We start from the raw sequence: 576,716 nt of genomic DNA, 5'->3' as shown, positions 1-576,716 counted from the left end.
CAACTACACCATCTGGGAAAAAGAGTTGCTGGCTATCAAAGCTGCATTCGAGGCTTGGCGACACCATCTTGAGGGGCCCAACATCAGGTGGAGGTCCAACGGACCATCGGAATCTCGAGCACCTCACCACAGCTCGGAAGTTGAACCAGCGGCAGATCCGGTGGTCGTTGTTTTTGCCCGGTTCAACTTCCGCGTGACCTACATTCCCAGCGGTCACAACCGGAGGCGGATGCCCTGTCCCAAGCCAGAGTACCTCTGCGCCAAGACCCCTTCCTCCACAGACAGTGCTGCCGGCAGAAGCCTTGGCCGCAGCACGGGTACCAGTGGACTTGCGGGCCCAGGTGCGAGAGGCGCAGCGCCAGGATGCCTGGTCGCAGCAAAGGAGAGTGGAGGTGGGCCCCACGTCTCCTTGGACCTTGGAGGAGGACTTACTCAAGTTTCGGGGGCGATTATATGTGCCCACAGGACCACTCCGAGCCCTCATCATGACCCAGTGCCACGACAACCCTGCAGCAGGACATTTTGGGTTCTTCAAGACCCTCCACCTGGTGACACGGACCTTTTGGTGGTCCCGAGTGCGGCATGATGTACATGCCTACGTGACATCCTGCGTACCGTGCCAGCAAGCCAAGGCCGCCACGGGGGCCCCTCCCGGGCTTCTCCAGCCCTTGCCGACACCCAACAGGCCCTGGGGGGCGATCTCCATGGACTTCCTGACGGACCTGCCGCCGTCCTCTGGGTTCACCATGGTGCTGGTGGTGGTGGACATGCTCACCAAGATGGCACACTTCATCCCATGCCGCGGACTGCCCACAGCCGCAAAAACGGCCCGTCTCTTTCTGCAGCACATCTTCTGCCTCCATGGTCTACCGGACAGGGTGATTTCAGACCGTGGAGTTCAGTTCACAGCTCGCTTCTGGATGAGCCTGATGGCCGCGTTGGAGGTGCAGGTGTGTCTGTCGTCATCGCACCATCCGGAGACCGACGGGGGAACAGAGAAGGTAATCGGTATCCTGGAACAGTATCTCCGTTGCTTCATCAACCAGCAACAGGACAACTGGGCCGATTACCTGTCCCTGGCGGAGTTTGCTTTTAACAACTCTCAGCACACCTCTACTCAGATGACCCCGTTCTTTGCCAATGTGGGGTACCATCCGCGGCTCTTCCCTCTGGCACCACCGGATTCTCCTGTTCCTGAAACGCAGACCTTCCTGACGGAATTACATGCGGTCCAACAGTTGGTACGTCAGCAGCTGGATCGGGCAAAGGAGGACTACAAACGATCCGCCGACCGTTCCCAACGGGCAACGCCCCCGCTGGCAGTTGGAGACCAGGTGTGGCTCTCCACCAAACACCTCCCGTCCGACCGCCTAGTAAAGAAGTTGGACCACCGATTCATCGGCCCATTCCCTGTCGAGGCAGTCATCAACCCGGTAGCCTACCGACTGACCCTGCCACGATCCATGCGGATCCACCCCGTCTTTCACCGGTCCCTTCTGGTTCCTGAGGCCACACCGAGTCCCCTTCGGTGCCCAACAGCACCCATCACTGTCGCCGAGGATGGGTTGGAGGAATACGAAGTCCACAGCGTACGAGACTCCCGCTGGCTGAAGGGTCGTTTCCAATATTTGATCGCGTGGAAGGGATACGGGACTGATTTCTCCTGGGTAGATGCCTCCGACATTCATGCCCCTGACCTGGTGCAGGCCTTCCATGAGCAGAACCCAGCCCGACCACATCCCGATCGTCAGCCCCGGGGGAAGGGCCCTGCGGTGAGGGATAGTGTTGTGACCCAGGTTCCTTGACCCGGACTCCTGGACTCAGATGATTCAGAAAGTGAGGGAGAAGACCTGGCAAGCCCTGCTTCTCTTGAGCCCTTTCCCTCCCTGGCACCCACTCAAAGGGAGGAGGAGGGGCCGGCAAGACCTGATTCCCTGGAGCCTTCTTCTGATTTGGCAACGCCCCAAGAACAGTTTTGGAGTGATGCAAGGCTGCGCAGGCATGACCGGCGTGCGCAGCAGAAGCAGTGTTGGGATAAAGCCAAGTCATAATTGTCATGCAGTGACATCTGCAGAGACTATAAATAGGAGGCGGGACTTCCTGGTTTTTTGTCTTGGACAAAGCAATGAATTGGCGCGGGCAAACTGTATCAATGGAGGGAAGAATATATTTGTGAGTAATTCTGGCCTTATCTATAATTTCCTCGTTATCTCCAGAAACTTGGCAGGCCCGTGGGTAGAGGTGGCCAGGACATATATCTATGTAAATAAAAGGAGAAAAGAAGGCCTCTGACTGACTCTTTGCTGGGAGTATTGGGGGGAGGGAAACAGAACACAAATAGGATGAGACTATTGCCTTACACAATATAAGCCGCCCTGAGTCTTCGGAGCCCGGTGGTAGCAGGGTCTGTGTCAAAGGTAAGCACAGCAGTCCCCTCCCCACTGCCCTTTAGCCAAGCGTGGCAGGCCCGGAGTGAATCTCTTACTTACCTTCTCAGGTCAGACAAGTAGTGACTGGGAGTGGAGTAAATCAGATCTCTGGCAAAGCGAGGATTGCAGTTCTCTTCTCTGGCAAAGCAAGGATTGCAGTTCTCTTCTCTTCTCCGGAAAAGTGAGGAGTGAGTGGTAGTCTCTTTTCTTCTCAGGTGAGATGAGGAGTAACTGGGAAGGGTCAGGCTATGGGCAGGGCCAACCATGTGAGCAGTGTGAGTCTCTTCTCTTCTCAAGCCATATAAGGAGTGACTGGGACACTAGGACTAGGGGGATGAGATCAGCAGAAAAACTGCTGAAAAACTTAACTACTGGTCAGTGTGACAGGGAGCTGCAGGAGAGGGGTAAAAGTGCTGCATGTGGCTCCAGAGCCACGGGTTGCCGACACCCTGTCTAGTTGTTCTGACATGCAGTGCCCTATAGTGTCGTTCTGAGAGTAGAAATTGAAACTGTTTATGTCCAGGATGCGAGGGATCTGTAGATATTTTCACAGCCCTCTTTCTGGCTTGTGCAATATACAGGTCCTCAACAGAAGGCAGATTGGTAGCAATTGTTTTTTCTGCAGTTCTAATTATCCATTGAAGTCTGTATTTGTCTTGATTGGTTGCAGAGCCAAACCAGACAGTTATAGAGGTGCAGATGACAGACTCAATAATTCCTCTGTAGAATTGTATCAGCAGCTCGTTGGGCAGCCTGAGTTTTCTGAATTGGCACAGGAAGAACATTCTTTGTTCTGCTTTTTTATGATATATTTGATGTTAGGTGTCCATTTTAAGACTTGAGATACAATAGAACCTAGAAACTTGAAGGTTTCTACTGTTGCTACTGTATTGTCTAGTATTGTGAGTGGTGGTAGTGTCAGAGGACTTCTCCTAAAATCTACCATCATTTCTACAGTTTTGTGTGAGTTCAGTTCAAGGCTGCTTTGGCCACACCACAAGGCTAGTTGTTCAATCTCCTGACTGTATGCAGATTCATTGTTGTCTTGAATGAAACCAATCACTGTTGTATCATCTGCAAACTTCAGTACTTTAACGGAGGGATCCTTTGAGATGCAGATATTGGTATAGAGAGAGAAGAGAAGGGGAGAGAGCACACCCCCTGGAGGGCCCCTGTGCTAATTGTACAGGTATCTGATGTGATTCTGCCTAGCTTAGGCTCTGCGCATGCGCAAGATGGCGGCTCGCTAGGTGAACGGAGCCGCCGACGGGATGATCGACGCGGGATGGCATCGTCCAGACGGCTAGCCGAGCCGCCTATACCCCCCGGCCCGTTTTATCAGCTTCTCGGCAGCCGTGGGAGAGGTCTGCGGGCCTTTCCGGTGTCACGGCTGCCGAGAACGAGGCCGGGTGAGGAGAGTGTAACGCGGCCATTCCCTGGGCGCGTGGTGCGAGGTGAGGCCGCTGCCATGGATCATAGGCTTGTCGGCCCATCATGGCCTGTGGACTGTGACTGCTGTGACTGCTGAGCACTGGACTACCTCGGGTATGTTTACCTCCCCCCAGCCTGGTCTTTTCGGGATGAAGGGGGTTGAGAGTTTACCGGCTTTCCCACTGCCTTCCCTGCATGGAGGTGCTCTGAGGAGGTTTCTACCCCACTTATGCCGTATTTGGGATCTACGGCCTATTACATCTTACCGGCCCTCCTCAGAGGTGCCTGGCCCGGTTTCTGGGAAAGGCCCTGGATCTGAGGAGTGGCCAGGCCTTTGGACTAACTCTGAATCTGAGGAGCGGCCAGGCCTTTGGACTAACTTTGAATGTGGGGCTTGCCTGGAGGATCTTCATCTTTGAACCATCTTAATGGAGGGAATTGGCGTGGTGATTATTGGAGGTGTCCCGGCCTTTGTGGGCCGGTTTCTTCCACTATTATTGGTGCACTGTCATCTGCACTTACATGGCCTTTTGGGATCTTTGGCCAGGACTGTTCTTTGGAACTATGGTGGAAGGGACTTGGAGACCGATCTGAGATCTGCCGGAGGACGTACCCAAGAACAGCTGTAGACACTGCCGAGGGTGATAGAAGACCCACCCACCCACCTCGTTTTCCCCATGGATTTTAGGACTGGGCTATTTTTTCCATCTTTCCATCTTTAGCCTATTTATCAACATATATCAGCCACCATCTGACAATGGGTATCCATGTGAAGAAGAACTATGGACTAATACCTTGCCATCCCGGACAATTATCATCTCCCGGCGACTGCTATCCCCTAGCGAAATATTATTCTCACGATTCGCCTATGTTATTCGGTACAGGAACTCTTGCGCCTGCGAGATGCCCCCGCCTCGCAGGAATGGCCCGTTTTATTACCAAGGGCCGGCCTCAATGACGGATTTTGGGATCCACAGAGGTGGCATGTGAAGAGGAAGAGCCTTTGGGGGTTTTTAGATAGGGCATTTTTAAGGGGTGGGAGGGGTAGGACGGGTGTTGGGGGAAACCCGCCGGGTGGGGTATCAGTTCCTGCGCATGCTCGTGGTGGTGAGTTAATAGGTCCGAGGGCTACGGGGGGAGTTCAGGTTCCATTGGTGGAGGGTGGTGCTATTTGCACGGTATGGGGGAGGGGCAGATTTGGCAGAAGCGGGGGCTCGGATCGTGTTAAGGGGGCGTGCGCTCGATGCTTGCAGGCGATCGCGCGCCCCGAGCCCCCAGACTTCTCCCGTTCCCCGGATGGTCAAGACCCTCAGAGCCTGGGCCTTCGGCTGATGTTGTGTAATGCACGGTCCGTGGCCAATAAGGCCCCCCTAATTTACGACCTTATTCAGGGGGGTGCCGCGGACTTTATAGGCATTATGGAGACCTGGTTGGGCGCAGAAGGGGCGTGCCCCTGGTACAGATGTGCCTGCCAGGTTTCCGTGCATTCCATCAGCCGAGAGCCCAGGGTAGGGGTGGGGGGGTGGCGGTTGTGATTAGAGAGAGTCTGGAGCCGAGGGAGACCACTGTACCTCAGATTGCCGGGTGTGAATCCCTCCTTGTGAAGTGGGGCCATAGATGTCAGATGGGCTTGCTGGTCGCGTACCTGGCTCCTTGCTACGTGACAGCTGCCCTACCCGAGCTCCTGGAGGTGCTTGTTGGGGTGGCAGTTGAGACCCCCAGACTTTTAGTCATGGGGGACTTTAACTTGCCATCTTCCGGCTCGTCATCGACAGCAGCTCGGGAGTTCACGGCTTCCATGACGGCCTTGGACCTGACTCAAGTAGTGGATGGCCCTACCCACATTGGGGGTGGTACACTCGATCTGATTTTTGTCTCTGGTCAGTGGTTGAGAGATCTGGACTTAAAGGAAATAGTCATCGAACCTTTGTCATGGTCAGATCACTCTCTCCTTCGCCTGGACTTTCTGACCACCATTCAACACCGCAGGGACACGGAGCCGATGCGTTGGTTCCGTCCCAGGCGCCTGATGGACCCAGAGAGGTTCCGGACGGAGCTTGGGCCATTCCCTGAGGGTCTGGCTCACGGCACGTCTGAGGAACTGGTTGCGGCCTGGGAGTGGGCCGTGGCGGGGGCCTTAGATCGTGTCGTGCCTTTGCGGCCTCTGACCCGGCGCAGGTCCCAACCGGCTCCTTGGTTCTCCGAGGAGCTGAGAGGGATGAAGCGCCGGAGAAGACGCCTAGAGAGCTCTTGGAGGTCTAGCCGTTCAGAGGCTGATCGGACACTAGTGAAGTCCTATACTAGGACTTACCTAGTGGCATTGAGGGAAGCGAGGCATTGCTACACCTCCTCCCTCATTGCGTCGGCAGATAACTGCCCAGCCGCCCTGTTTCGGGTGACTCGTTCCCTCCTTCACCAGGGGGAGCGAGATGACCCGCTGCAGGGACGTGCTGAGGAGTTTAATGGTTATCTATACGATAAAATCGTTCAGCTTCGGGATGGGTTGGACCAAAATTGCGGTGACTCAGGTGAGGCGCCCGAGGGTGGTCTTGGTGACATTGTCTGGGATGAGTTTGACCCTGTGGCTCCCGAGGACATGGACAGGTTGTTGGGTAGGTTGAATGCCACCACGTGTTTACTGGACCCGTGCCCCTCCTGGCTGGTGCTGGCCACCCAGGAGGTGACACGAGGCTGGCTCAAGCGATTCGACCGCTTCTTTGGTGGAGGTGTCTTCCGGCCGCCTTGAAAGAGGCAGTGGTGAGGCCCCTCCTTAAGAAGCCTTCCTGGACCCGGCTGTTTTAGGTAATTACCGTCCGGTCTCAACCGCCGGCGGCGAAGGTTGTAGAAATATGGTGGCATATCAGTTTCCTTACACCTGGATGAAACCGTCTATCTAGACCCGTTCCAGTCCGGTTTTCGGCCCGGTTACAGCACGGAGACGGCTTTGGTCGCGTTGGTGGATGATCTCTGGAGGGCCAGGGATAGGGGTTGTTCCTCTGCCCTGGTCCTATTAGACCTCTCAGCGGCTTTTGATACCATCGACCATGGTATCCTGCTGCACCGGTTGGAGGGATTGGGAGTGGGAGGCACCGTCTATCGGTGGTTCTCCTCCTATCTCTCCGACCGATCGCAGTCGGTGTTGACAGGGGGGCAGAGGTCGGCCCCGAGGCGCCTCACTTGTGGGGTGCCGCAGGGGTCGATCCTCTCGCCCCTTCTGTTCAACATCTATATGAAGCCGCTGGGTGAAATCATCAGTGGTTTCGGCGTGAGGTACCAGCTGTATGCGGATGACACCCAGCTGTACTTTTCCACGCCGGACCACCCCAACGAAGCCATCGAAGTGCTGTCCCGGTGTCTGGAGGCCGTACGGGTCTGGATGGGGAGAAACAGGCTCAAGCTCAATCCCTCCAAGACAGAGTGGCTGTGGATGCCGGCATCCCGGTACAGTCAGCTAAATCCGCGGCTGACCATCGGTGGCAAGTCATTGGCCCCGATGGAGAGGGTGCGCAACTTAGGCGTCCTCCTGGATGAACGGCTGTCTCTAGAAGATCATTTGACAGCCGTCTCCAGGAGAGCATTCTACCAGGTTTGCCTGGTGCGCCAGTTGCGCCCCTTTCTGGACCGGGATGCCCTATGCACGGTCACTCACGCACTCGTGACGTCTCGCCTGGATTACTGCAATGCTCTCTACATGGGGCTCCCCTTGAAGGGCATCCGGAGGCTACAGTTAGTCCAGAATGCGGCTGCGCGGGTGATAGAGGGAGCCCCTCGTGGCTCCCGCATAACACCCATCCTGCGCAGACTGCACTGGCTACCTGTGGCCTTCCGGGTGCGCTTCAAGGTTTTGGTGACCACCTTTAAAGCACTCCATGGCATAGGGCCGGGTTATCTACGGGACCGCCTACTGCTACCGAATACCTCTCACCGACCCGTGCGCTCTCATAGAGAGGGACTCCTCAGGGTGCCGTCAGCGAGGTAATGTCGTCTGGCGACGCCCAGGGGAAGGGCCTTCTCTGGGGGGGCTCCCACCCTCTGGAACGAGCTACCCCCAGGACTTCGTCAGTTTCCGGACCTTCGGACCTTCCGCCGCGAGCTTAAAACATACTTATTTAATTGCGCAGGACTGAGCTAGATTTTAATTTACGGTTTTTAAATTGGGTTTTATTTTCATATTTTTAATTTAGGCTTTTAGAATAAGTTTTTTAACTGTTTTTAGATTGTATTTACCTGTTTTTTAAATGCCTGTAAACCGCCCTGAGTCCTTTGGGAGATAGGGCGGTATATAAATTTAAACAATAAATAAATAAAAATAAATAGCTTCACTTGCTACTTCCTGTCTCAAAAAGCTTATGATCCACTTTCAAGTCTGGTCAGGCACAACTAATTGATTTAGCTTAGCTAGAAGAATATCTGGAATGATTGTATTGAATGATGATGGCTTCAATGGCTGAAGTCTACAAAAAGGATCCTTGCATAAGTCTTTGGAGATTCAAGATTTTGTAGGATGTAGTGCAGAGCCATATTGACAGCATCATCTGCCAATCTATTTGCTCAGTAGGCAAATTGCAAGGGGTCTAACAGTGGAACCATGATGGTTTTCAGATCACTAGCCTTTCAAAGGTTTTCATAACTACGGATGTCAGAGCAACCAGTCTGTAGTCATTCAGTTCCTTGATGGAAGGTTTCTTCGGCACTGGGATGATAGTAGAATTTTTGAAGCAAGAAGGAACATACCACATCTCTAGTGATTTATTAAAGATGCAGGTACAAATGGGGGCCAACTGGTTAGCACAAACTTTCAAGCAAGAAGAAGTTATCTTTTTTTTTATGCAAAAAGTTTTACAAAAAATTTTTTTCCCCTTTCCCCTAGCCCCCCTCCCCTCTCCCTTCACAAACCCCCCTCCCCCCTGACTTCCTGGAACAAACACAAGGTATAGTTAAAAATAAAAAAAACATATGCTAAAAAAAATTTTCCCCAAAAAACTATTATACCAATTTTCCCTCTCTAGCTCTGACTTCCTCCTTACATGACCAAAATCCTTAAAAAAAATAAAGAATTAACAGTAATAAAATATATAAATCAATAAAGAAGATTAATCCTAAAGTATTTAAAACCAGCTAATGCATAAAAATCCAATTCAATTCAGAAAATATCTCCCTTATAGTTTTTATAACCATATAATTTTTCCCCAAAATCTTTCTTACATAAGATCTTTCGAGAATATTCTATTTACAATTCAGTACAACCCATTATATAATTTCAATACAAGAAATTACAGTATCTATTCAACTTTAGTCCTTCCTCCTCAAAATCCAATATAATTCCAAATATTTAGTCTTTTATGATAGATGTGAAACATATAATCAACCCATTTCTTCCAGATTTTTCTCACATATAGCCTTTCAGGAACGCTAATATTTTTATCTGTTAATATTTCAAAAAAAGCTTCTTTCAAGGATAATACTTTTATCTCTTGTCATTTTTTTTGATACATTAGTCTCTGTCTTTCCTTCATTACTCCTTTTAAAAAGTCAATCACAATATTTCCTAATAGTTCCTTATGTCCAACAACCCACAAGTTACTGCCATATATTCCATCAGTCCGGAAAGAGAACTCTTGGAAAGCATTAATCCTATGAATCTTTCCGGTTCGGAAGACAGCCTCTTGTAACACAGATTCAGGCATTTCATCTAAACTTTTTTAAAAAAACCTCTTTACATCATCTTGTTTATTCACAATCAAATCTTCATTTTTATCTGTTTTTGCTTGCACCTCCATTCCATATTCCAAGTACTGATTACACTGGTTAATTTCCTCCAAGCTCTCATCCAAAACGTCCCCATTTTTTATCAATTCGTATTTTTGAATAATTAAATACATTCTTTCTATATAATCCTGTATAAAGTCATGAATCCATTCTTCTGAAAGAACCTCCATGGCAAAGTTCTTGCTGAGAATCCCCTTATGAAATACTTAAACAAACTAATATAATCCAACAGTCCACAGTCCAGCACAATAAGATAAAGTCTCCATTCACTTTCACTTTCTCAGCAAGTAAACACGATTTTTCCTTTAAGTATAGGAGAGCTCAATTCGTTACAATCCACAAATAATGTTTCCTAGCTTCTTAGTTACGCAGCTTGCTCCTTTCCACTTTACTTCACTTTACTTTCATTTCCTCTCAAACTCCATTTTAAACAATCAGTTAAAGCAAGGGAAAAAAAGTTTCTCTTTTTAAAAGGTGGAAGTCAGGAAATCAAAAATACTTGCAATCCAATAATTGTTCACTCGTGCTTCTCCCGTCTGCATATAGAAATCCACAAAAAGAAATCAATTGAACAGAGGTGGACACCTTCCTCTTTTCCTGCTTTTGCAGGAGCACGCTGAAGACCGGAGATTAAAGCAGGATTCAATGGGATTCAACCCTTCAGGACTCTGCATAACAAAAACAAAGCCCCTTGGGGAGTCTACCACTCCCCCCCCCCTGCTGCTCTATTCTCTCTCTTTCAACCAGAGAGGGAAATTGAAGCTGGGAACAGCTGTTCTTCGCTGTTTTCACTGGCTTTTACGATATCCAGTGCGGAGTGCCTTAATTAGGCACCCAGCGAGAAAGGTGGCCCCGACTGGAAGTCTAGAAGAAGTTATCTTGTCTGGGCCTCGTGCTTTTCTAGGTTTTTGTTTGTAAAATAAGCCATGCACATCATTTTCTGTAATTACCAGAGATGGGGGGGCCCAAAGGTGTTAAGTTCTGGAAGTAACGAGGCTGGAGACCAGGGTAGTGACAACAGCTCTTTAATATAGGGTGAACCCAGCAACAGGCTGGGGGAAAAACCTCTCCTTTTATACAGTTCTGCTGGAGGCTTCGTCCAATCAGCAACGTGCTGATTTCCCGCTCAAATATTTAAAGGTACAACTGTTAATACATAACACTCCTCCCCTCCCAGAAAACACTTTGTCTCTATTTACATATTTATTTACATGTTATTTTTCGACGTAGTCACGCAAATAACCTGGGCGTCTCCTAGTTCTTTCTGACCTCGCGGTTCAGTTCTGGTGGTGTTTGAGCTGGTCGGAGGGGCTGTTTTCTCCTCCCAGCTCTTTCTCTGGGCCATCGGGCCCGGATTATTGGCCGACTTTTTCTTGGCCATCCGCCTTGGATTAATTTTGAATTTTCCTGCTGCTTCCCTCGGGACCTGATGGCGTCGCTGGAACTCTGGGACCTCAGCTAAGTCTTGCGCCTCCCGGTCATTGTCAGCTGTGGATTCAAAGTGGTATTGGTCATCACCTGTCTCTATTGGTTTGGTTTGGTCAGTTATTCGTTTCTTAACTGATCTATGTGGCGCCGCCACACTCGGTTGTCTGGTAGCTCTACCACGACGATTTTGGGCCTGTTATCTTTGTTACTTGTCCTGCGACCCAACTCGGGCCGTCCCCATAGTTTCGGGCCCACACCCGGTCGCCTATGTTCATTTCCTTGTCTTTTCTAGTTCCCCTTGTAACCCTCGGTGTGTAATGGGGTTCAAGCGGTCAAGTGGGCACGGAGTTTCCGTCCCATCAGCAATTCGCTGGGCTTTTCCAGTGGCTGTGCTTGGGGTTCTGTGTTGGACGGCTAGGAAAAAGTCTATTTTGTTTGCCAGTCACCTGGCTTGAGCCTGACAATGCCTCCTTAGCGCCCGGACGGAACGCTCTGCAAGGCCATTCGACGCAGGGTGGAAAGGCGCAGAGAGGGCATGTCGGATGCCTTCCTCTGCCAGGTACTCTTCAAACTGGGCTGCCGTGAATTGGGGCCCATTGTCGGACACCAGAGTGTCCGGCAACCCGTGAGTTGCGAATAGGTGGCGCAGGGTTGCGATTACTGCTTCGGCCGTGGTGGACTTCATGAGTATGATCTCCAACCATTTGGAAAATGCGTCCACCACCACTAAGAACGTTTGGCCATGAAAGGGGCCAGCAAAGTCAATGTGGATTCTTGACCAAGGCCCTTGGGGCTTTTCCCATTCTCTGACTGGGGCTGTTGGGGGTAGAGGTCTGGACTCTTGGCAAGCTTGGCATTTCCCTACCCTCTCAGCAATCTCTGCGTCCATGAGTGGCCACCATACATAGCTTCTAGCTAACCCCTTCATCCTTACGATGCCTGGGTGACCCTCGTGGAGGAGGTCCAATACCTTTCCCCTTAACTTAACAGGAATTATTACACGATCACCCCATAACAGGCACCCCCCTTGAGCCGAGAGCTCATCTCGTTTCTTAACAAATTCTTTGAACCGTTCGCCCGGCGCAGCGGGCCACCCTCTCTGTACCCAACCGAGTACAGTCCTTAACACAATGTCCCGGTATGATGCCCGAGCCACTTCCTTCGATGTGACTGGGCCAGAGTCCAACGAGTCAATAAGGAGGATGGGCGTCCCCGGAGTGGGGTCTTCGGTCGCCCCTGGTAGTGGGCATCGGCTTAACGCGTCTGCATGCCCCACTTCTTTTCCTGGTCGATGCTGCAGCTTGTACGAATAAGCGGCTAAGAATATAGTCCATCGGGTCAAGCGTGGCGAAAGTGCCACAGGCGTTGGGCGGTCGCCAGCCAGTAATCCTAGTAGCGGTCTGTGGTCAGTCACGATTTCAAAATTCCGCCCAAAGACATACTCGTGGAATTTTTTGACCCCTGATACAATGGCTAGTGCTTCTTTGTCTAATTGACTGTAGTTCCTCTCTGGGGAGGACATCGTTCTAGAGTAGAACGCTATAGGGGCTTCTGTGCCATTTGAAGTCTATGGCTGAGTACAGCCCCCACCCCATAAGGGGATGCATCGCAAACCAGCACTAGGGGTAGTGAGTCGTGATATTGGATGAGCAGGCTATCACTTGAGAGCAGGTTCTTTACTGCTTCAAAAGCCCTATTTTCTGACTTTCCCCAAGACCAAACAGTATTTTTCCTAAGAGCCTATGCAGCGGTTCCATAGAACGGTTGCTTTGTTCTTTAAAAGACCGAAAAATTAACCAATCCCAGGAATGCCTGCAGCTCTGCTTTGTTTTTGGGCGCTGGAGCCTTCCTAATTGCCTTAACCTTGCTCTCAGTAGGGTGAATTCCTTTCTTGTCTATCCGGTAGCCCAAGAAATCGACCGATTCGACCCCTATCTGGCATTTATTTGTCTTGACTTTTAACCGCTGTCCGGAAAATGCTCAAGACCTTTCTTAACCGCTCCCCAATTCCTCCATGTTTTCCCTGAAATTAGGACATCATCAAGTAGGGAACTACCCTGGGAGCCCTGCAGTAGTCGCTCCATCAGGTTTTGGAACAGCCCTGGTGCCACACTAACCCCAAATTGCAATCGGGTGCACTTGAAGGCCCCCTGTGCGTCACAATCGTTTGGGCTTGACTGTGCGGGCGTCTACTGGCAATTGTTGGTAGGCTTGGGCCAAGTCTAACTTTGCAAAGACTTGCCTTGCCCCAAAGAGTGCAATAAGTGTTGCACCACGGAACCGGCACGCGCTTTTCTGTAAGGCTTTGTTAAGCGTCGCCTTGTAGTCAGCGCAAATTCTAATTGACCCGTCCGGTTTGATGGGGTGACGATTGGCGTCTCCCACTTTGCGTGATCGACTGGCACCAAAATCCCTGATTTATGAGCTTGTCCAGCTCCTTATCGATTTTTGGTTTTAGGGCAAAGGACTCTCCTCGCCTTAAGCCTAATGGGGGCTACCTGGGGTCTAAGTTGAAGGAAATAGGGGTCCCCTTGTACTTGCCCAGGCAGTCCTTGAAGACATCTTGAACTCGTTAAAGAGAATGTCTTTCAAATTGCAGTCACTTCTGTAGGTGCCAGTCACTCCCATGCCCAGGGCACGAAACCAGTCTAGTCCCAACAGACTGGGCAGAGTTCCTTCGACGATCGTGATGGGCAGGGTCTTCTTGTGAGGGCCGTACTCGACTCGGACGGAGGTGGTCCCTCGTACAGGGATGCGATTCCCTTGGTAGTCGTGGACTCGTAGTCGTTGTGCTTGCAGGTGGCGCTTGACGGACGGCAGCGACCGCCAAAGTGTCCCAGGACATGATGGTGATCGCTGATCCCGTGTCTACTTCAAGCCGGCACCGACTCCCTCTATTTTTGGCCTGGTGAAGATCTTCTTCTCCACTTTGGTGGTGACCTATGACCACAGTTGTTTGGTTGGAATCCGCGCCTTTTTTGTTTGAGCCAATCGCGGGTCGCCTTGCCGATTCCGCGCTCTGATTGGCCGATTTGAATTTTCGGCGGGAAGGTTGGGCCGCTCGACAAACTTGAGCTAAGTGCCCTTTCTTCCCACACCGCCGACAAGTCGCATCTTTAAATCTGCAGCGTTGGCGCTGGTGTTGACCCCCGCAGCTTCCGCATTCGTCTCGGTCCCCTTTGTCGCGTTTTTCGGTGCGGCAGACCCCTTCCTCGTCTTCACCGTCGGATTCGGTCTGAACCTCCTCCTGGTGCACCGGGGTTGCCTTCACGCTCGCCTTTTGTGGAACCGGTTTCTGTAGCGTCTCTGCCGCTTGGGATGACATTTCATGTGCTCTGGCTTCGTCCAGGCGTTGGCCAGCGTTAGGTTGCTCTTTGCTAGCAGCCGTCGCCGTAAGCGGATGTCTTTGACCCCTCGGATGAGTTGCTCGAGGAGCACCTCGTCTAGGTCACAGTATCCGCAGTCCTTGGGCGCTCTTCTCAGGGCGGCCATGTAGTCACCGATGGACTCGCCCTCCATCTGCCTTCGCTCCCGAATTCAAACCGCCGCGTATTTGGGCGGCGTTGGTGCGAAATGGTTCCTTAGCAAAGTCTGTAAAGTTGGCCACGACACCGACTGCAGCGTTGGCTCTGCCAGGGCTTCCGCGATGTCGATGACCTCCGGACCGCAGTGGCTTAAGAAATAAGCCCTTTTCGGTTGTCTGGAACTCCGTGCAGTTCGTTGGCTTCTAGGAAACTTTCGAAGCGGGTCATATCGTCCCCATTTCTCCTTAGCCGGGTCGAACGGTGCGGGTGGAGTGTAACTGGCCATCTCGCCTTTTCTGCCCTGGATTTGCTGGGTTCGGTTCTATCGTGCTTCAGCTCGGTTCTGGTTCTCCTCAGCCTCGAGATCCCACCTTCGTCGCCAATGTTAAGTTCTGGAAGTAACGAGGCTGGAGACCAGGGTAGTGACAACAGCTCTTTAATATAGGGTGAACCCAGCAACAGGCTGGGGGAAAAACCTCTCCTTTTATACAGTTCTGCTGGAGGCTTCGTCCAATCAGCAACGTGCTGATTTCCCGCTCAAATATTTAAAGGTACAACTGTTAATACATAACAAAAGGGATGGTGTCAGTTCTCTTTTTTTTAATTTTTATTTGAACACATTAAAACATGACAAACATATGACATATCTATCTATCTATCTATCTATCTATCTATCTATCTATCTATCTATCTATCTATCTATCTATCTTTCATCTATCTATTTCTTATCAGCTATTCAGAGCGGTCCTTTCTTACTATACATACATATTTTAATCCTATCTTATTTTACTTTTATGATCTATCTTCCTTTATTTCATCTACATTCTACCCTATTATTCAGTTTTCTTATCTTTCCTATTTTCCAACCATTCATACCTTATAATATTCTGTATCTTCTTTTTCTTTGAATTCTTTTGTGAGTTTATCCATTTCAGTGCATTCTAGAATTTTCTTAATTAAATCTTCCTCTGCTGGTGGGTTCTTTTTTCCCCAATTTTGTGCATATGCTATACATGCTACGGTTAATATGTGTAGTATTAAGTATTGTATATCATTTGTGTGGTTTTCTGTTGGATCCCTAATATGAATTGTTCTGGCTCTCCCTTTATTGATTTCTGTATTATCTCTTCTAACTATTTTTTAATTTTAGCCCAAAATTGTTTTGCCACTGGACATGTCCACCAGAGATGGTAATATGTTCCATAGTTACTCTTACACTTCCAACATTTCGGTGAGTTACTAGGGAACATCTTTGCTATTCTAGCTGGTGGAAGATGCCAACATTTTCATTTGGTTTTTCTTGTATGCTGTCAAAATAGTCCATTTCATATTTGTTCTCCACATCTTTTCCCACTTCTCTAATTCTACTGTATGGTTAAAGTTTCTTGCCCATTTAATCATCGTTTCCTTCACTATTTCCTCTTCCATTTTATACCGTAACAGGAAATTATATGTTTACTAATTAATTTTTGGTCCTTCCCATATACTATTTTATCCAATTCATTTTGCTCCAATTGTATCTGATTAGTTTTTGTATCTTCTATGTATTTTGATCTAATTTGGAAGTATGTCCACCATTCGACTTCCCTATTCAAATCTTGCTCCAATTCTTGTTTTGTTTTTAATTTTCCCAATTTATTTGATATGTCCCTGTACCTAATTATTTTAGCCTAGTCTATTAAATTTGGATGTGTTCGTGTTTTGTTGGGGGAAATCCAAGATGGTATATTTGTATAATGTTGTTTTTTTAATTTTATTCCAAATTAATAATAATGAATTCCTAATTATGTGTCTCCTAAAATACCCATGATTTTTGTACTTTTCACCCACAAGAATGCATGCCATCCTATCTGTAGGTCCCAATTCCATCCATTCCTTTAATCATGTCAGGCATGCTGCTTGGTAATAAATTTCCCAATCCGGTAGGGCTACTCCCCCCCCCCATCTTTAGTATCCTGTAGGATTGTTAGTCTAATTCTAGGCTTTCTTCCTTGCCATATAAATTTTGAGGTAAATCTATTTAATAAGTCAAAATATTTTTTTTCAATTCTTATTGGTATAACCTGAAAAAAGAACAGGATTTTGGGCGAGATATTCATTTTTATTGCTGCCACTCTTCCCATCCATGAAATTTGTAAGGTCTTCCCATTTTCCAAATCTTTTCCAATTTGCAGTATTAATTTGTCATAGTTATCTTTTTTGATTGAGGAGCCTCTTGCTGTTAGCCAAATCCCTAGATATCTTTTTTTTTTGTTACTGAATGTTCATGTTATTTTCTAATTCTGTCTCTTGTTTTTTTGTGAGGTTTTTTGTTAGTAATTTGGATTTCGTCCTACTGATTTTTAAACCTGCCACTGTGCCGAATTCTTCTATTTTTTAAAATCAATTTGGGGCCTTATTTTAAAAGTTCCTCAATAATAAAAACCATATCATCTGTGAAAGCTTGCAGTTTATACTCCTCATTTTTTATTTTCAGTCTTTTTATCTCCCAATGTTCCCTATTTTTTTTTAAGAGTGGCTCCAATGATAGTATAAAGAGAAGTGGGGAAAGTGGGCATCCTTGTCTTACACCTTTTGTTATTTCAAATCTATCTGTTGTGTCTTGATTAATAATCACACTTGCAGTTTGCTTTGAATATATTTTTTCAATCATTTTTTCAAATTTGGATCCGAATTCCACTTTTTTAATTTGTTGTATCATGAATTTCCAATTCAAATTATCAAAAGCTTTTTGGGGATCAAGGAAAACCAGTAAAGCTTATTTCTCTGGGTGTACTTCATAATACTCTAATATGTCAATTATGGTCCCGGTATTATTTTTGATTTGTCGACCAGGCAGGAAACCATTTTGATCTGGATGTAAATATTTATCTAAAATTGTTTTTAACCTTTCAGCAATAATTGACATATATATTTTATAGTCAGAATTCAATAAAGAGATAGGCCTGTAGTTTTATACTAATTGGTGGTCTGTGTCTTCCTTAGGTATAAGTGTAATTAATACTTCTGTCCATGTTTGGGATATATTTGCATTCTGTAATGCTTCATTGAATACTTCCAGCATTAATCCTCCTATTTGTTTTTGAATACTCCTATATAGTTCAATTGGTATTCCATCTGGGCCCAGTGTTTTATTGTTTTTTTGTCTTTTTATTGCAATTCCAAATTCAGTTTCAGAGATTGGTCGGTTTAATACTTCTTTCTGTTCTTCCATCAATTTGCATACATTAATTTCCTCTAAATAATTTTGGATTTCTGCTTCTATCATTTCTTCCTGTGTTCATAATTTTGAAAAGAAAAAAGAAAGTATATACTATTCATTTCTTTTCTTCTTTTTTTGTATTGAATTTTCCCTTCTTCATCTTTCAAATGTTGAATTGTTCTTTTATCTTTTTTAATTTGTATGCTAACCATCTGCTCACCTTGTTTGCATGCTCAAAATAATTTTGTTTGGCCATCTTTATTTTCAGTGCCACTTCCTCTTGAATTAATTTATGTTTAATTATTCTCCTTTCCTGTTTTATTTTTTTTTATTTTAGGGATCTTTTGCAGCTCTTCTGCTTTTTTAAGCTCTTCCTGTGGTTTGTTTTGGTGGGACTTTTTCCCTTTTCTTTTTTCTTTTTCTTTTTTGTTGTTGTTGTCATATATGCAATTGTCACCCCTCTAATATATGCTTTTAATGTATCCCAAAGATTTTGGATCGACGTATCTTCTTTTTTTATTTATACTTAAAAAGATCTCTAATTCTTTTTCCAATAATTTCTTATATTCTTTCTCTTTACATATATTTTGGTTTAAGCTCCATCTTTTATATCTTTTTGTCCTTTCCAATAGATGATTATCAGATTATGGTCAGCCCAATCATTTGTTCCTTTTTCTATTTCTATTTGCAATTGTGTTGTCATCCAGGCCATGTCAATCCTGGACCATGATTGATGGGGATGGGAATAGTATGTATATTGCCTTTCTCCTTTGTGGATTTTCTTAACCTTAGTTCTAATGCCATGTTAAAGAATTATTTAGGCAATATTTCCTTCTTTTTTAAATTTTTCTTATTGCTACAGTAATCTTTTTTACTATCAACTATAGCGTTATAGTCTCCTATAATACATACATTTTCTATTTCTTGTTCTGATTTTATCGTGCAATTTTTTGTAGTATTCCTGTTGATTTTTATTTTGAGCATATATAACTACTAATAAGATTCATTTATATTCCATGTCTAACTTTTTCATTAAAGTTCTCCTCTCGTCATCTGCATACACTAATTCTGAATTTATTTTTTCTTCTATATACACTGCTATTCCTCTTTTTTTCTGTTGTGATAAAGGTACATATAGCCTTCCTAATTTCTTATTTTCCAATAGTTTTTGGAATCCTTTTTTATATGGACCTCTTGCAAACAAATCACATTCATATCTAGTTTTTTTAATTTTGAAAATATTTGTGTTCTTTTTTTCTGTGCATTTAAACGGTTAATGTTCACTGAAAATAGGGATAATGTCTCTTCCATATTCTACTGTATTTGTTTCTTGGTGTTTCTTGTTCCATTTTTTCCTGTTTTTTTAGCCAAATCTCAAGCTAACATGGCAAGATAAACCATCTACTATACATGGATGACTTAAAAATGTATGGGAAAAGCCCCACTGAACTTAAATCAATACTCAACACAGTTCAACTGCTCAGTAGCAACATCAAAATGAACTTTGGACTTGAAAAAAGGTGCTATATTATCCATGCAGCAAGGAAAAATGAAAAAAAATAGAAGGAATAGAACTGGGAAATGGAAACATAGTAGAAGCATTAGCAAAGGATGATGGCTACAATTACCTAGGCATATTGGAAGCAGATAACATCTTGAATGGAAAAATTGAAGAGCCAAAGCAAAAGGAATACATCAGGAGGGTCTGTTAAATATTAAAATCAAAGCTGAATGCTGGAAACATAATTAAAGGCATTAATACATGGGCAGTTCCAGTGATACACTACTCAGCTGGAATCATCAACTGGACTTTGGCTGAACTAGAAAACTTGGACCGGAAAACGCACAAACTTTTGAATATGTACCACCCATGAAGTGACATCAACAGGTTGTGTCAGGTATGCCTCCTTTCAATACTCAAGAAAGAAAAACCCCAACTCCATTGTTGTTAGAGAAAGGTACTTTTATTGAGTATGAACTGAAAGCAAACAAAATGAAAGCAAGCTCTGAGGTATTTGGCGCAGAATACACATATAAGAAATATGCCTCAAGCCCTCCTCCCTGTAGTCCAGTCAGTCTTGTCCAACCCATGTCCCTCCTAGGTGGTATGTGAGGTGCATCTTCAGATGGTTTCATCCCTCTGGCATGCTTGGGCCATTAACCTTAACTGTTATCAGCCCACCTTCCAACTGCTGAATACATTCAAAGAAGCCTCTTCATTTTAAAGTTTCATTTCTCTTCCAGCACTGCTTTCCTCCCCCCCTCCCCCCGTTACCATGACAGCCATAGCAAGCTAGGTAATAAAAGCCTAAATCAGCAGACAGTATAAAGTAATAAACTTGTAGCCAGCGGAGGGTGACAGGTTGTACCTGCCAAGAAAAATAGGGGGCAGAGGGCTATTGCAAATCCACCAAACTGTGGAAGAAGAAAAACGAAGTTTGAATGATTATGTGAACCAAGTACAGAAAAATTGCTGCAGGCTGTGAAAATGGACAACATTATAAAAATAACAGAAACAAAGGCAGAAATAAGGAAAAACAGCTGGATGACAGATTAAATAGATTGAAAACAAAAGCTTTGCATGGACAGCACATGAAAAACATTGAAGGAAAATATGATGACAACTTTACATGGGCCTAGTTTAAGATGAGAACCATCAAGAAAGAAACGGAAGGTTTAATACTCGCTGCTCAAGAACAAGCACTACAAACTAATGCCATGAAAGCAAAGATACAAAAATTCACCAACAATCCAAATTGCTGACTTTGCAACAACAAAGTCAAAACTGTTTCACATTTAATATGTGAATGCAGCAAAATTGCACAAACTGATTACAAAGCTAGACATGACCGAGTTGCTAAATTAATCCACTGGTCATTATGTAAAAAATATGACTTTCCTATATTCAAAAAGTCATGGGAACATAAAGTGAAAAAAGTTATAGAAAATGAGAAGGTGAAGATCTTGTGGTACTTTTGAATACAGACGAATCGTCACTTGGAATACAACATGCCAGATATCACAGTTGTGGAAAACCGAAACGTAAAATTTATTGACATCACGTTACCAGAAGATCAGGGGTGGGTTCTAAATTTTTTTACTACCAGTTCTGTGGGTGTGGCTTGTTTGGTGGGTGTGGCTTTGTGGTCATGTGACTGGGTGGGTGTGGCCAACTTGATGTCCCTCATGTCAAAGGTTAGGGTGCCTGGCCTCTCCTTGCCTCAAAGGTCTCAACGAGATACAATTTCCCTGTCTATTTATATATGCCATATATGTACATAAATATTACATAGTATAGAATGTGTATAGGCACACAAAAAATACATTATCTACTATATACATACACTGTATGTGTATGTACACACACCCACCCACACACACACACCTCTTCTAAAACTATACACATTCAACCTCACTTACTTCATTTGGAAAAAAACACCCAGAGTCCACTTTCTGCCACACATTTAACAATAACTTCTGTACATTTAGAACATTACACACACCTTCAGATGTTCTTCCCTAACTTGCACATGACTGTTAGAGCCAGAAGAGATCATGGATTGAGTAAAATATGGTGAAACTCACTTAAAACGCTCTTGCTTATCAACCAAAATTTTGGACTCAATTCTGGTCATACGTCAAGGACTATCTCTGCCTTCCTCTGCATGGCAGAGTAGTAGTTGTCCTAGTAGACTCCTTCTCCTTTCTGGCAATTTTCTTCTCTGTTAGAGGCACCAAAATAATCCAGACTATGCAAGGTTTCCTGCTGGATCAGGGGGTTGGACTAGATAGCCTCTAAAGTCCCTTCCAGCCCTAGATTGCTGTCCTGTTTCACAGCGTCTTCTGAAGCCACGTCTAGTGCCAGGGTTTGTGGTCCTTCCTTCCTCTTCTCTCTCTCTCTGTCTCTCCTTCCTTCCTCTTTCTTTCTTTCTTTCTTTCTCTCTCTCTCTCTCTCTCTCTCCCTCGCTTCCCTTCCTCCTGAAATGCCAGCAAAACCCACCACTTTGCTCGTAAAGTGGTCTAGGGGAGGGGTCTCCAATCTTGCCAACTTTTAGTCTTGTGGACTTCAACTCCCAGAGTTCCTCAGCCAGCAAAGCTCTCTCTCCCACATTGTTTCTCAGCCTGAACAACAAAGCCAGCCACCTCCCCACTGACCTTTGGTTTCCGTAGCCCTCTGGGTCATTTGATCCAGCCAACAGCCCCTCTGACTGCCGCTGTGCCCCGTTTGCTGGAATTTCACCCAAGAGCCAAGAACCGGGGAAGGCAGCCCCATTCCCCACCAGCGAAAGAAAGAAAGAAAGAAAGAAAGAAAAAAAGAAAGAAAGAAAGAAAGAAAGAAAGACCTTAGTACAGCACTCGGTGGCTGGGTAACTCTGGTGCCCAAAGGGCTGCATCAACCGCCCCTCTGAGACTCCTTTCATCTGCTTTGGGGGCTGATTTCACAGCAAGGACCCACACACACACACACTTTTGAAATGTCAGAAGGCTGTCTCTCAGGGTGGCACAGTCCAGAAAACCACCCAGCCCCCAAAGCACACAAGCGCAGACAAATAACCTTGGGAAGGGAGCAGGTGTGCTAAGGCCTCCCACAAAAAATTGCTGGAGCCTGTCAGGAGAAGGAAGGACAAGCAGGAGGGCGCTGGTGGGGGAGGGCACTGTCCGGCCAGGTCAAGTGCAGGACCAGGTATTAAAGGAGGAGCCATCTGCGGTTGAAAGAGAATCGCGGGGGGGATCAAATCCCACCCCACCACGCTTCCCTTTTACCTTTAACGCACCCCGCTTCCCTCCCTAAACTTCGGGAGGCGGCGTCCTCCACACCACAAAGCCCTTGAAGCAGCTGCAGGAGAGGGAAAAGAAAAAAAAAAGTCTCAGCCTTTGAAACCTCTCGAAGGAGGCCTCTGTGTGTGTGTGTTTGGCGGCACTGAAGGGAGCCATGCAAAGGGAGCCCGCTGAGTAATCACGCTGACTGTGATCGGCCCCTTGTCTTCCCCTTGTCTTCTGCTGTCAACAGAAGTAGGAGAGGAAAAGGCAGTTGCTTTGCCGAGCATTTCTCCATGTTTCCATCTCAAGTCAGCCAACCACACTGGAAACACGGAGAAACACTCGGCGAAGCAACTGCCTTTTCCTCTCCGACTTCTGTTGGCAGAGAGAAGGAAGAGGCAGAGGTAGGGGCAGCAGTGGAAGGCAAGGGGCCAATTGCAGCCAGCATGGTTACCAGCGGGCTCCCTTCACATGGCTCCCTTCAGCGCCACCAAACACACACACACACACAGAGGCCTCCTTCGAGAGGCTTCAGAGGCCGAGGGAAGTGGAGTGGGTGCGGGTGGCAAGTTGGCCATGGGGACACGTGGAAGGCAGAGAAACATGGCTATGGGCTGCGGGGAAGGGAGAAAGGGAGGCAGGCTGGGATGGTGGGGGAGGGCAGGGGCAGCTAGTAGGCTGTGATTCACAGCTTACCTGGCAGGCAGATCAGGGCTACTCGGTTGGGGTGCAGTGCTTCAGGCAGGCAAGCTGCAAGCAAGGACCCACACAGTGTAAGTGAAGTGACTGGGTGGAGGGGGCGGAGCTTGGGGCAGCTGGGCCAAGTGAGCGGAACTGGTTCAAGGGCATGGCCAGCCAGCAATTACTAGCTGTTCTACAAACCAGCCCAAATTACTGCTACCGGTCCTCCTGAACCGGTGACAACCGGTAGCAACCCACCACTGCAGGAGATACCAGAGTTGAAGAAAAAGAACTGGAAAAAATCATAAAATATTGTGACCTGGCCATCGAAACTACATGGCTATGGATGAAACATGTAATAGTAATACCCATTGTCACCGGGGCACTTGGTACCATGTCCAAGAATTTTATAAGATACATCAACAAATTGCACCTTCCTGCAATAACACCAGCAGAACTGGAAAAAACTGCACAACTTGGAACATCGTACATCTTAGAAGATATTTGGTTGATACCTAGGATGCTGGCAGCAACCTCTATGCAGGGATGAAATGCTCCCGGATTGGACAGGATAACGCGATCCGGTAGCGATGGCGGCTGCTGGTTCAGAGGACCGGTAGCAAAAATCCCTGGCCCTCCCTGTCTCTGCTGAGCCGCACCATCTGCAGAGGCTTTTTTTTTTACTTTTAAAAGCCGGTTTTGCTTCAGCCGAAACAGGCCTTTAAAAGTAAAAAAAAGCTTTTGAGGATCCCGTCCCTCAGCTGAGATCGGCAGCCTTTAAACTTAAAAATTAAAATTAAAATTAAAGGCTACTCTGGGGATCTCACCTGAGTTCCTCATCAGCAGAACCTTAAAAACTCCTTTTAAAAGAGTCTAAGCCACTTACCTGATAACTGATCGACCTCATGGCTCTGCTCACAGCCCGAAAGCCCCAGTTTCGCTTTTAGCACAAGACAGAACTAATCTAAACTTAGCTAATCTATTTCACCACTGAGTGATTAATGCTGTCTGGCTGAGGAACTCTGGGAATTGAAGTCCACAATAAAATAAAATAAAATAATAAAATAAAATATTTGTGCAGCTTTCTGAGATTTGGTGTGTTTCTGTAGTGTTTCACTCTAATTACACAAACACACAAAATCTCAGAAAGCTGTATGTGGTATTTTGTGTGTGTGTGTGTGTGTGTGAGTTGTGTGTGTGTAAAGTGTGAAAGTTGGTTTTTGAGTTTTTTGTGGCTGTGTGAAGTGTGAAGTGCAGCTGCTTTTACATTGTGTGTGAGTCAGTTGTGTTGTGTTGTGTTGTTTTGTGTGTGTGTAAAGTGTGAAAGTTGGTTTTTGAGCTTTTTGTGGCTGTGTGAAGTGTGAAATGCAGCTGCTTTTACATGTGTGTGAGTCTGTTGTGTTGTGTTGTGTTGTGTGTAAAGTGTGAAAGTTGGTTTTGGTACCTCATTGTTTTTTATACTTTGTTTATTATTTTTATTATTTATTGTTATTGGTCATGCCTGACCACCAAGCCACGCCCACCAATTAAGCCACGCCCACAGAACCGGTAGGGACAATTTTTAGATTTCACCCCTGACTCAATGGTATTTGTGATGCATTTTTGAATGTTCAGTTGACTGAGTTTCATGCTTAATGAATAAAGTAAATAATAATAGGAATTACAAATGCCATTTCATCTTGACAGTCCTCCTGGATGTAAAATGCATTTAAGACTTTTATGCAGTTGATTTTCACTTCATGTCCAGACAATATTTATAGGGTTGCATATATACTGTCCTTAAAAATGGCTACCAGTTTATAAAGACAGGCTTATTACATGTGCTTTTCTTTTGGGGATATGATTTTTAAAATGTTTGATATAGCCAACTATGAAGAAAGAAATTCCCTAAACTGTCATGGAAAAATTAATTCTGGCTTATTAAACCAGAGCTAAAATTTTCAAGCAAACCATACAGTTAGGACAGACCAAATAATTAGAAGAATGTTTATATATAGCTTGTCTGTTGAAAGACGTTAAATCAGGATACAGGAAGATAGAAAACTCTTGAAAAAGCCAAATGGTTGGATGAAGTTTTCTAGTCTTGGAACAGACTTTGGAGTAGGAGCATTTTAATAAACAACTGTATTAAAACCCTAACTTTTAGAGAAGAAGTCGACAAGAGAGAAGAGCTGTTTAAAACTGAACACTGCCCACATAGAAAATAAGCTAAATTTGCAACTCTCCAAAAAATGTAATCCCAAATAAAAAAGTGGGCAGAAAACAAATATTCATAAATGGCAGAACTAAAGGATTCTATGTTTTCCCAGCCAAATTCAAAAGTTATTTCCCTGCTTTGTTACTTTAATTTAAAAATTAAAGAAACCATCCTTTCTTTCAATTCTAAATAGTCTATAAAATATTAAAATATCCAGTTAAAGTAGATAGACAATGCTCTTTGTTTATTTTTAAATTTATACCATGCTTTTTGCTCAGGAGTCAAGTCAGCATATGTTACTTATAATGTTACATTAGGTCTCTATATCGAAACAATACAATGTAGCAAGATTCATATCAATAAGAAAACCAGTGGCAGACCTGATACTCCTCCTATTTTTCCTGCAGTTGCAATTCTGTGAAATTGGGCAATGACAATTCATCCAGTGAGCTTTTGCAGCTGAGAGAAACTCTTCCTGGTACAAGTTCAGAACAATAGCAATAGCGCTTAGATTTCACAGTACTTTATAGCCCTCTCTAATGTTGTAGAAAGGTGAGACTCGAGCCAGCTCTTCAGGTAAGGGAAGGTTTATTGTGCAGGTTCAGAAAGCAAAGCAGTGCAAAGGGTCTGAACCCCGAAGGGAGTATCATGAGACATATTTATACCCTTACTATACGTATACATTTCCTGAGCTAACATAGTTCCATATATGGTTATATTCTATATATCCTTATTTTAGCAACTGGAAAAGTACCAGACAGTTGTGACAGTTACGTGTGGAGAAAAAAACAGGATATGGCTCTCTTGGTCAGCATCTTCAGGGTGGGACAGGAAACATCTTGCTAATATAGCAGTTTTTTTCCTAACTGTAGTCTAGGACCACTTCACTAAGAGGTTTACAGAATCAGCAATTGGCCCCAGCAATCTGGGTCCTTATTTTAATGACCTAAGAAAGATGGAAGGCTAAGTCAAACTTGAGCTGAAGAGAATCAAACTCCTGGAAATTGGCAGAATTAGCTTGCAATATTACATTCTAACCATTGCACCACCATGGCAATAACCATCACATGGCATGGCTGGCACTATACATAGTCTTTTCTTTCACACTTATCTGTTTCACAAAATGTAAAAATAGTACTAAATTGAATATGTGTTTTTCATCAATAATACCATAAAGCCACTTACTAAAATAAATACTCATTTTTGTTCCTTTGCTTATGAAGAAAGTGAAAGGAGAACGCAGAGTAGGCTATACTAAGGACTTTTCTACCCTTCTTACAAAAGTAAGAAGTAAATGAATGACAGCTTCAACCAGGCTGAGTATCAGCACTATTCCCTTTCAGATCTAGTGTAAGGACCAGCTTCTTCCACCACCCCCTTCCAAGAAAGTACGAACCATTGAGAACTTTGTGTTTCAAAAGGAGCCTTTTAGTGAAAGGGATGAAAAGCAAGTGAAAACTCAAAGCAGGCTCTGGGGTCCCTCAGGGCATGCTGTTCAGGATAAAGGAAATTAGGAACCCCCTCCTCACTGTCTGATGTGGATCCTGACCAATCCGCTGGTGTTAAGATGAATTGTACCAGCCTCTCTGAGAGACAGATAAAAAGAGTTTCTCAGGGTCGTTTTACAATCCACTGATTCCTCCCCTCCCCTTTCATTTCCCAAGGTGTGAGAATTCTCCAGGCATTCCTGGAGCCAAGCAATGGTTATACATCAGGTTAAAGTGTATACAAAGAGGACCAGGCAGGAAATAGGATACTTAGGACACATAGGAAAAAGAACTAAATATGACAACTCCAAATCCCTCCCCCACTTCTTCCACGAAGAATGGCAGATACACAGATCTAACATTTAGTCTATGTAGACCAAAAAATGAAGCGCTTGGAATCTGTATTTGTAGAATTGAAAGTACCACTTGAAGTGTTGAAGGAAATCTCCTTTGTGAACACATACATCAAAACTGTCAGTTATTTAATTAAATAATTAAACACATCCCTTTCACAGTGTAGCGACAAAATATTGAGATAAAATCCATACTCATCTTTTGATGTTTCCTCTTCTCCCATTAGCCACCATAAGTATTTTATTCTTACTAGGAATATATAAAGCTAAGCTAAGATCCAAGAATAATTTGGTTTTAAACATGTATATTAGCTGATTTAGAATCTGAGCCTATGCCTTTAATTTGAGCAATGATAGTGATAAAAGCCATTTTCCTGATGGAAATCACCTTCATAATGTTCATGTTAAACACATTAGAATACAAGAAGCTTCACAATACAGGCAAACATGCTTTGCTCTTGTAGAGAATCTTTCCTCACATAAAATGCTTCCAAGAAGAGAGGTATCAGTATGAGGAAAACACCAAATATATTTCCTCTATTGCTGTATCAAGTCAGAACCGGTGTTGTCTTGAAGCTTTTGTTTTGAGTGTTTTTGCTTTTTAAAATTCAAATCATGAATCTCTTCTGACCAGTATAAACAAACTAAGTATCTCATATTTCATGTTGCAAATAGCAGTTTTCTTAATAATTTGATTTTTTTGCTTTTGAAGGTATTAAGCTACTTAAAGAAGATGAAGAGAGTGTGATTGTTGAAGATGAAGAAAAGGAGACAGAAACATCACCATTTTAGATTCCAGCCACATTGTCATGGTTTTGTAAATAACACACTACAAAGTCTTAATGAAAAGGAATAAACTCCATGCAGCATTTTTTTAAAATATTGCTGCTAAGATATTGTTCATTAAATATGGATGTGGCTCATGTTTTTTCTATGCTATTATGTCTTTTCCATCAAAACAAACTTCGGTGTGTTGTTAATATTTAAAGTAATTAAAAGCAAAATCTACTGGCCAACCAGAAATTTTGGTAAGCATTAGAAAACAGACTAAAATACATTAGTATTATATCCAGTCTCTCACTCTCAGTCCTTTTTATACACAATCATGGATTTATTTTGCCATATTTCAGAACTGTTTTGTAACAGAGTAAAAAGGGTGTTGGTCCTATTTGATACACTCCTTCTCAGGGTGCGGGGAAGATCATCCAGGAATGCTTCTCTGCTTGGAAACCAAGTTAGTTTTGGCCATGCCTCTGTTGCCTGGGTCCTCCCCAGTTTGAAGCATCGGCGCAGCAATGCTGAGGTTCACAACCTGCAAAAACATGAATCCCTCCTAGACTATGGACAGATACCAGGGTGGGGCAGAAAGATCTTCTCCGCACCATGAGAAGAAGCTTATCACATAGGACCAACACTCTTCCTTCTCCATTGTGTCAGGGAAGATCATCCAGGAATGGGACTTACCAAAGCAGGTCAGTCATAGGGGAGGGAGTACTCTGGTCCAAAGTCTCCACTCCACACGAGGCCACCAAAGGACTTACCTGCCCACCGCTATCACAGTCAAAGGAGAGGTGAAACGGCTCTACCAACATCCCCAACAGAGTACCATGCGTCATATGCCACCAACGAGTCCACATGGTTAGTGGCAGGGAAGGGAAGCATGAAGTCACAAACAGGTCTGAAGGACTCATGCAAGGCTATGCCTGCTCAACTGCAACCTCCCATAGGAGATGGGCCATAGTGCCCCTTGGAGTATACCTGGAAACAAGAAGGAAGAACCCCGACTCCCAAAAGGAGGAGGAGGGTTCTGTCAGGCAATATGGCGGAACTCCCAATCAGCCAAGGTGGCTAGGCCGCTTGGAGGGACAGATGAGGATGTGGCAAAAGGTTGGCAGAAGCAGCCTTGTTCCCTGTGGTCTCAGAAACAACCCATGGAGATAAGGAGAGAGCTACTGGAAACCCGATCAGGCAGGTTGTAGTCCTGTCAGGCCCATCCTACTGAGGAAACAGTCAGTTACAGGAACCTGTGGCTGAATGGATGACTAGAAGGAGACCAACCCCCATCAGGGCATACTGAGCAGGGACCATAGAAGGCCATATGAACAGACTTCTTCTTCTTCTTCTTCTTCTTCTTCTTCTTCTTCTTCTTCTTCTTCTTCTTCTTCTTCTTCTTCTTCTTATTATTATTATTATTATTATTATTATTATTATTATTATTATTATTATTATTATTATTATTATTATTATTAAATTTCTATACTGCCCTTCTCCCGAAGGACTCAGGGCGGTTTCCAGCCAGGTAAAAACACAATAAAACATACAATATACAATCAATATACAGTTAAAAAAACCATTAAAAAACCTATTCAATTTGGCCCATAAATTAAAATAAACACTAAACCCCTAAAAACCATAAAAACCCCATTAAAATTACTAATCATTTTATGCCAGCCCTGCACAGAAGAATAAATATATCTTCAGCTCGCGGCGAAAGGTCTGGAGGTCAGGAAGCTGTTGAAGTCCTGGGGGAAGCTCATTCCAGAGGGTAGGTGCCTCCACAGAGAAGGCTCTCCCCCTGGGGGTAGCCAGCCGACATTGTCTGGCTGATGGCACCCTGAGGAGGCCCTCTCTATGGAAGCACACAGGTCGATGGGAGGCAAACGGTAGCAGCAGGTGGTCCCGTAAATACCCCAGTCCTAAGCCATGGAGTGCTTTAAAGGTGGTAAACAACACCTTGAATTGCACCCGGAAGACCACAGGTAGCCAATGCAGCTTGTGCAGGAGCGGTGTTATATGGGAGCCACGAGTAGCTCCCTTTATCACTCATGCAGCTGCATTCTGGACCAGCTGGAGCCCCATGTAGAGTCAAGGGGAGCCCCATGTAGAGAGCATTGCAGTAGTCCAGGCGAGAAGTGACAAGGGTACCAGTGCAGGACAGTCGCTGGGGATAGGAGACCTAACCTCCAAGCAACCCTGTGGTTATCAGATGCCTGTCCTATGCAGAGGTTGGTGCAGAGAACCCTAGAAAGCCATAAACCCCAAAGCCAGCATGCTGGTAAGGCCCAAGCTGGATTCCCCGGTGAAGGTTGTCTGGACACCTGCCAGAGGGATGGCATTCCTAAATCCTTGGTGACCAGAAGTACCCAGAAGGGAAAAACCTCAGCACATGACCCACTGGCAGCACCGGGCAGACAGTCTGAACTGCATGATCCAAATGGACCAGGAGCCCAGAGAGGCAGAAGGGAGGCAGAAGGGCTGTTCAGGGCCCAGAAGCACTGGGCCCTGAATGGGAGACCACACTTCCTTAGCTGCTTCAGTGGCTGACCTGCAAATAAACTGGTAGCTGACCCTACCAGCTACCAGGACCCTACCTGACCCTACCAGTCAGTTTTGCACTGGATCAGGACCGGGTCCTGACAGTAAACAGTAAGTGCTGGTGGAGGGACCGAAGAGAGCCACAGTAACCGGCCCCCTGATTTGGTAGCATCAGACCAGCTATGCAAGGTATGTCAGACCTGTCCATCCCAGGGAACTAAGGGCTCTCCCCCTCCCCCGAGAACCAGGGAGTCAGAGCACTGGATGAGGGCAGATCCAGAGGATGTGTCAGTCATACACAGAGTTCTGGAATCCTTCAGTTCCTGGTCCGCTGTGAGGTTGGTCAAGATTGCCTCTAGGTAACAGGACAGGAGATGTCCACCTGTCCAGCCAATGGTCCACCTGTCCAGCATAAGGGAACACTGGGGTTAATGGAGCCATGAAATGACTCCTGGTGGAATAGTTGGGAACAGCATCCTCAGAACTACAGTTGCCCCTGCCTAGGGAATTCCAGCCTTAAAGGCAAGGCTTTCCCACCCGATAATAATAATAATAATAATAATAATAATAATAATAATAATAATAATAATAATAATAATAATAATAATAATAATAATAATAATAATAATTTAATTTTTATACCGCCCTTCTCCCGAAGGACTCAGGGCAGTGAACAGCCAGATAAAAAACAGTACAATACACTAAAATAAAATAAAATCACTGTTTAAAAAACTTATTAAATATGGCCTATAAATTAAAATATAAAATACATAATATTATACATTATAATATATTATATTATATAATATATTATATAATAATATAATACATAAGATTATGAACAAACAGAAGGCCCACTGCAGCGTACTGTTCATAAAGCATGTCTCAGAATGGTTGCAAAACAGGAAGCTGGCAAGTCTTCCCTGGGGAAGAGATACTACGCCAGCAAAGGTTCCCCAGATAACCCCCAAATGGGAAATTCACATGGGAAATTCGACTACCTGCCATGCTCAGTGAGATGCCTATGGATGGAGTCCTATGAATGGATTGTGATCTGTATTGTGCCAGGAGGCCAGAGGACAACTGTAGACTCGGGTAGTGCCTTAATGGCAGTGCCTAAGGTGAATAGGGAAGGTTACCAATGACCACATAGACCACAGGAGTGATGAAGAGATGTCAACTACCACATTGTTGTATCGATGTGTTGGCCTTCCCAAGGGTGAAGGAACACCCAAAACCTATCCTGACTCCTTGCAGGTATTCCACAGTCCTCCAAGATCACGAGAACCCTGAATAGGGGAAGGATCCCCAATCTTCTCGGCCTCTAGGTGCATATGACAGCAATCCCCTGTAATGCCAACCTCCACTTATCATGTATAAGTGTGGCAGCGGGTGCCAATGGACACAGCAAACTGTCAGTTAGCAAGCTCGACAAAGGGTCAAGACCCCTAGCCCGATGTGGTCTCCTATCATGAGGGAGGTGATGATTTCAAACATCAAAACTGCTGCTCAACAGCCATCTAGGCCGGAGGATCACTTAAGGGAGGCTGAAATCCAGCGCTCCTCTGGGTCCTAAAAAACCATCCTCGAGTAAAGGAAGGTGAAGAATGACAGGGTTGGCTGCACCAGGCAGGAATGGCTTCACCACTGATCTTCATGCCAATCCTGACCATTCAAGCAAGTTCTGCAAGAAAGGGTAAGGGAGAACTCCTAAAGGGAGTCCCTGGCCAACCTCCACTTATCATGTAACTCAGTGGTGGGTTGCTACTGGTTCTGACTGGTTCTTAAGAACCACTGGCAAAAATCTGGCCAGTTTTGCAGAACCGGTAACGATGCCCAGCTGGTTTTAAAAGGCTCCTCTGGTGACCTCAGCTGAGTTCCTCATCACCAGAACCTTTAAAAAACATTTTTTCTACAAGCTCTTCAGCTGAAGAGCTTGTAGAAAAAATCCTTTAAAGAGATTCTGGGCTGCCATGAGGCCAGCCTCATGGGATCGTCAGAGGAGTCTTTTAAAATCTTTTTTTCTTTTGGCAATCCCAGATGAATTTCCTGATCCTCACAGGGATCACCCATACCCACCCAATCGCCCCCTTCCCCACTTACCTATGATTGCTGCTCATTTTGGGCTCGCAAAGCCATGGCTTCTGCAATTAGTTGCATCAGCTAGCAACTGATTCTGCCTGCCTGCAATCCATCTCATCGATAAGCAACTGAATCTGCCTGCCTCAATTGGGTAAGTAAACTATTAAAAAATAGTTAATTGGGTTTCTTCTAAGGAGTTGGGTTTTTAGACAGCAATTAAAAGTTAAGGAAGTTTAACAGGTGGCATTTACCCCTGACAAGAATTGCTAGAATGTTCAAGGACAAATCTGAAAAATGTTGGAAGTGTCAGCAGACGCCTGGATCATACTACCACATGTGGTGGACGTGTGTTGAAGCGAAAAGATACTGGACTAAAATACACACATGGCTGGAAAAAATGATCAAAAACATATTGATTTTAAGCCAGAAGTCTTTCTGTTGGGAATTATACCTGAGATATACACTAGAGATATAAAATATTTGATTGTGAGTATTATTACAGCAGCTAGGATTGTGTATGCTAAAAATTGGAAAAATGAAAAATGAGAAGTTACCTTTGCAAGATGAAATAATTAGAAAAATGATGGAATGTGCGGAGATGAGTAAATTAACATTTGAAACTAGAGAGCAAGAAGATAAGCAATACTATAAAATATGTGATTTATTTTATCATTGGTTAGATGGAAAAATATGTTAGAAAAGATAATATAAGATATATGTATGAAAGAGATGTTTATTTTGTGAATGCAAAAGAAGACATGTTAATGCAGCCTATTATTAACAGCAACTGCTTGCAATATTGCAGGTTCAAGTCCCACCAGGCCCAAGGTTGACTCAGCCTTCCATCCTTTATAAGGTAGGTAAAATGAGGACCCAGATTGTTGGGGGGCAATAAGTTGACTTTGTATATAGTATACAAATGGATGAAGACTATTGCTTGACATAGTGTAAGCCGCCCTGAGTCTTCGGAGAAGGGCGGGATATAAATGCAAAAAAAAAAAAAAAAAACACCCATGCAGCACGTTGTAAATTGTTTCTATTGATTTGATACTTATTTTTTCCTGTTAAAATAAATTTTAAAAAAATCAAAAAAAAAAGTTAAGGAAGTTTTAAATTTAGCTGCTTTATCTAAAACAGGGGTCTCCAACCTTAGTAACTTTAAGGCTTGTGGACTTCAACTCCCAGAATTCCTCAGCCAGCTTTCCTGGCTGAGGAACTCTGGGAGTTGAAGTCCACAAACCTTAAAGTTACTAAGGTTGGAGACCCCTGATCTAAAAAATATGAATAAAATAAAATAATAAAATAAAATATTTGTGCAGCTTTCTGAGATTTGGTGTGTTTCTGTAGAGTTTTACTCTAACTACACAAACACACAAAATCTCACAAAGTTGTATGTGGCATTTTGTGTGTGCATGTGTGAGTCAGTTGTATCGTATTGTGTTGTGTGTTTGTAAAGTGTGAAAGTTGGTTTTTGAGCTTTTTTTGGCTGTGTGAAGTTCCTGCTTGTTGCAGAGGCCATTTTGGGTGAAGTGCAGCTGCTTTCACACTGTGTGTGAGTCAGTTGCATTGTGTTGTGTTGTGTTATGTTGTGGGTGTGGGTGTAAAGTGTGAAAGTTGGTTTTTGAGCTTTTTGTGGCTGTGTGAGGTTCCTGCTTGTTGCAGGGACCACTTTGGGTGAAGTGCAGCTGCTTCTACATTGTGTATGAGTCAGTTGTGTTGCATTGTGTGGGTGTAAAGTGTGAAAGTTGGTTTCTGGTACCTCTTATTGTTTTATATACTTTGTTTATTATTTTTATTATTTATTGTTATTGGCCATGCCCACCCAGCCACATGACTGCCAAGCCACTCTCACCCAGCCATATGACTGCCAAGCCACTCTCACCCAGTCACATGACCAAGCCATGCCCAGTGTCACATGTCCATCAAGCCATGCTCACAAAATAAGCCATACCCACAGAACCAGTAGTAAAAAAATTTAGAACCCACCCCTGATGTAACTGTTGCCAGCCTTTGTCAAAGACAGGACCAAGGACTAACTGCCACCCAGCAGTGATTAGCACACTGGAGGGATGCCACACTACAGTGGCATCTGTACCAGGAAGGCATGATTTCATCTCTGCCCACCAGTCAAGACCAGGTCAAACACTTCCCTGAGAAGGCTGGAACCCCTAAGGGTTCACCGGCCCACTGTTACTTATCATTCACTGATGCCAGCTATTGTTGAAGCCAGGGCAGAGGACTGGTCATCACCTAGGAAGCGTTTGATATGGCGGCCATGTGTGCCACATTCAGCTTCAGCTGAAATTCAGTGGCAGGTACTACATACCACTTCACTGTGCTTTAGCACTGTACAGTTTAGGCAACTGTAAGCCATGTACCGAGTCAGCATATTGCCCCTGAACAATCTGGATCCCCATTCAGCTGACTTCAGAAGGATGAAAGGCTGGGTCCATGTCGAGCCCTATCAGAACTCAAATTCTGGCAGTGGGCATACTAAACTGGCAATATATCATTACAACTACTGTGTCACCCTAGCTCTAGAGCACACCCAGGTATGCCCTAAAGAAGGCACATCTGCCTTCCTGTCCTCCATGGTAAGATTGCCCTTAATATCTGTGGACAAGGGGCAAGGGGAGGGGAGGCTGAAGTCAGCACCGGTGCTGGCAGTATAGCAGCAAAATCCTCCGCTACAGTATGCAGCCCCAATTCAGAACCAGGGAATGGAAGGTTACCCCTTTGGGTTGCCCCCTGTCCTGTATCAGATTGAGAAGTGGTTAGGTGACTAAGGAACCTCAATCTGGCAGTCAGTCCCGAAACCACATATTGGCAACGCTTATGGACTCTGGAGAGGAGCCTGGAAGGCTGGTTCTGGTTCCAGACTGTTCGTGGCCAAGGCCCTGGCAGTAATACCAAGGCCCAGCCATTATCTTAGATAACATGAGAGTGTGCACAATTCCTGTTTAGGAATCCCACTGACTTGGGAGAGCACTGTAAAAAAACTTAGTGGTTGCCAAGAGTGCCCTATGCAACTAGGCATAGCTCTCCAAAAATAGTGTATTGTAGCCCTGTAATTTCCCCATGTGCAATAGCCAGAGAAATTATAATTTTTGCTGTCTGTTCCTATCCTGGCACTGCTCCTCCTCTGGGATGGTCCCACCACTCTGTGAGGAGAAGATAGCGCAGATGGAACCAGGTCTCCCTTGAGGGAGTAGGTCCTCTGCATCAGACATGGACAAACAGAAATCTGCAGGTTAAAGGAGACCAGAGCTGTCAAATGTATCTGCCATCTGTGAAAGGCTTGCTGTTTGGCACTACCTGGAGGCCAGGTGCGATGACAGACAGGTTGGAATCCACCACTTGATAAAGTTTCACATTAGAAAGTGACAGCTTTTCCCTGATGAATTTTCTGAGTTTCTGTCACCCTAGATGCCCTTGCTAGTCCCACAATCAATGATGGGAAGACTCCTGATGGATGGCAGAGGTTCTGCCAACAGATGTCTATGACACAGGGCAGACTGGCTAAGGCTAGGCCTAACCTACTCCCATGATCAACACTTGTCTTTATGCTGCCTGTCAATAGTGCAAAGGACAGCTATTACCCTTCTCCAGCTGTAGCCAGACAGATTGGCTCACAAGGAGCAACTGCCATCTATGTTCAAATGATGATAAGCCACTGGAGACAAGGCAGACTGGCTCGAAATGGGCTCTCCTGTTGTGGCTGTCATGGAACTTGGCACTTCCACTGACTTTCCTCGTGATGTAAGGCAGACTGGCTGTCATTTTGGCAACAGTGGATTTCCCGCCATTCTTAGAGTTGAATAGTGGGATTGTAAAAATGGAATTATAAAAAAGGAATTATTTGAGGAAGAAAGTTGGAATGAATTTGAAATGGAAATTAGGTTTACTTAAAAAAGGGGTTATAAAAATAAATGTGAAGAATTGTATTGTTTCTGGTAAAATTGTAAAAAAGGGCATATGGTAAAATGAAAAACAAGCAACACAAATTTCAGAGGGGCCCTCTTTCCTGTTTTTCCATTGGATATGTATTTTTAACATGATAATTTGTTTCTGGAAATACAGGGCACATAATTATAATTAAGTTATTGATTTTTGTATAAAAATGAACGTTGAGTTTGGGCAATGAAGAGGCAGGAGACAACAGTTCTTTAGTTTATTGTGAGAACCCAGCAAAGACAACAAGCAAACAGCTCTCTTTATATAGTCTTTTGGCTGAGGCATGAGCCAATCAGGAATGTGCTTTTTTCCCGCCCAAATTTCCCTCCAGAAATTCAAATACATTACACTCCTCCCCTCCCAGAAAACACAGCCAACTATTTACATATTATTTACAAACATAATCACGCAGATAGACAGGGCGTCTCCTAATTCTTTCTGACCTGCACAATTCATTCCCTGGAGGGGAGTCGAGCTGGTCGGAGGGACTATCTGTTCCTCCCAGCTCCTCCCTTTGGCCCTCCGGCCCTGGATTATTAGCAGAGTCATCCCTGCTGTCTTCTGGAGGAATCGTGTGGCGTCGCTGAACTTCGTCATTTTCAGATAAGTCCTCCGATCGCCTCGGGCTTGAGCTAGCTGTTAGCGTAAACATTTGGTAGTCAGGGCCTAGTTGTTTGGACTCAATATCAGTTTTTATTCTTTTTCGTATCTGGTCTATGTGCCGTTTCCAGACCCTGCCATCCCCCATGTCTACTAGGTATGATTTGGGACCTGTTATCCCTAGAATTGTTCCCCCCAACCACAAGGGACCTTTGCTGTAATTGCGTGCCCACACAAGGTCACCGTTGGCAAATACTCTTGTTTTGTCCCTTGTTATTGGATACCCATCAGGGGAGTATGTTGGGTTTAGTCTATCTAAGGGGCATCGGAGCCTTCTCCCCATTAATAGTTCCGCTGGACTGCGGCCGGTGGCTACGCAGGGTGTCCCATGTTGCATGGCTAGGAAAGTGTCAATTTTGGCTTGCCAATCTCCTGGACTAATTCTTGACAGTGCCTCCTTGGCACTGCGCACAAAACATTCTGCAAGGCCATTGCTAGCCAGATGGAAAGGCGCCGAGAGGGCATGGCGGATGCCCATCTCAGCCAAGTACCCCTCGAACTGAGTGGCCGTGAATTGCGGCCCGTTGTCTGACACTAAAGTGTCTGGCAACCCGTGTGTCACAAACAGTTGCCGTAAAACTCTTATCACAGCTTCTGCTGTTGTGGTTTTCATTAAGATTATCTCCAACCACTTGGAGTAGGCATCTACAACAATTAAGAAGGTTTGCCCGTGAAAAGGCCCCGCAAAATCTATGTGGATTCTTGACCAAGGTCCCTGGGGCTTCTCCCATTCCCTTACTGGAGCTGTAGGGGGTAATGGTCTCGAGTCCTGGCAAGCCTGGCATTTTCCTACCCAGTCGCTAATGTCTTTGTCCATCTGGGGCCACCACACATAACTCTTTGCTAAACCTTTCATCCTAACAATTCCAGGATGTCCCACATGTAACAATTCTAATACATTTTCTCTTCTGTAATGGAATAACCACTCTATCACCCCATAATAAACAACCCCCTTGCACAGACAATTCCAAACGCTTTTTGGTAAATTCTTTAAACTGTTCTGTAAACGGGCCATCTCCTCTGCATCCAGCCAATTACAGTGCGGACAATAATGTCTCTGTAAGATGCCTTAGCCACTTCAGCAGAAGTGACAGGGCCAGAGTCCAAAGAGTCAATTAATAAAATCAGTGTTCCCGGGGTTGGGTCTTGAATCGTGTCTGGCAAAGGACACCTGCTTAAAGCGTCCGCATGTCCCAAGTCTTTGCTTGGTCGGTGGGTCAAATGGTAAGGATATGCTGCCAGGAATATAGTCCAATGGGTCAGTCTGGGAGACAGTGCAATTGGTGTCGGACGGTCACCCACCAAGAGACCCAACAACGGCGATGGTCCGTGATGATTTCAAACCGCCTTCCAAACAAATACTCATGAAATATTTTCACACCCGAGACTATTGCTAATGCTTCTCTATCTAATTGACTATAGTTCCTTTCTGCTCCCGATAAAGTGTGGGAAAAGTAAGCAATTGGGGCTTCTGTCCCATTTGGTAACTTGTGGCTGAGGACAGCCCCTACTCCATAGGGTGAAGCATCGCATACCAATAGTAGGGGCAAGGTTTCATTATATTGGATTAGCAGACTGTCACTAGACAGCAGCTTCTTAACAGCTTCAAAAGCCGCTGCTTCAATCTTGCCCCAAGTCCACGCGGAGTTTTTTGCTAGCAGTCTGTGTAGTGGTTCAGCCACGGTTGCCTTATCTTTCAAAAAGACTGCATAAAAGTTTAAGACTCCCAAAAATGCTTGTAACTCTGCTTTGTTTTTTGGAAGTGGGGCCTTCCTAATCACTCACACCTTGCTTTCTGTTGGATGAATGCCTTCTTTATCTATACGATATCCCAAAAATTCAACTGATTCCACTCCTATTTGGCATTTATTGAGCTTGACCTTAAGTCCTGCAGCTCTAAAAATTTCCAGAACCCTTCACAAATTGTCCCTTAATTCCCTTAAATCACTTGCTGATACCAATACATCATCAAAATAGGGAACTACTCCAGATAGACCCTGCAAGAGTCATTCCATGAGGTTCTGAAATAACCCCAAATTGGAGTCTGGTGCATTTAAAAGCGCCCCTATGAGTGACAATTGTTTGTGCTTCATCTATCTCGTTATCAACAGGCAACTGTTGATAAGCCTGAGCCAAATCAAGTTTGGCAAAGATTTGTCCCAGTCCTAATGAGTCTAGCAGGTGTTGAACAATGGGGACTGAGTATGCACTTTTCTGCAATGCTTTGTTAAGCGTTGCTTTGTAATCAGCACAAATACGGACAGATCTGTCTGGCTTGACGGGGGTCACTATTGGTGTCTCCCACTTTGCGTGGTCGACTGGGACTAGAATGTCCTGTTTGACTAATTTGTCTAGCTGTTTATCAATTTTGGGTTTTAGGGCAAACGGAACCCTCCTAGCCTTCAGTCTAATCGGGACTACTTGTGGGTCTAAGTTAAACGAAATGGGAGTCCCCACATACTTGCCCAGGCTGTCCTGGAATAAGTCCTCAAATTCCTGCAGCAGTTCCTCCTTTAGGTCGCCTCTGACACTGTGAACTCCGGTTGTGCCCATTCAAAGGGCCCGGAACCAGTCGAGACCTAGCAAGCTGGGCAAGCTTCCATCGACTATGGTGATCGGTAGAGACTTGGTGAATTGTCCATACTTGACTCGAACTGTGGTGGTGCCTCAGACAGGGATCCGGTTACCCTGGTAGTCTTGTACCCTCAGCTTCTGAGGCTGCAGTTGGCGCTTTGCGGTGCTTGGGAGATTCTTGGTGATCATATCCCAGGACATGATTGTAATTGATGACCCGGTATCCATTTTACACGATACTCCTTCTATGCAGATCCTTGTGGATATTTTTTTCTCCAGTCGTGTCGAGGCGTGGCCCACTCATACAGTTGTATGGTTTGACTTTGCACCTTTTTTGAATGGCCCAATAGCTGGCTGTCTCACAGAGCTGGGGTTTTGCTGATAGGCCGGTTTGAATTCAGTTCTGAATTTTTGGCGGCATGGCTGAGTAGTGCGACAAACTTGTGCCAGGTGTCCTTTCTTGTCACATCTTCGACAAATGGCATCTTTAAAACGGCAGGTCTGTCGCTGGTGTTGGCCTCTGCAACTCACACACTCATCACGGTCGCCTCTTTCCGGTTTCCCGGTTTGGAAAACCGCTTCCTCACTTTCGCCTTCCCATTCAGCCTGGATTTCCTCGCTGTGGACTGGTGTCGCTTTAGTTGGGGAGTTCAGCGCATTTGGCTTTTGCAAGGTTTCAGCCGCTTTGGTGGACATCTCGTGTGCCCTAGCCTCATCCAGGGCTATCGTTAGGGTCAGATTGTTTTTTGAGAGTAGTTGCCTCTGCAGTCGGATGTCCCTAACCCTGCAAATGAGTTGTTCTAATAGAGAATCTTCTAAATCCCTATATTCACAGTGGGTCGCGGCTTTTCTCAGTGCGGCCATATAGACGCTGATACCCTCGCGTTGGATTCTCTGCCTCAGTTCAAACCTTTGCACAAACTTCGATGGCACCGGGGCGTAGTGCGCTCGGAGTGTTGTCTGGAGCACAGGCCATGGCACTGACCGAACAGGTGTTGGTTCCGACAGCAATTTGGCGGTATCAAAGACTTCTGGTCCTCAGTGGCTCAGGAAGTATGCGCGCTTCTGATTGTCCGATACCCCTTACAGTTCATTCTCACTCAGAGCGAGCCATGTATGACCCCCATTTCTCTTTGTCTGGGTCAAATGGCACTGGCAGTGTATAGTTAGACATTTCTACGTATCCACCGTCAAAACTGGCTGGGTTTTAAACTAAGTTCTCTCCTTCAGCTCTTTTTAGTCTCGCTGCCCTCAATATCCCACCTTCATCGCCAATGTTGAGTTTGGGCAATGAAGAGGCAGGAGACAGTCTTTGGTGACAACAGCTCTTTAGTTTATTGTGAAAACCCAGCAAAGACAACAAACAAACAGCTCTCTTTATATAGTCTTTTGGCTGAGGCACCAGCCAATCAGGAACGTGCTTTTTTCCCACCCAAATTTCTCTCCAGAAATTCAAAGACATTACAATGAATTTTGTATAAAATTCCACCCTCACCCTACTCCCATCCTGGCCAACCAACTAGGGGTCTAAGAGAATTTGCCACACCCAACTCACCATGCCCATGTTGCTATAGCCAACTCCTCATGGCTAACTCATTACTGTCAACTTGCCATGGCCATCTTGCCACAGGACAACTTACTGCAGGACAAAAATTACACTAATATCAAAGAAATTGTGGAATAGAATCATTAAAGAAGGGATGCAAAAAGAGTGATAGAATAAAATGTGAATGGCAAAAAGTAAAATATTTTTATTTATTTTAAATAATTAAATAGAATTGTTACATTGTCCTGCAGCGAATTGTCCCATGGTGGAAGAAGAGAAGAGAAAGGAGAGGAGAGGAGAGGAGAGAGCTGAAGGGACCATGGAGGTCTTCTAGTCCAGCCCCCTTTTATATTGACCATATACATTCTGGAAGGGTTTTATCTTTGGGCATGTGAATTTCTGTAGAATGTAGTGATCTTTCACATATAGTGCAACTCCACCTCTTCTTTTTGTAAATCTGTTTCTTTTGAACAATTCGTTTCCATCCATCAGTACATTTCAGTCATGAGTTTTGTCTCAACAGGTTTCTGTAATGGCAACTATGTCATATCTGCCTTTGTGTAATATTGCTTCTATACATATATATATGTGTGTGTGTGTGTGTGTGTGTGTGTGTGTGTGTGTGTGCTTAGTGAACAGTGTAGTCAGTTTGTTTCTACCTCTATTATCCAGCCATTGATAAAATAAGTCCCATGTTTGAAAATATTCTGTGTCTTCTTTTTCTTTTATCTTCAGTGTTAGTCTATCCATTTCTGCACACTCTAATTTTTTTAAATTATTTCTTCTTCTATAGGTGTTTCCTCATTTTTTCAGCATTGTGCAAATACAATTCTTGCTGGCTGTCAAAACATGTAATATGAAATATACATTTCCTTTATGATATTTTTCTGGTATTATACCTAACAAAAACCATTCTGGCTTATAGTTGCTGCCTTAAATTTTTTTCTAACTACATATGCACTTATGTCGAAAAAATTTTTTGTTTTTGAACATGTTTATCATATGTGATAATATGTGCCTGAAGTTTGATTACATTTCCAACATTTGGTGGACATGTTTTTAAACATTTTGGCCAATCTTGCTGGTGGTAAGTGCCACCTATAGAACATTTTATACAGATTTTCCTTGCCATTGTCAGTTTGTAATTTCCTTCCCAAAGCCTTACCCAATTATCTAATTCTGTATATCCAAAAAAAAATTCCCAAACTATCATTGTCTCTTTCACCTGTTCATCCTGCATTTTTACATTTAATAGAAAATTATATAATTTCTTAATTAATTTTTCATCCATTCCTAACAGCATTTGATGTATGATAAGTCTTAACATCTTTCTCATATCTTGATTGCATTTGTGGCCACCACGATAAACCAGCCTTCTGTTCCTGTAATTTTTGTTTCATTTTTAGTTTCCCTTCCACATTTAAGATATATTTAAATGTTAAAATTTTCTCCAGATTTACTAGATTTGGGTGAACAAATGCTTCCATTGTTGAAAGCCATCATGGTATTTTCATATAAATTTTTGCTTTCACCTTTTCCCATACTAAAAACAGAGCATTCCTTACATAATGTCTTTGAAAATATCTATGAATTTTGTTTTTACTATATCATAAAAAAGCATGCCATCTTAACTGGAGATCATGATCTTCTAAATACAAGTAATCTGAGAGAATGACTGAGAGTTATCCATTTTTTCACCCATATTAATAAATATGCTTGGTAATATAGCTTCCAATCTGGTAGCCCAAATCCCCCATTGTTTTTGGATTCTCGCAACATTTTCAGTCTTATTCTAGCTTTTTTCCCTTGCCAAATTTCAAAATTATTGTATTTAGCTCATCAAAATATTTTTCTCTATTTATAGGAATTTTTTGAAAAAAGAGTTTTGGTAAAATATACATTTTTATAATTGCTATTCTTCTTACCATTAATAATTGCAAATTTTTCCATTTCTCCAAATCCAATTTTATTTAATGTAGTAGCCTTATATAGTTATCTTCTTTTATTGTTTCACATCTTGCTGTTAAATATACTCTCAAATATTTAACTTTCTTAATTATCTGAAGATCTGTCTTTTTTATCAGTTCATTTTCTTTATCTGTTTTTAATTATTATTTTGGTTGTTTATTTATTTATTTTCATTCCCACCACTTCCCGATACTCTTCTATTCTCTTCATTAATTTGGAGCTGGTTCCCAGTGGTTCTTCTAGAATGAATATCAAATCATTCACAAATGCTTGTAGTTTTGTTTTTTTTTAATTTCCATACCTTTTATTTCTAAGTCTTACCTAATATTCCTGTTTAACACTTCCAATGTTATTATAAATAGCAATGGAGATAATGGACACTCTTGTCTTGTGCCTTTTTTAATACTAAAGTTCTCTGTAAAATCTCCATTAACTATTACTTTTGCTGCTTGTCTATAGAGAGTATTGGCAACCTGCAGCTCCAGAGCTGCATGTGACTCTTTCGCCCCTCTCCTGGAGCTCCCTATCACACTGACAGGTAGTTAAGTTTTATAGCAGTAGTCCTGGCTGATCTCATTTCACTGGCTGGTTCCCCCCATTGACCCAGTCACTCCTTGCATGGCTTGAGAAAAGAAGAGACTCGCTTCCCTCCCAGTCACTCCTCACGTGGTTGGTCCCACTTATTGCCCCGCCCCAGCCTGTCACTCTTCATCTCACCTGAGAAGGGAAGAGACTCCCAGTCACTCCTCATTTAACTGGAGAAGAGAAGAGAACTGCAATCCTCGCTTCACCAGCTCATGGCCTGCCCAGTGCTATGAGACTTTTGGCTCATGACCTGCCTGATGCATCATGGCTTCTGGCTCATGGCCTGCCCAATTCCATTTCCTGCTTCAGTCTGTCTGGCAATGAGAATCCTCACCTCCAGTGATGGAGATAAAAAGAGAGGGAGATGGGGGGGAGGGGGAGAGAAAGGGAGGGAGAGAGATACCAGTTGTGAATCCCACCACTGGTCACAACCACCAATTTGCGACACCCGCCAGCACATGATTTATTGAGCCTTTTTACCCTTGGTAGGCCAACCATGGATAAATGCAAGAAAATAAAAGTATCAGAAGAAAACAGAATGTTTAATGGTGTGTGGGCACAGTCATTAGCTTTCACTGCTGACAAGACTGGTTTACCAGTATGTTTAATATGTGGTGAGAAAATGGCAAACAACAAAAAATGGAATGTTGCAAGTCATTTCCAGAATAAACACTCAGCCTTTGCTAAAAAAATATCCAGGAGATGAGAGGAAAACAGCCATTTCAAGAACTGATGTGGGAACAAAAATCATTTCAAGAAGTGGATGAAGTCAGCAAATTCAACTACATGAATTGTTTGGGTTTTTTGGATTTTTTAAAATTTTATACATAAACAAACACATAATACATCAGTCATTCCTTTCATGGGCCATCTCGGTGTTTTCTCCATATCTTCATCTTTTTGTTGCTTCTTCTATCTTTATTCACACTTAATCTATAACAACATTTCTTGAAAAATACACTATTCTAATTATACCATTCTCTTACATAACTATTAATTAGTCTATCTATATCTCTTTTCAATAGTAAAATTGATCCATATCTTAAAATATTCTTAAAATGTACTTGCCATGTCACCAAGATCCCCTCAGGTATTAACCACCTGGAACTCACTCCTTTTGATATTAAATTTTTTGTTAAGAAATGATATTTTCTCCTCAGATCTCTGACTCTTCTAGGTATTTGTCTCAGTATCACAATTTTTTTATCTTTCTATTTCAATGCTGTATTTCTTGCTGCTTGTAATATCTCCATTTTCAATGCTTTCTTTGTAAATCTTACATGTACTTCTCTTGGTAGTTTATTTCTCAGTGCATATCTTGTATATCTTGGTAGCTTATTTCTCAGTGCATATCCTGCATATCTCTGAAAGCTTTATCAGTCTCGTTTAATATCTTTTCCTTAGGTTGTTCCAGGACTTCTATTAGTATCTCAGCAATCACCTCTGGTAAATTTTCTCCTTTTTCTTCCTCTATATTTTGAAATCTTAGATAAAAATCAGAGCAGTCCATTTTCAATGAAATATTTTTTTCTTGAAATTTATCAAATGATATGAGTTTTTCTTCTAATTCCTTGACTTTCTTTTCTGTCATTTCAACTTTTTCTTCTACTTTTTGGATTCTCTCTACATTTTTCCCAATCATTTAATTCATTTCTTTCAAGTCCTATTTCAGATCATCATGAAGCAATTGCATCAAATTTTTTAATTCCATCATCTCCAAAGTTTTCTGTGCTTCTGTCGATGAAGGGCTTACTTTTGAATGTAGATGTGCTGTAAATTTCTTCATTCTTTAGAAAAAACTTTATAATCCACTTATGGTTTATTTATAATCCAAATATCTAATCTTCCCCAATGGTTGGAGTACTAAAAATTAAAGATCGTAAAGATAAAATATATAAAAAAGAAAGAAAAATAAAAAAATCTCAATCAACCATCTCCCCCAAAAAATCAAAAATCCATATAGCCAAAAAGAAAAGGAAGAAAAATAATTAATCCAAAAAATAAGAAAATAAAAATCCTAAAATGCAAAAAGAAATAAAAAAGAAAAAAAAAGAAAAAGCTTTCTTCTGTCTCTTCTTGTCTGAATCCAAATTCTTGCCAGTCCAGCTTTTTTCAATCCAATGGAAATAGAATGTATTAAACAAAAATTCCAAAGAAAAAGAAAAAACAAAACGCAAAGCTTTTACTTTACTTTTACTTATCCACCAGCAAAGCTCAAAACACAAGTATTCACAAACAAGTAAATAAAAAGCTACATGCAAGGATAAAAGATAATAAAAAACTAAAAACCAAAAATAAAATTCAAAGTCCAATCTTCTCTCTTGCACATCTGTTTTCTTATCATCCAACCAAAATGTCAAGGTCAGCCTTAGTTAAAATTTCTTTAAAACCAAAGTCCTTTTCCTTCTGCCACTAGATGGCACTGCAGGCTTTCTTATTCAGTAAAGCACAGTACTTTCCCTTCAAGTTTCAGTTTATTACAGCCATAGACCAGAACAAATAAAATTCAGTAAATATACAATTAAAAATTCAAGAATAAAATAATACATATCAGATAAAATCTATGATAAAAACCAGTTATCTGTTATGTAACTTAAAATTAAAATACTACTGACATCAATCATGTATAATACCATTCCTATAATTAAAATACATGATCTCAACCAATAGGGTCCCTTCCTAATTTACATGCATGGAGAACCGTCAAGTATGTGAGTAAATGTATTTTTCCCATAACTGTTATATATATCTCCAAAAAGTTGGCATCAGTTGGCATCTATAATTCGGTAACCAATTTTTTTCTTGTGGACATTACAGCGATGCAAAATTTTGCCACCGCACGTGTAGCAGCCGGATTTGAGCCTTGAAGGAGAAAGTATGCATAAAAGTCGTCTGTCCTCTCTGGCAATCTCACTAGTAAGGAGAGAGTATATATTGACCTACATACTCTGTATAACTCACAGTACAATAAGACATGTGAGATTTCTTCGACTTCTCCTTTACCACATATACATACCCATTCTGCTATTGGTGTTTTCTTATACCTACCCTGGAGAAGTGCTGAGGGGAGAATATTAAATCTGGCTCTGAAGAAAGCTATTCTTTGTTTTGGGGAGATCAGATCATTCAGATATCCTGCTGATTCCCACACACCCTGTTCCTACTGTGGAAAGACAACCTGTTTAATTCTTCTTGGAACTCCATTGTCATCAATTACCTCATTCTATCAATTACCACTTGCTTTGCTTTGTCAAAGCCTAGGGACTTAAGAATATCAGTGAGAGCCCATAAGAGCCCAGCTTGTGATCTATCGCCTGTTTCCAGGGGGAGGGGAAGTTGTCTATCAGCACTAGCGGGGACAGTCTCTCTGGAAAGAAATGAATCTTTAGCCAATAGATGATCATCATCTTCCAGGCTCTTACCTGAATTTGGGGCATACCTGTCTCAATTCTTAAATGGGCATTTGGAGTTCCTTTGGGTGCAGCTAAGATGGTTCACAGGAATTTGGTTTGTATAGTTTCTAGCACATTTTTCTTTGCAAGAATTCCTGCCTGTGCCCCATAAAGAATCTGCGCCAATGTTTTGGCCTCAAAAACTTTTAAGGCAGCAGGTATTAACTGATCTCCGCCCATATAAAAGAAGTGTTTAATTGCATTTGAGGACCTATTGGCTGCTTGCAATGTCTGCTCCAGGAGTGCCTTCCATGTCCCTTGTGAGTGGAAGACCACCCCCAGATATTTAAATGTTCTAACCTGTTCCAATCTGTGTCCTTCAATTTTCCAAGAGTATTGTCTTGGTCTTTTAGCAAAAACTAAAATTTTTGATTTATCAAAATTAAGGACCAACTTATTCTGTCTACAGAAGCCAAATGTTACCCTAATTGCTCTCTTCAATCCTATGGGAGTTTAATAATAGTGTTGTGTACAGTCCTATTGGGGGAAAACTCTGGTGGGAAAACTTTCAAATCTAATCGGCCAGTGCCTCAGCCAGGTGAGGATAAAAGGGGCACCTTTACCAGTGCCCCTTGCTGAAGTCTCACACTAAATAAAAGAGCTGTTGTCACTAGCTTGGTCTTGTGCCTTTTCCATTGACCGATCTAACCAATAGCCTCGTCGGCATACAGAAGAATCAGGATTTTGTGTTGTTCTATATTAGGAGGGTGTAGATCCGGATTCTGTAAAAGATCAATTAGGGGGTTAATATAAAAGTTAAAAAGGGAGGACAGGATGCAGCCCTGCCCTACCCCTTTTTGAACCCTTACTGGGCCGGTTAAAATCCCTTGAGGATTACCCCTCACTTTCAAGGTGGAATTGGCACACAATTTTTGTATGAGAAAGAGGAGGCATTTATCAGTTGTAGTGCATTTTAGTTTCTCCCATAAGGTGTTCCTGGATAATGAATCAAAGGCCTGCTTAAAATCAAGGAGGCCATGTAGAGAGAAGATTTTTTTTTGTTCGTATATTTTTGCACTAAATAGTGGAGTATCAGAATATGATCCACCGTAGATCTTCCTTCTCTAAAACTGGCTTGTTCATCCTTGATTATTCCCCCTGAGATTAGCCAATCCTGAAGTTTATAGTTTAGGTGTTTAGCATACAATTTACTAATTGTCAACACTTCCTTGATTGAGGGTGTTGTCCCTACCACCTTGAAAGAGGCGGTGGTGAGGCCCCTCCTCAAGAAGCCCTCCCTGGACCCAGCTGTTTTAGCTAACTATCGTCCTGTCTCCAACCTTCGTTTTGCGGCGAAGGTTGTTGAGAGTGTGGTGGCACGACAGCTCCCCCAGTACCTGGATGAAACTGTCTATCTAGACCCGTTCCAGTATGGTTTCAGGCCTGGGTACAGCACGGAGATGGCTTTGGTCGCGTTGGTAGATGATCTCTGGAGGGCTCGGGACAGGGGTTGTTCCTCTGCCCTGGTCCTATTAGATCTTTCAGTGGCTTTCGATACCATCAACCATGGTATCTTGCTGTGGCAGTTGAAGGGTTTAGGAGTAAGGGGCACCATTCTTCGGTGGTTCTCCTCCTATCTGTCTGACCGGTCGCAGACGGTGTTGGCAGGAGGGCTGAGATCGGCCGCAAGGCACTTCATGTGCGGGGTGCCACAGGGGTCGGTTCTCTCACCTCTCCTGTTCAACATCTATATGAAGCCGCTGTGTGAGATCATTCGTGGTTTTGGGGTGCAATACCATCTGTATGCTGATGATACTCAGCTGTACATTTCCACCCCTAACCACCCCAACGAAGCTGTTGAAGTGATGTCCCGGTGTCTGGAGGCCGTGCGGGTTTGGATGGGGAAGAACAGGCTTCAACTCAACCCTTCCAAGACTGAGTGGCTGTGGATGCCGGCATCCTGGTACAGCCAGCTGAGGCCATCGCTGACTGTTGGGGGTGAGTTATTGGCCCCTATGGAGAGGGTTCGCAACTTAGGCGTCCTCCTGGATGGACGGTTGTCTTTTGAAGAGCATATGACGACCATCGCCAGGGGAGCTTTTTATCAGGTACGCCTGATACGCCAGTTGCGCCCCTTCCTAAACCGGGATTCCCTATGCACGGTCACTCATGCCCTCGTCACTTCCCACCTGGACTACTGTAATGCTCTCTACATGGGGCTCCCCTTGAAGAGCACCCGGAGGCTCCAGTTGGTCCAGAATGCAGCTGCGCGGGTAATAGAGGGAGCGACTCGAGGCTCCCATATAATACCTCTCCTGCACAAGCTGCACTGGCTTCCTGTGGTCTTCTGGGTGCAATTCAAGGTGTTGGTTACCACTTTTAAAGCGCTCCATGGCATAGGACCGGGTTATTTACAGACCGCCTGCTGCCACCAATAGCCTCCCATTGACTTATGCGGTCCCATAGGGAGGGCATCCTCAGGGTGCCGTTAGTCAAACGATGTCGACTGGCGACCCCCAGAGGGAGGGCCTTCTCTGTGGGGGCACCTGCCCTCTGGAATGAGCTGCCTCCAGGTATAAGACAACTCCCTGACCTCCGGACCTTCTGTCACGAGTTGAAGACGTTTTTGTTTAGCCATGCAGGGCTGGCTTAAAGTGATAGTAATTTTAATAGGGGTTTATTATTGTTTTAAAGTCTTATTTCAGCCAAATTGAATCAGTTTTTTAACAGGTTTTTAAATTTTTGGGTTATATGTATATTGTGTTTTTATCTGGCTGTAAACCGCCCTGAGTCCTTCGGGAGAAGGGCGGTATAGAAATTATATTATTATTATTATTATTATTATTATTATTATTATTATTATTATTATTATTATTATTATTATTATTATTATTATTATTATTATCATTATTATCATTATTATTATTATTATTATTATTATTATTAATTAATTTATTTTTTATTTATTTTATTAGATTTTTATACCACCCTTCTCCCAAAGGACTCAGGGCGGTATACAGCCAAATAATAAAAAGTCACAATATACACATTAAAAATAAAACTAAGACCAAGCATATTACAGGAATGGCTGAAATTAAAACAATTTAAAACCCTAAAATTTATAAATAGTCCCAATTAAAAAATTTAATAAAACTTTTAAGCCAGTCCCACTTGAATAAATAGGTGCGTTTTCAGCTCACGGCGAAAAGTCCGAAGATCAGGCACTTGACGTAAACCAGGGGGAAGTTCGTTCCAAAGCATAGGAGCTCCAACAGAGAAGGCCCTACCCCTGGGGGCCGCCAGCCGACATTGTTTGGCGGACGGCACCCTAAGAAGGCCCTCTCTGTGTGAGCGTACAGGTTGGTGGGAGATATAAGGTAACAGATAATAATAATAATAACAACAACACACAGTAAACTAATGGGTCTATAATTACCAGTATCATTTATTTCTATTACCCTTTTTATAGCTTGGTATAATAATTGCTAATCCCCAATCTCTTGGCATGTGTCCCGTTTTATCTATATATGTAAACAATGATGATAAAAGTGGTGCCCACCAACAGGTGTTATTTTTGATTATTTCTGGGAGGACATTATCAGCACCTGGTGCCTTATTAGCCTTAAGGGGTCTGATCAATCGGGCTATCTCTTCTGGTGTAACAGGGAGCCAATAAGCAGTCTGGTCTAAACTAATTTGGCTCTCCTTAGTTACACAGTCAGGGTCTGTATATAAATCTCTAAAATATTCTTTCTAGGCCTGAATCGGTACCTGATTACTTGGGTGTAAAGGGGATTTCCCCAATCCTCTAGTGATGTACCAAAAAAGGGATGTATTTTTGTCTTGACTGAAGCAATTAATCTCTGCCAAGATTCCTTCAAAGCTGCACTTTTCTTTTAGAAAGGTCTTATATTGTGCCTTCAACTGCTTTAATAAGTGAGTGTGATCCTCAGAAGGTCATTTTTACTTCTTCTATACTCCTTATTATATATCCTTTTTAAATGGATGCAATCTCTATCGAACCATTTTTTGTTCTTTAAAACTGGCTTTTTGGAGTGAGCTAGCGTTCTGTTAGTAAGAACCGATTTCAAATTTGAGATTAAAATTTCAAACTCCTCTAAGTATGGTCCTTCAAACTCATTACTTAGTAGAGATGAAAACAATTCTATGATTTCAGGGACCGACATCCATTTAGTAACTTCCTTTGCATTTTCCTCAGTCCATTTAATTTTTACCTGGTTATTTTGGCTCCCTAACCTGGGTAAATAGATTGAGCCAACCATTAGTAATTTCTGGTGTAGTGTAAGGCTAAGTGAATCGTGGTCATTTTCCAGATGTGAGTCTACCTCCATCTTCTGCAAGAACTTCAGGAGGTCGTATGATATTATCCAGTAATCAACTGTGGATTTTCTTCCTGCTCCCCGATAAGTGTAGTCTGTTGGGTAGTCATCCCAAGTGGAGCCATTCAGGATACAAAGGTCCAAGCGTACTGTCAGTTGTCTTACACACAATCGTGCCCAGTTTGCCTTAGTGTCTTTAAATTGTCTGGGATGCAAGGGTTCTCCTGGTTCATTCTCATCGTAATGGATCTTTTTTTTTACAACAGTTTTTTATTTTTAACAAACAAACATATATAAAATCATCATCAATCCAAATACATTGTGTCAATGGGTTGATTCCCAATCCTATGTGCCCATTCCCAATCCTATGTGCCCAATTAATTTATCTAAACTTACATTTTATCAGTATGATATGTATCTCAACTATAATCAAATAATTCTAATTAATTATCACATTCAATTTCTCCCTTAAAATCAACTTTCCAAATTAATATTACACATCTTCAAATCCATTCCCTAATAACAATTATATAGTTTAAACATTTCCCTATATTCTAACCTTTCTTAATTCCTTTTAACATAATTCCCCTTCTAACCATTGATAAAAGAGATCCGATATCTTATAGAATTGTTTATCCTCTTGTTCTCTAATTTCTAGTCAATTTACTCATTTCTGCGCACTCCATCATTTTCCTAATAATTTCATCTTGCAATGGTAATTTTTCAGTTTTCCAATTTTTAGCAAACACAATCCTTGCTGCTGTCAAAACATTTACAATCAAGTATCTCAATTCTCTACTATATGTTTTGGCTATGACTCCCAATAAGGCAATAAGGGCGGAGGGAAGCCGCAGCAACACGGATGTGCAATCTGGAAACTCCAGAATCACCACCAAAATCTTCTCATCAGGAAGGTCCGATATGGATCACACTGTCCCGAAGAGACAGTGATTATTTAGGAGACACTATGTAGACCCCAGGGATATCGCAAGATCCCTGGATTGTCCAGAGAAAGTCCTTTTTTCTGGTGAAGAAGAACGGCCATAGTGCTGCTAAAGCTGGGGCACTCCAAAACGGAAGGAAGGAAGTAAAAGTGTCGGTGGGTTGAGAAACTTTTTTTTTGCCTGTAAAAATTCTTAGAAATCCCTCTGGACATTTGAAAATAATAATAAAATAAGAATAAAAGAGAACTGAGCGGCGGATTAAGCTTTTTGAAGGAAATTCACTTTCCCTTTTTCTTTTGAAAAATCTCGGATTCTTTGAAATAGCCAATTATGGCAGAACTGCCTTGTTAAGGTTAAATGAGACTGGATGAGACTGATATTTGTTGATTTCTCTTTTGGAGTTTAAAATAGTATTATTCTGATTGGATCTTTTGGAATTTTTTTCTTTTTAAACAAGTTTGTTGCTGTTGTAATGAATTTAAACTACTTTCTTTTCGCATCTTTCTTTTTTTTGTTTTTTGTTTTTTGTTTTTTAGAGAGAAAGAGCAGGAGATAGGGAAAGACTATACGACACTGCCACCTAGTGGCATTGGATATAAAAAAAATTTCTCTCTCTCTGCTTTTGGCTTTCTCTAGAAAGACTGTTACTGTGGATCCCCCAAGGACTTCTAACTAGCAACAAAGATAGCGAGTGAGAGCACTAAAGATACTTTGGAAACTTGTTTACACAGGTGCTCTCCTGGATGCTATTAATTTAAGGACTGAAAAGGGAAGAGGAAAGAGGAAAGCTTTTGAATATATTGTAGTGACTTTAAATGAGGGCTACAAAAAAATTTTTTTTCTCTCCCTCCCTCTCTAGTGATTTGGAAATATAGATTATCCTTTCTTTCTTTTTTTTCCATTTTGTTCAATATTTTTCTTTTCTTTTTTCTCTTTTCTTTTTGGGACTAATTTGATTTGTGGATTAAGACATATAAGAGTCTGAAGAAATTTGTTTGAATATTAAATACTTTTTATACTTTTATTTTTTTGTTCTACAGCTGGCTTTTTCTCTGGCATACGCCAGAGGCCTGTTTATAGACTATGCAAGGGAGAAAAATGCTAAGAAAAGACAAGCTTATAAATTGCTAGAAAACACCCGTAAGAAGTTAGAGAAAAACCTACAGAAATCTCCAGAGGAAAGAGACGTCAAAATGAAAATGGAACTAATTAAACATAAAATGGCCTTAATTGAAAAAGAAGAATTAGCACAAAAAATTAGAGGGGTGAAACAAAATTATTTTGAAAATGCTAATAAACCAGGTAGATGGCTTGCATATAAGTTGAAGAAGGAGAAAGAGTCCCGACAAATAATTGGATTAATGGATGATCAAGGCCAGGTTCAACACACAAATACAGAGAAGAGAAAAACCGTACAAAATTATTATATGGAACTATATGACCAGGAAAACATACATGAGGAAAATGTGAATCAATATCTGCAAAAAGCAAAGTTACCTCGCATTTCTAGAGACATAGAAATGATGTTGGAAGGGAATATAACAATGATGGAATTGACTGAAGCACTTAAAAAACAAAAAAATGGGAAAACACCGGGCCCGGACGGGTTACCAGTAGAATACTACAAAACATTTTAGAGCTCACTGAGTCTCCCACTATTGGAAGTTATGAATGAAGTAATGGTAAACAGGCAAATACCAGAGATGTGGACAGAGGCATACATTACACTTATCCCAAAAGAGGACACTGATTTACAACAAATTAAGAACTATAGACCCATATCCTTACTAAATGCGGATTATAAAATTTTTGCTTCAATATTGGCAGAAAGTCTTAAGAGATATTTAAATGATTTTATACACTCAGACCAGAATGGCTTTTTGCCAAGAAGACATATCAGAGACAATATGAGAATAATTTTGGATACTTTAGAATACTATGAAGCCCATCCTGAAAAACAGATGGCTTTGATTTTCCTTAATGCACAGAAAGCTTTCGACAATGTGAATTGGCATTTTATGATATTACAGTTGGAACAGATGGGTTTTGGTAATAAGTTTATTAAGATGATAGAAGCTGTTTATCATAAACAAACAGCTAAAATAATGATGAATGGAGAGTTGACGGAAAAGATACATATAAAAAAGGGTACAAGGCAAGGCTGCCCGTTATCACCTTTGCTGTTTGTACTAACACTGGAAGTACTAAATAGAAATATTAGAGAGGAAGAAGGAATAAAGGGTATGAAAATTCAAAAGGAAGAATATAAGTTGCAAGCATTCATAGATGACTTGGTCTTTATTATTGAAGACTCATTAGAATCTATAAATATATTGATTGACAAGATAGGAGAGTATGGGAAAGTAGCAGGTTTGAAAATAAATAAAGATAAAACAAAGATTTTAACAAAAAATATGTTACTAAAACACAAAGTTGAATTGTGGAAAGAACAGAGATGCAGATTACTAATAAGGTTAAGTATTTGGGGATTTATTTGACGGCAAGATGTAGTACGCTGAAAGAAAATAATTATTTTAAACTTAAGCAGCAGATAGTGTCAGATTTGGCAAAATGGGGAAATTTTCAATTATCGTTGATTGGAAGAATATCAACTATTAAGATGAATGTATTACCTAGAATTTTATATCTGTTTCAAACAATCCCAATTAAATTGGGGAAAGGATATTTTGAAGATTTGAATAAAATAATGTTGAAATATATATGGCAAGGTAAAAAAGCAAGGATAAAACTTAAACTGCTCCAAGATGTGAGAGTAAGAGGAGGGTTTCGATTGCTCAGTTGGGAATTATATTATCAAGCAGCTAGTTTAATGTGGATCAAGGAATGGGTAATTTTAAGAAATAATAGAATATTGACTTTGGAAGGACATGATTTGCTGTTGGGATGGCATGCTTTTTTATGGTATGAGGAAGCTAAAATTCAGGGCTATTTTAGAAGACACTCTATAAGAGAGGCATTATTGGCAAACTGGGAAAACCTGGTAGAACTGGGAAAAGATTTAAAAAAGCCAATATTTAAAAAATCCAGTTTGGGTATCAACTATCGAGGCTTTTTCATATTCAAAAAATATTCAGGAAAGAACAAATTGTGAACAATAAAAGAATTAGAAACACAAGATATAAAAATGAATTGGTTTTCCTATTTGCAAATACACTCCAGACATGATAAAGATTCAAAAACAGAGGGATTTTATAACAATATGACTAACTTAGATAAAATATTAACAAGTAATAATTAGGAAATTATATCGATATCTATTAGAATTTAAATTAGAAGAAGAGCAAGTTAAAGAGACGATGATTGCTTGGGGGTAAAATTTTGGACATGGGATTGATTTGGAGGTATGGCAAAAACTTTGGACTCAAAACTACAAAATGACAATGTCTACCCCATACAAAGAGAATTTATATAAGATGTTTTATAGATGGCATTTACCCCGGACAAGAATAGCTAAAATGTTTAAGAACAAATCTGGAAAATGTTGGAAGTGAACCAGATTCCTGGTTCATACTACCATATCTGGTGGACATGTGTAGAGGCTAAAAGATATTGGTTTAAAATCCACACATGGTTGGAAAAGATGATAAAGAAACATATCATAATGGATCTTAAATTGTTTAAATAGTGCGTGATCATTTGGGCCCATCCTAGCATTTAAGTCCTCCCCAATAATTATTGCTGCTGTTGGATATTTATCTAAGCAGCCCAAAATAAAATCTTCTATGCCATCCCAAATCTTGTTAATCAAATTATTCTTATTGAGTGGGGGAATGTAGATATTAAAAAGCAAAATCTCGGACTTCCGGTTGGCTCTGCTGCATCGAAGATGGTCCCATGGATCGTCTGCCTCGGGATCGCGTTTAGAACCGTTTGGACAGCGTAAATCAGTTGTCCAATGGTTTGAATTCCTTCCCCTCAGGAAAAGAGGGGAAGGAGAGCAGCCAGGCATGGGTAGAGTTCCCTTAGAGCCCCAGGAACAAAGCCTGGGGCTCAAAAGGTGACAGCTCCCCAGAATGCTTGACAAGCTTCGGACCCAAAGCACTTCTGCTTAAGCAGAACAAGACCCTGCATCCACCTCTGTGCTTAATACTTGTTTCAAGATGATTTCAATGCAAACAGAGCGAAAACAGGAGTTCTGGCAACTGTAACTGCAAGTATCAAATTGTAATTTTGTTTCTACAAAGTTTCCTTCAGAATCAACATAAGAAGAATAAAGATGGTGTTTTCACTGTAACAGAGCATGAAAGTGAAAGGTAACTGCTTGTTAAAGCTGTTATCGCTCTCAATGTCTCTGCGCTGCTGGATTTATACTGAACTGAAACTTTAAAATCATGTGAATGGATTTTTAATGCAGATGGAACAAAAGCAGGAGTGCTGGCAGTTATTTGTAAAGAAATTCTAACTCCCTAATCAGAAGATACTTTGTTGGAAAGATCGGAGACGAAGAAAGGAAATGGTGCTTTGTTCTTTGAAAAACGAAAGTTAAGGAAGTGTTTGTTAAACCAGTTGGTGTTGAAGCTACACGAAGTAGATAAGAAGAGATTAAGTAAATGAAATGTACAAGAACTGATTTATTTTTTATTATAGTGTTCAAGGGGAGAAGATATATTGATTTTTTCTATTTTCTTTTTATTTCTCTTTGCCATTTGGCATATTATAGCATAACAGGAAATGGCTTTTAAGCAAACAAAGCCAAATGTTATCAAGGAATGTAAAATTTCTTTAGTTCAAATACATAAGGTAAAAGAAGATCTTAAGGAATATTTAAGGGCTTTCTTAAAGGAACTTTTGGAGGGTCAAATTTCTGTAATAGATCAAAAATTTAATGAAATGGAAAAAGAAATACTGGATTTTAAAGATATGGTGGAAATTCAGAATAAGGATTTGGAAAGTGTAATGGATGCATTTAAACTCTTAGCAGGTTATATTATTCAGATGAATGGAAGAATGGAAGAACTTAATCAAGTTAATTTGGATTTGGAAAGGAAAATTGAGGAGGTTCAAATGAATCAAGTTAATTTGAATTTAGAAAACAAAATAGAGGGAATACAGGTTAAGGTGGATAGGGCAGATGAAGAAAGGGTTATATTACAATATGGGTTCATGGAGTATGCCGTAAGGGTGAGAGGATTGAAGGAATGTAAGCAGGATAATTTAAAAAAGATTTTTATACAGGCTTTTGCACAGATAACTGGAAAGAATCCAGAAGATTTTAAAGTTAATATTTAAAAAAATTATCGTGTTAACTCCTGGCTGGCTAGACAGAGGCAATTACGAAGAGATGTGATTTATTTTACAACTAAGAAGATTAGGTATGGAATCTTACAAGCATTTTATAAAAATAAATTTCAAATACTAGGACAAGATATAATAATGATGAAGGAAATTCCTCCTAAAATGTTAAGAAAGAGAAAAGAATTTGCCTTTTTAGTGGATAAACTTAAGAAATATCAGATACAGTTTAGATGGGATGTTCCAGCTGGTTTAACGGTGAATTATAAAGGAAGAAAGTATCGTCTTAGTACAGTTCTTAAAGCAAGAGATTTTTATATTAATGTATTAAAGGCTGGAAATCCTTTGTTGTTAGAAGCTAAGTTGATTGGTGTCGAGATGGCAAAAAAAATGGGATAAGGATATAATATAAATACAAGATAAGGGGAGGGGAGGAGAAATATTGGAGAAAACAGGGGAATTAAAAGAACAAGGAGAAATTCGTGTAGCTTCTAAATTAAAGGGTGTTTCCATTTATGGGAAAGGATAAAAAAAATTTTTTGAATACAATAAAAGAAGAAAGTTAGAATGATAATTTAAAGATTGGAGATATGATTGTGATGATGTTGTTTATATACGGTTTTGTTAATAATTGATTTATTTTGGATATAAGTTGGAGATGTAATTTTAGTAATATTATTTGATTAATTAAGAGTGAGAGATATAACTGGAATTTTATTGTTAAGAAAAGTAACTGGTTAAGGATTTAGAAAATGCTTATTAACTTAAATGTTGGAGTTATATATGTCGAGATTGTTTAGAAAATGTCTGGAATACAGTGTTGGAAATATGGGAATGAACTGGAGTTAAATGTTAGCTTTAAATAAATTAAAAGGATGGTGTTTATTTGATGGACATACAAATATGGACTATAAGGTATATTTTCTAATTGATTTTTGATCTCCAAACACATCTTAGAAAGCAAACATGGATTACAAGGAATATTGAAGAATAACTCTTGATGGTGTAATATCGGAAGTTGAAATACCGCTTATTGTTGAAGAATGAATAGTAAAATTTATGAACTTAGATGGCAACATGAAAATATCATATTTGAAGGATGGCTTATGCAAGATATTTACAGGAATGGAGAAGATAGACTGATATTTAAAAATTGGACTGAAAGACTAAAAAGTTAAATAGTTTATGAATGGAAAGACTGCAAACTGCATTGCTGTAATCTTTTCTTTGTTTTTTATGGAAAAGGGGAGTTAAGGGTTCAGAGAGGGGTGGGAGCTTTTGGATGATTAGTGTATTTTAGTTTGTGATTGTTGACATTATACCTTGTATTTGCTCTGGGAAGTCTGGGGGGGAGGGAGTGGGGGGGAGGGAAGGGGGAGGGGAAAGGGTTAGGGTGGGAGGGGGGGATGTAAGGGGGAAAATTTTGTAAAACTTTTTTAATAAAAAGCAAAATCTCCACCTGTTTAAATAAGAGTAGGGTAGTCACAACCCATGGCTGCAGAGGTGGTAGTGATACACATTTAAATTGCAAGGATGTATTTACTAATGTTGCAATACCCCCTTTAGCTCTCCCCCCCCACCTTACTTGGGACAGTTGGAATAGAGTTAACCCAATACCCATCTAACTGTATCTCTATGGCAGCCCAGGTTTCCTGTAAGAAGAGAATGTCAAATTGTGCTATATAGTCAAAAAAAAGTTGGTCTTTTGATGGAACAGTCCAACCCGCTATATTCCAGGTTATGATGGAGAGGGGATCCTCTTTTGCAGCTCATCAGGAGATCTGATTTATACAATAGGAAGTTGTATGGTTCTTGCAATGGCTTGAGGTGTCATCTTGCATGAAATCGGCCTTCTCTGAAAGGAGGGTTGCCCCTTCTAAATTCTCTGTTGACTCATGGTAAAACTGTTCAGGGTAAGAAGATTTAGCACCTGCTATCAAGGCTTGCCAATTCACTGCCTCTTCTCTAGGTGTAGAGCAGGGGGTTATTTGGTTGTGTTCCATTTGTCTTTGAGCTGATGACGCTGATGTGGGTCCTCTCTCAATTTCTTGATACGTTGCTAAAGGTATCATAGGATAATCACATAAGGATGCTAACAACTCCTTCTCTACTTGGGCCTCCAATGGCCCCTGTGGGTCTTGGGTTCTGTTTTCCATGATTTCATATTCATGCAAATCCTTGCCCCCTGAGGGAGAAGTAAGAGGCTCAATTATAGGGGAAACCAGGTGAATTAGAGATTCAGCTGTGCTGATTATGTCCAACAGAGATTTCTTTAAATTTTCTAATTTGAATAGGATGTTATCTTGTTCTTTCCTTGGGAGAATGCCAAAAGCATTAATGAGACCGGTTTCTATGCTGTTTACATCTTCCCTGGACAAGACTGGCTTACTCCCACTTTCTTTCTCTCTCTTTCCAAGGTTGAGAATGTGGAAGAGACAGCAACTTTGGGAGCTCGTGTGTTAACAATTAAGGGTTTAACCCTTTCCTCACAGAAAACTCTGATAGGAAAAATTTGAAAAGAGGCTAGATGTGCCTTCATCTTGAATAACATTAGTGAAATGGTTGGCTTTTTGAAAGATAGAAGTGTCCACTTCCAATTTGGGGCCTCAGGAAGCCACTCCACAGCACGGAGCTCAGTCTGCCCCTGGTGACAGTGTAGAAGCTGGCTTGGGGAAATTAGTATAGCACTCTTGGTAATCCAGCATCCATGATTATTTCTATTCATATGAATTCTAAGTGCAACCTGATGTAGTGAGTGATATGATTGTTGTAATTGTAGGGGAGAAGCTTTACTGTCTTCCAGTGAAACTCCTCCTCCTCTTGGTGCCTTGTCTGAAAAAGGACTATTTTTCTGTGTGGGCTGCCACTTTTTGGCAGACTCTCGAGCTGTTTCCCTGGGTCTTTGCTCTCCTTCCTCCTCCCTATCCTGAGTATGTGGTCCACCCAAGTCTGTTGTATGGACTTTAGTGTGGGTGCCTATAGACCGATGTTTTGCTTGCAGAAAAGCAGCTATATCTTTTTTCAATGTCACTAAGTCATTGTCAGCCTCCGCTTTAATTTAGTGTATTTCTCCTACTAGATTATCTGACTATTTTATTACCTTGTTAAAAGTTTGCTCTACTGATTGTCTTACATGCTTTATGGAGAAGGGGGGGAGGTTTTCACTGTTCCCAGCGTCAGCTGACATTGTATGTGGGGGAGAGAGGAAATGCCATTTTCAAAACCACAGGTTTGAATTGTGTTGGCGCGTGAATGTAACGGCAGCTGCTGATTCCACATTCCATTCAGAAGATTGACAGAGGGAGAATATCGGAAGTGAAACTACACGTGGCTGAGGAGAAAGAAGACATCGGACTATTACTGTATGACCTCTAGTAGGGGGAGGGTTCAGGAGAGAATATGACCCTGGGGTTTTGATTTACTTCCAGTTCCAGCTTTGCTTCCACCGCATCCAGACTTGTATGATATAAATTACCAAATTCTTCAACATGATGAAGTTGGGTTTTTATTTTCTCAAACACTGATCTGGGGCAGGCTGACATTAAGCTGGAACTCAACCAAAATCAGTCATCCCGGATCACAACCGAGGGGACTGAAAACTTTTTTTTTTTCCCTTAACGATGTCAGAGCACGAATGCGAACCTAATGAGGAGCAGCTGGCAGACATCTCATCCCAGGACTATCATAGAGGAGTTGATAACAAATCTTTTCTGGGGAGAAAGCCAACCTCATAAGATGAGCTAGAGGAGACAGGAGCAGCCTTGGCAGCCACAACGGACCCTCCCAAATACTCAGAAATTTCTACAGAGTGGCTGGGGACACTGAAAAAACTACATAAGAAACTCTCTGCTTGGCAACAGGAGGAGCAAATTAAGGATAACTTACAAATTGCAGAAGCCGTCAGACTGTATCGTGAGGCAAAAGAGCGACAGAGAGACCGTGAAAGGTATGAAGACCCCACCCAAAACCCCTGGGGGGAGAGGGAGGATGTGGAAACAGAAATTTTGATGGCCACCGGGGAAACACCATACAGCAGAAATATTCAGGAAGAACGAGAGCCTGTGCTGCGTTCTCCAGGGGCCACAGATCTGGGTAGGGGTCAGGGGACCCCCACTGCACAAACGCTACCTTACAGAAAAAAAAACCTAAAATTCCCCAAATTCCCAGAAAGTTTGATGGAGACCCTAAAGAAATAGGCTTATTCCAGGCTATAGTGGATAGCCACATGCAAGAATGGGGCGAGGATTATTTGTCAGAAGCCTCTAAAGGCTTCTTTTGTGGCGAAGGTTGTAGAGAGTATGGTGGCATATCAGTTTCCCTTACACCTGGATGAAACTGTCTATCTAGACCCGTTCCAGTCCGGTTTCCGGCCCAGTTACAGCACGGAGACGGCTTTGGTCGCGTTGGTGGATGATCTCTGGAGGGCCAGGGATAGGGGTTGTTCCTCTGCCCTGGTCCTATTAGACCTCTCAGCGGCTTTTGATACCATCGACCATGGTATCCTGCTGCGCCGGTTGGAGGGATTGGGAGTGGGAGGCACCGTTTATCGGTGGTTCTCCTCCTATCTCTCCGATCGGTCGCAGACGGTGTTGACAGGAGGGCAGAGGTCGGCCCCGAGGCGCCTCACTTGTGGGGTGCCGCAGGGATCGATCCTCTCGCCCCTTCTGTTCAACAGCTATATGAAGCCGCGGGGTGAGATCATCAGTGGTTTCGGTGTGAGGTACCAGCTGTACGCGGATGACACCCAGCTGTACTTTTCCACACCAGACCACCCCAATGAAGCTATCGAAGTGCTGTCCCGGTGTCTGGAAGCCGTACAGGTCTGGATGGGGAGAAACAGGCTCAAGCTCAATCCCTCCAAGACAGAGTGGCTGTGGATGCCAGCATCCCGGTACAGTCAGCTGAGTCCGCGGCTGACTGTCGGTGGCGAGTCATTGGCCCCGATGGAGAGGGTGCGCAACTTAGGCATCCTCCTGGATGAACGGCTGTCTCTGGAAGATCATTTGACGGCCGTCTCCAGGAGAGCGTTCTACCAGGTTCGCCTGGTGTGCCAGTTGCGCCCCTTTCTAGACCGGGATGCCCTATGCACGGTCACTCACGCCCTCGTGACGTCTCGCCTGGATTACTGCAATGCTCTCTACATGGGGCTCCCCTTGAAGGGCATCCGGAGGCTGCAGTTAGTCCAGAATGCGGCTGCGCGGGTGATAGAGGGAGCCCCTCGTGGCTCCCGCATGACACCTATCCTGCGCAGACTGCACTGGCTACCTGTGGCCTTCCGGGTGCGCTTCAAGGTTTTGGTAACCACCTTTAAAGCGCTCCATGGCATAGGGCCGGGTTACTTACGGGACCGCCTACTGCTACCGAATACCTCTCACCGACCCGTGCGCTCTCACAGAGAGGGACTCCTCAGGGTGCCATCAGCGAGGCAATGTCGTCTGGCGACGCCCAGGAAAAGGGCCTTCTCTGTGGGGGCTCCCACCCTCTGGAACGAACTACCCCCAGGACTTCGTCAACTTCCGGACCTCCGGACCTTCCGCCGCGAGCTTAAAACACACTTATTTATTTGCGCAGGACTGAATTAGATTTTAAATTTATGGGTTTTAAATGGGTTTTATTTTTATATTGTTTTAAATATTCGGCTTTTAGAATAAGTTTTTTAATTGTTTTTACTCTGTATTTATGTGTTTTTATGTGCCTGTTAACCGCCCTGAGTCCTTCGGGAGATAGGGCAGTATACAAATACGATAAATAAATAAATAAATAAATAAATAAATAAATAAATAAATAAATAAATAAATAAATAAAGTGAGAAGCGTGACTCAAGTCTTAAGTGGTAGGGCGGCTTCCTGGTACGTGACCTTGTACCAAGAGGATTCCCCTTTCCTGAGGAACTACCACCATTTTATGGCAGCCCTGAGAATGAGATTTGAGGACCCCTTGGCAGAACAAAAGGCCAAGATTCGCATGATGTCCATCAGACAAGGGAGGAGACCAGTGACTGACTACAACCAAGAGTTCAGCGATCTGGCACCTCTCATGAGAGGGTGGTCGGAAGTGGCTCTTTTGGATTTATACAAAGACGGCCTAAATGGAGATCTATATAAATTGTGTAGAGCCCGAGCATCCCCCACTACCCTGCATGGCTGGTACACCCTGGCAGCAGAAATGGAGATAGACCTCGCCAAGGACCACCTGCGAAGTGATACTAGTTGGAGGCAAGCCCCAACTCAGTTCCTGAGGGAACCGACCAGAGATTCTGTTGCAGTGAAAAGTGGGAAGAAGAAACCCACGGGCTGTTTTAGATGTGGAAAAGAAGGCCACCGAGCCACTGATTGTCGTGCGAAGCTGCCGCCAAAGGCGACCCCTAGTGGCAAAAACCCAACGGCGCAGGTGGAACCAAAATCGCGAGAGGTCGCAAAGTGGGGAGCGGATGATGCCAAGAATGTTCCTCCCATCGAGGAGGAATTTGGCACTCCTACCGGATCATATACACCAAGCCATCTTCGGAATCGGACGAGGATCTCCTGGTGAGATGGAAAAGGGGGCCCCTTACCGTTCCAGTACAACTGCACGTCCCATCTTCAGGAATGCAAGGGGAAATGCTAGCCCTCTTAGACTCTGGGAGTACCCGATGCATCTTAAGCCCCGAGGTGGTAGAGAAAATGGAACTAAGACTAAAAACATTGAGCAGGCCCATAGCCTTCTGCCAGCTAGATGGATCGGTAGCGGGGGGGGCAGCCCACTTTGTGACAGAACCCATAGAGATGACCATAGAAGACCATAAAGAAATCATAAACTTCATAGTGGCCCCAGGGATGGACCAGCCTCTCGTACTGGGTCTCTCATGATTCCGAAAATGGAAAATGGAGAACAGGGGTGGTGCGACTCCGCACAAAGGCACAAAAGGAAGAGAAGATAGTTTTAAAAACCCCTGACCCCAATCGCCCTGAGAAACTGGGGGCGATGGTTGAACGGCTAGAGGGGGAGGAAAAAATTCCTAAAGAGTACTGGGACCTATGAGAGGTTTTTAGTGAAAAGGCCTCTGACGTGCTGCCTCCCCATAGGCCCATAGACTGTGTGATAGACATTCTACCAGGAGTGAAACTCCCGAAACCGAAATCCTACCCCATGACCCAGAAAGAATTGGAGGAATTACGGAACTTCATAGATAAAAATTTACAACAAGGGTTCATTCAACCGGCTAGGCCTCGGGTTGCAGCCCCAGTCATGTTCCGGGAAAAGAAAGATGGCACCTTCCGCTTGATAGTTGACTATAGAAACCTGAACTGTGTGTGCGTGGAAAATGTATACCCCATGCCTCTTATGAAAGACATGCTCGCCCACTTGGGCAAAGGAAAGTTCTTTACTAAACTGGACTTACGAGAAGCGTATTACAGAGTACGCATAAAAGAAGGGGATGAATGGAAAACGGCGTTCAATTGTCCCCTTGGTTGCTTTCAATTCCGAGTCTTACCATTTGGGTTGCAAGGGGCCCCAGCAGTTTTCATGCAGCTAATAAATGAAGTTCTCCATGAACAGTTGTTTAAAGGAGTTCTTGTTTATCTTCATGACATACTTATCTACACTGAAACCATGGAGGAGCATGTGAAGCTAGTAAGAGCAGTACTTAAAAAACTACTGGCCGCAGAACTTTATGCAAAATTATCAAAATGTGAATTCCATCAATCAAAAATCGACTATCTGGGATACCGTATTTCCTCTGATGGCTTGGAGATGGACCCTGCCAAAGTCCAAGCAGTACTAGAGTGGGCACCTCCTCGCACCCGCAAACAGTTACAAAGCTTTCTGGGTTTTGCTAATTTTTATCGTCAGTTCATTCCCTCATTTGCTGACATTGCCCTACCAATCACCAATCTCCTCAAAACAAAAGGTAATATTAAACCCAAACCATCCTTACCACTAGAGTGGTCAATGGAGTGTCAGGCCGCTTTTGAGAAGTTGAAGCGATTGTTTGCCGCCGAGCCGGTCCTCAAGCACCCCGACATGGAATCCCCATTCGTAGTTCAAGCAGATGCTAGCGATGTAGCAGTCGGAGCAGTTTTACTCCAAAACAATGCTAAAGGTGAACTACAACCATGTGCTTACACATCTCGTAAACTCACTGAAACAGAGCAGAGATGGGCCATCTTGGAAAAAGAGGCTTTTGCAGTACACTGGGCCCTCCAAACATGGAGACAATTCTTGGAGGGGGCCAAACACCCTTTTGAAGTATGGACTGATCATAAAAACTTAGAAGCCCTAAAAGCTCCCAGAAAACTATCACCAAAGCAAGCTCGATGGGCCCAATACTTTAACCGTTTTAATTTTTCCTTGCGATACATTCCTGGGGGTAAGAACTTCCTTGCGGACGCCTTTCCCGTTTACCTCAGTACAACAGTACTCGCAAGGAAGTACCACGACCTATACTCCCAGTACAACAATTATCAGCCCAGGCAATTACTCGTACCCAAACACACACCGATCCAACGTTACCAGAAGATCTCACCAATCTGCTCAAGGAGGCCTTAACCAAGGATGACTGGTTCTTAGCCCATTCACACGAGTGCAGTCTTCGCGATGGATTAGCTTGGGTAGGAGCAAAGTTGTACATCCCTGCATCTCTGAGGGAGGTCATACTTCTACGTTGTCATGATGCTAAAATGGCTGGCCATTTTGGATTCATCAAAACCTTACACCTCCTGAAAAGACAGTTTTGGTGGCCAGGTCTTAAGAAGGACATTGAATCCTATATAGCAAGCTGCCCGATTTGTGCATCAGCTAAAAGACCACCTGGTCTGGTTTGCTGCAAACAGTAGCCAGGCCGAAAGCTCCATGGAAAGAAATATCCATGGATTTCATAGTGGAATTACCTGAAAGTGGAGGGGATACAGTAATATGGGTAGTTACTGACCTGTTCTCCAAACAAGTGCACTTCATCCCATGTTCCAAAATTCCTTCTTCAAAAACTTTGGCAAAACTGTTTGTCCAACACATCTACAGACTCCATGGAGTTCCTAAACGGATAATCTCAGACCGGGGGGTGCAATTCACTTCGAAGTTTTGGAAATAATTTTTGCAGCTGATAGGCTCCACCCAAGGCTTAAGCTCCTCCCATCATCCTCAAACTAATGGCGGCTGTGAATGCTCGAACTCAGTACTGGAACAATACTTACGATGTTACATTAACTATCAACAAGATAATTGGGCAGACTTATTACCATTTGCGGAAGTAGCTTACAATAATTCTGTTCATAGCAGCACTGGATTCACCCCATTTAAAATTGCCTCTGGTCAAGAATTTGTCCCCATTCCCGAACTCCCTGAACAAAAACCATTGATTCCGTCCCTGGCTGAATGGATAGAACAATTGCAAAGTACATGAAAGATTACACGAAAAGCAATTGATGATGCTCATCACTCACACAAAAAACAAGCAGATAAAAAGAGAGCTCCTGAGAAAAAGTTCCAAGTAGGAGATAAAGTTTTCTTATCTACTAAATATTTACAAACAACTCAAAAATCTAAAAAACTTGGACCAAAATATATGGGCCCATTCCCCATCGTGAAAATCATAAATCCGGTAACGGTCCAACTGGAACTACCTAAATCTCTCAAAAGAATTCACCCAGTTTTCCACGTTAGTTTGCTCAAACCTGAGCACACATCCCCCTTTAGACCAAATCCTACTAAGCCCTGTACCTATCCTCATCAACGGGGAAGAACATTTTGAAATTAAAGAAATTCTAGACTCTAGAAAACATAGAAATAAAATCCAATATCTGATAGCATGGAAACACTTCCCTCTATCGCAAGCTGAATGGGTCAACAAAGAAGATATGCAGGCCCCCAAAAAACTGGCACTATTTTATAACAAATATCCTGATAAACCCTAACTTTCCTTTTTCTTTTCCAGGACTAACGTCCTTCTTTCGAAGGAGGGCCGAATGTCAGCCTCCGCTTTAATTTAGTGTATTTCTCCTACTAGATTATCTGACTATTTTATTACCTTGTTAAAAGTTTGCTCTACTGATTGTCTTACATGCTTTATGGAGAAGGGGGGGGAGGTTTTCGCTGTTCCCAGCGTCGGCTGACATTGTATGTGGGGGAGAGGGGAAATGCCATTTTCAAACCCACAAGTTTGAATTGTGTTGGCGCGTGAATGTAACGGCAGCTGCTGATTCCACATTCCATTCAGAAGATTGACAGAGGGAGAATATCGGAAGTGAAACTACACGTGGCTGAGAAGAAAGAAGACATTGGACTATTACTGTATGACCTCTAGTAGGGGGAGGGTTCAGGAGAGAATATGACCCTGGGGTTTTGATTTACTTCCAGTTCCAGCTTTGCTTCCACCGCATCCAGACTTGTATGATATAAATTACCAAATTCTTCAACATGATGAAGTTGGGTTTTTATTTTCTCAAACACTGATCTGGGGCAGGCTGACATTCATGTTGGATGGTTATTAGTTGCTCAAATATTGAAACCACCATTTGTGCTATAAGAAGGCATTGCTTTGCCATAAACTCTATTGTATTCTCCCATGGTAAGCTCTCCACACTCTGGATTAGTTTGTTGTTAAACTTTTTAGACTTTATCTCGGTCTCCATATGAGCTGGAGCTGGACTTGTTGATTGTGAAAACAGCTGGCTGTTATTTTGCTCCCTTCCCCCCAGATAAGGAAAGTCTAGTATCTGCTGTTTTGTCAAATCTCTTTGCCGGTCCCCTTCTAACCTCTCCAGCTTGTTGGGAATGGAGGGGGGAAGGATATTTTTACTTACAAGACTCTGTCAGCAAAATGCTCGTCAATTTTTGGTTGTTTTGCATTCTTCATTGGTGGGAGAGATCCCAGGCTGGTGCCTTGGCGCTTCTTTCTTTTCTCCATGCCTTTTTATTTCTCCTCAGCCAAGAACTTGTCTGTGTTGTGGTCTATGATGATATCGTCTCCCAAAAAAAATTATTTAAATAAAAAGGTTCCAGTGGGTATACTAAATTTTTATTATTATTATTATTATTATTATTATTATTATTATTATTATTATTATTATTATTATTATTATTATTATTATTATTATTATTATTATTACAATTTCTATACCACCCTTCTCCCAAAGGACTCAGGGCAGTTTACAGCCAACTAAGAACAACAAATACAAAAATTAAAAACAGATTTAAAAGAATTAATTTAGATAGGCTGAAAATACTAAAAACTACTAAAATCCCCATTAAAACTATTAGGCCAGTCCTGCATGATGGAATAAAAGAGTCTTCAATTTATGCTGGAAGGCCTGGAGGTCAGGGAGTTGGCCTATCACTGGGGGTAGCTCGTTCCAGAGGGCTGGAGCCCTCACAGAGAAGGTCCTCCTCCTGGGGGTTGCCAGTCGACATTGTCTGGCCGACGGCACCCTGAAGAGACCCTCTCTGTGGGAGCGCACTGGTTGATGGGAGGCCACCGGTACCAGGAGACGGTCCCGTAAGTAACCCGGTCCTAAGCCATGGAGTGCTTTAAAGGTGAGAACCAACACCTTGAATTGCACCCGGAAGGCAACTGGAAGCCAGTGCAGCCTGCGCAGGATAGGTGTTATATGGGAGCTTCGAGCCGCTCCCTCAATCACCCGCGCGGCCACATTCTGGACCAGTTGTAGCCTCTGGGTACTCTGCAAGGGGAGTCCCATGTAGAGAGCGTTGCAGTCCAGGCGGGAAGGTACGTGGGCGTGAGTGACTGTGCATAGGGAATCCCGGTCCAAGAAGGGACGTAACTGGTGTATCAGGCGTACCTGATAAAAAGCTCCTCTGGCGACGGCTGTCATATGTTCTTCTAACGACAGCCGTGCATCCAGAAGGACGCTTAGATTACGAACCTTCTCCTCCCACAGTCAGCAATGGCCTCAGCTGATTGTATCAGGATGCCAGCATCCACAGCCACTCGGTCTTGGCTGGATTGAGCTGGAGCCTGTTTTTCCCCATCCTGACCTGTACGGCCTCCAGGCACTGGGACATCACTTCGACGGTGAAAGGAGAGCTGCTGCAAAAATGCTCCAGCAGCAGCAGCCCCACCCTCCTTCTTTTCAAGTAGTAAAATTGAAACTTTTTAAAGGTTAAAAGTTAAAAATGCAAAATAAAAATACAAAAAAATATAGAGAGTAAAAAAGAGAACAAAGTTAAAAAGTTAAAAATTGATTTAAAAGTAGAAAGAATGTTTTAAAAAAAGAATAAAATTAGAGAATAAAAAGCAGAGCAAAGCTCAAAGCTGCTGCTCACTCCAGCCATTTTGAATCGCCAGTCCTTGCCTCCAGAAATTCAGACTGTTATGTCTATTTAAATCCCTCCTTTTAATATTACAAGTGGATTCTTCAGCAAAATGTTGCAGTCCTCTTTGAGCCTGCTCTATTCTATTTTCACCCCCACCAGTACTTTCCGTATTTTCACAGTCTTTAATTAAAAATGTTCAAAGTTTCCTTTTGTTAATTACCACCATTCCATCAGATTTGAAATAGAATGGGATTCAATCTCCATCAATTAGCTAATCCAAATTCTTATTTCTTTTTTTTAAAAAAGTTCCCCAACTTCTCTTTTCTCAATAGAAAAAAAAGCTTTTACTTTTGTTCTCCTCACCACCAAATTACCAGATGTGAGAGCAAATACACACCCACTCTTACTCCTCACTCTCAGCTAGTCTTTTTCACCCTATTCTTTTACAGATCGGTTTGAAGGGAAACTGTTTCCTCAAAAAATCAAAGTCTTTCTCACCTCGATGTCACACGTTGCCTCCTTTCTTCCTCTTCCATTGCAGCTGCCCGAGCTTTCTAGCAACTTCTATGGTTGCTTTCCCCACTGCCCAGTTTGAGAAGCTTCTTCTTATCTAGCCGGGGAGTTTGTGATCTCCCTGTGCTGGTCAGTTCATGCTCCTCTTGTTTGTCATCCTTACAGGATGACTTAGGTCACTTGGGACTCCCAGACAATGGAGATATCAATGGATCTTCAAGAGGACTCAAAGAACCCATCATATCGCTGCGACGCTGGCCATGCCTCCCTCAACTACATATGCTAGTTTTGTGGCTGCCCAGGAAATAGTCAGGCATAGGAAGCTGTTCACAGATGGAGAATATATGAAAGAATCTTTTCTTAAGATTTCAGAACATCTATTCTCGGACTTAAAAAGCAAGCATGAAATTGTTCAGAAAATCAGAGATATACCTCTCTCTGCGAAGACTGTCAAAGACAGAACCATAAAAATGGCAGAAAACATCACCAGACAGCAAATTAAAGACATCAATTCAGCTGTGGCATATTCAGTCACCTGTGATGAGTCTAAAGACAAAGGTCATATTGAACAAATAGCACTCTTCTGCCAATATGTGAACTGTGCTGGGCCACAGGAAGAAATGATTGAGTTGATACCACTAAAGGGCCAAACACAGGGAGAGGACATCTGTGAGACTGTCTTGGATTATCTAAGAACCAAACAAATAAAAACCACCCACCTGGTGTCAGTGGCTACTGATGGGGCACTGAGTATGACAGGAGTGATGAAAGGCTTTGTGGCTTTATTGCAGAAGTCACTGGGTAGAAAAACTGCTGATATTTCACTGCATCCTGCACCAAGAGCAGGGGTGAAATCTAGATTTTTTTGCCACCGGTTCTGTGGGCATGGCTTTGTGGGCATGTGACTGGGTGGGCGTGGCCAACATGACATCACTCATGTCTGTCTGTATGTCTTTCTTTCTTTCTTTCCTTCTATCTTTCTTTCTCTCTCTCTCTCTCTCTCTCTCTCTCCCCCCCCCTCACCTGATCTGAGCAGCAGCTGCTGTGGGAGAAGAAAGAAAGTGTTCCCTGTCATGGGCTGGATGCAGGCAGCAGGACCCAAGGTGGAGGGGAAGGCAAGGGGTCTGGGGAATCGCTGGGAAGCCCCCATGGAAGGCAGTCAAGCATGGCAGGGCTTCAGGGAAGGAAGTAAGCTGCCCTCTGCTTTACCACACCATCTCTTCCTCCTTGTCAGCAGCATCCATTTGGCTAATCTCCCTGCAAACTCAGCCGCTTCCACACCTCCACATGCTTCCTTTCCTCCCCCCCCCCCACGACCTCCCCACACCTGCACAGCTTCTGTTTTTGCAGTAAGGCAGCCATGGGAATCACCAACCCATCGGCGGGCACCAAAAGCCCAGGAGGGGAAAGCTGCACTTACAAGGTCCTCTCTTCTTTATGGAGCTTGACTTTGCGGACTCTTCTCTTCTCTGCCCACTCTTAATGCCGCCAATGCCAATGCTGCTGGGAAATTGGCTGGATGTGGCTGAATGAGGCGTGCTGTCCTGCCATACTTACTAGAAAATGCAGCTTTCCCCTCCTTAGCTCCTGGTGCCCGTCGATGGATTGGCAATTCCCGTGGCTGCCTTACTGCAAAAACAGATGCTGTGCAGGGGTGGAGTGGTCGTGGGGGGAAGGAAAGGAAGCATGCGAAGGTGTGGAAGCATCAGCCAAGTTTGCAGGGAGATTGGCCGAGTAGATGCTGCTGGCAAGGAGGAAGAGATTGAATGGTAAAGGGGGGGCAGCTTACTCCCTTCCCCGAAGCCTTGCCATGCTTGACTGCCTTCCGGGGGGCTTCCACGTGCCTGCCTTTGCAAGCTGGCCACCAGGATGCTGGGAAGGCAGCGTGGAAGGCAGGCAAGCATAGCAGGACTGCGGGCTGTGGATCGGTTCGGGGGCATGGCCAACCAGCCATTGCTCCCGGTTCAGCAAACCAGCCCCAGTCTTCGCTACCTACTCACCCGATCTGGTCTGATCCGGTAGCATTTCACACCGACCAAGAGACATTGTGTGCCCAAACATTCCCTCCAGAATGCACAGAAGTAATGAATGTTGTCATTCAGATTGTCAATACGATAATGGTAAAAGCTTTAAATCACCATCAGTTCTGTTTGCTGAGGTGGAAAGCACATATTCTGATCTCCTTCTGCACAACAAAATCCAGTGGCTGTCCACAGGGGAGGTGTTGAAACACTTTGCTATGTGTCTGGAAGAGTGAAAACTTTCCTGGGCAGAAAAGCCTGACTTTTCCTGAGGGTGGCTACGCTTCATGGTAGATATGACAACGTGCACATGCTGGAGGAGGTTTTGGCATTTGAGGGCAGGTTGACAGTGTTTGCCAGAGATTTAGAGAGACTACACTGTCTCGCTTCCCCTCTTTGAGAGAGATCAAAGCAGCTTATTATAAACCTCTAACATTGACAAGCTTAAAATACCTTGTAGATATTTATAAACTTCTGCTGGTAATCCATCTGGTCCTGGAGTCTAATTATTTTTTTGCCTCTTTATCGCTTCTGTCAGCTCCATCATCGATATTTTTCATTTAACATATTTTTAATATTTTCAGACACTTTTGGTAATTTAGCTTTTTTCAAATATTGTATTATCTTTTCTTCTGAATTTTTTTCTTTATCATATAATTTTTCATAAAATTCTTGAATTATTTTCTTTTTAATCTTATTTCAAAATTGTAAGTTTCCTTTCATGTCTTGTAGTTTACTTACCATTTTTTTCTCTTTTCCCTTTTTCAGTTTATAGGCTAGCCACCTTCCCAGTTTATTAACATTTTTTAAAAAGTTTTGTTTTGCTCTTCTAATTTGCACCAGTCCTTCCTTTTCTATTAAGCTCAGTTTATCTTTTATTATTTCCATTCATTTTTTAAAAAAAATTCTTTTGTGGATCTCTTTGAAGCACCAGTTCAAGTTTTTTAAATTCTTCCCTTAATGTCGTTTTATGTTGCTTTTCTTTCTTGTTGTTTCTTGCTATATAGGTTATAGCTAATCCCCTAATATGTGCTTTGGCTATATCTCATACGTTTTGCAATGATGTCTCTTCTTTCTTATTTTCTTTGAAGAAGAATTCTTTTGCTGTTGTTTATATAAATTCTTTCTCTTTTAATATAGTGTCCATCTTGGCTTTTTCTTTTCTCCTTTCCAAATTACTTTTATTGGGTTGTGGTCAGCCCAAATATTGGTTTCTATCTCAATTTCTTGCAAATTGGTTCTTAATTCAGGTGACATCCATATCATACCAATTCTGGACCAATATTTATCTCAATTTGAATAAAATGTGTATTGATTTTTTGGGGGGTTCATTTCTCTCCACATATCCTGTATACAGGTTTCCTCTATCATTTAAAAAAAAAAGCCTTAGGAAGTATCTTTCCTTCCTTTTTCCCTGTCTTACCATTCCTATAGTCTAATATTGCATCTACAATTGCATTAAAGTTTTCTACAACACAAATATTTTGATACTCCATTTCTAATATCTTCTTATATAATTTTTTGTAGAATTCATCTTGCTTTTTATTTGGTCCATATATTGCTATTAAAAGTATCTTTTTTTGGTTCATCACTATTTCTACCATTCCACCACCTTCCTTCTTCATCTGCATATATTTGTTTGGAGTTTATCTTTTCCTTAATGTGTAGATCTACCCCTTTTCTTTTGCTATGCTGATTAAAAATATAATTTCCCAATTTTGGGACATTCGAGTAATTTACAGTGTTCTTTTTTTATATGAGTTTCTTGCAAGCAAATTATATCTAATTTTCACTTTTGTAATCATGTAAAAATCCTTTTTATGGGGGAATTCAGTCCTTTTATATTTATTGACAACATTTCCTTTTCCCTCTCCATCTCTTTTACTTATACATAGGTTTTATTCTCCTAGTTGTTCTTGTGTGTTTCTATTCTTTTGCCCTTGCTCCTTCTTGTTTTATCCTTTCTATTTCACCGTCTTTTCATCATATATTTCTCTCTTCTGCTGTTGATTCCTCATGCCCTTTATATTCCTCTTCAGTTCTCTTCTTGTTTCTCTTGTTTCTTTTCCCTCAGTTGTTGCAATATGGCTCTCATAAAATTCTATTGCCTTATCTATCTAATCTAATCTGTATCTTTTGCCATCCCAGTTGACTAAAATTCCCTCTGTGATCAACCATCTGAAGTTAACCTCTTTTAATTAGTTTAATGGTCAGAAATTTATATTGTTTCCATATTGTAATGTATTTGAACTTTAGGAGGGAAGTTTGGGCGGGAACAAGCACGTTGCTAATTGGCTGATGCCTCAGCCAAAATACTATTTAAAGAGGGGTTTTTACCTGTTGGTTTTTGCTGGGATCACAATAAACCAAAGAGCTGTTGTCACTTGTATCGTCTCCTGCCTCTTCATTGCCCGAACTTAACATTGGCGACGAAGGTGGGATGTTGAGGCAGTGAGACTAGGAAAAGAGCTGAAGGAGTAACGGATTCTCAAACCCAGCCAGTATCAAGAGCGGATACATAGCGATGTCTAGCTATATGCCACCAGCGCCATTTGACCCAGCCAAGGAGAAATGGGGGTCGTACATGGCTCGTTTCGAGTGTTTCCTCGAAGCGAATGAACTGCAAGGAGTCTCGGATAATCAGAAGCGCGCTTACTTCCGGAGCCACTGTGGACCAGAAGTTTTCGATACCGCCGAATCGCTGTCGGAACCAACGCCGGTACAGTCGGTGCCATGGCAAACGCTACAAACGACACTACGAGCACACTATGCTCCGGTGCCATCAAAGTTTGTTCAACGTTTCGTGTTGAGGCAGAGGGTTCAGCAAGAGGGCGAATCGATAAGCGTGTACATGGCCACATAAAGGAAAGCCGCGAACCACTGTGAGTACAGAGACTTGGAGGACTCCTTACTAGAACAACTCATTTGTGGGATCAGGGACATCCGACTACAGAGGCGGCTGCTGTCCAAAAGCAACCTAACCCTGGCAATAGCCCTGGATGAGGCCAGGGCACATGAGATGTCCACCAAAGCGGTGGAAACCTTACAAAAGCCGAACACACTGAATGCTGGGGCGAAAACAACGCCAGTCCACAGCGAAGAAATCCAGGCCGAATCGGAGGGTGAAGAAGAGGAAGAGGTTTTCCACACCAGGAGGCCGGAGAGAGGCGACCGGGACGAGTGCGTGAGCTGCGTAGGCCAACACCAACGACAAAATGGCAGGTTCAAGGATGCAATTTGCCGGCGGTGTGAAAAGAAAGGACACATAGCTCAGGCCTGCTGAGCCCCTCAACATTCCTGCCCAAAATTCAAACCGGCAAATCAGCAGAGCGCTGGATCAACGAAACGGCCAGGGATTGGTCCGTTCAAAAGAGGCGCGAAGTTGAATCAGACCACTATAAGGGTGGGCCACGCATCGACGCAACTAGAAAAGAAAATATTCACCAGGACACACATCGAAGGAGTGCCATGTAAAATGGAGGTGGATACCGGCTCATCAATCACGATTATGTCTTGGGACACCATCGCGAGGGACCTGCCAGACGTCGCGAAACGCCAGCTGCAAACCCAAAAGCTGAGAGTGCAAGACTACCAGGGAAACCGAATCCCTGTCCGAGGAGTCACGTCCGTCAGAGTGAAATATGGACACTTCAAGAAAACCCTGCCGATCACCATCATAGATGGAAACCTACCCAGTTTGCTAGGCCTGGACTGGTTCAGAACCTTGGGCATGGAAGTAACCGGGGTTCACAGTAACAGAGTCAACCTGAAGGATGAACTGCTGAAAGAGTTTGAGGACGTCTTCCAAGACTGCCTGGGCAATTACGTGGGAACCCCCATCTCATTTAATTTGGATCCCCAGGTTGTCCCCATTAGGTTAAAGGCTAGGAGGGTCCCATTCGCCCTTAAGCCCAAGATTGACAGGGAACTAGACAAACTAGTAAACCAGGGAATACTAGTCCCCGTCGACCATGCAAAATGGGAGACACCAATAGTGACCCCAGTCAAACCGGACGGATCAGTCCGGATTTGCGCTGATTATAAGGCAACGCTTAACAAGCCTTGCAAAAGAGTGCATACCCCGTTCCCGTAGTGCAACATCTGTTGCACTCGTTAGGACAAGGACAGGTTTTCGCCAAACTCGATCTGGCTCAAGCCTACCAATAATTACCAGTAGACAATGGCACAGCCGAGGCACAGACGATTGTAACACATCGAGGTGCCTTTAAATGCACTCGACTTCAGTTTGGAGTCAGTGTAGCCCCCAGGTTATTCCAAAACCTAATGGAACGTTTACTACAGTGTCTACCAGGAGTTGTGCCATATTTCGACGACGTACTAGTATCAGCAGAGAACTTAGATGAGTTAGGGGTCAAACTGCGGAAGGTCTTGGGCATTTTCAGGTCTGCGGGGCTTAAGGCTAAACTCAACAAATGCCAGATAGGAGTTGAATCTGTAGAATTCCTGGGATACCGGATAGACAGAGAAGGCATCCACCCAACTGAGAGCAAAGTGCGAGCCATTAGAAAGGCTCTGGCTCCAAAAAATAAGACTGAGCTACAGGCATTTTTAGGGCTTGTAAACTTCTATGCGGTTTTCTTACGAAATAAGGCAACAGTAGCCCAACCGCTTCATAAACTGCTAGCGAAAAAAGCTGTTTGGACGTGGGAAAAGGTTGAGGCTAGAGCATTCGAGGGCGTTAAGAATCTTTTGTCCAGCGATAGCTTCCTCATCCAGTACAATGGGACATTACCACTAGTACTAGTTTGTGATGTATCACCCTACGGGGTAGGGGCTGTTCTTAGCCATAGGTTACCGAACGGATCAGAAGCCCCTATAGCATATTTTTTCCGCACGATGTCCGCAGTGGAAAGAAACTACAGCCAGCTAGACAGGGAAGCCCTGGCCATAGTTTCTGGGGTTAAAAAATTCCACGAGTACCTATTTGGGTGGCATTTCGAAATAGTCACGGACCACAAACCATTATTGGGATTCTTGGCGGGGGACCGTCCAACACCAGGTGCATTATCACCCAGGCTGACCCGTTGGACTATTTTCCTGGCAGCATACTCGTACAAATTGTCCCACCACCCAGGCAACGATTTAGGACATGCGGATGCTCTAAGTAGATGCCCCCTACCAGAGACTATCGAAGACCCGACCCCAGGGATGCCCGTCTTACTAATTGACTCTTTGGACTCTGGCCCAGTCACATCTACGGAAGTGACTAGGGCATCTTACAAAGACGTTGTCATAAGGACTGTGATCGGTTGGGTGCAGAGGGGATGGCCCGCTGCACTGGGGGATCGGTTCAAAGACTTTGCAAAAAAACGTTCGGAACTGTCGGTTCAAGGGGGTTGTCTGTTATGGGGGGATAGAGTGGTTATTCCGGAAAAATTAAGAGGGCATGTGTTGGAACTGTTGCATGTGGGCCACCCGGGGATTGTGAGGATGAAAAGCCTAGCGAGGAGTTATGTGTGGTGGCCACAAATGGATAAAGACATTAGCGACAGGGTAGGGAAATGCCAAGCCTGCCAAGAGTCAAGGCCACTACCCCCAACAGCCCCCATAAGGGATTGGGAGAAACCCCAAGGTCCTTGGTCCAGAATCCATATATATTTTGCCGGGCCATTCCATGGGCAGACCTTTTTAATTGTGGTAGATGCCTACTCAAAGTGGTTAGAAATTTTGCTCATGAAAACCACAACAGCAGAAGCCGTAATCACAGTATTGAGGCATCTCTTTGTAACACACGGGTTGCCCAACACTCTAGTGTCCGACAATGGCCCGCAATTCACGGCTACCCAGTTTGAGGGATACTTAGCGGAAGAGGGCATCCGACATGTCCTCTCGGTGCCTTTCCACCCGGCAACGAACGGACTTGCAGAACGTTTCATTCGCAGCGCCAAGGAAGCGCTATCTAGAATAAGCCCAGGAGATTGGCAAGCTAAAATTGATACTTTCTTGGCGGTACAACATAGAACCCCCTGTGTGACCACCGGCTGCAGCCCATCAGAATTATTAATGGGTAGGAAGCTCAGGTGCCCCTTAGATCGGTTAAACCCAACATACTCCCCGGATGGGTACCAAGGGATAAAGGAAAAAACCAGAGCAATGACAGCAGGTGACCCAGTATGGGCACATAACTATAGTGAAGGCCCAGCGTGGCTAAAAGGAACAATTATAGGAGTAACCAGACCGAAATCATATGTAGTGGACATGGGGGATGGCCGAGTGTGGAGACGTCACATAGATCAATTACGGAAAAGGGTACAATCCAGAAACCAAACAGCCAGACCCTGACTACCCAATATTTGAACCAACAGCTAACTCAAACCCGAGGCGAGCGGAGGACTTATCTGAGTTTGAAGAAGTCCAGCGACGCCAACCGGCTCCTCCTGTGCTGACCAATTGGCCCCCATCTTCACCCATATTTTCAATAAATCACTAGAGATGTGCTATGTTCCTTCTTGCTTCAAACGCTCTACCATCATCCCAGTGCCGAAGAAGCCCACCATCAAGGAACTAAATGACTACAGACCAGTTGCTCTAACATCTGTAGTCATGAAAACCTTTGAAAGGCTAGTGCTTTCCTACCTGAAAACCATCACGAATCCGCTTTTAGACCCCTTGCAATTTGCATACCGAGCAAATAGATCAACAGATGATGCTGTTAATATGGCTCTGCACTACATCCTACAACATCTTGAGTCTCCAAAGACCTATGCAAGGGTCCTTTTTGTAGACTTTAGTTCAGCATTCAATACCATCATTCCAGACATTCTTCTAACTAAGCTAAACCAGCTACAGGTACCGGAACAGACTTGTAAGTGGATCACAAGCTTCCTAACAAACAGGAAGCAGCAGGTGAAGCTAAGCAAGATCACATCAAATACCTGTACAATTAGCAGGGCCCCCAAGGCTGTGTGCTCTCCCACTTCTCTTCTCTCTGTATACCAATGACTGCATCTCCAATGATCCATTTGTTAAGCTATTGAAGTTCGTAGATGACACAACAGTGATTGGTCTCATTCGAGACAATGACGAATCCGCATATAGACGTGAGGTCGAACGACTAGCCTTGTGGTGCAACCAAAACAATCTGGAACTGAACACACTCAAAACCGTAGAAATGGTGGTAGATTTTAGGAAAAACCCTTCCATACTTCCACCTCTCACAATACTTGACAACACAGTATCAACAGTAGAAACCTTCAAATTTCTGGGTTCTATCATATCGCAAGATCTCAAATGGACAGCTAACATCAAAAACATCATTAAAAAAGGACAACAAAGAATGTTCTTTCTGCGCCAACTCAGTAAGCTCAAACTGCCCAAGGAGCTGCTGATCCAGTTCTACAGAGGAATTATTGAGTCTGTCATTTGCACCTCTATAACTGTCTGGTTTGGTTCTGCAACCCAACAAGAAAAACACAGACTTCAGAGGATAATTAGAACTGCAGAAAAAATAATTGCTACCAACTTGCCTTCCATTGAGGACCTGTATACTGCACGAATCAAGAAGAGAGCCGTGAAAATATTTGCAGATCCCTCGCATCCTGGACATAAACTGTTTCAACTCCTACCCTCAAAACGACGCTATAGAGCACTGCACACCAGAACAACTAGACACAAGAACAGTTTTTTCCCGAAGGCCATCACTCTGCTAAACAAATAATTCCCTCAACACTGTCAGACTATTTACTGAATCTGCACTATTATTAATAGTTTCATAGTTCCCATCACCAATCTCTTTCCACTTATGACTGTATGACTATAACTTGTTGCTGGCAATCCTTATGATTTATATTGATATATTGATCATCAATTGTGTTGTAAATGTTGTACCTTGATGAACGTATCTTTTCTTTTATGTACACTGAGAGCATATGCACCAAGACAAATTCCTTGTGTGTCCAATCACACTTGGCCAATAAAATTCTATTCTATTCTATTCTATTCTGAAGACAGCGGGGACAAACGCTGCCAATAATCCAGGGCCGGATGGCCCAGAGAAGGAGCTGGGAGGAACAAACAGTCCCTCCAACCAGCTCGACTCACTCCCAGAGAATGAATTGCGCAGGTCAGAAAGAGTTAGGAGATGCCCTGTCTACCTGCATGACTACGTGGAAAAATAACATGCAAATTCCATGTAAATAGTGGTACAATGCGTTCTGGGAGGGGAGGAGTGTAATGTATTTGAACTTTAGGAGGGAAGTTTGGGCGGGAGCAAGCACGTTGCTGATTGGCTGATGCCTCAGCCAAAATACTATTTAAAGAGGGGGTTTTGCCTGTTGGTTTTTGCTGGGATCACAATAACAAACTGATAACAAAAAGCTGTTGTCACTTGTATCGTCTCCTGCCTCTTCATTGCCCAAACTTAACACATATATCTCTGACTCTCCTAGAGGGAATTTCCTTCCCTCTATATTGTAATGGGTTGTCTCTTACCCTTCTCAGTATTTCATCTCTTACTGATTTTTTCACAAATCTCACATGTATCTCCCTAGGGACCTTGTTTCCTTGTATAGCTTGAGTTTATTCTAAATATTTCATCTATTCCCCACCCCCATCTCTTGCTTCCCTATCTCTAAGGCACCTGCTAACAACTCTATAATCAAATCTCGAAGATCTTCTTTATCCTTATATATATTCGGAAATCTTAAGAAATGTGCCAGCTTTTCCATTTCCAGCATTATAACTGTCTCCACCAGGTTTTTATTTGCCTGTGTCAAAGTTTGATTTATTTCTTCCATTTTTTTTCCTGTTTCTTCTGATTTGTCCTCTATTTTCTGGATTCTTTGTTCATTTTTTGTTATCATCTGCTTAAAGTTTTCTAATCTTACATCCATATTGTGGATCTGTTCCTTCATCTCGTCCCAGTTGCCTTTCACCTCATTATGGTTTTTTCTTGTTTTTTCTTTGTGTGAAGTAATAGCTGAATTGATTGTAGTACAGATTGTATTTCTTTTTGAAAAAAAATTTTTTCTTGTTGTAGCATTACTTCTATTGATCTCTGATTTGATGGGCTAGATGCTACTGACATTAGTCTGGAAGACGCTGCATCTCCTAATTGTTGTTTGCATTTTTCTTTTTCCCCCCAACACTTGCTACCTCATTGTTTTATTTGTTTCCTTGGGATTTATGATTGGTTTTGTGTTCTAGAGATTCCAAAGACTGGTACCCCCCCCCCCCCCAATTTTAATTGAAAGCCCTTTTGATGACTTGGGCCAGTCTTTTTCCAAATACATTTTTCCCTGTTTCCATGATGTGCAGCCCATCCCTTGCCAAGATTCCTTCTTGTAGGTAATGCAGTCCATGATCCAGGAAACCAAAGTTTTCTTGGTGACACCAACCCTTTAGCCAGTGGTTTATTTTTAGAATTCTTTTTTCCCTCAATGGGTGTTGACCTTTCTTTGGGAATACTGATGAGAACACTCCTAGCTCTTTTATTGCCTAGTTACTTATAATATCTCAATATTGTACTCAGCTGCATCCTTGATTTTTGCTCCAGGGAGACAACATACATCCCTAGATTGTATGTCTGGTCTGCAAATGGTTGGTTCTGTTCCTTTGAGAATAGAATCTCCTATCACTAACACTCACTTTTTTTCCTCCTTTTTTTCAGGGATGTAGCCTGGGGTACTTTTCTGTTTATCTCAAGTGTGTTGATGTGACTTTATAAGGGATATTTGATGATGTCTCTTTTCTAGATGTTTGCATGTTTTCTTTGAGGGGGGATTGTGGGTCTGCATATTTTCACCTAGGGGGAGAAATCAATTGGTCAATTTTAATGGAGCTGCTTCTGGTTGGGTTAGATTAGGCAGCAAGGGTTTGTTAGATGTATGCTGCTTTTTTTCTTTGATTATTGTGCTTCCCTCTATGTGTGACATACCATATTTTTTGGAGTATAAGACGCACCAGAGTATAAGCACCTTAGTTTTTGGGGAAGAAAATAAGAAAAAAGCTGATTGGCAGGTGGATTAGCCTCCCAGAATACTCCCAATCAACTGTTCCCAGAGGTGAATTTTATTCATTTATTTATTTATTTATTTATTATTTAGATTTTTATACCACCCTTCTCCCGAAGGACTCAGGGCGGTGTACAGCCAGAATAAAAACAGTACAATATACAAATTAAGACAAAAGTTAAAATAACATATTCTATAAATGGCCGAAAATTTAAAACCGTCAAATTTTACCCATAAAATTCATAAAAATACCCCAATTAAAATTATTAAAATTCAAAAAGTTTAAAAATTAAGCCAGTCCCGCTTGGATAAACAAGTGCATTTTCAATTCATGGTGAAAGGTCCGAAGGTCAGGTAATTGATGCAAACCAGGGGGAAGTTCGTTCCAGAGGGTAGGTGCTCCGACAGAGAAGGCCCTTCCCCTGGGGGCCGCCAGCCGACATTGCTTGGTGGACGGCACCCTGAGAAGACCCTCTCTGTGTGAGCATACGGGTCGGTGGGAGGCATAAGGTAACAGCAGGCGGTCCTGTAAGTACCCGGGCCCTAAGCCATGGAGCGCTTTAAAGGTGGTAACCAACACCTTGAAGCGCACCCGAAAGACCACAGGTAGCCAGTGCAGACTGCGCAGGAGCGGTGTTATACAGGAGCAACGTGTGGCTCCCTCAATCACCCGCACAGCTGCATTCTGAACTAACTGAAGCCTCCGAGTGCACTTCAGGGGTAGCCCCACGTAGAGAGCATTGCAATAATCCAGACGAGAAGTGACAAGAGCGTGAGTGACCGTGCATAAGGCATCCCGGTCAAGGAAGGGGTGCAACTGGTGAACCAGGCGGACCTGGTAAAAAGCTCTCCTGGAGACGGCCGCCAAATGGTCTTCAAACGACAGCTGTCCATCCAGGAGAACACCCAAGTTGCGGACCCTTTCTGTTGGGGCCAATGACTCGCCCCCAACAGTCAGCTGCGGTTGCAGCTGACTGTACCGGGGTGCCGGCATCCACAGCCATTCCGTCTTGGAGGGATTGAGCTTGAGTCTGTTTCTCCCCATCCAGACCCGTACGGCTTCCAGGCACCAGGATAGCACTTCGACAGCTTTGCTGGGGTGGCCCAGGGTGGAAAAGTACAGCTGCGTATCGTCAGCGTACAGCTGGTAACTCACCCTGAAGCCACTGATGACCTCGCCCAATGGCTTCATATAGATGTTGAACAGGAGAGGCGAGAGAATTGACCCCTGAGGCACCCCACAAGTAAGGCGCCTTGCGATCGATCTCTGCCCCCCTGTCAACACCGTCTGCGACCGGTTGGAGAGATAGGAGGAGAACCACCGATAAACGGGGCCTCCCACTCCCAAACTCTCCAACCGGTGCAGCAGGATACCATGGTCGATGGTATCAAAAGCTGCTGTGAGATCTAACAGGACCAGGGCAGAGGAACAACCCCTATCCCTGGCCCTCCAGAGGTCATCCACCAACACGACCAAAGCTGTCTCCGTACTATATCCGGACCGGAAGCTGGACTGGAATGGGTCTAGATAGACAGCTTCATCCAGGTACTGGGGAAGCTGCCATGCCACCACACTCTCTACAACCTTCGCCACAAAGCAAAGGTTGGAGACTGGACGATAATTTCCCAAAATAGCTGGGTCCAGGGAAGGCTTCTTGAGGAATTTTAGCAACTAGTTCCTTGGTTGTGTGCTCTGTGCCTTGTTTTTTTTGCCTCTGAAACTCCATTTCAGAAAAAACTTTTTTCTGCCTCTGAAAACCTCCAAAACAGAGCTTCAGAAAAAAAGGCTCTGAAGCTCTGTTTGGGGGCTTCTTTTCTGAAGCTCTGTTTGGGGGCTTCTTTTCTGAAGTTTCATTTCTGATGCTTTTTTCAGCCTCTGAAACCTCCATTTGAGAAGCTGGGTGGGACTACATTCGGAGTATAAGACACATCAAGATTTTTACCCTCTTTTTTGGGGAAAAAAGATGTGTCTTATACTCCAAAAAATATGGTACCTTCATTTGTCTTCCTTCAAGGGTTTATCAGCAGGGTCAAATCCTCTGGGAGTTGCCTCTTCATTATTTGGATATAGCTTTCTTGCGTAAGTTGGAGTTGGCTTTAGATTCCTTACTTTTCCTCTAGTAGTTCAATACTTGTATAATTTGGGTGTTCTTTGGGCATAAACGCACAGATGGAACATATATTGCATACAGCAATAGTAACAATCCCTGTTCCATGAGTTTGTTTCTTTTTGCTGGTTCTTTTAAAGATAAAAATTAGGTAAAAGTAGAGATTTTATCTCAATATATGCTTGAAGAAAGAGAAAAAAATAGTTTTAAAATGTTTCATTTTGGTTGTTCATTTAAGGATGTGGAAGATATTGCCACAGTTTTCCAGAAGAAAAATTTAAATTAATAGTTTAAAAATGTACTAGTTCTTTTAAAGTTTTCAAAATTTAAAAGTTTTAAGGTTTAAAAATCTAAAATTTGAAAATCCCTTTTTTGGTTGGTGGATGTGCTTTGTTCTCAACCTTGTTTCTTTTCTTTTTTTTTAAATATACTTTATTGAACTTTTATTACATTAAAAACATAAGAAAAAGAAAAGAAAAAAATTATATCACTTGAACTTTAGATGATCTTCTATAATAATTAATTGGGGTAATTTACAGAGCTTTAAATTCCTGTTAATTCATGTTTCTTCTTTATGCAAATAAAGCAAACCTGGAAATTATTTTTTCTGTTAGAATCTAGCAAAAATCTGTTATTTTCCTGTCTTCCTTGGCTTCTCATCCTTCTGAGAACAAAGCACATCCACCAACCAAAAAAGGGATTTTCAAATCCCTTTTGAAGCTCCTACAGTACATAATACATTGATTGTATTTATATTATCCCTGAAAAATTCCTGTTGTATCCGGATCCACAAGAATAGAATGTATTTTAATAAATGTATTGAATTAATAGTCTTCTTAGACATTGTTTAATGGGCATAGGTTAAAATGGACAAACAGTTCATATTGAAAAAACGTAATCAACACTAATCTAATTAATCAGTTATTTCTATGATTTTTTAAATGTATTTTCACGTTTTCAATTTTTCAAACTGAATCACTTTATTTAGAGAGGAGGAGGAGGAGGGAGGAGGAGAGGAGGACAAAGTGATGGCAATAGAATAGAATAAAATAGAATTTTTATTGGCCAAGTGTGATTGGACACACAAGGAATTTGTCTTGGTGCATATGCTCTCAGTGTACATAAAAGAAAAGATACGTTCATCAAGGTACAACATTTACAACACAGTTGATGGTCAGTATATCAATATAAATCATAAGGATTGCCAGCAACAAGTTACAGTCATACAGTCATACAGTCATAAGTGGAAAGAGATTGGTGATGGGTGTTAAGTTTGGGCAGTAACGAGGCAGGAGACCAGGGTAGTGACAACAGCTCTTTAATATATGATGAACCCAGCAACCGGGCTGGGGAAAAACCTCTCCTTAAATACAGTTTAGCCGGCGGCTTCAACCAATCAGCAACGTGCTTGTTTCCCGCCAAAATATTTAAAGATACATTACACTCCTTCCCTCCCAGAAAACACTTTACCAATATTTACATGATATTTACATATTATTTTTCAACGTAATCACGCAAATAGACTGGGCGTCTCCTGACTCTTTCGGACCTGCGCAATTCATTCCCTGGGAGTGGGTCGAGCTGAGCGGAGGGGCTGTTTGCTCCTCTCAGCTCCTCCTCTAGGCCATCCGGCCCTGGATTATTTGCCGAGTCGTCCCTGCTGTTTTCTAATGGAACCTGTTGGCGTCGCTGGACCTCCTGGAACTCAGATAAGTCCTGCGATTTCCCCGGGTTTGAGTCAGCTGTGGATTCAAACATTGTATAGTCAGGGCCTGTTTCGTCTAATTCGGATTGTTCGGCTATGCGTTTTCTTATTTGGTCTATGTGGCGCCTCCATACCCGGCCGTCTTTTATCTCCACCAAGTATGATTTTGGACCTGTTACGTTTAGGATTTTTCCTGCTACCCATGTCGGACCTTCACCATAGTTGTGTGCCCACACTCGGTCGCCTATGTCCATTCCTCTTGTTTTTTCGAGTCCCCCCTTGTAACCCTCCGGTGTATAGTTTGGATTTAAACGGTCTAGTGGGCACCTGAGCTTTCGGCCCATTAATAATTCTGCTGGGCTTCTGCCGGTTGTGACACAGGGGGTTCTGTGTTGGACGGCCAGGAAAACATCGATTTTTGTTTGCCAGTCGCCTGGCTTGAGTCTGGACAATGCCTCTTTTGCGCTCCGGACGAAACGCTCTGCAAGGCCATTTGTCGCAGGGTGGAAAGGCGCCAAGAGGGCATGCCGGATGCCCTCTTCTGCCAAGTACTCCTCAAACTGGGTTGCCGTGAATTGCGGGCCGTTATCGGATACTAACATGTCGGGCAACCCATGGGTTACAAATAGGTGTCGTAGGACTGAGATCACGGCCTCGGCTGTCATGGATCTCATGAGAATGATTTCCAGCCATTTGGAGTAGGCATCGACTACTACCAGAAAGGTTTGGCCGTGGAAGGGGCCGGCAAAGTCAATGTGGATTCTAGACCAGGGCCCTTGGGGTTTCTCCCATTCCCGAACCGGGGCCGTTGGGGGTAGCGGTCTGGACTCCTGGCAGGCCTGGCATTTCCCTACCCTTTCAGCAATTTCCGAGTCCATTAAAGGCCACCACACATAGCTTCTCGCTAGACCCTTCATCCTCACGATCCCTGGGTGACCCTCGTGGAGGAGATCCAACACCCTTTTCCTCAATTTCTCTGGGATCACCACTCGATCCCCCCATAGCAGGCACCCCCCTTGAGCCGAAAGTTCCCCACGTTTCTTTACAAACTCTTTAAAACGCTCGCCCGGCGCAGCGGGCCACCCTCTTTGTACCCAACCAAGTACAGTTCTTAAAATAATGTCCCGGTATGACGCCCGAGCCACCTCCTTAGACGTGACTGGGCCAGAGTCCAGAGAGTCAATTAACAGTATGGGCGTCCCCGGAGTGGGGTCCTCGATCGCCCCTGGCAGTGGGCATCTGCTTAACGCGTCCGCATGCCCCAACTCTTTTCTGGCCGATGCCGCAGTTTATAGGAGTAGGCGGCTAAAAGATAGTCCATCGGGTCAATCGGTGCGCCACAGGCGTTGGGCGATGTGCCAGCCAGTAACCCTAACAGTGGTCTATGGTCTGTAACAATTTCAAAGTCTCTACCAAAACGATTCGTGAAACTTTTACCCTGATACTATAGCTAGAGCTTCCTTATCCAACTGACTATAGTTCCTCTCGAGGACATCGTTCTGGAGTAGAAGGCTATTGGGGCTTCTGTGCCATTTGGAAGCCTGTGGCTGAGCACAGCACCCACCCGTAAGGGAAGCATCGCAAACTAATACCAATGGCATTGTGCTATGATACTGGATCAGTAAGCTATCGCTCGAGAGTAGGTTTTACTGCTTGAGCCCTCGCTTCCGTCTTTCCCCAAGACCAAACAGTATTCTTTCCCAGTAACTTATGTAGCGGCAGCAGTTGCCTTATTTTTCAAAAGACGTAAAGTTCACTAGACCCAGGAATGCCTGTAGCTCTGTTTTGTTTTTGGGCGCTGGAGCCTTTCTTATTGCCTTGACCTTGCTCTCAGTGGGGTGGATTCCTTCCTTGTCTATTCTGTAGCCCAAGAACTCTCTGATTCTACCCCTATTTGGCATTTGTTCACTTTAACCTTTAGACCGGCTGACGGAAAATGCCCAAAACTTTTCTCAAACGCTCCCCAATTCTTCTAAATTTTGCTGATACCAATACATCATCAAAATAGGGACTACCCCGGAGCCCTTGCAGAAGTCGCTCCATTAAATTTTGAAATAGACCAGGTGCCACACTCATCCCAAACTGTAACGGGTACACTTGAAAGCACCTCTGTGAGTCACAATTGTCTGGGCTTCGCTGTGTTGGCGTCTACAGGCAGTTGTTGATAGGCTTGGGCCAAATCTAATTTGGCAAAACGTGCCCTTGCCCCAGCGAGTGCAGCAAATGTTGCACCACGGGACCGGTGGCGCTTTTTGCAAGGCTTTGTTTAACGTTGCCTTGTAGTCAGCGCAGATTCTAACTGACCCATCTGGTTTCACTGGGGTGACGATTGGCGTCTCCCACTTTGCGTGATCGACTGGCACTAGTATCCCCTGACTGATGAGTTTGTCTATCTCCCTGTCAATCTTGGGTTTAAGGGCAAAAGGGACCCTCCTTGCTTTTAACCGTATGGGGGCTACCTGGGGGTCTAAATTGAAAGAAATAGGGGTCCCCTTGTACTTGCCCAGGCAGTCCTTGAAAACATCTTCAAATTCGTCCATGAGTGTGTTAAAGTCATTTCTGTAGATGCCAGTCACTCCCATGCCCAACGCACGGAACCAGTCTAGTCCCAACAAACTTGGCAGGGTCCCTTCGACTATCGTGATGGGCAGGGTCTTCTTGTGTGGTCCGTACTCGACGCGGACGGAGGTTGTCCCTCGAACAGGGATGCGATTCCCTTGGTAGTCTTGAACTCTTAGCTGCTGTGTTTGCAGTTTGCGTTTGGCGATTTTCGGCAAAGCTTTCGCAAAAGTGTCCCAGGACATGATTGTGATCGCTGACCCTGTGTCCACTTCCAGTCGGCATGGCACTCCTTCGATTTTCGGTTTTGTGAAGATTTTCTTCTCTACGCGGGTTTCTGCACGACCCACTATCACGGTCGTTCGATTTGACTTCGCGCCCTTTTTGTTTTGACCAATCACGGGTCGCCTTGCCGATCCCGCGCTCTGATTGGTTGGTTTGAATTTTCGGCGGGAAGGTTGGGGTGCTCGACAGACTTGAGCCAGGTGCCCCTTCTTCTCGCACCGCCGACATGTAGCGTCCTTGAACTTGCATTGTTGACGCTGGTGTTGCCCTCCGCAACTTCCGCATTCATCCCGGTCTTCTTTGCTCATTCTCCCGGTGTGGAAAACTCCTTCCTCATCCTCGCCGTCTGATTCGGTCTGGATTTCTTCGTTGTGGACCGGGGTTGATTTCGCGCTCGCCATTGGTGTGAGCGGCTTTTGTAGGGTTTCCGCTGCTTGGGTGGACATCTCATGAGCTCTGGCTTCGTCCAGAGCGTTTGCCAGCGTTAGATTGCTTTTTGATAGCAGCCGCCTCCGCAAACGAATGTCTCTAACCCCACGGATGAGTTGCTCTAACAGTTCCTCATCCAAATCTCGGTACCCACAATCCTTGGAGGCTTTCCTCAGGGCGGCCATGTATTCGCTGATGGATTCGCCCTCTTGCTGTCTGCGCTCTCCAAATTCAAAACGCCGTACATATTTGGACGGTGTTGGCGCGAAATGGTTCTTCAATAGATTCTGCAGCGTTTGCCACGATACCGATTGTACCGGCGTTGGCTCTGCCAGGGCTTCTGCGATGTCGATGACCTCGGGACCGCAGTGGCTCAGGAAATATGCCCTTTTTCTGTTATCTGGAACTCCTTGCAGTTCGTTCGCCTCGAGGAAGCTCTCGAAACGGGTCATGTACGTTCCCCATTTCTCCTTGGATGGGTCAAACGGCGCGGGCGGTGTGTAGCTGGCCATCTCTGCGTTTCCGCCCTGAATTTGCTGGGTTCGGTTCTTTCGTGCGTTCAGCTCGTTCCTGGTGCTTTTAGCCTCGAGATCCCACCTTCGTCGCCAGTGTTAAGTTTGGGCAGTAACGAGGCAGGAGACCAGGGTAGTGACAACAGCTCTTTAATATATGATGAACCCAGCAACCGGGCTGGGGAAAAACCTCTCCTTAAATACAGTTTAGCCGGCGGCTTCAACCAATCAGCAACGTGCTTGTTTCCCGCCAAAATATTTAAAGATACATTACAATGGGAACTATGAGAAGATTAATAGTAGTGCAGATTCAGTAAATAGTTTGACAGTGTTGATTGAATTATTTGTTTAGCAGAGTGATGGCCATCGGGAAAAAACTGTTCTTGTGTCTAGTTGTTCTAGTGTGCAGTGCTCTATAGCGTTGTTTTGAGGGTAGGAGTTGAAACAGTTTATATCCAGGATGCGAGGGGTCTGTAAATATTTTCACGGCCCTCTTCTTTCTTCGTGCAGTATACAGGTCCTCAATGGAAGGCAGATTGGTAGCAATTATTTTTTCTGCAGTTCTAATTATCCTCTGAAATCTGTGTTTGTCTTATTGGGTTGCAGAACGGAACCAGACAGTTATGGAGGTGCAAATGACAGACTCAATAATTCCTCTGTAGAACTGAATCAGCAGCTCCTTGGGCAGTTTGAGCTTACTGAGTTGGCGCAGAAAGAACATTCTTTGTTGTCCTTTTTTAATGATGTTTTTGATGTTAGCTGTCCATTTTAGATCTTGAGATATGATAGAACCTAGAAATTTAAAGGTTTCTATTGTTGATACTGTGTTGTCTAGTATTGTGAGAGGTGGAAATATGGAAGGGTTTCTCCTAAAGTCTACCACCATTTCTACGGTTTTGAGTGTGTTCAGTTCCAGATTGTTTTGGTTGCACCACAAGGCTAGTCGTTCGACCTCTCGTCTATATGCGGATTCGTCATTGTCTCGAATGAGACCAATCACTGTTGTGTCATCTGCGAACTTCAGTAGCTTAACAGATGGATCGTTGGAGATGCAGTCATTGGTATACAGAGAGGAGAGAAATGGGGAGAGCACACAGCCTTGGGGGGGCCCTGTGCTAATTGTACAGGTATTTGATGTGATCTTGCTTAGCTTCACCTGCTGCTTCCTGTTTGTTAGGAAGCTTGTGAGCCACTTACAAGTCTGTTCCGGTACCTGTAGCTGGTTTAGCTTAGTTAGAAGAATGTCTGGAATGATGGTATTGAATGCTGAACTAAAGTCTACAAAAAGGACCCTTGCATAGGTCTTTGGAGACTCAAGATGTTGTAGGATGTAGTGCAGAGCAACACGTAGATAATTAGCGATTTGGTCTGTAACTCTGTTTTGTCTTTTGCTCTGTTGCTTTTGCATAAGAGTGTTAACTAAGTTGTCTTTTCTGCCTTTGTTCCTAAGGCATAAATATGCAGGGCACTCTGACTACCTGTCTACCTTCCAAATAGAATTGATGTGCTCACAGTTTGGTTTTTCCCCTCCAGCTTGCATTTCCATGAATAAACCTTTGTGTTAAAGTTATAAACCTGCTTCAATATTCCTTGCTCAGGGTAGATTCCAACTCTCTAAAACCTCATACAAATACAAAATTGTTCCAATTATTTTGGTAACTTAATTGCAGCTTTAATATTATGCATGAACACAGGCAATGATATATAAATCTTTAACTTAGATCAATGAAAAAAACTTTCTGACTTTTCAAATCAAAATTAAAGCTTGCAAGAAGTTTGATTTTCCCACCCCACCCCAGAAATTCATGATCTTACATACTTTTACATACATAGTTTTATTTTTAGACTGTTGTTAAAACTAATGTTTGATTTCTCCTATTTTCTGTTTCCAGAAAATTAAGACACATGTTCAGGTTCATAACTTAAGGGATTATTAAATATATAACGAATATTGCAGTTGATAAATGTATTCTTAATCACAATGCCTAAAATAAACAGTTAAATAACAAATTATGGTAGTGTTTATTTTAACTGAGCACTAGGTGGTAGTGTTGCTTTGGTAAAATTAATAGCACTCTGCTATTCTACCAGATACCCTAACAAAAATAATTGTCCTATATCCTAACATAAAGACTTGCTTCCAAAGCCTAAATGTAGAAACCCTATCATCTGGAATAAATAAATAAATGGTGATAGGAAAAAGGGTAGATCTACACATTAAATTCATTTGAAAGAATATTTTATTTTATTTTATTTTATTTTATTTTATTTTATACAAACATTTATGCAAATAACCTAATGACACAAGCAACACATTGTTAAAATATATTTTCTCATTGAGTTGCAAAATTCTTAGAAAAAACCACATCGCTCCCCACTATACTACCAGAAAGACAAGTCTTTGTGTGACATAAGTTGGTAAAGCAATCTGTAAACTACCAAACCAGATAAAGCAGGAAAGTATTTTCAACATATTATCCAAATATATTTATATGCCTATGATGTGCTGAATTTCAATGCCCAGATGTTATACACATAACTCATTAAACAAATAAAATGTCCTATCATTTAGCAGATTGAAGTAGCTACCTCAGGTACAGATAATTCTCAATTTACCCCAATTCATTTGATGACCATTCAAAGTTACAGCGGCACTGGAAAAAGTGAGTTATGACCATTTTTCACACTTACAACCAGTGCAGCATCCCCATGATCACATGATTAAAATTCAGATGTTTGCGACTGATTCATAGTTATGACAGTTTCACTGTCCCAGAGCCATGGGATCACCTTTTGTAACCTTCTGACAAACAAAGTCAATGGGGAAGCCAAGTTCACTTAACAATTGTGTTACTAACTTAACAACTGAGATGATTATTTAACAACTCTGGCAAGAAAGGTCATAAAATGGGGCAAAACTCACTTAACAAATGTATTACTTAGCAACAGAAATTTTGAGCTCAGCTGTGGACACAAGTTGAGGACTATCTGTACCTAGTTAAAATGGAAAGAAAGGGAAGCCAACAGGCACTTTTATACTGAATATTGCAAGACTCTTATGGATAGCCATTTGAACTCTCTGAAAGATTTGCTTATCCCTCATCTTTTTTCTCATCCAAATTCAAAACTAAAATTGCCCTGCAGGAAAAGGAGAGCAGGTAACATTCACCAACGTTTACAAACAAATAAACTTAAGCAGTGATCAAATTAATGGTTTTCTAATTCTATTGAATGCATAGTGTGATTAAATATAATATTCAGAAAAATGTTATCACAAAGACATTGGCCTAAAGAAAAGAATTCTTCATTTTACTCTACATGTGTTCTCTTCTATTCTCTAATTCTATGTAGTGTAGAGTAATGTAGTTAAGATACTATGATTAAAATGGGGAGACTGATACTCAAGCCCCCACTTAGCCATGGAAATCCACTGAATGACTCTGCCCACCAACATACTTCACAGGATTGTAGGGGTAGAATGCATGGAGATCTCATGAAAGTCACCTTGAACTCTTAGAGGAAAGGTGGGAAATAAATCAAGCAAATAAATAAACCAAATATACTCATACACTCAAATCAGAAAGAGACAAAGTACAGGACTGAAATGAAGATAGAATTCAAAAGGAGTGCCTTCTTTTCAAGAAAAATAATATTTGCATAGATGTCTAGATGTTTTGAAGCTACATATATGAAAACTAGTAATGGTGTAGTGTGAAGACATGTGTTAGATCGAAGCTTGGAGACTAGTCCTTCTTAGGCACAGAAGTTGACTGATTAACTTGGGTTACTCACTTTTTCTTAACTATACACTGCAGTTAAAAAAACTACCTACCAATCTATGTCTAACCACCATGGTAGTTATGAGATGATGATGATCATCATTATCCTGCACTGCTTCATGTAATCTCACTCCCAATATCAAAACCCTCCATAAATGTAATTCAAATACTCTCATCAAACATTACACGTTGGTATAGTAGACCATGCCATTTATCTATTAGGAGACAGAAAGCAGAAACAGTCAATCTGCAAATAGTCATGAACATATATGCAAATTCTCAGTCTTCTATGTAGACATAGAAGAGAATTTTCTGCTGCTGCATCTGATGAACCAGGGAGAATGTATCTAAGTAGAATGCTTCCATTATATTTGTTTAATTGCATACTTGCTTGTTGGCTGAATAATCTGCATAACTTTCAAAGTCTCCTTCATTAATAAGTAGAAACCTGGCCTATTTCCTGTTCCAATGCTCAGAGATATGCTGAATCTTCTTCATTCTGCCCCTCTGATCCAGCAGTTTGTATTTCACCAAATAGTCCTCAGTTTTCTTGTGGAAAGGTGGAAAGGTAGTATTTGCAGAGGCAAAATTAGATTCCTTGGCTTGATGTATTGGAGGTTTGATAACTAGATAGAAGATAAAAACAGAAGTAACAGAGATAAATCAGCTGCTGAGTCATATTAACCTGTTATACTATTCTTTAGCCATATTGTAGACCATACATGAGAAAGTAATAACCAGGTATTTAAATATACTGAACAAAAGAAGGAAAATGAGGACAAAACAGTATACAAATGGAGAAAAGTTTAGGTGTAATTACTTATCTTAGAATATTTCTAAATTTACAATTCTAACACAACTAAATAGCATATTATTTATGCTATTATTTATTAAAATATTATTTATTTTAATAATTCTGTCAGGCATGCCTCCGTTCAAAACCCAAGAAAGAAAACCTCCAACTCCATGTTTATAGAAAAAGGTACTTTTACTGAAATCACGTTACAATGGCAGCTGATAGCAAGCAAGCATTAGAGGCAGAGGCTGACATTCAGCCCTCCTAGAGAAAAGACGTTAGTACTAGAAAATAAAATAAAGTAAAATAGACAACATAGAAATATTCTAGCACCCCCAAGCAGTTAATAACATACATAAACTATTACCCGATCCTATGGCTTCTCTGGATATTTCCTGTGAAACAATTGTATATGTTTTGGGGCTCTAACTTCCTGCTCATTCACCCATTCAGAATAAGAGTGGGGAAAGTGTTTCCATGCCACCAGATACTGCACTTTACCTCTACACCTTCGAGAGTCAAGGATTACTTTGACCTCAAAATGTTGTTCTCCTTCAATGAGGAGAGGCACCAGAGGGTTTTTTTGATTTGGACGAATTGGGGAAGTTTGTACAGGTTTCAGCAAGCTAACATGGAACACCAGGTGAATTCTCCAGTGGGTTTTTGGTAACTCTAACTGTACTGTGACCAGGTTTACTAACCGCACAAGGGGGAAAGAGCCTACATATTTGGGTCCCAGTTTTTTCAATTTCTGGGTAGTTTGCAAGTACTTAGTAGAAAGGAAAATCTTATCCCCCACCTGGTATTCTTTTGGGATGGCCTGTTTCTTATCAGCCTGCTTTTTATGAGCTTTGTGGAATAACCCGGGTGGCTTCCCAGATGGCCTTTTTGCTAAAGCACATATAGGACAACTGGTGACATATGCTTCTATGTCTTTCTTTAGGGAGGGCCACCAGAATTGTCGTTTAACTAAATGTAAAGTCTTCACAAATCCAAAATTTGTGCCCTGCAACTTTTGCATCATGAGATTATTGTAACACCACTCCCATTAGGCTGGCAGAAACATACAACTTCGCTCTAACCCACGCGAGACCATCACAAGCAGTACATTCATTTCTGTGGGAGGCAAACCACTCATCTGTTTTTAGTGCATCCCTTAATTGCTCACTCAGCCCAGTGGGTATGATTGGTTCTCCCCTTGTTTGGGCCCTAGTGACTACAACACTAATTGTCTTGAAGGCATAACTGGCCAGATGATTTCCGGTCGTGCATTGTTATATTAAGGCAACCTTGAGAGGGCATCAGCCATAAAATTCTTTCCTCTCAGGAGGTAGCACAGGGTGAAATTAAAGTGATTGAAATGTTGGGCCCACTGACTTGTTTGGGTGACAACTTTCACGGGGTTTTTAAGGCCTCTAAGTTCTTACGACCTGTCCACACTTCAAAAGGGTGCTTCGCCCGTTCAAGGAAATGCCTCCAAGTTAACAATGCCCAATGGACTGCAAAAACTACTTTCTCCCAAATTGCCCATTTCTGTTCAGTCTTGGACAATTTATGGGAGATGTAGGCACAGGGCTGTAGGGACCCATCAGCATTAGCTTGAAGTAGCACCGTCCCAACTGCCACATCACTGGATTGGCCTGGACAATGAAAGGAGCTTACATGTCGGGGTGTTTCAAAACTGGCTCAGCAGTGAACAGCCATTTCAGTTTCTCAAAAGCTGCCTGATGCTCCATATTCCATTTGAGCTACCTACTAGGTTTTGGCTTGGCCTCCCCCTTCGTTTTCAGAAGGTTGGTAATAGGTAAGGCAATTTGTGCAGATGAGGGGATAAACTGCTGATAAAAGTTTGCAAACCCCAAGAAACTCTGTAGCTGCTTACAGGTGCATGGGGGTGCCCACTTTAGGACTGCCCGGACCTTCTCCAGGTCCATTTCTATCCCCTCATTTGAGATGCAGTATCCCAGTCAATCTTGCTTTGATGGAATTCATACTTCGATAGTTTATCATACATTTCAGCCACTCTGAGCTTTTTCAGAACTGACCGCACCAATTTCACGTGTTCCTCCATGGTCTCGGTGTAAATGAGACTGTCATCTAGGTAAACTAGGATCCTCTTGTAGAGGTGCTTATGCAGTACCTCATTAATTGATTGCATGAACACTACCCTTGCAGTCCAAAAGGGAGCACCCTAAACTGGAAGCAACCCAGGGGGAAATTGAAAGCAGTGTTCCATTCATTGCCTTCCTTTATCTGGATTCTGTAGTATGCCTCCCACAAATCCAGTTTAGTAAAAATCTTCCCCTTCGCCAGGTGAGCTAACATGTCTTTTATTAGGGGCAGCAGGGACACATTTTCTACACAACTTGCATTCAAGTTCCGGTAATCAACAGACAAGCAAAGAGAGCCATCCTTCTCCCAGAACAAAAACAGAGCCGTGACTCAGGGCCTCGCTGCTTGGAGGAAGCCCTGACTCAGGTTTTTGTTGATAAAATTCCGTAGCTCTTCCAACTCGCGAAGGGTCATCAAGTAGATCTTTGGTTTAGGGAGCTTCACCCCCGGAAGAATCTCAATAAGCAGTCTGTGGATCGGTGAGGTGGCAGTACATCTGATGCCTTTTCACTGAACACCTCCCTGAGGTCCCAATATTCCTTAGGGATGTTCTCCTCCCCAGGGAGCGTTCACATGCCACCACCGCCAGCTCCTTTGAAGTTTTAGCTGTGCAAGAATGTCCATCTCCTTCCACTCATGGGTGGTGGGAGGAGCAAATGCACAACCATCCCTTCCTCCAATTCACCTGGGGGTTCCATTTCTGTAGCCAAGGCAGTTCCAGCAAGAGAGATCTTTCTATTCCAGGGGCTATGATGAAACTCAAAGTCTCTTGGTGATCCTCCCTCTGCATCTCAACAGGTTCATAACATGGGTGAGTCCCCCCCCCAACTATTGACCCATCCAACTGGCAGAATGCGATGCAACTTTCATTGTTTTTAGTCTCAATCCCATCTTGTCTACTATCTCAGGGCTGAATGCACACCTCGTGCATCCAGAATCTAGGAAAGTTAGCATCTTCCCCCGATGGTACCCCATTGACTTTCCAAGGGGTCATCATTGGTGTCGGTTTTGGTGTCATTGTCCTTTGTAATGGTCAGACCCACCTCCCCCAGGCCTGGGGAAGTGAACTCAACAACTTCCACCCCTTTCAGGGCCGTTGTTGTGGCTCCAGCCCCTGAACCTGGCCCCATGCCCAAAAGTGCCTTGGAGCCTGGCCTGCTACCAGGAAGTGACTTGGACAGTGAGGAGGAAGGGCCATCAGGACTTACCTCAGAAGCCTCCCTGGCTCAGCTCCAGGAGCCAGAAGCAGGCCAGGTGGAAGATCTAATGAGGCTTCCATCCCCTGACTCCCCCCCCCAAGCCACACCTGCAGACCCAGCTGACAACAATCAGGCATGGTTGAATCCTAGGTTTTGTAGGCAGGAGAGAAGGGAACAACAGAAGCAGGGGAGGGGCAGGCCTAGGAAGTACTGAGTCATGGAGCCACACCCCACAGGATATAAAAGGCAGCAAGAGCTGGTGTGTCTCTTTGTATCAGGCAAATCCACTGATTGACTAGAGCTGAAGGCCGTGACTCACCAGCGTCTTGGCAGCTAACGAGGGCTCTTGGCAGATGCTGGCTCTTTTGCTGCCAGAGCTGATAAGAGCCGGCTAATTAAGGTGAGGTGAGGAGGTGAGGAGGTCAGAATAGCCATCTTGCGACACTTGGCTGGGGGCTTTTCGGCTTTCTTTCCTCTAGCAGGGGTCAGCTGGGAGCCAATTTTGGAGAAGCAATCGGCCACCTGGTTCCCTTCTTTCCCACATCTGAAGCAGGCAGTGGATTTAGGCTTTGCAGTTGCATCCCCTTTGGACACTCTGGGGCTTTCTCTTGGAGGAGTGAGGGAAGGCCTGTTCCAATTCTGACCCCCGTGGTAGTGATCCCTGGCCAGGTCAATCTCCATGTCGCCGGCCATCACATACTAGCACTGCAAATCTTGGGGAGGCCCCTGGGAGCAGCAAGCCATGTAGATTTCTTCCTTGAGGCCATCTTATAACACTCCATCAACGCCATCTGGGACCACCTCCTCATGTGGCGCACCAACCCATGGAACTCTTGGATGTACTCTGCCACCGATATCCGGCCTTGAGTGATAGACTTCATCCTGTTTCTAGCTCTTTGTTCGGCTAGGGGGTTTTCAAACCATTCTCTAAGGGCCGCTATAAACTGGTCATAATTTCTCAGCAGGGGGAATTGTCATCATGGAGGACCACCCACCATTCAGCAGCTATCCCCTCAAGGGCCATGGTGATGCATCGCACATGGGCAGCTTCTGATGGGAAATCCTCTCCATACTCTTCCATGTAATTCCACACTTGAAATAAAAAAAATCCCAACACCATGGGATTCCCCCACCCCGTATTTTACTGTCAGCAGTGAAAGTTTTAGAATTTGATGCCTATGGGCTCCTGCCCCCCTCGCCAGGGAGCCCTGGGCTACATCATCTGCCTGAGCCCCAGCAGCCGGCTCTCTCTTTGACTGACTTTGGGTATTTCTTCTATGCTTGCCAGAGCCCCTGCTCACCCTCTTGGGTCTTCAATCTCTTCCCTGGTCGGCCCCTCATACCTTTCGCGGGCTTTATGACTCTCCAGAGCCTCTTTCAGGAGCTGCACAGCTTAAGTCAGCAGGAGGTCTTCTTTGTTCTCTTCCTGCCAAGCCATCTCTCCACACCAGAATCTGGTAACTGTCACCCCTGAGAGGATTTCCTTCAGAAGGTCCATCCTGCCAACGCCCAGTGACCACTTAGCTCTGGCTGTCTTTTCTTCAAGCTGCAATTCTGACATCCACTCTGAAACTTCTTTGCAGTGGCTGGATTGAGGGGGAATTGATCCACAGCCCCCATGTCTTCCTGGTCACTGCCTTGGTCAGACATTTTTTGCTCAGCCCCAATGGTAGAGATTTCTCCAGGATGGCTGGTAAAGCACACCTTGCTTAATGTCAGGTGTGCCTCCGTTCAAAACCCAAGAAAGAAAAACCCCAACTCCATGTTTATAGAGAAAGGTACTTTTACTGAGTATGAACTGAATGCAACAAAAGAAAAGCAAGGTCTGAGGCAATAGATGTGAAAATTAGATATTGAAAGCAATCCCAAATCCCTCCCCCCAAGGAACCAGGTTCAGTGTCCAATCCACATCTCCCCAAGGTGTCATGTGGGGCTCTTCTTCAAATGAGCCCCATCTCTCTGACATGCTGAACAGTTCCTCCCCATCCATATACCAGCAAAGCCTCCCCCTCCCATTACAATGGCAGCCGATAGCAAGCAAGGATTATAGGCAGAGGCTGACAAATTCTTAATAATTTGCACTGAACATATAACGCCAAAAAAGGAAAAAGCACATCATTCCAGTCCTATTCTCTCAGACTTGGAAAGCAGCCAATGGCAAACATTGTCACAAAAAATGCAGACACTTGTTCAGACAGTCACCAGGAATCAAGGCTGACTTAAACCCCACCCCAACAGCCACATACAACTAAAAGTTAAGTAAGATTGTAAAAAAAAAAACTAGTTTTCCTGTTTTTCCCTCCGTTTCTCCCTTCTCAATAATTTTGTCTCATTTTGTTTTGTCTTTAGTAAAACTGTAAACCAGGATTAGTCTTTTTTTCTTTCTTTTTTTTAGTAAAACTGTAAACCTGGGTTAGTTTTTTTTTTCTCCTCCTACTGAGAACCCTGAGATTTGGGACCTACCTGAAATATTCCTGCATAATATATAACTGCATAATAGAGAATAAAATATATGAAATAAATAAGTAAATAAATACAAAAACTAGCAACACCAAAGTCTATTTGGAGAAGTGATGTTCATATTTAACAATATTTTTTTTAAAAAAATCCTAATTAGCTGTAAAAGAAAGGATAAATGCAATATGATCGGGTACCAAGAGGTTTACTGCTATGTATATTTTGTGAAATTCAGTGGAGCATATGATCAGCTGCCAGAACACAAGTATTTCATGTATTAATGAAACCCAGGCATCTTTCTCACTAAAATCTGCCACCTCAAAACATTCACTGTGATCAATTAGCTACTTTAAACTGGCATACAACATTATATGTTGCTCTTCTCCCCCACCCCCTCTGTGAGTTTAGCTCTACAAAAAATTAGGGAACCTATAGAACAGTGATGGATAACCTTTTTGCTGTTGCATGCCAAAAGTGGGGGAGCACAGGGGGGTCATGCACGCATGTGCCCACACCCATAATTCAATGCGCCCTGCCCCCCATGCATGCGCACATGACACACACACACCCCCGCTTTTCGCACACGATGGCCCGGTTGGCCCTGTAGGCCCATTTTTCACCCTCCCAGGCTCCAGAGGGTTTCTTAGAGCCTGGGGAGGGTGAAAACAACCTTCCCATCCCCCCGGAGGCCCTCCAGCGGCCAGAAACAGCCCATTTCCCAACTTCCGGTGGGCCTGGAGGGCCCGAAAATCAGCTGGCTGGCACCCGCATGCGTACTGGAGCTGAGCTAGGGCAATGCTCGTGTGCCCACAGATATGGCTCCGCGTGCCATCTGTAGCATGTGTGCCATAGGTTTGCCATCATGGCTATAGGACAGCCACATGAAGGATAATGAAGAAAATGAAAAGTTACAACAAACTGGTGTTGGTCAGACTGAAAGGATTGTGATTGTTTTAGGAGCAGGTTCTAGCTATCCTAATGGCCTCCAAAAGCTAGTGTAGGCAGCCTTATACCACTTTCTCTGTGCCCCAAACCATCTCTCCCATTTTTCTTGCCAAAACTTGGCTGGCAGGAAAAGCAGAAAGTGAAGCAGAGGGAGCAGTTCTTTGAAATTACTGTTGCACCAAAAAGACTGATTTTCTCTCCTAGAAGGGAAAGCTTCAATCATAATTATTTATTATTTAAATTATTATATATTATATTATATATATATATATATATATATATATATATATATATATATATATATATATATATATATATATATATATATATATATATATATATATATATATATATATATATATATATATTATTATATTATTATATATTATACAATTATTTCTTCTAATTGCTGTTTATGTCCCACCACAAGCCTGTGTAAACAAGGCATTACGAACTCTAGCTGACCAAATCATGGAGGCTGAAGCCAAACACCCTGATTCACTGGCCATTGTTTTGGGAGATCTAAACAAGGCAAACTTAAGGAAAGAACTACCAAAATACTTTCAGCATGTCAATTGTCCCACCAGAGGCAAGAATACTCTAGACCACTGCTACACAACACTAAAAGATGCCTATCGGTCTTTACCACGTGCAGCTGTAGGACACTCTGATCATTGCATGATTCACCTTGTACCTGCTTACAGGCAAAGACTTAAAGCCATAAAACCAATAATTAAATCAGTGAAAACCTGGACGGAGGAATGAGAATTAAAGCTACAGGCATGTTTTGACTGCACTGATTGGAATATTTTTAAAGATACCTCTGCAGACCTGGATGAACTCACAGATACTGTAACATCATATGTCAGCTTCTGTGAAGACCTATGTGTACCTACAAGGAACTTGCGAATACACAGTAATAACAAACCTTGGTTTACACCTAAACTTAAGCAGCTCGACATTCCAAGAGGAAGCCTACAGAAAAGGTGATAAAATGCTGTACAATCAGGCCAGAAATGCACTAACAAGGGAGATAAGAGCAGCAAAAGAAGCTACTCTGAAAAGCTAAAGAATCAATTTTCAGCAAATGAACCAGCAAACATGTGGAAAACTCTTAAAAATATCACCGGCTATGGCAAACCTCCTTCCCAGGCTGAAGGTAATCAACAACTGGCAGATGACCTGAATGAGTTTTACTGCAGGTTTGAAAGGAAACTACAGCCACCTATCTCCACAACCCCATCTCAGACACACCAACAACAGCCAAGCCTCCTACAACTGACCCCATTTCATTGGGTTCACAACCCCTAGTGATCACAGAAAAGGAAGTGCAGGACCTATTTCACAGACAAAAGCCAGGAAAAGCTCCAGGCCCAGACAAGATAACTCCTTCTTGCTTAAAAGTCTGTGCTGACCAATTGGCCCCCATCTTCACCCATATTTTCAATAAATCACTAGAGATGTGCTATGTTCCTTCTTGCTTCAAACGCTCTACCATCATCACAGTGCCGAAGAAGCCCACCATCAAGGAACTGAATGACTACAGACCAGTTGCTCTAACATCTGTAGTCATGAAAACCTTTGAAAGGCTAGTGCTTTCCTACCTGAAAACCATCACGAATCCGCTCTTAGACCCCTTGCAATTTGCATACCGAGCAAATAGATCAACAGATGATGCTGTTAATATGGCTCTGCACTACATCCTACAACATCTTGAGTCTCCAAAGACCTATGCAAGGGTCCTTTTTGTAGACTTTAGTTCAGCATTCAATACCATCATTCCAGACATTCTTCTAACTAAGCTAAACCAGCTAAACCAGCTACAGGTACCGGAACAGACTTGTAAGTGGATCACAAGCTTCCTAACAAACAGGAAGCAGCAGGTGAAGCTAAGCAAGATCACATCAAATACCTGTACAATTAGCACAGGGGCCCCCCAAGGTTGTGTGCTCTCCCCACTTCTCTTCTCTCTGTATACCAATGACTGCATCTCCAATGATCCATTTGTTAAGCTACTGAAGTTCGCAGATGACACAACAGTGATTGGTCTCATTCGAGACAATGACGAATCCGCATATAGACGAGAGGTCGAACGACTAGCCTTGTGGTGCAACCAAAACAATCTGGAACTGAACACACTCAAAACCGTAGAAATGGTGGTAGACTTTCGGAAAAACCCTTCCATACTTCCACCTCTCACAATACTTGACAACACAGTATCAACAGTAGAAACCTTCAAATTTCTGGGTTCTATCATATCGCAAGATCTCAAATGGACAGCTAACATCAAAAACATCATTAAAAAGGACAACAAAGAATGTTCTTTCTGCCAACTCAGTAAGCTCAAACTGCCCAAGGAGCTGCTGATCCAATTCTACAGAGGAATTATTGAGTCTGTCATTTGCACCTCTATAACTGTCTGGTTCGGTTCTGCAACCCAACAAGAAAAACACAGACTTCAGAGGATAATTAGAACTGCAGAAAAAATAATTGCTACCAACTGCCTTCCATTGAGGACCTGTATACTGCACGAATCAAGAAGAGGGCCGTGAAAATATTTGCAGATCCCTCGCATCCTGGACATAAACTGTTTCAACTCCTACCCTCAAAACGACGCTATAGAGCACTGCACACCAGAACAACTAGACACAAGAACAGTTTTTTCCCGAAGGCCATCACTCTGCTAAACAAATAATTCCCTCAACACTGTCAGACTATTTACTGAATCTGCACTACTATTAATAGTTTCATAGTTCCCATCACCAATCTCTTTCCACTTATGACTGTATGACTATAACTTGTTGCTGGCAATCCTTATGATTTATATTGATATATTGATCATCAATTGTGTTGTAAATGTTGTACCTTGATGAACGTATCTTTTCTTTTATGTACACTGAGAGCATATGCACCAAGACAAATTCCTTGTGTGTCCAATCACACTTGGCCAATAAAATTCTATTCTATTCTATTCTATTCTATTCTATTCTATTCTATTCTATTCTATTCTATTCTATTCTATAACAATACAAGAGCTAACAATAGATTTAAACTCAATGTTAACCGTTTCAATCTTGATTGCAGAAAATATGACTTCTGTAACAGAGTTATTAATACCTGGAACACACTAGCTGACTCTGTGGTCTCTTCTCAAAATCCCCAAAGCTTTAACCAAAAACACTCTACTATTGACCTCACCCCATTCCTAAGTGGTCTATAAGGGGCGTGCATAAGAGCATAAAACATGCCTACCGTTCCTGTCCTATTGATTCCTTTCATTATATCCAATTAATATAATTACATACTTATGCTCATTTACATGCTTATATATTATATAGTTATTTTCATGCTTATGCTTATATATACTGTTGTGACAAAATAAATAAATAAATAAAATAAAAAATAAATAAAGGGGCTTTTCTGTTTCAGGCCTCTGATCTCTGTGGGATCAGAGAGCTGGCAATTAAAAGATGTTCTGCCATAGTTCCTTCTTCATCTCAAGTACCAGCAGCATCAAGGTTAGAGAAAAGTACCTTGATCTTTTTGTAACCATCCCACTGGCACCAAAAATGTCCATGTCTCCTCATGGATGGTTCATTTAATCAAATGGTTCGAGCAAACAGAAAAGTTTTTGTATGCTAGACAGCAATCTTTTCCCCCTGTGACATAAGAGTTATAGACATTTTATACATATGTTTGAGTTGATTTTATATATTGTTTGACACATACAATAAAAAGCCATCTCTGAAATTTAGATGCTATAGCACTTAATATAATGGCAGAAAAACAGTTATTGCAGGATTGTTGGTAAGTACATGTATTATTCTACATAGATAATTATAAAACGTAAGGAAAAAAAATCACTTGTAGATTCACATAAAGTGCTATGTCTTGAATCAAGGTTTGACTTTTAGTTGAAAATAAAGTGAAATTACCAGAAACAGATACAGATTACATATCTAATTGTTTTAAAAAGAAAAATGTCTGTAATTTGTATTTTTAAATTTGATTAAATGCAGTTTCTATTTAAAGCATTCAATAGTCTTCCTTCAAAGCAATATGAATCCTTCCCTTGTAAATATATCTGTCACTGACTATTTCCATTCTCCCTCTATCCCATTTTTAGAGAAAAAGAAGTAAAAATAACCTTTTAAAAAATTTTCCATGGTAATTCCCTGCAGTTCTCTAACACCCAGTTGTGCAGGAAACTTTCTGTAGATCATAGTTTGAGGATGTTTTGAAGTAATTCTACTTTGTTTCAAGATTTAGTATGTCCAATTAGATTTGGAGTACGCAGCTTTTATTTTTAGTCACCTTGAATCTTTGTGGACAAAGCAGATGAAGAACTTGTCCTTTATATAGCTCAGAGCTTATTTTTCTGGGTGGGCACAGTTCTTCAGACCTATCAAAACTCTTCCAGAAATAGTAGAGACTGACTACTGTTCAATGTAATCTCATGTCAACCAGACCAAATTTGAAACAAGATAACTTATTTCACACTGTTATGTAAATACTTCAGCTTTGGGTCTCCCCTTCTAATTCTCAGCTTGACTCCATAAATGGGGAATTTAGAATATTTAATTCAGCAAACTACAACATGAGAAGCTACAAGACTACAAATCTTGATCAGGGCAAAGCAATAGATGCAATCTACATAGACTTCTGTAAAGCTTTTGACTCTGTTGTACATGATAAACTTCTCCTAAAACTAAAATCTTACGGCATTTCAGGACCCCTCCACAATTGGATAACAGCTTTCCTGTCAAACAGACAACAAGTGGTCAAAATTGGCAATGCAAAGATCAAAAAATAGGTGTTAAGCAAACTGAGGATAATTTGTTAAAACAAATGAGAGATCAAGGCCAACAGCATATTAAGAGGTTGTATAATGTATTAGTAGAAATAGACTCAGAAACTGAATTGGTTAAGGATTGTATGATTAAGTGGGCACAAAATTTTCAGCAACCAATAATGTTGGGAACTTGGGAAAGAATTTGGGTGAGGAATGTTAAATTTACACAAGCGCAAAATATGAGAGAAAATTTTTATAAGATGTTTTATAGATGGCATTTAGACCCCAAAAAATTGTCATGTATGTATCCTAATGTACAGGCTAAATGTTGGAGATGCGATTGTGAAGATGTCACTTATTACCATATATGGTGGACTTGTAAAAAAGTTAAAGCATTTTGGATTAAAGTATGATGGATCATGCAGAATATTTTGAAAAAGAAGATTAAGTTTACCCCGCAGTTCTTTCTACTAGGAATAATTATGGATTGTACAGCTATAGAGACTAAATTGATTTTGAACTTAATAACAGCATAAGACTTTTGATTGCTCAATATTGGAAGAAAGAAGAATTACCTACAATTGAAGAATGGACACTCAAAGTATCAAATCTGGCAGAAATGGCAAAAATCTCTGCTTACTTGAAAGACTATACACAAGAAAAATATATTTTAGAATGGAAAATGTGGATTGATTATATTCAAAATAAGTATCGGATAAAAAAATATTGAATAGCATATGAGTAAATTTAGGAAATATTTTGTATTAGATATATTTCTGAAGGAGAGGGGAATTGAGAGTGTGATTAAGTGTGGAGTGACTAGAGATTATAATTTAGGAATTATTTTAGATTATGATTGTTAGTTTTGATACCCTGCATTTTGTTCTGGGAAGTCGGGGTGGGGGGTGGGGGTTAAGGGGGAGGGGAATTGGGGAGTTGAGGCTAGAGATGGAGTGATGGTTAATGTACAGGGATTATTGAAGATGTATAAATGTAATTAATGTAGGGTCGGGTCTGCCCAGTTACCATTTTAGAATGGTGGGGAGGGAGAAAAGAAAGAGTAGGAGGTAGGAAAGAGGAGAAGAGGAAGGAAGAGGGGTAGAAGAGGGAGAAAGAAGGTGTAGGGTGGAGGGAGGAGAGGATGTAGATAAGAGAAGGAGAGGAAGGTTAGGAAAGTAAAAGAAGGTAGAAGAGGGAAGAGTGTTAAAAAAGGGGGTGGTGACTAGGCAAGCCCGACTAATTGTATATAACTGTACATTGAATGAGTTGTTTGACATGATTGTAAAAATAAAACTTTTTTATGAAAAAAAAAATTGGCAATGCACTATCAAATCCTGTTCTTGTCAAAAGTGGTGTTCCCCAAGGCAGCGTTCTTGTACCAACACCCTTCATATTATACATTAATGATCTCTATGACCATATCACAAGTAATTGTGTTCTCTTTGCTGACGATGTCAAACTATTTAACACCACTAACAATACAACTACCTTTCAAAAAGACCTTGACTTTGTATCTGAATGGTCTAAAACTTGGCAATTCCAAATCTCAACCAGCAAATGCTCAGTCTTACATATTGGAAAAAAGAACCTAAACACTAAGTGTTAAGTTCTGGAAGTAACGAGGCTGGAGACCAGGGTCGTGACAACAGCTCTTTAATATAGGGTGAACCCAGCAACAGGCTGGGGGAAAAACCTCTCCTTTTATACAGTTCTACTGGTGGCTTCGTCCAATCAGCAACGTGCTGATTTCCCGCTCAAATATTTAAAGGTACAGACAAGAATACATAACACTCCTCCCCTCCCAGAAAACACTTTGCCTCTATTTACATTTATTTACATGTTATTTTTCGACGTAGTCACGCAAATAACCTGGGCGTCTCCTAGTTCTTTCAGACCTGCGCGGTTCAGTTCTGGGTGGTGTTTTGAGCTGTTCGGAGGGTCTGTTTTCTCCTCCCAGCTCTTTCTCTAGGCCGTCGGGCCCTGGATTATTTACAGATTCTTTTTCTTGGCCATCCGGCCCTGGATTACTTTTGTAATTTTCCCTGTCGTTTCCCTCGGGAACCTGATGGCGTCGCTGGACCTCCGGGACCTCAGCTAAGTCTTGCGCCTCCCCCGGGTCATGGTCAGCTGTGGGTTCAAATAAGGAGGGGTCATAATTTGTTTCCTGTGGCTTAATTTGTTCAGTTATTCGTCTCCTTATCTGATCTATGTGACGCCTCCATACTCTGTTATCTTGTAATTCGACCAAGTACGACTTTGGGCCAGTTGTTTTTATTATTTGCCCCGCGAGCCAACTTGGGCCGTCCCCGTAGTTGCGGGCCCACACTCGGTCGCCTATGTCCAATTCCCTTGTTTTGTCTATTTCCCCTTGTAACCCTCTGGTGTGTAATGGGGACTCAAGTGGTCAAGTGGGCACGGAGTTTCCGTCCCATCAGTAATTCGGCTGGGCTTCTGCCAGTAGCCGTGCTTGGGGTTCTGTGCTGAGCGGCCAGAAAGAAGTCTATCTTTGTTTGCCAGTCACCTGGCTTGAGCCTGGACAATGCCTCCTTAGCGCTCGGACGGAGCGCTCTGCAAACCATTCGGCGCAGGGTGGAAAGGCGCAGAGAGGGCATGTCGGATGCCCTCCTCTGCCAAGTATTCTTCGAACTGGGCTGCCGTGAATTGCGGCCCGTTGTCGGACACCAGAGTGTCAGGCAACCCGTGGGTTGCGAATAAGTGGCGCAGGGCTGCGATTACTGCCTCGGCCGTAGTGGATTTCATGAGTATGATCTCTAACCATTTAGAGAATGCGTCGACAACCACTAGGAAAGTTTGGCCATGGAAAGGGCCAGCAAAATCAATGTGTATTCTAGACCAGGGCCCTTGGGGTTTTTCCCATTCCCTGACTGGGGCCGTTGGAGGTAGGGGTCTGGACTCTTGGCAAGCCTGGCATTTCCCTACCCTCTCAGCAATCTCTGAATCCATGAGTGGCCACCACACATAGCTTCTTGCTAGCCCCTTCATTCGGACGATCCCTGGGTGGCCCTCGTGGAGGAGGTCCAGTACCTTTTCCCTTAATTTGTCGGGGATTACCACCCGATCACCCCATAACAGGCACCCCCCTTGAGCCGAGAGTCATCCCTTTTTTTAACAAACTCCTTAAAGCGTTCGCCCGGCGCAGCGGGCCACCCTCTTTGTACCCAACCGAGTACAGTCCTTAACATAATGTCGGTATGATGCCGAGCCACTTCCTTAGATGTGACTGGGCCAGAGTCAAGAGTCAATAAGCAGGATAGGCGTCCCGGCGTGGGGTCTTGATGGCCCCTGGCAGTGGGCATCTGCTTAACGCGTCTGCATGCCCCACTTCTTTCCTGGTCGATGCTGCAGCTTGTGCGAATAAGCGGCTAAGAAAATAGTCCATCGGGTCAAGCGTGGCGAAAGTGCCACAGGCGTTGGGCGGTCGCCAGCCAGTATCCTAGTAGCGGTCTGTGGTCAGTCACGATTTCAAAATCCGCCCAAAGACATATTCGTGGAATTTTTAACCCCTGACACAATGGCTAATGCTTCTTTATCTAATTGGCTGTAGTTCCTCTCTGGGAGGACATCGTTCTAGAGTAAAAGCTATAGGGGCTTCTGTGCCGTTTGGAAGTCTATGGCTGAGTACAGCCCCCACCCCATAAGGGGAGGCATCGCAAACCAGCACTAGGGGCAATGAGTTGTGATATTGGATAAGCAGGCTGTCACTTGAGAGCAGGTTCTTTACTGCTTCGAAAGCCCTATTTTCCGACTTTCCCCAAGACCAAACAGTATTTTTTCCTAAAAGCCTATGCAGCCGTTCGCAGCAGTCGCTTTGTTCTTTAAAAAGACCGCGTAAAAATTCACTAACCCCAGGAATGCCTGCAGCTCTGCTTTGTTTTTGGGCGCTGGAGCCTCTCTAATTGCCTTGACCTTGCTCTCAGTAGGGTGAATTCCTTTCTTGTCTATCCGGTAGCCCAAGAATTCGACGGATTCGACCCCTATCTGGCATTTGTTTACCTTGACTTTTAATCCGGCTGTCCGGAAAATGCCCAAAACCTTTCTTAAACGCTCCCCCAATTCCTCTATGTTTTCCCCTGAAATTAGGACATCATCGAAGTAGGGAACTACCCCTGGGAGCCCCTGCAGAAGACGTTCCATTAGGTTTTGGAACAGCCCTGGTGCCACACTCACCCCAAATTGCAATCGAGTGCACTTGAAGGCCCCCCTGTGCGTTACAATCGTTTGGGCTTCGGCTGTGCGGGCGTCTACGGGCAGTTGTTGGTAGGCTTGGGCCAAGTCTAACTTTGCAAAGACTTGCCCTCGCCCCAAAGAGTGCAGTAAGTGTTGCACCACGGGAACCGGGTAAGCGCTTTTCTGTAAGGCTTTGTTAAGTGTCGCCTTGTAGTCAGCGCAAATTCTAATTGACCCGTCTGGTTTTATTGGGGTGACGATTGGCGTCTCCCACTTTGCGTGATCGACTGGCACCAAAATCCCCTGATTAATGAGCTTATCTAGCTCCTTATCGATTTTTGGTTTTAGGGCAAAAGGGACTCTCCTCGCCTTAAGCCTAATGGGAGCTACCTGGGGGTCTAAGTTGAAGGAAATAGGGGTCCCCTTGTACTTGCCCAGGCAGTCCTTGAAGACATCTTCGAACTCGTTAAAGAGAATGTCTTTCAGGTTACAGTCACTTCTGTAGATGCCAGTCACTCCCATGCCCAGGGCACGAAACCAGTCTAGTCCCAACAGACTGGGCAGGGTCCCTTCAACGATCGTGATGGGCAGGGTCTTCTTATGTGGTCCGTGCTCGACACGGACGGAGGTGGTCCCTCGAACAGGGATGCGATTCCCCTGGTAGTCATGGATTCGCAGCCGTTGTGCTTGCAGGTGGCGCTTGCGACTGACGGCAGTGACCGCCAAAGTGTCCCAGGACATGATGGTGATCGCTGATCCCGTGTCTACTTCGAGCCGGCACCGTACTCCCTCTATTTTGGTCTGGTGAAGATCTTCTTCTCCACTCGGGTCTGCCTTGACCTATGACCACAGTCGTTTGGTTTGAATCCGCGCCTTTTTGTTTGAGCCAATCGCGGTCGCCTTGCCGATTCCGCGCTCTGATTGGCCGATTTGAATTTTCGGCGGGAAGGTTGGGCCGCTCGACAAACTTGAGCTAGGTGCCCCTTCTTTCCGCACCGCCGACATGTCGCGTCCTTAAATTTGCAGCGTTGGTGCTGGTGTTGACCACCGCAGCTTCCGCTTTTCGTCTCGGTCCCCTTTTTCGCGTTTCTCGGTTCTGCAGACCCCTTCCTCATCTTCACCGTCGGATTCGGTCTGAACCTCCTCCTGGTGCACTGGGGTTGTCTTCGCGCTTGCCTTAAGTGGGACCGGCTTTTGCAGTGTCTCCGCCACTTGGGTGGACATTTCATGTGCTCTGGCTTCGTCCAGAGCGTTGGCCAGCGTCAGGTTGCTCTTTGCTAGCAGCCGTCGCCGCAAACGGATGTCTCGGGCCCCTCGGATGGGTTGCTCGAGAGCACCTCGTCTGGTCGCGGTATCCGCAGTCCTTGGGCGCTTTCTTAGGGCGGCCATGTAGTCACCGATGGATTCGCCCTCCATCTGCCTTCGCTCTCCAAATTCAAACCGCCTCACGTATTTGGACGGCGTTGGCGCGAAGTGGTTCCTTAGTAAAGTCTGTAGAGTTGGCCACGACACCGATTGTAGCGGCGTTGGCTCTGCCAGGGCTTCTGCGATATCAATGACCTCCGGACCGCAGTGACTTAAGAAATAAGCCCTTTTCCGGTTATCTGGAACTCCTTGCAGTTCGTTGGCTTCTAGAAAGCTTTCGAAACGGGTCATATACGTTCCCCATTTCTCTTTAGCCGGGTCAAACGGTGCGGGCGGAGTGTAACTGGCCATCTCCGCTTTTCTGCCCTGTGTTTGCTGGGTTCGGGTCTATCGTGCTTCAGCTCGGTTCTGGTTCTCCTTAGCCTCGAGATCCCACCTTCGTCGCCAGTGTTAAGTTCTGGAAGTAACAAGGCTGGAGACCAGGGTCGTGACAACAGCTCTTTAATATAGGGTGAACCCAGCAACAGGCTGGGGGAAAAACCTCTCCTTTTATACAGTTCTACTGGTGGCTTCGTCCAATCAGCAACGTGCTGATTTCCCGCTCAAATATTTAAAGGTACAGACAAGAATACATAACACTAAGTACAAGCTTGATGGACATTACCTTACAGATAACCCCCACCCTGTTAAAGACCTTGGAGTTTTCATATCCAATGATCTAAGTGCCAAAGCCCACTGCAACTACATCGCAAAAAAGGCTCTAAGAGTTGTAAACCTAATCTTGCGTAGCTTCTTCTCCAAAAACACTACACTACTAACCAGAGCACATAAAACATTTGCTAGACCAATTCTTGAATACAGCTCAACTGTCTGAAACCCATACCACATTCCTGACATCAATACAATTGAACATGTCCAGAAATATTTTACATAAAGAGTTTTCCACTCCTCCGAATACAACAAAATACCTTATGCCACCAGACTTGAAATCCTGGGTTTAGAAAATTTAGAACTATGCCGCCTTCGACATGACCTGAGTTTAACTCATAGAATCATCTATTACAATGTCCTTCCTGTCAAAGACTACTTCAGCTTCAATTGCAACAATACACGAGCACACAACAGATTTAAGCTTAATGTTAACTGCTCCAATCTTGATTGCAGAAAATATGACTTCAGTAACAGAGTTGTTAATGCCTGGAATAAACTACCTGACTCTGTGGTCTCTTCCCAAAATCCCAAAAGCTTCAACCAAAAACTGTCTACTATTGACCTCACCCCATTTCTAAGAGGTCTGTAAGGGGCGTGCATAAGAGCACAAGCGTGCCTACCGTTCCTGTCCTATTGTTTCCTTTCGTTATATCCAATTAATATAGTTATTACATACTCATACTTATATATATGCTTATACACTGTATAATTATTTCATGTTTATGCTTATATATACTGGCTGACAAAATAAAATTAAATAAAATAAAAGCTGAGAAGGAGAGGACAGCAGGTTGCTATGCCAGTGGCAGGAGGAGTTCAAGATCCAAAACAGCTTTTAATATATTTTCCATACCCTTGACCCAATATGAATTTTAGGTAAGTTATTTTATAAATGTTTTCATGTATATTGATCTCAAAATTTTGATACCCACATAGAAAGAAATACAATCACAAATACGTTTATGTAAAAATTGGTATGGTAGACCTTTATAAGAAAACAATATGACAGAAAAGAAAAAACCAAGTGTGCATATTTTTCGGAATATTAAGAAACTTTAAGAAACAAAAAATATACTTTTTCAAAGTCAGTGATTATTTTCTAGAAAATTTTATTTAAACTTTGTTGACTTTGATTCCATAAGTCAGCTGATTACTGTTGCTGGTTTTTGAATTCAGGTGATCTAGGGGCAAAAATAAATATTAATACAAGTACACATATGAAACATTGAAGCTAGCATACAAAAAAAATGTATATTAGCTAAATTATCTCTCTGTGCCTCTCTATTGCTCTGTCTCTCTTTCTCTGCATCAGCATCAGGTTGTTTTTATTTTGCTTTTCTGGTTTTTTAAAAGAAATTTGTAATGTTTATATTCACCCTTTGCCCCCCAAAATTTTTAAAATGCTCTTAAAAATTATTTTCTTGTAAGACCCTTCAGGAAGTTTTATAGTAATAAAATATATCGAATAAATAATAGCAACACAGAAGATAAATTATGTGGGCCATGAAATTCTATGAAGTTCTATTTTGGAGCCAGTGCTATTAAGTTACTGATGAATAATCTATACTTGTGGTTAAATGGTAGCACAATATATGAAATAATTTATAATTAAAATGAACAGACAAAAATTGTGAAGAACTTCAAAGGATATTCAGTCTGAGGATATTAAAATAATTCCAGGTAGATTGGGGCAACTGTTGTGGTCAGCCTGCAGAGCTGGCAGTGGAGTCGGACAATGAGGAGGCTGGGGAGGAACATGGGCCAGTCCTGGAGTCTGGGGAAGGCTGGGATGAGAGCTCTGCGTTGGAGGCAGAGATGGGACCAGGGCCATTTGGGAGTGATGCGTAGACTCCAGAGCCCCCAGAGTCCGACAGCAGGGAGGCAGAGGAACAGGAGGAGCCTGTTCCTAATGCACGCATGCGCAGAGCTGCCAGAAGGCAAGAGCAGCTAAAGCAAAAGGGACAACTCGGGAGTAAGGCCAGGAGATGATTGGTCCCTCCCATAAGGCTTAAAAGAGAAACAAAGGCACTTGGGCCTTTTGCAGGGAAGCAACATTGCTAACTCTGTTTCCAGGCAGCATCTCTTGTTTCTGAACTCCATGGGGCTTTGCCAAGGCCTTTGGCAGGGTGTCGAAGAAGATAAAGTTTGGTGATTATCCCAAAAACTTTTTCCAAAGGACTTTTTTTGCAACTAATTGGGACTCAGCTGGGAATGAATGTAATTCATGTTACAGTAAAATAGGTTTTTTTGGGACTAATTGTACATTGTAATGACTCAGTAAGCCTAGGTCACAACAGTAACTCCCTATTAAAAGAATACTATAAGCTTAAATCTCTAAGGATTAAAATTAATCTTATTTTTTTATTTATATTTATATTAAGATACCATATAAATGAATCATGAAGGCTAAAAGTTTACCAACCTGGAGCTTTTTAGTTGAAAATGTATTCATTTTTTTCAAAATGCTTCCCAAGCTGTTGGCAGGCATGTGGATATGATAATGCACTTTTCTGAACAAGTTTTTACTTTTCTGGAAGAAAGAATATCATACAAAAGGATGTCAATTGTAAAGAGATGCATTAAAAAAAAGAATAAATACTGAAGCAGAAAATAGCCCCCTCTAAAGCTACTATTTATACTAGACAGTGCTTTTAGAGCAACTCTGCACTGGAGTAGAATACTTGTATGCTATTAACTGTACCTTAATTTAAAAATTGCTTCTGGCATATGGCATAACACTGATCTTCATAAGACACCCCTTGATCTGGTGCCGGAGAACTTATTTTCATTCATGTCCACGAGTACTTGATGATATAACAGTTTGTGAAGACTCCAAGTGGCAGGGGGAAAATATCCTTGGATCCTTAGGGCTTGATTGCTGGATTGTCTGGAAGAAACATCTGTTGAACTTTGTGCTACCTAAGCAAACCTCACTGTCTGCCATAATGGCCATAATACAGAGTTTAGTTTTGAGAAATTTACAAGAACATCAGAGTATGTTAGCAAATCCTCGCAGAACTACATGATGCTTATGACAACAGTGCTATATTTATATCTGATTCTACTAAAAATTGAACAAGAAAGAAATTTATAGTTTTATTCAACATCTGGTACTTACTTCATGGCCATCTTGTCCCATCTTGTCTTCTTAAAGATACTACAGATACCATCATATTAAGGAACTTTCAACTGAAATTAAATTACATTCTATATCTATAAAAATGGGATTGCTGCAATTAATTGTGACAATGGTTTTATCTGCACTGCCCAGTTGTCCTATCCATAGAAGAGGGTTGGCAATAATTGCTGCAGGACTGAAACAGATAGTATTGCCTTCCATAATTTCTCCACTCATTGTGAAAATGATTTCAGGGCATGTTTTTCCCCCTCCACTTTTGAAATACACTTTCCATCATTAAGTTGGTTTAAACATTCTTGGCTAATATTACTCATTCAGTTTGCCATTAACTCAAGTTTAGTATACTCTCTAATTCCTTTTAGTACTACACTGACCATGAATGTTGTAACATTAAATTGGCCTTTTAAATAGATGTTTTCTGGTTTGAAGGAAAAGGAAGTCTTTCCCTGAACAAATATTTTGTTCAGGGAAATTTTTTGATTGCAGAAAATATGACTTCAGTAACAGAGTTGTTAATGCTTGGAATAAACTACCTGACTCTGTGGTCTCTTCCCAAAATGCTCAAAGCTTCAACCAAAAACTGTCTACTATTGACCTCACCCAGTGATGGGATTCAAATAATTTAAAAACTGGTTCTCTGTCCTAATGATTTCTTCCAAAAACCAGTTCACCAAACTGCTCAGAAAGTTAACAACCAGTTCTCCCGAAGTGGTGCGAACTGGCTGAATCCCACCACTGACCTCACCCCATTTCAAAGAGGTGTGTAAGAGGCGTGCATAAGAGCACAAGCGTGCCTACCGTTCCTGTTCTATTGTTTCCTTTCGTTATATCCAATTAATATAGTTATTACATACTCATACTTATATATATGTTTATATATTGTATAATTCTTTCATGCTTATGCTTATGTATACTGTGTGACAAAATAAATAAATAAATAACTAAAACAAGATGGGACATTCAAAAATGTAAAAATAACTAAAAATAAAAGTTTCCTGGCTGAAACTAATTCTTCCTTGAGCTTCTTACGTTACTCTATGATTTTTTTAATGTCCATTAAAACATGAACTTATTAAAAATAGGAATCTGAGGAAAAATGGAATTTAAAAAATACATTTCTACCTGGTTTCAAACTCAGAACCTTCTGTTTACAAGACAGACATTTAAATCCTTGTGCTACTGCAACATCCACAATAAAAGAACTTCTTAAAGACATGAAAAAACAACCAGATAATAAGACATTTTTAACAGTTCCTTGTTAAGCCTGTTTGTCTGTGCATGTTCATGCTTTAAATTTGTATCTATAAAATTGATTATCTATATGTGCATGTACATATAGTTTATTGTAGTAGTTGAGGCACCAGGCTAGAGACAGAGAGAACATGAATTTTAGTGCTGCCTAGAACAAAGCCATCTGGGTGACCTAGGGCCAAGCACTGTCTCTGCCCTAGGAAGGAGGCAATAGCAAGCCATTTCTGAAATCTTGCACTTGTCAGAAATCAATGTTGACTTGAAAGTGTGTATACATGCACTTCTGGCAGAGCTCCCACCTTTGAAGGCAGGAAAACTTCTACCTCCCATACAGACCTTCCACAGTTCAAGGCTTAGAGTGCTTTCTAAGCCAGAAGAACACCCACCCACCTCCAGATAGGGGGAGACTTTGGAAGTCAACTCTTTTGCTCCCTTGGGAAGCCAGGTGCTCTCAGACTGCTTCTTGAAGAATCTTCCTGGCTGGAAGAGTCCCTGGCTGGGGAGGGGCAACCAAGCAAGTTCACTGTGGAAGAATCAGCCATTTTTAACAGAAAATAAAAGGTTCCACCTCTTTTTAGACACTAGTTTTTTGTTGTTGTTTTTGTTGTTGTTGTTGTTTTTGGCATATTTACCTTTCATGCTGAAAGAGGCTATCAGTAGTTGTAGCTTGCTATTTCCTTTTTTTGTGGAATTATTGTCATTTTTGAGGCTTTGTGGTTTAAGATGGTGAGAGGGAGGAGCTGAGATATCTGAGTCAGACTAAGAAGCCTGATATAATCTGAAACTAAAGCAATGTGAAAACTATGTGAAAGCAAAACTATTTCTGAAATTATTTTTGTACTTTTTGGCTTAAATCTAATGTTCTTTATATCATTAGCTGACTCAATAGACTTGCTTTTTGGAGCTCAAATAAGAACTCTCTGTATGAAGTACGGAGATTGCTGCAAGGGGTGTGTGTAAATAATTAAAAACAAAATTATTTACACACACCCCTTGCAGCAATCTCCGTACTTCATACAGAGAGTTCTTATTTGAGCTCCAAACAGCTTCTGATTGGTCTTTTATGGTCATCTGTCATATAGCTCTGAAATTTTTTTTGAGGCCTTTTTATATAATAGTGCTGATTCATCACAAGATGGAGCCAAAAGACCATATTATTGCTAACTCTTTTAAAGTACATATTAATCTTATTAAATCCGGTGTAATATAGTTTCCAAGCCTATAACCCTGAAACTTTTAACTTTAAACCTATTTTTTTTAAAAAAAATATTTTTTAAATATTTTTAAATCCAAAAGAATAACAATGAGGAAGAAGACAGAGAAATTAGAATGATTATCAGATACAGAACTTTTAAAGCCATTTATGGATGAGTACATGTCGTGCTCAGCAAACTGGTTGTTACACTAGTTGAATCCCACTACTGCTGATAACTGCCTTTGAGATATCAGAAGCCATTAAAAAAAAAGAGATCAGGGAAACCCCCAGGCCCACATGGTCTCACAAGCCAATATTATACTGTATATTTTGGAGTATAAGACGCACCGGAGTATAAGATGCAACTTAGTTTTTGTGCTTTTTATTCCCTGCTTGGGGATAAAAAACAGCTTCTAAAGCACATCTGAGAGGGAGCAGCAATGAGAAAAGCAGGCAAAGCACGGAGATCGCTTCACTCGCTAGCGCCTTGTTAGGGCTGAACAAAAGCTTCAAAAAAGCTAAATTTGGAGTATAAGATGCACCCAAATTTTCAGCCTCTTTTGGGGGTGGGGGGAGAGTGCGTCTTATACTCCAAAAAATATGGTAAGTGCTTTGAGGATAAACTTCGACCACTAAAGGACATAATGAATGATATACTACAGGGGAAAAATATACATCAAACATGAAAAGAAGCCAACATTGTGTGGCTCCCAAAGGAGGGTCAAGATGTTACAAAGACAAAGAATTATAGACCAATGTCATTATTAAACAAGGATTACAAATGTTTTGCTGCCATTCTGGCAGAAAGACTAAAGAAGATTTTACAGGTATATACACATGAAGATCAAGCAGGCTTTCTGCCAAAAAGACAGCTAAGAGATAATGTAAAGACTGTTTTAGATATTATTATTAATATAAAATTAAGCATCGTTTCTTTTCTTTTTTTAAATATAAATTTTATTGAACTTTAACAATTAAACAATTTTCATGACTGTGACCATTTACATATCATCCCATTAGTATTCTCCTATACGCTATATAATTTTACTAAATTATATTACTAATTCTCATTTGAATTTCTAATTCTTACTAATTCTACTGTTATTTCCCCTTTTTTCCTATTTTTGACCCAATTATACCATTTCTCACATATTACATAAAAATCCATCCTTTCAGTTCAAGTGTCATTTTGTCTGTCTCAGCACAACCCAATATTTTTCTAATTATTAACTCTTCAGAGGGTGTATTTGAGCTTCTCCAACATTGGGTAAATGCCAGTCTTGCCACCGTTGTCATATGTAAAATAATTTTAAAATTTTTTTTAATATTTTGTTTTCATCATTCCTAGAAAAAACAGCTCTTGTGCATATTCTATCTGGAAGCCTGTTACTTCCTGTATCCAACTACGTATTTTCACCCAAAAAGAAAAACAAAAAACTAAGCAATGTTTCTTTAAAGAGCAGCTTTCTGTGATCCCCCCCCCCATCTTTACAAACGTGGAGGAGATTCTAACACAGGAAGAAGCACTTTCCCTGGAGCCATGGATTACCATAAAAACCAAACAGCAGAAGTGGAGAAAGAGAGGTAAACGAGTGGGAGTTCTAATCAAACTAAGAAATAAGAGAAATAAAACTCCTCTGCCTTCAATTTTCCTAACCAATGTACGTTCACTTGCTAATAAAATGGATGAAATACTCCTCTTAAACAGATACAATTCTGATTTTTACAATTCAGCAGTCCTATGCTTCTCTGAAACCTGGTTAAATGAATCAATTGAAGATAGCAGCCTGCATATCCCAGGGTTTCAGATTGAACAATCAGACAGAATTACAGAAACATCTGGTAAAAAGAAGGGAGGAGGCTTATGCTTATATATCAACAACAGCTGGTCTCAGGATTTAACTATAATATACAAATTCTGTGACGAAAGCCTAGAGACATTAGTTATCAACTACAAACCATACTATTTGCCTCATGAATTTTCCTCATTTCTTCTAATTGTTGTTTATGTCCCAACACAAGCCTGTGTAAACAAGGCATTACGAACTCTAGCTGACCAAATCATGGAGGCTGAAGCCAAATACCCCGAATCACTGGCCATTATTTTGGGAGATCTAAACAAGGCAAACTTAAGGAAAGAGCTACCAAAATACTTTCAGTGTGTCAGTTGTCCCACTAGAGCCAAGAATACTTTAGACCATTGCTACACAACACTAAAAGATGCTTATCGGATTTTACCATGAGCAGCTGTAGGACACTCTGATCATTGCATGATTCACCTTGTACCTGCTTTCAAGCAAAGACGTAAAACCACAAAACCAACAATTAAATCAATGAAGACCTGGACTGAGGAGGCAAAATTAAAGCTACAGGCTTGCTTTGACTGCATTGATTGGAATATTTTTGAAGATAACTCTGCAGACCTGAATAAACTCACAGATACTGTGACATCATATGTCAACTTCTGTGAAGACCTATGTGTACCGACAAGGAACTTGCAAATATACAGTAACAACAAATCTTGGTTCACAGTTAAACTTAAGCAGCTATGTAGTTCCAAAGAGGAAGCCTACAGAAAAAGTGATAAAATGCTGTACAATCAGGTAGAAATGTATTAACAAGGGAGATCAGAGCAGCAAAAAGAGGCTACTCTGAAAAGATAAAGAATCAGTTCTCAACAAATGAACCAGCAAACATGTGGAAAACTCTTAAAAATATCACCGGCTATGGCAAACTTCCTTCCCAGGCTGAAGGAAATCAACAACTGGCAAATGACCTGAAGTGTTTTACTGCAGGTTTGAAAGGAAACTACAGCCATCTATCTCCACAACCCCCATCACAGACACAGCAACAACAGCCAAGTCTTCTAACAACTGACACCATCCTATTGGGTTCACAACCCCTAGTGATCACAGAAAAGGAAATGCAAGACCTATTTCACAGACAAAAGCCAGAAAAAGCCTCAGGCCCAGACAAGATAATTCCTTTTTGCTTAACAGTCTGTGCTGACCAATTGGCCCCCATCTTCACCCATATCTTCAGTAAATCACTAGAGATGTGCTATGTTCCTTCTTGCTTCAAATGCTCTACCATCATCCCAGTGCCGAAGAAGCCCACCATCAAGGACTGAATGACTACAGACCAGTTGCTCTAACATCTATAGTAATGAAAACCTTTGAAAGGCTAGTGCTGTCCCACTTGAAAACCATCACAGATCTGCTGATAGACCCCTTGCAATTTGCATACCGAGCAAATAGATCAACAGATGATGCTGTTAACATGGCTCTGCACTACATCCTACAACATCTTGAGTCTCCAAAGACCTATGCTTTGTAGACTTTAGTTCAGCATTCAATACCATCATCCCAGACACTCTTCTAACTAAGCTAAACCAGCTACAGGTACCGGAACAGACTTGTAAGTGGATCACAAGCTTCCTAACAAACAGGAACCAGCAGGTGAAGCTAAGCAGGATCACATCAGATACCTGTACAATTAGCATAGGGGCCCCCCAAGGCTGTGTGCTCTCCCCACTTCTCTTTGTATACCAATGACTGCATCTCCAACAATCCATCTGTTAAATTACTGAAGTTCACAGATGACACAACAGTGATCGGTCTCATTCGAGACAATGATGAATCCGCATTCAGATGGGAGGTCGAACGTCTAGCCTCATGGTGCGACCGAAACAATCTGGAACTGAACACACCCAAAACCATAGAAATGGTGGTAGACTTTAGGAGAAAACCCTCCATACTTCCACCTCTCACAATACTAGATAACACAGTATCAACAGTAGAAACCTTCAAATTTCTAGGTTCTACCATATCGCTAATAATAATAAAATGGACAGCTAATATCAAAAACGTCATAAAAAAAGCACAACAAAGGGACTTCCTGTTTGGCACCGTAGGTGATGGCGGTGATCTTTATGATCACCAACCTCTGGATTATGTGGAATCACTAGGACAGCTTAAATCTGCCGTCCAGTGGTTCGAAAAAACCCTTCTTCGGGAGAAGAAGAGGAGGTGAGCTGCAGGGTAGAGGTAGAACTTCCCTAAAACCCATGAAAAAAAAAGGGATTTGAAGGGTTAAGTTCCTTCCAGCAACCCGAAGTGCTCCAGATCCGAGGATTTTTCTGTTCTGGCAGAATCAATCACCATGACCAAACGCCGAGATTTATTTTGGACAATAAAGGATTATACCAGACAGAACGAATGTGGGAGAACTTTATGCAAGTAGCCAAGCCAATTCCCCATTACTTTGTAACAAGCTTGAAAATAGCAAGAAAATGGTGGCGAATTGTTAACAAGCTAATGAGTGGAAAGCGAAAATGACAGAACTTTTATTGCTTGCCGTCTGCCGCTGGTAAATTGCATGTTATTTGCTTTAACTCCTTGCTGCCTGCAGATAGAATCTAGGGGAGATTTTTAAATATTTTTAAATATATTTAAAATATTTTTAAATATTGCTTTAAAAGACTGTGTTTTTTAGAGGTTAAGATCAGGGTGCCGTCAGCTAGACAGTGCCGTCTGGCGACGCCCAGGGGAAGGGCCTTCTCTGTGGGGGCTCCCACCCTCTGGAACGAACTCCCCCCAGGACTCCGCCAGCTTCCAGACCTCCGAACCTTCCGTCGCGAGCTTAAAACACACCTATTTATCTCATGCTGACTGGACTAGTTTTTAAATTTTCTAATTTTAAATTTTAAATTTTATAGGGGTTTTAATTGGTTTTAATATCTATATTATTTTAATAATCAGGCTTTTTGAATATGTTTTCTTAATGGTTTTCTTAATTTGTATATATATGCTGTTTTATTTGCCTGTGAACCGCCCTGAGTCCTTCGGGAGATAGGGCGGTATATAAATTTGAATAAATAAATAAATAAATAAATAAAAAAATTTAAAGTGAATATTAAGTTGGAAATAAATAAATAAATAAATAAACAATTTTATAAAAGATGGCAGCCAAACAATTAAAGTCTACTGTAACAAAGGGCTCTGGAATCTCATCAGCTGGTGCCTCTCCAGCTCATACAGCAGAGACTAGAACATTGAACTTAGTGGCATTACAAGAGAACTTGAAGGACTTTATACAAGAAAAAGTTAAAGTAATAATTGATGAGATGTCTGAAATGAAAGAGCAGATATTAGAAATTCAAGTGGGAAATAAAGAAGTTAAAGAAGGATTTGTAATTGCAGTACAAAGTTTGGCAACAAATGTGATTTTATTAGAAGAGGAAGTTGAGGAAATCAAGCAATTAAACTCAAAATTAGAAAATAAAATGGATGAATTTCAAAGTAAAATGGAAAAAACAGATGATGAAATAGTTTTGATACAATACAGAAATATGGAATTTGCTTTAAGAATCCACGGCTTAAAAGAGAATAGAGAAGAGAACTTAAGGGAATTTTTTTCTGAAGCATTTGCTGAGATATTAGCAGTCCGTCCAGCAGATGTGGCTTATCAAATTGATAAAATATATCGTGTGAATTCTTGGATAGCAAGGCAAAAAAAGTTGCCAAGGGATGTTGTTATTTATTTTACAAATAGAACAGTGAGAAATCAGATTCTGCAAGCCTCATATAAGGGGGAGAAGATTCAGGTTGTTGGTCAAGATATTTTAATATTAAAGGAAATTCCACCAAAAATGTTAAGGGCTAGGAAGGAATTTGCTTAAAAAATGCCAGATTGAATATAGATGGGATATTCCAACTGGTATAATAGTATATTATGCAGGGAAAGTACACCATCTCAATACAGTTGGAAAAGCAAGAGAATTTTATGTTGAGGCATTAAAAGTTGGAAGTCTTCCCCCATTGGAAGCTAGAAGAAGGGAGGCTGAAGTGAAGGAAAGAGAAGTGAAGCAGGTACAAGAACAGATTGTGATGGAAGAAGATTTACTACAAGTGTTGGAAATACCTATGACGGGTTCAGATTCAAAGGAACAAAGGCTGACAAGAGCTGCTGCTAAATGCAAGGAACAAGAGATGAAGGTACAACAACAATTGGCAACTACTACAACGGAAACAGTGGGAGGAGCAAGGCCTAAAGCAAAATGTGATCTGCGGCTGGTGTTCCAAAAGTTTCCTTTGGCCGATAATGGCAATTAAACTATTATCTTGGAATGTTAATGGCTTGAATTCACCACAGAAGAGAAGGAAAGTATTTCATTATTTGAAACAATGTAAAAATGACATTATCTGTTTACAAGAAACATATATTAGATCTTTAGACCAGAAATATTTGATAAACTCAAAATTGGGAGTACATTTTGTTGCCTCCTCTTTGGGGGGAAAAAAAACGGTTTAGTTATATATATAAAGAAGGATATATCAGCAAAATTAATTGAGGTGGATAAGCAAGGAAGATATATTGCTATTGAACTTTTGTTGGAGGGAAAGAAGACATTAACAGGAGTTTATGCTCCAAATCAACAACAAGAATTTTTTTTCAAGTTTTTACATAAAAGAATAGTATTTTGGGATTATAAATCATATATACTAATGGGTGATTGGAATGGTGTGTTGGATACTCAAAAAGACAAAAAAAGTTTAAGGAAGATTTCAAGCCGGGTGAAATTACCAAAGGCTTTTTTTGAAATGATGGAGGACTTGGAATTAAGAGATATTTGGAGAGAACATAATACAGAAGAGAGGGATTTTACCTTCTTTTCTGACAGGCATCAATCATTTTTGAGGATTGATTTTATTTTGATTTTTAATGATTTGTTCAAGAACTCTATCTGATCATAGTCTGGTTTAGATTGAATTTGATCGGGAAAAGGAGGCTAGGAGATCATGGAAGTTGAATGAGAATTTGTTTAAATATGAACAAAATGTAAATGAATGTAAAAAGCAAATGAAAGAATTTTTTATTATGAATATGAAAAAAGAGACATCTATAGAGATGATTTGGGACACTAGCAAGGCTTATATGAGAGGAAATCTTATACAAATGAATATTAAATACAAAAATAAATTGCAGAAAAAGAAAAAGGAATTGGAAGAGGAAATTAAAAAGAAAGAGCAGTTATTGATAAATAGCCCAGGAAATAGTAAAATAAAAGAATCAATAAATATATTAAGAGGTCAGTTTAACATGTTGATGGCAGATCAAGTAGCAATTAATTTACAATATGTAAAACATAATACGTTCAATAATGCCAACAAGCAAGGAAGATGGCTTGCCTATTTAATAAGGAAAAAACAGAAATCACGAACGATTGATAAAATAGAATATAGGGGCAAGGAAGTTTATCAAAAGAATTTGATTAAAAAAGCGTTTTTAGAGTATTATAGTAAGTTATATACTAGGGATATGATTGATGATACAGAGATAGAAAGATATTTACAACAACAAAATATTTGTGAGCTTACAGAAAATCAAAGAGAAGAATTGAATCAATTAATTACTTCAGAGGAAAATTTGTTAGCAATTAAGCAACTTAAAATTGGTAAAGCACCAGGTACAGATGGTTTAACAGCTATTTATTATAAAAATTTACAAAATGAGATGGTTGAACCACTTAAAGAGTTATTTAATAAAATTCAAATGGGAGGGGATGTTCCCCCTTCATGGAGGACAGCTTTTATTTCGTTAATACCGAAGGAAGATCGAGATGGTATTAAAGCAGAGAATTATAGGCCTATATCACTTTTAAATACTGATTACAAGATATTTGCCAAGATACTTGCTAATAGATTAATGCCAGTGATGAATCAAATAATTCATAGATCAATCAGGATTTATTAAGGGTAGGCAGATCAGATATAATGTGAGGCAAATTGTAAATTTACTTGAATATTTGGAACGAAACAACCAAGTCTCAGCGACACTCTTTTTTCTGGATGCTGAAAAAGCTTTTGACAGATTGGATTGGCAGTTTTTGTTTAAAGTAATAGAAAAAATGCGATTTGGGGATTATTTTATCCATGCAATTAAAGCAATATATCAGAAGCAAACAGCACAAATAATAGTAAATGGTGGGTTAACAGAAACTTTTAAAATTGGAAAAGGGTCGAGACAGGGATGCCCCCTGTCTCCATTACTTTTTATTTTAACTTTAGAAATTCTTTTGAATAAAATACATGGTTCCGATCGAATAAAGGGAATTAGAGTTAAACATCAAGATTATAGATTAAGAGCTTTTGCAGATGACTTGGTTGTTACTGTATCTCAACCAATATACTCAGCTACTGGTTTAAAAGAAATAATTGGTCAGTATGGTAAAGTATCTGGATTTAAGGTGAATCAGCAAAAGACAAAGATGATACTAAAAATATGAATATACAACAAAAAGAAGAGTTAGAAAGAACTACGGGTTTTGAAATCGTTAAAAAGGTTAAATATTTAGGAAAATATATTACAGCCTCAAATGTCAAACTATACAAAAATAATTATGAGGTATTGTGGCAGAAGATATGGAAAGAAATGGAGAATTGGAAGAAGTTACAACTATCCTTGCTGGGAAGAATAGCAGCTATAAAAATGAATGTTTTGCCCAGGTTTCTATTTTTGTTTCAAATGATACCGGTACTTAAGAATGATATCAAATTACAGGTATGGCAAAAGGAGGTTAATAACTTTGTATGGATGGGCAAAAAACCAAGAATAAAATTAAAAATAATGCAGGACACAAGGGAAAGGGGGTGTGTCTTAAAATGCCTAATTTAAAATTGTATTATGAAGCAGTTGTCTTATCATTAATTACTGATTGGATTAATTTAACTGAGGAAAGAGTTTTGAATATAGAAGGTTATGGTTTGTTATATGGGTGGCATGCCTATTTATTATATGATAAGAAAGTAGATAAAATATTTAAAAATAATATAATTAGAAATGCATTATTGAGGGTGTGGAGGAAATATCAATATAAATTAGATGGAAAGATTCCAATATGGGCAATCCCGAGACAAATGATAGAAAATATAAATATATATCAAAAGATGGAGGTAGTTACTCCTTTGTTTGGAAAAGGGGGAATTACAATTAAAATCCAGAGAAAAAATGGGGGAAGAAGGGAAAAATTATACATGGTTTCAATATGGACAATTACAAGCTAGATGGAAACTAGATCAAAAAATAGGTATTAAGCAAACTGAGGATAATTTGTTAAAACAAATGAGAGATCAAGGTCAACAGCATATTAAGAGGTTGTATAATGTATTAGTAGAAATAGACTCAGAGACTGAATTGGTTAAGGATTGTATGATTAAATGGGTACAAAATTTTCAGCAACCAATAATGTTGGAAACTTGGGAAAGAATTTGGGTGAGGAATGTTAAATTTACACAAGCGCAAAATATGAGACAAAATTTTTATAAGATGTTTTATAGATAGCGTTTAGACCCCAAAAAGTTGTCATGTATGTATCCTAATATACAGGCTAAATGTTGGAGATGTGATTGTGAAGATACCACTTATTACCATATATGGTGGACATGTAAAAAAGTTAAAGCATTTTGGATTAAAGTATGGTAGATCATGCAAAACATTTTGAAAAAGAAGATTAAGTTTACCCCACAGTTCCTTCTACTAGGGATAATTATGGATTGTACAGCTATAGAGACTAAATTGATTTTGAACTTAATAACAGCCATGAGACTTTTGATTGCTCAATATTGGAAGAAAGAAGAATTACCTACAATTGAAGAATGGACACTCAAAGTATCAAATCTGGCAGAAATGGCAAAAATTTCTGCTTACTTGAAAGACTATACACAAGAAAAATATATTTTAGAATGAAAAATGTGGATTGATTATATTCAAAATAAGTATCAGATAAAAAAATATTGAATAGCATATGAGTAAATTTAGGATATATTTTGTATTAGATATATTTCTGAAGGAGAGGGGAATTGAGAGTGTGATTATGTGTGGAGTGACTAGAGATTATAATTTAGGATTTATTTTGGATTATGATTGTTAGTTTTGATACCCTGCATTTTGTTCTGGGAAGTTGGGGGTGGGGGGTGGGGGGTAAGGGGTAAGGGAATTGGGGGTTGAGGGTAGTAGATGGTTAATGTACAGGGATTATTGAAGATGTATAAATATAATTAATGTAGGGTCGGGTCTGCCCAGTTACCATTTTAGAATGGTGGGAAGGGAGAAAAGAGGAGAGAGTAGGAGGTAGGAAAGAGGAGAAGAGGGGTAGAAGAGGGAGAAGAGGAGGGAAGAGGGGTAGAAGCGGGAGAAGGAAGGTGTAGGGTGGAGGGAGGAGAGGATGTAGATAAGAGAAGGGGAGGAAGGTCTGGAAAGTAGAAGAAGGTAGAAGAGGGAAGAGAGTTAAAAGGAGGGGGTGGTGACTGGGCAAGCCCGACTAATTGTATATGACTGTACATTGGATGAGCTGTTGGATATGATTGTAAAAATAAAACTTTTTTATAAAAAAAAAAAAGCACAACAAAGAATGTTCTTTCTGAGCCAACTCAGAAAGCTCAAACTGCCCAAGGAGCTGCTGATACAGTTCTACAGAGGAATTATTAAGTCTGTCATCTGCACCTCTATAACTGTCCGGTTTGATTCTGCAACCCAACAAAACAGACAGAGACTTCAGGGGATAATTAAAACTGCAGAAAAAACAATTGCTACCAACCTGCCTTCCATTGAGGATCTATATACTGCAGGAATCAAAAAGAGAGCTGTGAAAATATTTACAGATCCTTCACATCCTGGACATAAACTCTTTCAACTCCTACCCTCAAAATGACACTATAAAGCAGTGCATACCAGAACAACTAGACACAAAAACAGTTTTTTCCCAAATGCCATCACTCTGCTAAACAAATAATTCCCTTAACACTGTCAAACTATTTATTAAATCTGCACTACTATTAATCTTCTCATTGTTCCCATCACCCATCTCCTTCCACTTATGACTGTAACTTTGTTGCTTGTATCCTTATGATTTATACTGATATTGATTGTTTCCTGATTGCTTATTTGTAGCATATGACTATCATTAAGTGTTGTATCATTAAGTGTTAAATTTCTACCCTCTGACTATCATTAAGTATTATAAGTGTTGTACCTTGATGAAGGTATCTTTTCTTTTATGTACACTGAGAGCATATGCACGAAGACAAATTCCTTGTGTGTCCAATCACTCTTGGCCAATAAAAATTCTATTCTAAAATTCTATTCTATTGAATATTTACAATATCATAATGAAAAACAAGCTGCCTTAATATTTTTATATGCAGAGAAGGCCTTCGACAATGTAAATTGGACCTTTATGTTTATGGTGCTGAAAGAAATGGATTTGGAGATTATTTTATCCAAGGAATTAAAGCAATCTACATGTCACAGAATGCAAATATTGTCATAAATGGTGATCTAACTAACTCATTTGAAATTCAAAAGGTACAAAACAAGGATCCCCTCTGTTGTTTATTTTATTATTGGAAGTTCTGAATAGATGTATCAGACAAGATGATAAAATAAGACATACAAATATTAAGAAAGAAGTTAATAAATTGAGGGCATTTGCTGATGATCTGGTTATACCAATTTCTGACAAGAGAACTAATAAAACATGATGTAAACTTTAGATGGCTAATAACTGAGGGAATATTGGTGACTTGGATGGAAAAAAGACAAAGATTAGATACAATAGAGAAAGCAGAACAATTCTATTATCAGCACTGTGCAGCATATGAGGAAGAAGAGAGAAGGGAGGAAATAGATGGCAAAAAACTAGAGGAAGCGATAGCAGAGGGAATCATACAACATGAAGAAACCAAAACAGAGCAAAAAGAGAGAAGGGAACAAGAAGAAGCAAGACAGAAAGAACAGAGAGAAATAAGATCAATTAGAACAACAAAACCTATCTATAAGTAAACAATGGAAGAGGAAACAAAACTGTTATCAATCAACATAAATGGATTGAACTCATCATTATCTTAACATCATCTATGAAAAGAAAAAGGATTTTAATAAATTAGAAAAGTTAAAACTAGATTTAATCTGTCTCCAAGAGATTAAAACACAATACAGTAAACTATTAGAGTTCCCCAAATTGGGAAACTATATTTCATTAGCACACAGCAAAAGAAAAGGGTGGTGGTTCTATATATTAAAGAAACAATAAAGGATAGATAAAGGTCCTGCCTCTACTCCCCAATCAAGAAAGTACGGACTCTAGGCCAGACAACAGAAAGAAAGACTAGAGGAAATAACAGGATTTGAAATTGTAAAGAAGGTTAAGTACTTAGGGGTTTATATTACATCGTCAAATGTGAAATTGTATAAGAATAACTATGAGGTTTTATGGCAAAAAGTTCAGAAGGAGTTGATTGTTTGGAAAAAATTGCAATTATCTTTGCTGGGGAGAATTGCTGCTATTAAAATGAATGTTTTACCTAGATTTTTATTCCTCTTTCAGATGATACCAATAATTAAGAAAGATAAGAATCTTGAGGAATGACAGAAGGGAATTAACAAATTCATATGGGAAGGTAAAAAAGCTAGGGTTAAAATGAAAATAATTCAAGATTCTCGGGAAAGGGGAGGTTTAAAAATGCCTAATTTTAAATTATATTATGAAGCAGCTGCTCTCTCTGCAATAAGTGATTGGCTTAATTTAACAGAGGACAGAATTTTGAATATAGAAGGTTATGATTTGCTATATGGATGGCATGCATATTTAATTTATGACAAAAAGTGGATAAGGCCTTTAAAATCATGTGCTAAGAAATGCCCTTCTGTGTTTGGAAAAATACTCTTATAAACTAAATTATAAGGTTCCTATATGGGCAAGTCCTAGACATACAATAGAAAATATAAATATAGAACAGAATCAGGAAATGATTACATATAAAGATCTTTGTATACTGAAAGAGGTAATTTGCAGTTAAAATCTCTGCAAGTATTAAGAGAGGAAGGGAAAATTATACTTGGTTTCAATATGAGCAACTACGTGCTAGATGGAAGGGAGATCAGAAAATTGGTATAGAGCAGAACGAGGGAAATTTGGTAAAGCAAATTAGAAATCAGTCTCAGGAGCATATAAAGAGATTGTATAATGTGTTACTTGAAATAGATTCTGAAAGGGACTTGGTAAAGGACTGTATGATAAAGTGGGCACAAAATTTTCAGGAGCCAATATTATTGGAAACTTGGGAAAAAATTTGGGTTAGAAATGTTAAATTCACGCAGGCACAGAATCTGAGGGAAAATTTTTATAAAATGTTTTATAGATGGCATCTAGATCCTAAAAAATTATCGTGTATGTATCCAGATATGCAAGCAAAATGTTGGAGATGTAATTGTGATGATGCTACATATTTTCACATTTGGTGGACTTGTAAGGACATAAAGGCCTTTTGGATAAAAATTTGGTGGATTTTACAAAATGTTCTGAAAAGAAGATAAAGTTCCTGCATAATTTTTCTTGTTGGGAATTATTACGGATTGTACAGTAATTGAGACTAAATTGATTTTAAATCTAATAACAGCAGCAAGATTACTAATAGGACAATACTGGAAGAAAAAGAAGTACCTACAATAGAAGAATGGATATTGAAGTTGCCAATTTAGCTGAGATGGCGAAGATATCAGCCTTTTTGAAAGACAATACGCAAGAAAGATACTTAAAGGAATGGAAAAAATGGATTGACTATATTCAACGTAGATATCAGATTAAGAGTTATCAGACTGTTTTTGAATGATTATGATGTATTATTCTTAATTGTTTTTGGGGGAAGTTAGGAATTGATGATTGTAGGGGTATAATTAAGTTGGGATGAAAATTTTTTAGCATATGTTTGTTTTATTTTTAACTATACCTTGTGCCCATTCCGGAAAGTCGGGGGGGGAGGGGGGTTGTGAAGGGAGGGGAGAGGAGGGGGGGAAAGGGGAAAAAAATTTTTGTAAAACTTTTTGAATAAAAAAAAAAAAAAAGTACGGACTCTTGAGGCAGCAGCATTTCAAAAGGAACCTTTTATAATATAATAATATAATATAACAACAAAGTTGGAAGGGACCTTGGAGGCCTTCTAGTCCAACCCCCTGCCCAAGCAGGAAACCCTACACCATCTCAGTCAGATGGTTATCCAACATTTTCTTAAAAATTTCCAGTATTGGAGCATTTACAACTTCTGCAGGCAAGTCGTTCCACTTATTAATTGTTCTAACTGTCAGGAAATTTCTCCTTAGTTCTAAGTTGCTTCTTTCCTTGATCAGTTTCCACCCATTGCTTCTTGTTCTACCCTCCGGTGCTTTGGAGAACAGCTCGACTCTCTCTTCTTTGTGGCAACCCCTGAGATATTGGAACACTGCTATCATGTCTCCCCTAGTCCTTCTTTTTATTAAACTAGACATACCCAGTTCCTGCAACCGTTCTTCATATATTTTAGCCTCCAGTCCCCTAATCATCTTTGTTGCTCTTCTCTGCACTCTTTCTAGAGTCTCAACATCTTTTTTACATCGTGGCGACCAAAACTGGATGCAATATTCCAAGTGTGGCCTTACCAAGGCATTATAAAGTGGCACTAACACTTCACGTGATCTTGATTCTATCCCTCTGTTTATGCAGCCCAGAACTGTGTTGATTTATAAAATTGTGTTTTATTGAAAGGAAGTGATTGCAAGAAAAAAGCAAAGCAGATTCTAAGATCATCTTAGGCAATTCTGTTAGGATAAAGGAATTAGAAATCCCTTCCCTCAGACCGATGTTGAATGAGCCAATCCACAGGTGTGAAGATGTTATGAAGATGGTCATCCTGGGAAAGAGATAAGGGACTGTTTCCAGGCGCTTCTTTCAGGAGGCTTCAGAATTGAGACAAAACAGATGGCCTTCCCCCCTTACACATTCCTGAAAGGTAAATTCATATTTCACTCCCGGGGGTGGGGGTCTCCCTCTCCAGTTGTGGTACTCTAGGCTGGCCAGGAATGATTAAAAGGGCTGGTGAGGTGCACGGTGGGTTCATCTGGATGGCTACTACACCCCCACCCCGGCCGTGTCTGTTTCACCTGCTGGTGCTGGATCTGGACCGGTAGTCCGGGCCTCCTGGCTGCTCTTGCTGCCTCTCCCCCTCTCTAGTGTCAATCTAATTCCTCCCTGGTTCTGGTTTTTAAGAGCCTCCATCAGGAACTGCATAACATTTTTCTTTAGGCAGTCATCTCCACCCGGTTCTTCGATTGGCTCTTCCTGGTTGGAAAGGGCTTCCAGCTCACATTTCCTTTCTTTCTCTCTCTCTCTCTTGATAGGGCATCAGCTAGTAGATTCTTTCCTGCGGGATGTATTTCAGCTTGAATTTATTTATATATATACTTTATTGAACTTTTTTACATTAAAAGCATAGAAAAAAGGAAAAAGAAAAGATTATATCACTTAACAGCTATTTGTGGTGTTTTTCTTCTAACAATAATCCGTGCAATAATTACAAACATTAAATTGTACATATTTGTGTTCTTATTTTATCTATTGATTATACTTAGTAACTAAATATTCCTGTCTATCTCCTTTCCATCCATCCATACCGCCGTTCCCATATACCATAAAATACTGATATCTCTTTATCTTTCAAACTCAGAGTTAGTTTGTCCATTTCTGCACAATTCATGATCTTTTGTATAATAAGTCTCTCTGTGGGCACACATGGCTGTTTCCAACATTGAGCAAAGGCCATCCTAGCAGCAGTTAATATATGTAGTATTAAATATTTTATACTCTTCACGTATTTTTTTTTAAATCCCCAATAAAAAGAGTTCGGGTTCTAGATCCAATTATTCATTCGTGATTTCTTGTTCACTTTTTAATTTTTAACCAATATTTATGGGATTCGGGGCAGGACCACCACATATGGTAATATGTTCCCTCTTTATTTTTACATTTCCAGCATATGAGAAACATTTTGGGATATATTTTTGCTAGTCTCAAAGGAGGTAGGTGCCGCCTGTAGAACATTTTATATGCATTTTCTTTGTATGCTGCTGATTTTGTTAGTTTATAATTTTTGTTCCATATTTTCTCCCAATCTGATAAATTTATATTATATCCAATATTTTGACCCCATCCAATCATACATCCTTTCACTACTTCTTCTTCCAATTCTACTTCTAGCAAATATTTATAAATTTGGGTAATATTTTTTTTGGTCTGGCCCTAGTAAAATTTTATCTAATTGTTGTAGTTTAAGATATATTCCTTATTCTTTTATATCTTGTTTGTATCGATTTTGTAACTGAAGATAGGCCCACCAGTCAACCCGTAGTCCTTGTTCTTGGAGGTCCTGTAGTGTTTTTAATTTCCCATGAATATCTAATAGATCTTCGTATTTTAGAATTTTATTCAAATCTAAATAATTTGGGTGAATCATCGCTTTCATTGTGGATAGCCAAATTGGGATTTTTATATAGTGTTTCTTTTTAACTTTAATCCAATTGTTTATTAGGGAATCAAATGTCTGTGGAAATACTGTTGTTTTGTGTGGCCTGTTTCCCACAGGAAGGCATGCCATCCTCTCTGTAGGTCATGGCCTTCTATAGCTAGTATTCTTTTATTCTTTAAATTGATCCAATCTTTTAACCAAACTAGTGTTGCTGCACTATAATATAGTTCCCAATTTGGTAATCCAAATCCTCCTCTGCTCTTCATATCTTGTAGATATTTCATTTTTATTCTAGGTTTTTTCCCCTGCCAAATAAATTTTCCAATTGTTTTATTAAGGTCATTAAAAAAGGTCTTTTCTAATTTGACTGGAACAGTCTGAAACAAATATAGGAATTTTAGTAGTATAGACATCTTTATGGCTGCTATTCTTCTTAATAGTGACAGCTGCATCTTCAGCCACAATTCTAAATCTTTTTTTGTTTCTTGTAATAATTTGTTGTAATTATTCTCTTTTATCGCTTTGCAATGCGCTGTCAACCATATCCCTAAGTATTTGATTTTTCTTGTTGTTTGAAGTTCAAGTGATCTTTCCAATTCTATTATTTGTGGTTCTGTTAAATTTTTTGGTAGAAGTTTCGATTTCTGTCTATTAATTTTCAGTCCTGCTATAGTTCCATATCTTTCTAATTCCTTAATTAGTGCTTGTCCTCTCTCTAGTGGTTCTTCAATAATAAAAGCCAAATCATCTGCAAATGTTTGCAATTTATATTCTTCACTTCTGATTTTCAATCCTTTTATTTCTGGAATTTGTCTAATTCGTTCTAATAATATTTCTAATGAAAGTGTAAAGAGCAGAGGGGATAGGGGGCAGCCTTGTCAAACTCCTTTCTCTATATTTAAAGTTTGGGTATTTTCTCCATTGATTATAATTTTTGCTTTTTGTATTGAATATTGCTGTTATGATATTCTCAAATTTGGTGCCAAAGTTCATATCATACACTTGTTGAATCATAAATTGCCAATTGAGATTGTCAAATGCTTTTTGGGCATCCAAGAAAACAAGGGCTACTTGTTTCTCTGGGTGAGCTTCATGGTATTCTAAACTATCCATTATTATTCTTAAATTGTTTCTAATTTGTCTGTCTGGGAGGAATCCATTTTGGTCTGGACGTATATAATCATTCAAAATTTTCTTTAGTCTGTTGGCGATAATAGTAGCAAATATTTTATAATCTACATTTAACAGAGAGGTTATAATTTTGTATCAGCCTAGCATCCGTATCCTCCTTCGGGATTAGCAAAATTAGTGTTTCCCTCCATGCATTTTAGCTGACGTTAATACCTCATTAAATAAATCAACCATTATTGGTCCTATTTGTTCTTCTATTGTCTTATAGAATTCTGCTGGAAAACCATCAGGGCCTGGTGTTTTATTACTTTTCTGGGATCTAATTGCTTGATTTAAGTCCATCATAGTTATATCCTTAGTCAGCATTTCTTTCAATTCATCTTTTATTTCTCGAGTTCTTTTTCCCCTTAGATGGTTCCTAATCTGATCCTCATCTATTTTTTCTTCCTTATAGAGATCTTCAAAATATTTATGTGCAATCTCTTTTTTTTTTTCTATTGTATATTGGTTTTCTCCATTTTCATCTTGTAATTGGTAGATGATTCTTTTCTCTCTCTCTTTTTCTGAGTTTATAAGAGAGCCATCTTCCTGGTTTATTTGCTTGTTCAAAATGTATTTGTTTGGTTGCTTTCAGATTTCTGACCAGTTCTTCCTGCTCAACTAAATTGAGTTTGTGTTTACAGAGAATCAGTTGTTCTTGTAGTTGGGGGTTTAATGGGTTAGCCTGTAGATTAGTCTCTGATTTTTTGATTGTTTGAAGTAGATTATTTTGTTGGGCATATTTTTCTTTTTTTTTCTTTTCTTGCTTTCTTTTCTTTTCTTTTTTCTTTTGCAGTAAAGGATATTATAACTCCCCGAATCACAGCTTTCATAGTATCCCATAGGTTTTGGGTCGATGTATATTGATTATTATTTTCTTTAAAATAAAAATTTAGTTCTTAATTTTCTTAGTAAATTCCTCATCTTTCAATAATTGAGTATTTAGTGTCCATCTTCTCCTTGGTTTTTTTCCCCTTCCAGCTAATTTTAAGCGGGTTGTGGTCTCCCCATGAATTCAGTAAGATTTCTACTTCTGCCACTTCTTCTACTAGGTCTCCACTCATCCATGCCATATCAATGCGTGACCAAGATTTATGGGGGTTTGAATAAAAGGTGAATTGTCTTCTTTCTGGATTTAGTGTTCTCCATATATCTATTAAATTTAATTCTTTAGTCATTTCTACAAATATTTTTGGTAATTCTCTTTTTTCCCTGCTTTCTTATTCCCCCCATTGTAGTCTTTTTGATAGTCTGATATCGCATTGAAATTGCCTATAATGCAAATGTTTTCCTTTTCTAATTCAATAATTTTGTCATATAGGGCTTTGTAAAATTCACTTTGATTGTCGTTGGGGGCATAAATTACCACTAATAGGATTTTTTAAAATTTATCTGTATTTCTATTGCCAAAATTCTTCCTTTAGGGTCTTCAAATATTAAATTTGCCTCTATCTCTTCCTTAATGTACACTGCTATTTCTTTCTTTTTCTCCTGATCTGCAGAAGCCGTAAACAGCATCCCTAATTTGGGGCAATTTAAATATTTTTCATCAGTTTTTAGAATATGTGTTTCCTGTAAGCATATAATATCTACATTTTGTTTTATTAAATTTGCAAAAATCCTTTTCCTTTTTTCGTTGAATTTAGTCCATTTATATTGATGGATAAGAGTTTCACTTCCTTTTCCATAGCCCTAGTTATCTTTCGCTTTTTGTCTTCTGATTGCTCTTATATCCCTTTCTGTTTGTTGTTGATTAGTATCTATTACTTTTTGTTCTTTGTTGGTCTTGTCTTCTTTGGGGGTTTAGATTTAAATCTTCTTTGCTACTTTGGTCTTCTGACCCCACCAGTTGTTCAAAAAAAATCCTGAGCTTTTTCAAGCGTATCTATTTTAATTGTCCTTTCCTCCCAAGTAACCAACATCCCTTCTGGAATCAGCCATCGAAATAGAATATTTCGTTTATTCAACTGCTTAGCCAGAAATTCATAATCCTTTCTCTGCTCTCTCACTGTTCTTGGGATTTGCTTGAGAATCTCAATTTCTTTACCTTTATGTGTTATTATTTCTTCTCTGGATATTTTGTATATACAGTATATGATACAAAATATGGCGGTTGATACCCCCAGACTTATGGTCATGGGGGATTTCAACCTGCCATTGACCGGTGAAGCATCTGTTGCGGCTTGGGAGTTCATGGCTTCCATGACAGCCTTGGACCTGACCCAATTAGTTGATGGTCCCATGCACATTGGGGGAAAAATGCTGGACTTGATTTTTGTCTCTGGACAGTGGCTGAATGATCTTGTATTAGGGGATTTAGTTATTCAACCCTTGTAATGGTCTGATCATTCTCTCCTTCGGCTGGACTTTCGAACCGCCAACCCACACCACAGCGAGATGGAACTGACTCGCTGGTTCCATCCCAGGAGCCTGATGGACCCAGAGAGGTTTCTGACGGAGCTTGGGCCATTTCCTGAGGATCTGGCTCATGGCTCGGATGAGGAACTTGTCGCCACCTGGGAAAGGGCGGCGGCAGGGGCCTTAGACCGTGTCGTGCCTTTGTGGCCTCTGACCCGGCACTGATCTCGACCAACCCCTTGGTACTCTGAGGAGCTGAGAGAGATGAAGCACCGGAAAAGATGCTTAGAGAGTGTCTGGAGGACCAGCCATTCTTAATCAGATCGAACACTAGTAAGGTCTTATATTCAGACCTATCTAGTGGCGATAAGAACGGCGAAATGTGAATATTTCGCCGCCCTTATTGCATCAGTAGATAATTGCCCAGCTGCTCTGTTTAGGGTGACCCGCTCCCTTCTTGCTCAGGGAGCCAGGGAAGATCCCTTGCAGGGACGTGCTGAGGACTTGGAAAATGATCTGCACGATAAAGTCGCTCAGATCCAGGACGGGCTGGACGCAGTTTGGGTAGATCCATATGGGATGACGGAGGCAGATCTTGGAGATGCTTTCTGGGATAGGTTTGACACTGTGGTTACATGGACAGGATACTGGGGAGGCTGAACGCAACCACATGTTTATTGGACCCGTGTCTCTCCTGGTTGGTGCTGGCCACACAGGAGGTTACACGAGGTTGGCTCCAGGGAATTGTTAATGCTTCTTTGAGAGAGGGTGTCTTCCCTACTGCCCTGAAAGAGGCAGTGGTGAGGCCCCTCCTCAAGAAGCCTTCCCTGGACCCAACTGTTTTAGAAAATTATCGTCCAGTCTCCAACCTTCGCTTTGTGGCAAAGGTTGTTGAGAGTGTGGTGGCGTATCAGCTTCCTCAGTACCTGGATGAAACTGTCTATCTAGATCCATGCCAGTTCGGTTTCCGGCCTGGGTACAGCACGATGGCATTGGTCACACTGGTTGATGATCTTTGGAAGGTCCGGGACAGGGGTTGTTCCTCTGCCCTGGTCCTATTAGACTTCTCAGCGGCTTTTGATACCATCGACCATGGTATCTTGCTGCGACGGCTGGTGGGGTTAGGAGTGGGGGGCACCGTTTTTCGGTGGTTCTCCTCCTTCCTCTCTGACCGATTACAGACGGTGTTGGCGGGGGGCAGAGATCGACCACGAGGCGCCTCTTATGTGGGGTGCCACAGGGGTCATCTCTCTCGCCCCTCTTGTTCAACATCTATATGAAGCCGCTGGGTGAGATCATCCGTGGTTCCGGGGTGAGGTGTCATCTGTATCCTGATGACACGCAGCTATACATTTCCACCCCAAACCACCCCAGCGAAGCCATTGAAGTGATGTCCCAGTGCCTGGAGGCTGTACGGGTCTGGATGGGGAAAAACAGGCTCCAGATCAACCCAGCCAAGACCGAGTGGCTATGGATGCCGGCATCCCGGTACAATCAGCTGAGGCCATCGCTGACTGTAGGGGGCGAGACTTTGGGCCCCATGGAGAGGGTTCGTAATCTAGGCGTCCTTCTGGATGCACAGCTGTCGTTAGAAGAACATATGACAGCCGTCGCCAGAGGAGCTTTTTATCAGATTCGCATGATACGCCAGTTACATCCCTTCTTGGACCAGGATTCCCTATGCACAGTCACTCATGCCCTCATCACTTCCCGCCTGGATTACTGCAATGCTCTCTACATGGGGCTCCCCTTGAAGAGTACCCGGAGGCTTCAACTGGTCCAGAATGCGGCCGCGCGGGTGATTGAGGGAGCGGTTTGAAGCTCCCATATAACACCTATCCTGCGCAGGCTGCACTGGCTTCCAGTTGCCTTCCAGATGCAATTCAAGGTGTTGGTTATCACCTTTAAAGCGTCCATGGCTTAGGCCCGGGTTACTTACGGGACCGTCTGCTGCTACCAGTGGCCTCCCATCGACCAGTGCGCTCCCACAGAGAGGGTCTCCTCAGGGTGCCGTCGGCCAGACAATGTCGACTGGCAACCCCCAGGAGAAGGACCTTCTCTGTGAGGGCTCCAGCCCTCTGGAACGAGCTACCCCCAGGGATACGCCAACTCCCTGACCTCTGGGCCTTCGGCGTGAGTTGAGGACTTTTTTATTTCATCGTGCAGGACTGGCCTAATAGTTTTTTAATGGGGTTTTTTAGTAGTTTTTAGAATTTTCAGCCTATTTAAATTGATCTTTTAAATTTGTTTTTAATGTTTATATCTGTTGTTCTTAGCTGGCTGTAAACCGCCCTGAGTCCTTCGGGAGAAGGGCGGTATAGAAATTGAAATAATAAATGAATGAATGAATGAATGAATGAATGAATGAATGAACGAACGAACGAACAAACAAACAAACAAACAAACAAACAAACAAACAAATAAATAAATAAATAAATAAATAAATAAATAAATATCTCACACTTTCCTTCTTGTAAATCGAATGTGGACCTCTTTTGGGAGTTAGTTTCTTCTCCCATAATTCATGCTGACCCTGCAAACGTCGTCCTTCTCCTTTAACATTTCCTCCTTGTCTCTATCTAATGCTTCAGCTAAGATTTCTGCCATCACTAATTCCAAATCTTCATCTTTTTCTTGTACTACATTTTGAAATCTTAAATATGACACAGCCTTATCCACCTCTATGAAGGTCAGAGAGTCTCCCATTTCTTTGCTCACCATTTTTATTTGTTAGTCCATCTTTTCTAGTTCCTTCTCTGTTTGTTCCATTCTTTTCTCTACATCCTTTATTGTATGTTCATTCTTCTCTAATGCTTGTTGGATTGATCCTATTTTTTCATCGAGTTTCGATATGTCTGATCTCATTTCCAGTTTAAATTTCCCCATTTCCTCTTTCAGTTCATTAATATCTGCTCTTGTCGCTAAATGGTTCTTTACCATTATTTCCTGGAGTTTTGTCATTGATTCTCTTCAGTTTTGCCAGTACTCTTCAACATCTTCATCAATGACTTGGACGAGGGGATAGATGCAGAACTCATCAAATTTACAGATGACACCAAGCTGGCAGGAATAGCCAACACTCCAGAAGATAGGCTCAAGATACAGAAAGATCTTGACAGACTTGAACATTGGGCACTATCTAACAAAATGAAATTCAGCAGTGAAAAAAGTAAGGTTCTACATTTAGGTGAAAAAAACAAAATGCACAGGTACCAGATATGTGGTACCTTGCTCAATAGTAGTAATTGTGAGAGGGATCTTGGAGTCCTAGTGGACAAGCATTTAGATATGAGCCAGCAGTGTGCAGCAGCTGCCAAAAAAGCCAACACAGTTGTGGGCTGCATAAACAGAGGGATAGAATCAAGATCACGTGAAGTGTTAATACCACTTTATAATGCCTTGGTAAGGCCACACTTGGAATATTGCATTCAGTTTTGGTCACCATGATGTAAAAAGGATGTTGAGACTTTAGAAAGAGTGCAGAGAAGAGCAACAAAGATGATTAGGGGACTGGAGGCTAAAACATATGAAGAACGGTTGCAGGAACTCGGTATGCCTAGTTTAATGAAAAGAAGGACTAGGGGAGACATGATAGCAGTGTTCCAATATCTCAGGGGTTGCCACAAAGAAGAGGGAGTCAAACTATTCTCCAATGCACCTGGGGGTAGAACAAGAAGCAATGGGTGGAAACTAATCAAGGAGAGAAGCAACCTAGAACTAAGGAGAAATTTCCTGACAGTTAGAACAATTAATCAGTGGAACAACTTGCCTGCAGAAGTTGTAAATGCTCCAACACTGGAAATTTTTAAGAAAATTTTGGATACCCATTTGTCTGAAATGGTGTAGGGTTTCCTGTCTGGGCAGGGGGTTGTACTAGAAGACCTCCAAGGTTCCTTCCAACTCTGATATTATTATTGTTGTTGTTGTTGTTGTTGTTGTAGCTACAGATAGCGAGATTTGAATATTAATATTGGAAGCAGTATTTTGTTCCTCGGCTTTCAGCATTCCCTATTTTGTTTTTTGTGTTATTGCTGAAGGTGTTGTTGCTGAGGGTATTAGAGGTAGTGTGATTTTCTTTCCTGCCTTAGTTAATGTGATGTTTGTGGAAGTCATCTCTTCTAGTATCTCTTTCTGCTTTTTAAGGATATTGTACACGTTATCCCAAATTGGCATTAAACACCTTCAAATTCTTTACTTTGAAAGTTCATTATTAGTATAATTTAGTGCCTACTATAAACTTTTGTGTTATTATATTACTTGTATAGAACTTGATGTTCACATCAGTATTCAGGAATCGTAGAATGCATAACTAGAGGGTTGAGGTACCTAACTATAAATATCTATATGAAACTCTTTTTTTTTCCAAATCTATAACTAGTTATAACAGTAGCTTATAGTTTGAGTTATAAATATAAATCTTAACAAGTATTATATATAAATATTAATATATTAATCAAAGTATCTAGTAATCTATAAATCTGAGTTATAAATCGGTATATATATGATTATATATATATATATATATATATATATATATATATATATATATATATATATATATATATATATATATATATCTTTAGTTATTGGGTTTTCTCCGCGTAAAATTGGAAGTGTCTTGGCGGCGTTTGAAATCTCATTCGTCATCTTCAGGCTTCAACCGTGCTTCTGGGAAGCAAGAAGCACGAAGCTGAAGCCTGAAGATGACGAATGAGATTTCGTCGAAACGTCGCCAAGATACTTCCAATTTTACGCGGGAGAAAACCCGAATAACCAAAGACCTACATACAAACACCCGCGAAAACCTCAGAAAACAAATATATATATATATATATATATATATAGTTGAAAAAATTGCAAAAAACAAAGAGCAGAAACAAACATGACAGGAGTATCTATAAGATAATTTACGTAACACTTTCAGTCAATTAATATATAATGTATAAATTAGAATATTTAGCTATAATCAATTCCTTGGCTGGGTTAATTAGCCTTCTAACAAGTAAATTAATGGTTTAAGTGGATTAAATAATGATAGTGATTTCCAAAAAGCATTCAAATCATTATATCCAGTAGAAAAAGAGAAAAGGAAAGGGAAAAAATATCAGTTGGCAGATTCAATAAACAAAAGTAGACAAAAAGTAAAAGAGTCACCAATTCATCAGTTTCTTATTTCTTATTAATGCTTTAGTCTCTCAAAAGTTCCCATCAACTCAGTCTTCCTTATTATGCTGATAAGTTGCTGAGTAATGCTCTTTGCTATGGTCGCTCTCCATTTCCGTTACTTCAGCTGCTTCTAATGAAAAAATAAAACAAAAACAAAAGCTCACAGCCTCGTAACTAATGTTCAATTCTCAGTTTTTTCAAAGTTCAAAGTTTAAAGTCTAAAATTCAATGTTCAAATGTTCAAAAGGTATCCCAGATTACTATCTTTTCCTATTTTGTTTGTTAAACTGTCCTGCCTTTTTCAGGCTATCAATCGCTCCCAGTCAATTTCCGCTCTTTCTCACCAGCTTCCTAGCTGCCTTCTCGGGTTACAATCAATCAATCTTCACAATGAAGTGCAAACCTTTTTTTTTTTTGGTTAATCTTCTGTTACACAAATTCTTTAGCACTGACCTCTCCTTGCTCCTCACCACAAGCTGTCAATAATCTTGCTTCTCACTTTGTTGGCTGTCAGACTACGGAGCCGGCATTAAAAAAAATGCCAGCTTTTTGCTTGCTGGGCTCCACGGGGTTTTTCTTCGTCGTGTTGATGATTACCTGTCACCAAACTGCTCCTCGAATCTCTCCACTTAAACACGCTACAGGCTTCATGTACTCTTTTCAGGTTTTGCTCCAGCACCAAAAAAGAGGGATGAAGAGCAGAGTTAAATCCTCAAAACCTCTCTTTGTCTGAGCCTCACCAACCAGAAGTCTTCAGCTTGAATTTAAACTGCCTGAAGTACTGTGCCCATCAGATTTATTTGGGACATAGTTTCCTGGATTTTTTTTAGAGCTTCGAGGTTTTTATGATCAGTCCAGACCTCGAAGGGCAGTTTACCCCCTTCTAAAAAATGCCTCCAGGAGAGGAGAGCCCAGCAGACTGCGTAGGCTTCTATTTCCCAAATAGCCCATCCCCTTTCAGTCTTTTTTATTTATTTATTTACATTTATATCCCGCCCTTCTCCGAAGACTCAGGGCGGCTTACAGTGTATAAGGCAATAGTCTCATTCTATTTGTATATTTACAAAGTCAACTTATTGCCCCCCCCCCAACAATCTGGGTCCTCATTTTACCTACCTTATAAAGGATGGAAGGCTGAGTCAACCTTGGGCCGGGCTTGAACCTGCAGTAATTGCAGGCTGCTGTGTTCTAATAACAGGCTTCTTACCAGCCTGAGCTACCACGGCCCCTTGGTAAGTCTTGGTGAGCTTCTTGGACATGTAGGCACAGAGTAGGAGCTGTCCTTATGGGTCTTTCTCTAGGAGCATCCAGGACAGCTCTGCTTGGATGATGAACTGTCATTTTGAGTCTGGGTATTGGAGAATTGGCTCCTCAGCAAAGAGCCATTTTAATTTTTTGAAGGCTCTTTGATAGTCCATTGACCAGGTAAGTGGTTGGTTTGGCCATGGTGCCACAGGAGGAGGCCCCGTTTTTAACAGTTCTGTTAGGGGCAGGGCGACTTCTGCGGAGGCTGGTATAAATTGTCGGTAGAAGTTTGTGAACCCCAGAAAGCTTTGAAGCTGTTTGCGGGTGCATGGGGGCTGCCACTCTAGCACCACTTTCACTTTTCCATTCCTCTATTCAGTAGCCTAGATAATCTAGGGAGGTTTCATGGAATTCACATTTTGATAGCTTTGCATAGAATTTTGCAGTGAGTTTTTTCAGCACTTGTTGCACTGCTTTACATGCTCCTTGAGAGCTTCTCTGAATATGAGAATGTTTCTCGGGTAAACTAGGACCCCTTTGTATAGGTGCTCATGCAGCACTTCATTAATTAATTGCATGAAGACTGCTGAGGCCCCCTGCAGATCAAACAGCATGACTTTGAATTGGAAGCTGCCAATCAGGCAGTTAAAGGCTGTCTTCCACTCATGTCCTTCTCTGATTCTTATGTGATAGTAGGCTTCTCTCAAGTCCAGTTTGGTGAACACTTTGCCTTGGCTAAGTGACTTAGCATGTCCTTCATGAAGAGGAGGTGGTAAATGTTCATTCATGGCATTAATTCCATGGAAATCAATGCAAAGCCTCATCCCCCTATCTTTTTTTAAAAAAATAGTACTGGGTCTGCCACTCTGGATTTTGTGGGTTGGATGAAGCCCCGTGTTAGGTTGGCATCTCAGTTTTTCCATTTCTTTGGTAGTCATCTTTGACTGGGGCAGCTTGGCTTCTGGCACAAGTTTGTTTGAACATTCTGTTGTATGGTAAAGGAGGGGGAGGCAGTTTCAATCTTTCTCACTAAAGATTCCTGATAGGCCTCAGTACTTTTTTGGAACCTGCGGGCTGCCGGGCAGTCCATCTGTGGCGGGGGCTGTGGCTTTGGGTTCGCTGATATCATTGGGGTTTGTGGCATTTTTTCATAGAATGCAAAAATAGTATTGTAATATATATTTTTTAATTTCAACATAAGTACAATTTACAAATATAATAAATAAAAAAAATTATGTATAGTATTATTTTATTCTTTGGCATATTTCTCATTTGAGTGAATTTTTTTTAATAGATTGCTGTCGTTTAAAAGGTCATGAAATTTTTCACAAGAATTTGTTAAATTATATTTCACACATAAAATGGCTTTCAAAGTCTCAACACTTAATTTTTCTGATGTCCACACTTTATTTACCGTAGAAAAAACACGTTCAGTCGCAGCATTAGTTCCTGGTAAGGACAGCGTGTATTTCACAATTTTTAGTGCATTATTGTATGGAACATGGTTTGTTTCAAAATGATGAAATATTTCTAACCATTTGTTCTCTATTGTGATTTTTGCTGATGCCCAAGGTTTAACCTTTTCCTTATCAATATATTTTTTTAATAATGATACCTCATTAAAAAGATCATTTTCAGAAATATTACTATATGGGAAATTTTGAGTAATATGATCAAATGATTTTTGCACATCATTCCAATTAAGTTCTTGTTTTAATGTAATCCAATGAAAATGTTCAATATCATTGTAATGTACCGTCCACTCTTCTAAATAATCTATGCAGTTACTATAGAACTTTTTGACGTGATTCATGATATCTGCACGATTTATTTCACCTTGTTCTTCTAGCTGGCTTATACTATTATGGATAGTTAATGGAAGAAAATTATTTTCTAACCGCTCTTGACACTGAAATTTTAAATTATTAACTTCATTTGCTACTTCAATTACCGAAATTTTGTCACCTTCAATAAGTTTTATAGCATTTTGAAAAAGAGCTGCTTGATTGTGTACAAACTCTAGCCAAATTTTTGAAGATTCTTTTTCAATAAAATCTTCTAACATTCTAGGACATTTATCCTGTGATAGTAAGATTTCAAAGGATCGTATATTTTCAAAATTCTTCTGGTTAGCTGGCAAAAGAGCTAAGCAGCGCGTTTTACTGTATCCAAGTATTTTCTGATATTCGACTTCCGCAGTTTCACAAAATTCTTTAAGCATTTCAACGCACACAATGTATATATAGAAATAAGAATATATTTTAATAACAATATTTTCCACATCTATGGGCAACAAGTCAGCAGCTGTTTGAATGGCGTTACGTATTATGTGCACTGTACAACCAACACCAATAATGTTTTGATTAAGGTTTTTGTTTAATTTATAAAAAATATTATTTGTACCTCTTCTCACTTTTCCTCCAAAATTTGCATTTGTGTAGTCTGCACAATATACAATCATTTTATGTTTTAAATTGTTTTTTTCCAAAATATTAATAAAGGAACTGAAAATTATTTCAGAAGTTTCGCCGGGCAAAGAAACGAAATCTAAAATTCTAATTTTTATTCCAGTTTCTGAATCAAAAAATCTAATAATGGTTTGAAATAACTTTATATCCTTATGATTAGATACGTCAGAATATATGGATATAAAATTAATTTTTTCTAGATTTTTGTTTAATTCTGAAAATGCATACGGGCCATCTTTACTGTGCTGCCATAAAGAGGCCAATAGTCCCAACTACCCCATACTGCCCCATACAACCTATCCTGTCCCATAGGGCGACACCCCGCTGTGCATCAGACGGTCTCCTACTCCCATTATTCTTACCTTGCTCACGATATTCTGCTGCAGGCCTGCAGGGATCCAATGATACCTCTCACTGCAGTGGCAGTAACTGTCATTCTTCCCCTCAGGAGTGGGCAGTTCTGGGGCGGCCAGGATCCCCCTACTGTAGCTATTGCTGCTGTGGTTATAGCCGGGGCTAGTGGTGAGCCCCCTGGGTGTTACCTGCGGTGGGAACTTGGTCCAGGTGCTCTGCCCATCTGTCCCCTTGCACCAAGAGATGGGCTGCACCAAGAGGAAACTGTCCGAGAACTGGCTGAAGCCGATGAAAAGCGCTGGGATCCATGTGAGGAAAATGAGGGTTTTCTGGTGCCCACTGCCCAGCCCCCCAGGAAGAGCAGCACGGAGCCATCGTAATCCAGAAGGAGGGGGCTGAAGGACCTGGAGGGAGGCGTGGGAAGAGGCAGGCTTTAGATCTCCGCTGAGAGACCTCCTGCAGGGGGTGCGGCCGGAGCTGCAGTGGCAGGGTCCGCCTCCCCAGCAGGCAGAGAGCTGTTTTCTTCGGGGAGGGGGCGGTCCCCTCCGCCACCCTCCTCTTGGCCCCGGTCAATCGCCATCCAGCAGGAGGAGGAGGAGGAGGAGAGCATAGAGGGGAGCCGGGGAGGTGGTGCCCGGGGCACGATCCGCGGTTTTGTAAGCCGGCCGGGCAGATGGACGGAAGGTTTGCCTGCGGGATCCTTGGCTAAGTCGTGCATAGGTGTTAACAGCTCTTAGATGTGGCGAGATCCCGGGGGACCTGAGGGTCACCCGCCCGCCCACCTTCACTTTGCCTTGCTTCCCAAGCCAGGCCGCCTCGGCCGCCACACCCAGAGCTCCCCCTTTTTTCCACGTTGCCCTTAAAAACCTTCTTGCCTCTCTTTTGCTGCACCCACTTCTTCCCAGACACGCGGGTGCTGTTTCTTCCACCGCCAATTGCCTGCTGGCCCGACCAGCCCGCCGGGTCTATATGGCCACGGGACCTTAAAAGGGCTCCTTTTCAGGAATTAGTTGGGTTTTTGGGAGCCTTAAAATGCACCCTCACCCATTTCACTCTGGCGCCTCCGCAGGAAGTCTCAATCGGGGCTTTTTTAGAACACCACGGGATGTGGGACAAATTTTTAAAAAGTGGGACTGTCCCGCCACAAGCGGGACATCTGGTCATTCTAGTCTAATGACAAAAGACCTGGAGGAAAATTTGGAACTTTGTTGCTATATATGTTGAGAGCAGCAAGACTATTGTATACATAAAAATGGAAGGACACTTCAATTCTTAACATGGATGAATGGTTGCAGAAATTGATGAAGTTGGCTGAAATGGCTAAAATGATAAATGGTAAAAATGACTGCCATATTTTTTGGAGTATAAAACGCACCGGAGTGTAAGATGCAACTTAGCTTTTGGGGAGGAAAAGAAAAAAGCTGATGGGCAGGTGGATTGGCCTCCCGGAATACCCCAATCAGCTGTTCTCAGAGGTGAATTTTAGAGGTTCCTTGGTTGTGAGCTCTGTGCCTTGGTGTTTTTTTTTTGGCTTTTTTTTCTGCCTCTGAAACTCCATTTCAGAAAAAACCTTTTTCTGCCTCTGAAAGCCTCAGGAAAAAAGCCTCTGAAGATCCGTTTGGGAGCTTCTTTTCTGAAGCTCTGTTTGGGAGCTCCTTTTCTGAAGCTCTGTTTGGGGCTTTTTTTCTAAGCTCCATTTAGGGCTTTTTTTCTGAAGCTCCATTTGGGGCTTTGTTTCTGAAGCTCTGTTTCTGATGCTTTTTTCAGCCTCTGAAACCTCTGTTTGAGAAGCTGGGCGGGGCTACATTTGGAGCATAAGATGCACCCAGATTTTCACCCTCTTTTTGGGGGGGAGAGATGCATCATATACTCCGAAAGATACAGCCATTAAAGAAAAGAATATAAATACTTTTGTTTCCATATGGAGACCACTTCTGAACTTTGTGCTTGAAGTTATGAAGCTCCCACAACTTCTGAAGGTAACCTGTTCTATTGTTGATTGTTGTCACTGTCAGAAAATTTCTCCTTCTTTCTAGGTTGAATCTCTCCTTGATCAGTTTCCATCCATTATTTCTTGTCTGGCCTTCAGGTGCCTTGGAAAATAGCTTGACCATTCCTCTCTGTGGCAGCCCCTCAAATATTGGAACACTGCTATCATGTCTCCCCTGATACTTATCTTCACTAAATTAGCCATGCCCAGTTCCTGTAACCGTTCTTCATATGTTTTAGTCTCCAGTCCCCTAATCATCTTGGTTGCTCTTTTCTGAACTTTTTCTAGAGTCTCAACATCTTTTTCATAGTGTGGTGACCAAAACTGGATGCAGTATTCTAGGTGTGGTCTTACTAAGGTTTTATAGAGTGATATTAGGGCCTCACTCGATCTTGATTGTATCCCTCTGTTAACGCAATTTAAGATTGGATTGGGTTTTTTGGCTGCTGCCACACACTACTAGCTCATATTTAACTGGTTGTCCACTAAGACTCCAAGATCCCTCTCACAGTTATAATGTATGTCACTGACTTGATGGCATATAATCAAAATCAAAATCACACACTCTTTCTTATATACAAAAGCCTATTTATCCAGGAAGAATTGTCCATAAGAAAAGGGAAATAATTGGTCATTGCTTTCTTGAAGATAAAAATGGTTAGAGTTAGGGTTAGAAGTAGGATTAGAATTAGGGTTGGGTTAGGGTTAGATGGATAGGGACAATAGCAGGGAAACTGTCCAGTGGAAAGCCTGCAGTCCAGGCTGAATACCATGCAAGTTGTGTGAACACAGGACTTAAATGTTAAGTCCTAGTATATACTATATCTAAGAATAACCCAGGTCAATAAACAAAACTTTACATTTCAGTAAACCTACATAAAATGTATGCTCCAAATTGCAGCTAAAGCTATGAGAAATAGAGTTTACATAATTCATTCCAGTGAGAAACCACTGAGAAACCAGATAAAATTTATTTATTTTAAATCCTAGCTAATTGTGCACAAGATTGCAATCTTCTATAGCATTTTTCCATCTATATACTGTAATCTCACTTCATCCACTGGAATTTACATGCAGGTAAATACCATTACCACTATAGTCATAACTGATTTTATTACAAGTTAATTGCCATGGAATATGTTTACATTAAACCTTTGTTAATTTGACAGAAGCGTTAGATTAGAAATTTAGGACTTTGTCATATTTCACTATATTCTGAATTACACTGAGTAACATGGAGAATTCAATATAAAATGGGCTTAATGTTTTATTGTTGTTTAATCATGTCTATATTATATAGTAAGCTTTAAAATAAACAGAAAATTAACAGAAAGCAAAAGCATACAGATAAAAACATAGAATTTCTGAAAGAGTATAGAATAACAGAAGGAAACAAATGATTCAAAGTAAAAGTTCCCTCGAGCTGAACTTCATACAACAATGCAGTTCTGCTCGTCTGAAAACTAGAGCCATCCATGGCTCTGGTATGTGTTATTTTCAAGAGTTGTCATTAAATAAAATAAAACTTTCAAACCATGTATTTAAATGCATAATGTCTCCAGTTACACAAATTTAAGTTAAACAAATAATTTCTCTGAAGCACTTTTATTATTGGATACATTTCAAATTATTAAGAAATCCTTCATAGTATTAGAAAAAGTACAAAAAGAATATCTGAAGCTCAAATTTTCCAAAGAATGAATATCAGATCATTCTGTATGATCTAATATCTTAAATGAGCCTTGTTATTTATATATATAAAAGCAAAATATCACTCATGCATCATCACAAAATCTCCAAAACCATAAACCCAGAAACTTGAAATCTGCCACATATGTTCCTCTTGGCTTCTAGATGCTCACTAAGAAAGAATTTTTCAAAATGACCATCATTAATTCATATTTCCTATATTATTATCAACATGCTCTGTTGCTAAGGAGTTCTACTTCCCCTCCCCCCCCGAAAAGAAATCTGTTCCAAATGCAAAACACAAATAGAGAAGAGGAGTTTCAGTTTTACTTTCACAGCAGCACGCAGCTTTATGTTGAGCTAAGCCACGGCTGAGCTACATTGAGCTAAGAATAGTTGAGCTAAGCCACAGCCAGGCTCCTTCCTGCTCACACAGCAAATACTGTATCACTTTCCAAACAGCCCTCTGATGCTAAGGAGTTCTACTCCCACCCCCACTCCCGGAAAAGAAATCTCTTCCATGCTCTGCGTGCCCATTAGTCTTAACGACCTGGGTAATGGGCTGTGCTGCAACATCCTGAGCTCTAGTACTGTGGCATCCTGAGCACTGTGCTGCAACATCCTGGGCAGATGGCTCTGATGAGCACCCCGGGCTCTGGCCTGGCTCCGAGTCTGAGGTCCAGTCATGTGTTCATAGCGTGTGTCAGCTTGCTTTGCGTGGGGATCGGAGGGGGGTGCAGCAGTTGATGATGCCACCATGGTCTGGCTTCTGGATGGTGGTTGTATTTCGTCTATGGGAACGAATCTGGTGAGGATGATTGGTGGTGGCGTCATGTGTTATCCTGGGTCTGGTGTCAATTTTCGTGGCTGCCCAGGATACACTGCTAGGACCACACCCACACAGGATGCTACGAAACAGCCAACTAATCTGCAAACATCAACTATATCAACCAATTAAGATGTAACAACACAGCAAACCAACTGCTTACAGCAACAAAGCCAGCAATCCACACCTCCCCACCAGTATTTATAGAGAAACGGCAGCTCCGACCACACTTTGCTCGCACAAGCACAAAGCCATAAGCACCAGCCTGAAGATAACGAGTGGGACCTCATTGAAATGTTGCCAAGAAACTCTCAACCTTACACAGGAAAAGACCGAAATATGCCAAGACTTGCATATCTATACCTGTGAAAACCTATGAGAATATATATATATATATATGTATATGTATATGTATATGTATATGTATATGTATATGTATATGTATATGTATGTATGTATATGTATATGTATATGTATATGTTTTCTGAGGTTTTCACAGGTGTTTGTATGTAGGTCTTTGGTTTTTCGGGTTTTCTCCAAAACTGAACATATAATAAGAGAATAATTATGGAAGCCATTGAAATAGAGAAACATCCCCACAATATGAACAAATGGGATGACACCTCCCACCTACCAGACATCTGGAAATCAGCCTTGGTCAACAAATGAGCCCCAGCCACGAAAATTGACCTTGGACCCAGGACAACACACAGCGCCACCACCAATCATCCTCACCAGATTCAAACCCGAACCCATCCCACAGACGAAACACAACCACCATCCAGAAACCAGACCATGTTGACACCACTGGCTGCTGCACCCCCCTCCGATCCCCACACAAAGCAGGCTGACACACATCAGGAACACATGACAGGACCTCGGACTCAGAGCCAAACCAGGGCCCAGGATGCTGCATCACAGCCATCTGCTCAAGACATCAAATCACAGAACTTCAGAGGCCACAACACCAAAGCTCAGGAACAAAAGACCAATTTGGTTCCTTCAAAATCAATTTCATGTCCTGTGGTTTTAAGGTGCTGGAAAAGAGAGGAGGTTTTTTCTTCTTTTCTGACTGCGTTTTTGTGTTCTGCGATGCATGCATTTATTCTCCTATTAGTTTGTCCAATGTATGTGGCTGGGCAGATTTTGCATGGTATTTCATAGACTCCTTAATTTTCCAGATGGATCTTGTCTTTGTCTGTGCAGAAGGCTGTCTTGATGTTGAGTTTATGGAGAATTTTGCTGATTTTATCTGTGGTGCCTTTGATGTACGGGAGGAGGGTTATGCCATTGTCTTGTTCTGTGTCTTGGTTCTTGGGCGGTGTCTCCCTTTGGATTAGGCTGGTAATTGTGTTTCTTTGGTATCCATTGGAGATTAATACGTTTGTGAGAGTGTGTAATTCAGTTTTCAGGTGGTCTTTGTCGGTCCTGGAGATGAGAGTCTTGGCTACGGAGTTGATCTGTGCAGGGTGGTGATGTGATTGTGTGTTTAAGTAGCAGTTGGTGTGTGTTTTTTTCTGGTAGGTGGTGTGTCCTAGGGAGCCATTGGGTTTTTTGTAGATTAGGACTTCCAGAAAGGGGAGTTGGTTGTTAGCTTCTATTTCCATAGTGCATTGTATTTTGGGGTGTAGGCTGTTGAGATGTGTAATGAAGTTGTCCAGTTTCTCCTTTCCATGTGGCCAAATTACGAAAGTGTCATCTATGTATCTAAGCCAGAGTTTGGGTTTGAGTACAGATTTATCTAAAGGGTTGGTTTCAAAATATTCCAGGTATATGTTTGCGATGATGGGTGAGAGGGGTGATCTCATGGGTGCTCCTTCTATCTGTTTGTATCTTTGTCCATTATGGATGAAGTATGTGTTGGTTAGGCAGTGTTTGGGGGGGGGTTGTATTTGTTTGGATAGCTGTCAAGGCTTCTTTAATAAGCACTTTGGTGAAGAGGGATATGACATCGAAGCTCACAAGTAGGTTGCTGGGTTGTAGGTTTTGTTTCTTTATTGTTTCTATGAAGTGGAATGAGTTTTGTACGTGTGAGGTGATGGATTCTGCATAGGGCTGAAGTTGTTTGGCAAGGAATTTGGCAAGGTTTTGTAGAGGTGAGCCTATGGAGCTGACTATGGGTCTGAGTGGTGTTCCTTCTTTGTGCATCTTGGGGAGACCATAAAGCTGGGGGCATCTGGATGATATCTCTCTGGGGATGATTTTTTGCTGGGAAGCACGAAGCCGAAGACACAAGCCTGAAGATGATTAGTGAGACCTCGTCAAAACTTCACCAAGATACTCTCAACCTTACATGGGAAAAGACCCAAAAATGCCAAGATTTACATACCTATACCCGTGAAAACCTACAAATATGTGTGTGTGTGTGTGTGTGTGTGTGTATTGTGTGTGTGTTTGTGTGTGTGTGTGAAAATGCATATTTAAAAGGTGATTTGTTCATCCTAACCAAAGAGCAGATACTCTACCGCGTCTCAGCACAGTTACTGCTGTTTTCTAACAACACAAATGAAATAGCTTGACTCTTGCAATCCAGCTCCTTTCCCAGACAGTAGGACCCAGACTCTCAATCTTTAATTCATGTTATTCAGCAAAAATTATTACATATTTTTTAAATGGCATATGTTACAGGTTCATGACTAAGCCTGTTGGGGTAGTGGTTAAGGCATTGGGCACATACATACTGTATATATATCTCAATTTAGATATTATACACACACACATACTCACACATTCGTATAGCTGAACACACTATTTACACACTCATATAGCTGAATAGGCATTCAAATACAGTTGGAGCCACTAACCTGGCAAAGCTAGCTGATCTGTGCAATTAGGAATAAATGCCGGTTTCGTAAGTTGTTTTGAACCTTTAAGAATAAAAACAAATGAGTTATTGCTATGCCTTCTACAGACAATTATTTGGTTACATGTCAATATATTTATATTTATTTCCTCTCCACTGCTACAACAACAGATGAAAAAGACAAATTGCTGATTTGTCACAGTAGCTAACATGATTAAGATGACATGATCTGGGCTGCAAAATACTGGATGACCACTAGATTCCTATCATCTTGTAGGTTATTTCACTAGTTCTATTTCTACTTTCAGATGATTTCAAATATCATCTGAAAGCACTACCATAATGTAGGGAAAGCAATGCTTTGCGCTATGCTTTCCTATCTGTCCTAGAAATCAGTGAAGGATGTGACAGCTTTAATCACTTTTCTTTCCAGATGGCGGGGAAGGGAAAAGGGAGCATGAGACCCAGAACAAGACTTTTATTGGCTGAAGAAGAATTCCACGGAAACTAGGCTCTACAGTGTAATTGTCCTGGCATTCCACTTACCATAAAACAAAAGTAAAAAGCAGAATAACATATATACTATTTTAAACCGTGCTAGTGTTATACAATAGTTTCTGACCATCATATTCTAATATGTCAACTTATCTATCATTCTAATACTTACATTCCTATATCGATATTAAAAATAATATTTCTTTCCATATCTACCTAACTTGATTCTTTCGCATTCGCAATTCCAACAAAAACTCCTTGTGTTTCTAACAATTGATAGAATCTATTCCATGTTAAATAATATTCTGTATCTCCTTTATCTTCTATTTTTAGCATTAATCTATCCATTTCTGCACAATCTAGTATCTTCCTTATAGTCTCATCTTGTTTTCATTCTTCCACTGCTGTTGCATATACAATTCTTGCTGCAGTCAAGATATGTAACATTAGATAAATTGTCCCTTTGTCATAGCCATCTGATATAATGCCTAATAAAAACAATTCTGGCTTAAAATCTATATGTTGTCTGATCATTTTTCTAATCACATATGGATTTGTGTCAAAAATTTCCTTGCCTTTATGAAAGTCCACCACATGTGGTAATATGTGCCAGGCAGTGGTGGGATTCAGCCAGTTCGCACCACTTCGGGAGAACCGGTTGTTAACTTTCTGAGCAGTTTGTTGAACTGGTTGTTGGAAGAAATCATTAGGGCAGAGAACCGGTTGTTAAAATATTTGAATCCCACCACTGGTGCCAGGTATTTGTTTACATTTTCAACAGTTTGGGGACATATTGCCACATTTTAGCCAATCTTGCCAGGCAGATGCCACCTATAGAACATTTTAAAGAGATTTTCCTTATATGATGTGGCCATTGTCAGTTTCCGGTTTCTATCTCAAAGCTTTTACCACTTATCCAAATCTATAGTATATCTAAAGTTTTTGGCCCATACTATCATTGTGTCTTTAACTTGTTCCTCTTCCATTTTATAATTTAATAGATAATTGTATAATATCCTTATCAATTTGTCATCAGTCCCCACTAATATCTTGTCCAATGTTGTTAGTTCTCTATAAAAAGATGTTTAACATTTTTCACATAATAGGATTGTATCTGCAGGTACGACCACCACTCTAATTTTAGGTTTTTTAGTTCTAATCTGGTTTTCAATTCACCATTCTTGTTTAATATTTAAATGGGTGTATCACTGCTTCTAAGGTGGAGACCCAGATTGCCATTTCCCTATAGTTTTGTTGTTTAATTTTGTCCCACACTGATAACAGTGCATTTCTTACATAATTTGTTTGAAAATATCGATGTACCATCCGTGTTTCTCCATACCAGAGAAACACATGCCACCCTAGTTGAAGGTCATGACCATCCAATAATAATAGTATTCTATGCCTCAAAGTTATCCACTCTTTCACCCATATGAGTGCAGCTGCTTGGTAATACAATTCCCAGTCTGGCAGACCAAAACCTCTTTTCCCTTTTGATTTCAGTTTTATTCTCCATTTTCGTCCTTGCCAAATGAATTTTAACATTATTTTATTGAATTCATCAAAATATTTTTACTCTAGTTTTATTGGTATTGTTTGAAATTTAAAAAAAGTATCTTCAGCAGTATGTTCATCTTTATTGTGGCTATTCTACCCATCATAGAAAGTTGCAAGCTTTTCCATTTCTCCATATCCAGCTTAATTTGATGCATTAATTTTGTATAATTGTCCTCTTCAGTTGTTGTACATCTTGCTGTTAGATAGATTTCTAAGTATTTCATTTTTTTCACTATTTGGATATTCATTTACTTTATTAATTCATCCCTCTGTTTGTTTGAAGATTTTTAACTATCATTTTGTTTTTTTCCTTATTTATTTTTAATCCAGCAAACTCTCCATATTCCTCTAATTTCTCTATTCGTCTCAGGCATGATTCTAATGGTTCCTCTAAAGTGAAAACTAAGTCATCTGTGAATGTTTGTAGTTTGTACTTTTCTCTCTTGATTTCCATTCCTTTGCTTTGCTCATCTTGCCTGATATTTCTGGTTAGTACTTCCAGTGTTAAGATAAATAACAATGGAGATAATGGACAGCCTTACTTTTTTGTATTGAAAAGTTTTCAATTACCTTGCCATTCACAATCACTTTGGCTTTCTGGTTTGTATATATTGCCTTAAACATATTTATAAATTTATTTCCAAAATCCATATGTCTTACTTGGTATAACATAAATTGCCAGTTCACATTGTCAAATGCCTTTTGCGTATCTAGAAACAACAGCGTCAATTGCTTTTCACTATGTGCTTCATAGTATTCCAATGTATCTAATATTACTCTCATATTATTTTTGCTACTATTGTGGCGAATATTTTATAGTCAGCATTTTAGAATAGAATAGAATTATTTATTGGCCAAGTGTAATTGGACACACAAGGAATTTGTCTTTGGTGCGTATGTTCTCAGTGTACATAAAAAAACAAGATATATTCGTCAAGAATCATAAGGTACAACACTTAATGATAGTCATAGGGTACAAATAAGCAATCAAGTCATACTAGGAAATGATCAATATCAATATAAATTATAAGGATACAAGCAACAAAGTTATAGTCATGCTGTTATAAGTGGGAGGAGATGGGTGATAGGAAGGATGAGAAGACTAATAGTAATAGTAATGCAGCCTTAGTGAATAGTTTGACAGTGTTGAGGGAATTATTTGTTTAGCAGAGTGATGGTGTTCAAGAAAAAACTGTTCTTATGTCTAGTTGTTTTGGTATGCAGTGCTCTATAGCATTGTTTTGAGGGCAGGAGTTGAAACATTTTATGTCCAAGATGTGAGGGGTCTGTAAATACTTTCACAGCCCTCTTTTTGACCCATGCAGTATACAGGTCTTCAATGTAATTGTTTTTTCTGAAGTTCTAATTATCTTCTGAAGTCTATGTCTGTCTTGTTGGGTTGCAGAACCAAACCAGACAGTTACAGAGGTGCAGATGACAGACTCAATAATTACACTGTAGAACTGTATCAGCAGCTTCTTGGGCAATACATACAAAACATTTGCTAGACCAATTCTCGATTACAGCTCACCTGTCTGGAACCCACATTTCATTTTGGATATTAATACAATTGAGCGTGTCCAGAAATATTTTACAAGAGGAGTCCTCCTCTGATCACAACAAAATAACTTATGCCACCAGATTTGAAATTCTGGATTTAGAAAATTTAGAACTATGCCGTCTTTGGCATGATCTGAGCATGACTCATAAAATCATCTGCTAAAATGTCCTTCCTATTGAAGACTACTTCAGCTTCAACCACAACAATACACAAGCACACAATAGATTCAAACTTAAAGTGAACCACTCCAGTCTTGATTGTAGAAAATATGACTTCAGTAACAGAGTTATTAATGCCTGGAATGCACTACCTGACTCCGTGGTCTCATCCCAAAATCCTCAGAACTTTAACCAAAGACTGTCTACTGTTGACCTCATCTAAGAGGTCTGTAAAGGGCATGCATAAGAGCACCAATGTGCCTACCATTCCTGTCCTAATGTTCACTTTGGTTGTATTCAATTTGTGTGGTTATTTCATGCTTATACTAATATATATTGTTGTGTTTGACAAAATAAATAAATAAATAAATAAAATAAATAAAAATAAAATTTGAGTTTCCTGAGTTGGCGCAGAAAGAACATTTTTTGTCCTCCTTTTAGACCATTCTTTTTGTAAACCACAATGATGTCTTATATGCAATTAGAAGAGATCATCATCATCATCATCATCACCACCACCACCATTATCCCAGGATAAAAAGAAGGAATTTGTAATCCAAGCGGGACAGCTATACTTGTCCTTAACATTCTACTTTATCTGTCCAATAGTATTATGAGTTCATCAACAGTGTTTATAATCCACAGGGACTGTTATATCGCCAACCTCCAATACCTCAGTATTCCAAAGAGATGGAGACAGGCAGCACTTTAGTCCACATTATTTGTAATCCACCACAAGTCAGCCAAGGTTATAGGTTATAAGATATCCAGGAAAAGAGAAAGGAAAAAAAAAGGAATGGGTATTCATCACTTCCACAATCCTTCAGTTTTATATCCTCTTTGCTCGGTAGATGTCCTCCTTGCTCCTTTCTTCTCTTCTCATAGTAGTTTATGAGAAGAGTCAGTGCAAGGAGGAGGAGACATTTTACTTTCCCTATTTTACACACAAAGTCCAGTAAAGTGCATCCAGTCTTTTCTTAAAAATCTCCAGTGATGAAGCAACCACATCTCCTAAAGGCAAGCTGTTCCACTGGTTAATTGTCCTTATTGTTAGGAAGTTTCTCCTCAATTCCAGGTTGCTTTCTCTCCTTGATTAGTTTCCATCCATTGTTTCTTGTCCTGCCCTCTAGTGCTATGGAAAATAAATTGATTCCCTCCTCTTTGTGGTAGCCTCTCAAATACTGGATTACTGCTATCATGTTCCCCTTAGTCCTTCTTTTCTGTAGACTAGCCAAACCCAAATCCTGCAACCATTTTTCATTTGTTTTAATTTCAAGGCCTTTAATCATCTTAATTGCTTTTCTTTGCACTTTTTCCAAAGTCTCAACATTTTTTGTGTAATGTGGTGACCAAAACTGGATGCAGTATTCTAGATGTGATGTTACTAAGGCTTTATAAAGTTGTACTAATACTTCACGTGATTTTGATTCTATGCCTCTTTTTATACAACCAAGGATTGTATTAGCTTTTTAGCTGCTACCACACACTGCTGACTCATGTTTAAATGATCGTCCATTAAGACTCCAAAATCCCTCTCACAGTTACTGTTTTTGAGCCAGGTTTTGCCTAATCTGTACTTGTACCTTTGGGGTTTCCTGCCCAGGTGTAAAACCTTACTTTCCTCCACATTAAATTTTATTTTATTATGAGCCATGGTGGCACAGTGGTTAGAGTGCATTGCTGCAGGCTATTTCGGCTGACTGCCAGCTGCCTGCAATTTGGCAATTCAAATCTCATCAGGCTCAAAGTAAACTCAGCCTTCCATCCTTCCAAGGTGGGCAAAATGAGAACCCAGATTGTTGGGGATAATATGCTGGCTCTGTAAACTGCTTAGAGAGGGTTGTAAAGCACTGTAAAGTGGTATATAAGTCTAAGTTTTATTGCTATTTTGTTGGATAGGGCCTGTTGTACAAGTCTGTCGAGAGCTTTTTGGATCCTGAGTTTGTCTTCTTGGAGTGTTGGCTATTCCTGCCAGCTTAGTGTCATCTGCAAATTTGATGATTTCCCCTTCTATTGCTTCATCTAAGCCATTTAAGAAAATATTGACAATTACTGGGCCTAAGACAGAATCTTGCAATACCTCTCTGCTTACTTCCCTCCAGGTAGATGTAGTACCATCATTGAATACAGTTTGTCAGCAGTTACAAATCCATCTGGTGATGATGATGCTGTCTATCCCACATTTTTCTTGCTTACCAAGAAGTAGATTGTGGTCTACTTTATCAAATGCCTTGCTGAAGTCTAAATAGATAGCATTTTGCTTGTCTACTAATTTAGTCACTTTGTCAAAGAATGAAATAAGATTGGTTTGGCACGATCTGTTTTAACAAACCCATGCTGGCTACTAGCTTTGTTTTTAGATATTCGTAGATCTGTTTTAAAAATTATTTTTTCCAGTACCTTTCCAAGTATTGATGTTAGGCTGATTGGTCTGTAGTTTCCTGGGTCTCTTTTTTTCCCCTTTTTCCTTTTTTTTTAGATGGGAACCAAATCAGGTCTTTTCCAATTCTCTGCTAGTTCCCCAATTCCTCAAGATTTTTTAAAGATATGATGCAAATGGTTCTGAGATAACATCTGCCAGCTCTTTCAGAACTCTAGTATTTAATCCATCAGGTCCAGATGATTTATATTCATCAAGGCCAAACAGGTGTTCTCTTATCATTTTCTTGCTTATTTTAATTTTAGTTTCTAGTCTATTACATTTATGTTTTTGGTAGATTGGGCTATAGTTTCTTTTTGTGTGAAGACTGATGCAAAGAATGACTTAAGCAGCTCTGCTTTCTCTCTATTGCCTGCTACTTCTTTACCATCTTCTCTCTTTGGTGGACCAACTGTTTCTTTGACTTTTTTCTTGTTATTTATATATTGAAATAATTTTTTTTTATTATCTTTGACTTTAGTTGCAAATCTTTGTTCATTCTGATACTTTGCTTTCCTGAATTGATATTTTGTTTGCATCTGTTGTCGACTCCTGTTTTAATGAGTATAGTTGAACTGAATTAAATCAAGATGGGATATCTTTGCATTGTACTTTAAGAGACAGATAAATACAGATAAATCTAGACAGGAGATATTTTATTTTTTATTTTATTTTATTTAGTTTGTCAAACATGCATCAATTGTGTTGTAAATGTTGTACCTTGATGAACGTATCTTTTCTTTTATGTACACTGAGAGCATATGCACTAAGACAAATTCCTTGTGTGTCCAATCACACTTGGCCAATAAAAATTCTATTCTATTCTATTCTATTCTATTCTATTCTATTCTATTCTATTCTATTCTATTCTATTCTATTCTATTCTATTCTATTCTATAACAGATATAAGTATAAACATGGACATGAGCACATGAAATGAGTACAAATAAATGGGGATAGTAGGACAGGGAGGTAGATCACTGGTGCACTTACGCACACCCCTTTACAGACCTCTTAGGAATGATGTGAGGTCCATGGTAGACAGTTTGAGGTTAAAGCTATGAGGGTTTGAGGAAGTAGCAATGGAGTCAGGTAGAGCATTCCAGGCATTGACCACTCTATTGCTGAAGTTGTATTTTCTGCATTCGAGTTTGGAATTTGTATCTATTGTTGCCTGTGTATTATTGTGGTTGAAACTGAAGTAGTCGTTGACAGGTAAGATGTTGTAGCAGACAATTTTTGTGTACTGTGCTTAGGTCAGACCATAGGCGACATAGTTCAAGGTTGTCCAAGCCCAAAATTTCAAGCCTGGTGGAATAAGGTATTCTATTGTGGCATAAGGTATTCTATTGTGAGCATAAGGTATTCTATTGTGAGCAGAGAGTGGAGTATTTGTGAAATACCCCTGGACCCGCTCGATTGTATTAATGTCTAATATACAGTGTGGATTCCAGGCAGGTGAGCTGTATTTGAAGATTGATCTGATAAAGGTTTTGTATGTCCTAGTTAGCAGTACAGTGTTACCAGAGAAAAAGCTTCATATAATTAGGTTAACAACTCTTAATGCCTTTTTGGCAATGCTGTTACAGTGAGCTCTGGGGCTTAGATCTTTTGAGATGAGTACTCCTAGATCCTTGACAGAGTAAGGGTCATCTATGAGGTCATATTCTCCCAGCTTGTATTTGGTGTTCTGATTTTTTTTGCCAATGTGTAAGACAGAGCATTTGTTAGTTGAGATTTGGAGTTGCCAATTGTTCGACCATTCTGACACATAGTCAAGGTTGCTTTGTAGGGCAGCAGTATTGTCAGTGATGTTAAATAGTTTTATGTCATCAGCAAAGAGGATGCAGCTGCTTATAATATTATCACAAAGGTCATTTATATAAAGCAGAAAGAGTGTGGGTCCTAATATGCTGCCTTGGGGGACACCACTGTTAATTGGTGCAGGGTTTGATAGAGCACTCCCTATTTTGACTGCTTGTTGTCTATTCAACAGGAATGTGGGTATCCACTTATGCAGGGATCCGAAAATGCCCTCAGAGTTTAGTTTTAACAGTAGTTTATCGTGTACCACTGAATCAAAGGCTTTGCAGAAGTCTGTATAAATTGCATCTATTGCTTTACTCTGGTCGAGTTGTGTGGTCAAAATGTTTCTGTGGTGCAGGAGTTGCAGATTACAGGACAAAATTTTCCTGAAACCAAACTGCTTATTAGGGAGCAGGTTGTTTGTCTCTAAGAGGTGGGTGATGGATTGGTTTAGGATTGATTCCATGACTTTACAGGTGATGCAACACAGTGAGATTGGTTGGTAATTTTCAACTAGGCTGGGGTCTCCCTTTTTGAAGATAGGAATGATGTGGCTAATGACCACAGGTCAGGCAAGGAGCTGGTTCTGAAAGATACCTCATAGATAGTGCTTAGAGGTTCAGCTATGGCAGTGGAAAGCTATTTCAGGAAGTAAGCACATAATCCATCAGGGCCAATAGATAGAGATGGCTTTATCAATATGTAGCAGATCGTTGTAATTAGTTTCTCAATATTTTTTTAAATGTACTTAAAAAGCAGAACAATGCAAACTTGAAGAAAATGGTTTCTAGGATTTTTCTCATTCCATGAAAGTTTAGATTTTACTGCTACTAATAACATGAGAAGAAGTCATCGTAGTAAAATTTAGGGAAAGGTTTCTAGACTGGCTCTCTTTTCCTTTTAAAGATCCTTTTCATTCTCCCAATGTTTTTACTCCCAAATCCTCAGAATCAAGTTCAAGGTCACCAATGTTCATCCACACTATTCTATACCTAAAACATAGAGATAGAAATAGTTAATCATTGCACCCTTCAGTAGACCAGTAGAAATATATTAAAATAAAAAGAAATCCAAGCACCAGCACAAGCCCCTTTATTCTCTTCTGTTTTGTTTTGTCCAGCCACTCTGACAGCCAAGACATCATTCCTGAGCATGTTTATTTAAGCAGCAGAAATTATAGGATGAAGTGATTGCAACTAAATCATTCCAAGGAGGAAGGATAGTCCAGGAATCAGGAAAAAAGATGAGATAAGGTTTCCCTGTTAATCCATACTAGTTCAGCTGCCAATCTCTGAAGAGCTCTTCCATGGTCATGGAAAACTGGATTCATTTTGGTAAAAATAAGATTATCCAGCTGCTGCCAGTATCATAAGATCATGTGGGTATAGAGCAGGGGTGAAATCTAAAAATTTTCCCTACCAGTTCTGTGGGCGTGGCTTAATTGGTGGGCGTGGTTTGGTGGTCAGATGGCTTGGTGGACGTGGCCAATAACAATAAATAATAAAAATGATAAACAAAGTATAAAAAACAATAAGAGGTACCAAAAACCAACTTTCACACTTTACACACACACAACACAACTGACTCACACACAATGTAAAAGCAGCTGCACTTCACACTTCACATAGCCACAAAAAGCTCAAAAACCAACTTTCACACTTTACACACACACAACACAACTGACTCACACACAGTGTAAAAACAGCTGCACTTCACACTTCACATAGCCACAAAAAGCTCAAAAACCAACTTGCACACTTTACACACATACAACAAAACACAACACAACTGACTCACACATAATGTAAAAGCAGCTGCACTTCACACTTCACATAGCCACAAAAAGCTCAAAAACCAACTTGCACACTTTACACACATACAACAAAACACAACACAACTGACTCACACATAATGTAAAAGCAGCTGCACTTCACACTTCACATAGCCACAAAAAGCTCAAAAACCAACTTGCACACTTTACACACACACAACACAACACAACACAACTGACTCACACACACACACAATATGCCACATACAGCTTTCTGAGATTTTTTGTGTTTGTGTAGTTAGAGTGAAACACTACAGAAGCACACCAAATCTCAGAAAGCTGCACAAATATTTTATTTTATTTTATTTTATTGTGGACTTCAAATCCCAGAGTTCCTCAGCAAAGCCAGCCAGTTGATCACCAAGGAAATAGATTAGCTGAGCGATTTATGCTGTCTGACTGAAAGTGAAACTAGAGCTTTTGGGCTGGAAAGAGAGCCATGCGTTCATCAGTAATCAGGTAAGTGCCTTAAAATCTCTACTTTTACTTGTAGAAAACAAGTTTTCTACAAGTAAAAGTACAAGTAAGGTTCTGCTGTTTTTTACTTTTAAAGGCCTGTTTCAGCTGAAGCAAAACCGGCTTTTAAAAGTAAAAAAAACAAACCTCTGCAGATGGTGCGGCTCAGCAGAGCCAGGGAGGGCGGGGCCAGGGATTTTTGCTACCGGTCCTCCGAACCAGCCGCCGCCATCGCTACCGGATCGCGCGATCCCCTCCAATCCGGTAGCATTTCACCCCTGGTATAGAGCCAATCTGGGAGCACTACTAACACCATGGTGAGATGTGTCTTAAATCCGGTTACAACACTGATGGACATGCTAAGCACTACTTTCTTAAATATAAATAAACAGAGTTGGGATTCAATGTAAATGAAGATTTCCTTGCTTTTATTTTGTAATAACATGAACATACAAGAATATACTTACAGAAAAACCAAAAAGCTGCAAAACTAATTTATCTATATAGAGACGACATTGTTAGGTTCGGGCAATGAAGAGGCAGGAGACCAACGAGTGGCAACAGCTCTTTAGTTTATTGTGACCCAGCAAAAGACAACCGGCAAAAACCCCTCTTTAAATACTCTTTTGGCTGAGGCTTCAACCAATCAGCAACGTGCAATTTTCCCGCCCAAAATTCCCTCTCGAAGTTCAAAATACATTACACTCCTTCCCTCCCAGAACGCTTTGTACCTCTATTTACATAATATCTACATGCTATCTCTCTACGTAGTCACGCAGGTAGACAGGGCGTCTCCTAACTCTTTCTGACCTGCGCAGTTCATTTTCTGGGAGAGAGTCGAGCTGGTCGGAGGGACTGTTTGTTCCTCCCCGCTCCTCCTCTAGGCCGTCCGGCCCTGGATTATTGGCTGAATCGTTCCTGTTGCCTTCAGGAGGAACCGGTTGGCGTCGCTGGACTTCATCGGAATCAGATAAGTCCTCCGCTCGCCTCGGGTTTGAGTCAGCTGCAGATTCAAACAATTGGTAGTCAGGGCCTGGTTGTTTGGTTTCTAATTTGTTTGGTATACGTTTTCTTAGCTGGTCTATGTGGCGTTTCCATACCCGGCCATCCTCCATGTCTACTACGTATGATTTGGGTCCGGTTATGCCCAAAATTTCCCCTTTTAACCATGTTGGGCCCTCGCTATAGTTGTGTGCCCATACTAGGTCACCCACTGTCATTTCCCTGGTTTTTCCTTGAATACCCTTGTACCCGTCTGGGGTATAAGTTGGGTTTAGTCGGTCTAGCGGGCACCTGAGTTTCCTGCCCATTAAAAGTTCTGCTGGGCTGCGGCCAGTTGTTACACAAGGGGTCCTATGCTGGACGGCCAGGAAAGTGTCTATTTTCATTTGCCAGTCGCCTGGACTTATCCTAGATAGCGCTTCCTTGGTGCTCCGAACGAAACGTTCTGCAAGTCCGTTCGTCGCCGGGTAGAAAGGCTGATTCCCTCTCCAGCTAGATACCCCTCAAACTGATTTGCTGTGAATTGCGGGCCGTTGTCAGAGACTAGGGTGTCGGGCAGGCCGTGTGTTACAAATAGATGCCTTAGGACTGTGATTACTGCTTTGGCCGTTGTGCTTTTCATGAGGATTATTTCCAACCATTTTGAGTAGGCATCTACCACAATTAAAAAGGTCTGCCCATGGAACGGCCCCGCAAAATCTATGTGAATCCTGGACCAAGGCCCCTGGGGTTTCTCCCACTCTCTAACTGGGGCTGTAGGGGGTAGCGACCTCGATTCTTGGCAGGATTGGCATTTCCCTACCCTGTCGCTGATGTCCTTATCCATTAAGGGCCACCATACATAACTCCTCGCTAAACTCTTCATCCGCACAATCCCTGGGTGGCCCTCATGCAACAGTTCCAACACATTTTCGCGTAATTTTTCTGGGATAACTACCCTATCCCCCCATAACAGACACCCCCCTTGAACAGACAGTTCTGGTTGTTTTTTCGCAAAGTCTTTGAAACGCTCGCCCGGCGCAGCAGGCCAACCCCTTTGCACCCAACCGATCACAGTCCGAATTGTAATGTCTCTATACGATGCCCTAGCCACCTGCTTGGATGTGACTGGGCCAGAGTCCAAAGAGTCAATTAGTAAGACGGGTGTCCCCGGGGTGGGGTCCTCAATTGACTCTGGTAGAGGGCATCTGCTCAGAGCATCCGCATGCCCTAAGTCTTTTCCTGGGCGGTAGAGCAATTTGTAGGAGTATGCTGCTAGGAAAATAGTCCATCGGGTCAGCCTGTGAGAAAGTGCCATGGGCGTAGGGCGGTCACCCGCTAAAAGCCCTAGAAGGGGTCTGTGGTCCATGACTATCTCGAAATTTCGTCCGAATAAGTATTTGTGAAATTTCTTAACCCCGGAGACTATGGCCAACGCTTCCCTATCTAACTGGCTGTAGTTCCTTTCCGCAGAGGACATAGTCCGGGAATAATACGCTATAGGGGCTTCTGTTCCATTCGGTAACCTGTGGCTAAGCACTGCCCCCACCCCATATGGTGAAGCGTCGCAAACTAGTACTAGTGGCAACGTGCCATTGTACTGGATGAGGAGGCTATCGCTGGACAAAAGATTTTTTACTCCTTCAAATGCCCTAGCCTCTTCTTTTCCCCATGACCACACAGCTTTCTTTGCTAGCAACTTATGTAGCGGCTCGGCTACTGTTGCTTTATTCTTCAAGAATACCGCATAGAAATTAACAAGCCCCAAGAATGCCTGTAATTCTGTTTTATTTTGGGGGGCTGGGGCCTTTCTAATGGCCCGTACCTTGCTCTCCGTGGGGTGGATCCCTTCCCTGTCTATCCTGTATCCTAGGAATTCTACAGATTTCACCCCAATATGGCATTTGTTGAGCTTAACCTTAAGCCCCGCTGACCTAAAAATGCCCAACACCTTCCTTAGTTTTACCCCGAGTTCCTCTAAGTTTTCAGCTGATACCAATACATCGTCGAAGTATGGTACCACTCCTGGTATGCCCTGTAATAATCGCTCCATTAGGTTCTGGAAAAGCCCTGGGGCCACGCTAACTCCGAACTGGAGTCGCGTACATTTGAAAGCCCCACGGTGCGTGACGATTGTCTGCGCCTCAGCTGTGCTGCTATCTACAGGTAGCTGCTGGTAGGCTTGGGCCAAATCGAGTTTGGCGAAGACCTGCCCTTGCCCTAAAGAGTGTAACAGATGTTGCACCACTGGAACGGGGTATGCACTTTTCTGCAACGCTTTGTTAAGCGTTGCTTTGTAGTCAGCGCAAATTCGGACCGAACCGTCCGGTTTGACTGGGGTTACTATGGGTGTCTCCCATTTTGCATGGTCGACGGGGACTAATATTCCCTGGCTTACTAACTTGTCCAATTCTTGGTCAATTTTAGGTTTTAGGGCGAATGGGACCCTCCTAGCCTTTAACCGGATAGGGGCAACTTGGGGGTCGAGGTTGAAAGAAATAGGGGTCCCCATGTACTTGCCCAGGCAATCCTTGAATACGTCCTCAAACTCCTTCAGTAGTTCGTCTCTGAGGATGACGTCGCTCCTGTGGACCCCGGTCACTCCCATACCCAAAGCTCGGAACCAGTCCAACCCTAGCAAACTCGGTAGAGTTCCATTTACTATGGTGATCGGCAGGGTCTTTGTGAATTGTCCATATTTGACTTGGACGGCTGTAGCTCCTCGAACAGGGATCCGATTCCCCTGGTAGTCCTGCACCCTCAGCTTCTGGGTTTGTAGCTGACGTTTAGTGATCGCTGGCAAGTCTCTCACGATGGTGTCCCAGGACATAATTGTGATTGACGACCCAGTGTCTACTTCCATGGGACACGGCACCCCTTCAATGTAGACTTGGGTAAATATCTTCTTCTCTAGTCGTGTCGATGCGTGGCCCACTCTCACAGTGGTCTGGTTTAACTTCGCGCCCTTTTTAAATGGACCAATCCCTGGCCGCTTCGCTATTCCCGCGCTCTGATTGGTCGGTTTGAATTTTTGGCGGGAAGGTTGGGGGGCTCGGCATGCCCGAGCTATGTGTCCTTTTTTTTCACACTGCTGACAAACCACATCCTTGAATCTGCAGTTTTGCCGTTGGTGTTGCCCCCCACAACTCACACATTCGTCCCGGTCACCTCTCTCCAGCCTCCCGGTGTGGAACACCTCTTCCTCTTCCTCACCTTCCGATTCGGCCTGGACTTCCTCACTGTGGACCGGTGTAGTCTTTGTCCCGGCACCTTGCGCGTTTGGCTTTTGCAAGGTCTCCGCCGCCTTGGTGGACATGTCATGAGCTCTGGCTTCATCCAGGGCTATCGCTAGAGTCAGGTTGCTTTTAGACAGCAGCCGCCTTTGTAGTCTGATGTCTCTGACCCCACAAATGAGCTGTTCGAGTAAGGAGTCCTCCAAATCTCTGTACTCGCAGTGGTTTGCGGCTTTCCTCAATGTGGTCATGTACACACTTATTGATTCGCCTTCTCGCTGTACCCGTTGCCTCAATTCGAACCGTTGGATGAACTTTGAGGGTACCGGTGCGTAGTGCGCTCGAAGTGTTGTTTGTAGTGTCTGCCACGGTACCGATTCTACCGGCGTTGGTTCTGAGAGTGACTCCGCCGTATCGAAGACCTCTGGACCGCAGTGGCTCAGGAAGTATGCTCACTTCCGATTGTCCGAGACTCCCTGTAGTTTGTTCGCTTCGAGGAAACACTCGAAACGAGCCATGTACGATCCCCATTTTTCCTTGGCTGGGTCGAATGGCGCTGGCGGCGTGTAGCTAGACATCGCTATTTTCCGCCTTCGCAAACTGGCTGGGTTAAGGAATTCCTGGTTCCTTCAGTTCTTTCTTTTGATCTCACTGCCCTAACATCCCACCTTCGTCGCCAATGTTAGGTTCGGGCAATGAAGAGGCAGGAGACCAACGAGTGGCAACAGCTCTTTAGTTTATTGTGACCCAGCAAAAGACAACCGGCAAAAACCCCTCATTAAATACTCTTTTGGCTGAGGCTTCAACCAATCAGCAACGTGCAATTTTCCCGCCCAAAATTCCCTCTCGAAGTTCAAAATACATTACAGACATGCTTCTTCTTCACAGTTTAAAAAAGATACAATAAATTTTTTTTTCTAAAAAAAATACTCTTGAAAATATACATTGCTGCATATCTACAAGCCACTTATATTTTGAGCCAAAATAAGAACAAGCCAAGGATGTTAACTTAGGAAACTTAGAGTTCTCCTCCTTCTTTTAGCAACGAATTAAAATGAACTTTGTCTTTTTGGATGTTCATAATCCCCTCCCAAACATTTTTATTTGGAAAATTATTGTAGATGACAAGCATCCACATTTTCTTAAGACATGATCACTTTACAAGTATAAATATGTCAGATCAGCCTTGTCCAATCTTATGCTACAGAAGCTTTGGAATCATAACTCCCAAATTCCTGATCAATATATGCCAATTTCATGTTAGCTAGAAATCTAGATGTTAATCTAAAATATCAGTGTCAGATTGGAAAAGGTCAAGTAAAATATTTCTTGTATACAATAATTAGGAATAATTATAATAAGCACATATCAGAAACCAAGTGTATCGTATACTCAGTTTTTGTTACATATATAAAATCTGGAAAATGGCCCCGAGATATCCATTGTATATTCTAGCTAATATGAAACAAAATGCTAGTATGTATTTGGATTTTTCTTGATGCCAACCTAAGGTGCAAAATAGTTTATGAGAATAGAGTACTTAGATTCAATTCATTTCTCTATTTCCTTGACAAAAGGTTATTGAGTCAATTTATTTTAAGTGCTATTATAGTAATCTTAGGATAAGCATTAGATAATACAAGGGGGGAAAGTATGCCTAGTTTTATAAAATAATATAACAATCATATTGCAAATTTCTACTGAAATGATGCCTCAGTCATTGTTTCCATGCTATTATATTAGATAGCATTATGGAAGAATGGCATCTGAATGTAAGGACTTCAGGAGAACTTAGTACAGAATTAGTTTTTCAAAATCATTAACTATATATTTCTGGGAAATTTGAAAGTAGGAAATGAAAGCAAATTTCTTTTCTTTTTGACTACCAATATATGATTTTGAATGAGCAGGGAAAAGTAGCAATGAGTACATACCCATTGTCAGACAAATTGTTCAGGAATCTGGCTGAGCAGCTATACTAATAGCTATCATTATATTGTGTGGAAGTAGATTCTCTATTTAAATTACATATTGTGTTGTGTCTGTCCTGAAAGATGGACAACATGTAAATAACATGCAATATGTTGTTACACAGAATAAAGTGTTAGAATTAATGGCAAAATTTACAGAATTTTTTGCAAATGTTATCCTACTCAAACATCTAGCTGGTTAGGCTTTTCTATAATAACTGCTGAAGGCTACATTCCCCACCCCCCAAATATCATACATCAGAAATTCTAATTCCTCAAATGTAATATAATAGGATTGATTAAATTTAAGCATTGCCTAACTTTAAATTGATCCTGAATGTGTACAATGAAACCAAATAAAACATTAAAAAAATTTCGAAAAGGCATTTTAAAAAGCAAAAAACATGATGATCAGCTGCTTAACCACACTCAATTCCCCAACAAATCTGATGGGGGAGGGGAGTCCAACCACCCTAATGTAAAATTTGGAAGAAAAATGATTTTCCAAAATGCCTTCATGTGGGAGCCACATGAAAATCTAGAGGACAGGTTCCATGACAGAGAATTTTTATTTCCGGTGTAGCAATTATTTAATTGAAGGAATTCAATTGCAAAACATTTTAGCTCACACTTTCTGGACAGGCAACACAAGAGATAGGTAAGCAGACCTTATGCCATTTAAGGCTTTATTCAGTGGTGGGATTCAAATAATTTAACTACTGGTTCTCTGCCCTAATGATTTTTTCCAACAACCACTTCACCAAACTGCTCAGAAAGTTAACAACCGGTTCTCCCGAAGTGGTGCGAACTAGCTGAATCCCACCATTAGTTTTATTCATGCAGACTGTACTTTGGATTAAAAACAGACACCATCAAAAAAACTTTTTTATACCAAATGACACAGATCTTTGATATGAGCCACAATTTGCTAAAACTACAGTTTTTATAGTCTTGACTATTAGAAAAACAAATACAGTGGTTGCAACTTTACTTGCTAAGCAGCTTGGAGCAGGCAATGGTGCTTTCCATCAATCTGATTGATAGGATGGTTCTTGACATTTTCCCAATTATACAAAGGTGTATGTATAATTTAATTTGCTTGGTATCTTTTTCAGCAGAAAAAAAAATCACAAAAATCTGATAAATTTTCATCAAAGCTTGGTTTTATAAAAATTGTCCAGTGCTGCCAAATGCATAGTAAGATCAGTTTGAATCAGAAATCTATTGTTATCACAGTGAAGATTCTGAAAATGACTTCCAAAAACCAGGGAATTGCATAGCCAATAGTAGTGGTTTTATTTTATACCTCCTTTACAGCCAGAACTGAAAAGAAACAGATCAGACTGACTAAAACCTGAAAACTCTAAGGCTCATAAACTATTAAATTAGGGCACATCTGCTGACAGGGCAATTTATCTTCATGGCTGAAATCAAGGCATTAGGATAAAATTTGAAGGTTAATCTGAAAATAAATCAGGATGCTTCGTACTTCTCAAAATCTCACAAATGTCCTACTAATAGACCCATATTTCGCTCTGTATAAGACATATGCTGAAAAACAATACTAAGAGAGAAAAAGAATCCTGATAGTCAGAATGAGGGTTTCTGCCTTTCTCCTGGATATAACTCATAATTATTTTGGTTAAAACAAGGGTAAACTCCTGACATGTTAATCAGAATCGTGTTAAACAGCCAGACCAACTATACTATATATATTTTTAAGTAGGCAAGCACTGATTTAGTACAGTAGGCACTGTATGTTGGTAATTCTTGCAAAAGCCAGCTTAAAATCTGTATGCAAACAAACACAGCTGCAGCATATATAATACCTTCCTTAAGGAACAGCATTCATAAAACTAAATGTTAAGGAACTAGATTATATTACTGGATAATTTTTAAAGCTTCTAAAGCTTCCATTTGTTCATGAAGCAGTCATTCTCATTTATTGTTCAAGTGACAATACAGATAGAAATACACATTTGAAATGCTTTTAGATCCTTTCATTCCAACAAATACAGAACTTGAAAGAAGAAACAGCTATGTTGTTGGAATGCAAAGCTATGTGTTTCAGAATGTTGGAGTGAGAAGTCTAAAAAAGATATTTTAGAATTTCCATTTTCTATTTTATAAATAACGATGATGATGATGATGATGATGATGATGATGATGATGATGATGATGATGATGATGATGATGATGATGGTTCATCACACAGTCAGGCAGATGTAAAGACTGGATTTGACATTTCTATCCACCTACTGAATCCTTCTCAAGGACCTGGGATAGGGAAATATTGATGTTTGATGGTGTTAAAGATATCATTGTAGTATGTAAGCTGTTCCAAGTAAAGCTTGGAACAATTGACTGTGGTAAATTTGACAACTCTAATGGTGTTCAAGTGATGCTCCAATTATTTTGGGAATGAATGAAAATTTTAGCCCTAGGTATTTTTTTTTCCTTATATAGTAAAATTTGAAATAAAGTTGACTTCAAATGAGAAGAAAAGAATGATATATTTTGGAGAAGTTTCACTGTAGTACAAGGTATACATCAAGTTTTCAATCCATTATTTGTGTGGTAGCCATACAATGCTACTTTGTCCAGTGTTTTCTGTATATTGGTATTTTAATTCTGAGTTAGTGTGGTGTAGTGGCTAAGGCACCAGTCTACAATCTGTAGACCAAGAGTTCTAGTCCCTCCTTAGGCATAAAGACAGCTGGATAACCTTGGAGTAGTCACTTTCAGCCCTAGGAAGGAGGCAGTGGCAAACTACTCCTGAAATCTTGCCAAGAAAATAAGAAGTCAACACTGATTCAGAGATAATTGTGCACAAATGCACAACACATTTCAGTTCTACCCCTTGCCATGTTTAAGGCAATTCCTGCCTTTCTGAATTGTCTTCTAAATTGTATTGTAGATGAATATAATGAAAAAAATTAACCTAAAAGTAAATGTATCAAACTCAACACATATTTTGTGAAGATATAATGTGTAAAGAAACTTTAATTACTCCAATGTGGAGCAGTGATCATCCCTCTAAACAAAATATTTCATTTACTTGGGACTTAATATTGCTTAAAGAATCTCATTAGAGTATTTCAAACCCTAAATTGTAGTTTACAACCCTAAAATGTACAAAATATTAAATAAGAAAGAGACAGAGGCCAACAATTGCCTTTTGTATAAATAGACTAAGCTATATGTGCAAAAGTTGCAAACTGCAGAACTAGGTAGCCTGAACATTTAAAGTGTACCTTAGCATAGAATTTTGACTATCAAACTTTTTTTTTAGTATTAAATGCAATGAGGAGTTTCTTTCTAACTATAGATCCTGTCCATTGTTTACAGAGAAATGCATCCAGAGAAACTGAAATTCTACTGCCACTTATTTGGGAATAAGCCCCATAAAATTGAATAAGACTTTTTTAAATTGGATTGAACAATTTAAAAAGTTTGCACATTTAGGTTATGCAACATTTCAGACACAAAGATGTCTCACAATAACACACAATAACTGTCCTCAACTCTTAAAATGGCTGCATTTTTTCTTGTGATCATATGGATGCCCTCTGCAGACACAACTATCCAGGCGAACACTTTAATAAGTTCCAGAGAGGTGGCATGTGCATGCCCTCTGAAGCACCATTTTGCCTTTGGACCCTACTGTCCATATGTGTGCATTACCTAGTAGAACTATTTGTGATTGCCATTTCAAAACCAATAGAACAGCTATTAGCTAAGTTAAAAATGGGCCCAATTGTTAGCATACTTAATGTGAAGAGTCCTTGGGTTTTGTGTTAAAAATACACATGTATTATTTTTCATTTCATAGAGGAGAAAATAATGTCCCAAATTGGTTGAGTGATATTTGCAATTAATCTGAATTCTGTTCAAAATCCTAATGGTAGCAAATTTATATATTTTGCTTCCAGAAGATGCTAGGTTGACATCAGCCAATCAAAATGAATTTTAAGTAATATTTTCCTTCTCCAGAAATACACCACTGATGGGGTAGATAAGGACTGTATTTGTTTAAGATTAAGATTTCATTTTTAACGCTTAAAAGGGCTAACACATTCAGAAGCACACTACGTTCATTAAAGGATGCAGTCTTCTGGAAATTGATTCCTGCCAATTGTTCTGTTCTGAAATTTGTTGGCTATAGGTCTGTTCCTCGGGAAAGTGCAGAATGAAGCTGGCTTATTGTGAATTGCCAGTCCCTAAACCAAACTTCTGGGGTTTTCCTTTACTTCATATCTGCTATTTAAACTCAGTATTCTGCTCCTGTTTTCCACCTGCTAGAAGCACAGAGCACAGTAAAATTACGTTTTCACAAACTATTGTGTGACAGTATCATTTTATATCCTTATCTTTCAAATACCCATAAAATATAGGACCATATCACAATATTATTTCCATACTGAGAAGTGGAAGCAAGGCTAAAAGATTCTTGCACAAAACTAGACAGTGAATTCTGGGCAGACAAATTCTGTTAAACATGGAGGAATGCTCACATGCCAGCACACATACAATATGAAATTAATTTTATAAATAAAAATTACTTTTACTATGAAAAAAATGATTTGCTCTAGGCCAGTGATGGCAAACCTTTTTGGCATTGTGTACCAAAAGTCTGAGCGCATGAGTGCTGTCACAGTCCCATGTGCCGGCACCCATAATGCAATGTACACCATTTGCGCATGTGCACACAATGTCCCCCTATGCTTCCCCCAGCATGCGCCCCCGCCACTTTTTCCAAGAGGGCTGGTGTGCCTCTTACTAAAGGACAACTAGGTACCAGCCCATTCCCTGGTGAGACAGTCGTTCCGCAGCTGGAGCATGGCACTGACGAGATGACCACGCTCTCGACACCGCCAGGGAAGCTCCGAATGCATGGCTTGCCTGGGCTTCTTCCTGCTGGGAGCCACTGTTTCCTGGCTGATGGCTGTGCCCTCAGCACCACCAGGGAAGCTCGGAACGCACAGCTTGCCTGGCTCCTTCCTGCTGGGAGCTGCCATTCCCCAGCTGATGGCCACACTCTTGGCCCCACCAGGGAAGCTCTGAATGCATAGCTTTCCTGGGCTCTTTCCCACTGGAAGCTACAGGCCAAGCAGGAGGGAACGGGGACTGGTTGTGCCCTCTACCGCCTAAGTGGAAAGCCTAAAGAGGGTCATCCCAGATGCATGTGCTGCCCTTGGCACTTCCCGAACACCTGCCTGCTGCCACTGCCACCGTGCCTTGCCTGCTTCCCCAGCTGCTCTTCTCTAAGTGAGCACTTGGCGGCCGGGAAAACCAGGAGCTGACACTTTTGCCCTGTCCAGCACCACAGCTCTGCTCAGATCAAGTTTATGGAAATCATGTGGCAGACCTTGAAACTTCAGGAGGGAACTGGCTGTGAGACTGGGAAGCAGCCTTTGGCAGAGCCAGCCTGATCGGCTTTTGAAAAGAGAGGGGATTTTCCCTTCTTCCACCCCACTTGTGGGCTATGGGGTTTCAGGTGGCTCTAGAGCTGGAATTTGCTTGGCTAATGATCGGGCAACTCCAAAGCTTTGTGCTAAACATGTTGTTCTCTTGCCCACCTTTTCTCCCCATTTAAAAGGGCCATGCTTGTAGGGGGCAGAGATCTGACTAAAGAGCTGTGTTTGCAAAGAACAGGGATGTGGAAACCAGGAACAAATCCTCCTCCCCAGCTTATCTTGCACTGCTCCCTTAGGAGCAACCACCAGGATCCCCACTCCACATGTTTTGGCACCCCACCTGTTGCTGGCCTTAGTGTGCATATGCGCACCAGAAACCAGACCAGCTGGCTGGTGCGCATGCACACTCTGGAAACAGGAAGATCATCTTCCTGGAATGCACATGCACAATGGGCAGCTGCTCTTCCAGTTTCCAGCCTGCTGATGCATATGAAACCCAGCTGGCCAGCACACCAGAACCCGGAAGAGCAACGGGCGATGGCTCCGAGTACCCGAAGAAATGGCTCTGTGTGGTACTTCTGGCACGTGTGCTATAGGTTTGCCATCACGGCTCTAGGCCAATTGGAATTGCTTTTAATTCAAAATGGATATATAATCTCTGGCCTCCCAAAGTCATCTTATAGGGAAGATAGAGCAGCATAAAGATTTAATAAATAATAATAAATTAAAATAAATATGGAGTTCAGATGATCGTATTATATTTTTTTCTGAAACCAGAATGAAAAAGAAAGTCATATGTTTTTTAACCTGAGCTTTAGTGAAAAATATTTATAACAACAAATCACTTTATCAAAAAATGTATAAGGGTCTAGCAAGAGAAATTGGTGAGTGTGATCAGATAGAAGAATTCCATAAAATGACTGGTGTTACTTTGAGTATAATATGACAATTCTGTCAAACAGTTTGAAAATCAAATAGGTTTGCACTCCTATCCATATTACCACTGAAATACATACCAGAATCATACAGTAAATCATTATCCTAGCCATAATTTCATAGTTATGTATTTCTGAACTATCATGTCCCTTTTTTAAGGATCATTGTGCAGTACAAGTAAGTCTTTGACCATGATGGAGCCCGCGTAAACCAATGTGGCCGGCCCAATTTTACAATCTTTTTGTGACAGTTGTTAAGTAATCATCATGGTCATTAAGTGAATGCTACAGTAATTAAGTATACCCAGTGCTTGCTATGAGGTACTTTTGCCAAAGACAAAAGTAAACACCAGGTTTGGCAAAGCCATCATAAATTGTGATCATGGGACACTGCAAACAGCTGTAAATATGGGCAACTTGCTGAGTGCCCAAAGTACAGTCATGTGACCACAGGGGAGCAGCCATCAGAACTTCAGTGGCCACTTTCCTCGCTGGGCACCGAAATAAGGCGCTCCGCACTGAATTTCGTAAAAGCTGGCGAAACAGCAAAAAACAGCTGTTCACCGGCTTCAATTTCTCTCCCTGGGAGAAAGGGAGAGGATAGAGCGGCGGGAGAGTGGTAGATCTCCCCAGGGGCTTGGCTTTGTTAAGCAGAGCCCCGGAGGGTTGAGTCCCACTGAAACCCTGATGAGCTCCGATCTTCAGCGCGCTCCTGCAAAAGCAGGAAAAAAAGAAAGTGTCCATCTCTGCTTAATTGATTTTTCTTTGTGGATTTCTGTATGCAGATGGAATGAGCGCGAGTGAACAACTACTGGATTGCAAGTATTTTTGACTTCCTGACTTCTACCTTTTAAAAAGAGAATTTTTTTTTCTTTTTTGCTTTAACTGACTGTTTAAAATGGCATCTGAGAGGAAGTGAAAGTGAACTGAAGTGAAAGTGGAAGCAGGCTGTGTAACTAAGAAGCTAAGAAACGTTACTTGTGGATTGTAACGAATTGAGCTCTCCTATATTTAAAGGGGAAAAGAGAAGTTTTTAAACTTAAATTTTGTGACTTTAAAAATTGAAATGGCTACTAAACCACCTAAGACTGCTGGCAGAAGGGGATCTTCAGTAGCTTTGGAAGATTTGATTAAAGAGCAAGGGAAAGTGTTTGAAGAGAGGTTTAAGGAGATGATGGATAATAATGAGAAAATAAGAGAAGAAATAAAAGAAAATAGTAAAAAGATAGAAGATATTTTAATGGCTTTTCAAGGTTTGGCAAATAGACTGGAGGGGTTGGAGGAGGAGGTGCAAGAAATAGTCCAGTCAAACCAGCAATTAGAAAATAAAATGGGAGGAATGCAAATAAAATTGGTCAAAAATGAAGATCATGTGGTGGTGATGCAGTACAGGATGATGGAAGGAACTCTGAGAATTCAGGGATTACAGGAAGAAAAAGGTGAAGATTTTTTTAAAATTCTATCAAAAGCTCTGGCTGAATTTATTGAACTTGATCCACAAGAGGTTGCTTATCAAACTGATAAAATTTATAGAGTTAATTCCTGGATTGCTAGGGAGAAGAAACTTCCTAGAGATATTGTGGTTTACTTTTTGAAAAGGACAGTGAGAAATCAGATTTTGCAAGTTGCATATCAGAAAAAGTTGAGAATAGCAGACCAGGAGCTGAAGGTTTTGAAAGAGATTCCTCCCAAGATGCTAAGGGATAGGAAAGACTTTATATTTTTTACACAAGAACTTAAAAAGTACCAAATTCAATTTAGTTGGGAAGTTCCAGTTAGTTTGACAGTGTATTATCAAGGAAGAAGATATTGTATTGATACTGTGCTTAAGGCCAAAGATTTTTTTTCTACTATGCTGAAAGTTGAAATAGAAGTAATAGAAAAAAGAAATCAAGAGACCCAAATGGGTGTGGAAGCTGAGGTGATTCCAGTGATGTTACCATCTGAGGAACAATCATAAGAACAAAGAGTGACGAGGGGAGCCCTCAAGCGTAAAGAAAAGGAGCAACAAACTCAAAGTAAAGGTCAGGATTCTGCTACAGAAGTGGTGGGAGGAGCAAGGCCGAAGATACGGGAGGAGGATCTTCAGCTGATTGTTCAAAAGCTTCAGGAGGCCAGTAATGGCAAATAAAATTCTGACTTTGAATGTTAATGGTTTGAATTCAGCTCAGAAGAGAAGAAAAATATTTCATTATTTGAAACAATTTAGAAATGATGTGATTTGCCTACAAGAAACACATATTAGTCCAGAATGCGGCTGCGCGGGTGATAGATGGAGCCCCTCGTGGCTCCCGTATAACACCTATCCTGCGCGGTCTGCACTGGCTACCTGTGGCTTTCCGGGTGCGCTTCAAGGTTTTGGTGACCACCTTTAAAGCGCTCCATGGCATAGGGCCGGGTTATTTACGGGACCGCCTACTGCGACCAGATACCTCTCACCGACCCGTGCGCTCTCACAGAGAGGGACTCCTCAGGGTGCCGTCAGCTAGGCAGTGTCGTCTGGCGACGCCCAGGGGAAGGGCCTTCTCTGTGGGGGCTCCCGCCCTCTGGAACGAACTCCCCCCAGGACTCCGTCAACTTCCGGACCTTCGAACCTTCCGTCGCGAGCTCAAGACTCATTTATTCATCTGTGCAGGACTGGCTTAGTTTTTTAGATTTTAAATTTAGAGGGGTTTTTAAATTGATTTTAATATCTATATTTTTTACTTTTAATTAATTGGGCAGTAGAATAAGTTTTTTAATGATTGTTTTAATTTGTATATTGATGTTTTTATATGCCTGTGAACCGCCCTGAGTCCTTTGGGAGATAGGGCGGTATATAAATTCAAACAATAAATAAATAAATAAATAAATATTAAATCATCAGATCAAAAATACTTAATAAACTCAAAATTAGGTAAACATTTTGTTGCTTCAGCTTTGGACAAGAAAAATGGTATAGTGGTACATTTGAGAAAAGATATACCAGCCAAGTTAATAGAGGCAGATACTTACGGAAGATATATTGCCATTGAACTTATATTAGAAACAAAAAAGATTCTTTTGCTTGGCATATATGCACCCAATAAGCAACAGGAAAAATACTACAGAATGTTGTATGACAAGTTGATTCTATGGGATTATAGATCATATATTATATTAGGAGATTGGAATGGAGTAATTGATACACGAAAGGACAAGAGAATTTCCTCTAAAAAGATACCTGCACATGCAAAGCTCCCTAAATCTTTCTTTGAGATGATAGAAGATTTTGAGTTGAGAGATGTATGGAGATTGCGGAACCTGGAGGAAAGAGACTATATTTTTTTTCTGATAGGCATCAATCTTTTTCACGTATTGATTTTATATTAACTTCTAATGATTTGCTTTCTAGGGTAAAAAAAATTAAGATATTTTCAAGATGTTTATCTGATCATAGCCCTGTTTGGATGGAACTGCAATATGAAAAAGAAAGCAGAAGAACATGGAGATTAAATGAAAATTTGTTTAGATATCAGGATAATGTAAATCAATGTAAAAAGCAGATGAAAGAATTTTTTGATTATAATTTGAATAAGGGAACATCGTTAGAAATGGTTTGGGACGCCAGTAAGGCGTTTATGAGAGGTATATTAATATATATTAATAATAGACAGAAATAAGCAACAAAGACAGCGTAAGTATCTAGAAGAGGAAATTTATAAGAAACAACAATTATGAATACATAATCCATATGACCAAAAACTTAAGGATGCAATAAAGATATTACAGAGTCAATTTAATATGATAATGGCTGACCAAGTGGCAACAAATATACAATATGCTAAACATAATATCTTTTGTAATGCAAATAGACCTGGTAGGTGGTTAGCATATACTTTAAGGAAAAAACAAAAACAACGTATTATAGAAAAAATAGAATATAAAGGTAAAGAGAGATATCAACAGGATATAATTAAGAAAGCTTTCTTAGAATATTATACAAATTTATATACTAAAGATAAAATATTGAATATGGATATTGATAATTATTTGAAAGATTATAAGGTTAAAAGTTTAACTTTAGAACAAAGGGAAGAATTGAATTGGCCTATAACTTCTGAAGAAATTATTTTGGTAATTAAACAATTAAAAATGGGGAAAACTCCTGGTACGGATGGGCTTACAGTAAGTTATTATAGGAATTTACAGGATGAGATGTTAGGTCCACTTAAGGAATTATTTAATCAGATACAATTAGGAGGGGGAATTCCCCCTTCATGGAGAACTTCTTTTATTTCATTAATACCAAAAGAGGAACAGGATTGTTCTAAACCTGGGAATTATAGGCCAATCTCACTTTTAAATAATGATTATAAGATTTTTGTTAAAATAATAGCAAACAGATTAATGTTAGTTTTTCAACAAAGAATTCATACTGATCAATCTGGATTTATAAAAGGGAGACAGATGAGGAATAATGTTAGGCAGATTGTTAACTTATTGGAATATTTAGAAAAGAAAAATTTTATTCCAGCAGCATTTATCTTTTTGGATGCAGAGAAAGCTTTTGATCGATTGCATTGGGATTTTTTATTTAAATTAATAGAAAAAATGCAATTTGGAGATGGTTTTGTAAGAATAATTAGGGCAATTTATGGAGAGCAAACAGCCCAGATAATAATTAATGGTAGCTTAACAGAAGCTTTTAAGATTGCGAAAGGAACAAGACAGGGATGTCCTTTATCACCATTATTGTTTATTTTAACTCTGGAACCATTATTGGATAAAATACGAGAATCAAAGGAGACAGAGGGGATTAAAGTTAGACAACATGAATATAAACTGAGAGCTTTTGCAGATGACTTGGTGATGACTTTAACAAATCCTATAAATTCAAATATATCTCTGTTGGAAATAATTGATCGATATGGAAAGGTTTCAGGGTTTAAGGTAAATCAGAATAAAACAAAAGTGATAATAAAAATATGACCAGACAACAGAAAGAAAAATTAGAGGAAATAACAGGATTTGAGATTATAAAAAAGGTTAAATGTTTAGGGGTTTACACCATCAAATGTGAAATTGTATAAGAATAATTATGAGGTGTTATGGCAAAAAGTTCAGAAGGACCTGATGGTCGGGAAAAAATTGCAGTTATCATTGTTAGGGAGAATAGTTGCTATTAAAATGAACGTTTTACCTAGATTTTTATTCCTCTTTCAGATGATACCAATAATTAAGAAAGATAAAAATTTGGAGGAATGGCAGACTGGAATTAATAAATTTATATGGGAAGGTAAAAAATAATTCAAGACTCACAGGAAAGGGGAGGCTTAAAAATGCCTAATTTTAAATTATACTATGAAGCAGTTGCTCTCTCTGCAATAAGTGATTGGTTTAATCTAATGGAGGAAAGAATTTTGAATATAGAAGGTTATGATTTATTATATGGATGGCATGCATATTTAATTTATGATAAAAAGGTGGATAAGGCTTTTAAGAATCATGTGTTAAGAATTGCTCTCTTGCGTGTCTGGAAGAAATATTTTTCTAAATTAAATTATAAGGTTCCTATGTGGGCAAGTCCTAGACATACAATACAGAATATAAATTTAGAACAGAATCAGGAAATGATTACATATAAAGATCTTTTATATACTGAAAGAGGTAGTTTGCAATTAAAATCCTTGCACGTATTAAAGAAAGAAGGGAAAAATTATACTTGGTTTCAATACGGGCAACTACGGACTAGATGGAAGGAAGATCAGAAAATTGGTATAGTCCAGAATGAGGAAAATTTGGTAAAGCAAATTAGAAATCAATCTCAGAAGTATATAAAGATATTGTATAATGTGTTACTTGAAATAGATTCTGAAAGGGATTTGGTAAAGGACTGTATGATAAAGTGGGCACAAAATTTTCAGGAGTCAAAATTATTGGAAACTTGGGAAAAATTTGGGTTAGAAATGTTAAATTTACGCAGGCACAGAATTTAAGGGAAAATTTTTATAAAATATTTTATAGATGGCATTTAGATCCTAAGAAACTATCGTGTATGAATCGAGATATGCAAGCAAAATGTTGGAGATGTAATTGTGATGACGCTACATATTTTCATATTTGGTGGACTTATAAGAATATTAAAGCTTTTTGGATAAGAATTTGGTGGATTCTACAAAATGTTCTGAAAAAGAAGATAAAGTTCCTGCCGCAATTTTTTCTGATGGGAATTATCACGGACTGTACAGTTATTGAGACTAAACTGATTTTAAATCTAATAACAGCGGCAAGATTACTGATAGGGCAGTATTGGAAGAAAAAAGAAGTACCCACAATAGAAGAATGGATATTGAAAGTTGCCAATTTGGCTGAGATGGCAAAAATCTCAGCCTTTTTGAAAGACAATACGCAAGAAAGATACTTAAATGAATGGAAAAAATGGATTGACTATATCCAAAACAGATTTCAGACTAAGAGTTATCAGACTGCCTTTGAATGATTAGGATGTATTATTTCTGATTGTTTTGGGGGAGGTTAGGAATTGATGAGAAGTGTAGGAGTATAATTGAGTTAGGAGGGAAATTTTTTTAGCATATGTTTGTTTTATTTTTAACTATACCTTGTGTTTGTTCCAGGAAGTCGGGGGAGGGAGGGGGGTTTGTGAAGGGGGGGGAAAGCTTTGTAAAACTTTTTCAATTAAAAAAAAAAGAACTTCAGAACTGGTTCATAAGCACCTTTGGGTCTACCATAACTTCAGATGGTCACTAAGTGACCAGTTACAATTGATGGACTATGTCTAGCTATTTATTAGAGGGCAGTGTCTTGGTTACACTAATGCAAAAGGAAAAAAGATGAGTGCTTATTTTGAGAATTCTATTAATCTACTAGCAAAGATTTATGTCAGCTCTGGAATATATATCTGGAATATATAAAATGAATATGAAGGAACAATTGTCTTTGTGATAAAAGGTGACTAGTAGTTGTGCTGCATCATTTGGAAACCTTAGATGCCAAGATGAGGCTTCCCACCTGCCCTTGCTTATGATTATGAGGCAAACAGGTGAGCCAAACCTGTTAAATCTGACTGATATAAAATTGGTATTGCATTCTCTTTGATACACAGTATTGGCCATTTCAGTTTCCTTAGCTCATTTACAAACAGAAGGCTATTGCACAAATATAAATAGAAAAATTCAGCTTTCTAAGAATATTACTTGGACATGTTCAGGAGTGTCTACAAGGGGGTGAAAAGGTCAATTGTGATTGCATAATTGAAACTCTGCTCCTTTTTTTACATGCATCACACATGTGCCACCTCTAAAGAACGGCAGGGTTTCAATTTCAAGATTTAATCTGCCATTTTTACTTTTTTGACAGTTCCCTGAGAATACCCTAGATTTAGGAGTTAAACTCAATTTGAAGGAGACATTATCATTTTTAGTGTTATTCAAATCAATTAAAAGGCCAGGTATAACATTTAAAAAGAAAATAAAAGAATGAGTTGTTTAGAAGACAAGCAGATAGCACATTCACTACTGGTTTCAGATACATTCTTTCATCAATAAATGCCAAAAAACAAAATGATGAACCAAATGAATGGTATTCAAAATAGAACCCAAATATCAAGCAAATGAAATCTATAGGCTTTTTAAAAAATACTATAAAGTTGTACAGGAATTCAATAATTCACTTATTGACAAAATAGTCAGATTTCTTTTTGTAAAAAAACAAAACAAAACCCATTGCTCATAATGATAGATAGTTCAGTGCCTCTTCTCTTTTTTTCTCCTTTCTTTGGTCATTAAAATAACAATGGTTTTCAAGGCTTTTTTCCATGAAGGCATTAGTTCTCTGCTTCATCACATCAGAATATTGTTCGCAAGCTGGCATGTGACCATCACATCTGCTTGTTCTGAAAGTCCCCAAAAAGTAGTTATTTTGCTAGAGGGAATTCATTTATTTTAAAAGACTCAAATAAATGAAAACCTTAAGTGGAAAAAAATCTTGTAAGATATGCCCACCTCCCATTAATGGCAAAGTTGCTAGTGGGAGGCAGAAGCTGAGGCTTGGAAAGCTGCATAAGGCCCTTCAGAAATTGGCCTTTGTGGAGGGAGTAGGAGGTGAAGATGAATTAAATTGATGAAAGAAACTTGCAATCCCTTTTTTATTACATATATGTTTTGTTTTGTTTTTTACTCTTCTGTGTCTGGAAAAAAAGAGAGAGAGAAAGAGAAAGAAAGTTGTCAATGTTCCTCCCTACTATCCAATAAATGTAAAAAAGAAAAAAAGTAAAAAAGTAGCACACTGTGCTACTGCTTAGAGCAAATTCCTCCCAGAGTGCTCAGTTCTGTCAAAGGAGCTATAAGCATGGTTTCCAGAAATACTTACAAAACTTTGGAAAAGAGCTTTCCCAACATGAAAGTTAAGATTGAGCATATTCACAGAGTTTCTGTATGTAGGGCAGAGTCAGGAGGAAGGGAACTGAGTAGTGTAGATGATACGGTAACTAATAGCTGCCAGTGGACCCTAATTAAAAATGTGTTGCCACTTGTTGTTCTTTTGTCTTTTGGAATACATTATATTTGGCACTTTGTTCCTGCTATTAAAATAAAAACAATAACCTAAACGATTGTTAAGGTTGCCAATAATTTGATCCATGCTTGGTTTTTTCATTATGCCCCTACTAGTTCAAAGTTACACAGGTAACTTACGCAGGTATATAAAAAGCTGACTTATTACCACATTAGACTATCCTCATCTTGCCCAATGTTATCTCCTGGATTTGAAAAAGAAGCTTCCCTATTCCTATTAACTGAATCTAATCTAATCCTTCAGCAAAGATGATATATGATTGAAGCACAATGCTTCCTTAAAAATTAGACAAGGAGAAATTTCAGGTATTCCCTTGAGGAACAAATTCTGTATCTTTTTGTATCTTTTTGTAACAAAAGGATTGACCTTGGAAGCTGCATCAGACACACAGTTGTACTAAACAAGATAACATTCCTCATGGTTATTGCCATAACTTCTTATAACTTGATGTTCTGTGGCTGTGTTGGGCTGTATCCCTAGCTTTGATTACATTAAGTGGTGGTTACAGTCAGTACGTGTACACGTACAGGAATTTGCTTCCTTTTTGAACAGGTTTGCCTTATTGTGAAAGTATCTTTGCTTTTTTCTGGTATTACGCTTTCTTCTGTAAGATGTATAAGTCAGTCCATTGAAATTAAATAAAAATAATTAATAGCAACAAATTGGAATGATTAAACAGCTAGTTTTTAGCTCCAAATGTTTCAGTTTGATAGAAAAATTTTTTATTGGCTCCGCCCCCATCTATTCTCTGCCTCCCAAGTCCCAGCTGATGGGGAGGAAATGTGGATTTTGCAGTAACCTTCCTTGGAGTAGGGTGGGAATGGAGACTTTACAGTATCCTTCCCCTGCCACACCCACCAAGCCATATCCACCAAGCCAGGCCATGCCGACCAAGTCACACCCACTAAGCCATGCCACGCCCACCAAGCCACACCCATAGAACCAGTAGTAAAAATTTTTGAAACCCATCAGTAATTTGGAGGTTCCTAAAGGATAGGTTTGGAGTTTAGCAGTAAATTCTTAAATAGCAATAGTACTTAGACTTATATACTACTTCATAGTGCTTTACAGTCCTACTGCACAGTTTACAGAGTCAACATATTGCCCCCAACAATCTGGGTCCTCATTTTACCGATCTCAGAAGAGTGGAAGGCTGAGTCAACCATGAACCTGGCGAGATTCAAACTGCCAAATTGCAGGCAGCAGTCAGTCAGCAGAAGTAGCCTGCAGTACTGAGTTTAATCCTAAATGGATAAGGACTTCATTATTACAGATCTAAAAATGTGTTCCATGTTAAGGAAGATTTTGATAAAGTAAAATGTTAATTGAACAAAAAGAGAATCAACAGCATCCTGCCTGTTCTGTTTCCCTTCCCCCAATACTCCCAAGCAAAGAGTCCGTCAGAGGCCTTCCTTTTTTCCTTTTATTTACATAGATACATGTCCTGGCCACGTCTACCCACGGGCCTGCCAAGTTTCTGGAGATAACGAGGAAATTATAGATAAGGCCAGAATTACTCACGAATATATTCTTCCCTCCATCGAAACAGTTAGCTCGCGCCAATTCATTACTTTGTCCAAGACAAAAAACCAGGAAGTCCCGCCTCCTATTTATAGTCTCTGCAGATGTCACTGCATGACAATTATGACTTGGCTTTGTCCCAACTCTTCCGCTGCTGCGCACGTCGATCACGTCTTCGTAATCTTGCGTCACTCCAAAGCTGTTCTTGGGGCGTTGCCAAATCAGAAGAAGGCTCGGGAGAATCAGGCCTTGCCGGCCCCTCCTCCTCCCTTTGAGTGGGTGCCAGGGAGGGAGAGGGCTCAAGAGAAGCAGGGCTTGCCAGGTCTTCTCCCTCACTTTCTGAATCATCCGAGTCCAGGAGTCTGGGTCCAGGAACCTGGGTCACAACACTGCCCATTCTATTTAAAGCATATATGTCAGAGTGTGCACAGTGTGACTGCTAGTTTGAGACAACCCAGGAGCAAAATACAGTACACAGAGGTTTTTCAAACAGTGATTTATCTACAAGTTGTATGTATGTATGTATGTATGTATGTATATGTATATTTGTTTTCTGAGGTTTTCGCGGGTGTTTGTATGTAGGTCTTTGGTTATTCGAGTTTTCTCCCGCATAAAATTGGAAGTGTCTTGGTAACGTTTCAACGAAGTCTCATTCATCATCTTCAGGCTGGTATTTACAGCTTTGTGCTTCTAGGAGCAATGTGTGATCGCAGCTGTTTCTTCCTTTTAACTGCTAGTGGGGGTTTGAACTGATTGGTTGGGTGCTTGGCTGTGTTCTGATTGGGTGGAGGTGTGTTCTGATTGGGGGGGTTGGTTGTGCTTAGGTTAGTCTGAGTTGCAGAGGGATTTGAGTTGGTGAGCTGCATTGTTGTTGTTTGGCTTCGCGTTCGTGGTCGTGCTACATCTTCATGGTGGGTGTCAGTCTGCTGCATGTATGGATTGGAGGGGTTTGAAATGGCTAATGATGCAGCTGCAGTCTGGCTTCTGGTTCATGGTCATGCTTCATCATCGGTGTGGGTTTGAGTCTGCTTTCCACGTGGATGTGTGGTGGTGTTTCCAATTGAAATTCCACTCCAACTCTGCAGCCAACAAATGCATCCGGCCGGCCGCCTGCCTGCTCCACCATCTCTGCTTGTCATTAGCCATTTCAAACCACTCCAATCTATACATGCAGCAGACTGACATCCACCATGAAGATGTAGTACGACCATGAACGCGAAGCCAAACAACAGCAATGCAGCTCACCAACTCAAATCCCCCTGCAACTCAGACTAACCTGAGCACAACCAAGCCCCCCACAAATAGAACACACCCCCATCCAATCAGAGCACAGCCAACCTCACCATCCAATCAGAGCACAGCCAAACCCCCAAGCAATCAGAACACACCTCCACCCAATCAGAACACAGCCAAGCACCCAACCAATCAGTTCAAACCCCCACTAGCAGTTAAAAGGAAGAAACAGCTGCAATAACACATTGCTCCTAGAAGCACGAAGCTGTAAACACCAGCCTGAAGATGACGAATGAGACTTCATTGAAACGTTGCCAAGACACTTCCAATTTTACACGGGAGAAAACCTGAATAACCAAAGACCTATATATGTATATATGTGTGTGTGTGTGTGTGTGTGTGTGTGTGTGTGTGTGTGTATATGTATGTATGTATGTATGTATGTATGTATGTATGTATGTATGTATTAGTGGTGGGTTGCTACCGGTTCGCACTGGTTCAGGAGGAACCAGTAGCAGGAATTTCAGCTAATTCAGAGAACCGTTAGTAATTGCTGGCTGGCCACGCCCCCAAACCAGTTCTGCTTGCTCACCCCAGCTACCCGACGCTCGTTCACCCCGCCCCCCTCCACCAAGTCACTCCTCACTTTCATTGTGTAGGTCCTCTGCATGTCCAGCTGAGCCGCGTGGTCATCAGAGGTTTTTTTTTTTACTTTTAAAAGCATTTTTTCTTCGGCTGAAAACATGCTTTTAAAAGTAAAAAAATAGCTTTTGATGATTGCACGGCTCAGCTGGGATCATCTGAACTTTCTGAAAGCATTTTTTCTACAACCTCTTCGGCTGAAGAGGCTGTTAAAAATGCTTTTAAAGGGTTCTGGCGATCAGGCAACTCAGCTGGGATTGCCAGAACCCTTTAAAAGCATTTTTTCTACAACCTCTTCGGTTGAAGAGGCTGTAAAAAAAAGTGCTTTTAATGGGTTCTGGTGATGAGGCAATTCAACTGGGATGGAAAGAAGGAGGAAGAGAGAAAGGAGAGAGAGAAAGAGATACAGAGAGAGAAACAAAGAGAAAGGGAAGGGAAGGGAAGGGAAGGGAAGGGAGGAAGGGAGGAAGGAAGGAAGGAAGGAAGGAAGGGAGAGAGAGAAAAGAGAGAGAGAGAAAGAGAGAAAGAAAGAAGAAAGAGAAAGGAAGAGGAAGGAATGGGGGGGAGAGAGAGATAGAAGAGGAAAGAAGGACCACAAACTCTGGCACTAGACGTGGCTTCAGAAGACTCTTTGAAACAGGACAGCAATCTAGAGCTGGAAGGGATCAGAGGCCATCTAGTCCAACCCCCTGCTCCAGCAGGAAACATTACATCATCTGGATTATTTTGGTGCCTCTAACAGAAAGGAAAATTGCCAGAAAGGAGAAGGAGTTTACTAGGACAAGGCTGCCATGCAGAGGAAGGCAGAGATAGTCCTTGACTTATGACCACAATTGAGTCCAAACTTTTGGTTGCTAAGCCGTGCCTGTCCGGCTTCAGGCCTGGGTACAGCATGGAGACAGCTTTGGTCAGGTTGGTTGATGGTCTCTGGAGGGCACGGGACAGAGGTTGTTCCTCTGTTTTTGTCCTGTTGGATCTGTCAGCGGCGTTTGATACCATCGACCATGGTATCTTGCTGCAACGGTTGGGAGGTTTGGGAGTGGGAGGTACTGTTTTTCGGTGGTTCTCCTCCTACCTCTCCGACCGTTTGCAGACGGTGTTGACAGGGGGGCAGAGATCAACCCCTAGGCAACTCACTTGTGGGGTGCCACAGGGGTCGATTCTCTCGCCTCTCCTGTTCAACATCTATATGAAGCCACTGGGGGAGATCATCCATGGTTTCGGGGTGAGTTGTCATCTGTACGCTGACGATACTCAGCTGTACATTTCCACCCCGAACCACCCCAACGAAGCCGCTGATGTGATGGCTCAGTGCCTTGAGGCCGTTCGGGTCTGGATGGGGATGAACAGATTCCAACTCAACCCATCCAAGACGGAGTGGCTGTGGATACCAGCGTCCCGGCACAGTCAGATAACCCCACTGCTGACTGTGGGGAGCGAGTCATTGGCTCCCAGGGAATCGGTGCGCAATTTAGGCATTCTCCTGGATGTACGGCTGTCTTTAGAACACCATATGATGGCCATCGCCAGGGGAGCTTTTTATCAGGTCCGCCTGATTTGCCAATTGCGCCCTTTCCTGGATCGGGACTCATTATGCACAGTCACTCACGCCCTCGTTACTTCCCGTTCTGGATTACTGCAATGCTCTCTACATGGGGCTCCCCTTGAAGAGCACCAGGAGGCTCCAACTGGTACAGAATGCGGCCAGGCGGGGGATTGAGGGAGCACCTCGTAGCTCCCATGTAACACCTCTCCTGCGCAGGCTGCACTGGTTACCGGTGGTCTTCCGGGTGCGATTCAAGGTGTTGGTCATCACCTTTAAAGTGCTCCATGGCATGGGACAGGGATACTTATGGGACCACCTGCTGCCGCCAGCTACCTCCCATCATGCAGTGCGTCCAGTGCGCTCTCACAGGGAGGGCCTCCTTAGGGTGCCATCGGCCAACCAATGTCGGCTGGCGACCCCCAAGGGAAGAGCGTTTTCTGTGGGGGCCCCGGCCCTGTGGAACGATCTACCTGTGGGACTACGGCTTCTCCCTGATCTTTGGACCTTTAAGCGCGAGCTCAAAACCTTCTTTTTCATCAAGTGGGGCTAGCCTAATTGATTAATTTTAATATTGAGGGTTTTTAGTGGGTTTTTTAAAGGGGTTTTAATTTATTTCATAATTTTTTACTTAATACTTTTAACATACAGCCATTGAATTAGATTTTTAACTAATATTGTATTTTTAAAAAATTTGATTATTTGTGTTTTATTTGCTGTACACCGCCCTGAGTCTTCGGAGATGGGCGGTATAAAAATTTGAAAAATAAATAAATAAATAAATAAATAAGCAAAAGCATTGTTTAGTGAGTTTCACCACATTTTACTCAATCCATGATCTCTCCTGGCTCTAACTGTCATGTGCAAGTTAGGGAAGAATATCTGAAGAGGTGTGTAATGTTCTAAATGTACAGAAGTTATAGTTAAATTGTGGCAGAAAGTGGACTCTGGGTGTGTTTTTCCAAATGTAGTAAGTGAGGTTGAATGTGTATAGTTTTGGAAGAGGTGTGTGTGTGTGTGTGTGTGTGTATACAGTATATATAGTAGATAATGTATCTTTTTGTGTGCCTATACATAATATACTATGTAATATGTATATACACATATGGCATATATACATAGGATTAAATAGTATATTTTGGATGTTCAGTAGTAGTAAATAAATAGACAGGAAAATTGTATCACATTGAGACCTCTGAGGCAAGGAGAGGCCAGGCACCCTAACCCTAACCTTTGATGTGAGTGACATCACGTTGGCCACACCCACCAAGTCACATGACCACCAAACCACACCCACCAAGTCACATGACCACCTAGCCACACCCACCAAATAAACCATGCCCACAGAACTGATAGTATAAAAATTTAGAACCCACCCCTTATATATACATACATGTGCTAAGCAAAGCCAATCAATCAATCAATCTTCATCTATAACAGGAAACATACACGGAGAGAAAATACATGGAGAACTACAATGGAAATAGAACATCAGGAGAGAGAGAGAGAGAGAGAGAGAGAGAGAGAGACGCCCTCACATGGCCACCCCTATATAGACAGCCTCTTAAAGTGATAACCCTGCTGACTCATTCTCATTGCATCATCTTGGTTTACAGCTTACAGCAGCTGATCATCTATTAAATCATCAATACCTTAACAATATAGTTGCAACATATAGCTTACTGATAATGGATATTTTAAGTTCCAGCAAGGCAACCCATACTTTCCCCCCCCCCCAATTTTTTTATTTTTTATAAGCATATGCATATATATACATATATATATATATATATACATACATACATACATACATACATACATACATACATACATACATATATATATATATATATATATGTTTTCTGAGGTTTTCGCGGGTGTTTGTATGTAGGTCTTTGGTTATTCGGGTTTTCTCCCGCGTAAAATTGGAAGTGTCTTGGCGACGTTTCGACGAAGTCTCATTCGTCATCTTCAGGCTTCAGCTTCGTCTTCTGGGAGCAATGTGTGATTGCAGCTGTTTCTTCCTTTTTAACTGCTAGTGGGGGTTTGAACTGATTGGGTGGGAGCTTGGCTGTGCTCTGATTGGATGGGTTTTTTTTTGTGCTCTGATTGGCTGGGTGTGTGTCCTGTTTGGGTGGGGGCTTGGTTGTGCTCAGATTAATGTGAGTTGCAGGGGGATTTGAGCTGGTGAGTTGCATTGCTGTTGTTTGGCTTCGTGTTTGTGGTCGTGCTACATCTTCATAGTGGGTGTCTGTCTGCTGTATGTATGGATTGGAGGGGTTTGAAATGGCTAATGTTGCAGCTGCGGTCTGGCTTCTGGTCCTTGGTCGTGCTTCCTGATCAGTGTGGGTTTGAGTCTGCTTTCTGGGTGGATGTGTGGTGGTGACATCCTGACCATGGAAACAGAAGTTGTTTTGTTAAAACAAAACTTGTTATAATCTTGCTTTTCTTCCTTTGCTTCTGGATGTCACTCTGATACAGTTGCAAACAGTGGATAACTAAATATCCATTTTGAGTAGCAGGCAAGTTTTTTCCTTTTTTCTTAAAAGTCCATTTTCTGATCCAAAGTCTGTTCTTAAATGCTTGTTAGAATTGTTTAAAGTCTCAAAAAACAATATTTTCTATCTTTAAATATTTTTTAAGTTGCGGTTGCAGTTAACACAATATCCATTTTAGTTTCTGCAAAAGTAAACCAAGCCTTCCCTTTGTCTCCACTTGTCTTCTTTTACTTCATTTTAAGCAGTTTCTTTAATTTTCTTCTATTCACAAATATCTGGGTGTAGAGGGACAAATTCCAGGGGATAAAGGAATTTAAAATATTCCATTAAGATTTAAAATAGAGTTCCCTTCAACCTCTTTTTTCCATTTTTCTTCTGTCATTGAGTATCTTTTAAATCACAGTCACAGTTAACACCATCTCCATTTTAATTCCAAGAAAAATAAACAACGCCTTCCCTTTGACGCCATCTATTTTCCTTTTCCTTTTTCACTTATACCAATTAATAGTTTCTTTGACTTTCTTCTAATCACAAGTTTCAATGGAAAAGGGATTTAAAATATTACATTAAAGTCTAAAGTAGAATTCTGTTTAACTTCACTTTCCTGCTTTTTATATCTTAGATAGTCCATCAAAATTCCAGGGATCTCAAAACATATTTAATTGAGGGATATTTATTCTCCTTTCTTGTTTGATTAGGTAGGGCTCTAAATTTCCATTCCAAACCCTCTCCTTCAGAATTCAAAATATTCTTAATTATTTCCTTCCATTTTCTATTCCAATTAACTTTAGCCACTAGTTCCAATTTTCTTCAATGCTTGTGCATTTTTCCCCCTTCCGTGAGCTGATAATAACTCACCCAATTTTGACTTTGTTCTTTTAAAAATGCTTCTTCCTCCTGCCCAATTCTTGTGGCCGTCTCCAACTTTGTGGCAGCTGATGGCGGCTAAAGCAACCCATACTTGATAAAGAGGTAGGCAAATCCAAACAAAGTGTTTAAGAACTGCCATATATTATGTTATATAATTTACATCAAGAGGCTCTTAGTTCCTCTTCACTTTCTGCCATTAACATGGTATCATCTGCATATCTGAGGTTGTTGATATTTCTCCCACCAATCTTAATTCCAACTTTAGAAACATTGTTTTCACACGTGTTGCAAAATTGTAGAAGAAAAAAGAGGAGTGGAACTGATAAGGACTTAAATTGAAACAGTTTCAAAATATATTGAAATTTGACTCTTCCAGAAACAAAGAAGAAAAAAAGAAAAGAGATACATAAACTTGAATTTGGGTTAAGTTAAAGTAATAAATTTGAATTTAGACTATATATAAATTAAGATAAATAAACTTAAAAAGTTTATCTGCTTATATTGAAAATATGGAAAACAGGGAGGAATTATGGGAAATACTTTTGATGGTCCAAGAGTCTATTAATGGTAACAAGCAGAATTGTGACTTAAAAATAAAAAAAGAGACATAATGCTGGAAAAGAATTCAGTGAGGATAATACAGCTGATCATATTGGGGCTGATAGTGAAAAAATGAAAATGAAGAAAGGGAAAGGAATCTTAAAAAAAGAAGGGGAAAAGTGAAAAAGAAAAGATTGAGAAGGAAAATTAAAAAGATGAAAAAAACTGAAAAAAACAGATGATTATACTGGGATTAGCAGTGAAAGATTAAAGAGAAGAGGAGGAAATAAAGAAAATTGAGGGGGGACATCAAAAGAGTAAAAGTTAGAGGAAATTGGAAAAGAGGAAAAAGAACGGGAGAAAAAAGAAAAGGGAGAAAGGGAGAAAAATATTAAGAGATGGGATCTAGGAAAGTGAAAGAAAATGGTTAGAAGTAGGAGAAAAATAAATAAAAGAAAATTAAAGTAGAGATAGATTTGCTTCCTTTTCTTCTTCTTTTTGTGTTGGACAATGCATGGAATGAGGAAAAAAATTAAAGTTGTTGATTGATTAAGATATAAATTTTAAATTTATAAAAGAATGGAAAATTCAGCAGAAGTAATTTGGAATGGCATGGAAAATTATTGGAATTTAAGATGCAAAAGGGAATAAAATTGAAATGTTAGTAAATGATTATATTGTTGGAAGAAAATAATAAGTATTGAATTTTGAATAGAAATGTTAAAATAAGAAGTAGAAAGCTGTATCAATTGACTGTATGATATAAATGAAATAAGATGAAGATGAATGTTAAGGTTTAAAATATAGGAGAGGAGGTTTGAAAAATATGTGTAATAAATGAGAGAATTGGGGATGTCTGGACATTAGAGATATTGAAAATAGATACAGCAATAGAGAGAGATAAGAGGAAGGAGAGAGTTGGAAGGGAGAGAGAGGGAGAGAGAAAGAAGGAAGGGAAGAGGAGAGGAGGTAAGGCAAGGGAAGTAAGTGTAGGAGAGAAGGTTAGACAGGGAGGAAGTAAGGTGGAGGAGGAGAGGGGAAAGGGAAGTAGAGAAGGAGGAGAAGAGAGGAAGTAAGTAGGTATGAAGAAAGGAGAGAGGGAGAGGAGTGTAAGGAGAAGAAGAGATTGCTGTGAAAAGGAAATGGAAGAAAGACAACCCCAAAAATATTCCAAGTATAAAATTTGAAATAGTTAAACAAAAAAGGAATGAAAGGGAATGAATATGAACAAGAATGGAGAAATTAGAAAATGAAAGGCGAAAGTAGATGTGATTCAATGAAATATGCAAAAAAAATATTAGGAAAGTACTAAAAAACTATGAAAGAAAAGAAACATCTTGGCTAAAATTGTAACTAAGAAAAATTTATTTGAATATTTTGAATTGTATAAGATAAGAAAATGTCAATAATCTGTTCATGAATTGTGGTTGTGTGGAAGAGGAGAAATTTAAAAATCAATAAAAACTTGTATAAAAAAACCTTAATTCCAACTTTTAATTCATCTAGCCCTGCCTTTCTCATAATGTTAACATATAAGTTAAATAGGCAGGACAACAGTATACAGACTTGCCAGATTCCTTTCCCAATTTTGAACCAATCAGTGGTTTCATGTCCAGTTCTCACTGTTGCTTCTTGACCCACATATAGATTTCTCAAGAGACAAATAAGATGGTCTGGTACTCCCATCTCTTTAAGAACTTGCCACAATTTGTTGTGATCCACACAATCAAAGGCTTTAGAACAGTCAATTAAGCAGAAGTAGATGTTTTATTGGAACTCCCTAGCTTTCTTTATGATCCAGTGTATACTGGCAATTTGATCTCTAGTTCATCTGCCTCTTTGAAATCCTGCCTGTACTTCTGGTAGTTCTAGATTCACATATTGCTGGAGCCTAACTTGTAGGATTTTAAGCATAACCTTACTAGCATGTGAAATGAGTGCAATGGTGCGATAGTTTGAACATTCTTTGGCATTGCCTTTCTTTGGAATTGGAATGTAAACTGACCTTTTCCAATCCTGTGGCTACTGTTGAGTTTTCAAATTTGCTGGCGAATTGAGTGTAGCACTTTTAGTGTATCGTGTTTTAAGATTTTGAATAGCTCAGCTGGAATCCCATCCTGTTAAAGACCTTGGAGTTTTCATGTCAAATGATCTAAGTGCCAAAGCCCACTGCAACTACATAGCAAAAAAAGCTCTAAGAGTTGTAAACCTAATCTTGCGTAGCTTCTTTTCGAAAAACACCACACTACTAACCAGAGCATATAAAACATTTGCTAGACCAATTCTGGAATACAGCTCGCCTGTTTGGAACCCTCACCACATCTCTGACATCAATACAATTGAACGTGTCCAGAAATATTTTACAAGAAGAGTTCTCCATTCCTCTGAAAACAATAAAATACCTTATCCCACCAGACTTGAAATCCTAGGCTTAGAAAACTTGGAACTCCATCGCCTTCGACAAGACCTAAGTTTAACTCACAGAATCATCTATTGTAATAATACTAGAGCAACTAATAGATTTAAACTTAATGTCAACCGCTTTAATCTAGATTGCAGAAAATATGACTTCTGTAACAGAATCATCAGTGCTTGGAATACTTTACCTGACTCTGTGGTCTCTTCTCATAATCCTAAAAGCTTTAACCAAAAGCTTTCTACTATTGACCTCACCCCATTCCTAAGGGGACCATAAGGGGCATGCATAAGCGCACAAACATGCCTACCGTTCCTGTCCTATTGTTTTTCTTTTCTTCTTCCTATATATATATTGATGCTTATACCTCCTTATATTTACTCATATAAGTGTTTATATAGTATATAATCTTTTGTATGATACCTACATATATTGTTGTGACAAAATAAATAAATAAATAAATAAATAAATAAATGAATGAATGAATCCTGTCACCTCCACTAGCTTTGTTGTTGCTCAGATTTCCTAAGGCCCATTTGACTTCACATTCTAGGATGTCTGGCTCAAGGTCAGTGACCACCCCATCGTGGTTATCAGGGATGTTAAGCTCATTCTTGTATAGTTCTGTGTAATTTTGGCACCTCTTCTTAATCTTTTCTGCCTCTGTTAGGTCCCTGTATTGACCGTTTGCTGATGTCCATGTGTAGAGTTATCTCTTGGGTTGTTGGAAAAGAGTATTCGCTATGACCATTGTATTCTCTTGACAAAATTCTATCTGCTGCAGATGTTGTTAAAGATAGAAGATACATTTTTAGTTACTTGCATCATTTCTAGGTGATGTGGAGATGAGAGATAATGAGGCCATTTTTCTAAGGCAGTCACATGTCTCTCATGCTAACTTAGTTCACACCTACAAAGAGCCTTTATTTTAGGGCCAAAAATGATACAAAGGAAACACCTTGCATCAGTGGTGAAATCCATTTTCTTTTACTACTGGTTCTGTGGGCGTGGCTTGGTGGGCATGGCAGGGAAAGGATACTGCAAAATATCCATTCCCACCCCACTCCAGGGGAAGGATACTGCAAAATCTCCATTCCATCCACACTCCTGGGAGCAGGATATTGCAAAATCTCCATTCCTACCCCATTCTGGGGCCTGTCAGAAGTGGTATTTGCCAGTTTTCCTAACTACTCAAAATTTCTGCTACTAGTTCTCCAGAAATCTGTCAGAACCTGCTGAATTTCACCCCTGCTTTGCATCCACTACAGGAATCTAGATTTCCCCCCCCCCCCACATTCTCAGTAGCAAAGTAAAATTATTGCAACGTTTTAACTTTGTGGATTTATGTATAAGCTCCTGATACAATGTAATGTTTTCCACCAAGTTTTATAATGAGACCTAAAGTCTATAGATTTATTGGAAAAATAGATTTATTAGACGATTTTATAGATTTTAAAATAACTGCAAGATGCTCAGGAACTCTTCACTAGAAAGCATTAACATTTGCACATAATTTGTAAACTTTCAATTGCCTAAAATTATTGTCTCTGCAGATCTTTTCCCCCTTAGGGTCAAGAGATTTTTTTTCTCTCTCTCCCTCCCTCCCTCCCTCATTCATCCCTCCCTCCCTCTATGTTATTAATAGCTAAAACTAATCTCAAAATAAGTAAGCAGAAAACACAATGAAAAAATGTCCCATTTCAATTTAATTTTCAGTTCTGGTCCTAATATTAATTTAATTGGGTAGAAGAAAATTTGAACCATATACAGTACAAGCTTCTTCCCTTTTTTTAGAACAAGTTTTTATTGATTTTTAGTCCTCCCCACTTACACATACATGATTTATGAATAGAGTATCATATCTTATACAATTCAATATATTCAAATATATTTTACTTAGTTACAATTTTTGCCAATATGTTTTTTTCCCCATAATTTTTATTCATTTCCTAATATTTTCTTGCTCATTTCATTAAATCACATCTTCTTTCACCCTCAAGTTCTAATTTCTCCATTTTTATTAGTGTTCATTCTCTTTCATTCTTTTTTAAAAAAACTATTTCAATTTTTATCCTAATATATTTAAATAGGTTTGGGATTGCTTTTCTTCCATTTCATATTTTCCTTTTCACAGCAATCCTTTCTTTTCCTTCTCACTCCTTTATTTATTATTTATTTATTTATTTTATTTGATTTTTATACCGCCCTTCTCCTGAAGGACTCAGGGCGGTGTACAGGCAAGATAAAACCAGCAATACAAATATACAGGTTAAAATACCATTTAAAAAACTTATTTAAAATTAGCCTGAAATTAAAATTACCGTAAACTAAAAACCCCGTTTAAAAATTGATAAAATTTCACATTAAAAATCCAATTTAAGCCAGCCCCGCGCGAATAAAGAGATGTGTCTTCAGTTCGCGACGGAATGTCCGAAGGTCAGGTATTTGACGTAGACCCGGGGGAAGCTCGTTCCAGAGTGTGGGAGCCCCCACAGAGAAGGCCCTTCCCCTGGGGGCCGCCAGCCGACATTGTTTGGCGGACGGCACCCTGAGAAGTCCCTCTCTATGGGAGCGTACGGGTCGGTGGGAGGCATGTGGTAACAGCAGGCGGTCCCGTAAGTACCCAGGTCCTAAGCCTTTCCCTCCCTCCTTTCATCCTACCTACTTTCTTCTCTCCTCTCCTACTCTTTCTCTACTTCCCCTTCCTTTCTCCCCCTCCTCCCTACTTCCTCCCTATCTAACCTTCTTTCCTACTCTTATTTCCCCTACCTTTCCTCCTCTCCTCTTCCCTTTTTTCTTTCTCTCTCCCTCCTTCTCCCTTTCCATCTCTCTCCTTTTTCTTATCTCTCTCCATTGCTGTATTTTTTTTCATTTCAATATTTCTGGTGTCCAGACAACCCCAATTTTCTCATTTATTATACATATTTCTCAAACCTCCCCTCCTATATTTTAGTTATTAACATTATTCCATTTATATCTTACAATCAATTAATGCAACCTTCCACCTCTTATTTTCTTAGAGTTTTTGTTCACAATTCAATTATTCAATTCAATTATTATTTTCTTCCAATAGTGTACATCATTTAATAACGTTTCAATTTTATTCCCTTTTACATCTTAATTTCAATCATTTTCACTTATAAACCATACTAACTTTCACATTTCATCTGCTGGGTTTTCCATTCTTGTATATATTTAAAATTTATTTCCTTACCATCAACTATAATTCTTTCTCATTCCAGGCATTCTCAGACACAAACAGAAAAAGAAAACATATATCCCATTGTATCCTCCACATTTAATTTACTTCTCCTCCTTCTCTTTTTTAAAATTTCCTTCATTCACTTCATTTCAACCTTTTTTACTACCTTTTTACAATAATCTATATATTTCTTCTAATTTTCATTGTTCCAAAAAAAAAAATCTACCACTATTTTAATTTCTTTTCTATTCATTTTTCTCCTTCTTTTAACCATTTCTTTCATTCTCTCCCAAATCCCATCTCTTAATATTTTTTGCCCTTTCTCCTGTTCTTTTATCTTCTTCGTTCTCCTTTTCTTGCATCCTCTTTTCCACCTCCTTTCTCTGACTTTTATTCTTTTAATTTCCCCCCCTCAATTTTTCTCTATTTTCTCCTCTTCTCTTTGTTCTACTGCTAGAACACTGCTAATCCCAGTGTAATCATCTATTTTTTTCACTCTTTTAACTTCCCCCCTCAATCTTTTCTTCTTTTCTTTTTTCCCTTTCTTTTTTAAAATATCTTTCCCTCTCTCCATTTTTATTCTTTCACTATCAATCCCAATATGATCATCTTTATTATCCTCACACATTTCTTTTTCAACATTATATTTTTCTTCTTCTTGTTTCCTCATAATTTCTTCATAATTTTTTTTTATTTTTAAGCCACAGTTCTGCTTGTTTGCTCCCATTAAAAGACTCTCGCACCATTTAAAACATCTCCCATAATTCCTCCCAATTCTCCATGGTTTCGATATGAGGAGAAAAACTTTTTAGATTTATTTATCTTAACTTATGTATAGTCCAAATTCAAGTCCAAATTATTGTCTCTCTCTTCCCCCCCCCTTTTTTTTCTATTTCCAAATGGAAGCCAATTCAAATGTTTTTCCCCCCCTAGGTTTTCCCCCCTAGATCGTCCAGGTTGATCTTTACCACAGCTGTTCAAACAAGTACGCCTTCAGTGTTCCTCCTCCCCTTAGTCTAAACAATGCAGTTATCTTTTTTCCTTCTCTAGCAATGAATCCAATCCACAACTCCCAGCAACAAAATGTCACTTGTTAATCCACAAAAGCAATTTATTTTTCTTCCTCTATTAAATCCTTTCGTTAGCAAAAGATGCTTTCTCTCAGTCTTCTTCTCCTTCTAACATTTACATTTTCTTCCAAAACCAATTTTAAATCCAGATGGAATGCTGTTTCTTTTAGGGCTTTTGTCTTATAGATCCTCTTTGCTTTTGCCTCTTTCCTCTTTGTTTCCACATGCCAATTAGCTGCTAACTTCAAGCTGGAAAATTTTTGAACTTTAAATTTTTTTCCTTCTTACCTGCGAGTTGGCCAATCGCTCACCCCGTAGCAATACTCGGTTCTGATCTCACCTCCAACTCAATATTCTTCTGTGGCCGTCCCAACTTTGGCAGCTTCTAATGGCTGCCTTTTCTGTCATTGGGTCGAAGGCTGGATGCTGGTGCTGCAGGGAATTTGCAACTTCCCTGTTCACGCCGGCCAGTGCCTTCTTTCTTCCAGGACAGCTATGGTTCATTGAGAGCCCCTAAAATGGCAGGAATTTTGGCATTCACCCCAGACCACCAGGGCACACCATCCCGTTGTGATGCTGGTCATGCCTCCCCTAAGTACAAGCTTCTTCCTAAGCATAGTCCACCATAATAAGTATTTCTCTGAGAAAACATCAGCTGTCTGTCCTCTTATTTGTAAGAGGATGCTGAACTGCTAGCTTGAAGAAAAACAGTAACTAAAAAAAGGATTTATTGTGGTTTCAAGTGGGTTTTGAATTGAGGCTGTGTATCAATAGTAGGCTTGCAGGGCAGTGGTGTTCATAAGGTCTCAATTAAAAAAATAAGATAGTGGCTTCAGTTGTCTTATTGTAGTTACTGTTTACTGTTTACTGTAGTTACCCAATGCCCCCTTCTCATTTGCTCCTATCAGTCTCGCAAAGCAAAGCTTACTTCAGCTAGTGTAATCAGTTGCATTAGCTAGCAACTGACTCTGCCATCTCCTCTGAGCAACTCAATCTGCCTGCTTTGCTGGCTGAGGAACTCTGGGAGTTGCAGTCCATAAACCTTAAAGTTACTAAGGTTGGAGACCCCTGATCTAAATAAATAAATAAATAAAATAATAAAATAAAATATTTGTGCAGCTTTCTGAGATTTGGTGTGTTTCTGTAGTGTTTCACTCTAACTACACAAATGCACAAAATCTCACAAAGCTGTATGTGGCATTGTGTGTGTGTGTGTCTTTGTGTGTGTGAGTCAGTTGTGTTGTGTATGTGTAAAGGGTGAGGTTTCTGCTTGTTGCAGGGGCCATTTTGGGTGAAGTGCAGCTGCTTTTACATTATGTGTGAGTCAGTTGTGTTGTGTTGTGTGTGTGTAAAGTGTGAAAGCTGGTTTTTGGTACCTCTTATTGTTTTGTATACTTTGTTTATTATTTTTATTATTTATTGTTATTGGCCATGCCCACCCAGTCATCTGACCACCAAACCACGCCCACCAATTAAGCCACGCCAACAGAACCGGTAGGGAAAATTTTTAGATTTCATCCCTGCAACATCCTCATTATACCCAGTTCAGCATTGTGTGAAATTTATTCTTCTATAAATTGTCTTTAAAACCTTCAGAGATCAACATGGAAATTCAATTTCACTCTAAAGCTCAATAAAAAGATTTTCCATTGGCAGAGCTAAAGAGAGTAGAAAAAAGTTTGAATAGATGAAAATAGAACTTTTTTCTTTTTGCCCCAGAAGTCCTTATTCTGCATCATCAGTGCATTAGAATGGATGTGTTATTAGAAATAACTATAATGTACAATAACCTGGTTGACCTGGTATTCATTTAATTCTGAAAACACATGGAAACTGTCCAATTATTGATGTTGCTGATGTTCTTTCTGTTAGACAACTTAGAAGCCAGAATCCTTCCTAAACTTGGAATTCCAATCCAAAACACAATATAATTCTATTAATATGGAATTCTTTGATAACGCCCAATAGTGTTATAAACAATACCTTTAAAACACCCTTAGAAAAGTATTTGAGCAAGCAAATCATGTCGATTTTGGTACAAATTTGGAACTAATGAGAATCCAAAAGCAACCAGTCTCCTAATAAGCAGATTATGCTTGTTACTATGATAATTATTTTGGCCACTAGATGGAAGCATTTTCAATATATATTTTAGATTATTTTTAACTATATCTATAACTATATAGATATATATGAAGTACATATTTTCTAACTATTCAATACTAAATTAATGCTTCTGATTTATTGTCTTATGGACAACTGTACTTTTAGTCCAACTATGAGCCAATAACATTTATGTCTTTATGTGCATAATTGGAAATAGGGCCCCTACCACCTCACAAGCATGAGCACATTAATTTTCTTCCTGGCTGTATTTTCCAGAATCATATTAGTTTCATGCAATTGAACTAGAATAAAGAAATCCCATTAAAAATTGAGATAACTAATTTCAGGAAGGAGAGGAGCTTGTTCCAATTGTTTCCGGTATCTATTCTGTGTTTTCTTGAAATAAGACATTGTAAATGCCATATAGGAAGATTAAATTAAAATTAGAGATGAACAAATCAGTCTTTATCTGGGCCATGTCTGGATCTCACTCATAAGGGATTATTGAGCATCTTGTTGGGGTAGAGGATTGTATAGGAGAATTATTGAGGAATTATTGAGTCTGTCATCTGTACCTCTATAACTGTTTGGTTTGGTTCTGCAACCCAACAAGACAGACACAGACTTCAGAAGATAATTAGAACTTCAGAAAAAATAATTGCTACCAATCTGCCTTCCATTGAAGACCTGTATACTGCACAAGACAAAAAGAGGGCTGTGAAAATATTTACAGACCCCTCATGTTAGATTCGGGCAATAACGAGGCAGGAGACCAGGATAGTGACAACAGCTCTTTACTATATGGTGAACCCAGCAGCCAGTGCTGGGAAAAACCTCTCTTTATATACAGTTTAACCGGGGGCTTTAACCAATCAGCAACGTGCTATTTTCCCGCCAAAACTTTTAAAGATACATTACACTCCTTCCCTCCCAGAAAACACTTTACCACTATTTACATGAAATTAACATATTATTTGTCAACGTAGTCACGCAAGTAGACTGGGCGTCTCCTGACTCTTTCGGACCTGCGCAATGCATTTTCTGGGAGTGAGTCGAGCTGACCGGAGGGACTGTTCGTTCCTCTCAGCTCCTCCTCTAGCCCATCCGGCCCTGGATTATTGGCAGAGTCATCCCTGCTGTTTTCAGGAGGAACCGGTTGGCGTCGCTGGACTTCTTGGAGCTCAGATAAGTCCCGCGTTTGCTCCGGGTTTGAGTCAGCTGTGTATTCATACATTGAATAGTCAGGGTCTGTGTTATCAGTTATGCGTTTCCTTATTTGATCTATGTGGCGTTTCCATACCCTGCCATCCTCTATCTCTACTAGATATGATTTTGGCCCTGTTATTTCTAGGACTTTTCCTGCTAACCAGGTCGGGCCCTCGCTGTAGTTGTGTGCCCACACTAGGTCGCCTATTGCCATCTCTCTTGTTTTACCGTGTGCCCCTTTGTAACCGTGTGGTGTGTAGTTTGGGTTTAAACGGTCTAGTGGGCACCTAAGCTTCCGACCCATTAATAGCTCGGCCGGGCTGCGGCCAGTTGTTACACAGGGGGTTCTGTGTTGGACTGCTAGATATGTATCAATTTTTGTTTGCCAATCGCCTGGCTTGATTCTGGACAATGCTTCTTTTGCGCTCCGAATGAAACGTTCTGCAAGGCCGTTCGTCGCAGGGTGGAAAGGCGCCGAGAGGACATGTCGGATGCCCTCCTCTGCCAAGTACCCCTCAAACTGGGTTGCCGTGAATTGCGGGCCGTTATCGGAGACTAAAGTGTCGGGCAACCCGTGGGTTACAAATAGGTGCCGTAGGACTGAAATCACGGCCTCGGCTGTCATGGATCTCATGAGAATGATTTCCAGCCATTTGGAGTAGGCATCGACTACTACCAGAAAGGTTTGGCCGTGGAAGGGCCGCAAAATCGATATGGATCCTAGACCAGGGCCCTGGGGTCTCTCCCATTCCCGAATCGGGGCCGTTGGGGGTAGCGGTCTGGACTCCTGGCAGGCCTGGCATTTCCCTACCCTCTCAGCAAATTCCGAGTCCATTAAGGGCCACCACACATAGCTTCTCGCTAGACCCTTCATCCTTACGATCCCTGGGTGACCTTTGTGAAGGAGATCCAATACCTTTTTCCTCAATTTCTCCGGGATCACCACTCGATCCCCCATAGCAGGCACCCCTTGAGCCGAGAGCTCCCCATGTTTTTACAAACTCTTTAAACGCCGCCCGCACAGCGGGCCAACCTCTTTGTACCCAACCAATTACAGTTCTTATTGTAATGTCCTTATCTGAAGCCCGAGCCACCTCTTTGGATGTGACTGGGCCAGAGTCCAAAGAGTCAATTAGCAGAACTGGTATCCCGGAGTGGGGTCTTCGATAGTCTCTGGTAACGGGCATCTGCTCAGGCGTCCTGCATGCCCTAATTCCTTTCCTGGCCGGTGTAGTAATTTGTAAGAATACGCTGCCAGGAAGATAGTCCATCGGGTCAGTCTTGGCGAAAGTGCCACGGCGCGATCGCCTGCCAACAGACCTAGCAAAGGTCTATGGTCCGTGATGATTTCAAAATCACGACCAAATACATATTCATGGAATTTCTTTACTCCTGAAACTATAGCCAAGGCTTCCTTATCAAGCTGGCTATAATTCCTTTCAGTTGATGACATGGTTCGGGAGTAGTATGCAATAGGGGCTTCTGTGCCATTTGGTAACCTGTGGCTGGGCACAGGCGCCACCCCATAGGGAGATGCACCGCAGCTTAACACTAATGGCAGCGTGCCATTGTATTGGATAAGGAGGCTATCACTCGTTAGGAGATTCTTTACCCCTTCGAATGCCCTAGCTTCCGCCTTTCCCCAAGACCATGCAGCCGTCTTTGCTAGTAATTTATGCAGCGGCTCGGCTACTGTTGCCTTATTCCTTAAGAATACTGCGTAGAAGTTGACCAGACCTAAGAATGCCTGTAACTCCGTTTTGTTCTTTGGAACCGGGGCCTTCCTGATGGCCCGTACCTTGCTCTCAGTGGGGTGAATCCCCTCCCTGTCTATCCGGTAGCCCAGGAATTCCACAGACTCAACCCCGATCTGGCATTTGTTTAGTTTAACCGTGAGACCGGCAGACCGGAAAATGCCCAAAACTTTTCGCAGCCTTACCCCTAATTCCTCTAGGTTCTCAGCGGATACCAGTACATCGTCAAAGTATGGTACCACCCCTGGTAGGCCCTGCAATAGCCGCTCCATCAGGTTCTGAAATAACCCTGGAGCCACACTAACCCCAAACTGTAATCGGGTACACTTAAAAGCCCCTCTGTGAGTCACAATTGTCTGCGCTTCGGCTGTGCTGCTGTCTACGGGCAGCTGTTGATAGGCTTGGGCCAAGTCTAGCTTGGCAAAAACTTGCCCTTGCCCCATTGAGTGCAGTAAGTGCTGTACCACCGGACGGGTAAGCACTCTTTGCAACGCTTTGTTAGCGTTGCCTTGTAGTCAGCGCAAATCCGGACCGATCCGTCCGGTTTGACTGGGTGACTATAGGGTCTCCCACTTAGCATGGTCAACTGGCACTAGAATTCCTGGTTTACTAGCTTGTCCAGTTCCCGGTCAATCCTGGGCTTTAGTGACGGACCCTCCTAGCCTTTAGGCGGATAGGGCAACTTGGGGTCTAAGTTAAAGAGATAGGGGTCCCGTGTACTTGCCCAGGCAGTCTCTGAAAACGTCCCCAAATTCTTTCACGAGTGCGTCTTTGAGGTCGACTTCGTTCCTGAAGATTCCAGTCACTCCCATGCCCAATGCTCGGAACCAGTCCAGTCCCAACAAGCTTGGCAGGGTCCCATCGACGATGGTGATGGGCAGAGTTTTCTTGTATTGTCCATACTCGACGTGGACGGACGTTACCCCTCGGACGGGGATGCGATTCCCCTGGTAGTCTTGTACCTTTAATTTCTGTGGTTGCAGTTTGCGCTTTGCGATGGCGGGTAAGGCTCTCACGAGTGTCCCAGGACATGATCGTGATCGATGAGCCGGTGTCCACCTCCAATCGGCACGGCACCCCCTCAATCTTTGCCTTTGTAAAGATTTTTTTTTCTAGGCGTGTTGATGCGTGACCCACTCTCACGACAGTCTGATTCAACTTCGCGCCTTTTTTAAACTGACCACTCGCGCGCCGCTTCACCGTTCCCGCGCTCTGATTGGCCGGTTTGAATTTTTGGCGGGAAGGTTGGGGAGCTCGACAGACCTGTGCTAGGTGCCCCTTCCTTTCGCATCGCCGACAAGTTGCATCTTTAAATCTGCATTGTTGTCGTTGGTGTTGCCCTCCGCAACTCGCGCAGTCACCCCGGTCGTCTTTCTCCGGCCTCCCGGTGTGGAAGACTCCTTCCTCCTCCTCACCGTCCGATTCGGCCTGGACCTCTTCATTGTGGACCGGGGTTGATTTCGCACCAGCCGTTGGTGCGACCTGCTTTTGTAGGGTTTCCGCCACTTGGGTAGACATCTCGTGAGCCCTGGCTTTGTCCAAGGCGTTTGCCAGCGTTAGGTTGCTTTTAGACAGCAGCCGCCTCCGCAAACGGATGTCCCTGACCCCGCGGATGAGTTGCTCCAGCAATGCCTCGTCCAAGTCTCGGTACTCGCAATGTTTTGAGGCTTTCCTCAGGGCGGCCATGTATGCGCTGATGGACTCGCCTTCTTGCTGTCTGCGCTCCCCGAATTCAAACCGTTGCACATACTTGGATGGCATTGGTGCAAAATGGGCTTTTAGTAAAGTCTGCAGAGTTTGCCACGGTACCGACTGTAGCGGCGTTGGCTCAGCCAGGGATTCTGCGGTGTCAAAAACTTCTGGACCGCAGTGGCTCAGGAAATATGCTCGTTTCCTGTTGTCTGAAACTCCTTGCAGTTCGTTCGCCTCGAGGAAACACTCGAAGCGAGCCATGTATGACCCCCATTTCTCCTTAGCTGGGTCGAATGGCGCTGGCGGTGTGTAGCCGGACATCGCTGCTTTCCGCCCTTGTTTTGCTGGGTTCGCGTCTTCCTGGTGAGTTCAGCTCTTTTCCTGGCGCTCTTAGCCTCGAGATCCCACCCTCGTCGCCAGTGTTAGATTCGGGCAATAACGAGGCAGGAGACCAGGATAGTGACAACAGCTCTTTACTATATGGTGAACCCAGCAGCCAGTGCTGGGAAAAACCTCTCTTTATATACAGTTTAACCGGGGGCTTTAACCAATCAGCAACGTGCTATTTTCCCGCCAAAACTTTTAAAGATACATTACACCTCACATCCTGGACATAAATTGTTTCAACTACCCTCAAAACGATACTATAGAGTACTGGACACCAGAACACCTAGACACAAGAACAGTTTTTTCCCGAATGCCATCACTCTGCTAAACAAATAATTCCCTCAACACTGTCAAATATTTACTAAGTCTGCACTACCATTAATCTTCTCATCATTTTATTTATTTTATTTATTTATTTATTTATTTTTGTCACAACATCATATAAAAAGGATTATATAGTATATAAACATATATATGAGTAAATATTAGGAGGTATAAGCATCAATATATATATAGGAAGAAGAAAAGAAAAAAAACAATAGGACAGGAACGGTAGGCACATTTGTGCGCTTATGGTCCTCTTAGGAATGGGGTGAGGTCAATAGTAGAAAGTTTTTGGTTGAAGCTTTTAGGATTATGGGAAGAGACCACAGAGTCAGGTAAAGTATTCCAAGCACTGATGATTCTGTTACAGAAGTCATATTTTCTGCAATCTAGATTAAAGCGGTTAACATTAAGTTTAAATCTGTTGGTTGCTCTTGTGTTGTTGCAATTAAAGCTGAAGTAGTCTTTAACAGGAAGGACATTACAATAGATGATTCTATGAGTTAAACTTAGGTCTTGTTGAAGGCGACGGAATTCCAAGTTTTCTAGGCCTAGGATTTCAAGTCTGGTGGGATAAGGTATTTTGTTGTTTTCAGAGGAATGGAGAACTCTTCTTGTAAAATATTTCTAGACACGTTCAATTGTATTGATGTCAAAGATGTGGTGAGGGTTCCAAACAGGCGAGCTGTATTCTAGAATTGGTCTAGCAAAAGTTTTATATGCTCTGGTTAGTAGTGTGGTGTTTTTGGAAAAGAAGCTACGCAGGATTAGGTTTACAACTCTTAGGGCCTTTTTTGCTATGTAATTACAGTGGGCTTTGACACTTAGATCATTTGACATGAAAACTCCAAGGTCTTTAACGGGGTGGGGGTCATCTGTAAGGTAATGTCCATCAAGTATGTACTTAGTGTTTGAGTTCTTTTTTCCAATATGTAAGACTGAGCATTTGCTGGTTGAGATCTGGAGTTGCCAAGTTTTAGACCAAATGGTTAGATGATCAAGGTCTTTTTGGATGATAGATGCATTGTCTGTGGTGTTAAATAGTTTGACATCGTCAGCAAAGAGAACACAATTACTTGCGATATGGTCACAAAGATCATTAATGTATAGTATGAAGAGTGTTGGTCCAAGGACGCTGCCTTGACGAACGCCACTCTTGACAGGAACAGGATTTGATAGAGCATTGCCAATTTTGACCACTTGTTGTCTGTTGGACAGAAATGCAGATATCCATTTGTGAAGGGGTCCTGAAATGCCATAGGATTTTAGTTTTAGGAGAAGTTTATCGTGTACTACTGAGTCAAAAGCTTTGCAGAAGTCTATGTAGATTGCATCTATTGTTTTGCCTTGATCGAGATTTGTAGTCCATATGTTTTTACAGTGAAGAAGTTGTAATCATTCCCATCACCCATCTCCTTCCACTTATGATTGTATGACTGTAGAATAGAATAGAATTTATTGGCCAAGTGTGATTGGACACACAAGGAATTTGTCTTGGTGCATATGCTCTCAGTGTACATAAAAGAAAAGATACGTTCATCAAGGTACAACATTTACAACACAATTGATGGTCAATATATCAATATAAATCATAAGGATTGCCAGCAAAAAGTTATAGTCATACAGTCATAAGTGGAAAGAGATTGGTGATGGGAACTATGAAACGATTAATAGTAGTGCAGATTTAGTAAATAGTTTGACAGTGTTGAGGGAATTATTTGTTTAGCAGAGTGATGGCCTTCGGGAAAAAACTGTTCTTGTGTCTAGTTGTTCTAGTGTGCAGTGCTCTATAGCGTCGTTTTGAGGGTAGGAGTTGAAACAGTTTATGTCCAGGATGCGAGGGATCTGCAAATATTTTCACGGCCCTCTTCTTGATTCATGCAGTATACAGGTCCTCAATGGAAGGCAGGTTGGTAGCAATTATTTTTCCTGCAGTTCTAATTATCCTCTGAAGTCTGTGTTTTTCTTGTTGGGTTGCAGAACCGAACCAGACAGTTATAGAGGTGCAAATGACAGACTCAATAATTCCTCTGTAGAACTGGATCAGCAGCTCCTTGGGCAGTTTGAACTTACTGAGTTGTCGCAGAAAGAACATTCTTTGTTGTCCTTTTTTAATGATGTTTTTGATGTTAGCTGTCCATTTGAGATCTTGCGATATGATAGAACCCAGAAATTTGAAGGTTTCTACTGTTGATACTGTGTTGTCAAGTATTGTGAGAGGTGGAAGTATGGAAGTAACTTTGTGGTTTGTATCCCTATGATTAATGTTGATATTGATTGTTTCCTGATTGCTTATTTGTAGTCTATGACTATCATTAAGTGTTGCACCTTATGATTTTTGATGAATGTATCTTTTCTTTTATGTACACTGAGAGCATATGCACCAAGACAAATTCTTGGACCAACCTGAGGTCTTAAAAACAACCCAGTATATGAAAAATGGAAAACAGTTGATCCTTGCCTATAGTTTTTAGATTGTGAATTTATTTAGCATATTTGAGGTCAATAAATTTGAGGTGCTATTTATGGTTACCTTCTTTTAAAAGCACTAGAAATTGCTCTTTCACAACTATATAGCAGGCTGGTTGTTTGAACAGCTGTATTTACTAACCTTGGCAAATATAGATAAGGAGAATGGGACTTTTAGTTTGTTATAAGAATTTAGAAGAATTTGCAATTTTTTCATTATCTGGACAGAAATAACTTGAAATTAAACTTTTGAAAAACTTCTGATCCAGGCAAGGAAGAGACAACAGGAACTTTCAACCCTTTATTCGCTCAGCAAAATCCAAATACAAACAGCTTGGCAGCCACCGAGCCTCACTCTTTATAGAGCTTCGGCATGCAAGCCGGCCATTGACAGCACTTTAAATTTCCCGCCGCTGAATCAACCAATCAGCAACAGCTATGCAAATTGTTCACATCCGTCCATATGTAACATCCCTCCCCTCCTAGAAGGAAGAGTGTCCAATCAGTGTCCAATGAAAGTCACATAATCATGCAGACAGGCAGGGTGAGTAATTGTCCTACTAGGCCTGCACGATTCAGTTGTTTCCTGGCTTCCATCGAGTGAGGTTGGACCTGTTGCTCCTCCGGCTGGCAGCAATGGAAAAGCCTGGAACTCCCCCTGGTGCATTGCAGTTCCAGGCCTGGCGTTGAGAAGGCTTTCATCCTGGCTGCCCTGTGGGACTCTGTCAGACACAGCAAAGTTTCCGCACTCTCCACCTGGGTTGTAGAATAGGTTGTTCTGGTCTATGTTAGTCAGGGCTGGTTCTCTGGCAGCGGTTTCTTTGAGATTGTATGGTCCTTTGGGCGAAGACTCGTGCTGGTCGAGGTCGCTCCCCTGGTTTCCTCTCTCAGTTCTCCTTAACTGGGACTCTCCCAACCAGGTCCAGAGTTGGTCAAAGTGTCATCTCTATACTCAGCTGTCTTCTAGTTTCACCCAGTAGGATTTGGGCCCAGTAATGGCCATGACTCTGGCCAGCACCCAGGTGGGAGTCCCCGCGTAGTTTTGGGAGAAAACCAGTCCGTCTACCTCGAACTCCTGGCTGATTTTGGGGTGCCTTATGATTGTGTCGGGGTGATAGTTACAGTGTAGACAGTCCAGCTGAGACCTCAGCCTGTGCCCCATTAGTTATTAGGCGGAACTTCAACTGGTGACAGCCCTGGGGGTGATGTGTTGCGCCAGGAGGAATTGGTCGATTTTTTCCTGTCCAGTTACCTGGTCCCATGCAGGTGAGGGCTTCCTTGGTCAGTCTGACCATTCATTCTGCTTGCCCATTACTGGCTGGCCACTAACACGTGTCTGATTCCAAGTCCCTCCAAGAAGGCCTCCATTGTCTTTGTGGTCAACTGCAGTCCGTTTTCTGAAACTAGGGTGTCCGGCAACCCATGTATAGCAAACAGCCTTCTCAGTGCCCTTATGGTGGCCTCCATTGTGCTGATGTGCTTCCATCCTTGAAATAGGCATCAGCCACTATCAAGAAAGTTTGTCCCCCCATAGGTCCTGTAAGTCGATATGTACCCTTGACCAGGATCCCTTGGGTGCCTCCCACTCCCTGGGGGTCATTCAGGGTGGTGCTGGTCGCGTTTCCTGGCAGGGCATGCACATTGCCACCCACTCTGTAATGTCCTGGTCCACAGTGGGCCACCAGATATAGCTCCAGGCCAATGCTTTCATGTGCACAATGCCCGGGTGCCCGGTGTGTAATGTCTCTAGTACCTGTTTCCGTAAGCCCAGGGGAACTACCACTCTGTCTCCCCATAGCAGGCACCCCTTCAAGGTGGACAGTTCTAGTTGTCTCTTTTCATAAATTTGTCTCCCACTTTTCCTTGCAGGAGGAACTGGGTATTCCTCAACACCCAGTTCAAGACTTGGGATAATACCTTGTCTTTTTTGGTGTGTTCAGCGATCTCCGTGGATGTGATGAGGCTGGTCTCATCCGTGTTGATCAGCAAGACGTGGGTGCTGGGTGCTGGGTCTTGTACTAATTCTGGTACCAGGAGGCCCAGGAGTGGTTTGTGGTCAGTGATGAGTTCAAATCTCCAGCCATAGAGATATTCATTGAAGCGTTTTATTCCCACAACAGCAGCTACGGCTTCTTTATTGAGTTGGCTGTAATTTCTCTCTGCCAGAGATAGTGTCTTTGAGTAATACGCTAGGGGAGCCTCTGATCCATCTGGAAATCTGTGGCTTAAGATGGCTCTGACTCCAAGGGGGAAGCGTCGCAGGTCAGCAAGAGTGGGAGAGTTTCGGTATGAGGATGTTGTCTTTCATTGCAGTGAAGGCGCCATTCTCCTTCTGCCCCAAGTCCATGCCACCGTCTTACCCAGGAGTCAATGGAGTGGTTCAGCATCGGTAGCCTTTTGTTACAAAAAGATTCTATAAAAGTTGCAATTTGGATTTATTCCTGGGAGTTGGGGCTTCTTTGGTGGCTTTTATTTTAGAATTGGTGGGATGAATTTCTGACCCATCAATGAGGTACCCCAGGAATTCCACTTGTGTGACCCCAATTTTACATTTTTCCTTTTTAACCTTGAGGCCTCTCTTTTGGAACCTCCCCAGCTTTTCTGTTAATCTGGCCATTAGTTGTTCCATTGACTCTCCTGATATAAGGATGTCATCAAAGTAAGGGATGACCCCTGGAATGTCCTGCAGCAGTCTCTCCATCATGCTTTGGAATAACCCTGGGGCCATGTTCACTCCGAATTGCATCCGTTTGCATTTGAATTCCCCCCAGTGTGTTATGATTGTCTGGGCCTCTATGGTGGCCTTAACCACTGGCAGTTGCTGATAGGCTTGTGCCAGGTCCAGTTTGATGAATACCTTGCCCTTTCCTAAAGAATGCAGTAGATGCTATACTATTGGCACCGGGTTTGCATGTTATTGAAGGGCCTTATTAATTGTGCGCTTATAGTCCACACACACTCTGATTGACCCATCCAGCTTCATTGGGATGACTATTGGGGTCTCCCATGTGGTGTGGTCAATTGGCTCTAAGATCTCCTGAGCAATTAGTTTATCTAATTGTTCATCAACCTTGGGCTCAGAGCAAATGGAACCCTACGAGGCTTGAGTCTTATTGGGGTAATTTGGGGGTCCAGGTTAAATGATACGGGTTTACCCCATATTTACCTAGGCTTTGGTCAAACACATTGCCAAATTCAGCCAGCAGTTGGTCCAGTTCGGTCCCCCAGATCTGATGCAATCCTGTGATGTCTAGCCCCAGTGGTTTGAACCATTCAACGCCTAGCAATGTGAGTTGATTGCTGGAGACTACCGTTAAGTGTAGATGGCCATTGAATTCTTTGAACTGGACTCCGACCGCTGTTCTGCCCAGCATGCTGATGGGGTTACCTTGGTAGTCATTCAGTCAGATTTTCTGTGGCCTCAATTGCCTTTTTGAGATTCTTGGATTTAGGCGCTGCAGGGTTTTCTAGGTGGCGATCGTGAAGAATGACCCAGTGTCTAGTTCCATTTGGCAAGAACTTCCCTCAATAGAGACAGTTATATGGAATTTGTCCCCATCTCAGGGGTCAGAATGACCCATGATCGTTTGATGTATTTCTTGGTGGTCTGGGTAGGAGTCATCTCGGTGTCAGTTTTGCTGGAGCCCTTGTTTGGCCAGTCCCTGCCTTCTGGGGGCTGTTGGTGGTCTGCTAGAGGGTGGGATGGGTTGGGTGGCCCACCAAGCCTTGGCGATGTGGCCTTTTCACTGGCAGCAGTGGCAAATCGCTTCTTTGAAATGGCAAGCCAATCTTGTGTGGAATCCCATGCATCCCAAGCAACGGGGTTGTTGGGTGTTCCCATCTTGGTGGCTTCCCTGTCTGTCTGGGTGCACATGATGTATGGTGTCATCTTCCACCCCCTCGCCCTTTTCCTCTGAGACTTCTAACAGGACTTTGGGCTCTTGGTAGTTCCAATGAACTCTGCTGGCTCTCTTGATGTCTGCAGCTGAGGTGTCTGAGGTTTCGACCGCTCGCGCTTCCTCAACAGCATCCTTGAAAGATACCCCTTGTCTCACCAGCAGTTTCTTTTGAAGGGTTAGGTTTCTCATGCCCAGGAGGATGCAGTCTTTCATCATTTCTTCTGGGTTTATGAATTCACACTTCAATGCAATTTCTCACAGGTCTGCCACAAAGTCATTGATTGTTTCCCCTTCTCATTGGCGCCGCTGGTAAAACTCGTGCCTACTGACCATGGATGATGTGGCTAGAGCATAGTGGTCCGCAATGTGCTCTGCAGCATTGTCCATGAGACAGATTTGATGTCAGCAGGGGAGACGAAAGTCTGTGCCATCTTATAGAGCTTCAGGCCGCAGTTGGTTAGGAAGATGGCTCATTTGCGGTCGTCCAGTAGATCTTGATAGTTGTTTGCTTGCAGGAACGTCCTGAAACAGCTCACATAAGTGTGCCATTCTTCCATCTGTGGATCATAGGTTGCCAGGGCTGGCAAGGGCTGGCCAGCCATCGTTAGGTTGACCGATGGAGGTTCTCCGAGAGCTTAGATGGCTGCAACTGCCACAAAGTGATGGTCAGTTCCTCTGTCCTTTCTGCAATCCCATCCTCGTTGCCAATGTTAGATCAAGGCAAGGAAGAGACAACAGGAACTTTAAACCCTTTATTCGCTCAGCAAAATCCAAATACGAACAGCTTGGCAGCCGCCGAGCCTTGCTCTTTATAGAGCTCCGGCATGCAAGCTGGCCACTGACAGTGTTTTAAATTTCCTGCCGCTGAATCAACCAATCAGCGGCAGCTATGCAAATTGCTCACGTCCATCCATCTATAACATCTGAAGTAAGAGAAAACAAATCTGGGTGATTTGTCTACCTGTCATAAAATTATTGAGCTCCATTTTCTTTTCTTTTGAAAAATCATTGAAATGTTAATTTAAATTGTAATCTTCTAAAATCAATGTCAGAGCCTTTAAAACATGGATTTGATTGAGGAATAGCTGCCTGTAGAATTATGGGGATTTTTAAAAGTCCACACATCTCAAGAATAGTTAAAAAAGGCTCCAGTGACGTCACCGCTCCTGCTGGGTGCTCTAACAGGGCACTCCGCGTTAGAAGATTGTAAAAGTCAGTGAAACAGTATAAATCACTGTTCACTGACCTTAGCATACCCTCTGGGCAAAAGAGGATTATGCAGAGCTGTGGAAAAGTGGTAGATATAGACAGGGGGTTTGCTCTTAAGAGCGAATTTTCCTGGATTTATTATCCCGCCGAACTCCACTACCTCCAACTTCAAATGCGCTCCTGTTTTTTTTTCAGGAAAAAGGAGTAGGAGAGTCGCTTCTGCTCAAAAGGACTTATTAAATTGATTGATTTTCTAAGCAGACGGGAATTTCACAAGCGTTCGATCTTTGATGTAGAATCAACATGGCAAGTACCAACTCCCTTTTTGAAACCTGAAACCTTTCTTTGTCTCTGATTAATTGACTTTTAAAATGGCGTCTGAAAGTGAAAGTAAAATTTTTTAGTACAACAAAGTAGCGTTATTTGTGGATTGTTACAAACGGAGTTTTTATACTGAAAGGAGTAAAGGAAAGTTGTTAAGTTTAAATTCCTGATTCTTTTGAAGACAGTATGGAAGCTGTGGAGGAGCTAGACGGAAGATATCGGAGGAGGATCTTCCGTTGTCTGCTTCAAAGCTTCAGGAGGCCAGTAATGGCAAATAGAATTTTGTCATGGAATGTTAATGGCTTGAATTCAGCTCAGAAAAGAAGGAAAATATTTCACTACTTGAAACAATTTAAAATGATGTGATTTGTTTGCAAGAGACACATATAAAATTATCAGACCAAAAATATTTAATTAACTCAAAATTAGGTAAACATTTTGTTGCATCAGCTTTGGAAAAGAAGCATGGATTTGTTGTATATATCAGGAAGGATATACCAGCTAAGTTAATTGAGGCAGATATTCAAGGAAGATTTATTGCTATTGAACTGGTGATAGATGCAAAAGACTTTGTTGATAGGTATTTATGCACCTAATCAGCAACAAGAAAAGTTTTATAAAATGTTACATGAGAGGTTGACCTCTGGGATTATAGTTCGTTTATTTTATTAGGAGACTGGAATGGAGTAATTGATACAAGAAGGATAAGAGAACCTCCTCCAAGAAGATACCTATACATGCAAAATTACCAAAATCTTTTTGAAATGATGGAAGACTTTGAGTTTAGAGATATATGGAGGTTACGGAATCCAGATGAGAGAGATTTTACTTTTTTCTGATAGGCATCAATCTTTTCACGTATTGATTTTATTTTAATTTCTAATGACTTGCTTTCTAGGGTGAAGAAAATGAAGATATTTCCGAGGTGTTTAACTGACCATAGCCCAGTATGGATGGAATTATTACAAGGGAAAAAAGGTGGTAGAACATGGAGGTTGAATGAAAATCTGTTTAGATATGAGGATAATGTAAATTATTGTAAGAAACAGTTGAAAGAATTTTTTGATTTTAATATGTACAAAGGGACACCTATAGGAACTGTGTGGGAGGCGAGCAAAGCGTTTATTAGAGGGATATTGATTTACTTGGACAATAGGCAAAGGAATAATAAACAAAGGCAGCGTAGGTATTTGGAAGAAGAAATTCAAAGGAAGCAACAGTTATTAATTCAAAACCCACAAGATCATAAACTTAAAGAGGCTATAAAAATATTACAGAGTCAATTTAATATGTTAATGGCAGACCAGGTGGCAACGAATATACAATATGCTAAACATAATACCTTTTGTAATGCAAATAAACCTGGGAGATGGTTGGCATATAACTTAAGGAAAAAACAGAAAGCACGTGTCATACAAAAAATAGAATATAAAGGTAAAGAGATATATCAACAGGATAAAATTAAAAAGGCATTCTCAGAATTTTACACTGCACTATATGCAAAAGACAAAATATTGAATAGGGACATTTATGATTATTTGAAAGATTATAAGGTTAATATTCTAACATTAGAACAGAGGGAGGAGCTGAATCGGCCGATAGCTACTGGAGAAATAGTGGAGGCAATTAAACAATTAAAATGGGAAAACCCTGGTACAGATGGTCTTACAGCAACTTATAAAAAAACACAGGATGAAATATTAGGCCCACTTAAAGAATTATTTAATCAGATACAATTAGGAGTGGGAATACCCCCGTCATGGAAAACATCTTTTATTTCACTGATACCAAAAGAGGAGCAAGATTGTTCTAAACCCGGTAACTACAGGCCGATTTCACTTTTAAATAATGATTATAAGATTTTTGTAAAAATAATAGCAAATAGATTAATGTTAGTTTTACAACAAAGAATTCATACTGATCAATCTGGTTTTATAAAAGGGAGGCAGATGAGGAATAATGTTAGACAGATTATTAATATATTGGAATATTTGGAAAAGAAGAATACTTCAGCAGCACTTATTTTTTTGGATGCAGAGAAAGCCTTTGATCGATTGCATTGGGATTTTTTATTTAAATTAATAGAGAAAATGCAATTTGGAGATTGTTTTGTTAGAATAATTAAAGCGATTTATGGAGAGCAAACAGCACAGATTATAATAAATGGTAGCTTGACAGAAGTTATTAAGATTGCGAAAGGAACGAGACAGGGATGTCCCTTATCACCATTATTGTTTGTTTTGACTCTGGAACCATTATTAGATAAAATACGAGAATTAACGAAAATAGAGGGAATTAAGATTAGACAATATGAGTATAAAGTTAGAGCTTTTGCAGATGATGTAGTAGTTACTTTAACAAATCCTATAAATTCAAGTAGATTTTTGCTGGAAGTAATTGATAAATATGGAAAGGTATCAGGATTTAAAATAAATCAGAATAAAACAAAAGTGATAATTAAAAATATGTCTATACAACAGAAACAAAAATTAGAGGAAATGACAGGATTTGAGGTAGTAAAAAGGTTAAATACTTAGGGTTTATATTAGCTCATCGAACAAGAAACTTTATAAGAATAATTATGACTTGCTATGGCAAAAGTTCAGAATGATATGAGTGTCTGGAAAAATTGCAGTTATCGCTATTGGGAAGGATTGCGGCTATTAAAATGAATGTGTTACCTAGATTTTTGTTTCTGTTCCAGATGATACCAATAATTAAAAAGGATAAAAATTTGGAAGATTGGCAGATTGGGATTAACAAATTTATATGGCAGGGTAAAAAGGTGAGGGTTAAAATGAAAATAATACAGGACTCACGGGAAAGAGGTGGTTTAAGAATGCCTAACTTTAAACTATATTATGAAGCAGTAGCCCTTTCAGTAATAAGTGACTGGTTTAACTTAACAGAGGAAAGAATTTTGAATATAGAAGGTTATGACTTGTTATATGGATGGCATGCGTATTTATTTTATGAAAAAAAAGTGGATAGGGCTTTTAAGAATCATGTTGGCTCCCCCTGAGGTGCACTCAGAGGCTTCAGTTAGTCCAGAATGCAGCTGCGCGGGTGATAGAGGGAGCTTCGCGTAGCTCCCGTGTAACACCGCTCCTGCGCAGACTGCACTGGCTACCTGTGGCCTTTTGGGTGCACTTTAAGGTTTTGGTTACGACCTTTAAAGCGCTCCATGGCTTAGGGCCTGGGTACTTACGGGACCGCCTGCTGTTACCACATGCCTCCCACCGACCCGTACGCTCTCACAGAGAGGGACTTCTCAGGGTGCCGTCCGCCAAGCAATGTCGGCTGGCGGCCCCCATGGGAAGGTCCTTCTCTGTGGGGGCTCCCACACTCTGGAACGAGCTTCCCCCGGGCTTACGCCAAATACCTGACCTTCGGACCTTTCGCCGTGAACTGAAGACATATCTTTTCATTCGCGCGGAGCTGGCTTAAATTTTATTGATTTTAAATTTTCTAGCACTAATTTTTAAATGGGGTTTTAGTTTTTATATATTTTAAAGTTTCAGGCCAATTATAATAAGTTTTTTAAATTTGCATTTTAAACTGTATATTGTATTGTTTGTTTTTACTTTGCCTGTACACCGCCCTGAGTCCTTCGGGAGAAGGGCGGTATAAAAATCAAATAAATAATAATAATAATAATAATAATAATAATAATAATAATAATAATAATAATAATAATAATAATAATAATAATAATGTGTTGAGAAGTGCTCTTTTGCGGGTCTGGAAAAAATATTCCTATAAATTAGATTACAAGATTCCTATATGGGCGAGCCCTAACATGCAATAGAGAATATAAATATAGAACAGAAACAGGAAATGATTACTTATAAAGAACTTTTGTATGCTGAAGGAGGTAGATTGCAATTAAAATCATTACAGGTATTAAATGAAGAAGGGAGGAATTATACTTGGTTTCAATATGGGCAAATAAGTGCTAGATGGAAAGAAGATCAAAAAATTGGTATAATGCAAAGGGAGGAAAATTTAATAAAGCAAATTAGAAATCAGACCCAGGAGCATATAAAGAGATTGTATAATGTGTTGCTTGAAATAGATTCGGAAAAGGATTTGGTAAAGGATTGTATGATAAAATGGGCACAGAATATTCAGGAACCAATAATGTTGGAAACATGGGAGAAAATTTGGTTAGAAATGTTAAGTTTACACAAGCACAGAATTTAAGGGAAAATTTTATAAGATGTTTTATAGATGGCACTTAGATCCAAAAAATTATCATGTATGTATCCTAATATCCAAGCGAAATGTTGGAGGTGTGATTGTGATGACGCTACATATTTTCATATTTGGTGGACTTGCAAGAAAATTAAGGTCTTTTGGATAAGAATTTGGTGGATTATTCAAAATGTACTGAAGAAGAAGATAAAGTTCCTGCCACAATTTTTCCTTTTGGGAATTATAATGGATTGTACAGGGATTGAGACTAAATTGATTCTGAATTTAATAACAGCAGCAAGACTGTTGATTGGACAATACTGGAAGAAAGAAGAGATACCTACAATAGAAGAATGGATACTGAAAGTTATTAATTTGGCTGAGATGGCTAAAATCTCAGCTTTTTTAAAAGACAATACGCAGGAAAAATATTTAATTGAATGGAAAAAATGGATTGTTTATCTACAAAATAGATATCAGATTAAGAAATATCAGATTGCCTTTGAATAATTAGAAAGTTATTTTATGTAATGGGAGGGGTTGGGAGATGAAAAGCTTTGGATGTGGTTATTTGGATTGAAGGAAAATTTTATTCTATGTTTGGTTTATGTATAACAATACCTTGTGATTGACCCGGGAAGCCGGGGGGGGGGAGGGAGGGGGGAAGGGGTTTTTTTGGGAGGGAGGGGGGAAAAAAGGGGGAAAAATGTTTTTGTTTTTTAAAACTCTTTCAATAAAAAAAAAGAATAGTTAAAAAACACTGTTTTAAATTATATATGTATTAGCACAACTGTACTCCTACAATATCTTTTTTCATATATATCTCTCTTTCAAATAAACATTTTTATAAACATTTATAAAAGACTGCTTTTAACACCCTGCTGGGGTGCTACCAATTTAAAGTACTTCTACTTTACATTACATATTATTATTACATACTATATTACATACTATATCACATATTATATTACATATATAATATATATAATATATTATATAATATATATAATAATATAATATAATATATTATATTACATATTATATTACATACTATATTACAGAAGCTGTCATATGTCAGCTTCTGTGAAGACCTATGTATACCCACAAGGAACTTGTGAACATACAGTAACAACAAACCTTGGTTCACACCTAAACTTAAGCAGCTACACCATTCCAAAGAGGAAGCCTACAGAAAAGGTGATAAAATGCTGTACAATCAGGCCAGAAATGCACTAACAAGGGAGATCAGAGCAGCAAAAAGAAGCTACTCTGAAAAGCTAAAGAATCAGTTTACAGCAAATGAACCAGGAAACATGTGGAAAACTTAAAAATATCACCAGCTATGGCAAACCTCCTTCCCAGGCTGAAGGTAATCAACAACTGGCAGATGACCTGAATGAGTTTTACTGCAGGTTTGAAAGGAAACTACAGCCACCTATCTCCACAACCCCCATCTCAGACACACCAACAACAGCCAAGCCTCCTACAACTGACCCCATTTCATTGGGTTCACAACCCCTAGTGGTCACAGAAAAGGAAGTGCAGGACCTATTTCACAGACAAAACCCAGGAAAAGCTCCAGGCCCAGACAAGATAACTCCTTCTTGCTTAAAAGTCTGTGCTGACCAATTGGCCCCCATCTTCACGAATATTTTCAATAAATCACTAGAGATGTGCTATGTTCCTTCTTGCTTCAAATGCTCTACCATCATCCCAGTGCCGAAGAAGCCCACCATCAAGGAACTGAATGACTACAGACTAGTTGCTTTAACATCTGTAGTCATGAAAACCTTTGAAAGGCTAGTGCTTTCCTACTTGAAAACCATCATGGATCCGCTGTTAGACCCCTTCAATTTGCATACCAAGCAAATAGATCAACAGATGATGCTGTTAACATGGCTCTGCACTACATCCTACAACATCTTGAGTCTCCAAAGACCTATGCAAGGGTCCTTTTTGTAGACTTTAGTTCAGCATTCAATACCATCATTCCAGACATTCTTCTAACTAAGCTAAACCAGCTACAGGTACCGGAACAGACTTGTAAATGGATCACAAGCTTCCTAACAAACAGGAAGCAGCAGGTGAAGCTAAGCAAGATCATATCAAATACCTGTACAATTAGCACAGGGGGCCCCCAAGGCTGTGTGCTCTCCCCACTTCTCTTCTCTCTGTATACCAATGACTGCATCTCCAACGATCCATCTGTTAAGCTACTGAAGTTTGCAGATGACACAACAGTGATTGGTTTCATTCGAGACAATGACGAATCCGCATATAGACGAGAGGTCGAACGACTAGCCTTGTGGTGCAACCAAAACAATCTGGAACTGAACACACTCAAAACCGTAGAAATGATGGTAGACTGTAGGAGAAACCCTTCCATACTTCCACCTCTCACAATACTTGACAACACAGTATCAACAGTAGAAACCTTCAAATTTCTGGGTTCTATCATATCGCAAGATCTCAAATGGACAGCTAACATCAAAAACATCATTAAAAAAGGACAACAAAGAATGTTCTTTCTGCGCCAACTCAGTAAGCTCAAACTGCCTAAGGAGCTACTGATTCAGTTCTACAGAGGAATTATTGAGTCTGTCATCTGCACCTCTATAACTGTCTGGTTCAGTTCTGCAACCCAACAAGAAACACACAGACTTCAGAGGATAATTAGAACTGCAGAAAAAATAATTGCTACCAACCTGCCTTCCATTGAGGACCTGTATACTGCACGAATCAAGAAGAGGGCTGTGAAAATATTTACAGATCCCTCACATCCTGGACATAAACTGTTTCAACTCCTACCCTCAAAACGACGCTATAGAGCACTGCACACTAGAACAACTAGACACAAGAATAGTTTTTTCCCGAAGGCCATCACTCTGCTAAACATATAATTCCTTCAACACTGTCAAACTATTTACTAAATCTTTAGTACTATTAATCTTCTCATCGTTCCCATCACCAATCTCCTTCCACTTATGACTGTATGACTGTAACTTTGTTGCTGGCAATCCTTATGATTTATATTGATATACTGACCATCAATTGTGTTGTAAATGTTGTACCTTGATGAACGTATCTTTACTTTTATGCACACTGAGAGCATATGCACCAAGACAAATTCCTTGTGTGTCCAATCACACTTGGCCAATAAAAAATTCTATTCTATTCTATTCTATTCTATTCTATTCTATTCTATTCTATTCTATTCTATCCCTTTCAGATTACAGGAAGCCCCTGCCGTGTTTATGCGAAATGCTCCATGAACATTTATACAAAGGGATCCTAGTTTACCTTGATGACACTTTAATTTACACTGAAACAAAAGCAGAGAACATAAAACTAGTCTGAGGAGTCCTTACGAAACTCCAGGCTGCCAAACTCTATGCAAAACTCTCTAAATGTGAGTTCCACCAACCAAAAATTGACTAGCTGGGCCATAGAATATTCCATGAGGGACTAGAAATGGATCCACAAAAAGTAAAAGCAGTCATTGATTGGGAGCTGCCTCAAAACCACAAACAACTACAAAGCATGCTTAGTTTTGCAAACTTTTACTGTCAGTTCATTCCAACTTTCGCAAAAATTGCCCTCCCCAGTACTAACTAGTTAAAAACAAAGGCAGGGGGAAACCTAAACCAAGGAAACCTCTTAATTAGATTATAGAATACCAAGCAGCATTCAAAAAACATAAACAGGTATTCTCAGCCGAACTAGTCCTAAAACACCCAGACCCAGAACAACCATTTGTCATCCAAGCAGACACCAGCGACATGGCAGTAGGAGCAATTCTACTCCAAAAGAATAAACATGAACAATTGCAACCATGTGCATACAATTCCGAGAAATTGACAGAAACTGAGCAAAGATGGGCTATATGGGAGAAGGAGGCATAACCCATACAATGGGCCCTCCTCACATGGAGACATTTCCTAGAACGGACTAAAATCCCCTTCAAAGTCTGGACTGATCATAAAAATCTAGAGGCTCAAAAAACCCCATGAAAACTCTCCCCTAAATAAGTACGCTGGGTGCAATATTTTAAATATTTTAATTTTACTCTCAAGTATCTCCCAGGGGGGATGACTTCCTAGCTGATGCCCTATCCAGAAAACCCCAATAAAACAGCAAAAAGACCGAAATTGTTAAACCTATGCTCCAAATACCCCAGCTAGCCACCAAAGTAATCACCTAAGCACAAGCCAAAAAAGAACCACTTGCTGACAATGAATCAGCTGCCAAATTTAAGGAGACATTAATTAAGAATGATTGGTTCCAAGCTGTCAAAAATATTTGCTTAATTAAAGATGGCTTAGCCTGGGTCGAGAACAAACTTTATGTTCCAGGAAGCCAAAGACTGGACCTCATGAAACGATGACATGATTCCAAGATAGCTGGTCATTTTGGATTTGTAAAAACCCTACATCTCATCAAAAGACAATTCTGGTGGCCATCCCTTAAAAAAGACATTGAAAGCTATATTGCTAGCTGCCCCATTTGCGCAGCTGAAAAATGAGGACAAGGAAAATTTCCAGGGCTTTTACAAACTGCAGCACCTTGGAGAGAGATTTTTATGGATTTTATAGTGAAGCTACCTGAAAGTGCAGAATACACAGTTATTAGGGTTGTAATGGACCTTTTATGAAAACAAGTCCATTTTATATCTTGACAGAAGATCCCAAGAGACAAGGTATTAGCAAAAATGTTTCTAGTGCACATTTACCGCCTCCATAGAGCTCCCCAATGTATTATCTCAGACAGGGATGTTCAGTTCCAAATTTTGGTGGGCTTTTTTAAACTGTTAGGCTCTGCTCAGGGTTTGTCCTCTTCGCATCACCCTCAGATGAATGGGAAGTTGGAGAGAACCAATGGCATGTTAGAACAATATTTAAGATTTTTTATTGGGAGAGGCGGAGCTGAAGTCACGACAACACGATTGGCGACCTGAACCCTCCAGGATCGCCGTCGATATCTCCTCATCTGAATGGTCCTTTTTTGGACCTTACTGTCCTGTAGAGACAGTGATTGATTAGGGCACATCCTGACGATCCCAGGGATGTTGCAAAGTCCCTGGTTGATCCAGGAGAAGCCCTTTTTCCAGAATCGGCCATAGAGCTGCTAAAGTTGGGACAGCTCCCGAATGGAAGGAACTGAAGAAAGAGTGCCAGTGGGGGTGAGAGACTTTGTTTTGTTAAAATTAAATTAGAAATCATTCTGTGGTCAAAAGAAGTTTAAAATTGAGAGTAAAAGAAGTTTGAGCGGCAGATTAAGGCTACTTTAGAAGAATTTTTTTTCCCCTTGGCTTTTTAAAAAAAATGTTTTTAATTTCGGGGCAGCTGCCTAATGGTGGATCTGCTCTGTAAAACTGGACTGGACTGAATTGATATTTTCTGACTCCCTTTCTGAAAATTTAAAATTTTGATATTCTTTTTTATTCTTTCTAAAATATTTTTGAATAATTTTTGGCATTGTAATGATTTAAAACTTATTTTTCTTTTAAGAATAAGGGTGGGAAATAGGGAAAGATTAAACAACATTGCCACCTAGTGGCCTTGGAGATATTATTTTTTGTTTTTCTCTCTCACTTTCTCTTTTTTTTTTATTCAAAAAGTTTTACAAAAAATTTTTCCCCCCTTTCCCCCCAACCCCTCTCCCTTCACAAATCCCCTCCCCCTCCCCCCTGACTTCCCTGAACAAGCACAAGGTATAGTTAAAAATAAAACAAACATATACTAAAAAAAAAAAAATTTCCCCAAAACTATTATACCAATTTTCCCTCTCTAGCTCTGACTTCCTCCTTACATAACCAAAATCCTTCAAAAAATTAACAATAAACAGTAATAAAATATATAAATCAATAGAACAAATTAATCCTAAAGTATTTAAAACCAGCTAAAGCATAAAAATCCAATCCAATTCAGAGAATATCTCCCTTATAGCTTCTATAACCATATAATTCCCCCCCCAAGTCTTTCTTACATAAGATCTTTTGAGAATATTCTATTTAAAATTCAATACAACAGATTATAAAATTTCAATACAGGGAAATTACAATATCTATTCAACTTTAGTCCTTCCTCGTCAAAATCCAGCATAAACCCAAATATCTAGTTTTTTATGATAGTTATAAAACATATAATCAACCCATTTCTTCCAGATCTTCCTCACGTATTGTCTTTCAGGGACGCTAATATCTTTTTCTGTTAATATTTCAAAAAAAAGAAATTCTTTCAAGGATGATACTTTTGTCTCTTGCCATTTTTTTTTTTTGATGCATTAGTCTCTGTGTTTCCTTCATTACTCCTTTTGAAAAGTCAGTCGCAATATTTCCTAATAGTTCCTTATGTCCAAGAATCCACAAGTTACTGCCGTATATTCCCTCAATCCAAAAAGAGAACTCTTGGAAAGCATTAAACCTGTGAATTTTTCCATTTCGGGAGACAGCCTCCTGTAGCACAAATTCAGGCATTTCATCCAAACTTTTTAAAAAAGGCTTCTTTACATCAACTTGTTTATTCAGGATCCTATCTTCATATTTATCCACTTTTATTTGTATCTCCTCCATTCCATATTCCAAGTCCTGATTACATTGGTTAATTTCCTCCAAACTCTCATCCAAAATGCCTCCATTTTTTTCCAATTCGTATTTTTGAGTAATTAAATACATTCTTTCTGTATAATCCTGTATAAAGTCACGAATCCATTCTTTTGAAAAAACCTTCATGGCAAAGTTCTTGCTGAAAATCCCCTTATAAAATACTTAAACAAACTAAAATAATCCAACAATCCACAGTCCAGTACAATAAGATAAAATCTCCATTCAGTTTCACTTTCTCAGCAAGTAAACGCCATTTTATTTCATTGTGTTGATTGTAGATGAGAGAATTTTTTTAAAAAAAAAAAAAATAGAAGTCAGATTTAATACTTGCAATTTATTTTTTTTAGGGCAAAATTTTTATTTTCCATAATAATTCCCACAATTTGACCAGTGTACAATACAATCACTTATCCAACAATCAATCCTATACTCAAATTATACTCAATCAGGGCTGCTCGACCGCCACTCCCTCCCTTAATCCTTTCTTCCCTTCTCATCCTTCTTCAACTTTCCCCACCATCCTTCTCCTCGCTTTCCTACTTCCCCACCTCTTTCCCACTTCTCACTACCATCCTTTCTAACCCTCTATCTTTTCCTTCTTCTTCTCCTCCTATCCTTTCTTCTCCCTCCCTTCTTTCCTACTTACCCACCTGCCTACCTACTTTCTTCCTTCTTTACTCCTCTTTCCTTACCCTTTCCCTTTGGGAGTGGTTACCGAGCAGTCCCGACTCTACACCATTCCAACTTGTTTAATTCATTTAATTGCAATTTAAATGACTGATCTCCTGTGTTTATTCCATCTGCTTATAAATATCCATAACAATCACTTGAAGCAGAAGTGGTCACTCTCTTCTCTGTCTGCATGAAGCAGAGACACACTGGGGCTGGAGCTGCTGCAGAAGGATTTTCAGGGAACTTTCCCTTTCGAGTTCCCCAAATGGGGCCTCTAGAGAGAGCTCTACCTTTCCTTCTTCTTGCTCTTTCCCTTCCCCTTTATTGGGGAAGGTACTTTCAGCCGCTGTTTTCGCAGGCTTTTTACAGAATCCCAGCGCGGGCACCCTTAGGGCGTCCTTCGGAGAGAGCGGAGCCACCAGAAGTCCTTTCTCTTGGAGCAAAGATATTGCTATTTTGTATTACCCAAGGACTCTACATCTGTTACAAAGATAGTGGGTGAGAGCATAAAAGAGATTATGCAACTTTCTTTATGCTCTCCTGGATGCTATCAGTTAAAAGAGTCTGAAAGGGAAAAGAAGGAAAAAAGAGAAAACTATTTGAGAAGATTTATTTATTTATTTATTTATTTAATCGTATTTATATACCGCCCTATCTCCCAAGGGACTCATGGCGGTTTACAGGCACTAAAAACAGATAAATAGAATATAAATACAATATAAAACATTTAAAAAACTTATTCTAAAGCCCGTCCAATTAAAAATAGAAATAAAACCCAATTTAAAACCCAAAATTTAAAATCTAGCTCAGTCCTGCACAATTAAATAAGTATGTTTTAAGCCCGCGGCGGAAGGTCCGAAGGTCCGAAAGCTGACGAAGTCCGGGGGGTAGATCGTTCCAGAGGGTGGGAGCCCCCACAGAGAAGGCCCTTCCCCTGGGCATCGCCAGACGACATTGCCTCGCTGACGGCACCCTGAGGAGACCCTCTCTGTGAGAGCGCACGGGACGGTGGGAGGTATTCGGTCGCAGTAGGCGGTCCCGTAAATAACCCGGCCCAATGCCATGGAGCGCTTTAAAGGTGGTCACCAAAACCTTGAAGCGCACCGAAGGCCACAGGAAGCCAGTGCAGTCGCGCAGGATAGGTGTCATATGGGAGCCACGAGGGCTCCATCTATCACCCGCGCAGCTGCATTCTGGACTAACTGTAGCCTCCGGATGCCCCTCAAGGGACCCCCATGTAGAGAGCATTGCAGTAATCCAGGCGAGACGTCACGAGTGCGTGAGTAACCGCTGATAGGGCATCCCGGTCCAGAAAGGCGCAACTGGCGTACCAGGCGAACCTGGTAGAACGCTCTCCTGGAGACGGCCAAATGCTCTTCTAGAGACAGCCGTTCATCCAGGAGGACGCCTAAATTGCGGACCTCTCCATCGGGGCCAATGACTCGCCACCGATGTTCAGCCGCGGATTTAGCTGACTGTACCGGGATGCCGCATCCACAGCCACTCTGTCTTGGCGGGATTGAGCTTGAGCCTGTTTCTCCCCATCCAGACCCGCACGGCCTCCAGACACCGGGACAGCACTTCGATAGCTTGGGGTGGTTCGTGTAGCAGCTGAGTATCATCCGCATACAGCTGATACTTCACACCGAAACCACTGATGATCTCACCCAGCGGTTTCATGTAGATGTTAAACAGAAGGGCGAGAGAATCGACCCCGCGGCACCCCACAAGTGAGGCGCCTCGGGACCACCTCTGCCCCTGTCAACACCGACTGCGACCGGTCGGAGAGATAGGAGGAGAACCACCGTAAACGGTGCTTCCCACTCCCAATCCCCAACCGGCGCAGCAGGATACCATGGTCGATGGTATCGAAAGCCGCTGAGAGGTCTAATAGGACCAGGGCAGAGGAACAACCCCTATCCCTGGCCCTCCAGAGATCATCTACCAATGCGACCAAAGCCGTCTCCGTGCTGTAACCGGGTCGGAAACCGAGCTGTGACGGGTCTAGATAGACAGTTTCATCCAGGTGCAAGGGAAGCTGATATGCCACCATACTCTCTACAACCTTCGCCGCAAAGCGAAGGTTGGAGACCGGACGATAATTACCTAAAACAGCCGGGTCCAGGGAAGGCTTCTTAAGGAGGGGCCTCACCACCGCCTCTTTCAAGGCGGCCGGGAAGACACCCTCCACCAAAGAAGCGATCGTAATCGCCTGGAGCCAGCCTCGTGTCACCTCCCGAGTGGCCAGCACCAGCCAGGTGCACGGGTCCAGTAAACACGTGGTGGCATTCAACCTACCCAGCAACCTGTCCATGTCCTCGGGAGCCACAGGGTCAAACTCATCCCAAATAATGTCGCCAAGACCACCCTCGAGCGTCTCACCCGCATCACCGCAATCTTGGTCCAGACCATCCCGGAGCTGAACGATTTTATCGTATAGATAACCGTTAAACTCCTCAGCCCGTCCCTGCAACGGGTCATCCCGCTCCCCCTGATGAAGGAGGGAGCGAGTCACCCGAAACAGGGCGGCCGGGCGGTTATCTGCCGATGCAATGAGGGAGGAGGCGTAGCTACGCCTCGCTTCCCTCAATGCCACTAGGTAAGTCCTAGTATAGGACTTCACTAGTGTCCGATCAGCTTCTGAACGGCTAGACCTCCAGGAACTCTCTAGGCGTCTTCTCCGGCGCTTCATCCCCCTCAGCTCCTCGGAGAACCAAGGAGCCGGTTGGGCCCTGCGCCGGGTCAGAGGCCGCAAAGGCACGACTCGGTCTAAGGCCCCCGCCGCGGCCCGTTCCCAGGTCGCAACAAGTTCCTCGGCCGAGCCGTGAGCCAGACCCTCAGGAAATGGCCCAAGCTCCGTCCGGAACCCATCCGGGTCCATCAGGCGCCTGGGACGGAACCAACGTATCGGCTCCGTCTCCCTGCGGTGGTGAATGGCGGTCAGAAAGTCCAGGCGAAGAAGAGAGTGATTTGACCATGACTTGTAATGACTCTGGAAAGAGAGCTACAAACAACTACTGGAGAAGTAATAAAAGAGTCTTTTTTCTTTTTTTTTTCTTTCCCTCCCTCCCTTTTCTTTTTGTGATTGAAAAGCCAATATGCCTTTTTTTCCTTTTCCTTCCCCCCCCCCCCGCTTCTCATCTGTCCCTCCAATCTTTTTTCGTGGTCCCAAGAAAACATATTAAGACATACAAGAGTCTGAAGAAATCTTTATTAGATTTTTAGTGTTTTTTCTTTTCTCCTTTTTTTCTTTTTTCCCTTTTCCTTCCCCCGCTTCTCATCTGTCCCTCCAATCTTTTTTCGTGGTCCCAAGAAAACATATTAAGACATACAAGAGTCTGAAGAAATCTTTATTAGATTTTTAGTGTTTTTTCTTTTCTCCTTTTTTTCTTTTTTCCCTTTTCCTCCTTTTAAATACCACTTTGGAGACTAATTTGTTCTTTTGTGCTCCCTTGGATTTGTTTGAATTTTTTTATATATTACAATGAGTAAAAAAGGAACAACATTCGGATCGGCTACGCCTTCCTCTTCACCATCAGGAAGTCATAGGTAGATACAAACAATGCTTCAACAGGAAAAAGACAGAGAAAACAACTTACAAGTGATCTGGCAAGGAATACAAAAGCTCCAGACAGAAGTAGAAAATATTGAATTACAGTCAGAGAAAATTGAGCAAAGAACAGAAAAAATCAAGCAAAGAACAGAAAAAATCGAGCAAAGAACAGAGAGCACAGATGAGAAGGTGGAGAATATACACCAAATGATGAAAAAATATGATGATAGACTTCAAAAAGTTGAGGAAAGAGAAGAACAAAGAGACAAGAAAATTAGCAGCATTGACAGTAGATTAGAGGAGGTTGAATGAGACAGAAGTGGAATATTGGGCTGGGAGATGGACAGAGAGGAATTTTATCTTAGATTGCAAAATATAGAAGAGGAAAAAGGAGAAAATCTGGCAGAGAAGATGGTTGGAATCCTGACTGAAGCCCTAGAAATTAGTAATAAAAAGACAGTGGACGGTATTGATGAGATTTTTAGACTACATACATGCTACAAGACACAATCTTCCAAGGGAAGTTCATATAAGATTTACTAAAAAGTTGATTAAAGCGCAAATACTGCAAGCTGCAAGAGACAAAACATTAAAATACAAAGACAAGGAAATTGTGGTATTGAAGCAAGTTCCAAGAAGAGTGAAAGAGATGAGAAGAGAATATCACTTTCTGACTAAAATTCTATTGCAGAAAGATGTGAACTACAGATGGCTGACACCAGAAAGCCTGGTGTTTACATGACAACATCAAAAATACAGGATTGATTCAATAGACAAAGCTAGAGAATTCTATGCAGAATATCTTAAACAGAAAGAAATGGATACAAGTGGAGAAGTCACACTGGTTGAAATACAGGAGACAGAACTGTTAGTGATGATTGAAAAAGAAGAAGGTGCTGTGGGTAGCAAGGTGGAAGTCAAACCACAACATGAACTAAGATCAACCAGAGCTATGAATCCTAATTATAAAGTATGAAAATGGAAGAAAAGATATGGATACCAATAAATATAAATGAACTCAACTCAGCTACTAAAAGAAGGAAAATATTCCATAAACTAGATAAATTAAAATTAGATATAATTTGTTTACAAGAAGTACATATCAAAAAACAACATGAACAATTATTGATGCAACCGAAGTTGGGGAAAATATTTACCTCATTGCCACAATGTAAGAAAAGAGGAATAGCTATATATATAAGAGATTTTGATGGTGGAAATAATAGACAATAATATGAAAATACTTATAGCAATATATGCTCCAAATGACAACCAAGAAGACTTCTACAGGAAACTACACATGAAAATTACCGAGTTGGACTATGAAAATATTTGTATGTTGGGAGATCTCAATGGTATAGTCGACAAGAAACTAGACTATAGAACACAAAAGGTAATGAAACAAAGCAGAAAGATCCTTCCGAAATCATTTTTTTAAATGATAGAGGAAATAAACTTAAAAGATGTATGGAGACAAAGAAATCCGGAAAATAGACAATATACTTTTTATTCAAATAGACACTCATCATGGTCCAGAATAAACATGATATGGATGACAATGGAATTAATACTCAATATAGAAGAAATTGATATAGAAACCAATACCTGGGCAGACCACAACCCTATAATGATGAAATGGAAAGGACAAAGGAGAAGAACAAGATGGACTTTAAATACTACATTATTAAAAGATAAGGATTTTGTACAGAAAATGGAGAAGGAATTGGCTTTTTTCTTTAAGGAAAATAAAAAAGAAGATACATCAGTACAAAATCGATGGGATATAATGAAGGCATATGCAAAAGGCTTGATGATAGATCATATAAGGAAAAGAAATGTTAAGAATAAACAAGCCTATAAAACACTAGAAATTAGCCACAAAAAACTGGAGACAGATTTACAGAAATCTCCAGAGAGAAAAGAGATTAAAATGAGAATGGAACTAATTAAACACAAAATGGCTCTAATTGAAAAAGAAGAACTAGTACAAAAATTGGGGGGGGGGCAAACAAAATTATTTTGAAAATGCCAATAAACAAGGTAGATGGTTAGCTTACAAATTGAAAAAAGAGAAAGAATCTCAGAAAATAATATGCTTAGTGGACAAACAAGGTCGGATCAAATATGGGAATGAAAAGAAGAAAAAATTGTACAAGATTATTATAGGGAATTATATGAGCAAGAGAATATACAGGAGGAAAATATTAAACAATATCTACAGAAAGCGAATTTCAGATTTCTAAAGATACTGAAATAATGTTGGAAGGAAATACAACAATGATGGAATTAATAGAAGCACTTAAAAAACAAAAACAAAAATAATGGGAAAGCGCCGGTCCCGGTTGGGTTGCCAGCAGAATATTACAAAACATTCCAGGAGTCGCTGAGTCTCCCACTACTGGAAGTTATGAATGAAGTGATGTTAAAAAAAGGAAATACCTGAGACATGGACAGATGCTTATATCACACTTATCCCGAAAGAGGACACTGACTTCTAGCAAATTAAGAATTATAGACCTATATCTTTGTTAAATTCAGATTATAAAATTTTTGCTTTAATATTGGCAGAAACACTTAAAAGATATTTTAACAACTTTATACACTCTGACCAAAATGGCTTTCTGCCCAGAAGACATATCAAATATAATATGAGGATAATATTGAATACTTTGGAATATTATGAGGCCTATCCTGAAAAACAGATGGTTTTGATCTTCCTTGATGCACAGAAAGCCTTTGACAATGTGAACATTTTATGTTACTACAACTGGAACAGATGGCCTTTGGTAGAAAGTTCATTAAGGCTATAGAAGCAATATACTACAAGCAAACAACTAAAATGGAGAATTGACAGAATTGACACAAATAAAGAAAGGCACAAGACAAGGCTGCCCTCTGTCACCTCTGTTGTTTGTATTAACACTAGAAGTACTAAATAGAAGTGTTAGAGAAGGAGAAGGAATAAAAGGTATGAAAATCCAAAAGGAAGAATATAACTTGCAAGCATTTGCAGATGATTTGGTTTTTATCATTGAAGAGTCATTAGAATCTATAACTATATTGATAAATAAGATAGGAGAATATGGAAAAGTAGCAGGATTGACAATAAATAAATATAAAACAAAGATTTTAGCAAAAAATATGTTAATAAAACAAAAACTGAATTGGCAGAATTGATCAGAGATGCAGATCACAAATAAGGTTAAATATTTGGGAATATATTTGACAGCAAGATTTAGTACATTGAAAGAAAATAACTATATTAAACTCAAACAACAGATTGTGTCAGATTTGGCAAAATGGGAGAATTTACAATTATCATTGATTGGAAGAATATCAACTATTAAGATGAACATATTGTCTAGAATTTTATATCTGTTCTAGACAATCCCAATTAAATTGGTGAAAGGATACTTTGAAGATTTGAATAAAATAATTTTGAAATATATTTGGCAAAGTAAAAAAACGTGGATAAAATTAAAACTATTACAAGATGCGAGAATAAGAGGAGGCTTTGGACTGCCCAATTGGGAATTATACTATCAAACTGCTAGTTTAATGTGGATTAAGGAATGGATAAGAAATAAGAGAATACTTACTTTGGAAGGACACAATTTGTTGTTGGGATGGCATGCCTTTTTATGGTATGGGGAGGCTAAAATGCCGGGGTATTTCAGAAGACATATTATAAGAGAAGCTCTGTTATTAAACTGGGAATGGATCAAGAAAAATCACTATTTAAAAATTCCAATCTGGGTATCAACTACTGAGGCATTTTTATATTCAATAATATTAAGAAAGGAACAAATTGTTAGATATAGCAAATTGTTGAATGAGAAGGGTGATCTAAAAACTATGCAAGAATTAGAAACACAAGGTATAAAAATGAACTGGTTTTCTTATTTGCAAATACATTCCAGATATGACAAAGATTCTAAAACAGAAGGTTTTTATAATAATTTGATTAATTTAGATAAAATTTTAACAGGTACTGACGACAATTTAATTAGGAAACTATATGGGTATTTATTACAGGTGAAATTAGAAGAAGAACAAGTTAAAGAGATGATGATTGCCTGCGGGAAATATTTTGGGCATGGATTGATTTAAAGGTATGGCAAAAATTGTGGACGCAAAATTATAAGATGACAATGTCTATTGCGTATAAAGAGAATTTGTATAAGATGTTTTACAGGTGGCATCTTTCCCCGACAAGACTAGCCAGAATGTTCAAGAACAAATCCAAAAAATATTGGAAGTGTCATAGATACCTGGTTCATATTACCATATGTGGTGGACATACGCAGAAGCTAAAAGATACTGGACTAAAATCCACATATGGTTGGAAAAGATGATTAAAAAACATATAGACTTTAAACCAGAAGTGTTCCTACTGGGGATTATACCTAAAACATATAATAGAGAATTGAGATATTTGATGGTGAATGTTCTAACAGCAGCTAGGATTGTGTTTGCTAAAAATTGGAAAAACGAAAAACTACCATTGCAAGACGAAATTATTAAGAAAATACTGGAATGTGCAGAAATGAGTAAATTGACATTTGAAATTAGAGAACAGGAAGACAAAGAATATTATAAGATATGGGATCTATTTTATCAATGGTTAGAAGGGAAAATATGTAAAAAAAAGACTGGAGAAAGGTTTTTATCAGAGAAGATGCTGAACTATATAATTGATTTAAAAGAATGGAATGTATGATGTATAACATTAACTTAGAAAAACTTATATGAAATGAGAGAATGAAATGTCACAGTTAACTAAAAGATTAATTGATTAAAATGTTTGGATATATATTAGATTGATAAAATATAAGATTAGATAAATCAATATTTATCTAATATTGCCACCTCTGGTGGCTCAGCAGACTAAGTCTGTCTGTTATTAACACAGCTGCTTGCAATTACTGCAAGTTCAAGTCCCACCAGGCCCAAGGTTGACTCAGCCTTCCATCCTTTATAAGGTAGGTAAAATGAGGACCCAGATTGTTGGGGGCAATAAAAAGTTGACTTTGTATATAATATACAAATGGATGAAGACTATTGCTTAACACTGTGTAAGCTGCCCTGAGTCTTCGGAGAAGGGCAGGATATTTTTAATTTTTTTTAAAGTTACATTTATATCCCACCCTTCTCCGAAGACTCAGGGCGGCTTACAGTGTATAAGGCAATAAATTCAAATTTTTTAAAAATGATGTATATGGTGAAATTGAGATTTGTAACCAAACTCACAGATACACTGTACTTGGATGGAAGAAGTTTTTATGTTTGTTTGTTTTAAAAATAATAATAACTTTTTTTCAAAAAAAGATTTTTTATTAACTATCAACAGGATCAACTTGACTGACCTTCTGCCATTTGCTGAAGTACCACATTTTTCAAAGTATGAGATGCTCGAGACTATAAAATGCACCTACCATTTTTGGGGAGGAAAACAAGAAAAAAAAATCTGCCTCTGCCTCCCAGCAATTTGCCTCCTTGCAGCAAACAGCAAACAGCCTGTTTCAGTTTCAGTTTCATTTTTAGCACAGCCTGATTAGCACAAGAAAAAAAATCTGCCTCTGCCTCCCAGCAATTTGCCTCCTTGCAGCAAACAGCAAACAGTGGAGGCTGAAAATGGTCGGGAGGCTGATCCAACCAAAAATCAGCTGCTTCTGCTAATTAGGCTGTGCTGAAGTTGAAATGGGCTGTTTGCTGCAAGGAGACAAATTGCTGGGAGGCAGAAACCAAAGTGTGGGGGCCGGCAGATGAACGGGGCTACATTTTATATATAAGAAACACACAAATTTTCACCCTCTTTTAGATATGTAGCTTACAATAACTCTATACACAGTAGCACTGGTTTCACCCCATTCCAGGTAGCCACAGGACAAGAATTCAACCATATGCCAGAACTGCCCACTAAAGAACTGTTCAACATCTATATGAAGCCGCTGGGTGAGATCATCAGTGGCTTTGGGGTGAGATACCAGCTGTACACTGACGACACTCAGCTGTACTTCTCCACCCCGGGCCACCCCAACGAAGCTGTTGAAGTGCTGTCCCGGTGTTTGGAAGCCGTACGGGTCTGGATGGGGAGGAACAGGCTCAAGCTCAATCCCTCCAAGACGGAATGGCTGTGGATGCCAGCACCCCGATTCAGTCAGCTGCAGCCGCGGCTGACTGTTGGAGGCAAGTTATTGGCCCCAAAGGAAAGGGTGCGCAACTTGGGTGTTCTCCTGGATGAACGGCTGTCGTTTGAAGATCATTTGACGGCCGTCTCCGGGAGAGCTTTTCACCAGGTTCGCCTGGTTTGCCAGTTGCACCCCTTCCTTGATCGGGATGCCTTATGCACAGTCACTCATGCTCTTGTCACCTGTCGCTTGGATTATTGCAATGCTCTCTACATGGGGCTCCCCTTGAAGTGCACTCGGAGGCTTCAGTTGGTCCAGAATGCAGCTGCACGGGTGATAGAGGGAGCTCCACGTAGCTCCCATATAACACCACTCCTGCGCAGACTGCACTGGCTGCCTGTGGTCTCTCGGGTGCACTTTAAGGTTTTGGTTACTACCTTTAAAGGCTTAGGGCCTGGGTACTTACAGGACCACCTACTGTTACCTCATGCCTCCCACCGACCCGTACGCTCACACAGAGAGGGACTTCTCAGGGTGCCGTCTGCCAAACAATGTCAGCTGGCGGCCCCCAGGGGAAGATCCTTCTCTATGGGGGCTCCTACCCTCTGGAACGAACTTCCCCCTGGTTTACGCCAAATATCTGACCTTCGGACCTTTCGCCGCGAATTGAAAACGTATTTATTTACTCGCGCGGGGCTGGCTTAAATTTTGTTGTATTTTTAAATTTATATTTTATATTTCTAAATTTTATATGAATTTTGATGGGTTTTTAGAATTTTAAATGTTTTAAAGTTTTCAGCCAATTGTATCATAAGTTTTTTAATTTTGTTTTAATTGTATATTGTATTGTTTGGGTTTTTATTCTGGCTGTACACCGCCCTGAGTCCTTCGGGAGAAGGGCGGTATAGAAATCTAATAAATAATAATAATAATAATAATAATAATAATAATAATAATAATAATAATAATAATAATAATAATAATAATAATAATAGGAGTGGATAAACAACTTACAAACCACATGGCCATGGTCAGACTAGCTCTACAAGATGCTAGAGCAGCTTTTAAAGCTCAAGCAGATAAAAAATACAGTGAACCTAAACCATGTGTATTTATCCACAAAGTTCCTACAATCATTACAATGTTCTAAGAGTCTGGGACCAAAATTCATTGACCCATTTCCCATCATCAGAATCATTAACCCTGTTACAGTAGAACTCTTCCTTCTTCAACAGATTCATCCAGTGTTTCACTGAACCTATTCAAACCAGAAATCACTTTTTATTTATTTTTATTTATTTATTTTGTCACAACAGTATATATAAGCATAAGCATGAAAATAACTATATAATATATAAGCATATAAATGAGATAAGTATGTAATAACTATATTAATTGGATATAATGAAAGGAATCAATAGGACAGGAACGGTAGGCACATTTTGTGCTCTTATGCACAAAAGACCTCTTAGGAATGGGGTGAGGTCAATAGTAGAGAGTTTTTGGTTAAAGCTTTGGGGATTTTGAGAAGAGACCACAGAGTCAGGTAGTGTGTTCCAAGTATTAATAACTCTGTTACAGAAGTCATATTTTCTGCAATCAAGATTGAAACGGTTAACGTTGAGTTTAAATCTATTGTTAGCTCTTGTATTGTTATGACTGAAGCTGAAGTAGTCTTCAACAGGAAAGGCATTGCAATAGATGATTCTATAAGTTAAGCACAGGTCCTGTCGAAGGTGGTGGAGTTCTAAGTTTTCTAAATTCAAGATTTCAAGTCTGGTGGCATAAGGTATTTTGCTGTATTCAGAGGAGTAGAGAACTCTTCTTGTAAAATATTTCTGGACACGTTCAATTGTATTGATGTCTGAAATATGGTATGGGTTCCAGACAGGCGAGCTGTATTCAAGAATTGATCTAGCAAATGTTTTATAAGCTCTGGTTAGCAGTGTAGTGTTTCTGGAGAAGAAGATTCGTAAGATTAGGTTTACAATTCTTACAGCCTTTTTTGCGATGTAGTTGCAGTGGGCTTTGGCACTTAGATCATTGGATATGAAAACTCCAAGGTCTTTAACAGGGTGGGGGTTATCTGTAAGGTAATGTCCATCAAGCTTTACTTAGTGTTTGGGTTCTTTTTTCCAATATGTAATACTGAGCATTTGCTGGTTGAGATTTGGAGTTGCCAAGTTTCAGACCATTCAGATACAAAGTCAAGGTCTTTTTGAAGTTTAGTTGTATTGTTAGTGGTGTTAAATAGCTTGACGTCGTCAGCAAAAAGAACACAATCACTTATAATATGGTCACAGATATCATTAATGTATAATATGAAGACTGTTGGTCCAAGAACACTGTCTTGGGGAACGCCACTTTTGACAGGAACAGGATTTGATAGTGCATTGCCAATTTTGACTACTTGTTGTCTGTTTGACAGGAAAGCTTTTATCCAATTGTGGAGGGGTCCTGAAATCCGTAAGATTTTAGTTTTAGGAGAAGTTTATCATGTACAACAGAGTCAAAACCTTTACAGAAGTCTATGTAGATCGCATCTATTGCCTTGCCCTGATCAAGGTTTGTAGTCCATATCTTTTTGCAGTAAAGACGTTGTAAGTTACATGATAATTTTTCCTGAAACCAAATTGTTTATTAGAGAGTAGATTGTTTGTTTCTAAGTGGAGGGTAATGGATTGGTTGATGATAGATTCCATTACTTTGCAGGTGATGCAGCACAGAGATATTGGTCTGTAATTTTCAACTAGGCTGGGATCTCCTTTTTTGAAGACAGGGATGACCATGGCTAGTGATCAAAGTTTGGGAAGGGAACTGGTCGTGAAAGGTTTTCCAAAGATTATGCTTAGGGGTTCTGCTATATTAGTAGAAAGTTTTTTTAAGAAGTATGCACATAGTCTATCAGGTCCAATAGATAGGGATGGTTTTAGTTTGCAAAGAGCTTTTTCAACATTATCTTCTGTGAAGTCTAGATGTGTTAGATCGTTATACTCATTGTTGGTACGATTGGGGAATGTCGGGTATGAGCTATTACTGTTAACAAAGACTGAGTCGAAGAATTTGTTAAAGAGGTTTGCTTTAACTGTTTCGTTGTTATTTTCTTTACTGTTAGATTCTTTTAGTGGTGGGATAGATCTCGAGTCATTAAGTTTGTTGTTCACAAAATTATAAAAAGCACAATTGGAATTTGTGCACATTTCAAACATCAGACCCCCTGTACCCACACCTCCGACCCCCATTATGGTGGAAGGAGAACAACATTTTGAAATTAAAGATATCCTTGACTACACACTCACCATGGCTCCACACAATATTTAGTAGCATGGAAACACCTACCCTCCTCCCAAAATGAATGGGTAACCAAAAAACATGTAAAAGCTCCCACTCTGTTAAGGAAATTCCACCTGAAATACCTTCACAAACCATCCTAATTCTTAATGTATTATGCCCTTCCAAGTAGATTTTCCATTTTTTTGAGGAGGGCAATATGTCAGACCCGTGTTATCTGCCATTCTTCGGTGGAAGAAGGGGGGGGGATTTGGATTTGTCACATTTAGTTCTCTTTCCTATTTATCCTAAGTATCCTATTTCTTGCCGGATCTTTTTGTATAACCTTTAACCTGATTTATAACCGTTGCCTGGCACCTAAAATGCCTGGAGAATTCTCACTTCTTGGGGAATGCGAGGAGACGGTGGACCATGTAGATTGCAATGCCAGAGGATAGCCCTGGGAAGCTCTCCTTATCTGTTTCTTAGATAGGCTGGTACAATAACGTCTTCACACTTGCAGATTGGTGGGAATCCACATTGGTGGTAGAGAGGGGTTCCTAATTTTATTTATCCTGGATTGTATGCCCTGAGGAACTTCAGAGCCTGCTTTGAATTTTGACTTGTTTTCATCCCTTTTCAATAAAAGGCTCCTTTGAAATACAAAGTTTTTAAGAGCCTATACTTTCTTGAAGGGGGGGAGAGAGGCTGGTCCTTACACATATAAAAACTGAAACTTAAGATTTAAAATTAGATTGAAGGCAAATATTACATTGATCAGAATGATGAATTAACAAGCTGTTATCACACACACACACACACACACACACACACACACACACACACACACACAGAGTTTTCCCCAAAATAAGACCACCCCTGATAAAAAAAGTTATAGAGGGCACTAGGTTGGGGTTCTCAGTTCAAATTTTGCTTTTCTAAAACTACAAAAATGGGTAATTCAATTTATATGGTAATAGTACACTATCAATTGTAATGTATCTTTAAAACTTTTGGCGGGAAAATAGCACGTTGCTGATTGGTTGAAGCCCCCGGTTAAACTGTATATAAAGGGAGGTTTTTCCCAGCACTGGTTGCTGGGTTCACCATATAGTAAAGAGCTGTTGTCACTATCCTGGTCTCCTGCCTCGTTATTGCCCGAATCTAACACTGGCGACGAAGGTGGGATCTCGAGGCTAAGAGCGCCAGGAAAAGAGCTGAACTCACCAGGAAGACACGAACCCAGCAAACAAGGGGCGGAAAGCAGCGATGTCCGGCTACACACCGCCAGCACCATTCGACCCAGCTAAAGAAAAATGGGGGTCATACATGGCTCGTTTCGAGTGTTTCCTCGAGGCGAACGAACTTCAAGGAGTTTCAGACAACAGGAAACGAGCGTATTTCCTGAGCCACTGCGGTCCAGATGTTTTCGACACCGCAGAATCCCTGGCTGAGCCAACGCCGGTACAGTCGGTACCGTGGCAAACTCTGCAAACTTTATTGAAAGCCCATTTTGCACCAACGCCGTCCAAGTACGTGCAAAGGTTCGAATTCGGGGAGCGCAGACAGCAAGAGGGCGAGTCCATCAGCGCATACATGGCCGCCCTGCGGAAAGCCTCAAAACATTGCGAGTATCGAGACTTGGAGGAGGCATTGCTGGAGCAACTCATCCGCGGGGTCAGGGACATCCGTTTGCAGAGGCGGCTGCTGTCTAAAAGCAACCTAACGCTGGCAAACGCCCTGGACGAAGCCAGGGCTCACGAGATGTCTTCCCAAGCGGCGGAAACCCTACAAAAGCAAGTCACACCAACGGCTGATGCGAAATCAACCCCGGTCCACAATGAAAAGGTCCAGGCCGAGTCGGAGGGTGAGGAAGAGGAAGGAGTCTTCCACACCGGGAGGCCGGAGAATGAAGACCGTGGTGACTGCGCGAGTTGCGGAGGGCAACACCAACGACAACAATGCAGATTTAAGGATGCAACTTGTCGGCGATGCGAAAGGAAGGGGCACCTAGCACAGGTCTGTCGAGCTCCCCAACCTTCCCGCCAAAAATTCAAACCGACCAACCAGAGCGCGGGAACGGCGAAGCGGCCCGTGATTGGTCAATTCAAAAAAGGCGCGAAGTTGAATCAGACTGTCGTGAGAGTGGGTCACGCATCAACACGCCTAGAAAAAAAAATCTTTACAAAGGCAAAGATTGAGGGGGTGCCGTGCCGATTGGAGGTGGACACCGGCTCATCGATCACGATCATGTCCTGGGACAATCTCGTGAGAGCCTTACCCGCCATCGCAAAGCGAAAGCTGCAACCACAGAAATTAAAGGTACAAGACTACCAGGGGAATCGCATCCCCGTCCGAGGGGTAACGTCCGTCCACGTCGAGTATGGACAATACAAGAAAACTCTGCCCATCACCATCGTCGATGGGACCCTGCCAAGCTTGTTGGGACTGGACTGGTTCCGAGCATTGGGCATGGGAGTGACTGGAATCTTCAGGAACGAAGTCGACCTCAAAGACGCACTCGTGAAAGAATTTGGGGATGTTTTCAGAGACTGCCTGGGCAAGTACACGGGGACCCCTATCTCTTTTAACATAGACCCCCAAGTTGCCCCTATCCGTCTAAAGGCTAGAAGGGTCCCGTTCGCCCTAAAGCCCAGGATTGACCGGGAACTGGACAAGCTAGTAAACCAGGGAATTCTAGTGCCAGTTGACCATGCTAAGTGGGAGACCCCTATAGTCACCCCAGTCAAACCGAACGGATCGGTCCGGATTTGCGCTGACTACAAGGCAACGCTTAACAAAGCGTTGCAAAAGAGTGCTTACCCCGTCCCGGTGGTACAGCACTTACTGCACTCAATGGGGCAAGGGCAAGTTTTTGCCAAGCTAGACTTGGCCCAAGCCTATCAACAGCTGCCCGTAGATAGCAGCACAGCCGAAGCGCAGACAATTGTGACTCACAGAGGGGCTTTTAAGTGTACCCGATTACAGTTTGGGGTTAGTGTGGCTCCAGGGTTATTTCAGAACCTGATGGAGCGGCTATTGCAGGGCCTACCAGGGGTGGTACCATACTTTGACGATGTACTGGTATCCGCTGAAAACCTAGAGGAATTGGGGGTAAGGCTGCGAAAAGTTTTGGGCATTTTCCGGTCTGCCGGTCTCACGGTTAAACTAAATGCCAGATCGGGGTTGAGTCTGTGGAATTCCTGGGCTACCGGATAGACAGGGAAGGGATTCACCCCACTGAGAGCAAGGTACGGGCCATCAGGAAGGCCCCGGTTCCAAAAACCAAAACGGAGTTACAGGCATTCTTAGGTCTGGTCAACTTCTACGCAGTATTCTTAAGGAATAAGGCAACAGTAGCCGAGCCGCTGCATAAATTACTGGCAAAGACGGCTGCATGGTCTTGGGGAAAGGCGGAAGCTAGGGCATTCGAAGGGGTAAAGAATCTCCTAACGAGTGATAGCCTCCTTATCCAATACAATGGCACGCTGCCATTAGTGTTAAGCTGCGATGCATCTCCCTATGGGGTGGGGGCTGTGCTCAGCCACAGGTTACCAAATGGCACAGAAGCCCCTATTGCATACTACTCCCGAACCATGTCATCAACCGAAAGGAATTATAGCCAGCTTGATAAGGAAGCCTTGGCTATAGTCTCAGGAGTAAAGAAATTCCATGAGTATGTATTTGGTCATGATTTTGAAATCATCATGGACCATAGACCTTTGCTAGGTCTGCTGGCAGGCGACCGCCCAACGCCCGTGGCACTTTCGCCAAGACTGACCCGATGGACTATCTTCTTGGCAGCGTATTCTTACAAATTACTACACCGGCCAGGAAAGGAATTAGGGCATGCAGACGCCCTGAGCAGATGCCCGTTACCAGAGACTATCGAAGACCCCACTCCGGGGATACCAGTTCTGCTAATTGACTCTTTGGACTCTGGCCCAGTCACATCCAAAGAGGTGGCTCGGGCTTCGTATAAGGACATTACAATAAGAACTGTAATTGGTTGGGTACAAAGAGGTTGGCCCGCTGCGCCAGGCGAGCGTTTTAAAGAGTTTGTAAAAAAACGTGGGGAACTCTCGGCTCAAGGGGGGTGCCTGCTATGGGGGGATCGAGTGGTGATCCCGGAGAAACTGAGGAAAAAGGTATTGGATCTCCTTCACGAAGGTCACCCAGGGATCGTGAGGATGAAGGGTCTAGCGAGAAGCTATGTGTGGTGGCCCTTAATGGACTCGGAAATTGCTGAGAGGGTAGGGAAATGCCAGGCCTGCCAGGAGTCCAGACCGCTACCCCCAACAGCCCCGATTCGGGAATGGGAGAGACCCCAGAGCCCCTGGTCTAGGATCCATATCGATTTTGCCGGCCCCTTCCACGGCCAAACCTTTTTGGTAGTAGTCGATGCCTACTCCAAATGGCTGGAAATCATTCTCATGAAATCCATGACAGCCGAGGCCGTGATTTCAGTCCTACGGCACCTATTTGTAACCCACGGGTTGCCCGACACTTTAGTCTCCGATAACGGCCCGCAATTCACGGCAACCCAGTTTGAGGGGTACTTGGCAGAGGAGGGCATCCGACATGTCCTCTCGGCGCCTTTCCACCCTGCGACGAACGGCCTTGCAGAACGTTTCGTTCAGAGCGCAAAGGAAGCATTGTCCAGAATCAAGCCAGGCGATTGGCAAACAAAAATTGATACATATCTAGCAGTCCAACACAGAACCCCCTGTGTAACAACTGGCCGCAGCCCGGCCGAGCTATTAATGGGTCGGATATTAGGTGCCCACTAGACCGTTTAAACCCAAACTACACACCAGACGGTTACAAAGGGGCACACGGTAAAACAAAAGAGATGGCAATAGGCGACCTAGTGTGGGCACACAACTACAGCGAGGGCCCGACCTGGTTAGCAGGAAAAGTCCTAGAAATAACAGGGCCAAAATCATATCTAGTAGAGATAGAGGATGGCCGGGTATGGAAACGCCACATAGATCAAATAAGGAAACGCATAACTGAGAAAACAGACCCTGACTATTCAATGTATGAATACACAGCTGACTCAAACCCGGAACAAACGCGGGACTTATCTGAGTTCCAAGAGGTCCAGCGACGCCAACCGGTTCCTCCTGAAAACAGCAGGGACGACTCTGCCAATAATCCAGGGCCGGATGGCCTAGAGGAGGAGCTGAGAGGAACGAACAGTCCCTCCGGTCAGCTCGACTCACTCCCAGAAAATGCATTGCGCAGGTCCGAAAGAGTCAGGAGACGCCCAGTCTACTTGCGTGATTACGTTGACAAATAAGATGTTAATTTCATGTAAATAGTGGTAAAGTGTTTTCTGGGAGGGAAGGAGTGTAATGTATCTTTAAAAGTTTTGGCGGGAAAATAGCACGTTGCTGATTGGTTGAAGCCCCCGGTTAAACTGTATATAAAGGGAGGTTTTTCCCAGCACTGGTTGCTGGGTTCACCATATAGTAAAGAGCTGTTGTCACTATCCTGGTCTCCTGCCTCGTTATTGCCCGAATCTAACAATCAATAGTATCAATAGTATTAATATATTTAGTCACTACAGTACTAAGTTCCTTTAAAGTTAACACAAATATTCAGCTAAGTGATTCACCTACTAGTCTTAGAGCACCTAAGTGAGAAGAGAATTTGTCAGTAAATTCACGGTTCCCTGAAAGGACAGATGCACTTACCATTCTGTACATGCTGTTCTGACTCTCCTCCTGTTGGTTTTGACTCTACCCCCTTTTTCATCTCAGTTACATTTTTTCCTTGAGAAGTTCCATGTTTGTTACCACCAGCTGGGTGACTCCCATTTATGTTACTTTTATTGATTTTGGTGCCCTTACCATCTCCCGAGAAACCCTCTTTATTCCCTTGTTTACTTTTCTCTGACTTGGTGGTAATGTTACCCTCAGCTGCCTTTTTTCCTTCATTTCTTTCTGTTTTCTTGTCATCTGTACCCTGTTGAGATTTCTCCTCTGCTTCTTTCTTCACTTTTTCTTCTGCATCCTCAGCAAAAATAAAACAATAGGGATGGGGGAGGAGAGCATAAAATAATTACTGGAATTATCAAAACGTTAAATATCGGTTGTTTTTAGTTGCTAGAAATGGCACAAAGCCTAAAAAAAATAAGAAATGATACTTACATTTAGCTGATCTACTGCTTGCTTTTTTAAAACTAAGTTGGCATATGCTATTTTTGCTCATCATAAATGAAGGTATATTTATTTTATTTTTTATTTATTTTGTCAATAATTATATGTTATAATTATATGTTAATTATATGTTATAATATATATAAGTATAAGCATGAATTGAATATATAAAGTGAATACAATTAAAGGGAACATTAGGTCAGGGGACGGTAGGCACAATGGTGCTCTTATGCACGCCCCTTACAGACATTTTAGGAATGGGATGAGGTATATGAACTATTAACCATCACGGTTACATTTTGCATGCCATTTACCTCTTTGCAATATGTATAAGCAACTTAGACATATATAATTTAGGAGGGATATATATTAGTTTTAGTTATTCATGAAAAATAAGTGAAGCTTCTACATTCAGAGTTGAATATTAGATGTTGAAGAAATAAGCCAGGAAGAACTATTGCAGACATTTATCTATCCAGGAAACTAACCATAATTAAAATTAACAAAACCAAAATAATTCAAATAAAAATAAATGGAATAACACAAATGCAATGCTGCCAAAGTCCTCAAGAATCCTACAGCCATGTAGCTGGGGTCATCTAATATTTTAGCCTAATGCTTGAGAGAATAACCATATCTCTACAGCTTTCCAGAGCACCAACAGGGCTAGGTAATCTGCATATAGCCTTCCAATCTTCCGAGGTCAGTAAAATGAGGACCCAGATTATTCAATATGCTGATTCTGTAAACCACTTAGAGAGGGCTTTAAAGCATTGTGAAGAGGTATATAAGTCTAAGTGCTACTGCTATATAGGCAGAATGCTGTTCCATAAGAAAGATTTAAAAAAACAGGGAAATTATATCAGCTGGAACCCATTAGATGACACTGCTTCAAAAAACAGACCCAGATGACGTCCATCCTATCAGGTGCATGTGATAAACATAAGTGACTGGAGATAAGAAGTATCATAAGACCAGGAGGCTCCAGTGACGTCACCCTCCTGCTGGGTGCTCTAACAGAGCACTCCGTGTTAGAAGATTGTAAAAGTCAGTGAAACAGAAAATAAATCACTGTTCACTGAGCTTAGCATAACCTCTGGGTGAAAGAGGTTATCAGAGTTGTGGGAGAGTGGCAGGTCTGACAGGGGGTTTGCTCTCAAGAGCGAATTTTCCTGGATTTATGACCCCACCGAATTCCACTCCCTCCAACTTCAGCACGCTCCTGTTTTTATCAGGAAAAAGGAGAGGGAATGTCGCTTCTGCTCTAAAGGACTTATTAAATTGATTGATATTCTAAGCAGACGGGAATTTTACAAGCGTTCGATCTTTGATGCAGAATCAGCACGGCAAGTACCGACTCCCTTTTTGAAACTTGAAACCTTTCTTTGTCTTTGATTAATTGACTTTTAAAATGGAGTCTGAAAGTGAAAGTAAAAAAATTTTAGTACGATGAAGCAGCGTTATTTGTGGATTGTTACAAACGGAGTTTTTTTATACTGAAAGGAGGGAAGGAGAGTTATTAAGTTTGAATTCCTGATTCTTTTGAAGACAGAATGGCAGCTAAACCTTTAAAGCCTTCTGGAAGAAGGGGATCTGAACCAAGTCTTGAGGAAATATTGAAAGAACAATTAAAACTTTCTGAAGATAGGCAAAAAGAGATGATGGAGAATTTTAATGCAAAAATAAGAGAAGATATTCTTATGGCAGTTCAAGGACTGAGTAAAAAAATTGAAGGATTGGAAGTGGAAATGCAACAGATCTCTCAGTCAAATAAGCATTTAGAAGACGAAATGCAAGGTGTTCAGAAAAAAGTGGATCAAAATGAAGATCAGGTTGTGATATTACAATATAAACTTATGGAAGGAGCTCTTAGAATTCGTGGTATGCAAGAAGAGCGTGGAGAAGACTTAAGAAAAATTATATCAGAAGCATTGGCTGAATTTATTGAAGTGGACCCCCAAGAGGTAGCTTACCAAATTGATAAAATATATAGAGTTAATTCCTGGATTGCAAGACAGAGAAAGCTTCCTCGGGACATTGTGGTTTATTTTGTGAAAAGGACTATGAGAAATCAGATTCTGCAAGTTTCATATCAGACAACTTTAAAAATTGGAGAACAGAAGTTGAAGGTGTTGAAAGAGATTCCTTCAAAGATGTTAAGAGACAGGAAGGAATTTGCTTTTTTTACACAAGAACTTAAAAAACATCAGATTCAATTCAGATGGGAGGTGCCAGTTGGACTGACACTATTCTATCAAGGAAGGAGATATAGAATTGACACTGTTTTAAAGGCAAAGGATTTTCTTTCTACAGTTTTGAAAGTCGAAATAGAAGTGATAGAAAAAATTCAAGAGACTCAAGAAGGCGTGGTGATCCAAGAGCTTTTATTGCTGCCAGTATTAGAGGAACCACAAGAGCAAAGGGTGACAAGAGGAGCCCTTAAGCGTAAAGAAGAGCAACAGTCTCAAAGTAAAAGTCAGGATCCCAGTGGGAGGAGCTAGACGGAAGATACCGGAGGAGGAACTTTCGTTGTCTGCTTCAAAGCTTCAGGAGGCCAGTAATGGCAAATAGAATCTTGTCATGGAATGTTAATGGCTTGAATTCAGCTCAGAAAAGAAGGAAAATATTTCACTACTTGAAACAATTTAAAAATGATGTGATTTGTTTGCAAGAGACACATATAAAATTATCAGACCAAAAATATTTAATTAATTCAAAATTGGGTAACCATTTTGTTGCATCAGCTTTGGAAAAGAAGCATGGAATTGTTGTATATATCAGGAAGGATATACCAGCTAAGTTAATTGAGGCAGCTATTCAAGGAAGATTTATTGCTATTGAACTGGTGATAGATGCAAAAAAGACTTTGTTGATAGGTATTTATGCACCTAATCAGCAACAAGAAAAGTTTTACAAAATGTTACATGAGAGGTTGACCCTCTGGGATTATAGTTCGTTTATTTTATTAGGAGACTGGAATGGAGTAATTGATACAAGAAGGGATAAGAGAACCTCCTCCAAGAAGATACCTATACATGCAAAATTACCAAAACCCTTTTTTGAAATGATGGAAGACTTTGAGTTTAGAGATATATGGAGGTTACGGAATCCAGATGAGAGAGATTTTACTTTTTTTTCTGATAGGCATCAATCTTTTTCACGTATTGATTTTATCTTAATTTCTAATGACTTGCTTTCTAGGGTGAAGAAAACGAAGATATTTCCGAGGTGTTTAACTGACCATAGCCCAGTGTGGATGGAATTATTACAAGGGAAAAAAGGTGGTAGAACATGGAGGTTGAATGAAAATCTGTTTAGATATGAGGATAATGTAACTTATTGTAAGAAACAGTTAAAAGAATTTTTTGATTTTAATATGTACAAAGGGACACCTATAGGAACTGTGTGGGAGGCGAGCAAAGCGTTTATTAGAGGGATATTGATTTACTTGGACAATAGGCAAAGGAATAATAAACAAAGGCAGCGTAGGTATTTGGAAGAAGAAATTCAAAGGAAGCAACAGTTATTAATTCAAAACCCACAAGATCACAAACTTAAAGAGGCTATAAAAATATTACAGAGTCAATTTAATATGTTAATGGCAGACCAGGTGGCAACGAATATACAATATGCTAAACATAATACCTTTTGTAATGCAAATAAACCTGGGAGATGGTTGGCATATAATTTAAGGAAGAAACAGAAAGCACGTGTCATACAAAAAATAGAATATAAAGGTAAAGAGATATACCAACAGGATAAAATTAAAAGGCATTCTCAGAATTTTATACTGCACTATATGGAAAAGACAAAATATTGAATAGGGACATTTATGATTATTTGAAAGATTATAAGGTTAATATTCTAACATTAGAACAGAGGAGGAGCTGAATCGGCCGATAGCTACTGGAGAAATAGTGGAGGCAATTAAACAATTAAAATGGGAAAACCCTGGTACAGATGGTCTTACAGCAACTTATTATAAAAACACAGGATGAAATATTAGGCCCACTTAAAGAATTATTTAATCAGATACAATTAGGGTAGAATACCCCGTCATGGAAAACATCTTTATTTCACTGATACCAAAGAGGAGCAAGACTGCTCTAAACCTGGTAACTACAGGCCGATTTCACTTTTAAATAATGATTATAAGATTTTGTAAAATAATAGCAAATAGATTAATGTTAGTTTTACAACAAAGAATTCATACTGATCAATCTGGTTTTATAAAAGGGAGGCAGATGAGGAATAATGTTAGACAGATTATTAATATATTGGAATATTTGGAAAAGAAGAATACTTCAGCGGCACTTATTTTTTGGATGCAGAGAAAGCCTTTGATCGATTGCATTGGGATTTTTTATTTAAATTAATAGAGAAAATGCAATTTGGAGACTGTTTTATTAGAATAATTAAAGCGATTTATGGAGAGCAAACAGCACAGATTATAGTAAATGGTAGTTTGACAGAAGTTATTAAGATTGCGAAAGGAACAAGACAGGGATGTCCCTTATCACCATTATTGTTTGTTTTGACCCTGGAACCATTATTAGATAAAATACGAAATTAATGAAAATAGAGGAATTAAGATTAGACAATATGAGTATAAAGTTAGAGCTTTTGCAGATGATGTAGTGGTTACGTTAATCTAATCCTATAAATTCAAGTAGATTTTTGCTGGAAGTAATTGATAAATATGGAAAGGTATCAGGATTTAAAATAAATCAGAATAAAACAAAAGTGATAATTAAAAATATGTCTATACAACAGAAACAAAAACTAGAGGAAATGACAGGATTTGAGGTAGTAAAAAAGGTTAAATACTTAGGGGTTTATATTAGCTCATCGAACAAGAAACTTTATAAGAATAATTATGACTTGCTATGGCAAAAAGTTCAGAATGATATGAGTGTCTGGAAAAAATTGCAGTTATCGCTATTGGGAAGGATTGCGGCTATTAAAATGAATGTGTTACCTAGATTTTTGTTTCTGTTCCAGATGATACCAATAATTAAAAAGGATAAAAATTTGGAAGATTGGCAGATTGGGATTAACAAATTTATATGGCAGGGTAAAAAGGTGAGGGTTAAAATGAAAATAATATAGGACTCACGGGAAAGAGGTGCCTTCCTGATGGCACTTAGATCCCAAAAAATTATCATGTATGTATCCTAATATCCAAGCGAAATGTTGGAGGTGTGATTGTGATGATGCTACATATTTTCATATTTGGTGGACTTGCAAGAAAATTAAGGTCTTTTGGATAAGAATTTGGTGGATTATTCAAAATGTACTGAAGAAGAAGATAAAGTTCCTGCCACAATTTTTCCTTTTGGGAATTATAACGGATTGTACAGGGATTGAGACTAAATTGATTCTGAATTTAATAACAGCAGCAAGACTGTTGATTGGACAACACTGGAAGAAAGAAGAGATACCTACAATAGAAGAATGGATATTGAAAGTTATTAATTTGGCTGAGATGGCTAAAATCTCAGCGTTTTTAAAAGACAATACGCAGGAAAGATATTTAATTGAATGGAAAAAATGGATTGATTATCTACAAAACAGATATCAGATTAAGAAATATCAGATTGCCTTTGAATAATTAGAAAGTTATTTTATGTAATGGGGAGGGGGTTGGGAGATGAAAAGCTTTGGATGTGGTTATTTGGATTGGAAGGGAAAATTTTATTCTATGTTTGGTTTATGTATAACAATACCTTGTGATTGACCCGGGAAGCCGGGGGAGGGGAGGGGAGGGTTTTGTTTTGTGTTTTTTTTTGGGAGGGAGGGGGAAAAAAGGGGGGAAAATGTTTTTGTTTTTTAAAACTCTTTCAATAAAAAAAAAAAAAAAGAAGTATCATAAGTAATCTGGTTCTATACTTTATAGGGAAAACCAGTACCAGCAATTGTACTGGGAAAAGCACAGGGAGCCAGTGTAGTCATGGAGCAAAGATGTTACAGGGGAATACATGGTATGCCATCTCTTTCCCAAATAAACATGGAAGGGACTGCAATCATAATAAATCATTGATTCAATGTGCAGAAATTTGCTTATAAAAATAAATTTAAACATTAAAACAAACATTTTAATAGAAAAATATCATAGTATGCCTCATTTTCACCTAAAATGTAATACCTGTTATAAGAAGTCATTGATGAATTGTTAAGATTCCATTGTTAAGATTCAGAATGACATTGTATTTATAATTAATCTTTAATCTTTAAATATTGCATCCTTAACTCAATTGCCAAAAGAGATAATGCCCATAAATGCTGAGATCCTAATAAATACTAATAAACAAGGGAAGCGGTGGCTCAGGGGCTAGGAAGTTGAGCTTGTCGATCGAAAGGTCGGCAGCTCACCGGTTCGAATCCCTAGTGCTGCCTGTAACAGGGTAAGCTCCCGTTACTTGTCCCAGCTTCTGCCAACCTAGCAGTTTTGAAAGCACGTAAAAATGCAAGTAGCAAAAATAGGGACCACCTTTGGTGGGAAGGTAACAGGATTCCGTGCACCTTTGGTGTTGAGTCATGCCGGCCCCATGACCACAGAGACGTCTTCGGACAGTGCTGGCTCTTCAGCTTTGAAATGGAGATGAGCACCGCCCCCTAGAGTCGGCACCGACTAGCACGTATGTGCGAGGGGAACCTTTACCTTTACCTTTTACTAATAAATACTAAGATCCTGAGGATCCAAACCTTAAAATTAAGGTGAAATAAAAATTAAGGTGAAAAAAACTCAAAAATAAGAAGCTAGAATTTGAAAAGCTTTGGGGAATTATAAAAGTTTTTATTGGAAATCCCGAACTATACAAAACAAAGCAGGTGAGCAAAAAGCAGTGGGAAGTATACAAAACAAAACAAATCAGGCAAGCGAAAAGCAGTGGGAAGCAGGCTGCTGCTGATTTCGTCTGCTGCTGCCTTTTAAACTGACGCTGCTGTTGCCCTTATAACCAGGGGTGAAATCTAAAATTTTTTCCTACCGGTTCTGTGGGCGTGGCTTAATTGGTGGGCATGGCTTGGTGGTCAGATGGCTTGGTGGGCATGGCCAATAACAATAAATAATAAAAATAATAAACAAAGTATAAAAAAACAATAAGAGGTACCAAAAACCAACTTTCACACTTTACACAGACACAACACAACACAACTGACTCACACACAATGTAAAAGCAGCTGCACTTCACACTTCACACAGCCACAAAAAGCTCAAAAACCAACTTTCACACTTTACACACACACACACCTAACACACACACACACACAATATGCCACATACAGCTTTCTGAGATTTTGTGTGTTTGTGTAATTAGAGTGAAACACTACAGAAACACACCAAATCTCAGAAAGCTGCACAAATATTTTATTATTTTATTTTATTTTATTTTATTTTATTTATTGTGGACTTCAAATCCCAGAGTTCCTCAGCTAGCAAAGCCAGCCAGTTGATCACCGAGGAAATAGATTAGCTGAGCGATTGGTTCTGTCTGGCTGAAACTGAAACTGCTTTCGGGCTGGAAAGAGAGCCATGTGTTCATCAGTAATCAGGTAAGTGCCTTAGAATCTCTACTCTTACTTGTAGAAAACATGTTTTCTACAAGTAAGAGTACAAGTAAGGTTCTGTTGTTTTTTACTTTTGAAGGCCTGTTTCGGCTGAAGCAAAACCGGCTTTTAAAAGTAAAAAAAAACAAACCTCCGCAGATGGTGCGGCTCATCAGAGGTGGTGGGGGCAGGGATTTTTGCTACTGGTCCTCTGAACCAGCAGCCACCATTGCTACCGGATTGCGCGATCCCGTCCGATCCGGGAGCATTTTACCCCTGCGTATAACCGACGCTGCTGATACCTTTTAAACAGACGCTTTTAAACCTTTTAAACTGATACTGCTGCTACCTTTTAAACCAACACTGCTGCTACCTTTTAAACTGATGCTGCTGCCGCCCTTATAATCAACACTGCTACCTTTTAAACAGGCTCTTTAAACCTTTTAAACTGAAGCTGCTGCTACCTTCAAAACCACCACTATCCCACCCTTTCATTACTGTCTTTGTAATGTAATATTGATTAACTAAATTGATTCATTGATTACTGATTTATTGTTTAGTATAATTAATTGATAGTGATTGCTTAGTTTAGCATTAATTGTCTAGTTAATTACTTTAGCATTAATAATCTAGTTGATTAATTGATTGTTTAGCAAATTACTATTTAGATTAATTGATTAGAGTGACTATTTGCTGATTCATTGTCTAATTAATTACTGTTATTAATGCAGCTTTAATTAATTAATTGCCTATCATAAGGTAAAGGTAAAGGTTCCCCTCGCACATACGTGCTAGTCGTTGCCAACTCTAGGGGGCGGTGCTCATCTCCGTTTCAAAACCGAAGAGCCAGCGCTGTCTGAAGACGTCTCTGTGGTCATGTGGCCGGCATGACTCAACACCAAAGGTGCATGGGATGCTGTTACCTTCCCACCAAAGGTGGTCCCTATTTTTTCTACTTGCATTTTTATGTGCTTTCAAAACTGCTAGGTTGGCAGAAGCTGGGACAATAACGGGAGCTCACCCTGTTACACGGCAGCACTAGGGATTCGAATCGCCGAGCTGTCGACCTTTCGATCGACAAGCTCAATGTCCTAGCCCCTGAGCCACCGCGTCTCCTTTTAATAATAACAATAACTATATAATAATATATAATATTATTATATATTATTATTATATAATATATGATAATAATAACAGCAATAACTATTCATATTGAATAGTTATTGTTATTAATTAGTGTGTCACTAATTACCAGCAAATAAAAGATTATGTAATCCATACCAAAATTTAACAGATTATACATCTACAAAACAAATCCATCATGCCAAGCAAAAACTCCAAAAAAGCCACTACCAACACTCCCCCAAAAAAACCATATCTCTACTAACAATCTAGAAGACTCCAGTACATGCTTTAAATGTTCTGCAACTATCAATAATGAAGATAGCATTAAATGCCATACATGTGACAATTAAAATGCTACCTCAATTCAACAACACCACCACAACCAAAACCTCAACCACAACCACAAGTAACCCAGGAAATAACACCAACCCACCAAATAATATATCCTTATTTATCAAAGATGCCATTGAACATGAACAGAAACATCCAAATGCTATTTTATTTGGCCTGGATGATAACAATGAATCTGATAATATCACTAAGGTTCACAACATTATAAGAAACTCTCATAAACCAAACATCTCCCCTGATGACATCATCGAAATTTCAAGAGATGGCCCTGAGTTTAAGTACAATGATAGCTCGGTGGCTCCATGATTTTGCAGAGTTGTTTGCAAAAATGAGATCATCAAACGCATATTCATCCATATGATAAATTCCATCGCCAAAACAACATCAATCATAACAAACTTTGCTCATATCCTGACTTATCCATATTGCAAAGAATCCACTCCTGTGAACTCCAATCAGAAGTTTGGAGTCTTAAAAGACGCCAAGACCAAGGATATACTGATTTATACATTGACTACTGTGCCGACTGTATCAAAAGAAAGTCCCATAACCCACATCCTAACACCCAATCCTCCTCCATCCAACCCCCTAACATCCAAAACTAGGCATGCACGCCCCTAACATCCTCTACAACCTTAAATGCAAGCTACTTATTGCAAGAAGCTTCAAAAATAAAATACCTGAATTCCTCCTCTTACTAAATATGGCTATATTCAACATTATATTTGTCTGTGAAACATGGCTGAATCTCTCTCTGACTTCATTACCGCAGTAAGAGACTATCATGTTTACCAATCTGATTGTGAAATCTGTAGAGGAGGTGGTATTGCTATTTTCTACAAAAAGTCTCTACATCTAAAAAATATTCAAGTTACACAGGAGCTTGTTTTTCCTGAGACCCTCATCTGCGACCTGTCCTTAAATACCACATTTTGATTCTTACTATGTTACAGAGCCCCAGATTATGACATCAAACATGTGAACAAGTTAACTTCACTATTAACATGGGCAGTCTCCTGCCCATAACCTATAATCTTTCTTGGTGACTTAATCTACCACTTATTAATTGGACCCTAAACAAATGTACAACTGAATCTATACATGCAACCCTGTACAATATGTAACTAATCTGGGATTTGATCAGGGGTGGGTTCCAAATTTTTTTACTACTGGTTCTGTGGGCATGGCTTGTTTGGTGGGCATGGCTTGGTGGTCATGTGACTGGGTGGATGTAGCTTGGTGGTCATGTGACTGGGTGGGCATGGCTAACTTGACCACTCACATCAAGGGATAGGGTTAGGGTTAGGGTTAGGGTTACAGTGCCTGGCATCTCCTCGCCTCAAAGGTCTCAACAAGATACAATTTCCCTGTCTATTTATTTACAACTACTGAACATCCAAAATATACTATTTAATCCTATGTATGTATGCCATATGTATACATACATATTACATAGCATAGTGTCTATAGGCACACAAAAAGATACATTATCTACTATATATACTGTATGTGTATGTACACACACACAAACACAGCTCTTCTAAAACTATACACAGTCAACCTCACTTACTACATTTGGAAAAACACACCCAGAGTCCACTTTCTTCCACACGATAATTTCTGTACATTTAGAACATTACACATGCCTTCAGATGTTCTTCCCTAGCTTGCACATGACTGTTAGAGCCAGGAAAGGTCATGGATTGAGTAAAATGTGGTGAAACTCACTTAACAACGCTCTTGCTTAGCAACCAAAATTTTGGGCTCAATTGTGGTCATAAGTCTTGGCTTTCCTCTGCATGGCAGCCTTGTCCTAGTAAACTCCTTCTCCTTTCTGGCAATTTTCCTCTCTGTTATAATCCAGACGATATAAGATTTCCTGCTGGACTAGATGGCCTCCAAGGTACCTTCTAGCCCTAGATTGCTGTCCTGTTTCAAAGGGTTTTCTGAAAGCCACGTCTAGTGCCAGGGTTTGTGGTCCTTCCTTCCTCTTTTTTCTCTTTCTCTTTCTTTCTTTCTCTCTCTCTTTCTTTCTTTCTTTCTTTCTTTCTTTTTTTCTCTCTTTCTCTCTTTCTTGTCTCTCTCTCTCTCTCTCTCTCTTTCTTTTCTCTCTTTCTCTCTTTCTTGTCTCTCTCTCTCTCTCTCTCTCTTTCTTTTCTCTCTCTCAAATTTTAGGAATCACATCTAAAGGACCTCTAGAAATTTGGTTCAAAACTGATTGTACTTCATGACAAAAGCTTTAGCTCAGATTCGTTAACTTGACTATAAATGATCCCATTTAGAGAATTTAGGGTTTTTTTTAAGAATGTAGAAATAAGCAAAACAATATAGTAGAGAAAAGAAGGAAGGAAGGAAGGAAGGAAGGAAGGAAGGAAGGAAGGAAGGAAGGAAGGAAGGAAGGAAGGGTGTTCAGTTCTTAATATTTGAATGTATCTTCTTAATAAACATACTAGTAATAATGTATTAGAATATATCCTTTCTCCTTCCCTCCCTCTCTTCCTTCCTAAAAGTTAATTGGAGCCACATGCAATTCTTCCTTCCTCCCTCCCTCCTTCCCCTCTTATTCCCATCTCTTTCCATCCATCTCATTCCCATCTCCTTCCTTCTTTCCATCCTTCCATTTCATTCCCTGCTCTCTCCTTCCTTCCTTCCTTCCTTCCTTCCTTCCTTCCTTCCTTCCTTCCTTCCTTCCCCTCCCCTCCCCTCCCCTCCCCTCCTCTCTCATTTCCTACTGCAGTATATTATGTGCCATTCAGCAAAAGTCTTAATACTTTGGCTTTGAATAATCTTATTGTTACGGTCAGGATTTCATGTTATAAATATTACAAGTAGTATTAAAGCTTGCCATCATCTGGGGTGGAGGGAGACATGGCAGACGGTCACCATCTCCTCCGGACCTGCAGGCTGGGTTCTCAACAGCTGACCAGCACTGATGCAAAGGGGGAGACGCCGAGCTGGAGCTGAGACTGCTGCTTTGCTGCGGCAGAAGGAAGAACGCGACAGGGCAGGTGGATGTCCAGGGCAAACTCCAAGTGGCAGGGGGGCGGGCGAGGTCCAAGAGGCAGGGAGGGGGGCACAGCTGCAACACTGGTGGCTTCAGGAGATGCTTCCCCGGCGGAGAAGGGGGCGGGGCCTGGCAAGTTTTGTGGTCTGCTGCTGCAAAGCTTACCAGTTCTCCCCCGCCGCTTACAGCTCGCCGCTGCTGCCTGAAGCTCCAAGCAGCGGGGTGGCTGGGCAGCGGCAGTGGGAGACAGGTGAGCTTTCGCTCCAGGCAGGTGAGCTCCAAGCAGTGGGGAGGGGGATGCGGCTGCAACCCTGGCGGCTTTCGGAAATGCTAGCCCAGAGGGGAAGGGAGCAGCACCCCAGCAAGCTTTCTAGCCATGCAGCTGCTGCAAAGCTTACCGGGCTGCCCCCCTTCGCCCTCTCTCCACCACAGCTGCAAAGGTGGCAGGATGACTTTGGGAGCTGCTAGCAGAAAGCGGACTGGCCAGCCTGGCAAGTTTTGTAGCCATGTGGTGTCCCCCAAGACTGAGGGTGCCAGGCTCAAAAAGTGAGTGAGCCTCACCATGTCCCCCTCGAGATGGCTCTTCAAGTGAGTGCAGCAGGTCTCCCTCTCTGCTGCCAGCATCAGCCTTATTTTCTAGATCTTCCACGCACCTACAAAGGAAAAGCAATGGCAGTGGCAGGAGATGGTAGCAGCGGCCTTGGCATGAGAGGGCAGTGGCAGCAGGGAGGGTGAAGCCAGCAGCCTGGCAAGCTGACCCCCCTGGTCCCCACTGTGGGTGCAATGGCAGTGGATTCGGGAGCTACTGGCAGGTGGGGAAGAGGCTGACTGGCCTGGCTAGGTTCACAGCCATGAAAAAGCTGCTGCTGTCGCTGCCATGTTCTTCGCACATGCACAACCCATTGGACTTGCAAGGCAATGGGATGCATGGGTGTGAAGAACATAACAGCAACGAACATGATGGCTGGGGCGAGTGAGCGGTGACCAGGGGACTGGTTCAGCGGTGTGGCCAGCCAGCCATTACTACTGGTTCTGTGACTGACAACAAATTTTTACTACCAGTTCTCCCAAACTGGTGCAAACTGGGAGCACCCACCACTGATTTAATCAACTAGTAACTAACAACACTAGACTCAACAACTGCCTTTATCTCATCTTTTGCAACAGTTTAAACTCAATTTATGGACTACAAATAAAATAACCATTCTCCAATAGCGACTACAGCATGATTGACTTTTGTCTCAAATTACGTCCTCACAAAAATCACCATAATGATGGGATTCTCAGTTATAACTTTAAAAAAGCCAACTATGATCTTATAGAAAATGAACTCTCATCTCTTGATTGGCAAATTTTATCCACTGGCTATAATACTGCTAATGACCATTATAACATTTTCTTGTATGAAGTCAAAAGAATTATTAAATTTTACATACCACTAAAATCTCCCAAAACCAAAAAAAATAAACTACTAATAACAATAAGGAAGCTACAATCTCTTTGGCGAAAAAACAAAACTAACTACATAGCTAACTTCAAAAACTGCTACAAAAACTTATGCCAACAAGTAAAGACTGAATGCATCAATTATCACATCAAGCAAGAGGAAAACCTTCTAGACACAAAATCCACTTGTGCCTTCTATAATTTTTTAAACAACAAATATAAAGCCTTGAGATCCATCCCACCCCTAAAAGGAACAAATGACAAAGACTGTATTGATGGAATCATTAAAGCCAATATCTTTAACAAGTTCTTTGACTTAGTCTTTGTAAACAGCAACAACACATACTCAATATTTCCCAGTCATACTACAGAAAATTACAATGATTATGGTGATCTTATACACACCAATTTTACAGAAGACAACATTGAAAAGGCACTACGCAATCTAAAACCATCTCCATCTATTGGACCTGATGGACTATGTTCTTAAAAAACCTTTCCACTACAATTGCAGAACTTCTAAGCATAATTTTTGAAAAATCTTTCAGTACCAGCTCCTTGCCCTATTAATGGTCACAAGCCACGGTCATCCCTATCTTCAAAAAGGGAAACCTTAGCCTAGCTGAAAATTACAGACCAATCTCTTTATGTTGCATCACCTGCAAAGTCATGGAATCAATCATTAACCAATCTATTACCCTCCACCGAGAGACAAACAACCTACTCTCCAACAAACAATTTGGTTTCAGAAAAAAATTATCCTGTAATGTACAACTACTACATTGCAAAAACATATGGACTACACATCTCAATCAGGACAAAGCAATAGACGCAATTTACATAGACTTCTGTAAAGCTTTTGATTCAGTGGTACATGAATCAAAAGGTAACACAAATTACTTCTAAAACTAAAATCCTATGGCATTTCTGGACTCCTACATAAATGGATAGCTGCTTTCTTGTCAAACAGACAACAAGTGGTCAAAATAGGAAGCGTTCTATCAAATCCTGTACCTGTACCAACCACAATACATGAGCAAATAATAGATACAAAATCAAGTTAAATCGCTCCAAACTCAATTGCAGAAAATATGACTTCAATAACAGAGTGGTCAATGCCTCGAATGCACTACTTGACTCTGTGGTTTCTTCCCCAAACCCCCAAAACTTTAACCTTAAACTATCTACTGTTGATGTCACCCCATTCCTAAGAGATCTGTAAGTGCACCAGTGTGCCTACCATCCCTGTCCTAATGTTCCTTTTTACTCTTACTCTTTTCATGTATTCAAATTATGTTTATACTTTTACCTGTTATCTTATATATGCTTGACAAACAAACAAATAAATAAATAAATTTAAAATAAAATAAAATAAAATAATAAAACATTCCCTCAATTTTATCCCACATATTCAGGAGAAAAGAAACCATTTTGTTCTTTTAAAAGATAAAGGGAGTCATTCTGTGATACAGAGTTAGACAGTACTATATCAATTCTCATAATCGTTACGTATTTTTATTCCATGCCTGAATTCAGTTTTTATATTTTGAGGTAGTTACTATTTCTTGATAAGCTTGGAACTCAGTAACATTTTGAGCAATTTGTTTTCTGACTGGAATCCTGTGTCTTCTTTTAGATTTAGATTTTAGCTCATTAGGAAGCAGCTCTGAAGCAGCTCTCCCTTTGAACAAGGAAGAGTTTCCCATTAATATTTAAAGAGAAAAAAGATTATTTTAAAAAATGATCACTTTTTCCTTTATAATAAACTTGATTTTACATTTTGCATAGTTTGGCATCCTTCAGTCTCAAAAGACTATTGTATTGTGCTCTGGAAAGAGGTCCTAAAACAGCATCTAATGTGACTAAAAGGCCAATTCGAGAGTGGCAATCCCTTCCACACTGTGGGCAGATACATTCTGTCTCCTGCCCCGCTCCCAGATTTTGCTGGTTCCAGGACTGCCTCTTTGCCTCAGCCTGCCAAACAAGTGTCTCTTTGAATTGGAGAAGGTCATGCTATGTCTTTAGCCTCCAAGCTGAACAATCAGAGGTCAAGGTTTCCCAGTTGTTAATGTCCATTCCCAAGGCCTTTAGATCCCTCTTGCAGATATCCTTATATTGCAACTGTTGTCTCCCTCTGAGGTGCTTTCCCTGCACTAATTCTCCATCCAGGAGATTTTTTTTGGAATCTGACCATCAGCCATTTTCACGACATGCCCAAGCCAGTGTAGACATCACTGTTTCAATAGTGTATGCATGCTAGAAATTCCAGCACAGTCCAAGACTGCACTATTTGGAACTTTGTCATGCCAGGTAATGCCAAGATTACGTTGGAGACAGCACATATGAAATGTGTTCAACTTTCTCTCCTGCGGTGTGTAAAGGGTCCAAGACTTACTGCAGTATGCAGTACTGCTCAGGACGCAGGCTCTATAGACCTGGATCTTTGTATGTTCCATCAGCTTCTTATTAAGTCATACTCCCTTTGTAAGTCTGGAAAATGTGGTGGCCACTTTACCAATATGTTTATTCAGCTCAGTATCTAAAGAGAGAGTGTCGAAGATAGCTATGCTGAGGTACACAAAGTCATGGACGACCTCCATTTCTTGAGCAGAGATTGTAATACAGCATAGTTACACCTGTGGAAAATTGGTGCATTTTCTCAAAAGAGGGGTATGAAGGGCTAAATCCCTTAGTCACCTCCCTCAATCATACATCACAAGGAAATGGTGGTATAGAAACTATTTCATTTCTCCCCCCCCCTTTTTTTCTTCTTCTCCTAATTCACCAGAAGAGCAGTAATCTATGTTGATTATGCTGTAGGTGCTCTATCTCATACAATGATTGGCTTAGAATAGGATAGCAGATGAAGCACTCTGTAAGATATGAAGTAGCAACTGTAACCATCAAAAAAGCTGTCCAAGAGAAGAAGGCAGGCCAAATTATATAGACCCAGAAGACTTCTGGACAAGGTTGATGACACCCAGAATTTCGTCCTATGGACATAGCTATACTATTTCAAATAACCATATCAAAAGCACTGTTCAATGGACAAAAGCAGAGCTAGCAGAAAAAAATAAATATAGTTCTTCAATGATTTTGGGGTGTGGACTAAACGAAATTCATAATACATTTTCAGTTAAAAAAAATGAACTGGTGAAAACCCCTTGAAGACAGTCTGCAAAAGTTTTGCAAATAACTTAGAACTTCTGACAGATTTGTAATTAGTCCTAAAAAAAACTGTCTACAAGAGAAAGCTGGTGTTATAAACAAAATAAGAAAAGGTGATCAAAATTAAATGTGAATTTACATCATACATTATGCTTGTTGCTTTCCTGTCTTCTGTTCTTTGGGGGAATATGTTTATTCTGATTCCTAATTTGCCTTGCTTGAACAGTGATATTGTAAGCAGAAGGAGCTTACAATAAACCCACTAATTTTGCCCACACATTAAAAGACACTGAATACAAAAAAAACCCCATGCAGAACTTTCCCATGATGCCACATTCAAAGAGAAAGGTACTGCATAGAGCACCTTACATTAAAGTATTTCTGGTTCTAGGCAATTATAATTATCCTGATTCTTAATCAAATGTCAAAAGATTATAATGTTTTGATGTTTGCCATTTATGCAATTGACAGTTTTCAGCAGCTATCAGACTAATTCACATAGTTATAAGTGAAAGAACCCATAATGTTTCAAATAATTAATTATAATTTTGGCGATTCACAACCTTCAGTTAATACATACTTAAGGTTATTATTTTGACAGTACAATGGTAGTAATGAAGAGGCCTGAATAGGCTCTCACTACTAATTTGTATTCCAAAAGTAGCTAATGTGCTTTTTTCACTTTTCCCTCTTTATTCATTATTAGAGTCAACCAATGGTGGTATTCAACTATTTTGCATCTATTCTCTAGAACTGGTTTCAGAGAACCAGTTGTTAGAAGAAATCTCCTTTTATTTTTTCCCAATTTACAGGGCTAATCTTGTAAGAAAGACAGGAAGGAAACATTCTGGTGTTGTTTCTAGCCTAATCTTTATTGCCCTGCTTATGGAAACTGCCTCTTGGTTAACCTTTATTACATTGTAATAGCTAAAGGTTCTTGGCAGTATGTCCAGACTTATTGTAGCCTGAGCTTCAATAAGTCTGGACATACTGGTAATCCTTGACTCCCCTTCATGGATTACTGCCTTGTCATGGCGAAGGGGCTTGCATAGCTCAATGAAGCTATGAGCTATGCTGTGCAAGGACACCCAAGATGGACAGGTCATAGCAGAGAGTTCTGACAAAACATGATCCACTGGAGAAGGAAATGGCAACCCACTGCAGTATCTTTGCCATGAAAACCCCATGGACAGTACAAAAGGGAAAAAAGATATGATGCTGGAAGATGTGCCCCTCAGGTCAGAAAGTGTCCAATATGCTACTGGGGAAGAGCAGAGAGCTAGTACTAGTAGTGCCAGAAAGAATGAAGCGAATGAGCTAAAGCCAAAAGGATGCTCAGCTGTGGATGTATCTGGTGGTGAAAGGAAAGTCCGATGCTGTAATGATTTTTTCTCCATAGGAACCTGAAATGTAAGATTCATGAATCAAGGTAAATTGGACATGGTCAAACAAGAGATGACAAGACTGAACATCAACATCTTAGGAATCAGTGAAGTAAAATGGACAGGAATGGGTGAATTTAATTCAGATGACCATCAGGTATACTACTGCGGGCAAAAATCCCTCAGAAGAAATGGAATAGCCTTCATAATCAATAAAAGAGTATGAAAAGCAATACTGGGATACAATCCCCAAAATGACAGAATGATCTCAGTTTGAATCCAAGGCAAACCATTCAATATCACAGTAGTTCAAGTTTATGCCCCAACCACTGGTGCTGAAGAGGATGAAATTGACTGGTTCCTACAGCACCTTATAGAATTATAGAATTAACACCAAAAAATGATGTCCTTATCATCATGGGGGATTGGAACACTAAAGTAGGAAGCCAAAAGATAACCAGAATAACAGGCAAGTTTGGCCTTGGAGTACAAAATGAAGCTGGGCACAGGCTGATAGAATCATGTCAAGATAATACGATGGTCATAGCAAACACTCTTTTCCAACAATCCAAGAGACAACTCTACACACGGACATCACCAGACAGTCAACACAGAAATCAGATTGAGTATGTGCTCTGCAGCCAAAGATGGAGAAGCTTTATACAGTCAGTAAAACAAGACCAGGAGCTGACTGTGGCTCAGATCATGAGCTTCTCCATGCAAAATTTAGGCTTAAATTGAAGAAAGTAGGGAAAAGCCCCAGGCCACTCAGGTATGAACTAAGTCATATCCCTGATGAATATACAGTAGGGGTATATGAATACACAGAGTGCCTGAAGAACTATGGACGGAGGTTCACAACACTGTACAAGAGGTAGCAACTAAAACCATCCCAAAGAAAAAGAAAGGCAAGAAAGCAAAATGGCTGTCTGAGGAAGCTTTGCAAATAGCTGAGGAAAGAAGGGAAGTGAAAGGCAAGGGAGAAAGATACACCCAGTTGAATGCATAATTCCAGAGAATAGCTAGAAGAGATAAGAATACATTCTTAAATGAACAGTGCAAAGAAATAGAAGAAAACAATAGAATAGGGAGGACCAGAGATCTCTTCAAGAAAATTGGAGATATGAAGGGAACGTTTCATGCAAAGATGGGCATGATAAAGAACCAAAGTGGCAGGAACCTAACAGAGGCAGAAGAGATTAAGAAGAGGTGGCAAAATTACACAGAAGAACTATACAAGAATGAACTTAGCATTCCTGATAACCACAATGGGGTAGTCACTAACTTCAAGCCAGACATCCTAGAATGTGAAGTCAAATGGGCCTTAGGAAATCTGAGCAACAGCGAAGGGAGTACTATTGCCCTGCCTATTTAACTTATATGCAGAGCACATCATGAGAAAGGTGGGGCTGGGTGAATCAAAAGTTGGAATTAAGATTGCCGGGAGAAATATCAACAACCTCAGATATGCAGATGATACCACTCTAATGGCAGAAAGCAAAGATGAACTAAAAAGCCTCTTGATGCGGGTGAAGGGGGAGAGTGCAAAAGTTGGCTTGAAACTCAACATTAAAAAAACTAAGATCATGGCATCCAGCCTTCTCAATTCCTGGCAGATAGATGGGGAAGAAATGGAGGTAGTGACCGATTTTATTTTCCTGGGCTCCAAGATATGGGCATATGGGGACTGCAGCCAAAAAATTAAAAGACGCTTGCTCCTGGGGAGGAAAGCTATGGAAAATCTAGACAGCATACTAAAAAGCAGAGACATCATCCTGCCAACAAAAGTGCATATAGTCAAGGCTATAGTTTTCCCAGTTGCAATGTATGGCTGTGAAAGTTGGACCATAAGAAAGGCTGAGCGCTAAAGAATTGAGGCCTTTGAACTCTGAGGCTGGAGAAGACTCCTGCAAGTCCCTTGGACTGCAAGGTGAACAAACGAGTCAGTCCTAGAGGAAATCAACCCTGACTGCTCTTTAGAAGGCCAGATCCTGAAGATGAAACTTTGGCCACTTAATGAGAAGGAAGGACTCACTGGAGAAGAGCCTAATGCTGGGAAAGATTGAGGGCAAAAGAAGATGGGGATGACAGAGAATGAGGTGGCTGGATGGAATCACTGAAGCAGTAGGCGCGAGCTTAAATGGACTCCAGAGGATGGTAGAGGATAGGAAGGCCTGGAGGAATGTTGTCCATGAGGTTGCAATGGGTCAGACATGACTTTGCAACTGACAACAACAGTTGACTTACAACAATTCATTTAGTGACCATTCAAAGTTACAATGGCACTGAAAAAAGTGACATGACCATTTTTCACACTTATGACCATTGCAGCATCCCCATGGTCATGAGAGGTCAGGCAAGAAGTGTCCCTCAACATTGGCCACACCCACACCCACCCCATCACATGACCATCCAGCCACGCCTACCCAGCTATCCATTAGGGCAGAGAACTGGTTGTTAAATTATTTGAATCCCACCAGTGGAGTCAACCCTTTAAAACTTGATAGGGATGTCAGGAAATCAAGAGTATGGTGATGGAGGGTGGGGTCTGGAGACCAAAAATAAAACTTAGACAAAGTAACATTTTGTGCATGTAAGAGGCTACAAACCTTAACAATATGTTTACAAATTTCCTGATACCAACAATGTGTCTATGTAAACATGTATGTACACTATGTACATGACTTCAGGGTCCTTGAAACCAGAGGAATTCTGGTCTGCTGGACTCTCTTCACTCCCCACTCCTTTGTCAGATAATTTTTGTTGCCCTATGGAAGTGCTGTTTTTCCAATAATAGTTTACAACATTTTATCACAGTCATTATTAACCACTTTATGAGTAATGTTAAATAAAAATGTGCAACGAATTATTGTAGCAATGAATAAATAAACATAATTTAAATTCTTACTGGATCAAACATAGCACAACAACTAAAATTCAACCAACTAAAAAAAGAAAATATCTATTCAAATGTATTTGCAGCATGTTAAAGAAAAGCATTTTGAAGTCCCACAATAACTATATATATTAGAAATAGATTTAAAGTTTATTTTGTCTGAAAGACAATTGTGTATCTATAATGATCAACTTAATTCCTAGGCAGAGCAGATTGCTAAAAAACAAACCAAGTTACAGCCTGTGTATCCTATAACTCCAATTCACAAAATACAAAGAATTGAACTAAACCACAGACAATAAATCAAATTAATTTATAGAGAGGATTTGATTCATGGAAATCAAAATACTCAAAAAGTAAACTAATACACAATATTCTACATGATGTCCTAGTTTCCTAGTTTTAATATTAATATACAAAAAACTGATTTCCATAATACAGAGAAAAATTATTCACAGTACTCTTTTTCCTCTAGAATTGAGAGGGTTAGCTTGAGTATCTACCAGGAAGTAGACACTCTCCCCTTAGTCTTTCACTTCGTGTCTTCTCCTATATCACTGCAAGAATTAGATATGAAAAGATGTGATCAAGTAGTGTTCCCACTGAAATCCTTTTAATTGTGGTTCACATCAATATCTCAACAGAAACCTCTAAGTATATTTAGGAATCTTTCCTCTGCATGCATGTTCAGAAGCCTGTCTATGTTATGCATCATTTTGGTGCAAATTATTTTCCAGTACTGTTTTCATTACCTTTGATTGCTTGGGCTTTCCACTTTTCTCGGTTTTGTTGCACTACTTCTGTCCAGGTGGCTTTAAAACATTTGAAGTCCACAGTGAGGATGGAACAGTTGAGTGAGGCACTTCCTTCTGACCCAGAGCTCTTGACACTTGATCTTTTGACTTCTGAGGGGCTAAGGCTATTCAGACTGGGATTACATATACAATATTAATGGCATTTTAATTGCTAAGAGATATTAAGTCACATTACCATTTTTTCTCCCTTTCACTTTTTTGTTTCGATACATGTGAATATTCCTTGCCAATTTTTTAAAGTTGGAGCCCCTCCTACTTTACTGTAATTTTCACTCCCCAAACCTTGAGAAATACTTTAAAACCCTTTTCACATTCACAAATCCATTGTTTACAAATTAAAATAACCACATGGTGAAATAATAGCTGCTCAGCATGATTGTCACTACACTGGAACCTCTGTGAAGAGGGAGAAAAGCACAGGGGAAAGGACAGAAGTTCCCACCAATGGAAGAACAGTCTGCTCCCAACTCTATCCCATTTTTAGTTGAATGACAGCTGAACTGGAAATCAGCTGAACTGCTGACAAGGTGGGATCATAGAGGCATGGAGTTGATGATAAGGCAATCCAAACACTGCATAATCTGATTTACTCCAATTTTAATTCATTATTGAAGAGCCATTTGGGCAAAGAAAAAAAAAGTCTGGGTTGCAGAAGGCATCTACCCTTAAAGTGATGTTTGTAGTGAATAAATCAAATTGTTTTCATAATGAAAAGTGGGAAAATATCTCTAGATTTAATGTCAAATAAATTAGATACTATTCTAAATAATATAGCTGTATTATAATTACCATTATATTATTTGGAATAAGGTTCAATATCAAAAGCAGATAACATATACTTGGTCCAGACAATAATCCCAAAGGATTTATCATAATCATCCCAGGATATTTCTCTTCTTCCAAATATTATTCTTGTAATGGTCTTATTAGCCTGGTCAACTTGGATAATTTCTTGATCATTATATCACATATGATTTGAACACTCTTTCTTTACCCCAGAAAAATTTAAAAAAATTACACAAACATACAAACACAAACACAAACAAAACACACACCTTAAAGAGGAAGATTCTACTATAAATATATATGATTACTGACCTGGATCGCCTAAATCCCGTCATACCAGAGTTAGAGGCCTCCTCAATGAGAGGTATTACAATCTTCTCAGTCATATCAGTTAGCACAGTGAAAGTAGGTTCCACAATAAAATCAATAAAGCCTGGGAAAGCACAGAACAGAAACAAATGTAAGAAAATTGACTACTTAATGTCATACTTCCTGTAAGATAAATATACCAATACTTACAACAACATGGTAAATCTGTTGCTGTTACTACATACTATTTCCTACTATATGAGAATTCCTTAAATGGCCAAATAAAGCATTGTAAACAGTTCAACTTGCAACATATGGGAACAGCTTATTATACAAAATGACAGTTTACACAGCAAACGAGATAACTATGCTGGATTTCGTATCACAGATCACTAGTTGAAATGTTGTTGTTGTTGTTGTTGTTGTTGTTGTTGTTGTTGTTATTATTATTATTATTATTATTATTATTATTTACACAAAATGACAGTATACACAGCAAATGAGATAACTATGCTGGATTTCATATCACAGATCACTAGTCGAACACTTCCCAAGCGTTTAGAACTGCATGATGTATTGGCGAATTATGCGAGCAGATCCCAGTAAGGTGGCCTTCTGCAGCTGACCAATGGTGATCTTGTCAGCACCAATTGCTTTTAAGTGCTTGCCTAGGTCTTTAGGCTCACAGTGTGCCGAGTACCACTGGAACCACCTGCACTGGTTTATGCCAGAGTCTCTGCAATTCGATTCTCAAATCTTGATATCTGGTGACTTTTTCAAGTTGTTTCTCATCAATTCTGCTGTGATCAGGTATAGCAATGTTGACTATCCACACTTTTTTCTTTTCCACAATCATGATATCCGGGGTATTGTGTTCCAAAACTTTATCAGTCTGTATTCGGAAATCCCACAGTAGTTTTGCATGCTCATTTTCAATCACTTTTTCAGGCTTATGATCCCACCAGTTCTTTGCTACAGGCAGATGGTGGTTATGACACAAGTTCCAGTGGACCATCTGAGCGACTGTGTTGTGCCGTTGTTTGTAGTCGGTCTGAGCTATTGTTTTACAACAGCTCAGATGTGATCAATGGTTTCATCTGCTTCTTTGCAGAATCTGCATTTGGGATCATCAGCAGATTTTTCTATTCTGGCTTTGATTGCATTTGTTCTAATGGCTTGTTCTTGGGCTGCAAGAATTAGGCCTTCTGTTTCTTTCTTTAATGTTCCATTGGTCAGCCATAACCAAGTCTTTTCCTTATCTATTTTTCCTTGGATCTTTGCAAGGAACTGTCCATGCAGTGCTTCGTTATACCAGCTGTCAGCTTGAGCTTGCATCGCTGTTTTCTATATTGATACTTGGTTTGCAGTACTTTTAGCAGCTTCTTCTTTTGACCTCCATCAAAGCTGGTTCAACACTGTCTTTCACATAATCTGCCAGAGCATGTTTCTCTTCTTCAACTGTCTGCTTCACTTGCAAAAGTCCTCTGCCGTCTACCTTTCTGGGAAAATATAGCCTATCAATGTCACTACGTGGGTGCAGCGCATAGTGTATGGTCATCAGTTTTCTTGTTTTCCAATCCTGTCCAGCTCTGCCTGTGTCCAGTTTACAATTCCAGCAGTATATCTGATAACGGGTATGGCCCAGCTGTTTATAGCCTTGATGGTGTTACCGCCATTCAGTTTACTTTTTAGAAGTTTCCTGACCCTTTGCATGTATTCTTTGCTGACCACATTTTTCACTTGCCCATGCTTGATATTGTCCAACTCCAGTATGCCCAGGTATTTGTAGGCTTCGGGTTGGTTGCACTTGATGGTTTGTTCATTGGGCATTTCAATTCCATCACTTTCTACAATTTTCCCTTTCTTCAGTGCCACTGTGGTGCATTTGTCCAGGCCGAACTCCATGCTGATGTCAGTGCTAAAAACTCGAACTGTATTGGTCAGTGACTGGATTTCATTTTCTGATTTTCCGTATAGCTTCAGGTCATCCATGTACAGCAGGTGAGAGATTTTCTGTGAATTTTTAGCAGTCTGATAACCCAGGTTAGTTTTCTGTAAAATTGTTGACAGGGGAATCATAGCAATGATGAACAGCAGAGGTGACAAAGAATCACCCTGGAAAATCCCTCTTCTGATGTTGACCAGTCTGTAGTTTTCACTACTTCTTCTTCTTCTTCTTCTTCTTCTTCTTCTTCTTCTTCTTCTTCTTCTTCTTCTTCTTCTTCTTCTTCTTCTTCTTCTTCTTATTATTATTATTATTATTATTATTATTATTATTATTATTATTATTATTATTATTTACTTTATCCATTAAACATTGAACTCAGTCAACTGAACATTCAAAAATGCATCACAAATACCATTGACTAGTATCAACCAAGTACCTTCTTAAGATGTATAATGTTCCAAGTAGCACAGTTTTTTTGCAGTTCGCTGGTGTTATTGCAGGAAGCTGCAATTTCTTGATGTATCTTATAAAATACTTGGACATGGTACCAAGGGCCCCGATGACAATGGGTATCACTGTTATATGTTTCATCCATAGCCATGTAGTTTCAATGGCCAGGTTGCAATATTTTATTATTTTTTCCAGTTCTTTTTCTTTGACTCTGGCATCTCCTGGTACCGTAATGTCAATAAATTGTACGTTTTGGTTTTCAACAACTGAGATATCTGGCGTATTCTGTTCCAAGTGATGATCCATCTGTATTTGAAAGTCCCACAAGATCGTCACCTTCTCATTTTCTATAACTTTTTCCACTTTATGTTCCAATTACTTTTTGGATATAGGAAAGTCGTATTTTTTATATAATGACCAGCGGATTAATTTAGCAACTTGGTCATGTCTAGCTTTGTAATCAGTTTGTGCAATTTTGCTGCATTCAAATAATAATAATAATAATAATAATAATAATAATAATAATAATAATAATAATAATAATAATGATAATAATAATAATAATTTAATTTCTATACCGCCCTTCTCCCGAAGGACTCAAGGCGGTTTACAGCCAGGTAAAAACAACAATAAATAAATACAATACAGTTAAAACCAATGTTAAAAAGCTTATTCAATTTGGCCCATAATTAAAATAATTAAAATACATTACAATCATAAAAAAACGCATTAAAATTAGCAATAATAATAATTTTATGCCAGTCCTGCGTGGAAGAATAAATATGTCTTCAGCTCGCGGCGGAAGGTCCAGAGGTCAGGAAGTTGTCGAAGTCCTGGTGGAAGCTCAGGCTTAAATGTTAAACAGTTTCGGCTTTGTTGTTGCAAAGTCAGCAGTTTGGATTGTCAGTGGATTTTTGTATCTTTGCTTTCATGGCATTAGTTTGTAGTGCTTGTTCTTGAGCAATGAGTATTAAACCTTCCATTTCTTTCTTGATGGTTCCTCTCTTAAGCCATGCCCATGTAAAGTTGTCATCACATTTTCCTTCAAAGTTTTTCATGTGCTGTCCATGCAAAGCTTTGGTTTTCCATCTATTTAATCTATTATCCAGCTGTTTTTCCTTATATTCTGCCTTTGTTTCTGTTGTTTTTATAATGTTCTCCATTTTCACAGCCTGCAGCAATTTTTCTGTACTTTGGTTCACATAATCATTCAAACTTCATTTTTCTTCTTCCACAGTTTGATGGATTTGCAATAGCCCTCTGCCCCCTATTTTTCTTGGCAAGTATAATCTGTCGATGTCACATTGTGGATGTAAAGTGTGGTACATATTCAAAAGTTTGTGCATTTTCCAGTTCAAGTTTTCTAGTTCAGCCAAAGTCCAGTTGATGATTTCAGCTGAGTAGCATATCTCTGGAACTGCCAATGAATTAATGGCTTTAATTATGTTTCCAACATTTAGTTTGATTTTAATATTTTGCAGACTCTCCTGATGTATTCCTTTTGCATTGACTTTTTGACTTTTCCATTCAAGATATTAATATGCCTAGGTGTTTGTAACCATCATTTATTAATGCTTTCACAATGCTTCCATTTCCCAGTTCTATTCCTTCTATTTTTTTCCATTTTTCCTTGCTGCATGGATAATATAGCACATTTTTCAAATCCAAAGTTCATTCTGATGTTTCTGCTAAACAATTGAACTGTTGAGTACGATTACTCCCCGACCTTCAGACCTTTCGCCGTGAATTCAAGACCTTTCTGTTTCACCGCGCAGGGCTGGCCTAATACACTTCGTTTTTTAATTGGGGTTTTTATCATTTTTCTATTATAATTTTAAATGGGGTTAGCCAAATTGAATAAGATTTTTAAAATGTTTTTAAATCTATTTATCAAATTGTTCTTATGTTGGCTGTAAACCGCCCTGAGTCCTTCTGGAGAAGGGCAGTATAAAAATCAAATAAATAAATAAATAAATAAAATTTAAGTTCAGTGGAGCTTTTTGCAAACAGTTTTAAGTCATCCATGTATAGTAGATGGTATATCTTGTCATGCTGGCTTGAGATTTGGTATCCCAGTTTTGTGTTTCGTAGGATTATTGTCAGTGGAATTAATGTGATGTTGAACAGTAGTGGTGAAAGTGAGTCCCCTTAGATTTTCCTCTTCTGATGTTGACTTCACCAATGTTCTCCCCATTTGCTGTTGGAACTGTTTTCCATTTTTGCATGTTTGCTTTCAAAAATATACAAATATTTTTGTTGATTCCTAAGTTTTCCAGACAGGCGTTAATCCAGCTGTGGGGTAATGAGTCAAATGCCTTCTTGTAATCGAACCACACCATATTCAAATTAGTTTTTCTCCATCTTGCATTTTTTAGTACCATTTTGTCAATGAGCAGCTGATCTTTCATTCCTTTTGATTTTTTTATAACTTCCTTTTTGTTCTACTGGATACAAGCTGTTTTTCATCAGATTATTAAATACTGAATTTGCCATTATTCCTGTAAAAAGTTTGAATGTTGTTAGCAGACAAGTAATTGGGCAATAGTTGCTTGGTTCTGTGCTTTTCTGTGGATCTTTCATTATCAAATATGTTCAGCCAGCTGTTAACCATTCTTCTCTTTTTGCATTTTGAAGCATTTCAACAAATTGACTGGCCATTTACTGATGGAGGCTGGTCAGATGTTTTAGCCAGTATCCATGCAGTTCGTTCAGACCAGGTGCACTCCAGTTCTTGACATTTTTTGCTTGTTTTGCAACTATATCAGTTGTTATTACAATATTTTCCATTTTGTTTCGTGTTGCTTGTTTTTGAATATCTTTGATCCAGAAGGCAATTTTGTTGTATTCCACTGGGTTTTCCTATAGTTCTTTCCAAAAGTTCAGAGTTTTTTCTTTACACGGGTGAACATTAGTTTGGACTCAATTTTCAACCTGTAGAAGAGATATTGGTTTCTTCTGAACTGGACATTTTCACAATATCGTTTTATTTGTTCTTCCTATCTTTCGATTTTCTTTGCTGTTGCTATTACACATTGTTTTAGTTCTTCCATGGTTTCCATTATTGTTTTTTCCTCCAGGTTGTATTTTTTGTGTAAACTATTTTTCAGCTTTTTGTTCTTCTGTTTTCCTTCTTTCAAGTACTTCAAATTGTTGTGATCCCCTCGTAGTTTCTTGATTTTATTTTCAAGTCAAATTTTCCACTTTGGGGTTCCAGTGATTTCTTTTTTGGCATTTTATAACCCAGTTCTGCAGTAATAATGGCGGCTGTGCTATACATTAGTTGGTTGGTTTCATATAGTGTGCTGGATGGGATGGAAGTTAAAATGTTGTTCACGGCAGTTAGTACTGTGTTTTCCCAAAAATATGACCTATTCAAAAAATAAGTCCTAGCTTGATTTTTTGGGGTGGGCTTAATATATGCCCTACCCCAAAAGTAAGCCCTAGTGAAGGGGTGGATGTGGCCAGCACAGGAGGCAGTCCTTCCCTTCCCCATTAAGCTAATGGCAGCTGGGCCCATGAATCAGCTGAGCTGATCGGGAACTGCCTCTCATTCTATCTTGCTGGGAGCCTGGAGGTTTTTCTTGCACACTCTTTATTGATTTATTTTATTGATTTATTTATTTTGTCAAATACATATTAAATAATATATATAAGTATAAGCATGAATTGAATACATAAAATGAATACAACTAAAGGGAACATTAGGGCAGGGAAAGTAGGCACACTGATGCTCTTATGCACACTCCTTACAGACATCTTAGGAATGGGGTGAGGTCAACAGTAGACAGTCTTAGGTTAAAGTTTTGGGGATTTTGGGATGAGACCATGGAGTTTGGCAATGCATTCCAGGCATTAACAACTCTGTTACTGAAGTCATTTTTTCTGCAATCGAGTTTGGAGTGGTTCACTTTAAGTTTGTATCTATTGTGTGCTCTGTATTGTTGTGGTTGAAGCTGAAGTAGTCATTGACAGGAAGTCATTGTAGCAGATGATTTTATGAGCTATGTTCAGGTCATACCAAAGTCAGTGGAGTTCTAAATTTTCTAAACCCAGAATTTCAAGTCTGGTGGCATAAGGTATTTTGTTGCAAGCAGAGGAGTGGAGGACTCTTCTTGTGAAATATTTCTAGATGCACTCAATTGTATTAATCTCTGACATGCAATGTGGGTTCCAGACAGATGAGCTGTATTCGAGAATTGGTCTAGCAAATGTTTTGTATGCTCTGGTTAGCAGTGTAATCTTACTGGAGAAAAAGCTACACAAGATTAGGTTTACAACTCTTAATGCCTTTTTGGCGATGTTGTTACAGTGGACTTTGGCACTTAGATCATTTGATATGAGTACTCCAATGTCCTTGACAGAGTGAGGGTCATCTACAAGGTCGTGTCCATCCACCTTGTATTTTGTGTTCTGATTCTTTTTACCAATGTGTAAGACAGAGCATTTGTTGGTTGAGATTTGGAGTTGCCAATTTTTTGACCATTCCGACACAAAGTCAAGGTCTTTTTGAAGGGTAGCAGCATTGTTGGTAGTGTTAAATAGTTTATCATCATCGGCGAAGAGAACGCAGTTACTTGTAATATGATCACAAAGGTCATTTTTTTTATTTGAATTTATATCCCGCCCTTCTCCGAAGACTCAGGGTGGCTTACACTGTGTTAAGCAATAGTCTTCATCCATTTGTATATTATATACAAAGTCAACTTTTATTGCCCCCAACAATCTGGGTCCTCATTTTACCTACCTTATAAAGGATGGAAGGCTGAGTCAAACTTGGGCCTGGTGGGACTTGAACTTGCAGTAATTGCAAGCAGCTGTGTTAATAACAGACAGACTTAGTCTGCTGAGCCACCAGAGGCCCTTTATGTATAATATGAAGAGTGTTGGTCCTAGAATGTTGCCTTGGGGGACACCGCTATTAAAAGGTGCAAGATTTGATAGGACGCTGCCTATTTTGACCACTTGTTGCCTGTTTGACAGGAACGCAGTTATCCAATTATGGAGGGGTTCAGAGATGCCATAGGATTTTAGTTTTAGAAGTAGTTTGTCGTGTACCACTGAATCAAAGGCTTTACAGAAGTCTATGTAAATTGCATCTACTGCTTTGCCCTGATCAAGATTTGTAATCCATATGTTTTTGCAGTGTAGAAGTTGTAGATTACAGGATAATTTTTTTCTGAAACCAAATTGTTTATTAGAGAGTAGGTTGTTTGTTTCTAGGTGGAGGGTAATGAATTGGTTGATGATTGATTCCATTACTTTGCAGGTGATGCAGTATAAAGAGATTGGTCTGTAATTTTCAACTAGGCTGGGGTCTCCCTTTTTGAAGATGGGGATGACTGTGGCTAGTGACCATAGATTGGGAAGGGAGCTGGTCCTGAAAGATTTTTCAAAGATTTAAGCTTAGGGGTTCTGCTATAACAGTGGAAAGCTTTTTTAAGAAGAATGCACATAGTCCATCAGGTCCAAGAGATAGAGATGGTTTCAGTCTATATAATGCCTTTTCAAGATTATCTTCTATGAAATCTATTTAGTCATTATTGGTACGACTAGGGAATGTTGGGCATGAGCCATTGCTGTTAACAAAGACTGAGCTGAAGAATTTATTAAAGAGGTTTGCTTTAACTGCTTCATCATTGCATTCTTTACCATTAGATCCTTTTAGGGGTGGGATGGATCTTGAGTCTTTAAGTTTGTTGTTTACAGAATTATAGAAAGCGCGATTGGATTTTGTGCGCAGAAGGTTTTCTTCTTGTTTGATGTGGTAATTGGTGCATTCAATCTTTATTTGGTGGCATATATTTTTGTAGCAGCTTTTAAAGTTAGCTACATAGCCAGTTTTGTTTTTTCACCAGAGGGACTTTTTTTTTATTGGAGCTTTCTTATTGATATGGTGTTGTGGCTCTAACACACACCCCCGGGCCTGGCCACCTGCCAGAGGTTGACTCAGAGAGTGAGGGGGAAGGGCCATCAGGGCTCCCCTCCGCAGGGCCGGCCTCTCTGGCTCAGCTCCAGGAGCCAGAGGCAGGCCAGGTGGAGGAGGTGACGAGGCCTCTGTCTCCTGTATCTCCCCCTGCCCAGGCAATGCTTCCAGACACAGCTGTGGACAATCAGTTCTGGTTAGATCCCAGGTTTCGTAGACAAGAGAGGCAGGAACAACAAAAAAGGGGGTGGGGCAGGCACCCCACAGGGTATAAAAGCAGGAGGGGCTGCTCTACTACTTCGTGATGGACAAAATGAACTGACTGGAGAAAACTTGAGCTGAACTATTTGAGCATTTGGCCTGAATTATTGTTTGTTCCTAACTTCCTAATTGCTCCAGTAATGAGCTTTGTTGACACCGACATCTGGGAAGATAAAGAAAACCTTGGCAGACGATCACTATTTTGCTGCCAGAGCTGATAGCTGCTGTGGACTACATTGCTGGCTAATTGAGTCAGTTCACGTGTTTCCTGGACTGAGGTGGGGGGGGGACAGAACATCTGGGTAATTTGTTTTTCCTGGTTTTGGTTGTGATTTGTGGTACATATAGTTTGATAACTCTATTGATTTCAAGCAAGAAAATATTATAGTAGTCTTTGGATGTGATACAGTTAGAGAATAGAATTTGCCAGTCAAGAGATGAGAGGTCGGTGTCTATGAGATCATAGTTGGCTTTTCTGAAGTTGTAGTTTGGTATCCCATTATTATGGAGATTTTTATAAGGGCATATTTTGAGACAAAAGTCTATCATGCTGTGGTCACTGTTGGAAAAAGGTTATTTTATTTGTAGTCCATAAATTGACTTTAAGTTGTTGCAGAAGATGAGGTTGAGGCAGCTGTTGAGTCTAGTGTTGTTAGTTACTAGTTGATCTAGACCTAGATTTGTAACAGCATTGTATAGGTTTGTATGGATGGGTTCAGGGTTTTTTTTTGTTTTGTTTTGGTGGGGTTTTTTTTTGGTTTTTTTTTTCCATTTATATCCCGCCCTTCTCCGAAGACTCAGGGCAGCTTACATTATGTAAGGCAATAGTCTCATTCTATTTGTATATTTATATACAAAATCAACTTATTGCCCCGCCAACAATCTGGGTCCTCATTTTACCTACCTTATAAAGGATGGAAGGCTGAGTCAACCTTGGGCCTGGTGGGACTAGAACCTGCAGTAATTGCAAGCAGCTGTGTTTAATAACAGGCTTCTTACAGCCTGAGCCACACCGCGGCCCAGTTGTACATTCGTTTATTTTACAAATTAAATTATTATTATTATTATTATTATTATTATTATTATTATTATTATTATTATTATTATTATTATTATTATTATCCCAATTAATAAGAGGTAGGTTGAGGTCACCCAGAAAGATGAGAGGATAAGGGCAAGAAGCTACCCATGTCAATAGAGTGGTTAACTTGTTCACATGTGCAATGTCATATTCAGGGGCTCTGTAACATAGTAAGAAGTGAAGTGTGATGTTAAAGGACAATTCATAGACGATAGTTTCTGGAAGAGCGAGTTTATGTGCAACTTGAATATTTTTTAGGTTTAGTGACTTTTTGTAAAAGATAGCTACTCCAGCTCCTCTGCGGATTTCGCGATCCGACTGGAAAACATGATATTCTCTTACTGAGATAATGGAGTCTTGCCAGCACCAGTCCTGCTGCAGCATCAGGCAACCTCGCAGCCGAGGGCCCCTCTCTTCTGCAGCTCACCTTGTAGCTCTGGAGCAAGTGGTGACCATTGCCTGCTCCTGCTGCCTCTGCCCAGTTGCACCTGCTGCTTCTGGCCTTGCAAGGGCCCTTCACCCTCCTGGCCATGCTGTTCTCGGCCATCCTGCATCTTTTTCCCCTCCCCCATTTTCCTGCTGATCCTCCTTTCCTTGGGGATGATTTATGCCAAAATCATGGATGTACCTGTGTGCAGGGAACCCCAAGGAAAGGATGTTACTTGAACACAAGAAAGAGCTCCTACCAAGCTCACTGCAAGTCCAGGTGCCCTTCCCATTTATTGCCCCCCTTTTGGGAAGCATTACTGCTGCTGGTGTTAGGGTATTCAGATTACATCCTGGCGTGCTTTTGGAATGGAGAAGGTGCAGCTGCTGTTGCCCAGGCTGGGGTTTGCACACCACCAGAGACTGCAGGATTCATTTTTATCTCCCTTCCAAAACATATTGGGAAGGCACCAACAGCAGGCAGAGGCAGAAGGTGATCCGATCAAACCTCTCCATGTGTGTTTGTGTGTGGTGTGTGTGTGTGTGTGGTGCATGCGTGCATACGTGCATGAGAGAGAGATCCAGTCCAACCTTGGGAGAGTTACCTTGTACCAGGGCTGGCAGCAATGTGCTGTCTCTCTCTCACACACACACAGAAGCACACACACAGAGATTTGATCGGATCATTGCCTCTGACTGCTGCAAGTGCCATCCCAGAATGTTTTGGAATGGAGAAGTTTTGGAATGGAGAAGGCACAGCTGCTATTGCTATTGCCTGTGCTGGGGTTTGCATGGTGGCAGCGAGAGATTGCAGGATTCATTTTTATCTCCCTTCCAAAACATGCCAGGACAGCACCGGCAGCAGTCAGAGGCACAGGGCTGCTCACTTCATGTTCAGAAGCTGTTGCAAGCACATTTCAGGAAACAGCCAAGTCTTACTTTTTGCTTTTGATGCACTCGCCACTTGCTTGCAGCAACTGGCACAAGTGACTGCCTGCTGGCCTCATGGGAACTCTTCACCCTCCTTGCAGAACTGCTCTTGCTTGCCCTGCTGCCCTGCTGGGCTGCTCCTTCCTGGCACGGGGTGAGTCAGCTGAGATTTACAATCTTCTGAGCGCCCCTTCATCAGAGGTCAGTGGTAGTGCCACGCTGCCTCACCTGCCACCACCTTTGTGCTGCTGAGTGCCTTCCTGCAGGTTTACTTGGTGCTGCTTGCTCTGGGCTATGAGCTGAGCTCTTTGGTCCCTGGCCCTGTTGAGCATTAGCTGTCTAGTGTCGCTGTGCGCTCCAGGGTGCTCCAGAGGTTATATATCTGGGGCAACTCGCCCCACACCAGGCAGGAGCAGCCCAGCAAGATGGCCGAAAGCAGTGCTGCCAGGAGGGCAAAGAACCCCCATGATGCCAGCAGCAGCACAGGCAACTGTTCAGCTGCTGTTGACCAAAAGTGTCCCAGCAGCAGCAGAGCCAGCAAGCAGGGCAGGCAGAGGTTGGGGCACGCAAAAAACTTAGGCCATTGCAGCCAATTGAGGTAAGACTGTTCTTGAAGAGGGCACAAGGTCCATGGGGACTCCTGCTTCTTTTGCAGCCTCAGTTGGCTGCAAGAGCAGCCTGGATTCTTCAAGGCGGTGGCAGGTCGTCACCCACTGATCAGCTGTTCCATGCTGCTGATGGAAGCTGCTGGTAAGAGGGGAATCTTTCCCCCCACCCCCCCAACTCCCAGTACATGGGGGGGAATAAAACCTCCCCAAAAATAAGACCAGGTGTCTTTTTTGGTGGCCCAAAAAATATAAGACCTTGTCTTATTTTCGTGGAAACATGGTAGATCTTTCATTCATTTTCTATGCACTTCGTGAATGGCAAACAATCTTTTTCTTTCTATGTTTTTATTGATGTAGTTTTCAATCTTTTCTTTCAGCATTTTTGCTAGACCATTTAGCTCTACACTTTCGAGTTGTTGCACAGGAAAATCTTCATCCTGTATAGTAGTTTCTTCCGCTAGCTGGTCAGTTTGTTCAGGTGTTGGAACAGTTTCTTCAGCTTCATCATTACTTGTTTTCTTTTTAGCCAATGTTTCTAGATGTTGCATTTCTGCATGAAAACTTTATTACAGATGATGAAACATTTTTGATCTATTAATCTTTGTTCCATTGTGTCACTTTCCAGATGTTTTTCTTTTTACACTTGCATCATTCTTTTTTGAAATTCTCTGGCTATTGGTTCTGCCTGGTAGTAACTTTTGATGATTTCTCAGTTTTCTTCAGTTGTCCAAGTTTTGCGCTTTTATTCCAGTTGCTTTACAGTTGCATGCCCTGATTCCCTAGCAGTAACAACTGAGCCCTGTAGCCCATTTTTGACAGATGTCCAAGAGCCATAGATTCTTACTGACCTGGGTGATGACTAATCCGGTGTGGAATTTTGTTGATTTCTTCTCACATTAGTGATGGTAGGTGCCTAGGTTGGTTCACAGTGGCTAAACCACTACTAAGCCCAAAATGGTAATCCCATAACCATAGGGACTGAACCCGAGAGCCATCCAGGCCCAGCCACAGCAGCCCAATTGCTTGTTTGGTGTCAGGAAGGCAGGATCAGGTATGGGGTGGGGGGAGAAAAGCAGCTCAACTGCCCATTTGGTGTCAGGAAGGCAGGATCAGGTTGTTATTATTGTTGTTGTTGCAGCTGCTGTTGTTGTTTTGTGATTGTTATTATTAATGCTGATAAAGATCCAGCAGACCCTTTCCAAGACCCTTGGAAAATGAAATTTATGAGTGTAATGTAATAATGAAACCATAATACTACTTTAATTGCATCTATAAAGAGAAAGGCAATAGACTCCTTTTAATCCTAATCACTGTATTTTACAAGATAAAAATAATCATCAGATATACTCAAGTGTGAGATATTTTCTGTAACTTATATAAAAAATTAGCCATAGCCATACAGAAATGCTAAACTATAATTTATCCTATAATAAATTATTTCTATTTCACGATAATAAAGCTGGAAAATATTATTCATTGTTTGCAGAGCAAATTGAGCACAATGTTATAGAAATAGCTAGAGAAACAAAAGCATTAAAATATATCTATGAATGCAAAGCGTAATTATACTGCTACATAATCCTCTTATTTAATTTAGTTGCATGAAACACAAAACCCATTTTTCCGCTATTAGGATTCTTGCTTGTCTCAAAAATGGGGATAATCAACATAACAGTTCAGAATTGATCACTTCTCTTAGATAAGTGCTTATCTGTCAAACAAGAAACTCACTAATAGTCAATTTGGTCATTTCCCATCCCTTATATCAAAAGAAATCTGAAAGGGTAGACATACTTACCCATCAGATGCCATAATTACACTCATGCACACCCAATGTGGGAACCTTTGGGTCAGTATCATTCCAACTGCACTATTACGGGCAAATGAAGGTATGTTTCTACTTAACATGTGACTCCAGGAATGTAAGTCTACACCAATTTATCAAAGTAAATTCCCTAAAGATGCAGGAAAAGGATTGGACTATTCAAACATGCACATTATTTTAGACTGGGTTTAAACCCAGAGGGCACAAGAAGTAAATGAAGTCAAGACAGCTGATGTAATTGTGTAACTGAAGGCCTGCCCTTTCCTCCATGCATCAGCAGGCTAAAAAAGCAAGGACAAAGGGGTTAATTTGATGTATGGCAACTTCAGAACAAGAGTGACTGTATATTCCTATTATTATTACTCCATTTTCATGTAAAATTGGAAGTGGCTTTTACAATTTAAAATTTACTCTGTACACATGTATTTTAAATGTGTGTGTATGTGTATATATAACCCAATAAACATGCATATGAACATAAAGTGTTATCTTTTGTCTATCCCAAAATAACTTGAAATTTAGTGAAATAATTAGGGAAGTTGAAACTGTATAGTCACTGTACTCAATTTCTTTTGTGACTTTTGTGACTTTAGACTACCCTCAATGGCAGACTCAGTCAAAAAGCACTGAATAGTGTTTTTGAATATAGCATTGTCATTAATATATTCAGGAAAGAGTGCAATTGTTGCCATTCCTGACTGATTCTGCTTCTTTTACATCTACGGATAAAGCTAGGTGAAGAATATCTAAATTGCAAATATGTTTGATCAGTGTAATCTGATGCAGGACAGGCTATATTCCTTCCTTTAAACCAAATACTTTCAGATTACCAGAATAGCTAGCTACAAGCCATTGTTCAATTTCCCAAGGAATCAGCTATTTCTCTTCTGTTTATGAGAAAGTTCAGTCTGTGACTAAAGTCAGAAGAATTATATAAGAGTTGTAACAAAAATAAGCTTTTTTCCCCCCAAAAGCTCAAGTAGACCACACGTTTCCTTCTTTATTTCCTTCCTTGATATTGGAATGCTTCTCCAAATGGAAAGAGCAAACTATCTCCAGAGTAAGAATAGAGAAAATCCAAGCTTTCCTAAACTGACATATGAAATATCCATTCTAGGAAAAACCAGAATAGCCAAAGTTAACAAGACATCTATATCTGGAGAACAACAACTTCTGGGGGAGGCCAACTTAAAAAAATAAAGAATAGAGGTAAAGCCTATTGCTGTCATTGGCAACTATAGATTTATTTTTATTTATTTTATTTATTTATTTTGTCAAACACAACAATATATGTAAGTATAAGCATGAAGTAACCATAAATAAACAAACAAACAAACAAACAAATATAATAAATAAAAATTGAATACAACCAAAGGGAACATTAGGACAGGAACGGAAGGCACGCTGGTGCCCCTTACAGATCTCTTAGGAATGGGGTGAGGTCAACAGTAGATAGTCTTTGGTTAAAGCTTTGGGGATTTGGGGATGAGACCATGGAGTCAGGTAGTATATTCCAAGCATTAACAACTCTGTTACTGAAGTCATATTTTCTACAATCAAGATTGGAGCGGTTCACTTTAAGTTTAAATCTATTGTGTGCTCATATATTGTGGCTGAAGCTGAAGTAGTCTTTGACAGGAAGGACATTGTAGCAGATGATTTTATGAGTTATACTCAGGTCATGCTGAAGGCGGTGTAGTTCTAAATTTTCTAAACCCAGGATTTCAAGTCTGGTGGCATAAGGTATTTTGTTGTGATCAGAGGAGTGGAGAACCCTTCTTGTAAAATATTTCTGGACATGCTCAATTGTATTAATATCTGAAATGAAGTGTGGGTTACAGACAGGCAAGCTGTACTCGAGAATTGGTCTAGCAAATGTTTTGTATGATCTGATTAGTAGTGTTATTCTGTTAAAAAACAGAGAGCAAAGAAACAAAACTAGTTTAAAAATCTATTAAACATCTGCTGTTTGCTTAGCATGTTCTGAAAGGCTGGGCTTCCTTTTGCCAGGCGAAGGGCAAAAATTAAAAACTATTACTTGAATAATCAGCAAAAAAGACATGGATGACAACAACGATGAAAGTCTCCTATCAAATAAGCCTGCTACAGCTTCAGACAGGGATATGCATTTATATCTTCTAAGCCTTCCATTGAGCAATTACAATTACATGCCACTGCAGTTTGGCCTGACTGTTAAGGAAGCAGAGTGGTTTTAGATATCATACTATACTCCAGAGCAAAAAAATTTATTTTCCATAATAATTCCCACAATTTGACCAGTGTACAATACAATCACTTATCCAACAATCGATCCTATACTCAAATTATATTCAATCAGGGCTGCTCGACAGCCACTCCCTCCCTTAATCCTTTCTACCCTTCTCATCCTTCTTCGACTTTCCCCACCATCCTTCTCCTCGGTTTCCTACTTCCCCAGCTCTTTCCCACTTCTCACTACCATCCTTTCTAACCCTCTATCTTCTCCTCCTCCTCCTCCTCCTCCTATCCTTTCTTCTCCCTCCCTTCTATCCTACCTACCTACCTGCCTACCTACTTTCTTCCTTCTTTACTCCTCTTTCCTTACCCTTTCCCTTCGGGAGTGGTTACCGAGCAGTCCCGACTCTACACCATTCCAATTTGTTTAATTCTACCATTATTCCTGTACAATGGCAATCAATCAATTTATAATCTTCCCCTTCCCTCCCCCACCATTTCCCCCCTCCCCGCCCGAGACTTCCCAGAACAGAATACAGGATATTGTAACTAACAAACATAATCTAAAATATAACAAGTCCACCATATATGATAATAGGTAGCATCCTCACAATCACATCTCCAACATTTTGCTTTCACATTTGGATACATACATGACAGTTTTTTAGGATCTAAATGCCATCTATAAAACATTTTATAAAAATTTTCTCTTAAATTTTGTGCTTGCGTAAATTTAACATTCCTCACCCAATTTTTTCCCCATGTTTCTAACATTATAGGTTGTTGAAAATTTTGTGCCCATTGTACCATACAATCTTTAACCAACTCCATTTCTGAATCAATTTCAACCAATACATTATATAATCTCTTTATATGCTGTTGACCTTGATCTTTTATTTGTTTTACCAAATTATCATCACTTTGCCTTATACCAATTTTCTGATCTATTTTCCATCTAGATTGCAATTGTCCATCCCTCAATTTCTTCCTAGATTTTAACTGTAATTCCCCTTTTTCCATAGTCAAAAGCTCTTTGCAAGTGATAACCTCCATTTTTTGTAATATATTTATATTCTCTATCATATGTCTGGGGATGGTCCATATTGGTATCTTTCCATCTAACATATTGATATTTTTTCCAAACCCTCAACAAAACACTTCTGACCATATTATTCTTAAATGTCTTATCAATTTTCTTGTCATATATTACATATGCATGCCATCCATATAACAAACCATAACCTTCTATATTCAAAATCCTTTCCTCTGTTAAATTAATCCAATCAGAAATTAAAGCTAAAACAACTGCATCATAGTACAATTTCAAGTTAGGCATTTTTAAACCCCCTCTTTCCCTAACGTCTTGCATTATTTTTAACTTTATTCTCGGTTTTTTACCCTTCCATATAAAATTATTAATCCCTTTTTGCCATTCTTGTAAATTTGCATCTTTCTTCAATATTGGAATCATTTGAAACAAAAATAAAAATCTAGGCAAAACATTCATTTTTATAGCTGCCACTCTTCCCAACAATGATAATTGTAACTTCTTCCAATTCTCCATTTCTTTAATTACTTTTCCCCACAATACCTCATAATTATTTTTATATAAGTTTACATTCGATGCTGTAATATATACTCCTAGGTATTTAACCTTTTTAACTACTTCATATCCAGTTATTCTTTCTATATGTGTACATATGTGTACACATATGATGTGTATTCATATTTTTAATTATCATTTTTGTCTTCTGTTGATTCACTTTAAACCAAGATACCTTACTATACTGATCAATTGTCTCCTTCAGATATACAGCTGGATGTAATGGTTGAGATAAAGAAACAACCAGATCATCTGCAAATGCTCTTAATTTATAATCTTGATTTTTAATTCTAATTCCTTTTATTCGATCTAAACCACGTATATTACTCAATAATATTTCCAAAGTTAGAATGAATAATAATGGTGACAAGGGACATCCTTGTCTAGTCCCTTTCTCAATCTTGAAAGATTCTGTTAATCCACCATTTACTATTATTTGAGCTGTTTGCTTTTGATATATAGCCTTAATTGCTTGAATAAAATAATCCCCAAATTGCATTTTTTCTATTACTTTAAACAAAAACTGCCAATCCAATCTATCAAAAGCTTTTTCCGCATCCAAAAAGAAGAATGCTGCTGAGACCTGGCTGTTTCTTTCCAAATATTCAAGTAAATTTACAATTTGTCTCATATTATATCTCATCTGTCTCCCCTTAATAAATCCTGTTTGATCATTATGAATTAATTGATTCATCAGTGGCATCAATCTATTCGCTAATATCTTAGCAAATATCTTATAATCTGTATTTAAAAGCGATATTGGCCTATAATTCTCTGGTTTAACACCATCTCGATCTTCTTTAGGTATTAATGAAATAAAAGCTGTCCTCCATGAAGGAGGAGCTTCTCCTCCCCTTTGTATTCTGTTAAATAACTCCTTAAGTGGTACAATCATCTCATTTTGTAAATTTTTATAATAAGTAGTTGTCAAATCATCTGTACCTGGTGCTTTATTCGCTTTAAGCTGCTTAATTGCAAACACTATTTCCTCTGAAGAAATTAATTGATTCAACTCTTCCCTTTGATCTACTGTAATTTCTAAGATACTGTGATCCTGTAAATATCTATCTATATCTTTATCATTAATCACATCTCTAGAATATAACTTAGTATAATATTCTAAAAAAGCTTTTTTAATCAAATTTTGCTGATATACTTCCTTACCTCTATATTCTATTTTATCAATTATACGTCATTTCTGTTTCTTTCTTAATAAATATGCTAACCACCTTCCAGGTTTATTAGAATTATTAAACAAATTGTGTTTTGCATATTGTAAATTAGTTGCCACCTGATCTGCCATTAGCATATTAAATTGACCTCTTAATATATTTATTGACTCTTTTATTTTACTATCTCCTGGATTACATACCAATAACTGCTCCTTCCTTTTAATTTCCTCTTCTAATTCTTTTCGCCTTTTGTGCAATCTATTTCTGTACTTATTATTCATCTCTAATAAAATTCCCCTCATATAAGCTTTGCTGGTGTCCCAAACTATCTCTATACCGCCTCAATTAATGTTGCAGATAAATTACTCTTTATATAAACAACTAGTCCATTCTTCTTTTCTGTAGCAGATGCAACAAAATGTATTCCCAATTTTGAATTTATCAAATATTTCTGGTCTAATGTTCTAATATGTATTTCTTGTAAACATACAATGTCATTTTTAAATTGCTTCAAATAATGAAATATCTTTCTTCTCTTTTGTGGTGAGTTTAATCCATTAACATTCCAAGATAAAAGTCTAATTGCCATTATCAGCAATCGGAAACTTTTGAAGCACCAGCCGCAAATCATATCTTTCTTTGGGCCTTGCTCCTCCCACTGTTTCCGTCTTGGTAATAGCAGATTGAGCCTGTTGAGCCTTTTCTTCTTGTTCCTTGCATTTAACAGCCGCTCTTGTCATCCTTGGCTCTTTTGGAATCTCTGATCCCATCTTAGACACATCCAACGCTTGTAAAAGGTCTTTTTCCATTACTATCACTTCTTTTTCTTTAATTTCGCCTTCCTTTCTCCTACCATCCGGAGATGGTGGACTTCCAGCTTTGACCACATAAGCATAAAACTCTCGTGCTTTACTGACTGTATTAAGACGATGTGCTTTCCCTTCATAGTAAACTATTATACCAGTTGGGATGTCCCATCTATACTCAATCTGATGTTTTTTAAGTTCATTCACCAAAAAAGCAAACTCCTTACTACCTCTCAACATTTTGGGGGGAATTTCCTTTAGTATTAAAATAACTTGACCAGCCGCTTGAATCTTGTCTCCTTTAAAAGAAGCTTGTAAAATCTCATTTCTCACTGTTCTAGTAGTAAAATAAATAACAATGTCTCTCGGAAGATTTCTTTGTCTTGCTATCCAGGAATTCACACGATAAATTTTATCAATATGAAAAGCCATATCTGCTGGCCGAACTGCCAAAATCTCTGCAAAGGCCTCAGAAAAAATTTGCTTCAAATTCTCTTGTTTATGTTCTTTCAGGCTACGTATTCATAAAGCAAGTTCCATAGCTCTATATTGTACCAAAACAATTTCATCATCAACTTTATCCATTTTACTTTGAACTACCTCAATCTTATTTTCCAATTTTAAATTAGCTTTCTTTATTTCTTCTACTTCCTGCTCTATATCATACTATACTGAAGGTTAAAAATTGTCTTTACAAAATAAATTAGTTTAAAAACAACTTTGACAGTTAAACTGAATCATGGTACAATATAACATGCTCATTCACTGAAAACTTTATTATAAAAACAAAATATCAAACTGCAGAATATGAGTAAAGTTATACTTCACTCTAAAGATATTTCAGTCAAAAAATTATTTTGTGAGTTCAATATTTAATCTTTTTAAATTACATAATTTATCTTTGTTTGATTTTTGAAGATTTTTGACTACCAGTTCTTATGACCCTCAAATTTATCTATATTCTTGATACAATATTTTTCATTTTGATTCGCAAAATGTAACAGATACACATTTCATGAATACTTGATGGAATGATTCAGCCTCATTAACTGTTAAGCTAGTTAAAGTAATGTCCAGCTATACATATGCAATACATACAATTTAATAAATCCTTGACTTGCATGTAAAGTATGTTATAACTTTTCTTTGATAATATTTGTGATATTGCTATTTTTATTATCCTACTCATATCTTATAAGCAGACTTCTGTTTGGGGCATTTATTTATTTAATCGTAGTAAACACCATACATAAGCAAATGACAAAAACACCATACATAAGCAAATGGCAAAACTGTATCTTGCTTTATATTGTCAAAATATTACCTGCAAGGTTGTAATGGGTGGAGATTGTGTTGTGATATTAGAATAAGTTTGGAAAAAAATCATGGGATAAATTGCATTATCATTATTAGGTAGAATTTCTGTAATTAAGATGAATATTTCACCAAAAATGCTTTTTTAAATTCAGACATTACCAATTCTTATAACCGATAATCCATTTAAACAATGGCAGAAGGATATTTCTAAGTTCATAAGGCAAAGGAAAAAACCAAGAATTAGACATAAGCTACTGCAAGATGCTAAGGAAAAAGGGGATTTAAGTCCACCAGATATGAAATTGTATTTTGATGCATGCAGTTTGACTTGGGCAAAAGAATGGCCTCCAGAATAACAAGTTACTTGAATTAGGCAGCCATGAATTAAGATTTGGATGGCACAGCTTCTTATGGTGTGATAAAGGCAAAATTAATGTTGATTTCAATAACCATCTTGTTAGACATGCCATACTAAGAGTTTGGAATAAATATAAAACAAGGCTCTCTATGAAGTTGCCTCTTTGGGTGTCACCACAGGAAGCCTTCTTCAGAAAAGAAATGATGGCAAAGCCAGAGAGGCTAACATATGGTAAAATTTTATCTTTCAACTCTGGTGACCCAATAATAAAACCAAGGGAGGGAACAACTTGAATCAGAAGATTACGTATGCCACTACTTTACCCATCAACAACTGAAAGAAAGGTTTAAACTTGATTTTAAAAGTTAGGGATCTGATTTTGTTAAAAATGAATTAGAAATTTCATTATGTGGCAATGATAAACATATTATTGCTAAAATCTATAAAATGTTATTGAAATTCAATCTGGAAAATGAATATGTAAAACATTGTATGATTCAGTGGGCAAGGAATTTTGGATACAATGTGATGTTTGAACAATGGGAAATATGTGGATGAAGGGTTTAAAAATGACATTAAATTATAATCTAAAAGAAAATTTCTGTAAGATTATGTATCGTTGATATTGAACACCAGATAAGTTATCTAAGATGTGCAAAGGTATGTCAAATGAATGCTGGAAGTAAACAGGAGAGTTTTTATCATATATGGTGGACATGTGATAAAGCAAAAAAAAATGGAGTATGATTCATATTTTAATACATTTTTTTTTTTTGAAAATGGAGATAAAAATAAAACCAGAACTTTTTCTTTGGGTTTAATAGAAAAAGAACTAGGGAAAAAAAAGGAACTTGGTTACTATATATGTTGACAGCAGCAAGACTACTGTATGCACAAAAATGGAAGGACACTTCAATTCCTACTATGGACAAATGGTTGCAGAAATTGATGGAGTTGGGTGAAATGGCAAAATTGACCACTTTGATTAAAGAAAAGCACACAAGTACTTTTGTTTCCACATAGAGAACACTTCTGAATTTCACGCTTGATGTGAAAGAACAAAACTTTGACTTTGGGACTTACTGATTAGACTGATAGATATTTATAGAAATGGCTTGTTTATACTATCAAAAAAAGCAAAAAGTTATGATTCGATGTTAATGCCCTATTTTACTGTAACAGGGAGAGTCAGAAGTCCATGCTTCTTTTTCTTTTTTTTTCTTTCCTCACTTCTCCTTCCCCTTTCCCTCCCACTGCTTTCCTATTACTTTGTATTTCGTATTTTATATTACTTTATAACTCAAAAAATATTAACTGTGAAAAAAATCTCAGCTGGCTACACCCCTCTTGTATTTTTATAACTATTAATCTAATATTTCATGGTTAGATTAGTTTGTTCATGGTTTGAAGATTTGTTCAATGAGCTTTCATTGCTTTCAACTCTCAGTTCTTTCAACCAAGGTCTGAAAGGTTTTAGCACTTGTAAACTCCTTCCCGGTTCATATAGCAGAATGTCATCTTTGACAGCCCTCACAATGTGAGCAATATATATACCACATTTATTTCACATCGTATATAAATCTATTAATATATTATCAGCTTCAGACCCTGGGAATCTTGGGTTTACCTACCTATTTGAGACTGAGGGACCAAAGTGGATTTACGATCACACAGGGGGGAAAAGGGAAGGCCAAGCTCTGCTTCTTTGTCACCCTGAAAAGTAGGAGAGAACAAAATATCACAAGAATGTGAGAGACACAATACCCATTTTCACAGTCTTCCCTTTCATCCCAAAGTTCTGTGATTTTAAATCTCATGCAGAAAAGAATGTACAATTTGGCCTAACCATTTTTGAATTGTGCAGAGTATTACATTGTTGTTTGTTGTTAGTTGCGAAATCATGTCCGAGCCATCGCGACCCCATGGACAACGTTCCTCCAGGCCTTCTTGTCCCCTACCATTCTCTGGGGTCCATTTAAACTCATGCCTACTGCTTCAGTGACTTCATCCAGCCACCTCATTCTATGTCATCCCCTTCATCTTTTGCCCTCAATCTTTCCCAGCATTAGGCTCTTTTCCAGTGAGTCCTTCCTTCTCATTAGGTGGCCAAAGTATTTCAATTTCATCTTCAAGATCTGGCCTTCTAAAAAGCAATCAGGGTTGACCTCCTCTAGGACTGACTTGTTTGTTCGCCATGCAGTCCAAGGGACTCGCAGGAGTCTTCTCCAGCACCAGAGTTCAAAGGCCTCAATTCTTTGGCGTTCAGTGTTTCTTATGGTCCAACCTTCACAGCCATACATTGCAACTGGGAAAACCATAGCCTTGACTATATGCACTTTTGTTGGCAGGGTGATGTCTCTGCTTTTTAATACGCTGTCTAGATTTGCCATAGCTTTCCTCCCCAGGAGCAAGCGTCTTTTAATTTCTTGGCTGCTGTCCCCATCTGTGGTGATCTTGGAGCCCAGGAAAATAAAATCTGTCACTACCTCCATTTCTTCTCCCTCTATCTGCCAGGAATTGAGAGGGCTGGATGCCATGATTTTAGTTTTCCTAATGTTGAGTTTCAAGCCAACTTTTGCACTCTCCTCCTTCACCCGCATCTAGAGGCTCTTTAGTTCCTCTTCACTTTCTGCCATTAGAGTGGTATCATCTGCATATCTGAGGTTGTTGATATTTCTTCCGGCAATCTTAATTCCAATTTTTGATTCATCTAGCCCCGTCTTTCTCATGATGTGCTCTGCATATAAGTTAAATAGGCAGGGTGATAGTATACAGCCTTGCCGGACTCCTTTCCCAATTTTGAACCAATCAGTGGTTCCGTGTCCAGTTCTCACTGTTGTTTCTTGACCTGCATACAGGTTTCTCAAGAGACAAATAAGAGGGTTTGTTGTGGTGCTTTAAGAACTTGCCACAATTTGTTGTGATCCACACAATCAAAGGCTTTAGCATAGTCAATGAAGCAGAAGTTGATGTTTTTCTGGAACTCCCTAGCTTTCTCCATGATCCAGCATATGTTAACAATTTGATCTCTAGTTCTTCTGCCTCTATGAAATCTTGCCTGTACTTCTGGTAGTTCTCGATCTACATACTGCTGGAGCCTAGCTTGTAGGATTTTAAGCATAATCTTACTAGCATGTGAAATGAGTGCAATCGTGCGATAGTTTGAACAGTCTTTGGCATTGCCTTTCTTTGGAATTGGAATGTAAACTGACCTTTTCCAATCCTGTGGCCATTGTTGAGTTTTCCAAATTTGCTGGCAAATTGGGTGAAGCACTTTTACTGCGTCGTCTTTTAAAATTTTGAATAGCTCAGCTGGAATACTGTCGCCTCCACTAGCTTCGTTGTTGCTCAGATTTCCTAAGGCCCATTGGACTTCACATTCTAGGATGTCTGGCTCAAGGTCAGTGACCACCCCATCGTGGTTATCAGGGATGTTAAGCTCATTCTTGTATAGTTCTTCTGTGTAATTTTGCCGCCTCTTCTTAATCTCTTCTGCCTCTGTAGGTCTCTGCCATTTTGGTCCTTTATACAGCCATCTTTGCATGAAACGTTCCCTTCATATCTGCAATTTTCTTGAATAGATCTCTGGTCCTCCCTCTTCTAATGTTTTCTTCTATTTCTTTGCACTGTTCATTTAACAATGCATTCTTATCTCTTCTAGCTATTCTCTGGAATTCTGCATTCAACTGGGTGTATCTTTTTCTTTCTCCCTTGCCTTTTGCTTCCCTTCTTTCCTCAGCTATTTGCAGAGCTTCCTCAGACAGCCATTTTGCTTTCTTGCATTTCTTTTTCTTTGGAATGGTTTTAGTTGCTTCCTCTTGTTGCGAACCTCCATCCATAGTTCATCAGACACTCTATCTATCAGATCTAATTCCTTAAATCTATTTGTCACCTCTACTGTATATTCATCAGGGATATGATTTAGTTCATACCTGAGTGGCTGGTGCTTTTCCCTACTTTCTTTAGTTTAAGCCTAAATTTTGCAAGAAGCAGCTCATGATCTGAGCCACAGTCAGCTCCTGGTCTTGTTTTTCATTTTTTTACTCAAAACAGCATTCTTTTTATCAGGCTTCCCCTTAATATTTGGGAAAAGACTAAAAACAGAAGCAAAATTTGTTAGCCAAAATAATTGTGTGCATCTGTGGAATTTTCTTCTATGGTCTTGCCATTGTTCCCAGCCAGATGTAAAAGCAGGAATTTTTAACATTTTGAGGGATAGGTGGCAGTAAGTATACTATTTGTTATCTTTCTCTGTTAATTTTCCATCGACAAGCAGACATATAAATCTAAAAACAATAATTAGCACAATTTTAAAATGTAGTTAAAATTTAGTAAAGCCCCAAAAACAAGGAAGCAGTCAACCTACCTCCCCAAACTTAGCAACAAAAACTATGTAAATCAAATGTGTATTTCGATACTATATTTGGAACTTTTGCCATAGCCATCACTTCATAACACATTTTGTTAGATAAGAGAGAGAATAAGAGAGAGGGGGGAGGGGGGACGGAGGGACAGAGAATTTTATTTTATTTTCTACAGGCATTTATGTCAAGCCTGTGGAATCCCAGAGGAAGGAAGGAAGGAAGGAAGGAAGGAAGGAAGGAAGGAAGGAAGGAAGGAAGGAAGGAAGGAAGGAAGGAAGGAAGGAAGGAAGGAAGGACTTACTTATGGGTATGGGAGAAGGAATTAGCTTATTTTTGAGTTAGTGTGAATGGAACATTCAACTATCTACAGCAGGGGTCTCCAACCTTAGTAACTTTAAGGTTTGTGGACTTCAACTCCCAGAGTTCTCTCAGAGTCCACAAACCTTAAAGTTACTAAGGTTGGAGACCCCTGATCTACAGTAATCATATTAAACATCATATATAATATAGTTGTGTAATAAATTTCTAGGACTCTCAGCTTTCTAAACACATTCCTCAGCTTGTCATGATTAACACAAATGTTACCTGTCTGAAAAATTCTTCTAACAGTGACATAGTCCAGCGATGATGGAGGTTCCATGCCTTGGCAGGATGACTAATGTCAGCTGTGTGTAACATCAAGGATAAGGCTTTTGGTTTGTCAATTCTGAAAAACCAAAATAATGGCATTAATTGCCTAAATAAATAGATTGTTTTAAAAGACTGCTAACCAAGGAAATGAAGGTATGCTGACAATAAGTTAATGGACAATAACTTGTGAAGTTGCATCTAAAACACAGTCATAATACAAGGTCAGTCTCTGAACACAAGCCAGTAAGACTATTAGGGAAAAAATATCAGATCTTAAACAAGTAACATTTAGTAATTGCCTTATCTGGGTCTGAAACACATGACATCTCCATATTTCCTTCTAATATTAAGGGGGAAATGCTCATGGATTAAAATGTAGAAGCTAAGGTCAATAAATATACATGATGATGGCCAGCTATAATTACCTTTCTGTGATATTTATCATAATATGCTTTCAAATACAAAGCAAGCTCTTTCACCCCTTTTATGTTTTTCTACCCAGCAGTGTTTCCAGCAGTTACATAAAAATACATCCTACCTCAAAAAGTATATTTTGTCAAACCTATCTATTTAAGCTGAAATCCGTTCTAGCAGATAAAATCTAGTTCATGAATCTGCAAATTCTATGCTTACATAAGGAAGTTTGGAAACTAACATTAGAATTTGGTTTTTTTAAAAGAAACAAATCCAAAACAATGTTCTGAAGTAACCAAAAAATAAGAAGGAAGCAGGTTTGTTTCTAAAAAAAGAAAAGAAACAAAGATTCTACCCCTGCTCCTAGTTCTGATCCAAACAATAGATAGTATTCTAATAAGCAGGATATATGATGTTTTTATTGAAACTAGGCAGAATGAATTCTTCTTACATTCATAAAAATGAATGAAATATATATTTTATAAATCTTATCTGCAAAATAAAGAAAATCTCATTAAATCTGATGTGAGAGAAGTTGCTGACAATTTTTTTTCAAAGAAAATAAAAGATGGGGTGTTCTTATATTCTTGCACCTACTTAGTTATACAATGGCTAAGTAGCATATATGAATGTTCTATATTTTATTGTGTAATCATCTCTCCAGTGGTTTGCATTTTCAGCTACATACTAAGGGAAAACTTAACGAAAGAAATTTTCCTACTGTTAGTATTTTCTTAAGACATTTTGAGAAGAATTTCTCCTTCCTTTGTAGAAATTCAAATAAACCATCTCTATAATTTTCCCCATATTGGTAATGAATTTTAAAAGGGCATTTCTGCCTTTTTCTAGCCTTTCTAGCTTTTTCTAGCTTCTCCTGTGCAATTTTCTTCAATAGGAAAAGAGCTAGCTGCTAATTTGTGATTTTGGTGGAAGAGATGTTTTGTATGCCCCAATAGAACAAAAATAAGTTTAATATTTAAATGCTACTCATATAATCCATTTCTCATAATGAAATCTTTAAAAACTGGATTGCAATTTAATTAGGAACCCAACCCTTTAAAAATGCAGATCTTTAAAAGAAAAAAAGAAAAAATAGTAGTTATAAAATAGTTCAATCTTAGTTCAAGGAATACACAGATTTGAATAATCCTTTTAATTGCTACAGGAAGAATTCCAGAGACTCTGCTTTGGTACTCATCTGTCTTGTAATTCCTACTAGTGAGCAATATTCAGTTTCTGATATTAAAATTTGATTAGGATCATGTGGGTGCAGATGGATTCAATTTAAATAAACTGGATCCAAACTAGTTAATATCAATACCTTGAATTGGCCCTGTAACAAGTATAATTTAGTGTAACTAACATTGACTAATGTATTCCAGACATTTATCTCCCACAAACATTCTATCAGGGCAATCTGATATGCAGTGTATTACATTAATTAGTAACCAGTAAAGCAGGATTTAGCTGATATATCAGTGATACAAACAGAAGTATATCTTTGCTCTTCTGAAATGATGCAACTGCATGTGAATCCAATCACTGGAAAAAGAAATAGTTACAAATAACAAAGAATATTGTTGTTGCTGTTGTTGTTGTTTTTCAGCAAAGTGTTTTTAAGGCTCATGTAATAAAATGGCAAAGTACCAGCTATAGTAGAGCCTTTTCCTCTCCACAGTGTCAGAAGGTCTCTTACCCTTCTGGCTGCTGCAATGCATTCTTCATGGCTTTGATTTGCTGAAAATGACAGGACATATCTGTAGCCAGCACCATCTCAATCACTAGAGTTCTGAATTCTCTATTGGTAGATATCCAGAGCAGGAAAGAATGAGGAGAAAGTGAGAAAAAGAAACTTATAAGAAATTCTTGTTTTTCTTTCTCAGTCTGAACATTATTTATGACATTCTTAGTCTTCATTTCCATGTGCGGTCACTCAGTTCTTCATATTATCTTTTTTACTGGGACTTCTGGGAAGGGAGGTATGTGCAATTTAGTCATATGCTGGGAGATAACAAAGTACTTTTCTGAAAGTGACCTTAGGACACCTCTTCTGTGAAATGCAGCTTTCCAGAATCATCAAACGGAATTTGACACTAAGCAGGCAAAATCACTCCTACAAGAACACATGCATACATTATTTGGCTTATTCTGTTGCAGCGTTCACTCATCACACTCTGCAGCGTCCAGCAACACAGGCCTATGGCTGCAGAGATGAAGAAACAGCAGCAGCAGCAGCAAATATCATGCATAACAGGATTGATTGGGAAACCATATGATAGTTATGATATTAGATCAGTGCCTCATTTATTCATACAGGCTGTTGGTATTTCTGAGCCAATCACTATCTCTCAGTAAAATAAGAATTGCAATTAGAGGAAACTAGTGACTTCACCCATTCTTCATCCTTGATATATCAAGGAAGGATAGGATATAAATATAATAAACAGGCTGTCAGTAGACAGGGTCAAGAAACAGGCACAGCAGAAGGCTTGATATTGTTAAAGGCAGTGGTGGGATTCAATTTTTTTAACAACTGGTTCTGTGGGCGTGGCTTATTTTGGGGTGTGGCTAGCTGATCATGTGACCAGGTGGGCATGGCTGGCTGATCATGTGACCAGGTGGGCGTGGCTGGCTGATCATGTGACCAGGTGGGCGTGGCTGGCTGGTCATGTGACTGGGTGGGTGTGGTTAGCTGGTCATGTGACCGGGTGGCCATGGCTATGGGCATAGAAACTACTCAGAGGGCTAAAAAAGTCATTTCTGACCATTCCTCGCACTTTTGACCGGTTCTCGCACTTTTGACCGGTCCTCACACTTATGACCATCCTCACATTAATGCCCATTGAAGCATTTTTAGCAACCATGTCACTCATTTCACAACTGCTTCTCTTCACCATGGTTACAAGATAGGTCGCAAAATGTAAAATGTGAGGACAGTCGTAGGTGTGAGGACCGGTCAAAAGTGTGAGGACACATCAAAAATAACTTTTTCAGCCCTCTGAGTAGTCCCTATGCACAAAATGCTGCAAACAGGCATAAATGATGACTGGTCATAAGTGTGAGGACTGGTCAAAAGTGCGAGAATCTGTCAGAAATCACTTTTTTCAGCCCTCTGGGTAGTCCTTATGTGCAAGGGACTATTCAGAGGGCTGAAAAAGTTATTTTTGATCTGTCCTTGCACTTTTGACCAGTCCTCACACTTACGACTGTCCTCACATTTTACGTTTTGCACCCTATCTTGTAACCATAGTGAAGAGAAGCAGTTGTGAAATGAGTGACACGGTTAAGGATGCTGCAACAGGCATAAATGTGAAGAATGGTCATAAATGTGAGGTCTGTTCAAAAATGTCAGAACCTATCAGAAATCACTTTTTTCAGCCCTCTTGGTAGTCCCTATGCACATAGGGACTACCCAGAGGACTGAAAAAAGTGATTTCTGACAGGTTATCACACTTTTGACCAGTCCTCACACTTACAACCGGTCATCATTTATGCCTGTTGCAGCATTTTTAATAACCATGTCATTCATGTCACAACTGCGGTGCTTCATGTGACCAGGTGGGTGAGGCCAAGTGGTCATGTAACATAGCTTCTTTGCCCTAATGACAGTTTGCTACAATGTTCGTAAGTGTGAAAAACGGTCATAAGTCACTTTTTCATTGCCATGCTTGTTAAACCAATTACCAGAACAAATCCATTCTCCCTCCCTCTTTCTCTCCATCTCTTTCTCCCCCTTTCTCTCTTTCTCTCCTTAATCTCTCTCCCTCCTTCTCTTTCTCCCCCCTTTCTCTTCTTCATCTTTCTCCCCCTTCTATCCTTCATCTCTCTTTCTCTCCTTCATCTTTCTCTCTATCTTTCTCTCCTTAATCTCTCTTTCTCCCTCCTTCTCTTTCTCCCCCCTTTCTCTTCTTCATCTTTCTCCCCCTTCTATCCTTCATCTCTCTTTCTCTCCATCATTTTCTGCCCCCCTCTTTCTCTCCATCACTCTTTCTCCAGATGGGGTAGGGTAGGCTGGTGCTGCATGGGTGGGAGGCGGCCGCAGGGCAGTCCTGCTGGGTGGGCAGCGGGCCGAGGCGATTGACACATGCTTTGCTCCCCACCGAATCCAAGCACCATGCGATTAAAGCCCCCATGACCAAAGCCTGCCTGCATCCAAGCATCTCTCTAGCCAGCGATTAAAGCACCTTGCTGGCCACGTGGCTTTGCTTTGCAAAGAAGACAAAGGTGTGCGGGGGGAGAGAGGAACACCTTGTGGCTGAATTTATTTAACCTGGCCTCTAAGTTAACTCAGTTTCTGAACAATAAATCGGCTGGGTTCATGCCACATTCTGAGCCCCCCAAAAACTCTACTTGAATCCAGTTACAACTCCAAGCTGGAGAAAGCTAAAGGCGGGGTGTTAGTGGGAGAGAAATATGAGCAAGGAATCAAATAGTTTGGGGGGTTAAGAAGACACAAAGATAAGAAGGGAGAAGAAAGAAAACTCATGTTGCCGGAGGGAGCAGAAGCACCAGCTGTTTGGGAAGAACGGAAGGAGAGAAATGCAGGAAAGGGAGGGGGCTACGATGGGGACAGAGACAAGAGACCGCAGTGAGTGATGGGTGGCTGAAGCCAGAAGTTGTTGCAAAAAGGGATGCTGCCTAAGGAGCTGGTGACGCCACTGGGCCAAGGAGAAGGTGTGGGGGGAGAACGGGGAAAGTGTGGGGAGGGCAGGAGGACGAGGGGCTGGGAAGGAGGGGGAGAGAAATAGCAAAAGGGGGGCTTTGAAAGGAGGGGGCCGAGGAGAGGGGCAACGAAGGGTAGAAGAAAAGGGAGGGTGTTGTGTCTCGCCCAATCTCACCACAGCCGGGGCCTTCTTATCTGCTTCCGAACATGGAGGAATGTTCTAGTATGCCTCCCGGCCCCAGCCCTGGCTCCATGCCCAGACAGGCTGAAGAGGAGGAAATATCTCCAGCCCCCAGCTCTGGCTCCATGCCCAGGCAAACGGAGCAACTAGACCCTCCCTCCTCCACAGCATGTGAGCCTGAGGGAGGTCTATTGCCAACAGCTGCTGACTGGAGTGACCCTCGCGTCAGAAGACTTGATAGGCGGAGGCAACAGAAGGAAGGGAGGGGCAGGCCTGGATAAGTGCTGAGTCATGGAGCCACACCCCATGGCCTATATAAAGGATCTGCTTTCTGGCATTCTCTGAGTCAGGCAAAGTCTAAACATATCTTGCTGAAGTCACTTTCTGGTCTCCTGCCTGCCCTGAGGACTTTGCTAGGACTTTGGCAGAGCTGCAGAGGCACGCCTGATTCGGATTTCCCTGACCCGGCCGTCAGCGGAGGAGTGGGACACGACAGAGGGCTTGGTTCAGGATGGGCACGGGGAAGGGAAGAATCACCAGTGGAGGAGTGCGAGGGGCTTCGCTCCTTCTATGCCCACCACCCCCTCCTTCCTCCCTCCCTCCCTTCCTTCCCTCGCTCCCTCTGCGGCCTGCATTCCTCTCCGCTTCCCATACACCCCTTTTGCACCCAGGTCGAAGCAGAATTAGCAGGCCGCGCCTCAGGCCAGCGCCGGCTCCCTCTCCTCCTCCCGCCCCCGCCCCCATCACCACCACCGGCCTTCCCTTCCTCAACCTCCGTCGGCTCCGAAGCCGGGGTCTCCCCGGGCTGGGCCATGACCAAGCCAGCTTGTCCCCATCACACCGAGGCTGGGTCTGCTATGTCAGGAGACGAAGCCGAATGCATCTTGACAGGTGAAGGGGGCGGGGAATTGGCAGCGGCAGGAAGGAGGGAATGCGAGCAGCTGCGCATGTGCCTGGTGGCGCCAAAAGCTATGGGGAGAGAGGAGTTGGGGGGGCGTATACCGTGCTGAGGGCTCACAGCCTAGCGGGGTATAGAAGCTGCAGCAGCTCCCTGCTTGTCAGGGTAATGGAAGTGGCTGCTAAATTGTGTGGGAGGGAATTGAATGAAAAAGCTGGGATGAAGATGCCACGTGGCCAGCGAGGCGCTTTAATCGCTGGCTAGAGGTGGCCTTGCAGCCCACCCAATCCAAGCGCCACGCGACCGCTGACAGACACCGGGAAGTAATGGTGGGGAGGGGAGGGGAGGGGCAAGGGGTGGGGCCAACCAGCAATTTAACAAACGGTTCAGCCGAACTGCCTAGAACCAGCAGAATCCCACCACTGGTTAAAGGGCATTATATCAGAATTTTGAAAACTTTTTAAACTTTCTCTCTATTAAATCGCCTACCAAACAAAATCAAAACAGGATTATTTTAAGTTTCTTTCTCATGTTTTCTTCTTTCCCAGGACTAAGTAATCTTTTCTGAAACTTCTCCCTTATTAGTGTGTTCCCAGAACCAATTTATGTTCCATCACATAAAAAAATAGGAATACGATTTTACATGATTTTACAATTTGAGATTACTGAACTGAATGGCTGGGGAAGTGAAAACATTTAAATAAAATCCATCCATAGGAACGTGCTTTACAAGTTGAAAAAAAAATCCTCAAAAACAGAAATTATAGCAGTTGCAAATTGTTGCAAGAAACAATTAGCAAGTTTCTACTAATTCTAATATTTCATTATATCTCTTCCCTTACATTCCTCCTTTTTTTTATTAAAATGATGGAATAACCTTATTCTATTCAGTATATAAATGGGAGCATTCCTATGAGCATACACTCCAGCTTCTGCCCAGGTGGTCAGCCTTATACCTGAAGGCCAGCAATCTTTCTCTGGTCTACTTCCTCATAAACAGATACACAGAGTGGGCAATATATAAAAAAGAAAATGCTTCATACCAGCGGCTAGGCAATTGCACATAGACAAAATTTCCAGTATAAGCCATCTGGAGCGTGCCAATTACCACATCCATCCATAACCCATTCTAGTCTAGTTATTTTCAAATGGGTTACTAGGTTGTGTCAGTTCATATTTGCTGGCAATGTATGATTTTTCAAACTTATCATTGCATTATCTGCGCCTCCCAAGAAAATTTCAAATGTTGAACCATTGCATTTTTATATCTTCAGGGATTACGATATCACTCTCTCCTAGGACTAGATGGCGCCGCATTGATTTCGTGGGGGCGATGGTGGTCTCTCTTGTCCGGCGGTCTGGACAGAAGGGAGGGGCGTTTTGATATCGCTGCCCCCCCCCCTCCTGGTTGAACTGATTTCCTGCCGACCCAGGGAGAGGGTTTTTTGCCCTCGGGAAGAGCGGGGCCGGCAGGACGAGCCCAAATGCTGCCGACATGTTCTGCCAGCTCGGCCGGCTCGTTTTGGGGTGGCGGCTGGCCACCGGCATTTTCTTTCGCCGTTTTTTGACGGCGGCGGCAGTGGTCGGTGGAGGGGGCGGGGGGCGGAGGGGGCGGAGGGGGCGTTTGACATTCTCGCCCTCCTTTCGCCCCTTGGCGTTTGACACACTCGCCCTCCTCTCACTCGCCCTCCTCTTGCCCTCGGAGGGGGTGGAGGGGGCGTTTGTCACTCTCGCCCTCCTCTCACCCTCTTTTTAGTCGAATTGAAACAGCAGAACTGACCAGAAGCGACCAGCAGATGACGGCAGCCGGTGGGGGGGGGCATTTCGATGTCATTGCCCCCTCTTCGGCGGAACAGATAGCTTGCCGGCCCACGGGTCTCTTTGGACAGCTTTTTGGGGGTGATGGTTTCCCGACGGCAGTTGACGTCGTAATGAGGGCGATGACTGGCGGGGATGACCCTCTACCTTCACATAAACATTGAATCATCTGGCCCTTCCCCCACCACCTGGGCCGTTGCCTACCTTTTTTGTCGTCAAGGATTCCTTTCAGCCGATTTCTGTCCCGTGTACTATACCATCTTTTTGAACAACTTGACCGACCAGGACTGCTTTTCCACCATTTCTCGTGATTTCTATGATATGACATATTTGTGGACGCAACCCTTTGGTTTACCAGATTATTGTCATGCGAACATTTACAGCGGCCGACCTTCTTGCCCTGCGAGATTCCCCTCTCTCGCGGGTTTGGCCCTCCACATTATCAAGGGCCCATCTTGAGGACAGGTTTTGGAACCCTGAGAGGTGGCATGCCAAAAATAGGAGACTCAGGGGATTTTTAATTAACTGTTTTAATCGGTTTTTTAAGGGGAGTTTTAATGGGAATTTTAAGGGGAGGGTGGGAACCGACGGGTTCGGGTTGGGAGGGGTGGGGTGGGGGAGGGATTTGATGGGTGGGGATGAGAACCCGCCAGGGAGGGATCCAGCCCCCGTGCCAGTTCGCGGCACTACTCCATCTGGTCTGAAGGCGGGGGGGAGGGCGTTGTTCCAGGACTAGAGGGTGGTTCGATCTGTACGGTAAGTGGGAGAGGCAGATATGGCAGGGGGGCCGTATCGAGAGTTGGGAGCACGTGTTCGATGTCTTAAAGCGATCACGTGCTCCGGCCCCCCAGTCCCTACCCGTTCCTCGGGCGGCCATGATCCCCAGAGCTTGGATCTTCGGTTGATGTTATGTAATGCCCGGTCCGTGGCTAATAAGGCTCCCCTGATCTGCGATCTTATTCAGGGGGAGTCCGCGGACCTCATGGGCATTACGGAAACCTGGTTGGGCCCAGAGGGGGGGGTTCCCCTTGTTGAGATGTGCCCTCCAGGTTTCCGAGCATTTCATCAGCGGAGGGCCCAAGGTAGGGGTGGGGGGGTGGCGGTTGTCATTAAGGAAGATCTAGAGCCGAGGGAGGCCACTATTCCTCAGATTGCCGGCTGTGAATCCCTCTATGTGCGGTGGGGCCATAGGAATCAGTTGGGCTTGTTGATCGCGTACCTGGCTCCTTGCTGCGTGACCACAGCCCTGCCTGAGCTGTTGGAGGTACTTGCCGCTGTGGCAGTTGAGACCCCCAGACTTATAGTCATGGGGGATTTTAACCTGCCATCAGCTGGCTTGTTATCGACGGCAGCTCGGGAGTTCCAGGCCTCCATGACGGCCTTGGACCTGATTCGAATAAATGATGGCCCTACGCACATGGGGGGAGGCACGCTGGATCTGATTTATATCTCTGGACAGTGGTTAAATGATCTGGAATTAGATGATTTAGTAACAGAACCAATGTCATGGTCCAATCATTATCTCCTTCGCCTAGACTTCCGTACCGCCACTCACCATCGCAGGGAGACGGAACCTATACGTTGGTTCCGTCCCAGGTGCCTGATGGACCCCGAGAGGTTCCTGACGGAGCTTGGCCATTCCCTGAGGATCTGGCCCACAGCACGACTGAGGAACTAGTCGTGGCCTGGGAACAGGCCGCGGCTGGGGCCTTGGACCGTGTCGCGCCTTTGCGGCCTCTGACCCGGCGCAGATCTCGTCCGGCCCCTTGGTTCTCCGAGGGGCTGAGGGAGATGAAACGCCGGAGAAGACGCCTAGAGAGCACCTGGAGGTCCAGTCGTTCCGAAGCTGATCGGACACTAGTGGCAATGAGGGAGGCGAGGCGTTCCTATGCCTCCACCCTCATTGCGTCGGCAGATAACCGCCCGGCCGCCCTGTTTCGGGTGACCCGCTCCCTCCTTCACCAGGAGGTGCGGGATGACCCTTTGCAGGGACGAGCCGAGGAGTTTAGTGGTTATCTATACGATAAAATCGCTCAGCTCCGGGACGGTCTGGACCGAAATTGGGATGATCCAAGCGAGGGAGAGGAGGCACGTCTTGTTGAGTCTGTTTGGGATGAGTTTGACCCTGTGGCTCCCAAGGACGTGGACAGGCTGTTGGGGAGGCTTCACGCCACGACATGTTTACTGGACCCGTGCCCTTCCTGGATGGTACTGGCCACTCAGGAGGTGACACGAGGCTGGCTCCAGAGGATTATCAACGCTTCTCTGTTGGAAGGGGTTTTCCCTGCCGCCTTGAAAGAGGCGGTGGTGAGACCCCTCCTCAAGAAGCCCTCCCTGGACCCAGCTATTTTGGGTAATTATCGTCCAGTCTCCAACCTTCGCTTTGTTGCGAAGGTTGTAGAGAGTGCTGTGGCGCGATAGCTACCCCAATACCTGGATGAAGATGTCTATCTAGACCCGTTCCAGTCCGGCTTCCAACCCAGATACAGCACGGAGACAGCTTTGGTCGCATTGGTGGATGATCTCTGGAGGGCCAGGGACAGGGGTTACTCCTCTGCCCTGGTCCTATTAGACCTCTCAGCGGCTTTTGATACCATCGACCATGGTATCTTGCTGCGCTGGTTGGGGGGATTGGGAGTGGGAGGCACCGTGTACCGGTGGTTCTCCTCCTATCTCTCCGACCGGTCGCAGACGGTGTTGACAGGGGGGCAGAGGTCGACCGCGAGGTGCCTCACTTGTGAGGTACCGCAGGGGTCGATTCTCTCGCCCCTGCTGTTCAACATCTACATGAAGCCGTTGGGTGAGATCATCAGTGGCTTCGGGGTGAGATACCAGCAGTACGCTGATGACACTCAGCTGTACTTTTCCACCCCGGGCCACCCCAATGAAGTTGTTGAAGTGCTGTCCCGGTGTTTGGAAGCCGTACGGATCTGGATGGGGAGAAACAGGCTCAAGCTTAATCCCTCCAAGACGGAATGGCTGTGGATGCCGGCATCCCGATTCAGTCAGCTGCAGCCGCGGCTGACTGTTGGAGGCGAGTTACTGGCCCCAAAGGATAGGGTGCGCAACTTAGGTGTCTTCCTGGATGATCGGCTGTCGTTTGAAGATCATTTGATGGCCGTCTCCAGGAGGGCCTTCCACCAGGTTCGCCTGGTTCGGCAGTTGCGCCCCTTTCTTGATCGGGATGCCTTGTGCACAGTCACTCATGCGCTCATTACCTCTCGCTTGGATTATTGTAATGCTCTCTACATGGGGCTCCCCTTGAAGTGCACTCGGAGGCTTCAGCTAGTCCAGAATGCAGCTGTGCGGGTGATAGAGGGAGCTTCGCATAGCTCCCACGTAACACCGCTCCTGTGCAGACTGCACTGGCTACCTGTGGTCTTTCGAGTGCACTTTAAGGTGTTGGTTATGACCTTTAAAACGCTCCATGGCTTAGGGCCTGGGTACTTACGGGACCGCCTGCTGTTACCACATGCCTCCCACCGACCCGTACGCTCTCACAGAGAGGGACTTCTCAGGGTGCCGTCCGCCAAACAATGTCGGCCCCCAGGGGAAGGGCCTTCTCTGTGGGGGCTCCCACACTCTGGAACAAGCTTCCCCCGGGTTTATGCCAAATACCTGACCTTCGGACATTCCGTCGCGAACTGAAGACACATCTTTTCATTCGCGCGGGGCTGGCTTGAACTGAATTTTATTAATTTTAAATTTTTATTAATTAATTTTAAATGGGGTTTTTAGTCTAGTATATTTTAACCTATCAGGCTAATTTTAAAATAAGTTTTTTAATCTGCATTTTAAATTGTATATTGTATTATCTGTTTTATTTTTGCCTGTACACCGCCCTGAGTCCTTCGGGAGAAGGGCGGTATAAAAATCAAATAAATAAATAAATAAAAATAAATAAATACTCATCAAGTTTCTATAGGAGCAATCCCTTGCACATTTCAACACAGTGTTGCAGTTCACTTGCCCCATAAAAGAACTTAATAAGTGCCAAGTGATTCCTGGAGACCTACTGAGATGAACGTATAATTCAATAATTACAATCAGAAAACCAACACAATCTGTAGAGTGCGAAGCTGCATAGCTGCTTTTAGGATTTTCAGATGGAATAAAAAAGTCCACCAATCAGGTCAGAAAGACAAAAATTGTTTCTCCTGCAAAGAGAAAAATCCCAAACAAAACTCATGCATATCATCATGACCACATTTTTGAAAACGTTCATCTCAGTTGGTCTCCAGGAATCACTTGGCACTTATTAAGTTCTTTTATGGGGCAAGTTTCTCTTCCACCTGACAGAAATCTAAGGTGTTCAGTACTTGCTGTGATAGTCACTCTCAAATACAATCGTTAAATGAATACATGAAACAAGAAAGAAAACCTTACAATGAATTTCCACCCTCCCCCCATAGTTTTTTCCAGCTGTCTTCTGGGGATTGAAAAAAACCTTTTGATCATTACATGTCCAATCATTACATGTCCATTTCTTTATTGGGAAGTTCTGCTCCACTTTGGTGCTGTGGTGACTTTCAGTGGAGGCTGGATCCGAACCCAATTACTGGCTCACAGAGATGGAAGGTCTCCTCTGGAGGAAGTATCTGGAACCATGTTCTCTGCTTCCACAGTTGCAGAGTCATCTGTGCAGGGCTGAAAGACATTAGAACAGGGTCCCCTCCCCCCTTTTGTGGGTAATCTTCCCAGGAAAGGCATTGTAACAGGATTAGAGAGGGGGGGTCAAGTGGGGGATAGAACTTGAAAAGAAACAACAACACATCAGTAATGCAGGTACTAAACAGATAAACTGGTACAATATGTTCCCATATGAGAAAAGGTAGCTGGATTCACATGCTTCAGGAAGGAGATGAATAGGTAAAATCATTTAAACAAAAGTACAGAGAAGAAAGAAAGTTGAACTCTGTTCTTCACCCTGTCTAGGTAGCCGGTCCATCCTGGGTGAAGTCATTTTCTTTCTTTCCAGCACTTTTAATTCTTTTATAACACTTTAAAATTCATACCCACACAAAAGCAAGGACAAAAAAGAGATAACAAAACTTGGGGAGGTGGTTTACATTCTTAACAAACATACTATGTGGAAGACAGAGAAAAAGACAATCAACAAAAACCCAACAACCTCCCTTTTATTCATGTGTAAAACTTGTTCACTAACAAATCCACAGTATTAGAAATTTCCAAAAACAAATCACATCATATCTTAGCAAAATCAACATTTGTCTTACTTGCTCATTTGTCTTATTTGCTCATACTTTTCTAACTCCTAACTCCCAACATTAAACCTTTATTTCAGCTTAATTAGTGCCTCAAGCTCGACTTAACAAATTAATTCCTTCACAGTACCAGTATCTGATCACCCTTCTAAATCTCTCTCCACATCTTGTAATTTTATAACTTATCTCTGAAATAGTTCCTAAAACAGGGCACATCTTGTGCTGCTAAAAAATAAACAATACAAACAAACAAATAAAATGCCATAGGATGGGGCGCCTTGACTCTGATTTTAAAAAAATGCACCCATGCATAAGGAGAACAGCTTCAAAAAAAAATAAAAAGCTAAATGACTCATTTTGAGTCAATACTGTGAAATATAGTGTCAACTCTGTACTTTATAAATGTATAGGTTTAATTAGGCAGTTTAAATCTCAAAAATTTCCAGAAAAAGGAAAAAAATTAAAAATCAAAATTGTATTCAGGGTGGAAAAGAAAATATATGTGCATAGCTTGTATGCAGATAGAAAAAGACCAAATCAGTGAAAGGCAAAGGCTGCTGGAGCCTATTTCACCCATTTCCTCACTACCCCCCATTCTCAGACAGGCTCAGCAGAGAGAAAAGTGGAGGGGGGAATGGCTGGAAAAAACCGCACTTCCCCCCCTTCACCCCCCCCCAACCAGGCTCAACAGAGAGTGAGGGGGGGAAGGGTAGTTAAGATGAGCCAGCGAGGACAAAGAGAGAAAAAAAATTCCAAAAGTAACTCATTACAGTCAAGCTGCTTGCGGAAACAATTTCTCATGCATACACATACACACACACTCACATTTCATGCAAATCAAGCATTACAATTATCTCAGGGAGCTTTCTCACAGGCTCCATTTTCTAAATAATTTTGAGAGGGTTTCATCCTTAATCCAGGTCTGGAAATGATTGCACACAGACACATGCACACACATATACCATCAAACAACATTTGCAGACCTGGGGAAATTGTCCCTTTAAATCTCAGGGAGCAGTTTAAATCATGAATGTGATTGTGGGCTCTAACTACTCTCAATTTCCCACAGTTCCAAGCTGAGAAATTTATGTAATTTGCAGGCTGGCCATACAAATCACAATCAATTAAATCCCATTCAATTCTACATGCTATTATGATAGATGCATATCCAAGAATTTTAACAGAACTCACACCAAATTGATCCTGGGTTTTCTTACCACTCATAACAGCATCTATCTCTTTAAGCACTAGAATGTTACTACGTGTCTCTGCCCTGGGATGTTCTGGGCATTTATCTTGTTAGAAACAGGCTATTAAGGATCATTCAAAGATAAACCCTTTCTGGGGGAATTTTAAGGGAGACTCCCTGCTGAATGCCTTGTATAATAACTGCTCCCATCTTTGCTAGGAAATCTCTTCCCAAAAGGTTGATGGGAGTCTGTGTCACTCAAAAAAGAGTGACATCTGTTAAGTTCGGGCAATGAAGAGGCAGGAGACCAGTGAGTGACAACAGCTCTTTAGTTTATTGTGACCCCAGCAAACACAACCGGCAAAAACCCCTCTTTAAATACTCTTTTGGTCGAGGCTTCAACCAATCAGCAATGTGCAATTTTCCCGCCCAAAATTCCCTCTCGAAGTTCAAAATACATTACACTCCTTCCCTCCCAGAATGCTTTGTACCGCTATTTACATAATATTTGCATGCTATTTCTCTACGTAGTCACGCAGGTAGACAGGGCGTCTCCTAACTCTTTCTGACCTGCGCAGTTCATTCTCTGGGAGAGAGTCGAGCTGGTCGGAGGGACTGTTTGTTCCTCCCAGCTCCTCCTCTAGGCCGTCCAGCCCTGGATTATTGGCTGAGTCATCCCTGTTGCCTTCAGGAGGAACCGGTTGGCGTCGCTGGACTTCATCGGAATCAGATAAGTCCTCCGCTCGCCTCGGGTTTGAGTCAGCTGCAGATTCAAACAATTGGTAGTCAGGGCCTGGTTGTTTGGTTTCTAGTTTGTTTGGTATACGTTTTCTTAACTGGTCTATGTGGCGTTTCCATACCCGGCCGTCCTCCATGTCTACTACGTATGATTTGGGTCCGGTTATGCCCAGAATTTCCCCCTTTAACCATGTTGGGCCCTCGCTATAGTTGTGTGCCCATGCTGGGTCACCCACTGTCATTTCCCTGGTTTTTCCTTGACTACCCTTGTACCCGTCTGGGGTATAAGTTGGGTTTAGTCGGTCTAGTGGGCACCTGAGTTTCCTGCCCATTAAGAGTTCTGCTGGGCTGCGGCCAGTTGTTACACAAGGGGTCCTGTGTTGGACGGCTAGGAAAGTGTCAATTTTCGTTTGCCAGTCGCCAGGACTTATCCTAGATAGCACTTCCTTGGTGCTCCGAACGAAACGTTCTGCAAGTCCGTTCGTCGCCGGGTGGAAAGGCGCTGAGAGGACATGTCTGATGCCCTCTCCAGCTAAATACCCCTCAAACTGGTTTGCTGTGAATTGCGGGCCGTTGTCAGAGACTAGGGTGTCGGGCAGGCCGTGTGTTACGAATAGATGCCTTAGGACTGTGATTACTGCTTCGGCCGTTGTGCTTTTCATGAGGATGATTTCTAACCATTTTGAGTAGGCATCTACTACAATTAAAAAGGTCTGCGCATGGAACGGTCCCGCAAAATCTATGTGAATCCTGGACCATGGCCCCTGGGGTTTCTCCCACTCTCTGACTGGGGCTGTAGGGGGTAGCGACCTCGACTCTTGGCAGGATTGGCATTTCCCTACCCTGTCGCTGATATCCTTATCCATTAAGGGCCACCATACATAACTCCTCGCTAAACTCTTCATCCTCACAATCCCTGGGTGGCCCACATGCAACAGTTCCAACACATTTTCGCGTAATTTTTCTGGGATAACTACCCTATCCCCCCATAACAGACACCCCCCTTGAACCGACAGCTCTGATCGTTTTTTCGCAAAGTCTTTGAAATGCTCGCCCGGCGCAGCGGGCCAACCCCTTTGCACCCAACCGATTACAGTCCGTATTGTAATGTCCCTGTAAGATGCCCTAGCCACCTGCTTGGATGTGACTGGGCCAGAGTCCAAAGAGTCAATTAGCAAGACGGGTGTCCCTGGGGTGGGGTCTTCAATTGTCTCTGGTAAAGGGCATCTGCTCAGAGCGTCCGCATGCCCTAAGTCTTTTCCTGGGCGGTGGAGCAATTTGTAGGAGTATGCCGCTAGGAAAATAGTCCATCGGGTCAGCCTGGGAGAAAGTGCCACGGGTGTTGGGCGGTCACCCGCTAAGAGTCCTAGAAGGGGTCTGTGGTCCGTGACTATCTCGAAATCTCGCCCGAACAAGTATTCGTGGAATTTCTTAACCCCGGAGACTATGGCCAGTGCTTCCCTATCTAGCTGGCTGTAGTTCCTCTCCGCAGAGGACATCGTCCGGGAATAATACGCTATAGGGGCTTCTGTTCCATTCGGTAACCTAAGGCTGAGCACCACCCCCACCCCATATGGTGACGCATCGCAAACTAGCACTAGTGGCAACGTGCCATTGTACTGGATGAGGAGGCTATCTCTGGACAAAAGGTTTTTTACCCCCTCAAATGCCCTAGCCTCTTCTCTCCCCCAGGACCACACAGCTTTCTTTGCTAGCAACTTATGTAGCGGTTCGGCTACTGCTGCTTTATTCTTCAAGAATACCGCATAGAAATTAACAAGCCCCAAGAATGCCTGTAATTCTGTTTTATTTTTGGGGGCTGGGGCCTTTCTAATGGCCTGTACCTTGCTCTCCGTGGGGTGGATCCCTTCCCTGTCTATTCGGTATCCTAGGAATTCTACAGATTTCACCCCAATGTGGCATTTGTTGAGCTTAACTTTAAGCCCAGCAGACCTAAAAATGCCCAACACCTTCCTTAGTTTTACCCCGAGTTCCTCTAAGTTTTCAGCTGATACCAATACATCGTCGAAGTATGGTACCACTCCTGGTAGGCCCTGTAATAATCGCTCCATTAGGTTCTGGAAGAGCCCTGGGGCCACGCTAACTCCGAACTGGAGTCGCGTACATTTGAAAGCCCCGCGGTGCGTGACAATTGTCTGCGCCTCCGCTGTGCTGCTATCTACAGGTAGCTGCTGGTAGGCTTGGGCCAAATCAAGTTTGGCGAAGACCTGCCCTTGCCCTAATGAGTACAGCAAATGTTGCACCACTGGAACGGGGTATGCACTTTTCTGCAATGCTTTGTTAAGCGTTGCTTTGTAGTCAGCACAAATCCAGACCGATCCGTCCAGTTTGACTGGGGTTACTATGGGTGTCTCCCATTTTGCATGGTCGACAGGGACTAATATTCCCTGGCTTACTAACTTGTCCAATTCTTGGTCAATTTTAGGTTTTAGGGCGAATGGGACCCTCCTAGCCTTTAACCGGATAGGGGCAACTTGGGGGTCGAGGTAGTCCTGCACTCTCAGCTTCTGGGTTTGTAGCTGACGTTTTGCGATGGCTGGCAGGTCTCTCACGATGGTGTCCCAGGACATAATTGTGATTGACGACCCCGTGTCTACTTCCATTGGGCACTGCACCCCTTCAATGTAGACTTGGGTAAATATTTCCTTCTCTAGTCGTGTTGATGCGTGGCCCACTCTCACAGTGGTCTGGTTTAACTTCGCGCCCTTTTTAAATGGGCCAATCCCGGGCCGCTTCGCTGCTCCCGCGCTCTGATTGGTCGGTTTGAATTTTTGGCGGGAAGGTTGGGGGGCTCGGCAGGCCCGAGCTATGTGTCCTTTTTTTTCACACCGCCGACAAACCGCGTCCTTGAATCTGCAGTTTTGCCATTGGTGTTGCCCCCCACAACTCACACATTCATCCCGGTCACCTCTCTCCAGCCTCCTGGTGTGGAACACCTCTTCCTCTTCCTCACCTTCCGACTCGGCCTGGACTTCCTCGCTGTGGACCGGTGTAGTCTCCCGGCACCCTGCGTGTTTGGCTTTTACAAGGTCTCCGCCGCCTTGGTGGACATCTCGTGAGCTCTGGCTTCGTCCAGGGCTATCGCTAAAGTCAGGTTGCTTTTAGACAGCAGCCGCCTTTATAGTCTGATGTCCCTGACCCCACAAATGAGTTGTTCGAGTAAGGAATCCTCCAAATCTCTGTACTCACAGTGGTTTGCGGCTTTCCTCAACGCGGCCATGTACACGCTTATTGATTCGCCCTCTCGCTGTACCCGTTGCCTCAATTCGAACCATTGGACGAACTTTGAGGGTACCGGTGCGTAGTGCGCTCGAAGTGTTGTTTGTAGTGTCTGCCACGGTACCGATTGTACCGGCGTTGGCTCTGAGAGTGACTCCGCCATGTCGAAGACCTCTGGACCGCAGTGGCTCAGGAAGTATGCTCACTTCCGATTATCCAAGACTCCCTGTAGTTCGTTTGCTTCGAGGAAACACTCGAAACGAGCCATGTACGATCCCCATTTCTCCTTTGCTGGGTCAAATGGCGCTGGCGGCGTGTAGCTGGACATCGCTATTTTCCGCCTTTGAGAACTGGCTGGGTTTTTCGAATTCCTGGTTCCGTCAGCTCTTTTTTCGATCTCACTGCCTCAACATCCCATCCTCGTCGCCAATGTTAAGTTCAGGCAATGAAGAGGCAGGAGACCAGTGAGTGACAACAGCTCTTTAGTTTATTGTGACCCCAGCAAACACAACCGGCAAAAACCCCTCTTTAAATACTCTTTTGGTCGAGGCTTCAACCAATCAGCAACGTGCAATTTTCCCGCCCAAAATTCCCTCTCAAAGTTCAAAATTCATTACAACATCTATCCCCTACTTTTAGTTCCATCAGAAAGTCTGAGGGAGTAACTGGCCCTCCAGAGCCCCATCAATAATTTTCAGGATAAAATTCAGGGGTCTGGGCTGACACAAAACAAATCTGGAACTGACACACTCAAAACCGTAGAAATGGTGGTAGACTTTAGGAGAAACCCTTCCATACTTCCACCTCTCACAATACTAGACAACACAGTATCAACAGTAGAAACCTTCAAATTTCTAGGTTCTATCATATCGCAAGATCTAAAATGGACAGCTAACATCAAAAACATCATTAAAAAAGGACAACAAAGAATGTTCTTTCTGCGCCAACTCAGTAAGCTCAAACTGCCCAAGGAGCTGCTGATTCAATTCTACAGAGGAATGATTGAGTCTGTCATTTGCACCTCTATAACTGTCTGGTTCAGTTCTGCAACCCAACAAGAAAAACACAGACTTCAGAGGATAATTAGAACTGCAGAAAAAATAATTGCTACCAACCTGCCTTCCATTGAGGACCTGTATACTGCACGAATCAAGAAGAGGGATGTGAAAATATTTACAGACCCCTCGCATCCTGGATATAAACTGTTTCAACTCCTACCCTCAAAACGACGCTATAGAGCACTGCACACCAGAACAACTAGACACAAGAACAGTTTTTTCCCAAAGGCCATCACTCTGCTAAACAAATAATTCCATCAACACTGTCAAATTACTTACTGAATCTGCACTACTATTAATCTTCTCATAGTTCCCATCACCAATCTCTTTCCATTTATGACTGTATGACTATAACTTGTTGCTGGCAATCCTTATGATTTATATTGCTATATTGACCATCAATTGTGTTATAAATGTTGTACCTTGATGAACGTATCTTTTCTTTTATGTACACTGAGAGCATATGCACCAAGACAAATTCCTTGTTTGTCCAATCACACTTGGCCAATAAAAATTCTATTCTAGAATTTTTGGGGTAAGGATTAAAAATACATTGAAATATTTGGGTATAATGCTTTCACTCAAGGTTAAAGAACTGAAAAAACTTAATTATGATGTGGTGATGAATGAAATTGAGAAGAAGATAGATAAATATAAAATGTTAAAGTTGTCTTGGTTTGGTAGAATTGCAATGTGTAAGATGATGTTGCTGCCCAAGTTTAATTTTTTATTCGAGTTAAATTTGACAGAGAAAGATATTGAAGGATATCAGAAAAAATTAAACAAATTTTGCAATGGTGGGAAAAGACCTAGATTAGTGAAGAAAATGTGGTATCAAAATCAAAAGGAAGGTGGATTAGGAATCCCCAAATTATTTAATTATTACTGTGCATATGGTATCCGGATAGTGGTAAAAATACTTAAAGGTGAAGATAATCATTGGAGAGATTTAGAGTTAAGGCATATAGAGAAATTTGGATCAAGGTGGTTTTTAGATAAAGCAAACTCAAAATGTGTAATTAGAAGTTATTGGTTAAAGGGATTAAGTAAAATGTGGAATAAATTTGTTAAAATTTTAATTCCGGATATAATCTTTTTGGGGAAGACAATTGGAAATTGGCCGATTAAAAATAATATAAGACGCAATGAAGTGATTAAAGATGAAAATATAGAAACTATTAGAGATTGGTTAAAAGTTTTTGAAAATGAAAGGAGGAATAAAGAAATTATTGAAAAATTAGGGTTAAGCTGGTTTGAAAAAATACAGATAGAAAAATGGACAAAAAAATTAAGGGAAAACTATTCGATAAATAGATGTGAAACTGAATTTGAATATTTAGTATCTCGGATTATGAAAGATGAAATTGGGCTAAAGGGACTCGTTAGCAGGGTTTATAAGATTATAAACTCTGATGAAAAACTACAAAGAGTGATGAGGACAAATTGGGAAAAAGATCTTAATATTGAAATACCAGAGTCAGATTGGAATGTGAATTGGAATAGTAGAATTATGAGGACTTTATCTATAAGGATTAAAGAGCATAATTACAAAGTTGTTTGGAAATGGTATTTGACTCCAGTAAGATTGTCACAAATGGATAAAAAAATTAGTAAAAAATGTTGGAGATGTGATATGGAATTGGGGACTTATGAACATATGTGGTATAAATGTGATAAGGTTAAAAAGTTTTGGCAACAATTGGAGAAAATGATATTTGAAATGATGAAAGTAATAACATTGAGAGTGGAAACTATATTATTGTTGGTAATTAAGGAAATAGAATTAACAAAATATGAAAAAGAATTGATTAGAATTATGATTATAATAGGTAGAATTATAATAGCTAGATATTGGAAACTAGATGTGATTTTTAGAATAGAAGAGTGGAATTCTGAAATGTGGAAATTAGCTTTAAATGATAAAATGACATGTGATATTAAAATTAGAAGTGGTGTGTATAAAGAAGATATTTTCTGGAAGATTTGGAAACCATTCGTGGACTATGCGCTTGGAACATTGGATGCCTCGGTACCTGTACCTCGAGAACGTGAATTTTGGCAATCATGAGGACATATCCGAAGACCCAAATCTTCCTTTTTTTATGTATAGCACAAGGGTGGAATAATGTATTTTCTTTTCTGTTTGTGATGTTAGAAAAAAGTAATAAAAATATTAAAAAATAAAAAATAAAAAAAAATTCTATTCTATTCTATTCTATTCTAAAAAGAGGTGAAGGAGGTAGGGGTTTGGGGTTTCTGGCCTGAAGCCTCCCCGCCCAGTGACTGGACTGGGACATTGTTGTTCAAGGGGGCATTATCTTCTCCAATGGCCAAATTGAAGACACCGGGCACATCAATCTCTATGGATGGAGGTACTCCAGGGGTTAACTGAAGTTTCCCTCCCTCTTTTTTGGGGGCTCAAGAAAGCAGCTGCTAAAAGAGTGCTTTGACCCATGAAAGTTATGTTCAGCAAAACATCATTGGTTGGACTATCAAGATCAAGGTCAGTAAACCTGCAGAACCTATGAACGCAGTGGAAGTTTACTTGTTTTTTGGGACACCCAGATTTAGTCCTTGCAGGATAAAATCCCTAGTTCTCTGAAGGATGAGGGCACCCTGATTGGTGTTGGGGTTGATCTCATAGCTGGGGCTAAAAAGGAACCAGGGATTCTGGCCATAAGGTTGGGGCATCATGATTAGTTTGAATGCATGTTCTCTAGCAGTCTTATAGTGAGCCATGGTGGCCTTAAGAACTTGTTGTTTTTCCTCAGTAGACAGGAGTGCTGACAGGAGAGTAAAAATGTCAGGCGTATTAGGTCCATGAGTGGCCATCACACATTGAACAAGTTCTACATAGCTTTGGGGGAAATTCCCTGCAAGGTGGGAATTCCAATTGAAAGGAACCGGATACATAGATTGAGCTACTTGGGGTGCTGAATCCTGTGAATCAGGCTGCAAATTGGGCTGAGGTGCTGTTGAAAGCACTTGTTCCTGTGTAGCAATGATTTCTTCAGTTTTAATCACAACAGTACATGGGCAAACAATTGATACAAACTCAAGGTAAACCACTTCAATTGCAGGAAATACAATTTCAGCAACAGAGTAGTCAATATCTGGGAATGCTCTACCAGACTCGGTTGTTACAGCCACAAACCCTCAGAGTTTCAACTTCAAACTGTTTACTCTGGACCTCACTCCTTTCTTAAAAGTCCATAAAAGGGGCGTGCATAAGCACACCAATGTGCCTACCATCCCTATTTTACTGTCTCAATTTATTTGTATTTACTTCCTTTGTTTATGTTTATATTCTTGTTATTTTGTACATGTTTGACAAACAAACAAACAAACAAATAAATAAATAAAATATGGGAATGACCTTGGGATATGGGAGAAGAACTGAAGCCAGGGAATTTTTGGGTAAGTGGAGGAATGTGGGCATAGCAAACATATCAGAAGAGATATGCTACTCTTAAATGCTACTCTTAAATTGAAAACCTAGGGGGTTGTGCCATCTTCTGGTGAGAGAAACTACACTATATTTTTACAGGTCTGGAAATGTCCTTGATGTTAAGTTCGGGCAATGAAGAGGCAGGAGACGATACAAGTGACAACAGCTCTTTGGTTTATTGTGATCCCAGCAAAAGCCAACAGGCAAAAACCCCTCTTTAAATAGTATTTTGGCTGAGGCATCAGCCAATCAGCAACGTGCATTTTCCCGCCCAAATTTCCCTCCTAAAATTCAAATACATTACACTCCTCCTCTCCCAGAACACATTGTATCATATTTACATAGTTTTTTGCATAACATTTGCATGTTATTTTTCCACGTAGTCACGCAGGTAGACAGGGCGTCTCCTAACTCTTTCTGACCTGCGCAATTCATTCCCTGGGAGTGAGTCGAGCTGGTTGGAGGGACTGTTTGTTCCTCCCAGCTCCTCCTCTGGGCCTGTTGTGTCTTGTCCGCTCTCACCGCAGCCGGGGTCTGCTTATCTGCTCCCGAACACGGAGGAATGTATGCCTCCCGGCCCCAGTTCTGGCTCCATGCCCAGACAAGCTGCAGAGGAGGGGGCACCTCCCTGTCCCAGCCCTGGCTCCATGCCCAAGCAGGCTGCAGAGGAGGGAGCATCCCCCGGCCCCAGCCCTGGCTCCATGCCCAGGCAAACGGAGCAGCTAGACCCCTCCCCCTCCTCCACAGCATGTGAGCCTGAGGAAAGTTTACTTCCAACAACAGCTGATTGGAGTGACCCTCGCATCAGAAGATTGGATAGGCGGAGGCAACAGAAGGAAGGGAGGGGCAGGCCTTAATGAGTGCTGAGTCATGGAGCCACACCCCATGGCCTATATAAAGGATCTGCTTTCTGGCAGTCTCTGAGTCAGGCAAAGTCGAACTTATCTTGCTGAAGTCACTTACTGGTCTCCTGCCTGCTCTGAGGACTTTGCTAGGACTTTGGGCAGAGCTGCAGAGGCAAGCCTGATTCGGATTTCCCTGACCCGGCCATCAGCGGAGGAGTGGGACACGACAGGGCCATCCGGCCCTGGATTATTGGCAGAGTCGTCCCTGCTGTCCTCTGGAGGAGCCGGTTGGCATCGCTGGACTTTTTCAGACTCAGCTAAGCCCTCCGATCGCCTCGGGGTTGAGTTAGCTGTTGGTTCAAATATTGGGTAGTCAGGGTCTGGCTGTTTGGTTTCTGGATTGTTTTGTATTCTTTTTCGTAATTGATCTATGTGGCGTCTCCACACTCGGCCATCCCCCATGTCCACTATGTATGACTTTGGGCCCATCACTCCTACAATTGTTCCCTTTAGCCACGCTGGGCCCTCACTATAGTTATGTGCCCATACCGGGTCACCTGTTGTCATTGTTCTGGTTCTTCCCCTTGTGTTTTGGTACCCATCAGGGGAGTATGTTGGGTTTAACCGATCTAGGGGGCACCAGAGTCTTCTACCCATTAATAACTCCGATGGGCTGCGGCCGGTGGTCACACAGGGAGTTCTATGTTGGACGGCCAGGAAGGTATCAATTTTGGATTGCCAATCTCCTGGGCTAATTCTAGATAGCGGTTCCTTGGCACTGTGTACGAAACATTCTGCAAGTCCGTTCGTCGCCGGGTGGAAAGGCGCTGAGAGGACATGTCGGATGCCCACTTCTGCCAAGTACCCCTCAAACTGGGTGGCCGTGAATTGTGGGCCATTATCGGATACTAGAGTGTCGGGCAACCCGTGTGTCACAAATAGATGTCTCAATACTGTGATTACAGCTTCTGCTGTTGTGGTTTTCATGAATAAAATTTCTAACCACTTCGAGTAGACATCTACCACAATTAAGAAGGTCTGCCCATGGAACGGCCCGGCAAAATCTATATGGATCCTGGACCAAGGACCCTGGGGTTTCTCCCAATCCCTTATGGGGGCTGTTGGGGGTAATGGCCTTGATTCTTGACATGCTTGGCATTTCCCTACCCAGTCGCTAATGTCTTTATCCATTTGCCGCCACCACACGTAACTTCTCGCTAGGCTTTTCATCCTTACAATCCCCGGGTGGCCCACATGCAAGAGTTCCAACACATGCCCTCGTAATTTCTCCAGAATAACCACTCTATTCCCCCATAACAGACAAACCCCTTGTACCGACAGTTCCGAATGCTTTTTTGTAAATTCTTTGAAACGATCCCCCAGTGCAGTGGGCCATCCCCTCTGCACCCAACCGATCACAGTTCTTACGACAATGTCTTTGTAAGATGCCCTAGTCACTTCCGTAGATGTGACTGGGCCAGAGTCCAAAGAGTCAATTAACAAGACGGGCGTCCCTGGGGTTGGGTCTTCAATAGTCTCTGGCAACGGGCATCTACTTAAAGCATCCGCATGTCCCAAATTCTTGCCCAGTCGGTGAGACAGTTTGTACGAATATGCTGCCAGGAAAATAGTCCAATGGGTCAGCCTGGGTGATAATGCAACCAGTGTTGGACGGTCCCCCACCAAGAGTCCCAATAAAGGTCTGTGGTCTGTGACTATTTCAAATTGCCGCTCAAACAGGTACTCGTGGAATTTTTTAACCCCAGAAACTATAGCCAGAGCTTCCCGGTCTAGTTGGCTATAGTTCCTTTCTGCTGCGGACATCGTGCGGGAAAAATATGCGATAGGGGCTTCTGAACAGTTCGGTAACCTGTGGCTGAGGATAGCCCCTACCCCGTAGGGTGATGCATCACAAACTAGTACTAGTGGCAACGTCCCATTGTACTGAATTAGAAGGCTATCGCTGGACAAGAGATTCTTAATGCCTTCAAATGCCTTAGCCTCAACCCTGCCCCAAGTCCAAACAGATTTTTTTGCTAGCAGTTTATGTAGCGGTTCGGCTACCATTGCCTTATTTTTTAAAAATACCGCATAGAAGTTTACAAGCCCCAAAAATGCTTGTAATTCTGTTTTGTTTTTTGGGGTTGGAGCCTTTCTAATGGCTCGCACTTTGCTCTCAGTTGGGTGGATGCCTTCCTTATCTATCCGGTAACCCAAGAATTCTACAGATTCAACTCCTATCTGGCATTTGTTGAGTTTAACCTTAAGCCCCGGAGACCTGAAAATGCCCAAAACCTTCCGCAATTTGACTCCTAATTCTTTCAAGTTTTCTGCTGATACCAGTACATCGTTGAAATATGGAACTACTCCTGGTAGACCTTGTAGGAGTCATTCCATTAGGTTTTGGAATAACCCGGGGGCTACACTAACTCTGAACTGAAGTCGAGTGCATTTAAAAGCGCTTCGATGTGTGACAATGGTCTGTGCTTCGGCCGTTTCGTCGTCAACTGGTAATTGTTGGTAGACTTGAGCCAGATCGAGTTTGGCAAAAACCTGTCCCTGTCCTAACGAGTGCAACAAATGTTGCACTACGGGAATGGGGTAAGCACTCTTTTGCAATGCTTTGTTAAGCATTGCCTTATAGTCAGCACAAATACGGACTGATCCGTCTGGTTTGACTGGGGTCACTATTGGTGTCTCCCATTTTGCATGGTCGACGGGGATTAGTATTCCCTGGCTTACTAATTTGTCTAGTTCCCTGTCAATCTTGGGTTTGAGGGCGAACGGGACCCTCCTAGCTTTTAATCTAATGGGAGCCACCTGGGGGTCCAAATTGAACAAAATGGGGGTCCCCATGTACTTGCCCAGGCAGTCTTGGAAAACGTCCTCGAATTCTCTCAACAATTTGTCCTTCAAGTTGACTCTGCTTCTGTGAACCCCGGTTACTTCCATGCCCAAGGCTCTGAACCAGTCCAGACCTAGCAAACTGGGCAGGTTTCCATCTACGATGGTGATTGGCAGGGTTTTCTTGAATTGTCCATATTTCACTCTGACGGACGTGACTCCTCGAACAGGGATTCGGTTCCCCTGGTAGTCTTGCACTCTCAGCTTTTGGGGTTGCAGCTGGCATTTCGCGACGTCTGGCAGGTCCCTTGCGATTGTGTCCCAAGACATAATCGTGATTGATGAGCCGGTATCCACCTCCATTTTACACTGCACTCCTTCGATGTATGTCTTGGTGAATATTTTCTTTTCTAGCCGTGTCAATGCGTGGCCCACTCTCACAGTGGTCTGATTCAATTTCGCGTCTTTTTTGAACTGACCAATCCCTGGCCGCTTCGCGGATCTGGCGCCCTGTTGATTGGCTGGTTTGAATTTTGGGCGGGAAGGCTGAGAGGCTTGGCAGGCCTGAGCTATGTGTCCTTTCTTTTCACACCGCCGACAAATTGCGTCTTTGAACCTGCAATTTTGTCGTTGGTGTTGGCCTCCACAACTCACGCACTCGTCCCGGTCGCCTCTCTCCAGCCTCCTGGTGTGGAAAACCTCTTCCTCTTCTTCACCGTCCGAATCGGCCTGGATTTCTTCGCTGTGGACTGGCGTTGCTTTCGCCACGGCATTTGGCGTGTTCGGCTTTTGTAAGGTTTCCACCGCTTTGGTGGACATCTCGTGTGCCCTGGCCTCATCCAGGGCTATCGCCAGGGTTAGGTTGCTTTTCGACAGCAGCCGCCTCTGTAGTCGGATGTCCCTGACCCCACAAATGAGTTGTTCTAATAAAGAGTCCTCCGTCTCTATACTCACAGTGGTTTGCGGCTGTTGTGACCCAGGTTCCTGGACCTGGATTCCTGGACTCAGATGATTCAGAAAGTGAGGGAGAAGACCTGGCAAGCCCTGCTTCTCTTGAGCCCTCTCCCTCCCTGGCACCCACTCAAAGGGAGGAGGAGGGACCGGCAAGGCCTGATTCTCTGGAGCCTTCTTCTGATTTGGCAACGCCCCAAGAACAGTTTTGGAGTGATGCAAGACTGCGCAGACGTGACCGGCGCGCGCAGCAGAAGCAGCATTGGGATAAAGCCAAGTAATGATTGTCATGCAGTGACATCTGCAGAGACTATAAATAGGAGGTGGGACTTCCTGGTTTTTTGTCTTGGACAAAACAATGAATTTGCGCGGGCAAACTGTATCAATGGAGGGAAGAATATATTCGTGAGTAATTCTGGCCTTATCTATAATTTCCTCGTTATCTCCAGAAACTTGGCAGGCCCGTGGGTAGACGTGGCCAGGACAATTATCTATGTAAATAAATTAGAAAAGGAAGCCTCTGACTGACTCTTTGCTGGGAATATTGGGGGGAGGGAAACAGAACAGCGGCTTTCCTTAATGCAGCCATGTACACGTTTATCGATTCGCCCTCTCGCTGAACTCTTTGCCTCAACTCGAACCGTTGTACAAACTTCGATGGCACCGGCACGTAGTGTGCTCGTAGCATCGTCTGTAGCGTTTGCCATGGCACCGAATGTACCGGCATTGGTTCCGACAGCGATTCGGCGGTATCGAAGACTTCTGGCCCACAGTGGCTCAGGAAGTAAGTGCGCTTCCGATTATCCGATACTCCTTGCAGTTCGTTAGCTTCGAGGAAACACTCGAAACGAGCCATGTATGACCCCCATTTCTCCTTGGCTGGGTCGAATGGTGCTGGCGGCGTATAGCTAGACATCGCTATGTATCCGCCCTTGATACTGGCTAGGTTTGAAATTACGTTGCTCCTTCAGCTCTTTTTCTAGTCTCACTGCCTTCAATATCCCACCTTCGTCGCCAATGTTAAGTTCGGGCAATGAAGAGGCAGGAGACGATACAAGTGACAACAGCTCTTTGGTTTATTGTGATCCCAGCAAAAGCCAACAGGCAAAAACCCCTCTTTAAATAGTATTTTGGCTGAGGCAGCAGCCAATCAGCAATGTGCATTTTCCCGCCCAAATTTCCTTCCTAAAATTCAAATACATTACACTTGAAGTAACATCTGGGAGACTGTTTTGCTTTCTTTTTTCTTTTTTCTCTTTGCATAATGTTTGATATCTATTATCTTCATGGCTAATAATATCATTTTATCATCAATATCATGAAAAATATTTGAGACTTTTGAGGATTACTAATTATCATTGAAATTATGAAGATATGGCAAAACCTGTTGGATCATGTAGGACTATAAATGTTATCTGATAGCTGTATAAAGAGGCAAAAGAAGAAAAATTAAAGGGGAAAAAACTTATTGGGAAACTTGGAAAAAGGAAACTGACTGGTAGAGGACTACAAAGAACGATAAATACTGTGCATCCTGAGGAATTATTTTGGGACTGAGGATTGTTTTAATACTAGCTTTTTTGTGTTACAGACAACAGAGAGTCTGGGACCTTGGTAGATTATTCAATAACTTTGTGACTTATTAAAATAAGATAAAACGCTTCTACAGGAAAAAATAAGTATATTTAAAAAAGAAATATTATTGATATTTCAAAGTATTCATGAAATCATAACAAAGAACTACAGGGAGATAAAGGATTTGGCCTACAACTTTTTACGACAAAGTTTTTTTTTCTACAAAGTTTTTTTTTCTACAAAGTTTTTTTTTCTACAAAGTTGGCTTGAAACTCAACATTAAGAAAACTAAAATCATGGCATCCGTCCCTTTCAATTCCTGGCAGATAGATGGTGAAGAAATGGAGATAGTGACAGATTTTATTTTCCTGGGCTCCAAGATCACCGCAGATGGGAACTGCAGCCAAGAAATTAAAAGACGCTTGCTCCTGGGGAGGAAAGCTATGGCAAATCTAGACAGTGTACTAAAAAGCAGAGACATCACCCTGCCAACAAAAGTGCATATAGTCAAAGCTATAGTTTTCCCAGTTGCAATGTATGGCTGTGAAGGTTGGACCATAAGAAAGTTGAGCGCCAAAGAATTGAGGCCTTTGAACTCTGGTGCTGGAGAAGACTCCTGCAAGTCCCTTGGACTGCAAGGCGAACAAACAAGTCAGTTCTAGAGGAGATCAACCCTGACTGCTCTTTAGAAGGTCAGATCCTGAGTATAAAACTGAAATACTTTGGCCACTAATGAGAAAGAAGGACTCACTGGAGAAGAGCCTAATGCTGGGAAAGATTGAGGGCAAAAGAAGAAGGGGATGACAGAGAATGAGGTGGCTTGATGGAGTCACTGAAGCAGTAGGCATGAGTTTAAATGGACTCCAGAGGATGGTAGAGGACAGGAAGGCCTGGAGGAATGTTGTCCATGGGGTCGCGATGGGTCGGACACGACTTCGCAACTAACAACAAAATAGTTGTAGACCAGAAAAAGCTCAGCAAATGACAGTGAAAAATGAACAGGTAACCCTGGAAATAGAGGAGAAAATAGAAAAAACAGAGGGAAGTATAGAGCTGATAAAACAAAAAATGAATAAAAAAAAAAGGAGAAGGGAGAGATAATCAAAATGGATCAATTAGACCAGACAGATTACACATTAAGAGATCAAAAAATAGAATTGGATAAACAAAGGCATTCCAGAAGTGAGGGTAGAGACACTGATAGATGTAGTGAAGGTTTGGCAGCGAGAGATAGAGATAGCAACATAGGGAATATTTAGATTAAATATGAGTGATGCATGCAGATACAAAGCACCAAGGGAAGAGTATGGAAAGCATGCTAAAAAATTAACAAGAATTGAAATACTAAAATGAGCAAGAGATGAAATAGAATACCTATTAATATAAAATTTGTGCTAACAAGATTTAGAACAGAGGTAGAAATTAGAAAGAGGGAAAATATTGGTACATATATTCTTATATACTATTTTAAAATCAGTATGTAGATGAATAGATTAGAAGTTGAAAGATGTTGGTATTACATATATTTAAATAGTGTTGTTATGGTTATTAGTAATGTGTATTAAAATGTTGAATAATTAAATGATGAAGGATTATATATTTGGTGGAGGAAATCAGGGGTGGGTTCTAATTTTTTTACTACCGGTTCTGTGGGCGTGGCTTATTTTGTGGACATGGCTTGATGGTCATGTGACAGTGGGTGTGGCTTGATGGTCATATGACTGGGTAGGTATGGCCAACATGTCAAGGGGTACCTCGCCTGGCCCCTCCCCTCCCAGCCATTCCTTGTCACACCCAGCCTCAACGTATCCATAGTTCTGCAAAAATGTTGTTCACCTTTTTTCAACTTTATTATCTACATACTATAGATCAGGGGTCTCCAAACTTGGCCACTTTAAGACTTATGGACTTCCACTCCCAGAATTCCTCAGCCAGCTTTGCTGTCTTAAAGTGGCCAAGGTTAGAGACCTCTGCTATAGATGCTTTTTCATGGACCACTGAAAGGAGAAAATGGCTCACATGCTTTGCCTAAGAATATGATAGGCAACAGTCTTTTAAGGGGCTGCTAGAAAGAAGGGGGGTGAAGCATTTTCCAAAGCACCAGAAGGAAAAACAAGAAGCAATGGATGGAAACTCAACAAAGAGAGAAGCAACCTAAAAATAAGGAGAAACTTTCTGACAGTGTGAACCTATATAGGTTTCAGTCATAATTTCACATATAAAATAGCCATTCATGTAATACAACCTGCATATTGTTCAAAACAATCATTAGTATTATGGCTAATGTTTGACAGCAAGCCTAAAATCCCCATTCCCTCCCCACTCCAGGGGAAGGTTACTTCAAAATCCCCATTTCCTCCCCATCCCACTAATCTGTTCTGGGAAGGAATCAAACTCCCCCTTCTTCATTTCCCAAATAAAATATCCCAGATAATTAAGGAATAATCAAGCTGCTAGCAAGGAACCTGCCTGGAATTCCACATTTCTGCCAGCTACATAAAGGAAACTTTGTAAGCAGAAAACAGCGTGCTTAGAGATCATAGAAAGTGGAAGCCAGAAGTTCGGCTCCATTTACAAGCAGGCAGAAAACTCATTCAAGACAGGATACTTCACAATGGAAATCGCCCAAACCTTTTTAGAAACACAAAGCCCATGTTGCACAAACCTCAAAACTTCAAAAACATTGAACCATATAAGAATTCCTCCTCTTATCCAATTTGTTGTTCAGCTGACCCAGAAAGGAGCTTCCAGCTCTGTCAATTTAAAATGACAGCATTTTTTCCCCCTTCTTCTTTGTCAAGCGATCTCCTTGCTGAGAGGAAAGCCGATCAGTTGGGAGGCTTCTTGGCTTCTCAATTTAAAGGGACGGTGTCTTGTTTTTTCTTTCTCTTCTTCGACAAGTGAGTCTTGATTTTTTCCTTCTAGCTGATCAGCTGGGAGTCAGGAGGCAGCAAGAGATTGGGGGCGGGGCCAGGCAGAATTTTTACTACTGGTTCTCTGAACTACTCAGAATGTTTACTACCAGTTCTTGCGAACTGGGGAGAACCAGTAGCAACCCACTACTGGAGCAAATACTACAATACTAACAACTTTAATCGTAATATTTATAATGTTACTATAATGATATGAGTTTGATTAATGTAATTTATATAAAATCCCAAGAGAGAACTATGAAAAACATTCCAAAAATCAACAAGAATTGAAATATTAAAATGGAGAAGAGATTATTGATAGAAATAGAATACCTACTAATATAGGATTTGTGTTATTAAGATTTAGAATAGAGGTAGAAATTAGAAAGGGGGAAATATTATTATGCATATTTCTATATAATCTTTCAAAGTCAGTATGTAAAGGAAAGGATCGGAAGTTGAAAGATGAGTGTATTATATATAATCTTACTATAATGATGTGAGTATGATTAATGTAACTAAGATTACTAAAATTGTCAATATCATTACTATTATTTGTACCAAAACTAACTCAGAAGCCACACTGTTCATGTATTCAATATTTATATATAGCTAAAAAAAAAAGATTTGTAAGATTCTGTTAGTGTAACCTTACAATAAAGTAGAACTTCTACATTTGGGTGCTCTTATACTTTGGACTATCTTGCAAGGATGACAATCTAGCCCAGGGATGTCAAACCTGGGGGGCGAATCTGGCCCATGAGTTGCTTAGAGCTGGTCCACAGGACCACCCTGGAAACAGTGAAGGACCAGCCTGTGGTGTCTCTGCCAGCAAAAACAGAGCTTGTGAGGGCCATGTGTGGCCCTCCCAAGCTCCGTTTTCATTGGCAGAAGGTTGTAGGAGGCGGTTGCAGCCAAAAACAAAGCTCAGAAGTCCATTTTTGCTGGTGGAGAGCTTGGGTCAACACAGGTGCCCCCCCAACATGAGTGACATCATGCTGGCCACACCCACCCTGGCTACACCCACCTGGCCATCTGAGGTCAAACACAACCCTGATGCAGCCCTCAATGAAATTGAGTTTGACACCCCTGATCTAGCCTATTTTCAGCTAAAAAAGCAGCTAAAAACAACTAAGCATGATTGCAACAAAAGTATTTTAATGAAGATTTATATTTTAAAAAGTCTATATAAAAAACAAACAAATTCTGTAAATTTCAGAACTTACTGCACTCCTTTTTAAAAAGTTTTTTCTTTGCCTTCCATGTAAACTAATATGAGAAAATATACAGTTTTCCATGTTTGATCATATTGTTTTTTACTTACGGGTGCTGAAGAAGATGTATTTCATCTTGAAATACATTGCGCTTTTGGGAAACAATTGAATAAACTTTGGGAACCAATATGGTTTGGGATAATTCAACATTTTATCTCATTGACCAGATGTAAATTTTGTACTTTTTTTGTTTTCTTACCATTCTTTGGCAACAGCATTCCTACCAGGTGGCACATTGTTATGGCATTCTTTAAAATGATTTACATTTCAGTTGAATTACTTCAGTAATTCAGTAAACATTTCCTCTCAACAGCTTCTCACATTAACTGCTAACCAACTATCTTCTATTAGTTGCTCATGAATCAAAATTTTAACTGAGTACGTTTAATACCCAGAACAATCAAGTTGACAACCATCAAGGTCAACCAGCATTCTTACCGCCAATCATCTTTGGAGAGGTTAGACAAAATGTTCATTTCCTCATCATCTTGCAAAAGTCGAAATGCTTCACTTAGGTGATGATTTTCTAACACAGACCGATCATTGTACAGAATGGCTGTATCTGACCTATAAAGCAAAAGTCCATTCTTATATGCAAAGATTGGTTTTATTCTTCTAGCTATAGCTAAAAATATTATTTATTGTGCAGTACCAAATTATTCATTTCTAATATTTATTATTTTGTAGCAAATGGATGAGAAAACCAAATTCCATTTTAATTCTTTCAGTGAAGAAATTAATTCCATTTTAATTCTTTCAGAGTTTCCTCTCACTTCATATGTATTTAATAAATTATTCTAAGAAGCTTCTTGGATGAGAAGTGAAACATCTTCAAGTCCAGTTGCCTTTAAAAAAAAACACTTTTGCGACAACCATGATCTGAATGACTGAGAATCTCCATAGATAAATTATTCTAAGGTATTTCATGAAAAGCACAGTCCATTGATAAAATTTGCTCTCTCTCTTTTTTTTTTTTATTGCCACTTTCCCTCAAAATGCTGTGGAATATATCATGAGGCCAGATTATAGTAAAAAAAATTCATAAAACCAGTTTTATTCACAGGTAAACTCCTTAAACATTAAGGTTATATCTATTTCTAGGAAGTGGCTAGAAGGCAGTAATAATGAGATTAACAGAAAAATATTACTATACTTAGTATTTTATGTTTTAACATATGAAAAGGAATGCATCATTTTTCATTGCATGATATTAGTCTTGTAATTACATTGTATGAAAGTTCATTGTGAAAAATCTCTGTAAGACCATACAGTATATTTCACAGCTGAAGTGGGTTTCAACATAATTTCCTTTTATCCAAGCTCAAAACTGTAACCACTTCAACAAGAGATATATTTGTTCCCCAACTTTGTTAGTAACTGGAAAAATGTGTAGGCTGCAATGTGAATGCTAACTTGCTCCATCAAAACCAGATGTTTACTCTTGTACTTTGTACTGTACTCCCATAGGCACCCAAATATTATTCTCTAATATTCATCATGTCCATCAGCTCATCAGTTTCATGACACACTGAAGTGTTACTGCACTTCATTCATATAGAGGGAGCTTGTAGGCTGATACCTGACAATGAACCTTAACAATGGTATAACTCCGAAATATCTGTCTTTTTCCTTATATATGTTTGCTTAAATAACCTGTTCAGGACTAGATAACATTTGAGTTCCTCCCCTACTCATTCCCTAAATTTTACAATACCTGAATTGTGAGCTTTTCTGAATCTCGTCTATAATTTTCATTGTAGGAACTTGATAGATAACAATACCACTGCCCTATTTATTGGAATTTTGTCTTTAATTTTATTCTGAGTTAGTGTGTCCATATTCACTCTTCTTGACCTCTTTGATACCATTAATCAGCAATTGGAGTTGAGAGTGGGCAACACAGTTCTGTGTTGATTCATCTCCTTACTCTGAGTCTGGTTCTGCACAGTGTTGTTGGGGAGTGAGAGTTCCAACCTATAGCCCTTCTTTGTAAGTACATCAAAATTTGTCCACTCTCCTCCTTTTTATCACTACATGAATGAAATCACCTACACTAGGTAAAATCACCCATCATCACAGGATGAGACCACAGGATGAGCACACAACAGATTTAAGCTTAATGTTAACCACTCCAATCTTGATTGCAGAAAATATGACTTCAGTAACAGAGTTGTTAATGCTTGGAATATACTACCTGACTCTGTGGTCTCTTCCCAAAATCCCCAAAGCTTCAACCAAAAACTATCTATCATTAATCTCACCCCATTCCTACGAGGTCTATAAGGGGCGTGCATAAAAGCACAAACATGCCTACCGTTCCTGTCCTATTTTTTCTTTTCCTTTCATTATTGTTAGTATGCATATGATACCTAATTGTGTATCTCCATCTTGGGTGAATTAAGGGATGTTGCGGATGTTCCAGTTTGCTTCCTGGCCCAATTTAGTGTGTGAATTGTCATCTTTATAATTTGGATGAGACATGGCAGGGGACATGTCTCATCCAAATTATAGTCACATGTCCTCATCAGTCAAGCAGAGAACATATGTTACAGACCCCATCAGTTAAAGAATTTTGCCTGGCAGAATCCATGAAGAGAGCCTGTTCTACACTTGTTCCTGCCCTATGGAACATCGTGCCCCCCAAAATGAGATCAATCCCTACTTTCCTGGCCTTCTAAAAGAACATGAAGACCTGGTTCTCCCAATCTGCATGGGTATCAAAAAGTAGTATACAGTTTTGAGGATGGTTGGTGGCCTGAGAATGCTCCCTCTGTCTTTTAACTTATCTTTTATCCTTGTTCTTATTTGTTTGTCATTTAGTTTTAATTATAATAATATCTTTCGTATGATTTTATGACTTTTTATCTGTAAACTCAATTCACTTAGATAGATGTATACTGAGACCATATGCACCAAGACAAATTCCTTGTGTGTCCAATCACACTTGGCCAATTAAAAATTCTATTCTATTCTATTCTATTGAGATGGGTAATACCAAAATATGATATAGAAATAAAAATCCTCTCGTGAAAAGCCAACTGAATTTTCTTTTTATAGTCTTTTCTTGAGTTTTTCTGTTATCCTTTCATTTTAATTTATTATTCAAATTCTCTTCCTTTTCTTTTCCCATAGCATCAGTTCAATTGGACTAAAAAAAAATTAAATTTAATCCACCTTCATTCATTTAATGTTACACAAATAACTCATCATGGTTTTAGCCTCCATTTAAAACCTATAAACAATATTGTTGTGTGGACTTTGTCTTCTTCCAGTCTTTTATATGTCTAATCTAGGTCTAATCTAGGTGTCCACAACCCATGGTTCTGGAGCTGCATGTGGCTCTTTCAGCCCTCTGCTATAGCTCCCAAAGCCGCTGCTGCCGCCACCTCCATGGGCTTCCTGCCATGCACAGCACAATGAAAGTCAGCACACTTCAAAATGGGAAAGATGGGGTCCCTTCCTCCTCCTGGAGCCCATTATGATGCAGAGCCAAAATGTTACCCTCCAACCAAGCACCAACCAAGGCCAGAAGTAGCTGCCCACAAACTAGATGTCACTAAAGAGGTTGACAAAAACCAAAATTGTGATGTCAGACATGAATAAATTGTATTAAATAAGATATTATGAAGAAACATAAAAGTAGATATGAGGTTTATGTATATGATAATATATCATAAATTCTCATTCTAGCTTCTAATTATATAAAAAATATTGCCATATTTAAAACTGTTAACTCCAATTTTATTACATGCCTGGAACTTTATTTTGATAGCCATGGACAAATTGTGAGAAGCAAAACTGGAACTATACTATACTAATGAAGTTTGTAGAAATGTAATGGTAAATGTACCCAATAGACTTAGTATCTAAAACTATTAAATTGATTTTGCAAACTCCTTTTTAGCATTTTTCCAGTTTTGCTTGATCATAGCTCATGTTTCAGCACTCACCGTGTTTGAATATGAAAGTTGTTTGTAGTTCCAGTATGCTCATAGTCATGGATAGCAGCTGCAAAAATCATAGCAAAGATCTCCAGTTCTGTCAACCAGTGCTGGAAAAAAGATTTTGAGAAATTAGATAATATATTATATTGCAAAGTATAAATAGACTATTGTTTAGTAAGGCCAACAATGTTGGAATCTGATATCTTTTTACTAAGATTATCACTGCTGTAGCTCTTGAATTGTAAAAATTATTAATCTTAATTGCTGTGCTATTGTCTATAGGCAATCTTGATATTTCTGAATTTTACCCTTGGGGCACCCACACAAACTGTTCAAGAACTTCAAATTCTAATGAGACAGGAATAAACTCTGAATATTTTGTCCAGTTTCTTCTCCACCCATTCCCAACTACTAAAAAACTGACTCCCAAATATTTGGAAACTTGTACCTTATCCTTCAGAATATTTGTCAATATTCCCATTCTTTTGGTTTTTCCATCTTTAATTTTAAAAGTGTTATTGAATGTTAATTATTTAATGTTCTTGGCATTGTTAATTACAAAGAGTATTTTAGGATTAATTGCGCATGATTTAAAAACTTTCAAAAACTGATGAAGCAAATGTAAACCAGAAAAAAATATGATTGATTGGTTTTATTTGACACTGGATTTATATCTGAGTAGGGAACAATATGTTGTTCTGCAAAGTAGCCTCTAGTTTGCTTAAAATAATATAAGGGCATTTCTGTTTAAGTCTGAAAATTATAAAAGTAAACAAGACAACTACCCAGGAAAAATATTGATTGCTTAAACCAAGTTGAAATTAACAGTTTAAAAAACTTTCTTAGATATAAAATGAAAATTCAACTTTGATTTGGACTCTTCCCAGAATACCCTGTTAAAGAAACAAAATTCATTTTGTTGTATTCAGTCTTGCATCTTGCAATCTAACCATGTGACATAACAAATATCATTTTTTCAACTGGTCTTCAGAAAATTCCAAAGACTTAATTTCAGACATATGGATATAATTGCCTTTAGGATGGCTTATTTCTTCCAATTTATAATATTTAAGGAATTTATGTTTTCATAAACAAGAATGTAGACTGGAGACAGAAATCATTGACAGATTGCCCTGTTTTGGTTTTGCACATGAACAGATTTCTATTTTCTTTTCTTTTTTTTTATTCAAAAAGTTTAACAAAAAATTTTTTTCCCTTTCCCCCCAACCCCCCTCCCTTCACTAATACCCTCCCCCCTCCCCCCTGACTTCCCGGAACAAGCACAAGGTATAGTTAAAAATAAAACAAACATATGCTAAGAAAATTTTTCTCCAAAACTATTATACCAATTTTCCCTCTCTAGCTCTGACTTCCTCCTAACATAACCAAAATCCTTCAAAAAATAAAAATAAAAATAATAATAATTTAAAAAAAAACAATTAACAGTAATAAAATATATAAATCAATAGAACAAATTAATCCTAAAGTATTTAAAACCAGCTAAAGCATAAAAATCCAATCCAATTCAAAAAATATCTCCCTTATAGCTTCTATAACCATATAATTTCCCCCCCAGGTCTTTCTTACATAAGATCTTTTGAGAATATTCTATTTAAAATTCAGTACAACACATTATAAAATTTCAATACAGAAAATTACAATATCTATTCAACTTTAGTCCTTCCTCGTCAAAATCCAGTATAGATCCAAATATCTAGTCTTTTATGATAGATATACAGATTTCTATTTTCAACTAGGTAACATAATACCTAATAAAATTTACACAATAGCTAACCAAATTTACAGACTACATTTTTTCTTTCTTATTTAGTAAACCCAAATTAATAATCTCAAACAAATGGATTGGATTTATTTGCGTGGTATACATAGGAATATGCCACCCAGAACTCAATGTTTTAAGATGAATGACTATATAAATATGCTAAAAAAATAAAATATATTTAAAAATCCTTCAAATAGTAAATTCAGCTGTCTTATCCTCATGATTATTATCACCATCATGATATAAAATATCTTAAAAGTAAAGTCACTGACTATAGGAAAAAATTATCTGAACTCCCTCAGAATTTGCTGCATCTGGAATAACTTTTCTAAAGGAAAAGCAAAACAAAACACAAAACAGACAGGGCACTTCCAATACACTTAGCCATGTACTATTTTTCAATGAACATACCTTCTCTTTTTTTTAAATTTGCATTTCCAATTCTCTACCAGAAAACAATGACAGAATCAAAAACTGCCTCCCCGCTATGATGTTATTCATTAAAATAATGTAGGCTTCCTGCTGCCTCATTGACTTCTTGATTCTAATAAAGAGGTAATTACCAATCAGGAAGTAGACAGCTGCATATCTATGATTGTTTCACAGAGCAAGATCATGTAGATGTTTACACTCAGCTTTAAAGCAAATGTTTTGCTTCAATCAAAATGTACTGACAGAAATTGACTCCAGCATAACATTCATAGTTGAGGTCTTTATTGCCCAGTTTAAGGTTACATTTTGTATTCAAGAATCCTGCATTCAACATCTTTTACATTTCTCACAGTTAATTATGAAAATTGTAAAAAGATGTAGAATACAAAGTTCTTCTAAAACAGGAGAAAATATTATTTGATTAAAGCTTTTATTATATCTTTTCCTGTGTGGAAGTTCTGCTGTTGCTAAAGATATTTAAAATTCATTGACTGTAAATAATTTAAAATCATTTCATGAAATATAGCAATTGCCAAAGTATATTTGGAACTTTTTCACTTTATTTCTTATGTTTATGTGTGTGTATGTATATATGTGTGTGTGTGTATATATATATGTGTGTATATATATATATATATATGAATGTACATATAAAATATACAGTATATACTTTAGAGTATATAAAACTTTTTTACCTTGAAACAATTATATTGAGTGTCCTTCTTACATGTGTTTTGTTCCAAATTTGTGAGACCATACACTGGTTTTATCACATTCTTGAATCATATTGTTCTGATATTCTATTCCAATGGGTGTGGGAAGGGTATGGAACATCCCACCATGACATTCGCAGTGACAAAATCTGGGGGAGTTTGCAATCTCCCGCCAACAAGCCCAGAATGGCTTATGGTCCATCACTAAGTGAAAGAATCTTCCATACACATAGTCATGGAATCTTTTGATTCCAGCTACGGCCGCTAATGCCCCTCTATCTATCTGGCTATAATTTTTCTCCAGTGCTGATAGGGTCCAAGAGTAATAGGCAATTGGGGGCTCTGTTCCGTTGGGAAAGACTGCCCCAGTGCCGTAGGGGGAGGCATCGCATGCTAAAGACAACAACTGATTGTCATTATATTGGACGAGGACTGCATTGGAAGTCAGTACGTTCTTAACAGCTTTGAAGGCAGCAGCTGACTTCCAATACCAACACCAGGGAGTTTTGGAATCTAATAGTCTATGTAAGGCCTCTGCTAGGGAAACTATGTGGGGTAGGAAAATAGCCTAGAAGTTAAGCAAGCCCAGGAAGGCTTGTAACTCTGCCTTATTAAAAGGAGCAGGCTCCTTCTTTATCACCTCTACTTTAGAAGGGGTAGGGTGGATTCCCTGGGAGTCAATAAGGAATCCCAGGAATTCTACCTGCAGGACTCCCAACTTTGTCCCTTTTTAACTTGAGACCCGCGCTTCTGAACTGGGACAGCACAGCTCTCAACTTATTGACGAGGTCATTTGATTCGAGGCAGAGATCAGGACGTCATCAAAATAAGGAATGACCCCTGTCAGCCCTTGGAGTAGCTGCTCCATTAGGCATTGAAACAAACTGGGGGCTACACTGACCCCAAATTGGAGGCATTTACATTTAAAGTCTCCCTTGTGTGTGACAATGCTTTGAGCCATGGCAGTGGCCTTGTCAACAGGGAGCAGCTGATAAGCCTGTGCCAGGTCCAGCTTGGCAAATAAGGTGCCTTGGCCCAAGGAATGGAGCAGATGTTGCATCACTGGCACAGGGTAAGGGTTGTGTCAACCTGCCTCAGATCAGTATTTAAGAAAATAAAGACCCAACGCCATCATTTTGAAGAAATTGGTAATTTATACTAAACAAGTCTGTATACAGTACAAGCAAAGCCAGAACTGGAAGTAAATCAAAACCACAGAGGCATATCCTCTCCTGAACCCTCCCCCTATTAGAGGTAATACAGTAATAATCCAATGTCATCTTCCTCCTTGGCCACATGTAGTATCACGTCTAATATTCTCCCTCTGTCAATCTTCTGGATGGAATGTGAAGCAAGCAGCTGCCGTTACATTCACGCACCAAAACAGTTCAAACGTTTGTTTAAAAAAGCTATCTCCCTCCCCCACACATGCAATGTCAAGCCGAACACTGGGAACAGTAAAAGCCTCCCCCCTCCTCCATAAATCATGTAAGACACACAGTAGAGCAAACTTTTAACAAGGTAATAAAACAGTAAAACAGTCTAGTAGGAGAAAAACACTTAATTAAAGCAGAGGCTGACAGGCTGGCTTGCAAAGCCCTATTGATTGTGCACTTATAACCAGTGCATATCCTAATAGAGCCATCCTGCTTTATGGGGATCACTATAGGGGTCTCCCAATTCGAATGATCCACAGGCTCAAGAACCCCCTGAGCTATAAGCCTGTCTAGCTCTTGATCTACTTTGGGGCAGAGCACAAAAGGCACCCTTTTAGGTTTCAAATGGATTGGCATTACCAGGGGGTCCAAATTGAATGATATGGGGCTCTCCTTATATTTACCCAGGTTGTTGTCAAAAACATCCATGAACTCATTGGAAATGCTGCTGTAGATGTCTGGAGCTGTGGCATGGATGCCCAACACATTGAGGCCTAAAGCTGCAAACCAGTCTAACCCCAGGAGGCTGGGTAGGTTCCCCTTCATGACGATCAGGGGAAGGCGGTGGAAAATTTTCCATGGTTGATATGAAAGGTGTCACACCGCACTATTGGAATAGACTTCCCTTGTAGTCTTTCAGTCTGGTCTGGCATGGTTTGAGGCATTGTCTGGAGATGCTGGGAAGGAGTCATGGCCCAGGAGATCAGGGACTTAGACACCTCCATCTTACAGGGAACACCTTCCAGTTTTACCGTGAGGTAAATTTTGTTATTAGGTGAGGTTGCAGTGGCATGGCTGACTGCAAAGCAGTCTTTGTGATGTCTTGAAGGTTTTTGAATGGTTTTTTGTAGCTGGTGGGCTCAGCAGCACCAGTGGTTGGCAAAATGGCTCTACAGACCCTGGACAGGTGGCCCCCCTTGCCACAGCAGTGGCAGATGGCAGTTTTGAATCTTCAATCAGCTGTTATGGTTCCTGCCACAGCCTAAGCAACTGGCTGTGGGGACTTGGTCCATTTCTTCCTCTGGCCTGTTTTGAGGCGGCTCACTCCCTCTTTGTCATTGGAGGAGTCATCTTGGTCTGATTCTTCATGGTGGACTGCTTGGCTTTTACTGGCAGAGGTGGTAGATGCCTGGTAACAATGGATTTCTGCAGCTGATCTGTCAGACATTTCGGATGCCCTTTGTCCAGTGCTGTCTGGAGATTCAGCTCGGTGCGGGCCATCAAGTGCCACTGAAGCCTCGGGTCTTTGACCTCACAGATGAGCTGATCTAACAGGATGTCATCTAGGTCACGGAAGTTGCAATACAAGGCAGCTGACAGCAGGGAGGCCATGTATTCATTAATGGACTCCCCTTCTCTCTGGATTCATTGGTGAAACGTGTTCCTTCTAGCGATGCATGAGGGAGCTGAAGAATAGTGGTTCTTCAGCTTTTCCAGCAGCATCTCTCATGGCACAGTATATACCAGCTGAGGGGCAGAGAGCCCTAGCCATTCCGAACATCTCATGGCCACACAAGCTGAGGAAATAGCCTCATTTGCGAGTACAAGACAGCTCAGTAAATTCATTTGCCTGAAGGAAGCACTCAAAACATTCAAAGTATGTGTTCCATATTTCTGTGGCTGGTTCAAATGGCATGAAATAGGGCTGCGCTGCCATCCTTAGAAGGATGTGAAGTTGGGAGATAGCCTGACACTGACTGTGCCTCAGCTCTGTTAGTGACTTTGCCGGTCTGCCTCAGCCCTATCCCACCTTTGTCACCAGGGCTCTGTTTGGGCAATTGGTGGGTAGGAATTGAAACAAGACAGGTTGTGTTGTGTCCTCCCTCGCCTCCATCCGAATGATGACTTAATTAGCCAGCACTATCAGCTCTGGCAGCAGAATAGCCAGTGTCTGCCAAGAGCCTCCGTTATCTTCCACGACGCTGGTGAGTCACTCAGAAACAAACTTCAGCTCTTAATCAGTGGCTTTGCCTGTTACAAAGAGACACAGCAGCTCTCGCTGTCTTTTATATCCTATGGGGTGTGGCTCCATGACTCAGCACTTCCTGGACTGCCCCACCCTTGCTTCTGTTGTTCCCTCCTCCACCTGGCCTGCTTCTCGCTCCTGGAGCTGAGCCAGGAAAGCCAGTGCTCCAGAGGTAGGTCCTGACGGCCCTTCCCCCTCACTGTCCAAGTCACTTTCTGGCAGCAGGCCCGGCTCGGGGGGGTGCAGACACAACAGGTTGCGATAACAACAGCAACCTTTATTGCTAACAAAAGTAACAGGTAACAGGCTAAACTCCCGTGGGGACAACATCAACAATTGCTGTCTGACAGCTGCTTAAATATGAGAGCTGTCAGATGGAAGAACCAATGACAGGGTTGCATTTTTCCCACTCCTTTGGATGCTTGTGTCTTAGCCAATCAGGATCGCCTGGCAGCCAGCAAGTCTGTAGATGGCATCATAGCCAAAAAGACTTAAAACACCCAGTACCTGAAGCACTGACTTGTGCTGCCCCCCGTAATCCCCAATTCCACTAAATATAATATTTAGTGGGAAATATCTACCTTGCCTAGTATAGTTGAATTATTGTGTATATTTTGTGTCTCTAATGGATTTATTTATGCTGAGTTTTCAGAAACTAAATACTAGTTTGTTGGTTTATTATAACGCTGATTCTTTATTTTTAATTGCTATTATCCTAATTTTTTATAGCTATTTATAGCTCTTCCATAGTTTTTATAGGAATTTCTTGTATTTTTTAAAAATAATCAGCCCTTTGGTCAAAGTTCCTGTTGGTTGAGTAGTGAGTAACAGGCAGCATGTACTACACAACTGCTTTGGCTTTGTTCCAAGATGCCATTGTTTCCTACAGTCAAAGCATTTTAAATTTCGTTCATTAAAACATAAGCTGTTTTGTCCCAAATATATTTCTACTATGTATATATTCCTAACATACTGTACATCAAACTGTTGCAAAAATGAGACATTATCTTCATAAGGATTATCAGCATTCATTTATGGGAAAGTCATATTGATAGATATTAGAAAGAGATATAGACTGCAAACTCTTAGACAGTAGAACTCTTTCTGGTCTGAGTTGCAATACAGGTTTAGATTTATATTTTATTTATTTATTTATTTATAATTTAATTTCTATACCGCCTTTCTCCCGAAGGACTCAGGGCAGTTTACAGCCATATTAAAACAGAAAATATACAAAATATAAATAACAAATTTAAAACGAATTTAAAACAAAATATTTAATAGGCCAAAATTGCTAAAATGGTCATAGACTGACATAAAACCCTTTAAAATTTAAAATTTTAATTAAAATGCACTTACTGATTATAGTTTAAACAGATTTGTGATACAATTACTGTACATTAAAGTATATATTCTGTAAGAAACACTGGCATGACATTTATATTTTGGACTTGACCATCTATCCTAACAATAAAAGAGTTTAATTACTAAAGTTACCTTCATTTACCCGAACATTTAATAAATCTACAAATCCTAAATTTAATGATATTGTTAGAAATGTTCCCACAGATATCTTTCTTGTAGTAAATGTCAAAACATCAAATTATAATCCAAATAGCCTTAATTAATAAAAAGCTTGCAACAACAACTTAATGCCATATATTCAATAAAGATAAAAGTGCTTGGAAAAAGCCATATTGTAGCAAACCCAAATTTTAATTGTGCCATAAATACCTTCAGATCTATTTTATTGCCATGATCAATGCATAACTATTTTCATAGTGGTCTCTTAATTAATTAGTATTTTGTCTACTTACTGCTACACCTGTCTTAAAAAGGAGGTAATGAATGGTCTGTGTGACATCTGCTGCATGCATTAGATTGTGGTATGGATTTTTATACTTGCTATAGCCAACTTCCAGAGCTTCCACAAAGGAGACAAGAGCAGAAATTGGAATCTATATATATAAAAAAGAGGGTAGATTGTGAATACTTTTAGCGCAATAATAGATTGATTTAACCTTTCCAAACTTTTCATAAACAGTGCTTCATGTGTTTGGAAATTCTGATACTCTTTAAAGCAAATGGCAGCACCAGTAGTGGGATTCAAATCCCGTCACTACCAGTTTGCTATTGCTAGCGCACAGACACGTGTGCTTGTTTTGTGAGTATGTGGCACTTCTGCGCATGCGCAGAGCTTTTTTGATGACATCTGAATGGGTCAGCAGAGCCTCCCACCACTGCCACTACTGGCTTGCTTGAACTGGGGTGAACCAGGAGCAAGCCACCACTGACCACCACCCAACTGTATTGTCTTAGAGTTACATAATGTGCTCCATGTATCACTAATATTAATACATACAAATTAAAAGCAATATAAGAAAAGCAAGAAAAAAGCAAGAAAGCAGCATTTTCTTTCAGAATTAAGATGTTTAACCTATGGATAATAGGTGGTTGACAGGATAAAAAAATGTCATCTTTGTCACGTTCATCTCTTCTGGTTTCAGAATAGTTTTAAAATCTTAATCTGTGTAGTTTTAATGTTTTAATTATTTTTCTGTTTGTTTAATATCCTGTAAGCTGCTCAGAGTCACCTTACAGGAAAGATAAACAGCATAAAAATTAATAAAAATAAATAAATACCTTCATTGTAATATTATAAAACTAATGTTATATTATTTACATTACAATAATATATAAATAGTTACCATTATCCTGGGTATGGAGATATATAATTATATAATCATGATTGAATTGTTCTAGATCAGGGGTGTCAAAATCAAGACCCGGGGGGCAGATTCAGCCCACAGGATGCTTAGGTCTGGCCCACTGGGCTGCCTTGGAAACACCAAAGGACCATTGAAAATGGAACACCATTTTCACTGGGAGAGGGTTGCAGGAGTCTGTTGCAGCCAGAAACAGAGTTTGGGAGCCGGTTTTTGCTGTCAAAGCACTTGGCCCGCCACAGGAGCCCCCAACACTAGTGACATTGAGCTGGCCATGCCCACCCTGGCCACCCCCACCCCAGCCCCCCGAAGTCAAGCACAACCCTGATGCGGTCATCAATGAAATCGAGTTTGACACCCCTGTTCTAGATCATGGGTTAACTTATTTATAAGTTAGATATGCATTTTTTAAATAATATTAAAATTATGGCCAATTTACATTTTCCTGCAGCTAATTTTGGAATTTCTACTCTATGAAAACAAATATATTAATACGTAAATAAATTTATTTTGGGGGCCTTTTGGAATAATTCCATTATTGGGCAGATCCATGTGTTTACACATAAATCTTTAAATTTAAAAATTACATATTCACATTTAATACATGTTTTGTTTTTGGAAAGACTCTGGTCCTGCAAAGAGATTTTTCTTATTTCTTCATATGGTGATGCCAAGATATTAAAAAGTGCTCCAAGATATTTGAATGAGTTAGTTTGAGTATCATAAATTATATCAATTTAAGAGTGACAACGTAGAATGGAAATTACTTTAGTTTTACTGTAATTGATGTTGGGACATTCTCTCTGCCATAAAGCAAATCATCTCAGGCATCACCTAAGATGATGGCAATGTCACTTGATCAACTACTAGAACCAAAGAGATTTTCTAACCAATATAGGACAATGAAACTCTAATATTGGGCTTGCACCAGAAAATTTACATAAAAACTAAGAATGAACACCAAAACATAGCCATGCTTTACCCATTCTCCAAAAGATAAGAAAGAACAAATAGAGAATGCCCTTGCAAACCAAACATACATTTTATTGTATTGTTCCCATAGAGTTTCATAATTAAATTGAAGAGAATGCAATTATTGATCAGTCTCTTCTGAAGGCAAAGGGAGTTTTTTCTTCATTAATCCATTTAAGACAATATTGCTGTATACCTCCCATTAACAGTAACAAGTAACCTTTCAGTTGGGGAATTGTAAGTACAGCAGCATTAGCAAATAATTTCACTTCATGTCCTTGAGTTGCTAATTTAACTCCAATCTTTCTAATTTCATGACTTATTTTCACTGATAATGATTCTAATGCCAATAAAAATAAAGAAGGATAAAGGGTAAACAATCTCTTCAGTATTGTGGGGTAAGTCTTCACATTGGAGTTGTTAAATCAGTTTCCCACCTGTCTAGAAATTATAATTGGTTTATTGTAGTTGTTAAGTCAATGACAGTATCCACCGTAAATACAAATTCTGATCCATTCCTATTGCAGATAAAGAAAGTATTCTATTCATGACATTTTTGCCAAAATAGGTTTGCGTGAAAGCAATTGCCTGGAGGGTGGATGGATGGATGGATGGATGGATGGATGGATGGATGGATGGATGGATAGATAGATAGATAGATAGATAGATAGATAGATAGATAGATAGATAGATATAGATAGATATAGATATAGATATAGATATAGATATAGATATAGATATAGATATAGATATAGATATAGATATAGATATAGATATAGATATAGATATAGATATAGATACAGAAATAGTCATGGCAAAGGATTTGTCTGGGATCTGTGAAGAATTAAGTTATTTTCCTTTACTTCCTGTAATGGCTATGAGGCCAAATAATACTCTTGTTACCCAAAATGCAGATAGTTTTATAGAATATCCACTTATGTTAATTAATCCATTTACATTATTATAGCTTTTGCATTTTCTCATTAGAAAACAATAATTCTATTGAAAATGAGGTAGCAATATAATGATTGATGAAAAATTGTACTCAATGTTCCTTACAAATCCTTCCTTACTCCCTGTTCCTTACATCACACTCAAAGTTATACCACTAAAAATGAAAGCACATCAGTGGGATGGACAGCTCATATTCAGAACAGACTGAAATGAAACAAGTCACTGTATGAACTCTAATTTCAGGGGAAGTCTGCAATCAATTATTAAAAATTGACAAGACCATAGAATATACAAGTCAACCACAGGCAGCAAGATGTGAAGAATTGGATCCAGGATTTCTTTTTCTTTTTTTTTATTAAAAAAGTTTTACAAAAAAGAAATAGTTAACAATTATTCCCTCCCTTCACCCTCCTCACCCTCCCTCCCCTCCCTCCCCCCTTCCCCCCACCCTCCCCCTCGAGACTTCCCAGAACAAAATACAGGGTATAAGTTCTAACAATCATAAACTAAATTACCACATAAGTCATAATCCATAGTCCCTCATCTCTCTTTACATCCTTAACTCCCTAATTTATTCCTAAATTCACTCATAAGCTATTTGATACTTTCTAATCTGATACTTATTTTGAATATAATCTATCCAATTTTTCCATTCCAATACATATCTTTCTTGCGATTAGTCTTTCAAATACGCAGAAATTTTAGCCATTTCCGCCAAGTTCGATACTTTAAGTTTCCATTCTTCAATTGTAGGCAAATCTTCTTTCTTCCAATATTGCGCAACCAAGAGTCTTGCTGCAGTTATTAAATTTAATAGGATCCAAGATTTCTTGACAGCCCTAAAGACCAAATGGCTAAGTACAGAGCAGGTGCTTGTTGCCTGTGGAAACTCTGCTCCTTGAAACTTGGACCAACAACCGATGTTTGGACTCTTGGCCTCCTAGACCTCAGCCCATCCTGACTTTGGACTTTGGCCCTTTGTACCTCTTTGGAACAAGCTATAAAAACAAACAAGGGGATTGTGACTTTTTTTTCTGTATGTGTGTGTTTGCACATATGTCCTACCTAAATTTATTAAATCCTTTCAAGTAAAGCTCCTTGCAAGTATTCCTCAGAATACTTGTTCATGCCTTGTCCACACACAGAATTCAAAACTTAGAATGGGGAGGGGGGGAAATGGTATCTACCATGGTATCTTGCTGCACCGGCTGGGGAGTTTGGGAGTGGGAGGCACCGTTTATCGGTGGTTCTCCTTTTATCTCTCTGACCGGTCGCAGACGGTGTTGGCAGGGGGGCAGATATCGACCGCGAGGCGCCTCATGTGTGGGGTGCCGCATGGGTCGGTTCTCTCGCCTCTCCTGTTCAACATCTATATGAAGCCGCTAGGTGAGATCATCAGTGGTTTTGGGGTGAGTTACCAACTGTATGCTGATGATACGCAGCTGTACATTTCCACCCCAAACCACCCCAACGAAGCTGTCGAAGTGCTGTCCCGGTGTCTGGAAGCCGTGCGGGTCTGGATGGGGAGAAACAGGCTCAAGCTCAACCCCTCCAAGACGGAGTGGCTGTGGATGCCGGCTGCTGACTGTTGGGGGCGAGTTATTAGCCCCGATGGAGAGGGTGTGCAACTTAGGCATTCTCCTGGATGGGCGGTTGTCTTTTGAAGAACACTTGACGACCGTCTCCAGGAGAGCTTTTTATCAGGTACGCCTGATCCACCAGTTGCGTCCCTTTCTTGACCGGGATTCCTTACGCACAGTCACTCATGCTCTTGTTACCTCTCGCCTGGACTACTGCAATGCTCTCTACATGGGGCTCCCCTTGAAGAGCACCCGGAGGCTCCAGTTGGTTCAGAATGCAGCTGTGCGGGTGATAGAGGGAGCCGCCCATGGCTCCCATATAACACCTCTCCTGCGCAAGCTGCACTAGCTGCCTGTGGTCTTCCGGGTGCACTTCAAGGTGTTGGTTACCACCTTTAAAGCACTCCATGGCTTAGGACCGGGTTATTTACAGGACTGCCTACTGCTACCGTTTGCCTGCCACCGACCCGTGCGCTCTCATAGGGAGGGACTCCTCAGGGTGCTGTCAGCCAAACAATGTTGGCTGGCAGCCCCCAGGGGAAGGGCCTTCTCTTTGGGGGCTTCAACCCTCTGGAACGAACTTCCCCCAGGACTTAGGCAACTTCCTGACCTTCGGACCTTTCGCCGCGAGCTGAAGACATATCTATTCCTCTGCGCAGGACTGGCATAGAATTTTTTAGAATTTTTATTATTGATTTTTTAAATTTTAATGGGGTTTTATGGTTTTATGTATTTTTAACTGGGGCCAAATTGAATAAGTCTTTTAATTATTGGTTTCATTTGTATCGTAATTATTTATTGTTGGTTTTTACTTGGCTGTGAACCGCCCTGAATCCTTCGGGAGAAGGGCGGTATAAAAATTAAATTATTAAATTAAATTAAATTAAATTAAATAAACTACAAATAATCTGGATAGGAATAGGAAGCAAAAATTATTGAAAATAATAAAGCCAAAAATCATGAAGTGGTTGAGCCATAATTTTACAGGAAGTCTTCCTTTGGCAAAGCTTTTAATACTACTGATTTTATTCCATATATTGTAAAATAGAGCTATAGATTTCTGAAATTGCCCAATTTTAATTTATTACAATAATAAGAACATTCTAAATAAATCAGAGGACAATATATTGTAATCAGTAGCAAAATACAAAACAATAATGACAAAATCCCCAGAAATATAAATTACTGATCTATGGAATAGGAGAAAGGAGCAGGTACTAAACTACTAACCTTGAAACGGCTGATCAGATCATAGCGTGTGAGCAGTTCATAGAAAATAAATTTTAGTGCATGATCCCCACTAGCATCATTTAATCCAAATACATCAAATGACCACTTGTCTACATTCTGTGTAGAGGGGAAAAAAGGGCATTAGTATATTCTCTTCACACAACCATCTGCACACAAAGAGCACACATCTAGTTCTTAACATGGTCTTCAATCACTGTAATATTCCAAATTTTTTAAAAAAGGATTTTTCTGACAGTGTTGCATTTTGTTTTAATGTTTTGAAGAGTTTTTAATTTTTGTGTTCATTTTTTTTTTCATTTGTTGCATACTACCTTGATGGTTATGTAGCAGAAATACAACATAGAAGAAATAAATACAAAATTCTTTACTTTTTAATTGTTGCACATATTACTGATTCCATTTTATTATGTTAATGTGAAAGAATGTTTTAAATCATTTTCCATGCTTTAATTATCGTAATATGAATAAAAGTATATATTGACAAGAAAGAAGATATGCTATTGTGTTACAAGTTAGAAGAAATTTCATTAAACATTACATGAATATGCCAAATGAAATTTGGCTGTAAAAATACTGTTGTGTTTTCAGACTTAAGTATAACCACCGCAAGCAATCAGCAAAGCACGCAGTGAGTAGAATCCATGTTGTTATAATACCTATCACCTAATATTTTCAAATAATGCTTTGAAAATAGAAGTGAAAAGCATCACTGTACTTAAAATCATTTAAGCTACCAATGCATAAATAGAAGAACAGTGGTAAACGAAAAATGTATAGGAATGATGCTTTTTTATTCTCTATAATATTATTATTGGGAAATGATATGTTCTTTCCTAATTAAAATTCAGATTAGCTGAGCTCATCCTGGTGGCTCATTCAATTAGTATTTAAGGTGCAAAATTCCAGATGCTGAGTCTCTTTAAAATTTAAACATGTGGGGGTGATTTTCAGTTTGAGGAATCTATTTCTAAAGTGTTCTTTGGAAATTATTTTTGAACAGGTATCATGATTGTCAGTTTAACAATATATTTTTTTACTTATAGGTACCTATTTTGGAATAAGGGGATACAATATTTAATATTTCTGTGTTTAGATTTGATTGGCCAAATGAATTTAGAACAGCCCTAAAAATAAGTGTACCGCTGTAACCACAGTCCTAATCTTAAGTGTTCTAAGATTTTTATACAGAGAAAAACCTGGGCCTGGTGGAAAAGACTCAAATCGGAAAAAAGGTCACATGTGTGTCTATGTCCCTCCAAAGTCTAGACAGAGAATATTTTAATATGATCCATTAATTATATTATTTTCTTGCCTTTTCTCCAAGAAGCCACTTTCTTTACCTTAAAACTCTTCTGTGGGGAAGATACAAGAGAAAACAGCAAAACATTGCTGGCTTATCCTCCACAAGTCACCATTTTTTCTTTCTTTTTTAATGAAAGCAGAACTCAATTTATTTAAACATTAGAATGCTTAAAGTAGCTAGCTTAGAATCAATGAAAAAATTATCTTCAGAATGAAAAAAGTATCAGGGCTTTCAATTCCCTCATCTCCGGACAAAGAATTCAGAGGAACTCTAATGAAAATATCTGAACATTGATTTCATTTTGATCTTTGTCATTTTATTTTGCACCTAGACATAGACATTGAACCTACATGCTTATAATAACATTCAAAATGTTTAAAATTTCAGATTGGAGTCTTCTGATGCTATCTTCAGGCACTACTGCAAATTACTTTCTATTTCCCCAAAGTATTCTAATTGTAGAAAACAAGATGACTGAATTTCATATATACATATGTATGATTTGACTCCAGCTGCACAAGGAAAAAAAAAAGGGCAAGTCTTCCCAGGATGTTTGTAAAATGTAAAGTTGTGTTAGCCTAATAAGAATATTTTGATAGACACTTAATTTCTGACCAACATTTGCGAAGAAATAATTTGAATGTGTTTTGAGTATGGGTATGGATACACATACACATATATACACACTTTATGAGATCTACCAGACTCAAAAGGTAAAGCAAAAATTTCAAGTCTGGTACAAGGATGTTAATGACCACAAAAATATTTGTATTCAGATGAACAGAATGTTGGCAGTTCAGCTTCCAGAGCAATAAGAAGGCAATATGAAGACTCAAAATCTGTGATGTTCTAATTTACCACGTTAATATTTGAAATGATAAGAACAAGAGTTAACTTCCTGGAAACCAAATTCATTTATTTATGTTTATATTTTCTAGTTTGCTTTTCACTGATAAAACAATTCCATTACAGCTGAGTATAATTTATTTACCTTGAAATTAATTCATTTCTAATTGAGACAAATAGACAAAAATGAAAGATTTTACAGGAAAAAGTTATTTTCAACTAGCAGGAAAATTTCCTCTAAGGAGCAGAAGTATTTTCTTTTGTCATAGTAAGGAAAATTTACATCCTGCTGGATAAGTGCAATTCTATTAATATGGGTCACAATGATATTTCCTCATATGGATACGTAAATGGGATTTAAACCAAAATCAGTTAGAAATATTCCTGATTTTTAGCTCTAGCAGTTACAGTGAATTCTGGTCATTATGTAAAATTTTATTTTACTTTGCTTTAAATAGACATGAAGTCTACATCTGACTTTTCAATGAGGGTTTTTCTCAATTTGTTAGAATCATCACAAGTTTTGAAGGATTGCTCCATTAGACTCCTTCTGTGCACAAAGTCACTGACTAACATAGCTGACCAAGGATATTAGCCATAAGAAAAATGCATTATAATTTTAATTTCCTTATGTAGAAAGAATCTACTTAAATCAGGGATTGAGGCCTGATCTACATTTACTAATGTCAGAGTTGAATGGGAACTACAATAGAACAGTAGTTGAATGGGAATTCTTCCACTCCCTTTGCCGACTCAAATAATATTTTATACTTCCATGTAAATGTCTCAAGTGCATACAAATTTTCAGTTCATTTTGAGGAGAAAATGAAAATGTGAAAAAATATCCACTTACACAGGAGATTAGGTTGATTGCGAAGTGATATACAGTCTTCCTTCACTACATAAAATGGTTACTACTGGACAGTTTTATCATAATTTGTTAAAGTAACTTAACATAGATATGTACAAGAAGAGAAGGGGAAAGTGACAAAAATTATATAATGATGTAAACTCTGTCCCTTATATACAACACAAGTACAATAAGGACAGGCAACAATGACATTTCTTATTTTGGTATTATCAGTTAGGAATGGAGGCCTATGATGATTAAATATATTGTGCATATTTGTTTTAATATGAAAATAAAATTTAGAGTAATCAAAATATATACTACAGAAACCAAATCAAGGCTATAATATTTTAATATTTTATAATAAAAAAACTATTCATTGTTATTACCTTTAGTGCTGCGATTACAGCTGGTGGGTAGCTAAGTCCAACCATATTGGATGTACGCCTGTACATTCTAACATGATAAAAATAAGTGTAAGAAGTGTAAGAAATGAAAATTTGAGCATACCTAAATTCTTTACGATGGATATGACTTATCCAAGTAAAACAATTTACCTTTGTTTATTCCCTTTTTTTCATAAATTTTATTAAAGATTTTAACTACAGTAGTAAAAACAAATGCAAATTATACTCAGAAAAACAACAAAAAGATTAAAAAATTCAAAAAAGAGGAGAAAAGAAAAAAAGAAAGTAAGTTAAGAAAAAAGAAAAGTAATTTCCAGTCTTCATCACAAGTAAACTTAAAAAATGTAATTACTCTTCACCCATATAAAGTTACAAACAAAGAAGTTCTGGGAGCTTCATCACTGGAAACTTTAAAGAAGAGACTGGACTGCCATCTGTCAGAAATGGTGTAGAGTCTCCTGGTTGGGCAGGGGGTTGGACCTACAAGGTCCCTTCCAACACTGTTAATCTTGTTATTATATAAATCTCTTCTTCCCATAACCTAACCCTGCTCTATATGCACGTCCATCAACTTTTCACACAAATATACCTATTGTGTTTCTATGACAAATATTTATTTGTATTAACAAGTATCTTCCAATCATACCTAGTGCTTTCTACAAATATGCATTTTGCATATTAAGTGTTATGTGCTGTGACATAATGGGTATAAAATTTACTACTTGTGTGTTAATAGAGATACTCTTGGAGACTATCAGATTTTCTATTCTTCCTTCATCTAAATGGGCTGATGGGCTACAAAGAGAAGTATTAGCAGCCAGCATCATGTCAAAAATAATTGCAGGTCCTAAGTAAGTCCTTTTCTTATTTAAGTTTCTTTTCCCTAGAATGCAAGGTGTACTATGCCACTAACAATAATTAACATAAATTATGCATTCTGTCTACAATTTCTATTTAGGGATTGACTGAACTGTAGATTTTATAATAGAAATAACTAACCAATTTTAGTATTTATTGTTCTTTTCTCCCTTTTTAAGTAAAGTCTAGCCTGAAGAAGAAGAATTCTAGATAACTTGAAAATTTGTACATTATTTTGTGACATTTTATTGGTCCTAACAAAGTGAATTTTGAATGTATTTGCACCATGAATCAAAACAGCTAAAATTGTTTTCTAGCTCTCACACATAAAAAAAGTTATTAGTAGATAATTCTTTTTTTCCTTTTCCAAGGCCAAACAATGGATTGGATTCAAATTTATACCAACAATTGAAATCAATGAGAATAAAATTATCTTCCTAAATCTTTAAATAAGCTTATGTTTTAATCCAATTTATTATAATAGTTGCAGTATATATGTATACGGCAATGATATGTGGTGATGGTTTTGCTCATGGTTATTTATCTTTGTTGACCATAAGAAAGACAACCAGTTAAAGCATAAGACTAGGACCTGGGAGATCATGAGTTTTAGTTCCACTTTAGGCATGAAGCCAGTTGGGTGATCTTGGGCCAGTCTCTCTTTCTTGGCCCTAGGATTTGGCAATGGCAAATTAATTGCCATCAGTCAACACTGACTTGAAGGCACTAATTATCATCAAAATGCTAAAAAATATATCAAATAGTCTTTATTCAAGATTAAAGATAAAATCTACAGTCTCTGCCCACTCCCTTTTACCTCTCAACAAATATTCCAGCTTGAACTGCATGAACAATGCTTCTGAATCGTGGCTTTTCTTCACTTCTTCTTAGCATCATACCCATCTGTCGGGTGAAAGTAGAAGCCAGCCAATCTCGTACCTCTGAAGGCACAGAGTCAGACTGGATATCACTAAGCTCATCTTCTGTGTCCAAGAGGCGCCTGGAAAGTACAGAGGAAAAATTATATTAATAATTATCTTGAAACAATATTCTTCCAATTGTCAGACATGTCAAACCCATATATAAATCCATTGACTAGTGAATTTGTAACTTTGTTTTATTCTATTTCATTCTGCAGAAGAGGGAAATTTAATGAAAACTATTACCGATAGCTTATACAATAATCATGTAGTGCCCATTATCTTTTTAGGGTTATTCATGATTAAAACTGCAATGTATCAAGGACTCAATAGTGCATTTATATTTAGCATATTTTCAAATGCTAAATGGTTCAGCCAAAATATTGTCTGATGTCTTTTCCATTCTTTTGTCATTTCAAAAGCTCAAGATAAATTATTCTATGGTAGAGGGATTTCCATAATTTGAAGATAGACAAAAGAAAACATAAAAACCCATGCTTGTTAATAGTAACTTTTCAGTATTTAAAAAATAAAACTATTTCATGCCAAATTCTTCTACAGTTCTTCCAAACCTTTCAAGACTTCTATAGCAAACTTTAACACTGATTTGGAATGTCTTCTTTATGGAGTGCCTTTGGCCTACCCTTCTCAGTATTGGACAAATGACAAAAACAAATTTCTTTATCAAGTTTTGAATTGTTAATGTTTTAGTGATAATGATTTTAAAGTTAAAATGATTTTAAAGTTGGGTGGATGGTGGGTTGCTGTACAAACCTGTAGCAGCGGTGGTGGGAGGCTCTGCCCACCTGCCCAGATGTCATCAAATACACTCTGCGCATGCGCAGAAGCTTCTGCACATTCGCAGAAGTGGTGTGGAAGCGAGCAAAGCGAGCACGCATGCGTGAGTGAAGAGGTAGCAAAGGTAAGTGAAACCCACCACTGTACACCCTGCTAGATAGAACAATAAATTATTATTACTGCTTCCTGAATTATCATGCAAATACAAAATACAAAATATGGAATATAAGTTGAACAATTATTTTTATATAAAAATTAAAGGTAGCTAAGTTGCCAGGCAAATGTTTAAATAATTCTGAACTAAATGCATTCTTCGTGCCTCTATATAGAAAAAATTCATTTCAGGAATTTGTAATGAATTCAGAAATTCATTTTGTGCTTTCTGGATGGGGCCAGGTAGATAAGTTTTAATTTATGTCTTATTAACATATCATTTTCATCTCACAAAAAATGAGAATCGCTGCAGCTGTTAGATAAGAGAAAGTGTTTGACAAAAACTTGGTGAAAGAATATTGGAATAATGCTAACATTTTCATTTCTTAAGATAACATATTTACTTATTGTTTGTGGTATTTCTAGAAATCTAACCCTAACCCTAACTTTATTAGAAGAAAAATGATTTTTATATGTATGTAATATGCCTTATAACCTGAAAATATTATGATGTATTGAGTTAAAAAGAAAACATAAAAATACTGAAATAATTATCTCACCTAGTTTCATCAATATATAGAGATTCCAACACAATAGCTGCATATTCTAAATTCTTTTTTAGATCAACAACAGAAGCCTCTCCTCTCTCCAGTTGTTTTACCAAAGATCGTAATCTGTGAGAAGAAAACAAGAATTTGATTCATAGAATTTTTTTTTCAAATTTTATATATGGTAAGTGCCACTTAATATCTCCTATAACATTCTTAACTTCTTGATAACACAGAAGCTGTATTAAATGAAGGTTACTATAACCATATGCAACCCTAGGACACAGAAATCACAGTATCTAAATTATCATAGCAAACATACTGATATTGTCTAGATTAATTAATACTACTATGATAGAAGATTCATTTTCCTAAAAGCTTCTTCAATATGATTTATAGTGTAATTTAGAATTGCAGGCATCAAAAATTACTCTTAGAGCCAAAGAAACAAACAAAGAAAAGAATTTGACAGTATATATTACAAGACAAGTTTATTTAAAATATGGAATTTTCTAAAAACAAGAACAAGTTCAATGACTGCATTTACAAATAAATGCCTTTTATTTCAACAAGAAAGATTTTTAGCACTATCACAAGGAGCTTTACTTGTACATACAGTACCAATATGGCACATCCAGATTGAAAAAACAGACTAAAGACATGGCAAGAACTGCTCATTATAGTAATTGCTATAAGAATAAGAAGCAGTGTCCCAAAAGTAGTCTCCAAAAAGAAGAAGGGGTACTAAGAAGGACAATATAATTTGAAATACTTATATAAAACCAAGATCACTTATTAAGTCACATATATTACATTATTTTTAAAATATGGTATGTGTTACATATTGTAATGAGTTATTGAAACCAAGAGCTGAAGTCTTCACTCAGGCCCACTGTTTAAATGGGAGAATTGCTTTAAATCGACTGGTTGCCTGGTTGACAACTCCCTGTAAAAGGAGCACGGTCAGTCAGACGTTTTGCTGGTTGTTTCACTGTGTTAAATAAAGAGCTTTAGCTGAAGATCACTCCGTGTCTTTCCATTCAACCCAAAATCTAACACTGGTAACAAAGGAGGAATTGGATGGGAATTAAGACCAAAAAGAACTGATCATCATCCCCTCAAAGAGCTGAATGTTGGAGATGATCTACTGTTCACTGCAGCACCATTTATCAACCATCAACGCACCGGCTTCAGATTGCCTGGTTCACATCAGTGTTCTAGAAATGGCTGCACTAATACTGTTCTCTCCATTCAACCCAGCCTTGGAGACGTGGGACTTATATAGTGTAATTTGAGTGCTTCCTCAAAGCCAGCAATTTCACTGGCGTTTAAGACAATCGGAAGAAGGCATTGTTCCTTAGCTATTATGGCCCAGACATTTTTGAGATGGCCAGAGCTCTCCTCACTCCAGGGGCTGTTCAAACAGTACCATGGGACATGCTGTTGAATAGGCTGAGAATGCACTATGCACCCAAACCATCAAGAATTGCCTGCCAACATGTGTTTCACTATCAAAACCAAGTAGACAGAGAATCAATCAACCAATATGTTGTCGTCCTTCAGCAAGCCACATTCTATTGTGAATTTAGAGATTTGGATGATGTTTTATTTGACAGAATAGTTTCTGGAGTAAGAGACATCAAATTGTAGCAGCTTGCTAAGCTGAATCTCAACCTACAGATGGTGCTCGACAAGGCCCAAGCCTTGGAGATGTCAAGACAATCAATGGAGGAAATACAAAAATCAAATAGCCCGCCATCCTCCCGAAAAGTGGTTACCATCCACCATGATGATCTAGATCAGGAAGAATCCACTAATAATGATGATGACGTCTATCATCCTAAATCATCAAGGAAGCAAAGCACAGCTAATGAAAGGAAACAGATAGCTTGCATGGGTTGTGGCGGCAACCACCCGAGAGCAACTTACCAGTTCAAAAATGCTATCTGCCATGGATGTGACAGAAAAGAGCACCTAACTAAAGTCTGCTGGCCAATCCTACCACTGAAGGGCACAACAGAGACCACGGACACAAGGAGAAGAATGTTAAGCTGTCTCCAAAGGTGCCTGCCAGGCAGATACTTGCATTGGGCAAACCAGCTTCACCTATCCATACAGTTTCTTTATCAGGTTGTCATCTGAACCTGTTAAAATCTCATCAAAACTTGTTAGGTTATTATAAAAGCCTTCTGTTTTAACATCATTATCGTATCAGGATTGTATTTGCAAGTATGCAAACCAATTCATTGTTATACCCTCTGCCTCTAATTCTAATTTGGATTTTAACTCACCCTTTTCATTCAACAATTCATTGTATCTAACAATATGTTCCTTTTTAAATATTATTGAATAAGAGAATGTCTCAATGGGTGAAACCCACATTGGAATTTTTAAAAAGTGACTTTTCTTAATCTTTTCCCAGTTTAACAACAACGTTTCTCTGACTATATGTCTTCTAAAATAGCCCTGTGATTTAGCTTGTCTGTACAATAAAAAAGCATGCCATCCCAACAACAAATCATGGCCTTCCAGAGTTAATATTCTATTATTTTTTAGGGCTATCCATTCTTTAATCCACATCATATTCGCTGCTTGATAATATAGTTCCCAATTGGGTAGCCCAAAACCGCCTCTAACTCTCTTATCTTGTAATAATTTTATTTTTATCCTTGCTTTTTTCCCTTGCCAAATATACTTCAGCATCGCTTTATTCAGCTCCTCAAAGTACCTTCTAGTCAATTTAATAGGTATAGTCTGAAACAAATATAGAATTCTAGGTAATATATCAGGGGTGAAATCTAAAAATTTTCCCTACCGGTTCTGTGGGCATGGCTTAATTGGTGGGAGTGACTTGGTGGTCAGATGACTGGGTGGCCATGGCCAATAACAATAAATAATAAAAATAATAAACAAAGTATAAAAAACAATAAGTGGTATCAGAAACCAACTTTCACACTTTACACACACACAACACAACACAACTGACTCACACACAATGTAAAAGCAGCTGCACTTCACACTTCATTACAGCCACAAAAAGCTCAAAACCAACTTTCACACTTTACACACACACAACTCACACACACACACACAAACACACACACAAAATGCCACATACAGCTTTCTGAGATTTTGTGTGTTTGTGTAGTTAGAGTGAAACACTACAGAAACACACCAAATCTCAGAAAGCTGGACAAATATTTTATTTTATTATTTTATTTTATTTTATTGTGGACTTCAAATCCCAGAGTTCCTCAGCTAGCAAAGCAGGAAGTCAAAGCAAGTTTTTTTTTCTTCTGTAACTGAAGAAAGCATGCAGTTGCAGCCAGAAAGGAGCTGTAATTATAGGTAAGTGAAGAGGGAGAATTGGCTGGGCATGGGTGGGGGCTCTTGTAAGTGGGGGCTGTTAAAAAGTGAGTTTAAAAGCCTGTGAGGATCAGGAAACTCCTCTGGGATCGCCAGAGGAGGCTTTTAAATCCTGGGTTTTTTTTCTTTTTTTCCCCCCCTTCGGCTGAAGAGGGTTTTTTTTAAAAAAAACTTTTAAAGTGTTCTGATGATCCCTGCTCAGCCCCACGATCATCAGAGGGTGTTTTTTTTTAAACTTTTAAAGGCATGTTTTGGCTGAAGAAAAACTTTTAAAAGTAAAAAAAACCTCTGCTGATGGTGCGGCTCAGCAGAGGCGGGGGGGGGGCAGGGCCAGGGATTTTTGCTACCGGTCCTCTGAACCAGCAGCTGCCATCGCTACCTAATCGGGGGAGCCAGTGCGAACCGGGAGCATTTCACCCCTGTAATATATTCATCTTAATTGTTGATATTCTTCCCAACAAAGACAATTGTAGATGTTCCCACTTAGTCAAATCCGCCACAATCTGCTGTTTGAGTTTACCAGAGTTATTTTCTTTTAAAGTGCTACACCTTGGAGTAAGATATATCCCCAAATATTTGACTTTATTTGCAATCTGCATCCCAGAATATTCTACCAACTCATTTTTTTGCTTCATCAACATATTTTTTGTCAAAAGTTTTGTTTTGTCTCTATTAATTTTCAAGCCTGCCACTTTCCCATATTCATCAATTCTTTCTAACAAACAAATTATAGGTTCCAAAGGATCCTCAATAATAAAAACCAAATCATCAGCAAAAGTTTGAAGTTTGTATTCTTCCTTCTGAATTTTCATGCCTTTTATTCCCCTTTCCTCTCTATTATTTCTATTCAATACTTCCAAGGTCAACACAAACAGCAGCGATGACAGTGGACAGCCTTGTCTTGTACCTTTTCCAATTTGAATCGCATCTGTCAATTCACCATTTATCATTATCTTAGCTGATTGTTTATAGTATATAGTTTCTATTGCTTTAATAAGTCTTTCACCGAAGCCCATTTGCTTCAATTGTAGGAAGATAAAATGCCAATTAATGTTGTCAAATGTTTTTTGTGCATCTAAAAAGATCAACGCCGTCTGTTTTTCGGGATGAGCCTCATAATATTCTAAAGTATCCAAGACTACTCTCATATTATTCCTAATTTTTCTTTTAGGCAGAAATCCATTTTGATCCGAATGTATAAATTCATTCAAATATCTTTTAAGACATTCTGCAAGTATTAAAGCAAATATTTTATAGTCTGAATTCAGTAGGGATATAGGTTTATAATTTTTAACTTGATTTAAGTCAGAATCCTCTTTTGGAATCAAAGTAATATAAGCCTCTATCCAGGTCTCAGGTATTTTCCCTTTCTGCATCACTTCATTCATAAACTCTAAAAATGGGAGACCCAGTTGTTCTTGAAATGTCACATAATATTCAACTGGAATCCATCTGGGCCTGGAACTTTCCCCCTTTTTTTTGTTTTTTCAGCGCTTGCATTAATTCCATCATTGTTATATTTCCCTCCAACCAGAGGTGGGTTTCAGCAGGTTCTGACCAGTTCTGGAGAACCGGTAGCGGAAATTTTGAGTAGTTTGGAGAACCAGTAGTAAAAATTCTGATTCCATCTATTCTCTGCCTCCCCATTCCCAGCTGATCGGGAGGAAATGGGGATTTTGCAGTATCCTTATCCTAGAGTGGGGTGGGAATGGAGATTTTACAATATCCTTCCCCTGTCATGCCCACCAAGCCATGCCCACCAAGCCACACCCATAGAACCGGTAATAAAAGTTTTTGAAACCCACCACATAACCTCAATATCCTCCAACATAACTTCATAGCCTCCAACATAACTTCAATATCTTTAGGAATCTGAGGTAAATTTGCTTTATTCAAATATTGTTTCACATTTTCCTTATTGATTCCCTCTTCTTTATATAATTGCGTATAAAAGACAATTCTTTTCTTCTCTTGTTTCATAAATTGAATCTGGCCGTTGCAATCTTCTAAATGTAAAATTCTATGTTTTTCTTTCTCTTCTTTAAGTTTATAAGCTAGCCATCTGCCTGGTTTGTTAGCATTTTCAAAATAATTCTGTTTTGCCCCTTTGATTTTTTTGTGCTAACTCTTCCTTTTCAAGCAAAGCCATTTTGTGTTTAATTAAATCCATTCTCATCTTAATATCTATCTTCTCTGGAAATCTTTGTAATTCTTGTTCCCATTTTTTTAAAGTCATTTTCTAATACTTTAAAGGTTTGTTTTTTCTTATAGTTCCTTTTCCCTACATAGTCTATGAACAAACCTCTTACGTATGCTTTCATTGCATGCCAACAGTTTTGCATTGCATCCCAACAGAAGTATCTTCTTTTTTGTTTTCTTTGAAGAAAAAGGTCAGTTCTTTCTCTATTTTTTGTGTAAGTTCTCTATCTTTTAGAATCATCGTATTTAAAGTCCATCTAGATCTTTTCCTTTGGCCTTTCCATATCAACATCATAGGGCTGTGGTCTGCCCAGGTATTGGCTTCTCTATCAATTTTTCTTATATTAAAGCTCATTTCTGCTGTCATCCATATCATATCTATTCTAGACCAGGATAAATGTCTACTTGAGTAAAAGATATATTGTCTACTCTGCTGATTCCTTTCTCTCCATACATCTTTTAAATTTATTTCCTCCACCATTTTAAAAAAAGACTTTAGGAGTGTCTTTCTATTTTGCCTAGTTGTTTTCTGAGTTTTATAATCCATCTTTACATCAACAACGCCATTCCAATCACCAAGGATACATATATTTTCATAATCCAATTCCACAATCTTTCTGTGGAGTTTCCTGTAGAACTCTTCTTGATTATCATTGGGAGCATATATTGCTACTAAAAGTATTTTTTTATTGTCATCAATTGTTTCCAGTATCAAAATTCTACCATTCTCGTCAGAATATACTAAATTTGCCCTAATAGGCTCTTTTATATATATGGCTATACCTCTTTTCTTACATTGTGGTAATGATGTGTATACTTTCCCCAATTTTGATTGTGTTAATATTTGTTCATGTTGTTTTTTAATATGAACTTCTTGCAAGCATATTATATCCAATTTCAATTTTTCTAATTTATGAAATATTTTCTTCCTCTTAATTGCCAAATTTAATCCATTAATTTTTATTGATATCAATCTCCTCTCCTCCATTTCTATGTTTTATATTTAGGGTTTATCGCTTTTGTCGATCTTGGTTCACGACGAGGCTTAACTTCAATCATGCCACCTACAGCTCCTTCTTCTTTTTGTAATAAAGTCGCTAACTCTGATTCTTGAAGTTCAATCAGTGAAACTTCAGCACTTGTCTTTCCTTTATCCTTGAAGAATTCTGCGTAAAAATCCTTGGCTTTATCTATTGTGTCAATTCTATATTTTTGCTGTTGCCATGTAAAAAACAGGCCCTCTGGCACCAACCATCTATAATTCACACCTTTCTGCAATAAAGCCTTAGACAAAAATTGGTATTCTCTTCTTAATTCTCTTACCCTTCTGGGAACTTGTTTCAAAACAATGATTTCTTTGCCATTGTATTGCATTGTGTTCTCTCTTGCTGCTTGTAGAATTTGTGCTTTAAATGATTTTTTAGTAAATCTTATATGGACTTCCCTAGGAAGATTGTTTCTTGCTGGATATCTTGTATGCACTCTAAAAATCTCATCTATTCAATTGAGTGCCTTTTCCTTACTAATTTCCAAAAGTCCAGCCAATATTTCTACCATTTTATCAGCCAAATTTTCACCCTTCTCTTCTTCTATATTTTGAAATCTCAAAAAAAATTCTGCTTCATCAATCTTCCAACCTAAGGTTCCACCTTGCTCCTTTTCTATCACTTCCAATCTACTGTCGATGTTTTGAATTTTTTGGTCTCTTTGTTCTTCATTTTCCTCTACTTTCTGAAGTCTATCCTCATAATTTTTCAGCATCTGTTGGATATCTTCTACTTTTTCATCTGTTTTTCCATCTTTTGCTTGATCTCTTCTATCCCCTGCAAAATAAGCTGAAGAGAAGATTCTTTATCTTTGTCCCTTTCCTTTTCCTGTATAAGTAGCAATGGTATTGTTTTTTGAAATCCTGCCGATGAGGAAGAGGGGGCAGGGATCGCTGTTGCTTTTCTGCTCATTTTTATATATAAAAGTGCCAACTCTAAAACTCCAAATTATAATTCAAATCTCCAAAGTTGGCTGCACAAATATTTTATTTTATTATTTTATTTTATTTATATTTTGAGATCAGGGGTCTCCAACCTTAGTAATTTTAAGGCTTTTGGACTTCAACGCCCAGAGTTCCTCAGCCAGGAAATCTGGCTGAGGAACTCTGGGAGTTTAAGTCCACAAGCCTTAAAGTTACTCAGGTTGGAGATTCCTGTTTTAGATAAAAGCAGGTAAATTTAAAATTTCCTTAACTTTTAATTGCTGTCTAAAAACCCAACTCCTTAAAAAAAACCAATTAACTATTTTTTAATAGTTTACTTGCCCAATTGAGGCAGGCAGATTCAGTTGCTCACTGAAGAGGAGATGGATTTTAGGCAGGCAGATTCAGTTGCTAGCTGATGCAATTGATTGCAGAAGCCGAAGGAAAGCATGGCTTTGCGAGCCCGAAAGGAGCAGCAATTATAGGTAAGTGAGGAGAGGGGATTGGGTAGGCATGGGTGGTTGTAAGAGGTTGTAAAAAAGTGATTCTAAAAGCCTGTGATGATCAGGAAAGTCATCTAGGGTCGCCAGAGGAAAAAAAGATTTTAAAAGGCTCCTCTTGCCTCATTGCAGCCCAGATGATCACAACCTCTTAAAGGATTTTTTCTATGAGCTCTTCGGCTGAAGAGCTGGTAGAAAACATGATTTTTAAAGGTTCTGGTGCTTAGGCAACTCAGCTGGGATCGCCAGAGGAGCCTTTTAGAACCTTTTTTTTAACAACCTCTTCGGCCAAGGGAACTGGTTCGGGGGTGTAGCCAGCTGGGCATCATTACTGGTTCTGCGAAATTGGCCAGATTTTTGCCAACAGTTCTTGAGAACCGGTCTGAACCAGTAGCAACCCACCACTGAAATGCAAGGAACCAGATTAAAAAAATAAATTTGTTTCTCAAATGTGGATTTTAGCTATCTTTATTTATTTATTTATTTTTATTTATTTATTTGATTTTTATACCGCCGTTCTCCCGAAGGACTCAGGGCGGTGTACAGGCAAAAATAAAACAGATAGTACAATATACAATTTAAAATGCAATTAAAAAACTTATTTTAAAATTGGCCTGAAAAGTATACAATGAACTAAAAACCCCATTTAAAATTAGTTAATAAAATTTAAAATTTAATAAAATTCAATTTAAGCCAGCCCCGCACGAATAAAAAGATGTGTCTTCAGTTCGCGACGGAATGTCCGAAGGTCAGGTATTTGGCGTAAACCCGGGGGAAGTTCGTTCCAGAGTGTGGGAGCCCCCGCAGAGAAGGACCTTCCCCTGGGGGCCGCCAGCCGACATTGCTTGGCGGACGGCACCTTGAGAAGTCCCTCTCTGTGAGAGTGTACGGGTCGGTGGGAGGCATGTGGTAACAGCAGGCGGTCCCGTAAGTACCCAGGCCCTAAGCCATGGAGCGCTTTAAAGGTAGTAACCAAAACCTTAAAGTGCACTCGAAAGGCCACAGGTAGCCAGTGCAGTCTGCGCAGGAGCGGTGTTATATGGGAGCTACGCGGAGCTCCCTCTATCACCCGCGCAGCTGCATTCTGGACAAACTGAAGCCTCCGAGTGCACTTCAAGGGGAGCCCCATGTAGAGAGCATTACAATAATCCAAGCGAGAGGTAACGAGCGCATGAGTGACCGTGCACAAGGCATCCCGATCAAGGAAGGGGCGCAACTGCCGAACCAGGCGAACCTGGTGGAAGGCCCCCTTGGAGACGGCCGTCAAATGATCTTCAAACGACAGCCGTTCATCCAGGAGGACCCCTAAGTTGCGCAGCCTATCCTTTGGGGCCAATAACTCGCCTCCAACAGTCAGCCGCGGCTGCGGCTGACTGAATCGGGGTGCCGGCATCCACAGCCACTCCGTCTTGGAGGGATTAAGCTTGAGCCTGTTTCTCCCCATCCAGACCCGTACGGCTTCCACGCATTGGGACAGCACTTCAACAGCTTCATTGGGGTGGCCTGGGGTGGAAAAGTACAGCTGGGTGTCATCAGCATACAGCTGGTATCTCACCCCAAAGCCACTGATGATCTCACCCAACGGCTTCATATAGATGTTGAACAGAAGGGGCAAGAGAATCGACCCCTGCGGCACCCCACAAGTGAGGTCCCTCGCAGTCGACCTCTGCCCCCCTGTCAACACCGTCTGCGACCGGTCAGAGAGATAGGAGGAGAACCACCGATACACGGTGCCTCCCACTCCCAATCCCCCCAACCGGCGCAGCAAGATACCATGGTCGATGGTATCAAAAGCCGCTGAGAGGTCTAATAGGACTAGGGCAGAGGAATAACCCCTGTCCCTGGCCCTCCAGAGATCATCCACCAATGCGACCAAAGCTGTCTCCGTGCTGTACCCGGGTCGGAAGCCAGACTGGAACGGGTCTAGATAGACGGCTTCATCCAGGTATTGGGGTAGCTGTCGCGCCACAGCACTCTCTACAACCTTCGCAACAAAGCGAAGGTTGGAGACTGGATGATAATTACCCAAAATAGCTGGGTCCAGGGAGGGCTTCTTGAGGAGGGGTCTCACCACCGCCTCTTTCAAGGCGGCAGGGAAAACCCCTTCCAACAAAGAAGCGTTGATAATCCCCTGGAGCCAGCCTCGTGTCACCTCCTGAGTGGCCAGTACCAACCAGGAAGGACACGGGTCCAGTAAACATGTAGTGGCGTGAAGCCTCCCCAACAACCTGTCCATGTCCTCGGGAGCCACAGGGTCAAACTCATCCCAAATGGACTCAACAAGACGTGTCTCCTCTCCCTCGCCTGGATCATCCCAATTTCGGTCCAGACCATCCCGGAGCTGAGCGATTTTATCGTATAGATAACCACTAAACTCCTCGGCACGTCCCTGCAATGGGTCATCCCGCACCTCCTGATGAAGGAGGGAGCGGGTCACCCAAAACAGGGCGGCCGGGCGGTTATCTGCCGACGCAATGAGGGTGGAGGCATATGAGCGCCTCGCCTCCCTCATTGCCACTAGGTAGGTCCTAGAATAGGACCTAACTAGTGTCCGATCAGCTTCGGAACGACTGGACCTCCAGGTGCTCTCTAGACGTCTTCTCCGGCGTTTCATCTCCCTCAGCCCCTTGGAGAACCAAGGGGCCAGACGAGATCTGCGCCAGGTCAGAGGTCGCAAAGGCACGACACGGTCCAAGGCCCCAGCCGCGGCCCGCTCCCAATCTTTATTGAGGAAGATGAAAGCTTATAAAATAGTATAAAGTCTTTCGAGCTTCCAAACCTTCTTTGTAAGTCTCTAACCACCTAGTTAAAAATAAAAAATAAACAAATAAAGGAAAACTTCACTTTCAAGTGAAATTTAACTATTTAAGAGGGAGAATCATAGGGGTACCGTCGGTCAGACAATGTTGGCTGGAGACCCCCAGGGGGAGGGCCTTCTCTGTGGGAGCTCCCGCCCTCTGGAACGAGCTGCCTCCAGGGATTTGTTGACTCCCTGACCTACGGACCTTTCGACATGAGCTCAAGACATTTCTGTTCCACCGCACAGGGCTGGCCTAATTAATTTTAAATGGGGTTTTTATCAGAGTTTTATTAGAGTTTTAATTATTTACAGACCCCTCGCATCCTGGACATAAATTGTTTCAACTCCTACCCTCAAAACGACGCTATAGAGCACTGCACACCAGAACAACTAGACACAAGAACAGTTTTTTCCCAAAGGCCATCACTCTGCTAAGCAAACAATTCCATCAACACTGTCAAACTATGTACTGAATCTGCACTACTATTAATCGTCTTATAGTTCCCATCACCAATCTCTTTCCACTTATGACTGTATGACTATAACTTGCTGCTGGCAATCCTTATGATTTATATTGATATATTGACCATCAATTGTGTTGTAAATGTTGTACCTTGATGAACGTATCTTTTCTTTTATGTACACTGAGAGCATATGCACCAAGACAAATTCCTTGTGTGTCCAATCACACTTGGCCAATAAAAATCTATTCTATTCTATTCTATTCTATTCTATTCTATTCTATTCTATTCTAACCTAACCTAACCTAACCTAACCTAAATTTGAATCAGTTTTTTAATAATGTTTTAATTTTTGTATTCTTGTTTTTTATCTTGCTGTAAACCGCCCTGAGTCCTTCGGGAGAAGGGCGGTATAGAAGTTAAAATAATTAATTAATTTAAGGGTTCAAAACCAACCCTAAAGTCACCACAGTTATGTTGAAGGTTTATAGTATATAAACCTAACATTTAAACATTTAAAAAATAATATTAACATCTATGTGTGTTAGAAATTATCAAATTGCCCTGGAAATTAATTATAATAATGGTAATCAGCTGGTTAAGAATGTCCCTATAAAGTTGACAATGAAGAACATAAGTCTCTATCACACCTATGCCACAGGGACAATATTGTGTTTCACAATAAATGTTCTTGTAGAGTACTTTCTTTCTTTCTAAAATAGATGTGGGAGGACATTAAAATGCACTAAATTTTAAATTTTTAAAAAGCTTTCCTAAATTTAGGGACTGAATTTGGTATAAGCGTCAAATTGATTTATAGAACAAAAATTCAATTACTGTAAGATGACAGCTGTTTCTATTGATCTTTATCTAAAATACTCTCCATGAAGGCTCATCTTATTTGTACATATCAAATCTAAAAAAACAATTTTAGCCTTTGTCATGGTTGAAAAATGTATGTATGTATCATTTTAGCTAGCAAAACTAGCAAAAATGTAAGGTCTTACCTTTACAATCTTCCCAAGAAAGCAGGACTCTTGAAATTGCAGTTGTTCTAAAAGGAGCTTTTATTGAAAGGTTTGTGATAACAAGAGATCTAGGCAAGAACTGAAGCTTCTCATGTAAAACCAGCTATTTAAAGCAGTGCTAACCAAACCCTTCCCACACTACATCATTGCAAGGAAACAGAAACTTCATATAGAGATTAACACAGTAATGCAAGAAACAAAAAAATCATATAGAGATTAGCACAGTAATGCAGGAAACAGAAATGTCATATACAGATCATTCCATTCCTCCTCTCCCTTCCTTCCACCAAAATGCCAGTGTCCCTTTAGAAAATCTGGGACCTGAAATGCTGCCCCCCCCTAGAAAAAGAGGAAGTCCACCTGAAAGAAAACGAAAGAGGGAAAGGAAGACAAAGGAAACATAAAATCAATGAGGTTTGTCAAGGTATAATTGATGAAATATATGTATTAATTTAGGGGCATGCACATGTTTTCTGTGAAACCGTTCATTGTTTGTGAAGGAGAGGTGTTTCCAAGCAACCAGGTACTGAGTAGTCCCGTAGAATTTCCTAGAGTCAAGAATTTTCTGAACCTCAAAATATTGTTCACCCTCTACCATAATAGGGGTGGAACAGCGTTAGTAGCCGTAAAAAGATCAGAGGTGACTTCAGGCTTCAATAAATTACAATGGAAAATGGGGTGGGCTTGCCGTAATGACTTAGGGAGTTGTAATTCCACAATGACAGGGTTAATAATATGAATTATGGGGAAAGGCCCAATATATTTAGGACCCAACTTTTTAGACTGCTGCGAAGATTTTAGAAACTTGGTGGAAAGGTAAACTTTGTCCCCCACTTTATAAAGTTTAGGTTCTGTTCATTTCTTGTCTGCTTGTGCTTTATAGATAGCCTTGGCTTCATTCAAGGCTTTACAGACCACCAGCCTAATGGTTTGCAAATGACTGATCTACTGTTTCAAGGATGGTATATTTGATTCATGTGATGGTAACTCAAGCATAGCATTAAATTCTTGCCCTGTGGCCACTCTGAAAATGATAAAACTTGAGCTAGCATGAACTGCATTATTATAGGCTACTTCTGCAAAAGGCAGTAGTTTGGTCCAGTTGTCCTGCTGGTAATTACTAAAACAGTGCAGGTACTGTTCCAGAACTGAGTTCATTCATTCCATGGTCCCGTTTCTCTGTGGATGATGACTAGAACTAAGTTCCTCCTCGGTCCCAAGTAGATTCAAAAAAGCTTTCCAGAACTTGGAAGTTCATGTCCAGAACTTGGACATGAATTGGACCCCTCTGAAATAACATGTTGTGGGGCCCCATGCAAGTGGTATATGTGGACCAAAAACAGTTTAGCAGAGGCTTTAGCTGTAGGGATCTTTTGGCATGGGATGAAATGAACCTGTTTTGAGAAAAGATCTGTGACAACCCAGATCACTGTGTTTCCAGAACTCTTGGGCAATTCAACAATGAAATCCATGGAGATCTCTCTCCATGGTACTGAAGGGTTGGCTGCAGTAGACCAAGTTTTTTCCTCTGCCTGTGTTTAGCAGCAGCGCAAATGGGGCAGCTTGCTACATAACTTTCTACGTCCTTTTTAAAAGAGGGCCACCAGAATCACTGTTTTAGTAAATGTAATGTTTTTACAAAACCAAAGTGACCAGTTAATTTGGAGTTGTGACAAGCTTGCATAGTTCTCAGCCTTTCCCTACCTGGGACATACAGCTTATTTCCCACCCAAACTAATCCATCTTTTATTATGCAAGTATGTTTATTGGCACTAAACCACTCATTTGTTTCTAAGGCTTTTTTGAAATCTGTGGTAGTGGGATTGTCTAAGGTGATAGTGGGATTGTCTAAGGTGGAGGGGTCATTCTTGGCGTGTGATCTGCCAAAATGTTTTTCCCTCCCAGTAAATACTTCAAAGTGAAATTAAAGCATTGGAAGTACTGTGCCCACTGGAGTTGTTTTAGAGACATTTCTGTGGGGTTTTGAGTGCTTCCAATTCTTGTGGTTGGTCCACACTTGGAAAGGTATTTTACTTCCTTCCAAGAAATGTCTCTAAGTTTTCTAACTTTAGTAACTTTTCTGAAATAATAATTAAGAATAATTAATTAAGAAAAAGGATTTGGTCTCAAAAGGTGTTCTTTAATAATATCCAATATTCTCAAGCTTTCATCTCCAGAATAAATATAAAAGTATGGTCAAGAAATAATTTATTTAGAAGTACTAAGGCAATTCATTATAAATACATGAAGCTGGCTTGAAATAAATGATTGACAATTTTTGAATCAAAAGGCAGATACTATTTCTGTTTATTTGTATGCTAGATTTATACTCTGCATCTCCTTCAAGAAACTCAGGACCAGAGGCCTGAACACATGCTGTAGTTAAATGTTAAATAAAATGTAGAGACACAATTTTTCATACTTATACATTATCTGCTTGGAGTCAAAAATCCAGAAGAAAATATTCACATTTGAACTGAAGTTCTTACAGGCAGTTTGACTAGTTTCATTTTTTAATAGAGCTCAGCAATTCCTGTTGAAAAGTACAGTATATATAGATACTCAGTTTCTCTAGGCATCATTCAATGTCCATGACCAAACTGTTTAATTATTCCCAAAAATACATTGTATCTTACCTAGATAAAACCATCATGCTGACAAACGTTATTGGGACAACTGTCCAAGCCCTATGTTCATCCAAGTAATCAGATTTCAAAAGCCTTAAACTAGAGATTTTGGTACAAGGAATTATTTACACCAGGGGTGAAATGCTCCCGGTTCGGACTGGATCGTACGATCCAGTAGCAATGGGGGTGGATAGTTCGGAAAACCGGTAGCAAAAATCCCTGCTCCCCCCCCCCCCACCGCCCACAACTCGCTGTTCCTTTTCTCTGTCCCTGAAGCTCTCGGTGATATAGTTGCAAATGGCCTTAAATGACTGCCATAGCGCTTCAAAGGGCCACACTACAGCTGATTACCACTGTAGGCAATTAGTAGACCGGTGCCTCTATTTTTAAAGAAGGTAGACCGATGCATTCCCAAATTTTGTATACTTTATTATTTTCATTATTTATTATTATTGGCCATGCCCATTCAGTCACCTGACCACCAAGCCAGCCCAATTAAGCCATGCCCACAGAACCAGTAGGGAAAATTTTTAGATTTCACCCCTGATTTACACCATTCTCAGTTCTTTTAGTAGATCAGCTAGATACATTTAGTTAATAAATAAATATTTGATTTTGTCCCCATGGTTTGATTCCTGGCACAGATGACAAACATTCTTGAAAAGGAAAGGACAGTTATATTGATAGTTCACAATTTAAATATTGGTGTGACTTTGGTTTTGATTGGGAAGATAGCATTAGGAAGCATCATACTATATAAAGTCATACATGTAAAGTTAATTTTTATTCTGAAAAAATTCAGATATGTTTTTCTTTGTCAGCTTCTCTTCCTTACAGTTGAAAACTGTTTATTTTTTGTTCAACCGCCAACCCACAAATAAACTATTTATTTTCAAACTGAACACCTAGGCTAGTGATAGCTGTATGTTAAATACTAGTGAATGGTATTAAAAGGAAAAAAACAAACAAGAATTGGGAATAAATGTATAGACTAAAGAAATGTGATTGGGTAGGGGAATCATTCTGTTAGAAGATATGAACGGATTGGTATGCATGAGATTCCCAACAGTATAGAAAAAGTGGGAGATTCGAAGTTCCAAGAATGAGTAAGAATATTAATTGTGTATTTACTTAGAAAGATATGTTTGTTTGAGATGCATAATTCAAGCATATGTCTAATCACATCATGTAGGTTTTAAAGAAGATTATCTTGACAGAGACATGCAAGATTTGTTACCAAGTCACAATGTGAAAAATATAACTTAAGACCAAAATATAATAGATAAATTTGTGTTCTTATAGGATGTTTACTAAAGACTTGAAATTGGAAAAGAAATTTTAAGATGTACAAATGCAAATAGAAAGGAAGTGAATAGCAGTCATCAGTCAATCTTTATTTTGATCAATGACTAGTAGGTAGTTTGCTGCTTATTATGAGAAATGAGTTTTATTCAAAAAAAGCAATAACGGCTGTATAAAAGCATGCTTTCCTCTGCTTTGTCATATGGAAGGGAATATTGGGAATGTCAAAAAAGCCAAAATAAGCTGAATGTAATGAAAACAGGTTACTTAAGAAGGAGAATGTCTGGTGAAACAAAAAGAGAGTGAGAAATGAATGAGTGCTGAGTGTAGATTAAATACAAAAGTGAGTGATCAGTACAAAAGGTCATGGCTGTGGTTTGATAATAGAGATAGAATTAATGAAGAGCTATCTGAAATATATATAAGAGTAACATGTTGAGAAGGAGAAAAAGAGAAAGTTACGTTTGGATAGAATTGATGAAATCCTGAGAAAGAGAGATGGGAGAAATTTAAAAAACAAAAAGCAATGCATAAATTGTTATACAGAAGTGGTACAAAAAAGGATAATTTGCAATAATAGAATAGAATAGAATAGAATAGAATAGAATAGAATAGAATAGAATTTTTTATTGGCCAAGTATGATTGGACACACAAGGAATTTGTCTTGGTGCATATGCTCTCAGTGTACATAAAAGAAAAGATACGTTCATCGAGGTACAACATTTACAACACAAATGATGGTCAATATATCAATACAAATCATAAGGATTACCAGCAACAAAGTTACAGTCATACAGTCATAAGTGGAAAGAGATTGGTGATGGGAACGATGAGAAGATTAATAGTAGTGCAGATTTAGTAAATAGTTTGACAGTGTTGAGGGAATTATTTGTTTAACAGAGTGATGGCCTTTGGGAAAAAACTGTTCTTGTGTCTAGTTATTCTGTTGTGCAGTGCTCTATAGCGCCGTTTTGAAGGTAGGAGTTGAAACAGTTTATGTCCAGGATGTGAGGGATCTGTAAATATTTTCACGGCCCTCTTCTTGATTCGTGCAGTATACAGGTCCTCAATGGAAGGCAGGTTGGTAGCAATTATTTTTTCTGCAGTTCTAATTATCCTCTGAAGTCTGTATCTTTCTTGTTGGGTTGCAGAAACGAACCAGACAGTTATAGAGGTGCAAATGACAGACTCAGTAATTCCTCTGTAGAACTGTAGAACTGAATCAGCAGCTCCTTGGGCAGTTTGAGCTTACTAAGTTGGCGCAGAAAGAACATTCTTTGTTGTTCTTTTTTGATGATGTTTTTGATGTTAGCTGTCCATTTTAGATCTTGCGATATGATAGAACCTAGAAATTGAAAGGTTTCTAATGTTGATACTGTGTTGTCTAGTATTGTGAGAGATGGAAGTATGGAAGGGTTTTTCCTAAAGTCTACCACCATTTCTATGGTTTTGAGTGTATTCAGTTCCAGATTGTTTTGGTCGCACCACAAAGCTAGTCGTTCGACCTCTCGTCTATATGCGAATTCATCATTGTCTCAAATGAGACCAACCACTGTTGTGTCATCTGTGAACTTCAGTAGCTTAACAGATGGATCGTTGGAGATGCAGTCATAGTATACAGAGAGAAGAGAAGTGGGAGAGCACACAGCCTTGGGGGGCCCCTGTGCTAATTGTACAGGTGTTTGATGTGATCTTGCTTAGCTTCACCTGCTGCTTCCTATTTGTTAGGAAGCTTGTGATCCACTTACAAGTCTGTTCCGGTACCTGTAGCTGGTTTAGCTTAGTTAGAAGAGTGTCTGGAATGATGGTATTGAATGCTGAACTAAAGTCTACAAAGAGGACCCTTGCTTAGGTCTTTGGAGACTCAAGATGTTGTAGGATGTAGTGCAGAGCCATATTAACAGCATCATCTGGTGGGCCTCTGGTGGCTCAACAAACTAATGCAGTCTGTTATTAACAGCAGCTGCTTTCAATTACTGCAGGTTCAAGTCCCACCAGGCCCAAGGTTGACTCAGCCTTCCATCCTTTATAAGGTAGGTAAAATGAGGACCCAGATTGTTGGGGGCAATAAGTTGACTTTGTATATAATATACAAATGGATGAAGACTATTGCTTGACATAGTGTAAGCCGCCCTGAGTCTTCGGAGAAGGGCGGGATATAAATGCAAATAAAATAAAAATAAAATAAAAATAAAATCATCTGTGGATCTATTTGCTCGGTATGCAAATTGCAAGGGGTCTAACAGCGGATCCGTGATGGTTTTCAAGTAGGAAAGCACTAGCCTTTCAAAGGTTTTCATGACTACAGATGTTAAAGCAACTGGTCTGTAGTCATTCAGTTCCTTGATGGTGGGCTTTATTTATTTATTATATCTAAAAAGTTATAATAAATGGAATGGTGTAGCCTGCATTTTCTTATCTCATGTCTTTAATTCAGGGGTGAAATGCTCCCTGTTCGGACCAGATCACCCGATGCGGTAGCGATGGTGGCAGGTGGTTCAGAGAACCGGTAGCAAAAATCCCGCCCCCCCCCCACATGCCTAGCTAAGCCATGTGATCATCAGAGGGGGTTTTTTTACTTTTAAAAGCATTTTTTCTTCGGCTGAAAAAACGCTTTTAAAAGTATAAAAAAGCCTCTGATGATCGTGTGGCTCAGCTGGGATTGTCAGAACCCTTTCAAAGCATTTTTTTTACAAGCTCTTCAGCTGAAGAGGCTGTAAAAAAAAAGCTTTGAAAGGGTTCTGGTGATCAGGCAACTCACCTGGGATCGTCACAACCTTTTCAAAGCATTTTTTCTACAAGCTCTTCGGCCAAAGAGGTTGTAAAAAAAATGCTTTTAAAAGAAAAAAAAAAGTTGGTCACGCCCACCCAGTCACATTACCCTCCCCACCAAGCCATGCCCACAGTAGTAACAAATTTTATATTTCACTCCTACTTTAGTTTATTTGGCTATTATTTCTTACTTCTTTTCTGAACTCTTCATGCTTTGCTTGCCCAAAAAGAGAATAACATGGTGCAAACATACACATATAGAATTGGTTTTTGTAAGTTATGCAATTTACTCTAGACCAGGAAATGTAGACAATTAGTTGTTCAGATTCCTTATAAGCATAGACACCTTTAAAATCTTGTATTTAAAAAAAATAGTGTTCATAAAACAGAGTAAAATTCATCGAATGTTAGTCAGAATATACGAAAGTTGCAATAAAGATATTGCAAGGAACATAACAATCAAATTTAAAACAAACAAAGCAGATTATATGGAATTACAGATAGTCTCATTTAGTGACTGCCTTGTTTAGTGCCCATTTGCAGTTACCACAGTGATGAAAAAGTAGATTTATAATTAATCCTTGCATTTTTTTTACTTTCTCCAGTCTATAAAGCAAAGGAAAGCTGAAGTAAAATCATAAGCCTAGTTGTGATTTCACTTAGTGGCCATTTCTCTTAATGACCAAGTTGCAAATCCCAATTGTAATTGCTAAATGAGGACTACCTGTATGATACTCCTCCCTGAATGCAATGGACTTATTCTTTCTTTTCCATAAAATAAAGCAATTATTAATCCAGTCACCTAATTTACATAGTCACAAAGCATTATAACCATAAGATAGCAAACTAGTTGGAGCAAACATTGAAATTAAGATTTTTCCCTCCACACCCATTTCATTTTCCCCAAGATATGTAATAAGAAAATGAGCAGTTGTCTGATGTTAATGATCCCAAAGTAATTCTGTTTTGAAGGAAGACCTATCAGCCACTGATACCAATAATCAATGGATTGTTTCCTTCCCTCCTCTCCAAGATCTTCTATATAAAGTATTGTCTTGGGAAGGTCATTATAAGCAAAATGCCACATCTTAAAAAAAATAAACTGAAAATGGGACTTCATAGGGAGTTTTGAATCAGAACAAAAAGGATTAAATTCATCAATTTCATTTCAGATAAATGAAAAACTATCATGAATCCATACTCTAATTCAGGCTTTATATCAAAAATACAACTTTGAGTATTTTCCTGATCACATGGTCCAGCACAACAATTGTAAATGCTTATTCTTTGTAATCCCCAATCAAGGTGCTATAATCTGGAAAATTATACGGACATCCAAATACTAATTGGATTATTGCATGGTTTAAGAACTCTGAATATTAAAGAGGGATAATCCAAAATGCTTAATATTAAAGTGCCCTAAACATCCTTTTTAAGAACTTTTCACAAATCATATGTGAATGTTTTTAAAGGTACTAAAATATCAATTTAAAATATTGTAATTATTTAATCTATCAGACAATTCTGCAGCTTTGTATATTGACCCAATGGGTCACTTTGCAATTCCAAAACTGGAATTCCAATGCCTACCATACTAATGCTAATGATTTTCTGTTCTGTTTCTTTTCTTGTCTCATTTTCAGAAGTTCACATGTGCAGAAGAAAACTGAAGATGCAACACCTCTTTCTCAAACTCAAGGCATATCTATTTTGCATCCAATAGAGATTTTGCTTCCAGAAAATGTATTGAATTCTTCCTGTTTAATAGTTGAGATGATACCTAACACAAGAATCTTCATCTAAAACAGGTCATTATCTGAATAAATTCCCAACATCATTTATTAGTGGCTTCATTATGTTTCTTTCTTTCTTTCTTTCTTTCTTTCTTTCTTTCTTTCTTTCTTTCTTTCTTTCTTTCTTTCTTTGCACCACTCTATATCTTTTGCATATTTACTTAGAAATGGGTCCTTCTCTGTTCAGGTAACCTTCTTTCCTTATTTATTCATTTAAAGAACTTCAATGGATATCTATCTCATTATAAACCTAGGTGACTCATAACAGCCAATAATAACCAAAACACCCCTCTCACCAAGCATCCTGTTTGAACCTTATCCTAGTCCATAGCTAGGGAGAACTATTTGGAAAGCTGAAAGAGTAGGGACTCTTCAAATGTCAGAGAAAGTACAATTTAGTCAATTGACTAAAAATTCCGTCGTATGTTTCATATATCCACTGTTGTTAGATCTGCTGATATGGTAGCATTCCACCAATTCCAGATTCTTTTATCTTGTCCAAGTATGGTTTGTTCCAGGAACCCACTTAATGTCCCACTTAATAATTCTTTTAATTTATATCACTACCTTATTTGAGGTAGGCAGATAAAACTTTAAGGATCTTTGCCCAACAACCCCTACTGATAAGGCAGTTGTTTTGTCCTTCCATAGTTTCATATACTCTCCCATACATTTCATATACTCTCATTAGGTCCCTTCTTATTAGTCTACTGTGATAGTAACATTTCATCATTTTCAGATTCTCCTGTCTCATCCATGTGTGGTTTGCTCCAGTAGCATACTTATCGCAGATTGTCCTGGTTCCCCAAATATCTGAAATGGGTATGGTTATTCTAGGCTACTTCTGAGGTGGCATGAGTCTCCTAATTGGTGTCAGTTAATATGTGAGGTCACCAGATGAATGGTTAGGAAGTCTTTGCCTAAGGACTTCAGCTGGTAAGATAACTACCAGTGAAGATTTGAAACCCAGCACTAACTACTATGTTATTCAGTCATTTTATTCAAATATTAGGTATTTCTGAGCCAGAAATCAGCTAGTGATAAAAAAAGAAGAAGCCATAGAAAACAACAAATTTGACAGTATGCTTTTAAAAATGCTTTGAGATCAGAGGTCACAATACTTCTTTTCCCAAAATTCCCAAAGCTTCAACCAAAAACTGTCTACTATTGATTTCACCCCATTTCTAAGAGGTCTGTAAGAGCACATAACAGCACAAGCGTGCCTACTATTCCTATCCTATTGTTTCCTTTCATTATTTATTTTATTTATTTATTTTATTTTATTCGATTTTTATACCGCCCTTCTCCCGAAGGACTCAGGGCGGTGTACAGCCATTTAAAATACACAATATACACATTAAAAACAAGATTAAAACAAGACATATTATAGGATGGCCGAAAATTTAAAACAATTAACAAACCTTAAAATATAAATAACCCCAATTAAAATTTAATAAAACTTTTAAGCCAGTCCCACTTGAATAAATAGGTGCGTTTTCAGCTCACGGTGAAAAGTCCGAAGATTAGACACTTGACGTAAACCAGGAGAAAGTTCGTTCCAGAGCGTAGGAGCTCCAACAGAGAAGGCCCTGCCCCTGGGGGCCGCCAGCCGACATTGTTTGGCGGACGGCATCCTGAGAAGGCCCTCTCTGTGTGAGCGTACGGGTGGGTGGGAGGCATGAGGTAACAGCAGGCGGTCCCATAAGTACCCGGGCCCTAAGCCATGGAGCGCATTAAAGGTGGTAACCAAAATCTTAAAGCGCACCCGAAAGACCACAGGAAGCCAGTGCAGACTGCGCAGGAGTGGTGTTACATGGGAGCAACGAGTGGCTCCCGTTACTACCCGCGCAGCTGCATTCTGGACTAGCTACAGCCTCCGGGTGCACTTCAAGGGCAGCCCCATGTAGAGAGCATTGCAATAATCCAAACAGGAAATGACAAGAGCATGAGTGACTGTGCATAAGGCATCCCGGTCAAGGAAGGGGCGCAACTGGTGGACCAAGCGTACTTGGTAAAAGGCCCTCTTGGAGACGGCCGCCAAATGATCGTCAAATGACAGCCGCCCATCCAAGAGGACACCAAGTTGTGCACCCTTTCCATTGGGGCCAATAACTCGCCCCCTACAGCCAGCCGCGGCTGCAGCTGGCTGTACCGGGGTGCCGGCATCCACAGCCACTCCATCTTGGAGGGATTGAGCTTGAGTCTGTTTCTCCCCATCCAGACCCGTACGGCTTCCAGACACCGGGATAGCACTTCGACAGCTTCGTTGGGGTGGTCCGGGGTGGAAAAGTACAGCTGCGTGTCGTCAGAGTACAGATGATAACTCACCCCGAAACCACTGATGACCTCACCCAGCAGCTTCATATAGATGTTGAACAGGAGGGGCGAGAAAATCGACCCCTGAGGCACCCCACAAGTAAGGCGCCTCGCAGTCGACCTCTGCCCCCCTGTCAACACCGTCTGCGACCGGTTGGAGAGATAGGAGGAGAACCACCGATAAACAGTGCCTCCCACTCCCAAGCTCTCCAACCGGTGCAGCAAGATACCATGGTCGATGGTATCGAAAGCCGCTGAGAGATCTAATAGGATCAGGGCAGAGGAACAACCCCTATCCCTGGCCCTCCAGAGGTCATCCACCAACGCGACCAATGCTGTCTCCGTACTATGTCCGGACCGGAAGCCGGACTGGAACGGGTCTAGATAGATGGCTTCATCCAGGTACCGGGGAAGCTGCCACGCAACCACACTCTCTACAACCTTCGCCACAAAGCGAAGGTTGGAGACTGGACGATAATTTCCCAAAATAGCTGGGTCCAGGGAAGGCTTCTTGAGGAGGGGTCTCACCACCGCCTCTTTCAAGGCAGCGGGGAAAACCCCTTCCAACAATGAAGTGTTTATAATTCCCCGGAGCCAGCCTCGTGTCACTTCCTGAGTGGCCAGCACCAGCCAGGAAGGACACGGGTCCAGTAAACATGTGGTTGCATGTAACCTCCCCAGCAACCTGTCCACGTCTTCGGGAGCCACAGACTCAAACTCATCCCAAATGACCTCAACAAGATGTGCTTCCGTCATCCCACTTGGATCATCGCAATTTTGGTCTAAGCTATCCCGAAGCTGAACGATTTTATCATATAGATAACCGTTAAACTCCTCATTATATCCAATTAATATAGTTATTACATACTCATACTTATATATATGCTTATATATTGTATAGTTATTACATGCTTATGCTTATATATACTGTGTGACAAAAATAAATAAATAAATAAAAAATACTCTCTCATTTCTTTCTGAATATTCTTACTTGATTGCTTATTTTTTCCTTAAACAAATCTGTCAGGTTTAATGTCTTCATAATGGTTTTGAGTAAAGTTACTCTCTTGCCTATATAGCACTTATTGAAAGAATCTAGAGAGCAACCTCTACTACTCTGGCTATCCCAGAAAGTTAGCCAATTCCATAATAAGTTAAGTACATTTGTATTATCCACCAAACCTGAATGAAGTTTTCACTAATGCTTCAGAACTTTCCACTGGAGGCAGCTCATCTGCTAAGATTTCCACAGGAGGTCTTGGATCATGGATGATTATTGGTTTCTGTTTCTCCTTGATGTTTCCTGTAAGCCCACCAATAATGGTATTCCACAGACAGTTCTGAGATTTTGATCCTTGATAGGTAAAAGAGAAAACAAAAGAAATGTTAATAATACAACATGAAACTTCATCCTTCATCCAATACATTAACCTGTTTTTGGAATTCATGCACTGCAGTAAAGTGTCAGGGTTTCAACCAATGCCCTAATAAAAGCAGGTGCCTCAAGCAAAGTTTCAAGAAAAATCCAGCTGTTTATTAGGAGCACCATGTCGGCACAGACCAAGTGAAGCCAACTCTGACTTCACTCAATTCGCAACTTGCCTCTGACCCTGTTTCCCCCCTCCCCCCAAAGTGTGTCATCAGTCACATTCCCCAATGGAGCAATTTTGCAGGTCATAGAAGTCACTCCCTCTGGCCATCACTGATTTCTATGAAGATGGCCTTGACTTTGGCCAGCTAGGATGTGTTTTGTTTTGACTGAAGGGCAAATTTCTCAATGCAGCTGCGAAGCTTGATTCCCTATCCACCTATGTATGGCAACTCAGGAGCAGGTCAGGAAAGCTTCATGAGTTGACATTCAGATTCCCCCACTTCCTGAAGGCAACCTGTGCAAAGCAAAAACAGTTTGAGTACAGGTATTTCTTGTATTGGTGTGATTCCCCTACCCCCAGGCTTTGTCGGGTTCTTTTCATGGAATTTAGCTATGAGGCGATTAGCTTAGACGTTTCTGTTCTTTACCCAAGATGCCTCTGATAGAGGGTAGCCATTCCACTTGATTAAGTATTGGAGTTGCCCCCTGTGCCACCTAAAGTCAAAGATGCATTGCACCTCATAATGGGTTTGGCTCCCTATGACCATTGGGTCTGGGGGCTCATGGGTAGTGGTCTCAGGGTCAACCTGACCATGGATTTCAAGAGGCTGCTGTGGAATACCAGGTGTATTTTCCCCAGCAGTCAGGGCAGTTTCAATTGCACAGTGACCGGGTTGATAATCTTCACTATGGGGAATGGCCCAATGAATTTAAGTCCCCAGCTGAATTTAGGTCCCATCTTGTTCAAATTTGCAGCATTCCAACCAGCACACAAGTAAATAATTCAGCAGGATTAATTTATATAAGAACTTCTTTATATATAATACCATACAGAAGAAGCCAGAACCAGAACTCATAATCCAGAAGTACAGAATCAATAATCACAGAAGCTATAGAATCACAGAAGCACTCATATATACAGATCAGTGAACCTAAGCTACGCCCAGGCTCCAAGCCATCTGGGTCACCAAACATTTCCCATTGGCTGACCTGTTACCATATCTATTCCAATTCTTGAACTCTCACACACTGACACATCTCTGTCTGAGATGATTCTGCGTGATACTCCATGCAGGCAATAGGTGCTTCAGGAAGAGTTTGGCTAGCTGGTGGGCTAAGGGTAGTTCGCTGCAGGGTATGAAGTGTGCCTGCTTGGAAAATAAGTCAATCACAGTCCAGATTGCTATGTTCCCCACATTCTTTGGAAACTCCACTATAAAGTCCATCGCAATTTCCTCCCATGTCCTTGTTGGCTCTGCCACCTGTTGCAGCAATCTGGGGGGTTTTCCTGGTCTCTTTTTTATGGTGGCAAAGATGGTGCAGCTTTTTACATAACTGTCCATGTCTCTCTTCACGCTGGGCCACCAGAATTGTCTCCTCACTAAGTGTAAAGTCTTTAGGAATCCAAAGTGGCCCACTGATTTGACATTATGGCTTCTCTGGAGGATTAAGGTGTATAGGGACTTGGGGAATAGAGTTTTGCCCCCCTTCCATGCTAGGCCCTCCCTTTTGTCAAGATGTGTTGGTTGTCACAAAACCGGGGGTCTGATTCCAGTTTGGTTTTGAGTTTCACAGTTAAATTGCTTGTGGGTTAGCCTTGCTGGTTATGGCATTGTCAGCATGTGACCACTTGGGCCACGGCTTGGGTAAGGGAAATGATGGCGTCTACTACCTCTCCCACCCGCATTTGTATTGGGGCATGCAGGAGAGGGAATCAGCTAGGAAATTCCTCCCCCCTGGGATATGTTTTAGCATGAAGTTGAATCAGTTGAAGTATTGAGCCCAACAGACTTGTTTGGGTAATGGTTTCTGCAGGGTGCTAAGGGCCTCCACATTCTTATGGTCTGTCCAGACTTCAAATGGTTTCTCCCCCCACTTCCAAAGGATGGTGCCAGGTTAGTAGTGCCCATCTTACCGCAAAAGCCTCTTTTTCCCATGTGGCACATCATCTTTCCATTTCAGTGAGTTTACAGAAGGTGTAATTTTCCTGACCATTTCTTTGGAGTACCACTGCTCCCACTGCTGGCATCTACTTGGATGATGAAGGGTTGTTCAAGGTCAGGGAGTTTCAGTACCAGTTGTTTTGCAAAAAGTTTAGTGTTTTGAATGCCTTTTGGCAGGTTAGGTCCTACTGTAGGGGTTGTCCCAGGCAGAGCTTCATTCCTGGCTCCGTGTTTTTAGGAGGCCTCTCATGAGTTTGGCAATCTTCACGAAGAACAATGCATTGCGATGAATTGCCTGTAAAAGTTTGTGAATCCCAGTAAACTTTGTGGCTGTGTGCAGGTGTGAGGACGGCTTGTACTTGTACTCTAGGTTGGCTTGTACTTTGGCTGGGTTCATCTCTATCCCCTCATTTGACACTCAGTAACCCAGGTAGTCTAGCCATGTGTGATGAAATGTGCATTTTAACAGCTTGACATACAAGGTTGCCGCCAGAAGCTTTTCCAGTACCTGGTGGACTAGGAGTAGGTGGTCCTTCATAGTCTCAATGAAAATGGGGATGTAATTCAGATACACAGGACCCCCTTGTAGTACTCATGAAGCACCTTGTTTATTAACTGTATAAATGCTGCTGGGGAGGACTGCAGCCCAAAAGCCATTACTTTGAATTGAAAGCTCCCCAGGGGGCATGAACGCTGTTTTCCATTCATCTCCCTCCCTGATATGGACTCGGTAATAAGCTTCTCTGAGGTCTAGTTTAGTAAAGATCTTTCCCCTGGCTAGCTGGGACAGCATGTCCTTCATGAGAGGGAGGGGGTATAGGTTGCACACACACACACACCATTTATCCCATGGAAATCCATGCATAATGTCACAGTTCCATCTTTTTTATTTATTTATTTATTTATTATTTCAACTTTTATACCGCCCTTCTCCTGAAGGACTCAGGGCGGTTTACAGCCAAGTAAAAACAATAATACAAAAGTTAAGAACAATTTTAAAAAACTAATTTTAAATTGGCCGAAATGTAAAAATTTGCTAAAACTCATTAAAAACTAATTAAAACTATTAAAAACTATTAGGCTAGTCCTACTTGATGAAATAAAAGAGTCTTCAGCTCACGCCGGAAGGCTCGGAGGTCAGAGAGTTGGCGCAATGTTGGAGGTAGTTCGTTCCAGAGGGCTGGGGCCCCCACAGAGAAGGCCCTCCCCCTGGGGGTCGCCAGTGAACATTGTCTGGCCAACGGCACCCTGAGGAGACCCTCTCTATGGGAGCGCACTGGTCGATGGGAGGCTACCGGTGGCAGCAGGCAGTCCCGTAAGTATCCCGGTCCTGAGCCATGGAGCGCTTTAAAGACGGTCACTAACACCTTAAATTGCACCCGGAAGACAACCGGAAGCCAGTGCAGCCTGCGCAGGATAGGTGTTATATGGGAGCCTCGAGCCGCTCCCACTATCACCTGCATGGCCGCATTCTGGACCAGTTGAAACCTCCGTGTACCCTTCAAGGGGAGCCGCATGTAGAGAGCGTTGCAGTAGTCCAGACGGGAAGTAACGAGGGAATGAGTGACTGTGCACAGGAAGGGATGCAACTGGTGTATCAGGCGAACCTGATAAAAAGCCCCTCTGGCGACGGCCGTCATATGGTCTTCTAAAGACAGCCGTGCATCCAGAAGGACGCCAAGATTGCGGACCTTCCCCATGGGGGCCAACAACTCGCCCCCCATGGTCAGCGATGGAATCAACTGATTATACCGGGATGCCAGCATCCACAGCCACTCAGTCTTGGCAGGGTTGAGTTGGAGCCTGTTTCTCCCCATCCAGACCCGCACAGCCTCCAGGCACTGGGACATCACTTCAACGGCTTCGTTGGGGTGGTTAGGGGTGGAGATGTACAGCTGCATATCATCAGCGAACAGATGACAACTCACCCCAAAACCACAGATGATCTCACCCAGCGGCTTCATATAGATGTTGAACAGGAGAGGCGAGAGCACCGACCCCTGCGGCACCCCACACAGGAGGTGCCTCACGGTCGATCTATGCCCCCCCGTCAACACCGTCTGCATCCGGTCAGAGAGGAAGGAGGAGAACCACCGAAAAACAGTGCCCCCCACTCCTAACCCCTCCAGCCGTCGTAGAAGGATACCATGGTCGATGGTATCAAAAGCCGCTGAGAGGTCTAATAGGACCAGGGCAGAGGAACAACCCCTGTCCCGGGCCCTCCAGAGATCATCCACCAATGCGACCAACGCCGTCTCCGTGCTGTAACCAGGCCGGAAACCGGACTGGAATGGGTCCAAGATAGACAGTTTCATCCAGGTACCGAGGAAGCTGATGCGCCACCACACTCTCAACAACCTTCGCCACAAAGGGAAGGTTGGAGACCGGACGGTAGTTTGCCAAAACAGTTGGGTCCAGGGAAGGCTTCTTGAGAAGGGGCCTCACCACCACCTCTTTCAAGGCGGTGGGGAAAACACCCTCCCTCAAAGAAGCATTCACAATTCCCCAGAGCCAACCTTGTGTAACCTCCTGCGTGGCCAGTACCAACCAAGAGGGACATGGGTCCAATAAACATGTGGTTGCATTCAGCCGTCTCAGTATCCTGTCCATGTCCTCGGGAGCCACAGTGTCAAACTCATCCCAGATGATATCTCCAAGATCTGCCTCCGTCTGCCCGTTCGGATCTACCCATACTGTGTCCAGGATCCTCCCGGATCTGAGCGACTTTATCATGCAGATAACATCCAAAGTCCCCAACACGTCCCTGCAAGGGGTCCTCCCTGGCTCCCTGTACAAGAAGGGAGCGGGTCACCCTAAACAGGGCAGCTGGGCAACTATCTACTGATGCAATAAGGGCGGCAAAATATTCACATTTCGCTGCTCTTATCGCCACTAGATATGTCTGAATGTGAGACCTCACTAGTGTTCGATCAGATTCGGAGCGGCTGGCTCTCCAACTACTCTCTAGGCGTCTTTTCCAGCGCTTCATCTCTCTCAGCCTCTCGGAGTACCACGGGGCTGGTTGAGATCGGTGCCGGGTCAGAGGCCGCAAAGGCACAACTCGATCTAAGGCCCCCACTGCTGCCCGTTCCCAGGCGGCGGTAAGTTCCTCGGCTGAGCCGTGAGCCAGATCCTCAGGGAATGGCCCAAGCTCCATCAGAAACCTCTCTGGGTCTATCAGGCACCTGGGACGGAACCACCGAATCGGTTCCGTCTCCCTGCGGTGTAAGTTGGCAGTTCGAAAATCCAGCCAAAGGAGAGAATGATCAGACCATGACAAGGGTTGAATAACTAAGTCCCCTAGTTCCAGATCATTCAACCACTGTCCAGAGATGAAAATCAAGACCAGCGTGTTCCCCCCAATGTGAGTGGGCCCATCCACTAATTGGGTCAAGTCCAAGGCCGTCATGGAAGCCAAGAACTCCCGAGCCACTACAGATGCTTCGCCGGTTGATGGCAGGTTGAAATCCCCCATGACCATAAGTCTAGGGGTGTCAACCGCCACTCCGACTATCACCTCCAGCAGCTCAGACAGGGCTGCTGTCACGCCGCAAGGAGCCAGGTACCTGATCAGCAAACTCGCCTGAATCCCATGACCCCACTTCACAAGGAGTGATTCACATCCGGCTATCTGTGGTACAGTGTTCTCCCTCGGTCCTAGATCCTCATTAATAATAACCGCCACCCCGCCACCCCTACCCTGGGCCCTCGGCTGATGAAATGCATGGAAACCCGGTGGGCACATTTCAACAAGGAGCACCCCCCCTTTCGTGCCCAACCAGGTCTCCAAAATGCCCATCATGTCCGCGCCCCCTTCTTGTATAAGATCACAAATAAGGGGGCCTTATTCACAACGGACCGGGCATTACATAGCATCAGCCGAAGGTCCAAGCTCTGAGGATCCTGGCCACCCGGGGAACAGGAGAAGTCAGAGGGATCGGAGTGCAGGATCGTTTGCAAATAATGATCGCGCACTCCCCGAACATGATACGATCCCCTGCTTCCGCTATATCTACCATATTCCGCCATATCTTCTCTTTAAATAGGACTGGGGCTGCAACTCATGGCTTGGCCAGCTCGATGAACCCCTTGCCAAGTTCTTGTCTATGTATTTGCCTATTTCTTGCATTTCCCGGGGCACCATGGCATACAGTTGGGTTTGGGAAGCTTGGCCCTGGGAATGATTTTGATGGCACAGCCCATTGCATGGCGGGGAGAAGGACATTGCACTCAATTTCACTGAACACTTCAGTGAGGTTCTGATATTCTCTAGGGATCTGTTCAGCCTCTAGGGTTTGTACAGAGGTGGCCACCAGTTGTTCTGGTGGGGCTCTAGGATGGGTTTCCTGTATGGGTGATGCCCTTACTTGCAGGTACAGGGGGTTGGGGGCTCCTTGCTATCCTCAGCCTCCAGTTGCCCCTTGCCACCAGATGGTCAGGCCTCACTTGTCCAGCCAACAGAGCCCTAGTATGATTGCCTCTGTCATTTTAGGAGCTATTATGAATAGAATTGATTCCCAGTAGTCTGCTAGATCTAGCCTCACTGGTTCGGTCAGGTGGGTTGTATGGGCTCCCCCCAATAGGAACTCATCAACCTGCTCAAACCTAATTAGGTGGGCCAATCTCTTCACTCTGATCCCCAGTTTCAGGACCCTGGGTGCTCACTGTCATCGGGTTCCGGTAATTGGTGAACTGAAGCTTCCTCCCCATTTGGCTGGACGGGGGGGAAGGGACCTCTACAGCCTGGAGGGCTTTTCAGGACTTGTTGGTGGCACACCTGGGGCCTCGTTCCAGTTGCGCCCTGGTTTTGACTTGGGTTTCAGAGCTGGAATTGTGCAAGCCAATGCAAGGCCATGGGGAAGGGTTGGTCTTGGGGCTAGCTAGGTTACTGAGGCCTCCCATCAGCCGGGTGGTTTCCAATCTGGTTGCCCTCTCTCTCTGGGACCTGGTTGCCTCTGCACGTCATTGGTGCACACCTTTATAATATGATTACAGTTATTAGCATGTATGTTAAAATTTACCACTGATCTCTCTCTGGCTTTGCTTTATTTGCATTGTTATCTTGACATGGCATTGTCTTTTCAATAAAATAAAATTAAGTTAAAAAAAGAAAAATTTAGGGCTGGCTAATTGGAGCTTAGCAGGTTGGATGGGGCTTCTCCTCACTTCATGGGGATCAATTGCCTCCCCAATCTCTTTTCCCCTTTCTTTTGGGCAGCATGATTGCTTCTCATCACAAGGAGTGGCTTGGTCAAATTCCTCCCTCAATTGCTCTAAAGATTCACCTAGGGGTCCCAGTAGAGTTTTTGGAGTTCTGACCTCTTCCCACTCCTTCATCCACTCCAGTCTCCCTAACTCTTTATAGGTTGCCCCAGGCGATGGGAGCTAGGAGAGGGTGTGTGTGACCTCAACCACTTTAGGGACTCTCTTCCATCAATACTCATCCCTTTCTGCTTTGGTCGCTGAGGCGGACATCCCAGACATCTTGGTTTCCATGGTCAGAGATGGCTGCAGTTGGGTTCTGATTGGGCTGCTGGCTCCTGGAGTTCCCTGGGTGGGGGTAGGTTCTGCCTCCTTTTGGGTTGCCAGGAGCAGGCTTTCTTCAGAGATTCCACCCTCTGCCATGATGGCCTGAGTTTCTCTCCATGCGCCCCAGAACAAGTGGAGAGTACGGGGCTCAGGAATCCCAATTGTGTTGGTTAGCATTGGCAAAGCTGGCTTGCTTTCAAGGTTTTGAATGATGCCCTAATGAAAGCAGGAGCCTCAAGCGAAGTTTTGAGAAAAATCCAGTTTTTTATTAGTAGTGCCATGTCAGCACGGACCAAGTGAAGCCAGCTGACTTCAGCTGACTTCACTTAATTCATGCCTTGCCTCTGACCCTGTTTCCTCCCTCTCCCCAACATGTGTCATCAGTCACATTCCCCAATGAAGCAATTTTGCGGGTCATAGAAGTCATTCCCTCCAGCTGTTACTGGTTTCTGGTGTACTGCCGTACACATTTCTGACAGATGGCAGTCTGGTCTCTTCTTGAAAGCTTCCAGTGATGAAACTCCCACAACTTCTGAAGGCAAGCTGTTCCATTGGTTGGTTGTTCTCAGTATCAGAAAATTCCTCCTTATTTCTAGGTTAACTCTCTCCTTGATCAGTTTCCATTCATTATTCCTTGTCCGGCCTACAGGTGGTTTGGAAAATAGCTTGACCCCCTCCTCTCTGTGACAGACCTTGAAGTATTGGAACACTGCTATCATGTCTCCTCTGATCTTTCCCTTCATAAAACTAGCCATGCCCAGTTCTTGTAACCGTTCTTCTTTTAGTCTCCAGTCCCCTAATCATCTTTATTGCTCTTCTCTGCACTATTTCTAGAGTCTCAACATCTTTTTTATAGAGTGGTGACCAAAATTGGATGCACTATTCTGGGTGTGGTCTTACTAAGGTTTTATAGAGTGGCATTAGTACCTCACTTGATCTTGATTGAATCCCTCTGTTAATGCAGTTTAGGATTCCATTGACTTTTTTGGCTGCTGCTGCACACTGTTGGCTCATATTTAATTGGTTGTCCACTGAGACTCCAAGGTCCCTCTCACAATTACTGCTTTAAACCTGGTTTCATCCAGTCTATATGTGTAGTTTTGATTTTTCTTGCCTAAGTGTAAGACTTTACTTTTCTCTACATTGAATTTCATTTTGTTAGATAGGGCCAAGTGTTCAAGTCTGCCAAGATCTATCTGGATCTTAAGCCTATCATCTAGGGTGTTGGCTATTCTTGACAGTTTTGTATCATCTGCAAATTTGGTAAGTTCTTCTTCCGTTTCCTCATCTAAGTGATTTATGAAGATATTGAAGAGACAAATTCCTTGTGTGTCCAATCACACTTGGCCAATAAAAAAAAAAATTCTATTCTAATTCTATTCTAAGAGTACTATGCCTAGGACGGAACCTTGTGGTACCCCATTGCTTACTTCCTTCCATGCAGATGTAGTACCATTAAGGTCTACTCATTGAGTGCAGTTTGTCAGCCAGTTACAAATCCATCTGAGGATGATGATATCTATCTCACTATTTTCTAGCTTACCAAAAAGTAGGTTGTGGTGTACCTTGTTGAATGCCTTGCTGAAGTCTAAGTATACTATGTCTACAGTATTTCGCTGATCTACTAATTTAGTCACTATGTCTAAGAATGAAATAAGATTAATTATTACTTTATTTGTTTCTAGATGTTTGCAGATTGGTTTTTAGATTATCTTTTCCAATGTCTTCCTGGGTATTGATGTTAAATTAATTCGTCAATATTTTCCTGGTTCTGTAGTTGTAAGGATTATCTCTTCTCCTAACTTAAGAAAGTGAAAACTCTTGAAATGGAATATTTCAAAAGGAACGTTTTATTAAGCAGAAGTGACAGCAATGAATTCAAAGCAAGATCTGAATACCCTTAGGCAAGACAAGTAGGATTAAAGTAGTAGAGACCCCCTTCCTTTAGCCAGAATGCAGATTTTACCCAATACACAAGTGTGAAGATGTTTTCTTTACCAGCTGCCCTGAGAACCAGATAAGCCTGTATTCCCATCATTATCCTCTGTGATCCTTTAAAGTGAAACTGCCCACATGGCTTTCATAAACATTCCACAATATTAAGATCTCAGGGCACTTTGGTGCCAGGATGTAGGTTGTAATGCTGTACATCTTGGGTTTAGGGAGTTTAGCGCTGGGTAAGATTTATTAATTAATTTAATTTAATTTATTTATTTATTTATTTATTTGATTTCTATACCGCCCTTCTCCCAAAGGACTCAGGGCGGTTTCCAGCCAGATTAAACACAGTTATACATATAATATAAAATTTAAAATATATTAAAAAACAAATTCAATTTGGCCGAATTTAAAACTTAAAAACAAAAATAAAACTATGATAAACCCCAATTAAAATTACTAATGATTTCAAGCCAGCCCTGCGTGGTAGAATAAATACATCTTCAATTCGCGACGAAAGGTCCGGAGGTCAGGAAGTTGTCGTAATCCTGTAGCAAGCTCATTCCAGAGGGCAGGTGCCCCCACAGAGAAGGCCCTCCCCCTGGGGGTCGCCAGAGTACATTGTTTCACTGACGGCACCCTGAGGAGGCCCTCCCTATGGGAGTGCACAGGTCGATGGGAGGCTATAGGTGGCAGCAGGTGGTCCCATAAATAACCCAGTCCTAAGCCATGGAGCACTTTAAAGGTGGTAACCAACACCTTGAATTGCACCCGGCAGACTACAGGAAGCCAGTGCAGCTTGCGCAGGAGAGGTGTTATATAGGAGCCTCAAGTCGCTCCCTCTATCACCCGCACAGCCGCATTCTGGATCAGCTGGAGCCTCCGGGTGCTCTTCAAGGGGAGCCCCATGTAGAGAGCATTGCAGTAGTCCAGGTGGGAAGTGACGAGGGCATGAGTGACCGTGCATAGGGAATCCCGGTCTAGAAAGGGGTGCAACTGGCGTATCAGGCGTACCTGATAGAAAGCTCCCCTGGAGACGGTCGTCATATGTTCTTCAAAGGACAACCATCCATCCAGGAGGAAATCTAAGTTGCGAACCCTCTCCATCGGGGCCAATAACTCGCCCCAACAGTCAGTGATGGCTTCAACTGGCTGTACCGGGATGCCGGCATCCACAGCCACTCAGTCTTGGAGGGGTTGAGTTGAAGCCTGTTCTTCCCCATCCAAACCCACACAGCCTCCAGACACCGGGACATCACTTCAACAACTTCGTTGCGGTGGTTAGGGGTAGAAATGTACAGCTGAGTATCATCAGCATACAGATGGTATTGCACCCCAAAACCACGGATGATCTCGCCCAGTGGCTTCATATAGACGTTGAACAGGAGAGGCGAGAGAACCAACCCCTGTGGCACCCCACACATGAGGTGCCTTGTGGTCGATCTCTGTCCTCCTGCCAGCACCGTCTGCGACTGGTCAGAGAGATAGGAGGAGAACTACCAAAAAATGGTGCCCCCCACTCCTAAACTCCCCAACTGTCGCAGCAAGATACCATGGTTGATGGTATCGAAAGCCGCTGAAAGAGCTAAAAGGACCAGGGCAGAGGAATGACCCCTGTCCCGAGCCCTCCAGAGATCACCTACCAACGCGACCAAAGCCGTCTCCGTGCTGTACCCAGGCCTGAAACCGGACTGGAACGGGTCTAGATAGACAGTTTCATCCAGGTACTGAGGAAGTTGCCATGCCACCACACTCTCAACAACCTTTGCCACAAAATGAAGGATGGAGACAGGACAGTAGTTCACCAAAACAGCTGGGTCCAGGGAGGGCTTCTTGAGGAGTGGCCTCACCACCGCCTCTTTCAGAGAGGTAGGGACAACACCCTCAGTCAAAGAGGCGTTGACAATTCCCTGGAGCCAGCCTCATGTAACCTCCTGTATGGCCAGTACCAACCAGGAGGGACATGGGTCCAATAAACATGTGGTCGCATTCAGCCTTCCCAGTATCCTGTCCATGTCCTCGGGAGTCACAGTATCAAACTCATCCCAGATAATATCATCCAGACTTACCTCCATCATCCCATCTGAATCTACCCAATCTGAGTCCAAACCATCCTGAATCTGAGCAATTTTATCGTGCAGATATTGTCCAAAATCCTCAGCACGCGCTTGCAAGGGGTCATCCCGCGCCTCCTGATGAAGGAGGGAGCGGGTCACCCTAAACAGGGTGGCTGGGCGGTTATCTGCCGATGCAATAAGGGAGGAAACATAATCACGTTTAGCCACCCTTATCGCCACTAGATAGGTCTGAATATAAGACCTTACTAGTGTTCGGTTGGATTCCGAATGGCTGGGCCTCCATCCACTCTCTAGGCATCTTTTCTGGCGTTTCATTTCCCTCGGCTCCTCAGAAAACCAAGGAGCCAGTTGAGATCGACGCCGGGTCAGAGGCCGCAAAGGCACGACACGGTCCAAAGCCCCAGCCGCTGCCCTTTCCCAGGTGGTGACTAGTTCTTCAACTGAGCCGTGGGCTAGATCCTCAGGAAGTGGCCCAAGCTCCATCAGGAACCTCTCTGGGTCCATCAGGCACCTGGGACAGAACCAATGCACCGTCTCCCTGCAGTGTTGGATGGCAGTACGAAAGTCTAGTCAAAGGAGCGAATGGTCTGACCATGACAGGGGTTCGATTTCTATCGCACAGTCAGTGGCACGGTGGGGAGGGAGCTCGTCTGAGGCTTTTTCCCTAAAAACGTCAGCCAAATCCTTATATTCTATGGGTATGCCCTCGGTTGACATGGCGTGACCAGGCATGGCTGTTTCTTGGTGCTCTGCCCCCTCAGTTTCTTTATGTGGATTCTTGGCAAAAATCACATGCATCTTAAATTTTATGATGGCTTGCTTCCAATTAATTTTGGGGTTCCATTTTTTCAGCCAAGCAAGGCCCAAGACTAATGGCTATTCCATGCCAGATGCCATTATAAATGTAAGTATTTCCTCATGGCTTCCGATGTCTATATGTAGAGGCTCAGTGGCAAAAGAAGCTGGGTCCTCCCCTGCTATTGACCCATCTTGTTGGTAGAAAGCGATGGGGTTTTTCAGCTTTCTTACATTAATCCCCAACTTCCCTACTAGGGTTGGGCTGATTAAACAGCAGGTGCACCCTGAGTCCACTAAAGTGGAGATATTTATCTCCCTGTTCTGGTTTGGGATAAATAGTCTTAAAGGGAGGGTAAGTGGTTTAACTGGTTGCTCACCAGTGGTTCATCTTCTGGATTGCTCTGAATGAGTGTGATTCCTCCTGCTGAGATGTCAGGGTTTCCTCCCCAAAGGGGGGGGATGGAAATTCTATGATCTCCCTGCTCCTCAGGGCAGTCTCCTTCCCATGCTGGCCAGGTTTTGCAAGTTTTCCCCCTGGCGGGTGGTTCTGGGCAGGTGTTTGTGAACTACATTCTGCAGCTCGGTGCCCCTCTTTTCCACACTTAACATAACATAACATAACAACAGAGTTGGAAGGGACCTTGGAGGCCTTCTAGTCCAACCCCCTGCCTAGGCAGGAACCCTACACCATCTCAGTCAGATGGTTATCCAACATTTTCTTAAAAATTTCCAGTGTTGGAGCATTCACAACTTCTGCAGGCAAGTCGTTCCACTTATTAATTGTTCTAACTGTCAGGAAATTTCTCCTTAGTTCTAAGTTGCTTCTTTCCTTGATCAGTTTCCACCCATTGCTTCTTGTTCTACCCTCAGGTGCTTTGGAGAACAGCCCGACTCCCACTTCTCTGTGGCAGCCCCTGAGATATTGGAACACTGCTATCATGTCTCCCCTTATCCTTCTTTTTATTAAACTAGACATACCCAGTTCCTGCAACCGTTCTTCATATGTTTTAGCCTCCAGTCCTCTAATCATCTTTGTTGCTCTTCTCTGCACTCTTTCTAGAGTCTCAATATCTTTTTTACATTGTGGAGACCAAAACTGGATGCAATATTCCAAGTGTGGCCTTACCAAGGCATTATAAAGTGGCACTAACACTTCACGTGATCTTGATTTTATCCCTCTGTTTATGTAGCCCAGAACTGTGTTGGCTTTTTTAGCAGCTGCTGCACACTGCTGGCTCATATCTAAATGGTTATCCACTAGGACTCCAAGATCCCTCTCACAGGTACTACTATTGAGCAAGGTACCACATATACGGTACTGGTGCATTTTGGTTTTTTTGCCTAAATGTAGAACCTTACTTTTTCACTGTTGCATTTCATTTTGTTAGATAGCGCCCAATGCTCAAGTCTGTCAAGATCTTTCTGTAACTTGAGCCTATCTTCTGGAGTGTTGGCTATTCCTGCCAGCTTGGTGGCATCTGCAAATTTGATGGGTTCCCATCTATCCCTCGTCCAAGTCATTGATGAAGATGTTGAAGAGTACTGGGCCTAAAACAGAGCCTTGGGGTACTCCACTGCATACTTCCCTCCATGTGGATGTAGTTCCGTTGAGGACTACACGTTGAGTGCGGTTGGTCAGCCAGTTACGAATCCATCTGGTGGTGGTGCTGTCTAACCCACATTTTTCTACTTTATCTAGTAGTAGGTTATGGTCTACTTTATCAAATGCTTTACTGAAGTCCAAGTAAATTATATCGACAGCATTCCTCTGGTCTACTAATTTTGTCATTTTGTCAAAGAATGCGATAAGATTAGTCTGGCATGATCTGTTTTTGACAAACCCATGTTGGCTTTTGGTTATTACTTTGTTTGCTTCTAGGTGTTTGGTGATTTGTTGCTTGATTATCTTTTCTAGAATCTTCCCCGGTATTGAGGTCAGGCTGATAGGTCTGTAGTTTCCTGGATCTGTTTTTTTTTCCTTTTTTGAAGATGGGAACTACATCAGCTCTTTTCCAGTCCTCTGGCAGCTCCCCTGTGCTCCAGGATCTTTGAAAGATATAGTTCAGTGGTTCTGAGATCACGTCTGCCAGTTCCTTCAGAACCTTGGGGTGTAATCCATCCGGTCCTGGTGATTTGAACTCATCTAGGGTAGACAGGTGTTCACTTACCATTTTCTTCCCTATTTTAACTTGTGTTTCTAATCTGTTTTTTGTAGTGCTGTTTTTGATAGGTTGGATTGTTTTTTCCTTTTGTGTAAAGACAGATGCAAAATATGAGTTAAGTAGATCTGCTTTCTCCCTGTTGCTTGTCATCTTCTTGCCATTTTCTCCCAGCAATGGGCCAATTGTTTCCAGCAATGGGCCAATTGAAACAGGCTGAGGATTTTGGAGAAAATGCGGTGTGTGGTTTGAGGGGCTCTTCTTTCCATTGGGGTGGGGATTTCTTCCATACTCGCCCTGCTTGGTACTGGTTTCTGGCCATATCGATCTCAGCTTCTTCAGTGGTGATAAAGATCACATCTAGGTGATTCAGTGCACCTTGGGCCATAGAGGCATTGTATAGATTATTAGTCAGCCATCCCTGAAACAGCTCATTAAAATATCCTCTGGCCAGTTCACACACACGCGAGGTCCCAGAATTTTTCAGAATACTCTGAATACTCTGCTACTAGCTGTCGCCCCTGCTTCACCACCTTAATGCGGTCATGTGCTTTGCTATCTGCAAGGGGGTCCTCAAACTATCATCACAGGGTCATCATGAAACGGTCGAAATCCCGCAGTTCTGGTGCATTGGTGTTATGCAAGGTCACCATCTGTCTGGCAGCGGCACCTTCTAGGGCTAGGGTCACAATTCGCACTTGGGATCCTTGGGTTTGGAAATCATGCCTGTACTCTTACATGTAGGTGAGCAAGTGTGCCACAAAGAATTCTAATTGCTGTGGATCCTCATCAAACTTCACCCCAAGGGAGGAAGTTTCTCTTTCCAGTTGTGGGACTCGGGGCTGGTTGGGAATGGGTGCCAGTGTGTGTGCTGCCTGGAGGGGAGGGTTTTCTGGGTCTTCTCCCATCGCTGCTGCACCATTTGCTTGATAGGCGGGCTCCAGAAGGGGGGTGCCTCCCCTGGCATTATCCATGACTGCTGCCCTTTCAGTGCTTTTTGGCTGTCATCCTGGCTCCCCTCGGATGTTGAGATTTTCCAAAGTTTCCATCACCAATTGGGTTATATGCCTCTTCAGACAATCCTCCCTCAGTAGTGCTTCGGTTAGTTCCCTCTGGGCAGCAAGGGCTTCTAGTTCCAGTTTCCACCCCGGTTTTTGGCTACCAAGGCTGAGGGTGACTCCTCTGGTTCTCTCATCCCAGCTATCTTTTTTCCTGCCAATTGACCAATGGGGCTTTTCGAGATTCTCCAGGGTTACCTCATCCTCTCCGATGGGGTGTACAAAACAGGCATCTGGCTGAGTGGTAGTTGATGTCTCGCCCCAGCATTCGGCTTCTCCCTGTTCCCTGGTTCATTCGGACATGGTTTGCAAGGTCCTCTCAGTAGAGCGAAGATTGCTTCTCTGGGTTGATCATTTTGCAGATGTTGCTTTCTGTAAGAATTGCCTCTCCTCCTAACTTAAGAAAGTGAAAACTCTTGAAATGGAATATTTCAAAAGGAACCTTTTATTAAGCAGAAGTGATAGCAATGGCTTCAAAGCAACATCTGAATACCCTTAGGCAAGACAAGTAGGATTAAAGTAGTAGAGACCCCTCCCTTTAGCCAGAATGCAGATTTTAGCCAATACACAAGTGTGAATATGTTTTCTTTACCAGCTGCCTTGAGAACCAGATAAGCGTGTATTCCCATCATTATCCTCTTTAAAGTGGCTATCATAAACATTCCTCAACGTTAAGGAGATCTCAGGGCACTTTGGCACCAGGATATAGGTTGTAAAATATCTGTTGACACAGGCAATGCTAATAAATCGAATCCAACTGAATTGAAAAGTATCACTTTTAGGGATCTGACAGTAGTCAACCCTGACAGGGTACATACAATTCGTTCTAGCTTGGTCCTTGGTATAATTTAAACAATTCATATGACAAATTTGGTGGAGAGGAGAAAAATATATCAACTTTGGGATGAAGACATGCCATATTTAAACAGAAATTACATGTATGGAGATTAATTGGTATTAAACTTAACAACCTGTCTTTTATCATAATTGTTTTTTTCTTTCCAGAACTGAATTTCAAAGAGAGCCCTTAGTCAACATCCATCTTTCTTGAACTGGTACATCAAATCTTTATGAATTGGGAAATGTCCTGGAGAAAGGCTTCTAGCTCAGAAAGTTATTATTTAAAGCAAGCTATGGAAGGGGAAAGGTTTTGGTTTATGCAACCTATAGAAAAATACAGAATTAAGACTTCTAAAAATATTCAGCTAAAGGAAGTTTCAAAAAAATGGTTTTCAAAGCCATTTCCATGTAAGCAGATGACACTCCAGTTGAAAAGTACCAGAACTGAGAATAGTACCAAGCTGGAATTAGGCAATCTTCATCTGAAGTTGTAAACTATATATGTATACAGAACAGAACAGAACAGAATAGAATAGAATAGAATAGAATAAAATAGAATAGAATAGAATAGAATAGAATAGAATAGAATAGAATAGAATAGAATAGAATAGAATAGAATAGAACTGAACTGAACTTTATTACGGTCATAGACCAGCAATAGACATCACTGTTTACAATATATTAAAAAATAGTACTGACATTAATAGTGGATAATAACATCCCTGTTAAGAAAATATATGTTCTCAAACAGTTAGGGTCACTCCCTAATTTATGTGAGTGGAGAGCTGATATGTATGTGAGTAAATATAATTTTCCAAAAGTTGTTAGAGATATCCAAAAAATTGGCACAAGTTGACAGCTATAATTCTGTAACCAATTTTTTCTTGTGGACATTGCAGCAACACAGAATTTTGCCACTGCACGCATGATAGCCGGGTTTGAGTCCTGAAGGAAAAAGCCTACATAAAAATTGTCTGCCCTCCCTGGCAATCTCTCTAATAAGGGCAGAATATATACTGATCTATAAACTTTGTATAACTCACAATACAATAAAACATGTGAGATATCTTTGACTTCTCCTTTACCACATATGCATACCCGTTCTGCTATTGGTGTTCTCTTATACCTGCCTGGAGGAGTGCTGAGGGGAGAATGTTAAATCTGGCTCTGAAGAAAGCTATTCTTTGTTTTGGGAAGACCAGATCATTTAGATATCTTGCTGATTCCCACACACCCTGTTTGATTCTGTCCCTACTGTGGAAAGGCAACCTATTTAGTTCTTGGAATTCCATGTCCTTCATTCTATTGTTTACTACTTGCTTTGCTTGGTCAAAGCCTAAGGACATTAAGAATACTGGTGAGAGCCCATAAGAGCCCAGCTTGTGGTCTATCACCTGTTTCGGGGGTGGTGGTATTTATTTATTTATTTATTTATTTATTTATTTATTATTATGTTGAGTACATATTAAATAATATATATAAGTATAAGCATGACTTGCATACATAAAATGAATACAATTAAAGGGAACATTAGGACAGGGACGGTAGGCACACTGGTGTTCTTAAATTATCAGTCAACACTAGCAGGGACAGTGCCTCTGGAAAAAAATGCATTATTATGTCGGCCAATGAATTGTCATAATCTTCCAGGATCTTACCTGAATTTGAGGCATGCCTGTCTCAATTCTTAACTGGGCATTTGAAGTTCATTTGGGTGCAGCTAAGATGGCTCACAGGAATTTGGTTTGTATAGTTTCTAGCTAGTCTTTCTTTGCGAGGATTCCTGATTGTGCTCCATATAGAATTTGTGCCAATGTTTTGGCCTTGAAAAGTCTTAAGGCAGCAGGTACTAATTGACCTCCACCTGCTTACACAAAATAGGATACAGTGAAAAATGGATTCCTGCCTTGACCTCAGAAATTCAAAAGAAGCCCATGAGTTTTTGAAATGAGGTTGGATAGAGAGATGACTCTCTGAGTGAAGTTTTATATCAGAGAATGAAAATTAAAAATTATAATTTGGCATATTCTCTTCATGTCCATTGATGTGATGTGCAAATATGGTAATTTAGATATTAAAAACAGAAAAATCTATTTTTCTGGAAGGAAAACAATCACCTACCATTTCTGTAAGGTGTTAAAAAAATTGAATGGTTATACTTAAAAAGAAATGAGTTGTACCTGGAGGAATTATTATTATTTTATAGTCAAGGAAATGTATTTCTCAAAAACCTGCATTAAATGTTGGATACTCTTGCCAGTTAATTCCCCTAAGGCTGGAGATCCTACTTTTGTGTGTTTCTCTGGGCCCATTTTGAGATCATTTTGTGGATATCCAAAGAAAACGACTGCTGTGGGTTTGCCAGAGAGAACATAACTGCCTATTTTCTATTGGCATCCTTCAGTCTCAAAAGACTATGGTATCGTGCTCTGGAAACAGCATCTAGTGTGGCTAAAAAGGCCAATTTGAGAGTGGCAATCCCTTCCACACTGGGGGCAGATACATTCTGTCCCCTGCCCAGCCCCCAGATTTTGCTGAGGACTGCCTCTTTGCCTCTTTGCCTCTGGCAAGGCACCCAGGAAAGATAACATCCCTACCAAAGTTCTGAAGTGCTGCAAAGAGAACATTCCCACTGAACTGCATGAAATCTTTTGTCTTTGTTGGAGGGAAGGTGGAGTACCACAAAACATGAAGGATGCAAATATCATCACACTGTACAAGAACAAAGGTGACAGGGGTGACTGTAACAACTATTGAGGCATCTCTCTTCTTAGTGTCGTAGGGAAGCTGCTTGCCTGTGTCGTACTGAAGAGGCTCCAGGTGCTTGCAGAGAGAGTCTATCCAGAATCACAATGTGGCTTTTGAGCCAACAGGTCCACTACTGACATGGTATTTTCCCTTAGACAATTGCAGGAGAAATGCAGGGAACAAAGACAGCCACTTTTCGTAGCCTTCATAGATCTTATGAAGGCTTTCGACTTGGTTAGCAGGCAGGACCTTTATAAAATTATCCCCAAGATTGGATGTCCACCTCAGCTCCTCAACATCATCAGGTCCTTTCATGAGGAAATGAAGGGCACTGTAGTCTTTGATGGCTTAACATCAGATTCAAAGTGGAGTGAAGCAGGGCTGAGTCCTTGCACCAACTTTATTCGGGATCTTTTTTGCTGTCATGCTGAAACATGCTTTTGGAACTGCAACAAAGGGTATTTACCTCCAGACCAGATCAGACGGAAAACTCTTTAATCTCTCTAGATTGAGAGCAAAGTCTAAAGTCCATCTGAAATGCTTACGGGATTTCCTCTTCACAGTTCGTGGTCTTCCTTCCTTTTTTGAGTGATGCAATCTCTTTGTTTGCAGTTTAATTCTGCTGCACACCAAGGAGTAGTCTGTATCGCAATCAGCACCCTGATAGCTGTGTATGATTGTAATATTGGGGAGGTTGGAGCGCCTGGTAAGAATCAAGTCGAGCTGGTGCCAATGCTTCGATCTTGGATGTCTTCAAGAGACTCTGTGTTGAGGCTTTGTTTTAAAGTATGTATTGCTAATGCAAAGTATGTATTGCTATAGCAAAGGCTATAGTAGCAGCAAAACTCCAGCAGGCATTGGTTATTTTTGTTCATCTTCCCGACGTCGAACTGACTTAAACAAGTGGGCCAAGAACTATAATCAGCTCCAACTCTGGCATTAAAATCATCAAGGATAAACAGTGGTTCTTTCTCAGGGATTTTCTTGATAGTAGCAGCCAAATCGTTATAGAATTTGTCTTTGGATTCTACTGAAGATGATAATGTCAGTGCATATGCGCTAATAAGAGTAACCAGCCCTGCTGATGAGTGGAGCTGCAAGGACAGAATTCTTTCACTTCCTGCAGCAGGTGGAGTAATGGATCCTAGTAGGGTGTTTCTGACCGCGAAGCCTACCCCATATTCCCTAGACTTATTTGATGGTTTTCCCTGCCAGAAAAACGAGAAGTTTCTCTCCTTAATAGATCCTGAATCTAACAGTCTTGTCTCTTGAAGGGCAATGATGTCCATCTGCAGTCTGCTCAACTCCATGTCAATGGCAGCTGTCTTACATACATCATCTATCTCTTGTAAATTGTCAGAGCGGCCAGGGGTCATTTTCTGAACATTCCAGGTACCCAACTTTAGGGCTAAAGTTTTCTTATGTTTGTTGCATGATGCAAAGTTATCGATCTGCTTGTTGGCTTTGACCTTAAACCCCACACACCCTGTGAGGTTAACAGACTGTGGTGGAGCAGCACCTTACTGGCTGGGGGCTGCCCACCTTAAGGCGGGCGGTAGCTACCCAATGAGGTACAATGACCTCTCCCACCGATGAAAGTGGCCTCTGGCGTCACACTCTATGCCAATCAAGCAAAGACTTATAACTGGTAACTGTCACTTCCCATGTTGTTTCAATGCTGTATGCAAAGCTGGAGTGTCCTCTCCAGAGCACGAGGCCTGGATTAATATGGAGGATAGACTGTTACCCAAGCAGCAGATCCCCCCCTCCACGTTGCTGAAATAGTCCAATGGAACGGCAAAGCCGATATGATTAGTTCCAGCTACGTTGCAGGAGTTACCAGAACGTGATTGTAAAATTTCACAAACTGCTTCCAGGACTCCGGCTCCGGCAGGATTTTGCCTCGAGGTTGACTCCTGAAACCTTTTCCAGTAGTAGATATAGCCACAAGGCAGTGGAGGTTTGTAATCAGAGTTTCCCTTCTCTTAGAAGATGGTTCTGCCGTTTTATCTGCCGTTGGGGCATAAAGCCTTCATTCATAGTCAAAATAGTTGACTATCTTCTCCTGTAACCCTGGAAAGGGGCCCTTACAAGGTGCTACCAGCGGGCCAGCTGGACCAAGGTTATTTTAGAGAGCCATTACTCCTCTAGCATTCCTCCTCACTCCAGGACTCCTGCTCCAGGTTTTGCTTTGAGGTTGACTCCTGAAAACTTTCCCATAGGTGGGTATAGCCACAATGCAGTGGAGGTTTGAGATCGGAGTTTTCCTTTTCCTACGTGAGTTGCCTTCCAAAGCTGACAGACACCATCTAACCGGTTTTTCCCATGCACACAGCTAACAAGACTTCCCACTTACACTCAATCAAACAGCCACTCTCCCCTCCCCCTAGAAACAAGCAGATTTATTCATGAGGTGAACTGGAGCACCTTCCTCCCTGCAGTCACATGATTCACTCACTCAAACAGACATTCTCCTTCCCCTTAAAACAAGCAGGTTTACCCAAGAGGAGAGCTGGAACACCTTCCTCCCTACAGTCACGATTCACTCACTCAGACAGACACTTCCCTTCCCACTAAAACAAGCAGATTTACCCATGAGGTACCAAGAGTTACCCATGCAGATTTTCCCATGAATACCCATGCCTATAAAGTATTAGTTTATCTGCCTATAACTGCCTATAAAGTATTAGTTTATCAAGATGTTTTTTGCTATCCTATTTAGCTTTTTCCTTCCACAGGATGCTCCCTACTATCAACCCTCCTTTTCTTAGGCAAATGCATCTAAACAAAAGATTCATCACTGTAACAGAGCTTATGGGGCCATTGGCATGCATGAAAATATATAGAAAGATGTTTGTGTTGGGGCGTGGCCATGACCGTGGTGGGGTGAGGACCTTTCCTTCACTTCACAGGGCTTATTAATGAAGATTTATGAAGTTTTACGTGTTTGGAATGCACCGTTATGGACTAAAGTTAATAAATAGTGGAGTGAAAGTGTTAACAGCCCAGCAGACTGAATTTAAAACCGGTAGGTCATCTGAAACTGTTTGAATTATGGAGTTTTTGCAGCATGGGGGTGATGAGCCGGTCGGCAGACACGAATGAGTTTGGAATAAATTGCTGTCTTTTGTTTTTGCTTTTACAAACATCGTGTTCTGTGTTTTACTGCTGAGGCCAAGGTGTGAATATTAAAGAATTTGTTAATGAGAAGAGTTTAATTAAAGATTAAATTGATCTTTTGTGTGGGAAAACTTGACCGGAGCAGCAGGATTTTACTGGGCGTTGCCTTTCAACGGACTTGATTTTTTTAAAGAGAAAATTAACAGCTTGTTTATGCACTTTTATGATCACAGATAACAAAAGGAAAGAATTTTTCTCCGAAGTTTAAGTTGGAATGAAGCAGTAATTTTTTTTTCCCTTTGCTGACAAGGAGAAAAAATGGCGCTGATTTTTGTTTGAAAGCTGTGAAGTTATCTGTGTTCTCTGTGGAGTGACTATGAATTACAAGCTGTTGAGAAATAAATTTTCGAGTGCAAAATAAGCCGCTTCGGCTTCAATTAAAAAATTGCTGTCCCTTGATCTTCATTAAGACCCTCTGCAAAAGTGGTTTGAATACTAGTTTGAAAACTTTTTAAAATGACTCAACAACCTTCAGAAATGCAGCAAGTTGCTGCAGCTTTAAACAAAATTGGGGAAAAAATAGCAGGATTATCGGAGCGTATGGATAATTTGACATTGGAAATGAAAAAAATGAAACAAGAAATGAATGAAAATTTTGCAAAGCAAACAGTGGAAATGACAATTATTAAAGATGAACTTGAGCAGATTCATGTACATGATGCAAAAGTGGATCGGCAAATTGGTGAAATATTTTACAAAAATGAGCAGCAAGACAAGAGAATTTGTCTCCTGGAAGAAGAAATGAGGAAATACAATTTGGTTATTCGAGGAATTCAAGAAGAAAAGGTAGATAATTTGAAACAGCGGGTTTTAAAATGGATTAATGATCTCGACACGCAAATTACGTTTACAATAGCAGATCTGGCAAGTGTTTTTAGAATTGGATATAGAAGGCAAAATGGTTCCAACAGGAATGTGCTTGTCAGTTTTGCAAATCTTGGTGATAAGCTGGAAGTTATGGCCAAGGTGAGAGAGATGGGAGATGCTTTGAAGTTTGAAGGGAAGACTATTCAAGTCTTCCCGGATATATCAAGAGAAGAAAGGGCATGGAGATTTTTTTTAAAACCAATTACAAAGGTTTTGAGAGATAATGGAATTAAATATAATTGGAGGCCACCACAACAATTGAAATTTTTTTATAAAGGAAGGATGCGTACAATTACCCCGGACATAGATGCAACATTATATTTACAGGAGCTTGGACTGATCAAGGAGAAGGATTTAATGGAGATAAAAGATCAAATGCGTGGGTGGAATACACGTGGAAACATCAACTCCAGAAGAAGAAAAAGGGGCTATTGGGGGGCAAGACCCTAAAGGGTTAAAGAGGAAAGAAATATCACCTCTGTTGGTTGAACAGAAGAAAAGTCATGAGGATACAGCAGGAGAAGAAGCAGATAAGAGTCTTGGAAAATACGAAGCTGAATGCGGGAGAAAGCTACCACTTTCTTTTTTCTTGAGTGATGAATTTAAATAGACAGCCCGAAAGAAGTGACCCGGACATTGGCACATCCCCTCTCCCCCATTCTCTTTATAGAGGCAAAACTGATGAGGATGTGGGGGAAGAAGATTGTTTGTTTTTTATTGTTTGTTTTGTCTTTTGTCTTTTTTGTTTTTTTTATTGTTCTTTTTATGTTAAATGTCTGTTATATGGGAGTTCAATGTTGGGTTTTGGGCACAGAAAGGAAGAGGCGGGGATAGGATTGAAAAATTTACAGTTTAAATGGGAGTCATAAAAATAATGTCATGGAATGTGAAGGGTACAGGGAATCAGATTAAAAGAAGAAGGTTGGAATTTAAGATTAAAAGAGATTTACCAGATATTTTATTTTTACAAGAAACCCATCAGAAATCTGAAGACTCAAACAGAATGTATATAAAAGGTATGCAAATATATGAAAAAGCATTTGGAACTTCAAAAGCCAGAGGAGTTGCAACATTGATATCAGATAGGGTGTATTTTGAAAAACATCAGGTAATTTTGGATGAGGATGGAAGATATGTAATAATTGTGGGAAATCTTAATGAGGAAAAAGTGACACTTGTTAATTTATATTTACCGAATGAGAAACAAAGAGAATTTCTTGAAAAAATAACAAAAATTTTGGAGAATGAAAGTGTAGGGAAAGTAATTGTGGCTGGGGATTTTAACTTAATCAGAGATAAAATAGACAGTACTAACCCCACTCGTTGTGGAGGAGCAAATAAAATGGAGATTTTAAATAAGTGGATGCTCCGAAACGGTGTAGTGGATGTGTGGAGAGAGGTCAAAGGAACTGAAAGAGTATACACTTTTTTCTCTAAGATATATAATACATATTCCAGAATTGATTATATTTTTCTCTCTAAAGATTTGCTGAATAATGTGGATAAGGTAGAGGTGGGAATTTTTAAAGATTCTGATCATGCACAAGTTATGGTGGATTTAGATTTTAATTTTGAGAAAAAAAGAAGTTATTGGAGATATGAGGAGAAACTGTATAAAAATGAAAAGGATAAAAAATGGATACTTAAAAAATTGGAGGAAAGTTGGAGACTAAATGATAATGGGGAGGTTAAATTTGAAATTGTTTGGGATGCGATGAAAGCGGTGTTTAGAGGGGAGAGTATTAAATTATGAAGTAGGAAATATAAAAATTATAAAATTAAAATGGAAAGGGATAAAAACCAGATTAAAGAATTGGAAAATCAATTTTTGCTTACTAAAGAAAAAAAATCCTTGAGGAGCTTAATATGTTAAGAAGTAAAATGATAGAAGAGGATACAGAGTTGGTAAAAAGGATTTTGAGATATTTAAATAGGAATTTTTTTGAATTTAGTAACAGTTATTGGCAAAGATGGTGAAAAATAAAAGAGAGAAGAGAGAAATTGGAGCTTTGATAGATGATAAAGGTATAAGATGTTACAAAAAATTAGAGAAATGTGAAGTGGTTAGAAACTTTTTTCAGAATCTATATTCAAAGAAACCAGTCAATCGGGGAAAATTGCAAAGTTATTTAGAAAAATATGTGGTGAAAATTGATCAAACATATAAAGAATTGATGGAAGAAGATATAACACAAGATGAGATTAATGGAGTTATACAAAAAATAAAGTTAGGGAAAGCTCCAAGTGAGGATGGATTACCTGTTGAGTTTTATAAAGAATTTAAAGAATTAATAATACCAAGATTGCAGAAATTATTTAATGGAATATTACATGGTGGAGAAGTTCCTTCGTCATGGAACAGAACAGTGATATCCCTAATTCCTAAGCCAGATAAAGATTTAGAAAGGATTTTCTACCGGCCCATTTCTTTAATTAATCAGGATGCAAAGATATTTACTGCTATTATAAGTAATAGATTAAGTAGATTTATAGATAGATATATAAGTTACAACCAAGTAGGTTTTGTGAAGGGCAGATATATGAGTGATATTGTTAGAAGAATATTAAATATTATAGATGTAGCTGAATATAATGGTGATAAAATTGGTATAGTATCATTGGACATTTTTAAAGCTTTTGATTCTGTACAATGGGAAGCTATTAAAGTAATTGTGGAGGCTTTAGGCTTTGGTAACAAGTTTATACATGTTATTTCAAAATTGTATCAAAAAAGTAATGCAAGAGTGAAGGTGAATGGAATATTAACTGAAGAGATAAAATTTGAAGCGGGTACGAGACAAGGATGTCCCTTGTCTCCAACATTATTTTTATTGGCTATGGAAATCTTGACAAGAATGATAGAAAAAGATGAAGAATTAGAAGGATATAAGGGATATAAGATAAATTTGTATGCGGATGATACTTTAATTATTTTGAAAAATATAGAGAAAGATCTGAAAAAGATATATAAGCATTTGAAAGAATTTGAGGAAGTGACAGGTCTGAAAGTAAATTGGTCAAAATCAGAATTATTGATGGATAGTAATGGTAATGAGTGCGAGAATATGCAAGAGCAATTTGGGATAAGGATTAAAAATACATTGAAATATTTGGGTATAGTGCTCTCACTCAAGGTTAAAGAACTGAAAAAACTTAATTATGATGTGGTGATGAATGAAATTGAGAAGAAGATAGATAAATATAAAATGTTAAATTTGTCTTGGTTTGGTAGAATTGCAATGTGTAAGATGATGTTGCTGCCCAAGTTTAATTTTTTATTCGAGATGCTACCGTTAAATTTGACAGAGAAAGATATTGAAGGATATCAGAAAAAATTAAACAAATTTTGCAATGGTGGGAAAAGACCTAGATTAGTGAAGAAAATGTGGTATCGAAATCAAAAGGAAGGTGGATTAGGAATCCCCAAATTATTTAATTATTACTGTGCATATGGTATCCGGATAGTGGTAAAAATACTTAAAGGTGAAGATAATCATTGGAGAGATTTAGAGTTAAGGGATATAGAGAAATTTGGATCAAGGTGGTTTTTAGATAAAGCAAACTCAAAATGTGTAATTAGAAGTTATTGGTTAAAGGGATTAAGTAAAATGTGGAATAAATTTGTTAAAATTTTAATTCCGGATATAATCTTTTTGGGGAAGACAATTGGAAATTGGCCGATTAAAAATAATATAAGACGTAATGAAGTGATTAAAGATGAAAATATAGAAACTATTAGAGATTGGTTAAAAGTTTTAGAAAATGAAAGGAGGAATAAAGAAATTATTGAAAAATTAGGGTTAAGTTGGTTTGAAAAAATAAAGATAGAAAAATGGACAAAAAAATTAAGGGAAAACTATTCGATAAATAGATCTGAAACTGAATTTGAATATTTAGTATCTCGGATTATGAAAGATGAAATTGGGCTAAAGGGACTCGTTAGTAGGGTTTATAAGATTATAAACTCTGATGAAAAATTACAAAGAGTGATGAGGACAAATTGGGGAAAAGATCTTAATATTGAAATACCAGAGTCAGATTGGAATGTGAATTGGAATAGTAGAATTATGAGAACTTTATCTATAAGGATTAAAGAGCATAATTATAAAGTTGTTTGGAAATGGTATTTGACTCCAGTAAGATTGTCACAAATGGATAAAAAAATTAGTAAAAATGTTGGAGATGTGAGATGGAATTGGGGACTTATGAACATATGTGGTATAAATGTGATAAGGTTAAAAAGTTTTGGCAACAATTGGAGAAAATGATATTTGAAATGATGGGGAAAGTAATAACATTGAGAGTGGAAACTATATTATTGTTGGTAATTAAGGAAATAGAATTAACAAAATATGAAAAAGAATTGATTAGAATTATGATTATAATAGGTAGAATTATAATAGCTAGATATTGGAAACTAGATGTGATTTTTAGAATAGAAGAGTGGAATTCTGAAATGTGGAAATTAGCTTTAAATGATAAAATGACATGTGATATTAAAATTAGAAGTGGTGTGTATAAAGAAGATATTTTCTGGAAGATTTGGAAACCATTTGTGGACTATGCGCTTGGAAAATTGGACGCCTCAGTACCTGTACCTCGAGAACGTGGATTTTGGCAATCATGAGGACATATCCGAAGACCCAAATCTTCCTTTTAGCACAAGGGTGGAATAAATGTATTTTCTTTTCTTTTGTAATGTTAGAAAAAAGCAATAAAAAAATTAATTAAAAAAAGAAAAAAAAAGAAAGATATTTGTGTCTTGTTGCTTTGCAGTATATCAGCTTCCTTTTTATAAATTCCTATTATTATAGTTGGTTGCACAGTCAGCCAAACGTTGAAACTGGATTTGACATTTTTATCTATCTATCAAGTCCTTTCCAAGAATATTAAGATGGTGTTAAAGATATATTTTTTTATTTCTTTTTGTCACAACAGTATACACAAACAATTGTCATAGATAAAACAACATGTCTTGAAGAAAATATATATATGTGTGAGTAAAATATATGCATCAACTATATTAATTTGATATAATGAAGGGAACAATAGGACAGGAACAGTAGGCACTATTGTGCTCTTATGCACGCCCCTTATAGTCCTCTTAGGAATGGGGTGAAGTCGATAGTAGACAGTTTTTGGTTGAAGATTTTAGGATTTTGAGTAGAGACTATGGAGTCAGGTAATGAGTTCCAAGCATTAACAACTCTGTTACAGAAGTCATATTTTCTGCAATCAAGTTTGAAGCAGTTGACATTTAGCTTGAATCTATTTTTTGCTCTTGTAATATTGTGATTGAAGCTGAAGTAGTCTTTTATAGGAAGGATATTGCAATAGATGGTTTTGTGTGTTAAACACAGGTCATGTCGAAGTCGATGGAGTTGTAAATTTTCTAATCCCAGGATTTCAAGTCTGTTGGTATAAGGTATTTTGTTGTTTTCGGAGGAGTGAAGAACTCTTTTAGAGAAATATTTCTGGACTCGTTCTATTGTATTTATGTCAGAGATGTGGTATGGGTTCCAGATGGATGAGCTGTATTCAAGAATAGGTCTGGCAAATGGTTTGTATGCTCTAGTTAGTAGTGTAGAGTTTTTAGAAAAGAAGCTGCGTAAAATTAGGTTTACAACTCTTAGGGCCTTTTTTGCTATGTAGTTGCAGTGGGCTTTGGCATTAAGGTCATTTGATATGAGAACTCCAAGATCTTTGACAGGGTGGGGGTCGTCTGTTGGGTAATGTCCATTAAGTTTGTACTTGATGTTAGGGTTCTTTTTTCCAATATGTAAGAATGAGCATTTGCTGGTTGAAATTTGGAGTTGCCAAGTTTTAGACCAATTGGAAATTAAGTCAAGATCTTCTTGAAGGGTAGAAGTATTATTAGTGGTATTAAATAGTTTGACATCATCAGCAAAGAGAACACAATAACTTGAGATGAGGTCACAGAGGTCATTTATGTATAGTATGAAGAGTGTTGGTCCAAGAACACTACCTTGGGGAACACCACTTTTGACAGGAACAGGATTTGATATAGCGTTGCCAAATTTGACCACTTGTTGTCTATTTGACAGGAAGGCATTTATCCAATTGTGAAGAGGTCCCGAAATGCCGTAGGATTTTAGTTTGAGGAGTAGTTTATCATGTACTACTGAATCAAAAGCTTTGCAGAAGTCTATGTAGATTGCATCTATTGTTTTTCCTTGATCAAGGTTGGTAGTCCATATGTTTTTGCAGTGGAGGAGTTGTAGGTTACAAGACAATTTTTTTCTGAAACCAAATTGTTTATTAGAGAGAAGGTTGTTTGTTTCGAGATGGAGTGTAATGGATTGGTTTATGATGGATTCCATTACTTTGCATGAGACACAACATAGAGAGATAGGTCTGTAATTTTCAACTAGGCTGGGATCTCCTTTTTTGAAGATAGGTATGACTGTGGCTAGAGACCAGAGTTTTGGAAGGGAACTAGTTTTGAAGGCTTTTTTGAAGATTATGCTTAGGGGTTCAGCTATATTAATTGAAAGTTTTTTAAAAAAATATGCACATAGTCCATCTGGTCCAATAGATAATGATGGTTTCAGGTTGCGAAGGGCTTTTTCAATATTATCTTCTGTGAAGTCTATATGTGATAGGTCGTTGTTATCTTCTGTTGAGTCTATTTGAGTTAAGTCATTGTTAACATTTTTGATATGATTGAACATTTTTGTTGGATGTGAGCCATCACTGTTTACAAAGACTGAGCCGAAAAATGTGTTAAAAAGGTTTGCTTTAACTGTTTCGTCAGTACATTCTTTGCCGTTAGGTTCTTTTAGTGGTGGAATGGATCTTGTTTCTTTAAGTTTATTGCTCACAAAATTATAAAAAGCACGACTGGAATTGGTGCGTAGAAGGTCTTCTTCTTGTTTAGTGTGGTAAGTGTTACATTCTGTTTTTATTTTGTTGCAAATATTTTTGTAGCGGTTTTTGAAGTTTGCTACATAACCCTTTTGGTTTTTTTTCCAGAGGGATTTTTTTTTGGATTGCAGCTTTTTTATTGATATGGGAAATTTGGTTTTCCTTTTGATTTTGGTGATGAATTGTGATACATATAGTTTGATGATTTTATTGATTTCAAGTAGGAATACTTTATAGTGGTCTTCTGCAGTGATACTGTCAAGGGCTGTAAACTGCTCCAAGTAAAGCTACTTTTGTAATTGTCAATCAATCAAAATAGAGCTGGAAGTGACTTTGGAGGTCTTCTAGTCCAACCGCCTGCTCCAGCAGGAGACCCTATACAAATTGAAACAAGTGACTGTTCAGTCTCTTCTTAAAGTCCTCTGGTGATGGACTTTACCACAATTTAATGGTAAGCCATTCCACTGGTTAATGGTTCTCACTGTTAGGAAATTTCTCTTTAGTTTTAGGTTACTTTTCTTCTTCTTCTTTTTTTATTGAAAAAGTTTTAAAAAACAAAAACATTTTTCTCCCTTCCCCCCTTCCCCCCTCAAAACCCCCTCCCTTCTATCCATTGTTTCTTGTCCTGCCCCCTGGTGTTTTGGAAAATAAATTGACCTCCTCTTTTTTGTGGCAGCCTCTCAAATACTAGAATACTGCTATCATGTCCCTCTAGTCCTTCTTTTCTCTTGATTGACAGACAATAATTTTGTCAATGCAGTTGGTATTCAAGAAGTGCTCCAGCTGTTTGGGGCTTTCACTTATTATTAAAAGTGGCTGTTACTGTTAGTTTTATTTTTGCTTTCTTTTGCCATAATCATTCTATCCCATCCCCTTTGCTAAGAGAGGGCTGTTCAATCTTAATGTAGATGGCCCCAGATTCAGAAAATGGCTTAAGAAAAATTATTCAATTATAAAATTATAATATGCATTTTTTTTCACATAATTTAAAATATGATTACTGTAGAAATAAATCCATATAATTTCTAGCCACTGACCTTATTATTCCTCATACTGATAAATATCTTCATGTCTTGAGAGGATCCAGAATGTATACATGCGCGTGTGCAGATACACACACGCACACACAGAGAGTTACTAAAGGTAAATCTGTTTAATCTGTTTAACTGACTTGTGTATACAATGTAACCGGCTCATACCGGTTTAAATTAAGTAACACTGCCACCATGTAACTTGGTGAGACTATTGCACTTCTTTGCATTTGTCTACTGAGTTTGTATTGAGCACATGCAATCGTTTGCATATTGTCCAAAAAATAAAATTTATTATTTTAGGCAAAGGATGGTAACTTTACCTTACCTTTGGTTTAAAAACTGTTTCCAAAAAAACTAGTGAAAGCTGCATTTGCAATTGCATACTTACTGGTGAAAAGTTAGAAATATTTTTTGCAAACTACAGTGAAATACAGCAAACTTTCCTGAATCAGGAAAGTTAGAATCGGATGATCTGGCATTTGTCATTCTACTTTGTAGGAGTCATTTAAATGTCCAGCTTTCCCTTCTAGTTGAAGATTAGGCAGTCTTTCAAAGAAGAGAAAATATGCTTTACTGAACCACAACTATCTCTCAGAATGTTTTCTGGGAGAGCAAATGATGTAATAAGAAATACTCTAAAATCTCAACTCTTTATCAATCAACATTCTTCCAGGCCCTTTTCTCCAGGACCTGAACTGTGTGGAACAATTGTCCACAAGTCACTTCATAGAATTCCATACCCAAAGACTGGACTCCTAGAGGAGGCATAGAGGAAGGATAGGACTTTTTCTTTAGTGAGCCAGAGCAGAGGTCACTAACTGGTGATCTGCGGACCACTGGTTGTCCACAAGAAAATTTTGGTGGTCTGCAGTGCACCTGAGCTGCTCTGGGATGACCAATAGCCAGTCCTGTGACTAGAGCTCTGGAATATGGGACTGGCCAGGCAGCTTGTGGTGGGGCTGGAAATCTCTGCCATAGAGGGAGTTACATGCAACTTGCAACTTTGCAGAAGGTGCGACGTGCAAGGAGTACCGCAGTCCTCACTAGCCAGAATGAGGTAATGGTGCTGTTGTGGCAAGGGGAGGGTGCAGGCCCGCTCCTGAAGCAATGGGTATTGTCAACCCACAGCTCTTTCTTCCCCCTGCTGTGGCTTCCTGTTGGATGATCCCACCACTGGCTGTCCCCACCTCTCACCCTCCCTGTCACTCCTCCCCTGGCCTGAGAAGGGAAGGGCGGGGATGGAGATTTGCTCCATATTCCAGAGTGGGAGCAAAGCTTCATCTCTTGCTTGGTCTTGTGAGTGTTTCTCCCAGCCCTTGTTGATGCTCTGTGTGCCTCAGTCTCTCAAGGAGATGCACAACGTCCTCTCAGCCCCAAAATACTGGCCTGGCCCAGCCATTTCTCGCTGCTGCTGCTGCTGGTACCTCCATGGCCTGCCTGATGCTCTTTCAGTGCAGTTAAATTTAGTGCGCTTCACAATGGGGGAGACGGCATTCCCTTCTCCTCCTGGAGCCCATTACGATGTGGAGCATCAGTTGCAGCCGGGTTGGGCAAGTGTCTCAGGGTGGAGAGTAGGTCGTGCATCTCCCTGAGTGACCAAGGTGCACCCAGCACCAACAAAGGCCAAAGAACCATCCATGAGACCCAGAGAGTGCCAGAGAATCAAAATGAGAGAGAGAGAGATAAAAGAAAGAGAGGGAGAGAGAGATAGAGAGATGAGAGACAGACAGACAATGAGAGGGGGTAGAGAGAGAGATGAGAGACAGACAGACAGACAGAGGGGGAGAGATGAAAGAGAGAGAGAGAGAGAGACAGAGAGGGAGAGATGAGGGAAAGAGAGATAAGAGAGACAGACAAAGAGAGAAGGGAGAGAGATGAGAAAGAGAGAAAGAAAGAAAGAAAGATGAGAGAGACAGACAGACAGACAGAGAGGGGGAGAGAAATGACAGGTCTCAGTGCTTTGGTTTCTGTGGGAAACAGGTCCAAATGACTCTTTGAGTGTTTAAGGTTGCAGAAACAGGCGGGCAAATTAAGTTTATTTATTACTGTTTTGTTTATTGTTTTGATTTGTATACCGCCCTTCTCCCGAAGGACTCAGGGCGGTTTACAGCCAGATAAAACAAGAATATAAAAATTAAGAACATTATTAAAAAACTAATTCAATTTGGCTAACAGATAAAATTAAGTAAAAACTAAAAACTTAAGTTAAACTACAATTAAAAAACCCATTTAAAATATTAGGCCAGCCCTGCATGACGGAACAAGAATGTCTTCAGTTCACGTCTAAAGGTCCGGAGGTCAGGGAGTTGACGTATCCCTGGGGGTAGCTTGTTCCAGAGGGAAGGGGCCCCCACAGAGAAGGCCCTCCCTCTGGGGGTCACCAGTCAACATTGTCTAGCTGACGGCACCCTGAGGAGGCCCTCCCTATGGGAGCGCACTGGTTGATGGGAAGCATTTGGAAGCAGCAGGCGGTCTCGTAAGTAACCCGGTCCTATGCCATGGAGTGCTTTAAAGGTGGTAACCAACACCTTGAATTGCACCCGGAAGACCACCAGCAACCAGTGCAGCCTGCGCAGGAGAGGTGTTATCACGGGAGCCACGGGGCTCCATCTATCACCAGCGCAGCCGCATTCTGGACTAACTGCAGCCTCCGGATGCCCTTCAAGGGAGCCCCATGTAGAGAGCATTGCAGTAATCCAGGCGCGACGTCACGAGTGCGTGGTGACCGTGCATAGGGCATCCCGGTCCAGAAAGGCGCAACTGGCGTACCAGGCGAACCTGGTAGAACGCTCCCCTGGAGACGGCCACAAATGATCTTCTAGAGACAGCCGCTCATCCAGGAGGACGCCTAAGTTGCGGACCCTTTCCATCGGGGCCAATGACTCGCCACCGATGGTCAGCCGCGGATTTAGCTGACTGTACCGGGATGCCGGCATCCACAGCCACTCTGTCTTGGAGGGATTGAGCTTGAGCCTATTTCTCCCCATCCAGACCCGTACGGCCTCCAGGCACCGGGACAGCACTTCGAAAGCTTCGTTGGGGTGGTCCGGTGGTGTAGAGTACAGCTGGGTGTCATCCCCATCCAGCTGGTCCTTCACACCGAACCCCCTGATGATCCCCCCCAGCGGCTTCATGTAGATGTTGAACAGGAGGGGGGAGAGGATCGACCCCTGCGGCACCCCACAAGTGAGGCGCCTCGGGGCCGACCTCTGCCCCCCCGTCAACATCGACTGCGGCCGGTCGGGGAGATAGGGGGAGGACCACCGATAGACAGTGCCTCCCACTCCCAATCCCTCCAGCCGGCGCAGCAGGATACCATGGTCGATGGTATCGAAAGCCGCTGAGAGGTCTAATAGGACCAGGGCAGAGGAGCAACCCCTATCCCTGGCCCTCCAGAGATCATCCACCAACGCGACCAAAGCCGTCTCCGTGCTGTAGCCGGGCCGAAACCGGACTGGAACGGGTCTAGATAGACAGTTTCATCCAGGTGCAAGGGAAATTGATATGCCACCATATTTCTACAACCTTCGCTGGCGGGTTGGAGACCGGACGATAATTACCTAAAACAGCCGGGTCCAGGGACGGCTTCTTAAGGAGGGCCTCACCACCGCCTCTTTCAAGGCAGGCGGAAGACACCTCCACCAAAGAAGCGGTCGAATCGCCTGGAGCCAGCCTCGTGTCACCTCTCGAGTGGCCAGCACCAGCCAAGAGGGCACGGGTCCAGTAAACACGTGGTGGCATTCAACCTACCCAACAACCTGTCCATGTCCTCGGAGCCACAGGGTCAAACTCATCCCAAACAATGTCACCAAGACCGCCTCGAGCATCTCACCGCATCACGCAATCTTGGTCCAGACCATCCCGAAGCTGAACGATTTTATCGATAGATACCCGTTAACCTCCTCAGGACGCCCCTCCAACGGGTCATCCCCCCCCCCGGGGGGGAGGAGGGAGCGCGTCACCCGAAACAGGGCGGCTGGGCGGTTATCTGCCGATGCAATGAGGGAGGAGGCGTAGCTACGCCGCTTCCTCAATGCCACTAGGTAAGTCCTAGTATAGGACTTCACTAGTGTCCGATCAGCTTCGAACGGCTAGACCTCCAGGAACTCTCTAGGCGCCTTCTCCGGCGTTTCATCCTCTCAGCTCCTCGGAGAACCAAGGAGCCGGTTGGGACCTGCGCCGGGTCAGAGGTCGCAAAGGCACGACACGGTCTAAGGCCCCGCCGCCCGCTCCCAGGCCGCAACAAGTTCCTCAGCCGAGCCGTGAGCCAGACCCTCAGGAAATGGCCCAAGCTCCGTCCGGAACCCATCCGGGTCCATCAGGCGCCTGGGCGGAACCAACGATCGGCTCCGCCTCCCTGCGGTGGTGAATGGCGGTCAGAAAGTCCAGGCGAAGAAGAGAGTGATCTGACCATGACAAAGGTTCAATGACTATTTCCTTTAAGTCCAGATCTCTCAACCACTGACTAGAGAGAAAATCAAATCCAGAGTGCCACCCCCAATGTGAGTAGGGCCATCAACTACTTGAGTCAGGTCCAAGGCCGTCATGGAAGCCATGAACTCCCGAGCTGCCGTCGATGACGAGCCGGAAGATGGCAAGTTAAAGTCCCCCATGACTAAAAGTCTGGGGGTCTCAACTGCCACCCCAGCCAGCATCTCCAGAAGCTCGGGCAGGGCGGCTGTCACGCAGCAAGGAGCCAGGTACGTGATCAGCAAACCCATCTGACACCTACGACCCCATCTCACAAAGAGGGATTCGCACCCGGCAATCTGAGGTACAGTGGTCTCCCTCGGCTCTAGACTCTCTCTAATCACAACCGCCACCCCCACCTACCCTGGGCCCTCGGCTGATGGAACGCACGGAAACCCGGTGGGCACATCTCAATAAGGGGCACGCCCCCTTCAGTGCCCAACCAGGTCTCCGTAATGCCCATAAGGTCCGCGGAACCCCCCTGTATAAGATCACAGACAAGGGGGGCTTTGTTCACCACGGACCGGGCATTGCACAACATCAACCGAAGGCCCGAGCTCTGAGGATCCTGACCATCCGGGGAACGGGAAAAGTCCAAGGGGTCGGAGCGTGATCGCTTTCAGACATCGAGCACGCGCCCGGAACTTGATATGACCCCTCGCTTCCGCCATACCTGCCTCTCCCACTTACCGTGTCAATAGAACCACCCTCACAGATAGGAACACACTCCTCCCCCCTAACCTCCGAACCTGGTAGAGAAAAACCGCCGCGAGCATGTGCAGGAACTGGCCCCCTACCCGACGGGTTACCCCCATTACCCGCCCTTACCCTCCCACCCCTTAAAAATTCCCTCTCTAAAAAACCCCACAGGCTCTTCTTTTTCGCATGCCACCTCTGTGGGTCCCAAGACCCGTCATGGAGGCCGGCCCTTGATAACGAGGAGGGCCATTCCTGCGAGGCGGGGGCACCTCGCAGGCGCAAGAGTTCACAAGCTGAGTAGCGCATAACAACTGAAGATAGACAGATAAAATATAAAATCGGCAATACAAAGGGTCCATCTCCGAGTGGCAAAAGTGTCATGATATGATGGTAATCCAAAATGAGGATGGGCTTCAGATGGAAAAACAAAGCAAAAAGGACAGTCTAGATGGCAGTCTGCCCAAGCCTCATCCAAACATCCTGGAACGGGGGTGGGGGTACATCGGTCGTGGCACATGTCCTCCTCTGTCCCCAAGCAAGTCTCACGCCTCCCCCCAATAGCCCAAATAGGGCCAGTCCCAGCCATAAAGATCTCAAATGGCAAGGGGGGAGGAATAGCTGGAATTACAGCAGTCACGAGATGGTTTCGCAGGGACAAATCAAAGATCAAAGATACCTCCGTCGCCTCCCCCAAAGTCCTCCAACATCTGCTTCCAAAAATGGCCAGAAAACTACCGTCCAGGGGGTTACCTCCATCTCCATCTCTAACACCCCCCTAGTAGATCCAACCATCCCGGAAGCCAGATCTCTCCGAAACTTCTCCTTCCAGGAGGCCAAGCCTGTCCAAATGGCTGAGCCTCCCCAGGAGGCCGGAGGATGTGAAGGGGCCAGGTTCGCAAACTGGCAACAGGGGAAAGGCCGGGAAAACCGGAAAAGCCGGAGAAACTCCAACATCGTGGAGGATGGAAAATCCAGGTCGTCCCAGATCGTGACCAAACCTCCCTGCTTGAGAGGAAGCCAACGGCCCGGCTAAAAATCTGGCAAAACTGGAACTCCAGGCTGAAACTCCAGGTCGAAACTCCAGGCCGAAACTCCAGGCCGAAAAGCCGACAGACTGACAAGCTGACTCATCGCCCCACCTCCTTAAGCCTGGAAAACATGGCCGCCGCAGTCCACCGCTCCGCCGTCCCAGCCTCGTTCTCGGCAACTGCGGGTATAAAAAGATCCGAAGACCTCTCCCGCGGCTGCCAGAGAGATGATGCACCGGGCTGGGAAAGGCAGGCAGCTAAGCAGGCGGTCCAGGCGTCGCCATCCTCGGAGAACCGCCCGATCGCCGAAGGTAAATCTTCAGCGCCGCGCCATCTTGCGCACGCGCAGAGCTTGTTTTATATATACATATTTATTTATTTTTATAAATATAAATATATTTTATATTTATATATTGGACCTGATGGTCTATGTGCATACTTTTAAAAAAAGCTTTCCACTGTTATAGCAAAACCCCTAAGCATAATCTTTGAAAAATCTTTCAGGACCAGCTCCCTTCCCAAACTATGGTCACTAGCCACGGTCATCCCTGTCTTCAAAAAAGGAGACCCCAGTCTAGTTGAAAATTACAGACCAATTTCTTTATGCTGTGTCACCTGCAAAGTAATGGAATCAATCATCAACCAATCCATCACCCTCTACCTTGAAACAAACAACCCACTCTCTAATAAACAATTTGGTTTCAGAAAAAATTATCCTGTAATTTACAACTTCTTCACTGCAAAAACATATGGATTACAAATATTGACCAGGGCAAAGCAATAGATGCAATTTACATAGACTTCTGTAAAGCTTTTGACTCAGTGGTATATGAAAAACTTCTTCTAAAACTTAAATCCTATGGCATCTCTGGACCCCTCCATAATTGGATAACAGCGTTCCTGTCAAATAGACAAGTGGTAAAAATAGGCAGTGCCCTATCAAATCCCACTCCTATCAATAGTGGTGTCCCCCAAGGCAGCGTTCTAGGACCAACACAGCAACGCACGGTCTGTAGTTAATAAGGCCCCCCTAATATACGACCTTATCCAGGGGGGCGCTGCGGACCTTATAGGCGTTACGGAAACCTGGCTGGGCATGGAAGGGGGTGTGCCCCTTGTTGAGATGTGCCCACCGGGTTTCCGTGCATTCCATCATCCGAGGGCCCAGGGTAGGGGTGGGGGGGTGGCGGTTGTGATTAGAGAGAGCCTAGAGCCGAGGGAGACCACTGTACCTCAGACTGCCGGGTGCGAATCCCTCTTTGTGAGATGGGGTCATAGGTGCCAGATGGGTTTGCTGATCACGTACCTGGCTCCTTGCTGCGTGACAGCTGCCCTGCCCGAGCTCCTGGAGGTGCTGGCCGGGGTGGCAGTTGAGACCCCCAGACTTTTAGTCATGGGGGACTTTAACTTGCCATCGTCCGGCTCGTCATCGACGGCAGCTCGGGAGTTCATGGCTTCCATGACGGCCTTGGACCTGACCCAAGTAGTTGATGGCCCTACTCACATTGGGGGTGGCACTCTGGACCTGATTTTTGTCTCTGGTCAGTGGTTGAGAGATCTGGACTTAAAGGAAATAGTCACTGAACCTTTGTCATGGTCAGATCACTCTCTTCTTCGCCTGGACTTTCTGACCGCCATTCACCACCGCAGGGAGACGGAGCCGACACGTTGGTTCCGTCCCAGGCGCCTGATGGACCCGGAGGGGTTCCGGACAGAGCTTGGGCCATTTCCTGAGAGTCTGGCTCACGGCTCGGCTGAGGAACTTGTTGCAGCCTGGGAACGGGCCGCGGCGGGGGCCTTAGACCAGGTCGTGCCTTTGCGGCCTCTGACCCGGCGCAGGTCCCAACCGGCTCCTTGGTTCTCCGAGGAGCTGAGAGGGATGAAGCGCCGGAGAAGACGCCTAGAGAGTTCCTGGAGGTCAGCCGCTCAGAAGCTGATCGACACTAGTGAAGTCCTATACTAGGGCTTACCTAGTGGCATTGAGGAAGCGAGGCGTAGCTACGCCTCCCTCATTGCATCGGCAGATAACCGCCCAGCCGCCTGTTTGGTGACCCGCTCCTCCTACACCAGGGGAGCGGGATGACCCATTGCAGGGACGTGCTGAGGAGTTTAACGGTTATCTATACGATAAAATCGCTCAGCTTCGGGATGGTTTGGACCAAGATTGCGGTGATACGGGTGAGACGGCTGAGGTGGTCTTGGTGACATTTTATGGGATGAGTTTGACCCTGTCGCTCCCGAGGACATGGACAGGTTGTTGGGGAGGCTGAATGCCACCACATGTTTACTGGACCCGTGCCCCTCCTGGTTGGTGCTGGCCACGCAGGAGGTGACACGAGGCTGGCTCCAGGCGATTACGGGCGCCTCTTTGGTGGAGGTGTCTTTCCGGCCGCCTTGAAAGAGGCGGTGGTGAGGCCCTCCTCAAGAAGCCTTCCTGGACCCGGCTGTTTTAGGTAATTATCGTCGGTCTCCAACCCGCCCGCGAAGGTTGTTGAGAGTATGGTGGCATATCAGTTTCCCTTGCACCTGGATGAAACTGTCTATCTAGACCTGTTCCAGTCCGGTTTCCGGCCCGGTTACAGCACGGAGACGGCTTTGGTCGCGTTGGTGGATGATCTCTGGAGGGCCAGGGATAGGGGTTGTTCCTCTGCCCTGGTCCTATTAGACCTCTCAGCGGCTTTCGATACCATCGACCATGGTATCCTGCTGTGCCGGTTGGAGGGATTGGGAGTGGGAGGCACCGTTTATCGGTGGTTCTCCTCCTATCTCTCCGACCGGTCGCAGTCGGTGTTGACAGGGGGGCAGAGGTCGGCCCCGAGGCGCCTCACTTGTGGGGTGCCACAGGGATCGATCCTCTCGCCCCTTCTGTTCAACATCTACATGAAGCCGCTGGGTGAGATCATCAGTGGGTTCGGTGTGAGGTACCAGCTGTACGCGGATGACACCCAGCTGTACTTTTCCACACCGGACCACCCCAACGAAGCTATCGAAGTGCTGTCCCGGTGTCTGGAGGCCGTACGGGTCTAGATGGGGAGAAACAGGCTCAAGCTCAATCCCTCCAAGACAGAGTGGCTGTGGATGCCGGCATCCCGGTACAGTCAGCTAAATCCGCGGCTGACGATCGGTGGCGAGTCATTGGCCCCGATGGAGAGGGTGCGCAACTTAGGCGTCCTCCTGGATGAATGGCTGTCTCTAGAAGATCATTTGACGGCCGTCTCCAGGAGAGCGTTCTACCAGGTTCGCCTGGTGCGCCAGTTGCGCCCCTTTCTGGACCGGGAGGCCCTATGCACGGTCACTCACGCTCTTGTGACGTCTCGCCTGGATTACTGCAAGGCTCTCTACATGGGGCTTCCCTTGAAGGGCATCCGGAGGCTGCAGTTAGTCCAGAATGCGGCTGCGCGGGTGATAGAGGGAGCCCTTCGTGGCTCCCGCATAACACCCATCCTGCGCAGGCTGCACTGCCTACCTGTGGCCTTCCGGGTGCGCTTCAAGGTTTTGGTGACCACCTTTAAAGCGCTCCATGGCATAGGGCCGGGTTATCTACGGGACCGCCTACTGCGACCAGATACCTCTCACCGACCCGTGCGCTCTCACAGAGAGGGACTCCTCAGGGTGCCGTCAGCTAGGCAGTGTCGTTTGGCGACGCCCAGGAAGGGCCTTCTGTGGGGCTCCACCCTCTGGAGCGAACTCCCCAGGACTCCGTCAACTTCCTGACCTTCGAACCTTCCGTCGCGAGCTCAAGACACATTTATTCATCTGTGCAGGACTGGCTTAGATTTTAAATTTAGAGGGGTTTTAAATTGATTTTAATATTTATATTTTATATTTATATTTCTATTTTTAATAATTTGGGCGTTAGAATAAGTTTTTTAAGGATTATTTTAATTTGTATATTGATGTTTTATATGCCTGTGAACCGCCCTGAGTCCTTTGGGAGATAGGGCGGTATATAAATTCGAATAATAAATAAAATAAATAAAATAAATAAACACTCTTCATATATTATATTATATTATATTTCTAACATTTAGGAAATAAATTAACAGGCTAGACTACTTACGTGCAAACCGTGACAGAGGATGAGCATTCTTGTCTCCTGTTTCATTTGCAACTAAAAGAGAAAATACATTCTTAATAAACTCCATTATCTACATTTGAGAAATATAATACATTTCCCCTTTTCCCCAGTAGATAGGATAATAAGTGACATGCTTAAAATAGAAATCCAAACATTTTTACCATATCCCCTATCTAATTTGTTGAGGTGTATTCTCACGTAAATGGAAGCTACTGTATATTTAAGTCTGCTTCTTTTTTTCCAATGCTACTTTGTTTGTTCATTTGTTTTTTAATAATTTTTTTATTAAACAAACTTAAAACATTTTTTTTACAATTTTCTTCCTTACAACATTATAAATGCTTCTTTGATGGAAGGGGTTTTCCCCGCCGCCTTGAAAGAGGCGGTGGTGAGACCCCTCCTCAAGAAGCCTTCCCTGGATCCAGCTATTTTGGGTAATTACCGTCCAGTCTCCAACCTTCGCTTTGTGGCGAAGGTTGTAGAGAGTGTGGTTGCATGGCAGCTTCCCCAGTACCTGGATGAAGCCGTCTATCTAGACCCGTTCCAGTCCAGTTTCCGGCCCGGTCATAGCACAGAGACAGCTTTGGTCGCGTTGGTAGATGACCTCTGGAGGGCCAGGGATAGGGGTTGTTCCTCTGCCCTGGTCCTATTAGATCTCTCAGCGGCGTTCGATACCATTGACCATGGTATCTTGCTGCACCGGTTGGGGGGTTTAGGAGTGGGAGGCACCGTTTATCGGTGGTTCTCCTCCTATCTCTCCGACCGGTCGCAGACGGTGTTGACAGGGGGGCAGAGATCGACCGCGAGGCGCCTCACTTGTGGGGTGCCGCAGGGGTCGATTCTCTCGCCTCTCCTGTTCAACATCTACATGAAGCCGTTGGGTGAGGTCATCAGTGGTTTCGGGGTGAGTTACCATCTGTACGCTGATGATACGCAGCTGTACTTTTCCACCCCGGATCACCCCAACGAAGCTGTTGAAGTGCTGTCCCGGGGTCTGGAAGCCTTACGGGTCTGGATGGGGAGAAACAGACTCAAGCTCAATCCCTTCAAGACGGAGTGGCTGTGGATGCCGGCACCCCGGTACAGCCAGCTGCAGCCACAGCTGGCTGTTGGGGGCGAGTTATTGGCCCCAATGGAAAGGGTGCGCAACTTGGGCGTCCTCCTGGATGGGTGGCTGTCGTTTGACGATCATTTGGCGGCCGTCTCCAGGAGGGCTTTTTACCAAGTACGCTTGGTCCGCCAGTTGCGCCCCTTCCTTGACCGGGATGCCTTATGCACGGTCACTCACGCTCTTGTCACTTCCCGTTTGGATTATTGCAATGCTCTCTACATGGGGCTGCCCTTGAAGTGCACCCAGAGGCTGCAGCTAATCCAGAATGCAGCTGCGCAGGTTATAGTGGGAGCAACTCGTTGCTCCCATGTAACACCAATCCTGCGTGGCTTGCACTGGTTTCCTGTAGTCTTTCGGGTACGCTTTAAGATCCTGGTCACCACCTTCAAAGCGCTCCATGGCTTAGGGCCAGGGTACTTACGGGACCGCCTGCTGTTACCTTATGCCTCCCACCGACCCGTACGCTCACATAGAGAGGGTCTTCTCAGGGTGCCGTCCGCCAAACAATGCCGGCTGGCGGCCCCCAGGGGCAGGGCCTTCTCTGTGGGAGTTCCTACGCTCTGGAACGAACTTCCCCCTGGATTACGTCAAGTGCCTGATCTTCGGACCTTTCGCCGTGAGCTGAAAACACACTTATTTATTCAAGCGGGACTGGCCTAATATTTTTAAATTTTTAACTGGGGTTTTATCATTTTAGGGTTTGAAATTTTAAATTTTAAATTTTTTAATACTGGCCATTTTTTTCTAATTTGCTCAGTTTTAAATTGTTGTTTTAATTGTATATTTTTTATATTTCTTATCTTTTGGCTGTACACCGCCCTGAGTCCCTCGGGAGAAGGGCGGTATAAAAATTTAATAAATAAATAAATAAAATTTACACAGTATTCATTTCTTATATGTCCATTTTCCCCCTTACTTCAATTTACCTTTATCTATACATATGGTTCTAATATTTATTTATACATATTGGTATATCAATGTACTAAATTACAATCATACATCATGTGTCATTTCCATTTCTACAAGTTTGTTATTACGTTCTAACTCCTGTATCTTCCTCATTTAATCTGTCCTTTTAGCCAGTCTCATTGGTTTAAAACATTTTATACATGTTTTCGTTATAAGTTACTGACATTGTCAATTTATAGTTTTTATTCCAAAGTTTCTCCCATTTTTCCAATTCAATATTACAGCCGAAGTTTTTGGCACAGGTTATCATAGTTTCTTTAACTACCTCTTCCTCCATTTTATATCTCAATAAATAATTGTAAATTTTCTTAATCAATTTGTCCTCTGTGTCTCATAAAATCTTATCTAATTATTTTTGAAATATATATTGTTCTAATTCCTTCCAGTTTGAATTTGCATATATGGCCACCAATCAATGTCTATGCCCTGTTCTTTTAGTTCTTGTCTTGTTTTCAGTTCCCCCATGCTGTTTAGCAGACCTTATATCTTTTTATTTTATTGATATCCAATATGTTCGGGTAAATTAATGCCTCCATCGTTGATACCGAATCTGGAATTTTGATAAATGATTTTTCTTTATTCTTTGCCATACTTGTAGCAGTGCATCTCTAATTAGATGTCTCTGGAAGTAGCTTTGAAGTTTATTTTTCAAAACCCATAGAAAGGCATGCCATCCTATCTGCAAGTCATGCCCTTCTAATGTCTATTGTTTTTTAATTCTAGCCAGTCTTTAATCCAAGTGAGTGTCATTGCCTGGTAATATGTCTCCCAGTCTGGGAGCCCAAAGCCTCCTCTTTCTCTATTATCCTTCAGTAATTTTGCTGTGATCCTAGGTTTTTTCCATTGTCAGATGTATTTTGCTATTAGTTTGTTTAAGTCTTTGAAAAAATTCTTCCCCAATTTTATTGGTGCTACTTGGAAAACGAACAATATTCTTTGTAAAATGTTCATTTTGATAGAGGCTATCCTTCCTATGAGAGATAATTGCAATTTTTTCCAGGTTTCCAAATCCCTTTTTACTGTAGTATTAATTTTGTTATAGTTGTCCTCTTTAACTGATGTACATTTAGCTGATGTACATTTGTTATTCTCCTACTTATACATCTGCTATAAACTTGCAGACGGTTGGGGATTTTTTTTAATGACAAAGGAAAATTAGCTTAGACTAAAGAGAAATGCAGAGCCAGCAGAATACACATGTCATAGCTGAAAAATCTAAATACATGATTTTGTAAAAACATAGTATCCTTGTTTCATAAAGGTTTCATAAAGGTAAACTCTCAGTCACAATCGGGACCAGATAATTTGTTGTTAAGCAGTACAGTGTTTAAGTGAAGCATCACATGCCTGCAACCCAATTCTATGATTATTTTTTTTGGCCGTGGCTGTTACACTAATCACTGCGATTGTTAAGTGAGGCATCACATGATCATGATTTGCAATTTTCAATTCAAATTTGATGGAAGCCAATGGTGATCATATGACCACAGGACACTGCAAGTATTATAAATGTACAATGCTTGCCAAGCACCTGAAATTTGGTTATGTGACCATGAGGACATAGTCATAAGTGAGTAAGTATTGATGCTTTTGGACTTTGGACTCTGAGAATACCACAGACACCAAGAAAAGAAATAAATTAATCATAGAACAAATAAGTCTAGAGTTCTGACTCAAGGCACAAATGACCAGGCTCAAATTATCCTACTTCAGAAACATTATGTGAAGAGCCAATTCTCTGGAGAACATTTTAATACTGGAGAAAGTAGAAGGAAATAGTTGAAAAACATTTGTCACGTTTGTCGCAGATTGTCATGGAGAAATGCTACCTATCCTATGTAGTTGGTAAAAGTCAACAACAATGTAATCCGTCAGTCATCAGCACCTGGAAATGATCTGAACAATCATAGATTTTCTACTTACGTAAGAAAAAAATAAGCTATCCCCATCATCAGCTAATGACCCAATAATCCATCTTAATTTTATACAGACCTAACATGGAAGTAAATCCTTCTGAATTCAGCGGGACTAATTTCCAAAGAGATTATAACACAATCTTTTTATTTATTTTGATGTAATGAATAGAGAAAAAATTATTACATCCTTTTTGTGGAGATGTTTTGATCTCCTTTCCTGAGTTATTTTAGATTCTATTCTTTAACTTAATCATTAAAAAATATCATTATATAAGCTTTCTCCATAACAGTTTAGTAAGAAATCCAGTAATACTGCTTCCATCACAAGAAAATGTTGTGCTTTGATGCAAAACAAACAGCTGGTTTACTTACAGATGACCAAGAGCTTCATTTTTCCTTTTTAAAAAAACTAATCATATACAAACAATTCATATGCTTTTGTTCTCAGATGTTAGCATCATGAATGGAACTGACCCCAATTTAATCTCTCTTGGGGAAAGAAATGAATGCTGTTTTCTGGAGCCTTCAGTTTCCTCTCTACAGTAGCACTATACTGTGTATTCTCAGTGTTTTTACTTTGGCAAAAGTAAAAACACTTTGGACTTTTACTTTGGACCTCATACCCCGAGCCCTGTCTGGCGAATCTCGGGGTATTACAGGGGCAGTGAATTTACATCCCCGAATCTGGTCCACATGACACCACCAAATCCACCCATCCTCGAGCTCCATCCTGTAAGAACGGGGCCCCGTTACTTGGGCAATTCGGCCTGGCAACCACAAGGGATCACCCATGGTTCTGGACAAAAACCCGTTCCCGCTCAGTAAAAGTCCTAATATGGCTGGTCGAGAGGCATAATTGGGATGCAACCTATCTAGGGCCATTCGCAGGCACCGGCCCATGAGAAGCTCGGCTGGGCTGCGATTGGTCATCGGGCATGGGGTAGTATGTTGTGCCAAGAGGTATTTCGTTAGTTTCTCCTGCCATGTTCCCGACCCGAACAGGGTCAGGGCATCCTTAACAGACCGGACAGCTTGTTCAGCCTGGCCATTGCTGGCCGGATGGTAGGGCGCAACCTGGGCATGCCTGATCCCCAAACTAGCCATGAACATCTGAAAAACGGCTGAGGTGAACTGTGGCCCATTATCTGAAATTACCACATCAGGCAAACCACAGCGCCTTATTGATAGCCTCAGAAGTGGTTGATGCCATGAAAACTGCCTCCACCCAGTTAGAGTATGCATCAACCACTATGTCGTGTCCCATTCCTCCGCTGACGGCCGGGTCAGGGAAATCCGAATCAGGCGTGCCTCTGCAGCTCTGCCAAAGTCCTAGCAAAGTTCTCAAGGCAGGTAGGGGACCAGAAAGTGACTTCAGCAAGATAAGGTAGACTTTGCCTGACTCAGAGAATGCCAGAAAGCAGATCCTTTATATAGGCCATGGGGTGTGGCTCCATGACTCAGCACTTATCCAGGCCTGCCCATCCTTTCCTTCTGTTGCCGCCGCCTATCAATTCTCCTGAAGCGAGGGTCACTCCAGTTTGCAGCTGTTGGTAATTGACCTCCCTCAGGCTCACATGCTGTGGGGGAGGGGGAGGGGTCTAGTTGCTCCGTTTGCCTGGGCATGGAGCCAGGGCTGGGGGCTGGAGGCACTTCTTCTTCTTCGGCCTGTCTGGGCATGGAGCCAGGGCTGGGGCCGGGAGGCATGCTAGGACATTCCTCAGCGTTCGGAAGCAGATAAGACGGGCCCGGCTGCGGGGAAAGCAGACAAGGCACAACACTATCCCTAACCGCAGGGCCCTTCCCCCGGGGCTGACGATCGGGATGCGGTCGGGCCAGGTTCTGCTCATGGAAGGCCCATACCAGGGCCGGGGTGTGGACGTCGGAGGCGTCGACCCAGGTGAACTCGGTCCCGTACCCCTGCCACGCAACCAGGTATTGGAAGCGCCCCTTCAGCCAGCAGGAGTCGTGTATGCTGTGTACCTCGTACTCCTCCGCCCCGTCCTCGACGGTGCCGGGCGCCAGAGGGGACATGGCGGGGCCTCAGGGACCAGCAAGGACCGGTGGAAGACGGGATGGATCCGCATGGAACGCAGCAGGGTCAGCCAGTAGGCCACCGGATTGATGACCGCCTCGACAGGGAACGGACCGATGAACCGGTGGTCCAGTTTTCTCGCCGGCCAGTCAGACGGGAGATGCTTTGTGGAGAGCCACACGCGGTCTCCGACCGCCAGCGGGTGTGTTGCCCGTCAGGAACGATCGGCGACCAGCTTGTAGTCTTCCTTTGCCCGATTCAGCTGCCGTCGCATCATCTGCTGGACCACGTGCAACTCGGAGAAAAAGGACTGCGTCTCGGGAATCGGCGAATCCGGGGGCACCAGAGGGAAGAGCTGCGGATGGTACCCCAAGTTGGCCAGGAACGGGTGGAGTCTGGGTGGAGGTGTGTTGGGAGTTGTTGAAGGCGAACTCCGCCAGGGACAGGTACTCGGCCCAGTTGTCCTGCTGCTGGTTCATGAAGCACCGGAGGTACTGCTCTAGGACGCCGATGACCTTCTCCGTCCCGCCGTCGGTCTCTGGATGGTGCGCCGACGACAGGCACATTTGTACCTCCAATGCGGCCATCAGGCTCTTCCAAAAGCGAGCCGTGAACTGCGCCCCATGGTCCAACACCACCCTGTCTGGCAGACCGTGGAGGCGGAAGACGTGCTGCAAGAAGAGACAAGCCATCTTGGTGGCGGTGGGCAGCCCGCAGCACGGGATGAAGTGTGCCATCTTGGTGAGCATGTCCACCACCACCAGCACTGTGGTGAATCCCGAGGACAACGGCAGGTCCATCAGGAAGTCCATGGAAATCGCCCCCCATGGTCTGTCAGGAGTCGGCAAGGGCTGGAGGAGACCAGGAGGGGCCCCCGTGGCGGCCTTGGCTTGCTGGCACGGCACGCAGGATGCCACGTAGGCATGGACATCATGTCGCACCCGGGGCCACCAGAAGGTCCACGTCACCAGGTTGAGAGTCTTGAAAAACCCGAAATGGCCCGTGGCAGGGTTTATTTATTTATTTATTTATTTATTTATTTATTAAATTTTTATACCGCCCTTCTCCCGAGGGACTCAGGGCGGTGTACAGCCAAAAGGTAAAAAATATAAAAAATATATACAATTAAAACAGCAATTTAAAACTGAGCAAATTAGAAAAAATGGCCAGTATTAAAATTTTAAAAATTAAAAATTTCAAACCCTAAAATGATAAAACCCCAGTTAAAAATTTAAAAATATTAGGCCAGTCCCGCTTGAATAAATAAGTGTGTTTTCAGTTCAGGGCGAAAGGTCCGAAGATCAGGCACTTGACGTAATCCAGGGGGAAGTTCGTTCCAGAGCGTAGGAGCTCCCACCGAAAAGGCCCTGCCCCTGGGGGCCACCAGCCGACATTGTTTGGCGGACGGCACCCTGAGAAGACCCTCTCTGTGTGAGCGTACGGGTCGGTGGGAGGCATAAGGTAGCAGCAGGCGGTCCCGTAAGTACCCTGGCCCTAAGCCATGGAGCGCTTTGAAGGTGGTGACCAGGATCTTAAAGCGCACCCGAAAGACTACAGAAAGCCAGTGCAAGCCGCGCAGGATTGGTGTTACATGGGAGCAACGAGTTGCTCCCACTATTACCCGCGCAGCTGCATTCTGGACTAGCTGCGGCCTCCGGGTGCACTTCAAGGGCAGCCCCATGTAGAGAGCACTGCAATAATCCAAACGGGAAGTGACAAGAGCGTGAGTGACCGTGCATAAGGCATCCCGGTCAAGGAAGGGATGCAACTGGCGGACCAAGCATACTTGGTAAAAAGCCCTCCTGGAGATGGCCACCAAATGATCGTCAAACGACAGCCACCCATCCAGGAGGACGCCCAAGTTGCACACCCTTTCCATTGGGGCCAATAACTCGCCCCCGACAGCCAGCTGCGGCTGCAGCTGGCTGTACCGGGGTGCCGGCATCCACAGCCACTCCGTCTTGGAGGGATTGAGCTTGAGTCTGTTTCTCCCCATCCAGACCCGTAAGGCTTCCAGACACCGGGACAGCACTTCAACAGCTTCGTTGGGGTGATCCGGGGTGGAAAAGTACAGCTGCATATCATCAGCGTACAGATGGTAACTCACCCCGAAACCACTGATGACCTCACCCAATGGCTTCATGTAGATGTTGAACAGGAGAGGCGAGAGAATCGACCCCTGCGGCATCCCACAAGTGAGGCGCCTCGCGGTCGATCTCTGCCCCCCTGTCAACACCGTCTGCGACCGGTCAGAGAGATAGGAGGAGAACTACCGATAAACGGTGCCTCCCACTTCTAAACCCCCCAACCGGTGCAGCAAGATACCATGGTCGATGGTATCGAACGCCGCTGAGAGATCTAATAGGACCAGGGCAGAGGAACAACCCCTATCCCTGGCCCTCCAGAGGTCATCCACCAACGCGACCAAAGCTGTCTCTGTGCTATGACCGGGCTGGAAACCGGACTGGAACGGGTCTAGATAGACAGCTTCATCCAGGTACTGGGTTTTTGTGGCCCTGGGCCAGGACAAGGGACCGGAGCGGTCCCGTGGGCACATACAACCGCCCCTGGAACTTGAGCCTGTCATCTTCCAATGTCCACGGAGATGTGGGGCCCGCCCGCTCGCCGCTGCTGAGACCAGGCGACTTGGCGCTGCACCTCTCGCACCCGGGCCCGTAAGTCCACCGGTTCCCGTGGAGGAAGAGGGTCTTGGGCACTCAGGTACTCCAGCTTATGGGACAGGGCGTCCGCCCTCCGGTTGTGGTCGCTGGGGATATAGGCTACGCGGAAGTTGAACCAGGCGAAGAACAGTCACCACCGGATCTGCCGCTGGTTCAACTTCTGAGCCGTGGTGAGGTGCTCGAGGTTCCAATGGTTCGTTCGGACCTCCACCTGATGCCGGGCCCCCTCCAGGTGTTGCCGCCACACCTCGAACGCCGCCTTGATAGCCAGCAGCTCCTTTTCCCAGATGGTATAGTTGCGCTCGGAAGGGTTGAGCTTCCGCGAGTAGTACGTGCAGGGAAAAAGAGTGCCACCATCCGCCAGGGCCTGTAGCAGCACCGCTCCGAGGGTGACATTGGAGGCGTCTGTCTCCACCATGAAAGGCCGGTGCGGGTCGGGATATCGCAGGATGGGCTTCGTGACAAAAGCCTTCTTGAGAGCCGTGAAGACTTCCTCCTGCGGGGAACCCCACCGGAACGGGACCTTCTTCTGGAGGAGCTGGGTGAGCGGAGCCGTCAGCGTGGCGAAGCCCGGGATGAAGGTCCGATAGTAATTGGCGAAGCCCAGCAGCCGCTGGACATCCTTCACCCGACGCGGGGCTTCCCAGCTGCACAGGGCCTCCACCTTGCGCGGGTCCATGGAAATCCCCTCGGGTGAGAGGATGTGCCCGAGGAACTCGATGGATGTCTGGAGGAAAAAACACTTCTCCAGCTTGGCGTAGAGCTGGTGCTTCCGCAGGCGCTGCAGGACCAGGCGGAGGTGCTGGAGGTGACTTTCCCTGGACCGGGAGTAGACCAGGATGTTATTCAGGTAGATCACCACGAACCGATCCAACATGTCCCGGAACACATCGTTCATAAAATGTTGGAAGACGGCGAGGGCATTGGTCAGCCCGAACGGCATGACCGTGTACTCGTAGTGTCCGTACCGGGTGCCGAACGCCATCTTCCACTCATCCCCTTCACGCATCCACACCAGGTTGTAGGCCCCCCAGAGATCGAGCTTGGTAAAGATGGAGGCCCGCCGCAGCCGGTCCATCAGCTCCGGATGAGCGGCAGGGGGTAGCGATTCTGCACCGTGATGGCGTTCAGCCGGTGGTAGTCGCAACATAGGCGCAAATCCCCCGTCTTCTTTTTCAAGAAGAGGACCGGGGCCGACAGAGGGGACTTGGAAGGCCGGATGAACTCTCGGGCCAAGTTTTTTTCCAGAAAGTCCCTGAGGGCGGCCAACTTGGGCTCGGACATGGAATACAAGTGTCCCGTTGGCAGCGGGGTGCCGGGCTGCAGGTCCACGGGGAAGTCATAGGGCCGGTGCGGGGGCAAGCGGTCCGCCTCCTTCTCGCTGAAGACGTCAGCGAAGTCCTGCAGCTCAGGGGGCATGGCGACGGCCGGGGTGAAGACGTCCTGGCCGGCGCAGGTGTGGCAGATGTGGTCGATAAATTGCAGGCTGGGGAACAAGATGGCGTTCCGTGACCAGGCCACCTGAGGGTCGTGAGTCCGCAGCCAGGCCAGTACGAGGATCACCGGGAAGTGGAGGTCCACCGTCACATAGAAGCAAATCAACTCCTCGTGGTCCCCGATGGTGAGGTGCAAGGGCTGCGTGGCGAAGTTAATGGGTCCGGCCACCAGCTCCCTCCCGTCGATGGTCTCGACGCTCATCGGAGGGTCCACCGGTACCAAGGGGACCCCAAAATGGTCCATATAGGCCTGGTCCATAAAGTTCATGGTGGCCCCCAAGTCCACCAGCGCGTGCGCCGGGATCCCCTCCGGCTGGTCACCTACCCACACCCGGGTGTCCAAAATCAGGTGCCGAGGGGGCCCGGGGTCCACATCGGCCGTGTCTGGCGGGGGCTTGGTCCGTGCCCCGTTTCCCGACTGGCCAGGCCAGGATTCGGGGATGGACGCACGTGCTCTGCCGCGCTTCCTGGGGCATGCGGCGGCGAAATGGCCGAGCTCCCCACAGTACAAACACAGCCCCCCTCGGCGCCTCCGGCTCCATTTCTGGGCCATCAGGCGAGGCCTGGCCGCTCCTAACTCCCTGGGCTCCTCGGCGGCGGCCACGAAGCGCGGGGTGGCACGGGACGGGGGCAGTATGGGTTGAGGGAGTGCGACGGTCGTTGACGGTTGCCGGCGGCGACGGGACGGGACGGGCGTTGCTGGAGACGGGTGTCAAGGTGCAGGCAGAAGGGCACCAGGTCAACGAGGGTCTGCGGCATCTCCACCCAAGCCAGCTCATCCTGGAGCTCTTCCGAAAGGCCCCGTTGAAACGCATCTGCCAGTGCCGCATCGTTCCAGTCCGAATCGTGGCACAGCAACCGGAATTCAGCGATGTATTCCCAGAGGGGGCGCGGCCCTTGTTGGATCTCTCCTAGGTGCCGGGCGGCCGTCTGGGCCCGCACGGGGTCCTCATACATTAGGCGCAGTTGCCCCCAAAACCCCTGGTAGTCCGCCAGCAAGGGGCTGTCCCTGAGCACCAAAGGCGTGGCCCACTGAGCAGCCTGGCCAGACAACAGGTTCATCACGAAGGCCACCCTGGCCCGGTCATCTGGAAAGTCCCCCGGCCGCATTGCCATGTAGGTCTGTCACTGGGCCATGAAGGGCGGGAACATCTCCATCCGAACATCTGAGAACTTCTCCGGCACCGGTACCAGGCTGTGGCACTGAGGAGGAGGAGGAGGAGGAGGCTGGACTGCTGGGGCATTCCCAGCAGCCAGTTGAGCAGTCAGCTGGGCGACTTGCTGTTGCAGTTGCTGGTTATCGGCTTGTAGCTGCTGCACAATCTGCGCCAGCTATTGCTGATCCATCTTGTGGTGTAGATGTGTGGGAGTCAGGCAAGATGTCATGTCCCACTCCTCCGCTGACGGCCAGGTCAGGGAAATCCGAATCAGGCGTGCCTCTGCAGCTCTGCCAAAGTCCTAGCAAAGTTCTCAAGGCAGGCAGGAGACCAGAAAGTGACTTCAGCAACATAAGGTAGACTTTGCCTGACTCAGAGAATGCCAGAAAGCAGATCCTTTATATAGGCCATGGGGTGTGGCTCCATGATTCAGCACTTATCCAGGCCTGCCCCTCCCTTCCTTCTGTTGCCGCCGCCTATCAATTCTCCTGAAGCGAGGGTCACTCCAGTCTACAGCATGCTAGGACATTTCTCAGCGTTTGGAAGCAGATAAGATGGGCCCGGCTGCGGGGAAAGCGGACGAGGCACAACACACTATCAGGAAGTTGTGCCCATGGACCGGGCCAGCCAGGTCAATATGAACCCGGGATCAAGGACTCCCAGGGGCCTCCCACTTTGTAGGCGTGGCCATGGGTGGCACTGCCCGGGACAGTTGGCAACTCCAGCAATTCTCTACCCATTCTGAGATGGCCTGATCTAATCTAGGCCACCAAACGTAACTGCGGCCTAGAGCTTTCATCCTGGCAATGCCAGGATGTCCTTCATGTAGGTATTGTAATACAGAGGTGCGTAAGGGATGAGGGACCACTACCCGACTGCCCCACAGTAAGCAACCCCTCAAGACGGACAGCTCATGCTGTCTAGTCTTGAAGGGTTGGAACTCCCCCAGCAGGCGGTCCCATGGCCACCCCCGTTGTACCCAATCCAGAATCTGTGCAAGAATAGGGTCATGCTTAGAATGATATGCAATATCAGCTGCAGTCATCAGGGCAGGAAACTCATCCACCAAGAAAACGGATGAGGCAGGGGCAGGGTCCTCGACACCCAGAGGGAGAGGACAACGGCTAAGTCCATCTGCATTGGAAAGCTCTTTCCCTGGGCGATAGATCAACTGATAATTGTACGCCACCAAGAAAATAGACCATCTAGATAGTCAAGGGGACATAATCTGAGGGGTCTAACAACCCCAAAAGAGGCTTTCGATCAGTGATCAATTGGAAAAAAGGCCATAAATGTAGTCATGAAACCGTTTAACGGCAGCTACAATGGCCAGAGCCTCCTTGTCTAGTTGACTATAATTCCATTTTGCTGACGACAGAGTCCGAGAAAAATAGGCAATTGGAGCCTCAGATCCATTTGTTAGTAGGTGGCTCAGAACAGCCCCTATACCATATGGAGAGGCATTACAAGCTAAAGTAAGGGGGACACTGTCACTATATTGGACCAACACAGCATCCGAGGTGAGGAGAGCCTTGACAGCAGCGAAAGCAGAGGCCTGGGCCTTGTCCCATGGCCAAGGAATCCTACCATCAAGTAACCTATGAAGAGGCTCCGCCACAGAAGCCTTATGGGGCAGGAACACGCTATAAAAGTTAAGGAGCCCCAAGAAAGCCTGCAAGTCCACTTTGCATGTAGGAGTAGGGGCATTTTTTATCGCCTCCACCTTCGACGGGGTTGGATGCAACCCGTCAGCATCAACTAGGAATCCCAGGAACTCAACCCTAGGCACCCCAAATTTACACTTAGACTTTTTAAGCTTAAGGCCCGTTTGTTGGAAACGGGTAAGAACCTGTCGCAGGCGGCTAATGAGGGCAGCCTGGCTGGTGGCAGAGACCAACACATCATCAAAATATGGAATGACTCCAGGTATGCCCTGCAAGAGCCGCTCCATAAGGCTCTGAAACAACCTGGGGCCACACTAATCCCAAACTGCAGGCAGCAGCATTTAAAAGCATCCCTGTGAATGACAATGGCTTGGGCAGCCACCGTGGCATCATCCACAGGAAGCTGCTGATATGCTTGTTCCATATCTAACTTAGCAAAGATAGATCCCTGGCCCAAAGAGTGGAGAAAGTGTTGGACTACAGGAACTGGATAAGGGTGTGCCTGCAAAGCACGGTTCAATGTGCATTTGAAATCACCGCAGATGCGTACTGAACCATCCGGCTTAATGGGAGTGACGACAGGAGTCTCCCACTTAGAGTGGTTGTTGGGCTCCAGCACCCCTTGCGCAATCAACTTATCCAGTTCCTTGTCCACCTTTGGATGTAGCGCAAAAGGCACCTGTCGAGGCTTAAGCCTGATAGGGGACACCTGGGGATCAAGGTTCAGGGAGATAGGGTTGCCCTTATATTGACCCAGGGAATCATCGAATACCTCAGCAAACTCAGAAATCAGGGCCTCAGACCCATCTGTGGTGGTAGAATGAATGCCTGTGATGTTGAGGCCCAATGCCGAGAACCAATCCAATCCCAATAAGCTGGGTAAGTTACCCTTAAGTACAAGCAGTGGGAGGCGACCATAGAAAACACCTTTCTCCACCCGGAGGTGGGCACCCCCAAGAATGGGAATGTTGTTCCCTTGATAGTCCTTCAGCCTGGTGGTGCAGGCATTTAATTGACTTTTAGTGAAGTTTGGAGCTATCTTTTGTAAGGTGTTCCAGGCAATAATAGATTTAGAGGAGCCTGTGTCCACCTCCATTCTACAGGGCACCCCCTCTAACTTGAGAGTAAGAAAAATTTTCTTGTTGGAGCCAGTCGAAGCCTGGCTGATTGACACTGCAGGGTTGGTGCTTCCTCGGTTCATGGTGAAGCAATCATCTTGGGACACAGGAAGACCTCTCTGGAACCATCTAGCCAAACAAGGACCCGATAGAGTATTGTCCAGTGGGGTGGAATGGCAGATTCTAGCCAGGTGTCCCCATTTGCTGCATCTGCGGCAGACTGCAGTTTTGAAGCGACACAAGAAGTGAGGGTGATTCTCTCTGCATCCCAGGCAAGGCGCTGTCTGTGGTTTCCACTCTGTTGGCCACTTGGTTCCCAGGGCTACTCAGAGGCGACCCACCTCATCTTCCTCACCCTCAAATTCATTGGAAAGAACATCATCATGGTGAATGGAAGCAGAGTGGGCTGCCACGTGCGTGGCTGGAGCCCTATGCATCTCTGCCGACGACTTCTCTGACATTTCGTAGGCACGTGCCTCATCCAAGGCAGACTGGAGGGTAATGTCCATTCTAGATAAGAGACAGTGTTGCAATCTCAAACTCCTCACGCTGCACACCAGCTGCTCAAGAAGGGAGTCATCCAAGTTAGGGAACTCACACTCTATAGCAGCGGTCCAGAGAGAAGCCATATACGAATTGATGGACTCCCCTTCCATTTGGACCCTCTGTCAAAAGGTAAACCGTCTGGAAATGCGCAAAGGAGCCGGCGCATAATGAGCCCTCAATGTGCCCATCAAAGTGGCCCAAGGCACCGCAGAAACCGATTGAGGAGCCAACAGAGCTTTGGCCATTGCAAATATTTTTGAGCCACAGGCATTCAGGAAATGGGTGTGTTTCCTATCTCCTGAGAGCTTGGTGAAATCGTTGGCTTGGAGATAACAGTCAAATCGCTCGACAAACGCATCCCAGGTCTCGTAGGCCAGTTCATATGGAGCAAAAGATGCCTTATTAGCCATGGAACGATGCGGATTGACAGGAACAGAGTATGAGTAAACTCCCCTACCGTGACCAGCGCTCTACCGTCGTCTCAGGAATCCCACCTTCTCGTCACCAGTGCTTCATTCAAGGAATGAAGGAAGGAATGGAGGCTTGACGGTAAAGCAATAACTAACAGGCAAAAGGAACAACGAACAGCAAATAAAAAGGCACTATTACCAAAAGTACGCGACTTTCTCTCACAGCTGCTATTTATATAGCAGCAGTCAACTATTGGCCAATGACGGCCGCTCATTTCTCCCACTGGCTAAGGGGAAATGTCACAGCCAATAGGCAACAATTCTCTGTTGCCAAAAAAAGGCGTGGCTGCATACGCTGCAGGAATGGAGATTTTATAGTATCCTTCCCCTGCCATGCTCACCAAGTACTCCGACAGAATCAGTAGTAAAAAAATTTGAACCCCATCACTGATCCAGTGGTCTGCATCATGTGCCTTCCCCCGCCTCTGCCTGCTCCTGATGCTGCCACTGCACCTGCTGCTTGGACAGCCAGCCTGGTGGTGGCAGGTGGCTCTGGAACATCAGAGTGTGCCAAATGAGGGGCTGGCAAGCTGTGGATGCTGCTGGAAACCATCGGCCACCACGCACAAAGGGTGGCAAGTAAGTGGGACTGCTGGTTTCCAGCAAGAGCCACCCCACCCCCTGCCTTGCCTCACCTCATTCTCCCATCCATTATCCCATCCACCCCAACTCCTGCCTAGCCTCACCTCATCCTCCCATCTACCACCCACTCTGAATTCCCTCCCCAACCCTGCCCAGCACTCACAGGCACCCCCATGTGAATGACATCAATGTCATAAGATCCTGGGAGTATTCCTAATAAAAATGTTTCCAGTTTCATCTCAATATGTTGTTTGATTATCTCTTCTAATTGTGATCTAATCTTATTCCAATACTGTTTTGCTTTGGGGCACATCCACCACATATGGTAGTACGTTCCTTCCCCTTTGTTGTTTGCATTTCCAACACATTGATAATGTATTGGGAAACATCTTATCCAGTCTTGCTGGTGGCAAATGCCATCTATAGAACATTTTATATATATTTTCTTTATAGGGCACAGATATTTTCAGTTTGTAGTGTTTATCCCATAATTTCTCCCATTTATTAATTCAATGTTATATATGAAATTTTTCACCCAAATTATCATATTTTCTTTGACTACCTCCTCTTCCATTTTGCATCTTAATAAATAATTATAATTTTTTTAATCGATTTATCTCACGTGCCCTGAAGAATTTTATCTAATTCATGCGTTTCTCTTTGGAATCTGTATTGTGTTAAATTTATCTTATATCTTGATTGTATTTGCATGTAAGGCCACCAATCAATGTCTGTACCCTATTCTTTTAATTCTTGCCATGATTTCAATTCGCCTTGACTATTTAATAAATCCTTGTATCTTTTAATTTTGTTGATGTCCAGAACATTCGGATAAATTTGTGCCTTCATTGTAGATAACCGTTCTGGGATTTTATCATAATGATTCTTTTTTATCCCTTGCCATGTCTCTGAAAGTAACTGTATTGTCTATTTTCCCCTTCCCATAAAAAAGCGTACCACCCTCTCTGTAAATCGTGCCCCTCTAAGGTTAGAATTCTTTTATTCCTTAATTCCATCCAGTCTTTAATCCCAATACTGGTAAGTGTTGTAGCTTTCCAATAAGTTTTCCAATCTGGGAGTCCAAAACCTCCTCTTTCCCTACTATCTTGTAATGATTATATTTTAATTCTTGATTTTTTCCCCCCTGCCAAATAAAGTTTGCTATTAATTTATTTAGGTTTTTAAACAATTTTTTCTCTAGTTTTGTGGGTACTACTTGGAACAAGAATAATATTCATGGTAAAATGTTCATTTTAATCAATGCTATTTTTCCTAAGAGCGATAATTGTAATTTTTTCCAAATTTCCAAATCCTTCTTTATCTGTAGTATTAATTTATCATAGTTATCTTATTTAATTGACAAGCCTTTATTTGTTAACCATATTCCTAAATATTTTATTTTTTTAGTCGTTTCGATGCCCATTTTTTCTTCTAATTCTTTCTCCTGATTCTTGGTAAGATTCCTTGTTAATGCCTTTGTTTGAGTTTATTAATTTTGAATCCCGCTACTTTTCCATATTCTTCTATTTGTGTCATTAATTTGGGTCCAGCTTGTATTGGTTGTTCTAAAATAAAAATCAGATCGTCAGAAAAGGTTTGGAGTTTATACTCTTCTTTTCTTATTTTCAATCCTTTTATTTCATTTTCACTTCTAATTTTAATTAACAGTGTTTCCAATGTTAGGATGGATAGTAAGGGGGATAGGGGGCATCCTTGTCTCACTCCTTTTGCTATTGTGAATTGTTCGGTAGTATCTCCATTTATTATTATCTTCACCGTTTGAATTGAGTATATTCTTCCTACCATGTTTATAAATTTATCTCCGAATTTTGTATTTTCTAATTGCAAAGTAATAAATTTCCAATTTAAATTATCAAAGGCTTTTTGAGCGTCCAAGAATATCAATGCCATTTGTTTGTCTGGATTTGCCTCATAATATTCTAATACATCTTTTTTTTTTTTTTTTTTAAATTAACGTTACAAACAAAAAAGAAAATACATTTTCCACCCTTGTGCTATACATAAAAAAAAAAAAAAGGAAGATTAGGGTCTTCGGATATATCCTCATGATTGCCAAAATCCACGTTCTCGAGGTACAGGTACCGAAGCGTCCAATGTTCCAAGCGCATAGTCCACAAATGGTTTCCAAGTCTTCCAGAAAATATCTTCTTTATACACACCACTTCTAATTTTAATATCATATGTCATTTTATCATTTAAAGCTAATTTCCACATTTCAGAATTCCACTCTTCTATTCTAAAAATCACATCTAGTTTCCAATATCTAGCTATTATAATTCTACCTATTATAATCATAATTCTAATCAATTCTTTTTCATATTTTGTTAATTCTATTTCCTTAATTACCAACAATAATATAGTTTCCACTCTCAATGTTATTACTTTCCCCATCATTTCAAATATCATTTTCTCCAATTGTTGCCAAAACTTTTTAACTTTATCACATTTATACCACATATGTTCATAAGTCCCCAATTCCATCTCACATCTCCAACATTTTTTACTAATTTTTTTATCCATTTGTGACAATCTTACTGGAGTCAAATACCATTTCCAAACAACTTTATAATTATGCTGTTTAATCCTTATAAATAAGGTTCTCATAATTCTACTATTCCAATTCACATTCCAACCTGACTCTGGTATTTCAATATTAAGATCTTTTTCCCAATTTGTCCTCATCACTCATTGTAGTTTTTCATCAGAGTTTATAATCTTATAAACCCTGCTAACGAGTCCCTTTAGCCCAATTTCATCTTTCATAATCCGAGATACTAAATATTCAAATTCAGTTTCACATCTATTTATCGAATAGTTTTCCCTTAATTTTTTTGTCCATTTTTCTATCTGTATTTTTTCAAATCAGCTTAACCCTAATTTTTCAGTAATTTCTTTGTTCCTCCTTTCATTTTCTAAAACTTTTAACCAATCTCTAATAGTTTCTATATTTTCATCTTTAATCACTTCATTACGTCTTATATTATTTTTAATCGGCCAATTTCCAATTGTCTTCCCCAAAAAGATTATATCCGGAATTAAAATTTTAACAAATTTATTCCACATTTTACTTAATCCCTTTAACCAATAACTTCTAATTACACATTTTGAGTTTGCTTTATCTAAAAACCACCTTGATCCAAATTTCTCTATATCCCTTAACTCTAAATCTCTCCAATGATTATCTTCACCTTTAAGTATTTTTACCACTATCCGGATACCATATGCACAATAATAATTAAATAATTTGGGGATTCCTAATCCACCTTCCTTTTGATTTTGATACCACATTTTCTTCACTAATCTAGGTCTTTTCCCACCATTGCAAAATTTGTCCAATTTTTTCTGATATCCTTCAATATCTTTCTCTATCAAATTTAACGGTAGCATCTCGAATAAAAAGTTAAACTTGGGCAGTAACATCATCTTACACATTGCAATTCTACCAAACCAAGACAACTTTAACATTTTATATTTATCTATCTTCTTCTCAATTTCATTCATCACCACATCATAATTAAGTTTTTTCAGTTCTTTAACCTTGAGTGAGAGCACTATACCCAAATATTTCAATGTATTTTTAATCCTTATCCCAAATTGCTCTTGCATATTCTCGCGCTCATTACCATTACTATCCATCAATAATTCTGATTTTGACCAATTTACTTTCAGACCTGTCATTTCCTCAAATTCTTTCAAATGCTTATATATCTTTTTCAGATCTTTCTCTATATTTTTCAAAATAATTAAAGTATCATCCGCATACAAATTTATCTTATATCCCTTATATCCTTCTAATTCTTCATCTTTTTCTATCATTTTTGTCAAGATTTCCATAGCCAATAAAAATAATGTTGGGGACAAGGGACATCCTTGTCTCGTACCCGCTTCTAATTTTATCTCTTCAGTTAATATTCCATTCACCTTCACTCTTGCACTACTTTTTTGATACAATTTTGAAATAACATGTATAAACTTGTTACCAAAGCCTAAAGCCTCCACAATTACTTTAATAGCTTCCCATTGTACAGAATCAAAAGCTTTAAAAATATCCAATGATACTATACCAATTTTATCACCATTATGTTCAGCTACATCTATAATATTTAATACTCTTCTAACAATATCACTCATATATCTGCCCTTCACAAAACCTACTTGGTTGTAACTTATATATCTATCTATAAATCTACTTAATCTATTACTTATAATAGCAGTAAATATCTTTGCATCCTGATTAATTAAAGAAATGGGTCGATAGGACTCAATCCTTTCTAAATCTTTATCTGGTTTAGGAATTAGGGATATCACCGTTCTATTCCATGACGAAGGTACTTCTCCACCATGTAATATTCCATTAAATAATTTTTGCAATCTTGGTATTATTAATTCTTTAAATTCTTTATAAAACTCAGCAGGTAATCCATCCTCACCTGGAGCTTTCCCTAACTTTATTTTTTGTATAACTCCATTAATCTCATCTTGTGTTATATCTTCTTCCATCAATTCTTTATATGTTTGATCAATTTTCACCACATATTTTTCTAAATAACTTTGCAATTTTCCCCAATTGACTGGTTTCTTTGAATATAAATTCTGAAAAAAATTTCTAACCACTTCATATTTCTCTAATTTTTTGTAACATCTTATACCTTTATCATCTATCAAAGCTCCAATTTCTCTCTTCTCTCTTTTATTTTTCGCCATCTTTGCCAATAACTTAGAGTTTCTGTTGCTAAATTCAAAAAAATTCCTATTTAAATATCTCAATTTTTTTTTTACCAACTCTGTATCCTCTTCTATCATTTTATTTCTTAACATATTAAGCTCCTCAAGGATTTTTTTTTCTTTAGTAAGTAAAAATTGATTTTCCAATTCTTTAATCTGATTTTTATCCCTTTCCATTTTAATTTTATAATTTTTATATTTCCTACTTCATAATTTAATACTCTCCCCTCTAAACACCGCTTTCATCGCATCCCAAACAATTTCAAATTTAACCTCCCCATTATCATTTAGTCTCCAACTTTCCTCCAATTTTTTAAGTATCCATTTTTTATCCTTTTCATTTTTATACAGTTTCTCTTCATATCTCCAATAACTTCTTTTTTTCTCAAAATTAAAATCTAAATCCACCATAACTTCTGCATGATCAGAATCTTTAAAAATTCCCACCTCTACCTTATCCACATTGTTCAGCAAATCTTTGGAAAGAAAAATATAATCAATTCTAGAATATGTATTATATATCTTAGAGAAAAAAGTATATACTCTTTCAATTCCTTTGACCTCTCTCCACACATCCACTACGCCGTTTCGGAGAAAATCCCCATTTTATTTGCTCCTCCACAACGAGTGGGGTTAGTACTATCTATTTTATCTCTGATTAAATTAAAATTCCCAGCCACAATTACTTTCCCTACACTTTCATTCTCCAAAATTTTTGTTATTTTTTTTTCTCTTTGTTTCTCATTCGGTAAATATAAATTAACAAGTGTCACTTTTTCCTCATTAAGATTTCCCACAATTATTACATATCTTCCATCCTCATCCAAAATTACCTGATGTTTTTCAAAATACACCCTATCTGATATCAATGTTGCAACTCCTCTGGCTTTTGAAGTTCCAAATGCTTTTTCATATATTTGCATACCTTTTATATACATTCTATTTGAATCTTCAGATTTCTGATGGGTTTCTTGTAAAAATAAAATATCTGGTAAATCTCTTTTAATCTTAAATTCCAATCTTCTTCTTTTAATCTGATTCCCTGTACCCTTCATATTCCATGACATTATTTTTATGACTCCCATTTAAACTGTAAATTTTTCAATCCTATCCCCGCCTCTTCCTTTCTGTGCCCAAAACCCAACATTAAACTCCCATATAACCAACATTTAGCATAAAAAAAACAAAAAAGGACAAAAAACAAAACAAACAATAGAAAACAAACAATCTTCTTCCCCCACATCCTCATCAGTTTTGCCTCTATAAAGAGAATGGGGGAGAGGGGACGTGCCAATGTCTGGGTCACTTCTTTTGGGCTGTCTATTTAAATTCGTCACTCAAGAAAAAAGAAAGTGATGGCTCTCTCCCGCATTCGGCTTCGCATTTTCCAAGACTCTTATCTGCTTCTTCTCCTGCTGTATCCTCACGACTTTTCTTCTGTTCAACCAACACAGGTGATATTTCTTTCCTCTTTAACCCTTTAGGGTCTTGCCCCCCAATAGCCCCTTTTTCTTCTTCTGGGGTTGATGTTTCCACGTATATTCCACCCATCTTAAGCATTTGATCTTTTATCTCCATTAAATCCTCCTCCTTGATCAGTCCAATCTCCCGTAAATATAATATTGCATCTATGTCTGGGGTAATTGTATGCATCCTTCCTTTATAAAAAAATTTCAATTGTTATGGTAGTCTCCAGTTATATCTAATTCCATTATCTCTCAAAACCTTTGTAATTGGTTTTTAAAAAAATCTCCATGCCCTTTCTTCTCTTGATATATCTGGGAAGACTTGAATAGTCTTCCCTTCAAACTTCAAAGCATCTCCCATCTCTCTCACCTTGGCCATAACTTCCAGCTTATCACCAAGATTTGCAAACCTGACAAGCACATTCCTGTTGGAGCCATTTTGCCTTCTATATCCAATTCTAAAAACACTTGCCAGATCTGCTATTGTAAACGTAATTTGCGTGTCGAGATCATTAATCCATTTTAAAACCCGCTGTTTCAAATTATCTACCTTTTCTTCTGGAATCCCTCGGATAACCAAATTATATTTCCTCATCTCTTCTTCCAGGAGACAAATTCTCTTGTCTTGCTGCTCATTTTTGTAAAATATTTCACCAATTTGCCGATCCACTTTTGCCTCATGTACATGAATCTGCTCAAGTTCATCTTTAATAATTGTCATTTCCACTGTTTGCTTTGCAAAATTTTCATTCATTTCTTGTTTCATTTTTTTCATTTTCAATGTCATTTCCAATGTCATATTATCCATACGCTCCGATAATCCTGCTATTTTTTCCCCAATTTTGTTTAAAGCTACAGCAACTTGCTGCATTTCTGAAGGTTGTTGAGTCATTTTTAAAAAGTTTTAAAATGTTTTCAAACTAGTATTTCAATCCACTTTTGCAGAGGGTCTTAATGAAGATCAAGGGACAGCAATTTTTTAATTGGAGCCGAAGCTGCTTATTTTGCACTCGAAAGTTTATCTCTGAACAGCTTGTGACTCATAGTCACTCCACAGAGAGCACAGATAACTTCACAGCTTTTAAACAATAATCAGTGCCATTTTTTCTCCACGTCAGCAAAAGAAAAAGAAAGAAAGATTTACTGCTTCATTCCAACTTAAACTTCGGAGAAAAATCCTCTCCTTTATTGTCTGTGATCATAAAAGCACATAAACAAGCTGTTAATTTCCTCTCAAAAAAAATTATCAATCAGAAGACAACGCCCAGTAAAATCCTGCTGCTCCGGTCAAGTTTCCCACACAAAAGATCAATTTAATCTTCAATTAAATTCTTCTCCTTGACAAATTCAGTCTTTAATATTCACACCTTGACCTCAGCAGTAAAGCACAGAACATGATATTTATAATAACAAAAGCGAAAGACAGCACTTTATTCCAGACTCAATCGTGTCTGCCGGCCGGCTGGTCACCCCCACGCTGTAAAAACTCCATAATTCAAGCAGTTTCAGATGACCTATCGGTTTTAAATTCAGTCTGCTGGGCTGTTAACACTTTCACTTCACAATTTATTTAACTTTCATCCGTAACGGTGCATTCCAAACACACGGCACGGTTGAGGGACTTGTTGCGGCCTGGGAACAGGCCGCGGCGGAGGCCTTAGACCGTGTCGTGCCTTTGCGGCCTCTGACCCGGTGCAGGTCCCAACCGGCTCCTTGGTTCTCCGAGGAGCTGAGGGGGATGAAACGCCGGAGAAGACGCCTAGAGAGTTCCTGGAGGTCTAGCCGTTCGGAGGCTGATCGGACACTAGTGAAGTCCTATAATAGGACTTACCTAGTGGCATTGAGGGAAGCGAGCCATTGCTACGCCTCCTCCCTCATTGCGTCGGCAGATAACCGCCCAGCCGCCCTGTTTTGGGTGACCTGTTCCCTCCTTCATCAGGGGGAACGGGATGACCCATTACAGGGACGTGCTGAGGAGTTTAACGGTTATCTATACGATAAAATCGTTCAGCTTCGGGACGGTCTGGACCAAAATTGCGGTGACTCAGGGGAGGTGTCTGAGGGTGGTCTTGGTGACATTGTATGGGATGAGTTTGACCCTGTGGCTCCCGAGGACATGGACAGGTTGTTGGGTAGGTTGAATGCCACCACATGTTTACTGGACCCGTGCCCCTCCTGGTTGGTGCTGCCCACTCAGGAGGTGACACGAGGCTGGCTCCAGGCAATTACGAGTGCTTCTTTGGTGGAGGGAGTCTTCCCGGCCGCCTTGAAAGAGGCGGTGGTGAGGCCCCTCCTCAAGAAGCCTGCCTTGGATCCGGCTGTTTTAGGTAACTATCGTCCGGTCTCCAACCTTTGCTTCGCGGCGAAGGTTGTAGAGAGTATGGTGGCATATCAGTTTCCCTTACACCTGGATGAAACTGTCTATCTAGACCCGTTCCAGTCCGGTTTCCGGCCCGGTTACAGCACTGAGACGGCTTTGGTCGCGTTGGTGGATGATCTCTGGAGGGCCAGGGATAGGGGTTGTTCCTCTGCCCTGGTCTATTAGACCTCTCAGCGGCTTTTGATACCATCGACCATGGTATCCTGCTGCGCCGGTTGGAGGGGTTGGGAGTGGGAGGCACCGTTTATCGGTGGTTCTCCTCCTATCTCTCCGATCGGTCGCAGACGGTGTTGACAGGGGGGCAGAGGTCGGCTCCGAGGCGCCTCACTTGTGGGGTGCCGCAGGGATCGATTCTCTCGCCCCTTCTGTTCAACATCTATATGAAGCCGCTGGGTGAGATCATCAGTGGCTTTGGTGTGAGGTACCAGCTGTACGCAGATGACACCCAGCTGTACTTTTCCACACCGGGCCACCCCAACGAAGCTATTGAAGTGCTGTCCCGGTGTCTGGAAGCCGTACGGGTCTGGATGGGGAGAAACAGGCTCAAGCTCAATCCCTCCAAGACAGAGTGGCTGTGGATGCCGGCATCCCGGTACAGTCAGCTGAGTCCACGGCTGACTGTCGGAGGCGAGTCATTGGCCCCGATGGAGAGGGTGCGCAACTTGGGCGTCCTCCTGGATGAACGGCTGTCTTTTGAAGATCATTTGACGGCCGTCTCCAGGAGAGCTTTTTACCAGGTTCGCCTGGTGCGCCAGTTGCGCCCCTTTCTAGACCGGGATGCCCTATGCACGGTCACTCACGCCCTCGTGACGTCTCGCCTGGATTACTGCAATGCTCTCTACATGGGGCTCCCCTTGAAGGGCATCCGGAGACTGCAGTTAGTTCAGAATGCGGCTGCGCGGGTGATAGAGGGAGCCCCCCGTGGCTCCCGCGTGACACCTATCCTGCGCAGACTGCACTGGCTACCTGTGGCCTTCCGGGTGCGCTTCAAGGTTTTGGTAACCATCTTTAAAGCGCTCCATGGCATAGGGCCGGGTTACTTACGGGACCGCCTACTGCTACCGAATACCTCTCACCGACCCGTGCGCTCTCACAGAGAGGGACTCCTCAGGGTGCCGTCAGCTAGGCAGTGTCGTCTGGCGATACCCAGGGGAAGGGCCTTCTCTGTGGGGGCTCCCACCCTCTGGAACGAACTCCCCCCAGGACTTCGTCAACTTCCGGACCTCCGAACCTTCCGCCGCGAGCTTAAAACATATTTATTCATTTGCGCAGGACTGGGCTAGGTTTTAAATTTGTATTGATTTTAATTGGTTTTAGTATTTATATCATTTTAATTAATTTGGCTTTAGAATAAGTTTTTTAATTGTGATCTTAATCTGTATTTATATGTTTTTATAGGCCTGTGAACCGCCCTGAGTCCTTCGGGAGATAGGGCGGTATACAAATTTGATTAAATAAATAAATAAATAAATAAAATATATAAAAACCTCATAAATCTTCATTAATAAGCCCTGTGAAGTGAAGGAAAGGTCGTTACCCCACCACGGTCATGGCCACGCCCCTAATATTCTAATACATCTATTACAATTCTCATATTTTTTATCTGCCTTTTGGGCAAAAAGCCGTTCTGGTCAGGATGGATGTATTCATTTACTACTTTTTTTAGTCTTTCCGAGATTATCAATGTGAATAATTTGTAATCTGCATTTAACAGTGAAATGGATCTATAGTTTTTGATTTGTTGTTGGTCTGTATGTAAAATGGGCTCTTTTAAAGTTTAAGGCACTGGTTAAATTATTTTCTGTTGCTTGTGCTTGCATTATATTGAATTCCAGTATGATGTGGACACTTTCACCCAAAGTTCCAGCAACTTCAACTCCTCCTATCACTTCTATCAATTTCAAAAAACAACAACAAACTATTCTTCTCTATTAGTAAGAATTAAGTCCAGTATAGCTTTACTTCTAATTTGCTCCTCTATTTTTTAGATGATAAAGGTGACAGCTAGGTTAGTTAGGAATTTGTTTGATCTCTCATTCGCTGCAGAGTTGGTCTCCTAGTTGATATCTGGATAGTTATCTGCAGATTTGGTCTCCCATTACTATTGTGATATGTTTCCTACACACATTTCTTAACTGGTTGTCAAAGAATTCATCTATTTCTTCTGACTGGTTGGGTGGCCTATAATATACATCTATGGCAAAGTCACTTTTTCCCCTTTTATATTGACCCATATACATTCTGGAAGGGTTTTATCTTTGATTATGTGCATTTCTGTAGATATGTAGAGATCTCTCATATATAATGCAACTCCACCTCCTCTTTTTGTAGATCTGTTTCTTTTGAACAATTTGTATCCATCCATCAGTAGATTCCAGTCATGGGTTTCATCCCAGCAGGTTTCTGTAATGGCAACTATGTCATATCTACCCATGTATTATTGCTTCTAGTTCACCCTGTTTGTTCCCCAAGCTTTGAGCATTTCAGACTTTTATGCCTGTCCATGGGTATGATTCCTGCATCTCCTAATTGTTTTTTGAGTTTTTCTTCTTTCTCATCATTCCTTAACTCATTGTTTGATTTGTTTTTTTTTGAGATTTATGATTTGTTTTGTGTTCTAGAGATTCTAAAGATCTCTATCCCCCCCTTTTTTTTAGTTTAAAGCCTGTCTGATGAGTTGGGCCATTCTTTTTCTGAGTACATTTCCCCCTGTTTTCAGGAGGTGTAGTCCATCTCTTGTAGGTAATGCAGTCCATGGTCCAGAAAACCAAAGTTTTCTTGGTGACACCAACCCCTTAGCCAGTGGTTTATTTCTAAATTCTTTTCCCCCTCAATGGATGTTGGCCTTTCATCGGGAGTACTGATGAGAACACTACTTGTGCTCCTAGTTCCTTAACTTTATTGCCTAGTTGCTTATAATATCTCAATATTGTACTTAGGTTCTTTGTGGTGTCATTTGTCCCAATGTGAAAGAAGAGGAAAGTGTAGTAATCCCTCCAAGACAGAGTGGCTGTGGATGCCGGCACCCCAGTACAGTCAGCTGCAGATGCGGCTGTCTATTGGGGGCGAGTTGTTGGCCCCGATGGAGAGGGTGCGCAACTTGGGCGTGCTCCTGGATGGGTGGTTGTCTTTTGAAGAACATTTGACGACCGTCTCCAGGAGAGCTTTCTATCAGGTTCGCCTGATCCGCCAGTTGCATCCCTTCCTGGACCGGGATGCCCTATGCAGAGTCACTCATGCTCTCATTACCTCTCGCTTGGACTACTACAATGTCTCTACATGGGGCTCCCCTTGAAGAGCACTCGGAGACTCCAGCTAGTCCAGAATGCAGCTGCGCAGGTTATTGAGGGAGCGGTTTGGAGCTCCCATGTAACACCTATCCTGCGCAGACTGCACTGGCTACCTGGTGTCTTCTGGGTGCGCTTCAAGGTCTTGGTTACCACCTTCAAAGCGCTCCATGGCTTAGGACCGGGATACTTACGGGACCGTCTACTGCCGTCTTCTATCTCCCAGCGACCGGTTCATTCCCACAGAGAGGGACTCCTTAGGGTGCCGTCAGCCAAACAATGTTGGCTGGCGGCCCCAGGGGGAGGGCTTTCTCTGTGGGGGCTCCTACCCTGTGGAACAAGCTTCCCCCTGGACTTCGACAATTACCTGACCTTAGGACCTTTCGCCGCGAACTTAAAACCTATTTATTTCGTATGGCTGGACTGGCTTGATTTTTAAAATTTTAATTTAATTTAATGGGTTTTAAATTTCTGTAATTTTATAGGGTGTAATTTGTATTTTAAATTTTTTTGGCCAATTGAATAAGTTTTTTAAGGGTTGTTTTTAATATTGTATGTGTTTGAGTTGTATTTTATTTGGTTGTTCACCGCCCTGAGTCCTTCAGGAGAAGGGCGGTATACAAATTAAAATATTATTAGTAGTAGTAGTAGTAGTAATATGTGGGCCTAATTATTTTGGTTAAGTTCTCAGCCACATCTTTAATTTTTGCTCCAGGGAGACAACAGACCTTCCTAGATTGTATGGTATGTCCAGTCTATAGATGGCTGGTTCTGTTCCTTTGAGAATAGAATCTCCTATCATCAACACTCACCTTCCTTTTTACTGGGGTGCTTTTCTGTTTATCTCAGGTGTGTTTGTTGATGTGACTTTTTAGGAATATTTGATGATGTCTCTTTTCTAGGTGTCTGTGTGTTTTGTTTGAGGGGGTGTGGGCCTGCATGCTTTCATCTAGGGGGAGAAAATGATTGCTCAGTTTTAATGGGGCTGCTTCTGGTTGGGTTAGATTGGGCAGTAGGAATTTGTTACATGTATACTGCTTTTTTCTTTGAGTTTGTTTAGAGATTCTAGCAGGGGAGCACAGCTATCATATACCCTTGACCAAAGATTGGTACACTCCTTCTATCTGGGATGGTCATCCTCTTCCACCAAGCATGCAGCTTCAGGATGGACATACATGGAGAAGTGAGGGAGGAAGGGGACACTGGCCTAGCCAGCCAGATCAGCTGAATTAATCCTGGCAATCAATGGGGTGACAGATGTCACAGCCAGATCACCCTCACATTCCTTTTTTCACCTGCTTTTTTGTTTGATTATTGTGTTTCCTTCTATGTGTGACATACCTCCATTTATCTTCCTCCAAGGGTTTATCAGCAGGGTCAAATCCTCTGGGAGTTATTTGTTCATTAAATGGTTCCATTTGGGCATAGCTTTCATGCATAGGTTGGAGTTTGGCAAGAATTGCCTCTAGATTCCTTTTTCCTCTAGTTCATGATGTTTCAGTCACTTTGATTTGATATATGAATAAACATGGTCCTACGGTTACCTCATGTTTTTCATATATTTCATTTTCCTACCACACAGTTTATCTTTAAGCATTAGTTTAAAATGGCAGCTGGAAATATAGTATGAATTTGAAATCCAGGTCAGCATTTTTTAAGTATTACTACTACAGTTCCATAATAACTGTACAATACAGTACAGTACTGTATGTACAGTATGTCCATATAGTATGTACAGTATGTACTGTATGTACAGTAACATAGTGTAAGCCGCCCTGAGTCTTCGGAGAAGGGCAGGATATAAATGCAAATAAAAAAAAAAGTTCCTGAAAATATATCTATACATTTTGCTCAATCTGTGCTTATTCTCCAAAACATTACCTAACATATGACATTTTTAGACAGTTTGCTTCTTATGGACTTTACAATATTAATAGCAGTAATACTTCATACTTAGATTTGTATACCATTCCATAAGTGCTATACAGCACTTTCAGAGTAGTTTATAAATATTAGCATATTGCCCCCAACAGTCTGGGTCCTCATTTTACTGACCTCAGAAGGATGGGAGGTTGAGTCAACCTTGAGCCAGTGAGGATCGAACTCCTGGTGGTGGGCATTGTTAGTCTGCAATACTGCATTACATTGTACTACCATGGCCAGTAGTGGGTTTCAAATCGCTACTGGTTTGCTCATGGACGAAGCTTCTGCACATGCACAGAGACGTCTGGGCGGGTAGGCAGAGCCTCCCACCACCAGCGCTACCAGTTCGCCCAATCCAGGGTGAACCAGTAGCAACCCACCACTGACCATGGCTCTTAAAATCCTGTTTAACTAAAAACACAGTGCTGAGCAGCTCTACTGAGTCATAAGCCCCATTAGACCAAGGTCAAGAATAGACAACTGCAGCCCTAAATATATTGCTGACTTACAATGCCAGAAGCTCCAACCAGCATGGTAAGTGGCAAAGAATCATGTAGTTCAGAATATGGAGAATCATTATATATAATTTATGGGGCTTATTTCTCCCAAGCTTATACAGAATTGCATCCCTTTGGAATTAATAATCCAGTGACTCATCAAGTCATATTAAAGAAATGTCAACAACTCCAAGCTCTGGATAATGTAGAGTACATAACAAAATAGTATATACTGAACATCTGACTGTGATCATTGACATATGATCAACATTTGCATATTTTGACCTTCTGTATGTAGCATTTGTCCCATACAGAAGGTCAAAATATGCAAATGCTGATCATATGTGTGAATGTATAATTATTAATATACTACTAAGCATTATAAAACTATAACAGAACCAAAACTTCTGTGTAATTCTATTATTGATATGGAAAATTTTTCTGGTAATACCAAAAAATAACAACCTGTGGGCGGTTTTTTCCATTGTTTGTTTCCCAAAGGAAATGAGCATCAACTTTAAACTGTATCAACATCACATCAGCATCAACTCTGTGCTAAATTCAGAACTGATTTCACTACCAAGAGGAGATTTTTTTCTGATTATTAGTACCATTATTTCCTTGAAAATCTAAACATATATCTAAAACAAGTATCTAGGCATATCTCTAAAACAAGTTCTGGTTTTCTCATCTGTCATCCTATTTAGTTGCATTCATTAGTTTGCAGTTATACATTGAGCTCTCATGACCATTACACCATAAACTTTTCAGCTCTGAGATAAGTTACTGTTCTGGAAGTTATATAGCACCAGCTATTTTTACTTGGCTGAGAACAATTGTATTTAGGTTGATGAATTTATTATTATTTTTACTGACAAAGATATTAAACATATCTCACAGGTAGATACCTACTTAAAAGAAAAGTTTAATATAAGATAGATGATGGTTTATAATTATATCCCCCCTTCCATTTCCTGGTCCTTTTCTATTATTATTTGATCTGGTTTATTAGTGTGGGAACACTGCTATCATGTCTTCCTAGTCCTTCTCTTTACTAGACTAGCTATGTCCAGTTCCTGCAACTGTTCTTCATGTGTTTTAGCCTCCAGTCCCCTAATTATCTTGGTTGCTCTTCTCTGCACTCTTTCTACAATCTCAACAATTTTTTATAGTGGGGTGACCAAAACTGGATGCAGTATTCTAGGTGTGGTCTTACTAAGCCTTTATAGAGTGGCATTAGTACCTCCCTTGATCTTGATTGAATTCCTCTGTTAATGCAGTTTAGCTGCATTGGCTTTTTTGTCTGCTACTGCACATTGTTGGCTCATATTTAATTGACTGTCTACTAAGACTCCAAGATAACTTTTGGGTTATCTTGCCTCAGTGCAAGACTTTACTTTTCTTTACATTGAATTTTATTTTGTTAGATAGGGACCAGTGTTCAATTCTGTCAAGATCCATCTGGATTCTGAGCCTATCATCTAGGATGTTGGCTATTCCTGCCAGCTTAGTATCATCCGTAAATTTGGTAAATTCCCCTTCTACTTCCACATCTAAGTCATTTTTTTAAGATATTGAAGCGTACTGGGCCTAGTATTCCACATCACTCCAATTTTCTAGAATTAAAAAAACTAGAAAATCCATACTCGTTTATATGATTTTTCTATGCTGCATACATAGTATTTCCTAAAATATTCAGGGATGTGAGTATACCACTTTCCAAAATACATATTTTTCTAGCAATGCATCTTTAAAAGTTATTGTTATTTCTACTGTATATGAATGTTTGAGCAAACAAATATGGCCCCAGAATAATTGGTGCCTTCCTGATCAACAACGCCCACAACAGATTTTCATCCCATCCCATGAACAACCATGATATAGTTCTTCTGAAACCATATTGAAGAAAGTTGCTTCACAGTTGCCAATGACCAAGATAAACAAAATTAAGAAAAAAAATTTTAAGGTTGAATTACTACACTTGTAATTTTTCGACCTGATTCATGGATTTTGCTTCTAATATTATAACATCAGTAATAGCAATGACAGTAGCTGGATTCTATTAGTGTTTCCCACAGTTAATAATAAAAGTATTTATAATGGAGTCATAAGACTTACAAAGAGATATATAAGCAAGGAAACTAAAAATTACTCCCATTTCTGCTAATCTGTACTCAATGCATACGTCAAGCCTTTGTTATAGAAAATATTAGTGTAACTGTTTGCCCTACAATGAAGTGAGCTATTAATTTTTTTCAATTCACATTGATTTTTGATCCATTTACTGCTTGTGTGAATAAATCAGAAATTGAATTTCAAATACTGAAAAACATGTAATCAAGGGAGAAGCAAGGGAATGGCCAGATTTGAGGAGGTGGAGGTCCCATATGTAGAAGATGAGCTCATAAACCTAAGGCAGAGGGGATGACCCATCAAGGAATACACCCGTGAATTCAGGAGAGTTATATGAAAAATTGCACCATCTGTGCTACAATGAAGAAATGACTAGGAATATCCCCCGGACCACTGCAACTGGTAGCAGAATCAACAAGACCATGGTAGGAGATCGTAATGGACTTTATAGTGGAGTTGCCAAAAAGTGGGGGAAACACGGTGATCTGGACTGTAATAGACCTATTCTCCAAACAGGCGCACTTCATACCCTGCAGTGGACTACTCTCAGCCCACCAGTTGGCCAAACTGTTCCTGAAGCACATCTACCAAGTGGATGGAGTGCCACAGAGAATTAACTCAGACAGAGGGGTCCAGTTCATGACTAAGTTCTGGAGGGAATTCTTGCAGACCATTGGGTTGTCCCAGGGTCTTAGCTCAGCCTTTCATCTGAGAACAAATGGGGGGGGGGCAGAGAGACTAAATGCCATGGTAGAGCAGTACCTGAGATGCTACGTGAACTATCAGCAGTCCAATTGGGCAGAACTCCTGCCTTTCACTGAGGTCATGTACAATAATGCAGTTCACAGTAGCATGGGACTAACCCCATTCAAAGTAGTGAGTGGCATGGACTTCATCCCAATGCCTGAGTATCCAAGGGATCCCCCCTCCTTAATCAGCTTGACCAATTGGATGTCGATGCTGAAAGCAATCTAGGAGAATGTCAAGAAAGCACTAGCTAAAGTGGCACAGACCTATAAGAAACAGGCAGACAAACACCGAGCTCCACAACAGCCATTCCAGTTGGGGGAGAAAGTCTACCTCTCCACCAAATATTTGAAGTTAAAACTCCCTAGCAAGAAACTGGGGCTATAAACTGGGCCCAGTTTATGGGACCATTCCCCATAGTAAAAATCATCAACCCAGTCACAGTGCAATTGAGATTGCCCCGACTGCTAGGGAAGATACACCCAGTATTTCATAGTAGCCTCTTAAAACCTGTGGTTGGATCAACCCTGAGGCCACTACCTTATGAGCCCCCAGATCCCGTGGTCATAGGGGGTCAAACCCATTATGAGGTGCAGCAAATCCTCGATTCAAGGTGGCACAGGAGACAACGCCAATTCTTAATCAAGTGGAAGGATTACCCCTTATCAGAGGTTTTCTTGGGGGCTATCACTGTAATTTAAAAAAAAAATTAGTAGGACAGCTGATGATGTCATAATCTATTAAGATAAATAGCCAAAACCTCATTAATCTAAGAGATAGGTAGGATGATCTTGCCGCTTCATCACCACCCAGGATGAGCCCTGCTGTAACTCTACTTTAAATTTTGAATTTCCCACCAAGGAGATCTATGTTGCCAAGGTGAGTCTCTTGGATTGCCTCCATCCTCCCACCACCTCCTTCTCTGCTACCTCCAACATCCGCTACCACCACCTCCTTCTCTGCTATCTCCAACATCTGCCATTACTGTCCTCACTGTTTTTGCCCATCTTCATCTCCCCACCACTTCCTTCTCTGCTAATTCCAACATCCGCCATCACTATCAAGCATGCTACCTCCATTATCAACATCCCGACAAACTCAAACATCACATCCTTAATAACATGTTATCTTAAAGAGAAAAATTAAAGTATTAGAGAGATACTACTTCACTGAATTTAGTCCATCCTATATCCATCCATTCTCCATCTTTCTAACACTGCCACCTTGTGGAAAGAGAGAGTCAATCTAAAAATCCTACCTTACCATCTATTAACACTAGTATAATTACAGCAAAATTAACTGTAAAATACTAACAGAATATCTACCATGCCAAGCAAAAATTCCAACAAAAATACAAAACGCTGATAATACACTTAACATGGATATATTTATAAAATCTCAACAAAATATCATCAAATCTATTCAAGCTAACTTAGAAAAAACTATCACTAACTCTATTCTATCAAACGTTGAAAAAACTGTCATTAACACCATTCAATCAAACTTAGAAAAAAATTACTAGCACACCTTGATGCGCAACTTGACACCATTCAATCAAACTTAGAAAAAAATTACTAGCACACCTTGATGCTCAACTTGATGCACGTTTCACAAACCTTGAAAATAAAATTATAGCTAAAATAAATGGAAACACATCTGATCAAAAACATCTCCCAAATCAATAAACATTGCCTTGTACACAAACTAAACCACAAACATCTACCAATCAACCAAACAATGTAACAATACTAGTAAGAGATACAATTGAGAGAGAAAAAAAGCGACAAAATGCTATATTATTTGGTCTAGATTACAAATGAACCAGATATTGATAAAATATGAAACATCATTTCAAATTACAAATTATCAACCTTTGACCCTAGTGAAATAACCGAAGTCTCCAGAGACGGACCTGAATTCAAATACAGTGATGGTTCAGTAGCACCTAAATTCTGTAGAATCATATGCAAAAATGAAACTAGCAAAAGAAATTTCATTTATACTATAAACACAATTGCCAGAAACAACCTCAGCTATAATAAACTTAGAGCTAAACCTGACTTATCATTCCTACAACGTATCAGATCCCGTGAATTTTGTTCAGAGCTCAAACGACGGCAAGAAGAAGGAGAAACTAACCTTTACATTGACTACCGTGCTGACTGCATAAAAAGAAAATCCACTCAACCACACTTCAATCAAAACATTCAACCATCCATCAAACAAGGCATCCATCCATCTATAAATCAAAACATCCATCCACCCACCCATCTATCAACCTACCAATCTTCAACCACCCATACAAAACCTCCAATCATCCAATGATCAACCATTCATTGCTCAACCAACCTTCCTTCTACCACCTGTTACAAATAACCCTCAATCAATTACCAATCATAACTAGGTATGCACGCCCCTTACCTCTCCTACACCAAACACTACAGGTCTCAAATGTAAATTAATAAATGCAAGAAGTATTGTAAACAAATTACCTGAATTTACCCTCTTATTAAACAATGGGTACATTTGATATCATATTTGTGTGTGAAACATGGCTAAACTCATCCCTCACTGACTCCATTATTTCAAACAAAGAATATCAAGTCCTTCGATCAGATCGTGAACATCACAGAGGTGGTGGAGTTGCTATCTTTTACAAAAAAATCACTGAACTTAAAAAATGTTCAAGTTGCACATAAACTTTCTCTTCCTGAAACTATTGTATGTGACCTGTCCACCAACACCACACTTAGATTGATACTATGCTACAGAGCCCCTGACTACGACATCGCTCATGCAAATACGATAACCTCACTACCAACATGGGCTACCTCCTGCTCATATCCTCTCATCTTCCTGGGTGACCTAAATCTATCTTCTATTAACTGGAATACAAATGAATGTACAACCGAACCAATCCATACTATACTATACAGTGCCGTTACAAACCTAGGTCTTGAGCAACTAGTAACTAACAATACCAGACTCAAGAACTGCCTTGACCTCATCTTTTGTAATAACACGAACTCAATTTATGGACTACAAGTAAAAGAACCCTTTTCCAACAGTGACCACTGCATGATAGACTTTTGTCTAAATATACGCCCTCACATAAATCATCATAACAATAGTACTCCAGCTACAATTTTAAAAAAGCCAACTATGATCTTATAAACAATGATTTCTCATTTCTTAACTGGCAAAATTTATTCTCAACCTGTATCACTGCAGAAGACCACTATAAAGTATTCCTATTTGAAATCAATAAAATTATCAAACTATACGTACCACAAATCACCACCAAAATCATAAAAAAAAAACAAATTACCCATATCAATAAAAAAGCTTCAATCCAAAAAAAAAATCCCTCTGGAGAAGAAACAAAAAGGGCTATGTAGCAAACTTCAAAAACTGCTACAGAAATATTTGCAACCAAATAAAAACTGAATGTAACATTTACCACACCAAGGAAGAAGAAGTCCTTCTACACACTAATTCCAATCGTGCATTTTATAATTTTGTAAACAACAAAATTAAAGAAACAAGATCCATTCCACCACTAAAAGAATCAAACGGCAAAGAATGTACTGATGAAACAGTTAAAGCAAACCTCTTTAACACATTCTTCGGCTCAGTCTTTTTAAACAGCAATGGCTCATATCCGACATTCCTCAATCATACAAAAAATGATAACAATGACTTAACACATATAGACTTCACAGAAGATAATGTTGAAAAAGCTCTTTGCAACCTGAAACCATCATTATCTATTGGACCTGATGGACTATGTGCATACTTTTTAAAAAAACTGTCAATTAATATAGCAGAACCCCTAAGCATAATCTTTAATAAAGCTTTCACGACTAGTTCCCTTCCCAAACTCTGGTCTCTAGCCACAGTCATCCCTATCTTCAAAAAAGGAGATCCCAGCCTAGTTGAAAATTACAGACCTATCTCTCTATGTTGTGTGTCATGCAAAGTAATGGAATTGATCATAAACCAATCCATTACACTCCACCTTGAAACAAACAACCTATTCTCTAACAAACAATTTGGTTTCAGAAAAAAATTATCATGTAACTTACAACTTCTCCACTGCAAAAACATATGGACTACTAACCTTGATCAAGGAAAAGCAATAGATGCAATCTACATAGACTTCTGCAAAGCTTTTGATTCAGTAGTACATGATAAACTTCTCCTAAAACTAAAATCCTATGGCATCTCAGGACCTCTTCACAATTGGATAAATGCCTTCCTGTCAAACAGACAAGTGGTCAAAATTGGTAACGCTTTATCAAATCCTGTTCCTGTCAAAAGTGGCGTTCCCCAAGGTAGTGTTCTTGGACCAACGCTCTTCATACTATACATAAATGATCTCTGTGACCTTATCTCAAGTTATTGTGTTCTCTTTGCTGATGATGTCAAACTATTTAATACCACTAACAATACTTCTATCCTTCAAGAAGACCTTGACTTTGTATCCGATTAGTCTAAAACTTGGCAACTCCAAATCTCAATCAGCAAATGCTCAGTCTTACATATTGCAAAAAAGAACCCTAACATCAAGTACAAATTTAATGGACATTACCCAACTGACGACCCCCACCCTGTCAAAGATCTTGGAGTTCTCATATCAAATGACCTTAATGCCAAAGCCCACTGCAACTACATAGCAAAAAAGGCCCTAAGAGTTGTAAACCTAATTTTACGCAGCTTCTTTTCTAAAAACTCTACACTACTAACTAGAGCATACAAAACATTTGCCAGACCTATTCTTGAATACAGCTCATCTGTCTGGAACCCATACCACATCTCTGACATAAATACAATCGAACGCATCCAGAAATATTTTACTAGGAGAGTTCTTCGCTCCTCCGAAAACAACAAAATACCTTATGCCACCAGACTTGAAATCCTGGGATTAGAAAACTTAGAACTCCGCCGACTTCGACATGACCTGTGTTGTTGTTTTTTAAATTTGAATTTATATCCCGCTCAAATTTTTGACCATTCCGACACAAAGTCAAGGTCTTTTTGAAGGGTAGCAGCATTGTTGGTAGTGTTAAGTAGTTTAACATCATCGGTGAAGAGAACACAATTACTTATAATATGGTCTCAGAGGTTGTTAATGTATAATATGAAGAGTGCTGGACCTAGAACGCTGCCTTGGGGGGCACCGATATTAACAGGAGAAGGATTTGATAGGGCACTGCCTATTTTTACCACTTGTTGCCTGTTTGACAGGAACACAGTTATCCAATTATGAAGAGGTCCGGAGATGCCATAGGATTTTAGTTTTAGAAGAAGTTTCTCGTGTACCACTGAGTCAAAGGCTTTACAGAAGTCTATGTAAATTGCATCTATTGCTTTGCCCTGATCAAGATTTGTAGTCCATATGTTTTTGCAGTGAAGAAGTTGTAGATTACAGAATAATTTTTTTCTGAAACCAAATTGTTTATTAGAGAGTAGGTTGTTTGTTTCTAGGTGGAGTGTGATGGATTGGTTGATGATTGATTCCATTACTTTGCAGGTAATGCAGCATAAAGAAATTGGTCTGTAATTTTCAACTAGCTGGGGTCTCCTTTTTTTGAAGACAGGAATGACCATGGCTAGTGACCATAGGAGCTGGTCTTGAAGGATTTTTCAAAGATTATGTTTAGGGGTTCTGCTATAACAGTGGAAAGCTTTTTTAAGAAGTATGCACATAGACCATCAGGTCCAATAGATAGAGATGGTTTCAGTCTGCGTAGCTCCTTTTCAACATTATCTTCTGTGAAATCTATTTGTGTTAGATCATTGTAATCATTATTGGTATGACTGGGGAATGTTGGGTATGAGCCATTACTGTTAACAAAGACTGAGCCAAAGAATGTGTTAAAGAGGTTTGCTTTAACTTTTTATTTGTTGTTGACATTATTAATTTGTAGTTTCTTTCCCAAGTTTTTGCCAATTGTCTAATTCTATAGTATAGCCAAAATTTCTGGCCCATACTATCATAGTTTCTTTTACATGTTCTTTTTCCATTTTAAAATTCAATAAGTAGCTATATATTTTTCTAACTAGTTTATCATCTGTCCCTAGAAATATCTGACCTAGTTCTAGGGGTTCTTTATAGAATCCATGTATTTCTGCATTTTTCTTGTATCTCATTTGTATTTGGATATATGGCCACCAGTCCAAATCAATTCCTTAATTTTTTAATTCCTGTTTCGATTTTAAGTCCCCTTGTTCGTTTAGAATATCTTTATATTTTACAATTTTTTCCAGTTCAAGAGCATTTGGATGTATTAGCACTTCCATTGTGGATAGCCAGAATGGTATTTTCATATAATGTTTCTATTTTATTTTTTTTCCTATACTGAAATCCTATTTCTGATATAATGCCTTTGGAAATATGTATTTTACTTTTCCCATACCACGTAAATGCATGCCACCCCAATTTTAAGTCGTGTCCTTCTAAAGTTAATATTTTTTTGTTCTTCAAGTTTATCCACTCTTTCACCCATATGAGAACTGAAACCTGGTAATGCAGCTCCCACTCTGGGAGTCTAACCCCCACCCCCCTTAGTTTTAGTGTTTTGTAACATTTTCAATTTGATTCTTGTTTTTTTGCCTTGCCAGACAAACTTTAAATATCAATTTGTTTATGTCATCAAAAAACTTTTTTTTTAGTTTTATCAGAATTGCTTGAAATAAAAATACAAATTTCAGTAGAATATTCATTTTTTATGTGGCTATTCTTCCAACCAACGACAACTATAGATTTCTCCATTTTTCCAAGTCTGTCTTTATTTGTTGTATTAATTTAATGTAGTTATCTTCTTTAATGGTTATACATCTTGCCGTAAACCAGATTCTCAAATATTTAACTTTTTTAGTTATCTGCATGTCCATCTTTTCCGTCAGTTCATTTTTCTGTTTATTGGTGAGATTCTTTGTCAACATCTTAGGCTTTTCCTTGTTTATTTTTTAGTCCTGCCACCTCACCAAACTCTTCTATTCTTTTTATTAGTTTGGGTCCCATTTCTAGGGGTTCCTCCAGAATAAATACTAATATGTCTGCATATCCTTGTACTTTGTACTTTTCTTTTTTTATTTCCAAGCCTTTTATTTCTGGATCTTGTCTGATCTTTCTAAGCAAGACTTCCAAACTAGTATGAATAATAAATGAGATAGTGGACATCTTTGTCTTGTACCCTTGCTTATGTTAACATTTTCTGTTGTATCCCCATTTACTATCACTTTCACCATTTGATTGGAATATATTGCTTGGATCATATTTGCAAAGTTTTCATCAAAGTCCATATATTTTAGTTGTAGTGTCATGAATTGCCAGCTTATATTATCAAAAGCTTTTTGCTCATCCAAGAAGATCAACACTAGCTGTTTTTCAGAATGAGCTTTATAATATTCCAATGCATTTACAATAATTGTCATAATATTTTACAGTTGTTTAGGTAGGAAACATTCTGATCAGGGTGTATAAATTCATTTGGAAATCTTTTTAATCTCTCTGAAATTATAGGTGCATATATTTTATAGTCTACATTTAATAAGGATATTGATGTGTAGTTTTTTATTTGTTGAGGATCTGAATCTGCCCACGTTTTAGGGAGCTTGGCCTTTAATAGCACTTCTTTATAGACCTCCAGCATTGACAACCCTAGTGCCCCTTGTAGATTTCAAATTTCAAATCTTTACTGTCAGTGCACAACATATTACAATGAGATTGGTAAAGCTCCCTCAGTGCACCCCCCCCAACACAATACAACTCACAGTGAAGACAGAAAATCCCTAATCCAATAAATCATATTAACAAAACACCCAGTCCTATTGCACCAGTGTGAACATGTTACGCATTGCGTCAGCCCTACAAGTCCATTGTACTATGTAGTTATGATGTTATTTCACATTCAAGAGTCTGACAGCTCACAGGTAAAAACTTTTCTTCAGCCTGTTTGTGTGGCTGGCTATGCTTCTGTATCTCCTTCCCGATGGTAGGAGAGTAAAGAAGTGGTGACCAGGGTGAGAGTCATCCTGAGAATTTTCTTCACCCTTCTAGGGCAGCGAGCCCTAGCGATCTTATCTAGTGGTATCAGGGGACAGCCCACAATGTTTTGTGCTGTGCTCATCACCCTCTGTAATATTTTTCTACCTGTGGCTGTCAAAACACATGCCATACCGTGATGCAATAAATGAGGATGCTTTCTATTGTGGACCAGTAAAAGGAGGTCATCAGTTGTGGTTCCACCCTGTTTTTACGCAAGACTCTAAGAAAATTAGGAAATTAAGGAAATTAGGGGTCTCTGTTGGGCCTTCCTGGCCACGTGGATCACGTTGTTTTTCCAGGTGAGGTCTTCACTGAGATGGACTCCCAGGAATTTAAAGGAGGAAACTCTCTCTACACAGCCCCCCTTGATGTAAAGTGGGGCAGGTTCCTCTATCTTCTTTTTATAAAGTTCTGCTGGAAGCCTGTCTGGTTCAGGTGTTTTGTTTTTTTTTAATTAAACTTTATTAAACTTTTTTACATTAAAAGCATAAAAAAAGGGGGGGGAAAGGCTTATATCATTTAACAGCTTATTTGTGGTGTTTTTCATCTAATAATAATCCATGCAATAATGACAAACATTAAATTATACATATTTGTGTTCTTATTTTATCTATTGATTATGTTTAGTAACTAAATATTCCTATCTCCTTTCCATCCATCCATACCACCGTTCCCATATACCATAAAATACTGATGTCTCCTTATCCTTCAGACTCAAAGTTAGTTTGTCCATTTCTGCGCAATTCATAATCTTTTGTACAATAAGTCTCTCTGTGGGCACACATGGCTGTTTCCAACATTGAACGAAGGCCATCCTAGCAGCAGCTGGTTCAGGTGTTTTATTGTTGTTGTTTTGCCTTTTAATTGCTTCTGTTAGTTCCATTGTCATTATTCTTTTGTTTAATATTACTCTCACTGTGTCTGGTATTTTAGGTAAATCTTCTTTGCAATGTACATTGGAAAGGAGCATTTTCAAGTGGCAGCACTGCAATCCCCTCCCCAAATCCAAAATGGTTCCCAGTTCCCTGCTGCACATTGCAGGGGAACTGGCTGCCGCCTGAAACACGGCTCTGAAAATTGCATTGGGGAATCGGACCAATGGGCAGTGGTGGCTAGAAAGGAGGGACATTTCACGATTCCCACTCAGCTGAGCTCAGCTCCTGGGAGTAGAGGGGGCTTAGGTGGTAGTGGCAGCACTGGCTCCTCATGTTGCTGGGGAGTGAAGTCATTGTGACCATTGTCTGGCCTGAGCTGCCCACTGGGCAGCCAAAGGGGTGACCAGCCGCAAACGGTTCATCAAAGCCACCGGGCAGATCCCCCCCCAAAAGTGTTCCAAAGGGATTTGTTCCTCTTCAGGACAGGCTGTTTTGTGAAGGTTTTTTTTTTCTTTTCATGGGAGAATTCAATCCATTTATGTTACTTGATAATATCTTTATTTTTTCTTCCATCTTTTCATTTATATATAGGTCTTGTCCTTCTAGTTGTTCTTATCTCTCTCTGTCCATTTATTCTTGCATCTTCTCGTTCTGTTCACTCGTTTTTCTCCTTCTCTCTTTCTTCTTGGTCTAGAGCCTTTTCTTCTATTTGTGTTTCATCTCAACTTTTACTTTCTATCTTTTCTCTGCTTTCTTGTTTTTCATATCCGGTAAAGTGATGTTCAAAGAATTCATGTGCTTTATCTAGTGTATCCACTCTATTTTTTTTATCTTGCCAGGTAACCAGAATTCCTTCTGGTATCAACCATCTAAAAGTCACATTATACTTAATCAGTTGTGCTGTCAAAAATTGGTATTGTCTCCTCTGTTCTCTAACTCTCCTAGGTATTTGTTTTAAAGACAATTTCTTTCCCTTTATACTTCATGGAATCATCTCTAGTTCTTTTATATATTTCATCTCTCAACATGTTTTTGGTGAATCTCACATCACCATTTTTGGTAGATTAAGTCTTCTTGCGTAGTTAGTATGAATTCTAAATATTTCATCTATTTCCCTTTGTAAGTCTTATTTATTTTTCTGTAGTGCTTAATAGAATAGAATAGAATAGAATTTTTATTGGCCAAGTGTGATTGGACACACAAGGAATTTGTCTTGGTGCATATGCTCTCAGTGTACCAGCCAGCAGCTCTAGCATCAAGTCTGCCAGGTCTTTCTCTTTCTCTTCCACGATATTCTGGAATCTCAGGTAGCAGGCCACCTTTCTATCTCCAGAAAGATTACTGTCTCTTCTAATTCTTTATTAGCTTGTGATAGCTTTTGATCTACTTCTGTATTTTTTTTCTGTTTGCTCAGCCTTAATTTCTATTTTCTGAATCCTCTCTTCATTCTTTGCTATCATTTGCTGGAAATTCCTATCTTTTCATCCATCTTTCATATCTCCACCTTCATCTCCCCCATTTCATTCTTAATCTCGTTGTGGGTTTTTGACAAGTTTCCTTACTTTTGATCATGGCTTCTTGGATTGATTGTAGCATCATTTGCATATTCTGAAAAGAGTTTGATTTCTCCAGACCTAGCATGTTTTCTATCGATCTTTGATTGGATGGGCTGGATGCTGCTGCTGATGTTGCTGATGCCACTGTAGATGAGGCTTTCTTTCCTATCTTAGACATATTTGGTATACTTGTCATATCTACCACTCAGAAAGGAGCTTATCAGAGGGGGAAAGACAAGGAATTATACCTACACAGAGAAAGACTATTTCCCCAACTGCCACATGCACCTCCTTTAATTCTTTGATATACTATGTATAAAAACACACTCACAACCTAAATTTCCAATCCCCACCATTTAACAAAAATATATCTTTTTGATCTACAGAATTAATAGTCCTATCAAGTCCATTGAATACTCATAATTCCCTTAAGGGCAGATGCTTCCTCTATTCTTCTTCCTTTGACAGTTTAAATTTATAATCCACATAATTCTGTCTACACTCTTGTTGTTATAATCCTCAGTCTCTGGCAGGGATCTGATATGCCTACTTCCTTGTGCTAGCCAAAAATGAAGCAATTTCATTTATGTCCAATGTCAATCTAATCTGGTTCTTAGTCTCACCTTATTGGATTTATTTATATGTATATCTCTCCTCAGTCAAGGATTTATATTTTCACCTTCCATGCCTATACATCCAGTAATCACAATTATTGCTGTATCTCTTCTTTTCTTCTTCTTTATACTGTATACTTTACATCTCAGCAACTGCCAATATTTTCTTTTCCTTTCAAGAATTAGAATTTGTAATCCACCCAGGCCCCAAATCCCATCAGATCACTAAGGTTTCATTTCAAAACAGTACCTAGATGAAAACACTATTTCCAAATTTGCAATGGATACTTCCCCTTCTTTTTTCAATTTTCCACAGCTCAAACTGTTCTATGTCCTCACAGTTTGTCTCTAGATATCTCACTGGTAACCATAGCGAGCTGTGAGATATATTTTGTATCTGACAAGTCCCAAGAGTCTTTATGGAGTCTTTGTGAGTCTTTATAGATATAACAACAGATCACTTCCTCTTCTTACACTCTCTTCTGATCAGTAGCTGGTGCCCTTACTCTCCTTTAAATTCTCAAAAAAATCCCTCCTTAAGAGTTTTAAATCAAACATCAATCTCAAAAAGTACTAATAAATGTATTCTAATAATCTTCAGATATTTAAAGTTCTTTGAAAATAGTTGGTCCAGACTTTCCTTTAAATCAAACTTAATTCCTTTGTGGTCATTTATTCCATTTTTTTCTAGATCTATCAATAGCTTTAAAAGCTTAGGCACTACTATTTTCAGGGAGCAGTAAATCCTGTTCCACCTTTTTTTGAGTCCCACTTTTCAAAACTTTTTAATATTTAAATCAGGATAAATTCATTTGCAGAAAGTTTAGAATGTTCTTACCCAGTACAGCCACATTACCCATTGATTTTTCCCTTCCTGTCTCTCACCAAGCTGTCACAGCTTCAGTTCAGCCATGTTGACCGTCTTCTCTCCTGTCAACTCCAAGGGGTTTCCCCTAGTTCGAACGGGAGATTGCCTTACTCCACATAGTCTTTGGGGCTTCTCCTCTATCTTTGTTAACCCTCCAGGGTTAACTTTGACTATTAAACATCTTCCAACAGGTGAAATCAGGTGGGAATAACGGAGCCCCATTTTCCCAGTCTGCTTCACTATGATGTTGCTCCTGGAAGTCCTGTGTTCTGATTTCTATGACACATATCACTCCAACCAGGGCCAGCTTTATGTTAAGATCAAGTACGTACTGTCTAGGATCCAAAGTTTAGGGATGCCAGTGCCATCCTTCCTTCCAAATCATTCAAAAATGCAAGCATTCACATCAGTGAGAGGTGATGTCATTCAACAAAGTGATATAAGGATGCCATATATCTTTGAGCTGGAAGGGATTCCCATAACATTTGCTTTTTATCCTGAAATATTTATTATTCTTTCAACATGTAAAGAACAAAGAAGGCAGACCAGGAAGTAAACAAAAGTTATATCAATGGAAATCCCTGAAAAGCTGATGAATGAAAATTTCTGCTAAATTATAAGATGATGGTACACAGCATCTGATTAAAATAACTCAGCCAACTACTGTCTAGATTTTCAGGTAAGACACAATACAATTATATATTAAAAATACTAATGTTTCAAACTGAGTTCAAATTTTTTGCATTGGTTCTTCTCTCTGGCAAAGTGTGCTCTTCAATCAGCATGACCTTAATTCAAGATATCTGGGGGATGTAAGAAAAGCAATAATAGCTAAATGTTGTTTTTGCAGGTATCATATGTTTTAGGGACCACTAAGAAATGCAATAGGACTTAGAATTATAAGAAAAAGAAAGGAGATGTTTGCAGTTCCAAAGTCAGGCTAGCTGACAGGCTTTAACCACAAGAGCTCACACACAATCTAGAAATAAACTGCTTGTTTCGGTTTCTTATGCAGCTAAATTCCAAGAAAGCAGGAACTGTGGGTTAAGCAAAATTGCATGCATTGCTAATAGAAAAACCAGCTTAAAGTGCAAAGGTAATTTAGGAAAACATCAAAAAGGGGGGAACTAGGCATTCTGGAAATATTGTAAACTTTGTGGTCCTTGTCAAATGGAATTGCAAGGGAGGGACTTGCACTTCAGGCTGAGGGAATAAAATGCTGCTGAAATCTATGTTGGGGTGTGCCTACTTTCCTAGTCGCCCGCTCTCACAAAAACATATTTTACAAAAAACTGCTTGCTGCTTCATTTAATGACTCTGTCCAATTTCTGACTGGTGAATACATTTCTCACAGGGGAAAATGCAATTAAAAATTTCAAAAAGGAAGGCATGTAGGTGACTTAGTTCACTCTGTGAAAATCAAGATCCATATGCCCATTGCAAGGGCAAATGGGATTACCACAAGAGTACTGTAATTTGAGGATTTCCAATGAATTAATTGCAAACTGAAGATGGCTCCATTAAAAGCAGAGCCAATGACTGCCACAGAATGAAGAATAAACAAGTCCCTTTTAGAACAAGAAAAGGACTTGAGATCACCTGTAAGTGCTCCATACAATTGTTTTTCACAAACAGATCATAAGATTCCATAGGATTTGGCCCTCTGGAAGACAAGGTAATAGCCATTTTACTCATAACATGGTTGGAAAGACCAGGATTTGTATACTTCCTTTTTTAATTACTTTTGGAAATTTCTTATTAACTACTGTTCATATGTTAGGTAAAGGTAAGTTTCCTTCAGTCCTTCATGAAAGAAGTTTTAAATGCAAGTTTAATATCTTTTTAAAAACCTTTTTTTGAATAATCAGCAAAAACATAATTAGAATATTGATTTTTTTGAAAGCTGCAAATTGATTAAAAGTCTAGATGGATTTGAAATAAAATTTTGAAATTAATTATAAAAATCTTTCTCATGGGAAAATGCTGTTGTTTTGAATTTTTCTTTTTATTCGTTTTGGGTTTTTCTAGTTTGTGTTAGTTTTTATCTTTTTAATTGTAATGTTAAGGACATTATTTTTAAAGGAGTGCTGTCATTTCAAAGTATTCAGCACAACCCATGGAGAACACCAAGTATAGCTATACTTTCATGGAAAGATATATGCATGTACTCTTATCACTGTTCATGGGTCATTTACTGTGAATTGAAATAGTAAGATGTTGAGTGACTGCCTATACAACTGTTACACATTCAGTGCTACCCACTTAATTGATTATCTTTTAATTCAATACATGCATAGAAGGAATTTGATTGCCTAGTACTCTCTTTCATACAAGAAAAAAGAAAAAGAAAAGTAAGGATAATAATTTTGGAAAAGCATCAGATTTGTTTTTTACATCAGCCACTAAATGCTTGTGCAAACAAAACCCACTTTATTGGAACAATTGAGAAACACTTTGTACTCCTAAAGATAGCATACCATCTGTTGATGAATGGCTAAAATCCACTACTTCCTCCTACACATGGCCAAGATTGACAGAATTTACACAAGTGCCAGACTCCACTTCCTTTAGTATTTGGAGAAGGCAGAAGCACAAAGAAGAATCCATCTTAATCTGTGGCACATAGTCATCCAAGTACAAACCCACATCCCACACACAGAGCATCATTGGTGAAATTTAGATTGCTTGTGTTTATTAATACAATTCAGCAGTAACTCAATACTGTCTATGTTGTATTTGATTCTCATTGTATGTATCCCTATTTTCCCATTTCACCACATCCTGTTCTTTCAATAAAGCATTCAGATCTATGCAGACAGTTTGTTTTATTGGAGGATAGGTGGGTTTAGCTGCATGTCGAGCTGCACACAAACTAATGTGTAGTGGGGACAGAACAGTCAAAAATAACGTCCTGGAAGATGGTGTTAGCAAACTATTGTACCTAACAATATTCATAGGACTTAGAAGAGATGGGTAATGATCATGAAGCAGAGTTCAAGAGGAACTCTGGCAAAGTTAAGTTTAATTTTAAAAGAAAAAGAAAAAGAAAAGTAAGGATAATAATTTTGGAAAAGCATCAGATTTGTTTTTTACATCAGCCACTAAATGCTTGTGCAAACAAAACCCACTTTATTGGAACAATTGAGAAACACTTTGTACTCCTAAAGATAGCATACCATCTGTTGATGAATGGCTAAAATCCACTACTTCCTCCTACACATGGCCAAGATTGACAGAATTTACACAAGTGCCAGACTCCACTTCCTTTAGTATTTGGAGAAGGCAGAAGCACAAAGAAGAATCCATCTTAATCTGTGGCACATAGTCATCCAAGTACAAACCCACATCCCACACACAGAGCATCATTGGTGAAATTTAGATTGCTTGTGTTTATTAATACAATTCAGCAGTAACTCAATACTGTCTATGTTGTATTTGATTCTCATTGTATGTATCCCTATTTTCCCATTTCACCACATCCTGTTCTTTCAATAAAGCATTCAGATCTATGCAGACAGTTTGTTTTATTGGAGGATAGGTGGGTTTAGCTGCATGTCGAGCTGCACACAAACTAATGTGTAGTGGGGACAGAACAGTCAAAAATAACGTCCTGGAAGATGGTGTTAGCAAACTATTGTACCTAACAATATTCATAGGACTTAGAAGAGATGGGTAATGATCATGAAGCAGAGTTCAAGAGGAACTCTGGCAAAGTTAAGTTTAATTTTAAAAAGAAAAAGTGCACCTTGACAGGAAACTGATGCAATAAATTTATAAAGTTTCTGCATTATTGAAAAAAAATGGAGAAAATGTGCTTATTAAAATAAGTAAAATAAATCTATGAAAGTTTGTGAGTACAAGCTTGGCTGAAAATAAATGAAATAGGTAATAAAGATAATTTCATTTTCATTATTATATCTTAAACAGCAGGGTCATTAGCCTGTATTAGCAAAATCCACTATGACAATATTAATAAACAAGGCTCAGCACAATTGGTTCTTAAGATGTTTAGGATGCTGTTTTGTGCAATGTGGGTCAAAGGACCACAGGATTTTTGACAACCCCTTTGTTGAGGGAAGAGTGAAAAATACAGGTAGCCCTCGACTTATAATCATTCCTTTAGTGACCATTCAAAAGAGCACTGACATGTTATGAAATATCACTTATGATGACTGCAACATCACTATAATCATGTGATCAAAATTCAGGTGCTTGACAAGCGGCATGTATTTATGATGAATCCGGTGTCCTGGGGTCATGTGATCACCTTTTGTAATCTTCCCAGCCAACTTTCAACAAGCTAAATCAATTGAAGAAGTAAATTCACTTAACAATTGCATGAGTCACTTAACAATTGCAGTGATTTGCTTGAGAACTATGGGGAAAAGGTCAAAGTAAGGTATAACTCACTTAACAACTGCCTTGTTTAGCAGCATAAATTTTGGACTCCATTGTAGTCATAATTCGAGGACTACTTATAATACATTTGAAGGAGAATTCAACTTCAAGCCCTCACTGAAGTTGTTGTGGTAAAAGGCACCCCTTCCTCACATACACATGTAAGCCACATTCACTATCAGACCTCTGAGATACCAAACACATACACACAACTGCTAAAATATCCTTATAAGAAAACATTCACACCAAGCAAAATAGATCCTGAGGAGAAAAAAAATAGTCAAGAAACCAAATCCTTTAGAAGAGCCATGGTGGCGCAGTAGTTAGAATGCAGTACTACAGGGCTAATTCACTGCTCATTCCAGGAATTCGATTCTGAGCAGTTCAAGATTGACTTAGCCTTCCATCCTTCCGAGGTCAGTAAAATAAGGACCCAGATTATTGGGGGCAATATGCTAACTCTGTAAACCACTTAGAAAGGGCTGTAAAGCCCTATGAAACTGAATATAAGTCTAAGTGCTATTGCTGTTTATGCTCACTGACCATATCTCAAAGACAATATGGCTGGCACACTGACCTAGTAGGAAGGGATAAATAATAATAATTTCACACAGATGTGTGTATCTAAAATATTCCAACATCACACTGAAATTTCCACAGTCTGTGCCTTTTTTCTTTGTTTTGGTTCTGCCTTGCAAAGGAGTGGGCCAAAGGGGTGAAATCGACTTACCCTCCTTACCAGTTCAGAAGTGCATGTGCCGCGCATATGCACAGAAGATAAAAAGCACATTACTTCCTGGTTAAAATCGTATATAGCAAGTTGCCCTGTTTGCGCATCATCTAAAAGGCCTCCAGGAAAACCTCCTGGATTACTGCAAACAGTAGCCCGGCCAGGAGCTCCATGGAAAGAAATATCCATGGATTTCATAGTAGAACTACCCGAAAGTGCAGGCAACACTGTAATCTGGGTAGTTACAGACCTGTTCTCCCAAGAAGTCCATTTTATTCCATGTTCCAAAATACCTTCTTCAAAGACTCTGGCAAAGTTGTTTGTGCAACACATTTATAGACTCCACGGAGTTCCTGAACACATCATCTCAGATCGAGGAGTTCAGTTCACTTCTCAGTTTTGGAAAGAGTTTTTGCAATTAATTGGCTCCGCCCAAGGATTAAGCTCCTCCCATCATCCCCAGACTAATGGAAGTTGTGAACGCTTGAACTTGGTACTAGAACAATATTTACATTGTTACATTAACTATCAACAAGACAATTGGGCGGACCTACTACCTTTTGCAGAAGTAGCTTACAATAACTCAATTCATAGTAGCACAGGATTTACTCCTTTTAAAATAACTTCAGGCCAAGGCTTTGTTCCCATCTCGGAACTCCCAAAGGAAAAAACCACGGTTTCATCGTTGTCTGAATGGATAGATCAAATACAAAGCACATGGAAAATGACTCGAAAGGCGATTGATGACGCCCACTGTGCATATAAAAAGCAAGCAGATAAAAAAAGATCCCCTGAAAACAAGTACCAAGTTGGAGACAGAGTTTATCTCTCCACCAAATATTTACAAACCACTCAAAAATCTAAAAAACTGGGACCTAAGTATGTGGGATCTTTCCTCATAGTGAAAATCATCAACCCCGTGACTGTACAGCTTGATTTACCAAAAACACATTCACCCCGTTTTCCATGTGAGCTTACTGAAACCAGAACACTCATCTACTTTCCGTGCGAACCATACACCCCCTCCTATACCAATTCTCATAGAGGGCGAACAACATTTTGAAGTAAAAGAAATCTTAGATTCAAGAAAACATAGAAATAAAATTCAATATCTTATTGCTTGGAAGCACTTCCCTTTGTCCCAAGCTGAATGGGTGAACAAGGAAGATGTTCGTGCTTCAGAAAAGATAGCACAATTCTATAAAAAATCTCCTGACAAACCCTAACTTTTCTCTTTTCTTTTCTAGGACTAACGTCCTTGTTGCAGGAGGGCCGAATGTCAGCCTCCACTCCAATCCTCACATATTTTTTGTACAATTTATATTTATTTATTTATTTATTTATTTATTTATTCAAATTTATATACTGCCCTATCTCCCAAAGGACTCAGGGCGGTTCACAGGCAAATAAAACAGCATATATATACAAATTAAGAAAACCATTAAGAAAACATATTCAAAAAGCCTGATTATTAAAATAATATAGATATTAAAACCAATTAAAACCCCATAAAATTTAAAAATTTAAAATTAGAAAATTTAAAAAACTAGTCCAGTCCCGCGCAGATAAATAGGTGTGTTTTATAATCAGTAGTTAGAATGTAATGGGTTCTTTCTGTAATGTAAAATAGTTTAAGGATGTAAGATGTATCACTGCCCTATACAGGGTAAGGGAAGAGGGCCCTTTAAGAGTGTCGTCTGACATAACAGAAGGGGAGGGGTGATTAACGGTTGAATGTTACAGCGCGGGTTTTTTCAACAGAGACTGCATTCCTGAGATGATTAACAGCTAGAGACCGGCGGAAGAAGATTACCACGGGGGCCAAGAAGGAGCTGGCATTGGACCAGACCAGCCTGACCTCCTGAGGAGAGGAGGAACAAATGGGGTGATATGGAATGTTAGCCATATTTTGTCTCAGATCCAACTTTATACTGCTGCAGTCTGGATGTATCTAGTAAAAGTACTTTTCTTTATTTACAAATGAAGTCAAGGTGTATTCTTTCCTAAATACAGTCAGAGGCAGCCTGACACTTAGGTTGTATCTTCAAAGTGATTTGGTTGATTTAGAGGAGCCACATTTTGGGCACAACAAGCTTTCAAAGCCAGCTGTGAATTATGGGGGAAAGTGGAAATGACACTCATTAGCAAAGTTTTACAGTTAATTGTGACCAGTTTGAATGTTTCTTTCCAATTGAATCCGAAGCATTACAAGTCTAGCAATTTAAGGGCTGTAGTAGCCCAGGTTGTTAGAAGCCTGTTATTAGAACACAGCAGCCTGCAATTACTGCAGGTTCAAGCCCGGCCCAAAGTTGACTCAGCCTTCCATCCTTTATAAGGTAGGTAAAATGAGGACCCAGATTGTTGGGGGGGCAATAAGTTGACTTTGTAAATATACAAATAAAATGAGACTATTGCCTTATACACTGTAAGTCGCCCTGAGTTTTTGGAGAAGGGCGGGATATAAATGTAAAATTTAAAAAAAATTATTGGTCAGGATTTTTAAATTACTTTTTTGCATATTTAATTTAAAGATTTGAAAGAGAAATTGAATCATTTTATCATCTGAAAATGCAGCTGAAAATTTAGGTGCAGAAAAAATAGCTTTCACTCAGTTATAGCATAGATTTTGAGGGTAACTGGGTAGGTTGGCTATCATCAAAAACAAAACATACCACTAGAAAAAATAACATAAATGTAAATTGTGGGTAACAAAAGAATGAAGTCCATGCAATGCAGTATTCTATCATTTCTATTTACACCCAACAATAATAGTAAAATAAATATTCATCTTGCTCAATATGGAGGGGAAAATTTTTAAACTGAAAGCTCTGCCATATCAATCAGCATCTCAGGCACAAAGAGAATTCTAATTATGGGAAATTAATGCCATGCATGAAATTTCTCTTGCATTTTTTCTTCCTAGCTCTTATTCAATGTAATGAAAGAGAATAAAGTTAGAACATACTTCAGCATGGGAAATGTCATGTCCTTGCACTAATTTCATTGGAAATAGAATTTAGAATTTTTAGAATAGAATTTTTTTATTTATTGGCCAAGTGTGATTGGACACACAAGGAATTTGTCTTGGTGCATATGCTCTCAGTGTACATAAAAGAAAAGATACGTTCATCAAGGTACAACATTTACAACACAATTGATGATCAGTATATCAATATAAATCATAAGGATTGCCAGCAACAAGTTACAGTCATACAGTCATAAGTGGAAAGAGATTGGTGTTGGGAACTATGAGAAGATTAATAGTAGTGCAGATTCAGTAAATAGTTTGACAGTGTTGATGGAATTATTTGTTTAGCAGAGTGATGGCCTTCGGGAAAAAACTGTTCTTGTGTCTAGTTGTTCTGTTGTGCAGTGCTCTATAGCGTCGTTTTGAGGGTAGGAGTTGAAACAGTTTATATCCAGGATGCGAGGGATCTGTAAATATTTTCACAGCCCTCTTCTTGATTCGTGCAGTATACAGGTCCTCAATGGAAGGCAGGTTGGTAGCAATTATTTTTTCTGCAGTTCTAATTATCCTCTGAAGTCTGTGTCTTTCTTGTTGGGTTGCAGAACCAAACCAGACAGTTATAGAGGTGCAGATGACAGACTGGAGTTGCAAATTGACAGCAACAAGAGAATGTATGTGTCAGTGTCCATTGTACAGTTATCTTTCCATCATCTTGATTCTCACATTTCAATTAAATCTCACTAGGAACTCTTCCCATGGACTTTCAAAGACTGGACAATATGTGGAAGTTCAGGTAGGTTTCAAGATGATAGATGTATAACAAGGAACCATTCCATCATCCTCAATTATGATGTAAGGTTCAGAACACCATCAAGAAAAGAACCTGTGGAACAGCATCCCATTCACAAAGATCTGAATGGCCCAGACCTTGCAGGTTTTTTTCCAAGCACTGGGGCACTGAGTCTGTTTGTAATAAAGTTTATTTTTTGTTGATTTGTCAATTCCAACTATAATTTTTTAATATGTTATGGTTTTGTATTTTATTCTTTGACAGAATTAATTGTTAAATGATGAAGGGAAGGGAAGGGAAATATTATACAAAGTATAAAGCTTTCTTTTTATTTGACTTTTGAGCCATTAAGGAAGATTTTGGTCCATCATAGGAGACTAGGAGAAAGGACCCTTACATAGCAGAAGAACCCTTTGAACAAGAGAACCCAACTTCATAGCATGCACAGGGAACATAAGCACTTGCTAATGTTGTTGTTGTTGTTAGTTGCAAAGTCATGTCCAACCCATCATGACCCCATGGACAACATTCCTCCAGGCCTTCCTATCCTCTACCATCCTCTAGAGTCCATTTAAGCTCACGCCTACTGCTTCAATGACTCCATCCAGCCACCTCATTCTCTGTCAGCCCCTTCTGCTTTTGCCCTCAATTTTTCCCAGCATTAGGCACTTCTCTAGTGAGTCCTTCCTTCTCATTAGGTGGCCAAAGTATTTCAGTTTCATCTTCAGGATCTGGCCTTCTAAAGAGCAGTCAGGGTTTATCTCCTCTAGGACTGACTTGTTTGTTCGCCTTGCAGTCCAAAGGACTCGCAGGAGTCTTTTCCAGCACCAGAGTTCAAAGGCCTCAATTCTTTGGCATTCAGCCTTTCTTATGGTCCAACTTTCACAGCCATACATTACAACTGTGAAAACCAGTTACTTGGTAAACTTGCTAATGTACCACTTCTTAAAACAGAACAACACCTCATCTTAGCATTCAAGTATCTCAACCTAGAGACCCAGTGTGAGAAATGGAATTATTCCTGTAAAGAACATAGCCGAAGTAATGCCATATTGTACTCTTATTATAACCTGAGATAAGCTGAGCTATTTTAGCAGTGTAAGACATTTATAAGGGGAAGTTTGTGTAATGTCTGTTCTGGGGAACTAAGGTACAAAAATAGCTTTGTCCTATTTGTACCTTCAAATAGGACAAGCTGATTCAACACTACACACTACTACACTACTAACCAGAGCATATAAAACATTTGCTAGACCAATTCTTGAATACAGCTGGACTGTTTGGAACCCATACAACATTTTTGACATCAATACAATTGAACGTGTCCAGAACCTTCGACATGACCTGAGTTTAACTCATAGAATCATCTATTACAATATCCTTCCTGTCGAAGACTACTTCAGCTTCAATTGGAACAATACACGAGCACACAATAGATTTAAGCTTAATGTTAACCGCTTCAATCTTGATTGCAGAAAATATGACTTCAGTAACAGAGTTGTTAATGCTTGGAATACACTACCTGACTCTGTGGTCTCTTCCCAAAATCCCCAAAGCTTCAACCAAAAACTGTCTACCATTGACATCAACCCATTTCTAAGAGGTCTGTAAGGGGTGTGCATAAGAGCACAAACGTGCCTACCATTCCTGTCCTATTGTTTCCTTTCGTTATATCCAATTACTATAGTTGTTACATACTCATACTCCAGGGGTGAAATGCTCCTGGTTCGCACCGGCTCACCCAATTAGGTAGTGATGGCAGCTGCTGGTTCGGAGGACCGGTAGCAAAAATCTCTGGCCCCGCTCCCCTGCCTCTGCTGAGCCGCACCATTTTTTTTTTACTTTTAAAAGTTTTTCTTCAGCCGAAACATGCCTTTAAAAGTAAAAAAAAAAACCTCTGATGATTGCAGGGCTGAGCAGAGATCATCAAAGCCCTTTAAAAGTTTTTTTAAAAAAACTCTCTTCAGCCAAAGTGGGGAAAAAAACAAGAAAAAAACGAGGTTTTAAAAGCCTCCTTTTGGCGATCCCAGAGGAGTTTCCTGATCCTCACAGGCTTTTAAACTCATTTTTTAACAGCCCCCACTTGGAAGAGCTCCCACCCATGCCCAGCCAATTCCCACTCCTCACTTACCTATAATTACTGCTCTTTCAGGCTGGCAATGCCATGCTTTCTTCAGCTACTGAAGAAAAAAAAAAGCTTGCTTTGACTTCCTGCTTTGCTGGCTGAGGAACTCTGGGATTTGAAGTCCACAATAAAATAAAATAAAATAAAATAATAAAATAAAATATTTGTGCAGCTTTCTGAGATTTGGTGTGTTTCTGTAGTGTTTCACTCTAACTAACAAAAACACAAAATCTCAGAAAGCTGTATGTGGCATTTTGTGTGTGTGTGTGTGTGTGCGCGCGAGTTGTGTGTGTGTAAAGTGTGAAAGTTGGTTTTTGAGCTTTTTGTGGCTGTGTGAAGTGTGAAATGCAGCTGCTTTTACATTGTGTTTGAGTCAGTTGTGTTGTGTTATGTTGTGTTGTGTGTGTGTAAAGTGTGAAAGTTGGTTTTTGATACCTCTTATTGTTTTTTATACTTTGTTTATTATTTTTATTATTTATTGTTATTGGCCATGCCCACCCAGTCATCTGAACACCAAGCTACGCCCACCAATTAAGCCACGCCCACAGAACTGGTAGGGAAAATTTTTAGGTTTCACCCCTCTCATACTCATATATATGCTTATATATTGTATAATTATTTCATGGAGTAGGTTGGTTAATTCAGTTTAGTAGTCAGATGTTTTCATAACCACCATGGCATTGCCCTTGTCTGCTGGTAGGATTATTATGCTGGTGTCTTCTTTCAGGTTAAGTAGTGCTGTCTGTTCCTCTTTGGGTAAGTTGCTTTTGGGTGGCTTGCTGGTGCAGAAGATGTTGGTGATTTCGAGTCTGATTCTGTTAGCGTCATCAGGGTTGATTTTGGTCAGGCTGGTTTCAACTCCGCATATAATGGTTTCAGTGGAGATGTGTTTGGGAGCAAAGTTGAATCCTTTGGAAAGGACATCGGTTTCAGCTTTGGTGAGGATCCTATCTGAGATGTTATGCACTGTTTGTTTCATGTGTGGCTATGAGGGGGGAGGGGTTTGTTTCTGGAGTTCTTGTAGTCTTTGGAGTTTGTTGGTGTGTGTGTCTGTCTTGAGGGTGGTCTGTGTTTCGGCTCTCCAGATGGTGAGTTGTTTGGATTTGTCCCAAATTTAACCAACCTACTCCAAGACTCCACATACAAACCCCTAAACACAGACCCCACCACCTACCTAGAAAAAACCACTAGATCCAAAATAAAAGCCTCCCCCATCAGCGAAGAAATCTAACAAAGAATCATTCCCAGAGAGAAATCATCCAGATGCCCTAAGCTCTATGGTCTCCCCAAGATACACAAAGAAGGAATCCCACTTAGATCCATAGTCAGCTCCATAGGCTCACCTTTACGAAACCTAGCCAAATTTCTCACCAAACAACTACAGCCCTATGCAGAATCCATCACCTCACACATAAAAAACTCATTCCAGTTCATAGAGATCATAAAGAAACAAAACTTACAGCCTAGCGATCTACTCGTGAGCTTTGATGTCATATCCCTCTTCACCCAAGTGCCAATCAAAGAAGCCTTAACAGCCATTCAAAACAAATATAACCCCCCCAAGCACATCCTAGATCTGACCAATCACTGCCTATCCAACACATACTTCATCTATAACAGACAAAAATACAAACAAACAGAAGGAGCACCCATGGGATCACCCCTCTCACCTTTCATTGCAAACCTCTACATGGAATACTTTGAAACCCAGCTCTAAAAAAAATCACAAACCCAAACTCTGGCTCAGATATGTAGACGACACCGTCATAATCTGGCCACATGGGAAAGAAAAACTGGACAACTTCCTCATACACCTCAACAGCCTACACCCCAAAATACAATTCACCATGGAAACAGAAGCTAACAACCAACTTCCCTTCCTGGATGTCTTAGTCTACAGAAAATCCAATGGCTCCCTAGGACACACCATCTACCAGAAGAAAACACACACAAACTATCTGCACACACTCTCACACCACCACTCAGCACAGATCAACTCTGTAGCCAAGACACTCATCTCCAGAACAAAACACTTAGCTGACGAACAACACCTAAAAACCGAACTACACACTCTCACTAATGTACTAACATCCAATAAATTCCAAAGAAATAAGATTACCAAACTAATCCATAAAGAAACCCCCACTAAAATCCAAGACAGAGAACAAGAAAACGGCAAAACCCTCCTCTCATATATAAAAGGCATCACAGACAGAATCAGCAAGATCCTCCACAAACACAACATCAAGAAAGCATTCTGCACAAACAAGAAAATATCCACTATCCTAAGAAGCCCCAAAGACAAAATTGAGTTAGAAAATCAAGGAGTATATGAAATCCCATGCACCGCCTGCAGCACCACATACATCGGACAAACCAACAGAAGAATAAGTGCATGCATTGAAGAACATAAGAACTCAGTCAAAAAAGAGGAACCAACTTCTTCCCTGGTCCAACACCTTAAAGCCACAGGACATAAAATTGACTTTAAAAATACCAGAACTATCGCCAAAAGTGAACACTTTAACAACAGAATAATCAGAGAAGCTATCGAGATAGAAAAATGCCCACACAGCATGAATAAACGAGATGATACCTCCTGCCTACCAGCCATTTGGAAACCCACCCTTATTGACAAATGAGTCCCTAACATGAAGAATGACACAAGACCCACACTCACGAGTGCCACACAGCATGTCACCACCACACATTCATGCAGAAAGCAGACTCAAATCCACACCAATGATGAAGTACAACCATGGACCAGAAGCCAGACCGCAGCTGCATCATTAGCCATTTCAAACCCCTCCAATCCATACATGCAGCAGACTGACACCCACCATGAAGATGTAGCATGACCACGAACGTGAAGCCATACAACAGCTATGCAGCTCACCAGCTCAAATCCCCCTGCAACTCAGACTAACCTGAGCACAACAAAGCCCCCCCCCACCCAAACAGAATACATCCCCATCCAATCAGAGCACAGCCAACTCCACCATCCAATCAGAGCACAGCCAAACCCCCAACCAGTCAGAACACACCTCTACCCAATCAGAACACAGCCAAGCTCCTAACCAATCAGTTCAAACCCCCACTAGCAGTTAAAAGGGAGAAACAGCTGCGATCACATATTGCTCCTAGAAGCACGAAGCTGTAAACACCAGCCTGAAGATGACGAATGAGACTTCATCAAAACGTCGCCAAGACACTTCCAATTTTACATGGGAGAAAACCCGAATAACCAAAGACCTACGTGTGTGTGTGTGTGTGTGTGTGTGTGTGTGTGTGTGTGTGTGTGTGTGTCTTTCTTCAGTAAATCTGCTGAACACTTGTTCATGGTTTTCGTTGCTTTTTATGGGATTTACATTTAGTCTGTTTCTGACCCCCAGTCATTCCCTTCATCCCATTTGATAATACAGGCAAACAAGAGAAAGGAGAACATGCACATCATAATATTGCATTTTTCCCAGTGCTGCATTTTCCTTAGATTCCTTGGACATTATCTCACTTTTGTCCTGAATAAGTATTTTATCCATTACCTAAACCATAAAATGAAGGATTATTTTCCAGCTCAGCCCTTTTCTTCCTTCAGAATACCATTCATCTTTGTCAGTCATCAGACATGCTTAGTAAAGAAAGAGATAGGGGGGATTTAAAACAGAAACAGAAAAGAGATCAGGGATGAAGTGAAATCACAATGATACTACTAAACATGAACAATCAAAGAGAGCAAATGAGTACATGAAATATATATGGAAAAGCAAAATAATATCTGGACTGGAACAAGGAAGAGGACGAGGACAGAGGTAAGTAGGCAAGTGTGTGTGACTGAGAGTAGATGGATGGGGAATGGTATTTGGGGTGAATGAATTGATGGGTGTAAAAGATAAAGAGGAAAGAAATCTGAGCCAAGAAATCTGAAAACAAAATGGTTTGGGAAGAGATGATAGAGAGTAGCTCAGCTATTTATAGGCACATATAATAATATCACTAAAATGTAAATAGCCTGCAACCTTCCAGAATGATGAAGATGGTGAGTTGTTGTTTAGTCATTTGCTCAATATGTAAGCTAGGTGCTATTTTTTTATATCAACATGGGGTTCAGTACCTTTAATTGTGTTAGTGGATTTGATCCTTTATTATTCTTGAAATAAAGTACTTTCTTCAATAAAGTAAACTATATGAAATTTGGAAGAAGAAAAACTTTGAGACCAGTGATTTTCAAAGATAATCTTAAAATAAACATTTTATGGTGATGTTCACACTACTATTTCAAAATCTCTATTGTACAGTGTGTTTCAGAAGAGGTTTCCTGAGAGAGAAAACTCTTTGGTAACACAAACTTGTCTTTCCCGAAATTACCAGAAGATCCTGGCTATAGCTCTGAACACAAGCGCATACAGCATATTCTTTGGAATCTTTGACTTGGGAATCTTTGTAAAGTTCAGAATCAGTTCAAATCTCCTGTGTATCTATGATGTCACTTTTATTCAAGAACAGACTTTGTTCTTTTACCATTGGGTTGGTTTGACTAAAATCAGAACAAAAGTGGCGTTTTTCTTTGTATTGCTGCAGCTCCATAAAGCTTATGGGCAATTTATTTTTCTATTAGCAGAAATAGTTGTTGTGTTCACTCTTGATTCTGAGCTTCAGAGTCCTGCTTCCAAAGGTTTTTTACTGATATTGTCTCCCACTTTCCTCAGTTGCAGATACCATAATAAAATGCAATATGCTGTAGTTAGAGGCATTGGGGAAAGTGACTGGTTGAACAATGTAAAATACTTTGTTATCACCTTCTTAACTTACAGAAGTAAGCTTAAATGCAGGTCAAAAAGCAAATTTTCAGCCAGACAATTGTCCATTAAAGAACTAAAATCCAAAAATCCATTTTGGATTTTTATGCAAACAATCAGACAAATACATGCCATATTAAAAGAAATATAATTGGAAGTAGGGTGTAAGGTCTTGCCTCTACTCCCCAAATCAAGAAAGTGCGACTCTTCTGGACTCGTTGCTCCTGTGAGTGCCCCCTGGTGGATCCGGAGGAAATTACAAGGATACTGTGCTTGCCTGAGGATTTTGAATTTTTTTTTTTCAAATGGCAAAAGGTCAGAGACCAACTGCTGGAGAGATGGAGAGAATTCTGGAAAAGTTATCCAATATGGACAAGAAACTGGATGATTTGCAAAGAGGCCAAACGGAAATAAGAGCAGAAATTGTGACTATCCAAAAGGATTTAAAGGATACTCAACAAGTCTCAGCAGAAAACAAGCAGAAAGTGGAAGGTCTGGAGGGTGAGATGCGGGCAGTGCAGAAAAGAGAGGAGACGACAGGCAATGCTGTGCTTGGACTACAGATGGATAAAATGTCTTATTTCCTTAGGTTTCAAAATTTGGAAGAAGTGGACCAAGAAGATTTGAGAGATGTTGTGACTAAATTGTTGGGAGAATTTCTTGGGAGAGGTGTTGATTTCATGAATTGGGATTTGGATCGAGTTTATAGAGTTAATTCACAATATGCACGCACGCATGCAGTTCCCAGAGAGGTTCATGTCAAATTTGTGAGAAGAGAGACGAGAGATTAAATTCTTAGAAAACATAGGAGTGGGGCACTGACTTACAGGGGCAGGGAGATAGCCATTCTGAGGCAGATTCCCAGATAGGTACGTGAAATGAGAAAGAAATATTTCTTTTTGTCAAGCAAATTGTACCAGAAGGGAGTAGGCTTCAGATGGCTGATGCCAGAGGGATTGATGATTTTCCGGGAGGGCATTACGAAAAAAATTAGTACAATTGCGGAGGCTACGGCCTACGTGGAGGAACACAAAGCCCTCCTGGAATCAGATGACCCAGGAATTGAAGAAGGGGAGGTTATAGACCATGGGGCGGTGGCGGCTGCCGCTGTTGCGGCCCTGGAGTTGGGTCAGGCTGAACCCAGAGTTCTGAGATCCAAAACTAGGAAGTGATAAAGATATTTGGTATTGTGTTGGTTTTCCTTATTCTCTTTTGTATGATATTCTGTTTATTCTTGACCCTTCTTTATTGCGTATGTAAGATTTGTAAACTTAGCTACTTCGTGTCACCTGCTTGCCATATGGCTGTTGTATGTGTTAAAAAATTTGAGCAAAATTCTTATCCTGGATAAGAAAAATGAAAATTTACCATACCTGATATGTATTTGTATAAACCTTTTTTGACCAATAAAAACTTTTTGAACAAAAAAAAAAAAAAAAAAAAAAAAAGAAAGTGCGACTCTTAAAACAGCAGCATTTCAAAAGGAACCTTTTATTGAAAGGAAGTGATTGCAAGACAAAAGCAAAGCAGGCTCTAAGGTCCCCTTAGGCAATTCTGTTAGGATAAAGGAGTTAGAAACCCCTCCCCTCAGTCCTATGTTGAATGAACCAATCCACAGGTGTAAAGATGTTGTAAAGCCGATCATCCTGGGAAGGAGATAAGGGATTGTTCCTAGGCACTTCTCTCTGGAGGCTTCAGAACTAAGAAAAAACAGATGGCCCTCCCCCCTTACACATTCACTAAAGGTAAATCAAAGCACAGGGCAAATAGGTGTTAGAGCTATAAACTATGGGGTTACAGGATATGCAGGAAACAGGAAGAGGGTAATAAGTGAATCAATGATCCAGGGCCTTCTCCCCACAGGAATGACAGTATCAGTTGGGATCTGACATGCTACCCCCTCCCCCTAGAAAAATGAGGACTCCACCTATATAAAAAGCACAAGAGAAACAACATAATGAGTTATTTGGATTTGTCAGGGTACTGCAAGTGAAACTTTTTCAGTAATGCAGGGGCCCTAACATATTTTTTAGCTACCTACTCATTCGGGGGGGCGGGGTTTAAATGCTTCCTGACTACTAGATATTGTGTGGAGCCATGGTGTGTGCGTGAGTCTAAGATTTCCTTAATCTCAAAGTGTTGTTTTCCTTCAGTCATGTTAGGGATTGGAGGAATGTCTGCAGGTGGCCGTAGGGGCGAGGTAATTTCTGGCTTCAGCAGGCTGCAGTGAAACTGGGTGGACTTTCCTAAGTGTTTTGGGGAGGATAATTCCACTGGGTTAATGATCTTAGTTATGGGGAAAGCTCCTATGAATTTAAGTCCCAACTTTTTGGAGGGGGAGGGTTGCAAGGATTGTAGGAACTTGGTGGATAAGTAGACCTTACCCCTATTTTAAAAGATTTTGGCTCCATTCTTTTTTTGTCAGCTTGAGCTTTAAAAGCAGCCCTAGCCTCACTCAGAGCCAATCTTACTATTGGCCAGGTGTTTTTCAGTTGTTGTATCCACTCTTTATGGAGGGGGTATGATTAGCTCCTCTACTGGGAGCTCTGGCATTGGGGTGAAATCCTGAGCTGTTGCAACTTGGAATGGGGTGAATACCATGCTAGAATGCACAGAGTTATTGTATGCCGCCTCTGCAAAAGGAGGTTTGTCCAGTTATCTTGCTGATAATTAATAAAACATCTCAAATATTGTTCTAGAATGCTGTTCAAATATTCTATTGATCCATTACTGTGAAGATGTTAGGAGGAGCTTAAACCCTGGCCAGTACCTAGGAGGCCCAGAAAAGCTTTCCAAAACTTTAAAGTGAATTGAACCCCACCACCCCGATCAAATATTATCCTTTGGGGGGTGGGGGCATGCAGTCAATAAATGTGCTATAGGAACATTTTGGCAAGTGCCTTGGCACTGGAGATTCTCTGGCAGGAGATAAAATGGGCCTGCTTGGAAAACAGGTCAGTTACGACCCAAATGACAGTGTTCCCCGCCCCCCACTTTCAGGCACTCTACAATAAAATCCATAGAGATCTCTCTCCAGGGTGCTGAAGGCTCGGCTACACTTTGTAAAAGTCCCAGAGGTTTTCCCTGCCTCCTTTTTGTTGCTGCACAAACAGGGCAACTGGCAACATAGCTTTCTATGTCCTTCTTGAGGGAGAACTGTCAGAACTGTCAGAACTGTCTTTTAATAAGGTTCAGGGTTTCCATGAAGCCAAAGTGGCCAGACAGTTTGGAATCATGGCATACTTTCATGAGGGGTAGCCTCTGGCTAGCTGGAATATATTACCCCCCAACCAAGTTAAGTCATCTCTAAGTAAACAGGTATTTTTATGGGCTTTGAACCATTCATTGCTTAGTAGGGCTTGTTTGAATGCCTGAAGGGTGGCATTGTACACTAGGGGATCTTTTTTAGCTTGCACCCTGGTTATCATTTTGGCCACCAGCTGGGAGGCTGGGAGCAGGGGTTTGATCACCTCAGGCTTTTTGCTATTATACTGTGGTTTTCTAGATAATGCGTCTGCTAGAAAAAATTTTCCCCTGGAAAATATTTGAGGCTGAAGTTGAAACATTTTGGGGAGACCTTCCACGGGGTCTTAAGAGCCTCCAGATTCTTATGATCAATTCATACTTGGAAGGGGATTTTGTTCGCCTCTAGGAAATGTCTCAAGGTGAGGAGAGCCCATCGCATTGTATATGCCTCTTTCTCTCAGATGGCCCATCTTTCTTGAGTGTCTGTTTTTTAGAGGTGTATGCGCATGGTTGTAGTTGGCCCTGTTTTTTTTCTTGGAGTAGGACTGCTCCAACAGCCACATTGCTGGCATCTGTCTGCATAACAAAAGGGTTTTCTGGGTATAGGTACTTCAAGATTGACTCAGCTAAAAATAATTGTTTCAATTTCTCAAATGCCGTTTGGCATTCCACAGTCCAGATTAAGGGTTGCCTCAGCTTTGATAATATTTTGTCAAAATATTAGTGATGGGGAGTGCAATTTGTGTGAAAGCCAGGATGAATTGTTGATAGAAGTTTGCAAACCCCAGGAAACTCTGCAGTTGCTTGCACATGCGGGGAGGGGCCCAGTCAATCACTGCTTGTAATTTCTCTGGGTCTATCTCTACGCCCTATTCAGTATCCCAGGTAGTCTATTTTATTGTTGTGGAACTCACATTTAGATAGCTTTGAAAGTGAGTCTCTCATCATGAGTCCCCATTGCTGTGTTCAGGGGTTCTGTGACAAAAATGGCTGGTTCCCCCCTGCAACTGACCCATCTAACTGGCAGAACATGATGGGTTTTTTTAGCTTCTGCAAGCATATGCCCAATTTTCCCACCAGGGTTGGGCTAATCAAACACCAGGTGCACCCTGAGTTCAGGAGAGCTGAGATTTTTACTCTCCACCCGCCCCGCCCCTCAGGGACAAATAGTCTTAGCGGCAGGGTGAGTGGCTCAATTGGTTTGCTTACCAGCGGGTCATCTTCAGGGTTGCTCTCAGATGTGCTCAGTTCCTTCCCAGTGATGCCAGAGTTCCTTCCCCCAATTATGCGAGGGAGCTAAACTCTGGGGCCTCTCCACTTCTCAGCGTGGTGTCTTTTTCTCAAGGGGTTGTTTTCATGGGCTTTCCTCCAGACAGCTGTTCTGACTTTTGAGTGGGAGTTTTTGAATGACACTGAGCTACATGGTGCCCCTCCTTCCCACATTTGAAGCAGGCAGATGATCTTGGTACCAGGGGGGTTTGTGGCTTGAATGGCTCTCACTTCCCCTGGGGTGGAGATCTCTTCCAGGCTCTTCCCCCTCAGTACTTGTTTTCTGGCCATGTCAATTTCCATTTCTTTGGCCAAGAAGTACCAGTTGTGCAGGCAGTCTGGGGCCCTTCGAGCAAGGCAGGCATGATGGAAGTTGTAATTCAGGCTGTCTTGAAACCAGCTCACTAGGATGTCTTCTGGCCATCCACTCTGCAGGAAAGTTCTCAGAACTCTTCAGTGTATTCAGCTACCGGCCTGCTCCCCCGTTTCATGGTTCTAATGCGATCACGAGCTTTGCAATCTGCCAAGGGGTCTTCAAATCAGCAGTGGAGAGCCATCATGAATCGGTCAAAGTTCTGCAATTCAGGGGCATCTGCATTGTGGAGGGTCATCATCCAATGGGCAGCTGCCCCTTCCAGATTCAAGATGACAGCTTAAACTTGAGCACCCTGGGTCTGGAAACCCTCCCATACTCCTGCATGTATATGAGGACATGTGCCAGGAAAAACCCCAGTTGCTATGGGTTGCCATTATACTTCACTCCCAGGGGAGATCTTCCTCTCCAGTTGTGGCACTCTGGGCTGGCCAGGGATGATTACAAGGGCTGGTGCTGCGCTGGGTGGGTGGGTTCACCTGAATGGCTGCTGTACCCCTGCCGCATCTGCTTGGCCTGCTGCTGCTGGATCCAGAGTGGTGGTCCTGGCCTCATTGGCTGCTGCTGCTGCCTCGCCCACTCTCTAGTGTTGATTTAATTCCCCCCTGGTTCTGTGGTTTCCAAGGGCCTCCATCACGAACCGCATAACGTTTCTCTTGAGGCAGTCATCTCCACCTGATTTTTCAGTTGGTTCTTCCTGGTCAGAGAGGGCTTCCAGCTCTCATTTCCCTGCCCTGTCTTGCCCTGTCCTGGGTCAGGGTGACTTCTTGGGTTCTTCCATCCCAGTTGTCCTTGTTCCGCACTCCAATCAACCATCTGGGCTTCATGAGGGTCTCCAAGTCAAGGGTGGTGATGGAGATTTCATTGCTGCATTCTCGCTCTCCTTGCTTGCCACTTTGCTCAGACATTGTGTGCAGGGTCCTCTCGGTAGAGCAAATTTGCTTCTCCAGGTTAACCACTTTTGCAGAGCCTGCTTTATGTAAGATCTTGCTTCTACTCCCCAAACTAAGAAAGTACAGACTCTTAAAACAGCAGCATTTCAAAAGGAACCTTTTATTGAAAGGAAGTGATTGCAAGACAAAAGCAAAGAAGGCTCTAAGGTCCCCTTAGGCAATTATGTTAGGATAAAGGAGATAGAAACCCCTCCCCTCAGTACTATGTTGAATGAGCCAATCCGCAGGTGTGAAGATGTTGTGAAGATGGTCATCCTGGGAAAGACATAAGGACTGTTCCCAGACACTTCTCTCCAGAGGCTTCAGAACTGAGAAAAAACAGATGGCCCTCCTCCCTTATACATTCCCCAAAGGTAAATCAAAGCACAGGGCATATAACACAGAGCTAGAGTTAATAACTAAGGGATTACAGGATGAGTGAAAGTGAAGAGATCTTTACTGCCTGAAGATCTGCAGTAGGAAAGAAAATAGGACACAATTATATTAAATGTTAAATATGGTATTAAAGAGCTGAATATCTTATTGCATAATTTTTAGATCCAATTCAGCAGGAAGATTTTATATAAATATGTTTATGTGTGCAAATGTGAATGCATATGTGCAAGCCTTAGCAGCCACTGATAATCTTGAAGCCACCCCTCCCCCGCAAAATGCATACAAAGTTCCTCCTGATTTACATAAGTTATCATTCATAGAATTGTGTCCAATATGCTTCAATATGGTCCTTCAGCCCACAATCTAAAATGGCTAATCAGGTTAAGACTGGTCTAAATGAAGTCAGTCAGCCAATTCAATTTGATGTGAGATATGGGCATGCCTTGCACATTGCAGGATTAACTCTCCCAATTATTGTATGGAGGAACAGATAAGAGAAGCTCCTCCTGATCTGATGTTTAGAAGTGAGGTGCCACCCTATCCCTTCACTTCAAAGAGATATTTTGATTGAACTCTAACAATGCAAAGGCAAAAGAGAGGTTAGGCCTTTATGTTTAGATTTCACTGATCTGTAAAAAATAGTGAAGGGAGCATATATACTGAAATACTAGAATTAGGATTAGTAGAAAACTTGGTAATGATATTTGATGTCTTGTATACCTGATTGGTCTCTTGTTTGTATAACACCGACATATATATTGTGCCCTTTTGGAGTTAGAACATAAATATGCCATCATGGATGGTTATTGAGGTCACACTGACTAAATTCCTGAATTGTTATTGAAACCTCATCCCAATGACAGTCTCTGGCAATTGTCAGAGTCCATCATTTGATCTCTCCCCACCCCACTCTGGCTGAGAACGTGTATGTCATCCTCCAGGAAATCAAGTGGTAATTAAGAAGACAAAAGGGGGAAAAGACAATACTGCCTAGAGTTAGATTACATTCACTGACTTTTACTATGGGAGATACACAAACCAGATTCCAGAATACGCAGATGCCAGAGTTGAGGATTTATGACTTTTTGGGTATAAGAGGACATTGCTTTCTCTCATGAATTCGTAGATCCTTCCTTGCATGTATGTACATTATGTGTTTGGAACGACTAACATTTGAATCTGATCAGAATTAAATGCTATTTTACTCAAGCCTCTGTTTAAGTCTCTTGATTGGCAGTGATGAGCTTAGACATATTAATAAATGAATTTTACATTTTGGCGCCCAGACGTGGGGCTTGAAGGCAATGCTTTTCTTCGAAATGACTACATTCAGCCCCCCACAATTCTGAACTCCATTGAAGTTCAGCAGGCCTTCAAAACGGTGGGCAGGAAAAACTGGCATGGGCCATAGACAATGTCAAAGAGCGCACCCAGTACGTTTGAACTGGTGATATTGTACTGGCCGGATGTCAGCAGATCCTGATTCCAGCCGGACCTGAACACCCCATTGAGGCTTGAACCGGGAAGATTGTACTCTCCTAGGTGAGTAGAATTTTTTTGGGGGGGGGGAGGTAAGAGGGGAGTATTGCTTTGTGTGTGTGTGAATGAGAGGAGGGAAATTGCTACTAGAGGTTTGCCCTCCAAGTGAGTGCGGAGATCCAATCTGCGGTTCTGATTATTCACGAGAATATCCTCCAGAACGGATCACTTTGAAAGGCGGGTGACTGTTGGAATAAAAGTCTGCAGTGAAAGGGTCGTTCTGGTCAAAACTCTGAGCTTGAAAGGGGAGCCCAAGAAATCCTTTGAAAAAAGGAGAGTTTGTCAGTTCCAAGCCTAGGAAGTGCCTGAGAAAGCCCCTCACTGGACAAAAGTCCTTACAAAAAGAAGGGGAGGGTTTTACTCAAAACCCCCTGACCGAAGAAGCCCGAGAAAGTCTTGTGGGAAAAGATGGGTCTATGGCCAAGAACTTCGAGCTGTCCCCAGCCCGAGAGTGAGGCTAGACCCCGAGCTGAGTCAGGTAAAATCCCTTGATAAAAAAATAAAAATAAAAAATAAAAAAAATAAATAAAAAATAAAAAAATAAAAAAATAAAAAAATAAAAAATAAAATGGGCAACCATACTGGTTACCAAAGAGTAACCTCTTTGGAAGAGTAGAACTGTGTTTCCTTCTAACTGTATTTAACGATTGGGACACTTTTCAGATGATTTTAGACCTATCGTAGCAATCAAAGTTGCTTTTAAATCCATCAGGCCAACCTACTAGCATGGGCAGCTTTGATTTAGATTTTATCAACAAATTTGTTGATTTTTTGGCTACCATCAGATGAACTGAAGAGGAATCCTTTGTTGGTTTTTTTTTTAACCTCCTCTGTCAGCCAGAGATTCAGAGAGTGTGTGGGCTCACTCCAACATCCTCTCCTAAAATTTGCCCCTTGTCACTTTCAGAAAAAGAAACAAACTAGCCAAAGTGACTGAGGAGGAAGGAGAGTTTCCCCCACACCATATTACGATGCAAATGCTATGCCTGGCTTAAGTGCCTACAGCAGCACTCCAATTCCTTTCAATCGGAATTCCCACCTTGCAGGGAGTGCCCTCATCCTCCAGAGAACTAGGGATTTTGTTCTGCAAGGATTAAACCTGGGTGTCCCAAAAGAAAAACAGTAAACTTCCACTGCGTTCATCAGATCCTTCAAAATCCCCCCACCCCTTTTTTCTGAATCGTTTGAAAGATAGGTTCTGCAAAGTTTACTGACCTCAATTCTGATAATGTTTTGCTGAAAATAGCTTTTGTGGGTCAAAGCACCCCCGACATAAGAAAGAAATTGCAAAACTGCAAAACCCCCCCACTAAGGCTTAGAAACCCCAACACAAAGAAACGTAAGAAAGGAGAATGCAAAAGCAAGCCGCTCTTTTAGCAGCTGCTTCCTGGAGTCCCCAAAGAAGAGGGAGGGAAACTTCAGTTAACCCCTGGAGTACCTCCATCCATAGAGATCAATGTTGTCTTCAATTTGCCCATTGGAGGAGATAATGCCCCTTGAACAACAATGTCCCAGTTCAGTCACTGGGCAGGGAGGCTTCAGGCCAGAAACCCCAAAACCCTAGCTCCTTCACCCCTCACATCAGCCCAGACCCTGAATTTAATCCTGAATTTTATTGATGGGGCTCTGGAGGGCAAATTGCTTCCCTTTTTTTTTTTTTTTTGTTTACATTTATACCCCGCCCTTCTCCGAAGACTCAGGGCGGCTTACAGTGTATAAGGCAATAGTCTCATTCTATTTGTATATTTTTACAAAGTCAACTTATTGCCCTCCCAACAATCTGGGTCCTCATTTTACCTACCTTATAAAGGATGGAAGGCTGAGTCAACCTTGGGCCGGGCTTGAACCTGCAGTAATTGCAGGCTTTGTGTTCTTAATAACAGGCTTTACCAGCCTGCGCTATTCACCGGCCCTCAGATTCTCTGATGGAGATAAACCAATCTCACTCTTTTAAGTAACACAAGCTACTTTCAGGGACCATCACTCAAGCATTCCTCTCTAAATATTGCCACAATGTTTTGGGGAAATGTTTTGGGAAAGGATTCCCTAGCAAAGCTGGGAGCAATTGTAAAATGCACTCAGCAGGGAGTCCCCCTTAAAATTCCCCCAGGAGTTTTATCTGTTTTCTGGAAAAGTGACTGATCCTTAATAGTCCTGACTCTAACAAGATAAACGCCTATAACACCCCAGGGCAGAGACACGTTCTACTGCTTAAAGAGATGGATGCTGTTATGTGTGGTAAGAAGACCCAGGATCAATTTGGTGTGAGTTCTGTTAAAATTCTTGGATATGCATGTAGAATTAATGGGATTGAAGTGAGTGATTTGTATGGCCAGCTTGCAAATTATTTAAACTTCTCAGCTTGGGACTGTGGGAAACTGGGAGCCCACAATCACATTCATGCTTTTTTTGTTAGAATAGAATAGGTGATGAAAATGATGAGAAGATTAATAGTAGTGTAGATTTAGTAAATAGTTTGACATTGTTGAGGGAAATATGTTTAGCAGAGTGATGGCCTTCATGGAAAAAACTGTTCTTGGGTCTAGTTGTTCTGATGTGCAATGCTCTATAGTGTCATTTTGATGGTAGGCAGGTAGGTAGGAAACAAGGGAAGGGGAAGATAGGATAAGAGGAGGAGAAGGAGGGGAGGATAGAGGGTTAGAAAGGCTAGAAGTGAGAAGCGGGAAGGAGAAAGAGAAGTAGGAAAGAGAAGGAGAGGAAGAACGAAGAAAGTAGAAAGAGATGGAGGAAGGAAATAGGAAAGTGAGAAGGAGAAAGAATTAAGAAAGTAGAAGAAGGATGAGAAGGGTAGAAAGGATTAAAGAAGGGAGTGGCGACCGAGCAGGCCCAATTGAGCATAATTTGATTATAGGATCGACTGTTGGATAAGTGATTGTACTATACACTGTTTACATTTCTGGCCTGATTGTACAACATTTAATCACCTTTCCTGTAGGCTTCCTCTTTGGAATGACATAGCTGCTTAAGTTTAGGTGTTAACCAAGGTTTGTTGTTACTGTATATTCGCAAGTTCTTTGTCGGTAAACATAGGTCTTCACAGAAGCTGACATATGATGTTACAGTATCTGTGAGTTCATCCAGGTCTGCAGGGGTATCTTCAAAATGGTCCAATCAGTAACTTTGTTTAGATCTCCCAAAATAATGGCCAGTGAATCAGGGAATTTGACTTCAGCCTCCATGATTTGGTCAGCTAGAAACTGCTCTCTGAGTTTTCCCACTTGAGGGGGAAGGATTTAAAGAGACAACTTCCCCAGGTCTGTAAATGTTGTTTGATGGGGTGTGTGCGTGTGTATGTATGTGTGCAATCATTTCCAGACCTGCATAAGAATTGTTGAGAGAGTGGAGCTTGTAAGAAAGCTCCCTGAGATAATTGTAATGCTTGATTTGCATGGAATGTGTGTATGTGCAAGCAGCCTGATTGCAGTGTTAGAGAAACTCATTGAGAAGGTATGAGATTTCTGTGTTGTCTTTTGGATTTGCAAGAAATGTGTGCATGTGTGAGAAATTGTCTCTGCACGCTGCCCGATTGCAACTTGTGTGTGTGTGTGTGTATCTGTATGCATGAGAGAAATGGAACAAGCAGCTTGACTGCAATGAGTTACTTTTGGAATTTTTTTCCTAACCCTAACCCTCACTGACTCATCCTAACCTCCACACACCCCCTCGCTCTCTGTTGAGCCAGGTTGGGAGGGGTGAGAGAAAGGGAGGCTGGAAAACAGCCATTTCCCTCTCCTCAGGATGGACTTTTGGAATTTTTTTTTCTCTCTGTCCTCGCTGGCTCATCTTAACTACCCCCCCATCACTCCCTGTTGAGCCAGGGGAGGGGGTGGGCGAAGAAGGAGAACCATTCACCCCCCCTCCACTTTTTTTTTCTCTGCTGAGCCTGTCTGAGAAGGGAGGGGCAAATAGGCTTCTTACAGCATTGCTTTTCACTGATTTGGTATTTCTTCCTCTGCATAAAAGCTATGCAGATATATTTTCTTTTCCTCCAGGAATACAATTTTGATTTTGATTTTAATTTTAATTGTTATACAGCATTGCTTTTCACTGATTTGGTATTTCTTCATCTGCATAAAAGCTATGCAGATATATTTTCTTTTCCACCCTGAATACAATTTTGATTTTGATTTTTAATTTTTTCTTTTTTCTGGAAATTTATGAGGTTTAAATTGCCTGATTAAACCTATACATGTATAAATGTTTTCAAAGCACAGAGTTGACTCAAAATGTGTCATTTAGCTTTGTATTTTTGAAGCTGTTAACATACATAATAAGAGTTGGAAGGTACCCTTGGAGGTCTTCTAGTCCAACCCCCTGCCCAGGCAGGAAACCCTACAGCATCTCAGACAAATGGCTATCTTCTTATGTATGGGTGCTTTTTTTTTTTTAGCAGAAATCTGTTTTTTTTTTAAAAATGCACTCAGGTTTTCCACATAAAAAGACTCACCCAAAAGCTTACAAAATGCATTTTTTTTTTAAATCAGACTCAAGGCGCCCCTTATTTGCTGTTTGTATTGTTTATTTTTATTTTTTAGTAGCACAAGATGTGCCCTGTTTTAAGAACTATTTCAGAGATAAGTTAGACAATTACAAGATGTGGAAAGAAACTTAGAAGGGTGATCACATACTGGTGCTATGAAGGATTTAATTTGTTAAGTCAAGCTTTGTATTTGAAGCTTGAGGCACTAATTAAGCTGAAATAAAGGTTTAATGTTAGGAGTTGGGAGTTAGAAAAGTATGGACTTCCGTTGGCGCCACCTTCTTCGCTAGTGCCTAATTAAGGCGCTCCATACTGAACATCGTAAAAGCCAGGAAAAAGCCGGCTTTAATTTCCCTCCCTGGATGAAAGGGAGAGATAAGAGCTGCGGGGGAGTGGTAGATCTCCCCAGGGGTTTTGTTTTTTCTTAAGCAGAGCCCTGAGGGTCGAGTCCCATAAATAATCCTGCCAAGCTCCGATCTTCAGTGCGCTCCTGCAAAAGCAGAAAAAGAAGAAAGTGTCCATCACTGCTAATTGTCTTTTCTTTGTGGATTTCTATAAGCAGATGGAATAAGCACGAGTGAACAACTATTGGATTACAAGTATTTTTGATTTCCTGACTTCTACCCTTTTAAAAAGAAACTTTTTTTTCTTTGTTTTAACTGTCTGTTTAAGATGGCGCCTGAAAGGAAGTGAAAGTGAAGATGGAATTGTAAACAGGCTGTGTAACTAAGAAGCTAAGAAACGTTACGTGTGGATTGTAATGAAGTGAGCTCTCTTATACTTACAGGGGGAAAGAGAAGTTTCTAGACTTATATTTTGTGAATTTTAAAAACTGAAATGGCTACTAAACCACCAAAGACTGGGGGTAGAAGGGGTTTTGAACCAGCTTTGGAAGATTTGATTAAAGAGCAAGGGAAAGTGTTTGAAGAAAGGTTTAAGGAGTTGATGGACAATAATGAGAAAATAAGAGAAGAAATAAAAGAGAATAATTAAAAAATTAGAGAAGATATTTTGATGGCTTTCCAAGATTTGGCAAAAAGACTGGAGGTGGTGGAGGAGAAGGTGCAAGAAATAGCTCAGTCAAATCAGCAAATAGAAAATAGAATGGGGGGAATGCAAATCAAATTGGATAAAAATGAAGATCAAGTGGTGGTGATGCAGTATAGAATGATGGAAGGAGCTCTGAGAATTAGGGGCTTGCATGAGGAGAAAGGGGAAGATCTAAAAAAAAATTATCAGAAGCTCTGGCTGAACTTATTGAACTTGATCCACAAGAGATTGCTTATCAAATTGACAAAATTTATAGAATTAATTCCTGGATTGCCAAGCAGAAGAAACTTCCTAGAGACATTGTGGTTTATTTTTTGAAAAGAACAGTGAGAAATCAAATTTTGCAAGTTGCATTTCAGAAAAATTTGAAAATAGAACAGGAGCTGAAGGTTTTGAAAGAGATTCCTCCCAAGATGTTAAGGGATAGAAAGGACTTTACATTTTTTACACAAGAACTTAAGAAATACCAGATTCAATTTAGATGGGAGGTTCCAGTTGGTTTGACAGTGTATTATCAAGGAAGGAGATATCGTATTGATACAGTGCTTAAGGCCAAAGATTTTCTTTCTACTGTGCTGAAACTCGAAATAGAATTAATAGAAAAAAGAATTCAAGAGACTCAAATGGGTGTGGAAGCTGAGGTGATCCCAGCGATGTTATCATCTGAGGAACAACCACAAGAACAAAGACTGATGAGGGGAGCCCTTAAGCATAAAGAAAAAGAGCAACAAACTCAAAGTAAAGTTCAGGATTCTGCTACAGAAGCGATGGGAGGAGCACGGCCAAAGATACAGGAGGACGATCTTCAGCTGATCGCTCAAAAGCTTCAGCAGGCCAGTAATGGCAAATAAAATATTTGCCATAAAATGAGAAGAAAAATATTTCATTATTTGAAACAATTTAGAAATGATGTGATTTGCTTACAAGAAACGCATATTAAACTATCAGATCAAAAGTACTTAATAAACTCAAAGTTAGGTAAACATTTTGTTGCCTCAGCTTTGGACAAAAAACATGGCATAGCGGTTTATTTGAGAAAAGATATACCAGCCAAGTTAATAGAGGCAGATATTCACAGAAGATATATTGCTATTGAACTTACAATAGAAACAAAAAAGACCCTTTTGTTTGGTATATATGCACCCAATCAGCAACAAGAAAAATTTTATAGAATGTTGTATGATAAGTTGATTCTATGGGATTATAAATCGTGTATTATATTGGGAGATTGGGATGGAGTAATAGATACATGAAAGGACAAGAGAATTCTTTCTAAGAAGATACCTGCACATGCAAAGCTGCCTAAATCCTTTTTTGATATGATAGAAGATTTTGAGTTGAGAGATGTATGGAGACTGCGAAATTTGGAGGAAAGAGACTATACTTTTTTCTCTGATAGGCATCAATCCTTCTCACGTATTGATTTTATTTTAATTTCTAATGATTTGCTTTTTAGGGTGAAGAAAACTAAGATATTTCCAAGATGTTTGTCTGATCATAGTCCTGTTTGGATGGAATTGCAGTATGAAAAAGAAGGTAGAAGAACATGGAGATTAAATGAAAATTTGTTTAGATATCAGGATAATGTAAATCAATGTAAAAAGCAGATGAAAGAATTTTTTGATTATAATTTGAATAAGGAAACATCGATAGAAATGGTTTGGGACGCCAGTAAAGCCTTTATGAGAGGTGTATTAATATATATTAATAATAGACAGAGAAATAAGCAACAAAGACAGCGTAGATATCTAGAAGATGAAATTTATAAGAAACAACAATTATTAATACATAAGCCGCATAATCAAAAACTTAAAGATACGATAAAGTTATTACAGAGTCAATTTAATATGATAATGGCTGATCAGGTGGCAACAAATATACAATATGCCAAACATAATACTTTTTGTAATGCAAATAGACCTGGTAGATGGTTAGCATACACCTTAAGGAAAAAACAAAAAGAACATACTATAGAAAAAATAGAATATAAAGGCAAAGAGAGATATCAACAGGATAAAATTAAAAAAGCTTTTTTAGAATATTACACAAATTTATATCTTAAAGATAATATATTGAACAGGGATATTGATAATTATTTGAAGGAATATAAGGTTAAAAATTTAACTTTAGAACAAAAGGATGAACTGAACCAGCCTATAACCTCTGAAGAAATTATTTTGGTAATTAAACAATTAAAAATGGGGAAAACTCCTGGTACGGATGGGCTTACAGTTAGTTATTATAGGAATTTACAGGATGAAATGTTAGGCCCACTTAAGGAATTATTTAATCAGATACAATTAGGAGGGGGAATTCTCTTTTATTTCATTGATATCAAAAGAGGAACAGGATTGTTCTAAACCTGGGAATTATAGGCCAATCTCACTTTTAAATAATGATTATAAGATTTTTGTTAAAATAATAGCTAACAGATTAATGTTGATTTTGCAGCAAAGAATTCATAATGATCAATCTGGATTTATAAAAGGGAGACAGATGAGGAATAATGTTAGGCAGATTGTTAATTTACTGGAGTATTTAGAAAAGAAAAATTTTATTCCAGCAGCATTTATTTTTCTTGATGCAGAGAAAGCTTTTGATCGATTGCATTGGGATTTTTTATTTAAAATTAATAGAAAAGATGCAATTTGGAGATGGTTTTACAAGAATAATTAGGACAATTTATGGAGAGCAAACAGCACAGATTATAATTAATGGTAGCTTAACAGAACCTTTTAAGATTGTGAAAGGAACAAGACAGGGATGTCCTTTATCACCATTATTGTTTATTTTAACTTTAGAACCATTATTGGATAAAATACGAGAAGTAAAGGAGCTAGAGGAATTTTTTTTTTTTAATTTACATTTATATCCCGCCCTTCTCCGAAGACTCAGGGCGGCTTACAGTGTATAAGGCAATAGTCTCATTCTATTTGTATATTTACAAAGTTGACTTATTGCCCCCCCAACAATCTGGGTCCTCATTTTACCTACCTTATAAAGGATGGAAGGCTGAGTCAACCTTGGGCCGGGCTTGAACCTGCAGTAATTGCAGGCTGCTGTGTTTTAATAACAGGCTTCTTTACAGCCTGAGCTACCACGGCTCAATTAAAGTTAGACAACATGAATTTAAGCTGAGAGCTTTTGCAGATGACCTGGTGATTACTTTAACAAACCCTATAAATTCTAGTATATCTTTGTTGGAAATAATTGATCGATATTGGAAGGTTTCAGGGTTTAAGGTAAATCAGAAAAAGACAAAAGTGATAATAAAAAATATGGCCAGACAACAGAAAGCAAAACTAGAGGAAATAACAGGATTTGAAATAGTAAAGAAGGTATTTAGGGGTCTATATTACATCGTCAAATGTGAAATTGTATAAGAATAACTATGAGGTTTTATGGCAAAAAGTTCAGAAGGAACTGATTGTTTGGAAAAAATTGCAATTATCTTTGCTGGGGAGAATAGCTGCTATTAAAATAAATGTTTTACCTAGATTTTTATTCCTCTTTCAGATGATACCAATAATTAAAAAAGATAAAAATCTTGAGGAATGGTAGATGGGAATTAACAAATTTATATGGGAAGGTAAAAAAGCTAGGGTTAAAATGAAAATAATTCAAGATTTTCGGGAAAGGGGAGGTTTAAAAATGCCCAGTTTTAAATTATACTATGAAGCAGCTGCTCTCTCTGCAATAAGTGATTGGTTTAATTTAACTGAGGAAAGAATTTTGAATATAAAAGGTTATGACTTGCTATATGGATGGCATGCATATTTAATTTATGACAAAAAAGTGGATAAGGCCTTTAAAAATCATGTGTTAAGAACTGCTCTTCTGAGTGTTTGGAAAAAATACTCTTATAAACTAAATTATAAGGTTCCTATGTGGGCAAGTCCTAGACATACAATAGAGAATATAAATATAGAATAGAATCAGGAAATGATTACATATAAAGATCTTTTGTATACTGAAAGAGGTAATTTGCAATTAAAATCTTTGCACGTACTAAAAGAAGAAGGGAAAAATTATACTTGGTTTCAATATGAGCAACTACCTGCTAGATGGAAGAAAGATCAGAAAATTGATATAGAGCAGAACGAGCGAAATTTGGTAAAGCAAATTAGAAATCAGTCTCAGGAGCATATAAAGAGATTGTATAATGTGTTACTCGAAATAGACTCTGAAAGGGACTTGGTAAAGGATTGTATGATAAAGTGGGCACAAAATTTTCAGGAGCCAATATTATTGGAAACTTGGGAAAAAATTTGGGTTAGAAATGTTAAATTTACGCAGGCACAGAATTTGAGAGAAAATTTTTATAAAATTTTATAGATGGCATTTAGATCCTAAGAAATTATCATGTATGTATCCAGATATGCAAGCAAAATGTTGGAGATGTAATTGTGATGACGCTACGTATTTTCATATTTGGTGGACTTGTAAGGATATAAAGGCCTTTTGGATAAAAATTTGGTGGATTTTACAAAATGTTTTGAAAAAGAAGATAAAGTTCCTGCCGCAATTTTTTCTGTTGGGAATTATTACGGACTGTACAGTAATTGAGACTAAATTGATTTTAAATCTAATAACAGCAGCAAGATTATTAATAGGACAGTACTGGAAGAAAAAAGAAGTACCTACAATAGAAGAATGGATATTGAAAGTTGCCAATTTGGCTGAGATGGCGAAAATATCAGCCTTTTTGAAAGACAATACGCAAGAAAGATACTTAAAGGAATGGAAAAAATGGATTGACTATATTCAAAGTAGATATCAGACTAAGAGTTATCAGACTGCCTTTGAATGATTATGATGTATTATTTTTTATTGTTTTTGGGGGAAGTTAGGAATTGATGATTGTAGGGGTATAATTAAGTTGGGACGAAATTTTTTTAGCATATGTTTGTTTTATTTTTAACTATACCTTGTGCTCGTTCCGGGAAGTTGGGGGAGGGGTTGTGAAGGAGGGGAGGGGGGGGAAAGGGGGGAGAAATTTTCTGTAAAACTTTTTGAATAAAAAAAAAGTATGAACAAATGGTGATTTTGCTAAGATATGATGTGATTTGTTTTTGGAAGTTTTTGATACTGTGGATTTGTTAGTGAACAACTTCCACACATGAATAAAAGGGTGGGAGTTGGGTTTTTGTTGATTGTCTTTCTACACATGAATAAAAAGGGTGGGAGTTGGGTTTTTGTTGATTGTTTGTCTTTTTCTCTGTCTTCCACATAATATGTTCCACATAGTATGTTTGTTAAAAAACTGAGACTTGTGTGTAAACCACCTCCCCAAGTTGTGTCATTTCTTCTTTGTCCCTACTTTTGTGTGAGTATGAATTTTAAAAGTGCTGGAAAGAAGGAAAATGACTTTCCGTCCAGGATGGACCAGCTACCTAGACAGGGTGAAGAACAGAGTTCAACTTTCTTTCTTCTCTGTACTCTTGTTTAAATGATTTTACCTGTTCATCTCCTTCCTGAAGCATGTGTATCCAGCTACCTTTTCTCATATGGGAATATATTGTACCAGTTTATCTGTTTAATGCTGATGTGTTGTTGTTTCTTTTCAAGTTCTATCTGCAAGCTATCTATTCTCCTTTGGCCCCCTCCCTAATCCTCCAACAATGCCTTTTCTCACCCAGAAAGGGAGGAGGAGGGGACCCTTTCTCATGTCTTTTAATCCTGTAGATGACTCAAATCTGTGGAAGCTGAATACATGGGACAAGATGCTTTCCCCAAAAGAGACATTACATCCATTTGAGCCAGCCTCCACTGGAAGTCACCACAACACCAAAGTGGAGCAGAACTTCCCAATAAAGAAATGGACATGTAATGATTGGACATGTAATGATCAAAAGACTCTCTTTTTTCAGCCCCCAGATGGGAGAAGGGTGGAAATTCATTGTAAGGTTTTCTTTCTTGTTTTATGTAAGGATTGTATTTAAGTAACTGTCACAGCAAGTCCTGAACACCTTAGATTTCTGTCAGGTGGAAGAGAAACTTGCCCCATGAAAGAACTCCACATGTGCCAATTGATTACTGGAGACCAACTGAGAATGAACATTTTCAAAAATGTGGTCGTGTTGATATGCATATATTTTGTTTGGGATTTTTCTCTTTGCAGGAGAAGCAAGTTTTGCCTTTCTGACCTGATTGGTGGGCTCTTTTACTCCATCTGAAGATCCAAAAGCAGCTGTGCAACCTTGCACTCTACAGATTATGTTACTGAATGCTGTTGTTATTATTGTTGTACTTGTGAACTGCAACACTGTGATTGTTGAAATATGCAAGGGATTGCTCCTATAGAAACCTAATCATTAGACTTAGGAGATATTGATATCATACTCCCTGAAAATTTTGAAGATATAAGAATGCAATGGTTCAACATTTGAAATTTTCTTATGCATAGGATAAATGGGAGGAGCAGATGATGGTGAAAAATCATACATTACCAGCAATTATGAACCAACACAACCTAGTAACCTATTTGAAAATAACTAGATTAGAATAGGTTATGGACAGATGTGGTAATTGGCATGCTCCAGATGGCTTATATTGGAAATTTTGTCTATGTGCAATTGCCTAGCCGCTGGAATAAAGCAATTTCTTTTTTATATCTACTGCCCACTCTGTGTACCTGTTTATGAGGAAGTAGACCAGAGAAAGATTGCTGGCCTCCAGAGTTCAGGTATAAGGCTGACCACCAGGGCAGAAGCTGGAATGTATGCTCATAGGAACGCTCCCATTTATATGCTGAATAGAATAAGGTTATTCACCATGATGGCATGCATACCATCATATTTAATAAAAAGGGAGGAGTGAAGGGAGCACATATACTGAAATACTAGAATTAGGATTAGTAGAAAACTTGGTAATGATATTTGATGTCTTGTATACCTGATTGGTCTCTTGTTTGTATAACACCGACATATATATTGTGCCCTTTTGTGGTTAGAACATATATATGCCATCATGGATGGTTATTGAGGTCACACTGACTAAATTCCTGAATTGTTATTGAAACCTCATCCCACTGTCATCTCTGGCAATTGTCAGAGTCCATCATTTGATCTCTCCCCACCCCATCCCACCCCACTCTGGCTGAGAACGTGTATGTCATCCTCCAGGAAATCAAGTGGTAATTAAGAAGACAAAAGGGGGAAAAGACAACACTGCATAAAGTTAGATTACATTCACTGACTTTTACTATGGGAGATACACAAACCAGATTCCAGAATACGCAGATGCCAGAGTTGAGGATTTATGACTTTTTGGGTATAAGAGGATATTGCTTTCTCTCATGAATTCGTAGATCCTTCCTTTCATGTATGTGCATTATGTGTTTGGAACGACTAACCATTTGAATCTGATCAGAATTAAATGCTATTTTACTCAAGCCTCTGTTTAAGTCTCTTGATTGGCAGTTATGAGCTTAGACATATTAATAAATGAACATTACAATAGAATCTAAAGTAAATATTTCAGAATGGGGGTGATATTACAGTCTCACTAATGTATACCAGTTAATAGTCTGGTTATTGCATTTTATATTAATGAAATTTTGTGATGTTTTTCAAATCTAACATGTCTACAAACAGCAACTATCCTATTTTAAAAACTCAAAGAAGTTACAGACACTTCCTCTAAAGTAGCTTGATATTAAAAATGCTATTCTTTTTCTAAAATTTGGTGAATTTCACTAGATTAAAAAATCTACTATACCTGCAGATGTTGCTCTGTTTAAAAAAAGAAGAAGAAGGAAAATACCATCCATTTAAAGATTATCCAAGATGATTATGTGGGTTTTATATCTTTTATATAAACTTTGGCTTTGATCCTGATTTGACCAGAACCATCTCCAAATCAGTCCTAACCAAGCTAGGCTGCTAGAGTTTGCAGCAATCCAACCAGCACACAAGTAAAGAATTCTGTAGGATTTATTTATAAAAGAAACTTCCTTATATATAGTAATATAAAGTATATGTATGTATACAATACCCATGCAGCAGAAGCCAGAACCAGAATTCAGAATCCAGAATCCAGGAATTCAGAATCCAGAAGCACAGAATCAATATAATCACAGAAGCAATAGAATCCAATGCAATTGCATTGGTGAAGCAGTAAAGCAATTCAAGATGCTTACTGCACAAGCTATGTCTGGTCTGGACCACTGTGATACATATAGCAATTTACTTATTACTGACTGATATATCTCTTGATCACAGGCTTCACTTTTGTCCTCACCGAAATTTCATTAGCAGAATACCTGTCAGGTGGAATCCGCTTAGTCCATCACTCTGACCTGCATGGCATTCAGCTGCTTTTTGACTTGCTACGTATGTATTATTTCTCTCCACAGCATCTGTTAGTCTATTTCACTAATGGAGAGTATTCCCTGGGTTACTGAGAGACCACTATAGAAATCCAAATTTAGATAAATCTTCAGCTGAAATTCACTGGGCAATTTATTTTCTGACTGCAGAAATTATCAAAAGTTAGAATTCTAGGACTAAAACTAGATGAAGGAGTCCTATGTAATTTGCCTCTGTTATCTGGACAAAAGGCAGGATACAAGTACATATTTTTTATTATTAAACTTTTATGCTACCATCTCTCTCAGCTGAATCTTTTTATAAATAAATATGAATGCTCACAATTCCTGCTTACCCTAAATCCTGACATAAGACCACAGAAGGTAATTCTACATTTTTAGTGCTACATATTCTGATTTTCAAGTGGCTCTTTACAAACATTTCTTATATACTATGTGTTAGACCAGTGGTCACCAACCAGTGGTCCATGGACCACTGGTGGTCCATGAGAAAATTTTGGTGGTCCACAGAAAAATTATTTGCATTTTTATATTGCACTAAATATTATTTATCTTTTTTAAAAAATCATATTAGTGGTCCACGGGATTTAAAATTATGAATTTAGTGGTCCCTGATGTCCAAAAGGTTGGTGACGCCTGTGTTAGACAGATGACCAGGACAAAGTTCTTCTCTGACTCTTGGCTAGCTCAGCCATGGTCAGACACCATGAGAAGAAACAAGCCAACTTGCTTTTCTTTTCCACCTGTGACTCCGTTTATTGGGTCTGCTACAAACTGGGTCTCGGTAATAATCGAGGTCTTTCTGTATAAAATCAGCACTGAGAGCTTCTGCCTCTCAGCCCCTTTTAAACATCCCATGCTGCTCATGCCCTGCCCCATGGCTGAACCATTGATTGGACGCCCGGCCACTCTCTCCCTCCTCGTCTGACAGTCTCAGCTGCCACGTCATCTGCCAATTCCCAGAACTAAAGCAGCTCTTCATGATGCCCAGCCCTCATCTCCCTCTATCCCGGCCACCAGTGTGATGATCTCCTTCCCATTCTTCCCAAACGCAGATCCCTCGAACAAGTCCTTGATAATTCATCCCTTTGGATCTTTGATTAGGGGCTGCTCCCATGATCCAGATCCCTGTAGCGTCATGTGTCGAGCCGAACCTGGGTTTGACACTGACACAATCAAAATCTTTAAACTATCAATTCATAATGACATGCCTGACATAGTTACATCAGCTTCAATCCAAAATAACAAAAAATGAATATAACTTAATCAGATGACTGGTACTAATATATAGAAGAAAACCTCACTGATCATGTTTTCCTTGCAATTTATTCACTCAGTTTACAGATTAAAATTAAATCATCTGGAGAACATGTTTTGTTAAGTATGCAAAGGTTACCACAGTAGGGTTCAGTCAGATGCTCAGTTTCCAAAGAACAGACTGCTTCATTTACCCTGGGAGTCTAACTTTTGCACTCAGTGAACTTGATAATAAGAAAAAAGAACAAAGAGGGGAAAGTGCCAACTGCTGTTTGAGCATTTTTCCCTCTTTTCCCCTATTTTATCAAAATAATCAATAAAACAGGGTAAACTATTCTTAGGTTTGATGACTTTAGATTACAGGGATAATACTGGACACCAGGCTCAACTCTTGAACTTCTTCCCTGGCCCCTAAAAGACACAGAAATCATCATAAAGATAAGAGTGCCCTTGAGCATCTCTCTAAAAAACTGTATGATCTACCTCCACAACCATCCTCCATGTCAGGGAGGTGGGGATGACATCGCAGCCATACAATGCATCTCCAAGGGACTCTATGAGATCACGCCGAATTCGATCTGCCAGGAGATTCTGAGGGATCCAAATGACCCTGGAGGGGTGATAAAGACAGAGAGGACACCCCGCTGATCACAAGGAGACTGCATACTCCTTGTTTGATGTGAAGGAAGCTCTCAATCTGGCAGAAAGAAAAAGACAGCCATAGTGTGCCTGCCTGGAGCTGTGACAGCCAACCAATTCAGCAAGTATAGAATCTGAGGACCAGTATAATTGATCTGGGTGAGATTTTTCCAACTGGGTGAGAAATTTACCCCCTTAAAATAAATCTGGGAGAAAGTGGGACTAGAAGAGGATGTGGGATTATTTGTTTTCTAACCCCAAGAATAGCGCTGAGCAAACTTGTGAGCTATTTATAGAACTGGAAATAGAGAAAAGAGTTTTTTTTTAAAAAGAGAGAAGTTTAAAAGCTAGGAAGTCAGACTTTTAAATACAGGATAGATTAAGTTGAAAACGTTTTGGTATATGAAATTTGGACCTGTGAGACTTTTAAAAAGTTTTGGAGCAGATGATACAATTTAAACTAACAAAAGAGAAAGGAGAGAAATAGAGCAACAGTGACATCTACTAGAGAAAACTGCAAAGAAGCTAAAGTAATGAAAGTATTATCTTGACTGTGTATTAAAGATAAGCTTGTTTGTTACAATAACACCTGCTCTAGCAAATTGTTTATATCAGACAGCAAAGACACAGAGTGAAATGCTAACTTTTAAAACAGTGTAGCTCTTTGCACTTAGATGAAAACTAAACAGATAAATAAAAGCTGGGAAATACGAAATAACTTTCTTTTTTCCTTCCTGTTTGAACTTTTTTTTCTTTTGGGTGACTTATGAACCTGAGTGGTTGAACTTTGGGACTTGGTGGGCCTAAGTGGATTATAAATTTATCCAATCTATCAAGAGAAGAAAGGATTAGGGTTTGAAGAACCTGAAGATTAACAAGGAACTTTATTTCTTTCTTTTTTTCCCCCTCTCTCTTTTGGATTACATAACACCAGGTTTATAACTTTTTGGAGATTTTGGTGGTGGCTTGATTTGTGAAAATACTCTAAGTGGAAATTGGTGGGGAATTGAGGAAATATTAGAATATTATTTGTGGTATTGCTGGTTATTCTTTTTAATTTTTTTGACGATCTCAAGACTATGTGAAATGACTAGTACTTCAAATTTTAGCAAAGTAGGGGGAAAAAATACACAATTGCCCTCATCAGCAGCATCAGCAGCTGCATCTAGTCCAGGAAGTCAAAGGTCTTTGGATAGCATTTTGCAGCAGGAAAAAATGAACATGATGAATACAATGCAAGCAGAATTGAAATTAATGCTCCAAACATTTCAAGAAGCCACAACCAAACATTTTGAAGACATGAAGGAAGAAATGGAAAAAATGGATGATAAAATGGAAAAAAATGGATGATAAAATAGAGAACATCCAACAAACAATAATTAAAAATTAACAAATTATGCAGGAAATAGAAGAGAAATCAGAACAAACAGAAGAAAATGGAAGAGATGGATGATGATGATGATGATGATGATGATGATGATGATGATGATGATGATGATGATAATAATAATAATAATAATAATAATAATAATAATAATAATAATAATTTAATTTCTCCCGAAGGACTCAGGGCGGTGAACAACCAAATAAAATACAAACACAAACACATACAATATTAAGAACAACCCTTAAAAAACTTATTCAATTGGCCAAAGAAATTTAAAATACAAATTACACCCTATAAAATTACAGAAATTTAAAACTCATTAAATTAAATTAAAATTTTAACAGTCAAGCCAGTCTAGCCATGCGAAATAAATAGGTTTTAAGTTCGCGGCGAAAGGTCCTAAGGTCAGGTAATTGTCGAAGTCCAGGGGGAAGCTCGTTCCACAGGGTAGGAGCCCCCAGAGATAAGGCCCTCCCCCTGGGGGCCACCAGCCAACATTGTTTGGCTGACGGCACCCTAAGGAGTCCCTCTCTGTGGGAATGCACCAGTCGCTGGGAGGTAGAAGACGGCAGTAGACGGTCCTGTAAGTATCCCGGTCCTAAGCCATGGAGTGCTTTGAAGGTGGTAACCAATACCTTGAAGCGCACCCGGAAGACAACAGGTAGCCAGTGCAGTTTGCGCAGGATAGGTGTTACATGGGAGCTCCGAACCGCTCCCTCAATAACCCGCGCAGCCGCATTCTGGACTAGCTGGAGTCTCCGAGTGCTCTTCAAGGGGAGCCCCATGTAGAGAGCATTGCAGTAGTCCAAGCGAGAGGTAACGAGAGCATGAGTGACCATGCATAGGGCATCCCGGTCCAGGAAGGGACGCAACTGGTGGATCAGGCGAACCTGATAGAAAGCTCTCCTGGAGATGGTCGTCAAATGTTCTTCAAAAGACAACCGCCCATACAGAAGCACGCCCAAGTTGCGCACCCTCTCCATCGGTGCCAACAACTCGCCCCCAACAGATAGCCGCATCTGCAGCTGACTGTACCGGGGTGCCGGCATCCACAGCCACTCCATCTTGGAGGGATTAAGTTTGAGCCTGTTCCTCCTCATCCAGACCCGTACGGCTTCCAAACACCGGGACTGTACTTCGATAACTTCGCTGGGGTGGTCTGGGGTGGAAAAGTACAGCTGCGTATCATCAGCGTACAGTTGGTATCTCACCCCAAAACCACTGATGATCTCACCCAGCGGCTTCATATAGATGTTGAACAGGAGGGGTGAGAGAATCGATCCCTGCAGCACCCCACACATGAGGCACCTTGGAGTCGATCTCTGCCCTCCTGTCAACACCGTCTGCGTCCGGTCAGAGAGGTAGGAGGAGAACCACCGATAAACAGTGCCTCCCACTCCCAACCCCTCCAACTGGCGCAGCAGGATACCATGGTCGATGGTATCAAAAGCCGCTGAGAGGTCTAATAGGACCAGGGCAGAGGAATAACCCTTATCCCTGGCCCTCCAGAGATCATCCACCAACGCGACCAAAGCCGTCTCCGTACTGTATCCGGGCCGAAAGCCGGACTGGAACGGGTCTAGATAGACAGTTTCATCCAGGTACTGGGGTAGCTGACATGATAGACTTAACAGGCAGACAAAAATATTGAGAGAACATTATTCATGTTGGAGATGAATAAAGTTGAATACTTCTTGAGATTCCAAAATATTGAGGGGGTAAAGGGGGAAACCTTGTAGAGATAATGGTGGAATTGTTGGCGGAAGCTATGGAGGGAGACAAGCAAGAGATGCTTGCTGGGATGGATGAAATATTTAGAATATACACAAGATATGCATCAAGAAATAAACAACCTAGAGAGATACATGTGAGATTTACCAAGAAGGTACTAAGAACAGAGATACTTCAAAGAGCAAGAGATAACCCACTGAAATATAAAGGAAGAGAAATAATAGTTCTGAAACAAGTCCCTAGAAAAGTAAGAGACACAAGAAAACAATACCAATTCTGATAAGACAATTAATTAAGCATGAAGTAAATTTCAGATGGCTGATAACTGAGGGAATCCTTGTGACCTGGATGGATCAAAGGCATAGATTGGATACTATAGAGAAAGCCAAGCAATTTTATGATGAGCAATTTAGATCATATGAGGAAAAAAGAAAGAGAGAGGACATAGATAACAAGAAATAAGAAGAAGCTTCAGGAGGAAGAAATGTTGTGACCTTGGCCCAAGTAGTTATTACCAGATACAATCAGCCCTAAACCAACGTATTTTATTAGAACAGCTGAGAATTATTTCATTCTCAGCTTAGTCCAAATTAATTCCAAAACAAATCCTTCAGAAAAAGTCCTTCAGCCTTTGTCCTCTTTGGCACCCTGCCAAAGGCTTTTCTGGGCAAAGCCCCACGAACTTCAGAAACAAGAGACGACAGCTAGAAACAAATGTAGCAATGTTGCTTTCCTACAAAGAGCCCAAGAGCCATAGCTGCTCTTTTAAGCCTTGTGGGAGGGGCCAATCATCTCCTGGCTTTATTCCCAAGTTGTCCTTTTTGCTTTAGCTGCTCTTGTCTTCTGGCAGCTCTTCACATGCATGCACTAGGAACAGACTCCTCCTGTTCCTCTGCCTCTCTGCTGTCCACCTTTGGAGCCTCTGGAGTCCATGCATCGCTCCCAGCTGGCCCTGGCCCCATCTCTGCCTCTGATGCAGAGCCCTTGTCTGGGCCTTCCCCAGAGACCAGGACTGACCCATGGTCCTCCCCAGCCTCCTCACTGTCCAACTCCACTGATAGCTGCTGGCGGACCACAACAGAAACATACAACAAAAAGAAGATGAAACAGAATTAAAAACAAGAGAAGAATGAGAAGGTGAAAAGACAAAAGAACAGAGAAAAATAAGAGCAACCAGAACAATAAGACCTATCTACAAATAAAACTATGGAAGATGAAATAAAACTACTGTCGATTAATATAAATGGACTGAAGTCTCCTATGAAAAGAAAAAGGACTTCAAACAAATTAGGAAAGTTAAAATTAGATCGTATTTGTCTTCAAGAGATCCATATCAAAAAACAAAACAATAAATTATTGGAATATCCCCAAATTGGGAAACTATACTCCTCATTAGCACAACAAAAGAAAAGAGGTGTGGTTCTATATAGGTATTAAAGAAACAATAAATGCAAGACAAATTTATGCAGATGAAAAGGGGAGAATATTGATGGTGGGGGTAACAATGAACTATAAACAAATCCTTTTGATATTTGTTTATGCAAATATATGCACCAAATTGTAAACAAGGAATTTTTAATGAAAAAGTGCATAAGAAAATTACTGAATTAGAATATGAAAATATTTGTGTAGTAGGAGATTTCAGTGCAATTGTAGATGCAGAATTGGACTATAAAAGTAGTAAAAAAAGTAAAAAAAAAGCTAGAAAAACACTTCCAAAAGTAAAAAAAAAAGCTAGAAAAACACTTTTTTAAAATGGTGGAAGAAATAGGTATTCAAAATATTTGGAGAGAAATAAATCCTAAAAGAAATCAATACTCATTTTATCCAAATTGATATATGTCTTGGTCACAAATAGATATGATATGGATGTCACCACATTTAAAGTCAAATATGCAAGAAATAGAAGCAAGCACTTGGGCAGATCATAATCCAATTGGAGTTAGGTGGAAAGAGCAAAAGAGAAAAGGACATTGAATCAATCAATACTAAAAGACAAGGGATTTATACAAAGTATAGAAAAAGAAATTGACTTTCTTCAAAGAGAATGGAAAAGAAGAAACCTCATTACAAAATGTATGGGACAAGACTAAGGCATATATTTGGGGACTAGCTATAACATATACAGGGGAGGGAGGAGAGAAAAAAAATCAAAATCAAAAGACATTAGCAGAACACAAGAGATTGGAATTAGAATTACAGAAAAAAACAAACAAGAAGATCTTAAAAAATCAAATGGACCTAATAAAACAAAATGAATTTACTAGATAAAGAAGAATTGGCACAAAAAATCAGAAATGATAAACAGATATTTTTTTTGAAAATACGAATAAACTGGGAAGATGGTTGGCATATAAATTGAAAACAGAGAAAGAGAAGAAATTGATACATAGGCTGGTAGATGAGAAAGCAACTTTATATTACCAAAATAAGGATAAAAAAATAAATCAAGATTATTATGAAAAGTTATATGAAAAAAAGAAAGTTTCAAAAGAGAAAATTAAAGAATTTTTGGAAAAAGAGGAACTGCCTAAAGTACCAGAAACAGTGAAATCTATGTTAAATGAATGAATATCAATGATGGAATTGTCAGAAGAGATTAAGAGACAAAACAACAATAAAACACCAGGAACAGATGGGCTACCGGCAGAATTGGCAGAATGCCTGGAATACACTACCAGACTCTGTGGTCTCTTCCCAAAATCCCCAAAGCTTTAACCAAAAACTATCTACTATTGACCCTAACCCATTCCTAAGAGGTCTTTAAGGGGCGTGCATAAGAGCACAAGTGTGCCTACCGTTCCTGTCCCATTGTTTCCTTTCATTATAGCCAATTAATATAGTTATTACATACTTATGCTTATATATATGCTTATATATCGTATAGTTATTTCATGCTTATGCTTATATATACTGTTGTGACAAATAAATAAAATTAAATTAAAATAAAATTTTATAAATGTTTACAAGACACTCTAGAGCCATCAATGTTGGAAGTCTATAATGAAGTATTGATTGATGCAGAGGTATTGTTAGGCGTGCCTTCATTCAGAATCCAAGAAAGAAAACCCCCAACTCCATGTTTGTAGAGAAGAGGTACTTTTACTGAGTTTGAAATGATAGCAATGAAAGGAAAGAAAGATCTGAACTAAAAAGTGCAAAAGTTACATATTGAAAGTTTCCCCAAATCCCTCCACCCAAGGACCCAGGCTGAATATTCAATCCCCATCCCATATGATGTCATGTGGGGCACATCTTCAGCAGGGGTGGGTTCTAAAATTTTTTACTACTGGTTCTGTGGGCGTGGCTTGATGGTCATGTGACAGTGGGTGTGGCTTGATGGTCATGTGATTGGGTGGGCATGGCCAACTCAATGTCACCCACGTCAAGGGGTGCCTCTGGCCCCTCCCCTCCCAGCCATTTCTTCTCACACCCAGACTCAACATATCTATAGTTCTCTAAAAATGTTCACTTTTTTTCAGCTTTATTATCTACATACTATAGATGTACTTTCATGGACTACTGAAAGGAGGAAATGGGTCACATGCTTTGCCCAAGTATGATAGGCAACAGGCTTTTAAGGGGCTGCCAGAGAAGAAGGGGGGGGCAATGTATTTTCCAAAGTACCAGAAGGCAAAGCAAGAAGCAAGCAATGGAAACTGAACAAAGAGAGAAGCAATCTAAAACTAAGGAGAACCAGTATAGGTGCAGAAATAGTTCAGTCATAATTTCACATATAAAATAGCCATTTGTGTAATACAATCTGCATATTGTTTAAAACAGTCATTAGTATTATGGCTGATGTTTGACAGCAAGCCTAAAAATCAAAGATCACAAGAGTGCTTCTTTCTCTGTATGTATACAAAACATCACATACCAGGAATAGCATATTAAGATGGATTTATACAACGTGATGTACAAAATAAACACACACATATTTATGCTCTGGACTATAGACATTGAATGCATGTAAATCCCTGAAAAATATGTGATAGCCCTGGGCAAAAGAAAGGCAGTAAAATCACTCTAGGTGTAGGGACAGTGTAAAATGTTAACACATGATAAATAATGGAACAATTAAAAATAATAGCACAGAGTTTCCTCTCTGCGTCTCTTTCTCTCTCCCTTCCTTCCTCTTTCTTTTTCTTTCTCTTTCTCTGTGTTGGAAGGAATATCCATCTGGGTTCAGTTCCAAGTGGGGGGAAAAACGCTGGAAACATGGAGACTGCTTGGAAAGATGGTTTAATGGTGGTCAGGATCACATGGCTTGAGTTCCTGAACAAAAAAGGGATGAGATCCTGTGCACTCCCTGGCTTTATGCTTTTTCTGAGCTTTGAACTTTCTGGGGCACAGGAAGTGTATCCTGATTGGTTGTCAGACTCCCAGGGGGTGGGGGTCTTAGCTAGCCTTGCTGGCTGATGTAATCTCCCCAGGTGTCATGTGGTGAGTTTCTGTTGCTAGATGGGTCCTATTGTTGTTGGGGTTTTTTTGTTTACATTTATATCCCGCCCTTCTCCGAAGACTCAGGGCGGCTTACAGTGTATAAGGCAATAGTCTTATTCTATTTGTATATTTTTTTACAAAGTCAACTTATTGCCCCCCCAACAATCTGGGTCCTCATTTTACCTACCTTATAAAGGATGGAAGGCTGAGTCAACCTTGGGCCGGGCTTGAACCTGCAGTAATTGCAGGCTCTGTGTTCTAATAACAGGCTTCTTCACCAGCCTGAGCTATCCCGGCTATTGTGTTGCAGATGATGGCCCACTGACAAAGGTGGGGGGAATGGCAGGAAGCTGCAGGGAGCTGCTTTGTCCTTAAAACATGTTTCTCCATTTCTCACCCAGGGAAATATATTCTGCCTTTTTAATATTTTCTAACATATTTCATTCTTCTAGGAGGGGGGTGGGTGCTAACTTCCTACACTCTGTCTCTTTCTCATCTCTCTATCTCCCTTCCTCTTTCTTTTTCTTCCTTTCTTGTCTCTTTCTCCCTTCCTCTCTTTCTTTGTCTCTCTCTCTCTTCTCTCTTTCACACACATACACTTCCTCTTTTTTTCTTTTTTCTTTCTCTTTCTTTGTCTCTTTCTTTCTTCTTTCTCTCTCTCTCTCTCTCTCTCTCTCACACACACACACACACACACACACTTCCTCATTCTTTGTCTCTTTCTTTCTTCTCTCTCTCTCTCTCACACACACAAACACACACACACACCTGGTCTAGTTCTCATTCTTCCCACTCCCAGATCCTTCTTCCCCCCTTCCCCCCCCCACTTCCTTTTGCTTGAAACTCCTTTCAGAGTGGGAGGGAAAACCAAATAAAAATGGAAAGGAGGCAAGGACAGAAAATGGCTGCAAAACAAGAGGAGGGCAATTTTTTAGCCTGTTTTTTTGGACTGAAAAGTTGAGAGGACCCAAGGAAGCAGCAACCAGCCATGATTAAGATGACCACCATTCCCACCCACCCCCATCCTGTGCCACCTTCTTTTTCTCTCCTCGCCCCCGCTCTTCTCTCTCCAGGGAAGAAGGGGACTAACCTAAAAAAAAAAATGCTGAGCAGAGAAAGCAATAGCTGGGAAGGATGTTAAAACAATGAAAAAATTGCCCTTGCCCTCTTCCTACCCTCCCTCTTTTTCTCCCCGCCAGTTTCTTTTAGCTTTGGCTCTGGTGCCAAAAGAGAGAAATCTCTTCTGTTTGTGAAGTCCCCCTCCTTCCCCCCCTTAGCTGGAGAAAGACAGGAGATGGCTGCCGCTGCTCCTATCAGTCCCAGCACGGCGACTGCATGCAATGCTGGCCAGTAGGAAGAGAGTAGTCGGCCCGGCAACCTTTCTAGCCACACAGCTGCAAAGCTTGCCAAGCTCCCCCTCATCCCCTGTCCCACCTGCCACCTTAAATTGCACCCCACTGCAAGACACACATTTTACCAGAGAGTGGCACCTCTGGGTCGTCTCAGCAATTGTGTGCAGGAAAAAACTTTGCAAAGTAAAAAAAAAGTTCTTGTGAGTGCGAGGCAATTAACATCTCGCACTCCGGAGTTTGTTTGTTTTTTTACTTTGCAAGGTTTTTCCCTGCACACATAGGCTGAGAGACCACCTCGAGCTGCCAGTCTGTGCTCTGCCAGGCGAGCAAGTAAGCCAACAGTCTGCTGGCTTCCTGTAATCTGCAGTTTACAGGAAGTAAACACACACCCACATAAGCCCCATCGCCTCCACTGCCACTTCTCACCATTCTTAAAGTTGATCATTAAGAGCTGGAAGATGTTTTCTTAGATCTCTGGCACTCCAACAATGACTTGGGGGAGATCTAAGGAAACATCTTCCAGCTCTTCGCAATAGACTTTAAGAATGGCAAGAAACAGGCAGCAAAAGAAGTGGCAGTCAGGGGTGTGTGTGTGTGTGTGTGTGTGTGACATTTAGCCACCCTCCCTCCCCCAGCTCCGCCACTGCTGCTGCCCCTCTCACCTCCAGCACAGCAGCTCCATCTTCCCAAAGGGCCACCCACTGGCCGGGCCAGAAGGCAGGCAAGCATGGCAGGGTCACAGGGAAGGGAGCTAGCTAGCCAGGTGGCCCTGACATGCTTGCCTTCCCAGTGGTCCCCATGGCCAGGCCTGCTTGCCTGCCTTCTTCCCCCATCACCACCTGCTTTGGTTGCTTACCTTCCAGGTCGGCTGGTCCAGAGTCGGGAAGGCAGACTGACCCGAGTTTTCAGAATCCTCCAGCCAGCCACTACTGCTGGAAAGGAAGCCTCCAAAAAGGCTTTTTTGCCAGCCGCTTTCTCCTCACGCTGCCAAAAAATACTGCCATGTTCTTTGCACATGCGCATCCCATTGGACTGGCAAGGCAATGGGATGCACATGCACAAAGAACATGGTGGTGATGAACATGGCAGCATGGCCAGCCAGCCACTACTACCAGTTCTCTGAATGCCAACAGATTTTTACTACCGGTTCTCCTGAACCGGAGTGAACTGGGAGCAACCCACCACTGATCTTCAGGTGTTTTTGTCCATCGGGTATTCTGGGACAGTTGACCTTGACTGAGCATTAACATCTCCATTCAGCTGTACAGTAGATCATGAGAGCATCCTTCCCTTTTTGTTCACACAGGCCGTCTTCACTCCAACTGACTTACCCACCCAAATGCCGATCTTCCCCCCTCCCCTTTACTATGGCAGCCGATAGCAATCAAGGCTGACGGGTACCAAATTCATGGATGGAAGCAAATATTACTCTGATTCCGAAAGAAGACTCAGATTTAACACAGATAAAAAACCATAGGCCCATATCTTTACTGAATGCTGACTATAAAATATATGCTTCAATAATGACAGAGAGATCAAAAAAGGTTTCTAAATGAATTTATACATCCAGACCAAAATGGTTTCTTACCTAAGAGACAGATTAAAAACAATATAAAATGATTTTAAATACGTTGGAATATTATGAAGCACATCCTGGAAAACAAATTGTTTGATCTTCTTAGATGCACAGAAAGCATTTGATAACATGAATTGGCAATTTATGCTGTCACAACTAAAATTTATGGACTTTGGTGAGAGATTTATTAACATGATAAAGGCAATATACAATAAACAAATGGCAAAGATGGAGATATGACAGAGAATTTTAATATTAAAAAAAGGTACAAGACAAGGATGTCCACTATCTCCTTTTTATCTTGGAAGACCCACAAGCAAATGGACTTAAATTAATTAGGGAAATGAAGAATATGGTGAAGTTGGGAGACTGAAAATAAATAAAGAAAAAACCAAAATACTAGTTAAAAATGTTACAGACATACAGAAAAAAAGAACTAATGAGGAAAGTAGGCATACTGATAGTCAAGAAAGTTAAATATTTAGGAATTCAATTAACAGCAAAGTGTGTAATGATTAAAGACAATAATTATTATAAATTGGCACAACAAATTAAAATGGATTTGGAGAAGTGGAAAAATCTACAATTATCATTGATGGGAACAGTGCCACTATAAAATGAATATCTGTCCAAGATTACTATATTTATTTCAAACAATACCAATAAAACTGGAAAAAATATTTTGAAGAATTAAATAAAACAATATTAAAATATATTTGGCAAGGGAAAAAAGGAAGGATAAGTTTGAAATGTTGTTAGATTCTAAAAATAGAGATGGTTTTGGGCTACCAAATTGGGAATTGTACTACCAGGCTTCGATACTTACTTGGGTAAAAGAATGGATTGGCTTGAGGAACAAAAGATTATTGATCTTGGAGGGACTTGATTTTGAATTAGGTTGAATGATTTTTTATGGTATGAAAGAAACAAAATACATAGTTATTTTCAAAGACACTATGTTAGGAATGCATTATTATTAGTATAGGAGAAACTTAAAGAACAACTTTATTTGAAAATATCAGTCTAGCTCTCCACAATGGAGGCACTGATTTACCCATTTGCAAAATGTTGGAAATGTCATCAGACACCTCGTTCATACTATCATATGTGGTGGACATGTCAAAAAGCAAAAAAAAAATTGGACAAAAATACATACATGGCTGGAAAAAATGATAAAACAACATATAGATTTGAAACCAGAGACATTTGTTAGGCATTTTACCAGAGAAGTATAACAAAGGGAATGTATATTTGATTTTACATGTATTAACCGCAGTGAGAATAGTGTTTGTACAAAAATGAAAAAGTGAAGAGATCCCAACAGATGAGGATGTGACATTGACAGGCTATATTTGCCCAGAAAGGTAGGCGGCAGAGGACTTTTGTAAGTGAAGCAGACAGTCGAAGAAGAGAAACATGCTCTGGCAGATTATGTGAAAGACAGTGTTGAACCAGCTTTGATGGAGGTCAACAATAGGAAGCTGCTAAAAGTATGGCAAACCAAGTATCAATATAGGAAAACAGTGATTCAAGCTCGAGCAGACAGCTGGTATAACAAAGCACTTCATGGACAGTTCCTTGAAAAGATCCAAGGAAAAGTAGATAAGGAAAAGACCTGGTTATGGCTGACCAAAAGAACATTGAAGAAAGAAACAGAAGGCCTAATTCTTGCGGCCCAAGAACAAGCCATTAGAACAAATGTAATCAAACCCAGAATAGAAAAATCTGCTGATGATCCCAAATGCAGACTCTGCAAAGAAGCAGATGAAACCATTGATCACATACTGAGCTATTGTCTTACAACAGCTCAGACCAACTACAAACAACGTCACAACACAGTCACTCAGATGGTCCACCAGAACTTGTGTCACAACTACCATCTACCTGTAGCAAAGAACTGGTGAGATCATAAGCCTGAAAAAGAGATTGAAAATGAGCATGAAAAACTACTGTGGGATTTCCGAATACAGACTGATAAAGTTTTGGAACACAATACCCTGGATATCACGATTGGGGAAAAGAAAGAAGTGTGGATAGTCGACATTGCTATACTGGTGACAGCAGAATTGATGAGAAACAACTTGAAAAAGTCACCAGATATCAAGATTTGAGAATTGAATTGCAGAGACTCTGGCATAAACCAGTGCAGGTGGTTCCAGTGGTACTTGGCACACTGGGAGCTGTGCCTAAAGACCTAGGAAAGCACTTAAAAGTAATTGGCACTGACAAGATCACCATTGGTCAGCTGCAGAAGGCCACCTTACTGAGATCTGCTTGCATAATTCGCCGATACATCATGCAGTCCTAAACGCTTGAGAAGTGTTCAACTAGTGATCTGTGATACGAAATCCAGCATAGTTATCTCATTTGCTGTGTATACTGTCATTTTGTGTAAATAAAATAATAATAATAATAATAATAATAATAATAATAATAATAATAATAATAATAATAATAATAATAATAATAATAATAATAATAAATGTTTCACATTTAATATGTGAATGCAGCAAAATCGCACAAACTTAGACACGACCGAGTTGCTAAATTAATCCACTGGTCATTATGAAAAAAATACAACTTGCCTGTATCCAAAAAGTCCAAAAAGTCCAAAAAGTCATGGGGACATAAAGTGGAAAAAGTTATATAAAATGAGAAGATGAAGATCTTGTGGGACTTTCGAATACAGACGGATCATCACTTGGAACACAACATACCAGATATCACAGTTGTGGAAAACCAAAACGTACAATTTATTGACATCACAGTACCAGGAGATGCCAGAGTCGAAGAAAAAGAACTGGAAAAAATCACAAAATATCGCGACCTGGCCATTGAAACTACCCAGCTATGGATGAAACATGTAGCAATGATACCCATTGTCATCGGGGCACTTGGTACCATGTCCAAGAATTTTATAAGATACACCAACAAATTGCAGCTTCCTTCAATAACACCAGCAGAACTGCAAAAAACTGTGCTACTTGGAACATATATCTTAAGAAGGTACTTGGTTGATACCTAGGTCACTGGCAGCAACCCGTATCAACCATCAGCACCAGTCAATGGTATTTGTGATGCCTTTTTGAATGTTCAGTTGATTGAGTTTCATGTTTAATTAATAAAGATTATTATTAATTAATAATAATAATTAATAATAATAATTAATAATAATAATAATAATAATAATAATAATAATAATAATAATAATAATAATAATAATAATAATAATATAATTGATATTAATGCAAGGAATATTGTTGTGAACACTTTGATTATTATTTCCTAAAATGATTTGTATCCAGACAACAGTGTTGAATTGAAATTGGAATTTTTGTATAAAATAAAATAAAAAATATTTTTAAAAAAACATCCTCCATATCTTGGAGCGTGATCAGAGATATATTTTCCAAACAGACCTGAGCATCAACCTTCAAATAAGTGATATTGTTTGCAGCAAGTCTTCCCTTACCTTCCTTTTTTCTTTTTAATTTCTTCACACATTCTAGGGGCAATTTCAGAAAGGGTTTGGTTCAAAATGTGAAATTGGAAAAGATTGTGTGCTTAGGTGCTTTGTGAACTTTCCAGAAAGAGAAGCAAACAACTTTGGGGCATACTGAAGGCTTCTGCTTTGCTGAGTTTGTTGGACAGAAAAACAACAGAGAAGTTTGAAACATGTCATCCTAAAAAACACAGGCTTTCCTGAAATAAGGTAACAAAAGTGAAGCCCTGCCAAAAAAGAAACTCTGTGGGATTTCAGAAAGGTACATTTCCTCCATGAAAGAAAAGAAACAAAGCATCAAAGGCGGGTAAACAAAGCAAAAGTTCCAGGACAGCTACCCTGATCAAAAGGCAGGCAACTCCAACATACACACCCCTCCCTGAATCTCAGTTTCTGATTTGAGAACCCAAAGGATTGCTAAAATACACATCCTACCACCAAAGTGCTCACCAATGGTAAAGCTGTAGCCATCAATGCTGAAAGTGGCACTCCTGCATTTTTTAAATCCTTCTTTTTGGTTGCTGGGTTCTGTCATGATGAAATTGCCGGCAAACTCTCAAGCAGCAGCAGCAGCAGCCCCTTCCACTTGTAACAGCAACAATTTCCCTTTGTGGGATATGAGCTTTTCTGAGCCAGCAATTTGCTGCCTTTGAATCGCTCCTGTTGGCAAGCCTCACTAGTGACTTCACACCACCTCCTAATGGACAGCACTGAAGCCAAAAGAGAGTGAGGGAGAGAGACGAGGGAGAGACGCACCCGACAGCATTCTCCACCCCTAAGACTGTCACTTGGTATCTACTTGGAGATGCCGACTGGAGATGTTAAAATCCCAAACCTAACAGCAATTAGTGTGATGCTACTGAGCTAAACAAATTGGCAATACAGGCTACCAATGTTTGCAAGCAGGAGTTCCAACTATAATACTGGAATATTCAGCGCTGCCAAGACAGATTTTATCCCAAACTTCTTTCCTTCCTGAGCAACACTGAAATGTCCAGGTTTTCCTCCTTTGTCTGGGATCAGTTGCAGTCCCTGTTATTAGAAGATGAGAGATTCAGCCCATGGGCCCTATTATGTTGGGGGAGGGGGAGTGCCTCAGAGTACAAGTTTTTTTGCCTTCTATTCACCATTTATATGAGGTTGTTGGGTAAGGTGCACTTGCAATCTTCCTTGCCATCTTCCCCATTTGCTTTTTGGGAAAGCAGCAGAGAAGATTGCAAATGGCACTTGGTACTGTATCACAAGGCACTTGGTACTGTAAATGGTCATCAGTGTGAACAGGTTGCCAAGTGCCCAAAATGTGGTCCTGTGACCAGGGTGGTATAACTTGCCCAGAAATAATTTACAGGCTGGAAAGCACCCATTTCAAGGTCGTTGTGACTGTGAACTGTTATTATATTTGGTCTCTAGCGGTGAGAAGAGCTTCCAAATGTGGCCATCACCCTTTGAAGAGAAAAGGCTTACAAAGTATTCTATGCAATACATTCTATGCAATCCTTAAAAATCCAGGAATCATCATGTTGTGGGACAGTTATGAATCCCCAAATTTAGAAAGGAACAATATTTCTATTCCATTTCCACCAAGGAACCTTTGGTAATTCTTCCTACCCATCTAGATAAAATATATCCTTGAAGTAATTACATCAGCCTCTTATAATAACCCTATCTTTGCATATAAGCAGGAAGCATACCTGGCACCTTTAAAAAGGAAAAGCATTATGGAGTTTTGTTAGCCTTCAGATGGTTTTAAGTCTCTGCTGAAACAACCCTTTGTCTTTTGACAACAGTGAAAGCTGAGTGATTCTATCAACTGGATCTTTGCCTCAGGGGACTTTCCTTATTGCATTTTGCCAGACATGACCTTTGCTCCCTGAATCTAATTTTTACACATATGCATAAGGATACACAAACAAACACATTTATTTATTCTTAAAAAGTAACCAGTTGTTGTTGAAGGGCTTATACTGGTTGCTGTTTTCATATCAGGCATGGGAGCCTAAAGCTTGACTATTTGAAGGAATAGTTCTTCTGTTTCAAACCTGCTTAAGCGTTTATGATCTGCAAGAGATTTATTTATTTAAGAAAATTTGTATGACCATCTAACTTATTCTTAGTGACTCTGGGTGGCTTACAAAAATAAAAACCTAGTATAAGACAATAAAAAGCAATACCCCAGCCCACCCTCCTGGCAATAACAGTTAACCAAATTAGCCACTTAATGACTTAATCCATCCCACTCTGGGTTTCCCAGGCCTATTGGCAAAACCAGGTCTTCAGGGCTTTGCAAAAAGAGTGGGAACCAATCTCATTTCTGCAGGAATGGTGTTCTAGAGGGAAGAAGAAGCCATCACATAGAAGGCCCTTCTTCCTGATCCCAATAGATGTACTTCTTTAGGAAAGGGGGCGCACAACATTCAGTGGTGAAATCTGAACCAGTTTACTAGTGGTTTGCTGGCCATGCATGAGCGCCATGTGCCAAACGTGTGCTGCATGCACACATGCGCAGTATGCACCAAATGCGAGCTGTGCACACATGCGCAGTGGGCACCAAAAGGAGGCTTGGGAAGGTAAGTAGAACAGTGCGTTGAGGGGTGATCGCACAGCACAGCTGTGATCATCAGAGCCTTTTTAAAAACTTTTTAAAGCATTTTTTTACTACCAGCTCGGGCGAATAGTAGTAAAAATGTTTTTAAAAAGTAAAAAAAAAAAGGTTCCAACAATCCCACAGCACAGCTGTGATATTTCATAGGGCTGAAATTGGCTATATCTATCATAGCAGTCATTTAATATATAGACAAGTCTCTCAGGAGGTTACCTGAAAGTATGATTTGTATATATCCTTAAAACTCTTTAGGTGCCCAGTCCTAGAGGTTGCTGAGCTCTAGCATAAATGGTTAATTTGATTATGTGCCATAAAGTATTTTTTTTTATTTTTAGTGACTATATAGATGTTCTCCATGATGATCTATCCTTAACTTGATATTTCAGGTCTTCCACAGTACATTCATCAGCACTGTACCTCCATCCACTTTGCTATTCTTTCTTTCCTTCTACCTTTCCAAGCATTAAAATGTTTTCCAAAGAACTAAATCTTTGCATAACACATTCAAAATAGGATTATTTGAGCTAATCATGGGTGCCTTGAGTGAGAACTAAAGATTGATTTGTTCAATGGTCCATTGCTTTGCTTTCATGGGTGTCCAAAGTATTCACAAGTGCTGACTCCAACCTCAAAGTTCAAAAGTATCAATAGTTTTCCTATCCTGCTTTTTGCTCTTCTAAATTCATATATGCATAGATTTTCTTTCTTTATTGATTCAAGAAATGGGATCTTTACACAGAGGAGGAATAATTTTCTGGATCATAGACTATATTACTGAGATGTAATGTAATATGAACATGTGCCCAGAAAAGACCATGCTTTACATGGGCATTATATGATAAAGTTCTTCCATTATCTTAGAAAAAGATTGTCTTCCATTATCTTAGAAAAACCTGGGGCTTGGAATTCCATAAGTACATACACGTGCAAGCGCATCTCCACTTGCATGAGCAGCAGACAAGCATGTGCATGTGCACTCCATTTGCATGAGTGTTGAGTGCGCATGTAAGGCACTTGCACAAATAGAGCTGCACATGCTTGCCGACTGCTCGCATGGAACCATCCCCTCTCCCACACATACAAACTGGTCCACAAAGCCAGAACAGTTGGGAAACTCTGAAGTAAGCCTTTGATAGCCTTATAAGCAGGGGTGAAATCTAAAATTTTTCCCTACAGGTTCTGTGGGCGTGGCTTAATTGGTGGGCGTGGCTTGGTGGTCAGATGGCTGGGTGGGCGTGGCCAATAACAATAAATAATAAAAATAATAATAAACAAAGTATAAAATACAATAAGAGGTACCAAAAATCAACTTTCACACTTTACACACACACACAACACAATACAACTGACTCACACTCAATGTAAAAGCAGCTGCCCTTCACACTTCACACAGCCACAAAAAGCTCAAAAACCAACTTTCACACTTTACACACACACAACACAACACAACTAACACACACACACAAAATGTCACATAGAGCTTTGTGAGATTTTGTGTGTTTGTGTAGTTAGAGTGAAACACTACAGAAACACACCAAATCTCAGAAAGCTACACAAATATTTTATTTTATTATTTTATTTTATTTATATTTTTAAATCGGGGTCTCCAACCTTAGTAACTAATGTTTGTGGACTTCAATTCCCAGAGTTCCTCAGCCAGCAAAACCAGCCAGCATTAGTTGCTCAGTGATGAAATAGATTAGCTAAGCAATTGATTCTGTCTGGTGCTGAAAGTGAAACTGCTTTCAGGCTGGGAAAAAAGCCATGTGTTCGATCAGTAATCAGGTAAGTGCCTTAGAATCTCTACTCTTACATGTAGAAAACATGTTTTTTAAGGTTCTGCTGATGAGGAACTCAGGTGAGATCGCCAGAGAAGCCTTTAAAAAAACTTTTTTTAAAGTTTAAAGGCTCTGCCGATCTCAGCTGAGGGGCAAGATCCTCAAAGGCTCTTTTTTACTTTTTTTTTTTTTAATTTTTTTCAACAAACAAAAAAGAAAATACATTATTACACCCTTGTGCTATACATAAAAGGAAGATTTGGGTCTTCGGATATATCCTCATGATTGCCAAAATCCACGTTCTCGAGGTACAGGTACTGAAGCGTCCAATTTTCCAAGCGCATAGTCCACAAATGGTTTCCAAGTCTTCCAGAAAATATCTTCTTTATACACACCACTTCTAATTTTAATATCACATGTCAGTTTATCATTTAAGGCTAATTTCCACATTTCAGAATTCCACTCTTCTATTCTAAAAATCACATCTAATTTCCAATATCTAGCTATTATAATTCTACCTATTATAATCATAATTCTAATCAATTCTTTTTCATATTTTGTTAATTCTATTTCCTTAATTACCAACAATAATATAGTTTCCACTCTCAATGTTATTACTTTCCCCATCATTTCAAATATCATTTTCTCCAATTGTTGCCAAAACTTTTTAACCTTATCACATTTATACCACATATGTTCATAAGTCCCCAATTCCATCTCACATCTCCAACATTTTTACTAATTTTTTATCCATTTGTGACAATCTTACTGGAGTCAAATACCATTTCAAACAACTTTATAATTATGCTCTTTAATCCTTATAGATAAAGTTCTCATAATTCTACTATTCCAATTCACATTCCAATCTGACTCTGGTATTTCAATATTAAGATCTTTTTCCCAATTTGTCCTCATCACTCTTTGTAATTTTTCATCAAATTTATAATCTTATAAACCCTACTAACGAGTCCCTTTAGCCCAATTTCATCTTTCATAATCCGAGATACTAAATATTCAAATTCAGTTTCACATCTATTTATCAAATAGTTTTCGCTTAATTTTTTATCCATTTTCTATCTGTATTTTTTCAAACCAACTTAACCCTAATTTTTCAATAATTTCTTTATTCCTCCTTTCATTTTCCATAACTTTTATCCAATCTCTAATAATTTCTATATTTTCCTCTTTAATCACTTCATTACGTTTTATATTATTTTTAATCGGCCAATTTCCAATTGTCTCCCCCAAAAAGATTATATCCGGAATTAAAATTTTAACAAATTTATTCCACATTTTACTTAATCCCTTTAACCAATAACTTCTAATTACACATTTTGAATTTGCTTTATCTAAAAACCACCTTGATCCAAATTTCTCTATATCCCTTAACTCTAAGTCTCTCCAATAGTTGTCTTCACCTTTAAATATTTTTACCACTATCCGGATACCATACGCACAGTAATAATTAAATAATTTGGGGATTCCCAATCCACCTTCCTTTTGATTTTGATACCACATTTCCTTCACTAATCTAGGTCTCTTCCCACCATTACAAAATTTATCCAATTTTTTCTGATATCCTTCAATATCTTTCTCTGTCAAATTTAACGGTAGCATCTCGAATAAAAAATTAAACTTTTTTACTTTTAAAGGCATGTTTTCGGCTGAAGAAAAACCTGCTTTTAAAAGTAAAAAAAACAACCCCTCTGCTGATGATGTGGCTCAGCAGAGGCAGGGGAGGCGGGACCAGGGATTTTTGCTACCGGTCCTCCGAAACAGCAGCCGTCATCGCTACCGGATTGGGGGAGCCAGTCCGAACCGGGAGCATTTCACCCCTGCTTATAAGACAGATTAAAAAAATGTTCATAATAGATGATTCCCTACAGGAAAAAGGAGGGGACATCATGTACAGCTTCAAAAGAAAATTATGTGCCTAAGGAACATTAGGCCTTACCAACTAAAGTTTTGATATAAGCATTTTGAATTGTACTCAGTAAAGATACACTGGACATAAGCACATCCATAAGTCACTATATTATTTTCAATATTTATTTATTTTTATTTATTTATTTTGTCACAACATCATACAAAAAGATTATATAGTATATACACATATAAACATATATAGGAAGAAGAAAAGAAAAACAATATCCATTCCAGCTTCTCTTTTCAGATTTCTATTAATTCTTCATACTGGCTTGTAAAGGCCAATATTGTACCTTTTTGGTTTAATCTTTTTCTATAAACTCAATTTTACTGAATCTGCTAAATGGTTATACTGATAGACATATGACTTGCACTTTCCACTGATTATGTTTCATGGTTTTAATTTGGTTTTAATTGGGTTTTTTATTAATGTATTGCATGTACTCCATGTACTGCTATTCAGTCATGAATGTGAGATAAGTGTCTCTACAAATGAAATAACCACTAACAGCCCTTAGATTCCTGATCTGTAAACCTGTTGGAGTTTCAGCACGATGAAAGCTCTAAATCTGCAAAGAATAGGGTTATATTAAACTATGGCTATTACTCTGCTTCTCTGGCTCTCTGGTTTTTTAAGTCACCTAAAGAGTGAATTTGCTGCCTCATTAAAAAGAAAAAGAGGAACCCTAGAAATTAATATAACTCAGAATCTGCAATGACTACTATAAATCAGTAGCCTCCAACCTTTTAGGCACCAGGGACCAGTTCTATGGAGAGAGGTTTTTCCGCGGAACAGAGGGGGTGTGGTTTTGTGTGCTGCCTGCATCCTGCAGATGGGGCTTTGCTGGAATGCTGCAGACCAGTACCGGTCCATGGACTGGGGTTGGGGACCCCTGCCCTAAATTATATTTCCCATCCAATACTGTAGCAATTTCTCCTCTTCTTTCAAAATCACTCCAAAACAAATTAAGGTTGATAATCTCAGTAATGTTTCTCAATAGCCATTATTTAAATGTTCTTATCTCTAAAGCAATTTGCCATTAGCCCTTGGTTATTCTTCAGCACCTGGTGGTGCTTCCTGAAAATAACTTGCTAAACATATTTGAATCTTTGTGCGGGAAAATAATGTAGCATGATGCCAGATAGTGCCTGCAACAATGCATTTGATTCATGCCCAACAGAAATAAGAGGGCAATTTAGTCCTCAATTCTGTCATCGAGCTGAACTTCATAAAATTGAATATTACAGTGTGTAGTATTGTAGTTACTAACTTTTTGGACTGACATTAGGGAGATCTAACTTCAAAGTTATCAACCACAAACATTTACAGTACTTGGTGACTTTGCCCCAGTTCCTCTTCCTCCTCCCAATCTACCTCTCAGAGTTAAGGGGGAGGGGGGTATGCTATGTAAGCATAGTATTAAATGAAAAACAAGATCTAATAACTAAAGAGTCAACAAGAGAAGAAATAATGTTTATATTATGACATAATATTAGACAATGATGGTGGCAGCATATATGATTCCAGCATTCTGAACAGCAATGCCTCCATGAACCCAAGTGACTGCAGGGCAACAGAAGATAATTATTGTCTTTCCCCACATATCCTGCCCAAACATCAGATCAATCCTACATGAAACAAAGACTTGGACAGATAAACTTTTGGCTTAATCACATTAATCACCCCAATCTGGGTGATGCAAAGCAACCTAACCACCCGGATGAATCCTGGATTCTTCCAGTTGTCAGAACAAATCATCTGCAATGCATGGTGATTTTCATTGTGAATGATAGCTCAACATCTACATTTGAATCAAAATATCACATTCCTGTCCATAACAATATCAGCCAATCCTCATAGGACACAATGTTTTCATTCCCCTTCAGTATGTGTGTGGGGAGGTGTACAACTAATATGCAAACAGCTTTCTATATGTGCAACACTCTTGTGCAGGAGTATGTGCTATTTCTTTCTGTTAATCTTAGGTTCTACTTTATGAACAAATGAAATCCCTGATTCACAGTTAAAATCTTTAAATGTATGAAAAGAAAAATAACTACCCCAGAATTTTAAAAAGTGATGTGACCATTAAATGTTGGCATTAATGAAAACTGAATGGGGAGGGGTTCAAATTCTACTCAACAAGAAGTATTATAATTTAAGTAAGACCAACATTATAGTTCTCATTTCAAAATACCTCTCTACATTTGAGACACTTATCTTCCAAGTGAAAGTCAGTACAATGTTATCGGGAAATTGAAATATTCCAGTGTTGAACCTGGGAGAAATACCTACTGGGAGAAAAACTAAGCTTGTCATTTAATTAAAAGAGAAATAGCTACAAATCCAGGTCCAAGGGCAAGCTTCGATAGAGTCCTCTCTGTGAAGACCAGTGGTGGGCTGTTGCCAGTTCGGACTAGTTCAGGCGAACTGATAGTTCTGATGATCAGCTGGCCCCGCCCACCCACACCCAACCTATCCTGTTCTATATTTCCTTCTTTCTGGCTCAGCTGATTCATGCAGCATAGCTGATTTCTGCACCTCTGCTGTTCTACTCTACTCTAAGGTAAGCAGCTGTAGCTTCAAATTGCTGCATTTTGAATGCTGCGCACAAGCGCGTTAGGTGTGCGCACTCACAGAACTAGTTGTTTAATCGGTTGCAGCCCACCTCCTAGTATTAGACAGGGGTGCGGGTGGTAGTTGGGGAAGACAGTGTAGGGAAGCTGTTAAGAGAGTGAGAAGGCAGTAAAAGGCTGGAAGACAGTAATAAACTGGTAAGGATCAGATGGGAGTTTGAGTTAGAATGAGAAAGGCAAAGAGAAGAACAGAATGCAGGAAAACCCAAGATATGAAGAGGTGGGATCATAGAAAAAGAAGGTGAAAGAAGACACAGGAAGGGAGAGAGCTTGTTTTGGAAAAAACATGGCATGGATGAGATTGGAACTGTTAGGAAGAGAGGAGAGGGGGGAAATTCCATGAGAGGGAATCAAGGACCTTAGCAGGGCCTCTTCCTCCACTAGGCTGTATACTCTTACTCTATTTGGCTATCTGGACTCTAAGTAGAAGAACTTGGAACTGTTAACCATCAGCGACTGGATGGCACACTACAGACTGCAAAATGAGCAGCATATAAATTTGACAAATAAATACTGAGCAAGCCCAATGTACTGAGGCACAGTCTTTCCACTACATGTAGATCTATTGACATTCCATATACCCTGTTTTCCCCAAAATAAGACATCCCCATAATAAGCCCAATCAGGCTTTTGAGTGCATGGCAATAAGGCCAAGAGCTTATTTCAGGGTTCAAAAAAATATAAGACAGGGTCTTATTTTTGGGGAAACACAGTACATAGTCTTAAATTTATATTATTAACATATGTAAATTGCATGCAATTTGGTTTGGAGTAAAGTAGATCATTCCAATCATATGCTAAATTTATACCACTGATATTATTAGGTAATAATCAGACAATGACTTTGAGCATTCACATATTATTTTTATCATATCTATTGATATAGCATTTAATGAGCTTGAATCTTTAATTCTCTGTGTATGTATGCATTAGTGAAACATTTTGAAGAACCAGTAGCAAGTATAATTTAATAAACAGCTACTTCTCTACAAAAAAATAATTATGTAATCTTCTTGATTCAGACATATGTTTCCAGGTTTCTAACATGTCTTCACCACCACTAAAATTCATTTCCCAAATATAAATTGAGAAAGTAATTCTCAAAAGGGATAAACTAGTATCTCTTTAATTATGCAATAATACTTTCCAGAAAGCTAACATGATAATAATTTTCAGATAGCTTCTGATATTTGTGCTTTTACATTTGATCAAATCAATGAGTCTTTTTTCTCTAGAAATATACCATCTGGATTTTCAAATGATTTAATCAGAAAAATGCATTCAACTTCAGTCATTTTTTTTGTTTTTGTTTCTTATTTTTACAAGTTTTTTATTTTTTATAAAAATGTCAAATCAATGCGTGAACAGTGTGGCATCTGGGCACCATACATTCCAATACAAACAAAACTGATCGAAATAAGAATTATTAATACATTTTTAAATCATTTTTAAAGAATAAAATAGCTTGAAGTCAATGCAATAATTTTGCTAAAGCAGTTCAATTGTTTTATTATTTTTTTAATTCTCCCAAAGCTGACCATTGTACTCTTGCCAACTATTAATCAAGCATTCTCCAAAATCCTGGGAAATTTTCAATATTTGTGTCTTTTCAGGTTTTTCACATTGTTTTCCCTTTGGGGAGAGACAAGAGAGGAAAAGATGTTATTAGAAAAAAGTGAAAAAAATAAAATTGATTATGGACTGAATTCAAACCAAAACATTTCTTTCCACTACTAATTTCAATTGTCAGTACTATTGTTGTCAAATTGAATAATGCATGAATTTATGATGGATTAAAATCAGCCATCCTGCCAAATGAACACAGACATTTTTTTCATAGGTATATTGTAAAGCATTAGACTTGGATCAAAAAAATATGGGCTCCAATGATTAATTCAATTGAATGTAGGCTCTCCTCAGGCAAAGTTCAGTGCCCTGTCTGCTTGTAAAATAGAACAACAACATATCCACTAGGGTATATTCAGTGTAATATTTTCCAGCAACAGAAAACTATTCCCCTTGGTTCTTTGGCTTTGCCCACAGGAAGAAAAGAAAGTAATTCTTTAGAGTAAGTGAAATGGAATCACACTCTACAAAACTAACACCTTGACTTACCCCATAAATTAGAAGATGAAAAAGCAAATACAAGAAGCTATGATTTATAAGTTCATCTAGCTTTTCATTAACTCCGACAAGCACAATTATCTACTGCCTGAAATATAAATAAGACTAGATATGCCTAAGGTTTAACTTTAGCACACAAACGTTGTGCTTTATCAGTGAATTATAATTATACAATGCTGATTTAACTATTGGGTGCAAGATGCTAGAATAAAGCCATTACTATGAGCTATCTATAAGTTAGTGGAACTTAACTGAGACTAGAATGAGTGCATAGAAGAGCAACCAAGATGATTAGGGGTCTGGAGACTAAAACATATGATGAATGGTTGCAGGAACTGGGCATGGCTAGTCTAGTGAAGAGAAGAGAAGGACAAGAGACCAATTCTTGAATACAGCTCACCTGTCTGGAACCCATACCTCATTTTGGACATTAATACAATTGAGCGTGTCCAGAAATATTTTAGAAGAAGAGTTCTCCACTCCTCTGATTACAACAAAATACCTTATGCCACCAGACTTGAAATCCTGGGTTTAGAAAATTTAGAACTCCATCGCCTTCGACATGACCTGAGTTTAACTCATAGAATCATCTGTTACAAAAACATATAGACTACAAATCTTGATCAAGGCAAAGCAATAGATGCAATTTACATAGACTTCTGTAAAGCTTTTGACTCAGTGGTACATGATAAACGTCTCCTAAAACTAAAATCCTACGGCATCTCAGGAACCCTTCACAATTGGATAACAGCTTTCCTGTCAAACAGACAACAAGTAGTCAAAATTGGCAATGCACTATCAAATCCTGTTCCTGTCAATAGCAGCGTTCCCCAAGGCAGCGTTCTTGGACCAACACTCTTCATATTAATGATCTCTGTGACCATATTAAAAGTAATTGTGTTCTTTTCGCTGATGATGTCAAACTATTTAACACCACCAACAATACAGCTACCCTTCAAAAAGACCTTGACTTTGTGTCAGAATGGTCAAAAATTTGGCAACTCCAAATCTCAACCAGCAAATGCTCTGTCTTACACATTGGGAAAAAAAATCTGAACACTAAATACAAGCTCAATGGACATTACCTTACAGACAGTGGTGGGATTCTGCTGGTTCTAGACGGTTCAGCTGAACCATTTGTTAAATTGCCAGTTTGCCCTGCCCCTTGCCCCTCCCCTCCCCACCATTACTTACTGGTGTCACGGCACCATTTGTAAAATTGCTGGCTCGCACTCTCCTCCCCCCTGGGAACACACCCGAACCGCTTGTTAAATGTCTGGCTCAGCCGCCTACCACTCTGTTCCCCATCTCGGACTGCCCACCTAGGACTGCCCTGACTGCTCCAGCAGCAGAAGGCAAGTACAGCCGAGTGCTGCCCCTGGGGAAGCGGGACTGGGAAAGGTTGTTGACCTGCGCCCGCCCGGCTGCCGGCCGTGACCTACCCCTATCCAAGCACCTCGCTAGCCATGCAGCCGCCGACCGAAGCCTGCCTCCATCCAAGTGTCTCGCTGCCCACCCTATCCAAGCGCCACATGGCCGCTGACCGAAGCCTGCCTGCATCCAAGCCTCTTGCTAGTCAGCCGATTCAAGTTCCTTGCTGGCCATGCCAATCCCGAGGTAATATTTCCTTTTTAGTGTATCGCAAGCTTCTAACTCAAATGGTTATTGCTTCCCATTTTTAAAGTTTACTTAGCAAAAGCCCCGGCTAACGTGAGCTGTTTTGGCAAGAGACGCGGGGGCTTTGCCTTCAGCGCTGCAGCGCAAAACATGGAAGGGAGGGAGTGGGCTTTTAGGGATGAGTTATATTGCAATCAACTTAGTAAATCTGCATGCAGAAAAGGATGCTAATTAGTCTTAATAGTCTACCAATATACCCCAAGACTGGAGACACAACAAACGTAAATCTGCTACTGATAAATATTTTTAATTGTTAAATTTACTGGAAAGAAAGTTTTATTTGCCTTGGCAAGACCACGTGATGTGAGAAAGCCAGGGGGAGATAGAGGAGAAGAGAAAGGCGAGATGTGTGTGTTTGTGTGTATGGCGGTGGAGGGGGGGAGTCTGAGAAAGGAGGGCTGCAGAGCCATACTTTCCTCCTAGGAAGGACTTCTAACTGGACAACTTTTTCCCGAGGAATCCTGCAGGCCCAAAGAAAATTAATGGAAATCCAAATTCTAATTATGTGGCGGTTGTTAAAGAACTAAACTAAATACTCTGGGTGGGAGGGAGGGAGAGATGGGTGAGTGAAGGAAAGAAGGAAGGAAAGAGCAGAGGCGCCTTTCCATAGTAGAGGAAAACTCCCCCCGTGCATGGCCTCTGTGCCTGAAAAGAGGCACGTGCACCTGCAAGTGACTTCCCCGTCCTTTGACAGCATGTCGAGGGCCCCTTTTCAGCGCCAAGGTATCCAGCAGGAAGCAAGATCAACGCCTCCAGGCGGGACCAGAAGCATCACTTTTGGAGGAGATGGGCAGCGGCCACAAGCCGGCGCCCACCCGATCCATGCACCTCGCTGCCCACCCGATCCAAGTGCTATGCGGCCGCCAACTGAAGCCTGCCTGCATCCAAGAGTTTCTCTAGCCAGCGATTAAAGCGCCTCGCTGGCCACATGGCCAGCGAGGAGCTTGGATCGGGTGGGCAGCAAAGCATGTGTCAATCGCCTTGGCCTGCCGCCCACCCAGCAGGACTGTCCTGCGGCCGCCTCCCACCCACACAGCACCAGCCTACCCTACCCCAACTGGAGAAAGAGTGATGGAGAAAAAGAGGGGGGCAGAAGATGATGAAGTAGAGAAAGAGAGATGAAGGAGAGAAGGGGGAGAAAGATGAAGAAGAGAAAGGGGGGAGAAAGTTGGAGCGAAAGAGAGGGAGGGAGAAGGAGAGATTAAGAAGAGAAAGATGGAGAGAAAGAGAGATGAAGGATAGAAGGGGAGAAAGATGAAGAAGAGAAAAGGGGGGAGAAAGATGGAGAGAAAGAGAGGGAGGGAGAAGAAGAGATTAAGGAGAGAAAGATGGAGTGAAAGAGAGATGAAGGATAGAAGGGGAGAAAGATGAAGAGAAAGGGGGGAAGAAAGATCGAGAGAAAGAGAGGGAGGGAGAAGGTGCGATTAAGGAGAGAAAGATGGAGAGAAAGATGAAGGAAAGAAAGAGATGAAGGTTAGAAGGGGGAGAAAGATGAAGAAGAGAAAGGAAGGAAAAAGGGAAGGAGGGAGAAAGAGAGATTAAGGAGAGAAAGATTGAGAGAAAGGGGGAAGAAAGATGAAGGAGAGAAAGAGGGAGGGAGAATGGATTTGTTCTGATAATTGGTTTAACAAGCATGGCATTGAAAAAGTGACTTATGACCATTTTTCACACTTACGAACATTGCAGCAAACAGTCATTAGGGCAAAGAAGCTATGTCACATGACCACCTGGACATGCCCACCCGGTCACATGAAACACCGCAGTTGTGACATGAGTGACATGGTTATTAAAAATGCTGCAACAGGGATAAATGATGACTGGTCATAAGTGTGAGGACTGATCAAAAGTGCGAGAATATGTCAGAAATCACTTTTTTCAGTCCTCTGGGTAGTCCCTATGTACATAAAACTAAAGTATTGAAGTAGGCAAGAGACGATGGATAGATGATTTTTTTTAATTGTTGTTTTGATTTGCTTTTCCTTTTTCCTCTCTTTCTTTTAAAACATTACAATTAAAGTATGAAGCGGGCAAGAGATGATGGATAGATGATTCCTCTTTTTTGCTGTTGTTCTGAGTTGCTTTTCCTTGTCTCTCTCTCTCTATTCCTTTTTTTTTTTAGGTAAGTGACATGATAGGAAAGAAAGAAAAAGTCTCTTAATAAAGGGTGACATAAAAAGCTAGAATAAGTGATAGAAATAAGAGAAGGGGGAATATTAGTGTATACATTTTTATTTTATAAGATGAAAGTAATAATGAGAAATGTGGAATAATTGAATAATGATGAACTGCAACCTAATATAATTGTGTATTATTATTAGAAATACATGTTGATTGAATGTAATAATTGTGATTAACCTGATCAGTTTCATTTGTACTGGTATGTATGACACCCAGATGCCACACTGTTCACGCATTGATTTGACATTTTTATAAAAAATAAAAAAATAAAAAACTTGGAAAGAAAAGAAAATACATTGACACCAATTTAGCTAGGGGCTTCATTCAGTCTGCTCAAACAGCATGACTTTAAATCCAGAATGGCAGCCCCCATACTATTCAAGCAAGAAAAAAATGGGGGGATAAGACTGCGTTGATTTTTGCAGAATTAATGCCCTGTGCATGGAGAATACCTACCCTATCCCCCTAATAAAACACATGCTAAGCCATCTGGCAAAGGACAAAGTGTTCACCAAACTAGATCTAGGAGAAGCCTACTATCGGATATGGATTAGGGAGGGGGACAAATGGAAAACGGCATTCAACTTCCCACTGGGCAGCTTCCAATTTAAAGTTATGCTGTTTGAGCTCCAGGAAGCCCCACAGCCTTCATGCAACTAATTAATGAAGTGCTGCACAAGCACCTGTATAAAGGGGTCCTAATTTACCTGATTGACATTCTCATATTCAGTGAAACGCTAGAAGAGCACATTAAGTTAGTGCAGCAAGTACTGAAAAAACTCCTAGCTGCAAAGCTCTATGTGAAACTTTCTAAGTGTGAGTTCCTTAAGACCTCCCTAAAGTACCTGGGCTACCGAGTGTCAAGCGAAGGAGTTGAGATGGGCCCAGGGAAAGTGAAAGCAGTACTAGATTGGCAACCCCCATGCACCTGCAAAGAACTTCAAAGTTTCCTGCGGTTTGCAATGGGCAATTCATTCCAGTGTTCGCAGAAGTAGCTCTGCCCTTAACAGAACTATTAAAAACAGGGGGCCCTCCTACAAAACTGTGCCCAACGCAAACACCCAACGCAATCACTGGATTTCCAAAGGGCATTTGAAAAACTGAAGCAACTTTTTGCCAAGAAGCCAATTCTCCAATACCCCAGCCCTGAAAAGCAATTCATTGTCCAAGCCAACCCCAGCAATGAGGTGGTAGCAGCAGTGCTCCTACAGAAGGACCCACAAGGTCAGCTCTTGCCTTGTGTGTATGTGTCTAAAAAACTCATCAATACCGAGAGGAGGTGAACAATTTGAGAGAAGGAGGTCTACGCAGTCTGCTGGGCTGTCCTCTCCTGGAGATACTTCTTGGAAGGGAACAAGGTGCTTTCATGGTCTGGACTGATCACAAAAACCTCAAAGCCCTAAAGATCCCTCAGAAACTCGCCTCCAAGCAAGTCCACTGGGTATAGTATTTCTGGAAGTTTAAATTCAAACTAAAGTACATCCTGGGAGGGGGGGAAACTGCTAGCTGATACATTATCAAGAAAACCATAATTTGATAGTCGGAGGGAAGAGGTCATCCATGCCATCATCCCCCCCTCACAACAAGCAGCATAAGTTGCCACCACAGGATAAGCTAAATGCCAAACCGATCCCCTGAGGGAAAAACTGACAGTCACGCTAAAGGCTGCACTTCCAGCCAACCAATGGTTTAATGAAAACAAAGACATTTTAACCATGAGAGAGGAGCTAGCTTGAAAGGGATCCAAACTATATGTCCTCAACAGCTTGATGCTGCAAGTTTTACCGCGCAGCCATGATTCACAACTGGCTGGCCATTTCACCTTCCTAAAAACCCTTCACCTGGCCCAAAGGCAGTTCTAGTGGCTGAAGATGAAAGTCAATGTGGAGGACTATGTAAAAATCTGTGCCACCTGTGCCACATGAAGATGAGACCAGGGAAAATTCCTGGACTCTTCCAACACGTGGCTAACCCCAGCCGACCCTGGGAGGAGATCGCCATGGACTTTATAGTCAAACTCCCAGAGAGTGGTAGAAATACAATCATTTGGCTGGTAATCAACTTGTTTTCTAAGCAAGCCCACTTCACTGCTTGCTTGGGATTACTCTCAACCAAAAAAGTGGCTAAAATGTTCATTAAATAGATTTATCAGCTGCATGAAGTGCCCTACCAGGTGACCTCAGATTGAGGCATCCAGTTCACTGCCAATTTCTGGAGGGAGTTCCTGAAATCCATCGGATCGACTCAGGGGCTTAGCTCGGCTACTAATTTAATAATATTGTAATATTACTGTTCGGAGATATGAACAGTGCTTGGTGGATTTTCTTCTTCAAATACTGAAATAACTGTGCAAATGCTCTGAGTATTATACCTTTGTGTGGAATATATTACTCCTTCCATCACAATAAAATATCTGAGATTGAACTTAGTTCAATGATTAAACTTGATAGTTGAAAAAAATGCATTGAAGAGCTAGGATCCATCATCTGATCTTAACATGTAGCAGAGATTAATGCTAAGATGATTTTCTGAATGGGAAGGCTGCAGAGTAAGATCTTCACTTTGAATTGAACTTGGGCAACATTGCAATCAGGACTCAATATATAAAGTTTCTAAAATTTAACATTCTTTTCTTACCTTGAATCACTCTCTTAATCAATTAGTTAACTAATTTAACTAATATAACTACTTGCATATCCAGGACTAAAAATTCCAAGCAACTTAAAGATCTAAGTATAGTAATAAAATTAAAAACATGCATAAATAAATAAATCCACACAATAAATCTCCAAACTATAGGAAACAGCCCATTTAAAGTGCAAGATTCCCTCATAAACGGGATAGATTTAGACGTCAGATACTGAAGACTCACACTTGTAAAAGAGAATTGGACCAATTTAAACTTCTAGAGTGAGCAGGCCCTGAAAAGGCTTGACTCCATTGTTGCTGCAGATAATACCCCTGTTTCCCTGAAAATAAGACCTATCCAAAAAACATGACCAAGCATGTTTTAAGCATGTGCCTAATATAAGCCCTACACCCAAAATAAGCCTTACAAAATAGCTCCTGAGCAGCTAGCCAGATGCCCATTATGTCTGATTGCTTGTGGTGCCATCTCACAGACATGAGATGAGATGAGGGGGGGTGGAGCTGCCCCACACGCCCCACACCAGTTTACTTCAGGATCCCTGCAGCCAGGCCATCCATGCCCCAACAACTTTCTCGTGGCAATAGTACCAACAACCATGTGCAGCAGGAGTCCACATGGCTGCCAGCCCACCTCTTCTTCTTGCTCATGGCTGCAATGGAGCAGGAAGCTGAGCAATGCCACAGGCACAAGGCATAGTGGGGGTAGAGCTGCCCCACACGTCCTGCATCAGCTTACCTCAGGGCTCCCACATCCAGGCCATGCACACCCCAACAACTGCCTCGTGGCCACATCACCAGAGCATCACTCAGCCTCCTGCTCCATTGTGGCAATCAGCAAGCAGAAGAAACAGGCTTGTGACCACGTGGGGTCATGCTGAATGGGGCTGTTGGAACCACCACAAGGTAGGCAGCGTTCTTGGACCAACACTCTTCATATTATACATTAATGATCTCTGTGACCATATTACAAGTAATTGTGTTGTCTTTGCTGACGATGTCAAACTATTTAACACCACCAACAATACAGCTACCCTTCAAAAAGACCTTGACTTTGTTTCAGAATGGTCAAAAACTTGGCAACTCCAAATCTCAACCAGCAAATGCTCTGTCTTACACATTGGAAAAAAGAATCTGAACACTAAATACAAGCTCAATGGACATTACCTTACAGATGACCCCCACCCTGTTAAAGACCTTGGAGTTTTCATATCAAATGATCTAAGTGACAAAGCCCACTGCAACTATATTGCAAAAAAAGCTTTAAGAGTTGTAAACTTAATCTTGCGTAGCTTCTTCTCCAAAAACACTACACTACTAACAAGAGCATATAAAACATTTGCTAGTCCAATTCTTGAATACAGCTCGACTGTCTGGAACCCATACCACATTTCTGACATCAATACAATCGAACGTGTCCAGAAATATTTTACAAGAAGAGTTCTCCACTCCTCTGAATACAACAAAATACCTTATGCCACCAGACTTAAAATCCTGGGTTTAGAAAATTTTGAACTACGCCACCTTCGACATGACCTGAGTTTAACTCATAGAATCATCTATTACAGACCTGGGCAAATTAAGGCCCGCGGGCCACATCCGGCCCTTTGTACGTCCCTGTCCGGCCCGCGTGAGGCCAATCATAAACACCATAAATTAAACTTTTTTTTTAACTTTTATTTTGAAATTTTATTTTGAAAAGCGTTACGTCGCTACGTATGCACGTCGTAGACGCTACGTATGCACGTCGTAGACGTAGCACCTTCACTCGCGTATACACGTGTGTGAGTGAAGGTGATGCTGTTCGCCAGGTTATCCCCAAGATGTCGGCACACCCCAAGAAAAGAAAAGTTGATAACGAATGCCGTATTTTCAACAAAACATGGACTTCCAAATATTTCTTTACAGAAATTAAAGGCAAAGCAGTGTGCTTAGTCTGTGGTACACAGGTTGCTGTGTTTAAAGAATATAATTTGAATCGCCACTACACCACCAAGCATGAAGATAAATACAGAAATCTGTCTGGTGAAGAGCGTGCAAGGGAGTCTGATGCATTGCTTGCAAAACTACAAACCCAACAAGGATTTTTCACTAAACTTCACACTCCCAGAGATGCAGCCGTCAGGACAAGTTATGTCATTTCTCACAAAATCGCCAGAAAAAGTAAGGCATTTTCCGACGGAGAGTTTATTAAGGAGTGTTTATTGGACTCTGCTGCGCTGATGTGCCCAGAGAAAAAAGGCGCATTTGAGAACGTTTCACTCTCCCGACGCACTGTAATGAGGCGGATTGAGGACATCGCGGGGAACTTAGAACTTCAGCTGAAGAACAGAACGGCCGACTTTGACTTTTTTTCTCTGGCTTTGGATGAGAGCTGCGATGTACGTGACACTGCCCAGCTGCTCATCTTCTTACGTGGGATAACCGCAGACTTTCAAATCACGGAGGAGTTGGCAGCCATGCAGTCAATTAAAGGGACAACCACCGGTAATGACTTGTTCAGAGAGGTAAATGCATGTATGGACATTTTAGGACTGAAATGGGACAAGCTTGCAGGTGTGACAACAGATGGTTGTCCAAATCTGACAGGGAAAAATGTTGGACTTTTAAAGAGAATGCAGGATAAAGTGACAGAAATTAACCCTGATCAGAAATTGACATTTTTGCATTGTATCATACATCAGGAAGTGTTGTGTAAGACAGTGTTAAAAATGAAACATGTCGTTGATGCTGTCACTAAAATAGTTAATTTCATCAGAGCAAGAGCTTTAAATCACAGACAGTTTGTTGCTTTGTTGGAGGAAACTGAGGCTGAACATGGTGACATAAGCTATCACTGCACTGTTAGGTGGCTCAGCCTTGGCAAGGTTCTGAAAAGTGTCTGGGACCTGAGAGACCAGATTCAGGAGTTCTGTATTCAGAAAGGTCATGACATCCCAGAACTTTCAGATAACAACTGGTTGGCAGACCTCGGATTCGCTGTGGATGTGACTGCACTAATGAACGAACTAAATGTCAAAATGCAGAGCAAGGGCCTTTTTGTGCATGAGATGTACAGTGCAGTGAAGGCTTTCATGAGAAAACTACAGCTTCTCTCAAGCCAAGTGAAGGACAACATTCTGACCCACTTGCCAACACTTAAGGAAGCCAAAAGATCAGGTGATCACCTCCAAAAGTACTCAACCATGTTAGAAGCATTGCATGCAGAGTTTTCAAGCGATTTCAAGATTTCAAAACTCTTGAGAGTGAAATGCACATGGTTTCTTCTCCCTTCAACTGCAGTGTGGATGATGCACCAAGTGAAGTTCAGATGGAACTCATTGATCTGCAGTCTGACACACATCTGGCAGATCACTTCAAGTCAGTCTCACTGCTGGACTTTTACTCCGCCCTCAAAGAGGAGAACTTTCCACACCTGAGGAGGCATGCTCAGAGGATCCTAGTCCTCTTTGGATCTACCTATCAATGTGAACAGACATTCTCAGTTATGAAGTTCAACAAATCCAAACACAGATCCTCTATGACTGATGACCACCTCTCAGCTGTCCTTCGCATAGCCACTTCAGACATTCCGCCAGATTTCAATGCCCTTGTTCAAGCCCAGAACAGACTGGATTATTCTCGCTGAAGAGGTAACATGAGGTGGAAAGCATTACAAGTTATTGTTTGTGGAGATTAACAAATTAAAAAATAAATTGCACTGGTTCAATAATTGTTTTTCTTATTTAACCAATAGACCACAGTTTCACATAACCTAATATACATATTTACAGAGTGCTTTATTCTTCTGATTATCAGTACCAGCTATTCAAAATATTTAATTTAAGTATTTTACAATGAAAGAAAGTTGGTGGCCCTCTGACACAATTCAGGCTTCTCATGCGGCCCCTGATAAAAATTAATTGCCCACCCCTGATCTATTACAATGTTCTTCCTGTCGAAGACTACTTCAGCTTCAATTGCAACAATACATGAGCACACAATAGATTTAAGCTTAATGTTAACCGCTCCAATCTTGATTGTAGAAAATATGACTTCAGTAACAGAGTTGTTAATACTTGGAATATACTACCTGACTGTGTTCTCGTCCCAAAATCCCCAAAACTTCAACCAAAAACTAACTACTATTGACCTCACCCCATTCCTAAGAGGTCTGTAAGGGGCGTGCATAAGAGCACAAGTCTAGCATTCCTATCCTATTGTTTCCTTCCGTTATATCCAATTAGTATAGTTATTATATACTCATGTTTATATATATATGATTATGTATTGTTTAGTTATTTCATGTTTATGCTTATATATATATATATACTGTGTGACAAAATAAATAAATAAAATAAATAAAAAATAAATGTTGCTAAGTGACAATGAACTCCTGGCTTCTTATTTTCACTGTATCTTACTGATTCTTCTTTGGAATTTGATTTTATTAAGTTTATTAATTTTCTGCATGTCTTTTTTGTTGCCTCTGAATATTGTGAGTCTCCCCATTGACTAATAATTTGATATCTAGCAACAGCACATGCAACTAAAGAGCATGATTGTGATTTTCATGTACCAATTGAACCAAGAGTGCCATGGACTACCCAGTGTTCCCTTCATTATGTTTTAGATTAAAACTAAATTGAAGAGATGTATTTGTGAAATTAAAGAAGACTAATTTGATTTCACTGACTTCCAGAACTACAACTGTAAGCACCTGCTAGGGAAGGGGTGGGTATGTGGCAGAACTCTCCTAGCAACAGCATCAAGAGAACTGCAAAACAAAAGCTCCTAATCTGCAAGATGACGTGGGAGAAGAATCTGTGTAGTGCTAGAGAACAATTTCACCTCTTCCTTAAAAAGCCATTAAAGATGGTTACTGCCTATGTGACAATGTATGTGCATATCACTGATTATAAACATAGTCTGGGTTCTTTAAAGTGCACTTGAAAGACAATGGACAAGGAAAAGGTGTTTTATGTTTCTAAGAAAAAATTACTGCATTGCTGTAATAAACTGTCCTGTCTTATTTTCTTCTAGAAAACAAATACTTATTTGTTAGCATTTATACAGTTATAAAGGGGATGTGGTGACTGTCAGGCCTGGAAACCATATTAGACTTTAGGGTTCCAGATGCTGCCACATTTTTCCCCTGAGGGGAGGAAGGGGGGCTGAGGGGTATGGTAACATTCTTCAAGCGGTCAAGGTCGGATGGTGTTCACATCTGCAGGAAGAGTGGCAAGAAGATATTCAAATGAACTAGGAGAACGTGGGACCATGTGACCATCAAAGGGGTCAGGGGGGTGGGATTTGTATAACTGGGAAAAGAATCCGGAAATTCAGTTTTGGAATTTCACTCATCGTGTGCCAGTTTCCTCATGCTAGTAAAGAACTCTGGAAAACAATGGCTTCTGAGTTTTTTTTAATGCAGAAGGGGTTTTTCTGGAACCTTGACATTATTCCAAAACTCCTAACTTTCTTTTGCTAACAGTACCCTCTCCTCCACTCAGAGGGGGCCTGTTAGGGGGGTGCTGGGCCCCAGTCTCCGCAACCTCCACAGCGGTGCAAAGACCCAGCGAAGATGGAAGAGCAGCAAGCTGAAAGCGTAGAAGGAGCACAGAAACTTGAATCTAACGATTTAGTTAAAATCACCTACTTCCCATCGGAAGATATGACTCAAAAACCCGAAGTGGTAGAGCCTGCTTGTCAGCTTGGAGCACAGCCCAAAGACTCTGATTCATGGGTAAGCTGTCGTTCGGGAGAAAACATTTCCCCGGGGCGGAATGGAGAGCCCCCTCCCTTTTCTCAACCTCACTGGAGGACAGTAAAACCCAGAGAATCGGGAGAGTCACTGGACTGGGACCTGAGAAACCCCCTGAAATCCCAGTCCCTATTAGACCTCCCTGAAACCTTTGAGCGTTTGGAAGTGAAGCTTCGTATAAGCTCAGCTCACCCACCTCGAGAGCCTTTAGCTCAGCCTAAATTCACCTTCCCTCCCACCAGAGAGGGAGAAATTACTGAAGCTCAAAGCCGTTCCGATGAACGCAGGAGGACCTCCCTTCCCTCCTTCAGGAACTCCCTGAACGCAGGGAGTTCAGGCAGCACCAGGGGCTTGGGGGGAATCGCAACTCCCCACTCCAATTGACTTTTCCCGCCAACAGAGGCCTACGCTGCCTCCAGCAGCTTCTATTCCTCCTGGTTGGGCATTTTATCCTGGACAAGGGTGGATCCAATACCAATGGCAACCAGCCAGTTCAGCACCTTTCTTTCCTGGGGGGCCCAGGCCGATTTTTGCTTCGTCAACTGAAGCATTTCAAGGACTTCCTTCTCAGTAGCCAGGGGGAATTCCACCCCCCTTTACAACTCAGCAACCAGCCACAACAGCAACGGCCGTCCCCCAAATCCCTCTTCAACCGCAAGCAGGCCAGCTAAACCCACCTGCACCCCCTCCCCCAGCCCCTCCCCCTTTCAAACCAACCTTTTATGGGAATCCACACCACCTGGCTTACTTTCTCAGCAGAATTGAGGCTTACATTGAACAATATAGACATCAATACCCATCAGAAAGAAGCCTAATCAACGCCATCTCGGATGGTATGAACGTGGGGCTAGCCTCAGAATGGATAGCTCAACTACACAATGAACATGCACCAGAACTAAACCATGTTCATGGATTTATGGCACTGCTTCACAACCGATTTTAAGATGATGACCTAATTGCAGAATGTGAAACCACCTTAACAATGATGAAGCAAGGTAACAAGCCACTAAAACAATTTGTATGGGATTTCAGAAGGGTTGCTGGCAATCTTAGACATTGGCCAGATCGAGTTCTCCTCCACTACTTCAAAAATGCCATTGATCAAAACATCAGAAAAGCCTGCTCCACCAGAGGAATCCCAGAACAACTAAATGACTGGTACAACGTGTCCATCGCTCTGGACAGAGAATTCAACCCCCTCCAAAGCCAATCACCAACTACAACTCCACAACGACCACCTACAGGACCCTCCCTCTTAAGACCAACCACACCCTCCACCTTTCAGCCTTCAACAATAATCAAATGCTACCGTTGTGGAAAACTAGGACATCGGGCGTCAGTTTGCCTAGCCCCAACACCCCTCCCACAGTATCAGCCACCAACTGCTACCCGACCACGCAAACCCCCTCAAAAGAATCCTAATACCAGTCGCTTTGCGAGACAAGCCATAGACCTCCCTACTGACCTTCCGTCATCTGATTCACCTCCTGAGGACTCAAACCAAGCAGAAAACGACCCAATGGTGAGTGCACCCATTCCTCCATTTGCTATCAAAGTAAACTTAGTAATTCCAGGGGGAGGGGCCAAAAAGGATTTAGAGGCTATTGTGGACACAGGATGCACCAGATGCCTAATTTCAACCTCTACGGTCGTCCAACTCCGTATAAAAACATTTCCCTTGAAACACCCAATTAAATTCCACCAAGTAGATGGAACCTTGATTGGTGGCGTTCCAGCGACCCAAATCACACAACTGGTTCGCTTAGAAATTGGAGCCCATCATGAACTTATAAGATTCATAGTAATTCCAAAGATGTCAGAATCCATCATCCTGGGTTTAGCTTGGTTGGACAAATGGGAACCCACAATCAAATGGGAGGATGGATTCAGGAAAATTATATGGACTTTCAGACCGTAGACCCAATTCCCCCTACTGAAAAAAACCTTATCCAAAATGACCACCAGAGGGAACCAACAACCACCATATCCAATCCATCTCCTAATGAACCACGCATCCCTAAAGCATACATGGATTTATCAGACGTTTTTAGCGAGGATGAATGTAACCTCTTACCCCCCCCACCGGCAAACTGATTGCGCAATTGAATTGCACCCAGGGGCAAAATTACCAAAACCCAAAATGTATTCAATGACACCAGCCGAAATGTCTGAACTAAGAAAATACATTGACACTAACCTAGCCAGAGGGTTCATTGAACCAGCAAAATCACCTGTAGCTGCGCCTGTGCTATTTAAACAAAAGAAAGATGGTTCGCTTAGATTGTGTATTGACTTCAAAAATATCAATGCAATTTGCATACAAAACACATACCCTTTACCACTTATGCACGATTTGTTGAACCACTTATCAAAAGGCAAAATTTTCACCAGATTGGATTTAAGGGAAGCCTATTACCGGGTCCGCATCAAGGAAGGTGATGAATGGAAAACGGCTTTCAACTGCCCCTTGGGCAGTTTCCAATACCGTGTCATGCCTTTTGGCCTCCAAGGAGCTCCAGCTGTTTTTATGCAACTAATTAATGAAACCCTGCACCCCCACCTCTACAATGGGGTTCTTGTCTACTTAGATGATATTCTTATCTACACAAACAATATCGAAGAACACATCAAATTGGTCAGACAAGTCCTTAAAAAGCTCCTAGCGGCCAAGCTATATGTCAAACTTTCCAAATGCGAATTCCATAAGGAATCCCTAGACTACCTAGGTTACCGGATATCAAACAAAGGTATCAAAATGGACCCAGGAAAAGTAAAAGCGGTGTTGGATTGGCAACCGCCACGCACACGTAAGCAACTTCAAAGTTTCTTGGGATTCGCGAATTTTTACCGCAAATTCATTCCTTCTTTAGCAGAAGTAGCTCTACCATTAACAGAATTGTTAAAAACTGGGCCATTACCCGCCAAACCCTAACCTACCCAACCCCTACCTTGGACAATGGACTGCCAATGTTCCTTTGAACACCTGAAACGCCTATTCTCAATGGAACCAATTCTTCAACACCCAGATCCAAATAAAACTTTTGTGGTCCAAGCTGATGCAAGTGATGTAGCAGTAGCCGCTGTCTTATTACAACGAAATACCGACAACAATCTAATGCCCTGCGTGTACGTGTCTAAAAAACTGACAGAAACTGAACGCAGATGGGCAGTTTGGGAAAAAGAAGCCTTTGCAGTGCGCTGGGCACTCCTCTCCTGGAGACACTTCCTTGAAGGGGGAAAAGAACCATTCGAGGTGTGGACCGACCACAAAAACCCCTCAAAAACTTTCTCCCAAACAAGTTCGATGGGCTCAGTTTTTCAAACGGTTCCATTTCACCCTCAAATACATCCCCGGCGACCAAAATCTACTGGCTGACACCCTATCTAGGAAACCGCAATTTGACAGCCAACACGAAGAGGTAATACATGCGATGATTCCCGATAGCGAACCAGCCAGCCAATCACTTACTCGACCGCGATCACACCGTTGTGCTAACATCCCACCAAATAAACTACTAGCGGAATTAAAATCAGCACTCGCTGACAATGCTTGGTTTAGAGAAAACTTGCCAGATCTCACCTTAAGGGATGGGATACCCTGGAAGGGAACCAAGATTTATGTACCTGTCGCTATGCGGCTTCCTATACTACAGAGAAGCCACGACTCTCGCCTAGGAGGTCACTTTGGATTTTTAAAGACTCTCCACTTGGCTAGAAGACAATTTTGGTGGCCAAAAATGAAATCAGATGTCGAAGACTATGTCCAGAGCTGTGCTACCTGCGCTACCATGAATTCCAGACCAGGGAAACCCCCTGGACTCCTACAACCCGTAGCTGAACCCACCAGACCCTGGGAAGAGATTGCCATGGATTTTATTGTTGAACTCCCATCTAGTGGGGGAAATACAGTGATATGGACCGTAGTGGACTTGTTCTCTAAACAGGCCCATTTCACTGTGTGCACCGGATTGCCATCGGCGAGAAAATTAGCAAAGCTCTTCGTCAAACACATCTACAGACTGCATGGAGTTCCTAAAAGGATAATATCCGACAGGGGTGTTCAATTCACAGCCAAGTTCTGGAGGGAGTTCCTACGGTCCATTGGGTTGTCTCAAGGACTTAGTTCTGGGTTCCATCCAGAGACCAATGGAGCGGCTGAAAAATTGAACTCGATGGTGGAAAAATACATACGGTGTTATGTAAATTACCAACAAGAAAACTGGTCAGATTTGTTACCATTTGCAGAAGTCGCATATAATAATGCTGTACACAGCAGCACGGGGTTAACCCCTTTTCAAGTAACCACTGGCATGGACTTCGTTCCAATGCCTGAACTCCCTGTGCAACCCCCCACTTCCGTTTCCCTAACGGACTGGATGAATTCGTTGAAAAAAGGTTGGGAAAATACAAAAAAGGCCTTAGCTGTGACAGCTCAGAATTACAAAGCCCAAGCTGACAGACACTGTTCCCTTCAACCCCCTTTTCGCATTGGAGATAAAGTCTTTTTATCTACTAAGTATCTGAGGTTGAGAATACCCAGCAGAAAATTCAGTCCAAAATTTTTGGATCCTTTCCCCATTGTAAAAATTATTAATTCCATTACCGTCCAACTCAAGCTCCCTCGAATGTTGGGGGAAATACACCCGGTATTCCATACCAGCTTATTAAAACCTGCGAGACAGTCTGGTCTGAGACCTCAACCTGCCGCTCCCCCACCACCCTTGATAATCCAAGGTGAAACCCACTATGAAATCAAGAAAATCCTTGACTCTAGACTATACAGAGGTCAATTACAATATTTAGTCCACTGGAAGGGATATCCATTATCTGAATCGACTTGGGTCAAAAGTTGGAAAGTAAATGCGGACAATTTGATTAAACAGTTTCACGACACTTTCCCTGACAAACCTAAAAAACCTCTTGGAGGGGGGGGTAGAAGGGAAGTGTGGACCACTGACACTCTTCTTTATCAACTCTTTGTTTTCTTTCCTAGGATATAGCTTCTTTTCCAAGGGGGAACGCCTGTCAGGCCTGGAAACCATATTAGACTTTAGGGTTCCAGACGCTGCCACATTTTTCCCCTGAGGGGAGGAAGGGGGGGCTGAGGGGTATGGTAACATTCTTCAAGCGGTCAAGGTCGGATGGTGTTCACATCTGCAGGAAGAGTGGCAAGAAGATATTCGAATGAACTGGGAGAACGTGGGACCATGTGACCATCAAAGGGGTCAGGGGGGTGGGACTCTTGGGGTTTGTATAACTGGGAAAAGAATCCGGAAATTCAGTTTTGGAATTTCACTCATCGTGTGCCAGTTTCCTCATGCTAGTAAAGAACTCTGGAAAACAATGGCTTCTGAGGTTTTTTTAATGCAGAAGGGGTTTTTCTGGAACCTTGACAGTGACTCAGTGGCTAAGACATTGAGCTTGTCGATCGAAAGGTTGGCAGTTCCGCAGTTCGAATCCCTAGTGCCGCATAATGGGGTGAGCTCCTATTACTTGTCCCAGCTTCTGCCAACATAGCAGTTCGAAAGCACGTAAAAAATACAAGTAGAAAAATAGGGACCACCTTTGGTGGGAAGGTAACAGCATTCCGTATGCCTTTGGCATTTAGTCATGCCAGCCACATGACCATGGAGACATCTTCAGACAATGCTGACTTTTTGGCTTTGAAATGGAGATGAGTACCACCCCCTAGAGTTGGGAATGACTAGCACATATGTGTGAGGGGAACCTTTATCTTTACCTTTTATACAGTTATAACTGTACACTTATAATGCTAACAAATCAGTATTATACATTAGCATAAATAACATGAAGCATAAACTATGTATGGACTTAGAAGTCCAAGGTAGTTCTCCAAAGTGGGCTCAAAGGAATGTCCCTTGGGATATATTTTGCAAATTATTTTGTAATCATGTCTACTAAGTTATACCTTCATGATAATGATTAATTTTAAATAACCTATTAATGGAATAGAATCAATATAAATGCAAGCTGGTTGTCAAGCTCTCAAATTGTGATCACAGGACTGTGTGGGTGTTGCAAAGGCAAGAACTTCAAGGATTAGTTGTATGTGCCATTTGTTCAGCAACGTCACAATTTTGAATGGTTGTTTGACCTCTCAGTGGCTTTCAGTACTATCAAATTGATGAGATGAGATGCAATAATAGTTAATAAAAATATTTATTTTTACCAGTATTATTATTATTATACAGGTGAAACTCAAAAAATTAGATTATCGTGCAAAAATTCATTTATTTCAGTAATGCAACTTAAAAGGTGAAACTAATATATGAAATACAGTCATTACATGCAAAGTGAGATAGTTCAAGCCTTTATTAGTCATAATTTTGATGATTATGGCTTAAGCTCATGAAAACCCCAGATTCACAATCTCAGAAAATTAGAATATTGAAAAAAGGTTCAATATTCTAGGCTCAAAGTGTCCCACCCTAATCAGCTAATTAAGCCATAACACCTGCAAAGGGTTCCTGAGCCTTTAAATGATCTCTCAGTCTGGTTCAGTAGGAATCACAATCATGGGAAAGACTGCTGACCTGACAGTTGTGCAGTTGACACCTTTGGAAAGCTTCAAAAGGTAATTGCAAAAGAAGTTGGATGTTCCCAAAGTGCTGTATCAAAGCACATGAATGGAAAGTTATGTGAAAGGGAAAAGTGTGGAAGAAAAAGGTGCACAAGCAGCAGGGATGACCGCAGTCTGGAGAGGATTGTCAGGAAAATGCCAGTCAAAAGTGTTGGGGACTTTCACAAGGAATGGACTGAGGCTGGAGTCAGTGCATCAAGAGCCACCACACACAGACGGATCCTGGACATGGGCTTCAAATGTCATATTCCTCTTGATAAGCCACTCCATCTTACCTGGGCTAAAGAAAAAAAGAACTGGTCTGTTGCTCAGTGGTCCAAAGTCCTCTTTTCTGATGACAGCAACTTTTGCATCTCATTTGGAAACCAAGGACCCAGAGTCTGGAGGAAGAATGGAGAGGCACACGCTGCAAGATGGTTGAAGTCCAGTGTGAAGTTTCCACAGTCTGTGTTGATTTGGGGAGCCATGTCATCTGCTGGAGTTGGTCCACTGTGCTTCATTAAGTCCAGGGTCAATGCAGCCATCTACCAGGAGATTTTGGAGCACTTCATGCTTCCTTCCGCAGACGAGCTTTATGGGGATGCTGACTTCATTTTCCAGCAGGACTTGGCACCTGCCCACACTGCCAAAAGTACCAAAACCTGGTTCAATGCCCATGGGATTACTGTGCTTGATTGGCCAGCAAACTCGCCTGACCTGAACCCCATAGAGAATCTATGGGGCATTGCCAAGAGAAAGATGAGAGACATGAGACCAAACAATGCAGAAGAGCTGAAGGCAGCTATTGAAGCATCCTGGTATTCCATAACACCTCAGCAGTGCCATAGGCTGATAGCATCCATGTCACGCCGCATTGAGGCAGTAATTGATGCAAAAGGGGCCCAAACCAAGGACTGAGTACATATGCAGGCTGATACTTTTCAGAGGTCCAATATTGTTCTATGTACAATCCTTGTTTTATTGATTTCATGTAATATTCTAATTTTCTGAGATTATGAATTTGGGGTTTTCATGAGCTGTCAGCCATAATCATCACAATTATGACAAATCAAGGCTTGAACTATCTTGCTTTGCCTGTAATGAGTCTATCTCATATATTAGTTTCACCTTTTAAGTTGCATTACTGACATAAATGAACTTTTGCACGATATTCTAATTTTTTGAGTTTCACCTGTATACTTTATTCATTAAACATGAAACTCAGTCTACTGAATATTTAAAAATGCACCACAAATGCCATTGACTGGTGCTAATGGTTGATATGGGTTACTGCCAGCATCCTAGGTATCAGCCAAGTACCTTCTAAAGTTGTACAATGTTTCGAGTAGCGCAGTTTTTTGCAGGTCCGCTGGTGTTATTGCAGGAAGCAATATTGTATTTTATGTGTATAATGTATTTTATAAAATTCTTGGACATGGTACCAAGTGCCCCAATGACAATGGGTATCACTGTTACATGTTTCATCCATAATCACATACGTTTTGATGGCCAGGTCACAATATTTCATGATTTTTTTCCAGTTCTTTTTCTTCAACTCTAGTGTCTCCTGGTACAGCGATATCAATAAATTGTACATTTCTGTTTTCAACAACTGTGATATCTGGCATGTTGTGTTCCAAATGATGATCTATCTGTATTCGAAAATTCCATAAGATCTTCATCTTCTTATTTTTGATAACTTTTTCCACATTATCTTCCCATGACTTTTTGAATTTAGGTATGTCATGTTTTTAACTTAATGACCAAATTTAACAACTTGGTAGTGTCTAGCTTTGTAATAAGTTTGTGCAATTTTGCTGCTTTCACATATTAAATGTGCAACAGTTTAGACTTCACTGTTGCAAAGTCAGCAGTTTTGATTGTCAATGAATTTTTGTATCTTCGCTTTCATAGCATTAGTTTGTAGTGCTTGTTCTTGAGCAGCCAGTATTAAACTTTCGTTTCTTTCTTGATGGCTCTATCTTAAGCCATGCCCACGTAAAGTTGTCATCACATTTTCCTTCAATGTTTTTCAAGTACTGTCCATGCAAAGCTTTGGTTTTCCATCTATTTAATCTGTCATCCAGCTGTTTTTCCTTATATTCTGCCTTCGTTTTTATAATGTTTTATAATGCTCTGGTTCATGCGAACCGGTAGTAAAAAATGCTTTTAAAACTAAAAAAATGTTCCGACAATCACAGCTGTACTGTATGATTGTCAGAACTTCTTTTTTTTTACTTTTTTAAAGCATTTTTGAATAGGTAGTAAAAAAATGCTTTAAAAAAGTGTTTTTAAAAAGTTTCTGGTAGAGACTTCCGGTGGTTCCGCCACGTTGATGGCGGTCTTTCTTAGATCTCCAGCTCCGTGATCGCGTAGAGCCACTCAGACAGCGCAAATCAGCTGTCTGGTGGCTTGGAAACCTTTCCCTCGGGTAAAGAGGGAAAGGTGACCATTCGGGCTGAAGTAGAGCCCCCCGGAAAGCCCCAGGACAGTTTCTGGAGCCTTGAGAGTGAGTGCTCCTTCTTAAGCTCGGAAAAGCTCCGGATCCAGAGTGCTCCTGCCTTAATGGCAGAACAAAATGCTGCATCTACTTCTGCGATCGATATGGACCTATGAATGGATTTGTAACGCATACAGAGCAAAAACAGGAGTACTGGCAGTTATTTGTAAGGAAATTTTAACTCCCTAACCAGAGGATACTTTGTTGGAAAGATTGGAGATGAAGAAAGGAAATGGCGTTTTGTTCTTTGAAAGCGAAAGTTAAGGAAGTGCTTGTTAAGGCAGTCGGTGTTGAAGCTACACGAAGTATTTAAGAAAAGGTTAAGTAAATGGAATGAACAAGAACTGATTTATTTTTTATTATAGTGCACAAGAGGAGAAGATTTACTGAATTTTTCCATTTTTAAAAAATTTCTCTTTGCCATTTGGCATATTATAGCTTAACAGGAAATGGCTTTTAAGCAAACAAAGCCAAATGCTATCAAGGACTGTGAAATCTCTCTAGTTCAAATACAGAAGTTAAAAGAAGATCTTAAGGAATATTTAAGGGCTTTTTTAAAGGAATTTTGGGAGGTTCAAATTTCTGTAATAGATCAAAAATTTAATGAAATGGAAAAAGAAATACTGGATTTTAAAGATATGGTGGAAACTCAGAATAAGGATTTGGAAAGTGTAGTGGATGCATTTAAATACTTAGCAGATTATACTATTAAGATGAATGGAAGAATGGAAGAACTTAATCAAGTTAATTTGGATTTGGAAAGGAAAAAAGAGGAAGTCCAAATGAATCAAGTTAATTTGAATTTAGAAAACAAAATAGAGGGAATACAGGTTAAGGTGGATAGGGCAGATGAAGAAATGGTTATATTACAATATAGGTTAATGGTGTATGCTGTAAGGGTGAGAGGATTGAAGGAATGTAAGCAGGAGAATTTAAAAAAGATTTTTACACAGGCTTTTGCACAGATAACTGGAAAGAATCCAGAAGATTTTGAAGTTAATATTAAAAAAATTTATCGTGTTAACTCCTGGCTGGCTAGACAGAGGCAATTACCAAGAGATGTGATTTATTTTACAACTAAGAAGATTAGGTATGGAATTTTACAAGCATTTTATAAAAATAAATTTCAAATACTAGGGCAAGATATAATAATGATGAAGGAAATTTCTTCTAAAATGTTAAGAAAGAGAAAAGAATTTGCCTTTTTAGTGGATGAACTTAAGAAATATCAGATACAGTTTAGATGTGATGTTCCAGCTGGTTTAACAGTGAATTATAAAGGAAGAAAGTATTGCCTTAGTACAGTTCTTAAAGCAAGAGATTTTTATATTAATGTATTAAAGTCTGGAAATCCTTTGTTGCTAGAAGCTAAGTTGATTGGTGTCGAGATGGCAAAAAAATGGGATAAGGATGTAATACAAATACAAAATAAGGGGAGGGGAGGAGAAATATTGGAGAAAACGGGAATTAAAAGAACAAGGAGAGATTTGTGTAGCTTCTAAATTAAAGGGTGTTTCTGTCTATGGGAAAGGATAATTTTTTTTTTAATATAATAGAAGAAAGTTAAAATAATAATTTAAATGTTGGAGATGTGATTGTAATGATGTTATTTGTTTATATATGGTTTGTTAATAATTGATTTATTTTGGATATAAGTTGGAGACGTAATTTTAGTAATGTTATTTGATTAATTAAGAGTGAGAGATATAATTGGAATTTTTTTGTTAAGAAAAGTAACTGGTTAAGGATTTAGAAAATGCTTATTAATTTAAATGTTGGAATTATATATGTCAAGATTGTTTAGAAAATGTCTGGAATACAATGTTGGGAATACAGGAATGAACTGGAGTTAAATGTTAGCTTTAAATAAATTAAAAGGATGATGTTTATTTGATGGACATACAAATATGGACTATAAGGTATATTTTCTAATTGATTTTTGATCTCCAAACACATCTTAGAAAGCAAACATGGATTACAAGGTATATTGAAGAATAACTCTTGATGGTGTAATATCAGAAGTTGGAATACCGCTTATTGTTGAAGAATGGACAGTAAAATTTATGAACTTAGATGGCAATGTGGAAATATCATATTTGAAGGATTGCTTCTGCAAGATATATATAGGAATGGAGAAGATATTAAAAAATTTATCGTGTTAACTCCTGGCTGGCTAGACAGAGGCAATTACCAAGAGATGTGATTTATTTTACAACTAAGAAGATTAGGTATGGAATTTTACAAGCATTTTATAAAATAAATTTCAAATACTAGGGCAAGATATAATAATGATGAAGGAAATTTCTTCTAAAATGTTAAGAAAGAGAAAAGAATTTGCCTTTTTAGTGGATGAACTTAAGAAATATCAGATACAGTTTAGATGTGATGTTCCAGCTGGTTTAACAGTGAATTATAAAGGAAGAAAGTATTGCCTTAGTACAGTTCTTAAAGCAAGAGATTTTTATATTAATGTATTAAAGTCTGGAAATCCTTTGTTGCTAGAAGCTAAGTTGATTGGTGTCGAGATGGCAAAAAAATGGGATAAGGATGTAATACAAATACAAAATAAGGGGAGGGGAGGAGAAATATTGGAGAAAACGGAATTAAAAGAACAAGGAGAGATTTGTGTAGCTTCTAAATTAAAGGTGTTTCTGTCTATGGAAAGGATAATTTTTTTTAATATAATAGAAGAAAGTTAAAATAATAATTTAAATGTTGGAGATGTGATTGTAATGATGTTATTTGTTTATATATGGTTTGTTAATAATTGATTTATTTTGGATATAAGTTGGACGTAATTTTAGTAATGTTATTTGATTAATTAAGAGTGAGAGATATAATTGGAATTTTTGTTAAGAAAAGTAACTGGTTAAGGATTTAGAAAATGCTTATTAATTTAAATGTTGGAATTATATATGTCAAGATTGTTTAGAAAATGTCTGGAATACAATGTTGGGAATACAGGAATGAACTGGAGTTAAATGTTAGCTTTAAATAAATTAAAAGGATGATGTTTATTTGATGGACATACAAATATGGACTATAAGGTATATTTTCTAATTGATTTTTGATCTCCAAACACATCTTAGAAAGCAAACATGGATTACAAGGTATATTGAAGAATAACTCTTGATGGTGTAATATCAGAAGTTGGAATACCGCTTATTGTTGAAGAATGGACAGTAAAATTTATGAACTTAGATGGCAATGTGGAAATATCATATTTGAAGGATTGCTTCTGCAAGATATATATAGGAATGGAGAAGATATTAAAAATTGGACTGAAAGTCTAAAAAGTTAAATAGTTTATGAATGGAAAGATTGTAAATTGTATTGCTACAATCCTTTCTTCATTTTTATAGAAAAGAGGAATTAAGGGCTCAGAGAGGCTTTTGGATGATTAGTTTATTTTAGTTTGTGATTGTTGATATTATACACTGTATTTGCTCTGGGAAGTCTTGGGGGGGAGGGAGTGGGGGAAGGAGGGAAGGGGGAGGGAAGAGGGTTAGGGTGGGAGTGATGGGCGGAATGTATGGGGGAAAATTTTGTAAAACTTTTTTAATAAAAAAAGTTTCTTTTTTTTTAATAAAAAAGTTTTATTTTTACATTCATATTCAACAACTCATCCAATGTACAGTCATATACAATTAGTCGGGTTTGCCCAGTCACCACCCCCTCCTTTTAATTCTCTTCCCTCTTCTAACTTCTTCTACTTTCCAGAGATTCCTCCCCTTCTCTTATCTATATCCTCTCCTCCCTCCACCCTACATCTTCCTTCTCTCTCTTCTGCCCCTCTTCCTTCCTCTTCTCCCACTTCTACCCCTCTTCTCCTCTTTCCTACCTCCTACTCTCTCCTCCTTTCTCCCTCCCCACCATTCTAAAATGGTAGCTGGGCAGATCCGACCCTACATTAATTATATTTATACATCTTCAATAATCTCTGTACATTAACCATCACTCCATCCTCTACCCTCATCCCCCCCCAGTTCCCGTCCGCCTTACCCCACACCCACCCACCCCGACTTCCCAGAACAAAATGCAGGGTATCAAAATTTACAATCATAATCCAAAATAAATCTTAAATTATAATCTCTAGTCAATCCACCATACTTTGATCCAAAATGCTTCAACTTTTTTACAAGTCCACCATATATGGTAATAATTGGCATCTTCACAATCACATCTCCAACATTTAGCCTGTACATTAGGATACTTACATGACAACTTTTTGGGGTCTAAATGCCATCTATAAAACATCTTAAAAAATTTTCTCTCATATTTTGCGCTTGTGTAAATTTAACATTCCTCACCCAAATTCTTTCCCAAGTTTCCAACATTATTGGTTGCTGAAAGTTTTGTGCCCACTTATTCATACAATCCTTAACCAGTTCAGTCTGAGTTATTTCTACTAATACATTATACAACCTTCTTAATATGCTGTTGACCTTGATCTCTCATTTGTTTTAACAAATTATCCTCAGTTTGCCTAATACCTATTTTTTGATCTAATTTCCATCTTGCTTGTAATTGTCCATATTGAAACCATGTATAATTTTTCCCTTCTTCCCCCATTTTTTCTCTGGATTTTAATTGTAATTCCCCCTTTTCCATACAAAGGAGTTCTTTATAAGTAACTACCTCCATCTTTTGATATATATTTATATTTTCTATCATGTGTCTCGGGATTGCCCATATTGGTATCTTTCCATCTAATTTATATTGATATTTCCTCCTCACCCTCAATAATGCATTTCTAATTATATTATTTTTATTTATTTATTTATTTATTTATTTATTAATCGTATTTATATACCGCCCTATCTCCCGAAGGACTCAGGGCGGTTCACAGGCAGATAAAAACACATAAATACAAATTAAAATAACGATTAAAAAACTTATTCTAAGAGGCCGAATGTTTAAAAACAATATAAAAATAAAACCCATTTAAAACCCATTTAAAACCCATTTAAAACCAATAAATTTAAAATCTAATCCAGTCCTGCGCAGATGAATAAGTGTGTTTTAAGCTCGCGACGGAAGGTTCGGAGGTCCGGAAGTTGACGAAGTCCTGGGGGTAGTTCGTTCCAGAGGGTGGGAGCCCTCACAGAGAAGGCCCTTCCCCTGGGCATCGCCAGACGACACTGCTTTGCTGACGGCACCCTGAGGAGTCCCTCTCTGTGAGAGCGCACGGATCGGTGAGAGGTATTCGGTAGCAGTAGGCGGTCCCATAAATAACCCGGCCCTATGCCATGGAGTGCTTTAAAGGTGGTTACCAAGACCTTGAAGCGCACCCGGAAGGCCACAGGTAGCCAGTGCAGTCTGCGCAGGATAGGTGTCATATGGGAGCCACGGGGGGCTCCCTCTATCACCCGCGCAGCCGCATTCTGGACTAACTGCAGCCTCCGGATGCCCTTCAAGGGGAGCCCCATGTAGAGAGCATTGCAGTAATCCAGGCGAGACGTCACGAGGGCATGAGTGACCGTGCATAGGGCATCCCGGTCTAGAAAGGGGCGCAACTGGCGCACCAGGCGAACCTGGTAGAACGCTCTCCTGGAAACGGCCGTCAAATGATCTTCCAGAGACAGCCGTTCATCCAGGAGGACGCCTAAGTTGCGCACCCTCTCCATCGGGGCCAATGACTCGCCTCCAACAGTCAGCCGTGGACTCAGCTGACTGTACCGGGATGCCGGCATCCACAGCCACTCTGTCTTGGAGGGATTGAGCTTGAGCCTGTTTCTCCCCATCCAGACCCGTACGGCTTCCAGACATCGGGACAGCACTTCGATAGCTTCGTTGGGGTGGCCCGGTGTGGAAAAGTACAGCTGGGTGTCATCCGCGTACAGCTGGTACCTCACACCGAAGCCACTGATGATCTCACCCAGCGGCTTCATATAGATGTTGAACAGAAGGGGCGAGAGAATCGACCCCTGCAGCACCCCACAAGTGAGGCGCCTCGGGGCCGACCTCTGCCCCCCTGTCAACACCGTCTGCGACCGATCAGAGAGATAGGAGGAGAACCACCGATAAACGGTGCCTCCCACTCCCAATCCCTCCAACCGGCGCAGCAGGATACCATGGTCGATGGTATCGAAAGCCGCTGAGAGATCTAATAGGAACAGGGCAGAGGAACAACCCCTATCCCTGGCCCTCCAGAGATCATCCACCAACGCGACCAAAGCCGTCTCCGTGCTGTAACCGGGCCGGAAACCGGACTGGAACGGGTCTAGATAGACAGTTTCATCCAGGTGTAAGGGAAACTGATATGCCACCATACTCTCTACAACCTTCGCCGCGAAGCGAAGGTTGGAGACCGGACGATAATTACCTAAAACAGCCGGGTCCAGGGAAGGCTTCTTGAGGAGGGGCCTCACCACCGCCTCTTTCAAGGCGGCCGGAAAGACACCCTCCACCAAAGAAGCACTCGTAATCGCCTGGAGCCAGCCTCATGTCACCTCCTGAGTGGCCAGCACCAGCCAGGAGGGGCACGGGTCCAGTAAACACGTGGTGGCATTCAACCCACCCAACAGCCTGTCCATGTCCTCGGGAGCCACAGGGTCAAACTCATCCCAAACAATGTCACCAAGACCACCCTCAGACGTCTCACCTGAGTCACCGCAATTTTGGTCCAAACCGTCCCGAAGCTGAACGATTTTATCGTATAGATAACCGTTAAACTCCTCAGCACGTCCCTGCAACGGGTCATCCCGCTCCCCCTGGTGAAGGAGGGAATGAGTCACCCGAAACAGGGCGGCTGGGCGGTTATCTGCCAACGCAATGAGGGAGGAGGCGTAGCAACGCCTCACTTCCCTCAATGCCACTAGGTAAGCCCTATTATAGGACTTCACTAGTGTCCGATCAGCCTCTGAACGGCTAGACCTCCAGGAACTCTCTAGGCGTCTTCTCCGGCGCTTCATCCCCCTCAGCTCCTCAGAGAACCAAGGAGCCGGTTGGGATCTGCGCCGGGTCAGAGGCCACAAAGGCACGACATGGTCTAAGGCCCCCGCCGCGGCCCGTTCCCAAGCCGCAACAAGTTCCTCAGACGTGCCGTGAGCCAGACCCTCAGGAAGTGGCCCAAGCTCCGTCCAGAACCTCTCCGGGTCCATCAGGCGCCTGGGACGGAACCAACGCATCGGCTCCGTCTCCCTGCGGTGTTGGATGGCGGTCAGAAAGTCCAGGCGAAGGAGAGAGTGATCTGACCATGACAAAGGTTCAATGACTATTTCCTTCAAGTCCAGATCTCTCGACCACTGACCAGAGATAAAAATCAAGTCCAGTGTGGGTAGGGCCATCAACTACTTGAGTCAGGTCCAAGGCCGTCATGGAAGCCGTGAACTCCCGAACTGCTGTCGACGACGAGCCGGAAGATGGCAAGTTAAAGTCCCCCATGACTAAGAGTCTGGGGGTCTCAACCACCACCCCAGCAAGCACCTCCAGGAGCTCGGGCAGGGCAGCTGTCACGTAGCAAGGAGCCAGGTACGCGACCAGCAAGCCCATCTGACATCTATGACCCCATCTCACAAAGAGGGATTCACACCCGGCAATCTGAGGTACAGTGGTCTCCCTCGGCTCTAGACTCTCTCTGATCACAACCGCCACCCCTCCACCCCTACCCTGGGCCCTTGGTTGATGGAATGCTCGAAAACCCGGCGGGCACATTTGCACCAGGGGCACGCCCCCTTCTGCGCCCAACCAGGTCTCCGTAATGCCTATAAAGTCCGCGGCACCCCCCTGAATAAGATCATAGATTAGGGGGGCCTTATTGGCCACGGACCGTGCATTGCACATCAGCCGAAGGCCCGGGCTCTGAGGGTCTTGACCATCCGGGGAACGGGAAAAGTCTGAGGGCTCGGGGCACGCGATCGCCTGCAAGCATCGAGCGCGCACCCCCTTAACACGATCCGAGCCCCCACTTCCGCCATATCTGCCCCTCCCCCATTACCGATTTTTAAATATCTTATCAGCTTTCTTATCATATAATAAATAGGCATGCCACCCATATCCCATAACCTTCTATATTCAAAACTCTTTCCTCAGTTAAATTAATCCAATCAGTAATTAATGATAAAACAACTGCTTCATAATACAATTTTAAATTAGGCATTTTAAGACACCCCCCCCCTTTCCCTTGTATCCTGCATTATTTTTAATTTTATTCTTGGTTTTTTGCCCATCCATACAAAATTATTAACCCCCTTTTGCCATTCCTGTAATTTAATATCGTTCTTAAGTACCGGTATCATTTGAAACAAAAATAGAAACCTGGGCAAAACATTCATTTTTATAGCTGCTATTCTTCCCAGCAAGGATAGTTGTAACTTCTTCCAATTCTCCATTTCTTTCCATACCTTCTGCCACAATACCTCATAATTATTTTTGTATAATTTGACATTTGAGGCTGTAATATATATTCCTAAATATTTAACCTTTTTAACGATTTCAAAACCCGTAGTTCTTTCTAACTCTTCTTTTTGTTGAATATTCATATTTTTAGTTATCATCTTTGTCTTTTGTTGATTCACCTTAAATCCAGATACTTTACCATAATGACCAATTATTTCTTTTAAACCAGTAGCTGAATATATTGGTTGAGATACAGTAACAAGCAAGTCATCTGCAAAGGCTCTTAATCTATAATCTTGATGTTTAATTCTAATACCTTTTATTCGATCAGAACCACGTATTTTGTTCAAAAGAATTTCTAAGGTTAAAATAAAAAGTAATGGAGACAAGGGACATCCCTGTCTCATCCCTTTCCCAATTTTAAACGTTTCTGTTAACCCACCATTATGCTGTTTGCTTCTGATATATTGCTTTAATTGCATGGATAAAATAATCCCCAAATTGCATTTTTTCTATTACTTTAAACAAAAACTGCCAATCCAATCTGTCAAAAGCTTTTTCAGCGTCCAGAAAAAAGAGTGCCGCTGAGACTTGGTTGTTTCGTTCCAAATATTCAAGTAAATTTACAATTTGCCTCACATTATATCTCGTCTGCCTACCCTTAATAAATCCTCATTGATCATTATGAATTATTTGATTCATCACTGGCATTAATCTATTAGCAAGTATCTTAGCAAATATCTTGTAATCAGTGTTTAAAAGTGATATTGGCCTATAATTCTCTGCTTTAATACCATCTCAATCTTCCTTCGGTATTAACAAAATAAAAGCTGTCCTCCATGAAGGGGGAACATCCCCTCCCATTTGAATTTTATTAAATAACTCTTTAAGTGGTTCAACCATCTCATTTTGTAAATTTTTATAATAAACAGCTGTTAAACCATCTGTACCTGGTGCTTTACCGATTTTAAGCTGCTTGATTGCTAACAAAATTTCCTCTGAAGTAATTAATTGATTCAATTCTTCCCTTTGATTTTCTGTAAGCTCACAAATACCTTGTTGATGTAAATATCTTTCTATCTCTAGCTCTATCTCTATATCATCAATCATATCCTTATCCTTTGTATAATACTCTAAAAACGCTTTTTTAAATCAAACTCTTTTGATACACTTCTTTGCCCCTATATTCTATTTTATCAATCGTTTGTAATTTCTGTTTTTTCCTTATTAAATAGGCAAGCCATCTTCCTGGCTTGTTAGCATTATTGAACGTATTATGTTTTACATATTGTAATTAATTGCTACTTGATCTGCCATCAACATGTTAAACTGACCTCTTAATATATTTATTGATTCTTTTATTTTACTATTTCCTGGGCTATTTATCAATAACTGTTCTTTCTTTTTAATTTCCTCTTCCAATTCCTTTTTCTTTTTCTGCAGTTTATTTCTATATTTAATATTCATTTGTATAAGATTTCCTCTCATATAAGCTTTACTAGCATCCCAAATCATCTCTATAGATGTCTCTTTTTTCATATTCATAATAAAAAATTCTTTCATTTGCTTTTTACATTCATTTACATTTTGTTCATATTTAAACAAATTCTCATTCAACCTCCATGATCTCCTAGCCTCCTTTTCCTGTGCAAATTCAATCCAAACCAGACTATGCTCAGATAGAGTTCTTGAACAAATCTTCATCTTCTTCACTCTGGAGTACAAATCATTAAAAATCAAAATAAAATCAATCCTCAAAAATGATTGATGCCTATCAGAAAAGAAGGTAAAATCCCTCTCTTCTGTATTATGTTCTCTCCAAATATCTCTTAATTCCAAGTTCTTCATCATTTCAAAAAAAGCCTTTGGTAATTTTGCCCGGCTTGAAATCTTCCTTAAACTTTTTTTGTCTTTTCGAGTATCCAACACACCATTCCAATCACTCATTACTATATATGATTTATAATCCCAAAATACTATTCTTTTATGTAAAAACTTGAAAAAAAATTCTTGTTGTTGATTTGGAGCATAAACTCCTATTAATAATGTCTTCTTTCCCTCCAACAAAAGTTCAATAGCAATATATCTTCCTTGCTTATCCACCTCAATTAATTTTGCTGATATATCCTTCTTTATATATAAAACTAAACCATTCTTTTTTTCCAAAGCGGAGGCAACAAAATGTACTCCCAGTTTTGAGTTTATCAAATATTTCTGGTCTAAAGATCTAATATGTGTTTCTTGTAAACAGATAATATCATTTTTAAATTGTTTCAAATAATGAAATACTTTCCTTCTCTTCTGTGGTGAATTCAAACCATTAACATTCCAAGATAATAGTTTAATTGCCATTATCGGCCAAAGGAAACTTTTGGAACACCAGCCGCAGATCACGTTTTACTTTAGGCCTTGCACCTCCCACTGTTTCCATTGTAGTAATCACCTATTGTTGTTGTGCCTTTACATCTTGTTCCTTGCATTTAGCAGCAGCTCTTGTCAGCTTTTGGTCCTTTGGATCTGAACCCGTACATAGGTATTTCCAACACTTGTAATAAATCTTCTTCCATCACAATCTGTTCTTGTACCAGCTTCACTTCTCTTTCCTTCACTTCACCCTCCCTTCTTCTAGCTTCCAATGGGGGAAGACTTCCAGCTTTTAATGCCTCAACATAAAATTCTCTCGCTTTTCCAACTGTATTGAGACGATGTGCTTTCCCTGCATAATATACTATTATACCAGTTGGAATATCCCATCTATATTCGATCTGGTTTTTTTTAAGTTCATTCACCAGGAAGGCAAATTCCTTCCTAGCCGTTAACATTTTTGGTGGAATTTCCTTTAATATTAAAATATCTTGACCAGCAACCTGAATCTTCTCCCCCTTATATGAAGCTTGCAGAATCTGATTTCTCACTGTTCTATTTGTAAAGTAAATAACAACATCCCTTGGCAACTTTTTTTGCCTTGCTATCCAAGAGTTCACGCGATATATTTTGTCAATTTGATAAGCCACATCTGCTGGACGGGCTACTAATATCTCAGCAAATGCTTCAGAAAAAAATTTCCCTTAAGTTCTCTTGTTTATTCTCCTGTAAGCCATGGATTCTTAAAACAAATTCCATATTCCTATATTGTATCAAAACTATTTCATCATCTGTTTTTCCATTTTACTTTGAAATTCATCCATTTTATTTTCTAATTTTGAATTAAATTGCTTGATTTCTTCAACTTCCTCTTCTAATAAAATCACATTTGTTGCCAAACTTTGTACTGCAATTACAAATCCTTCTTTAACTTCTTTATTTCCCACTTGAATTTCTAATATCTGCTCTTTCATTTCAGACATCTCATCAGTTATTACTTTAACTTTTTCTTGTATAAAATCCCTCAAGTTCTCCTGTAATCCCTCCAAATTCAATGTTTTAGTATCTGCTGTATGAGCTGGAGAGGCGCCAGCTGAAGAAATTCCAGAGCCCTTGGTTATAGTAGACTTTAATTGTTTGGCTGCCATCTTCTACCAAATTGTTTATATATTTATTTCCGACTTAATATTCACTTTAAATCTTCTTAACCTCCTAAAAACACAGTCTTTTAGAACAATATTTAAAAATCTCCCATAGATTCTATCTGCAGGCAGCAAGGAGTTAAAGTAGCAAACAGCATGCAATTTACCAGCGGCAGACGGCAAGCAGTAAAAGTTTTGTCACTTTCGCTTTCCACTTGTTAGCTTGTTAACAACTCGCCACCATTTTCTTGCTATTTTCAAGCTTGATACAAAATAACGGGGAATTGGCTTGGCTACTTGCATAAAGTTCTCCCACTTTCGTTCTGTCCAGTATAATCCTTTATTGTCCAAAATAAATCTCGGCGTTTGGTCGTGGTGATTGAATCTGCCAAAGCAGAAAAATCCTCGGATCTGGAGCACTTCGGGTTGCTGGAGGGAACTTAACCCTTCAAACCCCTTTTTTCTCAGGGGTTTTAGGGAAGTTCTACCTCTACCCTCAGCTCACCTCCTCTTCTTCTCCCGAAGAGGGGTTTTTTCGAACCGCTGGACGGCAGATTTAAGCTGTTCTAGTGATTCCACATAATCCAGAGGTTAGTGATTGTAAAGATTGCTGCCATCACCTACGGTGCCAAACCAGAAGCCAATTTTAAAAAAAAGGTTTCTGAAGATCGCAAAGCACAGCTGATTGTCAATTGCTTTAAAAAAAGTAAAAAAAAGTTTTTAAAAGGTTCTGATTGTCAATCAGCTGTGACACGCAATCGTCAAAACCTTTTTTTTTACTTTTTTAAAGCATTTTTTTACTACTGGTTCAGGCAAAAAGGTAGTGAAAAAAAATGCTTTAAAAAGTTAAAAAAAGAGGTTCCAATGACCGTGCGGCACAGCTGTGATCATCAGTCCCCCTTTTTTTTACTTTTTTAAAGCATTTTTTACTACCTATTCGCCCAAACTGGTAGTAAAAAATGCTTTTAAAAAGTTTTTTAAAAGGTTACGATGATTGCGCGGCAAAGCTGTGATTGTGAGAAACTTTTTACTTTTTTAAAGCATTTTTTTACTACCTATTCACCTAAACAGGTAGTAAAAAAAGGCTTTAAAAAAGTAAAAAAAAAGGTTCTGACAATTGTGCAGCACAGCTGATTGTCACATGACCCACCACCACCAAGTCATGCCCACCAAGCCACACCCACAGAACTGGTAGCAAAAAAAATTGCATTTCACGACTGCCTCTGCCCCTATTTTTCTTGGTAGGTACAACCTGTTGGTACCACTTTGTGGATGAAAAATGTGGTACATATTCAAAAGTTTGAGCGTTTTCCAGTCCAAGTTTTTGAGTTCAGCCAAAGTCTATGATCCAAGCTGAGTAGCGTATCACTGGAACTGCCCATGTTTTAGTGGTTTTAAGTATGTTTCCAGCATTCAGCTTTGATTTTAATATTGTGCAGACCCTCCTGATGTATTCCTTTTGTGTTTACTCTTTGACTTTTCCATTCAAGATGTTATCTGCTTCCAATATGCTTAGGTATTTGTAACTGTCATCCTTTGCTAATGCTTTCACTATGCTTCCATTTCCCTGCTCTATTCCTTCTATTTGTTCTGTTTTTCCCTGCTGCGATAACATAGCACCTTTTTCAAGTCCAAAATTCATTTTAATGTCGCTGCTGAACAACTGAACATTTGAAGTCAAATTTTCCAGTTTGGTGTTCTAGTGCAGTGGTCACCAACTGGTGGTCCATGGACCACTGGTGGTCCATGAGAAAATGTTGGTGGTCCGCGGCGCACCCAGGTGGAGGACCTGCTCTGGGATAAGCAATGGCCAGTCCTGTGACTAGAGCTCTGGAAGATGGGACTGGCCAGGCAGCTCATGGTGGGGCTATAAATCTCCGCTGTTGAGGGAGGTTCAGCCAATTTGTAACTGCAGCACAGCCCTTGCTGGCTGGAATAAGGTAATGGTGCAAGGGGGGAGGGGAATGGCAGTGCAGGTAGCCCGAAGGAACAGGTGGCGGGAACCCTGAGTTGCTTCTTCCCCTGATTTAGTCTCCTGTCGGCTGAACCCACCAGTGGCTTGCAAGGGAAGGGGAGGAGGGGGAATGGAGATTCGCTCCATATTCCAGAGCGGGAGCTGGATCTTGCTGCTGTTTCTTCCGGCCCTTGTTGGTGCTCCTGCACCTCGGTCTCTCAGGGAGATGCTTGATTTCCTCTCAGCCCCAAGACACTGGCTGGCCCATGAGAAAGAATGGGAGACAGAGAAAGAGAGAGAGAGAAAGGGGGAGAGAGAAGAAAGAAAGAGAAAGAGGGGGGGGAGAGAATGAGTGAGAATGAGAGCATCACCTTCTTGGAAGAAGTGCGGGGGTGGGGACGAAGGAGAATGTCTTGCATTAAGTATCAACCCCCCCCCACCTCAATTTCACAAGGTCAGCACAGCAGGCAGCAGTCCTTCCCGGTGCACCTTGTTTCTCTGGAGCACTCCGCCCCGCTCCTGCTTCTGTCCCCCTCCTCCTCCTCCCGGAGTCTCTGGGCTGCTCACTCAGCCAGAGGGAAAACTCAAAGAATGCTCTGCCACCTGGCTTGCCCGCCTCCTCAGAGATGTCACCTGGGGGGGGGGCTCTCTTCACAGCTCTTCCTCGAAGCTGCCTGGCTCTGAAAGGGATGCGCGGAAAATCAGAATCAGAGAGAGGAGGGAGAGAGAAGAGAGAGAGAAAGGGAGAGAGAAGAAAAGAAAGAGAAAGAGGGGAGAGAATGAGTGAGAATGAGAGCATCACCTTCTTGGAAGAAGTGGGGGGGAAGGGGGATGTCTTGCATTAAATATCAACTCCCCCACCTCAATTTCGCGAGGTCAACACAGCAGGCAGCAGTCCTTCCCAGTGCACCTTGTTTCTCTGGAGCACTCCGCCCCGCTCCTGCTTCTGTCCCCCTCCTCCTCCTCCCGGAGTCTCTGGGCTGCTCACTCAGCCAGAGGGAAAACTCAAAGAATGCTCTGCCACCTGGCTTGCCCGCCTCCTCAGAGATGTCACCTGGGGGGGGGGCTCTCTTCACAGCTCTTGCTCAAAGCCACCTGGCACTGAAAGGGATGCACGGAGAATCAGAATCAGAGAGAGGGAGGGAGAAAGAGTGAGGGGAGAGAAAGAGAGAGGGAGAGGGGGGAGAAAGACAGAGAGAAAAAAGAAAGAGAGAAAGAGGGGGGAGAGAGAAAGAGAGATGAGAGAATGAGTGGGAGAAAGAGAAAGAGGGGGGAGAGAATGAGAGAAAGAATGGAAGAGAGAGGGGAGGGGAGAGAAAGAGAGAAAGAGAGAGGAGGGACAGTGCCTAAAGGACCTCATCCCATCACTGAGAGTCCAGGCGCTTCAGCAAGCAGTACGCTGGATTCTTATTAGTGGTCCCCGGGATTTAAAATTATGGACTTGGTGGTCCCTGAAGTCCAAAAGTTTGGAGACCCCTGTTCTAGTGGGTTTCTTTTTTGGCATTTTATAACTCAGTTCTGCAGTTATAACAGTGGCAGAATTATATTATTATTATTATTATTATTATTATTATTATTATTATTATTATTATTATTATTATTATTATTATTATTTCATTCAATCAATAAATCAATCAAATCAATCAATTATATCAACATACATATATACTCATCCTATGGTTTTCTTTTGGGGTAAAGCAATGTTGTAGGAATAAAATAGAATAGAATAGAATAGAATTTATTGGCCAAGTGTGATTAGACACACAAGGAATTTGTTTTGGTGCATATGCTCTCAGTGTACATAAAAGAAAAAGAAAAAAAAACCTTCATCAAGGTACAACATTTACAACACAATGATGGTCATAGGGTACAATTTAACCCTTAATGATAGCAACAAAAAGTTACAGCCATACAGTCATAAGTGGAAAGAGATTGGTGATGGAAACAATGAGAAGATTAATAGTTGTGTAGATTTAGTAAATAGTTTGACAGTGTTGAGGGAATTATTTGTTTAGCAGAGTGATGGCCTTCGGGAAAAAACTGTTCTTGTGTCTAGTTGTTCTGGTGTGCAGTGCTCTATAGCGTCATTTTGAGGGTAGGAGTTGAAACAGTTTATGTCCAGGATGTGAGGGATCTGTAAATATTTTCATGGCCCTCTTCTTGATTCGTGCAGCATACAGGTCCTCAATGGAAGGCAGGTTGGTAGCAATTATTTTTTCTGCAGTTCTAATTATCCTCTGAAGTCTGTGTCTTTCTTGTTGGGTTGCAGAACCAAACCAGACAGTTATAGAGGTGCGGATGACAGACTCAATAATTCCTCTGTAGAACTGGATCAGTAGCTCCTTGGGCAGTTTGAGCTTTCTGAGTTGGTGCAGAAAGAACTGTTGTCATTTTTTGATGATGTTTTTGATGTTAACTGTCCATTTTAGATCTTACGATATGATAGAACCTAGAAATTTGAAGATTTCTACTGTTGATACTGTGTTGCCTAGTATTGTGGGAGGTGGAAGTATGGAAGGGTTTCTCCTAAAGTCTACCACCATTTCTACAGTTTTGAGTGTGTTCAGTTTCAGATTGTTTCGGTTGCACCACAAGGCTAGTCGTTTGACCTCATGTCTATTTGCGGATTCGTCATTGTCTCGAATGAGACCAATCACTGTTGTGTCATCTGCGAACTTCAGTAGTTTAACAGATGGATCGTTGGAGATGCAGTCATTGGTATACAGAGAGAAGTGAGGACAGCACACAGCCTTGGGGGGCCCCTGTGCTAATTGTACAGGTATCTGATGTGATCCTGCTTAGCTTCACCTGCTGCTTCCTGTTTGTTAGGAAGCTTGTGATCCACTTACAAGTCTGTTCAGGTACTTGTAGCTGGTTTAGCTTAGTTAGAAGAGTCTCTGGAATGATGGTATTGAATGCTGAACTAAAGTCTACAAAGAGGACCCTTACATAGTGTTGTGCCTCGCTCGCCGCCCCCCCCCCCACAGCCGGGCCCCTCTCATCTTTTGCTATCTCAGCTAGAGACTGATAGTACAGAAGAATGTCCTGGCATGCCTCCAGCCCCCAGCCCTGGCACCATGCCCGGACAAACCAAGCAAATAAACCTCCCTCCGATAGCATGTGCGCCTGAAGCCAGCCACAAGCTGGGATTACCAACAGCTGGAAACGAAACGATGCAATGGATAGATCCACACTTCCGGAGAATGGAGAGGCGATGTCAGCAAAAGGAAGGGAGGGGCAGGCCTGGATAAGTGCTGAGTCATGGAGCCACACCCCATGACCTATATAAAGGATCTGCTTTCTGGCATTCTCTGAGTCAGGCAAAGTCTAATCTGGATTGCTGAAGTCACAGCTTGGATTCCTGCCTGCCCTGAGGACTCTGATAGGACTTTGGCAGAGCTGCAGAGGCACGCTTGATACGGACTTCCCCGAACCGGCCGTCAGAGGAGGAGTGGGACACGACACATAGGTTTTTGGAGATTCAAGATGTAGTGCAGAGCCATATTAACAGCATCATCTGTTGATCTATTTGCTCGGTATGGAAATTGCAAGGGGTCTAACAGCGGATCCGTGATGGTTTTCAAGTAGGAAAGCGCTAGCCTTTCAAAGGCTTTCATGACTACAGATGTTAAAGCAACTGGTCTATATCATTCAGTTCCTTGATAGTGGGCTTCTTCGGCACTGGGATTATGGTAGAGTGTTTAAAGCAAGAAGGAACATAGCACATCTCTAGTGATTTATTGAAGGTATGGGTGAAGATGGGGGCCAATTGGTCAGTACAGACTTTTAAGCAAGAAGGAGTTATCTTGTCTGGGCCTGGAGCTTTTCCTGGCTTTTGTCTGTGAAATAGGTCCTGCACGTCCTTTTCTGTGATCACTAGAGTTGTGAACCCAATGGGATGGGGTCAGTTGTAGGAGGCTGGTTGTCCAGACTTTTCTGTGCCTACAAACCAGCCTTGAACTCTACTACAGTTTGAGGATCTCATCACATCCATCCAACGACTTCCATCAGTCTTCTCTCTTTTCTTATATATGAAGAAATGCTTTTATGTAATAACTGCTCACCTTTCCCTTAAAGCAATACTCAGCATACATTTGTCTTGATCCTTTCTTTACACTCCTTTTAAGTATCTCACTCCTACTCTTTTCAACTTACTTTATCCTTCCTTTTGTCCTTCCCTCGACATGCTCAACTCTCATTTCTATACAACAAAGAAGGCAAAAACATACTATTATATACAACCATTCTTTTTTTTAAAAAAACAAGTTTTTTATTTTTTAAAAAACAAAATAAAACATATAAATTTTTGTTGAAAAAGATATCAGTCGGGTACATATTCAAACATATTTCGAATTTCATCCTCTCATTATATCATTTATCCAATATTTTCCCCTTTTCAAATGTTGTGATAGCCATTTTCTTTTAAAATCTATTCCATCCCTTTATCCTGGAAAATATCTAGTCCCAAAATATCTCTAAATATTTTCATATAGTCATCATCTATATTTTACATAAATTCCATTTTCTCTTTAAAACATTTAGTATAAATCTAAAGACAGTCATTATTATCCTTTGTTAGAGCGGTCATGCCATCACATCAACCTATCCATCTACATGGGAATAATTCTGAGATAAAGACTACTCAGTTCCTGAAACTGCCTCTAGAAATCCCTATCTTATATAATTACAAATCATAGGTAACATTATTTCTTTTAATCAAAAATAATTTTCTATAGTCTTTCGCTCATTCCCCAAAGTATCCTTAAAAATTCTATAGTTGTCATTCATATCTTGCATAATTATAATTATCTCTTAAAACCTTTGATATAGATCTGAAGACAGCCTTTTAACGTCCTTTCTAAGGTAGTCGTGCAATCATATCAACCTATCCATCTACGGGGGAATAATCCTGAAATAAGGACTATTCAGTTCCTGCTATCTTCCTCTGTCTTTAGAGATCACGATCTAATAAAATTGCAAATCAAAAATAACAGTATTTCTTTTGAAATTTCAAATCATCAAAAACAATTTCCCTTAGTCTTCATCATTCCCCAAAATATCCTTAAAAATTCTATAATTCTCATTTGTATTTTACATAAATCTTTTAAAACCTTTAATATGAATCTAAAGACAGCCTTTTAACATCCTTTCTGAGGGAAGTTGTGCGATCAACCTATCCATCTATGAGGGAGTAGTCCTAAGGTCAAGATTACTCAGTTCCTGCTATCTTCCTCAGCCTGTAAAATCATTATTTAGTATAATTACAAAACATAAGTAACAGATATTTTTAAAGTTTCAAGACATCAAAAACAACTTTCTCCTTATTATTCTATTTAAATTTAAAATGAAAAAGTCTTTCCTTGGGGATTGCTCTAGTTCTTTAAGTATCAGCCTTTATAACAATTACAGTCCACAGTTATCATCAAGTCTTTTATTTCAGATCATTTCAATTTCTTGCTTCTGCATTTCTTCTTCTGCCTTTAGGTGTCAATCTTTACACTGCAGTTGCCATCCACAGTTAACAAAATCCCTTTTAAGGTCAAATCATTTGTTTCTGCCTTGTTTCTTCTGCCTTTAGGTGTCAACCTTTATACTGTAGCAAAATGATAAAGTAGCAAACTCCTTTGTTTCAGTTTAATTCAATTTCTTATAATCCTTTATGTTCAAAATTTTATAAAAAAATCAAAGAATAAAAACACAATCCATTAAAGCATTTTTAAAGTCCTGATCCAATCTGCTTTTTCTTTTTCTTTTTCTTTCCAATTTAAAACCACGATCCTTTGTCCCTTTTATAGTATAATTAGGCAAAATAATACAGTAGCCATTTTGAAGCCAAGTTTCCTTTGTTTCAAGTTGTTAGAGTTTATAACTTTCTTTCAGTCCCATGGTTAGTTACATTGTAATCCTTTATAGCCAAGCTTGTACAAAGTGGGGAGGATAAGATGAAATCAATCTAAGTCCATTTTTAAAGCTTTAAAATCATAATCAAATCCAATTTTTTTCCTTCCTTTCCCTTCCCTCCCCTCCCCATCTTTTAAAACTGTCCAAAGTTAATTAGCCAATAAAAACTTTTAAAGTTATCCAAAATCAGTTGCAGTTGAAATATTTAATTTAAAAAGATCTCCAAAATTAATTAAAACCCTTGAGATAGGTTCTAGACTCTCATTCCAGATTTTAGGGGAATCTAATTTTCTTTAATTATTTCCTTCCGTTTTCTTTTCCTGTTTCAATTAGCCACTATTCAAGTTTTTTCTTAACCTGCTTTTGGCAAATTTGTTTTCCATGCCTCCCGTGAGCTAATGATCACTCACCTGGCATGGGTATCTCTTTCAAAAAATTGTGCTCTCCTGCCCAATCCTTGTAGCTGTCTCCAGCTTTGTGGCAGCTGATGTCGGCTGCCATTCCTCCCCGGTGGGTCGGGAGGAAAATACTGGGACTACAGGGAGTTTGCTGCCTCCCTGCCAGCCCCGGCGGCTCCCCCATTCTTCGCTGCCCCTTCAGGGCAGCTATGGTCCACAATGGTCTCCCATTCCAGGGGGAATATATACAACCATTCTTACCTTCTTCCTACCTAACTTCCTGAGAGATTAAATGAGATTTTGGGAAACTTCCAATTAATTGTGGAATAGTTTGCCACTGCCCCATTCATGATTTTAGCTATTTCCTAAATAGGCAATTCCCTCTGCTTCATTGCCATTTTGTGAGAATGCCCATATAATATTATCATGACTGTTCTGTTTCCTAACAAGAGGACAGTCTGAGCATATGGTTCCAAGATCATTGCCTGGAATTAAAGAGGCTGTGTTGATTAAGTTGAACTCTAGGGATTAGATGAAATTGTTGCCACTGGACCAATCTCCATCCTGAAAAACCAGCTGGAAATTCTGAGCTAGTCAATGCTGTGGCAGGATTGGCAGTGGAGTTCCCCAGAATTGGGGAAATTTAACCAGCCAGCCTTGGGTGCAGGTCTAAGGCAGCTCAGGAGTTCATCATCACAATGACAACTATGGACCTGAACCAGGTTGTTGAGGATTCAACTCACAGAAGAAATCATACCTTAGATTTGATTTTTGAGCACTGTGGTCTAAAGTTAGGAAATATTACCATCTAGGCTATTGGTTTGAATTCCGAGCTTGGCAATTTGGTTGCAAATGTTTTGTCACAATCCAAGGAGACATTATCAGTGTATTTTGAATTATGCTCATCTGTCAGAATACAGGTCTTTAAATAACTTTTTATGAGATGCAAATTAGTCTGAATGTTATTTGTTTGGATATTTCTGAAATGCACTGACAATGTCTCCTTGAATGGTGACAAAACATTTGCAATCAAATTGCCAAGCTTGGAGCTCAAACCAATAGTGTAACTACCAACTAACTACCATTAGTACCCTGAGCTACTAATATTCAAACACATTTCAATGTTACCATCTGTTCATTGTTACAATCTTCAGCCCATGAGGTATAGATAATACCTGAAAATCAACACCACAGGAAGACTATAACTATATTTTATTCACTGTAATAGAATGTTAAAAGTCTGATATCCTTTTCCTCCCTTCTTTCTTATACTCCATTGAGTCAGAGAGGAATGTACCATATTTTTCTATAAGACTATAAGACACATTTTCACACACACCCCAAAAGTGGGTGAAAATGCCTGTGCATCTTATACAGCAAATATTGCATCAGCTGGGGGTTTGCCATATCTGGGGGGAGGAGTGAGTGAGTTGGGGTGGCAGTGGCGACAGGCAGCAGCGATCCCCACTGCCTGGAATAGCTGATGGGTGGTATTCCAGGAAGCTGCTCCAACCGCAAATTGGCTGTGAAGGCAGCCAATCCCAGAGGTGGGATTTAACCAGTTCAGCCGAATCAATTGTTAGTTATGTGCAGTTCAGAGAACTGGCTGATCCCACCACTAGCTACCTGGGCATACTCTACGTCTGCCTACCTGCACAAGTTCATTGAGCAGTTCCTGAAGATGCCCTGGCACCAACTGCTGCCTCACTGCAAGTGCGCCCTTCCTGGCCTGCATGGTGGACTGTGGCACCAGGTGAACCCAGAGACATGGAGAGAGAGAGGTATGAATGGATGACACTTGGCTGCCAGCACCAGAGAGGGTGGGCAAGCTGGCAATCCCAGCTGCCTGGCTCACAGGAGTCTTGCTGGAGTCTTGCTGGATGCTTTTGCGATACCTCTGGCAGCAATGGAAGATGTGGGGAGGGAGAGAGGCAATTCCAACTGCCTGGATCACCAGAGCAAGTGTGTCAGCCTCTATGATTCTTGCTTGCCTTTGGCTGCCATAGTAATGGAAGGGGGAGGTAATTTAGGGATTTGGGAGGGGGGAAATGAGTTAGTGAAGATGTCTCATGAAAGGGAAGAAAACTCTCACTGCCTTCGTAGCAGCTGCAGGGAGTGCTGATAGCACTCAAGGTCAACTGTTCTGGCACACCAGATAGATGGGATCATCTGAAGAAGCACTTCACATGACACCTTGGGGAGATGTGGATTGGACATTCAACTTGGGTCCTTTAGGGGAGGGATTTGGGATGCTTTCAATATGAAATGTTCACACCTATTGCCTCATAGTTTGCTTTCCTTTCATTGCATTCAGTTCATACTCAGTAAAAGTACCTTTCTCTACAAACATGTAATTGGGGTTTTTCTTTCTTGAGTTTTGAATGGAGCCACACCTGACATTAAGCAAAATCTGCTTTAACAGCCATCCCAGAGAAAACTCTACCATGGGGGCTCAACAAAGAATGTCTGACCATGACAATGACCAAGAGGACATGGGAGCTGCTGGATCCCTCAGTGCGGGAGTAACGAGGAAGCCTTGGAATGGATATCTGAATTACAGCTTGAAGAAAAGCCAGTCAGAGCCAAGTGATTGCTGGGCCTGGGCAGGATGGAACCTCCAGAGGAAATCCCCCCTGGGGTGAAAGTTACCAGACGCTGGCATGGAAGAGGACAAAGAAGACCTCCTGCTGACCCAAGCCCTGCAGCTTCTGAAAGAAGCTTTTGAAAGTCATAAACCCTGAGAAAGGTATGCATTGCCAGTGTGTGGGGAGACTGGTCACCTAGAGGTCAGGGGAAGCAGAGACTTCTGCAGGCAGATTCCTGCAGAATTGAGATTCCTAGAGTTCAGCCAGAGAGGGCACAGGCTGCTGGAGCTCAAGTAGTGGCTGCAGCCCAGCACACATACACACACACCCCAGTGGGTGGGGGCAAAGTCCCAGAGGCATCGAATTCCAAAGATTCCTCTGCTTGCAGTAAAATACAGAGGAGATCCCAAGACTTTGGAATTCTTCCTAACCCAAGTGTGGAATCACATGGATTTCCCATCAGAGGTTGCCCATGTGAGGACCATCACCATGGCCCTGGAAGGGATGGTTGCTGATTGGTTGGTGAGCCTCCATAATGAGAATTCTCCCCTGCTGAGCAATTACATCAGTTTATGCAGCCTTCCAAGTGCGCTTTGAGGACCCCCTGGCTGAGTGGAAGGATAGAATGAGAATGAAGTCCATAAATCAGGGGCAGAGATCAGTGGCTGAATACACCCAGGAGTTTCGCAAACTGGTGCACCACATGATGGGGTAGTCCCAGGAGGCCTTGATGGAATGTTATAAAGATGGCCTTAACAAGGATGTCTACAAGGATTGCTGCTCCTAAGGGGCCACTTGAGACCTGCAATACTTGTATGTGCTGGCAGTCAACGTAGAAATTGAATTGGCCAGAGATCACTACTGGGGGAGGGGAGTTTGGAACAAGCCTTCTCCCTCTCCACAGAAAGAAGGCCCCAGAGTTCCCAAATGGGGGCCAGCCTCGAAGCCTAAGTCCACAGCGTGCTTCCAATGTGGGAAGGAGGGGCATCGGGCTGCTGATTGTTTCTCCAAACTCAGTACCAAGTTGATCCCTGCTGGAGGGAAGAGAGCTGACAAGCCACCAGCAAAGAACCGCAAGACAGCCCTGAAGTGGGTGGAAGTCATTGAGTTCACTCTCCCAGGCAGGAGACAGCAAAACCAAAACCGATACCAATGATGATCCCCTGGTAAGTCAGTATGGGGGGCCCATGGCCATCCCAGTAAAACTAAGGATGCCATAATATGGTGCCCAGGGGAAGTTGCTAGCCCCCTTAGCCCCCTTAGCCCTTTGGATGCACTAGGTATGTCATCAGCCCAGAGGTGGTGGAAAAAATGGGACTGAAACTAAAAACAATGAAAGTGCCTATTGCATTCTGCCAGTTGGATGGGTCACTAGCCGGGGGGGGGGGCAACCCACTTTGTGACCGAACCAGTTGAGATGTGGATGGGGAACCACCAAGAGACCTTGAGCTTTATCGTGGCCCCTGGAATGGAACGAATCCTCTTTCTTGGACTAACCTGGCTTCAAAAATGGAACCCGCAGGCGAATTGGAGGAAGGGATGGTTACGCATCCACTCCACCCAACCAGGGAAAGAAGGGGGGAACCATTTTGCATAGCCAAAGCAGCGAAGGAGCTGGCAGCAACAGCGAGTGAATGCACTACAGGGGAGAAAAAACCCCGTAAGGAATATTGGGACCTCAGGGAGGCTTTCAGCAAGAAGACGGCCCATTGTTCTACAGACTGTGGCATAGAGATCCTCCCTGGGGTGAAACTCCCTAAACCAGAGATCTACTCCATGACCCCTCATGAGCTGGAGGAGCTGCGGAATTTTATTGATAAAAATATGAAACAGGGTTTCATCCAACCAGTTAAGCCACGGGTGGCTGGCCCGGTCCTGTTTCAGGAGAAAAAAGATGTCTCTCTTCACTTATTTGTTGACTATAAGAACCTGAACACCATTTGGGTAGAAAATGTTTACCCACTGCCCCTTATGAAAGACATATCTAAAGGGAAGGTTTTCACTAAACTGGACTTAAGACAGTCTTACTAGAGTTCGAATTAAGAAAGGGGATGAATGGAAAACTGCCTTGGGTTGCTTCCAGTTTAGGGTGCTCCTTTTTGGACTACAGGGGGCCCCAGCAGTGTTCATGCAATTGATTAATTAATTAATTTATTTATTGTTTCAATTTCTATACCGCCCTTCTCCCAAAGGACTCAGGGCGGTTTACAGCCAAAGTAAAGACAGTTAGTACAATTTTTAGGACCAGTTTAAAAGGAAAATTTAGAGTTGGTTGAAGAACTTAAAACCAATAAAACCCCTTATTAAAACCCCACTAGGCCAGTCCTGCACGGTGAAACAAAAATGTTTTCAGCTCGCGTCGAAAGGTCTGAAGATCAGGGAGTTGACGGATACCTGGTGGTAACTTGTTCCAGAGGGTTGATGCCCCCACAGAGAAGGCCCTCCCCCTGGGCGTCGCCAGCCGACATTGACTGGCCGACGGCACCCTGAGGAGAACCTCCCTATGGGAGCGCACTGGTCGATGGGAGGTCGCCAGTAGCAGCAGGCGGTCCTGTAAGTAACCCGGTCCTATGCCATGGAGCGCTTTGAAGGTGGTAACTAACACCTTGAATTGCACCCGCAAGACCACCGGAAGCCAGTGCAGCCTACGCAGGAGAGGTGTTATATGGGAGCAACGAGTCGCTCCCTCTATCACCCGCGCAGCCACATTCTGAACTAATTGGAGTCTTTGGGTGCTCTTCAAGGGAAGCCCCATGTAGAGAGCATTGCAATAGTCCAGACGAGAAGTGACGAGGGCATAATGAGGTATTACATGAACATCTTTACAAAGGGGTCTGGTCTACCTAGATGGCATTCTTATTTACACAGAGACCATAGACGGACACATGAAACCAATGCAGTCAGTCCTGAAAAAGCTCAGAACGGCCAAACTGTATGCTAAATTGTCAAAGTGTGCATTCTATCAGAGTAAGATTAACTATTTAGGCTATCGCATATCAAATGAGGGGATAGAAATGGACCTGGAGAAAGTCTGGACGGTCCTGGAGTGGGTGCCTCTACACACCCACAAGCAGCTATAAAGTTTATTGAGGTTTGCTAACTTTTATTGTCAGTTTATCCTCTCATTTGCAGAAATTGCATTACCCATTACCAACCTCCTGAAAATAAAAGGAGAGGCCAAGCCAAACCCTAGCCACCCACTTGAGTGGACCATGGAATGCCAGGCTGCTTTTGAGAAACTGAAGTGACTGTTTGCCACTGAGCCTGTTCTAAGACACCCCGACATGGAAGGCCCTTTTGTCATCCAGGCCGATGCCAGTGATGTGGCCATTGGGGCAGTGCAACTTCAAGCCAATGGTGATGGAATTTTACAACCCTGTGCCTAGACCTCTCGTAAATTATCTGAGACCGAACAGAAATGGGCAATTTGGGAGAAGGAGGCTTTTGCTATCCGTTCGGCCTTGCTAACCTGGAGGTATTTT

General features: G+C 40.9%; 1 protein-coding gene and 1 pseudogene across 1 annotated transcript; both read right to left on the bottom strand.

The window, feature by feature from the left end:
• Positions 1-74,542: 74,542 nt before the first annotated feature.
• On the bottom strand, positions 74,543-84,792 carry LOC131198222 (uncharacterized; annotated as a pseudogene).
• A 9,670-nt stretch (positions 84,793-94,462) lies between these two features.
• Positions 94,463-518,694, bottom strand: PDE1C (phosphodiesterase 1C). The gene is made up of 18 exons (XM_058181457.1): positions 518,610-518,694; positions 419,926-419,976; positions 378,203-378,374; positions 353,899-354,012; positions 352,285-352,467; positions 350,592-350,658; positions 347,183-347,299; positions 341,538-341,678; positions 333,397-333,497; positions 329,885-330,013; positions 298,284-298,385; positions 296,129-296,249; positions 292,811-292,892; positions 270,261-270,381; positions 269,100-269,275; positions 246,963-247,274; positions 154,564-154,626; positions 94,463-94,635 (listed from the first exon to the last, which is right to left on the bottom strand). The coding sequence occupies exons 1-18, from the start codon at positions 518,692-518,694 to the stop codon at positions 94,463-94,465; spliced, it is 2,310 nt and encodes a 769-aa protein (XP_058037440.1).
• Positions 518,695-576,716: the final 58,022 nt, after the last annotated feature.

This window comes from Ahaetulla prasina, chromosome 4 (assembly GCF_028640845.1).
Source record: "Ahaetulla prasina isolate Xishuangbanna chromosome 4, ASM2864084v1, whole genome shotgun sequence".
In the NCBI taxonomy this organism is placed as follows: domain Eukaryota; kingdom Metazoa; phylum Chordata; class Lepidosauria; order Squamata; family Colubridae; genus Ahaetulla; species Ahaetulla prasina.
Note: the sequence above shows the minus strand (reverse complement) of the source record. Positions and strands in the feature narration are given on the sequence as shown.

Bases quoted from the DNA above. Each gene is read 5' to 3' on its own strand.
- PDE1C (XM_058181457.1), bottom strand. From the start codon at position 518,694: ATGACAGAACCCAGCAACCAAAAAGAAGGATTTAAAAAATGCAGGAGT. The intron at 352,468-353,898 runs GTGAGATAATTA...TGTACTTTCCAG, and splicing joins CTATATATTGATGAAACTAG to GCGCCTCTTGGACACAGAAG. The intron at 94,636-154,563 runs GTTAGTGGCTCC...TCTTCTATCTAG, and splicing joins AGATCAGCTAGCTTTGCCAG to TTATCAAACCTCCAATACAT.